The sequence below is a fragment of the Aedes aegypti genome, chromosome 1, assembly GCF_002204515.2.
Source record: "Aedes aegypti strain LVP_AGWG chromosome 1, AaegL5.0 Primary Assembly, whole genome shotgun sequence".
Lineage (NCBI taxonomy): Eukaryota > Metazoa > Arthropoda > Insecta > Diptera > Culicidae > Aedes > Aedes aegypti.
This window is the reverse complement of record NC_035107.1, coordinates 257,107,590-257,532,000: the sequence shown is the minus strand read 5'-3', so window position 1 is coordinate 257,532,000 and position 424,411 is coordinate 257,107,590. Positions and strand designations below refer to the sequence as shown.

General features: G+C 38.3%; 5 protein-coding genes and 1 long non-coding RNA gene across 17 annotated transcripts; 3 read left to right on the top strand and 3 right to left on the bottom strand.

The window, feature by feature from the left end:
* Nucleotides 1-13,343: 13,343 nt before the first annotated feature.
* Nucleotides 13,344-37,783, bottom strand: LOC5567288 (chloride channel protein 2). Its single transcript, XM_021837637.1, has 10 exons — nt 37,456-37,783; nt 31,152-31,447; nt 16,998-17,093; nt 16,755-16,926; nt 16,065-16,692; nt 15,902-16,003; nt 15,603-15,837; nt 14,269-15,540; nt 14,107-14,203; nt 13,344-14,044 (listed from the first exon to the last, which is right to left on the bottom strand). The coding sequence occupies exons 2-9, from the start codon at nt 31,293-31,295 to the stop codon at nt 14,141-14,143; spliced, it is 2,712 nt and encodes a 903-aa protein (XP_021693329.1). The 5' UTR covers nt 31,296-31,447; nt 37,456-37,783; the 3' UTR covers nt 13,344-14,044; nt 14,107-14,140.
* Nucleotides 37,784-61,167: 23,384 nt separating this feature from the next.
* On the bottom strand, nt 61,168-73,671 carry LOC5567290 (heterogeneous nuclear ribonucleoprotein H). 2 transcript variants are annotated; one of them, XM_001651675.2, is made up of 6 exons: nt 73,458-73,671; nt 72,489-72,897; nt 71,775-71,919; nt 70,263-70,438; nt 62,508-62,732; nt 61,168-62,175 (listed from the first exon to the last, which is right to left on the bottom strand). In XM_001651675.2, exons 1-6 carry the CDS (start codon nt 73,458-73,460, stop codon nt 61,658-61,660), a joined length of 1,476 nt encoding a protein of 491 aa, XP_001651725.1. In that variant the 5' UTR covers nt 73,461-73,671; the 3' UTR covers nt 61,168-61,657. The 2 variants fall into 2 exon arrangements, with proteins under 2 accessions (XP_001651725.1, XP_001651726.1); XM_001651676.2 differs by having other exon boundaries at nt 62,568-62,732.
* An 8,102-nt stretch (nt 73,672-81,773) lies between these two features.
* Nucleotides 81,774-82,375, top strand: LOC110674658. The gene is made up of 2 exons (XR_002499073.1): nt 81,774-81,876; nt 81,935-82,375. It is a non-coding gene; the product is annotated as an uncharacterized LOC110674658 (long non-coding RNA).
* Nucleotides 82,376-83,154: 779 nt separating this feature from the next.
* On the top strand, nt 83,155-84,516 carry LOC5567291 (28S ribosomal protein S23, mitochondrial). Its single transcript, XM_001651677.2, has 3 exons — nt 83,155-83,348; nt 83,417-83,578; nt 84,180-84,516. Exons 1-3 carry the CDS (start codon nt 83,305-83,307, stop codon nt 84,478-84,480), a joined length of 507 nt encoding a protein of 168 aa, XP_001651727.2. The 5' UTR covers nt 83,155-83,304; the 3' UTR covers nt 84,481-84,516.
* A 20,873-nt stretch (nt 84,517-105,389) lies between these two features.
* Nucleotides 105,390-424,037, top strand: LOC5567292 (alpha-1,6-mannosyl-glycoprotein 2-beta-N-acetylglucosaminyltransferase). 11 transcript variants are annotated; one of them, XM_021837627.1, is made up of 14 exons: nt 105,390-105,669; nt 125,026-125,527; nt 127,470-127,671; nt 265,691-266,294; nt 290,354-290,482; nt 290,561-290,677; nt 299,148-299,308; nt 374,316-374,468; nt 374,613-374,701; nt 381,394-381,539; nt 381,602-381,762; nt 399,194-399,364; nt 400,647-400,861; nt 423,143-424,037. In XM_021837627.1, the coding sequence occupies exons 4-14, from the start codon at nt 266,288-266,290 to the stop codon at nt 423,363-423,365; spliced, it is 1,572 nt and encodes a 523-aa protein (XP_021693319.1). In that variant the 5' UTR covers nt 105,390-105,669; nt 125,026-125,527; nt 127,470-127,671; nt 265,691-266,287; the 3' UTR covers nt 423,366-424,037. The 11 variants fall into 11 exon arrangements, with proteins under 11 accessions (XP_021693319.1, XP_021693323.1, XP_021693320.1 ...); XM_021837628.1 differs by lacking the exon at nt 105,390-105,669 and adding an exon at nt 105,687-105,831; XM_021837629.1 differs by lacking the exon at nt 105,390-105,669 and adding an exon at nt 124,713-124,877.
* On the bottom strand, nt 299,315-318,668 carry LOC110674090. Its single transcript, XM_021837636.1, has 3 exons — nt 318,160-318,668; nt 301,028-301,142; nt 299,315-300,382 (listed from the first exon to the last, which is right to left on the bottom strand). Exons 1-3 carry the CDS (start codon nt 318,225-318,227, stop codon nt 299,798-299,800), a joined length of 768 nt encoding a protein of 255 aa, XP_021693328.1. The 5' UTR covers nt 318,228-318,668; the 3' UTR covers nt 299,315-299,797.
* Nucleotides 424,038-424,411: the final 374 nt, after the last annotated feature.

Genomic DNA, 424,411 nt, shown 5'->3' with positions numbered 1-424,411 from the left:
GCTTCCCGGGAAAGCTATTATTATTATTATTATCTTTTATTTTAACTTGAATTTTGAAAGAGGGAAAAATCCCTTTGAGTGATTTCATCCAGAAATCTTTCTCAAAAAGGCACAAAACCTCTTTATCTTTTCAAACAACATTACAAAAATAAGTCTTAAATACTAAAGGCTCATCCGGAATTGATCCATATCGGAGCCGTTGGAGTCATCATGAGGGTCCTCGTATATCCAAGTTACTTGAGTTAAAACAACTTAAACTCCGAATGGTACAAAGGATCAGTTATCTGAAAATATACAAAAAAAAACGAACAGTATCAACTATAATAAGAAATTTCATTAAAATACCCATATAAAATTTTTAAAATATTTAAATTTTAAGCGCCAAAATATCTCGAATAGATGAAGGTATATTAAGACCCAATCTTGAAATTTTTTCAAATGTATTTTTTCTTGGCAAATCAAAACGAGTACAATTAGACAATATGATCTATATCTTCATATGATTCACCACATTCACAAAGATTAGTGTCCTTGATATTTATGCGGTATAAATGACTGTTACATATATAGTGATTAGACATAAGTCTGGTATAAAAACAAATAAAATTACGGCTGCCCGATAATTGATGAAACCAAGGGAAATGCTTCACCTTAGGACAAATGGAATAACAATAACGCCCTTTATCACTTGTATTCCAAGTGATTTGCCAATTATTTATAGAATTTTGTTTCAATTTAGTAAAGTATTCTGATGGAAAAATAACCCGATCATAAATTATTCCACGAGAAATACCTAATTTTGCTAAAGAGTCAGCTTGTTCATTACCATAAATATTAGAATGGACAGGAACCCAAACAAATTTAATGACAAATCCTCTAGAAAACAAATCATTCAATATTTCTTTGATAGATAAAATATTTTTACTTGTTTTCAAATTGAAATTAATTGTGTTTAGAGCATGAAGGCTACTAAAACTATCAGAACACACCATACTCCATGATTTTACATAGCTCTTCGCGGTCGATGCTATCATAAAGCCGCTTTGAAATCGATGAACAAGTGATGCGTTGAGACTCGGTACACACGGCATTTCTGGAGGATTTGCCGTACAGTGAAGATTTGGTCCGTTGTCGAGCGGCCGTTGATGAAACCAGCTTGATAACTACCCACAAACTCATTTGTTATTGGTGATAGACGACGGAAGATAATCTGGGATAGCACTTTGTAGGCGGTATTCAGGATAGTGATCGCACGATAGTTTTCACAATCCAGTTTGTAGCCCTTCTTGTAGATGGGGCATATGACCCATTGCTTCCACTCCTCCGGCAGCTGTTCCGTTTCCCAGATTCTGACAATCAGCTGGTGCAGACAGGCTGCCAACCTCTCCGGGCCCATTTTGATGAGTTCAGCTCCAATACCATCCTTACCAGCGGCCTTGTTATTCTTGAGCTGGTTGATGGCATCCTTAACTTCCCTCAATGTGGGGGCAAATTGGTTTCCTTCATCCGCCGTGCTGACGTAGCCACTTCCTCCGCTGTCGTGACCCTCGGCGCCTGTGTTCTTCGTGCCATTCAGGTGTTCATCGTAGTGCTGCTTCCACCTTTCAATCACCTCACGTCTGTCCGTCAAGATGCTTCCGTCCTTAGCCCTACACATTTCGGCTCGCGGCACGAAGCCTTTTCGGGTTGCGTTAAGCTTCTCGTAGAACTTTCGCGTTTCTTGTGAACGATGCAGCTGTTCCATTTCTTCACATTCCGCTTCTTCCAGGCGGCGCTTTTTGTCCCGGAATAGGCGGGTTTGCTGCTTTCGTTTTCTTTTATATCGCTCCACGTTTTGTCGCGTTCCTTGCTGCAGTATTGCAGCCCGCGCTGCATCCTTCTCCTCCAAAACCTGCCTGCATTCTTCGTCGAACCAATCGTTACATGTCCTCCTTTCCACGTACACTGGTCCCACAGTTATGAATCATTTAAGGCTCTGTTTAAATTTGGAAAAATATAGAGAGCAAAATAAACAATATTCTTTGACGAAATCAATGCCGAATGGTAAAGTGAGATATATACCTGCAGTTCATACACAATGTTGTCATTAAAATTGTTGAAAACATTTGAAATTTTCATTTATTTGAACATGGTCTAAAACCACAATTTATGAATCGGCTAAAAAGTTGTCCACAAATATGAATCAATATGAACACGATTTATGAATCAGTTGTTTACTTTCAATAAGTTTGCAATTAAATGCAATATAGTTCATATGTTTATAAGAACACCTACTCAGACAACTCTAATTAGATCCGGGGGTAAACCGGAACCAAATATTTCAAGAATCTGCATGACATTGCTTGACTTTTGATTTTGCTACTGAGCGGGCCTAGTGAACATTGAATTTGTGGATTTATTCTGGAGCATGTTTATTTGGAGAATAATGGCAAGTAGTGTAATTAGTCAGAACTCGTAAATGCTTGACTCTTCGAATGCCTTTACTGAAGATTCCAATATATATTTTTTTTTAAGGCACTCTGTGCTCGTGGCCACTACTGTGCCGGAATCAGTTGATCTGTAGCTTCTTCTTTACCGATACAGATCTATTTTCAACTTATCTATATTTACATCTTACTTTAACTCTCTCCTACTCTTTTACTCTCGCACCGAGCAGATAGGAGAGAGCTCTGCTGTTAGTGAGGCTAGCTGCCTGCGAAAAGGGTCAGTTTGTCTCAGTCACCATCTGATACTGACGAAGGATGGATGTGCTCCCCAAAGCACGGTCCTCCGTGAGGCGTCTTCTGGTGGCTGGACGGTTTTTTTGTGGAGGGGCTGGGAATCGAACCCATGACCTTTCGCTTATGAAGCGGAAGCGTAACCTCAAGGCTACAGACCCCCCCGATGAAGATTCTTTAGCAATATTATCGAAAAGATTCCAATATTATATGGCGATTATATGGTGGCACATAACGCACGTGAAAAAAACGATACTACATGCCCTCTGATTTTTTGATTTTCTAAAAGTGTCATTACTTTTTATTTCTCCATGTGTCTGATAGAAAAGACAACAGTTCAACCTGCGAGTTAATCTAAAGAAACTTACGTGCAACATAAGATATCATAAAAAATAACAAACAATTGATAATGATATCAATCAAGAAGGATGCAAATCAGTTCTTTTGTTTCCCACTCATTGCTTTTTGTCCTTCTACAGAAGCAATACCCCGTTTTATAGCAAAATTAGGAAGAACCTATCAGGTGTAATTATTTGTTCCTCACAAATTTAGGATTTTTTATTTGTCCATAAATTATTGAATATAATAATCTTTGAGGCCTTGCATAAACCACGTCCACAGTTTTTATGTCCAAATAAGACTATTTGGCTATTATACTTTTAAAACAAGTACTGGCACCAATTATTCGTAAAAGTATACTGTATGTTGTTCTTTGAAACATTTAAGCACGTTTAAAAAATGTTTCAGTCAGTTTTTTGATTTTGCTGATATGGGGTAACATTAATCACTCATCTAATTAATGATCGGTAATATTCATAAGGTCGTTACATACTGAAATCATGGCCCCTGAAGCCGAATATGAAGTCCAACCTCTTACAAGTTCTTTACTTCTTTAGTAATTTAAAAGCTCCTTGAACTGTGGAATACGCCTAAAGGTAGGCAATTTCTTAAGGAAATTTATCATTCATTATAGTAATTTATTAATTTAGCTTAATTGAATATACTTATGAGAGTTTTGACTACGGAATCATTTTCGGTGATGCCATTTTTAGTAATAACCGCAATTTCTTTGACCGTGTCGTTTGCAGATCTCAAGTGAGACACGAATCTTCGGTAGTGTAATAGAATTGTTTCGAACAGTTAAAAGTTTTGCGTGTGAATAACCCTTAATTTTCGCAAAAACACGAAGCACCTTTCATGCTTTGAAAATATTACATCAATAAATGTTGAATCGAACCTTTCATGAGAGGAGTCATTCATATCAATTTTACCCCGGATTACAGTATATTCAGATTCCTTTTCTACAAAAAAAATTGCGTAGTTAATGAACGGTCCCAAACCACTTTTGCTCTCCCGTAACAAAACTTTACATTGGGAATTATTTGAAACTAAAAATCATTTTAAAAAATACTGAGTACTAATAGTTTGAACGCTGACTCATAAATTGTGACTAGTGTGTATATTTCCCACAATTTATTGATCAAGTATTTTACTCAAAAATCTTAGCCAAATCCGTGAAATTACGCATTTATCTGTCATAGCTATGTTTACTGAATCTATAAATGTTGTCTAGGGCTCATTCTCTCACAAAAATCTTTGAAACAAACTTACGTCGTTTCTAGCTAAGCGCCAATAGGCACACGGCTTACAAAGTTGGCCAAGAATGCAGCCCAAATAGCCACAAAAAGAATTTATTAATATTGTTGGTTCTTACCGCGATCAAGAGCTGTTTTACTGAGATAAAAAGTCTTGAAATGGCTGAACACTATGTGTTGCTTATCAGTAAAATGGTTCTGTGATGTTTTGTGCTAAATTTGATATTAATTTTGTCTTTTGAAATCAGCTGATTCATAAATTGTGGGTGATTCAACTGCGTGGGGTGACTGTACCCGACAGAGCGTGAAGAACCGCCAAAATTCAAGTAAACGTAATTTATATTTTCGATTATTTTAGATTTTAAATAGTTGAATCGTTGAATACTCAAATATAGTTGTGTGTTGGCAAACTGCTATTGATTTTTGAATATTCATATCCATTTTCATAGTGAACAATAGGAAGTGAGAATGATTTTGATCAAAATAAGTTTGGTATGTGAAAAGATTGCAAATGCGACGGTAATCGACCGGACACTTGACCGCCCAGTGAACACAAACTCGTATATGATAGTGCATAAGAGTACAAAAGTGGAGGCGATATACGTACATGCGCCATAAGGCTGCATGCAAGTTGTTCGTATATCGCCTCCACCTTTGTACTCTTATATAGGTACCATCATATACGATGGTATGTTTACTGGGCGCGAAACACTGGCAAGAACTTGGTTCTCGGACCGTGAACTTCGAGATATTATAGAACGTGCACTTAACTTCACGATAGCTTTTATTCGACTGATCTTAGGTTATAATTTCTGTGGTTTTGCTTTAAGTGTATGTGTTAATTGAACCTTAAGGTTAGTAAATGTAAGGTTTGTATGTTTGTACAATTAGGTGTGTATGTAATTCAAATTTAATAATTAAGTTATGTCTGTAGGTATTTACAGGTCTCAACATATCGGTTTTCAAACTTATGCTGGAGACTTGGCCCCTGACCCCCTTATACATCAATAGATATATGAAATAGATATATTAAAATCAATAATCTATATAAATAAAAAAAAATCAAGGGTTCCGACGTGTTTGTGTGTATAGAAATCTCAAGATATTCACCGGGAAAGTCGAAATAACGAGATTGAACGAATTTTGTATGGGACGATCCACAGCGTTTTTAAACAGCCTACTTGACAAAGACAAGACAAAGTTTGCTGGGACCACTAGTATAAAATAAATTTGAAATCATTAAGAAGGCAGGATACGTCATTGATTTCGGAATTTTCAAAAGCAGTTTTTTCGTTCAAAATCATGCAAATTTTCACGAAAATGTGTTCGCTCTATTCTATTCTCCAACTGAAACACAGTGAACACGTTTTCATCGAATAGTTTTTAGTTTTGAATAGAAAAACTGCTTTTGAAGTTTCGATGATGACGATGATTACGATGACGGAGCGTTGAACGTTAATGTAAAAAAATATTTCATAAGATTCTGTTTCACTTTTTTCACTATTCAGAGAGGGGAGTCCTTGATTGAGGGCCCCGAGATTTTGCCCCCTTGACACGCCCTAAGGGCCTTCTCTTGTCAAAACCGTTAAAAAAAAAGGTTTTCTGGAGAAGTTGTCGTGCAAAATCAATAAAAAAAATCTAAAATTCTCTGCAATTTTGGTTTTAAGCAAATGAAATATAGTTGGCACATTGTATTCAAGAAACAATAAATAATAGCGATTTCAAGCATTTTTTTTAAATGCTATGTTCAGTTGTTTTTGTAGATGCGTCTCATAAACAATAATTTTCTTATGAATTTATTTAAAATAGCTTTTCAACAGTTTCTTCAAAACTGCTCTTCAACTATTTTAAAGCAGAATTATCATTGATATTTAACAAATACTTTAATGTACTCTAGATGAGTGAATAATGTAGCCCTGACATGATAATTTTGAGGAGTTTGATAATAACTTTATACAGTAGACGTCCTAATCAAAGACAAATTAAAGACCTCCATGTCCCTTGCAGTTGCCCAAAATTTTATGGCTCATAAGGTAATCTAGAATGCCGTGAAAAGTGTACTGCGATCTGTCAAACTTGGGTACCTTTTGCACTACCGAGGGACGAAATGCAGTACTAGAAGTGGTACCCAATCTGAGCCCGAGTGCGACGGACCTGTCCTAATGGGTATTCAATAGAAAATGAGAATTTTTCCAGTCATAAAGTAACTTTTTTTCAACGAATTCAGTATTTTTAATTTGAAACTTAAAAAAAACGTCAATAAATATTGAAGGATTGGATCAAAAAGAATCTTTGCAAATGAATTATTTCATATCATTTTTTTTATTTTGAACTTATTATTCTAAAAGTAATTTAAAACTCCATAAGCGTTTCCAAAACTTTAATATGTATTTTAAAGTTTTGGAAACGCTTCTGAGAAACGGAAACGTTTCTGAGAAAAAACTGAACAGAGTTATCTCATTTTTTTATTTAAATCTTCCGTGTCTTAAACCCGTTAGGGCGCGTTACCACTAGAGATCAGGGAAATTTTCAAGTCCCAAAGATTTTTTTTTACTTTTTTTTATAAATCCGTATAACTCGAAAACGGCAAGACCTACAAAAAAGTGTTGTATGGGGGACTGTCGTGAAATTTCCTGACGTTTTAGAAAAAAATATTAAAAAAATAAAATCACATTTTCTACACTGAAAAAAATATATATTCAAAACTTTAAAGTCGATTAAAAAAAACGGCCATTTCAGATTTTGATCATCCTTAGGCAAAAAGTTACGTAATTAAATTTACTAAAAGTCGTCCATACATTGCAAATTGGGCATATTTTAGGGAAAAAAGTTTTTCTAACATCGAATTTTTTAAGTCTCAAAGTTTTTTTTTTTTTACTTTTTTTATAAACCCGTATAACTCGAAAACGGCAAGACCTACAAAAAAAGTGTTGTATGGGGGACTGTCGTAAAATTTCCTGAAGTTTGAGAAAAAAATATTGAAAAAATGAAATCACATTTTCTACTCTGAGAAAAAAAAATATTAAAAAATTTAAATTCGATTTAAAAAAAACGGCCACTTCTGATTGTGATCATCCTTAAGCAAAAAGTTTTGTAATTAAATTTACTAAAAGTCGTCCATACATTGCAAATTGGGCATATTTTAGAGAAAAAAGTCTTTCTAACGTCGAATTTTTTAAGTCCGAAATGAATTTTTTATTTAATTTTCATTTCGCTTTAAATAGTCTAGCCTGATCATATTTTCAAGTGATAAATGAGTTAATCACAAAATAGATTATATTTGTTTTATTGGGAGTAGTTAAAAGAAATAAAACGGAATTATAGTTTTTTTTTTAATTAAATTCAATTGATCTCGCACCATACCGCTTATGAGAAAATCAACTCCTTCTAAAAATCCGATGGGTTTTTTATGGTTGGAAAGATATCACAATAATATTTAATTTCTTATTTGGTCAAATCCAATCTTAACAGGTGTCTGGAAATATTATGTTTATGAAAAAAGTTGTGGTTTGTTTTTATTTTTATTATTGCTATATATCCTAAAACGTAGTATCTGCACATGAATATTTACATTATTTTTGGGCTTCACTGAATAAATTGAATATTTTTGGTTCATCCTCTGAGTTGGTATACCGTTTGGCTGCAATTTGTGTATCACTAGTAGGCATAAAACAATGATATTTTTGGGTACCAGGGACAGCTTTATCCTTATCAAACAATTCCACCAATTCCTCTGACATTTTAACATATTGTTCATTAGATATATAACAGAAATTTAATTTGGTGATACATGTAACAGTTTGTTTCACTGCCCAGTCGAATAGCTCTCGCGGAGTTGCGATTGTGTTTCCATAGTATTTTGCAAGACTTGCTTTTTTTGCCATTCGTTTGAGAGTGCACCAATAGCGTCACAGGGGCCTTTGCCGTGGGATGTGGCAAAAAAGTGCCACTCTGCTTCCAATCCATGTATTTTCTTAAAATTACATAAGCTGGCAATTTTTTTCTATTTTTATAATGAGCTGCAGCTCCATCTGACTTAAAAATAACTTTTGATTTGTTTAACAAAATTTATCAATTTTGAAATAAATAGCTGAACTGCTACTGTGTCATGGGTCTGATATTATAATAAAACTAACATTTTCCAATTTATTATCTTTTTTATGATAAATTTAGAATTGGAAATTATTCCAGTGATATCCTTGAGCAGCGTTATAATTTTCAGAAAAGTCGCTAATTATCAGTATTTAACCTTGTTTTAAGGAGTCTTTTTTGTTTCGTGAAAAAGAAGACTGCAAATAAAATCATGAGTTATGAGCTTATCAACTTTTTTTAGGTAGATAACAATACAAACATATTCATTATTTCTTATTCATCTGGCGTTTAACGCAGGTACGTTTAGTAAGTTATTTTTCACAATACTTTTTCTAGAAGAGAATTTAATGGGATATGGATAAGGTTGTAACTTTTCAATGTTTGTAATACTGTTGTGATACCTTTAGAACCATAAAAATCCGTCGAATTGTTAGACGGAGTTGATTTCCTCATAGGCGAAGTCCATTGATTGCCTTCATTTAAAAAACATAATCACTGTATAATTCCGTTTTTTTAACTATTCTCAATAAAAAATACAATCTATTTTCTGATTCAAACTCATTTATCACTTGAAAACACGATCATATTTGACGGTTTAAAACAAAATCTTTGAAAAAAAAATTTCAGTTTTGGACTTAAAAAATTCGAAGTTAGAAAAACTTTTTTCCCTAAAATTTGCCCAATTGTTGAATTTGTTTAGCTTGTCCGTGTATAATGCAATTATTAGTGTGTTAAAACTACGTTAAATATTCAAATACTTGTTTTTTAAAAGTGATAGCGTTCATTCTTTTAGTTGATCGTGGTATATGGTGGTAAAATATTGGAATAACCCAAGAAACATAAATTTAATTTCTTGCTATTGCATTGGTCTCCAGAAAAGATTCCATTGTGTTGTGCTGAAGCCTGTACGTTGCTTGCTGTTGCTGCTGTTGTTGTGCTGATGGAGTTGTATTAGAGTGAAGGAGCTTGGTTTTGGTGAAAGTATCTTGAATTGAGTAGAAGTGAACTTACCGTTACCGGTCTTACCGTTTTTGAGTTATACGGGTTTATAAAAAAAAAGTAAAAAAAAATTTGACCCTTTCCAAATGTTAGTCTAGATCGATTTTGAAAAAACAAAGTATGCAAAGTATCTTAGTTTCACATACTTTTGACATCCAGAAAGTTTCATTGAATTCTGAAGGGGTGCTGCCAATCGCGTGTCGAGTTGGCGTGAAATCCGTCACTAGTAATTCCGAATCTGAATAACCAATGCATGTTAGCCCTTAATCTCCTAAACAACTTGTTCGAAGATGTTTTTTCTATATTTTATCTAGATCATGAGGTATTACATGTTGAACATAAAAAACCCAACAACGCGCGCTACTCAGGATACAAAAATTCACGCGAAATCCGAAAGGTAGGTAAGTACTATTACACGTACCGACTTTCCAATCTCAAGTAGCTTCGCATTCTTCCGGTACTAATTCACTCATTGACGTTCCTGATGGTCTACACACTCCGTGGATTTCTGGAAGGTTATCCACGGTGTCTCTGGTAGAAAACATTAATATAAAAAAATCAGTATCGCTGAAACACCCACCAAATGAAAGCTTAGGCTTTCCCCTTTCATTTGAGACCGGTTTGGAAATGTTCTATCGGGGGGTCCTGAACATTTTTTTTATTTTAGTAAGAGATACGTACCATAGGTGATCTTCTTCCACCAATAGTATGATACAATGAATCGCTTGTACCATATGATGAAAACTCAATCGAACCGTAGAAGGCCATGACAATTATTTCTAGACAAACATTTGAAAAGGGCTAGAGATCCCTTTTTAGCTCTCCCATACAAACTTACACCACTATCAGAAGGATTAGTGTTAGTTCTTCCTGATACTAGTATTGGTGAACGTGATCGAGTTGAATTGGGCTCAACAGCATCTTACAAAGCCGTTGTTCACCAATGTCGATGTGCCCTTTTTAAATGTTTGTCCAGATTTCCATAAAACAAGCTTGTTTTGGCAGTGTTGCTGTTCAGTTGATTATAAATTCAGTAAATAGTAAAATTCTATATTTTTAATCAAAATTTATTTATTTAAACAAAACTAAAATGGTTGTAAATAGTATTTAAAATTTTAAATAAAAAAAATGTTAAGAGATTTAAAAGATTTTCAATAAATAACCCTTATTTAGATTCAGTTGTATGCTACCGTCTTAAAATTCGAATATATTTTCAAAAGATATTGCTTTTTACGATAAGTAATAAACAATGCGTTTGAGAAAACATTTACTCATGGATCATTACATTACAAATGGTTTCACAGATTGCACAAACTAAATTGGCATCAATAGTAGGGAAATCAGCGCTGCATTGCTTAAGTTGTCGCGTTCTAAGGTGGTATAGTGAAAAATTGGTGATTGTGTCGCGTGATAAGTTTATAAATTCATTGTTTTGGGTCAACATTTTGGTTTGCTGATTAGAGGTATGCCTGTTAATAATTACTATAAATATATCCCAATTTCACACCTATTAATAAATATATATTTACGCTTCACTCTGCCAGGAGACCTGAAACATGAAACCAAAAAGCCACGAATACAATCGTTCGAAGATTTGCGTATTGTGTTTAAAGAATATGTGTCTGCAACCGTTATCAGCAATTATGGTTGATATTATTGAACAGCACATTTTTCACGACATCAGGATTAAAGTCTGCTATTGTCCAACGAAAATATGTCGAGCTTGCACGTTTATTTGTTCAGTAACCAATTTAAACTTTTGAATATAGCACTGTATAAATATAAATACAATTTAAAATCTACCATTCTAAGCATGTAATGATGTGAGAACAACAATCTCACCAAAACTAAAGGCAAAGCGTGGTAGACACAGTAATGCAAAAAGTACGTGCCAATTGAATTGGTTGGTTGTCGAATCTACACGGTTTACCACCCAATGTGCAACATAAAAAAAACCCATTTGTTCGCTGATGACTTGTTTTTGATTTAAAAAAAATGTGATTTGAGCACCAGATGAACGTTGCAGTTGAGCAGCTGTCTAAGGAGTTTGGATATTGCAATCGCCCCAAACATCGCCTTTAAAATCAGCAGACTTAACCAATCAGTTCAGGGGTTTTTAGAGGTATCACATCTGCACTTTGATTTGAACGATAATGCAGAAACTGAATTAAAACCTGTAATATACTGCAATAACGTTCAGGGGTTAGTTGATTATGTGACGTCCAAACAGGAGGGTTGGCCTGGGCAGTTCAATCTGAAAGCGATGGAGAAGGGTCTTTTAAGGTAACTCTCTCGATTATCGAGCATAATTCCGACGTCATCGGGACTCAAGGCCGTTTTAAGGATACTGGCGTAAAAATAATGTTGCTGCTTGCTGTTGCTTCTGGCGTTTCAGATAAATATGGCAATATTGAAAAAATTTGGAAGACACTGTTGCTTTTGAATAATTTTAGGTGCTTCATTGCTGGAGATTTTAAAATCGTCAATCTGTTTTGCGTAATAATGGGAGATAGTTCAACATTTCCTTGCCCATACTGTACCACACAAAAAAATATCTATCCAATGTAGCTGCACATCCACGAATACTTGGTTACATACGCGTCCGCGAAATGGAAAAGTCTCGACTCGGATCATAAACTGGAGGAGCAGTTCTGCAATAGTATTTACTATCCACTGCCCGATAGATCACCCGACGAACAAATTGCCTGCCACCTTCCTTGCATATTTTACTAGGTGTTGTCAATCCAATTGACAAAAAAGTATAATACATTGATCCAAATAATGTCGAGGAATGGGTAAGCATCAGCAGTTTTATTGTTTGATTATTTTATTACAGGTGAGGATCATCAGTTGCCTAAGCCACAGCAAAAGTGGATTCACCAGCTGAAACTGTCAGAAGCTTTTGAAATATCGGCATGTTTTGGAAGTAAAATGGGATCCAAGTTTGCTAGCAATTGGAATTTATCGTACTGTTCTGTAAATTATCAATTTTCAATGAAAAAATGTATTTCAGGCGCTTGATCAATTTGATCAGGTACATAAAATTTTTTTTTCAAAGGAGTCTGGATGATGATTTTGCAGAAAAGGTTGAGAACTTTTCAAAAACGTGGATTGTTCACCCACCCTAGCAACACACATGTTATAATTGTGTATTATCAACTGTTATATGACCAAAACTAGTCATATATAAGTTGATAATACACCATTATAACATATGTGTTACTCGGGCAATAGCTGGAAGTTCCACATTGGCGCTATCATAACCCGGAGTTTTGTAAAAGTAAGTGGTTTGAGGAAATACGGGAAACAAGCCAGTGAAACCGTACATTTCGATCTTCAAGTTGCATGGAATCATGTTAAGGTTCCGGAGAACTCCGAAGCATGTGATCGACAGCATCTTTGAGCTGTAGTAATGTACAATAGTGCGCATTTGTAGGCCGTATTAACCGTATTTACTTTATCGATATGTCGTGTTTGAAATTGGTTTAAATAGAATGGTATAATGGTAAATCCTTTTTATTAATTGGTTAACTATTCGTAATAAATTTTCTCATGGCTACCTAGATAAGCATGAAAAAAATGACTATGTGAACCATAATTTAGAAATCAGTACTGAAAAAAACAGCATTGTACTGTTTTGAAAAAAAAAATGTTCAGGACCCCCCGATAGAACATTTCCAAACAGGTCTCAAATGAAAGGGAAAAGCCTAAGCTTTCATTTGATGGGTGTTTTAGCGATACTGATTTTTTCATATTAATGTTGTTCTACCAGAGACACCGTGTATCGTTTACAATTTCACTAAGATTGATTGCTGATATGTACTTGAACGATGATCAGTAATATCTGAAATGGAGAAGAGACGCTTTGGTTTGCATAAGCGCAACTTTCAATCAAAATTCGTAGTACATAAGGCTTTCATTTTTAATAATAAAGTTTTAATGAGAGTTTATTGCACTTATATTTGTCGACCTTTGGAAATATTAAAACATATTCAAATGACTATTCTAAGTATTTACAATATTCACACACTTTTCTTCTATATTTTTCCTAATGCAACTTGATGCACTAGTTATTAACTCTAGATGTTTTGCAGTTCTTGATCGAATTTAGATCAGTTAAAAGTTATTGTTATTATAAAAATTGTTAGTTTTGTTGTGGCTGTATAAACAATTTTTGGCCATAAACCGGCTTTGAAAGATGAATTGGTCTTATCTTACCCATGGTCTTCTAAGATCTAGTTCAGAAATCATCGGATAAAAGTAACTAACTCTTATTTCATAGCTTCTCATCTAAAACCTACAGTTATACACATATTCTAAATAAAACCATAATATGCTAAATCTACACCAAATTAAATAAACCTTATCATTTAAGATGTTATAACGGTGACTGTAAATTGTTACTGTTATTATTATTATTGCAACAGCTAATGTTGTCAATGCTACGAATTGATATATTACTCGTGGCATCGTTTTCAACCCGGAGATGGTCCAATTGGTCACAATCGGAACAGTTATCAGCGTAGCTTAGCGTAACATCCAAAAAAGGAATAGTATCATTCAGCTTTCTATCACTGCTGACGTTTTGGTCTATCTTCGGTAGTAGAGGTTCCTTTGAAGAGGAATCGTCGAGTTTCACATCTGAAACGGAAGCAATGGATTGATATAGAAAATCGTAAATCTTTTAAACAACCATCACATACCAACATCAAGAATCTTTTTCGCCTCTTCATCCTGTTAATGTTTCACTGATTCGGCTGTAAGTGTGCCATTATTGACGCCTTGGACAGCAAGTCGTAACTGAAAATTAAAATTATAAAATCAGTCGTTACACCTATCCATAAACCCTATAATATAACTTGTACCTCCTTGAGCGCAACTACGCCAACCAGTTTTCCAATGTTTGTGACATATGCGAGATTTATGCTTGCCATCGCGAAAAGTGAGTGTACTTTTAGAATAGTGGTACGTTCCACTAGCTGGAAGGGTGCAGGATCGATGGGTAGATTATCTATATCGATTGATTTAGCCATTTCATTCTGTTCCCAAATTTTCTGCTCTTCGATAGACATATCGATGATACGTGCTTTTGGTAATTGAACTTTCTTAGAAAACCCTAGCGTGCTGTTAGAACCAATTTCTGGGTCTGCATTACCATCCTGTAAAGTACCAGATTTGCGGAAGATGATATCAATCGCAGACCTAATACGATTGGCGGCTCCTCCGGAGATGGTCGCGTATGAACCTTCGACTTGTCTATGAACTTCCTTGCAAGGAAACGAGTTGGTCCTCTTGAGGATTGATTTCTTAGAATGAGGATCAAAGTAAGAGGATTTTTCTTTTTTAGCTTGAGGTGGCAACATCTCATTGTTGGCACGATCATGAAGCTCAAGAATATCTGGTGCCGGACTGACTTCGAATCTCGATGGACGTCGACTTCTCTCTTTTTCCTCTGCTTCACGTTTAAGTTGTTCTTGTTCTGCTCTTTTCCGTTCCTCTTCAATCCACTTAGCAGCCACTTCTAAACGTTTCTTACGACCGATGTGATTATCAAGCATTTGAATCAATTCAAATCTTTGAACACTGCCTAGTAGAATGGGATTTTCAGGACTTTCTACGATAGGTAGACATCTCAATGTTTTATTTTGCTTCAAGACATTTTTAAGTTTCTGATAACTGATCCCTTTCCAAATGTATTTCACATCGCGAACCATGAAATCCTCAACGTAGATTTCATACATACTAGAAGCGCTGGGCTGTAAATCCGGCAGATAGGGTAGCTTCTTGATCTCTATGTAGCTTTCGTACAGAGACGGTTGGAACAGTGCCGCCACCCAATTGGAAATCAACGAGGCAACCATCACTGGAACAAAGTGCGTAATCTGACCAGTGATTTCAAGCACCATTACACCAACTGAAACCGAGTGTGATACGGCTCCGGCAAAAGCCGCTGCTCCCACGACGGCATATCCTCCCGGGATGATGGGCATACGCTGACCAGCATAGGACATACCGAGTGGAAATAATACGGCCATTGCTTCACCAACGAGACGTCCGTAGCCGGAACCAATTTTGAACATCGGAATGAACATTCCGGACGGTACAGGTAACGTTGTGCAAATGATGGAGAAGGAGTACTACAATGGAAATGAATTCTTCATTATGTATCAGTTACTAGAAATATTCAGAAATAACTCACCTGGAACAACAGATAAAGGGCTAGATTTCCTATCACACTAGAGTAAGCCGTGCGCCAGTTGGATACGATTGCTTCCTGTTCAACGGTATGCTCGGCTTGGCTCCAGGTAAAGTTCGAAAAAAGTTGATGAACTTGATGATGAGTGTCTAGCCCACCGGCGATGAACTGTCCAAACCCGTCTGGGAATAGTAGCGAGGCTACTATGAATGACACGATACACGGGTACAAGAAGCGGCTGTAGGTTATAATGGAATCTCATTAATGTCTAAAATCAATTTGAAGAGTATCGAAAAACTCACTTCAGTTGCAAAAACTTGTTCAAACGTTTGTTGTTCCGAACGAATAGTACATATTTCCTGTGTAACCACACAAACATAGCTCCGCCAAGACCAGCAACGACCCTATAGTAGATGAGATCAAAGTTAGAATCTAGGATGGACCTAATTACTATTGGTAGCTTACCCCATCAATGCAAACACGAGCAGCTCTTGTGGTCCGTATGGAAATTCAGGAGCAAAGTATGTTGGAAATAGTGCAGAAACTGTATGTACCTTGTGAAACCATAAAGCCAACAACTGAAACAATGCGGCACCGCAGATGGAACCAAAGAATCCTCTCCAATAATTCCGAACGGCAAAATACGAAGTAGTAACCTCTATACTGTACAGGACTCCGCCAACCGGTGCAGCAAAGCATGCCGCCACGCCAACTCCACAGGCCGCTACTAGCATGTCCGAGTTGTGGGATTCGTTCTCGTAGATTGACTTAAACGATGCAATTTTGCTCAACAATTGCGATACTATACTCGATATATGGACAAAGGGACCTTCCTTGCCAATAGGCATTCCGGAACCCAGGGACGCTACGAGGCCAATCACTTTGGCAACCAGTGTTTTAAAGGTGAGGTAATCTTTCAGGGCAACACCTCGGATGATGGTTTTCATCTCAGGAATGCCAGACCCAATAGCCTGCGGTGAAACCACATGGACGAATCCCGCCGAGAACAGGACCAGACAAACCGAAATGGACACCCACGCAAAGTATTGCATCCACGGTTGACCCTCGAACTCTTGGTATAACCATAATCGAGCTAGAAATTTAAATATTTTCATGAAAAAGAGAATGGAAGACAGTTTGCCGAAGGATACTCACAATTCACGCACGCTGATATTCCTATGTCGAGCACGTGAGACAGTAGCGCCATTATGAAGCCAAGCAAAGCCAGAATCACCCAGTCTTCGCCAAGCCGTGCGAACGTTTTCCGCCAGAGCCATGAGTAGGCTTTAAAAATTCTACCATGCTTTTCTTCTGAGGCGAGCAGCTCCTGGCGATGGAATTGGTTTGAATTTAATGTATCCAGAACATGGTGGACTATGATAGTTATATGACCATTACCTGATATCTTGCTTTGTCGTTTTCTCTTCGTTTTTGCTCAATGACACTCAATCTTCGTGCGTATTGTCCTAAGTCTTTGGTGTAGCGACCATACATCTGCGGATAAAAAGGTATATAGCACAATCATATGAAACCAATTTACTTTAAAACTTTAAAATGTAATGTAATGTATTGAAAGAAAAACAAAATTGAGCAGATATGTTTCAGAACAGATCATTCATAGATTCTATGACACTACCCCGAACGCCATCACCTGTAATGCATAACATTTTTAGATTAATTCTGATTAGAAGGTAGGGAGGATAATTTTACGGTTCCTTATGAGCATTAAACAACTTTAGATTAAACAATATATTTTTGAATATAAGAATATAAAAAAAGAGCTAGGTTTTCAGCAAAAAATCTTATATACTAAGTTTTGTTTGGCTTTGTCATTCAATTTTTGTGAGATTCACACAGATTCAATGTAATGCTCTGAAGAACAGGTTATTTCAAAAAGAAGGGTGAATTTATTATGAAAAGGATAGCTACAATATGCGCAAAGCTACGATGGAGTCTACATTTGGGCCTTGCTACCCAGGATGCTACAGAATCTTCCAAAAGATTTTGTTTTTAAGACGATAGCAATGGATGATCACCCTCTTTTTATCGCTACAAGTGTTGTTCTACGGGACCCGCTTAAAAACCAACCTAATAGAAAATCATTCCGTTGTGGCATAGTTCAAACATGGTGGCCACTGATCGTCGCTACGGTTGAAACATTCGTTGATTTATGGGATGATTCAGCTGAATTTCAAAAATATATCCACAAAAATTAGCTGTGTGTTATTGTGGTAGAGAAGTGGTAAGAAGTTCCATAAGAGATCTGACTGTTTTAAGCAGTTTTATCTCGAACAGACAACATTTCTAGAAAAGTTAAAGCGTTCGTTTATTTATTTTGTCAATAATAATATACGGCTGAAGATCAATCAGAAAAAAAAACTGCTTTTACAGTTTTGACAAATTGTTGATTCTTACTAGTGCCTTAATTTCTAAGAAAGCTGTTAAGATATCTGCTTTCAAAATAATTATCTGTTCCATGTGAAAATATAAGTGACTAGCTTTTCCAATGACAATTTGAAAGAACAGCCTATTCCAGAAAGAAGGGGGCAAATATCTGAGAAAATGCTTGCAGCTGACGAATTCCATGTCAAATTAATCAGTCACAGAACTTGACCATCTTCGATTTGCAGTGAATTTTGCACATGTTTTTGGTGTGATACAATAAGTGTTTTCCTTAGAAAAATCGATAATTTTGACTCGAGAATAACTTTTGAAAATGGCCTATAAATTTTTACATGCAATTTTAGAGAAAAATGTTCTATGAAAAAATTGTGTTGAACCGAAAAACATATTTTTCTTTTCAAGATTCTTTGGCGAAAATTTAAAAATATTGAAAATGGAGTTTTTGTGTAATTTAAAATTTAAGTTTCATTTTTGATTTTTTCATGGAAATAAATAAAATATTTTTTCAGTGCATATTTTTTTCTCATAGTCCAAATGGTTCACTACAAGTTCTTCATAGAACATTTTTATCTAAAATCAACAGTTTCGGAGTTAGAATTTCTCAAAGAAGTTGCATGCAAAAATTTATAGGCCATTTTCAAAAGTTATTCTCGAATCAAAATGATCAATTATTGTATGGAAAACAATTATCCTACCAAACCAAAAACATGCGCAAAATTTAGTCCAAATCGAAGACTATCGAGCACGAAATTTAATATTATCGACTCATTCTGGATGGAACTCGTCCGCTATGACGTGAATAATCACTGGAGGAACGTGATTCTATGGCACAACCTTTGTTCATCAGAAACGAACATAATTGAAATATGGTCACAGCCAAGGCGCCCAAATAGCGGTGCACGCACAGCTGTTCAGCAAGATCATATTGATGGTGATGGGTTGACTTTCCTAGGCTTAGATCACAAACACAAAATTGGTCAATTGACAAGAAAAGCTTTTAGTCAATAACTGTGATAAGTGCTTACTAAGCTGAGAAACAGTGCTTGTCGCAGAAAAAAGAAGAAAATAGTGTAGACTAGCAAAAGGTTCTCTTTATTTAATAAACATTGATTAATTTGCCACTGTGAGTGTCGGCATAAGAGTGTTTTGTGATGGTCCAGCCCAGGGCCGAATTTACAAATGTAGGGGACCGGGGGCCATTGTCTTGTGGGAGCCCTTTTCCCAGAAGAAAATTTTGATACTTTAGAATAGACTAGATGTCATTAATGTTCTTTGTAAGGTTTTCATTATCAGAAGTCAAACTACTATAACGTTCAAAAAATGTTATCCCTTGTGAAAGGTAAACCAATTTGAATTAACTTAAATAATGTTTTCCTTAATATTCTGCAAATCTTTGTAGATTTTATATGTTACATTAAATGTTTTGTGGGCTTCTTCGTCAACAACAAAATTCTATGTTTAAATATTGATGTTGTTGAACAAACAGATTTACCTAACAATTTCGAGTTGAAGAAATTGGTGTAGGGCTGGTGGCAGGTCTTTTTCTAGGCTCTATTTTAATGCAAGTCTCCAAAAAGTCTCTATTTGCAATAGAATGTCTTTAAGGTCTCTATTTTAATCGAAATGGTCTCTAAAGCCTTTTTTCCTTATTGCGATTGTTGCGGATCCTGATGCAAAATACTGCTGGCTCCAGAGAAAAATTCAAATTTATTCAGCAGCGTCATTAAGGATTTTGTCTCACGTGTCTTGATGAAAAACTTCAAGAAATCTTCTAGTGATTTGTCTGGAAATTTCATCTGGAATACTTTCAGGGAGTAAAACAGAGATTGCTCTACAATTTTTTTCCTTTACCTATTCGCTCAGAAATTCTTTCAGCGATTTTTCAGAGGATGCTGTGGTAACTTTGGCCTTCCATTTTGCAGAACCGAAAACTGCGACCAATATGAAGCGCATCGTTAGGGAATATTTCTGGTGGCCGAGAATGTCTTCTGACGTGGAAAATTTCGTTCGAAAATGCGAAACGTGTCTTCGACTTTCCAAGAAGAATCCACCCGTTCCACTGTGTAGCCGAGATTTGCCCAATGGCCCTTGGCAAATATTACAGATAGATTTCCTGAGGATTCGGAAAACTAAGTTTAGAGCGACCGGATGTGTTAAATTCGGTGTCGCAGTTTTCGGTTCTGCAAAATGGAAGGCCAAAGTTACCACAGATGCTTACAGGATTTTCTCCAGAAAATGCTTGAGCACTCTAACGATACCACCTCCAGTAATTTCTTCAGTGATTATCAGTGTTTAAAAGTAAATCTTGGAGGATTTACTAAGAAAATCGAAAGAAAAATCACCGGAAAATCCTGGAGAACTTAGGGCTACCTTGAGAAATTTTCAAAAGAATCTTTGAAGAAATTAGGTTATATCCGTAGTTATCTTTGAAAAAATCCAAATTATATTCTTGAGATATCCGCATCAAAATCTGGGTGGAATTCCGTATCAAAATTCATGGAGGAGCTCCACTGCAAATAATCACTTAATGAACTCATGCAGAAATCTTCGGAATAATCTCTGAATCTTTCGGAAAATACAAAAAAAAAAATAAACACACTAAATTCCTAGAGGAAATCATAAAAAAACTATGAATTTCACGAGGAAATGTCTGGTCTGACTCTATGATGAAGTATCAAATTTTTATCTTCAGAATCCCATTAGTTTACTTTTTTTATGTTTCCTGTTTGATTCATTTTCGGTTTATTCTTGGATTCCGTTTGGTTTGTTTTTTATTCAAGCTAGAAGTCTCAAAAGTTCGAGGCACTCAAACACTACCAGCCCTTCAGTGTGATCAATTGAATTATTTTCTAAATATCTTCTTCTTTCTGGCGTTACGTCCCAACTGGGACAAAGCCTGCTTCTCAGCTTAGTGTTCTTATGAGCACTTCCACAGTTATTAACTGAGAGCTTTCTATGCCAATTGATAGGATATTTGAATAATCCTATCCTTTTACTTAATCTGCAAATATAAGTAAATTGCTTTCGAACCTAGTGTTAAACTTTGTTGAGAAAGCTTTCGTTACAATTAGATAGCCTCGTGAAAAATCGTTAGGAATTTAAGCAAATGTATGGCATTCTTCTTGTTTATCCAAATCGTTGTTGAATCTTCCTTTATCTTCTTGTTTCTCATGAAGTCAACAAAATCCTATTCTGAATGTTCTAATATTTTGTTTTAATTATTATTTAATTATTTTCGCATTCGTATATCGTTTGGCAGTTACGACGATAGAGAGATGCTCAGGGAAGTCAAGCAAATTTCCATTACGGAAAGATCCTGAACCGACTGAGAATCGAACCCAGACACCTTCAACATGACTTTGCTTTCTAGCCGCGGACTCTAACCACTCGGCTAAGGAAGGCCGTCTATTGTTCCATATATATATATATAAACAAAAAATGAATACTTCAAATCATATGACGCAATTTCAAAAAGTATGAAGTAATGTATCGAGCGGCTGAAACAACCGGATGTCGCCAATGCGTACGCGCAGCATCTTGAGGCAGCGTTGCCGGATGAGGGCGAGCTCGATAGGGCCCCTCTTGAGGACTGCTGGAGGACAGTCAAAGCAGCCATTAACGATGCTGCCGAAAGCATTGTCGGATATGTGGAACGGAGCTCAAGAAACGATTGGTTCGACGAGGAGTGCCAGGAGGTTTTAGAGAAGAATGCAGCGCGGGCTGCAATGCTGCAGCATGGTACGCGGCAAAACGTGGAACGATACAGACTGAAGCGGAAACAGCAAACCCGCCTATTCCGGGACAAAAAGCGCCGCCTCGAAGAGGTGGAATGCCAAGAGATGGAGTTGCTGTACCGTTCTCAAGAAACGCGGAAGTTCTATTAGAAGCTCAACACATCCCGCAAAGGCTTCGTGCCGCGAGCTGAGATGTGCCGGGATAAGGATGGGAGCATCTTGACGGACGGACGCGAGGTGATCGAAAGGTGGAAGCAGCACTACGATGAACACCTGAATGGCACAGAGAACACAGGCACAGAAGGTCAGGACAACGAAGGCGATGGTTACGTCAGCACAGCGGACAGCGGAAACCAACCAGCTCCCACGATGGGGGAAGTTAAGGATGCCATTCAACAGCTCAAGAACAACAAGGCCGCTGGCAAGGATGGTATCGGAGCCGAACTCATCAAGATGGGCCCGGACAGGTTGGCCGCTTGTCTGCATCGGCTGATAGTCAGAATCTGGGAAACGGAACAACTACCGGAGGAGTGGAAGCAAGGCGTTATATGCCCTATCTACAAAAAGGGCGACAAACTGGAGTGTGAAAATTATCGTGCAATCACCATCCTAAACGCCGCCTACAAAGTGCTATCCCAGATTATCTTCCGTCGTCTATCACCTATAGAAAAAGAGTTCGTGGGAAGTTATCAAGCAGGTTTCATCGACGGCCGCTCGACAATGGACCAGATCTTTTCCGTGCGGCAAATCCTCCAGTAATGCCGTGAGTACCAGGTCCCTACACACAATTTGTTCATCGATTTCAAGGCGGCATACGATAGTATCGACCGCGTAGAGCTATGGAAAATCATGGACGAGAACAGCTTTCCCGGGAAGCTCACAAGATTGATCAGAGCAACGATGAACGGTGTGCAAAACTGCGTGAAGATCTAGGGCGAACACTCCAGTTCGTTCGAGCCTCGGCGGGGACTACGACAGGGCGATGGACTTTCGTGTCTGCTGTTCAATATTGCGCTTGAAGGTGTTATGCGGAGAGCCGGACTTAACAGTCGAGGCACGATTTTCACGAGATCCGGACAATTTGTTTGCTTCGCGGACGACATGGATATTATTGGGAGAAAATTTGAAACGGTGGCAGATTTGTTCACCCGCTTAAAACGCGAAGCAACAAGAGTCGGGCTAATGGTGAATGCGTCGAAAACAAAGTACATGCTGGTTGGCGGAACTGAGCGCGACAGGACCCGCCTAGGAAGCAGTGTTACGATAGACGGAGATACCTTCGAGGTGGTGGACGAGTTCGTCTACCTCGGATCTTTGTTGACGGCTGACAACAATGTTAGTCGGGAAATACGAAGGAGTATCATAAGCGGAAGTCGTGCCTACTATGGGCTCCAGAAGAAACTGCGGTCAAGAAAGATTCACCCCCGCACCAAATGTACGATGTACAAAACGCTCATAAGACCGGTATAGTCCTCTACGGGCATGAGGCGTGGACTATGCTCGAGGAGGACTTGCAAGCTCTTGGGGTTTTCGAACGCCGAGTGCTAAGGACGATCTTCGGCGGCGTGCAGGAGAACGGCGTGTGGCGGCGAAGGATGAACCACGAGCTCGCTCAACTCTACGGCGTACCCAGTATCGTGAAGGTAGCTAAAGATGGAAGGATACGCTGGGCAGGGCATGTTGCAAGAATGCCGGACAACAACCCTGTAAAGATGGTGTTCGCTACGAATCCGGTCGGAACAAGAAGGCGTGGGGCGCAGCGAGCTAGGTGGATTGACCAGGTGCACCAGGACCTGGAGAACGTGGGTCACAGTCGAAGATGGAGAGAAGCGACCATGAACCGAGTGAATTGGCGAATTATTGTTGGCGAGGCTTTATCAAGATAATTGATGTAAAGCCAAATAAGTAAGTAATTAAGTAAGTAAGAAGTAATGTATTAAGTAATTATTTGTGAAAATTCAACTATAAATATGTTAGTGAAGATTTGTGCGGGTCCGTGAAATGTGGTGGCCCGGGGACTATGGCCCCTCGGCCTTCCCGTAAATGCCAATCGAGTTTTTTTTTTCCTTTTCTTAGGAGTAAAATATGATAACACATGCTTTCGTCCTGACAGCTGTAGGAATGTTGCGTTAAGCTATTTGTTCAGCAAACTGTGAATGGTTCCCCAACCAACAATTTTAGCGCTATACCCAACTAACAATTCAGAGCCACAAACAAGCATGCATGTTTAATTATTGTTCAATAATGGTAATGGCAGCTGAATAAAAAATTTACTCTATAAAGAGCTGAGAAGGTGCTTTTTTAACACAAACTTAGATCAATGTTCAACGTCATGCATTAGAATGAACAAAAGTTGAATCGCCACTTATTAAACGTTTCCAAAGATTCTCATTGGACTAGTCAAGATTGTTCTACAAATGAGCTGAACAAGACATGTTTCCCCCAATTAAAAAGCCAATATTCCACTAAACAAATTTATATTATAAAAGGATATTCAGAAGACGAACTAACGTTTTACTTGCGTCGCACTTCAGCTATTCCCACATGTTTAACATAAGCATGAATAAGAGCTGAAAAAGTATCTTATGAAATCCTAATTCAGCATCAGTATATTATAAGAACAGTTGATCCAATAGAGGCCAAAGTGACGATTAACAAACACATAGTTCAGCAATAAATAAGCCTTGTAAAAGCGATTACACTATAGCTAAATTTCATAAAATGGACAAAATATCCGAAATTCGTGTTGAGTTCCGAATGCATTTCAAAGCTCATAAATTATGCTTTCTTGAAACTTTTAAAATAGCTGTTCAGAAAATAAACATGGTCAGTCTCCAGAAATGCAGAATTATTGTGAAAAACAAAAATAAACATTTAAGCTAAGTATTCCGAGTAGGAGCAAAGTACTGACAAACAAAGCGTGATAATAACTTGATTGACATAAGAGATAAAATATCTGAAGACAATATCAAAATGTTGTTCCTGGAACTTTTAAACCTATGAAAAATTTGATGTACGCAGATCTCATGAATAGCTCGCAGCTATTGGTAAAATCTTGCAGAATCTAAATATGACATGCCAATTTTATTCTAGTAGTTTATTTTAGATATCGTTTCCAGATATTTTGTATCATATATCTATCAAGTTAATATCACTTTTAGCTATCCATATTATATTTTCTATTGCTAAGCTTTTTTCGCCTGCTCGGGATGTTTTTCCGTACTAGAAAAATTGAAATTTCTTTGACAGAATTGATTAAATAAATTTCTATAGTCAGCTACATTTGGAATGACATTTCTTCACAACTGAATAAATACTGCGCTCTAAGAAAAATGATTAACTTTGCCATTTCCGAAAATAAAAATCGCATCAAGATATTCGAATATTTTTCTATTCAGGTGGTTTCTGAGGACTAACCCTTCAAATGATTCGAATATATTCATACAGAGAACTTTTACTTCAATGCATGTGTAATAGGTTTATGAAAAATACAAATAAAAAAATAATCAAACTATAATTTATAAAATTATTTAAGTTAATTAATCAGTTTTGAACAAACTAAAACTTATTATGAAATTAGATTAATCATTTCGGACTGTTTTTACTTTGTGTAAATAAACATTATTTTGACCAACATCGACATAAATTTTCTCACTGTGCGCTAAAAATAGACGACTGAACTCAGCTTGGATCAGCACTAAACAGCAGCTGAATAATATGCTTGTTCAGTTGTAGATTAGCGTACCATGTGTTGATTAGACGTTGTCGAATAGAAGCTCGAACATGGTCAATATTCAACTATGAGAAGTTTATATTTTGCACTGGACGATATAATCATCAATTCTAGGATGGCGCAGATGGCAAGGCATACCGCTGACGAATGGAAGGTCTCGAGTTCGAATCCAGTATACAGGCGATTTTTAAATAAGATTGTTATACTATCATAATAATAGTGCACACTGCATTTATAAAGTGCCTAGAAAAATATTTTTTTGTTTTTATTAGTCTTTAATTATTTTTAGACCAGCCGTATAAAAGCTCAACTTAATGCTTGTAAAACATTTTAAAGCTGAAAAATAAAGTTGGTATCCAACGACATGCTTTAAAGTTTCTCCAAATTTGTGTGCACAATGCTTTAACAAAGGTTGGCCATGGAAATTTTTAAAATGTTACAAAACATGATGCTGGATAAAACTGCCATAATGGTGTTTGTTAAATGAGTGAATGTTAGTTGGATAAGCCAAGACTATTTGCTTTGTGCTGTATAACAGTTGAATTGAAGCAGCGAATGTAGCAAAAAATGAAAGCTGTCAAAAATAGAACGATTAGCGTTAATACAGCTGTAACGCAAACGTTTTGCAGCTACAAATCTTAGCTGAATAAATTTGGTCAGTTATCGCTTTTGCTGCTTTCACTAAGCTGTAACTCAACACCGTAAAAGATAGCAACCTAATGATGTGGAATAAAACTCGCCATCATCAATGCTTCTATACAGTATGATTTGTTATGCTGCTCAATGTATATTTAAGAAGCGCTTTGTCGTTAGTTATACAGCGAGCATACAGCAGTATGCTGTAAAACAACAACTTGTGGCGCATCTACTCAGCTTGTTGGATGTAAACATTGCGTTTGACGTTTCGCACCATTTTACAGCCTGATGAAGTGGTGTAAGCGCGGCTATGGCATCTTTTACGATCATTATAAAATACTGTGTGAACCGTTTTCGATGTAGAACAAAACGGTGTGTTTTCTTTGCCTTTCGATATAGACTGTGGTGGCAACAAGGACAGCGTCGAGACTTGTGGATGCAGAGATCGTGAGTTCGATTCCAAGCGGTGGCAGGTAACGTTGGGAACATTAAATTCAGATACTTATGATATGAATTCCGGAAGCTGTGAAACAGCTTGAAAATAATATGTAATCGATAATACAGCGAAGCTGTATAATAATTATTCAACAGTTGCGAAATGGTTGAGAAAGCGCCTTCCGAAGATGTTACACAGCTACTTGTCGTATAACTGTCGAGATAGAGCAATGATCGGTATGAATAAGAGCTGCCAACACAGCTGTTGGTAAAAGGATCGCATAGAAGCTTTCGTTCGTATGTACAGCGCCTTAACTCAGCATAAGGCCGTATAAAGAGGGTCTATAGAATGTTTACATTGGCACTAAATGTTAGTTGGGTCGTCACTTCAAGTGTCGACAATATTTTCTTCTACTTGGAAATTTTTCATATCAATTGAATTGAATTATTATATTTATAAGTATATTTATATAATATATTTATAAGCATTATCAGAGTCTAATCGCTTATCAAAGTGGATCCTGTGACCCAATAATCCTCCCCATTAACAAACATCCCTTCCAGTATTTTTTTTAGATGCAGAAGTAAACACGGTCTTCAAATAGCAAAGGTAACACACTAACATTCCTTTTACCAATCCCACCTGACTGCAAGGACGTGGCCGGCACCGTTATTGACCCTGTATAAATGAAGGCACTGAATTATGCACACTGAAGAAGATCATGGTCAATCCCAGCCAAACTTCTAGTTGATTCTTTGTGCATCTTCACTGGCTTCGGTCAATCGCGGAATAGCAACCATTGATATGGATTCTACCCCATTACCCCGAATGCCATTTCCCAGAATGCCACCACCCCGAATTCCATTACCCCCAATGTACCATTACCCCGAATTCCATCACCCCGAATGATTTTTCCCCGAATTTACAATTATCTTCACATGATGATATTGATGACATTTCCCCATGATATTGGAATTCGGGGTAATGTCATTCGGGGTGATGGATCATTCGGGGTTTTGGAATTCGGGGTAATGGTGTTCGGGTTAATGGCATTCGGGGTAATGGGGTAGAATCATTGATATGTGTAGTCAGTCTAAGCTAAGCTATGCTAATTTTTATTCTTTGCCATCTGTCAGATTATATTTTGATATTGTTTTGTTGGTAAATCAAAAAACTCAAGCGTCCGGATTAAGAACCATGAAAAGTCCATACATTTCCATTGGAGTTGTTTTAAAGTTTGATATCGCTGAGGAATCACACATAATTATTTAATTTTTGATCCCACCTAGACCTTAATATAAATATTATGTTGGTTTATGATAATGGCCTTCACGTTCTAAATATGAATAATAACAGTACGAATTCGCACAATATCAAGCTCTTGTGGACACACATGAATCAGTGTGTAATTTTATCAATGCTGAATGTTTCGTTGGCATCAGAGAAATTTCAAGTGTTCTAGTTTATAGATGGTCGGTGTTTAGTCTAACCTTATCATGTGCTTTTACATTTTCATAAGGTTAGTTTTGCTCTGTTTTTTTTTGTACTGAGCAATTTAAATAGACATGTTGTCACGATGAGAGGGGTTCTCCCATCGTGACAACATGTCTACTTGAAGGTTTCAAATAAAGAGCTTTTGGTTTATGTTCTTCTTCTTCTTCTTAGTATTACGTCCTCACGAGGACAGAGCCTGCATCTCAGCTCGACATCCAATTGTTTTTTGTAATCTACTACAGATGATACGTAGGTTTCGTCCTTTTGAGCGCAAAGGCCTGTGTCATACACAAACAAAGATTTTTGACATCCCTGGGCCTAATCACATATTTCATAACACAGAAGTGGGTGGGTGGGTGTCTTCAAGATGTTACAGGTAATATAATATATTTTTACAAAATGCGTTATGAGGGGGTGGGTTGGTGTTGAAAATGGCCATTTTTGGCGTTATGAAATTTGTGAATAAACCCCCCTGAGGTAGCTCAGGTAAGTCAGATGTGAAAATATTGTATAATATTGGTCACAAAATGCTGCCTTGAGGAACACCATCTCACACAGAAAGTCTGTCAAACTTGAAGTTCTGTTAATTATCCTGAAGTGTCCAAATGGGCAGATAACTTTGGATTAGACTGGCCCTTAAACAAAAAAGTTGTAAAACTCAACGGGGCACCCCCTAGATATGAGCCTTAAGGTAAGAGAAACGCTCTCTCAAAATTTCAACTCAAATGATTGCTCCACCAGCTGGCGCATTCGATTTGAAGTTTGTATGGGATATTCGTCTCAAATATATTGAAAATTGATCCTATGTCACTGTTTCGTTCCGTATACTAATTGTTCGCGTTCAAATAAGCCCAGAATAACAAATACACTAGTTGATACCCTAATGAACATAGTTGCAGAAGGTTGTATCTGGATTTAATCTCATTTTCATTACTCTTTCAGTTGTTGAAAGTTAGGCTTAGATCAGCACTCCCGTACAGTCACTTATATGCATGCGACATGTGCCTCAGCTCGCCCAGCGTCATAGGTGGCTATGATGCGCTTAGTGGCTACCTCCAAGCTATGTTGAAGAAATACAAGCAGTATTGCATGATATACTTTAGATGGTTAAAACACCAACTTTATTAATTTTGATCATGGTACAATCTTCTACAATATTCTTCGCTATTACATGAAGTAGTGTTTTTGACATTCTGGGTCCAATTGAACGCGATCATCAATTTTCCTGAACCAAACAGTAGATGATGTGCTGTTGCTCATATGTTTGAGCTGAAAATCCCATATTAACTTCAATTCAACTGCGCCAGCTCATGGAACGACCAAATGAGCTGAATTTTTCAGAAAGGCTTCCTCTAACCCCAAGAAATAATCCTGGGGGGTGCCCCGTGGAATCATACAACTTTATTTTTCTCCCATACTGAGCTGGGCCAGTCTACTTTGGATTATTGTTTCAACAATGTATGTTGGAAAATAAAAGTTTTTTTTTTATCTGTATTAACGAGATTTTTAGCCCTGGGCTAGTTCATCTCGGGTCCAATGGCTTTACTTCCCTTCCGAAGGAAGTCGTCACTGAAATTTTTAGTGACTATCTCGGGGATGGGATTCGATCCCAGGTCCACGGTGTGAGAGGCAGTTTTTTACATTCAAGACTTCATGCCTAACATGGTCGAATACTTTTTCTATGTTTAGAAGAGCAAGAATAGCCTTCAGATTTGTTGGAACGAATCAAATTTGTTACACGTAAAAGTTGATGAGTCGTCAAATGTCCATGTGCGGTTGTAAAATTGACACAACTTTGGCATTTTTCCATTTGTCTGGAAAATATTCCAACTCAAAACATTTTTTAAACATATCAACCAAGAATGCTAAACTACTTTCTGCAAGTTTCTTGATGAGTATGTAGAAAATTCCTTCATCGCCATTATAACACTTTAGACGTCACGCTGTTGTATTTTGTACAACACTGGTGAAAAAAACTCGCTTTTAGATCTCAGCAGCAGCGTGGTAGTTCTGACGGTGGTCAACCACGCGACGACTGGAAGGTTAAAATAATAGTTCTCACTTCTTCCAAATCAGTCCCCCAGGAATTTCAAAAAACGTTCTCTTGATTGAGAATGCTTTCGAATTTCTGAGTAACTTGATTTTCAATTGAACTAGTGAGTCCTAAATCAAAATTGTGCGCGCTTTCAAACTGCATAGCAAGTTTTTGAGTTTTTTTTGCAGTTAATTATAATTTGTTTTCCTCTTTCAATGCCGGAATTCGCTTCTGAAGTTTTTTTTTTCATTTTTTGATGATTTCCAAAACGGCTTAGTGGCAGCGTACATTTGAGAAATTTTATTATCAAAATTGTTGTTTCTTGATTGGTAAAAACATGTTATTCCAGCCATATAATTTTCATAGCAACATCGCGAATGCGTTGAAATTGCATGTTGCTTTCATTTATAGAACGGATCAAGAGTTTAAGATAAACGTATATAATCACGGATTCAAATTTCACTTCACATTAGAGTATTGCAATGCCCCTTGCTTCAACAATGGAATTAATTATAGTTTCAAGAGTATTGTCAATATTAAGTTTAGTTTGCAAAAGAAATTTTAACATAAAGATTACCATCGCTGTTTGTTTCATATGTGTTCCATATGTACATACTTTGAAAAACCTACAAAGTCAAAAGTTTTATCAGTGCACTGTAGATAACATGACTGAATATCAATTAGCATTGGTCTGACAAGAGTCATCGAATCAATATAATGTCATATTGCAAATTTCACGAACATGAATTTGCTGTACGGCTAATCAAACCACCCCAAGTGCTCCAGTAACGAAAACATCGTAGGTTTAGTCATCATTAAGATCTTGTGCTAATTACTGCGATCCATTAGCATTGATTAGCGTCGTGAATATCATGTATGACCGCGCATGCATGGCACGAGTATGTGCCGACCTGGAGTCTCACGATTGCAAATATTTATCGGTCACTCGTCACGAGACTGCCGTCGGCTGTCGTCAGCTTATTAGCCAAAAACAGGATTGAGTTGGTTCTTTCTGGGATGAAACGGGTATGCATCTCTCTAAAGAGATGAATTTTTTGGGCAAATATGGACGGTTTCTTACCAGTGTGGGCGTGTAACCCATTCCTTCCTCTATGTCGTCAATATCGGTAGCATCTGAGCTGGGGGGTGTTTGCTTGGTGATAACAATGTTGGGTACAGGAACCGGAAGCAAGTTCTTCTCTTCCGACGATTTTCCTTTCGACATGACTGATTGTTTTGTGAACTTGCTTCACCAAGGTGACAGTGTGGCACTACGGTTTCCCAACCGCGACAATCTTCTCTAATAATGCTCTTTTGCAGAGTTGGCCAGCTGCAGAAATTCAATTTGATATGTATCGGGATTCTTTTGCAATTGTCCTATGGAAAAAAATAAAAAGCGATTTGAGTAATTTGAATTCATACGACTGTATAAAATAGGAAAAGCGATAATACTGGATTGGGGTAGCACTCTCTTAGATACAATTCAATACTCTTGATAATATCTTTCAACTAATTTAAGGCTACAATATTATAAGAATCTACACTTCTACCCCTTATGCACGTATATTAGAAGTTGGGATACTGTTTTTAAAAGTTAATTACTTATGAGCGATTCCGATCGATGAGATCTGTTATAACGCATGTATTGTCATCTAAACATTTTTTAAACATGTACTTTTTGAATGTTCATCGAATGATGTAAACGATTGCTTTACAAAATGTTATACTCATGATAAAAACATTTTTTATGAGGAATAATATGAAGTTTTCCATTTCGGGATAAAGTTGAACAATCACTGTGATATGTTCCAAAAAGTAAAAAGATATGCTACCCACTAAATTTGGGGACACTGAATCTTCTTCAAGGGTCAAAAATCTTACGATTTGCGGAAAAATCGGTAAACTTTAGAATTGATTTTTAGGAATAAATCACATTTAACTCCTGAAGGTAGACAATTTTCCTTAAAATGGCAACCTATTTACAAAAAGAACATTTTTTTCTCCGGAAATGAAGTTCTTTCCTCAATGTCGATTGTTCAGAAAACACAACTGGAATGTGTGGAACAGTTTATTCCAACTGTGTTTTTTATGGTTTTGGCAATAGTTTGGCGAGAAAACCTTCAACGGTTATTTAAACATGAAAATCTATTTTTCCATGGTCTGACTATCTTGAATGTCAAACCAAATTTATGATACCTAATCAATAGTAGATAGGGTCAGTGTATCCACAGCCGCATAGCTAAAATGAAAAAAATATTGCCAGCAGCATTACTTTTACGTCCTCTGAAAACTTATCTTGGTTTTGTATAAAAAAGAATGAAAACTACGGAATCTTATATTTCTGTATTTAATATCGCTTGTGCCACTATAGGAACAATTGTGCCTAGAAGCATTATTTCTAATTTCGGTTGCTCCCCTATGCTTAAACAATGTCAATTATGATGAAAATGATCCTCCCAAAATTTGAAGTGATTCGGAAGAAATTTGGTTGTGCACACGTTATTTGAAGTTTATATGGAAATTACTATGAAAAAGGCAAACCTTTTGTGATCAGTCCTCTAACTGCTCGTCATAATAATCTATGGAAAAGTGAACACCCTAATCTCATGTGAATTCTTCCCAGCTACAACTTTGCCGAAGACCACATTTTGATGGGACGTAAGGATAATTTGTTATTATTGATAACAAAGTCTATATCATGCTGAGATGATCATTCAATTACTTTCAGAGCAACACTGCTTTTTTGCTGTACTCGAGTCTAATACACGTCACTGAAGACGGCCTTACAGTTGAGGTCGAAATACGCGTATCTGTCATAGGATACAAACTCTAGTGGAATTAAATGGTATAGTACTAAATTCAGATTTTTCATCTACTTATAGGTATTCTACTAAACAGCTCGAAGATTTATGATCATGTCCAATTATGTTTAGAGCAAGTTACACTGATACAAATATTAAATTTCTTTTATGTCCGACACCACTTAGAAGGTTCGAGGGTGGGATAAAAATAAATAAATAACAAAAAAATAAAAATGAAAAAAAGTTATTTTTTCGCATTTTTATTTTTAACGATAATTGTTAAACTTTTTCCAAACGTCCTCTGGATCATAATTTTACTTGTGTTTTACATCAAAAATTGAAAAGGGGGGGGGGGGGTGACATAAAAAAATTAATATTTATATCAGCCTTATTTTCAAAAGAGAAAAAAAACTAAAACAGCAAAACACCCCTGGCACAAAGCATTTAACATGATCGGGTATATAAATATGTGCTCTCGAAAATACTTTTTTTCATCATTCTTTTCGTGAGCTTCATTTTATCTTAATCTTAAGGCCGCACGGGACGGCATTATAATCATCTTATCCATTTGAAGTAGCAAATCTCAAGTACTACTCCATATATCGATGCGAAACAATTATCACTATATTCTATATATGTAGTGAACCACCCATTAAATTTTCAGCTTCATCGGTTCACTTTAACTCGAGATTTGCTTCTGCAAAGTTTTGATGATAATTATTAGAGTGAGACAAGAGATAGGGAAAATAACACGGTCTCGTAACGAGGTGCGTTACGGGGTAAGAACTACCATATTGTACTCTTGTTGTAACTGTTCTTGTGAATACTTATAAGTTAGGGTCGGAAGAGTATAAGAGAGTAACAAGGCACTAAGACCCACCTATTTGTCCTAGATAATGAGGAGGTCGAAGTGAAAAAATGGCTCAATCAGCATGAGTTGAAACCAACCTCAAACTTATGAGACAATTTCTTTCCAAGTTCAAGAGTTTATCTTTCGCTATCTAGGAGGGAAACGATTCCGAATCAGTGGAGTAGCAGACCTCTTAACTTCTAAAATAAGCTTTTTGTTTCAAGGAATCTAAATGTTTCATGGGATGAAACCTGTTCACAGTTTCAAAAAACGACTTTGAACTTCATAAGTAGAAGCAATAATTTGATACGCTAGAGTACCGATGCATGGTCAAAATCAGTATCATTCAACCAGCTTAGTGGCTGAACCTGATTAAGGGGCGCGCTTTTGAGAGTTTAATGGTGACAAACTGTTTTCTCCAAAAGGTATAAATAGCGGTATCTTTCTCTAAAGAGGCTCTATGCAAAATGGTAAAGAATGATATTTGTAAAAAAACGACTTCTTCATTTTTTCTCAATATTAATGGAGTAGAACGAAATGCACTAAACAAAGGACACGGGTATACCACAAAAGATCAAAGAAAACTGGTCGCAGTGGTTCATCCCGAACAGAAACAGTAAAAAAACAGTAAAACACGGTCTCCCGTGTCACCTTATCAGGGATTGAATCCTAAGAAAATTGAGAGAATCTCTCACGTATCGCTCATTGTAACTATCATAACATGTAGCACTTTTTGAGAGACTGTTTATCGTATACTGCTACAACTTTGATCAAATCGGGGGGATAGCAGTGCATGATAAAACCCCTCTAAACAAGCTCCAAACCTGAGGGCACTACTGCTATCGGGAGTTTGGGGATTGTTTATCGTGCCAGTACACACTTAGATTAAATTACTGGGGTCGGTAAAATTTTACTGGGTTTTGGAACTACCGAAAAAGTCAGTAAAATGAAAACTATCGCCACGCGTAATTGAAAAGCAAATTTCGCCATGTTTTATTTTTTATCGATATATGATATAAAAAGAAAGCTCACTGCAAAATTTCAGTAAAAAATCTCTGTTTCTCGATTTCTGACATTTTTTTTAGTTAACTGACTTTTTCGGTAGTTCCAAAACCCAGTTATTTCTACCGAACAGATTGAGTGTGTAAAGCAAAACACCTACCCCCAACGGAAAACAAGCGAGAAAAATTGATTTCATCATCGCTCTCTCTTTGGGGCTCTTGTTCATTGCTTCTATTTATCAAACTTGTTACAATTTGCGATACATTGTCGATCATAGACCGCAACAGATGGGATGTTTTTCTTCGCTTGCTTTGATCGTGCTTCAAAATCAAAAGAGAGCGAATTCTGCAATGCCTGCACCTTATCGATCAAGAATCCATCAACGTAATCATCGTCATAGTAGAGACGTCTGCTCCAGTCTCAGTGTCTACTAAAAAATATTTTTTATTCTATGGTGTACAATATTAAGAAGGTGATATATTCCGAAAACTGACAGTTACTTTAGGACGTAGGAATGACCTTGAACAAATTTGTGGAAAAAATGATCTAGTGGTCTAGATTGGATTTGCTACGATAGGAATGACGTCACATATTTACAATCAAATTTCATGTTTACACTAGTAAAGAGCCTGCTTGTTATTTTGTATGCCGTGCTTTTATTCTGTTCAACTAGGTACAATATAAATCAGAAATTGCTCAAATCACTTAAAAAAACCGAATTTAGTACTACTCCATTTAATTCCACTAGAGTTTGTATCCTTTGACAGATACGCGTATTTCGACCTCAACTCGACTCGACTTACTTAAAAAAAGTTTTTTGTTAAAAACAAAACTTTATTCTATGAGAATATGTGAATTATATTAAGGTTGAAGAATACAATACAGTCAACACATTTCCTTTTTAAATTTTGAACGAAACACTGCTAATGAAAATTTTAACAAAAATGGTGGATGCTGCCTACTTAAAGCATCAAAGTTTTCCTGGTGGAATCTCAGTAGAAATTTCTGGAATAATCTCTGAAATAATCCCTATAAACAATTCATGATAAATTTCAGTAAAAGCTGTTGATAAGCTCTGGAGGGATATACTCAGAACCACCTGAAATATCTAACCAGAAGAAAATATCTAGGCGAATGTCTTCAGTAATCCCTGGATAAATCTCTGGCAGAGTATTCCTATGCAAATACAGGAAACCATAAAAATTCTGGTTGAATACCATATAAAACCCTGGAAACCTTTTAATTGATGCCATTGTTAAATACCTAATGGGCCTTCCTAAGCCGAGTGGTTAGAGTCCGCGGCTACAAAACAATGCCATGCTGAAGGTGTCTGGGTTCGATTCCCGGTCGGTCCAGGATCGTACCTGCCACACGATATACGAATGAGAAAATGGAAACTTTGGCAAAGAAAGCTCTCAGGTAATAACTGTGGTAGTGCTCATTGAACACTAAGCTGAGAAGCAAGCTCTGTTCCAGTGAGGACGTAATGCCAAAAAGAAGAAGTTAAATATCTGGGTGAACTGTATTTTCTTGTTTATTTTACATACTTTTACTGGGTTGTCTTAACGCTCTCAACTGAAACAATGAAATTTACTAACAATCAGACGTAGTCAAATATGCAACACACATTTGAATATTGGCTCCACCCCCGAAAATGCTTGTGTAATGGTAGGAAGTTTGTAGGTGTGTCAAGTTACTTTGGCAGCATCCATTTATTATGTAACGCTAAAATTGGAAATTTTTGACCAACTCCCCCCCCCCCCTTCGTAACGCTTTTTGCATGAAAAATTTTAAATTTTTGTATGAGTCGTAACGCTTGAGCCTACTCCCCCCTCCCCCTAGAGCTTTACGTAATTTGTGAATGCCGCCTTTATGAACTGAATTGATGAAACTTGTCGATTTCGGACCAGGGGCGGTTCCTATGCTCGTTGAACAACTTTTGATGGAGTGTAGGTTAAGTGACGAATGATCAAAGAGATCTTATTTAACACCATACATGTACCGAGCACTTACATTCATTGCACTGCAACATTTGAAAAAAAACGACGATTCAAGATGGACATAGAACTTTGCAAATAGTTTGAATTACCTTCTTCTTTTTGGTGTTACATTTCAATTGAAACAGAGCCTGCTTCCTAACTTAATGTTTCAAATGCACCTCCACAGTTATTAACTCAACGTTTCCCTTTATCAATCGACACTTTTCGTATTTGTATATCGTGTGGTAAGCAAGAAGATACTCTATAAACTCTGGAGAATTCAGAAAAGATCTAACCTAAATATACGCTTAATTGGTGAGATTGGAATCAACCATTCTCAGGATGCTGAAACTGAAAAGCTGAGCATTTACCACTACAAGCTATATGTCCTCTTTATTACCTTTTATATCTTCATAGTATCCTTGGTTAGTTTTTTTTAATAGTTACAAGATTTAGACAAATGTCTTGTGAAGTGTCCATTCGTTTTTGAGAAGGACTAGAAGTAAAAATCGCATGCAACAAGCTTCCTTGTTTTCTTTTGGTAATTGAAATTGTGTCAATAGAAAAAAATACGCGTGGAAAACATTTTGAAATGCTCTATTGATAGCTCAGATTGATTTTTCTGACAGTTTTTTTTTCTATCTCTGGGATTATGATATGTTTGTTAAATTGCGTATTACAATCAAAGTTTGCAACGCTATATAATTCTTAAATATGAATTATTTCTATTAACATTGCTTATGTATAACTTACCAATTGTTTAAATTTTTCCGTCACACCGACTTAAACGCACACACGAAGTTGCTTACAAAGTAGTCTATTTTCCAAGGCCGATTTTTCACACAATTATCAGGATCATTTTAAAGTTTAAAAAAAATACTGATTGTTCTAGAACAATTTCACTCCAATTCGACGAGTTATCCTTTGTCTTCTATTGATTCTTCCCACCAAAGGACTCAAATCACTGTGTTTATCACAAATCACCTCTAGATCTTTTTCACCTACCACGCGTTACCGAGTTCCTATCGGGGAACCGATCTGGCTTGATCCACGCGATCCAATGTCCGTAATGTGACTGCTCAAATCCATATTACTGTCTTGGAACAAAAACACCCGAAAATTAGCGGATATTAGCGAGCCCTTATCCCACGATAATACGCTGCGTGATAATTTTCAATCAAGTGTGCCGATACTTTGATATCTTGCACGTCAGGTCGGTATGCAGCTTCAAATGAAATGAACAAAGCTGTATGGTTCCGAAGTGAATATCCTGCCGAGAGAAGAATTGAAAAGATTCATTAGTTTGATTCTCCACACCAAAACAACTTTTCGCGTACATTCAATAATTGGCTAGCTAGTTTGAATTTCCTAGCGATTTCATCTAATTATTCGGTGATATTTTCCGGATTGGAAATCCCAGAGCATTCTCTTTGCATGCCGTCAGAGTGCGTGAACTTGTTTTATAAGTGGTATAAGTAGTCAAGATCTCTACCACTGGTACAAAATCGTCGTAGGTGATTGAATATAACGGATTGTCATTTTGTCATCATTTTTTTTTTTTTTTTTGTGGAATGTTTTTGTAAATTAAGCAATGTTCACGTTGAGAAAACGACGACTTACGTTGATTTAAAAATTAATAGAGAAATGTTCCCTTGGTAATTAGCAATCTCGCTGAAACCAGGCCGCCAATGTCACCCATAATCAGGACTACTCCAGAGCCCCGACTGCTCCTTGGAGATTTCAATGCGCACCATCAAATCTGGGGTGGCGACAGGACAGATCCACGCGGAACAGCAATCCTTGACGCCCTAGAAGATTCGGATATGGTATCCTTAAATGACGGCTCACCCACTTTCTACAACGGCCGTGTCGCTTCGCCCATAGATTTATCTATGGCAAGTCGCTCCATAGCTTACAAGTTCCTATGGCAAGCTTGCGCCGACTTGCATGGTAGCGATCATTATCCGATTCAGATTTCTGCAGCGGTCACGGCCCCGCCAATCACCAGACGCCCCAAGTGGTGTTACGATCGGGCGGACTGGCAAATCTACCAATCAAACATCAATCATCTTCTCGAATTAGAAGATCCTGCTTCTTTAACCAGCTTTTCCAACGTAATTACAAAGGCAGCTGCCTCAGCCATCCCCAAAAGCAGCAGCAGACCAGGAAGGAAAGCTCTTCGCTGGTGGTCGGACGACACCCGCTCCATTGTCAAAGCACGCCGGAAAGCCCTGAGAGCACTTAAAAGGCTTCCCAACGACCATCCGGAGAAAGAAGATAAACTCAGAATTTACCGAGCCGTCAACATAAAATGTCGTTCCACCATAAGGACAGCCAAGCGGTTATCATGGGAAGAATTTCTTGATTCCATGAATCCTTCCCAAACTTCGGCAGATTTATGGGGGAAGATTAACGCCCTATGTGGTAAAAGAAAAATCACGCCGATTTCCTTGGACATTCAAGGGTCAACGATCACCGAGTCTTCTGCGGTTGCCGAAGCCCTGGGAAATTACTTTGGTAGGCTAGTCAGCATCGATGCATACGATCCAGTTTTTCGCCAAAGAATCGCTAACAACCAATCTAGTCTATCTAATTTCGTGATTCCGGAGGACCATGGCACCTCGCAGTTGAATTGCTCCTTCTCCATGCGAGAGCTCAACTTTGCCCTCGGGTCTAGTACTGGTAAATCCGCCGGCCCCGACGGTATTGGCTACCCCCTCATAAAAAACCTCCCTCTCGGAGGTAAAGCGAAACTGTTAGAGCTAATCAATAGTATGTGGCACCAGCGCTCATTCCCGGACGAATGGAGAGAAAGTCTCGTCATCCCTATTCCCAAAATCAACGTGGCCTCTCGGGACACATCTAAATATCGTCCCATATCTCTAACGTGTTGCCTCTCGAAGGTGGTCGAGAGAATGGTTAACCGACGATTAAAAGAGCAGCTCGAAGCGGATGGTCGCCTCGGACATCGACAGCACGCCTTCAGGCCGGGATACGGCACAGACTCTTACTTCGCCTCCCTTGGAGACCTCCTTCATGATGCTCGGACAAAAGGACAGCATGCAGACCTCGTTTCACTGGACATTTCCAAGGCGTTCAATAGAACATGGACGCCTTTGGTACTGAAACAACTGACGGAATGGGGTTTCTCCGGGAACCTGATCGGCTTTCTTAAAAACTTTCTTCTGCATCGTTCTTTTCGGGTTGCAGTAGGGAACCACAGCTCAAGCGCCTTCGCCGAGGAAACTGGGGTCCCACAAGGTTCGGTCATCGCGGTTACGCTTTTCCTGGTAGCGATGAACGGAGTGTTCGAAAACTTGCCGCCAGACATTTACATTTTTGTATATGCTGACGACATCTTGCTGGTAGCCATTGGTCATACTCCTAGGCGCACTAGAGTCAAAGCGCAAGCAGCAGTAACGGCAGTACACAAATGGGCTTCTTCTGTTGGTTTTTCCCTCTCCGCAGCTAAAAGCGTCCGCAGCCACGTTTGTAACTCGCGACACAAACTAGTGAGTCCAGGAATCAAAATTGACGGGCAACCCATTCCAAACAGGAAAACTGTCAGGACTTTGGGAATTTTGATTGACCGTAACCTGCTGTTTAAGGAGCATCTCAATGCTGTCAAAACGAACTGTCGTTCCCGTCTGAACATCATTAAAACGATATCCAAGCCGCATAGGTGCAACAATCGATCCACGCGCTTCAGGGTAGCACAAGCTATCGTAGATAGCAGGCTACTTTACGGTCTCGAGATCACCTGTTTGAGCCAACAAAATCTGCTTGAAATCCTGTCACCGATTTTCAACGGGTACGTCCGCACTATCTCCGGTTTACTTCCATCAACCCCCGCCGACGCAGCCTGTGCAGAAGCTGGTATCCTCCCATTCCGCCATCGAGTGCACGCAGCCATCTGCCGCAAGGCGGCTACTTACGCTTCAAAAACAGCTGGAAACGATAGAGTCGCTCTCTTTGATCAAGCAGATCGTATCCTCCGTGAGATTGCCAACTCCAGTCTTCCCCCTGTGGCTAGAGTACACTGGCATGGAGCGAGCAGTTGGCAGCTTCCCCCTCCAATCGTAGACGAGCAGATAAAAAAGACCTTCCGTAGTGGCGATGACTCTACGGTGCTTAGAGCGTCCGTACTGGAACTTCTGCGCACTAAATACCCGGAACACATACACCGTTACACAGACGGCTCTCTTTCGCAGCGTGGAGTAGGTATCGGCATCTCTGGCGCTGACCTGACACTCTGTCAAAGCCTTCCAACCGAGTGTTCGGTTTTCTCTGCCGAAGCAGCGGCCATCTTTTATGCAGCCATCTCACCAGCGAGTGCTCCAATCCTCATCATCACCGATTCCGCAAGCGTCCTATCAGCCTTGCAGTCAGAACGGCCGTCCCACCCGTGGATACAGGGTATACGAGCCCATACTCCAGAGACAGTCACCTTTACCTGGGTCCCTGGGCATTGCGGTATTCAAGGAAATGTGGCTGCAGACTTGTTAGCTGGTACGGGACACCAAATGTCTCGTTTTACCCTTTCCGTTCCACCCCCAGACGTAAAACGCTGGATCGCTAAATCCATCAGAGACTATTGGGCCCATGAGTGGCACCAAAATACTTCGGCTCAGCTTCGGAAGGTAAAAGGAGATACCTCTAGCTGGGAAGAGCTCTCCTCGCTCCGCGACCAGAAAATAATTTCGCGCCTTAGGACCGGACATACCCGTTTTGCCTATAACTTTGATGGCAGATCCTTCCGTCAAGAGTGTGAACAATGCGGTGTACACAACTCAGCGGAACATGTAATCTGCCACTGCCCTCTCTACGGACACCACAGAAGCACTAATAACATTCCCGGAAGCATCCGCGATGCCCTCGCAAATGACCCCGCATCATTGTCGGCCCTAATTTGCTTCCTTAAGGAAACCAGACTCTACTACCGCACGTGACGACTCTACAACCTGATCTCAACTTAATCCACGTCAGAGAATACGGATTGGACGATCGGTGGGCTCCCTGAAGACCTTTCTTTCGGGGGTAAGTCCCATCCAACCAACGTAACCCCTAACGCAACCGCACCATCATTTCAATGAACCTGCAAGAATCTTCACACCGCCGCGACCGGTGGGCTCCCCGGAAGATTCCGTTTTCGGGGATAAGACCCATCCAACAACAAAGTCATCAATCGCAACCACGCCAACGATCCTTTCTCTTTTTCTCGGCTGCAGAAGACGTCGGCCCAGCAAATGCGCACGTACCCCCTTTTTTAAGTTGTTTTTATCGTCCTACGTGAAAAACGCACAATGGTGAGACCCCATGGTTGGGCTCAAAGGCTGGTCCTTCTGACCATCCTTCCTTACTCATTTTTCGTGGGATGCCCATCTGGCATTTCCAGTCAGGTGAAGAACTAGCCATTCGTCAATGTGCTAAAATTCACCTTAATAAAGAAAAGAAAAAAAAAAAAAAATGGCACCCATCGTTAGAATTCCAATTTTATGTCACTGATCGCTAAAACTAGTGGGTGGTGTTTTTGGTTTTTTTTTTTTCAATGCATTGATGGACTCCTCGTACGCCAGCAAGCCAAACAGTTAGCGTGAAAGCCCATTTTTTTGATAAATCTTAGGTTGTTATATAAAACTAGCAGTAGGCTTGTAAATGTGTTGTCAAAAACTCGCGATAACCCAGCTTAACTTAATTGCTAGTTGCAATGTCTGACGATAGAACTTTAAGGTATTCCTCGACACTGGTAAGCTCTCACACTATTCGATAGGTTACGCAGTCTTCTCTGATTCTCAGTCACAATGATTTCAGCTGTATGGAAAATATACCAGCGATCTTGGTAATTACGCCAGGTCCCTCAAAACCTCAGAACGTGATCAACAAAACGAAAACAACGATCCACTAAATCTACACCAACATAAATGTCCGGGTTTAATGAAATGCTGGTCTCAGATTCAAACACTTTTGGGCGACCAATGGATGCTCATGATAATTCTCGGCTCGTCTATTGCTGTCTTATCGTTTGTAATGGATCATGTGGTCCTATTTCTGCATAACTGTAAAACTATTTTATGCTTGATTCATCCATTGGAACCATTAGTAATGCCATCCATCCCAACAGGTCGAATGAAGCTTTTCAATTCAACACCCAAAGGCCTTTCGTATCTCAGTTGGATATCGCTACCGGTTTTGTTAGTGACATTCGCTTCCGCTGTGGTGCAGCTGATTTCCCCGCATGCCATCGGGTCAGGATTCGCAGAAATTCGCTGTATCCTTCGCGGTACAACCCTTCATGGTTATCTGGATTTCAGAACACTGGCAGCTAAAGTGGCGGGCCTGGTGGCAGTTCTCGGTGCCGGAATGCCTCTGGGAAAGGAAGGCCCTTTTGTGCATATCGCTTGTATCTTATCACAACTTTACACTACAAGTTGCTGTTTGAAAAAGTCCTCGGTAGAGTGCAGAAGTCGTAGCTTGGATCTTTTGGCGGGTGCAGCTGCCGTTGGCGTTGGTGCGTGCTTTGCATCACCCGTTGGAGGAGTATTGCTTAGCATAGAAGCTACGGCTGCGAACTTTGCGATCCGGAATTACTGGCGTGGATTTCTGGGAGCCGCGAGTGGGACGTTACTCTACCAATTGTTGGTTGTTTGGAGTAGCAGTAGGCAATCGATAGAAGCTATTTATGCAACTGAGTTCTCCGATGACGTCCCGTATAGGCCTCTGGAGCTGATTCTGTTTGGATTCATAGGCATGCTTTGTGGTCTACTCGGAGCCTTATTCGTCTACATTTTGAGAGTTTTCATACAGAAGATGAAAACGTGTAGAATGAGGGAGCACCTATTGAGAGCGTAAGATTTCGTCAGATTATTATTAAGGAGCATTTCACGCTGAACCATCGGCACATATCGTGAGTATGTCATATGTCACTGATCGCTAGTACAGTCAGCTCTCCCTTACTCGATATTCTGTATCTCGATACCAATAATGAGTTTTAAAGTTCTAACGGTTTGATTACAGTAAAATTTTTGACGAAAATTGTTTAAACGATTTGTCTAAAAATAGGAAAGCCCTACACAAAAACTGTCTCCAGCAAACTTGTTCATCTTATCTAAAGCTACAACTTTGCTGAAAATAACAAAAAGCTATTAAATTATTAATATTTGTGAAAAAATCACTTACGTCAATAACGGTTTACTTTTTAACTTATGATTGGAAAAATCGTTCAAAAATATATGTTGTAATTCAAGTATGTTTGAAGAACTGTCAACATTTCATTCATATCGGCCTATGAGTAACTTAGATCCAAGCTTCCAAAGTTACACATTTTGCATGGCAATCAAAAAAGTCGATAAAGTATTGTCCAATAGTGTAATTTAAAATTGTTGAACATGATATGAAAAATCATGCATTTCCTAGGGTAAATACCATTGCTCACCTAGTTTTTGTAGCTGCTCTTATTGAGACTTTTGTCAGATTTCTGATGGTGATACCATAATTCAAAATAAGCAGTGCACTGAGGATGCAAAAACGGATTTTCTGACTATTTTCAAAATGGTGGTCAAATTAAAAACGGCCGCCTAAAATGTTTAGCTTCAAATCAAAGCTTCCTCTATATGATATCATTAGGTTTCCTATGTGTCTCATGGAAAATATAAGACATATCACGAGAAAAAATACATAAACTTTATAAAAAAATGGGCTTTTTCGTTAACTGTTTAGCTAGCTGGCGTTTGATAGGTCCACCAATTTAAGTATATCGAAACGACCCTCTTCTAGTTTTAGCATATACTAGCGATCAGTGACATAAAATTGAAATTATAACGATATGTGCTAACGGCGCCCTTGTTTATGCGAAAATTGCTCCAGGCAATTTAAATAAGAAGATGAGAAAAACGAATTTAGTACTTACCATTTAATTCCACTAGAGTTTGTATCTTTTGTCAGATACGCGTATTTCGATATTCGTATAGTACTAATTTCGTTTTTTTTTATCTACTTATAGGTATTTCACTAAACAGCTCGAAGATTTATTACAATCTGAACTGCCCATACTCGCATAACAGTCCCATACTCTATGGGATTCCCTATATAAATGGGACTGTTATGCTAGTATGGGCAGTAAATAAGCATTTTAATCCCTCTAAACTAGACCTCTGCTGTATCCGGTATTTGTATCACTCATAATCACTACGCTGCAGTATCCGGTCTTCATGAGCCGCTTAACTGCCGGTCACCTGGATAACGACGAACACTTTGCTCACCTATTTTCTAATTTTTCGTGGGCGAAGGGTAACTTGACTGCACAAGAAGCCTCGGTAGTTCATCATTGGGAGTCGCCTATCAAAAGCATGACAGTATTCTTCGTATTTCTGGTAAATTACGGATTCTAAAAGACCATTGTTAGTGGTTCCACATTAGTGATGACAGTATATTTCTAGTATTTTGGCGTCCACGCTTCCGGTTCCTTCGGGAATGTTCATTCCCCTGTTCAAGACAGGTGCTGCCTTTGGTCGAATTGCAGGAGAAACATTTAACATGTGGTTCCACCGAAAGTTCAAAATCGCGCCAAATCCTGGTGGTTATGCAGTGGTCGGAGCAGCCGCATTCTCCGGAGCTGTAACGCATACCGTATCGACATGTGTTATCGTCGTGGAGATAACTGGTCAGCTTCGGTATGTGTTGCCGATAATTGTGGCTGCCATGATATCCAACATAGTGGCACGGAGACTACATGCTTCTCTTTATGATATGCTTACTAGCGTTAAAGGTCTAGAGCATCCACCGGATGTAGCTTCTGCTACAGAGATAAACCCAGCAGTTAGAATGACGGTTAAGGATTTCATGGAGAGCCCCACTGAATTCGTTTGGAGAGGAATCGGTTTTCGAGAATTGTCCAATGTCTTGGAATCGAGCCCAAACCGAGAGGTGCTTCCGGTTGTTGATGACCCCGAGAATCGCAGTCTTTTGGGAACCGTTAAACGCATGGAACTTGAAAAGCTAATGGCTAATTGTAGTATGCCAGTAGATGATCAGGCGAACTTTCAATGGTTTCCCATAGAATCGATTCGAATACAGCTTTTAGTAAACGACTCAGCTGCTGCTGTTCATCAATTGTTCCAATTGGCAAAAGTGAACTTTGCTTTCGTGACGAACCAATCACAATTGGTGGGTTTCGTTGGGGAAAATGAGGTACCTACAACTGGTATTGTATTTTGATTATTTAATGAATTTAGGTAATGAAAAACAATCTTTTGCAGCTGGAAAAGATTATCGAAGAGATACAAGAAAATCCTTTTCGGCAAACAGTTTCGGACCATTTCCCAGATAATAAATTTGATGTACAGTTACGCGAACCGAACCAAATACCTAATATTGATTTGGTACAAACGAATGATCAATCGGGTGGAGAGAACTTACATAATTTGTTTGAACATGTGTTAAAAGATCACAAGAATGAATTCGAAGCAGATCACAATTCCAAAGTGTTGTTTGAGGTAATCGATGTATAAGCCGTTAGTTTAGTTGACTCAAATAAATTTGCAATAAAATGACTGAAGGGAACTGAAAAGATTAGTTTCAAATTACGCTATGGGGACTGTTTAGACAGCGATATGTGCCGTGTAAAAGATTTCAGTGAATTCTTCCACTTTCTTCCGGTAGTGTATATGATATATAGTTCCTTGCGAATGATCCTTAGATGTTGCATCCGAAGTAATCATGTTGCTCAAGCTGAAATTTATGCATATAAAGCTAGCACTACTGTATAAGCACAATAAAAGTCGATTTAAAGTGAGCCCCTCTAGGGCCATATTCTGTCGTGAATCGCAAGTCAGTCCCATCTGCATTTTCGTCAAAATTGAGTTGAGTTCAGTTTTCAACACATCTTTTGATGCTCTTTCAGCTGCACTAATGAGATAATATAATTTATTCGGAAAACAGGAAACATCAATATGTGCTTATTCTGCGCGGCGTGTGAGGTGAGACGAGTCGAATGAGGTGACAATTGTCGACTCGCTCCCATTTGATCAACATTAGTCGTCTCACGTCACTCGCGGTAAGAACGACTCGTCTCGAGTCACATGCCGCGCAGAATAAGCACCATTGTCTCATAATGAAAAGTAATCGCATAACACTACAGATTTCTGCACCGTTTAACACAAAAATGAACCGTGTTTTGATCATCTTCATATTTTTTTAGGAAAGATATTTTAGTTAAAAGAAAAAGGGCGAAAGTTTCATTAAGATTTGAACAATTTTCAATCCTCTGGATTTTTTGAATATTCGTATGGAAAACAAGTTTGGAAACTTCACAGTTCATTTTCTCAATGCCCACTTTTTACAGATGGGACTGACTTGCGATTCACGGCACATCAATAATTGAAGTTATACTTTGTAACTATTCAGCCGACATTTGTAGAGCCTATCTCAGAGAGTCAAAACTTTGAAAAAGTTCCATGGTGTACTGCAACAGTCATCTCTCCATAAACCGATATTCTTTTTTTTCGATATCGAGTTACAGAGCTATAGTAAAAGTTGGACTTCATGGCCTGCTCGATGGTGCTGTAAACCGCAGTTGCACTGAACTTGTGTTCCATAACTCGATATCTCCCTAATTCGAACGTTCATTCAATATCGAGTTTTAGAGAATTTATTGTAGCAGGCTGTAGAAGTAGAATAATAATGCATCTAGATAAGCTGGTGTCTTTGTGACGAATGAGCGTGCTATTTTGTTTCCTAGCTTCACACTCGTTCAAGTCTTTCTGCTCTCAATAGCTTGCGCGCTAAGATTTTTTGCATTTTTTGATACAGCAATCCTTCCATGTACGCGCATACCACAAACTAATCGCGTTTTCTCAGTTGTATTGGATACGAATGACTCCAATTTGCTTACTCTTAGGCTATAACAAAACTCCATGCACACTAGATAATATTCTCAATATTAGTATTAACATCATCAATATATTTTAATATTTTTTTACTAGACCAAGTGTCATACCCCATTGTCTAGGGTGACTTCTGTAAGAATTGTCAATCGAATATCTTGAAAGTGACATGATGTAGGGTGTCCCTGAAAGTATGGTCACAACTTTTAAACTAAAAATCATAGTACTTTTTTAACAAACAAATATGTTTGTATTGTTGCACATTAGAAATAACTACACAGTTAAAAATAATGAAGATTACACGTCATGTAAACTTCATTTATGCGATGTAAACATAACGTCATGTAAATTTAAGTCTGGAATCATGTAAAAATGTGTTATATGTCATGTAACCACACAGAATCCTGTTGGATTACATGACATATAATTGAAGTTTACATGACATATCATGTAAATATCCATGATATTCCACGCTCCAATTATGTGCATTATATGTCTCAGAAATTTACACGTTTCGTTCGAACTGTGTAGTCTGGTGTTTGGATTTATCAGCATCTTCGGAAAAACTGCTTCGCTGACTGAAGTTTTCACACTGAAAACATTCTGCAAGCTCAATCAACGTGTTTCACATGTGAATTTTCCCTAATTGTAAGACCAATCAATCGATAGTGTAAAACCAGTCGCAATTAACAATCCAAATTTAAATATGAAACACGTTATTTTACAAATTAACGAAAACTTTGCTGTAGGATTTATTAGCGATTGCATGATTTTCTAATTCCAGATACCCAAAACAGGCGCCTGTCTTTCCCCAAAAATAGCATGTGATGAAACATGTCACGCCACGCGTGATTAGCAAATAGTCCTTGTCATGATAGGCAAACTAGTTCCACTAGTGATGGATATTGCCTGGGAGGGAGGGGAGCCACAGATACTACACATAAAAATTGATACATTTTTTTCAAACTGCAAGATAACTCCAGCTTGCCAACGACAATCAAGGCAGGCTTGGTGAAAATCGCAAGTTTTCCTTTGTTGTGTACCTTCGATCTTTCTGGACAAACATTGGAAAAGGACCACAGTTTTCTAAGCGTTTAATTATCAGTTTTATTGAAATGCAAAAATATGCTTTGGATAATTACGCACTTTATCATGTTTGTCCATTGTTTCAGATCCGGGCTCACAATGACAGTTCGTGACAGCAAAATCTCGTCTCACTGTGACGTAGAGAAATTTTGTATTGGTTTCTCCTTCCCAGGATATTGCCACTAAAAGGGCCCAACAGAAAAGTTAACGACTATCTCGATGCGTGGGAAATTTCTTACAAGACATGTTCTAGAAAAGCATTTGTCTTTGATTGCAGTACACATTTGAAAAGAAATGTCAATTCAAATGGAGCTCACTGTAGAAAATTTCTTCCGCAGAAATTTTCACTTCTCTTGGGCGAAACAGCATACCTATATGACTTGACACAGTGACCCACCGGAATAACCCCGTCCACAGCAATATTCCAGCATTCCTTCCTTTTAGAAACTAGGTATGTGTCCTAGTGTACTGACAGAAAAATTATTTGAATCCGTTAAGAATTCGCTGAGCGGTGAGGGTTTTAGTATTTTCGCTTTCACTAAGGCCTATACGGGTTAATAAGTAGTTGTTTTTTTCACTCATTGATTTTCTTCAAAACCTCGTCAAATATAGAAAATTGAAGGTACAGTCGAATTTCGTTCGTTGCACTATCTTCAAGTGGGCTACGTTTTAATTGGGCTCCCGTTAGTTGGGCTAGGGTAACGGTCGTATTTTGGACCCCCTAAAGAAGTGATTTTAGTTTTTTGTCCCAATTAATTGATTGCACAGCGTAACCAAGTCAAAAAAACATGCCAAAATGTAGAGAAAAACTTTCTCTACAAGTTTAAAATGTCCATACGGTCATGCAGGATCTAAAAAACGTCAAAAATAGTTGAATTGTGAAGCACTGTTTTCCATTATTTTGGACACACCAATACATTTTGGACCCTCAAAGTATATATTTTGGACCCCTGGCATTTTTTATCGTTTGGCAACAAAGTCCCCGACACTGGTTGTATAATATGCTTGCCCATAGTCTAATCAATCAATTGACAATGGAAAACCGAAGAAATTCGAAGCTTTTAGTTCAGAATATTGAAAAAAGTTTTTGTTTACATTTGCAAAATTTCTGACGGCTTCAATTTCTGAGTGTAACGTGTTGTAACGGTTGCATGGATGAACCGATTAAAATAAATTAATTTCAGATAAAATAAACACATTTTCTATGTACAAACGGTTGATGCAAGTGCGGAATAGTCCTATCTTTACAAATGGCATGCGGATTGAGTTGGTTTTTTTATTTGATCTGGGAAATTTGCAGGAAAATGGCCCAGGGGGTCCAAAACATATAGGGGTCCAAAATATATTGGTTACCCTATAGCCCACCTAAAACGAAGGCAAACGTCATTTTCTGACATAAGACACAATAGGGTCCTAAAGCCCTGTCTCAATTTTAGTACCAAACGCTTAAGTTTAGAGCAGAAACACATGTTTACTCAATTTTTAATTGATTTTCATTGGTTTAAGTACAAAAAACATTTTGTTATGATTTTGTCACACCTTTTGGTTTAAACTCAAATGTTGGGTATATTTTGTTTTCCGTGTCCCTTCCGAAATGTCAGATAGGAACAACCCCAGTGTTCAAACTATATGCCCTGTGGCATTTTTGTCGAAAAAGTGAATGTCAAACAAGATCACAAGTGTCAAGGTTCATATTCGAAACCATTTTTAAAATTGAAGTTTAAAAATGTTATAGCCGTTATTTGAGCAGGAAAACTTGCTAAAGTAGTTGCAATAACATGCTCTTTCGTATCTATCTATATAAATAAAAATGGAGTGGTGTTTGTATGTCACGAAATGGCTTCCGAACGGGTCAACCAATTTAAATGATTATTTTTATGTTTTGTTCGTCAAGTGTCCCGACGTGTTTGTGTGAAAAAAAATCACAGGATATTCACCGGGAAAGTCGGAAAAACGAGCGTGAACGGAACTGTCATTTTGTATGGGACGATCCATAGCGTTTTTCAACAGCCTACTTGATGGCAAGACGAAGTTTGCCGGGTCCACTAGTTATTAAATAAAAACAAGAATTCATTAAACATTTTAGGACCCAATTTATCAATGTTGGTAGCTCTGTTTTTCTTTTGTTCTATGTTATTTGACAGCTCGAAACTCAGCCCGATTAGTGAAAGTCTTTCACTAAGTGGGCTACAGGTTTAGTGCAACGAACGAAAGTTGACTGTATCAGATTTATTACTACAGTGAAGGACAGAATTCCCAGATAGTGAAATACTTTATAGTACTACAAAACCATAGGAGGTCACTTAACATCACCTAGTCCAGTGGTTCTCAACCTTTTTGAGATCGCGGACCCCTTGACGTATTTTCAATTGGGTCCTAAAATGTTTAATGAATTCTTGTTTTTATTTAATAATACGAAAGAGCATGTTATTGCAACTACTTAAGCAAGTTTTCCAGCTCAAATAACGGCTATAACATTTTTAAATTTCAATTTTAAAAATGGTTCCATATATGAACCTTGACACTTGTGATCTTGTTTGACATTCACTTTTTCGACAAAAATGCCACAGGGCATATAGTTTTAACACTGGGGTTGTTCCTATCTGACATTTCGGAAGGGACACGGAAAACAAAATATACGCAACATTTGAGTTTAAACCAAAGGATGTGACAAAATCTCAAAAATCATAGAAAAATGTTTTTTGTACTTAAACCAATAAAAATCATTTAAAAATTGAGTAAACATGTGTTTCTGCCCTAAACTGAAGCGTTTGGTACTAAAATTGAGACAGGGCTTTAGGACTCTATTAAGCTGCGGACCCCTAAAATTTTCAGAGACAGAATTCAATAAAAGTACATAGCCCACGTTTCATTTATTGCTCTGTTTTGTTTTTATTAGGCGTATATTTAAACATCAATTCAATTCAAGGAATATTACATTTGAGATCATTGAACCATTTTTAGTGCGATTGTTGAGTTTGCATTTGTGATACTAGTTTGGTGATCCGAGGTTGCGTATCTGACAGCGCCAATCTCATGTCGTCCTCAACATTCAGTCTATTTCTGGCTTTTGTCTTGATTTGGAGTAGGCATGAAAATCCGCTTTCACAGAGGTAGGTTGATGCAAATGGAACGAGAATCTTCAGAGCTTGCAAGGAGACTGCGGGGTACGATCTGTACATAGTACACCAAAACTGATTCAAGTTTTTCTCGTTGTACAAATCACGAACCGAGGAATCATTACGTAGGTCCAAGTATTCATCCTGAATTCTATCAGAAAGGCTTGCCACATCCAATGAAGGAGAAAACGGGTTTCGAACTAAAGCAGCTTCTTCTTGCGTCAATTCAGGGAAATAGAGCTCGAATTGCTCGTCCAGTGAATCCAGATGAGCAATGATTTCTGTTTTGAGTTCCGTTTCTATTTCTTCAGCTTTTTCATCAAGCATACTGCAAAGTCTTTCAAACATGGCGACATTATTAGCCTTTACTTTTCGACGCCAGTTTTTGATTTTTGCCACAAATGCTTGCAGGCTGTCTTGAAAAAGGATAAGATTGGTTTGTTTTCCTTGCAGTTTCAAGTTCAATGAATTGAGTTGATCAAAGATGTCTGAGACGCTTGTTCCATCCGGTTTCGTAGAAGTTACCAAGAAGATCCGTTTTTCCCTGCGTTTCTAGGAATGTCTTGATCTCGTGTTTTAATTCGAAAACACGATTAAGGACATTGCCTTTCGACAACCATCGAACAGCAGTATGGAAAAGAAGAGTTTCGTGATCTGAGTTCATTTCCTTACAGAGTTCTTTGAATAAACGAGTGTTCAATGCTCCAGACTTGATATGGTTTACGATTTTTATTACGGAATCCAGCACTTTTTGCAAATCCTTCGGCAGTGTCTTGCTGGCAAGGGCATATCGGTGAATCATGCAATGAACACCTTTAGCTTGTGGAGCGAGTTCTTTAATTTTTTTCTGGAACCCTGATTTAGATCCAAGCATAGCTGGAGCACCATCAGTACAAACCCCGCAAAGTTTCTCCCACTGCAAACCATTGGAATCGAAAAAGGTTTTTACCTTAGCCATAATGTCATCACTTTTGGTAGTAGTTTCCAAATCACTGCAGAAAAGAAACTCTTCCTTCAAATTATCAAGGTGAACGTATTTAACGAACACCAACAGCTGCGCGCATGAGCTTACATCCGTAGATTTATCCAGTTGGATTGCGAATAAAGGGGACTGCTTGATTTCCTCCAAGATTTGAATTTTAACGTCTTCGGACATATCAGCTATTCGTCTTTGCACAGAACTATTTGACAAAGATACTTGTCGCATTTTGACAGCACTTGCCTCGCCAAGAATCAAACTTACCATTTTCAGCATGCTGGGCTTAATCAGAGTTTCGCCAATTGTGTGTGGCTTTTTGTTTTTTGCAATTTCCAATGCTGCCTCATATGACGCCTGAAGAACAGCGGTATTTTGTTGTTGAATGCTGCCTGTGGCACCGAATCGCGATCGTATAAGGCCGGTTTCATGGCGTTGAAAAAATGCCGTGTCCTTTTGAATGTGCTCGGGATGTTTCGTCTCCAAATGCCGTTTCAGTTTCGATGGTTTCAGTGCTTCAACACTTAACACGATATTACACAGTACACATTGTGGCTTGTCGATTCCATTGATGGTTAGAACCGTGAATCCATATTTGATGTATTCTTCACAGTACTTTCTTTTCTTATCCATTTTTGCGGCGCCTGTAATAAATAACACTTGTAGCTGTTCCAATTCATCAAAAAGTGTTTTACTCACATGAATTTATAAAATTACCGTGGAACTCGAGCTCAAACGTTTAAAATACAACGAAGCAAATTGATTACAAACGTTAATTTCACTACGAATTTTGCAAAGAGCGAAAACGAATAATGCAAAGCTCAACCGGCCAGTTTTGTGAATGACATTTCTTCATTAAGGGGATACGGGACAGCATTTACGACAAAGCCACTGTGCCGGTTCAATTACCAAAATCTCATGAATACCTCAAATGTTATCAATGAAATTTGACACAAAAGTAAGTAAGTTTTTTTTGCAAATTGAAAACTTAATATGTATTGTATTGCAAACAGATATGATTGAAAAGTTAAAAAAAAAACGCTGCGTTGACTGCGTTGACCCCCAGGGGTCCGCGGACCACCGGTTGAGAAACGCTGACCTAGTCATATTTAAGTTGATGCTACTGAATGCAGTTTGCTTCTATCTGCACGCACCCTGTTGGGTCCCGAAAAACCTAGTAGAACCTATTATAAATATTTGGCTATTTGGTTAGGCATAAATTAACAGACAAACGGTTTCAGCTCTGACAATGTGTTTGCAATGTCAAACATTTATTGGGCTCTGTATCAATCAAATACAAATAATTGTAATAGTAGTGTACTGATAGCTTTTAAGTGTTAGTCGACATAATTTTCGGGCTGTTTGGTTTGCTAAGCTATCAGTGCACGCTTATAAGCTTATAAGGTCAGTAAGGTTGAGCGCCAAACTCTTCATACATTCGATTCCTATTCACCAAAACGATGATTTGAACGATTTACAGTCGCCTCTCCACATCTCGATATCGAAGGGACCATCGAGATAGGGAGAGATCGAGACAAAGAACAAATTTTAGATGAATACTAGATTGAAAAACACTTCATTTTGCGCTCCTAATTTGTTTTGAATCCCAAAACTTTGGTCTAGTGACCTTCGATATTGGTCATATCGACATACGGAGAGAAAATTGAGAACGAAAAATTAACAGATACACATCGAGATATGGAGATATCGAGATAAGGAGGATATCGAGATATGGAGAGTGAAAATGTATGCAGACTGAAGGGACTTATGAAATCATCGACATAGGGAGAGATATCGAGATGTGGAGAGTCGACTGTACAAGCATTTTGAGACATTTTCAAAATCGTCGTGCTAAAATTTATCACTCAATTCACTATATGTACATTACATATTATATGCGGTTTGAGCGCTATACCACCTACCAAGGGTCGCTTCGGGCTGTTTGGGCACGTCAGGAGTTAACCATCAATGTTAACTTCCTTTTCCCGAACAGCCTAGATAGCCGTGTAGTGTTGGTAGCGGTTGTTTCAATTGGCTAAGAATTAACACTACGGACTGCCTGTTCCGGTGGTATAAGTCCATCTCACAGGTGACCCCTAATTCATGCCGCTTTAAGCTTACCGTGCCTAAGAATGAATGGTTAGGGGGGTCTAAAAAAAACCTAACCGCAAACGGAGCCTGTGGAGTACCAGGGCGCCCTCTACAGTATTGTGCCCTTCCTGTGCTACCCGGAGCAATGGTGCAGGTGCCTTGTGTTTCTCCGAGACAATCGGCTTCCCTTCTTCAGTCTCAAACCTGAGGCTAAATAAGGGTGGGATTATAAGGATGTTGTAAATTAGTTTAAATTTTTCACCCTTATGGCTTCGCATTATGCGTTTTTTTTTGTTGGGGCAGCAGGGACGACAGTCCAGGGGCTTAACGGACCCCCCCCCCCCCCCCCCAGGACCTCTGCGAGTTGGGGAGTTGCCCAGGATGTGGTGAAGTTCGCAGTGGGCTCTGATGAACCTTAATAAAAACCACAAAAATCCGAATGCAACTCTGTCACAGCGACCGGTGCCGCTTAAAGTACCCTAGCCCAAACTAACAGGAGTGCCAACCGGCACATCAGGATTGATACCAGTGAGATCCTGATTATGGCATACTGGTCGCGATACAAACGGACAAGGCATGGAATTACGAGTAGGAGTGCTTCGAGCACATTGGGACCAACGCCAGTACGGCCCCAATTATGTATACTGGCAGCGCACGACAAAGGACAAGTAACGGTATATGTACTGGATAATATGCTTTGAGGCTGACAGCGGCGACATTCTACTCCCTTAGTAGGGTCGGGTGACACTGGCCCGAAACGGCGAGTGGGTTAATGGCGCAGGCTGCCCCCGTCCCGTAAAACCGTGGCAGGCCTTAGAGTACGTTCCAAATCCGTCGCCTGGTTGTTCCAACTGGGCGGGAGTAGGCTCAGATGCCATTACCTGACCTGCGCCGATCCGGCTCTGAACATAGTACCCCATAAAGGACTATGTCAACCCTAGCATGGCCTCCCTGCTTGCATAGATAACCATGGGATTATAAAGGCGACTATTCCAGCGGAGATGGATAGCGGCTCTTAGGGGGACCCATAAGAGATGATCAACCAAAACAAACAACTAGCGGAATGTGAAGGAGAGGCTTCTGGACCTATCAGTAACCGGCTAAGGTTCCCGCCAAGGAAGGAGGCGACCAACTTTATTGAAAACAGTGTGGGCAAAAGCCTAGATACTGTGACGACGGCAGGCACTGGCCGCTCCAGTGCAACATGTGTGGTGACCGATGGCCCGGGACTAATCGAGGCCATGGATCGCAATAGGGAGTACCTCCCTAAAATGCAGGTAGCTGCTGAACAACTTGATGTCATCATCGAATATGTTAAAAGCAAAACAAATATCAGCAAAGACTTGAAAACAAGTCTACTGAAATTGCGACAATCAGTCCTAGCTGCAAAGCAGGACTACGAGAAAGCCAAGGAACAACTGGGCAAGGTAGAAGGCCAAAAAGACACTAGGTCGTGTCAGACCGAAGTGTTTTCCTTCACAGGCAACGCGAATATATCTGATGATATTATTCGATACGCGATGCGGAAGAGGGAAGCTTCCGGGGATGAATACGTGGCGAAAAGACGTATGGTTGCTAAGGGAAAAGTGACCTACGCGGCCGTCCTCCAAAGCGGAAAAGCTGGCACGAGCCAAGCCCCGCGATCAAGAGGACATGGCAACAAAGGAGAGGCCAACACCAATCCTAAGGCCAAGAAAGCCAAGAAAAAGGAGCCACGGGTTAACCGGAACCAAGCAGTGCATCCACAGGAACCACGGGCGCAAGGCAACAGCAACCCGTGGATACGAGTTGGAAATAAGAAAAAACAGAGGAAACCGAAAACGGAGCCCAAGGGGAGCGCTAAACCGAAAACAGCGAAACGTAGGAATTTAGGCGAAGCCCTCGTTATCAAAACGGAGGAAGCAAAATACGCCGAGGTTCTGAAGGCGATGCGAAGCACAGAGAAGCTATCGCCATTGGGCGCAGACGTGCGAAGCATAAGGCGAACTAGGATTGGTGAAATGATTCTAGTCTTAAAGAAGGACGCCAAGGAAAAGGGTGCAGTCTATAAGCAACTGGCACAAGAAGTACTTGGTGACGAGGTTGATGTAAGATCCCTTACTGCTGAAGCGACTCTCCAGTGTAAAAATCTGGATGAGGTCACCGATGCAGCGGAGGTCTCGGCTGCCCTCAAAGAGCAGTGTGACATCGACGTAGCCAGTAAGGCCATCCACCTTAGAAAGGGCCCGCAGGGCACCCAGGTGGCGGCGATCAGGCTGCCGGTCGCAGAGGCCAACAAAGCGAAGAACTTGGGCATACTCAAGGTAGGCTGGTCGGTTTGCCGGCTGAGCATACAACAGCCTCCTGAAGTTTGCTTCAAGTGTTTCGGGAAGGGCCATAAGTCGTGGAATTGCAATGGTCCCGACAGAAGTAAGATGTGCAGAAAATGCGGCGCTGAAGGCCATAGGGCAAGCGATTGTAAGCAAATCGCTAAGTGCCTAATATGTGTCGACAGAGCCGACAACGGACACTTAACGGGCGGACCCAAATGTCCGGGCACAAGCGGAGTATCAAAGCAGCCAAAACGGAAGTAACAGTTAAATTTAAACCACTGTGATGCAGCCCAGCAGCTGCTTTGGCAGTCAGTCTCGGAAACCAAGACTGACGTGGTGTTATTATCGGACCAATACCGCATACCAGCCAACAACGGGAACTGGGTGGCGGATAGGTCTCAACAGCTAGCAGCTATAGGGACGACAGGACGATACCCAATCCAAGAAGTAGTCTCTAGCTCAAATGACGGTTTTGCGATAGCAAAAATCAACGGCGTGTTCTATTGCAGTTGTTACGCGCCCCCAAGGTGGTCGATTGAGGAATTTTCCCACATGGTTGACAGGATGATGGCCGAACTAGCTAATCGGCAGCCAGTAGCGATAGCTGGCGACTTTAATGCATGGGCAGTGGAGTGGGGTAGCCGCTGCACCAATCAAAGAGGCCAGCTATTGTTGGAATCCCTGGCCGCATTAAATGTAGAGCTGGCAAATGTGGGTACAGTGAGTACCTTCCGCAGAAATGGTGCAGAATCGATCATTGACGTGACGTTTTGTAGTCCTAACCTTTTAGGTACCATGAACTGGCGCGTTGATGACGGTTATACTCATAGCGATCATCAATCGATTCGCTATAGTATAATACCAGGCGGGCAGAAGGCAGCGCGATGTAACTCGACCCAAGCCCGAGGATGGAAAACAGCGCGCTTCGACGGCGAAGTATTCACTGAAGCCCTGAGGCGCGAACGAAACACTCTGGACCTAAACGGTGAAGAGCTAGTTGCTATGATATCACGAGCGTGTGATGCTTCCATGCCGAGAAAAGCCCCTCCTAGAGAGAACAGGCCGCCAGTGTGTTGGTGGTGCGAATCAATTGCAAATCTTCGAGCAATCTGTCTTCGGGCTAGACGAAGAATGCAACGCGCACGCACAGAAGCACAAAGAGAGGAACGCGGTGCAGCATTCAGAGAGGCAAAGTTGGCTCTCAAAAAGGAAATCAAGAGTCCAAAACGGGCATGCTTTGAAAGTCTATGCGAGAGTGCCAATTCTAGTCCATGGGGTGACGCCTACAGAGTGGTAATGGCTAAGACCAAAGGAGCCATAGCGCCCCAAGAGAAATCGCCCGAGTTGCTGCGATCGATAATCGATGTACTCTTCCCGCACCATCCCATAAGCCCATGGTCCCCAGCGCCGTATGCGGCAGATGAAGGAGAAGAAGTGGCGAGAGTGACGAACGAAGAGCTGGCAGAAGTCGTGAAATCATTCGCGTCAAACAAGGCACCGGGACCCGATGGTATCCCGAATGTTGCCTTAAAAGCGGCAGTGACCACGGATCCGGACATGTTCAGAACCACGATGCAACGCTGCATTGATCAAGGAATCTTCCCGTATGTATGGAAGCGACAGAAATTGGTGCTACTACCAAAGGCGGGGAAACCACCAGGTGACCCGTCGGCGTATAGACCTATCTGTCTACTAGATACGACGGGCAAGTTATTGGAGAGGTTGATTCTCAACAGACTAGTACCGTATACGGAGAGTGCGGACGGCCTGTCCAACAACCAGTTTGGATTCAGAAAAGGTAAATCTACTCTGGACGCCATCCAGTCGGTCGTTCAAACAGCTGAGGTGGCAATCGAGCATAAAAGGAGCGGCATCCGTTACTGCGCGGTTGTTACTCTGGATGTGAAGAATGCGTTCAACAGCGCAAGCTGGGAAGCAATAGCACACGCGCTTCACCGCCTCAAGGTACCGGTGCAGTTGTGTAAGCTTCTAGAAAGCTATTTTGATGGTAGGATTCTACTGTATGACACAGAGGAGGGGCAGAAAAGCGTTCGAATTACCGCGGGAGTACCTCAAGGTTCAATCCTGGGCCCGCTGTTATGGAATGCGATGTACGATGACGTACTGAGGCTGCCCCTTCCGACGGGTGTTAAGATTGTTGGCTTCGCCGACGATATCACCCTAGTGGTCTATGGTGAATCGATGGAGGAAGTAGAGTTGACAGCAGCGCACTCTATTTCCCTGGTTGAGGAATGGATGAAGTCTAGGAAACTAGGACTGGCCCGTCACAAGACTGAGGTGGTGGTGGTCATCAACCGCAAGTCCGAGCAACGGGCGCTTATCTCGGTAGGTGATTGCACCATAGAGTCCAAGCGATCCCTTAGGCATCTTGGGGTAATGATCGATGACAAGCTGAGCTTCGCTAGCCACGTTGAATATGCCTGTAAAAGGGCATCTACGGCTATAGCGGCGCTTTCGAGGATGATGTCTAACAGCTCTGCTGTAATTGCCAGCAAACGCAAGCTGCTGGCAAGCGTGGCGCTATCCATACTAAGGTATGGAGGACCAATCTGGTCAAAAGCGCTTAGAACGAACAGAAACCTAAAGAGGTTGGAAAGCACGTACAGGATAATGTGCTTAAGAGTAGCAAGTGCATACCGGACGGTATCTAAAGAGGCCGTGTGCATCATAGCCGGGATGACGCCCATCGGGCTCATCATCAAGGAAGATGTTCAATGCTTCAATCAAAGGGGTACCAGAGGAGTCCGCGACACGTGTAAAGAGGAAACGCTCAGAAGCTGGCAGCAGGAATGGGATAACTCCACTAAGGGTAGATGGACCCATCGACTAATACTAAATGTGTCAGATTGGTATGGTAGAAGTCATGGGGAAGTGAACTTCCACCTGACGCAGTTTCTGTCAGGACATGGTTGCTATAGACAGCACCTGCATAGGTTTCGGGCACTCCGAATCACCTGCGTGCCCCAATTGTGCTGGTGTGGAGGAAACAGCGGAGCATGTCGTGTTCGATTGCCCCCGTTTCATTGTTGTGAGAGGTCGCATGCTCACTACATGCGAAGGGGACACGTCCCCCGACAATATTATAGAGAGAATGTGTGCGGATGCCGAGTGCTGGAATGCAGTAACTACGGCTGTCACTCACATTATGTTAGAATTGCAGCGTCTATGGCGCGCCGACCAAGAGTTGGCTGCAGAGGATTAGCCCTGCCGAGGCTGGTCCCTTGTAACATTGTTTAAGTCGGCTAGGAGAAGCAGTTTGCCTAGGCTACTTCTGCTACACGTGTTGTGCTATATGCACTGGTCCCTTCCCGAAGAAATACCGTAAGGTGGTTCCGGGGAGATGAGGGTCTGAGTCCAAGGGTCATGTCGATGCACTGTTCACCACTTGAGCAATTCTAAATGAATTGCTCATGCACAGTGCATAGGCTGGTTTTAGCGGGTCGTCGTTGGTGCGTCATCCCCGCATTCCCTGAGTTATCTTCTCAGGGGATCTATTTGCAGATTTCCCCCTTGTAAAAAACAAAAAAAGGGTCGCTTCAAGCTGTGTTTTATGTATGGGAACGGGTCATTTGGCATAAAGAGAATTATGTATATCCTTTCAATCAAAATATGCCCGTTCTTGCTGAAACAATGTTAGTGTTCTTTGAATATCGGGAGACCGCTTTGTTTAACCAACGTACACCTTGCAGCAGTGAGGACAACTGACTTTGTAATCGCTAGCCTTGTTCAGTGGGTTAACCGGATCCTTGGCAGAGCCTAACGAAGTCTTAATTTGGTTGTCTTTGCTGAAAAACACCAAATCGATTCCGAAATTCCTTAGCCTTGGACGCAGCTCGAAGATTTATTATCATTCCTCCAAAGCGAAAATGTTGTTATAATAGTGCTACTATGGCTCTTTGTAGTATGTTTTATCACAAGGGATCAGGTGACAACCTAGGATTTGCATTCGGATACGAAATATAAGTGAAAACAACCATCGCTTTGGATCCTGAAGCATAGATACTGATGTATTCAATGTAGGTATATGTTTAGTGATTACAAACTAGTGACCTGGTAAATTGAGTCAATTACGCTTTCCAATAAGTTACCACACTTATGTTTTGTTTGCTTCCAAAAAAAATTGCGTTCTTTCTCCAGACGATAAAAAACTGAAAAATATTTCCTATCTTAAAACCTATGAATAAATGAAGAATGGTTCAGCTTCATTTGAAGTTGTTAAGTGCTGCTGGTTTGGACATGGTGATTGGTTGACTTGAGTTTAGTGGAACCAGCCTGTCGCTTACTGTCTAACTTTTGTTTTCTTCAATGTTTTGTGTGAGCGAATGTGTATCAATGTTGAACTTAATGCTTGTTTTAGTTTCCTTTAGACGTTACATTTTGGAAGCTGAGTTTCTCCACTCTTGTTGCCGTATCGGGCGGGCGATGCTGAATCTCTTTTTGCTACTTCTAGCAATCTTAAGTAAAATGGTTTTAATCCATGAATTTGCTCTGCGGTCTTCGTGAGCCAGCGAAGAGCTCGATATAGCGCGAGCCCATTTTTTCCTTGTGCTTCTTCATGGCCTTCATGGCTTCCTCCATGGTGTCGAAGTAGGCATCACCCTCTCCGGATGGACGACCTCTGGAGTCAAACGAGACGTTACACTTGACTGGTCTCAGTGGCATGAAGAAGTCATAGATATCCTGTTCATCGCAGCTGAATGGCATTCCACGCAGGTGCACGCAGAACAGATCCTGTTCGCCACTGCTGAAGAAGTCATTGCTGGAGAAGTTGCTTCCGCCACCGCCACCACCGGTAGTGCTGCCGAAGCTGCTGTAGTTGCTTCCGCCAAGTTGGCCACCTCCGCTGCTCGAACGGAAGCTGCCATAACCTCCAGAGCCAGTGTTGTCAGAGCTGGTGCTGTAGCTGTTGCCTCCAAAGCCTCCACCACCGCTGCTGTAGCTACCACCGGTGCCTCGAGCAGAGCCGTAATTGGTGCTTCCGCCACGTTCTGAAACGAAAGGATAATCGATAATGAGGTGGACAAATTTGGATAAGGATAACGAATGGCTTTGAGGGCTGTGAGGACCATCTGAGTTGTAATGCTGGCGGCTTGTCAAGATTGAACAATGCTCGTTGAATTTACGAAATGCGCGCACAATGGGTTCAAGTTTATGATTTATTTTTCTGTGTTAAAACAAGCGCAAACACCAGCAACCATAGCAAGTCGTTTTTTTCTGGGAACCCGCCACCAAAAGCGCGTTGGACTCTGCTGGTTGCCTCACCCATTTCCCACGCGATCTCAGTAGTGAGGCATTACACGATGAAGACTCAGCCACTTACTCAACTGATCCTGCAACAAGCTCAAGATGTCAATGTTGCCCGTTTTGTTGGCCAACCCACCGGAGTACATGCTGCCACCGCCGCTGCTCAGGGTTCCACCGGTGCTGTAGCTGTTGCCACCGCCGGTACTATAGCTGTTACCGCCACTGTAGCCATTGCCGTCACGGTTGCCCCCCCAGGAGCTGCCACCGCCGCCACCGCCAGACGGAGCATCATCGTAATCGTCTAGAGAAAGAAATTACTCATTAAATTCAATGTTGTAAGGGGTCGTTTAAAAATGACCTAGCATTTTAGGGGGAAGAGGGGTATCTACGAATGTGAGGATGTGTGACGAGGGGGAGGGAGAGGTCCTTAACTACATTCACTCTATTCGCAGTCTGGCGGATAAGATTATCAGAGTCCATCGGACATGTCAGGTAGAGTGCTTGAATCGGTGTGACCGATAACGGTATTTAAAACAACATAGAAACTCGAGAAAAAATCTTGTTATTTTTCGCTGTTCAAATAAGAAGACCACTTTATGTAGTTGTCAGAGATTCTGATGAGATTATCACGTTATCAGTTCTAGAGTTAATCAATTCATTACGCGTGGTAAATGGATGAAATTATGAAAAAGAAATCCACGTGCTCGGCTGGGATTCGAACCTAGGATTCTAGTATGCTAAACGAGCGCTTTACCAACTAAGCTACCGAGCCACTTGGTGACCCAATAACTTAGATGAAGATGGTTACAAGTTTCGAATTCAAATCTCCACAGATCACGCAGACCTGTAGGTTTCGTCGTACATTACCTCGCAGTAAAACTTTGTCAGCATCGTCATGTACAGCCTCCGAGATCGCGCTTTGGCCAGCGTATTTTGCTTATCATTGCGATTTGGAGTCACTACTTTCTTGTAAGTCGACAGTCTGGCTCGTTTTTAGCTCGATGCTCGGTTTTAGACGACATACCCAGCTCATTTGCGGCATCTCGGAAAGAGAGGTTGAGATTCCGGCTACTCTCTTTGTCGTCGCAGCGGCTTCCAATTTTCGATTTCCCCCCGATCCAGGCTTCCTGGCTGTCGACAAACGTTCCCCAAACACTTTAATTACATTTGTAGCTGTTGATTTGTCAACTTCAGGGTGTCCATTCGAAATCAGTTTTCCAATTCCCGGATTTTTCATGGATGTCCAACAATTAGAAAAAGAAACGATTGATAAAATGACCCTACCACTTGATACTTTTGTTTTTCTTTTCCCATACAATATGGACAAATTTGGAAGACTTGATCTAATTCATGTATTATTGATAAATGAATTTATCAAACACTGTAAGCTCAAAACGGTTTGAAAAACTCTTGCTAACGTTTTGGACAAAAATATATAAACTATTTGTTAAAATATCCAAAAGATCGTTCACCTCGTTCACCAGGCTGTTCAGAGATTTTTTCTGCTCTGTACATCTTACCTTCGGGTCTAATTAGCCATGGCCCATGGCTGGTTCCTGGAGAAATTCTTGATCCGTTGATCCATCCAAGCAAAGATCTATTTAACAGAAACGGTATCTCCAAATACATTTTTTGTTTTCCTTTGAAACTGGCTATTACTTTTGACAATGACATTGACTTTGGTTACATCTTCCAAGCATTCTTTAACCCGTATAGGCCTGAGTGAAAGCAAAAATTCTAAAACCCTCACCGCTCAGCGAATTCTTAACGGATTCAAATGATTTTTTGTCAGTTCACTGGCCCACATATCTAGTTTCTAGAAGTGGCCAGAGGAACCCGGAAATATTCCTGTGGCCGGAGTTATTCCGGTGGGTCACTGGGTCAAGTCGGGTAAAAAAGAGCTATTTTTGGGACATGCCAAGTTACCTTTATTTATTTGCAATGGCAATCATTCTAATTTGCAAAAATCATTGAGATATGATATTCAACATTATAAATGAAGAGTTGTGCACCGTTTAAAATATACCGGATGTGGGCATTCGGACGTAATGCCCGGAAGAACCAGTCATAGATTTGTTGGATACTGAACCGTTTCAATTCTCGAAAAGTAGAAATCAAACATAATTGTGCACTAAAATGCGTTCCCATGAGCTTAGCACAGATGTTCACATGCAAATTGGCCACTTTATCGTAAGCTTGAGGCGTCCCGGGACCCGAAAATGGTCATTTGTAGGATTAATCAAATGCAAAACTCATAGTTATCCAATTCAATCGTTTCTCAAAAGGTTTACACTTATGCAATTTTCTTAAATTTCTGCCATGTAGTGGCCACAATATAATCGATTTCGGAAATTATCTGAGACTTGAAATTTGCCTACCTCCAGGGCCACAAACGCACAGTACCCTTCTCACCCGACCTGACCCAGTGATCCACCGGAATAACTCCGACCACATGAATATATTCGAGTTCCTCTGTCCACTTCTAGAAACTAGATATGTGTGCCAGTATACTGACAAAAAATCATTTGAATCCATTAAGAATTCGCTGAACGGCGAAGGTTTTAGAATTTTTGCTTTCACTCAGGCCTATACGGGTTAAAAGGTTTGGTCAATAATCTCGTGATCCTCTAACAAAAATCCTGCCAAGACTACCTTAAGGATCTCGTTATTTATTATAGATAGGGGGTAATTGACAGAATTCGCTATAAAATGTAAAATCCACACAAAATCAGAACATTGCCATAGATCAAGAACTAGTCAAACAAGTAATTCCGACAAGGCTTCATCAAGGATCAGAATCATCAACATCTCCAGAAATCCGCCGAACGAAACTCTTAATTATTCTGTCCAGGATTTCAGTAGATCTCCCAAGAAATATGCCATTTTTTGGAATAGCTTTCTGCCCATCTCTTCGCATCTACTGAGAATTTCAAGTAATTTGAAAATCCATTAAAAAGCTTTCCCGTTAGGATTCCAGCTAAGATCTCATTAAAGAATTACAGTGAAACCTCCATGAGTCGATGTTCCATGACTCGATATCGACTCATGGAACCATACTAAAAACACAATTTCATGGTTACAATGATGGTCCCCTCAAACAGCTTTCCAAGGGATTTGTTTCCAAGACTCGATATTTCCATGAGTCAATGGTCCCTTCAGATATCGACTTATGGAGGTTTGACTGTACAATGAATTCAAATAGAAATCTAACAACCATCTCGCTAAGAACCTTGCCAGGAATCCCTAAGTACCTTTTTGAAAATATTGTAAAGATCTCAATAAAATAGCTACATACCAACTCACCAAAGATTAGTCATGATGTGAAGCACGATTGACAGGCAGTCGTACACATCCTGAGATTTTGTTTTGCGAAATCTGCTTTGGAATTTAAACAAACTATCGGTTTTTATGTTTGAAATGTTTGGGTGTTCTCCAAATTCTCAGTTATTTCCCGTATTTTTACCGGTCATTTGTAATTCCCGGGTTTTTCCTAATATTTTGGTTGGTTTGAAATAAATCTTTGTTGTTTACTATTTATATTTCTCTATGTAGCCATGTTGACAGGCGCGTGTTACTAAGAATACAAATGTTTTTTGTTGAACTCTGGAATCGCGCCGGTGTTTTTTTTTTATGTGAACTTAATTTTGGTCAGCCATTCAATTGACACCGATTAGTTGCCTGCCTTCTTAGTCAAGCCCAACGTGATCAACGAGAACGCCGTTAAAGAGAAACGGCAAAGATTTTGCGTCACGACTGGGAGCGATAGCTGAGCGTCGTTGGTCGCGGTGAGCTGAGGCAGTAACGTGGAAAAGTGCATCACGAAGCAGCTCGCGAGTGTATACCAACGCATAACAAACATTACAGACTCGCGAACAGGTCGAGTGTGAGTAAGCCCGCACTCGTCTGCTCGGGAGAACATGCCAAAAGAAGTGGCAACAAGCTCGGGAACGTTTACTCGATAGTAACCGAGCAAGGTGTGATATGATTTATTATGGGTTTGACAGACAAATTAATTGTATAACCATCAAGTCTACAGTAAACTACTAATTTGTAGTCAAGAACCCTTGGAAACAATAACTCTCGGAGGAGAAAGAAGCAGTTTTTTCCCAAAAGCACAATTTATTCTGAATAGCTCTGAACACGTTCACAAATCATTTAAGCTTCGGTTACTCGGAAGCAACACAGATGCGAGTAAATCAGCACTCTGACTCTAGGGAGTACCTATATGATTTTGTTGTTGTTCCAGTTCAGCAGAAATGTTCGCCACTTTCCATCACTGGTGGTGATGACTACTGTTTATTGTTCGTCATCGTCACTCATAGTCTGTCAAATCAAGCGACTAATAACAACTCTGAATCACTAACTCGATGGTCCCTTGAACAGGAGTTTTACTGATTTTGAGTTTTGTAACAAGGGCTTTGTGCTTTTATGTGTTTTAGTTTTAGCATTGTTCTTCTTCTTGCATTACGTCTTCACTGGGCGAGCCTGATTCTCAGCTTCATGTTCTTTTGAGCACTTCCATTTAGTCGTTTTTTGAATTTTCGGCTAGTTTGGCCAATGTATACCGCAGGATAGCTTTCGTACGGAATTTGGTAAATCTCCGACAAGTCTTCCTTCGGCACTTTGTTCTTCAAGCAACAAAGACGGTCTCTAAGAGTGTTGGTACTCTTGTACACTGTCTGGAAGCCATGTTGCTTAAGGGTGTTCTTAATCCCATTGGTCACCTTCGGGTAGAAGGGGGAACTAGTCCTTCGGATATCCTCGCTCTCTACTTCAACAGTAGTCGCGGCTCGTCTGTGTTTTTCCTCTCATTCTTGCGTAGAACTTTATTCACAAACTCCTTGCGGTACCATTCAACCCAGCAGATTCATGAATTCTCGCGGAACATTACTAAAGGACCTATCTAACATTGAGAGGCTCTCTTTGTTTACTTTCTCTTTCATTAATAACTGAGTCACATTAACCTCTTCTGTTGCGTTTTTTGTATGAAACGCTAGTCAAGGAAATTGACTTTCGATCTATAGTGAAAAACTTCCCAAAATCTTTAGTATTCAACTGTTATAATGGAAAGAGAACGAGAGAGGAGAGAATCTCTCATTTGTACATAGGTCCTTTAGTAATGTTCCGCGAGAATTCTATTTCTCTCTTCTTCAAACTCTTTTTTGCCATTGGGATATTGTACAGGCGATGTACCATCGAAAGAAACGCCGCTTGTTTTTGGGATCCATGGTGATTGCAATCCGACGTGATGTAGCAATCTGTTGATACCGGTTTGCGATAAATGCCAAACTTCACCATGTCCTCTTTTCTGGATATCGAGAAGTCAAGGAACGGGAGTTTACCATCTACCTCTTTCTAAACAGTGAATTTTATTGAAACTTGACGAGAATTGAATAGATTGAAAGTTTGGGATAAGTAGCGTTCTTTAACTAAAGCAGAAATGTCATCAGCATCGTAATTTGACATATGATCAAGGCCAAATAGGGAAACACTATGGTCATAACTGGTACACTTTCCCTATATCTACCTAACTCGATATTCTCTTCAATATCGTGTAATGTAGAGCTGACTGAAATTGTATTCCGTTATTTATTGCACAAGGATCAATTTCCAAAATTTTCGATTACTTTCTCAAACCTACGTAGGTAACTTTCATACTATTTTGACAAAATTATCAATTATTAGGAATCACAGCCTGTGTTCCAAAACTGTTTTAAAACTTATCCCCTTTTGAACATTTTTCGCCATGTACAACGCATAAGTTGCATGCAATCAGCTCGCTCAATTACTTACGTCGTTTTTGTAGCCGTGTAAAATCGACTCTTGTATTGCGCATTTTTTTCACCATTGGACTATCGCATAAATTTTTACAAGTGCGGAAACGCTAACAAAAGTGCGCAATTGCATCAAATCGGGTAGGTGTCTTCGGGGACTTATTCTTCGTAAATCGAAGAATAAGTGCTCTGAAGACATCAACACGATTCAATGCAATCCCGCACTTTTATTCACACTTTCGCACTTATGAGGCAGCACTTCGTAGTCCAGTAGTGAAAGAAACACACAATATTTTTTTTTATTTGTTCTCTTCATATAACAGAGCGTCGTAAGTAGTGGTTAGATTTCGAAAGATGAAAATCCGACTTGAGACGTTTAGCAAATCCGGAAATTAAACGTTTCAAAATTGAAACCGAATAAGCTCAGAGTAAAATGAGTAAAATTGTCTACGGAATACGGTAAATCGATAATGTACTTCTTCTTCTTGGCATTACGTCTTCACTAGGACAGAGGCCTGCTTCTCAGCTTAGTGTTCAATGCGCACTTCCACAGTTTTTAACTGAGAGCTTTATTTGCCAAAGTTGCCATTTTTGCATTCCTATATCTTGTGGCAGGCACGATGATACTCTATACCCAGGGAAATCTAGGAAATTTCCATTACGAAAAGATCCTGGACCGACCGGGAATCGAACCCAGACACCTTTAGCATGGCTTTGCTTTGTAACCACTCGGCTAATGAATCGATATTTAATGTAAGTTTTACAAATTATCAAACCATTTTTTTGCTCAAAATCATGAAAATGTATCATTGCATTGCATGATAGATTCACGCAGAGAAAACAATTTTAATATCAAATATATTCTGAGTCAGTACAACAATATTTCTGTATTATCTGCCGGCTTATAATTGCTTTTCATTATTTTAATAACTACCATCATTTTGGTTCAACAATTTTTATTTTTGATTTTGACAGCTGGATTCAATACGGTTCAATAAAATTAATTTTTGAGTTAAAAATTTATTTTTTTGAAACAACAATATTCTTGTATTGAAATAAAAATTTTATTTTTTGAAACAAAGTTTGTTCTTTTTTGATTCTGTAATACATTTATTTGAAATAATAAAACCTGTTTATTGATGCCAGCCCCCTTCCCCTACCATCCTACTATTATGCTCTTTTGACATGAAGGCAATCGACTGTGGTGTGGAAAATCAATTAATTTATTTCAATTTTCATCAGTTAAAATTCACAATGATGAACAAATCTAAAAATGGTCATAGGTATGTACCTGCGCCGCTTCCTAGTATCCAATAATTGAATGAAATTGTTCCGCACCGCAAGCGACGAGATGGACTCATCAGCTCAATTTCCTTCGGCTGATATAGTTTCAGTGTTTCATGTAGGAGTTAACTGCAATAATAAAAATGACTAATTTAATTCAACACTATAGAAAATATTAGTCATAACTTACCAAAAAAACACTTCTATCATGAATTCCGATGTTTCTAAACTATTGAATTAGTCGATTTATTACACTACTGCATTGTAATTTCTCCGCGTTGGTCTTTTTCACTTTTACAAAAGATCGTGAAACAAAATGGCAGATCAGATCTTTATTTACCAGTATCAACAATCAAACGCACTGAAACAACAAATCCTCAATTTAAAATGAAGTATTTTTGTCGTTGTTTCAAAAATAAATATGATTTGAAATGCTGTCAGAAAACTCAATAATATTTCTGTTTTGTTTCAATGAAAATCATTGCTGCTTCAACGCAATTCGTTTAGTTGCAACAAATTAAAAGTGTTCATCAAAAATAACAAGAACAATTATTGTTTTAAACAGCTGGTAATTCTCTGCGTGTTTGTATGAGGATTCTTTAAATTAAAATTTGTTTTGTTTTCGATCATTGCTGATGATCGTAATGGCTTCTTAAGACTTATCAGCATTTGAGATCAAATGCTACGAGTGGGAGGGGGATGTTAAAATCAGTGAAAAAATGCTACGTCATCTATGGATGATCCACAAATCAACGAACATCGAAAAAACTTACCACCACCGCCGGATCCGCGTCCGTAGCCTTGTCCCGGTGGGTACCGTGCTCGGCTGTTGTCGTCGTTGCCACGACCGCCAGTGCCACCGCTGACGCCTCCATACGGGTTCATACGACGCAAACGGTTCTCGGCCCACTTCATCTCGCGAGTGCTGCTGCGGAACAGTTCGATATATCTGCAAGGTTCGACAATTCGTCGTGACGGTTCGGATGTCGGATGTGCAAGAATCGGCAATAGATTATGGGGGATTTCAATGGAGGAAAAAGAAAACACAACATTTTGTTAGATTGGTTTGGAAGGGAAACTTTTGTAATTTGTTTGAGTAGATGTTATAGAACTAGAATGCATTTAATTGGATATTTCTTGCGGAGTCCTGGTTGATGCGAATGGAGAAGTCAGCTGAAGTGGATGATTAAATACGTCGTTGTTTAGAAAAGGCTGAAGTGATGATTGAATGGAAAATAAGGAATTTAATCTGTAGACAAACAATAACCGTCACAATTGAGTGCCCACTTAATTGTAATGACGTAAATTGGCGAAGATCATATGGAATAGGAAGTTATCTCGTCAAGCTTATGTACGTCGCAATTGACAATATTCTTCTAAGAGAGTTTTAGAAGTTTAGTTTTAGTGTATTTAATTGCCAAAACCTGTTCAGTACGTTGCGGATTATTTTCCGGAAGTTCTTAAATAACCAAGTTTGTCTAGATTTGTATCTAATATTAGTTAGGAGAAAAAATAAATTAGTTAAAATAAGCTACATTATTTAACCTCTATAAAAATTTTGATTACAAATTAGTTAATTGATTGTTGTTAAGCTAGCATTTGTCGAAAATCAATCACTATTTCTCCAGGATATTTTCGCGATGGTTGCCAATTTCCATTATAACAGTGAAGTGGGCAGTTTTTGGCGGTGCCTGTATGAGGTATTTGATCATCCATAGCTGAATCATTCGCAACGGTTACAAATAACTATAATCTCGATACATTGTCCCAACATTAAATCATTCCAGTGAAAATATAATATATTTATACTTGAAGTGGTCTTGCAAGAGCTGCCCTCAGACAACCAACAGGAAACCAACCCAACCATAATATCAGATCATAATGTACTTTTACTGAGTTAATTAATTCGGTTGGTTAAAGTCGCAATATACATTACTTGCACTGCGTGCAAAAATAAATACCTCAATAATATTTTAAATAAATCGATATTCTAACAAAAGCAAACGCAAAACAAACTACAATCCGAACAACATTTCTACCCTAGTAAGTTAACCAAACGTAAGAAAATCTTTGCGTCGCCGATCATCCGCCTTCTCCATCCGAAAATCCACCTCCTCCAATAACCACATTACTTTCTTTCGCATCCAAATCAAACACAACCATTGCGGAACACTTTGTTCTCTAGTTCTCAAACGTTGTACTTAGCAGTGTTTGAAGTAGGTAATAGACAAAGATATAATAAAATGGTGTTTAAAAAAAAGCTTGCATTTCAAAAAACAACCCACCTGTTCCCAATCTTCTCTTTCTGTTTGCTCATGGCCTGATCGGCTTCGGCATCAGTTGCAAATTCAACAATCGCCTCCCCAGATGCCCGTCCCAGCTGATCCAGTAGCAAAACAATCCCATTATAGCCATTCTTTATCGTCAACCCTGTGTGTGTATGTAACGGTGGTTTTTTGTTGGTTTAATTTGATTTCAGATAAACGGATCGAATTAAAAAGGATGGAGATTTTGGTTTTAGAATAACAGAGGGGAGGCCGTTTCGTTCTTAATCCCGCAATGTCCCACCACAGGAAGAGCCCTGTCCACCATTCGTCAGTTGGAAGGGTCGCCCTTTCTCGCCACCGAGGAAACCCCGAGGCAGAACCAGCTGTGTGCCACTTTGAGCCAAGAACGAAACTGTCTGCTAGCAATAGCCGAGCGCGCGTGATAGTTGATTTCCTAGGAACGATACCCACAGAGAGACAGATGTGAATAGAAGATAGTTTACGTTAATTTAGATTCCCATCAAGGACATGGGCTAGATGGTGTTGAATAGAAGCAGAAATTAGTAGTTGTTGAAAACAAGTAATCGTAATTTGATACCGCCCATCACCGGCTGTTCCCACGCGCCAAGTCTCTTCCGTTTCCCTCTGCTCGTCCCTTGTCACGAATCGATAGCTTTGTACCTCCCAGGAAATCGGCCACAATCGCACCCGCCCTTGTATTCGCACACTTACCGGAAAAGAATCGCTTGACGTCTTCCGTGGTGCAGGACCAAGGCAAACCACGCATCCTCAGAACCGGTCCACCATCTTCAGCGCTCTCCTCTCGATTCACGGCCTTATCGAACTGGTCGTCCGAAGCCGTGAACACTTCGATGTAACGATGGCCAAGAGTAGCTTTGTTCTGATCCAGCGCCTTTATCTGGTCCTCAAGCGTCGGCATACGCAGATAGGCTTCACCCGTCTGACGCTTGGTCATCTGGTTGATGCAAATGTGCACCTGATCGATTTCGACTCCGCTCAAAAAGTCCCGAATGTCACCCTCCGTGATGTTCCACGGAAGCCCGCGCAGGCGGATGAAAAATCCGGAATCACCTCCGCCGTTTCCGTTGCCGTCAGTGTTGTAAGACATGTTGCCCGTTTGCTGCAAAGGAAAGAAGCAATCAGCGCCAATTAGACACAACTAAGGATTGACAATAGCTACTTGGAAATTTTGACAAAGTTACAATCTATCCAATCTATACAATCAAACTGAAATAATCAAGTCATCAATGATTCCTCTATTTTTAAGTTGAACAATCTTCTCTACTGGTGTGTTGGCACAAATGGACCGGACACTATCAACAAGTTGAACAAAAATCCGCGCAGCATCAAAACACCCCCTACTGAACACAACAAAACCGCTGGGGGCAACGAATGACAGTCGGAAACCATCGAAGGAAAGAGAGCCCGATGAATGGCAAGGCAAAAAGGAAGCTGAAAAAACGCCACTCGCATGAGAAGACGCCATCTTGGCAAATGCGGTGCGTCGACTGAAAATGGATCATTTTATTCCGAAAATCTCCGTTATTCAACTATTTTCAAGCAAATTCACATAAATTCAAACAATTTCTTCGAAAGGGCCAGCATTTTACAGACACAAAAGTCAAATAACGGTAAATCGGCACCCCAGCACTTTCACCGACCCACTTGAAGAAAACTTACCATTTTCGCTAGATTAGTTCCGAATATCGAAGAAACTTCACTATACCGTGCTTCACCACACACTAAGCTGCCAGCGGAACAACTTTTTCACGAACTTGCACTGCTTTTACCACAGAAAATGTATTTTCCCAAAACTGCACGACCAAGCCGGTGAAAATTTTTACAAACCAACGCCGGTCACCAACGAACTGGAAATGAATGAATGGAGACGCACGTACGAGCACGATAGAAAAAGAAAAGGAGATGAATGAAAATTCACAGTTGATCTACGAGTACACTGGAAACAAAAATAATCGAAAAGGCCTATTTGTATGATGTAGGACTACGTTTGATAAGGGTTTATTACAAATTTCATAACGACAAAAATGCCCATCTTCGACACCCACCCACCCCCTCATAACGCATTTTGTATGAATACTTTTCAAATTTTGTGTGATCTGTAACATCTAAAGGATACCCACCCACTCCCTTCAGTGTTATGAAATATGTGAATGGGCCCTAAATAGAAATATTTGTAGTAGAACGCTAATGGCGGTGCTCTCACAAAACTGAATTAGTTTATCTTTTCATTGTTTGGGCGATGCCATGTTGTAATGGATGATTTTGAAATTTGTTTGGCACTTTGAGGACCGGTACTCAAGCTGTCAGTGCGTGGGAAACAAGATGTTGGTAACACGAACAGCAGCGACATTAGCATTCTTAGGTTAATGCTTCTACTGTTTGATACCGCCAGGATCCTTCAGTACACTGATAGAATAATAGTACATAGTATGTTCAACTCTACAACCGTTCTTGTTTTTACTATGCAATATGAATTGTTACCAAAACCATAAGGGCCCATTCACAAATTTCATAACGCTGAAGGGGGGTGGGTATCCTTTAGATGTTACAGATTACACAAAATTTGAAAAATATTCATACAAAATGCGTTACGAGGGGGTGGGTGGGTGTCGAAGATGGCCATTTTTGGCGTTATGAAATTTGTGAATAAACCCTAAAAACAGTTACGAGTATCAAAAAATCGTGTCACAATTTTCACATTTAAGCTAAGTATGCTGTTTCGCTCAAGAAAAGTAAAGAAATTCCTTGACTGAAAGGGTCAAGAAATTTCCTACAGAGAGCCCCCTTTGAAGTGACATTTCTTCTCAACTGCGTACTGCGATCAGAAAAAAGTGATGTTCTTGACCATTTCTTGGGAGAAATTTTACACGCATCGAGATAGGCGATTCCTTTTCTTGTCAGTAGCAAACCGGCCTTTAGTAGAAAAAAAAAAATTTTTTTTCGGTGTAAATTATTACGGGAACCGCAGTTTGTTGCTGATTTTATTGTTAAGGGCCTTGCGTGAATAAAACAAGTCGTTTTCATGTATTCATTAGTATTATGTATATTATATGTATAAATATCATGTATATGTATAAATATTATATGTATATGTATATATGTATAAATAAAATGAATTAACAGATTACACGAAAATAATTTTTTTTTTTTACCAGGATATTTTTTTTAGAGTATGATTGATGAGTTTCTAAATGTTATATATAAACTTTAAAAGTTTTGGATTTGGGTATGCGTTATGAGATCATGAAAACATTTTATTAATACTTATTTATTTATTTATTGTTATTCAATTTTTTACAATATCGAACACTTTTGCATCATTATCAGTACAGTTCGAGTATAGTTTTGCTTTAATTTTATTTTCTGACAATGGAATGAAACAGTGAAATTTTTGGGTTCCTTGGATCGTTTTCGCGTTATTATATTGCTCGCTTAGCTCTGATGCCGTTAATTCGTACTCTTCAGTAGTAGTAAAACAAAATGAGAATTTTGTTAAATCTTCTTCTTTTCTGCGATTCGCCCAATCAAATAGTTCTTTTGCAATTTTAATTGGATGCTCACGTTCTTTGGCTAAACTTGCTCTTGTGGCCATGCGCTTTAAGGTTCCTCCAATAGCATCACAAGGACCTTTGCCATGTGACGTAGCAAAGAAATGCCATTCTGCATCAATTCCGTACTTTGATTTAAATTGACATAGGCTCGAAAAATTCTTACGGTTTTTGTACTGCGATGCTGCTCCATCAGACATGAAATATATCTTTCTGATTTCTTTATCCTTATCAACGCGTAAAAAGTTAATCATTTTGGCAATGAACAAATTTACAGATACTGAGTCGTGTCTTAAATCTTCGGAAATTACAATAAAACTAAAATTTTCAATTTGCGTACTTCCATTGAAATAAATAACGAATGGATGAATTGTAGCTTGTTGTACGTTCCAGTGATGGGACTGCACTTCATCTTGCAATACGAAGCTATAGTTTTCAGAAAAATCACAAATGACTAAAAATTCACCATCTTGTAATGTATTTTTCGTATTTTTTAAAAAGCGGAATTGCTCTGTTTTAATGAAGTCGTGAGGAATAAAACATTCTAATTTCAAGCAAAAAAATGACACAAACTCATCTACAGGTTTTACAATAGTTTGTAGGTCACACCTATCCGTGGTCACCCATTGCTCAAATGATAACTGATCAATATAATTTTCTTCAAACTCAGCGAATAAAGTATTTTCCAATGATGAAGAATCTGGACAATCCGAACAAGATCGTAGATAGCAATTTGATGTTGTATTTTCACACAAAAGACTACCAGTTAACATTTTAATATCCTTTGATAAATTGATTCTTTTCAAACTATGTAAGATTAGGTTAATATTTTCGTGTGTTGAGCACACACAAACATTATGTGTTCCTGAATTGGGTTGTTTAGTGATGAAAAATTCGCAGTTTTTTGTAGCTTGATCGAAAGAGCACGGTTTTCCAAGTGTAACACGATTTTATTGCGCTTTAATATCTTAATTTTGATATAGTAAATAATTAAAATAGATTTAATTCCGTCGACTCAATGACATTTCCATTTACATAATGACAGCTCGTGCCAGAGTAAAATTTGCCGAGGGGTGATTCAAACGCGATTTCCATACTAAATTCAAACGTGTTTTAAAAATAGTTCCAGGGCACGGAAAATTATGAAACTTTGGATTCTGACTCAGTTTTTAACGTAGAATCAGAATATGTAAAAAACAGGATACCCCTAAACAAGCCAATTGGATAGAAGCTTGCATTGCCTTGGCCGAAGGCTTGCAAATGAGGAAAAACCTACCTTAATATTTTCGTTAATTTCCTTGAAGCGTGTATACGCTTCTTTCAAAGTAGTCATCATTAATCGTTTTTGGATTGCTTGACGCTTTCCATCTTTTTTTACAGATACATAATCTTTTTGGCCAGGCATAGCTCTACTTACTTCATCGTCTTCAAAATATTGAATTATTTTTTCTTTTGTCTCATCTGTTAATGAAGTACTCGACCTAGCATTTTTGGTTGCAAGACAGTTATTTTTGAATTGTTTTGCCTCTTTTGCTGTATTTCTATTGGTTTTGAACTCATCAAAGGCGTCTTGAATAGACCACGAGCTTGGCAGCATCGACAAAATCAATAATTTTTCTTTCCTTGTCGTGGCTAGATTCGAGAACCTTTCCTTCATATTCATAATTACCTCATCGTAGTCTTTATTTTCCACATCCTCAGGTCCTAATTTGAAGAGGTTTCTTCGTACAGCTTCGTTGATTTCACGGTATTTTTTCTCGGGATAATTGACGTAACCCATCTTCGTCCATTTAATCGGAGTCACTTTTATTCCAGCTATCCCTTCGTTGAAGCGTTCGATGTTGACCTTCTGGATGCACTCATCTTCTGATTGATTTGTTGAAACAGATGTCGCTGATGATACCGTGGCAAGACTATCTGCACTTGGTACTTCTGGTAACTCCTCAGTTGTTGTCGGTGCATCTAGTAATTCCTCAGTTGTTGTTGTTTTCGAACTTCCTGCAACCTGATCCACCGATGATGTACAGATTGCCCGTTTGTCAACGTTTAAACGGCAGGACGTACAAATGCGTAAATTTGTATTCAATGTAGACATTGGAGCATAACCAGCCGCTTTCAGTTTATCTATGGTGCTTTCGGTGAGATTTCGTAGCTCTTTCGAACATTTTTTTTCTGCAAACGGCCTGCAACAGTTGAGAAAGCGACTACTCATGTTGCTCGTTAGATTTTAATAAACAAAATCACTTTTAAGTTTTTACTGACTAGTTTGGTGTCGTTTGCTTGACTGAAGAAAAATTTTACAATTAAATCTTTTATAACCATAGTGGTAGTATATTTTTAGCTTTTTCGTGAGTATCTTCATGGTATGTACCTATCATGTTTTTGATGTTGTTGAAGTTACTCGCTTTCTCCCAAGTATGATTAACAAAGTCTATTCTCTACCAAGGCGGGTCTATACCCAGGTGTAATCAGATTTTAACTTTGTGGAGAAAACCAGCGCCGAGAAAACCGACCTGCTTTACGTATACTAGATCACCTGGGTATAGACCCGCCTTGTTCTCTACGAGGTAAACTTTTTGCAGGTAAACTAGTCGTATACCTGTATAGAAAACTTTTTTTGTAGCTTTTGTCTTCAATATTAGATTTCTTATAGGTTTCTTTTATCAAAAGGTTTCAACACTATTGAGAGAATTTTTCTTCAGTTACGTACAATAAAAAATATGACACTATCAAGACTTTAGATCACAACACTGGATCGCGTCTAACTTTCTAATAGATGCTATAATAGTTATGAATAATTAAATAAAATATCATGAAAACAACTTGTTAACCTCATGTGGTACCCTTAACAAAAAATTCAGCAACAAACTGCGGTCCTTAACAATGAAAAAAAAAAAATTTTCACTGTCAAATTTGTGAAATATTTGAAATGTCATAACTTTTTTGTTTATTGGCTTACCATCACCAAATTTTTATGGTAGATAGCTAATATAATGGACCGTTTTCCCTCAAAAAAATTACGTTGGTATTCCGATAGGGTTTTGAGATATTTGAGTTTTTGTGACAAAAATGATGTTTTTTAATGCAAAAAAAAATTTTTTTTTATTGTGTGTATTTTTTTTTGGAATCTTTATTTAGTTGTCTAACTTTGTTTCTTTAGTTGTCTACCAATCGAACGAACCGTTTTTGCTGTGCAGCTTTTTGAATATTTTTGAACCATTTTCACATACACCCTTTTGAAAAGTTAGTCGTGACTCAACTTGAAGATTTGATATCGGAAAATGACGATTTAGATGGAACTAAAAAACTGTGCAAAGTTTCAGATATTTTTGAAATGGTCGATCAGAATCGACTTGCATGCCTCCGTGGAATCCCTCAACAGTAAAATTCACTGCGTTATAGTTTTTCCAATAATGTTCCATGTTCTGTTGAAACCAAGTTGTAAAATGTTTTTAATTTCACCCTCTATATGGTTGCTGATACTATATTTTTCTTTTCAGTGTAAGGCACGCAAGAAAATATATTATTTTGAATTGGAGTTCCTGGAATTCAAGGGGGAATACGCAACGAGGTTCGCGTTTTCGACCTGTGCTGTTAGAGGCTGCCCGCTTGAGAGATGATGCTGTTTGGGCCGGCCCGCGTGAGAGATGATTGATAGGCGAGCTTTGTTTGTAGTTGACAGCCGTACACTCACCCTGCTGGAATTGGGTCCTAAAAGTTTTTGATAAAATCTAATTTTTTTTTAACAACACGAAAGAGCATGTTACTTCAACTACTTTAGCAATTTTTCCCCCTCAAATAATGGCTACCCAAGAAACAATTTTTGCTTTAAGAAAAGTTTCTCAAAACTGTTATATTAAGCAGTTAGTTGCTAAATGATTGACTTAGTTAACATCAAACTATTATTCAACCCTTATTCGCCCAAAAATGGAGAATCTGTTCAACAACAACCATTTTATTAACGTATTATAGTACATGTTTATTCAATGACCTTACCTCGGCTGTTAAACAGTAGTAACATTATAAGTAGACTTTATAATGTTTATTCAACATTTAATCCTCCAGGTATACGGCGAACATCCAGAGATGATTGAATAATAGTTTTCTTTTTATCAAAACAATTATTAAACAATAAATAAAACAGCTCTCAGAAGCTTTTCTCAAGAGAGTAATTGTTTCTTGGGATGTTGAACAATACTTGTGATTGAGAATTTTAATCTTAGTCGGTAATAATAGTTACTACCAAACTTCTACAAGTTTTGAACAACGATGTACCTACAACTATGTTTAAGAGCTTTTATATTATTGGTGTTTGAAAAGTTGAATTAAAAGCTTTTCAAAGCAAACATATTTTCACTGCCGTCCCATTTAAGTATTGTTGAAAAAGTGACGAAATATTTGTTGCTAAAAATTGTAAAAGCTTGTTATTCAACTGTTTGTCCCATATGGAACAACAGAGTCTGGATCTTGAGAAACAGCACATCTTCAATTATTATAGAGAGGCTGTTAGACAACCATACTAAATTAACAACCAACGTTGCTTCAACTTTGGTTCTACTTGCTATTAAAATGCCATGAAAGTGAGGAACAAAAGTGCTGCTAACAATATATGCAACATTTGATCATCACTTCGTACAACTTAGGTGTCGGCCAGGGTAGACGCGTCACGCGGAGCGACGCGAAAATCCTTTGGAGTTTGACATTTCATTATTAATAATTGTTATTTCTTCCCATGCAATTTTCGCTTCGCTTCGCGTGACGCGTCTACCCTGGCCGACACCTTATACTTTTTTGCAATTTCAAATCGTAATACGCTGGTTTTCATCACGCCAATCTCTCATGAAACGGCCTACTTTCCTGCACTGAAGTATGCAATTCGGGAATAGTCATTACGCAACTGAAACCAGTGCTGTAATGATTCATTACGCAACGCTTTATCATTACTTAACTGTTTTGAGTTGCGTTATGAATCATAACTCAACATTTTTTAGAAATTTTGAAATCATAATTAATGTATTCCGATATAATTTCTGATACCTTCAAGTGGTCTTCTACGAAATTGCAAAAAATGTTGTACTCGTTGCAGAACTCGATTTTTATCGCACTCTTCGTAATTATCCTACTCGACAAGCCTCGTAGGATAAATTTACGACTCGTGCTGTAAAAATCATCATTTTGCAGCTTGTTCCGTAAACTACTATTGTTCAACTACCACGGCTGCTGTAAAGCTTTAGATAAGCAGGCAAGTTTATTAATCGCCTACAATTGTTTCTTGGATATATCATGTTAAAACTTTAATATAAAAATTGGGTCCATAAATGAACCTTGACACTTGTGATCATGTTTGACGTTCGCTTAGTCGACAAAAACACCACAGTGGTTTCAGTTTTGATACTGGGGTTGTTCCTATCTGACATTTCGGAAAGGACACGGAAAACAAAATAACTCGAAATTTGAGTTTAAGCCAAGGGGTGTGACGAAATCTAAAAAATATTTATTGGACTTAAACTAACGGAAAACATTAGAAAATTGAGTAGACATGTCCCGCATAGAAAAATACAATTTGCCACACATTCCCAACAGTAATCTTCATTTATCTGTAACGGTTACTGTATTACAAACTGTCGCTATTGTATTGAACAGTATGAAGCCTGATGCCAAACACCATTAAAAGCTGTTTATGTAATCTACACCAAACAGTAACATAACATCAAAGTGTACAGAAATTGTTGAATTATATGGGAATGACAACTCCTGGGTTATGGTGGAAATATAACACAACTGTACCCAAAATTGTTTTGCGCAACAAAGATACACATGAGCATTTCACTATACATTAATATTTAGGAACAGTTTGATAAACTGTTTTACGTATTTATCTTCATTATGCACGCTTGAAAAATATCAATGACTGGATCTGTGAATTAATGAAACTTTTAGTCAAACATAACAGAATTTTCTTTTTTTAACTAAAAGATGCATGCGCGTGTCTATTTCTACAAAACTTTTGTATCAAAAAAGGAAAAAAAGAACAAAAAATCTTTTTTATTTATTTTTTTAATGAATATGCAGACACTGTATGTATGTTTTTTGAGCGTGCATTTTTCCGCAGCGTTTCCGAAACCATCAAAATAAAAACAAAGTGGATTTTTGTTTCGGCCAGTTTGCTTCGTTTTGTCGTCTTCGTTGTTCCAGAGAAAAAGTGATGAGATTCCATAATGGACCGATGCACGACTTCACGAATTTGACGTTTGAGCGGTGCCGAATTCACTGGTTGCCATGGTCACGTAAATAACACGGCACCGCTCAAACGTCAGATAGTGAACTCGTGCATCGGTCCATTGGCAGAAGATATACTGTAAGTTTTTAAACGTAAGTTAAGTTTAAAACCATATACACATTTTTTCTTTTTCCGTTGCAGCTCTACAACCCCCCCAGCAGTCTGGTGCCGCACGAAAAACAGGCCCCCTGAGCCGCGGCCAAACCACAGTCTACAGCCATGGAACCATCGATAGTTTCTATACTCTAGAGTAAGTTTTGAGAACATTGTCATTTCCAATTGTGAAACCTGATTTTTTTATGTTGCAGTTGCTGTGAAATCGAACCAATGAAACGGATTTTCATCTACGCACAAGGAAAAATCAAGCACCAGCAGAAGGTCATCCAAGCGCAATTTTTTACTAAATCACCGGAGGTGCAAGCGATAGTGCAGAGCTGCACCTGGAAAACTTCGGCAACATATGAAACCTAACCGGAAAGCGATGAGAGATATGATCGTGATGTGGTGTACCACTTCCGGGACAACCCCCTCCCTTCGCTTCGTCACGGCTTTTGTACGAAAATTTTGTATAAGTCATAACGCTCAAGTCTATTTCACCCCCCCCCCCTCGAAAGTTACGCAATATGGGGACGGCACCTAAATAATTCTGAATTCCGACTGAGAATTATTTTTATTATTGAGATTATTTTGAATTTAAAGACTCGTTGCTTAATACGTAAATAATAAAAGCATGAATTGAAAAAAGTTAAGTTATAAATGTTTAATTATTTCAAATCAGAAATAATGGAACAAATAGAACATGTAGCATAAATCTACTTCAAAAGAGAAATAGTTGAAATTGTGATTAAATTGCGTGATTTGTGTACGTTTCAATTGAAGTTGATTTTTCTGCACGTATCTAATTGTTTCATTATTTTGATTCAATCTAAAATGATTTTACCTAGATATAAACATATCAGTACAGTACAGGATACGGTCAAATTACTGTAACAAACCATATATAAATAATTACACATACATTCTCCGTTTTCATTCCAATTGTATAGGTCAACTATTTCATAACTGTTTGCGTTATAGTGAAATGGGTGCAAAAATGAACAACATATCCATCATTTGGGAAACTGTAAACAAAAAAATTTGTTCGAGAAAATCGACGTTTTCAAATGGTTACATAACTTAACCGCCTATTCCCCATATTGTGATTTCCTCGATTACCATTCACCAAACTGTCAAAACGGTTCGGGGTACAGTTGGTTTATTGTTATTTTGGATGTTAAAAGGAATTATTCTGAAATTGTCGTAAATGGTTATGAACAGTTTGTGAAACAGTAGAAATACAGTTCTTGATTATGCGGGGTGTTTTTGGCCTAAACTGGCACTAAAATCGGGACAGGGCTTTAGGACCCTATTGCGATATCGAAAAGGCTTTTTCAGTTAGCGAACGTGTGCTGTCGGTGTTCAGAAGCCCACAGTAGGTTTTGTTATTATTTGGGTTGACGGTTTTTCACGGAAGCGCACGAAAGATCGTAGAAACGTCAAACAAGGAAAAAACAAACTTTCGTAATCGTGTCTGCATGCGGCACGAATTTATACGAATTTTCCAATCAAAGTGAATAAACTATATTTATTATTGTCAGCGGATTTGTGGAACCTCAAGTCTACCTAGATCACACCCGAAATGGCCAGTAGTCGCCTGGAGAAAATCGGTACAATTGTTACCAGGTAAGTAGGCACTTCGGTTCGGTAACACGGGATCCACTTTTCATACGGCTTTCTACTACTCCCATCAGGACCGAAGGATTGTTACGTTCCGGAGCCTTGAAGTGGGATGACCGACCACTGTGGTACGACGTGGTGAAGGCCTTCCCGCCGAAGGAAGAACCCCGATACGATCGTCCCGCTCCAAATGTGTCCGTTCGATCGATTTACTACACCGAAGATCCAGTGAGGGCGTAAGTCAATTTTCTAGATACCGTCAGACGGAGCTGATTTGGACACCCGCGTTTTGGATTAATTTGCATTTATGATTATCACAATACTGGTAGCAGGTCTTTCTATAGAGACTTGTACCCTATTTTCATGTAAAATTTCTAACAAAAATCCTTGAGTTTTCCTAGAATTGTGTAAAACATATTAAATATTAAATTTTGAAGTCTTTCTTGGGAGATTTTTTAAAGGAATCTCTGGAGATATTTCTGAAGATATTCTTAGAGAAATTTGCGATTGGAATTTTGAAGGAATACTGAACGATAATTTTGTAGGAAGTCCCAGGAGAAAATATTGGTTGAACTCTGGAACATGTTCTAAGCAAGAATCTTGAAAGCATGAACGAAGATAGAATCATTAGATAAGCTCCTGAAAGCTGCAATTATTTTATTTCTGGTTTGATTCACCTCATATTTCGCTCATTCATTATGCACAGCGTAGATGTATGTAAGAATTATGGAAATCTATCCATAACTATTAAAGTTACAAATCCACAAAATTGAATCACGTCGAAAAAAGTGTCAAAAGAAGCCTCGTCTGACGGTAGTTTATGATTTTATTCTGCAGGAAATTCCACAAGCTGCAGAACCGATCGCAATACTTGACCAACCTGTCCGATATGCGAAGCAAAACCGCAACGCAGCATTTTATTGAAACTTACCAACAGTTGAAGCAGCAGGGCGCACTGGATGAGGAAAAGGTTTTCGAAACGGCACAAGAAATGCTGGAGGAGAAGCTCGGGCAGTTGAAGCTCGAAAGGATGGCTGTTCCTCCAGTGCAACAGCAGCAGCAGCCTCAAGGTGGTGCTGGACAGCCCGAGGCAAAGCCGGCTAAAACCGTTCATTTGCAAGACATTTTCAAAGAATAAACCGAGATTCGTGGTTAGTTATATGACGATAGTTTAGTTGTGGGGCGTTTTGATTGATCCGAACTTCACTTTATTTAGAGCAGGGCGGCCCGCGACACATTTTCATGCAGGGTTACCATCTATCCTAATTTAACAGGATATGTCTAGACTTTGAATTAGATTTAGAGCCCAGATTGATTTTTAATGTTCGACGAAAACTTTTGATTTTCTTTTAGAAAAATATTTGATAGTTAATTTCAATCAACAACGTTTCATTTTAACTTCTAAAAGTAACAGAAGTTAAGATGGAACGTTGTTGATTGAAAATAAACAATAAAACATTTATATTTTTGTAAAGACTTATTATCAAATATCGAAGAAACAACCAGGGCTTTATATCTTCTTGTCATAATCTAACATGTCTCAATAGAAAGTAAATAATCTGACATGTAATCACGCTTAACCTTCCGTCTGTCGCTCAAAAAAAATTACATAAGCGGTCGCATCGTGTACTGTACCAGGGTTGGGAAAAATCTTGAAATTCACTCTACAGTAGCCAAGCAAAGCCAATCACAGTCGGCGAAGCCACGTGATTTTCGCGAAAATTCAAGCCTACTACTATTACCATTCCCAGCACTGTACTGTACTCAGTACGCAGAGCAATTTTTATTGTAAATCTAAAGCTAGGCAAGCTAGAATATTTATGTCTTCGGCAAATTTCTTCAGTTCAACTGTACCAATAGGTCAGTGGACAAATAAAACTTTGAAAACATCCTCACTTTCCAGTGGCCATCGGATTGTGTCCCAGGGGAACCGATGAAGTGAACATTTCGCAATGCAACATCTCGACGGACACAAATATCTCAGGATTTGGATTTTTTATCAAGATGGTGTCTTCGGCAAAGTTGTTCAGTAGATTAAGGAATAATATGTGATAGGCAGCTTGTTCCGGAATTCTGCCACCAGTTGGCGCTAGTGAGCATGTAATTTTTTAGACACAGAAACCTCAAAATCCTGATTACCTAGAAAGATGGTATCTTCGACAAAGTTTATTTAGTAGGTCAAGGACTAACATATGATAGGCCATCTAATTTGAAATTGTGCCATCAGATGGTATGGCGCTAATGAGCATGCAATATTTTTATCACGAATATCTCAGGATCCCATTTTTTCAGACAGATGATGTTTTCGTTTAAGTTGTTCAGTAATTCAAGAACTAACATGTTAGTCGCAATTTTGAGACCTGTTCAAATAAGGTACCAGACGTTCTTTTAGGAAAACCTCCAAAGATTCTGTGCAACTCTAGAATATTGCTAGCAATCACCCAACATGCAGGGTCTATGGCGAATGGAGTTCCATCGTCGAACACCAACTGCTGACTGACTGGGGCATGTCAGCGTCTTGAGGATATGGTCCGTGTTACTGACTGACACACACCCCACAGATTCCTTCAAAAATTCCTTTCTAAATATCCACAGAGCCTCTTCCAGAGAGTTATTCAGCCATTATTCCGAAGATTCCTTCAGGGACAATCTCTACCGGAATCCTTCCAGCAATTTCTACACTAGGGCTTATGCCAGTGTGTAACCGTTTGATACAAAATTGTTGATTTTTGTTTTTGCTATATATGTTGAAAATCGGACCCTTCACGTTTCTTGTGCAAATACAGCAGAAATACCACAGTAGTGATAGGGTCCTGTACCCCTTGCGCTTAGCAGGAGCTAACTGGGCGTTTGGGAGCATTTAGTCTCCGGACCTCTTGTTCTTGTCTAGTATTTTCATTTCGGACCTTCGGTTCGGCACACCATTCGGTTTCCGGGTCTAGAAGTAAAGGAGCTTGTCCTCCACATAGGACCAAATATCTCAGGCCGTCGCCCCTAATCACCAAAGAGATTCCCCTCTCGGCCGTCCAAGGTGACCATGCCACGGCCGGCCGATTGCGCCTAAGATGGAAGACGCCTGCAACCCCACCGTCCAGTAACGCCCGCTGGCCCGTCAGTTGAGTTGAACGTACATCCGCCCACTTCGCCGCGAGAGTTCCGGCTGCACAGCAGGATTAGTGTCGCTGTGTCGGCCATTCGTCCACCCAACAGCAGAAGGCAGCGGTATGAATTGGTACTTAACAAATTTAAATGTGCTAGAAAAGTGAAAGTCCCCGTGTTAGTTTTTGTATCGCGAAAAACCCTTGATTACTCAGTAGCTAGCAGATCCTGGGATTACCGGAGAGTCTCTTGTGTCCTGAGTTGGCCTGGCACTGTTTGATTTACCGCTTAGTTTCAAGAGATTCCTCTAAAAAGAACTTTTGTTCGTCATGATACATTCTAGACCGGTTCCAATAGGGCTCCAGAAATATCTTAGCAATTATTTCAAAAGATTCTCCAGGGATTCCATAAGAGATTCGTCCAAAGATTCTTGCAAAAACATATTCATAGGGATTCCTTTGGAGTTCGCAAGGAATTCCTGCAGGACACAATTGGTAACCACAAGCATTATAAGAATGCACGCATTTTTCTACATATCAACAATACTGATGCGACATTGCTTTTATTCTACAAATAATAAGAGCTGTCAAATGTATCAATAAACTAATATTACTTTATGAAATGCTTGGTTGCTTTACAAACATTGATGCACTAGTTGGACTGTATACCGGGCCTTTTCCACTTTTCAATTACTTTAATGGTAGGCTTACTGCAGTGCAGCTGTTTTATATAAGCAATGATATAATGCTTCATGGTTAGTTGGGGAATGTATTCAGTGATTCCTTAATAGATTCCACCAGTGAAATTTTTACTGGGATTCTTCCAGGTGTTTCTCCCAGAAATCCGCCAAAATCTGTTTCAGGAATTCTTTCAGGAAAGCTCCGGAATTTCTCCAGAGATTTTTCAAGCGATTTCTTCTAGTATTCCTTCTGAGATTCCTCTAGAAAATCATTCAAGGATTCTTGCAGAAATATCTTCAAGGCTATACTTTTTTTAATTTTATGGATTGATTATTAGAGTATATTAAAATTCAATTAATGGATTTCATTCTTCAAGATTTTCTCCATGAGTTACTCTAGGACAATGTCGTCAAGAATAACTCAAGATATTTCTCTAGTGATTTCTGCAGATTTTTTTTCCGAAGATTCCTCCACATATATACAAAAATATACCCTGGAAGTCCTCTTAAGATTCTTCCAGGAATTATTCCGGAGATTTTTTCCGGGATTCCTACCTGGATCGCACTAGGGATTCTACCAGGGATTTCCGCAAGTGTTCTAAAACTCAGAAATTCATCAAGAAATACTTGCAGGAAGTCTCCATGAAATACCACGAGCAAAATCGCGACCTGAATTATTATAACGTTTTCTCCAGATAATCCTCCAGGGATTCGCCAGTAATTTCTGCAGGGACTCGATCTGGGCCTCCAAAAAATCCCTCCAGAATTTCTCAAAGAGTTCTTCTTGCAATTCCTTCAGAGATTCTCTTACTCAGGAATTTCTTCAGAAATTATTCTAAGAATTACTTTATCTACAAATTCCACTAGCAAAATCGCTACAGTGAGTCTTCGTGGGATACATCCAAGCGTTCTTCAGGAATTCGTCCAGAAATTCTTTCAGAAGCCTTCCAGATATTCCTACATGAGAGACTCATCCAGGGATTTCTCAAGTAAAATCTCTACAGCGGTTCTTACAGAGATTTGTTAAGGAATTTCACAAAGAATGGCTGCCGAAAAATCTGAATTTTGATTTCCTTTAGAAATTGTATATATTCATGAAATATGCCTTTCGTCTACGCAGTCTTTATTATATAAACAGCCGTTGAAAAAAAAGACCGCCTAGCCAAAAAGCATATTGATGTTCCAGGTTTGTTTTCAGGAATTCCTCCAGACATTTCCACAGGAATCCCTCGATAGGCTGATGCAAGAATTTATCCAGGGAGTCTTCCAGGAATTTAACCGTGGATTCCACAATTTTCTAGAGTTACAAAACATCTATCCGCATCAAACAAGGAGTGCGGGTTCGATTCCCGCTTTATTCCGAAAAACTTTTCGTCGAAAAAAGTTTCAAGTGTGAAATTGGGCATTGCGTGCCAGTCCGTTGTCTGGTGTGGTGCTTCCTTCAAAAGACAAATCGTCCACTGGAAGCATTGCTCCAGGAATCCCTCCAGGAACTTATCTAGGGTTTTTCAAAAAACTTCTTTAGGAAAGGACCCAAGAAACATTTGCCTATTTTATAATCATTTATTAAGCAATTTTTCACAACTACATACTGAATAGTTGCTTTATTATATTACTTTGCAGCTGCTACGCACACATTGTTCAAGCAAATCTGGCGAAATTATTAAGCTTCTTATCATTTAGTGACTGTAATCATATATTGTAATGATGTTTATTCAGGTTTCAGTTAGCTTAATAAGGATTGATGATTTAACAACGCTATTTTAACAAACTACATTGTTGCAGTTTAATTCAGCATCATGTTTAACAACATTTTAATTATTTGAAAGTGAAGCCTTTGTTCAGGCGTTGTTCACACAAATTTGGAGAAGTTATAAAGCGTGTCGTTGTATATTGACTTTATTCTACAACTTCAACATCGCTTTAAAAGCATTCATCTCAGCTTTTATTCAACTGCCACAAAATTGATTGAAAACAAATAAATGACTAAAAATAGCTAACACTGTATACATCAAATGCAGTGTATACTTTTCCCATGAATTAATAACCACTTTTAATAATTACCTGGATATTGGATTCAAACTCGAGACCTTCCCATCGTCAGCGGTATACCTTGCCATCTGCGCCATCCTTGAATTCATATATCAGCCTTCCAGTGCCCAATATAAACCTCTTGTAGCTGATTATTGATCATGCTTGAGCTTCTATTCAACAATAACTAATCAACACGTGCTATGCTGATCAACAACTGAATAAGCGCATTACTTTTGCTGCTGTTCAGTACTGATACGAGCTGAACTCAGTCGGCTATTTATAGCGCACAGTGAGAAAATTTATTTCAATGCTGGTCAAAAATAAAGTTATTCATCATTAAAGTTTATTCACAAAGTAAAAACAGTCTGAAATGATTAATCGAATTTCATAATAAGTTTTAACTTGTTAACACTTTAATTGAATTGTTCATTTAACTATACTAAAATTCATTTATTAAATGTATAATATTTCTACTAGGTTAATATTTTAATTATTTGTCGTACTTTTTCCATCTATTAAACATTATACAAATATAAAATATATTTCAATCAATAATCCTATGTCAGAAGACTGATTCAAAATATTTTCTAAACATAATTGAATATTGTATTGAGAAAGCATCAGTTATTATTGTATCCAACATGTTTGTGTATATTAGTAAGTTAGTCACGAATTCGACAAGGGCAAAAAGCCACTCACATAAAAATAAATAATAATAATATTAGTAAGTTGAACATTGCAATACATTAGGAATACAACGCAATATTTAGATATTTTGTCCATTTTTCAAAAATTTGACTATGGTGTGACCTCTTTTGTAAGGCTTCTTTGTTGCTGAACAATGTGTTTAGTAATCGTTATTTTGGACTTCTTTGGATGACCTGTTCGGATGATATAACTATGTTGTATTAGGATTTTATAAAATACCTATTCAGCTTTTAATCATGTTCATGTTAAACATGGGAACAGCTGAAGTGCGAAGCAACCAAATCGTTAGTTCGTCTCCTGTACATCTGTTTACACAATTATATTTGTTTGGTGGAATATAGGCTCTTTAATAGAAGAAAAAATGACTTGTTCAACTCATTAGTAAAACAATCTTGACAAGTCGGCAGAGATTCTTTGGAGAAGTTTAATAAGTGGTGATTCTACTATTATTCATTCCAATGAAAAATGTTGAACATTGACTTAAATTTGGATCTAAATACCATCTTCTCAGCCCTTTGTAGGGAACTTTTTCAGCTGTCACCATTATTCAACAATAATTAACTATGTATAAGTTTATTTGTGACTGTAAGTTGGGTAACCACTTTCATGTAACTATTGTTAAATTATTATTTATACTTCGATTATCATTAAAAATGTTATGATTAGTAACTTTTTCCGATATCAATAACGTCGCAGGTGATGATCACTACATTTGGAAAATTTAAATTTTGATATTTTTAATCCAATGTGATTAGAACTTTACCCTCGTTGATCCATTACGTCGCTATTACGTCCATTACGTTAATCCATCCATCGCATACACGTCTTGGATTTGATTTGAAAAACATTTGAAAATAACATAAAAAGAGATAATATGTTTTACTTGAATAAGAGCATACTCATATACTGTTATTCACATTGTTTATAAGTTTTACTAATCATGCTGGTCAACATTTTAAGTATTAGACACTAAAACATTTGTACGATTTGTTGTTAATCAAATGTTCAATATTCTACTAAAATGATGGCTACAACCTATAGAAGCTTTTAATCAGTTAATTGTTAAACTTCTTATGTGTTGTAGAACAAAAGCTACTATATTTGCATTTTCGGAGGTTTATTCAGCTCTTATTCAAAGCACAAACTGCCAGAGGAATAACAGCTTTTTTATAAGCGGAAAATTATTTTATTCAATTAATGATTCAACTAAAAATTTGTTCAGCAATGGTTGCTGCTATGCAGCTTGTATTAAGCACGTAAGTATCTTAAAAGCTACCAATTGTTCCTTGGGGAGTTCTTAGAAGAATCTCTAAAAAAAATCGAGGATGAAATTCTAGATGAATTCTTATTCATTTTGATGAAAACCTTGGAGGAATTTATGGGCGAATTTTCTGTAGGAATTTCTTGAGGAATTCTTGAAGAATTCCCCGGAGGAGTTTTGAGAGGCCCAGAACGAATCTCTGGAGAAATTTTAAGGGAAATCCCTGGAAGATTACCTGAAAAAATCCTTAGAAAAATTCATGTTGCGTTTTTCTGGATGCATGCCTGACAGAATTCCAAAAGGAATCTCTTGAGGAATCACTATATGAATTTGTGGTAAGATACAGTATTGACTGTTTAACGATAAACTTGCGATGGTCGACGCGCCACCATATCTATCTATCTTCTATATAAATAAAAATGGAATGGTGTTTGTATGTCACGAAATGGCTTACGAACGGGTCAACGGATTTGAATGATTCTTTCTCCGTTTTTTTCGTCAAGGGTTCCGACGTGTTTGTCTGTATCAAAATTCCAGGATATTCACCGGGAAAGTTGGAAAAACGAGCGCAAACGAAACTGTCATTTTGAATGGGACGATCAATAGCGTTTTTCAACAGCCCGCTTGATGGCAAGACGAAGTTTGCCGGGGTCACTAGTTCCATATAACGGAGGGTATTAGAATTAACTTGGAGGTGATGATTTGGAGGTTATTTGGCAATTTGGAGGTTAAAATCCCCTCCAACCACTACAGTGCACCCCCGTTAATTTGAACGGCACCTCATGCAAACCATCGGGGTTCATTTTTAATTTGAACATCTAGTCACCCTAGAACCGTATTTCTGGTTACCTTTTTCGCTGTTTTGTTTTGATTCTGCGCTCCGTTCCACAGCGTTCCATTTCACTTTACTCCGTTCCATGCGCTAGATGACGTTTGAACCATTTTTAATCTGAACGATGTGCAAATTAGCGGGGTACAAATTAAAAAGTGTTCAGATTAAATGTGGTCAAACCAACGGGGGTACCCAGTAGCGATTTTGCGGTGGGATGTTGACGTTTGATGACGTATTGGATAATACATTTGCAACTTTTTCGCATTTCCATTCAAAATTGTTAACTTCTGATGGTTAAATCTTAAGTTATTTATGGATAAATTTGAGTGTAATTTTTACAGTTTGTTATACATAACATTTTTGAACTTCTTTGTCAATTGACATAACTCAAAAAATTAAAGACATAGCTTCATGGTAGTTTTGAACTCATAAATTACTGATATCCAGCCTAAAAAGTTGAAAATTTATAAGGAAAAGCGAAAAAGTTGCAAATGTACTGTCCAATACTCTAGGTGTCTCACATAACTGCATGGACGGAGAACAACATAGCACAGCTGGACGCACAGGATTCTGTGTCTGTCCCAAAGAACTTGTCCGTTCGCGAGCATCGCGGGTAATGAAGACAAATGAACCATAATTGTATATTTTTTCGTCTCTACCATAGAAAGGACTGGTGACTTTTCTACTCAACAGAACTGGTAGATATTCTGTTTTGCACCGTAACATGCACGAGCGCAAAATCTATTTTTCATACCCGCGTGTCGCTTTGATTCTGTTTGACAGGAAGAGCGCAAGGATTATTGCATTTAAATTTGCATAAAAATTACGTTTTTCTCTCAGATGCATATCGGAGTATGGGAGCAATTCTTCATTCTATGTTGCTCGAATGTGCTTTGGATTGTGCTTGGAGCGAAAGAAGCGTTATAAATTATTAATGCGCATTTGCTTAAATTTTGGCCATCGAAAATGCTTTCAAGGTTGCAATCGAACGCCAACACGCTTATTTTTGGTTGATAAAAACTATCAAATTGTATGGTATTGACTGTGTTTAAGGATTCGACTTTGGTTATGCAGCTCGAGGTTATGTTCTTCAGTTTGACATGCTCAAAAACCTAAAAAAATATTTTTTCCAATAAAATCCAATATAATGGCTAAGTTCAATATGGCCGCATAATATAAGTATTTATGCAAATCCAGCCAATATGTTTTCTGTTTCCTAAAACAAGTTGCATGGGGGTCGTAAACTTATGTTTATATATCCTTAGCTAATGGTTTTGGTAGGTTCAGAAATTTTTTTCAGAAAGTTTCTCAAGACAAAATTATTTTATTGTAGATTTTGCTGCAAATTTTCTAAAAGTAGGTATAAGATTTATTGTGGAACAATTTTTTGAATCAACAAAATTGTTAAACTATTTTTCCAAATATATTCTATCTAAAATATAAGCTTTTTCATTAATGATTTCAGTGGATGAAGTTTGAACTCTTCCGCCCTATCAAGATATTGACTCGTTTTCAATAATCTCTCTTTCTAGGTTAACCCCTTTCACTCATTGTTTAGTTTTGTTTTTTTTTGCAACGGCTCCGCAGATGTGATTAATGTTCGCTTGGACAGAGCATCTGACTCTTCTCGAAAACTGGAAGAGAGTTGCGCGTAGGTCAGCTCCGGTCAGTTCTCCCGCTTCTCCGCCATTATCATCATCATCGTCATACACTCTCGTGGAAAGGTTTGGGGGCAACCCCCAGAAAAATATACAAAAGTTTTTTGTTTATATATCTGGGGTTATTAGACTTTTTATTGAAACTCGCTAAGGTTGAATCGTAAAGCAATGAGCTAATCTAGGTTGTATGTGTGTGTTTAACCAAAAACATTTTATACATTATGTTCACTAAACTTTTACTTACAGTTGTGGCATTTTTCTAAAAATAATCTAAAAACTGATGGTTGAGAAAGTTACGTATGTTTTTTTCAGTGTAATTTGCGTAAAAAAAAGCAATTTCAAGTAATAATTAAGTAAAATAAATCAAAACTGTTTGTGTTAAAGTACACACAAAGTAAGATTTACTCATTGCCTTTAGAATGAGGCATATAGAGCATCAATTAGACGTTTAATCCCTGGGACTTTTATTTTTACTTTTGTTTTATGGGATGACCCCAAACTTTTGCACGGGAGTGTACATCTCAGCTGGGAGCAAGGCTGCGCAAATGTGCAAAAAGTGCTTCCTACATAAATCGTTAAGCTGCCCCTTCGCTCCCACTCTGTCCGAAGTAATGGCCGGTACGCTGATCATAAGTACTGTGCAAAAGGATAGGACAAGAAACGATCAAGGAATGATTCCGCTACCGAAATTACTTGAGCTGTACGCAGCTGAGAAGTAGAGCTGATTTCATAACGTCGGTAACGCCTGCCGTACAAATCAAAGGGAGCTGTCACTTTTCCGAACGGAAAAATGTGCCGCTCAATTATTCCGCAAGTAAAAGTGACATTTCGCTCATACTGAATCAGCTGTCAAAATTACTTGGGTAAAAAGGAGAAATTTTACTTGAGTGATTTACGTTTCAGGTCCGTACTTGGCTTAAAGTAAGCATCAAGCAAGATTCCATCAGTTTGTGCAGTCAGAAACGTTACCACCCGTTACACGTTGAGAAGGTGGTGAACCACCCGTCAGTCAGTCGGTCGGTGGGTGGGAAAATCGTTGCCCCAATACGGTTGCAAATTTTCCCGACCACGTGTTCTCTGTGGTAGTGTGCTGTTCTCGGAGGAAAATATCGTGATCAGTGCAAATGTGATGTTAGGTAGTGATGTGACGCTTCGTGAATCACCAACACCAGTGCAGTGGACTGGCGGGCGACGATGACGTCGCTTCGTTTGCTCGTTGGTTCTGTTCGCTCTCTTCACGCGTAGACGATAAATTTCTGCGCATTGCGCGTCGGATATGAATCAGTCGTTCGGAAGATGTGGTTTCGGCAAAAGGATTTTGCGACTGTGAGAAAATAAAGATGGTCTATAGAAAATCAGAAACGGCTCCATTTATGACGTGTTAGCATTTATTTTCAAAGTTTGAAAATTTGCACCAAAGTCTATTAGTCTAAAATAATAAGCACGATGATATCAATAGTTCTACTGTTGAGGCATCATTCCGGTGACCTCTCCTAACGAATATTAAAAACACTAAAAAAAGGAAAAAAAAGCTCTTCTTTTGGTTTGCACTAGTGTTCAATCTTGACAATCATTCCTTGCTTAGCGCTTGTTTGAGTCGGTTGACAGGTTCCCGGTCTCATCGCACGGCACTTTTGCAACGTATTTTTCGGCTTTTTCTCCCACCGCCCGCGTGGGTTTTTGCTCAGTTAGTGCAATTTGAGTGCTTAGGCGATCGCGCTTTGCGAAGGAAGCGAACCAGTTTAACTACAGTCGACTCTCCACATCTCGATGTTCTATATCTCGATATCTCTCCCTATGTCGATGATTGCTTCGGTCCCTTCATTCTGCATACGATTTTTCTCTCCATGTCTCGATATCCTCTATATCTCAATATCTCCATATCTCGATGTGTTCCTAGTTGATTTTCGTTCCCAAGTTTCTCTCCATATGCCGATATGAGCATTATCAAAGGTTACTAGACCAGATTTCAGTAAATCAGAACCTATTGGAACAATTGGGAAACTCGAAATGAAGTTTGTTTGTTTATTATTTTCCTAGTAACGAAGTGATTTTCAATCTAGTGTTCATTAAATTAGTGTTCTTTATCTCGATCTCTCCCTATCTCGATGGTCCCTTCGATATCGAGATGTGGAGAGGCAACTGTAGTATCGTTCCACCGCAAAAAAAGTCATCACCAAAAGCTATAACGGTGATTGATTTTTCCCCCCGCACGGAGAGCAACATCGAAGCAGAACCGCCTTCTGCTACCTACGGTGCGTGGACGCTCTGCTGCTATACAACGAACGGACAAGTATCTCCACATCTATTGAATTGCTTTTGCATCTCCGAACAAACATTGTTGAGTTCAAGGTTGTTTTTCGCTTCGCTTCTGTCTCTCTCCCGGTGTTGTGATTCTTTCGACCAAATAGGGGAGTAGTGTACAAAATAGTCCACTGATCGGTTAAATTTTTTTTTTCGTTTTATTTTTTCTCCATATTTTTTTTCTATTTTTGTTGATTCGGTTGCGGTCGGATTTTTTTCCCGCATGGACGAATCGGATGGAGGCGATACGCCTCCTAAAGATCTCGTTGCTCGAACGCGGTTTTATCAACCGTCTTCGGCTGGGCCTTGGGTTGTCTATTTCCGGCGCAAAAATAAGATTTTGAATGTGCTCTCGATCTCTAGAGAGCTGACGCGTAAATATCCTGGGACCGTTATTCACCAAGTGAAGCAATCCAAGCTGCGTGTAACTGCACCTAGTTACAAAGCAGCGAATGAGATTGCTCAGCATGAGGCTTTTACTGTGGAGTATTTTATCTACATACCTGCCAGAGAGGTCGAGGTGGAAGGGAAAATCATCGACGCGAGTCTGACATGCGAAGACATTAAGACTGGCAAAGGCGTTTTTGAGAACCGGTCCATTCCTGATGTGGCTATACTGGATTGTAAACAATTACAATCAGTTTCCATGGAAGGAAATAAAAAAGTGTTTTCGCCGTCAGCCTCGTTTCGTGTAACTTTTCCTGGTTCCGTTCTCCCGAAATTTGTTTGCATTGATAGTGTTTTTTACCCAGTGCGCCTTTACGTGCCGAAGGTATTCAATTGTACCAACTGCAAACAGCTTGGTCATAGTGCTAGCTTTTGCGACAACAAGCCCCGTTGTGGCAAATGCAACCAAGCTCATTCAGAAGATGCTTGCACAAAGGAAGCTGAAAAATGCTGCTACTGTAGCAAGGATCTGCATGACTTGCAGAAATGCCCGGCATACAAAAGGCGCATTCGAAATGAGAGTCGCTCAATTGTGAAGCGCTCCAAGAAGACGTATGCGGAAATGGTGAAAGCTTTAAATCCGCCTGCAAAAGAGTCTTCATCAGCCATCCCAGTTGGTAACTCTTTTCAAGAGTTGTCTTCCGATGAAGCAAACGACGACGAAACCGATGGGGGAGATTCTTCGGAGGTACACGCACCCGGTAAAAGAAAGTCTCCATCTTCTCCGGGACTGCGCCGTAAGGTATTGAAATCTTCCCTCAGAAGTTTGCCTAATTCCAAAGGAGGTGGGGCAAATTTGAAAATCCCGAAGAAACAGGTCTTTGATGCTTCCGTTCCGTGTTGCAGCAAAGATCTGCCGCCCCCGCCTCCACCGACTAAATACACTTCGAAAAGAAGCTCTAGACAAGAAAGCAAAAGAAATGCTGCTGAAGTTCCTCGCTCTTCCTCGAAAACCCCCAGGGCCAGGCGAGGACTGATAACTTTTACGGCCCTTGTGGATCGCATATGTAATGCTCTCGGAGTTTCAGACTCATTCAGAGGCATTCTCGACCTTTTTCTCCCCGCAATAGAAGAATATCTCAGGGAATTGACTATCTCGTGGCCCCTCCTTGCTTCGATCATATCTTTCGATGGCTAATTCATCAAGTGAGGTACAAGATATGATCACTGTGCTACAGTGGAACTGTCATAGTCTAAAACCTAAATTAGACACATTTAAATTTTTGCTTCACAATTCCGATTGTGATATATTTGCACTTTGTGAAACATGGCTTTCTTCTGAAGATGATCTTAACTTCTACGATTTTAACATTATACGCCAGGATCGAGATGATAATTACGGGGGTGTGCTTTTAGGGATCCAAAAGTGCCATTCATTCTACAGAATCCCCATCCCGACTCATTCAGGCATAGAAATCATTGCTTGCCAAATAAACGTAAAGGGTAAAGACCTTTGCGTAGCTTCTGTTTATATTCCTCCAAGAGTTTCAATAAACCGCCGTCATCTTTGGAATGCAGTCGCCATGCTTTCATCTCCAGTTTTAATACTGGGTGATATGAACTCACATGGTACTGGATGGGGCGAATCTTATGACGATTATAGAGCGGCTATTTTCTATGACTTATGCGACGATTTCAACTTGAACATTTTGAACACAGGTGAAGTGACACGTATTTCATCAGACGGCAAAGAAAGCCGTCTTGACCTGTCTTTGGGATCAAGTTCACTATCATTCGATTGCATGTGGAAGGTGATCGATGACCCCCATGGTAGTGATCACTTGCCCATAATAACTTCTATCAAAAATAATTTTGAAAGGTCAGAACAGTCAATTCAGGTTCCTTTTGACCTCACTAGGAATATCGATTGGCAAAAATTTGCATCAGCGGTAACTTTTGGTATCGAATCATTCAACAGAATTCCTAACAGAATTGATTTATAAAAGTGCATTAGAATCCCAAAAGCAACGAGTTCCAAGTGCATCCTTCAAAAGACGACCAGCCACACCTGGTTGGGATGATGAATGCACTCAGTTGTATCGAGAAAAATCTAATGCCTTTAAAGCTTTTCGTAGATATGGTACCTCAGAACTTTATTTAGAGTACTCGAAGCTCGAAAAAAGACTGAAGAATCTTATTAAAGCGAAGAAGCGTAGCTATTGGCGACGTTTCATCGATGGCCTCTCACGAGAAACTTCAATGACGACGCTTTGGAGAGTGGCTCGCAACATGCGAAACCGCTCATCCTCAAATGAGAGTGACGAATACTCCAATCGTTGGATATTCAACTTCGCAAAAAAGGTCTGTCCAGACTCAGTTCCAGCTCATCCGCCTTTTTGGGAAACTCCAAGAGACGATTCTTTGGACAGACCATTCACTATGCTGGAATTTTCTATGGCTCTTCTTTCATCAAACAACTCCTCTCCGGGACGCGATATGATTAAGTTCAATCTTCTTAAAAATCTCCCCGATATTGCTAAAAGACGGTTGCTTGACCTGTTCAACTCATTCATGGAGCACAACATTGTTCCACCTGAATGGAGACAGGTTAAAGTAATAGCTATTCAAAAGCCTGGGAAACCAGCGTCTGATTAGAGTGTCCATCCCGGGACATCCCGGGACAAAAAATCCCGGGATTTGAAGAAATTCGGGATTTCCCGTTTCCCGGGATATAAATTATACCATCCCGGGAATCCCGGGATTCCCGAGGTGACTGAAAAAATGTATGAAAACCGCTAAATTAACAAGCAAAACAATGACATACTTTCTCAGAACCAAACTTTTTTCGAAAAAAAAACCTGAAATTCGTAATTTTTTAACCTCCGTCGGCTGGTTTAAGCCGCAAAAGACATGACAACCATAGTTGCGGAAACTTTATTCGATAAAGTAGAAAACAAAAAAATTATGAAGGGAAGGGAATAAATGGGTATTTGTTTTCATTAAAAGGCTAGATTACCAAAAAAGTAATAAATGTTATCATTAGTCTACTTATTACGTATCTTTACAACATTGGCCGTTTCCATAACCCTAGACTGATAAAGCTAATCTGAAAGTAATCAAAATTCCTAATTCTTAATAATTAACTATTACTTTGATCCACTACAGTACCTTCAATGGTTTTAAATCTCTCTTTCTCTTAGAAAGTGATGATGATGATGATTTTTCAAATTTTCTGGATAAAATTGTATTAATATTATTATGTTAAATGTTTATCATTCTTTCATTTATAATAGAGAATTTGTAAACTTACCCAACATACCCGTACCTAATTAGTCAAGGTAAGCTTTGATATATATTAAGTAAGCAGAACTTTATAAGAATAAATTCGCTGTAATTAATTTATATATTTTCTCGAAAATCAATCTTTATTTTAAATTAAAATTCCAATTTAATATGTAATACCATTGTAAAATGGAAATTTTACTTTCATTTCAACAAAAATACAAGTTTTAATGAAAATCCTAAGAATCCCGGGATCCCGGGATTTCCCGGGACGAGCATCAAATTTTGTCCCGAATCCCGGGACAAGCAAAATGGTCGGGAAATGGACACTCTACGTCTGATCATAATTCGTACCGCCCGATCGCTATGTTATCATGTTTAAGGAAATTGTTAGAAAAAATGATCCTATCCCGACTCGATCACTGGGTCGAATCAAACAACATGCTTTCCAGTACACAATTTGGCTTTCGCAAGGGCAAAGGGACAAACGATTGTCTAGCGTTGCTTTCATCAGATATTCAACTAGCCTTTGCTGACAAGGAGCAATTGGCTTCGGTTTTCTTGGACATTAAGGGCGCTTTTGATTCAGTTTCCATAGAAATATTGTCAGAAAGCCTGCACAATAGTGGACTACCTGGAATGTTGAATAATTTCTTGTACAATTTGTTGTCAGAAAAACACATGAGCTTCACTCTCGGTCATCTGACAACTTCCAGAATTAGCTATATGGGTCTTCCCCAAGGCTCATGTCTAAGTCCCTTGCTTTATAATTTTTATGTTAAAGATATTGACAACTGTTTGGAAGAACCATGCACGCTTAGACAACTTGCAGATGATGCTGTGCTTTCTATGAAGGGCCCACGAGCAGAAATTCTGCAAAGACCATTGCAAAATTCCCTTGATAATCTATCCACTTGGGCTAGAAACTTAGGGATTGAGTTTGCTCCGCAAAAAACTCAACTAGTTGTATTTTCTAGGAAGCGGTATCCTGCCCAACTAAAGCTTAAGCTGTTGGGAACAGACATCGACCAATCTTTGACTTCAAAATACCTTGGGGTCTGGTTTGATTCAAAATGCACTTGGCGAACTCATATTAGGCATTTAACGGAAAAATGTCAACAAAGGATCAATTTTCTACGAACAATTACCGGAACATGGTGGGGTGCTCACCCGGAAGACCTCATAAAACTCTATAAAACAACTATTTTATCTGTTCTAGAGTATGGCTCTTTCTGTTTTCTCTCAGCAGCAAACTGCCACCTGATTAAATTGGAACGAATTCAATATCGTTGTTTGCGTATCGCCTTAGGGTGTATGCACTCGACACATAATGCGAGCCTAGAGGTTCTGGCAGGGGTTTTACCGCTACAAAACCGATTCTGGGAGCTCTCGCTAAGAATACTTATTAAGTGTGGAGTGAGCAATACACTCGTTATCGAAAATTTCGAAGAATTGCTCAAACTGAATGCTCAGTCAAAATTCATGAGAGTTTATCTCTACTACATGTCATCTGACATTAGCCTTCCATGTTATAACCCCCCACGTGTACGCTTCACCAATGACAGTTCCTCTGTTGAATATGATCTGTCCATGAAACAAGCTATTCATGGAATTCCAGATCAACTTCGATGTATAACTATTCCACGTATTTTCAACGCAAAGTTCCAGAATGTCGATTCCTACAGGAGATATTTCACTGACGGGTCACGTATAAATGGATCCACTGGCTTCGGTGTCTTCAATGAAAACTCTTCCGCCTTCCGAAAACTTCAGGAACCTTGCACGGTTTATGTTGCTGAGCTGGCAGCAATCAACTTCGCTTTGGGGATGATCTCAAACATGCCCGCAGACCACTTCTTCATCTTCTCGGATAGTCTCAGTTCTATTGAGGCACTCCGATCGATGAAACCTGTTAAGCATGCATCTTACTTTCTTACAAAAAAAAGAGAGCAGATGTGTGCACTGGTCGAAAGATCATATAAGATTACCTTTGTATGGGTCCCCTCACATTGCCTAATTTATGGCAATGAGAAGGCGGACTCTCTCGCAAAGGTGGGCGCTGAGGAAGGTGAGATTTATGATAGAAGAATTTCACAAGATGAATTTTTTCATTTAGTACGTCAAAGTTCTCTTCACGGTTGGCAAAGCGATTGGCTAAATGGCCAACTGGGACGGTGGTTACATTCCATAATTCCTAGAGTTTCCTTGCGAGCCTGGTGGAAAGGTTTGGACGTAAGTCGAGATTTCATTCGCGTGATGTCAAGACTTATGTCCAACCATTACTCGCTAGATGCACATCTACACAAGATTAACCTCGCGCTGAGCAATATTTGTAATAGGTGTGGTTCCGGTTATGATGACATCGATCACGTAGTTTGGCAGTGCCCGGATATGGACGCCTCCAGAGCGCAACTTTTGGATACCCTTGCGGCCCGAGGTAGACAACCCTATGTTCCAGTTAGAGATGTGTTGGGCACCCGCGATTTCATTTATATGGTCGCAATTTACGATTTCCTTCGCTTGTCTGGTATAAAAATTTAATTCTTTTGTGTTCTCTTCTCCAGTTTTTTTTTTCTCTGTGTTGTCCCTTTTGTGTTGGATTGAGGATCCTGGCCATCCGGCAGACGAATACCGGCAAGAAATTGGTACCAACACCATGTCACGATAATAGAGCTACCACGCTACCTCCCGGATGAGCTGCAGAGAACCCTAATCCCAATCCTTACCATGTCCTTCCCTTTCAAAATTGTGACCATTAACCTCGAGTTGCCACGAGTACCCTGGCTCCATCCCATACTAACTTTGGTAATGAAAAAGTAAATAAATTGTAAACAGTACAAAAATGAACTTCGGCTCCGTAAAGCGTTACACGCATTTGAGCCCCAAATAAACGAACTAGTTAAAAAAAAAATCTTGACAATATCAACCTTGAACCTTCGGATCTTCGGAATGCAAGTCTTGTATCTTACCTCGACACCAACTTGCATCTGTAAGGAAGAGTTGAATTAATCTCAATGAGTTTCGACAAGGAGCTGTCCAAAATTGACTTCCTACAAGAGATTTCCCCGACAACCAGAATGTACGTATAACGAAATCAGCTTTTGCGTTATGCGATGTTTATGTGCGCAAAGTTTCATGCATAGGATTTTGCGAAAATGCCTTATACGTACATAACTGGAGGCTATATACATGCATATTTTATATGATGAAAGATAACATGCAATGCGAGTGCGTAAGTTTTATTGCGAGCTAGTCTGCACTCTTATGCGACTTAATTTATGATAATAAAGTTGATTTGACAGCACCTACGGATTGGTCCGACTTACCTCGTTTGAGTATACTGGACGAAACGAAATGTACGTATGAACTCATGAAATAGCGCTTTATGCGAGGAAAATCATCGATCAAACGATATCATGTACCATGTAGTGGTGTGATGAAATTTGTGTAAATAAACGACTTTTTTCGTAAACTGTTATGCAACTTCTGGTTGTCTGGGTCATAACCTAAACATTTACAGTTTAATAGTCCTGTAAGCTATGCATAGCAACTTCGTAAACAATCTATGATATATGGATAATTTCAACAAGTTTTTAGTGTTAATAGAGGAAATAGTCAATTTGCCCTGTAAATAAAACACTACACTAAACAAAGTATTTGCATGCAACACCCAGTGGCATGGTCGTAAAAACTACTGAAGAAAAGTATTCCAGTATGGAGCGGGAACCTAACGCTCACTATATAACACAATGCGTTTAGTGCCCGACGAGGCCGCAAATTTTTTTTAAAAAGAGCTCAGAAATGACAAAGTCTATGCACAGAGAGTTACGCGAAGAGGCTTCTTTGAATGATTGTTCTCCTTCGTCTTCAAAAAATGCCCCTATAGGAGGCAATATATTGTTTTGCTGGTCTGCTCGATAGCTGGACGGTTTGACAGTTCGATAGATTTGGTTTCACTCTTCGCGCAACTCTTCATTTATAATCTGACAAAATATTATTATTGTTTACCACTTCATAGGATTACCACTAAAAGATTCAATGGCTTTAAAACCATTTTGCATTTCCAAATAGAAGAATCATTCAAACTTTCCAAATGTTTGTTCGAACAAGTTTGGAAATAATAGCTAGAAAAACCCTATATTTTCTTTAATACGTTGTTCATAAGATTTTCCAACCAATTACAAACAAAATAGGGTCCTTTACTTAAACCCTTAGTTTTACTTCACGGAGCAAGTCAAAAGTACATTGGAATATATTACGGCATCATTCGAATGAGTTTAGTAACTTGGAAAAAGTAGAAAAGATAATCCCTTAACACCCCACGTATTATCAAAAAGAGAATTCTTCCGTAAAAAATATTAAAAGTCGATATCTGGATAAAATTTTCAAAAGTTTTTGTCTGCTTGTTGATCTTAATTAAATATACTCATTTTCTAAGTAACTCCCAACAGTGATGCATTTCAAACTGAACGCGAGCCAAAAGTGAACTGAACGCGTTCCAATTTTGCACGAGAACGCAGCAAACATTAAACTCTCGTGCAAAATTCTGACACTGCTCAATTCAAAATGCACAATGCAGAACTACGTCGATCTGTATTCAATTCACCTCACTCAAAATATATGAAACGTTAAACGTTCCAAAATAACTTTCGTAAATCTTTCGCATTAAAATATGTTGTGCGACTGCCATAATATCAAATATTCATTGCGCGTTCAATTTTAAGCTCCAACGGGTTCAAATTTTTGAACTGATCAATGTTCAAGCCTACTTGATCCCTCGTTCAAAAATTTGAACTGGAATGCAAACTGAATGCGTTCAAATGCAACACTGACTCGCATATTTTTCTTAAATTGTTTCATAATTTGTAGTTAAATGTATTTAGCCTATAAAATTTGAACAAAAAATTTTGAATCGTTTTCAATGTCTAGACGCTACAATACTTTATTTTAATAGACATTCCCTATCACATGATGCAGCTCACAATCCTCCGAACAAATCAAGCATTTCAGATGACTGATCGTTGCCAAATATTTCATAAGTTTATTCAATCAAGCAACATTAACGAACTACTATTAAGAATGCAGAATTTCCTTAGGAAATTGCCTACCTTTAGGCCGCGGTTCAAGGTGTCTTTATTTTTTAAATAATTCCAAAAGTAAATGACTTGTAAGAGTTTGGTATTCATATTTGGGTTCATGATTTGAGTAAGCAACGACATGTTCAATGTTACCGAACGTTGTTTACATGAGTGATCAATGTTACCCCATATCAGCTAAATCAAAAAATCATCCAAAACATTTATTTAAACATACTTCAATTTTTTGAAAACCAAATTACAGTATAGTATAGTCATGAGCGGTGGGTGCCAGTACTTGTTTTGAAAATATAAAACTAGCGACATTTGCATTTTCGAATGAAAAATTTAAGAAATATCCATAAAACTGATCAATGTTATCCCGGATTACGGTACTACATTTATATTTATGGTGTTTGTTAAAATTATTTGCAGGTATAGTATTCCACTTCAAGTAAGAAAATTCGTGTTTTTACTACTGTTCCACAGTTTTTGACTGAGAGCTTTCTATGCCAAACTTTGGCAACAAATTATATATCGTGTGGCAGGTACGATGATACTCACCACTCAGAGAAGTCAAGAAAATTTTCATTACGCAAAAATCGAAATTTTATATGGAGCATTTTCACTTTCCTATTGGCTCTTTAAATTGGCTGCCATGTGGTTTCCCAGTCGTTGTGTATTTCGATGTTGAGTAGCTTCTCTTGCAGTTGCAACGCGTGAAATAGCACGGCTAAACAGCCATTCTGGCTCCCAGAAGTGTTGAATACTAGCATAATATTCTAGTGTGTGCGGTATGAAAACAGAAACACCGCAAAAACCGTGAAAACAAATGAAAAGTCTTCGGCACGAGTCGGGACAGTGAAAAACGAAGAAAATTGAGCTCGTGTTGGGAAATGTCAGTACGGGATTGTCAAAATTTCTCGGAAAACATCTGGACAATTTAGTATTTAGCGGAAGTTTCGAGATTGACCAAAGTTCGTTTCGAGTTGCAGATACGCGCTTCAGGTAGAAGAAATCGAATAAAGTGAAACATAACAGTACAGTGATTTGGGCAGTTCGAATAAGCCCCGAAATGGATTGTTGCGGGCAATGCAATGACCTGCAATGGAAATTGAGTGATAAACAACGGAACTGGCTGAAACGTCGATAATTGATTGAATGGCACAGGTTGTAAAAGTGTGATGTAATCTGCTGAAAGTCGGACCGGTTGTTTGAGTTATGTGTCCCATGCTAGAGATACGACATCCATTTTTCATTGACATCGGCATCGCCATAAGTAACCCATGTGTTCCGTGGTTCACTTTCCTAATCTGTAAAGAAATCCAAAGCTGAATTCTTATCATCCAACTTCCAACACACATTAGGGTATATGTAGAGATAGTGTTGTTCAGTCTGGTATACTGCTGTGATGTTTGGCATCTGGATGAATAAAGTCGAGAGAGGCGCATGCTCGACCTCTGATTCGCTCCCAAACCACCCAAAACTCTCCACCCGATCCCGAGACAGCCGATTTATGAAAATTGCACATCAAAACAAAGCAAATCGTTGTTCGGTGCTTGGTTCCGCGTAGTATCAAGATATGTTGTGTTTGTGTAGCTACAGAAGTGTTTGCCATTGCTGGATAACAACTTGTATTCCTAGCTTTGGAGAAGAATCGCTTTTCCATTCATCAGACGGTCGTTACCTGTGGATGATTTGTTTGGCGTTCACGTGCACTTCGGTACCATTTCGGCGTTTGGTGGTCTGTCATGCACGCATACATCGATCGGAATTGGCCGTTGCACGTGATGCCAGCGATAGCACAGTAATGTTTTTTTCAGCATTGCCAATATGAAAGAATAACAATTGATGTGGTGTTTCAATGGTTTTAATAAGTTCATTAGTGGGAATGTTTTAGAAAAAAGGTTCAAAGCTTCATAGTTGAAATCGTCTTCAAAATTGTTTACTATGTTGAATCAAGTTCGCTGCTAACATAATCTTTGCTTGTCACTCTTTCGGCATTCCTATGACATGACCAGCCTAACGCTGTATATTTGATACAATTTGGGAATCAGGTGAAGCAGGCAAATGATCAGTTGTTTCAAATTTGAAGGATTTAGACAGGAGATATTGAACTCCATTAGGGGAATCAAGGTTTCCTTCAAATTCGCAAAGAAAGGAGACTGTCTCGCGTTCTGCCGGAAATTCTTAAGGAACGCAAACTTCTTCTCAAACATATTGAAGAGAAGAAGCACACATTTTTACTTATGACGACGAAACTGAACGTTTGTTCAAAGTCGTCTTGAAAGGTTTCTCACGTGACTGTAAGTCACCTGAAGTGATCAAAATGGAATAAATGATTTACTTGGATTTTCTCTAGTCCAAGTAATCATTATGAAAAGAGAACCTAATCTGGCATTGTTCCGAAAGGGCTTTCTCAAGAATATTACTTAGTTCACTTTAATAAAAAAAATTTTTAGAAAGAGCTAGACTTATATTCGATGTCCGTGCGACATGGGAACAATTCCAGAAAGCTGGAGGAAATTACCAAAAACCCACTCAATGTCGTTGGTGTCAAAAGTGGGGTCATGCCACAAAACATTGCCGCATGGATACTAAATGCATGGTATGCGGAGGTTCTTCTCACGCTAATAACGTCTGTCCTATGAAGGAAGATACCGAAAAGTTTTGTATGCGAACATTGCGGGGGCAACCAGAAGTCTAACTTTTGGGGTTGCCCTTTCCGCAAACAGGAAGGATCTCAAATAATTCTCATTAGCAACTTAACAACTTTCTCAGGGATACGACTGTGATGATTATGTTGTAGGTTATGGCCTATAATAGACTGAAGGCCATAACCTACAACAACTTAACAACGTTAAGCTTAACAACCATACGCATCAGGTAAATTATATTTTCTTCCGTCGTGTAGCCGTTCAAATCTTTAAATATCGAATGCATTTTCTCTTTTGAAAGTCCTATGTCAATATTGTCGCAGGTAGTTTCAGTTCTTTCCCTTCAAATTGTCTCTCATGTTTGAAAGGTTTTGTCTATTAAAAATCACTCAAGGCTAACTCTTTTTAATATATTCTAATCCTTCGGGCAGAATCTCAGTAGAGAAACAAAAAAGTAGACGAAGTACCTTGTACCTTTTAATTCCGCCCTAATTGCTTATCTTTGACAGATACGCGTATTTTGACAACCACTTGCAGTCTTCTTCAGTGTCAGTTACTTGTATCCACTCAATCCACACGAGTCAAAGATAAGCAATTAGGGCGGAAATAAAAGGTACAAAGTACTCCATCTGCTTTTTTGTTTCTTCACTCAAGGCTAGTTGGAATTTTTGAGATGGAAGAAAATAACTATTTGAACCGTTCATTAATGCACGTTCACTCCAAAAAGCTTTAAGGCGAAGTAGGCCGTCATTGAAATTTGTACGCGTCGTTGATGATTGTTTCTATTTCATCTCACGCTTTCGAATTAAAGAATACCAGTTGGTTTTGCACTGACACAGCTGAAAAAGTATCAGCACATTTTATGTATGTTAGCGCGTACAGTGATACTTTTTCAAGTCAATATAAACTATCAAAACTGAGTTTTATCACTTTGAAATGATGCCAAAACGAATGACGGGCTACTTAGCCTTAAGACGTGAACGTATTTTTATGGATTAATAAAATCATAAAAGCATCCATCCATTCAGTGCTTCGCCTTGCATACATCTTCCTACTAGGACTTGCATGCGTTATCGTTGGAGCCAATTTGTTTACGTGCACGACACGGTCATTTGTGAATCGTCACGTCCAAGTTCAACAGAGACAAGCCAATATGTACGTGACTACAGTTATCGTTCCAATCAGATGGTTCATGTGTTAGACAGTAAGGCTAGCGGAATGGGCTTCTCCGCCGACATGTCATTATATCGTGGTGACGCATGCTGCTTTATGCGGCTTGAAGTCGTTTGCTTCTAAGCCTTATCAGAACGTTGAAACCGCGAAGATAGTCCGTTGGGGGCATTTTGATTCAGAATTTGGTAACCTAAATTCGATATCGATAGGTCAGTTAGTCTACTCGCAAAACAAAGATATAGTAGACCTAAGCGCCGATATATATTTTATTGTCGGTGGCGTCAGGGTATATTTGCGCCAGCTACGTCGCGTCGTCATCGGCTTCACATGGTTGATTTATTTTTTTTTAGCAAGGCTTTATCGCATAGGGGTTATACACCTCTTTTCCTAAAACTACTATTTTAACAAAATATGCCTACTTAAAAGAATGTTGAAAATGAAGATAAAGTCGTATATATGTGTAAAATGAATAATCCCTGAAGGAATCCGTGGAGGATTTGTTATTACAATCAATAAAAACACACTGTCTGGAGTTCCCTGGAAGATTTCTGAAGGAACTTGTGCTACAAGAATTCTTGGAGAAATAGGTGGTGAAGTCCATTAGGACTGTCCATAACTCACGTGCTTATATATGGGGGAATTTTTCCCAAGATTCCTCCAATAGATCTTCTAGGAATTTTTAAACTACTAAAAATTCGACTGTTTCCATTTTTTCCAACAATATTTTGAGGTGATTTTTCTGTCAAACAGAAAAAAAACATAATTCGAAGAAGATTGGCTTGTTTTGTTACTCTCACACAATTTATATGGAATGATAAATTACTGATAAAACTTCGAAGCCGATTTTCATAAAACAAGGAGAATTCCTTCATGGATTACACCAAAGGTTCCTCTTTCAGAAATTTATCCAAGAATACCTTTTATTCTTCTTCTTGACATTACGTCTTTACTAAAACAGAGCCTGCTTACCAGCTTGCTTGTGTGGCAGGCACGATGATACTATATGCCCAGGAAAGTCAAGGAAACTTCCACTACGAAAAGATTCTGAACCGACCGGGTCGGGTATCGAACCTAGATACCTTCGGCATAATTTTGCTACCTTTTCTTTCATTGTTTATTCTGAGTGTTGTTCAGAAATCCTTCTAGTGGGTCTGCAGAGATTTTCAAGAATTTCCATTAGGATTTCTTCAGATATTCTTTAAAAAGCTGCTACGTGGATTTACCCGGATGTTCATGCTAGATTTTAAGAATTCGTCTACGATATTTTTCATACGTTCCATGTTGAAAATAATCCTCCGGTTATACCTCGAAGAATTTTAACAGAAATTTACTATTTCTCGCATTCAGTATCATAAGAGCGTATCGGCCATGTCGATTTATCTTCATCGATTATCTTTTTAGCTAGTTATATGTCCGGGGGACTGTTTTTAACTATACAATGACATAACTATACAATGACATAACTATACAATGACATAACTATACAATGACATTGTCCCTCGCAATACTGCGCCGAAAAAAGTTATCGATTTAATTTCGTGTACCGATCGAAATAGAAAATCGACGAAGAGAAATCGATCATTGTAGATACAAAAACGCTTGATTTATTCTCTCAGGAATTTTTACTGGAATTTTGAACAGTTCTGCAGGGAAGAAAAAAAAATGTTCAATTTTTTCGCCCATGCATTTACTGGAAATTCCGTCATCTATTCGTCCAAAAATATTTCTAGGAAATTTCTTCAGTATTTTTGAATATATTTCTATGCAGGTTCCTTCTTGAATTCCCTGAAAGTTACTAAAACTCTGAGATGTGAATTCTTTCCGAAATTTCCTTGGGAATTCTTTCATAAAATTATAAAAGATGTGAAGGATCAATAACACAGCGTAACAAAAATTACATTTTTGCATGTCTCAAGGATCAAATTATGTGTCTCCTGTAGATTTAAGGTTGCTGTATCTGATGCCGTTCTCAGAAATGTTCCAGCACGTCACAATTTTTAGCTACAGGTCGCCAAAGTTGTACGAAACACAGTTTTTATTGATGTTTACATGAAATTTAAACTATGATTGATCAAACTTTTTTGTGATCTAATCCACCAAGCATGCAGAATTAAACTATAACTTTCATTTGAGATATCATTTGGTTGAAATTTCACGATTAAATTTGATTTAAACCGATTTTTCAAACACGCTTGCAGTCTCCATACAAAATTCTTTTTTTCTCTTATATGGCGAAATACAATACTTTTCTAAACCATCAAAAAATAACTTTTGAGCATTGAAAATATCATGAACTTTGTTGGTAATAATTGTTATAATCATGGAGTTTGAATTCTGTGGCAAATTAGGCGAAAAAATTGCCACACAAGTTGGAAAACTTGCATGTAAGTTGGCTGAAATAGTCAAATTTTGCATTTTCAACCGTCAATATCTCAAAAACTAGACGTGCTATGACATTTTTGAAAACGGCAATGGAATCAACCCTTAATCTAGTAAATAGCGGTATTGCAGTGCTTGAGACAAAAACGTGTTCCGCAGTGTAATTTTGCTATGAATTCTTTTAGTAATCTATCCTAGGGCAACTTTTGAGTTGTTTTCAGAGTTTTTGCCGATTTTTTTTCAGTTAATAACCTCCTGAAATGTAGAAATATCCTTCATTGAGAAACAATAATACTATAACACGAAAATAACAATAAGGCTCTAGAAGGGTTCATCCATTACTCCAAAATAATTCTCTAGGAATTACTCCATGATTTTTTCCAGAGACTGTTATATGCTTTCGTCGAGTAATTCTTTTAAAAATTTATTAAAATAAAAAGCGTTACGCAAAGAATTCCTCTAATGCATGCTCTTAGGATTCGACCCAGGATTTTTTAAATAAAATAATGCTATGAAATATCTTATCCAGGCGTTTGATTTAAGCATTATCCAGGAAAATATTCATAGATTCTTCCTGAGCTTATGGTGAAGATGAATCGAAGCCAAACCTCAAATTTTCAAGAGCACGGATCTGGAGAACCAAACATCCGTTTGAGCTGGAAATTTAATCGATTGGTCACCACCAGCGAGTGACCAATCGATTAAGTTTTCAGCTCAAACGGATGTTTCGTTCTCCAGATCCGTGCTATTGATAATTTGAGGTTTGGCTTCGATTTATCTTCACCTTATATCAGAGAAATTTGAGAGGATATCTCCATATGTATCTGTTATATGTTTTTCAGGGTTTTCTCGACTTTCTTCAGGTATTTTTTAAGGAATTTTCCCGGACTTTCCTGTAGAGATTCTTCTACGTTTTTTTTCATATAGTCCTGCAGAATTTTTTTCAAGAATTCCTTCATCTATTCTTTGAAGAATATCTCTAGGAAATTCCCGAAAGGCTCCTGGGAAAATTCTTACAAATGTTCGAACAAATATTTCTCCATAATTTTGGTTCTTCTATGTTTTGTTCAAAAATCTAACCAGGAATTATTTTTAAGATTTTTCCTGGGATTGTTGATGAAATTCTCTAATAAAAACCCAATTATTTTTTCATGTGTTCCTTCTAGACTAGACTTTTCCTATTATTTTTTTATTTTCTTAATAATATCTCTATAAATTTCCTCCATAAGTATTCCTAAATTCAAAACCGACGAAGTCATTTTTTAATGGATTTTCTGATCCACTCCTCCTGATATTCTGCCTATGGACACACTCCTGCAGAAATTCGGTCCAGGATCTTTTCGTAATGGGAACTTTCTTGACTTCCCTGGGTATAAAGTATCATCGGATCTGCCACACGATATACGAATGCGAAAATGGCAACTTTGGCAAAGAAAGCTCTCAGTTAATAACTGTAGAAGTGCTCATAAGAACACTAAGCTGAGAAGCAGGCTCTGTCCCAGCGAGGACGTTAATGCCAAGAAGATGGAGAAGGAGAAGAAGAAGAAGAAGAAGAAGAAAAATGTTCTTCTACCATAGACAACGTGATATTCTTCAAGTAACAATTTCAATGCTTTCTTATTATAGATGGTATTAATTGAGTTTTATTGGAGATGCATTCAATCGTAAAAGATTTAATAAAGCATTGAAAAGAGCGAAACTGTCATTTCAGCGGAAACCACTTCAATATGCGTTGTAGATATCTGTAAAGTACTGTTATTTCTTCAGAGATTCCTCAAGAGATTCCTTCAAGGATTCATTCAGGAAAATGAGCTATATAGAAATCTTTGCAGTCTTTCTCCAGGGGTTACACTAGAACAATCTCTGCAAAGATTACTCCAGATATTTCATCAGTAATTCCTCCATAGATTCTTCGAAGGAAACATGCATTAATTTCCCCAGGTAGTCCTCTTCATGGATTTCTCCAGGGATTCCATCAAGAAATTCCTGGGATTTTACAAGTATTTACTTCACGAATATTTCAAGAGATTGCTCCTTAAGGAATACCTCCTGGAAAATTGTTACGTAAATGACTCCAAGGAATTTTCCAGGGATTTGCTCAGAAATTTGTTCTGGCCTTCTAAAAATTCCTCCGATAATTTCATCAAGAATTCTTCTAGAAATTCCTACAAAGATTAACTATGGAATCATCCTCCAGGAATGTTATCAGTGAATAATCCAAGATTTTTTCCCAAGGATTGCATTAGGAAAATCTCAGCCTAGATTCCTCTTGGAATATCCCTTCATAGATTCTTCCAGATATTTCTCCAGCTATTTCCTCATAAATTTATTCATAGATTTCTCTAAGGATTGTCCAGAGATTTCTTAGAAAATATATCTACAGGGATTCCTCTCTCATTATCTTCACAGTGATTCTCCCAGCGATTTCTCCAAGTATTGCTCCAGAAATTTCTCCAGGGATTCCTCCTGAGACGCCTCCAGGGATTCCTTCAACAATTTATCCAGGCGATCCTTGAAAGATTCCTCCATCAATTAACCCAGGTAACTTTGAATGGATTCATTCAGCAATTTACCCAGGAAATCCTCCAGAAATTCCTACAGGAATTTCTCCAGAGACTATTCCAGGGATTCTTCCAGGAAAATCTCTACAAGGAGTCCTCTAGAGATTTACTCAGCATTTTTTTTAGGAATTTCTCCAAGACTCCTGAAACTCCAGCATTTTTTCACAAAATTTTCCAAGGAATCTTCTAGGGGTTAGGTTAGCTTGAAGGAATTTGCTGCGGAAATCACTGGAGAAATAACAGGAGTAGTTCTTTGAGATCCCTGGAGAGGCCTTCCTTAGCCGAGTGGTTAGAGTCCGTGGCTACAAAGCAAAGCCATGTTAAGGGTGTCTGGGTTCTATTCCCGATCGGTCCAGGATCTTTTCGTAATGAAAATTTCCTTCATTTCCCTGGGCATAGAGTATCATCGTACCGTTTTGACTCATATTCCGAACACTTACGGCCAACAGTGACTTTAAATGCATCTCATAGGTATAAATTAGATGATATTTGTGAAAATTTTGATTTCTTCGCAAAGTTTGAATGTTAGCTATTGGGTGTGAACAACATTTTGATTCATATGCCGAACACTGTGTTCATTCTGTCTCATACTTCGAACAGCACGAGTAAATCGTATTCGAATGAATAATTTTGCAAATAAATTTATCTGAGCTAGTTTTACGGACCTCAAACTAGTGATGGGAAAATGGCTCATTTTAGTGAACGGATCCGATCCGAATCACTCATTTTAGTGAACCGGATCATTTGAACGGTTCAGTGACTCAGCGGCTCGCAAAGAAAGAGCGAACTGAACCAAGTGAACTGCAAAAAAAGCGGTTCACTTCCTGTTTCGCGTACGCATCGCACCTTTCGTATATTTCGCTCTCTCATTCTTCTCCAGAAACTCCACTTCCCTTACCAGAATTCAAAGGAAGAAGCAAAACTGACCGTGCTTTGCCATTCAAGTGGCATATTCGTCAGTCTAAGCTTTGTGGGCTGCTTAGCCGTGCGGTTTGTGTCACCGAGGCATTTAGCCGCATCGTGCTAAGGAGTGTGGGTTCGATTCCCGCTTCAGGCCGAAAACTTTTCGAGAGGAATGTTTTCCGACTGTGCCACTGGGCGTTGCATGCTAGTCTGTTGTCTAGTGTGGTGCTTCCTTCAAAGGGCAAATAGCCCACTGGAAGCATTAACGTGTAGTGTCTTTTTTTTAAATAAAAAAGGCTGAGAGCGCTGAGAGTACGGAGCAGCATAAAACTGTACTTGCATGTGTTGCTGCGTGGCGCGCAAAGCAAGTCACGTGACAAGCGTTACAATAAAGCCGAGAGACGAACGAAGGAGAATAGAAGAAATTTTTTCAAATCCGTTCTGATCAAACGAACCGACTCTCGCCAAAAAAGAGCCACGGATCACTCGTTTTTTTAACGGTTCCGTTGCCTTTTGCCATCTCTACCTCAAACTAGCAAACCAACGTGGTAAAAATATTGGAATATGTTTAAATTGGATAACAATTGACTGCCATTTCGTGACAATTTGATTACATATTTCAGCGAAATATTTCAACCAAACCGCCAAACTGTACCAAACCAAATCGAGTGTTCGGAATATGAGTCTGTTCGGAATTTGAGACAAATCGGTACCTGCTACACGATCTACGAATGCTAAAAGTTGTTTGGCAAAGAAAGCTTTCAGTTAATAACTGCCGAAATGCTCATTGGACACTAAGCAGAAAAGTAGGCTCTGCCCAAGTAAGGACGTAATGCGAAGAAGAAGAAGAAGAAGATCCCTGGAGAAAATCATAGGTAAAGGCAAGAATTTTTGTTGAAATTTTCCTGGTGGGATCCTTAGAGGAGTCTATGTAAATATTTCTGGAGGAAAGTCTATAAAAAGATCAGAAGAAAACGTTTGTAGAATCCTTGAAGAAATCTCAGATGGAATCCCTGGAGCAGTTCCTGGAATAATTGCTTGAGAAGTTCACTGAGAAATTATTGGAGAAAATCCTTGAGAGATCCCAGTAAGATTATATTGGAGAAACCTATGAAGGAATCACTGGGAAAACTCTTCGCAAAATCTTTAGAACAATCCTTGTAGAGATTTGCTTGCAGAAATCGCTACAATATAATCTTTGGATGAATACCTATGGAAACACTTGACAGAATTGCTGAAGATATTCATCAAGCCCTATCGAAACCGGTCTTAAAAAATAATAACGATCAAAAAATCTCCCTGGAGGAATTCCTTAAGAGAATTCTCGGAGGAACCTCTGGTGAAACCCTTTAGTGGAATTCCCAGAGAAATCGCTATAAGGATTAGAGTAGAGATTATTGAGGAATTGCTGGTCCAATCCCTGAAGGAATCCTCGAAGGAATTCCTGGAGAAATCTCTGGAAGAGAGTTGGAGCAATGGCAGGTGGAAACATTGGAGATATTTTTTTAAAGGAATCTCTGGAGGTTTTCCTGCAAGAATTCCAAGAGCTTTATTTGAACTGGTTACAAAATTGCGTTTGCGGTCAAAAGTTCTTATTCGTCAGCGATAAAATATCATTTTACTTAGAGGTTGAAAACACGAATAAAAATTTGTCGAATGATGCTGATTTGTTATACTATCATTTTTTTTCTAACGAAAACGGTTATGGGTATTCGGATATAAAAATGTTATGTTTGTGAGGCCAAAATAGCCGTAGTGGTAAACATGCAGCTTTTTAGCAAAATCAAGCTGAGGGACATGGATTCAATTCCCATCGGTCGAGGATCTTTTCGGGATGGGAATTTTAGTAAATTTTAGTAAATAAATGTAAAAGTTGCCATGGGACTGAGAAGCAGGCTCTACCGGTTGGGACGTAACGTCAGAAGAAAACAATAAGAAACATTTAATGTTTGATATTTGGAATGGTGTCTATTTAGATTTGGATGAAAAATCATCAATTTTAATCTGTCGCATGATGGGACTATATGATGGTCTGAAAATGTCCACAGTTCCGGCATTTTCCGAGCAAACCCGGCCAAATCTAATTGGGTCCTAAAATGTTTAATGACATCTTGTTTTTATTTAATAACACGAAAGAGCATGTCACTGCCACTACTTTAGCAATTTTTCCCGCTCGAAAAACGGCTATACCATATTTAAACTTTAATTTAAAAATTGGGTCCATAAATGAACCTTGACACTTTTGATCATGTTTGACGTTCACTTAGTCGACAAAAACACCACAGATGTTTTAGTTTTAACACTGGGGTTGTTCCTATCTGACATTTCGGAAGGGACATGGAAAACAAAATACACCCAAAATTTGGGTTTAAGCCAAAGGGGGTGACAAATCAACTCAAATTTGACTTCTTTTGACACAATTCGGCTCTTCTGTGGGAAAACCCAAATTTGGGTTAACCAACATATACCTACCATTAGGTAGTTTTCGTTTGACAACAGCGAAAAAAAAAAATTGGCTTATTTTATTGAACTTTGACGCTGGGTCGGTGTGTCTCTATCTGTTTTTGACAACATTGCTGTTGCGGCAGTGGCAAAACAACCCAACTGTGGGTAAAAACTAAATGCAGTTTACCCAAAATTGAGTTTAAAGAACTTCTTTTTTTGTGTAGTATGATTTCTCCGTGTAAAAAAAACATAAATGAATATTTTTTGGACTTGAACAAACAAAAATATATTAAAAAATTGAGCGACTTGTGTTTCTGGCGAAAGCTAAAGCGTTTGGCACCACAATTGGGACAGGGCTTTAGGACTCTATGCTTTGTACCCTTGGTGCTCTTGTTAACTGGAGTGAAAACCATGAAATTTGATCCGTCGTGCCATACAATATGATATGTACCAGTACCTTCTGAAGCAGGTCCCAGGTGCCCTTGTGTCCAGAATGGTCATACTTACAAAAAATGTCCATGTTCATGTTAATGCATAATGTGTCACTTTTTTGTAGCATCACTCCTAGAGCTCGCTGAAAGCTTCTTTCAACACGAAAATGATGGTTTTCGGAAGCTAGTAAAAGTCAGAAAATTTAAGATTTCTAAATTTTTTTTCTATAAAGTTACAACTCCTTTAAAGTCCCGATTTGTCAAAAATAATCCCAATGTACAAAGAAGGAATTTTCTCAGAACCCTTCTGTAGTGTGGGCCTTTTCGGATTCAAAGGAGATTTTTCAAATTAAGTCTAATAAGTTATAAAAAGAGTTTTGATGATGTGGTGGTAACAAGAGCTTGTAGTAAGTAAAAATACTTAAAATGTTACTTGGGGCGATAGGTCATTCATAGTCATGCGAAGAAGACACCGAAGTTCGGTGACCGAGCTGACCCATTCTTAACCCTAGAAAACGACGGTGAGCTTAGATTTGATGGGGACTTGTTTTTCCTGGTAATAACGGTTTGGAGAGCACCGGGACCCACCAAAAAAAAGCTTGTACGCTCACCTTTCATTTGGTGCTAGCACGGAAATGTTCTATCGGGATCTTTAACAATTCTTATTTTTCCCCGAATTTCTGGAACAAATTTCAAGAAAAATCGGCATATCACTCAAATTTGTTTCATTTTTTATCCAAAATATATAAATATATATGGAAAAATTAACCCAAATAGATAATTTCCGTTTGAAGGATATCTCGGAGTTACTTATTTTGTATAGATAATGTTCTTCTCTCATAGACAGCGTGTTATCGATAGGTCAGTTTGTCTACTCGCAAAACCACACCACTGGGATTTTACAAGTATTTACTTCACGAATTTTTCAAGAGATTGCTCCTTAAGGAATACCTCATGGAAAATTGTTACGTGAATGACTCCAAGGAATTTTCCAGGGATTTGCTCAGAAATTTGTTCTGGCCTTCTAAAAATTCCTCCGATAATTTCATCAAGAATTCTTCTAGAAATTCCTCCAAAGATTAACTATGGAATCATCCTCCAGGAATGTTATCAGTGAATAATCCAAGATTTTTTCCCAAGGATTGCATTAGGAAAATTTCTGCCTAGATTCCTCTTGGAATATCCCTTCATAGATTCTTCCAGATATTTCTCCAGCTATTTCTCCATAAATTTATTCATAGATTTCTCTAAGTATTACTCCAGAAATTTCTCCAGGGATTCCTCCTGAGACGAATCCAGGGATTCCTTCAACAATTTGTCCAGGCAATCCTTGAAAGATTCCTCCATCAATTAACCCAGGTAACCTTGAATGGATTCATTCAGCAATTTACCCAGGAAATCCTCCAGAAAGTCCAACAGGAATTTCTTCAGATATCCAGGGATTCTTCCAGGAAAATCTCTACAAGGAGTCCCCCAGAGATTTACTCAGCATTTTTTTTTAGGAATTTTTCCAAGACTCCTGAAACTCCAGCATTTTTTCACAAAATTTTCCAAGGAATCTTCCAGGGGTTAGGTTAGCTTGGAGAAATTTCTGCGGAAATCACTGGAGAAATAACAGGAGTAGTTCTTTGAGATCCCTGGAGAGGCCTTCCTTAGCCGAGTGGTTAGAGTCCGTGGCTACAAAGCAAAGCCATGCAAAGGGTATCTGGGTTCTACTCCCGATCGGTCCAGGATCTTTTCGTAATAAAAATTTCCTTCATTTCCCTTCGTACCGTTTTGACTCATATTCCGAACTCTTAAGGCCAACAGTGATTTTAAATGCATCTTATAGGTATAAATTAGATGATATTTGTTAAAATTTTAATTTCTTCGCAAAGTTCTAATGTTAGCTATTGGGTGTGAACAACATTTTGATTCATATGCCGAACACTGTGTTCATTCTATCTCATATTTCGAACAGCACGAATAAATCATAAGACAATTTTTGAACGGTTCCGTTGCCTTTTGCCCATCTCTACCTCAAACTAGCAAACCAACGTGGTAAAAAGATTGGAATATGTTTAAATTGGATAACAATTGACTGGAATTGAATGCTAAAAGTTGTTTGGCAAAGAAAGCTCTCAGTTAATAACTTCCGAAATGCTCATTGGACACTAAACAGAAAAGCAGGCTCTGCCCAAGTAAGGACGTAATGCGAAGAAGAAGAAGAAGAAGAAGAAGATCCCTGGAGAAAATCATAGATAAAGGCAAGAATTTTTGTTGAAATTTTCCTGGTGGGATCCTTAGATCCGCTTGTAGAATCCTTGAAGAAATCTCAGATGGAATCCCTGGTGCAGTTCCTGGAATAATTGCTTGAGAAGTTCACTGAGAAATTATTGCAGAAAAACCTTGAGAGATCCCAGTTAGATTATATTGGAGAAATCTATGAAGGAATCACAGACGGGGCCCAGATAGCCGTAGCGGTAAACGCGCAGCTATCAGCATGACCATGCTGAGGGTCGTGGGTTCGAATCCCACCGGTCGAGGAACTTTTCGTAAAGGAAATTTTCTCGATTCCCAGGGCATAAAGTATCTTCGTACCTGCCACACGATATACACATGCAAAAATGGTCAATCGGCAAAGAAAGCTCTCAGTTAATAACTGTGGAAGTGCTCATAAGAACACTAATCTGAGAAGCAGGCTCTGTCCCAGTTGGGACGTAACGCCAGAAAGAAGAAGAGAAGATGAAGGAATCACTGGAAAAACTCTTTGCAAAATCTTTAGAACAATCCTTGTAGAGATTTGCTTTCAGAAATCGCTACAATATAATCTTTGGATGAATACCTATGGAAACACCTGACAGAATTGCTAAAGATATTCATGAAGCCCTATTGAAACCGGTCTGAAAATAATAACGATCAAAAGTTCTCCCTGCAGGAATTCCTTAAAGGAATTCTCGGAGGAATCTCTGGTGAAACCCTTAGTGGAATTCCTGGAGAAATCGCTATAAGGATTACAGTAGAGATTATCTTGGAGGAATTTCTGGTACAATCGAAAGAATTCCTGATGAAATCCCTGGAAGAGAGTTGGACCAATAGCTGGTGGAAGCATTGGAGGTATTTTTTTAATGGAGTCTCTGAAAGTTTTTCTGAAAGAATTTCATGAGCTATATTTGAACTGGTATCAAAATTGCGTTTGCGGTTGTTAAGATTTGATCTCGGACTTCTTTTAAAATTAAAAAGCCAATACGTTCAGCTCTGGTGTTCAATTAATACTAACTTTATTATTAGAAGTATTAAACCTAACCTAGGAATGACCCTAGCTAAGCGATGACAATCCCACGGTGTAACTGCGATTCAGCAGAACATCGGTCCCACGGATCGATGTTGACATTAGCGTCACGTCTCCCGATTCCCAGGAGCTAGGATTTAACTTGGTCAAACATTCTAATTCGTCAGTAAAACTTCATTTTACTTAGAGGTTCAAAACATGAATAATAACTTGTCGAATTATGGTAATTGTTATACTACCATTTTTTTCTAACGGAATTCGGATATAATAATGTTATGTTTGTGAGGCCAAGATAGCCATAGCGGTAAAAATGCAGCTTTTCAGCCAAATAAAGCTGAGGGATATGGGTTCAAATCTTTTCGGGTTGGGAATTTTCTCGACTTCCCAGAGCATTGTACATGGCACACGATATTCACATACAAAAATGTTCAATCGGCAAAAATAGCTATTAATAAGTAAATGTAAAAGTTCTAATGGGAGCATTAAACTGAGAAGCTGCTCTGTCCCGGTTGGGACGTAACGCCAGAAACAAGAAGAAACATTGTATGTTTGCTATTTAGATCTGGATGAAAAATCATCAAGTTTGAGCTGTCGCATGATGGGATTACATATTACAGGTCGGACTCGATTATCCGGAGTATCTTTTTTTTTACTCCGGATAATCGAATCCTCCGAATAATCGAATCTCTAAAAGGAAAATTAAAATCTGCGATAAAAGAACTTAAATATCATCATTTTTCGTTGTTTCATTTATATGATGCGGTAGCGTAACCAGAAATTATTTCTAGATATAATAGGGGTCTTGAGAAGAAAAACATTTTTTTTACCAGCATATTTACACAAAACACACTTTTTCAAACCCCCCTTCTTAAATACGTTCAAAACTGCCAAACCATTCATATTGTATATTGCAATACCAAATTATCTCAAATTTATGCATAAAAACTGAAAAACAAGAATATCAAAAATCAAACTCCGGATAATCGTGTCTAAAATTCCGGATAATCGAATCCCGGATAATCGAGTCACTGGATAATCGAGTCCGACCTGTACACCGCATGATGGGATTACATGAAAATGTCCACATCACAACCTACTGGAACCAGTTCCGGAATTTTCCGACCAAATTCGGCCAAATCTAATTCTTAGTACCCTTGGTGCTCTTGTAAACCGGTGTGAAAAACCATGAAATTTGATCCGTCGTACTATACATTCGTATGAAATTATCAATATGATATGTATCAGTACCTTCCGAAGCAGGTTCCAGGTGCCCTTGTGTCTAGAATGGCCATACTTTCAAAAAAATGTCCAAGGGGTTCATTTTAGGGTTCCATCTTTCATATAAATATAAAAACGAAAATCGGTTCAAAAAAAAAAAAAAATGATTTTTGAGAGCGTTCCAAAGTCATGGGTCATTTTTGATCCTTAATGCAAAATGTGTCACTTTTTGGTAGCGTCACTCCTAGAGGTCGCAGAAAGCTTATTTTAACACGAAAATGTACGTTATTGGAAATTTAAGATTTCTATATATATTTTTTGACGTTAACTACGTCTTACGGCAATATACTGGGTGTCAATTGAAAATCTAATATTTTGCGACCGTCACGAAATTATGAAAGATTTTGAACGCTAATAACTCAGTCATTTATCTATAGATTTTAAAAATTTTCCCACCAATCGGTCGGAAATGTATACAGCAATTTTCTCGAATGGAGAAAACTATTGAATATCGACAATAAACTATTGAAAATTTGGAAAATGTCGACCTCTTTCTTACGCAACCAATCACGTGCAAGCAGTTTTCCACGCTTCTTTTGCGTTCCGCTTCGCACTATAAAACCAGACCGATTCCTGCTTCTTCGCTCATTCTTCTTTTTGCCGTCAAGCTGTGAACATGGTCAGCGAGCAAGTCTCGAGTGCCTTTCGCATTCTCAGCTCAGTTTTCAATGGAACGCGAATGGAACAACAACACGCCGCCACGACTGAAGCCGCTTGTTGAAGCGCACAGCGTCATCGCCACCGCAAAGCTCATCGGGCGAGGAGGATTTGTACCAGTGCGCCGTCAAAATGTGTCCGTGTTACGCAAATTCAACAATTCAATCGGCCCTTTCCAGAGCCAACAAATGTGTTTTAAAGAGTTGATTTGTAATATTCCTTAATTTGTTCGAGATGGCTGTAGAAAATCGACCAAAGCCGCTTGTTGAAGCGCACATCGTCATCAGCACCGAAAATCTCACCGGGCGAGGAGGATTGCTACCAGTGCGCCGTCAAAATGTGTCCGTGTTACGCAAATTCAACAATTCAATCGGCACTTTTCAGAGCCAACAAATGTGTTTTAAAGAGTTGATTGTGTAATATTCTTTAATTTGTTCGAGATGGCTGAAGAAAATCGACCAAAGCCGCCAAAATGTGTCCGTGTTACGCAAATTCAACAATTCAATCGGCCCTTACCAGAGCCAACAAATGTGTTTTAAAGAGTTAATTGTGTAATATTCCCTAATGTGTTTACCACATTCTTGCTATAATTTCTTAATTCATCTCATAGCAGCATACAATAATTGATTTATTACGAATAATTGACAATACGGCAATTTGAGGATGTTTCCGAAGACGCTGCTGCAGTGCCGTCGGGATGCAATAACAGCATAATGCTAATCTTGTAATTCCCTTACCCAGACATCAGTTTCATATAGCCTATTTCCCAGATAAGAAAACGAAGAATTTGAAAGGAGGAGCATCACCTGCTATTCTAAGGGTATAAAGCATCCCTTCTTCGATGAATTCGGTTTCATTCTGTTTTCGCTTTCGAGCTGGTAAGAGCTCCTGCAAACCTGCTCAGCTCCTCGCTACCAGAGGCAAGCTGTTTGTGCGAGATGGCTGAAGAAAATCGACCGAAGCCGCTTGTTGAAGCGCACATCGTCATCCGCTCCGCAAATCTCATCGGGCGAGGAGGATTGCAACCAGTGCGCCGTCAAAGTGTGTCCGTGTTACGCAAATTCAACAACTCAATCAGCCCTTTTCAGAGCCAACAAATGTGTTTTAAAGAGTTGATTGTGTAATATTCCTTAATTTGTTCGAGATGGCTGAAGAAAATCGACCAAAGCCGCCAAAATGTGTCCGTGTTACGCAAATTCAACAATTCAATCGGCCCTTACCAGAGCCAACAAATGTGTTTTAAAGAGTTAATTGTGTAATATTCCCTAATGTGTTTACCACATACTTGCTATAATTTCTTAATTCATCTCATAGCAGCATACAACAATTGATTTATTACGAATAATTGATAATACGGCAATTTGAAAATGTTTCCGAGGACGCTGCTGCTGTGCAGTTGGGATGCAATATATTTTCTATTGTTAAGGAATGATTCAAATATTAACTTACGCAAAATTTTATTTTAAACATATATCTTTTCTAAATTCACAAACCATTACATTCTGGATTATAACTAAAGGAAGGTTGCAATTATGACATTTGACTATAATACAAATGCAGCAAATTAAATGGCGTAGTTAACGTCATGCGGTCGTGTCTTGTACACAACCCCCACTGATTTTTTTATAAAGTTACAGCTCCTTTAGAGTACCGATTTGTCAAAAATGATCCCAATGTACAAAGAAGTAATAGTCTCAAAAATTACCTGTAATATGGGCCTCTTCGGATTTAAAGGAAATTTTTCAAATGTTTATTAAGATTGTTAAGACTAATAAGTTATAAAAAGAGTTTCAAATATGTGGTGGTAACAACTGGAAATACTTAAAATGTTACTTAGGGCGATAGGTCAGTTTATCTACTCACAAAACCACATCCATAGTCATGCGAAAAAGACACCTAGCCGACCCATTCTCAACGATCAGTCTAAACACATGGTGCATCTCGTGGGCTTGATTGAGGCGATGCGCACGTTGTACTCTCGCTCTCGATTCTCATCGCATCTTCGTATCGTTATGTCTCTACAGTCGGTAGCCACTCTCTTCGTTTACAGGCAGTGGTCGTCGTCGTCGTTGCGTCTCCTCTCTATTTGCACTGCTGCCAGCTGCTTATCGACGGCCTCCTCTGCCATATGTCTGCCACTGAGGCGTAAGGCGTTACATTTCATATCCACTTCGCACACTCCATGCTGACGACATTACTGTCCAATACCTACAGTTCGCGCGTGTGGTGGATAGACCGCTCGCTACGCATCGCGCTCTTTCGTAGTGTTTGTCCACGACGACCCCGTGATGACGCGTTTGGGTTTCGGTCGACCGCGCCGCCGATAGATCGACAACACAGGTTGATGAATCTTAGAGCACCGATTCGCTAGTTAGTATGAGTACGACAGTGAACCCACTTGGACGGTCAGTGGAAACGTTCGGACTTAACGCCCCTAACGCCGTGTGGTCCATCGTGAGAAGTGCGAATTCTTAAGCTAGATTGTGTTTTTTTGGTGTGGATTGCATTACGGGAAAAACCTAACTGTGCGGAAAGAAAATCAGCTGCGGAAGAGAGTGACGACCACTACGACTACAGTTTGACGGAACATCTATGTTTTAAATTTGCAGGTGGTCGCTAATGCATGCCCCAGAGCAAAAACTTCTTCGCAAGTGCAAACGAATTGACAGTCACCCCCGGAGTGATTGAATTATATTCCCTCCCCCAGTGTGGAGAACAAGTGCAGAAACGCGTGAAGAGAATTTCTAATGTGACGGAGTTTGTCGTAGGAAGACATCGAGGAGCTCGTGCTAACCCAAGTGAATGAGTGTGCCCATCCAATTGTCGTGTCGTGAATCACGTCGTTTATTGATCTGTTGTGTGGCTAAATTGGCTAGCCGCCTTGTGCGGTTCGCCAAAGTGAGTACGATTTTTGTACAGCTCCTACTAGAGAGCTCGGGCAGTGTGTAAGAAAATTGTCACACAATTGGCACTCGGTGTGTGTCATCCCGTTTCAAAGTCAAAGTGAAGGAAATTTTCTCGAAAGACGACGACGAGTGTGTAAACAGGGCAGAAATTAGCATAAAGTGCATAGTGTTGCCGCAACGAAAAATCACAGCGCCGCAGTGAATTGTACGACACCTACAGTAAAGTACAGAAGTTCAAGACCATCTTACTACAATTTTCTTTATCGCTGTATTGCTATGTTTTGAGCGTATTGCAATTGTAAGTTTACATCTATATTATAATTTGACTAATCAATCTTACGAAAAACGGATTTACAGAACATAATACTTAAAACACACAAGCATATAAACATAAAGTTCTTGAAAAATAAGCTATAAACATAAGACTAGAACTAGATAAATTGTGATATATCAAAATTATATTTAGGTCTTCACTATAATCCTAATTTGATAAAACTAAATAACACTTTTTTTTTTAAATATATTACATTTAATTTGCAGCAGCAGTTCAGAATTTTTACAAGTGTATTGATCTCCTGTGTCATCCGCAAAAAAGATTTTTGACATCCCTGAAATAACTCAGGTAAGTCAGATGTGAACATATTGTATAATATTGTTCCCAAAATGCTACATTGAGGAACACCAGCTCTTACAAGAAGTCTTTCAGACGTGGAGTTCTGATAATCAACCTAAAGTGTACGATTTGACAGATAGCTTTGAATTATTGTAACAATGTATGTTGGAAAATTAAAGTTTTTTAATTTTACAATCAAGCCTTCATGCCAAACATTGATTTTTCTATGTCTAGAAGAGCAAGACCAGTAGAATAGCCTTCAGATTTGTTGGAACGGATCAAATTTGTTACACGTAAGAGTTGATGAGTGGTCGAATGTCCATGGCGGAATCCGAACTGTTCATTGGCAAAAACTGAATTTTAATTGATTTGGACCATTATTCTGTTCAAAGTGACCTTTCCAAAAAGTTTACTGATGGTGGAAAGTATACTGATTGGACAATAGCTAGAAGCTTCTGCAGGATTTTTGACTGATTTTAAAATTGGCACAACCTTGGCATTTTCGCATCTGTCAGGAAAATGTGCCAACGGAAAACATTTGTTAAATATATCATCTAAGAATGATAAGCTACTTTATGGAAGTTTCTTGATGAGGGTGTAGAGAATTCTACATCGCCTGGGGTTCTCTTGACTGAGATTTTTTTGAAGTCCTGAGTAACTTGATTTTCTATTGGACTAGTGAGTCCTAAATTGAAATAGTGCGCGCTTTTAAGCTACATAGCAAGTTTTTGATCTTTTTCGCAATTAGTTAGTAATAATTTGTTATCCTCTTTCAATGTCGGAATTGGCTTCTAAGTTTTTTTTTTTCTCAAAATTTTAGATAATTTCTAAAGGGCTTAGAGCCAGGGTCCAGTGGAGAAATTTTATTGTCAGAATTTTTATTTCTTAATTGTGAACATCGTTTTTAATTTCTTTCTGCAGATCATGCCATATAATTTCCATAGCTAGATCGTGAGTGCGTTGAAATTGCCTTCTCCTCACGTTTTTAAGACTGATCAAGAAATTCATTCAAGAAGATCATTATCTATAATCACGGATACAAATTTTACTTCACATTTTGGCATTGCAATGCCCCTGGCTTCAACCATGGAATTTATTAAAATTTCAAGAGCATTGTCAATATCAGATTTTGTTTGTAGAGAAATGTTAACATCAAGATTACTATCGATATGTGTTTCAAATATATTCCAGTCGGCTCGGAAATAATTGAATGTGGAGCTGATAGGATTGAGTATCGCTTCATGGATTATTTAAAATGTAACAGGGACATGATCAGAATCAAAATCAGCATGAGTAACCAGTTGGCTACAAAGGTGACTAGAGTCGGTTAATACCAAATCAATCGTAGAAGGGTATTGAGTAGCAAATAAAATGATAGGTACAAAATCACAATGGTAATAAAAAATATAGAAATTCAGCGTACATGAATATTTTTAGTAAGATGGTCCTAAACTTTTTTCCGCCACTGTGTACCTTCCGCTCTCCGTTGGACTGTATTGCCACCGTTGTTTATATTTTCAATTCTTTCCAATAGCCGCCTGCCAGAAGCGAGCCGGTAGCTCTCGATGTTATTGTTGAGTTGAGCATTGTGTAAGAAGAGTTTTGTGAACCGTGTGTTAATGATTTTATTGCCGACGACGACGCGTGGGCTAAGAAAGCACTGCGCTGTTTATGGTGGCGGCGGCGATGACTGCAAACGAGGGATCGATATCAATTAGAAGGCTTGCGGAATCAAGGTTAGTGTTAGTATTTAGTTGTTATGTTTTTTTTTTCTGCACATTTAGTTCATGTGTTCCGCCAGACACATTTCACAGCAGCAGCAGAGTGTCGTTTTGTTTATTTTATTTTGAAGCCGGTTTTGCTTGGGGTTTGCGTAGTTGGTTTGTTGAATTTTGTTTCGGTTCATACATTCGGTAAGCAAAGCGCAAACAATGATATCGATTTTAAATTCTCTTTGTGTGCAGAATGATGCTTAGCTCGATTCACATGTGGGTTTGTTTCGGAAGAAGGCTGTTCATAGTGAGAAAAATATTTGAACAAGTTTTGTTCGTGAACACATAGATACACATTGATACTAATCCAAAAGGTTATTCATGAATTATTATTCTTGTTTAATCTAGAACATTGTTTCATAATTTTAACTTCTGATATTTTTTCGGGAAATAAACCGTTAGGATTAATTATCTAGCCGTAAATTTATTCAAGATGTTTTCAGTATTCAAAACCAGAGTATATAATCTAATGATTAACAGTTTAGTTGGAAAAATACGTTGAAAGTCGTGAAGCATGTACAAAATGTAATTTTAGCCAAGCCGTTCCTAACTTTATGAACTACGGGACAAATCTCAGAATTGATATAATGTGCTGATTATAATTTTATTAGTGCACCAAAAATGTTGATGCTTTCGTACATTGGGGAGAAAAAGTCAATGATTTGGAAAACATAAGATTATTACTACATAGCCAGAGTTCTTTGTTAGCTGTGCTAAGAAATTGAGCACGTAAAAATCATGTCCAAGATTTTTTTACAATACCGCTGAATATTTTAATAATAGCCTGTGCGAGAGTCCTGCTTAGTATTCTGCTTAAATCTCTCTCTCCAGATTGTGTTAGACTATAGACCAGGGTTCTGTGGAAATCCAACCTTCAAATTAGTTACATCGAGTATGACCAATTCCATATTCTTGTGACAAACTTTGTTCATGCATGATACATTGTAGCTTTGTCCGTTAAATGGTTATGCATGTCATATTCTATACCTTGATAATTTATTTATCCCATTTATAATCTCAATTCAATTACCTTAGGTCAGATTTCCGTGTAAAGAACTTTAGTGGCGGTTTTTTAATTTCCAAGAACCTTAAACGGGGCAGATATGAGAAAAGTCTTCAAACTTTTTGCAGTCGCACGAAGTTGGGCTGCGGGCCATCACGTCCGAGTTCTCTACAGAATATTATTTATGCTTGTCGTTCTTCCGGCATTCGTACCACGTGACCAGCCCAACCCAGCCTGCCGTGTTTTATGAGCTTGATAATATCCACTTCTTTTTATACTTGGCACAACTCATGATTCATGTGACGCCGCCAGATGCCATTTTCTTGTTTACTGTCGAGTATTGTTCGCAGCACTATACGCTCAAGAGCTCCAAATGCTTGCCGGTCGACCTATTTTAACGTATCGGCGGGTTTATAGGATTCATGCCCGTATAGAGCAACCGGAAAGATTAGTGTCTAATATAGCGCGAATTTTGATTTCGTCTGCAGGCTACAGAACTTTAGCTGGTTATGGAGCCCGATCCATCTAACGTTGCTCGAATCAGCCTAATCTATTTCTTCGGGAAAATGTGTTATATCACTATCTGCCTTAACTCATTGATTTTTACTGAATCATACTCTGTCTTGAAATGAATGGACAGATGGTGAGTCTGCAAGTTGTAATCTCGAAAATTATCAAGGACCTTGCGATAAAGGTAAACATTTGATCCGTCGTTGATCGGCCCTTACGAAAACCAGCTTGGTTCGCCGACGCTGGAGGAATCGTTCTCCAGCAGGCTCAATCTGTTGAACAGAGTATGCGACACTATTTTGAGGAGCGTTATTCCTCGGTAAATTGACGCACTCCAGTCTGTGCCCCTCCTTATACATAGGGTAGATGAGACCCTCCAGCCAGCTAGCAGGCAATTCTTCTTTCTTCCATATCCTCAACACTCTCGTATTCCATACAGCTGCTCACTACCGTGCTTGAAATGTTCGGCCAAGAGCTCGTCTTTTTTAGCACCCTTACTATTCTTCAACTCCTTGATCGTCTGTTCTCATATGCGCCTATGTTCTCTCCTGTCAGCTAGCTTCACGATTATTTCGCATGACGGAAGACGGCGCTGTTTTTCTTCGCACGCCATTTACAGTTTGGTAAAATCTTCGCATATCATTCTGTTCCATGCTGTTTTGCGCCTCAGCAAAGATATCTTCTTCATACTGCTTTTCCTTTCTGCGTTGAATTCTTTCCTCGGCTGCTCTCGCTTCCTATTCCGCTCTCTATTTTGCCGGGTACCAGACACCAACATCCGGCCTCTGGCAATATGCTTCTCACCCGTCACTTTCTGGCACTCCTCATCAAACCAACCGTTTCTGGGTCGTCTCTGAACAGTACCTATCACCTCTCGCGTTACTGTGCTCACCGCACCGTGAAAAGACTCCAACAGATTGTTGAGGATGTAGTTTACATGTTGGTTCCCCATATCCGCTCATCAAGTTTCTGGCGGTGTTCTACTACTACACCTTCTGTAGATAAGCGCTGAATACCGAAACGCAACGGTCGCTGTGCTCTTATGTTGTAAGGGGGATCCTGGAAGCGCCTCTAAGATCTAACTTATGCGCCAGACGACATTAGTCATGTGCTAGAGCTCAAGATCGGGTTTGCCCTACTAGCAAAATTTTCTCCAACGCTGCCTATGAATCCACCTTAATATAATTCCCAAAAACTTTCCAGAAACTCCCTTCCCAAGCTGGTAAAATATCTTCCAAGATTTCGGTCATTCAAATCTACTTATTTTACTGAAGAACTGGTAAAGATCTTGTCCAGACCTTCAGACCTCTGATTTATAGATTTTTGTTTTAAATTCCAGTCTAAACTTTCTTGAAAATATTATTCATATATCCAACTTTCTTGCTTTTTATCACCTGAAAAATTTCGACTTTGAAATATTTGCACGAGACCCTGATTCAAGCACGTACACTTGGTTGCCAACCTAATAGGCGCGAAATTATTTGCAAATTAGGAACATCTATGAAACGACGATAAGACGCCCGTTTCAATGTTCGCCACGGTTGACAACCGTAAGACAACGTAATAGTGGACATCTGAAGGTCCTCATATAGATGATATCCGAGAAATGCTGGCCGTCCACCTAAACGTGGTGTATTTGGTTGTAGAGCTCGTCATTTGGGTGCATCCAGCTTTTGAAAGCTATGTTGAGGACGAAATCCACCGCGATGAATTCACGTTCTCCAGATCTAGGCCATCTTACTTTCTAAATGATTCTACCCCATTACCCCGAATCCCATTACCCCGAATGCCATTAACCCGAACGCCATTACCCCGAATTCCAAAACCCCGAACGACCCATCACCCCGAAAAACATTACCCCGAATTCCAATATAATTGGGAAATGTCATCAATATCATCATGCCAAGATAATTGTAAATTCGGGGAAATAGCATTCGGGGTGATGGAATTCGGGGTTATGGTACATTCGGGGTAATGGAATTCGGGATGATGGCATTCGGGGAAATGGAATTCGGGGTAATGGGGTAGAATCTTCTAAATAGTAGTCGCGCTCACTTCAAACTTTTGCAATTCACGAGCAAAAAGGCTGCCTCGTCCGGGTTCATTTAACGTGCTGACCTTTTACGTAATTAATAGGCGGTCCCTCACACAATCCGCGAATTGTTAGCTCTGTTATAAGCAGGGGACTGACACGACTGTCATCCTGCATACATTTCGGCTCTTCCTCACATCGTTTTGGTACTTCGCGTTTTGGTACCCACTTTCTGGTCGGTTTGCCCTAACCTTGCTCCTGATTTTCGAGTATACGGCTCATACGCTGCTAGTGCTAGATTCTGGCAATTAAACATATCGCATTGAATCGTCGTATTTGATGCGCTTTTCATTTGTTCATCATTTTGTTTAATGTTTTACGCATCAGCGAGATATTATTGATATCTCCTACCCATAAAAACATATGTTTTGTCCCTCTCAAAACAATCAAAACAAGAACACTGGACGCCATGTTGAATTGATGTTGGGTTGGTAAATATTGGATCATGCCACCCCCTTGGTTATAAGTGGAGCGTACCAGTTTGTCAAGTACCATGCGTCTCCTCTGTTTCAACAGTAAACGATGGAGTGCCCATTTTGGACAAATGCTGTAGCTGTTTATTCTTAAAGTATTACTCCTCGTACAAGAAGGTGGAAACATTCATACAAAGAGCAATTCACAATTCGTTTGAAGCTCGCTAGGGACATCGTGATGAACTTTAGTGCCTCTTGAAAAGGATTACGTAGAGAGCTGGTGAACGAATTGCAACAGATCCAGTCAATTTGTTTGCCTCACGCATGATATGGACATTTGAAAAGATGGCAGACCTATAAAAAAGTGTGTGATAACAAAATATGCCCAAAATGGCTTAACTAACCCGAAATAGCCATACTAAGTTTTTCACAAACATCGCATCGCCTCGTGGTATTATGTCTTATGTGGGTATGTTCAACATCCTGGCTAGCTTCGTAGCAAACACATAGATTGCGTTCAGATACCTCAATATGAAAGGTATGTGCATGTAACGAATAAGGTACACTGGGGAAAGTTGAAACAGGTAGGGCATAATAATATGCGATGTCTATAAATGTTGACTAGTTTTTCTTCACTAATAGTTTATCCATTTGATAACATTTTTCAGTAGTTAAACTTTAGCATTCACATATTTTTCACTTCAACTAAGACCGGTCTATTCTATTTTCGACAAATATCGCCAAAAGTCCCGTTTTCTTATTGCCCAAGATGAAACTATCAGAAGAAAAATACTTTTCATCAGAAGACAATAACGAATCCATGTGCATGACTATTATTACCTACACATTACAACGCGGTTAGCATATCTGCTTATGTCGATATAGGATACACTATTCTTGATTATAATTTTTCCGTTTTTTTTTGGGTTTTGGGTCCCGTTTTTGTTTTATCGAAAATTGTAGAAGTTCAAAAAAATGTGTCTATTTACTGTTCAACGTTTGAAATACATTGATCTATGTAATTTACTATTCTTCCAAAAAATCATCATCCATTTAGAATCTCCTGAAAAAGTTCATATTGAAATTGCTGGAGATATTTCGAGGGGACTGTTATTAAGGTTTTTGTACGAATAACTGAACGACTTTTTGGAATAAATCCTACAGCATTCCACAAATAACTGGATTGTTCTTAGAAAATGCGATCACTGAAAGATTCATGAAAAACGGCTGGAATAATTTATGAAGGAATCTCTAAACAAATTTCAGCTGGAACTCCAAAAACAATCTTGAAGAATTCATAGTAGAATTCACGTAATGATCTGATGAGATTCTTAATCAAAGGCACAGTTCATAGAAACTCTCCGAAAAATTCAAAATCGTTGAATCCATAATTCCTCAGAAACATTTCCTACACACATATTCTGGGTGATTTTTTGAATTATCCTTGGTGGAGCTAATGGAAAAATTCCTGAAGGAATGTTTGAACCTTTTCTTGGTGGAGCTCCAGAGTTTTATGATAGAATTGCTAAAGGAATCCTTGATCAAATGTTTATAGGAATTCTTGAAGAAATCTCTGAAATTCTGGAAGAATTTTAAGAATATCTGGTAGAATACTTAAAGATATTCCTGGAGCATTTTCTGGGACTACCTTATGATATTTCAAGAGACTTCATGGATAAATTATTGGATGAATTTCTCATGGCACCCTAGAAAGAATGATTCCAGTTAAAACATCAAATTCTCGTAGAGCTTTTTTGAAGAATAAGTGAGGTATTTCCTAAAACACACACAGGTGTAATCTGAGTTTAATCTAGTTTTTTTTGAATGCGAAGTTTAAATCAATAATTATTAACCCTGACTCGAATTCACAATATAGGTGTATAGGGTCAGAATTAAAACAAACAATCAATTAATCAATAAATAATAAAGTTTTGAAGAGCACAGCAGGCATGGTTACAATGGGAGCGTAAATGCCAAAAGGATAAGGAAGAATGATGTTGTTCATATACATGTGAAGCAGTGGGAAAATATTAAATTTATAATTGAGCGAATAACCATGAAGCTAACTCACTCGATATCGATTTATGACTGTATGCAGTTATAAATGTAGATAGTAGACGACAGTCTACATTGGCTTTAATTGGTGTAAATTTGTTTAAGAATGTTTTTTAGTTTATAAATCATGTTAATATCAAAAACTGCAAAAATAAATGAGACGTTACATCGAGGAATAAGCTAAGTATGCTGTTTCGTTCAAGAAAAGTAAAGAAATTCATTGACTGAATGGGTTAAGAAATTTCCTACAGAGAGCTTAATTTGAAATGACTTTTCTTCTCAGCTGCGTACTGCGATCAAAGAAAAGTGATTTTCTTGATCATTTTTTTGAATAAATTTCCCACGCATCGAAATAGGCGATTACTTTTATTGTCAGCAGCAAATCAGTCTATAATCTGAAAATAAAACTTATTCGACTGAATTTTTGACTAAAAATCCTTTCAACTAAATATCATATATTTCTTAAAGCTATTAAATTCTTCTCCACGAAATGTCCATTCGACTAAATGTACATTCGAATAAATGTACTTTAGACCAAACGTCATTTGACCAAAATGCAAACATGGGAGCAAACTCCGAAAAAATAATGCGATTTTACGTCTTTTAGATGCACATAAAAGAAGCGAGCCAAATGACGTGAATTTGTATCACATTTTAAATACGATGGTGTCTGATTCGGGCAATGTCAATCATAGCGGCATCGTTTTCATGTCCTTTATCATGTAAAATTACATTTTTCTTTCAATACATCTTTCTGTACCCATTTTTACGTCATTTCATCACTTACATCATGTGTCATTCAGTCATATCACATTATTACGTCCATAGTGATTTTCATTATTTTTAAGAGTGAGGGATAATCTCTGAACGTACATTTTACTACATGTACAGATCTAAACTACAGGGTATCAGTCGAAATCTGGAAAGTAGCCGCGATTGACGTTAACGTAAGATGTACTGATCCCCAGCGTCATGTAAGAATAGTATACACTGATAAAACGAGTTTGAAGTTTATCTTCGAGCAATTTTTATTGTTTCTGGTAATCAATAGACTGAGAACCTAATGCAAAATGTGGTACTTGAGGGTAAATTCCGCAATGTGCATTTAAATATGTAGTTATTATAAAAATATGGATCAATCCTTCTATGTGAGGAATGAGTCGAGTTACCTCTAAAGATAACTCATGGATTTTTCTCAAAATCGATTATCTCTGATATTGGCCACACTCTCGTTTTGTTTAACAATCCTTATTTTCCACATGATGTGCCATACTTAAACATAGATCCACCCTTTTTTTTCATTCTAATTAAATTAATTTAAATAAACGACTATGTATCCCAACTAATCAGAATTGTTGGTAACCTTAAATTATTTGAAAAAAAAAAAATATATATATATGATTTAATAAATATGCAAGTCATTTTAGAACAATCCTTCGACCAATTTTACTACCAGTTTTCAACCCAGTACTATTTTTCGACTCATTCATACTATTTTGGCTTACCTAATTCGCAATAAAATCAGAAAATTGGTACCGAATTCTCGTTAATTAGTGTTTTCGCTATATAAATTGAAATATCATTGAGCCTATTGATTAGAACTTTGTTCAAACTGTAAGCTGTATTTTTTCTACCTTCCAGGAATTTTTCAATGTGTTCAAATGTATTGTTCTAAGGAAACCAGGAATTATTCCATCATAAGACGAATTCCATCCAGAATGAGTCGAAAAAATTAAAAATTGTGCTCGGATTGAATTTTGCACATGTTTCTGACATGGTACAATATGTGTTTTCCATAAAATAATCGATGATTTGGACTCAAGAATAACGTTTGAAAATGGCCTATACGATTCTGTATGCAATTGATTTGATAAATCCTAACTCCGAAACAGTTGATTTTAGAGAAAAATGTTCTATGAAAACGTTGTAGTGAACCGTTTGGATTATAAGAAAATAAAATTCACTGTTAAAATATTTCATGTTTTTTCATGAAATATTTAAAAATAAAATGTACTTTTTAAATTACATAATAATCAAATTTTTATTATTTTTAAATTTTTACCATAGTATCTTGATAGTATTTGTATGATAGTAAATTTGCAATAAAAAAGTTTTTCTAAGAACAACTTTTGGTCGATTTTCAAAATTTTGTTTTTTATCAAAATAAATATGTTCTGACGATACAATGAAAATCTTGAAATTATTTTAAATCCTAATGATAATTATGATCACTTCTCTAAGAGTAGGGGAGATCCCCCAGTACCGCTGATTCTGATTTGACATGGAATTCGTCATTACCTTCTAATATCCTAACAGTTTTCTTGAGATATTCCGTCTTGATTTTCAGAATAACAATTGTATTTTTTCACAGATTTCATAACATCTCTTTGTCTGAATAATTCAAATAAATTGCTGTTAGAAGTCAGCATTCAAGTCTTGATAAATTTGATAGAATTGTAATCTTCTTACGGCGCTCTCTGTTCAAACTTTCTGTGATAACTTTCCATCTACTCGAAGTAATTGATTCCGTAGAACTTTAGCACAAACTCAACGGTCTCCGTATTGCACCATTATTGTAAACCGTTGAACTAGAATGAAAGCAAACTTTTCGGTTCGCAATAAGCCCCCACGCAAAACTTCGCAAGACACTCTGTCATCGCATTTCCAGTGACCGCACACCGTTGGTGTTTTCCTCCGCGTCAAGATTGATATGTTTACTTTGGGAAAGTTGCAGCGGCAATTCATCTTGTCCGCTCCGCTTCGACTCGTCGAATGCAGCAGAAAAGAGGCAAGTTTGGTTCAAGCTGTCATTGGACAAGCCTGATGGTTTGAGTATGGGCCTGGTATTCGGGAAATAAATCTTCCACTTTTGTCGATTCCGGTCACTAAGCTTCACAGTTTGTGGCTGTGGGATTTCTCCGATTGCTCGATTGTGATGATGCACTCAGGTGGAACGAAAGTAGAATTGCTACATGATTCGTTTCGATACCTGGTGATTCTTGATTTTGGTTCTGAATTGAGTTGAATTTCACATTTAAAAATGACAATCGGAAAGCTGGGAATGAAATATATCTGAATGGTTATTCTTTTTAGTAACATACCATTTAAATTTAAATGGCTGTATTTCGAGTATATCCTTGCAGAAAATAAATCAAATCAGCAATGGAAATGCTAAATTTACATTCATTCAATCAATTACCATGACCTACTTTCACATTTCACGTTCGAGTCCTTTCCAGTCCAGATGTATCTGCAATAGCTCAAGTATGACTTCTGCATCGAATCCATCTCCTCGTGAAGAGAACGGTGTCCTATTCGCAGATGGACAGAAATAATGAGTGGTTATGGCGAATACACCGCCAGGCTACCGTTTGGGATGACGATGATGATGAAATAAGAGCTTTACCGTCCCATCGCCATTCGCTGTCACGCCGAGCAATAACGGCATGCATGTGGTTCCAGAGATGGATGGGTTGCGGTTAATACATCACTTCCGGTGTGACAACAGCAGGACGATACGAAGGCACATCGTCCTTGTCGTTACGAATATGTATGTTACGGTTGGGGAAATCCGTTCTTGAAGTGCGGAATGGTCTACATCGCACCACATCGAGAGCACCCCGTGGTTTTGGTGGCTATTCATAAATCATGTTGATCGATTTGTGGACAATGCGGACTCAGCATTTATATGAATAGCATATTTCGGCTAGACCTACCAATCATCAAAGAAGTCGTAATTCATGAACAGTCCCTGACCCTTCAGGTCCAGACATGAAAGACGAATCTCTGCTTGATGCAATACGATTGATGGAGCAATCCGTAGTGCTGTAGGCCCTTGCGCCTCTGACTGGCAACTGATAGGATAAAGTTTATTTCCCTCTGGTGCCATTACACCTCGCATGGACATTAATATGATTGAAGAGATACGCAACGTTACATGCACAATCCTCTAGCTGAAGGTGAGAAACATTTGTTACATTGACTGTGGATTCTGCCCTCATAATGGTAGATTGTGCGGTCAAACTGTGTGCTTCGTGGATGATGTGGATATTCGCGTACGCACATTGCAACACCAACATTTCAAAAGAGCGTAACTGATATAGTATACAATACCTTTCGTTGAAATCAAAGAGCGCATTTAACTCCTCTCATGCAAGCCGACGCCCTATATCGGAAAGAAGATGACTTTCTGTACATACAATAGTGCCGCTAGAGAACTTCAGTGGGCTTAAATAGACTGGACAACGACGAAAATTATATGTTGTTTACAAAAGCTGTTACGGCGTTTTGCAATGTATCAAAATGGCGTACTTTCTACGATCGGTTCTTGTTATTCTTGTTTCAGTAGGAAGCTCTCATCGTTCTTTTCTGTACCACCTTGTAAAATGCAACGACAAACGATTGAATTTTTCGTGACAATCGATGAACAGGATTAGTTCATTACAGATACAACGTTATGATACTAAACGTAAGAAATGGACTATCGAAATTGGTCGGACTTTGTTACAAGGAATCGGATTGAATTTTATAATTTTTCCTTGAGAAACTAAAAATTGAAAATAAAATAAGCTTCTGCAGCAATCGGGAATCGAACCAAGAACCTTGATATCGATACAGTGGCAATGACCGCCAGCTAAGGATTGCATATTTAGCTGATAGTGCAGCCTGTTGTCTTTCTGTCATTAGCTAGAGTGAGGAGGTGCGTCTTGAGCGTCTGTACACCAAGTCTGTTCTGGCACCCTGTGGCTGAATACAAAATGGAAGCTATATCTAAGATTGCAGCTCCATCGCTAGGATAGGGAACATAATGCTAACAACTTACTGCTACTGAAACTTTTTGAACCGACAGAGAAGGATTACGAAATGATTTAACGGCAACGACCTTTAGCTGGAAATAACGGACAAAATTTGGAACATAGAATATATTAGCCCTAGCTCAGCAGGGTAAACTGGTACAACTTGCCATTGAGGCATACCGCATGAAGCTTAAGGTCCTGGGATTAGAGATGCCAGGCGTTTTTTAAATGTCTTCTAATTTCCAATATCACGGATATCTAATATCTTCCACAAAATTTACAATTATTGAGACAACTAAACTCAGTCTTCTAAATAGAATCCATTTTTTTACATGCTTGAGACTGCAACAATTTGACATTATTGTTGAGTTGAAAATTAAATCTCAGAAAAAAAAGGCAGGGAAGAAGAATTTCCGCTGAAAACTACAATAAATTCGGGAATGTTTTCGAAAAAAATTAAGATTTTTTGGAAAGAGAAATTTGAGGAAATATGATTCTGCATATGGGCTGCAAAATGGGGAGTCGACAATCAGGAAGGAGCGACCAACACAGCTCTGGTCCTCACAAGTTCCTACCTCGCGCTTCCACGGGTCAAATGATGACAAGTACCGCCAGCTAAGAGTTGTGTACTTAGCTGGTAGTGCAACCTGTCCTTCTGACATCAGCTAGAGTGAGGAGGTACGTTCTGAGCGTCTGTATATCAGGAAGTGCGGCTCAAACAGCGTCTGTTCTAGCATCCAGCGGCTGAGTATGAAATGTTGTATCACGTCAGCTACGAAAAAAGGACTATGATTGGAAACTCGGTACCTGTAATGTCAGGACCATAAATGAAACTGGACGATTGAGCCTTTTGGCTCGTGAATTGCGAAAAGTTGGCGTGTGCATGGCTGCTATTCTGGAAGTGCTTTGGCTAAGATCTGGAGAACGAGAATTCAGGGCGGTAGACCCCGTCGCTAACACCGCATTCAAGTACAACATATACCACAGCGGTGGCGATAAAGCTGAACACGGAGTCGGTTTCATAGTGATCGGGAAGCAGATGAAGCGCGTTATTAGGTGGAAACCGATCAACGAGCGGATCTGCGTATTGAGGATTCGGAGCAAGTTCTTCAACTACAGCTTGATCAACGTCTATGCACCGACTAACGACAAACCCGATGACGTGAAGGACCCGTTTTACGAATGTCTCGATAAGACCTATGGAGAATGCCCAAAACATGACGTGAAAATTGTCATCGGTGATGCTATGGGATCCCTAACGTACAGGTCGGAAGAGAGGACTTCTTCCGCCCTATCATTGGTACAGACAGAGTGGATCTAGAAAAGAGTGGCGTCAATGTCAAAATTGGAACAGCGGCGAACTGTCATTTCGATACAAACCCGCGTTCCAATCGAGCAGGAGACCTGTCAAAATTGGAACATGACGTCACTCTTTTTTACAGGCACTTTAGGTACAGAGAGCCTTCAGTCTGTTACCAACGACAACGGCCTACGTTTAGTGAACTTTGCTGCCACCAGGGGGATGGCCATCAGTAGCACCTACTTTGCACGTAAGGATATCCGAAAGCACACCTGGCAACACCCAAATGGCGAACTTTGCAACCAAGATGACCATGTTCTGGTAGACGGCCAACATTTTTCCGATGTCATCGATGTTAGAACTTTCAGGGGTCTTAATATCGACTCAGAACACTATCTCGTTGTAAGCAAAATCCGAGCACGATTATCAACCGTTTCGAGTTCTAGGAATCGACAATCGTTCCCATCAAAAGCTCGACGAGCGGATTAGCGAAATAAACGAAAGCGTCAACCTTAGCGATCTGTGGGAGTCAGTCCACGGAGCGGTGAGCACAGTAGCGCGAGAAGTGGTAGGTACTGCTCAACGAAGACCAAGGAACGGCTGGTTTGACGAGGAGTGCCAGAGAATGACGAACGAGAAGAACTTGGCTAGAAGCCGGATGCTGGTGTCTGGTACCCGTCAGAGCAGAGAGCGGTACAAGGAAGCAAGGGCAGCCGAAAAACGGATCCATCGCAGAAGAAAAAGGAGCATGAAGAAGCAGTAATTGCTCAGACGCAAGAACCGTGAAGGAAATTAGCTGACGGATAAAGCAATGGTGGCCGCCATGTGGAAAGAGTACTTCGAGTCATTGTTAAACGGAGATTACAAAAGTGGATCTGGTAGCAGAATCCAAATCGATGGCGATGGACAGGCTGTGGAACATCCAACGCTAGATGAGGTAAAGAAAGCTATCAATGTGCTGAATAACAATAAGGCTGCTAGGAAGGACGATCAATGACGGATCAAATGTTTACCCTGCGTCAAATCCTAGATAAACTCCCCCAAGTAGCACACGAAACATCTTCCAAAGAGATGCTTTTCAAAAATGGTTTCAATCGCGTATCAATAAAAGCATCTGTAACTTACATGGTTCTAGTTCGGTTACATATCAATATCAAGGCTCATAAAGTTTCATTTCCGTTCCTATGAACATGCATTTCACTTCTTGTTTGACGTTCAACATTTTTGAAACGACTAGATTTGCTGCAAGTGTCCTTTGCAAATAACAATGAAGTCAAGTTTGTCAAGATGTTTCCAGCAACTTTTCAAACAAACTCTTGAAACTTCTCCCAAAATGCCGGTTTTAATGTTATGTTTCAAATTACTTTCATTTAAAGCATCCGCAACTTGCATTCAATTTTTGTTTCCATACCCACAACTCAAGAAGATTCATCCAAGTTGCGACCAAGTTGCACTAAACTACGTGAATGACAGCTAGAAGTTTGTTTGTTTGAATCGAGTTGCAATATGGCTGAGTTGCACCTTACGTATCATCTAACAACGAAAACATGGTCTAGCAACAGTTTGTTTGTTTGAATGGTGTTTCTCATATGTTGCGCTGAAGTTTTTGCAAAAAGTTTAGATTATTTCAGGCGTGGTCTAATTTCGTCAGTAATGAACTTGTATTCCAAAGGGTGCAGTAAAGTTATAAGCAACAAGCTTTGATTAATGGGCCATGTGGTCGCTTTTATAGTGCATTGGCGAAGCAATTGTTCGAAGAGCTGGTGGAGTAGTGAGTAGAGGAGAAGTTTGGTGATCTTGAGGTCGGAAGTTTGGTTCTCGTTCATATTTTTGTTTTCATTTTTTTTTCTCAAGTATTTCGCCACAAATAAGCAATTTCGATATAACTTAAATATGTTGCAAACAGACTCCACCTCTTGCGCTTTTTGCGTTGCTATTCAGTGCAATTGAAAGTCATATTTTCAACCATTGACAACTTGGATTAGTTTCAAGAGATTATTTTATTCTTGAGTTGAAACAAACTGTGCTGCTTGGGCCGGGGGTACAACTTGCAGACTCATCATCTCTTTGTAGATTTCAAAGCAGGGTACGATTTAGTGAAGAGAAACGAGTTGTGGCAAATTATGTCCGAACATGGCTTTCCGGCGAAGCTGATAAGACTGATTCGTGCAACGCTTGATGGATCGAAATCAAGTGTACGGGTGGTGGACGAGATTTCTTCATCGTTCGTAACCTTAGATGGATTGAAACAGGGTGACGCTCTTTCTAACTTGCTGTTTAACATAGCGCTTGAGGGTGCTATCAGGAGAGCCGGTGTGCAGAGAAACGGTACCATTATCACACGTTCTCATATGTCTCGTAGTCTGCAAACGAAAACAAAACTCGTGTTATACAAGACACTGATCCTTCCGGTTGTCCTTTATGGACATGAATCATGGACATTGAAGAAAGTCGACCGGAGAGCTATCGGGGTGTTTGAACGTGAATTGCTGCGAACAATACTCGGCGGTAAACTAGAAAACGGCATCTGTCGGCGTCGCATGAATCACGAGTTGTACCAAGTGTATAAAGAGGTGGATATTGTCAAGCGCATAAAACACGGCAGGCTGCGTTGGGCTAGTCACGTTGCCCGTATGCCGGAAGAACGTCAAGCAAAGATAATATTCAACAGAGAACCCGGACGAGGCCACCGACTTCGTGGAAGACCGCGCACACGATGGCTTTTTGCAGTTGAGGAGGACTTAAGGGCACTTAACGTTCAGGGCGACTGGAAGCGATTGGCTCAGGATCGAGCCCAGTAAAGAAGGCTCATCAATTCGGCGCAGATTCATCGTAGCGAATCGTAACCCATCATGTATCAAGTAAGTATTGTGGGCTTCGCAGCCGTGTGGTTAGTGTTACCAGGCATTTAGCCACATCATGCTATGGAGTGTGGGTTCGATTCCCGCCCCGGGCGGAAAACTTTTCGTGGAGAATGTTTTCCGACCGAGCCACTGGACGTTGCATGCTAGTCCGTTGTCTAGTGTAGTGCTTCCTTCAAAGGACAATATGCCCACTGGAAGCATTAAGGTGAAACATCTTGGAGTTCAAAGATGGCCGGCACAATGACCGACTTATACCCCTACTCACGTTTTCAAAGGCACAAAACTGGAGAAATAGTAAGTGAATGTTTCTGATCTTCTTATTTTAAGCTTTCTGCTAGTGCACAAAGCCAAAATAAAAAGTGCACTGTTGTTGGACGCTTTCTTCACGAGATTTGTGCCTTTGAAGTTTGAGTGCAATCTTAGAAGATGAGGTAGGTAGGTGGATGTGTTTATGTATATGTGTTAATCCCAAATGAGCAGCGAGTTCTCATTTTCTGCTGTTTTCTTCGAGTTTGGTGAGTATGTACTAGAATTGGGTTTTATGCTGGTTAACGCTGTGTGCGAGGTATTGGAGAAGACTTATCCACTGTGTTCTTCGGTATACACGCTTAGCTTCGGTAGCACATTGGATGTGTAAGTCTCTTACGACTCCTGAGAGTGCCTTTGTCTTTTTACACAGTTTTGCAGCACTTGAATATAATGCGAATCAAACCTGAATCACTTGAATATGGTGCGAATCCGACATGAATCACTTGGATATGAAGCGAATCAAACATAAATCACTGGAAATAAATCCTAAATCTCTTGAATATGAAATCAATCAGACCTGAATCACTTGTACATAAAGTGAATCAAACTTGAAACATTTGAAAATGAAGTGAATCACTTGAAATCATTTGAACATCAATGAATCAAACCTAAATCAGTCGAATATGAGTGAATCAGATAAGAATCACTAGGATATGGAACAAACTGAATCACTTGAAAATGAAATGAATCAATTCTGAATAACTTAATAATAAAGTGAATCTGACGTGAAACACTTGCGGGTATGGAGAGAACTAAACTTGAATCTATTGAATATAAAATGAATCAATCCTGAGTCACTTGAACATGGAGTGAATTTGACGTGATTTTTGTTTACTCCATATTCAAGTCAAACCTGAATTTCTTGAATATACAGTCGATTCTCTACAACTTGATATTCTATAACTCGATATACTCTATAACTCGATCGATTTTTCGGTCCCCTCAAATTCCCATATATCGTGCTCTCCATAAGTCGATATTTCTATTACTCGATAGCTCAATTAGTCGATGTCACGTGAGAGGAAAATTTCCCTCCATAACTCGATATCCATTTTAAAATCCTTCTTATACTGGGAAACTTGGATTTATTCTGGAAGTGAATAAATACTTGCAAGTTGTAATAAATGTTTAAAACATTAAAATAAAAAAAAAATACGTAAGGAAAAACATGGGACATTTGTTTGTAAAATAATATCAACAAAATATTATTGCTTTCTTACAGAAGTATTGGAAATACTGAAATTTGTTTCTTCGATTTTTGGATTTTTTGCGTTGGTATATTCTATAACTCGATAATTCTTTAAGTCGATGGTCCCTTGAATATCGAGTTATGAAGAGTCGACTGTAGAGAGAATCAAACCCAAAAGACATGAATATAAAGAGAATAAGACATCAATCACTTGGATATGAAGTCAATCAAACTTGAACCATGAAGAGATTCTGACTTAAATAATTTGAATGTGATGAATATGAGTCCTGACTGAGTCACTCGCACATGGAGTAAGTCATACCAGAATCACTAGCATATGAATCAGATATGATACACTTGAATATACATTTGATCAGACCTGAATCACTTTAATTTAATATGATTCCATCCCTAATCACTTCAACTTCCAAATGTCAAAGAATATCTGAATAGCATTCTGGAAATTCTATCTTATCAAATTCATAATGTTAAGGTACAGTCATCCCTCCAGAGTAAACTGTTTCCTGGATGCCCTTGACTTTCCAAACAACTTTGCCGAAGATTCAAACTTCCTATCTCATCTGGTTCGAAAAATAGAATTTGTTTCATATATTTAATTAAATATGCGTACTAGTGCAACCTAGTGGCAAAATTAGGAATCAAAAAATTTGATGTTTGGATGTCCTTTACTTTATTTCTATTCTTTACTTACCAAAGACTCGAACTTTCTATCTCTTGTGGATCGCAAGCTAGAACTAGATCAAAATGCTCAGTTTTACATGCTCACTAGCGCCACCTAGTGGCGAAATCTACAACCTAACTGTTTGTCTTCCGGATGTACTTGGCCTTCTTAACAACTTCGCCGAAGTCTCGAACTTTCTATCTCTTATGGACAGTGTTGGCCAGACTCATTTCCCCGAAATTCGAATTGTGAAGCCATGAACTGTTATAACTGTGCGTTGTATTCCTGAGATGGAGGGGGAGGTGGTTGGGCTTGAGTGTTGCACATGGGATCCGACAGTTTCGATCTCGGTGGGCCGCAATTCAAGTTTCGGTGAAATGATTCGCACTCACTCACTCACTCATTTCATTTCACCGAAACTTGAATTGTGGCTCTCTGGGATCAAAATTGATCGATTTTGTGTGCAGTACTCAAGCTTAACCATCTGCTTTTCTATCTTAGGAGGATAGAGCATGGTTGTAGTAGTTCGTGGCTTCGTAGTTCGGAAAATGTTATTTTCGGGGAAATGAGTCTGAACAACACTGCTTATGGATCACAGTCTAGAAATGGTTCAAAATGCTCAATTTTACATGCTCACTAGCGCCACCTAGCGGCAAAATCACAAACTAAACTGTTCCCTTTCCGGATGTCCTTGAACCCCTGAGCAACTTTGCCGAAGACCCGAACATTCTATCTCTTATGGATCACAAGCTAGAACTAGTTTGAAATGCTCAATTTTAAATGCTCACTAGCGCCACCTAGCGACAAAATCGTGAACTAAACTGTTCGCTTTCCGGATGTCCTTGAACCCCTGAGCAACTTTGCCGAAGACCCGAACTTTCTATCTCTTATGGATCACAAGCTAGAACTAGTTTGAAATGCTCAATTTTACATGCTCACCAGCGCCACTTAACGGCAAAATTGCGAACTAAACTGATCGCTTTCCGTATGTCCTTGACTTTCTGAGCAACTTTGCCGAAGACCCGAACTTTCTATCTCTTATGGATCACAAGCTAGAACTAGTTCAAAATGCTCAGTTTTACATGCTCACTAGCGCCACCTAGCGGCAAAATCACGAACCAAACCAAAGTATTTGTATCATAAGTTCGATGTCCCTGAGGACGTTAGAAAGCAGACGATGTTAAAGTTTGCCAAAAACTATATGATTTGGCAAGTAATTTGCTCTTATGGAAAGCGGAGCACCTCATTCAGTAGCGTAGCTAGAGTCTTGGGGACCCGGTGCGAAGGTAGATTTGGGGACCCCTCAAGTAAAGGTTTGCAAAATATGTCTATTATTACTGAACTCACACGTACCTTCAAACATTTTTTGGAAGCGATTAACATTTGGAAGAAAATATCGTGATTTCAAAGTCAAACTATTCTGCCGGTAAAAATGTACCCATACTATGGCGAAGGTAGGATTTTTGCCAGGAAGTAGTTTCTGATGCTATTTATTATGGAATAAAACAATACATATGAAGCAAATGCTTCATAAATTCCAATATGTTTGTTGGGGAAAACTTTCGGGGTTCTTATAAGCCGTAACACCGCGATTTTCGATGCTAATTAAAGGGCTGTAAGCTAAGTATATTCAGTTAGTTTTATAACAAAAAAGAACAATAGTAACAACTTACATCGGTCATCCTAGTTTTACGATGCCCCAACAAAGTAGATTTTTATGTATGGTGTACGGTTTGATACTGTAAATTCATAATTCATTACGAGATCCAATTCAACTAATTTTATCCACTTACAGTTATAACCTCAGCCTAAATCGAGACTTGGACTTCACTCTGTCCATGAACTAATTGGAGTAATATACCAATCGTCTATAAACATAATTACGGATTAGTAATAGAACGCTATGTTTTTACCTAGTTACTCACGGTAATTATCGGTTTAAGGCTAATAAACTTAGGATTTATATGATCAAAACTCAAATCAACTTCTAACAATCTTTTTAACATTGTTCAGTAAGACAATCAATCCCTAATCCTGCATATCATCGTCGAACTTGACGTCTATCAATATACGACTACAAATATACAATAACGCTAGATTCTCTTCACGTCAATTGACATCTGCGAATAAAGGGCCCTCGCTCGTAGACTGCGAAGTGAGAGATTGGCGCACTCCGTAACATTTCCCCGACCCGTAAGGCTGGTCAGGGATCTCCGATCCAGCTTTACCTTGAGCTATATCCAACCGCGCCAACTTTGCGACTGGTCTATGAACCATTCCGTTGACAGTCTGCACTACCGCATCACGTACTCGCCCGTCACGTCCTACGACAACCTTGGCGACGCGTCCCCGTATCCATCCATTCCGTATCTTCTCCTCAATGATGATTACCAAATCTCCAACCTCGATTGGTTTCACCTCCTCGAACCATTTAGTGCGACGGGCAATGGTCGGAAGATACTCTCGTACCCATCGTCGCCAGAACTGGTCCACCATACTTCGACATAGATTCCAGTCACTACGACTAGCTTGATTCGGGTTCTGCAACGTCTTCTGAGTCTGTGTTGTACCGCTAGAGCTAAGGAGAAGGAAATGGTTCGGCGTTAGCGCTTCCTGCTGTGCCGTCTCCAAGGGAATATACGTTAACGGTCTCGAATTCACGACACTCTCAGCTTCCACTAAGACCGTCGCCAGCGTTTCTTCGTTAGGTATACGCGAGGTATGCATCGCCGCAAGTGCCGTTTTCACCGAACGCACAAGGCGTTCCCAGACCCCACCCATATGCGGCGCTCCTGGAGGGTTGAACAACCACTTTGTACTAGCGTTAGTGAACGTTTCAGCTAGCTGACGATCGATGTTATTCATCTCGAGCTTCAAATCCTTGCTTGATCCCACGAAGTTCGTGCCCCTATCACTCCGTATCTCTACAGGCGCTCCCCTGCGTCCGATGAAACGCCTGATCGCCATTTTACAAGATTCAGCAGAGAGTGTGTGTACGATCTCAAGATGTACTGCTCGAGTAGTCATGCACGTAAACAGTGCGACCCAACGTTTGACAGTGCTACGGTGTACTCTCACTGCGATCGGTCCAAAGTAATCTACGCCCACATACGAAAATGGTCGTACGTATGCTTGAAGTCTGGCCGCTGGCAGCGGTGCCATTCGGGGTACAACTGGAACAGGCTTCTTTATCTTGCACATTGTACAATCTTTAGCTACCTTGCGTACAAGCGACCTGAGCTGAGAGATGTGAAAACGTTGTCTTATCTCATTAACTATAGTCTCACCATTTGCGTGAAGATACCTCCTGTGATACCATTCGATGAGCAGCCGCGTCCCTGGATGCTCCTTTGGCAGAATGGTGGGATATTTGGTGTCGTATGCGGCGAATGTTGCTGCAGCGATTCTACTGTCCGAGCGAATGATCCCATATTCGTCCAAGAATGGCGACAACTTACGGATTGTACTGCATTTCTCTAGTCGCAGTTGTTCGCTTAACTGCTTACCCATATTATGCGAGAGAGTCTCCAATTCGTCTGCATAGTTCTCTTTCTGGATCCAACGGTAGATTGTGGCCTCAGCCTTGCTCAGCTCTTCTTGTGAAAGTGGTCCGGTCATACAAGATCGATTGGTCACCTTTCGTTGCAAGTTCAGCGAGTATCGATGAACAAATCCTAATGCTCGCACCAAACGCGTCCAGCTTGAAAAGCGCTCCCATTTCACGAATTGTGGAATTACCGCTTTGTGATGCACCATGCACGTCCGTAGTTCTTCTTCGGTCTTTTCGTGGGACAAGTGGGTGCTTAGTTTCCATTGGTCTTCAGGCAGATACAGATCTTCCTCTCCCCGAAACCACCGGCTTTTCGGAGATAGTCGGGGGCCTTTCCCCCACTTGGTCGCCTCATCCGCCACGTTTTTCTTTGTAGATGTCCAGTGCCACTGTTCAGGTTTCGATCTGGACAAAATCTCACCCACCCTGCAAGCAACGAACTGCTTATAGTTGCGATGGTCTGAGTTGATCCAGGCAAGAACCGTCTTTGAATCGCTCCAGAAAAAAACCTTCTGTATATCCAAAGAATGTCCATTGAGTACGGTCTGAGAGAAGCGGACACCGATAACAGCGGCCATTAGTTCCAGTCGCGGTATAGACTGGGCCTTGAGCGGAGCAACTTTTGATTTTCCTCCCACCAGCGCTACTCGAATTCCGTCAGGAAACACCGCTCGCAGGTATCCAACGCATGCGTATGCTTCTTCACTTGCGTCAACGTAGACATGCAGTTGCAGCGATGAAATGTCGTTAATCGAATGGTAAGGGAAGTAACAGCGCGGAATGCGAACTTGCTCCATGTCGTTAAACAATTCAATCCACCTTAACCATTTTCCACGCAGCTTTTCCGGAATCGGCTGATCCCAGTCCGTCTTGGCTCGCCACAAATCTTGTATTAATATTTTGCCGTGGATGAGAAAAAACGATAATAGTCCTGCGGGATCGAAAGGGCTCATGACTACACGAAGTGCCTGTCGTTTGGTTGGTAGCTCAATATCCATTCCCGATATAGTAGAGAATGTGAAAATATCTTCGTCTGGCTTCCAATACATCCCGAGCACACGTTCAGTAGAACTTGTCTTGTCTAGCTGAAGACACTTTTCAGCTGCTGGGTCATTCTCCCCGACCCGTGTCAGGACTGCCTGGGAGTTTGAAAGCCAATTCCGTAAATGAAATCCACCGAGGGAGTGGACATGCTTAACTTCCTTTGCCAGCTTCACAGCTTCCTCCACGTTATCGGCACTGTCCAAATAATCGTCCACATAATGTTTCCTGATTATGGCGTCAGCTGCGGCAGGAAACTTGGACGAAAGCTCCTCCGCGTTCCTATTCTTAACGAATTGTGCCGAGCAAGGCGAACACGTTGCGCCAAAGGTTGCGACGTCCATCAAATATACTTCAGGTTCCTGAGTTGGATCATCGCGCCAGAGCAGCCGTTGCGCATTGCGGTCTTCCTTTCGAATCTCTATCTGGTGGAACATCTCTTTTAAATCCGCGCACAGAGCAATTCGCTTTTCTCGAAATCCAAAGAGAACGTCCAGCAACGTCCTGAGAAGATCCGGGCCTTTTAACAACATACTGTTGAGAGAGATGCCATCTACCTTCGCCGCTGCATCACAGAAAATGCGAATCTTCGACGGTTTCTTCGGGTTTATGACAACACCTAAAGGCAGATACCACGTACGTCTTGGATCCGAATCGTCGAGCTCCTTCTGCGTCGCTTTGTGGATGTACCCTTTCATCTGATATTCGGACATCTGTCTCTTCACACTCTCTCCAATTACCATGTCATTCTGCATTCGCCTCTCCAGACATTGCAACCGACGAACGGCCATTTGATAGCTGTCCGGAAATTCGAAACAGTCGTACTTCCATAGAAGTCCCGTTTCGAATCGCTGTCCGATGCGCTTGGTGGTTTCCTGTAATATCCGTTTAGATCGTTGGATTTCCGCTGACTCCGGACACGTGACTTCCATTATTCCCAGGCTGTCAACAGTGAAATACTGCTCAACAAGGTCGTGAAGAGTCTGATCGTTGTCCCGGTACTCGCAAATATGAAAACTGTGGACTTTGTCTACAGCCCTCTCTTGATTAGAGCCGTAAATCGTCCAGCCCAATCGTGATTTCGCTGCAATCGGCTCTCCTGGCTGCCCAGGTTTCGGCACCAGAAAAGCAAGGAAAATGCGACAGAATACCACCCGGAAACAACGTCAAGGTGAGCAGAGGCGAAATTCCACTAGAGTTATCGGAACCAAGGCCATGTAGTTCCAAGGCCGCCACGCATCACCATTTTACTGGTAAAACGACGCTATTTAGGATCATTCCTGTGACGTTACACGGAAACAATCGTACTATGTCCGTATATGCTTTTCTGGATGACGGATCGGAGAAGTCATTGATTGACGAGGAGATCGTGAAACAATTGGGCGTACCCGGAGAAAGCCAACCATTGTGTCTCCAGTGGACCTCGAACGTGAAAAGAACAGAAGCTAATTCACAACGAGTCGCTTTGGAGATCTCAGGGCGCATAGATTCAAAACGATATACCCTATCGGACGTGCGTACAGTGAGTAAATTGGATTTGCCGAAGCAATCGATGCGGTATTCTGAATTATCGAGAGCATTCCCGTACTTGAAAGGGCTTCCTGAAACTCCAAGCAATCCTTTACCCGATGTTCCGGGTTCTTGCAGATCAGACATGACGGGTTTGATAAGCGCACGGTTCTCCGTTCCTCTTCTACCACTTTCGCCGCCCGTGGCGACTCTTCTGATGCGTGTGCTCCGCAGAAATTTTTATCTTTTACGATTTTCTCCTTAGGCGACCTCTGCTGTTGCGATTGCTGTTGTCTCGGATCATACTGCAGTGTTACGTCGGTTGCTGCCCGCACCAACGTCTGCATGTATTGGGCAAACGAGCGAATATTTACTTCTTCGCAGCGTTGTTTGTATAAAGCCCAGTCGAGCTTCATATGCGCCGGAAGCTTCTCTACCAACTCGAATAACAGCATCGGGTTGTTGAGATGTGCTTCATGTCTTCCGGCCTCCAAATGATCGCTGAGGTGCTGCACTGCCATACCAAACCCGATGAGTGTATCGAGTCTTTCCTGCTTTGGTGCTGGAACTCCCCTAATCTTCTGCAGTAGTGCATGGATCAGCAGCTCTGGCCTCCCGTACAGTGTTTCCAACGTAGCAAGTACGTGTGGAACACCCGCTGGCAGAAGCAAACGACTCCGAACCGATTCAAGTGCATGCCCTTTGAGGCAACGCTGCAGTCTCGCTAGATTTTCAGCATCCGAAAATCCGCACGCTTGCGTAGAGTTGTGGTACGCACTAATAAACAGCGGCCAATCTTCGGGGTTACCGGAAAAGATTGGTAGCTCTTTAGCCATCACGTGTCTGGCTGCCAATTGTTGCGGTGTTGGTCCACAATACACTGGCTCCTGAAGCGCTGGAACTGGTTCCGTTTGTGGCTGGTATGCTAAATCACGCTGTGGTCCGACTCGACTTCCATTTGGGTTTGTTTGATCACCACGGTGACCCTGTCCAGGTTGAACGGCAATCGGTCTCATGGGAGTCAATCCCCCTCGTAGATCAGTCACAGATAATATTCCACCACTTTGATGAGCACTGTTTCGATTAACTTCACTTATCGCGGACGACTGCGCGGCGTTTCGAGAACTCGGATTTTCGACTTGCGAAGTAATCGAGAGATTGTTCAAGGAAGGCTTATTAGGAGGCAAAGGCATGCCGATATTTGAGACGGGGGGGACATGGAAACTCTGAGAAGGCAATTGATCTAGGAGCGTTCTTTGTGTGCTAAAACTAGTCCCTAACCGAGCCGTGGGAGGCAGGGGAGCGTTCATCGTTTTACCAGCTGTCGATACAATGGTGCTTTCTATTCTACCAATTAGACCTCCTAACGTTGGCTCGTTTCCTGATTGCCCTAACGAAATACCTGTCATTGCGTCTTCCAAAACTCCCTGTTGGCTAGGCGGTCGTTGATTACTACCCTGCCTAGCTGGTGTGGTCCCGGTCGCTGACGTTGCTTCGTTACCATTCGGGTCAATCGGTGGAGCCTGCTCCGCCGAGGCCACCATCGTCGAATTGAATGCTCTCCACTTTCGAACCTTGCTAGTCGCACTTTGCTCGGATGTAACACTCCTCATGTCGTCGTCATCGGCTTCCTCTTGTGCAATTATTTCGCGCAGACGGAACGATTCGTTGATAACTGTTTCCTCCATTTGTAGCTCCAGCTTTTGAAGTTCAGCCTCCTCTTCCGCCTTCTTCTGTTGCATAATCAACTCCGCCTCCTTATGTTTCCGCTCTTGTTCTCGCCGCTTGAGCTCCAAACGTTTCACTGCCAGAGCTTTCTGGGCTTCGAGCTTCTCAAGTTCTAAGCGCGCTTTGGCCGCCCGGCTAGAACAGGATGAGCTCACGCTCTTCACCTTTTTATCAGCTATTCTGACCACCGATGCTTGTGCTGATGGTCGCTGGCATTCTGGGCAAGTAAACATCCGTTCGGGATCGGCGATGCTGTCGTTTACGCCCACGCATTCATAATGCCACCAGGAGCCACAGTGACAGCAGCTAACCATCCGGTCATTGTCCGCCTCTTTGCAGGCCTTGCAGTGATTTTTGGCACTTCGTGTACTTTTTGTACTTCTCGGCATCGCAGATATGGATCCAATGCGATCTGGATACGATCTTACAGATTTGTTGGGGAAAACTTTCGGGGTTCTTATAAGCCGTAACACCGCGATTTTCGATGCTAATTCAAGGGCTGTAAGCTAAGTATATTCAGTTAGTTTTATAACAAAAAAGAACAATAGTAACAACTTACATCGGTCACCCTAGTTTTACGATGCCCCAACAAAGTAGATTTTTATGTATGGTGTACGGTTTGATACTGTAAATTCATAATTCATTACGAGATCCAATTCAACTAATTTTATCCACTTACAGTTATAACCTCAGCCTAAATCGAGACTTGGACTTCACTCTGTCCATGAACTAATTGGAGTAATATACCAATCGTCTATAAACATAATTACGGATTAGTAATAGAACGCTATGTTTTTACCTAGTTACTCACGGTAATTATCGGTTTAAGGCTAATAAACTTAGGATTTATATGATCAAAACTCAAATCAACTTCTAACAATCTTTTTAACATTGTTCAGTAAGACAATCAATCCCTAATCCTGCATATCATCGTCGAACTTGACGTCTATCAATATACGACTACAAATATACAATAACGCTAGATTCTCTTCACGTCAATTGTCATCTGCGAATAAAGGGCCCTCGCTCGTAGACTGCGAAGTGAGAGATTGGCGCACTCCGTAACAATGTTTCTATATTAAAGATCTTAAAAAGGATAACTTTCTGTATGTTGTACTGTATTTAGTAGTAGGCTCACTGATGGTACTGGGCCCAGAGAGCCGTAGCGGTAAACGCGCAGCTATTCAGCAATACCAAGCTGAGGGTCGTGGGTTCGAATCCCACCAGTCGAGGATCTTTACGGGTTGGAAATTTTCTCGACTTCCCAGGGCATAGAGTATCTTTGTACCTGCCACACGATATACGCATGCAAAAATAATCATTGGCATAGTAAGCTCTCAGTGTAAGTTGAGAAGCAGGCTCTGTCCCAGTGGGGACGTAACGCCAGAAAGAAGAAGCTAACTGATATTTTTAGTTGAACTTATTGAAGACACATGAAAAAAAAAATGATAAATTCGTAGGAAACGCTAGACAAATCCTTAAAATTCTAGTACTGCAAATCTCTGACATTTTTTGTGGTTTTTGGTACAGATCTATATGTGTGATAGTGAGAAAATGTATGAGTTAGTGAAAGAAAGAGTGGATGAGTAAGTAAGAGAGTTTATGAGATGTAATTAATTCCTAAATCGACTCTTCCAGCTGCAGGCTTGACAGAAAATCATCTGCGAATTCAAGGTTATTCTTTCGAGTAAATATTTAACTCAAAATTCACGACACAAATCGTCACACGATTTGACATTTTTTTGGACTTTGTTTGCAATACATATCATGATATGTTGGATACTTCGCAAATTAAGTTTTAGAACCACCAACATATTTGCAACTTGCACCGAAGAGCCAACTATGCGGAATAACCCAGTATGTGGCCAGGTCATCCTATTCTTCTTTTGACTTGACTTTGACTTCTTCTTGACTTCATCAAGTTTGATATGTCGCAAGATAGGTCTCAAGACCGCCAATATAATAACTACTTCTTCTGGGGAACAGCGTATCCAAACCAATCTGGCATGTTATCAAGTCATCCAGGAACCTTTGAATTACCCTTCTTTAGCCTTGATTTGTGAATTTATGAAGTTTGATGTTGCCAGCTAGGGTTCAGAACCGACAGTCTAGAGGCCATTTCCCCCAGGAAACCGGGAATTCAGAACAATCCGACATGTGGTTAAGTCATTCAAATACATTCGAACCACCTGTAGACCTAATTTGCAAATTCATGAAAATTGATATGACGCAAGCCAGGTTTCAGATTCGCCAATATAATGGCCACTTCCACCAGTGAACCGGTATTCGGACCAACCCAGCATATGGCCAAGTCTTCCAAAAATGGTCGAACTATTTTTATTTGGACTTGGTTTGCTGAATCATGAAGTTTTTGTGGCAAGCCATGGACTCGAAATTAAAGTGATTACTGGTTCTTCAAGTAGGATTAATTCAGTACTCCTCGTGATGAATCCAAAATGATGGTTAATTTCTAATTGATGACGGCGGTTCAAAAAAATTTAAAATAAATGTGATTGACCCTGAAAATTCAACTGAAATTAATTGAAAAACCGATGGGAAATAATATTTTTAAATTGAAAATGTCAATCAAATTTGACGTTAGACTCGCATGAATGACGAATGCATCCCGATAAACACATAACACGGGTTGTGTTCCACATGGGATGAAAAGCCAACGTAAGTAGATGTTCAAAACAATTTTCACAAACACCAGCTAATTCAAAACTCACAACTGAATATTTTGTTCAAGATTAGCGCAGCGAATTGTATAGTGTGACAGTTATGCGTAGAAATACAGTAGTGGGACAGTTATGCGTGGAAATTCAACAATGGACCGATGCACGAGTTCACTATCTGACGTTTGAGCGGTGCTGTGTTATTTACGTGACCATGGCAACGAGTGAATTCGGCACCGCTCAAACGTCAAATTAGTGAACTCGTGCATAGGTCCATGGGACAAATTGACTTGGCTTGCTTTTCATTGATTTTCCAAACAAAGTTAATTTTTGGTAAGTGTTTTCTAAAACTATGCGTAAAAATAAACTGTTTGATGGCAAAAAGTCAAAATGCACAAAAAGTATCATGGGACAATTATGCGTATAACGGCAGCGGTACGCCAATCCCTTTAGCAGTTTTCAGGAAAAAATGCTCAAAGTTCTGCTCGGAGGAATTATTGGTTGATAGTTTGATAAATTCTGAGAATGGTCCCTGTAGGAATTCTTGAAGAATCCTGGTAGAAATTTTCGATATACATGCGGCATTTTTCTAATCCCTTATTGAATTGATATATAAAAACGCCAGATAGATTATTACTAGCAATATTATAGCGGTTTTACGCCCGAAGCATTTTTTTTTTCAAATTACAAGAACAAATCTAGTTGGTATTGTTTAGAATATTCTGTAGAGTTTCTACATGAAAACACTGAAAAAAGTTCCTCAGAATAGTTGCTTATGCTAATTCTAAAAAAAAAAACATTTGAAATTTCTGCACAACTTCCTTGCCACGCGAGCAAAATTTTGACACGATGCTCATCTTACTTGGACGTCATTTTGAAAACTGGAGAGCAATAGGTGAAAACTCATCATAGCAACCAATGTATATACATTTACAATATAAACACATCAATTTGAAGTTGACCAATTTTTGCGCGTTCCAGTCTTTACAGAGTTGTTGTTGTTGTTTGATAAGGGGGACTTTAACCCGAGGGTCATACGTCCCTAGTGGTCTTTATAGAATCAGCCTGTCCTTCCACCAAAAGATTATTTAGTCCACAATCGTATTTTCGTTTCTCGACACGTACCATCACGCCCACTTGAAGTCTGATAATAAACTTGATCACTATGGTGGCAAATTCTACTGAAGGCCAAAGGTCGAAGAAGCTTTCCCCATCAAGCCGACGGTAGATTTGATTCATGGGAAAAATTAATTACCTAGTAATCGCGTAACCGTCCGTTGCCAATACTTAATTGGTGGTTTGGCTTTGCTAAAAGAAAAATGAGTGTTCCCTAATGTTTTGTTCTGAAATGGGCCTATTACTTAGCAATTGGGAGCGGATTCTAAAACGAACTTACACTCCCGTACAAAAGTTTGGGTTCACCACCTCGAAAACATGCAAAAGTGTTCTTTCCATATCTCTGTGATGACACGTCCAATTGAAACTCTCTAAGCTGCGTTCGAAAAGCATAGAGTTATTCTTACTTCGAATATTTTTTTTTAAAAACATGTTTTGAATTTTGTATACTCAATTTTTACTTAAAGTTGTGACACTTAAAAAAAAATAAATGAAAAAACATAGCTGATTTCCTCAGCATTGGATCGACCAAAATTTTAAAACAAGGCGTCATCAGAATCGTAATCTTATATTCTTTGAACAGCACTAACGAAATTTTTGTGGAAAAATCTGAAAACTATCTAAAATCAATGAAACAGTCATTCAAACCATCGTGTAAAAGTTTGGGTTCACCCCTTAGTATGATGTACACTCCCGTGCAAAAGTTTGGGTTAATTCCCTAAAAAACATACATATCTCTGTGATTACACGTCCAATTAAATATCTCTATAGCGCATTCGAAAGACAATGAATTGTTCTTACTTCATGGCTATTTTTACAAAATCAGTTTTTGAATTTTGTATACTAAATTTTTACTCAAAGTTGAGACATTTTTCAAAAAACAAACTGAAAAAACATCGACTTAAGATTTAAATCAAAGTATCATTAGAATCGTAATCTTATATTCTTTGAACAGCACCAACGAAATTTTGGCGGAAAAATCTTAAAAACTTAACTTAATGTCATTCAAGTCATCGTGCAAAAGTTTGGGTTCACCCCTTGAGTATTATGCAAATCGTGCAAAAGTTTGAGATCACCTGAGCCGCCTGCAAATCATATTTGTCAATATCGCTGCCATATTTTAAACGATTTTTATAACTCATAGCTTTTTCAATCAGAAATAATGGCGCGTACATGATTGGTTTGAGATTTCACAGAATTTTCACGTTTAAAGTAAGTTCAGGGAACTCAAATTTTTGCACGATACACGATACTGAGGGGTGAATTCAAACTTTTGCACAATGACTTAAATGATTGTTTCTTTGATTTTGAATCGTTTTCAGATTTTCCCGCCAAAATTTTGCAAGTGCTCTTCAAAAAATATAAGATTACGCTTCTAATGACACACTGATTTAAATTTTTGTTGATACATTGTTGAGGAAATCAGCCATGTTTTTTCAGTTTGTATTTTGAAAAATGTCTCAACTTTAAGTGAAAAATTTGTACACAAAATTCAAAAAATATTTTTTGAAAAAATACATACGAAGTCAGAATAACTAATTGTCTTTCGAATGCTCCATAGAGATGTTCAATTGGACGTGTAGTCACAGAAATATAGACAGAACACTTTTGTATGTTATGTTGTGGGGTGAACCCAAACTTTTGCACGGGAGTGTACTTTATGTCTTGGAAAATCAAGAAAAATTCCCTCATTAACCGGGCTTTTTCCATGTAAAAAGTTAATTGGTATTGCATAGGGAAAAACCGTTTGAATAACATCGAAAAAAGGCTAGCTCAAAAGAATTTCCTAAAACAAGCCACACCTTCATCTGTATCATGTTTGCGGGGGCTAATCTCGTCATTCAAGCCCACACTAATACAAACTGTGTCAAAGCAATCAACTGACACGTGCCATGATACTGGTACTTTTATGATAACATAATCACCTGTTCGTAAGAAGAGCTCAATTTAGCGCTACCGTTTCTACATAATCAGAATAGAAGAGGATGAGATTGATCCATCCCTTCATATTTGTTTTTGCTTGACTTGCAGCCGTCCATCTGAAGTGGACACAATAGTTTCATACCCCCATTCTAGAGAATTTATGACGGCTCTGTAACTTCTGTCATACTACATCGGAGAGGCTAATCATTTGGGGCTTTGAGCTGCTGGAAATATCATCATTTGATTTGCCTAACTGGGAGGTGAGTGGGGGACACGTGCCATAAACGCCAGGGGCATTATGATGAAACCAAACACCAACGGCAGCCGGTTCCAGTGCAATCGAAGATCGTATGTCTAGGAATTACCCCATTGTTGTCCCCATTCTGCGCCGACCGGGCTGATCCAATTATCTTTGATGGCGGGGGAGTTCAATTGAAATCACTTAGCTAGATTAAGTCATGTGCAACACACCGTAGCTGAAGCGTGTACATTCAATTTCACCTGGAAAATAGAGAGGTCCATCTGATTTTTTTGTGATGAAACACCTGTTCTAATGATTGTCACATGTTCGCTGGTGAGTGAACAACAGTAGCAACCTTGTATTAACATGCAAACAAATTACCCCCTGAATATTGCGGAAGTCGGCACCGGTGATCGCTAACGAGCGTTTTCGTGTTGTAATAAATGGTGTTCTAAATGGTGATAATGCTTTTATCGGACGTCGTTTTTTCAACACATTTGTGACGACCGTCCATCATAAAGATTGATTGTGGCAAAGTCTGTTTTTTTTTTAAAGGCTTATTCCACAGCAATCCACATTCCCATTCGGCTCTTATCGAATCGTTCAGCAGGAAAAGCTCTTATCCGCGTGGATTCCAAATGCGCGATTTTGTAACCACTTAGTCACTGTTTATTTTTACTGCCATCACAATCAATCTCAGCGATGACGACGCCCCATCACTTCCGGCACATTGTAGCGAAAGGGAACATGAGAGAAATTGCTTCATTTGCTAAGGTCGTTTGTGGATCTTTTGCAAATAAGGTCAACTGTATTGACTCAATACGCGTTAAAATAAATTTGTTTATCCTTCTGGTGTAACGTCTTAACTAAGACAGAGCCCGTTTCTTACTGTTTTAAGTATGAGCATTTCCAGCAATAAAATTTATCATGGTTTAGAAGTTCTTTCAGTGTTAGGTATATGTATGACTTCCCGTAACGTCGCGTCTTTGTGAACACGAATGAGTACCATAAACTAACAAATAATTGGTACTGATCACTGTTTATTCTAAAGATCTTCAAGACCCAAATTACAAGAGTGCAGATGTTCTAAAATGTACACAATTCACGGAACTTGCTCCTCCGGTTTGCCACATCCAATTTCATAAAGCATCCGTAGAAACAACGTTGACCTTGTAGATATTGAATCATTGTATTTCTTCGGTATGACCTAGAGCGGCTTAAGAAACCAGATGTCGCCACTGTATATGCGCAGCACCTCGAAAGCAGCCATTACCGTTGCAGCTGAGAGCAACGTCGGGTACATGGGACGGAGTCGAAGGAACGATTGGTTCGACAAGTAATGTAGGCAGATTCTGGAGGAGAAAAATGCGTGAGCGGTCATGCTGCAGCAAAAGACCTAGCTGAACGTGGAACATTACAGACGGATGCGGCAACAGCAGACCTGCCCCTTTCGGGAGAAAAAACGCCGCCTGAAGGAGAAGGAGTGCGAGGAGATGGAACAGCTGTGCGGTCTCAAGAAACACGTAAGTTCTATCAGAAGCACAACGCATCCCGCAACGGCTTCGTGGCACGAGCCGAGATGTGCAGAGATTAGGATAGGAGCTTCTTGACGGACGAGCGTGAGGTGATCGAAAGGTGAAAACAGCACGTCGACCAACACCTGAATGGCGCTAAGAGCACAGGCAATGAAGGTCGAGACAATGGAGGAAACGCCTTCTTCAGTACTGCAGACGATGGAAATCAACCAGCCCCCCAAAAACAATAAAGTTGCTGGTAAGGATGATATTGAATCTGAACTCATAAAGATGGGCCCGGAAAGGCTGACCATTTGGTCAGCTATCGGAGGAGTGGAAGGAAGGGGTGAAATGCCCCATCTATAAGAAGGGCGACAAGTTATATTGTGTGCAGAGTGGATTTAAATAAGAGTGGCGTCAATGTCAAAATTGGAACAGCGGCGAACTGTCAGACGACGCACCTGTAGTTAACACGTTCGTGGGAAGTTATCAAGCCGGCTTTGTTGACGGCCGATTGACAACGGACCAGATCTTTACTGTACGTCAAATCCTCTAAAAAGGTCGTGATTACCAGGTCCCAACGCATCACCTTTTCATCGATTTTAAGGCGGCATACGATAGTATCGATCGCGTAGAGCTATGGAAAACCATGGACGAGAACAGCTTTCTCGGGAAGCTCACAAGACTGAAAAGAGCGACGATGCAAGGTGTGCAAAATTGTGTGAAGGTTTCAGGCGTACACTCCAGGTGGTTTGGATCCCGCCGGGGACTACGACGATGTGATGGACTATCGTGCTTGTTGTTCAATATTGCGCTCGAAGGTGTTATGCGGAGAGCCGGGCTTAACAGCAGGGGTACGATTTTCACGAGATCCAGTCAATTTGTTTGCTTCGCGGATGATATGGACAATGTTGGCCGAACATCTTAAATGGTGGCAGACCTGTACACCCGCCTGAAACGCGAGGCAGCAAAAGTTGGACTGGTGGTGAATGCGACCAAGACAAAGTACATGCTAGCTGGTGGGGCCGAGTGCGACAGGGCTCGCCTAGGTAGCAGTGTTACGGTAGACGGGGATACGACGAGGTGTTTGAAGAGTTCGTGTGCCTTGGATCCTCGTTGACGGCTGACAATGATGTTAGCCATGAAGTACGGAGGCACATCATCTGTGGAAGTCGGGCCTACTATGGTCTCCACAAGAAGCTGCGATCAAAAAAGATTCACACCCGCATCAAATGTACCATGTACAAAACGCTCATAAGGCCGGTAGTCCTCTACGGGCATGAAACGTGGATGATGCTCGAGGAGGACTTGCAAGCACTTGGATTCTTCAAACGTCGGGTGCTTAGGACGATCTTTGGCGGTGTGCAGGAAAACGGTTGTGGCGGAGAAGAATGAACCACGAGCTCGCTCAACTCTACGACGAACCCAGTATCCAGAAGGTGGCCAAAGGTGGAATGATACGATGGGCAGGGCATGTTGCAAGAATGCCGGACAGCAACCCTGCAAAGATGGTGTTCGCTTCGGACCCGGTTGATACAAGAAGGCGTGGAGCGCAGCGAGCTAGGTGAGCGGATCAAGTGCGTATCGATTTGGCGAGCGTGGGGCAGAACCGAGGATAGAGTGATGCGGCCACGATCCGAGTATTGTGGCGTGATGCAGTGTTATCTGTTTTGATTTTAACTAAATAAATTAATGAAAATGAACATTTATTTTTTTATGCATATAAAATAAGTACTAATGGTATTTATAGACTAAATAAACGTTTCTAGAAATATATTCAACAACAGTAAAGTCGGAAGAAGTGGATCAATACAGAAATTCTTCCTCTTTTAATACATATATTTCGTCCAACAAAAATATATTAGTTGCTCAACACGTGCCGTCACGCCCACGCATTAAGCCCGATAACAAAATAGTTAGTTGGGTCGGCTCAGAAAAACTTTTCCGGATCGAATCAGTAACCGGCGGCGGAAAGTTTGATTCCTGGTAAAGCAACAGCCCAACATCCAACGTAACGGCAGCTGACAGTCGCTAATAAACATCATCCAAGCCAGATGATGGAAATGGCCAATTCAATGGAGGGATAAATTGGTACCACGGTATCAATTTTATCAATGGCGAAAGTGATACGGGGCAAGGATTATCTTCCTGTCACAATAACGCCTCTTTCCATTACGCTGGTGAGCCTAGGCTGCCTGCCGGTCAAGTGGATGAAATTAGATATTGGGACACGGACAGTCAACTCGTTATATTGCGTTTCGGAATGGAAGTTGGTATTAAGAGGCTTTTTAGATGGATGGGGAAAACATGTGGAGAGAAATTGATACCAGCAACTACGATAGTGAGGGATAAATTGAAGTTTGTGATAAGGAGAGTTAACTGTAGGGAGGCATGCCTCAGAGCAGCCTCTTCCTATAATGCATGTCGTTTTAGTAGTGTACATACATATATCAGGCAGGGAAGTTTTGGTGGACAAGGATCATGGTTTTCATTTATCATCTTGTCACCTTTGATGAGTGTAATCCAATATAGAATATAAAAAGGTTCACATTACCCCTAATAAGCCTGCATAAAAGAAAAAAAAAACTAAAACTCTCACCGCTGTGGTTAAAGTGGTTAAAGGATCTCTGGAATGTTCCTGTGGCCGGAATTATTGCGGTGGATCACTGGGTCAGGTCGGGTGACAATGGTTCTGTGCTTGTGTGTCCCTGGAGGTAGGCAAATTTCAAGTCACAAATAATTTCTAGAATTGGCTATAATGTGGCCACTACATCGAGGAGTTTTAAGAAAAATGCATCAGCGTAAATATTCTAATAAACTTATTAATTGGATAACCATGTCTCCTGTAAATGATTGATCCTACAAATTACCATTTTCAGGTCCCCGGGACGTCTCAAATTTATGATAAAGTAGACAAGTTGTATCTTAACATCTGTGTCGAGCTTATGGGAACGCATTTTATTGAACTATTATTTTCGATCTCTGCTTTTAGAAAATGGAAACGGTTTAGTATGCAGCACATCTAGAGCCGGTTCTTCTGGGCATTCATTCCGAGTACATCCGGTACACTCTAAACGTTGCAAAACTATTCATTGATAATGTTGAATATAAGATCTTAATAATTTATGCAAAATCAAATGATTGCCATTGGAAATAAATAAAGATAACTTGGCATGTCCTAAAAAATCGCCTTTTTATACCCGACTTGAGCCAGTGACCCACCGCTATAACTCCGGCTACAGGAGTATTCTCGAGTTGCTCTGGCCACTTTTATAAACTAGATATGTAGGCCAGTATACTGACAAAAAATATTTGAATCCGTTAAGTATTCACTGAGATTTTAGTAATTCTGCTTTCACTCAGGCCTATACGGGTTTAACAAACAGTGAGGACTGTGTCAAAGTGTAGAGTGTTTATTGCATTCTGATTTTTTTCAACAATTATGTTCTTAAAGGAATTGATTGATATTATTATTTATTTTGCTAAACGCAAATGATTTACTTCTTCTTAAAAGTATTTTTTTCTATTTATCTCGGCCATTTACAAACGAGCCATGCAATTTGCAACCTGGCGGCACGAGTGACTTGGAAACTTTAGTTTTAGGATGCTGATCGTATAGAAATATAGGGTATTTGGCAAATTTGCTCAGTACCTTAAGGTTTATCATTATTTTGGCCCTGAAGTAAGGAAATGAAGCGCTGTTTCTATTCGGTACAGTAGATTAATTTTTCCTAAAGGTTGCTCACTAGGAGCATGAAATTTGTGTTTTACAATAATAGTCCTTGAGCTACTGAATAACTTTGCCGGATGTGCCATCTTTTCAAGTGATCAGGCTCCTGATATCTGCCAAACAAAAGTTACATGCTCACTAGCGCTGTCTGGTGGAAAATTCACGAACCTTTTTGCTCGAATATTGATAGTCCTTAAGCTAATGATAGACTTTGTTGAAGATGCCGTTTTTGTAAATGGCGAGACTCCTGAAATATCGCCCAAAACAAAAGGTTCAATCATATTTGCAATCTCTTTCTAAGTTGGAAGGAGCCTAAGATAATTGCAAAACAAAAGTTTTATGCTCACTAGGCTAGCTAGGAAAAATATCGAATTTTTTAGATAGATCAATGATAGTCTTTAAGCTACTGAATAACATTGCATACTCAAACTTGGCTCAAGCTTCGACTTAAAAACGTGCAGAAAATTAAATATATCTCATTGATTTTACTTCATGTAGAACTGGATTACAGTTGAAGAGTATTCTTATGTTGCTGAGCATTATTCTATTTCGTTCGAATTTTATGGTTTTGAACTTTTCTTAATTCTTCTTAAACAGTGTTGCCAGCCATATAAACATTTGTGCTTCGAATGACATACAAATTTTTCTTCAACTTTGGTAAACATTCGGGATAGTTATTTCTAAAATTTATTGATATCTGCATATTACACTAGACTGATGCAAATTTTGAAGTTTTTGCTCCCCTATGCTTAAACGGTGTCAATTATGATGAAAATCATTCTCCCAAAATTTGAAGTGATTTGGAAGAAATTTGGAAGTTTATATGGAAATTACTATGCAAAAGCCAAACCTTTTGTGTTCAGTCCTCTATCTGCTCGTCATAATAATATATGAAAAAGTGAACACATTCTTCCCATGAAAATCTTTCCAGCTACAACTTTGCCGAAGACCACATTTTGTTGGAACGTAAGGATAATTTGTTATTCTTGATTTCAAAGTCTAAACCATGCTGAGATGATCATTCAATTACTTTCAGAGCAACACTGCTTTTTTGCTGTAGAACATAGTAGCCTGGATTACTTTGATCTATTCTTCCCGCCAGGAGCACCACTGTGGCCTGCTGAATAGTTGGTGAAGCTTACTGAAGGCAAACCCACTTTATGATGATGAATAACAATTTTTCCTGACGTCCAATCAAAATGTGGTCTTCGGCAAAGTTGTAGCTGGAAAAATTTCACATGAGAAGAGTGTGTTCACTTTTCCATAAAATATTATAACAAAGAGATAGAGGGCTGAACACAAAAGGTTGGCGATTTCCATTGTTATCTCCACATAAACTTCAAATGGCGTGTTCACAGTCAATTTTCTTTCAAATCATTTGAAATTTTGGGTGGATGCTTTTTACCATAATTTAAATCGTTTAAGCATTGGATATAGATAAAAATGCCCATACGATCATGTTAGATAAAAAAAAAACGTCGAAAATAATTGAATTGTGAAGCACTGTTTGTCATTATTTTGGACAAACCAGTATATTTTGGACCCCTGGCATTTTGTATCGTTTGGCGACAAAGTCCACAACACTGGTTGCCCATAGTCTAATCAATCGATTAACAATGGAAAACCAAAGAAATTCTACGCTTTTAGTTTAGAAATTTGAAAAAAAGTTTTTGTTTACATTTGAAAATTTTTTGACGGCATCCATTTCTGTGTGTAACGTGTTGTAACGGTTGCTTGAATGAACCGATTAAATTAATTTGATTTCAGATAAAATAAACACATTTTCTATGTAGAAACGATTGATGCAAGTACGAAATAGTCCTATCTTTCCAAATGGCATGCGAATCGAGTTGGTCTTTCGATTTAAACTGGGTAGTTTGCAGGAAAATAGCCCAGGGGGTGCAACATATACAGGGGTCCGAAATATATTGGTTAGCCTATCTGGCGAACAGGCTGATTGCTGGAAGTGCTGATAAGAACACTAAGCTGAGAAGCTGGCTCTGTTCCGATGAATACGTAATGCCAAGAAGAAGAAGAAGAAGATGATGATGAAGAGTCTGATTGGATATTCATCCGCTAGGTGGCGCTAGTAAAAATCCTCAATCTCTACTACCTTAAAATCTTTATCAGCTCAACCTTCTAGCTGTCTAACCTTCTAGTGTCTTTGACAAAGTTGTTCTGCAGATGAAGGGCTATCTGTTGGCGAACAGTCCAATTGACGCTAAATAAAAAAAATTTCAATCTTCTTTATCTCAAGGTGTGTATTTTTGAGTTTATCAGCAATCGCTCAGCTTATAGGTACTCAAATTTGTTTTGAATTTTTGTTTATAATTTCTAATTTTGAAAGCACTGATATTCTTCATTAACATATTATTAGATAATTGCCTCTTAACTCGATGGAACTTATTATGACTAACAACTTAAATATCTTCTTCTTTACAGGTTAGTGTTCTTCAACTGGATTTACGGGAAAATTTGCTAAGGTAATAATTGCCCCTTCCTTAGCCGAGTGGTTAGAGTACGCTACAAAGCAAAGCCATGCTGAAGGTTTCTGGGTTCGATTCCCGGTCGGTCCAGGATCTTTTCGAAATGGATATTTCCTTGACTTCCCTGGGCATAGAGTATATTCGTACCTGCCACACGATATACGAATGCGAAAATGACAACATAGGCAAAGAAAGTTCTCAGTTAATAACTGTGGAAGTGCTCATTGAGAACACTTCGCTGAGTTGCCGGCTCTGTCCAAGTGGGGACGTTAATGCCAAGAAGAAGAAGAATAATTGCCCAAGGTGTTTGATTAGAGGGACTCAAATTGCCGTAGCGGATCTATTATGTTTTCAGTTAATCGCCTATGTAAGGTTATCCAAGTTGGACTTCAAATCTACACGCATGACTTTTTTGACGTTAATGAATAAGGCTTATATCCAATCAAGTTCAATAAAATATAGCTTGTTATGTTTGTTAATCAACCTTTTTTTGAGGTTATCCAAATTTGTCTTTGAATGAATGATTTCGTTTCTACCGGCGTAACCAGAGATTTTTCGGAAGTTTATGAATACGTTGCACACCCAAGAAGACTAAAACAAGCAAGAACTCCGTTGAGTAAAGAACTTCAGATAAACAAACGTGATCAGTAATCTCTTGAAGATAAATCAACAAGGTTAACACTCATGTGGGCTCAAACATTTATATTGAACCAAGTTTAACGTTTTCAGGTTACCATTGGAATCTTTCGAGTATAGGCTTTTAGATCTAAAAGCGTTACCATCCCAGTTAACATTTTGGTTGGTATAACTTTTGTTATACATCATTCTATATGAATCAATTCGATCGTATATAATGCACGAAAAGGCTGAACCAAAAATTGTTCAATCTTCTTTATCTCAAGGTGTGTATTTTTGAGTTTATCAGCAATCGCTCAGCTTATAGGTACTCAAATTTGTTTTGAATTTTTGTTTATAATTTCTAATTTTGAAAGCACTGATATTCTTCATTAACATATTATTAGATAATTGCCTCTTAACTCGATGGAACTTATTATGACTAACAACTTAAATATCTTCTTCTTTACAGGTTAGTGTTCTTCAACTGGATTTACGGGAAAATTTGCTAAGGTAATAATTGCCCCTTCCTTAGCCGAGTGGTTAGAGTACGCTACAAAGCAAAGCCATGCTGAAGGTTTCTGGGTTCGATTCCCGGTCGGTCCAGGATCTTTTCGAAATGGATATTTCCTTGACTTCCCTGGGCATAGAGTATATTCGTACCTGCCACACGATATACGAATGCGAAAATGACAACATAGGCAAAGAAAGTTCTCAGTTAATAACTGTGGAAGTGCTCATTGAGAACACTTCGCTGAGTTGCCGGCTCTGTCCAAGTGGGGACGTTAATGCCAAGAAGAAGAAGAATAATTGCCCAAGGTGTTTGATTAGAGGGACTCAAATTGCCGTAGCGGATCTATTATGTTTTCAGTTAATCGCCTATGTAAGGTTATCCAAGTTGGACTTCAAATCTACACGCATGACTTTTTTGACGTTAATGAATAAGGCTTATATCCAATCAAGTTCAATAAAATATAGCTTGTTATGTTTGTTAATCAACCTTTTTTTGAGGTTATCCAAATTTGTCTTTGAATGAATGATTTCGTTTCTACCGGCGTAACCAGAGATTTTTCGGAAGTTTATGAATACGTTGCACACCCAAGAAGACTAAAACAAGCAAGAACTCCGTTGAGTAAAGAACTTCAGATAAACAAACGTGATCAGTAATCTCTTGAAGATAAATCAACAAGGTTAACACTCATGTGGGCTCAAACATTTATATTGAACCAAGTTTAACGTTTTCAGGTTACCATTGGAATCTTTCGAGTATAGGCTTTTAGATCTAAAAGCGTTACCATCCCAGTTAACATTTTGGTTGGTATAACTTTTGTTATACATCATTCTATATGAATCAATTCGATCGTATATAATGCACGAAAAGGCTGAACCAAAAATTGTTAGTAGAATCAACCCTGTTCAAGACTGTTTTGAATATTTGTGACTACTTTTCGATACATTCCTTACAAGCGTAACCAATGATCTTTGTGCCGTTGATGAATATATTTAATCTGGTTACATTTGTTGATCCAAAAGCCACAAAGACGTTTTTGTGTGTATAATCTTAAGCGGTCGTTGAACTCAAAACATGACAAAATATATTTTCATGAGCCTATTTGTGTATAAATGTCGTTCATAATCCTTGGAAAGATCAGAAGCTACGTTTGTGGATCTGTAGACCTGTACTAAAAGAGGTTTTTGTACAACCTTCAATAGCCGCTGACTTCAAAACGTGGTAGGATCTAACTATATGAACCTGTGTGGGTGTAAGGTATCTAAAAGGTCATTCGTTACGCTTGCAAATCTGATGACCTATACGCCAAGTAGTGCTTGGATAACCTGAAGCAGTTGAGCTAAAATACAAGAAAACTTTGAAAAAGCCTATGTAGGTATCAAACCTTGTCCATAATCATCCGATAGAGAACTGGTTACGCTGGTAGATCCGAAGGCCTGTTCACGAAGAAGCTCTTGAATAATCTTAATCGGTCGTAAAACTCAAAATTTGGCGGACTGTATTTTCATGCACCTATATGAGTCCAACCCGGGACATCCCGGAACAAAAAAAAAAAAAAAAAAAACGCTGTATTTTGGGAATTTCGGGATTTTTAGTTTCCTGGGATATACATTATGTCGTTCCGGGAATCCCAGGATTCCCGGGATGAATGTAAAATGATGAAAACCAGTAAAGTTGAATGTAAAACAATGAAATTATCACTCAGATACAAAATTCATTCGATGAAATAGAAAATAATCATAAAGGAAGAAGAATAAAACCTATGAAGTTACCTATGAATTTTCATGAAAAGGCTAAATTACCTAATTTGGTATATCTATACTCAAATATATTTTCATAACTCTAGTTGCAAAGGTGTTTTATTGCGTTTTTGGCTACTGATTTCCATAACCCTTGATTGAAAAAGGCAATCTGAAAGTAAAATTAAATTCCTAATTTTCAATAATAAACTTTCAATATGGTTCTCTACATAATCCTCAATGATTGAAAACGTTTCTTATGTTCTTAGAAGTTTTTTTTATGCATTTTTGAATTTTCTGGATTATTTGGTTTTGAGAGACTAGCCTATGTTTTTTAACGGTTTAGGAAAACTTACCCCAACCATTCAAACTATCAAAACAATTGTATTGTTTGGTTATAGTCGATCTATCGATTTATCTGTATTAAAAGTACTTCAGAAAATAAGAATTGATGAAGTCCTTAACATATCTTTAACACGTCAAAAGATCATCTAGTTCGGTCTGTCTGAACATCGCCGAGTTTGTCGTAATATTATGCCTTAATAGTTTACCATGCTATCGTTTATAGCAGAGAATCGTGTAAATTTCTTCAATACACCCGTAATTAGTCAAGGCAAGCATCGATTTTGTTTAATAACTCCATTAGAATAAATTCGTTGTAATTGATTTTTCTTTAAATTCAACTGTTTATATTGAAAAAAGTCTTTCTGTTCAAATTTAATTGTTAAAATATTGTAAAATTGAACTTTACCTTCCATTCCACCGAAAACAGGGAGCCGGAACCTATTTTTTTGCACTTTTGATTTACTTTGACAGTGGGGTTTTTTGAATGCTACATATTTGGTCATAATATGTGTCGTAATGCAGTGCTTCTGATTGCAAAGTTTCAGACAATTTGGCCGAGAAAACCCCCCATGCCAAAGTGAATCATGGAAGTGCCCAAGTAGCTCTGCACCCAACAAGTTGTATAAACAATCTCAGAAATCTCGTAATTTTTCGGGATAAGCATCAATCAAAGTCCAAGCGAAATGATCGGAAAATGAACACTCTAGTCAGCTCAGGTCAGTTGTTACGCTTAAAGATTTAGATGCCATAGTTCATGGCTGACATAGTTTTGTCAAACAAGTAGTCTATTTGATATACATTTACGAAATTTGATTCAATTCGACTAGGTTTGAGTCTATAACACGACACTGAAGAAGACTTTACAGTTGAGGTCAAAATATGCGTATCTGCCAAAAGATACAAACTCTATTGGAATTAAACGGCATAGTATTAAATTTAGTTTTCATTTACTTACGAAAAGATGATTTCAGTGCATGAATTGCAAAAAAATACCGAAGTACCTTCAAGATAAACCCATGTCCAGGTACGTTCGAGGCCGGATGTAATTTACTGGTAAATTCTGGCGCTATCTGCCCGACACGATTATTACGCCGCACTAATTTTCCTGTCACACCACATTTATTTCTGCATCGATGAAATTGCGGCACTCATTTCGGAAATAAGTACCTCGTTTGTACCGATTAATCAGTTCGTTCTCAGATCGCTCCCTTTTATCTGGGCTTTTTTTTTCTCCACCACTCATGGCGCTGAAACCGACAGCCAGTCGTTGATAATAATAAGCGAACGCAATTTATAGTGTGATTTATGGAATGTTTCTGTCAATGATGTTTTTCGCGCGGTTCCATCTCGCTGAGCCTGATGAATGGGGAAAACCCGCGTGCCGATAATCCCAAAGAGGGATTAATCGAGTTGACGGGTTTTGCGATGATCAAAGCACTCCGGAGACATTACTGCGGGTAGATTCAACGACATTGTTGATTGATTTTATTGTTTAAAAGTTTTATTGTCAAGTGGATGTGTGGATTTTGATTTTTTGATTGAAGTTTCGATATTTTTTCTTAATACTTGATACTTCTCCTGATGCTTCCAAAACTCAAGTTATAGTATTCCCACATAAACCAGAAGTTTCAAATAAAGAAACTTTCAAGTAGACATATTGTCACAATGAGAGGGGGTTCCAATAAATTATTCAGATAAAGATAAGTATTCTATATTATATATCTAGGTTAAGTTAGGTTGATTGTAAGCGTTTATTCTTTTACAAGCAGGTGAAATCAACTCACCTGTAAAAATTCAGAACTGCTACGGCAAATGAAATGTAACATGTTGTAAACAAAATGTTAATGAATGTTTACCAGTTTTACCAAATTAGGATGATAGTGTTTCCTAACTCAGAACACCTAGATATAAGAAATTAATGTAATGTTTGCAATGATACTTAGGGTAGATGTACCAATAGTGGAGGTACTAAGCACGATTGAACTTCATTTAATCGCCTAAATTCAAGAAGCGCAATTATTGTACATGTTAATGTTGTAACGGGAAGCAACGACCATTGACTTAATGAGAAAAAATATTTCATCGCAGTAATCCACGGCATGTCAGTGAAAAATAATACCTCCACTATTAGTACACTGTTTCTTTAGTTGCGGTATATTTTTAATTTGTGTTCCTATAGATGCGGTATCCGTTGTTTTCTTATGGGATCCTCCACTATAGGAACACTTTACCGCAACTATTGGTACAAGCAAGAACAGTTTTAGCAAATTTAGTGATATTTCATCAGTTTCAAAGCAATTTGAACGCTCTTTTCAACTATTCCGTGTATCAACATACCAATACGTCGATTGGCAGTGTCGGTTCTGTGACTAAAGCTAAGTATGCTGTTTCGCTCAAGAAAAGTAAAGAAATTCCTTGAATGGGTAAAGAAATTTCCTATAGAGAGCCCCCTTTGAAATGACATTTCATCTCAACTGCGTACTGCGATCAGAAAAATGCGATTTTCTTGACCATTTCTTGGAAGAAATTTTCCACGCATCGAGATAGGCGATTCCTTTTCTTGTCAGTAGCAAACCAGGCTTAATACAATAAAATCAGTGAAAACGGCACTACCGCAACTATAGGAACACTCACAACTAAGGGAACCCTTACCCTATAAACAATTATAAACAAAATAACTGCGGAACTGCTCATTAACACTAAGCGGAGAACTAGGCTCTGTCCCAGTGAAAACGTTATGCCAGAATGAAAAAGAAGATCTATCAATCTTGATGGAAAGAGATAATGCTCACTTCATCCGTCACCCATTTTTTCCTATTGTTGGCAGATCACTCTTCCCCGGAAAAGGAATAGCCCCAGTGAAGCACTATTGTGTCAAGAAATCTGACCGAAAATATTTATCAAACCGATTGACATTGCTCTTAATCGCTGTGTGCACTTGAGCATATCTATACATGGCTACTGACTGATGTCATCTTACTTGTAGAAGTCATGTAGCAAGCTATCTCCTTGCTTGTTTACCGATCTCATTGAACAAATGTGTCGTATCGCCTACATTATCGCGATGTAGTGTGCTAATCAGCTCGTATTGCCTCGCTTTGGTGTGCGGTATACGTATGTAGTAGGTGTAGCATCAGTCGGCGGCTATTGTTATGATTAGTGTTGATTGCTGTTTGGGATGCGGTAAGCGCTAATAGCCAGGTCAGAGAACATCATGTACATTGTGGGTCGCTGATTTGACATTGGCCGACCAGTGTTTTAATAATCCATTGGTTTTGGTTTAAATAATGTGAGTCATCTTCTCTTTCGCTCTGCTTTGGCTTCGCCTGTTCGTTCTGCATTTGGTTTGATAAGCACTAGTCACTTCGTCATAGCTACTCTTGACTTCATTGGGCGTTGACGAAAGAGTCAAACGTGACCCAATGGAAACATTATCTGATGACGATATTTATTGGAGGGAGCAAACAGTCTTCGTGGAAACTGTGCTGAACATTTTGTGATGGAATTGGCGTGCAACTTTATCATAATTATCATTATGAGGCTTTCGACTCTATGTCCCACATACCCAATGGGAAATTCGATTTATGCATTCCTTGGTGAATTCCGTTCCAGATCCAAATCCGCCAGCCACCGTCAGTTACGCATCGTGACACCGCAGCATTGACCACGTTGGCCACTGGGTCGTGCCTGCTGATGCCGCTTGCTATACAACCGAAACTAGAGGTTGAAGGCATTCCGACCTTTGTGCGCTTGGTCTGCTTACCGATGCGAGAAATGGTGCGTCCGTCTGCAGGTCAGCCACTGGTGATGTATGGGTATGCGATATGCATTTTTTATGGCGGTACGAAACGGAACGTCGCCGAACTTCTAGTATATTGGGATTTTTTGTGATCTTCTCGCGAAACCTATTCATTAGGGAAGTTCAAGAATCGTTTTTGCCGTTTATTCGCTTCAAGATCAAATTCAGATTGTCCTTCTAAAATTCGAGCTCATTTGGATGAAAATTGAGACTGCACAAGCTCTTCAAAGTTTGTATGGGAATTTCTATGCGAAGAGTAAGCGATTAAGGCGAAGTAGGCCGTCATTGAAATTTTTACGCGTCGTTAATGATTGTTGCTAATTCATCTCGCGATTTCGAATCAAAGAAAATTAGTTGGTTTTGCACTGACACAGCTGAAAAAGTATCAGCAACTTTATGCATGTTAGCGCGTACAGTGATACTTTTTCAAGTCAATATAAGCTATCAAGACTGAGTTTTATCACTTTGAAATGCAGGCTGAAAAGTCATCATTGTTGCCAAAACGAATGACGGGCTACTTAGCTTCTGGGTCCCAGAAAAACTTTAGAGAGCTTGTGCAGTCTCAGTCCAAATAAGGTAACATTTTGAGAGGACACTCCGAATTTGAGCAAGAATCGAATGAGCGGTGTGATAGTAGTATGGTCCAAAAACGATTTTTGAACCATACTACTATCTTAATACATCTTCAACACTGAAGAGCCCAAATAGCCGTAGCAGTAAACGCTCATCTATTTAGCAAGACCAAACGTGGGATCGAATCCCACCGGTAGAAACATTTTTCGGGCTCGATTGGCAAGCGATTTTCTATTGATAATAAATCTTCGAGCTGTTTAGTGGAATACCTATAAGTAGATAAAAAACCAAATTTAGTACTTTACCATTTAATTCCACTAGAGTTTGTATCCTTTGACAGATACGCGTATTTTGACCTCAACTGTAAGGCCGTCTTCAGTCTCGTGTAATAGACTCGCCTTACAGTTGAGGTCGAAATACGCGTATCTGTCAAAGGATACAAACTATAGTGGAATTAAATGGTAAAGTACTAAGTTTGGTTTTTTATCTACTGATTTTCATATGCCAACTGACCGGCAAAGATAATAAATGGATCATTGAATGTAGTTTTTGCCAGTGCTCACCGCATCAAAACAAAGGCGCCACTGCATATGCACGGAGAAAATGACATACTCAAAATTGGGTTCTTTTGACCCAACTCGGCACGTTAGTGCGTTACCCCAAATTTGAGTAAATAGCCTTGTACTCAAATTTGAGTAATTGTACCAAATCAAATCGGTGGGTGATTTTTACTCAACGTTAACTTGGGAGTAAAAACTCAAAAACAGGTATTTTCATACAAAGCGAAATCCAAAACAAAAAATATCAAAATTGATATAATAAGCATGTGTTTGTGATATATAAAGACCAAAAGATTAACTATAAAAAAACCTTTATTCGTTTGAAGCTTCAACGACGTGGATGCCAGGAGCGACGTTTACGGTGCAAAAACATTTCGTATCGGGTGTGAAAATTTACTGAGATTAGGCGGTGGCGCAGGGTGGTTGGAACGGGAAAACAAAGCTCGGGGCGGGCTGCCATCTGTCGAAATCAGTGCGGTATTTCTTTTAAGATCAGTAACCAGCATCTCGGTTCCAGAAATCGTTCACAACGAGTGGCAGGGACGGCAAACAGTAGTTATAACGGGATGACAGTGGACCCAGAACAACTGAGGATCTGAAAAGAAAAAGACCGTTCGATATTATTTCTTCGGCACACTGATCTCTTCGGAGGAAACTAAGTCAAGGACACTTACCTTTAAAAAATCACTACACTAATCCACCAATGTTGCGACTATTTTTTAGAAACGATCACGATTTACATCCTTCACCGACGATGACTAACTTGGAATGATCTGTGTTGGTATTTTAAAGTGGCTGCTTCATTTTTTCATCCAAAATTGTGTTTAAATTACCCAACGGCTAGAACGCAGCCTAAATGACTGCAATAAATTGAACAAGTTGATTTTTCCTCAAATCTAAGTTTTCGATAGAGAACTCAAATGTTGGGTTAAATGTACGTAATTGACAGAATTTAATTTACCCACTACTTCAGTTCGACTGCTTTACTCAATTTTGAGTATAAAAAAACTTATTTTTGAGTACTTCGTTTTCTCCGTGTGGGATTTAACATTGTGACAGCATTGCTGTTCTGTCAAACACACAAGGCTACGGTGGTGCTATCTATGCTTTCCATAGCGGCCGTTTTGGTTATTTTAATGATCCATTATAATTGCTGCAAAATCATTATATACAATACATTTTTTAATTTCTGATTTTGCAGTCAATGATTGTGAAAGAAAAAAATCGGTGCTTCACGCATAGGGTCAACTGTAGTTAATACCTTCGTAGTCGTGAATTCTGTTTTATTAGACTGGCAGAATCGATGAACTGTGGTAAACAGTGGTCACAGTTCTCATGCCTGCATTGAAACCTACTATTTTGATACGGTATTTGTGAAGTGAATTAATGGTAAATAGGATCAGTTCGTGGAACGGAGGAATGTAGTTCGTACTACAAGGTTTTGTATAACGTATCCAAGGGGTTTATAAATCGAAACAAGGGGTATCTAAGGCGTTTCAAATGAAAGTTTTCCAAAGAGTGTAACAGAGGTTTAATGCTTTTAGAGGATTCGAGTTGTTTTAGAAAATTGAAAACTTTGTTTATAGAGCGCTTCAAAACCTTTACAGAGTTTTCTGAAGATTTTTCAAAGATCTCCTACGGGATATCTGGGAGTTTTTCTTGATATCCAAAGGGCTTCTAACGTATCCCCAGTAGTTTTTGAAGGGAAGGGTTTTCAAGAGGTGTTCAAAAGTGTCTATGAGTTACAAAACTATCCTTAGAAAGCAGTTAACCCTTCAACGCCCAACCCCGCCTTTAGCATCTCTACTACAACATTATTGTTGATACGTCTTTGAATCCATTTTTGAAAAGCATATCATTGAAAGGTGTTCCGGATGCTACTTGGGAGATTAGAAAAATCTAGCACTAATAAGTGCAAGAGTACAGTGGATATAGAAATATTGAATTTCCGGCAGAATTTCAGATGTGTTTGATAGAATAGTTGTTTCAGTACCCTGAAAATTTCCCGTAGCCCGGGTAGATTACTTTTCGGGGTAAGCTCTACCATACTGTAATCTTGTTGTATCTGTTCATGTTAATACTTTTACGGACGGAAGAGTATAAGAGAGTAACAAGCCACTAAGACCTATTTGTACTAGATGATGAGGAAGTCGAAGTGTAAAAATGACTCAATCAGCATTTAAGGCTGGGTTTAATTCATGAGACAAGTTCTTTCTGGGTTCAAGTGCTTATCTTTTGATATCTAGGGCGTGAACGATTTCGAATCAGTGGGGTAGCAGACCTCCTACTATCTTAAATATGCTTATTGTTTCAAGGAATCTAATTGTGTTATAAAGCCAGTTCACAGTTTCAAAAAAAACGTCTTCGAACCTTATAAGTGGAAGCAATAATTTGATACGCTAGAGTACCGATGCATGGTCAAAATCAGTATGATTCAATTAGCTTAGTGGCCGAACCTGAATGAGGGTCGCGCTTTTGAGAGATTAATGGTGAGTCACTAAAGTCATTTTTTTCCATAAAAAAGGTAACTATAGTCTCTATTTTTGAATTATTATCAAGATAACAATAAAGATTAATATAGTGTTTTATAAATCAAAATGTCGGTTTGTCTCAAGTTCGCCAATAATCAATTGTGTTCCCGAGTTTTTGTTATTTGGAATAAAGGATTTAATTTCGCAGCAATTTTACCTCAAATTTAGCCTGATTTTCTATATTTTGCTTGTTTTTGAATTTTCTGCCAGATTTTTTAATGTTCTGAAATTTATTCACGATTTTCGCCACATTATTGTCAACAACCAAAACCTCGTTTTATTCCGCAGATTTGTTAAGAAATGCTTCAAGTAATTCATTTTGTACCTTCGTTTTCAAAATCTTCAATGCATTTTTGCCAGTAAGTTCCTCTTGTACAGGAGTTTCGTTGAAAATTCGATTATGAATTTGTTTTCCGCAGTTAATGTGTTCGATATTAGACTAAATCAGATATATTAAATAGAAACCTATACCAAGCAAATATTTGTCTCGTAAGAAGATGAGAAGTGAAATCTGAAATGCACCATATTTTTAACCACTTATGACAATCAAGTATTATAAATTATATATTTCAAATTACTGCAATTCTCTATGTTATTAATTCACCTTATATGTAGAATGATTAATATGTACATAGAACGTATTTCCTTTTCTCGCCATTTTTATGACTAATAATTGTAATTTGATGTCACTTCTATGTCACTATTTGGTCTCTTTTTATCATTTTGGTAACTAAAGTCACTCTTATTTTCCTGTCTGATCGCTACTAGCCCTGCAAGTATCTTCGTCTTTTGGTCTTTTCCAGGACATAGAGTAATGTAGTTTTGACTACTAACTACAGGTATGTTCCGTTTTTATCAACACGATCGGCAATTTTCAGTTGATAAAAACGGAACCGTGACAAAAACGGAATAATTTTCTTAGACAAAATATTTTACAAATTTGGAAATAAAATTACAGTTTTGTCAAGACAATACATATTTTCATCATATAAATGCACAGTATTAATGTTTAAGACCAATGAGGAGCATTTAGAGTGTTTATTCCTATAGATTCGTAATGAAAGTTGATTGCATACTCCTATCAATCAATATGATTTTGTAACAAATAATTAATAGTTTTGGTTTTCTTAGTTAGCATTTTAATAAATGTAATATAGAATATCAAAACGATAATCACATGAATGTCCTATGTATCATAACGTGCGGCATATTTGTAAAAATAACTACAAACAAGTGGGTCAAACTGATCATGGTTTTGTTTTTTCAAGAAAGATTAAACAAGAAACCACTTCTTTTTCATCCTCATCCTTCTGCTTTTCCTTTTTTTTTTTAAATTATATCCCAAATGAAAAAGAGCCATTTTCTCAGCTTAGTGTTCTTATGAAAACTTCCGCAGTTACCAACTGAGAGCTCTTTTGCCAAGGTACATTTTTTGCATTTTGGGCCACACCTGATTGGCGATTAAATGGGGAGTTATGTTGCGAAAGTTTTGCAAATTGAAATGAATAATTACTGTTCCCTGTGCTTTGAACTGCCAAAATATTATCAGTAAAATGATTGTGGTCATCTTTATTCAAAAGTTGTTACTACCAAGTTCGACGGGGAAGCACTAATCACCAATCTAAAACAGCGCCACCATCGCCTTTTAGCTTTTCGGTAGAATACGAAGAGACTAGCAGTAAACAAACCTAAAGCTCTAGTTTTTTGTTAAGTAAAAATAATATTAAATACCTGGGGGTGCGGATTCGAACTTTTAGGTCTTTCAAATTGAACACGATATGTTCCTCGTGTTTGTCTCGCAGGAAACTGCATTCTAAATACACACTGAAAATGTGTGATAGCTTCTTCGATTCAGTTCGGGCACTACACTTAATGAATGGATTCAATCAGAAAGTTTCTGGCCTTATATTAGTTAGAAACATATTTAAAAAAAAAAGTTGTAATAGACTTATACATAATTTGAACTAAGTACATTATCACAGCTGGTGAACTTTGTGTTAAATAAATTGTACAACATTTTTCAGCATGACGAAATCATGACCGTACATTTCTAGGCATTCTCGGATCATTTTTACGAATATTTTAGCTTGACAGCAGCCTGACCGCTTGATGATTTCCAGTTCGCATCTTTTAGTTAAATACTACTGGTCTCGTCAAACTTCGTTTTGCCATCAAGTGGGCTGCTGAAACATGGCATGCAATCTCCCATACAAAACTTATTCCAGAGAATTTTCCAAATCGTTTCCTGCACTCAAACACGTCCGAACACTTGACCAATGCAACAGTAAAAAAATCATGTAAGTCTATTTGCCCGTTGTTGAGCCATTTTGCGACATACAATAACCAGCAAAAACCATTCCATTTTCAATTTATATGGAAGTTCATCAAAAACACAAAAGTGTATAAACTCTAGACAAGCATCACCAAATTAGAACTTTTTGGTAAGAAACTCTTTTGTAAAATTTATTTAAAATTTGATAAGCGTATGCCTGTTGGTATATGACTCCTAATTAACCTTTTAGTCTCCATAGGAGAAAGGGTTCATGTCTGCTCAAAGATCAAGATCCTAGTAAATTTGGGATGGTAACGTACGTGACGTGGAAACGTCCAGTATCAACAGTTTCTCAAATTGCCAGCCATTTCAGCCCTTTACCCTCTTCCTCGATGCAAACTTATTATATGAAGAATCCAAAATTGTCTATAGATTGCTAAGTTTTTCTGGACCTTTTCCCCGACCCCTTGAACAGAATCTAATGGCTGTTTGCTATAATTTGTACAATGCTATCGAGTTTGAGAGATAGAAGGTAATGTTCAAAATATGACGGGGACGAAAGTCTTTTCAAAAATAAAATAAACTCGATCATGTCTTTTGCCGTTGCCCAAACATTCTTGAGTTCATTCCCAAATGCATCCTTTATGAAAAAATAACTGAAAATATATGGCATCGTCCATTTATCACGTAAAGGGTTATGGGGGGAGAAAGGAGTTTGAGATATCTTACGTTCCATACACATTGTTTTTTTTTTATTTTCATTAAGATTTTCAAACAAAAAATCATAACGTAGGGGGAAGGGGCTCGAAAAACCGCTAAATTTGTTTTACGTAATTGAAAGACAGCCCCTACTATCAAATTCTCATAGAAAATTCTTTGATAACATGGCATCAAAAGAAAATAATAAGAAAAAAGAGAGGTCTCTGCAACTCTCTTAATTACGTATTCAACTAACCACAAATTCCAGTTGTTGCTAGGACGTGGCCAAAGCAACTCTCAATTGTTGAAGGATGGGTTAATCTTGTCCATCATATCATGCTAAGTTTGAAAACTCCAATTGATTAGTGGATAAGAAAATTATTGAATCGTATATGACTTGACACCTACCATGTATCGTAGGTGCTCAACATTAACATAATGTTGAAAATTCAACTCTGAGGCTATTGAAAAGCATTTAAATTGCTTCATAATAAGTATTTAGTTTATATTTTGGACATTTTGAAAATTTAAAATAAATCGATTTTTGTGTGTTGATAAAAACGGAATAATTTGTTGACGAAATCGGAACGTGATAAAATCGGAGCGTGACAAAATCGGAACGTGATAAAAACGGAACATACCTGTATATCATAACATAATTTCATGTCATAATAACTCGGTTAGAAATCGTATCGGGTTTGCATTTCAAATTTTTAATGATTTTAAATGTAAAAACATCATTGAATTGTGCTTAATTTTTTTCCACTTGTCGAGGGCACCCCTTTATCGGGGGGCCAGGGGCATTTGCTCCCTTGGCACCGTCCCAAATCTGGGCCTGGGGAGACTGACGTGTAGAAATGACTTACTTCAATATCTTAGGCTACAGATTTTTTCGCATGTTCGGTTACTTGTTTTTCAAAAAAATACCTTGATGAAAGCCTGTTGTGAAAAAAATAAAAATTAAATACCTTAAAACCTTTAAAAACAACATATTTTGTGTTTTTTTAGATTTTTCGGAGAAAAACAACCGATTTGTATATTTTTTTTAAAAAGCCCCCCATTATCTGGGACTGTAGCTTACAATTTAGGCCCTTTATTTTGATTGAGGCAGTCCCCCAAGCAACATTGGAACATTTTCAAAACCAGATAAACAAAGATCAATATTGACAAAGGTTATGGAAATAGAAAAGTTTTTTGAGAACTTGTGCAAAACTGCTACAAAAGTAAAAAAAGGTTTATATTAATATGAAGTTGACAGTAGAGGGGGGCACAACCTTTGTATTTATTTTTCATAGTTCGACAATCAAAATTTCATCTCTAAATTTTCAAATTTCATTTTTGGCTCATGCGGATTGGTTATGTTTTCAATGTTTTTATTGTTTATTTTTCGGCTTCTTACAATAGCTACACGGAAAATAAAATATGTTTCAAAATAATGTAAATTTACATGTTTTCGAAAAGTTTAAATCACTGGTTTTAATTATGGTCGAAACACTTGAAACCAGAAATAAAGCCTAGCCTAGAAAAATGAGCAACAAAAATTCATAAACTTAAATAAAAATAAATTATTACTAGGTACAATGGAAATTCGTGATTTTTTGGAAGCCGAGAAACCCTCGAAACTAGGCCGATATTTGGCGCGAGAATTGTGAAATCCCGCAAAATTAGCCAAATTTGGAGATTTTATGTGGAAAATGGCAGTAAAATTTAGTTTTTCGCTTATGAAAATGGTCTTTTATCTTGGATTCGGATTTGGTGCCTGTGAAAATTTTGTTTGATTAAATGACTTTTTACATTGACATTTTTGATTTTGGGATATCAATTCTTATCTAGCCAGCACAGATTATACTTTTGTGTTTTGTTGGAATTTAACTAGTAATGAATATTTTTATCAAAATCTTTCAATGTGGTGAGTTCAAGTACATTGTTTCTCAGATGTTCCACATGTTTTTCTCCCCACACCCCACATAAGATAACTTCACGAAATCATAACTTTTCAAATATTTTCAACGTAAATAAAAATAATTCATTTAATATTTACTGATGTCAAATATTTATAATTTTCGATAGGCAATACAAATTTTAAATTTATAGGGGGAGATCCCTCGTACCGGACAGCACCCAACACCTGGCAAAGTCGAAAAATTGAGAAATCGTGATCCAATCCAGAGAGTGTATTAGAAGGAAAGGAAGCTATTATGGAAAGTAATGTTTGCGTAGAATAACACTTCTTTGAAATATGCATGCCTTATTAAAAAGTAGAAATATTTGAGATACTGTTGGGGGCCTTCCTTAGCCGAGTGGTTAGAGTCCACGGCTACAAAGCAAAGCCATATTGAAGGTGTCTGGATGCGATTCCCGGTCGGTTCAGGATCTTTTCGTAATGGAAATTTTCTTGACTTCCCTGGGCATAGAGTATCATCGTACCTGCCACACGATATGCGAATGCGAAAATGGCAACTTTGGCAAAGAAAGTTCTCAGTTAATAACTGTGGAAATGCTCATAAGAACACTACGCTGAGTAGCCGGCTCTGCCCCAGTGGGGACGTCAATACCAAGAAGAAGAAGAAGAAGAAGAAGATATTTGAAAATTGGTGAAAAATTCATGTATCGCCCTAAATTTGAGCCTTATTAGTAATTATTTTGAATAGGGCAAAATTATTTAGTTCACGTAAGCATGATCGAATATAATCATGTTTTGAAAGTATAAATGTATTTTGTACCATATTTAAACTAAATATGGTCAAACTACAATTTTGGTCTAGCACCTCCTGTCCCCCAGTTTCGGACAGCGTGATTTGTTACATAATATCTTTGTAATTTCCTCACTAGTGTCTCAAAATACACTCATTTTTTATGAATTTCATTGTTCATGGTATCGAAAACGGAATAAAAAGAAAGAAGAATGGAAATTCAGAACAACACGTAAATTCATTTATGAAAGAGGTTTATTGATGACCAACCAGATTTAGTAGAACTCAAATTACTCTTGTGAATGTTGCAAATGCATTGAATTTTCAATAAAATACTATGCATGGAGTAAAAGCATTCAATGATGTTCACATTTTCAGAGTTCGAGTCATTTCCAGATCTTGTCCGGTATTGGGAGCAACCTTTTAGGTAGAGGGTCTTGTTTCCCGGACTCACAAAACATTCCGGGATACGGGATTTTATTTTTAAAAATCCCTCGATCCCAGGACAAAAATCAAATGCGTCCAAAACGAATATAAGACGTTCGGAGCGGGTATTGAAGCAATATTTAGTTTTATAGAACAATTTCATAATAACCGAACCTGTTTTTGAAGGTTAAGTTGAATTGTAATAAACAGAAACAATGCTATGTTAGATTTCATTCATCAATATTTCACCTATTTGCAGTTGAAGTCAATGAGCATTTATTAAAGTTAATTTTAGCATAAGATACAGGTATAGGTGATTCCAATTTTACCAAATCTTTTAAAATCTACTCTCATGATCTTATTTACATTCTTGTGTCATATGGAATCTTCATGCTTTTAAATTATTGGCCTGACAGCCACAGGCATGTTGGTCCTGGAAAAACGGTTACGAGATGATAAAATGGCATTGATAAAATTTTAATGTGATGAAAAATTCAACCATCAAAGCATTTGTTGACAAATGGAACAAACCGCAGAGAAACCTGCTATAGTTTATTGAAAATTACGTTACTATAAAACCAGAAAAAGTAAGCTAAATGCAATAACTAAAATACATTCTTGAATCAACAGTGGTCAGAATAACATGCAGCTTGTTTTGTGCCATTCTTAGAAAATAATACAACGGTATTTTCTAGTTCAACATGCGATTTCAGGAAATCCCGGGATTTTTGAAAATATAACGGGATCTGGGATTTTTAAGATCCCGGGATTTTTGTCCCGGGATTCCCGGGACAAGACCCTCTACTTTTAGGTCAATTTGGCCAAAATTCATATTTACATTTTCAATTTTTTTTTTGTACGCTACCAAAATGATAATGTTTGAAAACATAAATTTGTATATTACTACATCTGTTATATTCTAGAGTACTTTTTTAAAATAACTTATTTACCGCTGAGCCAGAAAATACTCCAGAATGATGTTCTTGGTAGAAGAAAACATGATCCAAATGAAAACTGGGTCTATTCACCTTTCGATTTTTGTTAGGAGAAAAATAATAAATCTATGATCATTATTCCACATAAATGTTCGGATAAAATGGTCTTATATTCAAAATACTTGATCAATGTTTAGATAGACAGCAAAAAAATGTCGTGAAAAAAAACGAAATGTGTTTAAATTCATTTTTTATCTGAAATTCAGCTCTATATTTCGTGGAATCCCGTAATACTTCGTTTTGCACCGGATAATATCGACAAAATATTTTCCACATATTTTCCATTATGCCAATTGTAGTTTGTGAAATTCCGCAGAATTTCGCTATTTGATGGAACAATTCGAAATATCGTATACCCTTACGGTCATCGCATGTTTTATTTGACTGACCTCTCTCATGACGGAAGGGACAACAGGTTGAGGGCGGCCGGTGCGGTCAGCCATGTGGCCATGTGTATTGAATGGTTTGGCATGGAACATAAATTGATCGTCGCTCGTTAGTGGGGGATCCCTCTATAAAAAAGACCGCGACCCCGCGCTAGAGCTTGAGTGGTAGAGAGCGAAAACAAATTTCCGCCGGGGCGAAAGTGAAAAATTATAGCCCTGATTCGCTTATTGGCAGTACCTACATAGGTACTTGTGTGTATCAACAAATGTTTTCGATGGTTCTAGGTGAGGTGTGTGATGTAAGGTGTTTTTGGAGGTTGCTTTCTGATGTCATTTTTTTGTTCGAAAGGGAAAAGCGGGAGGAAGGGATGGGCGAAAGTCGTAAAAATAAAACAATTTGGATTGCTGCCATTCCAACATGGCGGAATGATTTAATTCGATGCATTGTACGGATTAAACGGTTTTGAATTATTTATTTGTATTTTTAGTTTATGTACAATATGAAGTGAACATATTTCTTGCGTTAAATTTTATCAAGGATTACATAGTGAGTAGTTATTGTTGAGCTAAATTCAAATGGAAAACCTCAGATAGACATTAATTGGATATAGCATTGTCAAATTATACAAATAAAAACTTTAATTCATGGTTACATGACAGTGAAACTAGAAGAAAAATCTCTGAAATCATTCCTAAATTATCCTTCAAAATTTGCTCCAGTTATTCTCCCAAGGATTTGCCAAGCATCTTAGATATTCTTGAGAGAATTTTTACTGAATATACTCTAAAAATCAACCCAAAGATTCTTCAAGGGATTTATTTTAGAGCAGCTTCAAGTTGCTGTTCCACCGATTGCTCTAGTTGGGGCTTTCCTTAGCCGAGCCGGCTCCAAAGCAATGCTATGCTGAAGGTGTCTGGGTTCGATTCCCGGTCGGTCCAGGATATTTTCGTAATGGCATTTTCCCTGACTTTCCTGGGCATAAAGTATAATCGTACCCTCCACACGATATACGAAAGCAAAACTGGCAAATTTGGCAAAGAAAGCTATCAGTTAATAACTGTGGAAATGCTCATAAGAACACTAAGCTGAGAAACAGGCTCTGTCTCAGTGAGGGCGTAATGCCAAGAAGAAGAAGATTGCTCCAGTTGTTACTACCTAGATCTTCCAAAGAATTTTCATGGATTCTTCTTGAAAAATGTACTAAGGTTATTTCATGATTGTAAACATTTGGTCAAGAATTGCTATTCAGATAGATCCTATATTTTTTTACGTCACGTTTGTAAAACAAACATTATATGTATTGAAACATGTCACATTCCGTATGGATGAAAATTAAAACATCATGATATCCAATGTCATCAAAACTTTATTTATCGATAGTCATTTATTCAGCAGCAGCTGATTTCCATATCCCTGTGTATATAGTGTGTATTTACAGTTTAACAAATTATTTCAACATTACACAATTAACGGCTATCAGGAAATATTATCCTCCCTGCTGATGACGATAGATATTCCTACAGAGCAATCAGGAAAAGTGACAAGGCATAACAAGCTACTATCGAATAATATGATTGGATAGTTGCAATTTTCAAGGGATGTGATGCGTATTATTTGTTCTGACACTAATTATCAACTGATTGAAAGCTTCGACGACACTAGAGTTGCATGCACACATGCATCATAATTATATTACTGATGTTGAAATCCTACGGACTTTTAGTATATGGTCATCATCCAATCCCATCAATCAAAAGCCAATCATCATCATCAGCATGATGGCAATCCTGAAAAGGGGTGTTCCCGTCCATAACGACACTCGCTTGACAGGTTAATTAGATGTTACACAATTCTGCCTTGTAATACGGTAGCTCCGTTTGAGTAATATTTTCATGAGGCTGAACTTTGCAAGAACTTTTACGTACGACACACGTGCACTGCGGTTTCGTATTTAACTTTGGATAATTGCACACGTGACAGATTGGCAAATATCAGTTCGTTATGAGGAATCCAGTGATTGCGAGAGCTAACGAGCAATGGTTGGAGTTCTTCTTCTTATTGACATTACGTCCTCATTGGGACAGAGCCTGCTTCTCAGCTTTGTGTTCTTATGAGCACTTCCACAGTTATTAACTGATAGCTTTCTTTGCCAAAGTTGTCATTTTAGCATTTGTATCTCGTGTGGCAGGTACGTTGATACTCTATGCTCAGAGAAGTCAAGGAAATTTCCATTACGAAAAGATCCAGGACCGACCGGGAATCGAACCCAGACACCTTCAGCATGGCTATACTTTGTAGCCGCGGATTCTAATCATTCGGCTAAGGAAGACCCCTGGTTGGCGTATATTGCCTGGATTAAATCAACCGACGTGATTGGTTGAAGAAAATGTAGTTTACTCTGCTGATGCTTAAGCTATTTTGAAATACGTACACTGAGATTTCATCTCAATCTACTTCGTCTAATGTTTCCAAAGCATGGACAATCGACAAACTTCGAACATAAACGAAGCTGATGCCATCTCCATCCCCTACCGAAAATATTATCAACTTGAAGGCCCTTCAGCAAACACACCCACCTACTGGATCAGTCGAAACAGGCAGTGCGTGTCACATCACCGGATGATTGAGCATTTTGTTTTCGAGCTTCCTGGGATTGACGTTCCATCGAACGGTTCGGATGTAACTACGCTTCCAAAAGTGAGTAACCGAAAGAAGAATCATTTTGAAGATGTGATTTAGGAAAGTGGATAGGGTCGTCGAAAAACGCAGAGGGTACTGAAGCGTGTCTTGTTTGTATACTGGGTAGCCGCTACCCATCTCATCGATTACTGGGAATAGGTCGTGAAAGACTCAAACTATGTATCGAAAAGGAGGCTAACTTTACTGATTCGTTTGATTAAATTACCATTTTGAGTGATGCTCAATATTGCAGAGATTTTTTCGCTGATTGTATTGAGTCTAAATAATGTTAGATTATGTAAAGAATAATATGGCTCAATAAAATATAGCTATGTTTGCTTGCCTCAGCAAATTTTTACTCAAGTTATAGTTTATCAAATTCATCTTTATGTGGAACTAGCGTATTGTGTGACTGAAGTGTCAAATAATTCTTTCTCAGAAAATTTCTTAGCTTCTAGCTTAAATATTTTCATATAGGTATATTATATCAATTTGGAAACGAACCAGCCGACGACTGAAAGTCATCATAATGAAGACTATAATACACTCCAACCTCTTTTTACGACCGTTTTTTTACCGACGGTTCTTTTTCCGACCACTTTTTTACGACCGAAATTCAGATTAACGACCGTTTTTATAAATGATCATTATCTTACAAAGTATTCAAAATAGAGGATCATGATGTTCAGCAAAATTGTTCAGTAGTTCAAGGGCTAACATATGGTGGTCATTGAATTGCGGCATTCTGCCACTAGGCGGCGCTAGTGAGCATGAAACTTTTGTTTTGCGGATATCTCAGGATCCTGGCCACTTAGAAAGATGGCGTCTTCGGCAAAGTTGTTCAGTAGCTCAAGGACTATCATTATAAAAGCTATGAGGTTCAAAATTTTGCCACCTGGCGGCGCTAGTGAGCATGAAACTTTTGTTTTGCGGATATCTCAGGATCTTGGCCACTTAGAAAGATGGCGTCGTCGGCAAAGTTGTTCAGTAGGTCAAGGACTATCATAATTCTAGCCAAGAGATTCGAGATGTTGCCACCAGGCGGCACTAGTGAGCATATAATATTTGTTTTCCGAATAGCTCAGGATCCTGACCACTTAGAGAGATGGCGTCTTCGGCAAAGTTGCTCAGTAGCTCAAGGACTACCATTATAAACGCTATGAGGTTCAAAATTTTGCCACCAGGCGGCGCTAGTGGGCATGATTTTTTTGTTTTGCGGATATCTCAGGATCCTGGCCACTTAGAAAAATGGCGCCTTCGGCAAAGTTGTTCAGTAGCGCAAGGACTATCATTATAAACGCTATGAGGTTCAACATTTTGCCACCAGGCGGCGCTAGTGAGCATGATTTTTTTGTTTTGCGGATATCTCAGGATCCTAGTCATTTAGAAAGATGGCGCCTTCGGCAAAGTTGTTCAGTAGCTCAAGGACTACCATTATAAACGCTATGAGGTTCAAAATTTTGCCACCAGGCGGCACTAGTGAGCATAGAAATTTTTGTTTTGCGAATAGCTCAGGATCCTGACCGCTTAGAGAGATGGCGTCTTCGGCAAAGTTGTTCAGTAGCTCAAGCGCTATCACTATAAAAGCTATGAGATCCAAATTCCGCCACCAGGCGGCGCTAGTGAGCATAGAACTTTTGATTTGTGGATAGTTCAGGATCCTGACCGATTAGAAAGATGGCGTCTTCGGCAAAGTTGTTCAGTGGCTCGAGAACTATCATTATGATCGCTATAAGGTTCAAAATTCCGCCACCAGGCGGCGCTAGTGAGCATAGAACTTTTGTTTTGCGGATATCTCAGGATCCTGACCGCTTAGAGAGATAGCGTCTTCGGCAAAGTTGTTCAGTAGCTCAAGCGCTATCATTATAAAAGTTATGAGATTCAAAAGTTTGCTACCAGGCGGCGCTAGTGAGCATAGAATTTTTGTTTTCCGGATTGCTCTGGAATACGACTATTCAAAAAGGTGGCGTCTTGGGCAAAGTTGTTTATCAGCTCAAGGACTATCATTATAAAAGCTATAAGATTCAAAATTTTGCCACCAGGCGGCGCTTATGAGCATGAAACTTTTGTTTTGCGGATATATTAGGATCCTGACTACATAAACATGGCGTCTTGGGCAAAGTTGAGCTACTCAACAAGTTTACCGAAGACTCCATCTTTCTCAGTAGTCAGGATCCTGAGATATCCGCAAAACGAAAGTTTTATACTCTCTAGCGCCACCTGGTGGCAACATTTTCAATCTCATAGCTTTTACAATGATAGTGCTTGACCTAATGGACAACTTTGCCGAAAACGCCATCTTTCTAAGTGGTCAGAATCCTGAGATATTCGCAAAAAAAATCATGCTCAATAGCGCCGCCTGGTGGCAAAATTTTAAATCTCATATCTTTTATAATGATACACTGAAAACATTCTACAAGCTGAATCAATGTGTTTCACACGTGAATTTACACTAATTGTAAAACTTATCAAGAGATGGTGTAAAACCAGTCGCTAAAAAAGCTCCAAATTCGAATTTAAAACACGTAAATTTACAATTTATCGTTAACTTTGCAGTAGGATTTATTAGCGATCGCTTGATTTTTTTTTATTTTTATAATTTCTTTATTAGTATCATTCCAAACATTACATTCATTTCTTATATCTAGGTGTTCTGTGTTATTAGACAACACTACCATCCTAATTTGGTAAAACCAATTGAAGATTTTATTAACATTTTGTTATAACATATTACATTTCATTTGCCGTAGCAGTTCAGATTTCACCTGCTTATTAGAGAAAAACGCTTTGAATTTACTTAACCTAACTCAACCTAAACATATAACGCATTAATCGTGGCAATAGAAGATTGTAACGATTTTTGCCTGAAATTATTAATTATTTTATTTGACATTTGTTCCAATGTTTCAACATTGGATATTCTATGTAACTCATTGGTACTATACCAGGGATGAAGCTTCAGAATCATTTTCAAAATTTTATTGCTTGGTTTTCTGATTCCAGGCACCCATTACGGGTACCCGATATCTCCAAAAATAACATGTCCTGTCACGCATGAACGGCAAATGTGAGTCCTTGTCATGCTAGGAAAACTAGTTCTACTAGTGATGGATATCGTCATTGTAAAAAACGTTCAAATCATGTGTAAAAGACTTTGCTATCGAACCAAAGCCAATCCTTCACAGAATCACAAGTTTTACACGTCAATTCACCTTGCAATTTGACACGACAGATCCACGTTGAAAATAAATAGGATCAAACGTGTGGATTATGTTCAGTGTAGCGCTTGAGCTACTGAACAACTTTGCCGAAGGCGCCATCTTTTTAAGTGGCCAGGATCCTGAGATATCCACAAAACAAAAGTTTCATGCCCACTAGCGCCGCCTGGTGGCAAAATCTCGAATCTCTTGGCTAGAATTATGATAGTCCTTGAGCTACTGAACAAGTTTGCCAAAAACGCCATCTTTCTAAATGGCCAGGATCCTGAGATATCCGCAAAACAAAAGTTTCATGCTCACTAGCGCCGCCTGGTGGCAAAATTTTGAACCTCATAGCGTTTAAAATGATAGTCCTTGAGCTACTGAACAACTTTTCCGAAGACGCCATCTCTCTAAGTGGTCAGGATCCTGAGCTATCCAGAAAACAAAAATTATGTGCTCACTAGCGCCGCCTGGTGGCAACATCTCGAATCTCTTGGCTAGAATTATGATAGTCCTTGAGCTACTGAACAACTTTGCCGAAGACGCCATCTTTCTAAGTGGTCAGGATCCTGAGATATCCGCAAAACAAAAGTTTCATGCTCACTAGCGCCGCCTGGTGGCAAAATTTTGAACCTCATAGCGTTTAAAATGATAGTCCTTGAGCTACTGAACAACTTTGCCGAAGACGCCATCTTTCTAAGTGCCCAGAATCCTGAGATATTCGCAAAACAAAAGTTTCATGCTCACTAGCGCTGCCTGGTGGCAAAATTTTGAATCTCATAGCTTTTATAATGATAGTCCTTGAGCTACTGAACAACTTTGCCGAAGACACCAACTTTCTAGGTGGTCAGGATCCTGAGATATTCGCAAAACAATAGTTGCATGCACCCTTGTACTGCCTGGTGGCGAAATTTCACTTAAGCAGTGTTGCCAGCTACGAAAAAAAAAATTTGAACCCTTCATGAAAAACTGGATTACAGTTGAAGAGTATTGCTATGTTGCTAAGCATTATATTTTTCTGTTCCGCTCAAGTTTGATGGTTTTGATCTTTACTTTATTCTTCTTAAACAGTGTTGCCAGCCACATGATTATTTGTGATTCGGCCGATTGTATGGCACGCAACACTTCCTTCAACTTTGGTGAACATTCGGTATCGTTATCTTTAAATTTTTTTGGTATTTGCAAATCACACCCCCATAAAATTGGCTCTTTTGATAACAATCGAGCAGTGTTGCCATCTTTTACCAAAATATGAAAACTTGAACGGCCATTTTGGAAAGTTCTCAACCCATGCTTCAACTTTGCCGAAGATCTCGAACCAGTATTTCCGCATCTAGACGTTGCATTTTGCAACAACATAATTATAACCCTGATTTTTTTTACGACCGATTTTTTTTACGACCCCCCGATAACACTGCGGAACACGTTTTTGTCTCCAGCACCAAAATACCGCTATTCACTTAATTAAGGGTTGCTGAATCCATTGCCGTTTTCAGAAATATCATAGCACGTCTAGTTTTTGAGATATTGACTGTTGAAAATGCAAAAAATGACTATTTCAGCCAACTTGCATGCAAGTTTGCCAGCTTGTAAGGTAATATATTGGCTTAATTTGCCACAGAACTCAAACTTTATGTGTATAACAATACTTATCATCAAAGTTTGTAATATTTTCGATGCGGAAAAGTTATTGTTTAATGGTTTAGAGAATTTTTGTATTTTGCCATATAGAAGAAACGAAGAATTTTGTATGGAGACTGCAAGCATGTTGAAAAAATCGGTTTAATCGAAATTTAATCGCGCAATTTCAATCAAATTATGTCTGAAATGAAAGTTCAAGTTCTATTTTGTATGTTTGATGGATTAGATTACAAAATAGTATGATAAATTGTACTTTAAATTTCATGTAAACATGAATAAAACCAGTGTTTTATACAACTTTGGCGACCTGTAGCTAAAAATTGTGACGTGCTGGAACATTTCTGAGAATGGCACCAGATTCAGCAACCCCAAATCTACTAGAGACACATAATTTGATTCTTGAGACACGCAAAAATGTCATTTTTGTTACGCTGTGTAACGGTCGTAAAAAGAGGTTGGGGTGTAAATCAACCACATCATGATGTGCCTTCAAAATAATGTGTTGATTATTTGTTATAATAATTTGGTAAGCAGACCATTTCGGGAGGATCCCCTTGCGATAAAGACCTGAGCTGTATTGTAGATAATGTTTTGAGGCAATACTGAAAAATTACACGGAATAAGAGTAGATGGTCAGTTATTACTCACTACCCAAATATTACACACTTACACCACCCACCATAAGTATATGGAATCGTTGCAATACTGAGTATTGCAGCACTTTTAAGTTTAGCATCACCCAATATCCAGTGATAACAGTGATAAAATAAAAAAATGCAGAGGCTCAAAGACATATTTTTTAAGATGATCTCAAAAATACTTTGATCTAGCACTTCAGCAACACGTGATGATACTCATTTTAGGTGATGCTAAACTTTTCAAGGTGCTGCAATATTCAGTATGAGTGTTTCAATATGCGATTCCATACTTATGGTGGGTAGTGTCTATAACATAGATGGCTCGCTGACAATATTTTTAACCGACCCACCGACCATAGCGGGTCAACCATCTGAGGAATTATAAGGCTGCTGGGAAGGACGAGATCCCGGTCGAGCTTCTCAGGTACGGAAGTGAGCAGCTTCGCATATTGATCCACCAAGTACTTCTGAAGGTATGGAAGGACGAAGAAATGCCTACCGGTTTGTTTGATGGCCTCATACACCCAATAGGGTAGATGTACCAATAGTGGAGGTACTAAGCACGACTGAATCTCATTTAACCGCCTAAATTCAAGAAGCGCAATTATTGTACATGTTGATGTTGTGACGGGAAGTAACGACCATTGGCTTAATGAGAAAAATTATTTCATCGCAGTAATCCACGGCATGTCAGTGAAAAATAATACCTCCACTATTGGTACACTGTTCCTTTAGTTGCGGTATATTTTTAATTTGCGTTCCTATAGTTGCGGTATCCGTTGTTTTCTTATGGGACCCTCCACTATAGGAACACTTTACCGCAACTATTGGTTCAAGTAAGAAACGTTTTAGCAATTTTAGTGATATTTCATCAGTTTTAAAGCAATTTGGACGCTCTTTTCAACTATTCCGTGCATCAGCAAGCCAATACGTCGATTGGCAGTGTCGGTTCTGTGGTTAATGTGATAAAATCAGTGAAAACGGCACTACCGCAACTATAGGAACACCCACAACTAAGGGAACACTTACCCTATACAAGAAAAGGCAGTGTTGTGAAAAACACAATTTCTCATAACTCACGCTTGAGATTTTTCAGTTGTCAACCACACAACTCAGCAATCAAAAAATCATGGATGAGTTGGCTCACCTTTTTGACTCATTGTCTCGTATTTCCACTGTTTACTCACACACGGCAATAATTTATTGTTAGTCTGGTAAAATTATAGTAACCCGACCAAAACATATTTTACGGTTTGAGTTGATTGAGTGATTTTGCGTTAGAATCTCAAGAGTGAGATTTGCGAAGCAGATCTTTAATGAGTTTACTCTCACGAGAGAGCGTATTGATTGAGATTTGAGTGTGAGTCCATCAATAGTGCGCCAATTACATAAGGATTACCCTGCTGAATTCGGCGTACAAAATTCTGGCACGCATCCTGTTTAACAGATTGAGCCCACTCGAAGAGTCCTGGCCGCTCGACAACAACATTCAAATGATCTTAGATAAATTCCGGGAGTATAGCTTGCAGACTCACCATCTGTTTATTGATTTCAAGACAGCGAATGATTTAGTTAAAAAGGAATGAGCTGTAGCAGATAATGCCTGAACATGGTTTCCCAGCGAAACTAATTAGGCTAAAACATGCAGCGCTGGATGGTTCGGAATCAAGTGTTCGAATTGCAGATGAGGTATCAATCTCATTTGGGCTGTTAGACGGATTGAACTAAGGAGCCGCACTTTCGACTTAACTGTTCAACATTGCGCTCGAGGCCGAGGTACTATTAGGCATGCATAGAAACGGCCGCACATGCTACTTGGCTTTGCGAACGATATCAACCTATCGGAATCGATTGCAAGTCAGTGGAGGAGCCCTTCGTACCTCTGAAAAGAGAGACAGCGAGGATAGGACTCACCATTAGCTCTTCCAACACGAAATACATGGTTGCATGTAGAGATAGAAGTGGGATGGGATGGGAATGTGATTGAAGTTGTGGAAGAGTTTGTTGACCTTAAAATATGTGACAATGACATTAATTAATCCAGTGACTCTTAACACAAAACTGACAAAACAAAATGAAATTTCGCACTAGTTCTGGCTTTTTATTTGATAAAATCATTATTTCCACAAATTATCATGCAAATTCGTCACTTCTCGTTTGATTTATTGTTTGGAACGTTATATCACACCCTATTCAATAGCATTAGTAAATCAACAATACGCAAAAAAAATGTGTGCAATAATTGAGCAAAAAGTGTACAATAATAGAATGCCAGTGGTGGAAACAAGCATGGCAAACTCACGAGCAGGCTTTACGTAAGTAAGTTTGCACCCGCCTGCTCGGGAAAACATACGAAAAGAAAAACCAAACGTTCGCGAACAACTACTCGCGAGTAAACGAACAAGGTGTGATTTATTATGGTTTTAACAGACAAATCAATTGTATATCTATCAATTGGACAGTAAACTACCAGTTCGTAGTCTTAAATCGTTTGTCAATCAGAAATATCGGAAGGAAATTGCATTTTTCCCAAAAGTGCGATTGACTCTGAACAACTTCGATTACGTTCACGAATCACATTGGCTTCGTTTACTCACGAGCATGAGAGATGCATGTTAATCAGCACTGTGATGCTCGCGAGCAATTTGTTTTATTTTTGTTCCGGTTCAGTTGACATGCCCGCCACTTTACATCACTGAAGGATGCTCATGTTTTTGTAGATTGTACAGTGGGTTTTGGGAAGAGTTCATAATAGTGAAAAAAAAAAACATTCGGACCAATTTAAGAGCACAAAGCTCGATGGGAAATCTGATTGCCTAATATATGAAGTGGTTTTGAGCGTAATTCATAAATAACAAAACCACATATTATTTGATTTTTACTCTTTTGAGGTTAAAAAAAATAAAGAAGTTTAAAAACACATCAACTTTGTCAGAAACGCAATATTATAATCTGTTAAATTTTATAATAAATTATGTAATATCTTTTAAATTCCGTGATCGAATTGCAAAACAGAGTTCTCAAAATTTTGAAAATTTGGAGTACGTAATTGAAAAAAGCATCTTGAACCAGTCAGCGTCTATATCTTCAAAATAAATGTTGATAGGGTATCTAAAATAAAGGCAAAATTTGTATGCAAAATTTAATCGGCTCTTTGATGCAATTCTTAAAAGTGGATGAGGTGTTTGGCGTATTGATGGCAGGATTTGTATGGAAATTGTGTGAAGAAATATGAATCAATTAAAGCAATACTTAGTAAAAAACAGGGTGTCTACTCTTTTCCAGAAATTCCCTGATATTTCCAGGTCTCACGAAACACTCTAAAATACATGAATAGTTAATGAATACAGATCCTGTTGAGAAACCTTCAAAGGCTTTTACGCGATTATACTCCTGGGATTGTTTGTTTCAGATTCTTCGAGGAGAGGCTTCAGGAACTTTTTTAGTGAATTGCGTTGACTAATTTTTAATCATCGCCGACGTTTCGGACCGGCTATTGGACCATCTTCAGGGCTCGATATATAAATCAACAATTTAAAACTTGTTGATTTATTTATAACTTGTTGATTTATATATCGAGCCCTGAAGATGGTCCAATAGCCGGACCGAAACTTCGGTGATGATTAAAAATTAGTCAGTGCAAATAATTAGAATGAAAGCCAAAACTCCGAAAATATCTACCCCCTATCCAGTCGAAACATACTACTTTTCTAGTGAATTCTCCAGAGATTTATTCTGGAATCCTTTCAAGAAGAGATTTGTTATGAAATCCTTTCAGCCATCCCTCCAGAAACTACGCTAGAGATTTCGCACAGATTCTTCTAGGAATTTGGCCAGGAATATACTCAGAATATTTTTCAGAAAATTAAACTTAACTCCAGTAATTTCCTCAGGAATTGATCTGAAAATTTTCCTAGATTATATTCCAAGATATGCTGCGGAGATTTTTCCACTAAATCCTCCACGTATTTTGTTAGTAGTTACTCTAGCAGAACTTCTGAAGTTTCTACAATTCGTACATGAAAATACTCAAAGGTCCATTCTAGTGCTTTTAAAGAAATTTGCTGAAAGATTTTTACAGGAACCATACAAAAATTTCTCTAAAAGTTCCTACGCTGATTTTGCAGTTTTTCTTCTTTCATTTTCATATGGATTTCTTCACGAATTTATCAACAGTTTATCCCAGGAACAGCTAAAAAATCCTGCCTGATTTATTCCAGGAAATCTATTGAGACCTCTTTCAGGAATCCCTTCAGAATGTTTTCTATGAATTAATATAACTTTTAGTCTACGGATTACTCTTGCAGTTCTTCCAAAAACTTTTCGAACAGATTTTCAAATGAAATCTCTTAGAATTCTTCCAAATTTTATTTAGGGTTTCAGTTTGATTAATACTTCTACATATAATCCGTTCAATCATACAGATAGTTTCTTGTGGGATTGCGTTGGATGTTTCAATGTTGTTACAGAAAATCCTGCAGAACATTATCCAAGGATTTGATTGACAAATATATCAATGAATGTATGAGCAATCTATTTAGAAAACCCACCATGACCTTCTCAGAAATTAGGGAGTTCTCTCATAGATTCTTTCAAGAATTCATCAGGAATTTCTACTGAAGAGATTACTATAGGATATTGTGAAAGAATCATTGGAGGAATACAAGGAAAAGTTATGTTCGGAATCTTTGAGGAAATCTCCGGAGATTAACTTAATAAAGTACCACATTTAATTTTAAAAGGTATCTTAAAAGAAATCCATGCATGATCTACATAAGTGATATCCAGAAGAAATTATCGGAATAATACCTTGAGGAAATTATGGCTCAATTCCTAAATTACTTTTTTGATGAAATTTGTGAAAAAAAATGCATACAGTAAAATTTACCGCAATGTCACGAGTAATAATTGTCGCAATTCCTTAGAGAAATGTATGGTCATATTTTCTGAAAAAAAAAATGAATTTTTTGTATAGTCTCTATTTGGTCCCACTTCGGTCCTATATGGTCTCTATTTCAAGCATGAGGTTTCTACATTCCTACATACTTTTGAGACAGACAGATTTTTGGTATTTCTGTACATCATAGAACTATTTATTTTTTTCAAATTGATGCAAAATACTAAACAAATTTTAAGAGTTCTTAGTAATTTTTCTCAGATATACCTTTTCTTATACATAATTCCTAAAATGGGAACCTTTCCATGAAGGTTTCTCTGGAACGCGTTTAGAATTTCTCACCAAATTATATGTAATGGAATATCTGAATTCTTTTTCGAATCTTTCTAATTTCGCCCTTTACCTACACATTTTATTATTTCAAATTGGCGATAAAAGCATTTTTGTAGATATTTTTGAATATTTATGGTTGAATGTTTCATAAGTTCATTGACGACATTGGAAACTGATTTTATCTTTACCAGCTCGGTAAACTAAAGTCCTGAAACAATAAGGATCCAAAAAAGTCACTAACAATGCAAATACAAAACTGAATAAGCCAAGATTATATGATAATAAGATATGCATATCATATTCTGTTAACACTTCATTATATTTTTGTAATGTGCCTCTAGTCGGGTTACGATTCTGTCCATCTATCAGTTCAGAAATCTGTCAAGAAACTCAATGAGAAATCGTAAAGGTCTCATAAAATTCGCTTTTAGATAGCCAACAATGCATAAAGGATTCCACGAAAACTCTTTGAAAAATATATGGAGAAAAAATGCTCACAAGAATATTGAAAAAATGTCCTACGTACTGGGAAAAAATCGTCTTTGGTGATACCCATGATTGTGGAAGATAATTCTTCTTTAAATAAAGCTCTGCAGGTGTAATAAAGTGTGACCAGGAGTATGGAGACTTCACTAATGTTCCTGTAGGAACCCTTTACAAATTTTGTCTAGAATTCATCCCAACATTTGAAAGCATGTTGGCTCTGGAAAGACATTTAAAAAATCACATAACTTACGGGGATGAACCAGCCTCGGGCTGAATTTCCCCATAATAAATAGTCAATTTAAATTAAAATCGCATACCTAGTCCTACTCATCTTCAATTATTTGGTTTCGGTATAAATTTGAATGTTCAAAAAATAATAACATGTGGTCAATGAGTATGTAAATCAGTCACTAAATCAACCACTTTTACATCATCCGATAAAAAAGAAAACAATTTTCTCGCATAATTGAAACCACACAATAGCAAAAACCTAATCTACTGATTTATGTTAACTGGCACCGTGGCACCAGCCCTGACCAATTAGTGTTAATTGAACGAAAACTAATCAATCAAACGAAAATAAACCACCCGCATGCGACAACAGCAAGCCAGCCCTCCGGTGTCAGCAGAATAAAACCACATCCAAATGGATTAATTTATGCAACGATGATACCACAACAAAAAGCACCTGTTTCCGCAACATGAAATAATTACAACGGGTAGGGTCGGTGCACCAATTTTTAGACGATCAGCTTTCATCATTCGAAATCTTTCTATCCTGATTGTTCATTAGAAATATGAGAGCTAGTGCCACTATAGTTACAATAGCGCTACCAAGAGGCTTAAATTTTAATTGGAATTATTTGCTTAGACCATACTTTGCACAAAATCGAGCTGTCAATCAGTAGTGCTAAGAAAAATAGCTCCTGACCTTCATGACATATAATATTTTGCAACGATTTATAGCAACAACACCATAAAAAGCCTCTAGTGCTACCATAGGGAATCGTCTACTAAAAGCACACCCACCCTAGTAGCAGATAACGAAAAAAAAGAAACCTTGATCGGTACTTCATTACTCTTGCCTGCCCTACCAGCAAGCGTGCATTGTGGTGCATTTTAGCACCGCATAAACAATTTAACAATTGCGCGTCCCACATAACCAAAATGCCACCAACGCCACCTGGGGACGGCATGGTCTCCTATGGTGAATTTTAAATTGTATTTATGGCATTATCAGTGGTGGCTTTGATGGGAAAATCGGGCATTAATTGCAGAAAGTAATCGGTCCTGGCATTTGGAAGCATTCTCTTGTATGAATATTGAGCCTTTCTTGCATGACATTTCGTTTGAGTTTTAATTATGTTCTTAGAAATTGGACTTGTTATATGTTATCAGCCTACCTACGGAAATTTACAGGATCCGGCCATGAAACCTCATGAATCCAATAAGAATCTTCATGTACTCGTAAGGAAACTACAGGAACACGTTGGACTCTAAGCCCTCAATGTCACGAGCCAACATGTTTTGAAATTATCACTTAAGATTTTTAAATTCCGCTGGTGATAATTCTCAAGTCTCCTCTGAAAATTTTCAAAAGTTTATTTTTTCCAAGTTACCACCTGATCAAACAGTGTTTGTATAGGTCCAGTCGGTTGCTGTCGACAATCACTGACTGGTTGACCGGACTCTAGTATCCCCAAAATTCCACTAGAAACCTTTTTGAAACCTCCAAGTTTGCACTAAAATACCACTAAAAATCCTCAGTACCCCGCTAGGAATTCACAGAACGCCCTAGAAATCTCGAGAGTTTATAAGGAATTATAATGTTTCGCTCAACATCTCCAATAACCATTTATATATTCTCAGAATCCCACAAGAAACTCTCAGTGTCCGCAAGGCATCTCCAGAAATCCTCAAGAATTCTTTGACAGTTTTGAGAACTTAAGGATTCTCCAGGGTATGGTTAGGAAACTCATAGACCTAGCTTGTAAGGAACATTTTGATTATTTTATGCGACCCGTACCCTTGATAAAATTTTTTGAATAGAATTTTGGATCTAATTAATTGTAAAATTGAAAAAATAATTATTGAAACACTCTCAATCATATGCATCACACTTTTCAATGATATTATTAAGAACTATTTATTACGTAACGCTAAAATTGGCAATTTTCGAATTTTTGTATGAGTCGTAACGCTTATGCCTACCCCTCCCCCTACAGCGTTACGTAATTTGTGGACGGCGACTAATAACTTAAATTAGTAAAATTGTATTACCAACGCCACCAAGGAATATACTGCTTTCACATTTAGCCTTATATAGAGTGCATTTCTAGCAGTGAATATGTTTTTATGGATCACGATTCTCTTTCAATAGTAACAATTATTTAAATAAGCATCCTAGGTCAACTTTGTGATTAATTTCATTTCATTTATTTAGTTAACATCTAAACAGATAACACTAAATCAACAATTTCACCCCACAATACTCGGTTCGTGGCCGCATCGCTCCATCCTCGGTTCTGCCCCACGCTCGCCAAATCGATACGCACTTGATCCTCCCACCTAGCTGGCTGCGCTCCACGCCTTCTTGTACCGACCGGATCCGAAGTGAACACTATCTCTACAGGGTTGCTGTCCGGCATTTTTGCTACATGCCTTGCCCATCGTATCCTTCCAGCTTTGACCACCTTCTGGATACTGGGTTCGCCGTAGAGTTGGGCGAGCTCGTGGTTCATCATTCGTGCCACACGCCGTTCTCCTGCACACCGCCAAAAATCGTTCAAAGACTCCAAATGCTTGCAAATCCTCCTCGAGCATCGTCCAAGTTTCATGCCCGTAGAGGACGACCGGCTTTATGAGCGTTTTGTACATGGTACATTTGCTGCGGGTGTAAATCTTTATGACCGCAGCTTCTTGTGGAGGCCATAGTAGGCCCGACTTCCACTGATGATGTACCTCCGTATTTCACGGCTAACATTATTGTCAGCCGTCAGCATGGATCCAAGGTAGACGAACTCGTCGACCACCTCGAACGTATCGTCTATCGTAACACTGCTACCTTGGCGAGCCCTGTCGCACTCGGCCTCACCAGCTAGCATGTACTTTGTTTTGGGCGCATTCACCACCAGTCCAACTTTTGTTGCCTCGCGTTTCAGGAGGGTCTACAGGTCTGCAACCTTTTCAAATGTTCGGCGGACAATGTCCATATCATCCGCGAAGCAAACAAATTGACTGGATCTCGCAAAAATTGTACCCGGCTGTTAAGCTCGGCTCTCCGCATAACATCTTCTAGCGCAATATTGAGCACCGGGCACGAGAGTCCATCACTTTGTCGTAGTTCCCGGCGGGATTTTATCAGTTTCGTGAGCTTTCCGGGAAAGCTGTTCTCGTCCATGATTATCCATAGCTCTACGCGGTCGATACTATCGTATGCCGTCTTGAAATCGATGATGCGTTGGGATCTGGTGTTCACGACATTTTTGGAGGATTTGCCGTACAGAAAAGATCTGGTCGATTGTACCCCACTTGGCATAAAGCCGTTTGGCATAAAGTCGTTTGGCATAATGGTCGTTTGGCATAATGGCCGTTTGCCATGATGGTCATTTGGCATAATGGCCGTTTGGCAAGATGATTGACTTAGAATGAATATCGGCATTTTTAATGATAGTGACCACCGAGCCCATAGCAAACATTTTTAGTAGGTTCTCAAGATAGCATTGCTGAATAAAACTCGTGACGGGTCTGGTGGAAGATGTTTTCAGAATAATAATTTTCGCTACATCCCAGAACATAGAGTATCTTTGAGCTTGTTGTGATATACATATTTGAAAATAGTAAATTGGCAAAGAAAGTTTGCAGTTATTAATAAAGGGAACGCTCATAGAAAATATCGCTGCAAACTAAGCTCTGTTTCAGTTTGGACGTAACACTTGATGAAAATTACTTGATAAAAGAATCCAATCCAAAGCACTATTACTATCTGGTCTAAAGTAAATATCATGATAACAGCATGTCTTGCAAGAATTGATAAAAGAGCAAAATATAATAATGATTCACATTTAGCTTTACTAAATAATAAAATTTAAAACGGTATAAATATAAAGAACAGCCTATTTTTAAAAGAAGGCAAAATTTATGATTAAAACATTAGAAGATTGGACGCCAAAAAATTGCGGCGTAATAAAACGAAAAGACATCAACAATTGCGTTTAGAATCATCGAAGTGATTGTGATACTTTTCCCCGAATGTCGTTTCTCCGTATGTTGGTTCCCCGAATGACCGGTTTCCCCGAAAAGTGGTGCAGTTTGAATAGGTGCTATAATAGTCTACAATGACTGGATAGTGGACGAGAAAAAACGATAAGCAATCAAAAGAAGGAGGTATTCTGTAATTCTCGGCTATACACATGTAGGCAAAAATGTTGAGGACGGTAAAACTCGAATGAACCGAATGCCGCCCTTTTGTCAGATGGGAAAAAAAAAATTAATTTAATCTCCAAAGAACAGTCTATGTATAAAAGAAGGTGAAATTTATTTAAATTTCAAATCAACAGTTTTTATATTTATAATTATGGTTACATCATATTTAGAAAAAAAAACATAGAATGTTTGAAAGAAGTGTAAATTTTTGCTAAATATATCAAAATTTTCAATGCAAAAAAATATTCTTATAGCGAAACTCAAATGAAGAATTAATATTTGAAAGAAGAGTAAATTCTGGATAATTAATAAAATACTATTGGCAATAATATCCCTAATATGCTTTAGTTTGTTCAAGAATATATGATTGTTGAATAAAGTGCCATTTTGTGTCAATTGACTCCAAATCAAGCCTGACGTCATCAGAAATGTCGTAAAAACGAATCTTAAGAAGTTCTTGAATTCAGACTCATTACGCCAAACGACTTTATGCCAAATGACCTACCACCATCTGGTCCGTTGTCGATCGGCCGTCAACGAAGCCGGCTTGATAACTCCCCACTACAGCTGACAGACGATGAGAGATGAACTGGGATAATACTTTGCAGGCCGTATTTAGAATGATGAGCGCTCGAAAGTTCTCACAATCTAACTTGTCATTTTTCTTGTATATGGTGCATAATTACCCTTCCTCCCACTTTTTCGATAGATGTTCCGTTTCGCAGATTGTGCCTATCAGCCGGTGCAGACAAATGGACAGCCTTTCCGGGCCCATCTTGAGTTTAGCTCCAATACCATCCTTATCAACAGCTTTATTGTTCTTGAACAGTTGAATGGCATCCTTAACCTCCCTCAAAGTGGAGGCTGGTTGGTTTCCATCGCTCTCAGTACTGACAAAGGCATTTCCTCCATTGTCCCGTCCGTCATTGTCTGTGCTCTCAGCGCCATTCAGGTGCTCGTCAAAGTGCTGCTTCCACCTTTCGATCACCTCACGCTCGTCCATTAAAACGCTCCATCCTTATCCCTGCACATCTCGGCTCGCCTCGCGACGCGAAGCCGTTGCGGGATGAGTTGAGCTTCTGATAGAACTTACGTGTTTCTTGAGACCGGCACAGCTGTTCCATCTCCTCGCACTCCGCCTCCTCCTCTCCCGAAAGAGGCGGGTCTGCTGTTGCCGTTTCTGTCTATAACGTTCCACGTTCTGCCGGTTCCCTTGCTGCAGCATTACCGCCCGCGCTGCACTCTTCTCCTCCAAAATATGTCTACATTCCTCGTCGAACCAATTGTTCCGTCAACTCCGTTCCACGTACCCGACGTTGCTCTCAGCTGCATTGTGATGGCTGCTTTCACTGTTCTCCAGCAGTCCTCAAGAGCGGCTTCATCCAGTTCACCCTCTTCCGGTAATGCAGCCTCGAGGTGCTGCGCGTACGCAGTTGCGACATCCGGTTGCTTAAGTTGCTCTAGGTCACACGGGAGCGGCCGTCGGTATCGTACGTTATTAACGACGGGGAGTTTTGGGCCCAGTTTAACCTGATCAAATGGTGGTCAAATGTTAGCACCACGATAGGTCTTGACGTCAATAATATCAGAGAAGTGCCGTCCATCAATCAGAACGTGGTCGACATGTGATTCTGTCTGCTTTGGTGATCTCCAGGTGTATCGGAATAAAAGGAGGTGCTGGAAGTAGGTGCTACGAATGGTAATATTCTTAGAGGCGGCGAAATCAATAAGTCGTAGGCCGTTTTCGTTCGTCAGCCGGTGGGCGCTGTACTTTCCAATAGTCGCTCTGAATTCCTCCTTCTGGCCAACCTGAGCGTTTAGATTTCCTAAGACGATTTTGACGTCGTGGCTTGGGCAGCTGTCGTACTCGCGTTCAAGCTGCGCGTAAAAAGCGTCTTTATCATCATCAGTTCTTCTGGAGTGAAAGCTGTGCACGATTATTATGCTGAAGTTGAAGAACCGGCCTTTGAGCCTCAACTTGCACATTTTCTCATTGATCGCGCCTCTTCATATCACCAATCACTATAAAAGCTGTTCCCAGCTCGTGTGTGTTGTCGCAGCTCTGATAGATGGTATGGTTACCATCAAAAGTGCCAAGAATAGGATCCGGCTCCCTATTTAACATTTTTTTGTGCCAAAGTAGTAAGCTTTTCCGGTGATTTTATTAATGAATAGACGTTCTCCATGCTACAGAGAAAACTCATTAAGGAGCTAGAATACTGTTCTCTTTGTTCTTTTGAAAGATGTTCTACCCCATTATAGGGCTATTTTGACTAAATGCCATTTGGTCGATGGTCGTTTTACCGAAAATAAAATCAGGAGTGCGTTAATATTATCATGTTACTAATGAGCTCCGAAGCTTAATTTTATGGAAGTAGCCAGTGCTTAAAGAAGAACATCGCAAAATAATTGCCATTGATATTTGCTCTTTGAGGACGGAGACATGCCTGCCGATTAGTTCGATAGCCTCATATGTCCAATCTACAAGAAAATATTTAGACTGGAGTGCGTCAGAGGGATTACCCTGTTCAATTCGGCGTACAACATAATGTAACGCATCCTGTTCAACAGATTTAAACCGCTCTAGGAGTCCTTCATCAGCGAATACCAGGCTGTTTTTTGTGAAGGCGAGTAACTTGTAGACCCTCCATCTGTTTATTGATTTTAAAGCAGCGTACGATTCAGTGAGAAGAAATAAGCTGTGGCACCATTGATCCCTCCCAACACACTTCCTGCAACGCTACGTTGCCGAATCCGCGGTCCTTCAGCACGTCGGCGAGTATGCGTGTGCTCCCGATGAAGTTGAGAGATTTACAGTTCCACGTACCGAGCTTCCAATCGCTAGTCCCTTTACATCGCTGTGGTCTTCGCCGATTGTCCCGGTTCGTATTCTCTCGTTGATTATTCATTGCTTGATTTTTTACGACTGGCTTGCAGGGCCTGACACCAACCCCCTTGATTTCCAGAGGATCATTCCCCCCAAATGTTCGGAAGACCATAGTGCGCAGTTTAGCTTAGAGTTCTTCCCTGGTACTCGGATGATGATCAGCCGCCCCTGACATGGGGAACAGACGCATGAAGTACAGACGCTCCAGGTTTGCAGAAGCAAAAGCAAACCACCCCTTCCCTGTCAGCATACGACCAAAGTTCCCACCGGGGTTAGTTACCCAATCTTCCCCAAGGTTACTTCTTCTTCTTATTTCTGGCGTTACGTCCCCACTGGGACAAAGCCTGCTTCTCAATAAGCACTTCCACAGTTATTAACTGAGAGCTTACTATGCCAATGACCATTTTTGCATGCTTATATCGTGTGGTAGGTACGAAGATACTCTATGCCCTGGGAAGTCGAGAAAATTTCCAACCCGAAAAGATCCTCGACTGGTGGGATTCGAACCCACGACCCTCAGCTTGGTCTTGCTGAATAGCTGCGCGTTTACCGCTACGGCTATCTGGGCCCCATAAAGGTTACTACTTCGGCCAGTACCACGAGGAGGTAGGGATAGGAGTTGGTGGGCAAGAGGCTAAGGACCACATAATGGGGTCTATTGTATTCCTGCAGGTACGCGAGGTACCAATGGTACGCCATGCTCAGCCTTTTACCGTGCCTTGACACCTCATAAATCAGACATTATGATCTGAATATTATTGTAGCAATCGGAAGCAAACATAATACATGCATTTTTCGTTTCGCTATTTTCACGTCAAATTCTTTGTGGGGCGTGCTAAAATCGAAAAACCACTGCATTATCTAAGGAAATAAAAAAACGTGCTAATGGTGGCTTTTTGCACTACTCATGAAAGACAGATTGAGCAGTTACCATACCCTTCAATAAGAAAAGTTAAAACATCGTATACTCTGATCACAACTGCTGGGCGCTCTGAGGGGTCTTTGTTGCACTTGCAGCGCTGCACCCATCAGCATTGCATAAATGATGGCCGCATTTAATGTTGGCAGGCACTGACTGTAATGAAAGTGACACAGGCAGTCCACCGCAACCAGTCAACGGGTGGTACTTAAGCACTGATAAAAATTGAATGAAAAAGTGCATCGTCGCTGGTGCTCTGGTGCTGCGGTAAAACCATTCATCAACCAACAGTGACTGTCTACAAAGGGCGGTCCTTCACGTTGCCGTGCGCTGGCTGTTTTATCGAGATGGAATGCTTCTGTTCCTGGCTGCGGTGGGGGATGAACCTTGATGTGCGCGTCGTATGGTGTTTCCACAGGAATGCGATAATGATAATGATAAAATTATCAGTCTCAGCTGGTTGCAGTTTTCAATTAAATCAATCCGATTATGTTTGATTACAGTCGCGATGCAGATGAACTGCTATTTAAGGATGTAAATATTAGTGATGAGAAGGAAGGTGTATTCGCCATGTACCAGTTATTCACCACCCCAGATTATTTACCGTTTTACGACATATATGGTTGCCAATTGTTTAGTGTTCGTTAAATTGCTTTAAGATGATACGGAAATATTCTTGGAAACCGCAAAATTTTCTCAGAAAACAATAGAAAAAATATTTTCCTTAACATCTTGCTCCTGGTGTTCCTGATTCACCATCCTCCATAAGAAATCAACGTAGGTGGCGATTTCAGGAACCGAAATTAAAATCGTGGCGAACACTGGTGCAAGTGGTCCAATATTCGCCACTCCCATTTTTAATACAGAAACAAAGTTTCTGATTAGTTTTTACATTTTTCCTGCTGAGCATGGATTGAAAGCTGTCGTTTAATGTATTGGCAGAAACCAAAGGTCTTTTGATTTATGTATAAACAATATTTTTTCCTTGGGTGGCCAAAATTGGTACACCTCCCCTATTTCTTACATTTTTCAATACATACCTAATACTTTTGCATTTGTTTTGCTTAACAGCATTTATTTTCTTTCGTTTAGTAAGTTCTCAGTCACGCATTTACCCGCATTATCACAGATTTCCGGGATTCAGCAAGCAGCGAAACCACTTCATCATTCATTGTCATTGATTAACAGTGCAAGTGGTAATCAGTTGCGTCAATTGTGTACCATCATCATAATCTATGGAAGCATTTGATGACACAGTCTCAAATGTCTGAAATGACACGTTTGTGCTAATACTTGTCACTTCATCGCTCTAAATCCACACTGAACGGTGAAAGATTACATCTGTTAACAGTGCACAATGGTCGGAAAAAAAACGAAGTTTGGCCAAAACTAATTTTATCGCCTTAATTGATGAAATATGTAATCTGAAAATGTTATTTGGCGTTTTCATTGTTTCAGAAGGGGTTATTCACATATTACGTAACTTTTTAAAAAAAGTTTTTTTTATTAGAAATGATATGATATCAAATTTGGCTGAAAGCACAAATTTTGTTTGTATTTAAACGAGTTTGATCAAAATATGTATGAAGAGTGGTTAAATATATTTTATATAAACTTTGTATGAAAAATATCGTCAAAATGTATGAAAATATTGAATTATTCAAATAGCTCTAACTTGCAAATCAGCAAATTTCTGCAAAAAATTTAAACGTTTTTTGTAAGATCTAAGGATGTATTGTAAAGTGCAATATTCGAAATCGCGGCAACATGACGCGACAAGAGTTGTTTTTCATGTTCAAAATCATAAAAATTACTAAAGTGTAATATTGAACAGTTTTAAAACTTTAACCAAATATTTTTTTCTATCCTCATGCTTGATAAAAGTGTTGAACCATAAGCTTTCAGATAGTGCGTAACTTTGGGAAAATATTGCATTCCTTAAATATGAATTTTGTACTTTATTTTATTGTTAAATTTTTCATTTTTTTGACTTCAGTCATTTTGACGTTATAAAAGTCAAAGAAATTTAAATTTTAATACAATTTCAATTAAGAATCATAAAAATATAATACATGAGGTATATTTTAAAATGATAAAAACCATAAAAATCTCAAAAAAGTGTTTTGGTAGTTTTGGCCGCTCCTTTATATGGAGCCCGACCATTGTGCAGTGGTCCGTTTGTCGTTGCTATGCATGGTTGGTTCAACTTGCTACCTGGTCCATTGCACTTCAAACCACTTGATGGAGGTGGGATGGGGGGGGGGGGGAGTTGAATTGTGTTTGTCTACTAATTAGTTTCACCGCTAATCGCGACTCACGCTGAACTTTCGCGGAAGCAGTTCCCTCTCCAGATGTGGGTGCCCTCATTTGGAATCTTGTTGCAAATCTGCACTGTGGCTACGACCCAAAGCACAGTGGGTAAAATGCCCAATTTTACCCCATTTCACTAAAAATATATGGAGAAAAAAGAAAATTTTCTACAGTTTCGCATGTAGCCGCCTATATTTACATGTAATTCTGAACTACCATATGAAGTAGCTGTAAAATGCGATTGCACGTTTTTAAAACGAACTATATTTGACGAGAAATGATTTTTTTTTTTCATTTTTATCTCAATTTTAATACAAAAGTTACTTTAACCACGTGATATAAATACGTTTTCTGTCTCATATTTAAAAAGTAGGCGTTTAGCAAAGGTTTGAAATTTGTCTTCTCATGTTTATTGCGGCTTCTCAAACTGGCGATTTTGGATCTATTTTTTTGCCCACTGTGCAACGTGCTAAAGAGCGCACGTCAAGTCGAGTGGCGCACTTGGGGATGGTACGGGACGAACGATGTTGCCACCTGTAAATTGGAACATGTTTCCCATCGTGTCCGTTGTCAAGGGCTTGAGAATTTCCTCCAGTTGCATTTAATTATCGCTTCTTACGGTGAAACCGGCAGCGACACGCACACATACCGGGCCTTAATTAATTAGTATGCACTTGCACTTCGTATCTGAACGTGCCATTTCCGAGAATGTCCAAATTAGGTCATACCTCACCGTATAATGTGCTTGTTGTCTAATGTAATGTTTCTCTTTTGGCTCTAATTTACAGGCAGCCCTGTCATCGTAAAATTTGAGCTTCTTAGTCGTCACTTTTTGAGAGGGGCGTTCTTATAGCTTAGAGGGCGCTTCTACTCCCAGGCGTCAATTATGTCGTCTCAAAACAAATATTACAAATATTTAAATGTAGATTCTCTGAAGTACTCTTCTACTTGTTTCAATTCAATCGAACATGATGAGTACCATTTCAGTTAAAAAATCTCATTCTATTGTATTGAAGTAAGATGGCGTCAAAATCCAACATGGCCACCAGCTTTTTTTCAGTTAAAATGATAATTCAATTTTAAAGTCGGCAGGAAGAATGAACCAGCGATTGTATATTTGTTACTTTATTGTTAAATATGATGTTTGTATAAATTATCCAAAATCGTTCATTCGGTAAATATCATTGCTCAGTTTAGGCAGCTGCTCTTAATCAGTTTTTTTTCAGTTTTCAAAATGGCCGCTAAAATTATTTAAACTGAAGCTACATCTTTCCTCCGCTTTGTTGATCAGGGGATATAGGTACGAAGAGATATTTGAGATACATGAACAAACATATAACATTCATCAAAGAAAAAAAATGCAAAAATGGTGGCAAACTATACGCTATACTACTAGGGAAGAAATATATGATTTTTTTTATAAAAAATGTAATCGAAAATTTTTGTTTACAAAGATTTTTTTCAGTTTCCTAAAAGCAGGACATCTAGAATGTTTGAACTCTTTTTCGGCCTCAAAACAGGTACTCTTTTTAATGTTTCCGAACCCTCTGAGCAAAATCTCAATAATGAATCAAGAATGTAGATCTGAGTAACTTATACCTACTTTGTAGTGGATGCGAGTAACTGACACTGAAGAAGGCTACAAGTAATAGTCAAACAAGCGTATCTGTCAAATACAAGCAATTAGGGCGGAGTTAAAAGTAACAAGGTACTCAACTCTGTATCCTTTATTCTCCCCTTAATAACATATCTGACTTAATTGGAAAAAATTTAAAAAACAATTGCTCTGGATTTCATTCTATTTCGCTATGGTTTTATCTATTGCAGTTTTGCTTAAGGCAGCATCCATAAATTACGTAACGCTCAAGGGGGAGGGGGGGAGTAGGCTCAAGCGTTACGGCTCATACAAAAATTTAAAATTTTTCATACAAAAAGCGTTACGGAGGGGGGGGGAGGTGATCAAAAATTTCCAATTTTAGCGTTACGTAATAAATGGACGCCGCCTAAGATGTATGCGAGTATTGAAATACAGTAATGACCCGATTTTGTCAGCCCCCGATTTTGTTCACCCCCAATTTTATCTACCCCCGATTTTAGCACCATTTTTGACCCGATTTTGTCTACCTCAGATTTCAGCATCCTTTTTTCCTCGATGTTGTCAGTCCTCAATTAATATTTATTTTAATTAGTCTAAACACGTTTATACTGGCAATATAGGGTGCATGAATCCAATTATGACCTTGGCCACGTCTATACAGTCAACTAAAGACCGACATTTTGAAATTTTAAATTCAATGTTACCTTATCCAAGAAATTTGTCAATGTTACCTTGGATTACGGTACACAGAAAATAGAATTTGAAAATCAATGTTTATATTAACAAAATCATAGAAGTAAGTGCTTAATTTAAAATAAAACTTGTAACCAGTCGAATTTTTTTTTTCCAATTTTAGCTCTTTCACAAAGTACAAAGTAAATCGAATCAATCCGTAGCAACTGTCAAATAGACATTTGTTATCATAAGTTAAGTCGCATAAGATCGCAGGTTAGTTCGGTGGAATATTTATACACTCGCTTTACGCCTCCACTTTTGTACGTAGAATGCCTATTCGCGACATCTTATAAGTGAAATGGTGCACATACAAAGCCTCCAGGTGATCTCTTTATACGTACATTTTGGTTGTCTGGGGTATCGTTTCTATGGGAATGTTAGGGATTGTTTACCACAGAAAACACATCCTACTGGTAAGTGAAAATTTCCTTCCGCATTTCTGAGTAACGTTTACCTTCTTCGTGTGTTTTAGAGGATGTAAAATTGCAAGTGTTTTATTGATTAAAGTGAGGAAAAGCTACTAGGATGCTACCTTTCTTCTATGACTAGTGAAATGAAAAGCACTACGTCTTGAGTTAGCACCCTCAAACCAAAACAAACACGCCAGCTGTCACCTGGTATTTCAAAATGGAGAATTCAACATTCTGACACATTGAAGTACCTCCCTTCTAGATACCTTGCGCCAACCGTCGCGAGTTCAGGTTTCGTTCGTACTGTGATACTTAAAGTTTAGAATTTTCGATTAATGTCCTACAGGGCGTTGAGATGTATCTGATCTAAATAGGATAAGATCAATACTCCAGGGCGTTGATATTGCTTAGAATGTGCAATTGATGTCCTACAAGGCGTTAAGATGATCTACATGAGAAGATCAATTAGGGGCCGTCCATAAATGATGTAGCATATTTTCACAGATTTTTTACACCCCCCTCCCCCCTTGTAGCATTTCGTCACAAATGCTGGTACTCCCCCTGGATAATAGGTAGCATATCGAGCACCCCCCGCCTTTATATATTTTTTTGTTTGTTTTCCTTAGTGACTGGGTTGAAACAAAAAATTCGAATTGAGAAGTTCAATACAAAGTTTGATATTGATTACTGACTGAAATGAAGGGATAATCTATTCTAACAGTTTGATATACAGTAGCGCTCAAAAGTGATTTGGAAAAGTTTTAAATAAACATTTTCCTTGGTTTTGGTTTCCAGTTTCTTAAAGACTAAATTATATTACTATTGCTGTTCTTACCATAAAAAACAAGTTTACTATAAAAAATGTGAAAATGGATTGGATTGATGAAGCTCGTTACTGTTTTCTTAGGGTCCATTATAGTTTATGATATATTGAACAAAAATTTCGTTATATTAGAGGATTGTTTTTTTTTTTTAATTATTCGTTGTAAGGAAATAGATTTCAATGAAGATGATCAAGAAAATATATTAATTTGAAATGAATCATCGTTAATATTATCCAATTTCAAATCATTTTAGCAAACAGTGTACATAAAAGATTAAACTTGAAATATTTTGAATGTTTAGAAAATTTTAGCGATTATTATACAAATACAATAATCTCTATTAATATTTCAGTTGATTTTCCTTATCGTTTCCATACTGAATTAATCTTACAAATAACCGTGTTCTTAACAAAATTTAATGATAAGGCAATTTTATTAACACTCGAATCTATTACCCCCATTAATATTCAGGCTATTCCATCAAGAGCATTGATATATCAAAACAAATGATGAGTTGATTGGGTGGAGATCTCCTGCAACATTGAAGGCATAATTCACGGAATAAATATCTTGCTTTGAATGTTATATTTGCCAAGAAGAGCATATATTATATTCTTGAAGAAATAAAGCGCCAACCGAAAATATGGATAAAACTAAAATGGCTAACTTTATGTCATGTTAACAAATGGCAAAAAAAAATGTACTCCAAGTAATTATTTATTTATTTATTTATTTATTTCCGTATAATAATGTAGCGTAAGGAAAATCCTTATAATTAGAGCATTGATTTTTAATCAATAATTGGCATTCTATACATCTATGTAGTGTCTCAGACACGCTTCTACAAATCATTCTACCTTTTAAACTCCATTCCAAAGCTTTCTTCAGGAATGACCAATGTAACATTAGAATCGTGTTTATTCATAAATGTTACATAGGACATGTGGTTGGTTCTCTGATCAAAGGTTCAATGTAACAATTGATTAAAAGCGATGCAGTTTTGAACATTGGTCATTTTGTTGAGCTTTTAATAGATCAATTTGTTGTTACTATATCAGAACGAGTGTTCTAGTGTGCTGCTAAGTGGTGCAACGCAAATGATTTGCATTGATAATCTCGATTTGTTTACATTTGTTACTTAGGACTTTTTGAAAAGTTACGCGAGAATTCATTAAACTTATTTCGTTCATTTATAAATTTATTAATTTGGACACGAATATAATATAATATTCACATAATTATTTAAAGCTTCAAAACATCTGTTTGATTGCATTTATCAAGAAAACCTGAAGTTTCATAGATATTTTTTCAATCTTGTCATATGAATGTTTTGAAGCTTAATCATAATTTTAGAACCCAAGTTTATAAGTAAAAAAAAGAAATGTCATAAAAAATAATTGTATGCAATTTTTCTCAGCGCCTTCCTTTTTACGGACTTGATTGAAAATGCTACGTCCACTAGCTAGGACCCCTCCCTCCCCCACGTCACACTTCGTCACAAATTCGCGAAGACTCCCCTCCCCCTAAAAAGCTACGTCATTTATGGACGACCCCTCACTTCAGGGCGTTGATATATCTTGACAATTTCGATTGGTATCATGCAGGACGTCATGATGCACCTGATCTACATAAAATAAGGTCGAATTACTCCAGGGCGTAGATACAGCTTGGAATATTCCATTGATGTTGAACAGAGCTTCAAGATGCAACTGATCTGCGTTAGACGATGTCAAATTACTCCAGGAAATTGGTACATCTTGAAAATTCTATTGTTGTCATACAGGGCATTAAGACGCAACCTGATCTACATAGGCTAATGTGAAATTACTTCAGGGCGTCGATACAGTTAGAAAACTTCAATAGATTTTCAACAGGGCGTTAATATGCTCCAGATCTCGCAACAATTAACATGGCAAAAGTCAAATTACTCCAGGGCGTTGATAAAGCTTGATGTCACACAAAGCATTGAGATGTAAGGCCAAATTATTCAAGGGCGTTACAGAAGCTTGGAATTTGTAATTGATATCTTACAGGGCTTTGAGAAGTACCTGATCTACATGGAATTAGGTCAAAATACTCCATGGCATAGATATGGATTGAAATTTACAATTGAATATACTAAAGGGCGCTAAGATGCACATGCTCTACGTAAGGTAAGCTCAAATTACTACAGGGTGTTGGTACAACTTGACATATTCAATTGATGTCATACAGAGCGTTAAGATGTACTTAGTCTACATAAGATAAAATCAAATTTCCCCAGGGCATTGATAAAGCTTGGAATTACTATTGAAGTCGTTAGATGTACCTGATTTATATAGGATGAGGTCAAAGAAATTCAGGCTTAAATTAAAAAAAAAATATATGTCCAACCTGACGTAAGATGCAGCTGATATATATATGAGATAAATTCAAATTACTCCAAGGCGTTGAGTTTTCAATCGATACACCACAGGGCGTTGAATTTACATAGCACAAGGTCAAAACACTCCAGGGCGTTGATATAGCTTAAAATTTTCAATTGATGTCCTAAGATAAGGTCAAATTACTCTAGAGCGTTGATAAAGCTTGAATATTTAATTGATGTCCTACAAGGAATTAAGATGCAACGGATCTACATAAGAAAAAACTAAAATTACTCAAGTGCGTAGATACAGCGTTAAGATATATATGATTTACATGTTATGAGATACAGTTGATACAGCTTGAAATTTACCATTGATGTCATTAAGGATGCAACTATGTTGACATTAAGATGCAACTATGTTGATAGGGTTATGTTAAATTACTCTAGGGCGATAATAGATTTTGGAAATTATATTGAGTCACACGGGGCGTTTTATGCACCTGATTTACATAGGATAAGGTTAAATTCATCAAGGGCTTTTATACAGTTTGCATTTTTTACATGATATCGTACAGGGCGTTAAAATGCAGTTGATCTATATGAGACAAGTTTAATTTACTCCAGGGCGTTCACACAGCTTAGAATTTTCAATCGATACAGGTCATTAAGGTGCACCTGATCTACGTAAGACAAGGTCAAATTAGTTTATGGTGTTTATACATCCTGGAAGTTACCCTGTGGGACGGGCGCTGAGATGCAGCTGATTTACACGGGACATTGTCAAATCACTACAGGGCGTTAAGAAGATGCTCCTGATGTACATGAAACAATGTCAAATTAATCCAGGGCGTTAATATAGCTTGACGATTCCGATTGATATCATACATGACGTTGATGTGCACTACGTAGTATAAGTTCAAATTACTCCAGGTCGATGATCAGCCTGAAATTTTCAATGTATGTTCTACAGGGCGTCAAGATACACCTAATCTAAATAAGATAAGATCAAATTACTCCGGGTTGTTGATACGTTAAATTTAATTGTTGTCCTGAAGGGCGGCTCTTGATCTCGCAAAGTTCTATATGAAATTAGGAAAAAATAACTCCAGAGCGTTGGTACAGGTTGGAAATTTCGATTGATGTCTTACGGGGCGTTAGATTGTAATTGATTTCGCAAAGCTCCATCACATTAGCTATATTTTTTATAACTTCGGGTGAAAGTTTCTAAAATAAATCTGAAAAAAAGCTTCTTAGTCGTCGACTAAGCGCGACTAAGCAGGACGACAGGGCTGTTTACAGGTGAGTTGGATAATGGTTCGAGGCAGGGGAGTAAACTTCTAATGTTACACCGAGACGAGTCGCGCAAAGTCCATCCTGTATTAAGGTAGGTTTTAAGCCAAAAAAGTGTGCTGGTGCATAAGATTTTTAATATTCCACTTGAGTGCTACCGGAAACAATCAATCCTGGAATACAAAACACAGTGTAAAAAAATGGTCCCACAACGGCACTCAATTCTTGAGGTTGATTGCGATTCTCGAAAACTTTCATTTTTCAAGTAAACAAATATCGAATGATGATAGTTTCATCCACCGGAATTGTGTTAAAGAGCCCTTTTATGTTACATATTACCTTAAAAAAGCTTTTTATGTGAGTTAAGGAATGGCTCTAACCAAATATGATCTCCAGGTTTACAATTAACTTGGTAAAAAGATAGAGTTTTCTCCATTTAGTTCGAATTACTGAAATACTCATTTGTCCACATTTTTATGAAAAATGGATTTCTAATATGTAAAACATTTACAACTGAATGTGGAAATTCATTTTTTTCTCAGACGATAGATCATCAAGGTTAATAAACTGGAACATGTACCAATTGGTCTCGGTGACATTAAAGAGACCATTCGTCCTAAAAGTTTTTTTTTATGTTTAAGAAAATTTACAATTGATTGTGAGTAACAATAAGGGTAGGGAAATCACCATGAGAATACAATGGAGTGTATTGCATTCATTTTAATGACTTCAGAAAAGCTCATTTTATTCCATTTAGCCAAAAAAGGCTATTTTCCATCATATTTTTTAAAGTTTCATCAGATTTCGGTAATCAAAACAATTTATTTTCGGCATAGATTCAACCGGAATATTGAGCCGAACACGAAACCGATTTAACCCGTATACGCACGGGCTAAATTTTTTTTTCAAATTGTTATTGTGAACGTTCAATTCAAATGATATAGATAAGGATTTCTCCACACGCAATCCAAAGCCTTCTAATTTCATATGCTGGCACAAGTGGACCAATTAGTTCACGTTAGCCACGGTTATTTCGGTATCCTCCTGGATCAGGTCGGGCAAAAACTCGATAAACTTCCTTTTCTAAACAGTAAATGATGTTTGAACACCTCAAATTCAATAGAAAACGGAAATTATGTATACTCGGGTGATATTGTGATATCTATGGGCCAATTTTCAACATATGTCCATTATTACGAATGTTCCGCATTTTCCGGAGAACCAAGAAATGACCATTCGTGATCAAAGCAAAGACAGTATACTAGTTGGCAGCTCATCTCTGAACGTAGTTTGAAAAAAAAAAAAATCGCAGCTCTCTTGGTCAGGGCTGCTCAATGCACGGCCGGCTGGTGACATCCGGCCCGCGGCTTCATTTTGTGTGGCTCGCAAAGAGTCTGAAGACACTTCTCATATCTGGCCCGTTGACTACTTATTTATTGCTAGAACATATCAAGGATCATTATATGAACTTTCGATTGAATTTCAAGCTAATATATCAGTAAGAATTTATGTTTTAATCAGATTTGTTTCAATAATTTTGAATTTTTCTTAATTTAACTTCTTGAATCATTCAAAATGATCCAAACTCAAAATTTGGAACCACTCTTCTTAGAAGTTTGTAAGCGAAAAAATATACTAATTACAAATCTAGCTTGTGGGAATTAATTTGAGGTTTAGAAGAAGGAATTATACTTTCAAGAAATAACAAAACAAATATTTAGTTTACAAGAACACTATGCCATGAGAGCGGTTCCACGCCGTTTCGCAAACCCTATTATTTTTGTATTTTTTTGAATCGCCTGAAAATTTGCATACAGATTCTTTATGACCAAAAATGCCATTATGCACTTTCAGACCGCCATTTTGAACCTCGCCTTATATTTGAGAAGGACGTATCGGAAAATGCATGGCAAATCTTTAAAAAACTAGAACTCGAAAACGGTTTGTCCGATCGATTTGAAATCTTCTACAAAGTTGTAGAAATTGCTAAGGACTATATGGAGAAAAATATGCACGGTAAAAAAACGATTTTCTCCAGAAACGCAGTTCTGATTTTTTTTTTTTTTTTGGATATGTTTTAGGGGACAACTTATGTGATTTATTGCACAATGTTTCAAAATGGAAGAATTATGGACAAAAAAGTTATGATTTTTTTTAAATATTACAGATATTGAAAAAAAAAAATCGAAATAGAGGAAAACAATAATTTTTTTATGTGATTATTTGAAGGTACAGAAAAATTGCAATCGAAAAGTACTTAGGTAAATTTTTTCTAGGTTGCATCAATTTCGAGATATACTCATATTTATATAAAATTTTCAAATAAAAAAAGAACAATAGGCCCTTTTCAAGCATATTTCGTGTTTCTCCATTCCAGAAAAAAAATTATTTTGATTGAGCGAATCGTAACTAAATCGTTTATCGTTTGATCAAAACATTTATGCTTATTGAAAAAAGAGTGCTCGGTAAAAAATCTAAACGATATTTTCAAATGAAAATTTGAAGCTAATAATTCTTAAAAACGGGGGTGACCCATTTCGCATAAAGACGTTTCGCATAAGGACGTTTCGCATACGGACGTTTGGCATAATGGACGTTTCGCATAAAGCAGTTTCATATATGAACAGGTAGAATTTTAAAGAAGGCATATAATTCTCTTTATGCCAAACGTCCATTATGCGAAACGTCCACCCATAAAATTATGCGAAACGTCCTTATACGAAACGTCTTTATGCCTCCCCCCTTAAAAACCGCAACATTGATGTTTTTAATTTTTGGATATATTTTGCGGTTGTTGTAGGTATTGTTTAGGACTATTTGGAAAAAAAATATGCACGGTAAAAAATAATGACAGATTTTTTTAATAAACTAAAGCGGCTGGCAATTCAAAAAAGGTTAATGATGACTACATTAAGAGAGTCGTTTAATCGATTTACTGAATTACATAGTGGTGTTCAAATAGTATTTTCTTCTTTTGCAAAATTGAGACCGAAGAATTGTAAATTGTTAACTAGCTCTGGAACACATAATGTGTGCGTATGTACTATTCACGAAAATGTTAATTTGATAATCCATAGTTTAAAGAAATATAATTTACTGCATGATTTAAATTTTTTTCACTGATAGTTTATTATGTGAAACAAAAACAGTGGATTGCACCTTAAGTTGTTGTGAAAAATGTTCAGATTCTACTACCTTTGAACGAAGCTTGTTATCAGAAATCGAAGAGAATAGCATTGACGAATTACAATTTGAACAGTGGGTCACAACCGACAGGTGTGATATTGAAACTTTTTTAAAGCAGCCTGATGAATTTGTATCATATTTTACTCGTAAATTGGAGAAACTAATACCTCATGATTTCATCAAAAAGAGCAAGCTACATTTTTAAATAACACAAAAAAAAAGAAAAAACAATTTGATAGAAGGTGAATTTGTGGTAATTTGTGATTTTTCGGAAAACTACACATTTATTCTTCAAGATGAAGTTCAAAGCCATCATTGGAATGCTCAGCAAGCTACTTTGCATCCGTTTGTAATATATTATCGTCAAGGTGGCAAAGTCAATCATTTAAGTTTTGTTGTAATTTCAGAAGATTTGCGCCACGATTCTGTATCTGTCAACTTATTCATATCTAAAATGATAGATTTTTTGCGATTGGATCACAAATTAACTTTCAACAAGATATATTTTATGTCTGACGGAGCTGCATCACAGTATAAAAATAGGAAGAACTTTTCAACTCTTTCGCAATTTAAAATCAAATATGATATAGAAGTTGAATTGCATTTTTTTGCAACTTCACATGGAAAAGGGCCATGCGATGCCATAGGAGGGACACTAAAACGTATGGCTACCAGAGCCAGTCTTGCCAAAGAACGTGAACATCCGATAAAAAATGCTAAGGAACTATATGATTGGGCTCAAAATCGGAAAGAAGAGCAGCTTACACAAATCTTCTTTTGTTATTCAACTACTGAGGAATATGATATCATTGCACATGAACTTAACCAACTATTTTCAAGTGCAAAAACAGTTCAAGGCACTCAGAAATATCACTCGTTTATCCCTATCTCTGAAACACAAATTGAAGTTAGACAATTTTCGAGCTGTGACGATAACAAGAAAGTAGTTGATATAATTATATATATATATATGTGAAAAAACAAAAAAAAAACCAAACTCCTTCTCCATGGTTGTACGCAGGGCCGTACATTTTCATTTCATTGAAAGCATTTTCAGTCCCCAACTGACTGACTCAAGCTTGCCTTTCAGTTGAAACTCTACTGTTTCGTTTCAATCCAACGAACCTTTCCTTTCATCGCAGCAAGCGTAGTCTCTCATCTCTTTCGTGCTGCTTGTGCGTCGCGCGTCATAAATCGGAGCCTCATCGCAGCGAGCTGGTCTTTCAATCGGTAGTCCCTAACTATAGGAGCTGTTTAATTCAAATGAACGACGTGGTGGCCCGCTTAGTTTCTCTATCTTAATTAATTACTCAACAAGTTACATAATTACATTGCAAAAAATAGGTAAAATGCAATTTGAAACATTTTGATAAATTTCAACGAAATTAAATGAAACGAAATTCTTACTCTTTCATTTCACCTTTCTTGTTCATTGCTTTCAATTCGGATAACGAAACGAATGAGTGTGGAACGAAGAACGAAGCGATGCAGTTGTTCGTCACCATCGAGACGACACAACCAAGCCTTCGTGTTTCACACAATGCTTTCGAAAATGCACAGCCCTTGTTGTACGATCTTGCCGCGATGAGAGGGCTTCACCCATTAGCCGGGCTTAGCCCTGGAGACCAAAGGTACACCGTTGTGATAGAATCACAATTTTTAATGCCACGTTTAGATTTACCGTGTATATCTCGGAAGTGATGCATCTCAGCTAAATTTTACTTGAGTAGTTTTCGATAGAAATTTTTCATATTTAAAAATATTTTTCTGTACTCAATAAAACGCACCAAAAATATTGTTTTACATAAATTCATTTTATTTATTTTTTTAAATAATTTATTTTTTATCCAAAAATTTTCCGTTTTGAGGCATTGTACCAGAAATTACAAACATTATGCTGCAAAACATATCCAAAAATTAAAAACATCATTTTTGCGGTTTTTAAGAACAATGAACTTCAAATTTTTATTTGAAAATTTCGTTTATATATTTTTTACCGTGCATACTTTTTTAAATACTTTAGTATACAGGTTTTGATCAAACGATAAACAATTCAGCTACGATTCACCCAATCAAAATAAAATATTTCTGGAATGGAGAAACACGAAATATGTTTGAAAAGGGCCTATTTTATTTTTTTTTTATTTGAAAATGTTATATAAATATGAGTATATCTCGAAATTGATGCAACCTAGAAAAAATTTACCCGAGTACTTTAGGATTGCAATTTTTCTGTACTTTCAAATAATCACATAAAAAATTATTGTTTTCCTCTATTTCGATTTTTTTTTTCAATATCTGTAATATTTAAAAAAAATCATAACTTTTTTGTCCATAATTCTTCCATTTTGAAACATTGTGCAATAAATCACATAAGTTGTCCCCTAAAACATATCCAAAAATAAAAAAAATCGAAACTGCGTTTCTGGCAAAATCGATTTTAAAATTTTGTTTTTGAAATAAAAAATATTCTGTAACTTTTTTACCGTGCATATTTTTCTCCATATAGTCCTAAGCAATACCTACAACTTTGTAGAAGATCTCAAATCGATCGGACAAACCGTTTTCGAGTTACAGTTTTTTAAAGATTTGCCATGCATTTTCCGATACGCCCTTCTCAAAAATAAGGCGAGGTTCAAAATGGCGGTCTGATGGTGCAAAATAGCATTTTTGGTCATAAAGAATCTGTATGCAAATTTTCAGGCGATTCAAAAAATACAAAAAAAAAATTAAAAAAAAATCGTCAAGTTCGGTGGAATTGCTCATTACTTTCTTAAATATTTGATTGAAAAAACTGAACACCAATAATGCTTGAAAGATTTTGGGATGGGAAAAGGCTAAATTAGTTGAACAGATTGTCACAGAATACAAAATAAATATCAAAATTACGAAAAAATAGGCAAATTTCTCACACAATCATTAGAATAAACAGAATCAAATTTTCACAAAATTCTGGGTAGATTTTTAACACAACCCTGCGTAGTTATATTACCAAATTCTTAAAAGGATTCATGTCCTTCCATGTCAAATCCTGAACAAATACCTCATAGACTCTAGAACAAAATTTCAGAATGGAGATGCCGACTGTATCCTAGAAACAATTCCTACAGAAACGTGCATTGGATTTTTGCAAAATACTAAGCAAAACTCCCACATGATCCAGAGCAGGTTTTTAAATAATAATGGGTGGGATTGTGGCGCTGAGTCGAATCTTTGACATGTTTCTAATACAAAATTTAGAGCAGGATTTTGAACGATCCCTGAAATTAATTCTGACATAATCTTGAACAGAAGTCCTTCGCAAAAGCTGTATAAATAGCAATAATACTGAATGGGATTCTTACTTAATCCTAAATAGTATGCTCAAAAACAATAAAAGAATGATTTTCTAATTTGTTCTAAAATGTTGCAAATATTTTGGCCCGCCACAAAACCCTAACCTGAGATATGGCCCGCGATTCGAAAAGGTTGGACAGATCTAATCTAGGCCAACTTTCAGTATATGTCCACTAGACTGATGGAAATTTTGAAATTTTTGCTCCCCTATGCTGAAACGGAGTCAATAATGATGTTAATCATTCTCCCAAAATTTGAAATGATTTGGAAGAAATTTGGTCTTCGGCAAAGTTGTAGCCTAAAAGATTTCACATGAGAAGAGTTGGTTTACTTTTCCATAAAACATTATGACGAAGAGGTAGAGGGCTGAACACAGAAGGTTGGCGTTCTCCATAGTAATCTCCATACAAACTTCAAATGGCGTATGTACAGTAAAATTCCTTCTGAATCATTTCAAACTATGGGATGACACTATTTACCATAATATAAGTCGTTTAAGCGTAGGGGAGCAAAAATTTCAAAATTTGCATCACTCTTATGTCCACTTTTACGGATGTTCTGAATCTTCTGGAGGACCAAGTCATGGCTTGTCGAGATTATATCGAGACAACGAAGGAATACTAAATTTGAAGCTCATCTCTGCAAGTCGTTTGAAACTCTCTAGGGCAATTTCCAGTATATATGTTACGGATCTTCCGGAGGATCATAAAGTGACATTGATTGCAGTCGGTTGCCCCACGATATCAGAATATTTCCCAAGAATACATAATTTTCGTTTTATTGTTTTTTTTTTTATGTGTTTAAATACCATTTACTGTGATTAAACTGCTTATAAATTGAAGTTGATCGAATTTTTACCCGATCTGACCCAGGAGGGGATAACACCAGAATAACTCCGGTCATCGAGAATAAATTGGGCTACCGTCGTTGGGGGTGACAATGGGTCAAAAAGGGATGTGTACGAATTATTTATTGAATAACTATCGCAATTTAACTCCAATAAACTTCAAATTTGGTGTGTATGTACTTTGATGGTACATTAACAACTGTTCAAAACATTAAAAAAAAAATATTCACAGCGGCACCACAAGTGAATGAAAAATGACCCAATCTCACCCCATAGAGGGGATGACATTGGGTCACTGTAATTGAAATAACTTGTTTTTGATAATATGGTTGCCAAACCATTCACAGCTGAAGAATATAGATGAAATACGATGCAAACAAGATGAAAAGATATCTAAAATGTTTCACAAGTATGATAAACCCACTTAAAAGAACGATTATACCAAAAAATTGAAGAGCTATGAGAAAAAATATGTAAGCACAACATTCATCGTTAAGTTTACATAAATTTTCTATTTTTTTCCCTCGAATTGTCTTCAAAGTCTCATCCCCATTGCCATGAAGCCTATTCAGTTTCCCCAAAGGTGTACTGAAACAGTGATTATTTTAATTCTTCGCAAATAGTTAAATTTCGGAGCGACATTCCACGATCAATACATTTCAGGCAGATGTTGACGTCATAATCACGATATTTCAGTGTTCCAACTCATTTGTACTTCCAGGAGATGTTTCTATAATATGAAAACACTGATAAATAATTAATTAAAAAAAAAAAAAACAATCCATTTGATAAAATTTTACGATGTTGCTGCGCACGAAACACAGTTGCTGGATTGAGAAGTAGTCAAAATGCGAGCATTGTTATTCAATGTACGGAATCCTCAAGTAGACTAGTTTGATGTTTCAGAGATGCTGTATTTAGAAAGAATAAACACATGCTAATGAAAAAGAGAACTACCGGCACCGTAAAATGTCAAAAAAGTGGACTTGCAATTTCATTTACTGTCGTTCTTGCTTGACCCAATCTCACCCCCATTTTTGATGTTTTAGACACCGTACCGAAAAAAATAAAATTTTTGTTGAAAAATCAAATAGATTCCGGAAAATACGTTGAAGTGTAATGAAAAGACGTTAAACCTTCTACTAATATAACGGTAGAGGTTAAAGTACATGCGTGATAGTTTGCACAGGAGAAATTTAATGTTGTAAATTTTATCTAATTTCAACATACAAGTTTATTGATATAGTTAACAAAAACTACTATTTCTAAAAATGTATATTGTGATGAATTATGTGTAATAATATGTTCCCTAACATATGAATTATTAATTTTAGTAATATCACCGTTATTAGCTGAAATATTTCATAAATCATATTTTTCCGTTTTGACCCAATCTCACCCCCCAGACCCATTGTCACCCCCATCGACGGTACTATGAAACTAGAAGCCTTTGGATTGCATGTAGTGAAAAATGAATTTAAATCAGTTGAATTGAACGTCCACAATATAAAAATGAAAATAGAAGTTTACACAATAAGTTGCAGAATGATGAATTTTACAGCACGAGTCGTACATTTGTCCAACGAGGTTTGCCAAGTTGGAGAATCACGACGAGTTGTAAAAATCGTATTGCGTACAACATTTTTTGCAATTTCGTAGAAGACCACTTGAGGGTATTATTACTCATATGCATTCAGCATTATTTGGAAATTTCAGCAAATTGTTGGGTAATGATTTATCATGCAACTCAAAACAGTTGCGTAATGAAAAAGCGGTGCGTAATACTCATAATGCACCTGATTTCAGTTACGTTATGCAACTCTTTGTAATACTCAATTTTTTCAGCACTCGTCGTTTTTATCCAAGGAATGCGTACAGTTCGTGCTGGAAAAAAATATTTTGGAACTTGTTGCATAATAGTAGTTGGGAACAAGTTGCAGAATGATGATTTCTACTGCACGTGTAGGAAATTTATCCTACGAGGCTTGCCACTTGAGGGTATTATTACTCATATGCATTCAGCATAATTTGGAAATTTCAGCAAATTGTTGGGTAATGATTTATCATGCAACTCAAAACAGTTGCGTAATGAAAAAGCGGTGCGTAATACTCATAATGCACCTGATTTCAGTTACGTTATGCAACTCTTTGTAATACTCAATTTTTTCAGCACTCGTCGTTTTTATCCAAGGAATGCGTACAGTTCGTGCTGGAGAAAAATATTTTGGAACTTGTTGCATAATAGTAATTGGGAACAAGTTGCAGAATGATGATTTCTACTGCACAAGTAATAAATTTATCCTACGAGGCATGTCGAGTTGCGTAATGAATCATTACAACACTGATTTCAGTTGCGTAATGACTATTCTCGCACTGCATACTTCAGTGCAGGAAAGTAGGCCGTTTCATGACAGATTGGCGTGATAAAAAACAGCCTATTACGATGAGAAATTGCAAAATAGTTATTTATGCAACAAGTTGCAAAATGATGATTTTTTCAGCACGAGTTGTACATTTATCCAACGAGGCTCGCCGCTATTCCGAAAGATGCCGTTTCAGCTGGATGAACTCTAAAAGCACAAACAAACATTTCAAGGGCATACAGCCATGCTTGAAACTACACATTTAGTATTTTTCAATCACGTAGGCTGTGATACAGTAGTACCCATGAATGTCACATGTTTCTCGCTCCTATCGGTATCATGCATTTCTATTTTCCCTTTTGGAAGAAAGAACAGGTAAGACAGCACATACAGTAGCTGCCTATAAATGCTGGACGATCCGATCTCACATCAGAATCGCCAACCTGTATCTGAACCAGATAGCACAACGGATATTGTCTCGAGTGAAGTGACTCGCCGTGTACACCAAAGGGAAAGTCACTTCACTCGAGTTGAGAAGACACCTAGCTATACGACACCCATAATTCTCACCTCACGTCAGTCGTAAAATAAACTCAAGAATAAGATGCAATTGTGCTTATTATGTGCGACATATAGAGAAAGGTGGGGCAAAAGTTCGACCTTAGTGGTATAATCAAAGTTTCCAGGAAAACAATAGCAATTTAAACAAAACAAATACCATACAGCGAACCTTCAACATATTGGCTATAATTTTGCTGAACAAACCTGTGTCCAAATATTTACCCATTTTTAGTAATAACAGTTTCAAAATGTATTGTCTTATTCGAACTTTTGCCCCACCGGTGGGGCAAGAGTTCGAATCTAGTGTGGGGCAAAAGTTCGCTGGCTAAAACACAAAATATCGATCCTTTTATGACAGGCATACTTTACACCAGCCGTAAACTTAAGTTTGCCGAAAAATACACACTAAATTTTCATCAAAAAATTGCCCAAAACCGGGTTAATTGTAATGTACTCAAAAATAGCAGTTTTTCGCGAAACTAAGTGGAAATGTAAAATTTTGGTGACAGTTTTCACACGATCAGACAAATTTAACTAAATTTGAAGATAATATGTGGATTTTTGGTAATTTGAAAATTTTTCCTTGATTTTATACATGGGTCGAACTTTTGCCCCGCTGATTCGAACTTTTGCCCCACTATGGGCCAAAAATTGATTCCAAGCATTTATGCAAAATCTAATACACGTCAAAGCATCCTTATGATAGGCCTAGAAATGCCCTTACATAAAATATTGAAAAAGATTTTGTCTTCAATTGGTTCCATGCAACGAAAGTTTGACCAAAAATTACAATATTCACGTCGAAAAACAACAAATAGCCATAACTTTTCCAAATCTCAATCGATTTATTTGATATTTGGAGTAAAAGTCTCTTACTTGAATAGCATTCGAACCACAATGACATTTATAAGATTTGTTTTGAATTGAGCTAGAAATCTTAAAAAGAAACTCTTACCCCACTCGAACTTTTGCCCCACTTTACTCTAAGCAGTGTTGCTCAGACTCATTTCCCCGAAAATAACATTTTCCGAACTACGAAGCCACGAACTACTACAACCATGCTCTATCCTCCTAAGATAGAAAAGCAGATGGTTAAGCTTGAGTACTGCACACAAAATCGATCAATTTTGATCCCAGAGAGCTACAATTCAAGTTTCGGTGAAATGAAATGAGTGAGTGAGTGAGTGCGAATCATTTCACCGAAACTAGAATTGCGGCCCACCGAGATCGAAACTGTCGGATCCCATGTGCACCACTCAAGCCCAACCACCTCCCCCTCCATCTCAGGAATACAACGCACAGTTATAACAGTTCATGGATTCACAATTCGAGTTTCGGGGAAATGAGTCTGGTCAACACTGACTCTAAGGCGAGACGAGTCGGTGAGGTGTCGACTTGCTCACATTAGATTAGTCGCCTCACGTCACCCGAGGTGAGAACGACTAGTCTCGACTCACTCCGCGCAGAGTAAGCACAAATTACATGAAGGGACTGGGTTATTCGCCAACAAAAACAGTACTGAAAAGTGCTACTTTTCAGCACCGAAAAGAGTGCTGAAAAGTAGCACTTTTCAGCACTGTTTGTTTCGGTAGGAAAGGTAGGCCGTTATGCTGATCAACTTCTCAATGAGAAGTTGATTGATTAGCATCGGAATTGCAAAACAACTATTCTGAAACTATCGCCGAGAGCCAACTTGTGCACTGTTATAGTTTTTATTATGTACAATTTGTCATTAAGCAGCTTATCGAAGGACCTAAACTTTAATCAACTCGTGGGGGCCTTACATCCAGTCAGTTTTCATAACACCGAAACAGTCGTTTGAATTCAAACTCTACAAACGTAATTGCAATCTGAAGTTACGCGAAAACTGAGACCTTACAAGCGCGCATTTTTCGCATCACCATGTATACTATTATTGAGTAATAACATCTGAACAAACGCCTGTAAGTATGCATCATATATGCAAGCATGATTGTGTGCGTACACCAGTGTTGACCAGACTCATTTCCCCGAAATTCGAATTGTGTAGCCATGAACTGTTATAACTGTGCGTTGTATTCCTGAGATGGAGGGGGAGGTGGTTGGGCTTGAGTGTTGCACATGGGATCCGACAGTTTCGATCTCGGTAGGCCGCAATTCAAGTTTTGGTGAAATGATTCGCACTCACTCACTCATTTCATTTCACCGAAACTTGAATTGTGGCTCTCTGGGATCAAAATTGATCGATTTTGTGTGCAGTACTCAAGCTTAACCATCTGCTTTTCTATCTTAGGAGGATATAGCATGGTTGTAGTAGTTCGTGGCTTCGTAGTTCGGAAAATGTTATTTGCGGGGAAATGAGTCTGAGCAACACTGGCGTACACTTAGGCAAATGGACTATCGGAATACATAGGAACCACTTATGAAAATTCGCCACAATTAATCGGGTTGAAATTCATACCCTTTGCCTTATGAAACCAAAATTTCAAAACAAAAAAGTTTCCGCGGCAACCTGGAATCGAACCAGGGACCTTGCGATCGATAGGCCCGCGGGTACACCATGCACCTATCGAGTTGATGCTTAAACGATAAAGCGTTCGTTTTGCAATAACCGTTCCACCTTTCGTAAAGCAAAATGTATGCATTTCGATAGTATAGTTCACTGCAGATCAAAGGCTTGGTTTGGAAATGGTTTAATACCGTTGTCGTCTCTTGAACGCTCTCTCGTTACGTACATGCGAGAAAGAAAATATCAACATTAATATATAGCTCTCCGAACGCGATGTGCTACGAACTGATATGATCCATGAACAGTGAATCAATAGTCACCCAACACGCAACAACAAAGACATTGTCACCTCCTATTCTTGTTGCAACAATTTTATTCCGCAACATCAGTTTATCATCACTTGAACGGAATATGACAAAAATCGATCACCACGTGCGCAGCGATTTTCTGGGCTTCGCATTGCAATTTTCAAGAACTTTCGCTGTGGTGCTAAACATTGACACATTATCAAATAGCATCCATAAATCAAATTTGGTTTTGTGTTTAATATAACTGATTAATCGCTAGTTGAAAAGGATGTAACAATATTGCGCTCTGTGATTGTCATGACAGTTTTGATTTTGATTGTGTCCTTATCCGCAACAGTTGCGACAAACGGTTGTGAGCGAGCTTGTTTTGTTGTTTGTTTGTTTTTTGTCTATTTTGATTCACTGTTCTTGAACTGTTGTACTCTCTGAACATGGTTGGATCGGCCTATTTGGATCAAAATCCAAACTCTGTCTAAGTTTGAAATTATATGAAAAGTCCCTTTGTGAAATGGGTCTCCCCCAAAGCCTTGCCAAAGAGTCGTAAATTGAAGAACTGAGTCGTTACATTTCACATGAGACGGTATCAGACGATAACAAAGCTAACCCATTCGGGTGTTTTTTCCAATGATTGTATAGAACAAATTCAAACTTTTTGATATCAAGTCGAACTTTGAAGAAGCTTCCAAAATGGACCAAAATGTATGACAACATTTTTGTAATATATGGTTTACTTATTTTTCTTTGAATTCTTCTTCCCTTTCTTTCCATCCTTATGTTTTAATACCTTACCTTACGTTTTACTACTTTACCTTGTGTTTTACTACCTGCCTTCAATTTGTATTCAAGGTCACCTTGGTCGCAAGAACTACAGATAGAGTGATATCAATCCTGCGATATGCTAAATTTTCAGGCTTTTATACTAGCCTAGGGCTATTTCACTATCTAAGATCATCATGTCCGTTGTTTCTAAATTCATTTCTCTTTCAAAACAAATGCACATTAATTTATACAAAAATATCAGAATAGTTGGTTTCAATTATTCTTCCCTTACATAAAATTGTACGATTGCCAAAATATCAAATAGGATTGTCGTCGAACAGTTAAATATGATGCTTTGAGTCACATCGGGATCATTTAAATAAGGTGTACCAATAACACTGCGGAACACGTTTTTGTCTCCAGCACCAAAATACCGCTATTCACTTAATAAAGGGTTGCTGAATCCATTGCCGTTTTCAGAAATATCATAGCACGTCTAGTTTTTGAGATATTGACTGTTGAAAATGCAAAAAATGACTATTTCAGCCAACTTGCATGCAAGTTTGCCAGCTTGTAAGGTAATATATTGGCTTAATTTGCCACAGAATTCAAACTTTATATGTATAACAATACTTATCATCAAAGTTTGTAATACTTTCGACGCGGAAAAGTTATTTATTGATGGTTTAGAGAATTGTTGTATTTTGCCATATAGAAGAAACGAAGAATTTTGTATGGAGACTGCAAGCATGGTGAAAAAATCGGTTTAATCGGTATAGATTATAAAAAAGTTTGATAAATTGTACTTTAAATTTCATGTAAACATTAATAAAACCAGTGTTTTATACAACTTTGGCGACCTGTAGCTAAAAATTGTGACGTGCTGGAACATTTCTGAGAATGGCACCAGATTAAGCAACCCCAAATCTACTAGAGACACATAATTTGATCCTTGAGACACGCAAAAATGTCATTTTTGTTACGCTGTGTAATCGATTCAGGCCTACGTTGTATGGTTATCCGACAATTGTCACAGAATTCTTTTTGTTGTAAAGAACCATATAAACATAAGCCTTTGGTTGCAAACTAGATGTCCTGCTGCCTCTTATTATCACATTGGTAATTACAGTTCATTCAATCAAATTTGTCCCAATACATGCTGTACTCTTTTTGTTGATTTTCAGTAGGAATTTTGATTTCGATTACTTTAAATAGCCACATGTTAGTTATAAGTTGAGGTCCCTAAATTTGACTCCTGATCGTTTGACTGATCAGATTAGTTCTTATGAGCAACTCCACAGTTGCAGTCCGTAAAAGGTTCTTTTTTTTGCTGAAGTTCGTCTTTTCACTTCGCGGAAAAGATCATTGTCATATGTCACAATTTGTTCTAATGTAAGCAAACTCTTCAACTACTCCAAACACATCCCCATTAAAACACTACATAAGCACCAACACCACTAGGCCTACCCCTAACTCTACCTGCAACCATGTACTTTGTTTTGGCCTATCCTCGCTGTCTTCCTTTTCAGAGGCACAATGGCCTCCTCCACTGAGGTGCGATAAACTTCAATAACGTTGATATCATCCACAAAGCCAAGGAGCATGTGAAGGTATTCTTAACAGCATCCTCGAGTTCAATGTTGAACAGTAAATTCGAAAGTGCGTCTCTCTACTTCAATCAGTCGAACGTCACCAATGAGATTGGTACCTCGTCTGTAATTAGAACAGTTGATTTCGAATCATCCAGTGTAGCACATATCAGCCTAATTAGTTTCGCTGGAAAACCACGTTCAGACATTATCTGCCACAGTTTTGTTTATTTTTACGGAATTGTATGCCGCCTTGTAATCACTGATCAGATGGTGAGTCTGCAAGTTAGACTCCTAAAATTTATCTACCAAAGTAAAGCATTATATTTCGCCCTGCGTGCTAATATAGTGCTATTCTACAGCTGATGTGCCATAAATTATCCATATAAAAGCCTTATAAGTCCAAAAAGGCTAGAGGATCATTCGCAAGGTAAACATCTGGTTCGTTGTCAAGCGGCTTTCACGAAAACCAGCTTGGTATTCGCCAACGAAGGGCTCCTCGAGCGGTCTCAGTCTGTTAATCAGAATGCGCTACAGTATTTTTGTACGCCAAATTCAGCAGGGTTATTCCACCTGGCAGCCATCACCGTTTTATGGGTCTGCAAATTCCCTTCCCCCCGATCAGCAAATTGGCGGACACTCTTACTGTATTATGCCACGCGCCATTGACCGTTGTATAAAATCTCCGCATTTCGTTCCGGTTCATGCAATCTTGAGCTTGAGATACCACACTTTCTCCGGTGGATACACAATCATAAGGCTTCTGGCGACATTCTTCAAGTCTGTCACTCTCTGGCAATGTTCATCGAACCTGGTGTTTTCGTCTTCGTCGTTAACCTGTGTCAATCACTTCCCGCGCCGTTGTTGTCACAGCTTCGTGGATAGGTGGGACCTAGCTGTTAACATCTCCAGACACGTTGACTCTTCCCAACTGCTCGTCTAGCTGCTGGCGGTACTTTGCAGCTACCACATCAGTCGACAAGCATTGGATATTGAAGCACAGCGTTCTGTTAGTTCTGGAACTCATGACGCTGGATAACCGTGCCCAAATTTTTGCAACAACGAAATAATGATCCGAGTCGATATAAGATAAAAGTTCTGGCATCCATTAAATTTGAGAAATGTCACCCATCAACCAGCACGTGGTCTATTTGGGAGCAGGTATTGCCACTCGGGTGTCGCCAGGAGTGCTTCCAGATATTCTTGCGTGCGAGTATCCGCGTGTCATCTCTCTAGCAGTAGAGAACATGCTAATAGCTTATAAGATGAATTTCGATAAGAAAGCCCTCAGTTCATAACTGTGCAAGTGCTCATAGAATATTAGGCAAATAAGCAAACTCTGTCTCAGTGGCAACGTAATGCCAAAAAGAAGAAGAAAAAAAATCACAGCTAAGTAACATATGTTGTAATACAAAGCCATCTAATATGTCATCTTGAATCGAAATTGAATATATTCGGCATCATGGTCAGGCCATAAGTATGTTACTCAATTCAATCACACCTCAAACCACAATGCCGTGCGAAGCTATCCACGACCAGTCTTTCTGAGCGTAGCCAGAACCAACTCTGCCCGAAAAAGATTTCCTCCATAGCTCGCTGAGGTGGTAGGTATGCAAAATTTAATCAAAAAACTCCGCATGCCCATCTGCTTCTAATTGAAATTTATTATTAATGGGTACACATTTTTCAAAGAACAAGGAAACACTCCCGGCTATGTGGGGGAAAAAGTCTCCTACTCTGAGTAATTTCCATACCACCTGTGTACCAGTAGACCACTGCATTCAAGTCTAGAACAGCTACCGATTGCTCCATACCTGCCTAGAATGGACTGGGCATCAACAATGCCAAAATACCGGAACAACTTAATCTCTCGAATGTTGCACCGTATGAGCCTCATCTATGGCGTGGAATGCACATCGAAAAGTAGAGTAAGGTGGGGCAAAAAATAAATAATCAGTATTTTCAGGAATACTACTACAGTTGAAACAAAACATAACAAACTGGCTGCAATTAGCTGTAAAAATTTGTTCTAATCATAACAGCTTTAAAATTCATTGTCTTAGACAAACTTTTGTCTCACGTGGGACAAGAGTTCGAAGCTAGTATGAGAGAAAAGTTCGCTGACTGGAACACAAAATATCTATACTTTTATGACAGGCATACTTCGTTCCATAAACTTATGTTTGCAGAGAAGCTAAAGTTTTACCAGAGATTTGGCATAAACATGGTTAATTATGATGAACTCAATATTTTTATTTTTAGGTAGATCGTGAAAGTTAGGTGACTATTAAAGATTATGTGGCTTGAACTTTTGCCCCGCAGATTCGAACTTTTGTCCTATTATGGGTCAGAAATGGTATTCAAGTATTTGCCTCTTGCATGCAGCTTTTAAAATTAAATTTTTATTTTGCTCCATGTAATGGAAGTTCGATTGAAAATTGCAATCCTCACGTCTAAAAGTATTCAATAATTATAAATTATTCAAATCTCAAAAGATTTTTATAACATTTCGAGTGAAAATATCTAACTTGAAGGATTCGAATCACAATGACATGTATTTTTTTTTTTTTTGGAATTGAACTAGAAATCTTAAGTAGATACTTTTTGCCCACTCGAAATTTGTCCCCAGTTTTCTCTACTCTCTCTGTCTGATGGAACGCTCGATCGCCCTTTTTCCAGTTTGATTGTCGGCAAAGGCTGGCTTGCTTATCTATTATGAATTGACCGGGAAACGTTATATTCATCGTCTATTAGGCTACCGAGCGGTGTCCGAAGATGGCACTTCGCTGTTTCATTGGTCGCATCCATGGAAGCACGTAGCCTCCCTTGCAGTGGAGAATGACATTCACATCATGATTCAGTAGGGACATTTGTGAGCACGTTCCATTTCGGAGACTATGCAAGGCAAAGGGACTTATTGGAGTTTCGTGGAACACTGCAAAATGAGTTTGTGTGATCGTGCATAAGAACTAAATATATTAATTGGACTTGAATTGGATACGATAGAAAACTGTTGCCTAATTTTTGGTTTGACAATTCCAATCCCAATCAAATCCAGCCAAAGCCAAATCTAAATCCCAATTCAATGCCAAATCCTTAGCCAAATCCAAATCCAATCCAAATCCAATCCAAATCCAATCCAAATCCAATCCAAATCCAATCCAAATCCAATCCAAATCCAATCCAAATCCAATCCAAATCCAATCCAAATCCAATCCAAATCCAATCCAAATCCAATCCAAATCCAATCCAAATCCAATCCAAATCCAATCCAAATCCAATCCAAATCCAATCCAAATCCAATCCAAATCCAATCCAAATCCAATCCAAATCCAATCCAAATCCAATCCAAATCCAATCCAAATCCAATCCAAATCCAATCCAAATCCAATCCAAATCCAATCCAAATCCAATCCAAATCCAATCCAAATCCAATCCAAATCCAATCCAAATCCAATCCAAATCCAATCCAAATCCAATCCAAATCCAATCCAAATCCAATCCAAATCCAATCCAAATCCAATCCAAATCCAATCCAAATCCAATCCAAATCCAATCCAAATCCAATCCAAATCCAATCCAAATCCAATCCAAATCCAATCCAAATCCAATCCAAATCCAATCCAAATCCAATCCAAATCCAATCCAAATCCAATCCAAATCCAATCCAAATCCAATCCAAATCCAATCCAAATCCAATCCAAATCCAATCCAAATCCAATCCAAATCCAATCCAAATCCAATCCAAATCCAATCCAAATCCAATCCAATCCAATCCAAATCCAATCCAAATCCAATCCAAATCCAATCCAAATCCAATCCAAATCCAATCCAAATCCAATCCAAATCCAATCCAAATCCAATCCAAATCCAATCCAAATCCAATCCAAATCCAATCCAAATCCAATCCAAATCCAATCCAAATCCAATCCAAATCCAATCCAAATCCAATCCAAATCCAATCCAAATCCAATCCAAATCCAATCCAAATCCAATCCAAATCCAATCCAAATCCAATCCAAATCCAATCCAAATCCAATCCAAATCCAATCCAAATCCAATCCAAATCCAATCCAAATCCAATCCAAATCCAATCCAAATCCAATCCAAATCCAATCCAAATCCAATCCAAATCCAATCCAAATCCAATCCAAATCCAATCCAAATCCAATCCAAATCCAATCCAAATCCAATCCAAATCCAATCCAAATCCAATCCAAATCCAATCCAAATCCAATCCAAATCCAATCCAAATCCAATCCAAATCCAATCCAAATCCAATCCAAATCCAATCCAAATCCAATCCAAATCCAATCCAAATCCAATCCAAATCCAATCCAAATCCAATCCAAATCCAATCCAAATCCAATCCAAATCCAATCCAAATCCAATCCAAATCCAATCCAAATCCAATCCAAATCCAATCCAAATCCAATCCAAATCCAATCCAAATCCAATCCAAATCCAATCCAAATCCAATCCAAATCCAATCCAAATCCAATCCAAATCCAATCCAAATCCAATCCAAATCCAATCCAAATCCAATCCAAATCCAATCCAAATCCAATCCAAATCCAATCCAAATCCAATCCAAATCCAATCCAAATCCAATCCAAATCCAATCCAAATCCAATCCAAATCCAATCCAAATCCAATCCAAATCCAATCCAAATCCAATCCAAATCCAATCCAAATCCAATCCAAATCCAATCCAAATCCAATCCAAATCCAATCCAAATCCAATCCAAATCCAATCCAAATCCAATCCAAATCCAATCCAAATCCAATCCAAATCCAATCCAAATCCAATCCAAATCCAATCCAAATCCAATCCAAATCCAATCCAAATCCAATCCAAATCCAATCCAAATCCAATCCAAATCCAATCCAAATCCAATCCAAATCCAATCCAAATCCAATCCAAATCCAATCCAAATCCAATCCAAATCCAATCCAAATCCAATCCAAATCCAATCCAAATCCAATCCAAATCCAATCCAAATCCAATCCAATCCAATCCAAATCCAATCCAAATCCAATCCAAATCCAATCCAAATCCAATCCAAATCCAATCCAAATCCAATCCAAATCCAATCCAAATCCAATCCAAATCCAATCCAAATCCAATCCAAATCCAATCCAAATCCAATCCAAATCCAATCCAAATCCAATCCAAATCCAATCCAATCCAAATCCAATCCAAATCCAATCCAAATCCAATCCAAATCCAATCCAAATCCAATCCAAATCCAATCCAATCCAAATCCAATCCAAATCCAATCCAAATCCAATCCAAATCCAATCCAAATCCAAATCCAATCCAAATCCAATCCAAATCCAATCCAAATCCAAATCCAATTCAATTCTATTTATCTAGCATGTCTTCTTTAATACCCAGTTTTATGTGCTGGAACTACTAGATCGTCTACCTAATTCCACCAGTTTTACTCCGGAATTTTAGATTAATGTTAATTGTTCCCCCAATATAGAGCATGTAATTTTATGCACATGGCACCGACGTCTAACCGAGGGAACATGGTTTAGTTTTACTGTGTGCGACGTTTCGTTGGAAAAGTAGTCCATTAAATACAATACTCAGCCGACAATAATAATACGGTTTGCTTCGTGCAAACACGTCTGCACAATGAAATCGTAGTATTGCGCCCACGTAAATCCGTACCATGGACGTTTAAACCATTCGTATGTGTATCACAGGAATACTGAAAGGACAGTTTTAGTCCAATCGGTGATAATGCGTGTTTCTGTTCGTTATATTTACTTGAAAATTGTTTCTCACATTCGACGCTTCGTTATAAAATTTGATTTTGAAGCGGTATCATGAAACATTTCCACTGAAAGTGGATTGATCCGAAAGAATACATTGAAATCCGCAACAGAGAATAATTATGTTTGTTTAAAACACAATTTCCAATCAATCGATCGAATTCAGGGTCTCAGATTAAAATCTATCGCAATAGTAACCAACAGTGGCAGAACGTTGTGATGGGGGCCAGTTGGCAATTGAAACGTTCTGCGGTTTGTAACGGGCTTCCAATGTTTCACTGAAATAATCATCAGTCAATCTGCTGCACGCGATTTTTTGTGCGAACGCACACAATTGTCTACGTAGGATTCGTAGCAATCATTATCGACATTGGAACGTGGATGATATGATGCGGCGGTAATTGATTCTCCGGATTGATTACAGAACAGGAAAAGGATTCGCATTGTTGTCATGGCAAACCCAAGTGCACAGGAGCCAACCGTTTCGGTGAAATGTGAATTTTGATTGTCGAGAACAATCAATTAGGGCACGTAACGAGAGTGCCAGTCCACCTTTTAATTTGAAGCGGCATTTACAGCGATTCATTATTAATGAATTTGGTAAAGCAAAAGGAAAACATGAAACAGAATTTCAGAGGGATACTTTTATAGGAAGTGGCGTCAACTTGAAAGGGTTTCATGCAATTCAAGTCATTTGTTTGACGATATTTTTTGAAATGTAGACGTTCAGGAGCAATGTTTCTTGGACATGAATATTAAATAAAAGACAGAACAGACAGAACAGACAGAACAGACAGAACAGACAGAACAGACAGAACAGACAGAACAGACAGAACAGACAGAACAGACAGAACAGACAGAACAGACAGAACAGACAGAACAGACAGAACAGACAGAACAGACAGAACAGACAGAACAGACAGAACAGACAGAACAGACAGAACAGACAGAACAGACAGAACAGACAGAACAGACAGAACAGACAGAACAGACAGAACAGACAGAACAGACAGAACAGACAGAACAGACAGAACAGACAGAACAGACAGAACAGACAGAACAGACAGAACAGACAGAACAGACAGAACAGACAGAACAGACAGAACAGACAGAACAGACAGAACAGACAGAACAGACAGAACAGACAGAACAGACAGAACAGACAGAACAGACAGAACAGACAGAACAGACAGAACAGACAGAACAGACAGAACAGACAGAACAGACAGAACAGACAGAACAGACAGAACAGACAGAACAGACAGAACAGACAGAACAGACAGAACAGACAGAACAGACAGAACAGACAGAACAGACAGAACAGACAGAACAGACAGAACAGACAGAACAGACAGAACAGACAGAACAGACAGAACAGACAGAACAGACAGAACAGACAGAACAGACAGAACAGACAGAACAGACAGAACAGACAGAACAGACAGAACAGACAGAACAGACAGAACAGACAGAACAGACAGAACAGACAGAACAGACAGAACAGACAGAACAGACAGAACAGACAGAACAGACAGAACAGACAGAACAGACAGAACAGACAGAACAGACAGAACAGACAGAACAGACAGAACAGACAGAACAGACAGAACAGACAGAACAGACAGAACAGACAGAACAGACAGAACAGACAGAACAGACAGAACAGACAGAACAGACAGAACAGACAGAACAGACAGAACAGACAGAACAGACAGAACAGACAGAACAGACAGAACAGACAGAACAGACAGAACAGACAGAACAAACAGAACAGACAGAACAGACAGAACAGACAGAACAGACAGAACAGACAGAACAGACAGAACAGACAGAACAGACAGAACAAACAGAACAGACAGAACAGAAAGAACAGAGAGCACATGAAGAAAGTTGGACTTTACACAATTATGTATTGCTAAAGTAAGCAAATTCTTTGACCAATATCGTATGATTTACAATGCGATTTCACCCAGTTTAAGCCTTTCATAAAAATAAATGACATTCCATAAAGTGCACACTCAATGTGTCACTTTGCCAACGGCATGGACTAGTACGTCTTCGAAGTTATTTAGTTCCACCAAACGGCTGAGCGGAAGGAGCGAATAACGACCTTCACAGTGTAGAGAGTAAGGATTATTGCATTCTTAACTGCGGTCGGTTCGTTCAGGGTTCAACCAAGTGCGCCTCCAACTGCAGCTTTTTGCCCGCCTCAAGTGGAAGCGTTGGTTGTTTGGACATCTATATTTGTGTTAATGCGTTTCTGCTGAGTTTTATGGTTATGGATTTACAGTGTGGATCGAAAGGGTGAATCAGCTTATTGTCGGTATTTCTGTGTAATTTTGCATTATTCAAAAGATTTTATGAGATATCTATCTCTGAAATACCTTTTTGTTCGAGATAAATTGTAATTATAACTGATCGTTACATATAAATCTGAGAACCACTGTTCCATAGCGAGCCCCCCGTAGGGCGGACGACACGGTCTTGCCATTAGTTAAGGGATTTTTGCAAATGCGCTGTTCATCCCCCGGTCAGGCCAACAACTAGCAACTGGACGCAGAACAAAGAAATCGACATCTCTCGTTTTGCGCTTCTATTCGAAAGGCTGAAGGAATGGCTGTGCACAAATCCCGGATTTACTCGATAACATTTTATGACCGATGGATGCAATGAATGGTGGATGCAACGGTTGTGACTGTGCATTTTTTCGTCACCATTGCGTTCGAAATATGAATGGGTGAAAGGGGAAATATTGGAGAAGGACAATTTTTGCTATGTTCGTGCAAAATAATCCATGCTGGAAGACATGCTTTGAAAACAAATGATATTTTACACCGAGGTGAAGAGAAGCAGTTTGAATGATTATGGATTGATTGATGAAACGAATTTGGAATCTTACACTCAGATAAATGAACTGTTGATTTGCATAAAACGTTTAAAGAACATTCACCATAAGAAATGAAATAAAATTAAAAAAAAAAAAAAACAGGTATATAATGAAAGTATGAAAATTAATCCTTATTCATTTTTTTGCGCTGTAATCATTAAAAGCATCAGGAATTCTAGTATCGCTAATCATGTTCCAATGTTGTGATAAAAAAACACAATTACACGCTATTAAAAATAAATCGCAATTAGCAGATTTTTCTTAAGCTCAAGTTTTATAGGTCATTACGGAGCCGGTTCCATCATGTAACTAAACTTCATAAATAAACTTCAACATAACTATCGTTTAGCGGTTTCTGTTGGGGACAAAAGTTTATATAGAGACGGTTATGCCTTTATATTTTTAATAAGGCAGTGGACGTCTTAGCTATTCAGGAAAAGTCCATCTCAAACAATAAATAATTTCCGTCAACTGTCTGTCATTGACTACATCTGTCAACCACAGTGGTAATTATAACTTTTAATAACTTCGTAAATCAAATTAATAAGTTTGCTCTTGCTACTTGTAATTGTTCCGGCTACCTGCGCCATTCCATACACCAATTCAACAAACAATAGCATATCACCTGCTGTCGCGCGGCATCCGATGAAGTTAAACTTTTATCACCAAAACCACTCTTTGTGCTTTTGTCCTACCCCATTGATGTAGCGAATCAAGTACACTTCACAGTAGATACATGGTTGTACCGAAGTACAAATTCTCATCCTTTCTTGCTGGCGGCGCAGGAGCGAAATCGACAAAAACTTCGCATGACACGCTGGAACAAGGAGGATGTACACTGAAACCTAAATTTACGTAAATTCCATTGACGGAGGTAATTATGGAATTTTTATTATTTTTAAAATGGACTTCGTTTCTACACGCGTAACCAGAGATCTTTTGGTGGTTTTTGAATAAGGTTCGTACCCTAGACTTCGAGACTAGAAAAAATAGTTTCTATCAAGTTTTGAGTTCAAGGTTTTCTAGAGTTATCCTCTTCTGAGTCTTGATCTTCAGATTAACAAACGTAACCAGAAACTTTTTGAAGATAAACCAACAATGTTACCAGTCATATGGGCTCAAATAGTTATGTTGAACCAAGTTTAACGGTTACCAGGTTACCATTGAAATCGTTCGAGTAAAGGCCTGTAGACCTTTAAGCGTAACCAGTGATTTGAATAAAATTTATTAATGAGGCTTGTTACCGATCAAATAAATCAACAATGGTTTGCCATTATCCAAAAACTACTTTGAGCAAAGGCCTATCCAGGCGTATCCAGCGATCTTTCAGAATAAGGTTCATACTCAGGCAGGCTCATATAAACATAATCTAACAAGTTTGGAGTCCAACGGCTCTCTAGGGTTATTGAAGAACTCCTTTGAGTACAGTACTTCAGATCCACAAACGTGACCAGTAATCTCTTGAAGATGAATCAATAAGGTTTACATCTATGTGGGCTTATAAAATTATGCATTTTATGATAATCATTGAACTTCTAGATCTACCAGCGAAATCAGTGACCTCTCTTGTGTTAATAAATAAAGTTTACATCCAAACAGGCTCAATTAAATATTTTCTATCAAGTTTTGACATCAAAGATTGTTTGCTATCATTCTAAAACTTCCTTGAGTGAAGTCCTTCGTATCTATAGGAGCAACCAGAGATCTCTTAATGGTTCATAAATAAGGTTTATACTCAAGCAGACTCATACAAATATATTCCCTCAAATGTTTGATCCAACAGCTTTCTGGGATTATCGAAAAACTCCGTTGGACACAGGATTTCAGAACAATAACCGTAACCATAGTTATCCAAGAACTCCAATGAATATTTGATTTCGGATCTACAAGCGTAATTAGTAAGTTCTTATAGTTCAACTTAACATCAAGATGAACTTTGAGAAGTTACCAGTTACGTTTTGTAGATCAGAAGTTATGTATCACAGATTTATTAGTCTTCCAGATTGAAAACTTTATTTTTAAATCAAACAGTCCTAAATTGTAAATTTGAAAGACAGCCTGTTTAAAAAAAAAAAAAAAAAAAAAAAAAAAAAAAAAAAAAAAAAAAAAAAAAAAAAAAACCTGGTACTGGTACTGGTTATCTGATATGCACCCTTCTACATTGGCGGTACTTACGGGTTTTGCCGTTATCAGCATTTTTGACAACATGTGTATACTCGAGAATGACCAAATACATCCTTCTTTTGATTGCTTATCGTTCTTTCTAATTCACCATCCTGCCACTGAAAACCTATTAAAGCACCTATTTGAACCGCTCCACTTTTCTGGGAAACGGGTCATCCGAGGAAATGGCGTTCGGGGAACCGCCCATTTCGGAGGCGACGCGTTACGCAGTCAATGCGACGCGTCAAGATAAGTGACAGCTATCAACACACACCGGGTGACCTGTCAGCGAAGCGTTTCCGGCCATCCGTTCATTATCGTCAGACAGTTAACAAGTGGAGAGTGAAAATTTACACACGAGTTCGAAGTCTTAAATAAAATTCCAAAAATTCTTAAACTGCATTTGATTATCCTTGATAGTTCTAACTGGTGCCTAGTTTGTGGCACGGCGCCATTCAGATGTTTGTCGAAGTGCTGCTTCTACCTTTCGATAATCATCTCACGTGGGAGCATCTCGACTCCCATTCTTATCCCTGCACATCTTGGCTCGAAGCAATTGCGGGATGCGTTGAGCTTCTGAAAGAACTACGGCGTTTCTTGAGACCGGCACAGCTGTTCCATCCCCTCACACTCCGTTACCTCCAGGCGGTTTTTTTCCTCTCGAAAGAGGCGGGTCAGCTGTTGCCGTGTCCGTCTATAACATTCCACGTTCTACCAGGTCTCTTACTGCAGAAAAACCGCCCACGCTGCATTCTTTTCATCCAGAGTATGCCTACATTCCTTGTCGAACTAATCGTTCCGTCGACTCTGCCGCATGTACCCTACGTTGTTCTCAGCTGCGTTTACTGCACTCAATAGTACTCAAAAAAGGCTTCATTCAGCTCACTTTCTTCTGACAATGCAATCCCGAGGTGCTGCGCGTATGCAGTTGCGCCATATGGTTGTTTTAGTCACTGTAGGTCATACCGGGGCGGTCGTCAGTACCGTACGTTGTTTACGACAGAGAGAACTTTAAACGGCCGTTGAATTCAAAACATGACAGAATAAATTCTTATGAGCCAATATTGGTAGAAATGTTGTTCATAAACTTTCGAGTAATCAGTAGTTACGCTTATAGTTCTGAAGACCTATATTTAAAGAAGTTTTTGGACGACCTTCAATAGTTATATGTATTCAAAACTGGATAGAATCTAAGTATATGAACCTATGTGGGTCGCTCATTATGATTGAACATCCGATGATCTGTATATCAAGTAGTTCATGGGCAACCTTAAACAGTCTTTGAACACAAATCTTGGTAAAGTATAGCCTGTATAGTTATCCCTCTCGTTAATAATCCTCCCAAAAATCACTGGTTAGGTCTGTAGATCTGAGTGTCTGTACTCAAAGAAGTTCTTGTATAATACCTTAACTTTCGTTGAACTCAAAACTTGATAGAATTTATTTATATGAGCCCAATCACTAGGGACGCTAGTAGATCATGAAGGCCTGGTTCCCACCGACTGGCTGACTTGGAACACTAAGGCAAATTAGCATACAGCTAGTTTTTTCAATATTTATTTACAGAACTGAATTTAGAGGACCAGAATACCATCTATTCAACAAAACATTTTACGTACAGTTCTATTTACGTACTCCAAACCATTATGTAAATAGAGGATTCAATGTATTGCACACAAAACTCACACCCTGTAGGCCACACGTTTCGACTATTCCTTCGACAGGCGTGACTATACATTGCAACCGCGCTGACGACGTGTGCATGGCGGAGTCGTTCGCCAGCGCTGCACAACACGAAATGCACTTAGTGAAAGTTAGTTTTGCTTCCCAGGATTCTTCCGGTACTGGCCCCGGTGTGGCTCCCACCGGCTATACTTCCTAACCGGATGTTTCGAGAGTTCCCGAGCGAGCGAAGCCAGACCCGGCGATGATGGCGATGACGACACCACGTACACAGCAAAAAATAAATTAACATTAATATCTATGTGGATTTCAACTTTTTAACAACAATATTCCGCTCAAAAAAATAAACGTATTAAATCAATGAAAGTGCCAAGAAACCCATTTCGAGTAAAGCCTGTCCACGATAAATTTCGGACACGGATGGCGGGTGTACCACAGAAAGTTCGAGAATTTTACAGAAAGAAGGATTAACATCCTTGTCAACTGTTTATTTTGTAGATATAACTCTTTTATTCTGAAATAAACAATTGTTTTTGTTGAATTATGAGTAACTTTTTTTTGCTGCCATTATTTGGGTGTCCGAAATTTAACGTGGACAGGCTTTAGTAACGCAAAACATTTAGCAAATTGGACCAATTTCTGTCAGAGTGGTGACCGAGATGCATCGGACCGCGACTGTCGCTCGCTAGACCAGAGTTCAAATACCGGTCAAACTTTTACATCTCTTTTGCTAACTTCTCAAACTGGTCATATCGATTGCTAGACCCAGATTTTTAGCAGCCATCGATTGTTTTTTTATGTTTAAAATATGTAATTGAACTACATATTAGCGACGGTACTGATCTCCTTTTTCTTCTTCTTGGCTTTGACGTCCTCACTGGGACAGAGCCTGCTTCTCAGCTTAGTCTACTTTATAAGCACTTCCACAGTTATTAACTGAGAGCTTTCTTCGCCAAAGTTGCCATTTTCGCATTCGTATATCGGTGGCATATACGATGATACTCTATGCCCAGAGAAGTCAATCAAATTTGCATTACGAATTTATTCTGGACCGACCGGGAATCGAACCCAGACACCTTCAGCATGGCTTAAAAAATAAATAAATAAATAAATATTACAATTTATCTTTTTACTGTGCATGCCGGGGACGGGAGCGGAATGCTTTTCATGAATATGTAATAAAAAAGTGACTACGAAATTGTGTAACAAAAACGAATGCCACCACCACCATTTGTTGTCGTTGGTCTTGCATCGCCTAATGGAGCCCGGCCGGGAAGGTTCCCTGAAAGAACTCCGGTTGTTGGTGGAAATTGAAAATGATGAAGGAAGAAAAAGGCGACCGTCATCCCGTGTTTTTTTTTCTCCTCTCGTTTGCATAAATAGTGCACTTTGGGATGTGGAAGGCGCTGAAGAGCGAAAAAAATAATACATTTCTATGATTGCTCCCACCAGCAGCAGGGAAGTGACAGTCGTAAAAATAGTCGCTTTCGCACTAATTCCCTTAATGCACCCCCGGTTTGCTGGTGGTGAAAGCGAAGGAATCTCGGGCAAAAAAAAAGTTAAGTTATTATACTGAACTGTCATTTAATTAATTGACCAAACCGCTTGCTGAAAGAGTTAAGTATGCTTAAAAATGTGAAAGAATCTCTGGTAATACTCTTTCCAAGTGAAAACCGTTTCAAATTCCAAAATGATTTTTTCTATTATTTTCTCAGCAGATTTCAAGGATTCTGAGAATATTTTCACATAATTTTAAAGTGATTTAATGAACACTAAAAGATTTAAATTTGTCGTAAAATATTATGTTATCAGAGCGAATATCGGTGCATCCACCCTATGACTAATATTAAAAAAAGGGGTTTTCACCGTTTTTACTATTGCAATTTTCACCTAACGAACAGTAACTGTACATAACATCTTTCAGTTGAAAATGCAAATGGATACTAGATATGCACCACCAAGGATAAGTGTACGAGCACACGAGCATTCAAGCGAATGGCGTGAACCGAATGTTCCAAATTCCAATCCTCTCTATATCTGGTTTGCTTTCCTTTGGAATTCCAAGCTAGCACAGCCGAAAAAAAAACCGGAAGAGTTATGATTCTTCTCGTCGCTATACCCACCGAATGCTCACATCGGATTGTCTGGCCATTCTTTATGTTGCGGTTACTCTGCAACCGAAGCACTGTTATCGCTTTGGGAGTGTTTTACTAATTCGTTGGGAAAATAATGCACATGTTTCCGGCTACAACCATTTCCTAATGAATTTAATCAACGTACTAATTGAATCCATTTTTCAGCACGTAAGAAAACGTCACGAGGAATCGAACGTGCATTGCTTAGTTTGGAAAGGCAAAACCCCATACCTGATTCAAATCAAACTGAGACGAAGTTAATTTGCTTCCATCTGGGTTGGAATTCACCGCACAGTACTTAACCGTGCGTTGCATTCAATCGACTGGAATAATCCAGAAAATGTTGGTAGTTGGTTGGGAGGATCAAACCATCCGCTGGAGAGCGCCCAAAACGCACCTGACAGCAGTGGCACGGTGTTACCCAGATCGGTATTATCAGGGAAAAAAAATCTCCATCAGAGTTGTGCTCACCAGTAGATTTCTATATCATATATATTCATGTCAACCACTCGCTGGAAGTTTCTTGATGAGGATGTACAAAATTCCACCATCGCGAAGAGCTTTCATGTTTTTCAATTTTTTAATGATAGTTCTCACTTCTTCCAGATCAGTCTTTTTCGAAAACGTTCTCTAGATTGAGAATGCTTTTGAAATCTTGAATCACTTGATTTTCAATTGCACTAGTAAGTCCTAAATTAAAATTATTCGCGCTTTTAAACTGCATAGCTTTTTCGCAATTAGTTTGTAACAGTTTGTTTTCTTTCAATGCTGGAATTGGCTTCTGAGTTTTTTTTTTTTAATTTTAGATGATTTCTTTAAGGGTTCAGAGCCAAGGTCCAATTGAGAAATTTCCTTCTCAGAGTTTTTGTTTCTTAATTGAGTATTTTTTTTTTAATTTCTTTTTGCAGATCCTGCCATATAGTTTTCATAGCAGGATCGTGAGTGCGTTGAAATTGCCTTCTTCTCACGTTTATACGACGGATCAAGAGTTTAAGATCATCGTTTATAATCTATAATTAGTTCAGCATTGTCAAGAGTTGCTGCAGTTACTCTCCAAGAAGACACGACAAGCATTCTGGCGAGATTTTGCTCACAGTTTTGCGCGTGTTTTCGTCGCCGGAGATTTTTTTTTCCTGTTTTGAAGCGTCTTGCTGGGTAGTGCTTCGTGAAGCCCAAGCAGGACAGTTCGGTTTTGCGTCGTCCGATAGATTTTGCTCAAGGTTTCGCGCGTGTTTTCGTCACCGAAGATTTATTTTTGTTTTGGAGCGTCTTGCTGGGTAGGTATTTGGGAAGGCACAAGCAAGATGGTTTGTTTTCGGGACGCCAAGAAGTTTTGCTGTCAGTGTCAGTTTTGTGTTCAGTCGAGGATGGATTACCAACTGGCGAGTTCGTTTCATGCTTGTGATAACACATTTTTTCTTGAAAGCGTAACTTTTAAGTAATATGTAAACAAACTTAGTATGGTTCATCACTATAAGTGTCGGCATTATGTTTTTTTCTTAAACAATTCCAATATACATATATTTTTCTCATTTTGACGTTATTAAAAATTATCTTATGAATTGTTCGACATTGTGAATGTTGACGTATTTTTTAAAACTTCTACCATATCGAGACAAAATGCACAGTAATACTCATATGTAATTTTCAAACAAACTATGTATAGTTCGTCACTACAAGTGTCGGCATTATTTCTGTTTCATATAATTTAAAATATATACATGTAATTTTCAGTTTTCGTCATTAATAAAAACATCTTTTGAATTGTTTGACATTATAGATGTTGACATATTTTTTAAAGCTTCTACCACAAACTTCTCGAGACAAAAATGCAAAACTAACTTTAAATATAAGTCGTATATTTCCCCCTTGTCCATGGATCGCATCATCGATCATCTTTTCCTCCCTCACTAATAAAAATCCTTTCCGTGGTGATTGTGGAGATGCAGAGGTATTCTCGGTAAGGGTATGCGATATGGATTTTTTCCATGCCGATACGAAACGAAACGATACGCGGAATATCTTGCCCTGATGATGACGAAACGAAACGAAATTTAAAAATGTTTCGTGTCACTCGATACGAAATCAAATATCTCACGGAATTTTTCGAAACGAAACGAAATTTTTGAATTTGTTTCGCGGAATACACGTTTAAGTTTTTTTTCTTGTCAAAAGCTGGAAATTTGAAAATAGGCATAAAAACGTATTTTTAAATCCTCTATCTTATGGAAACCTTAGTGTTGCTCAGCGGAATCCTTACATGTTTTGGTAAGACTCTATTCTGTTTGTTTGAAATTTTCTTAATAACTTTATAAGGTTTCATTTCAACATATCTGACATTCACACAAGGCAATGAGTGGGTTTAATTTAAATGTTACAACTAAGAAGTGGGTCGAAAAGCTGTTACACACATTTAAAACAATCTCAAAAATATTGAGAGGAGCCCAAACATATTTTTTAGAAATGCCTTACATTTTTTTTAATCATGTGGATGTGATGTTATGCTAATGTATACCATAAAACATGTAATAATGATATTCATATTTTTTTGATGTACTTCATGCTTTGTGGCTTGAATGAATGAGATTGGGGACACAAGTCGATAAGTGATCATGAAAACACTAAACTGAGAAGCAGACTCTGTCCCAGTTGGAACATAACGCCAAAAAGAAGAAGAGAAATAAGTAGAACAGAGAAATCACTGGAATATTTGCTTTAGTATTTACTGGAGTATTGAAATAAATTAAATTTTAAAGAATCCATCAACACATACCTAAGAAATCAATCATGATAAATTTAAAAGAACCGCAAAAGTAATTAACTTCATGAGCTATTGGGGCAGCAACTTAACCAGGATTGGGGTTAATTTAGGAGTTCCTAATAAATTTTCTGGAAAAGCCTTGCATAAACTGTGAATTAATTCTTGGAGGGATCAAATCTGGACGAAAGCAAACTTTTAGAGTAAACCTTGTAGAAAATACTGAAGGTATTTCTATTATTTTGTAGAGCAAATACTCGAGAAATGATCCTATTTCAAAATCTGTGAAGGAATTTCTGGACGATTTCTGGAAGAATTAAGGATTGTTGATATTATCTCGTTTTGAACCTGGACTACATAGCATAAAGAAACCGCAAATAAGACTGACAAGTTCACCCATGTTCGTTCACACAATCCGTCTTTTTTTTCTCGAGATATAAGTGTGCGAAAATCGAAAAAAAAATGTTGCGCTTTTCCATTGTGAAATATTCTAGGTACGCCACCAAACTTAAATCTATATCCGGAACCAATTTTGATGGTACATGCACTGCATGAATCAAATTTATAACTGATTTGTAATTTTTCCTAAAATAAATCATCAAAATCGATCGAAAGATGGCGAAACAAGAGAATTTTGAAACTTGTTGTCGGTATTGAAAAGGTTAAGACCTTTGCCTTGCGGCATTTGACTTCCAATACTTGTAATGATATACTATCAATATTCGCATTTTTTTTAATTGGGGGTCGTGAAAAAATTATGTCACGTTATAAGATGAGAGAGGAGTTGGTGGTGTGGTACAGCGTGAATAAACCTAGATTCATTTTTCGATACAAAATAATGTAGGTATGCATCTTCCTTGTTTATCCTTGAACCCGACAGCGGTTCGAGCTGAACACTTGATCGATTGGCCATCGAGTAACCAATCGATAGAGTTTTCAGCTTGAATGGACGTCTGTTTTTTTTAGATTTGTGCTCTTGAAAATTTGAGGTGTGGCTTTGGATCACCCAAATCAACGCGATTTTTTACGGCGACAGCGACAAACAATCGCTGCGATTTTGCCGCTACATGTAGAGTTTTATGACACAAAAACGAAATCGCGGCGATTTTTTGTCGCCATCGCGAAAAAAATCGTGTTGATTTGGGAGAGCCTTTACTCATTGATGCGTGCTATAAGTTTTCTCTTCTATTCTCCCGCTGTTTTTATGCAGAGTTAAAAGTGACGTCATAGAGGGAAAGCAAGAGAGAGAGAACTAATGCGCGCATCAATAATCTGCACCACCTGAGCATATCCAGAATATCAGGGACTCACGCTGCGCAGCTTTTTTTGACATTTGTGTACAAACAATGATTGCAGTATATTAACTGATTTGCTCAAAAGGACACGCGATGTTCCCCGGAGGAAACCGTGGTTTTGCTCTCTTCATTCTTATGGAAGATAACATTGCGGTAGTTCATCAAACGCAGTTGTTCCTTTCCCGGGCTAGGTATTCGCCGCGAGGAATTTAGGGCAAATGGGCGTTTTTGGAAACTTTACAACGGCAGTGCAGTTTATCATATCCTGCGGACCAGTCAATACTACAGTCATCCCACAGTTATGGGTAGCACACAGATATGGATCAAAGTTGGATTAGACGGAGAATATCGCATCAAATAGAGTAGCAATTACGCAGAACCCATTTTACCTACGTGAACCATAAATCTATCGCAATCAACAATAACATGCTTAAATACATTTGTTCCATTCGAAGGAAATAAAATGTCATACATATGCCTAGAAGCGTTGATTCATATCTGTGGGGCATTGAAACCCATACCACAGTTATGAATCTAAGATACCTAAGACGATTCCTAAAGAAACGCCAAAACGTATGCTTTCACTAGCACACCATTCGTTTGCCTCGCAGTTGTAGTGTTCTGATCCATGATATGAGTCGATTTGATCCATAATACTGACCCATTTATGACTAGCTAGGAGTAGAAGCTAACGCTTAGCCTTTTTTGTTCGAAATTAAACTCGAATTTCACGAAATTCCGTTTCATTCCGTTTGTTTTCAATTTTCCGTGGAAATATTTAAACAATTTGGCGAAACGAAACGAAATAGCAAAATACAAATTTCGCCTGTGCGAGTTCCGTGGAATTCCGCGGAATTTCGTTTCGAAGCGTATTTGACGGAATCATTCGGTATTTCGCATACCCTTAATTCTCGGTCTCTAGAAGCAACAATTATTACACCCTAACATTCCTTCCCCATCTCAACTGACTGTAAGGACTTGGCCGGCGCCGTTATTGATCAATAATATTAGATCTGCTAAAATTGCACTTCGAGAGTAAGCGGAAGCTCCCATCTCTTATTCATTTGGATCGTAGTGTAATTCTTACCAGTTCCGATCAATCACGTAGTAGCAACCATTGACATGTACAGTCAGTATATGCTATGCTATGCTATAATTAGTGCAGCATTGTCAATATCAAGTTTTGTTTGCAAAGAAATGTTAACTTCAAGATTACTACCAATTTATGTTTCATATGTATTATAGGATAGTAGTGATAATCACTTCATGGGATATTTAAAATGTAACAGGGACATGATCAGAATCAAAACCAGCGTGAGGAACCATTTTGATGCATATGTTACTAAAGTCGGTTGAGACCAAATCAATCGTAGAAGGGAGAATTTGTGCACTTATACCATTAACAGGGAGTATCTTGAAAACAAGCCTTAGGTTTGATTTTTTTTTTAAGTTTGCCCAGACCTGCAGTTTAGCTATAGAAATCGATTGACGAGCACCTTTTTGATGGAGGCTTTTCCGGATAATATCGGTCTGGGAAGCACCGTTGGTGGATTTTTGGCTTGCCCATCTATCGTTCGCTGATAGCAACCAACCAACGAAACGATGCTTCTCAAGCAGGTTTAGCTTCCCCAAAGAGAGTGAGAGAGAGAGGGAGGTCTGTACAAGGCTAGGCACTCGAGCGGAAAAAACAAGCCAGTAATCCTTCCTATATGTTTCGTTTAATTGCTCCACTTACTCACCTGCTTCCACCGGTGGGTGGAGTTGCTTTTTAGTGGGTGGTTATTTCTTAGTTTTTGAGCAGGTGGAGCTTCCTGGGTAGAAAAGCGTTCAATTACAACCAATGTTCAGGATCGGTACATCCATCTATACGTTTTGATTTTCGCACTGTTGTTAGGGGGGAAATTTGAACCGTTTATTGATCGGAGCTCAATAGAGTGGAAAGTAAGGTGCACCGGAAAGTACGGAATAGGTCCGTTGGGTTCGATATCAAAGTTCGTTGGATAAAGGACTAAACTTTACGAGTAAGAGAATGGGACCGGCAGCAGAACAGTCAGAATCGGATGGTAAGTCTGGTATCGGTCAGATTGCTGGAAAAAGTTTTCCAATTTTAGTTTTTGACGTGTGGAGCGGGGTCGGCTGGGCTCAAATTTTGGTCAGTTCAGTTGACTGCGTGAATGAGCGTTAAGATAGACGAGAATAGACATTGTAGAGATATGAAGTGGGAAATGCGAAGACACGAATTGAAATGGGTCGAAAAGTGTATCACAGACATGAATTGATTTACAGAAATTTTCGACAACCCATTAAGAATTGTAGCAAACCGTAAAGAACTGTTAATAATAAACCCTAAATTTTCCAAAAAGTTCTCGGATTTAACATGTATTTGCTTGACTTTCTAAAATAAGGTAATTATCAACATTTCAGCCAACTTAATTCGAGATTTGTGCTCTGGAAAATTTTAGATTTTGCTTCGATTCATCTTCACCTTAATAAAATATAATCTACTATTCAAACTTCGAATAAATAACAGATTCATGTGAAATTACTCCGTAATCTCATCAGAAGAAGTTTTGGTAAACTGTTTTGTGGTTTTGTGTCAGAATTACGGAGCCGAGTAACGATTTTCAACAGATCCAATCAATTTGCTAGCTTAGCGAATGATATTGGCCTGTTCACTAGGGTGCAGCTTATTTTTCAAAAGTTATCAAAACTAAAAACTCGTGTGCCTTTATAAATTCAAATCACAATTCAAGAAAAATCTCAAAGTTTGAGCTAAAAATAGTAAGACTTAAAGGTGGCGCAAGCGTCTTGAACAGTGGCGTGGGATGTGGGTAGGACAGGTAGGACATGTACTACGCACCAAAACACCCGGGTAGGACAGTCAAAGGATTGTCCTACCCACGACTCAACAAAAATAAAATCAAGATCAGCAGAAAGCTTTTCTAGCGATTTCTGAACGAAAATCTATCAAAGCATTGCTGAATTCTCTTGACGATTTTTAAAGCAATTCTTATAGAACTTCCAAAGCACACTCTCTAGAAGTTCTTGGCAGATTCCGTAGACATTTCTGGAAGAACATAGCTCTTAGTAAATTCATGAAAAGTGATTTGATTTAATTTCTACTAATGTGTTGTGGCATTATTCAAAAAAATATGTTGGGCAGATAATTACGTTTTATTAGGAGATTTCTTTTTTGTTTTTGTTAAAGAAATTTCAGCTAAATATTTGTCGGGGTTTTTGCGCGATGAACATATTCAATTTGTTTTGAAAACATTTGCGATTAATCGAGTAATTTCTGTGCGAAGAAAAAAATAACTATAGAAATTTACATAGTATTTGCTGTTTATTCATTTGTTATCTAGAAATAGATGAGAAATTAAGAATAACCTCACTAGTTAAAAAACCGTTTGGTCTATTTTTGTCGAATTTTATTTTAGTTTTATTGATTTGAAGAGGATAGAAATAATTTAATGATAACGAAAGTTGATCCAATGAATGATCCAGACAGGACTGGTTGTAGGTTTCTTTACAGAGACCTTATCTCTATTTTAATGTATTTCTTTATTTTTAATTGAAGGTCTTTAAAATACCAATTTTAGTTAATGGTCTGTACAGTCTCTTATTTGCTTATCCTGCTTGCATTGAATACTAATGCAATGGGTCAATTGCTGAATGTATCTTTTTAAAAGTCCCTAGTTGTAATCTTACATAAATCCTGTAAGACAATTTTAATGAAAATTCGTTGAAATTTCTGGAGAAGTTATTGGTTGAAGCTCAGAAGACATTTTCACTGGGGATCTTGAAGGATGTCCCAGAGAAATCTATGCATGAATCAATGGATAAAATTTTGGAGCAGTTAAGACTTCCTCGGAGAATCATATAGTTTTTGGGAGGCATGATTTATGAAGCATTTATACCACACTCTTGAGATGATTTCCGAAAAAATCTTTGGAAAAACTACATTTCTGTGGTTCTCCTTGGAAATCCAGGTTGAATTCTTGAGATATCATACACAAAATTCTTGGAGAAATTCTTTGGGAAATAATCAATAAATGAACACCTTTAGAAATTTCTGGAGTAATATCAAAACATTTGGGCAAATACCTGAGTAAATTTCCGATGCAATTCCTAGAAAAAATAATAAATAACAGATACAGTAATACTTGCGAGTATATAGATTCTAAATTTATGAAAACTATGCCTCTTTCTAAATCCCAATTTGCTTATCAAAGCGGAAAATCAACGGTCTCAGCACTGCACACGCTAGTGAACAAGATCGAGAAAACCTTTAATGCAAAAGAAATCGCTCTTATAGCATTTCTTGATATTGAGGGCGCGTTCGATAACGCTTCTTATTCGTCTATAGGTTCGGCAATGTTGAGGAGAAACTTCGACCCATGCATTGCAACCTGGGTACATGCTATGCTAGCAAATCGACAGATCTCATCTGAGCTGAGTGATTCGCGCATTACTGTAATGGCTACAAGGGGATGCCCTCAAGGGGGAGTACTATCTCCCTTATTGTGGTCATTAGTGGTGGACGAACTGCTAGATAGCTTAGAAAGAAGGGGTTTTGAAGTTGTTGGATACGCAGATGACGTAGTCATTATTGTACGAGGCAAATTTGACAGCGTTATTTCATCAAGGATGCAAATTGCTCTCAATCACACACTCTCCTGGTGTCAAAAAGAGAAACTAGGAATAAACCCTTCAAAAACAACAATTGTACCGTTCACAAAAAGACGAAAGGTACAACTCCACCCTCTTTTCTTGAACCAAATTCAATTAGTTTACTCAAATGAGGTCAAGTATCTTGGCATCACACTTGACGCAAAACTAAATTGGAACACCCATCTTCAAACAATCATAAATAAAGGTCTCAATTCACTCTGGGTTTGCTCAAAGACCTGTGGTAAAACATGGGGTCTAAAACCCAGTATGATCATGTGGATCTATAAAACAATCGTTCGGCCTAGAATAACCTATGCGTCCCTTGTTTGGTGGCCTAAGACGAAGGAAGCTACGGCTAGAGCTAAGCTGAACAAAATTCAACGTACTGCCTGTATTGCCATAACCGGTGCAGTTCGTAGTACCCCCTCGTTTGCCCTAGATGCTATACTCAATCTGCCCCGGCTGGATCAATTCATAAAGCTGGATGCTGAGAAAAGTGCTCTTCGGCTAAAACGATCAACAGTCCTACTGTCAGGGGACTTAACAGGTCACCTCAGTATATTAAACGAATTTTCGATAAATCCTATTGTTGAAAAATGTAGTGACTGGATGGAAAAAGTGGTAAACTATGACTCGCCATTCACGGTGGTCTTTCCTTCTCGTGAGGAATGGGAAGGAGGTGGACCCACCATTTCACCGGGATCTATTAAATTCTACACAGATGGTTCAAAAATGAATAATTTGACAGGGTCTGGAGTATACGGACCGAAAACCAAAATCTCTGTCTCTCTTGGACAGTGGCCTACAGTATTTCAAGCAGAAGTCTATGCAATCAAGGAATGTGCGCAGCTGTGTCTGAAAAGAAATTACAGACATGCCACCATCTGTATTTTCTCTGATAGTCAAGCAGCGCTTCAATCTTTGAAGGCTTTCACTTGCAACTCAAAACTTGTGTGGGAATGCATTCTTGCACTGAAATCCCTAGCTGAACGCAATCGAGTTAAACTATATTGGATCCCAGGACATACGGGTCTAGAGGGTAACGAAATTGCCGATCAGCTAGCAAGGAATGGATCAACCAATATGTTCATTGGTCCAGAGCCATTCCTTGGCATTTCAAACTCTGCACTAAACACGGAATTGAACAACTGGTTGTTCGGTCAAATTCAATCAAATTGGAATACAGTTTCCAATGCGAATCAGTCCAAAAGGTTCGTAACAATAAACACGACACAAACACAAAAACTTATAGGTCTCAACAAAAGGGATCTCAGAACATACATCGGTCTTTTTTTTTTTTTTTTTTCTTCTAAGCAATGGGGGGATAATCTGCTCAACAGACGCCGTGTGGGGTTAGGGACCATTTACTACATGCAAGCAGTAAACAGGACTACACCCCCGACCCACTAAACCATTTCCATTGCCGCCAAACCCTTCGTCTCTCCGGGACCACCAAGAAGGCATTGCTTCGAAGAGGGGCTATTGCACATCGCATCCTCCAGGTTAGCTGCGTAGCCATGCAGCAACGAACATCGATGACACGCTTAGGGGGGTCCACCAAGGTAGCATGCTGGCGCTTTGCCAGCTTCCCAAGTGGTCCTCATCTCCCGTTGTCCGCTGAAAGCGGGCAGGGTCGACCACTACGCCCGCGCCCAGCTGCACCGCAGGTATCAAGAACTGATACTGCGGGCTTCGCAATTTGACCTACTGAAGGCTCAGGCCCTATCAGCTAGCACCAGCTGGGATTGCTGACGAAGGGGCCTCCACCTGCCCCGAACAACCAGAGGCTCGTATCCACCCAGTAGGCCGGCGCCACGACAGCAGCGCTACCAGGATGTTCTCCCCGCGGCCACTTAATCGCTGTAAGGGTCGATTTCGACCGTAGGGCACCGGTATGACCTACGAGGCCGACTGCGAACCCTTGGACCACCTGTTGTTTAGCGTCTGCACTAGCCACTCCTCGAGTCCACTCGCCACCTCCTTTGCAGTTCCGAGACGATGTGGGTGATAGCCGATGAAACGGCATTCCAGCCAAACTCGTCTTCACACATCCTCTGGACCAAATTGTCCGGAGTCGTGTCCCGACCGCATGTGGCTAACATGCGGTCACGCATTGTGCGGAAACGCGGGCACACGAACAAAACGTGTTCCGCCGTTTCCTCTAAACCTGCACAAACTGGACATTCGGGAGAACCCGCATGACCGAAACGGTGTAGATACTGTCTAAAGCAACCATGGCCCGAAAGGACCTGTGTCAGGTGGAATGTTAGTTCCTCATGGCGCCTATTGACCCAGATATCTAACCTCGGAATCAACCTGTGAGTCCACACTCCCTTGGTGGAACTGTCCCACGCACGCTGCCATTTGACCATGGAGGCCAGTCTGGCAGTCCTGCGTATGCCTCTTGTGCCGCGCATTTCGAAGCACTCTATGTCTTCCATGATAAGGATACCAATAGGCACCATACCGGTGATGACGCAGAGTGCATCGTGTGACACGGTACGGTACGCGCTCGCAACCCTCAGGCACATTAGCCTATAAGTACTCTCTAGCTTGCTACGGTAGCTCTTGGTACTTAAGGCCGTGCCCCAAGCCGGGCCACCATACCTCAGTATGGACGAGGCGACACTGGCCAGAAGCTTTCGCTTGCTGGCGTACACCGCAGAGCTATTGGACATCATCCGGGACAGTGCCACAATAGCTGTGGAGGCTCTCTTGCAGGCATAATCGACGTGGCTACCGAAGGTAAGCTTATCGTCGATCATCACCCCCAAGTGTTTGACGGAGCGCTTCGAAGTGATCGTGCAGTCGCCTACACTGATCACCGCTTGCTGCACCGACATACATCGGTCTAATAACTGGTCACTGCCCAAGCAGATACCACTTATACAAGATCGGTGTCGTCCAAAACACAAATTGCCGTTTCTGTGACGAGACGGACGAAACCTCACAACACCTTCTTTGCTCTTGCAGTGCACACATTCATCGCAGGTTCAAAATATTTGGCAAGCACTACTTACAGCCAGCTGATATTTGGAACGCATCCCCCAGGGAGGTGGTTAGCTTTATTAGGCTGATCACGCCAGATTGGGGGAACTACAACACTGCAACCTAGGACTTCTGCCCATCAATGGCAGATGGTTCAAAGTTCAGTCAAATGCGCAAAGTATTCCGGAGGCACATTTGCTACTGGAAAACATTGTGTACACAGAGTAATAGGGTATATCACAATAGTCCTAAAAAATGGACGCAGTGATCCCACACCCGACAGAAGAAGAAAGAATACTTGTCGTAATGTCATGTTTTTCTATTGAGCGGAAAAATCACCTTGTAAACAGTAGAATTTACTCAACTCAACTCAAAACAAACCAAAATGTCATTTACACACCTTTGCGCTTGAGCTTCTCAAATATGTTTAATAACTTCCAATTTACAGTCCAGAGTTAAAATTTTTCTTAGCTTCATTGTTGCACAAAATATTTACCAAAGTTTGTCCTACCCATGGATTCAAACATGGACGCGCCTCTGGTCTTGAAGGTGAATTTTCAAGTTATGAAAAATGGTTTTCAGTGAAGTCACCATAACTTAGTTATTTTCTAACCAATTTTGAAACTTTTAGCACCATTATCTTCAAAATAAATTTACAAAAACTTTGTAGAACACCAAATTTGTCTCTAATCAAAACTAGTTCTAGTTAAATGTATTTTACTCCAAACTTTTCCTCGTTTCACTTAAAATTTTATCTTTGTTCGGCCATGACTTCATAAATACTCAATCGACTCCAAATCTTTTTGCATGCTTTTGACGCAAATTCAATAATAATTTATCAAACTGTTCATGCAACACATTCTACTAAAAAAATGTTTTTTTTTTTACCAATTTATTCAACCAAAACTACACAAAAACATTTTTAACGAAAAATGCTGTTTTTTTTCGAATTTTTGACAGTTGAACAATATCTCTAAAGCTTAAACTGGGTTTTCTCATTCGTTAAACCTTTAAAAAGGACTTTGCAACAATTTTTTAATAATTTTGAAACAAAAATATGTTTGCACATGTTAAAAAATATATGACTATTCAACTCGTAATTAAAACTTGATGCTTTATAAACTAATGTCTTCAAAAAAAAAAAAAAATGCAATTTTTGGCAAAAAAAGTTAATAATAATAAAAAAAGATTTTTTCATTGAGAAATCGTGTTTCTAGGTAGTTTTTGTTAAATAACTCAATTAAAACCATTTTTTAGAAAATGGTGTTATATGTAAAATTTGAAGACAACTTAATTTGCTTCGAAAACATGCTTAAAGAGTTGAAATCGTTTGACAATTAATGAAGTTATGCTCAAACAAAAATTATCTTTTTAGTAAAATGGGGAAAATTTGGAAAAAACTATTTTTAACTAAGACTAGTTTCGATTTTATACAAATTTGATATTCTACAAAGTTTTTGTAAATTAAATTTTGAAATTATAATAAATTATAAGTCGAGACTTGTACACGGCACTGAAGACGGCCTTACAGTTGAGGTCGAAATACGCGTATCTGTCGAAGGATACAAACTCTAGTGGAATTAAATGGTGTGGTTGTGAATTCGGTTTTTCATCTACTTAATTTTGAAGATAGTAGTACTGAAAGTTTCAAAATTGGTTAAAATATAACGAAGTTATGGTGACTTCATGAAGGCCATTTTTTATAACTTGAAAATTCACCTTCAAGACGCTTGTGCCACCTATAAATCTTAATATTTTTTGCTGTAACTTTGAGGTTTCTTTTTTTAATGTGATTTAAATTCATAAGAACATACGAATTTTTGGTTTTGCGAATATTTGAAAAATAAGCCGCACCCTACTGTACACTCTGAAACGTGAAGCAACAAGAGTTGGGCTGGTGGCGAATGCAACAAATACAAAGTACGTTAAAAGGCGAAACCGAGCGCAACAAGATCCGCCTTGAAAGCAGTGTTGCGATAGGATTCGTTTTTTAACTCTTTATTAGTATCATTCCAAACATTACATTTATTACTTATATCTAGATGTTCTGAGCTACACAACACTATTATCCTAGAATCTATGACATTTGGTCGAAAGACATTTGGTCTAATGACATTTAGTCGAATGACGTTTGGTCGAAAGTACATTTGGTCGAACGGACATTTTGTCGAATGGACATTTGGTCGAAACTTTTTAGTTGCAACAGAAATAAAATTTTATATTTGGAAAGGATAGTGCTCGAGTCTGAATAGTATGAAAGCAAAGTTTTTCGTTTTGTCTGACTATCGTCGATAATAGCATTTTATCGCTAATACAAGATTGATTGAATATTTGAAAAAGTGTCAGCCATTTTATCAACAATCTATATGCGATTAGCAAAATTTTGTTATTCAATTTTATGGACGCTCTTGCAACATATTGATCAACCTCTTACGTTTTCGACGTTTCATGCTGCATGGCATGTTCTGCGATTCGGGATAAGCTGATCTTAAATGGAAACAAGCCAGCTCAGTCAACTCGTCTTCTCTTACCCGATACAAAAAAAATGCACAAATTTCATTTTGAATAATTCAATGCTTCTACTGTAAACTCTGCTATTCACCCGAGGTCATCAACATTGTCAGCAAAACCATATATTTACTTGAGGAATGTTATTAAGCTGGAAGTCACAATAAGCCAATTGGTCATAGGTAGAGTTACCGTCCCCTGCGCCATGAAGTTTTCCTTAAACCATGACTTCGCCATGCAGGTTTTCTTTAAAGCAAATTTTTCCTGCCGTTTCAATTATGATTTCCGCATTCAAAAATCTTACTCACGTCCGTGAGCTGCAAGACCCGGAATTCAAAGAAAGATCCCGTGCACTCTCTCCAAATGCTTCCATCAGATGAGCTGATCTTCATTACGAAGATCGATGATATTTCAAAAGAATAATAAATAAAGAAAACATTATGTTCACATCGTTGAATTATAAAATAACTTGTCGAGCAGTTTTTCAAAGAATGATGAGATTTTAAAAGAATAATAAATTCACCAGAGTTAAGTATTTTAGTCAATGTACAAAACACTACTAAAAAATTCATTTGAACTAACATTGAAATCCCAGATTTTGGCATAACTTTAAATTGGAAATAAAATGTGTATTAAGTTTAAGAATAAGACTGCATAAAATATTCTCTTTTTTTTTCAACAACTTTTGTTGATTCAGATTATTCACAAGAATACGCTATCTTATCAACTTTGCAAAACTTGGAAAACAATAATCAATTTTACCAAATGATCTTTCAATAAACCAATTCAAAATAAGCTTACAACCTAATTTCCGTTTAACTAAACATCATTCGATAAAAATAAATGTTCTAAAGCCATTCGACCAAATGTCCTTTCGACCAAATGTCCTTTGACCAAATGTACTTTCGACCAAATGTCATTCGACCAAACGTCATTCGACCAAATGTCATTCGACGAAATGTCCCAAAGCCTTATCCTAATGTAGTAAAACAAAATTAAGTTTTTATTTAAGTTTGGTTGACAACATTACGTTTCATTTGCCGTAGCAGTTCAGAATTTGTATATATAATTTGATTTTACCACGCTTTAAGTTTACTTGACCTAACTTAACCTTAATATATAATGCATTATTAGTGACGATTTTTGTCTAAAACTATTAATTATTTTATTTGACATTTACTCCAATGTTTCAACATTGGATATTCTATGTCACTCATTAGTTCTATACCAGGGAGGATTTTATTTTGAATCCTCTTCAGAACTTTCTTTCTGGTATTACAACAGCAAGTCCATATTGGTACAGCAGCAGCCCAACATGGCTGGCCTGAAAATTTGTTCGTAAATGAAAAGCTTGTTCTTAAGACAAAGTTTTGATTTTCTATTAATGAGGGGATAAAAACATTTTTTTAATATTTGTTACAATTGACGTAAATGCCTTCAATGTAATTTTTGAAAGCTAGCTCTTAGAGTTTTTGAGCGTTAGGTGCTTCGGATGATCTTAGACAGCGAGCAGGAGAACGATTTGTGGTGACGAAGGATAAAGAAGAATTTCTCCATGAATTATCCTAAGATTTCCTCCATTAAAATTTTCAGTAAATATTTCAGTGGCTGAAGAATTATTTTGCAATGCATAGAGATTTCCCCAGAAATTACTCAGAAAAGTACTCTATGAATTCTTATAATTGTATCATCAGAAGTTTCCATATCAATTTCTTTTGTTCTTCGTTTATGAATTCGTCTAGAAATGCTTCTTGAAGATGAAGATCTTTCAAGAACATTTTTCATATATTTATATACTTTTTCAGGAAATCATTCAGTTGCTGAAGTAGTCTCTTGAAAACATGGAAAAGTTGGTGGCAGCATCTACAGGAGGCATGACTGTACTTAAATAAACATCAGTTTAAGGAGAAGCGTACTGAAATAGATATAGATAATAAGAACCACAAACCTAAAATTGTTAGTTTTCAGGAAATGCACAAGTGGCAGTATTTTGTATAGACAAAAACCTTACCGGAAGGTCAAACTGTGCCCTTTGTTCTCCCTTCCTGGGTTAAACATTTTCGATTAAACTTTTCTCCTTTGTGCTCCTGTGCATCCTTAGGAAAACTCCTAGACAAAGATAAAGGAGGTCCATCTGGTTGATGCAGCACTCGTAGCCTATCCTGTACGAGCTTAATAAGTAGTGAAACACAGATGAAAAAGTTGCAAGCCGGTCGTCTGTGAGCTTCTGTCTTGAGTTTTGCTAGATCCTATCCTTGCCCCGGAACTTTTTCCCACCCATCAGAGAAGCTCATGCAATTCCAAGCAGCACTCTTTTCCGCCGGTTGGCGTAAAATCGACCTCGTCAGCATATGGTGGATTCGTGCCGAAGTGTGCAGATTGAACCAACGGAAATTAAATTGTTTTAAGAACCGGGAGAAAAGTTTCCGCATAGTTTTTGTTCGATTTCGAAAGCGGAAAGTTATGTAATCCGAAACGGGCTGTTTTGCGTGTGGGAAGATCAGAAGTTTTTCGCACCGTTGTTCTTTGCGTTTTGGTGCCCGCTTGCGGCGGAATATGTAAGTGTGGAAAATTTGGTAACGTTTGTGAAATGGAAGCGATGAAAAAGTTTTCCAGTTACAAGCAAAAATGGAAACTAATTTCGATTCGGAGCATGTTAGACATTCCGATTCGCGCTATGTTTCGAATTAATTTTTTTTTTATTCTAATTTCTTCATGTGATGTTCCCTTTGTGAAATGGCGTGCGAACAAAGCATAATTTTGTTGAAGACAATTGAATTTTTTTCCAGGTTACGAGAATTTAATTTATAATAGTATTGCGATTGTTAAAGTGCGCATTACGCTGAAGCTGCTTCAGATGAAACGTAGTCAGAAAAAGGGCGGAGAAGAAGAAATGTGGAACAAGGAATAGGTAATGTATTTATTTTTTTCTTCGATTTATTTAGATTTACAAAAAAACAATTACAGGTATGTTCCGTTTTTATCACGTTCCGATTTTGTCACGCTCCGATTTTGTCACGTTCCGATTTCGTCAACAAATTATTCCGTTTTTATCAACACAAAAAATGTTTTTTTTCTTAATTTTTTAAAATGCTTGGAATATAAACTCAAAACTTATTTGAAGCTATTTAAATGTTTTTCATTAGCCTCAGGGTTGAATTTTCGACATTATGTTGGCGTTGATCACCTATGATACATGGTAGGTGTCAAGTCATATACGTTTCAATAAGGTTTGATTCCTTCCTATCCACCAAATTATTGAAGTTTTCAAATTTAGCATGGGCTGATGGACAAGATTGATTCATCTTTCAACATTCGAGAGTTTCTCTGGCCACGTCCTAGCAACCAGGCTTGATAGAACTCCTCTACGATGCAAAAATGAGGCGTTTTTGATGTTTTATTGAGGATTTAAAATTGCATGTTACTGAACTCTGATGATGTACAGGAGTATAATCAAGCCTACTAGCATCGTCTGGAATTCGTGTTACAGAGACCTCTCCTTATTCTTATATACATGGCATCATATAATTTTCTATGTCATGGCACAATGGATGGTGGCATGGAACATTATCGAGCTCATTTTATTTTTGATAAGACTGTCGATCCCGTCATATGTTTTACATTATCTTCCATCTCTCAAACTCGATAACATTACACAGATTATAGCATTAGCCATTGATTAGGTCCTGTTTCAAGGGTAGGGGAAGAGGTCCAGCAAAACTAAACAATCTATTGAAATATTTGGAATCTTCATACAATAAGTTTGCATCAGGGAAGATAGAAAAGGGCTGATGTCTAACAGTTTAAGAAACTGTTGATACTGAATTGTCTCACGTCACGCACGTTTCCATCTCAAATTTGTTGGAATCTTGATTTTTGGGCGGACACGCACCTCTTCGTGGAGACCAAAAGTTTAATAAAGAGCTTATACCAACTACCTTACGCTTATTCATAAACCTTAGCAAATGAGATTCTAACCAAAAAGTTCTATTTTGGTAATGCTTGTTCTGGAGTTTGTACACTTTGTGTTCTTGATAAACGTATTCAACATCGTTTTACCAAACAATATAGTAGGATTTTTATTTAGGTTAGTGCTAGCCAATTCGTGATTCAACGGCAAACAGTAAAGGTGGCGCTGTTCTAGAATGTCGATTAGTGCATCCCAGTCGAAGTAGTGAAGAAAAATTGCCCAATCATTCTACAGAATAGATTTTGACAATTAAAGTCACAGGACACTGTAAATATTCATTTAAGGTTGCAAAACTATCGCAACATATCCCCACATTTAATCACCAATCGGATGTGTGCAAAATGTACCTTAGCAAAATAAAAAAAAATCTCTCAGTTGATAACTGCGGAAGTGTTTATAAGAACAGTAAGCTCAGAAAATGGCTCTTCCTCAGTTGGGATGTAATGTCTGTATGGCATTACATCTCAACTGAGGAAAGGCTTTTTTTCAGATTACTGTTCTTATAAAAAGCAAAAGGATAAGCATGGATAGAAGAAAAATAAATTAATTCGTGTTAAATCTTTTTTGAAAAAAGACAATTATCAGCTTAACCCACTTCCTTGTAGTTATTTTTACAAATATGACGTATCTCATTATGTAAAGCACATTTATGTTATTATCGGTTTCATATTCCATGTTAAATACAATGAATATCTAACCAACAAAACTTAAACTATTAAAGATCTATCGCATTAAATAATCATATTGATTGATTACAGACCCAATATCGTAAATAATATTATACGAATCAACAATCTTAATACCAACCACAGCTCCAAAACATCAATACTGTGCATTTATATGATGAAATTGTGTATTATCCTGGCAAAACTGCAATTTTGTTTTAAAATTTGTAAAATATTTTGTCTAAGAAAATTATTCCGTTTTTGTCACGGTTCCGTTTTTATCAACTGAAAATTGCCGATCCTGTTGATAAAAACGGAACATACCTGTATCGCATTATTTCACGATGTTCGTAAACTGAATTAAGACAATTCAGTCGAATATAACTTTTTTTTTTGATTTTTCCACCAAATGTTTGCAAGTGCTCTTCAAATAATATAAGATTGCAATTAACATGTACCTACACAAATACCGAACAACTATATTATGCATTCTACAGCAAAAATAACCCGGATGTTTAATCACTTCCCTCTTTTCCTTTCTTCCAACTAGATGCTACTCTCATCTCATAAACGGAACCAACAGCCGTTAACAAGACATTGCAAAAGGCGCCTATCTACATAGAGGCGACAAGGAGGACAACGACAACCACGGCGTCTAACAACGACGACAACGGCGACCGGTGTAACACTAGAGCATCGACTTTTTCCGTCCCGGAAGCGGCGACAAGTAGTCGTGGTCCCAGTTGTGCACCCACGGTTTCCGGATTACATCATGTTCTCGAACGGAGCAGGACGGTGCAGATCGCTTCAGAGGCCTCCCACTACAGTCGGAACGGTGACTGTGCAAATCACGAATTAATCCTCTGCCGGAAATAGTAGGAGTAGTCCATCGCTGTGTGGGTGCATTTGTGTGGGGAAGGGCAGTAATTTTGTGATAGTGATTTTTTTCAACCTCGTCTTCGACTGAATCGGTGGGTGGTGCGTGGTCAGTCAACAACGTGCTATCAAAAACTCAACCTTAGTTAGTTTGACAAAGTTGCTCTCATTTAGCATTAGAACCGTGGGAAGAGAAAAATAAGTGCTTCGTAATACCACGGAAAGCGCAGCTCAAAAGCGAAGCGGTGCAGAATCCGGGACCGGTTATATAATGAGAGGTAAGTGGCTTTTCCGGTACGATGAAAAAAGGTTCAAATATGGCTCACGAGATATTCATGGGTGGTACTTGGAACTAGCTAGAGATATTTTTTTTGTGTTTCAAACGCCGAACAAGTGACGGTCTTAGTGTCTTCCTTAGTCTAGTGGAAACGTCCACGGCTACAAAGCAAAGCAAAGCTGAAGGTGTCTGGGTTCGATCCCAGCAGGTTCTGTTCTAGTGGTGATGTAAAGTCAAGAAAAATAAGAAGCGACGATCCCATTGAGTTGAAACTTTGCTCTGATTAGTAAGAGGCAATACTTAAAAAAAGGTATAAAAAAAAAACATGAACTTCTTGAAGAGTTCCTCAAGAAATTCTTCTAAAAAATTATTAGTGAATTTTGAAGATTGTGACGAACTAACTTGTTAAACTTAAAATTAAAATCCTGTCTATTTTCAAATTGCTTTATTTCTATCATCCAAATGTTACTGTAGTTTGAGAATATGCTTCAGAATTCTTGTGCCATAAGTGACAGTTATTTGCACTTATTATTCCATTTTTGACATATCGTTCGAACTTCTGCCAGTTATTATATTGAGGTTCTCAATATGACTTTCTGTAACCTTTTAAATTGACAAGTGTTTAATCTTTCTTTCTATTGTGAGTTAAGGATTTTTAAATTATCGTTCTTGTAGTTCTGTTTATTTCTTGCAACATATTACAGATATCTCTCCCTTACTCGATATTGAAGGGACCATCGAGTTAGGGAGGTATCGAGTTACAGAACACAAAATCAATGCAACTGCGATTCAAGGGACCATCGAGGTAGCCATGAAAACCAACTTTTACTATGGTTCTCTAACTCGATATCGAGATACAAAACATCGAGTAAGGGAGAGATGACTGTACATAGATAACTCTAAAATTCTAACAATTGCTAGAGTAACCTTTTCATCCGCGCCACCTAGGACTCCAAATATCAATGTATTGAGGTAATAACCTTTCATGTTATTCAAATTCGTTTCAAATTTATGGTATATTTAAAAACTAACAACAGTATTTTACCATTTTTGCTATTTTTCTCTCTAAGACAATGTGTGTGCTTAAGATTTGGTGTCCATTTGATGAGATTTTTTCAACGCCCATTTTGATCTTTTGTACAGATAAACGAAGCTCAAGAGAGCTTTATTTAGATGTTTGTAAAATTTGAGAAAATTGCTTAATAAACATAACAAACATGAAATGTATGGATGAATTGGATTGAGAGTTATCATCATTTGAAATTTTAAAGTATAGTTCTTCACAGTCCTTTACTCGAATGCCAGGAAGATTTTACAAGAAGTATTGCAAGTAATGGTTCATTATTTTAACCCTTCAATAGCCGCGCTATTGTATTTTGTACTATACAGGTTAAAAATCGCTTTCCGTGTACAACACTATTCGCAGTTTCGATATAGACTAGCGGCCAAAAGAATTTCTGTCATATCATGTTAAAAGATATTTAAATAAATTAATAAGAAAACCATGGACAATCGAGTGAAACATCTAGAAGTCTACCCTTAAAAGAATTGAAAAAAAAAGCCAACATAAGAATGAAGGCAAAAAATCCTTTAATTTAAAGATCAAACTCTCAAACTCAAAAGTTCCAAAATCCAAAATCCAAAATCCAAAATCCAAAATCCAAAATCCAAAATCCAAAATCCAAAATCCAAAATCCAAAATCCAAAATCCAAAATCCAAAATCCAAAATCCAAAATCCAAAATCCAAAATCCAAAATCCAAAATCCAAAATCCAAAATCCAAAATTCAAAATCCAAAATCCAAAATCCAAAATCCAAAATCCAAAATCCAAAATCCAAAATCCAAAATCCAAAATCCAAAATCCAAAATCCAAAATCCAAAATCCAAAATCCAAAATCCAAAATCCAAAATCCAAAATCCAAAATCCAAAATCCAAAATCCAAAATCCAAAATCCAAAATCCAAAATCCAAAATCCAAAATCCAAAATCCAAAATCCAAAATCCAATCCAAAATCCAAAATCCAAAATCCAAAATCCAAAATCCAAAATCCAAAATCCAAAAATCCAAAATCCAAAATCCAAAATCCAAAATCCAAAATCCAAAATCCAAAAGCCAAAATCCAAAATCCAAAATCCAAAAAACGGCTTAAAACAGCCTAAATCAGCTTAAAACGGCTTAAAGCGGCTTGAACCGACTTACAATAACTTATATTTGTTTAAGAAAAATTCAATAAAAAAAATTTCAAAAAATTTACGCTAAAATCCGTTTATATTCTTCAAATAGACGCTACATATTATAAAAGGGCATTTTTTACATAAATTCTTTCTTGAATCTCACATTTATTCATAGAAAATTAAAATCCAAAATCCATAAAAAACTTAAAACGGCTTAAAGGTAGCATAAAATGGCTTAAAACGGCTCAAAACGGCTCAAAAAACTTAAACTGCCTAAAACTCTTGGACTTAAAATGGCTTGAACGGCTTCAAAAAAAAAAATGAATAATAATTGGGTAAGTGGCCTAATAGCCAAAAAAAAAGCTAATAGCCAAGGCTTACATAGGCTTAAAATAGCTTAAAATGATTTAAAATGTCCTAAAATGGCTTCAAATTTACTTTTTGAGTTATTTCGAAATTAAAAACATCTTGAACTGCGGAGTACACCTTATTGTAGGCATTTTTAAAAGGAATTTCTTATTTCTATCATGTCGTTAATTTTGTTTAATTGAAAAAAAATATATATAAAAAATTTGGCAGTCTTATCATTTTTGGCGAAACCAGCTGATGCTGGTATCATGCTGATTCGAACTTTCTACGAGAAGGGTTACGTAACATTTTTTGTTAGAGTCACAATCACGGACAAATTTTCTTGACGATCTTGAGTAATAGTGGAAGAGCATCTTGCTTCTGTAACTTGAAACTTGTTTGTGATACAGCTGGAAGATATTTTTCTTAGTTTATAACTATGATGGGATAACTAGAGCAAAACTAATATGACGAACTGGTGACCCCAATGAAATAATTTCTAGCAAAGTTCGTGGAAGAAATCTTGATGCTTTCTACGAAAATTTCACTAACAAAACACCACAAAACAATCGATGAGGAATCTCTGGCACAATTTCCAATAAAATTTCCTATGCCATTCGATTCCTAAATATCTGAATGATCCCAGAATGGAATTCACTAGGATTTCGCTCAGTAAACATATGCTTCTCGCCAAGAATACCTCCATTACTGTCTACTTAATTATGACAGTTATTTGTCTCCGAAGCCCACGGGACAAATTTCCGACAATGGTGTCAGATACATTTCTTCAAATTCAGGTCAAAATTTCATAAGTGGATTTCTTTATTTTGAATTCTTTGTCATACATTGCTTTGAGAATTGTGCCAAGGAATTGTTTTCAAAAATTTAGTTTTTCTATATTTCAATTCTTCTAATGAAGATTAATAAAGAATAACAAACATTTTGTCGGTAAAATAATATAATAAGCATATTTATTGATTTAAAGTAGAAAATTATGTGTTATAGAATATTATTTTTGCGACCAGGTGGGTAAAACAAGTGAATGAAATGGAAAATTACTAAATTAAAATTCAATCCATCTTATACGTATCAAGTACCCTCGGAAATTTCCCAACTCACAACTCTTGGCAGCCAGTCATCGAGTAATGAGAAATCATTCTTCCCCAACCATGGCGCTATGTCGACCTTATTCCAATTAAGTTCATTTGAATCCACAAAGCCATCATTTCACCAGCAAAAGCCTTCCTTCCTACCCCCAACCCGTTTGAAATCCCTTCATCAAATTGTGAAAAGTACAACGAAGAAAAGCCAATTTTCTTGACGTTTATTTGCGCGTTCGCAATGTACGGCAATAGAACATAACAGAGAAAAAAAACGATTTCGGAATCTCGTCTTTCAATTTTTGCGTAATAATTCTGCTGAAGCGTCTCATGTCTTATCGTTCTCTAAACATCGGACAGTGCAAGCAGCCGAAGAGTCTGCTGACGAAGATGCTGCCTGCCTTCCCGAGCAGAATCTGATTTCGAAATTCTATCAATATGATATCAAATTTAGTTTCCATAACATTATATAATAAATAACAGTTTTTGATAAACATTTCCCAGATTTTAATCCAAATCCAAAAATATAAAACTAAAGCTGTTTCCAAAACAATATAGCTTAACTGGTAATCAAGTTTACCCTGAAAGTTAAAGATAAAAATATAGAATCACTAAAAGAGTTTTAGGTTCGATATGGTGCCATCAAAAAGTGTTAGTATTCTGTTTATCATCATAAAAAAATGATCTCATATTCTGATATGATTGTTGTTAACTTGATCGAAATATTTTCTTATTGAGTTGTCACACAACATTAGAACTAATTTTCAATTAGTTTTCATTCTCTGATCGGGTCTTCATCCTGGTGTCCGTTGTTCAGTAGAAGGAAAAAAGCTCTCGCCGCCACTACTGACTGGAAACTGCGAAACAATTTCCTGCGCAATGCTTCGGAATTTTCCCGTCTTTTGTTTCTGCTTCAGAGAGAAATGTAAACCATCCCAGTGATGGCATTTCCGCTTCCCTTGTGCTCCATTTCACCGATGGCGGGGTGAAATATCAAGCTCTATGTATTTCTCTTCGAGTTTAAGTCTTGCTTGTGAAAATTGAAGATGCTGTGATGGGCACGTGTAAACGATATAAAACAAATTGATGGTTTTAAAATAGTTAACCTGGTTTGCAGGGTCTTTTTTTTTGCTTCTGATAATTTATCCATTATTATCAAAAAATTGCGAAGTTTCAAATAAGACTTCTTGTTGTTCTACCTAAGTAACACACATATTAAATAAGGGCATGTCAACTGATGTTATACCAGATCTGATCATATAGTGATTAATCTATCAATATGGTCATATATAATCGATTATTACATGTGTGCTATTTGGAAATCGAAGAAAAGAGTCGTTAGTTCAAATTCCATTAAAGCACGTGCTTCTTTTTTATAATTTGATTATCTTTACCACACGCAACGAGTTGATCAATTAAATAACCATGCGGATCGGTTTACCGAACAACTTTCAATATGTTCATTATTTGGATAAATCCTATCAATGCTTGTGCTATCTGGATCAAAACTAAACTCACCCATCGTGTAAAATTGATTATCATATTTCCAATTATGTATACGACGGATACTACTTTTTCAACTCATTGCATTGATATCAGTGGCACGTGCCATCCCGACTAGAGGCTTGTAACAAAAATATAATAAAATTTAAACAGAATATGATATGCATATCATATTATGATATAATTTTGTTAGGCTCCGTTATCCACAGAACATATTAGAACAAAAATATAACAAAATGTGTTTCATTTCCCTTTGAGATATTTTTTTGTTCATTTTTAATAACTTTATAACAAAATTAAATAGTTATTTAGGCATTTCAATAATATACAATATTATCGTATATCGAAGAGTATTATAATTTTGATACTTCGTATCAAACATTATAACTTGGTTTGATATGTTTTTGATATAATTAAAACACATTTTGTTATGTTTGTGTTACTATTCACACACTTGTTGTTATAATTTTAGTTATTTCAACAACATCCTGCATCAAGTTTATAACAACCTATGCTCGAAAAAAAAAACTTTTAACATAATAACACGTGCTGATATAATTCTGTTATGCATCCTTAGCCGGGATACTACCAACAATTAATTTATGCTGGAATTTCGTTCTAATATAATTGGATCGATTGGTGCTCAAGAATTTATTGATTTAGGTAGGTATTGTCTTCCTGTGTGTCCGTTCCGGAAACGACTCAATACATTTACCATGAGCGATTGTGACGAATGTACTTGAGATGAACTTCATGCACTGAAAAGTAATGTCACAAGAATTTTAGTGTTCTGTAGAAAAATGTCCTATTTCCCGCTGCATTTCCCACATTTAGAGCCTTCAATGACATTAACGATTTAAAAAATTCATGCACCCAACATTGGCTACTCGATGAGATTCACGTTTTTGAACTACTCTACTGGGAAAGTCACGTAATTTTCGCGAAATTCAAGCCTACTACTATTACCATTCCCAGCACTGGTTTCTTTTTTGCTTGGTTTGCTGGAGGTGAAAATCATGTTAAACATTGGATTGCATGAAATTTATGCTGAAAAACGTTCCTCGTACCACACAAACGGTAGAAATATGTCATGCGAGGCATTTGCTGACAGTTACAGTACTTAGTAGTGTACTAAATGACAGTATGAAAGTTTTGATAATTTGATGCTTACACACTATAAAAATTCAAAAACGTTTCAGACTACTCTTGTGGGGTAACTTGCAACAGCTAGTTTGATCTATATTATTTGATATTTCTTGCCGTTTATCATCAAAAACACATGAAAAGGCAAAATTGAACATAAATTTGTTCAGTAACATTAAAATGTTTGTACCGAAATTAAATCAATACACGTTTGGTACTAAATATAATAAATTTTCATGAAGCGCATTTTTATTAGATTTAGTTTTCTTTTATTTATAAAAATAATGAAAAATTTTGAAAATCTGTATTAAAACTAACTTGCAGATCTGTCATTGGGAACTTTCTGCATGAAGTATGATAAAAGTTGTATCAGAACACCAATAGAGACCATTTTAAAACAGGTCTACCACAAAAGGCCGAATCACAAAAGGCCGAATCACATAAGGCCGAATCACAAAAGGCCGAAAACACAAAAGGCCGAAACATACAAAAGGCCGAATCACAGAAGGCCGAATCACAGAAGGCCGAATCACAATAGGGCCGAATCAATTTTAAAACAAATTTTAGTGAAAGCCACAAACATCCAGCACATTTTTCTACAATATTATGAACATTTTCACAGTAGGGTAAGGCGGGACAAGATGCACAAGTAACATTACTAGCTGAATAACATTTTATCCAGCTAAAATATGGTTAGTGTTAGTGTTAGCTTACACACCCAAAAAAATTCTATAATTGGAGCTGTTGTATTTTGTACAACATAAGTGTAGAAACCTCGCCAAAACTGGAAGGTTGTACAGTGCCTGTTCGATTTTGGCAACATGCCAAAAAAAATCATGTTGCCTTAATTGAACCGTTCCAAAATTTGACGGTTGTTTTTATTATATCTTTTATCACCGTAACAATGACCACGAATTAAATTTACCTATTTTGAATATGTTAAGCCTTGAGAAGGCCCACAGAAACCTTGAGATTGACAAGATTTGTGACTGATCATGATTCATTTTTTTGTGTACATGGATTTCCGTGTTGCCAAAGTCAAGCCGAGTCAGAATCGAACGGGCATTGTACGATGAAAAGTATTCTTAGTAAACTTAGTATTCTCATAATCACTCAAACACTTGTTATACCCTATCTCAGCAATCATTCTCCTGCTTGTTTCGTAAAAGACTATGTTGGCATTTTACCGGGCAAACGCTTACTGTCCGAACTCGCTGTCGCAAGTCGGACCTAAAAATGGAATAACATCCTCTGTTTGCATTATACCGGGAAAACGCCTGGATTTGCTGTTTGCATGACACCGAATAGATGCTATTCACACCCTTCGGATATCAGAGACTTCAGCGGCCTTCTGCCGCCTCAGTTCCTTCATCCTCAATGCGGTTTCGCCGCATGTAAATGTTGCACTGTTTACTGACATGACATTTAACGAAGCATGGACTTGTTCTTTTCATATCCAAGTTTTTTTTTAGGTTTGTAACTTTAAGTCGGCCTTCTGTGATTCGGCCATTTGTGATTCGGCCTTTTGTGATTCGGCCTTCTGTGATTCGGCCATTTGTGATTCGGCCTTTTGTGATTCGGCTTTCTGTGATTCGGCCCTCTGTGATTCGGCCTTTAATGATTCGGCCTTTTGTGATTCGGCCTTTTGTGATTCGGCCTTTTGTGATTCGGCCTTCTGTGATTCGCCTTGTGTGATTCTGCCTTTTGTGATTCGGCCTTCTGTACATTCGGCCTTTTGTGGTAGGCTAGAATGTATTCGGTCTTTTGTGATAATCCCTTTATAACATACATATCAATATGTGATACGTCGCTTGGATTTGCATTTGTATAAGTTATGTGAAGCATAACCTAAAGTACAATTGTATTTGTAGAAAAGTTGCATTAAATCGTTTTATTGGCTTTCCAATAACTGTCAAAACTTATGATATGCTAGAATTTCCCCGTGTGAACACCCTTTGTAATACTAATGAAGTTTTCAATCAAATTGGTGTAATACTCATAATTCAATCAATAATAATTAGTTTTCTAAGAGTACAGTAGCTATTTCTGATTATTGTCATACTTTTACTGCAGAAAATTATTAAATGATCATAATAACACGATAAAGGTTAAGTTTTCAAAAGTGTACTTCAGGTAGCACTGTGTGTTGCATGTTACCCCACATCAGGGGTAGCTTTAAAAATGTATATTTTTCGTCTTTCCTGATCCCAGAAAACCAAATACTGATAAAATTAATACCGCTTGGTATTCTTCACCGCGATTAGGGTACTAGATGGTTTTTTTCTCATCTGAATCCTAAAAATTTTCATCCATATAGCTTTGAAGTTGAAAATTTTTGCAAGTTACCTCGTTTGACGGTATTAGTCATATGAAAATTCATAAATCCGTATTGCGATTTCCATTTTTGAAGAAAAACTTCAATAAACAGAGAAAAACTGTGTTGTCAAACATGAATAAGTGCCCATATATTTATAAACAATACTTAAACAATAACTGTAATTCTACAATAACGAAGTACATGGTTGCAGGTAGAGATAGAGGTGGGCCTAGGCCTAGTAGTCATGTGGATTTATTCATGTGTATTTAATGTTGTTGCAGTTTTTTTTATTTTGCAACACTTGTGACATGTGAAAATGACTTTTTCCATAAAAATAAAAGACGTGTTGCGTAGCTTACAAAGAGAAAATTTGCATTTGATCTCCGAACCACTATTGTACCATACAAAAAAGATTTATTGACAGCAACGGCTCCAAATTTATACCCGACATAAATTTATTTCCTTTCGGGAACATCCAACAATAATATTTATTTTATACTTGATGGAAAAGAATACCATCGTTCAGCATTCTGTTTTGCCGTTACCATGTGCAACGCACATGTGCGGATTTCAAAAGAAAGTTAACCCGTTTTCCTCAAATGCAATTTCCGCGAAAATAACTGCCCACGGAGGGGTCGTTCAAAACGTCTTTACGACTTTCAATTAAGTTTACAGTGCGAATAATGCAAACTGGCCTCAATTGCTATGAAACTGCGACCAAAGTCATTTATGGGTTTATCTGCCAGCCGTAGTTGAATATCTTAAATGTTATTCGCGTGGATAAATCAACGGCACGCTAATGGGCATAATTGCAGAACAGAACTTAGGCGTCTGTCTACACGTTTCTGTGGATGAAATGATGGTTGACGACAGAGAAAGGTATTTTATCGGAGATCTAGTAAAATAATGTCCAACTTGATGATGTTTTCATTTGATAATACTGATTTATGTAATTAATTTTGATTGCTGAGAAAAAATGAAATATTTTTGGTTGCCAACTGTTCTTGTTCCTTGTCACAAAAGGTTGTGTGTCCAAAAACTATTGCAACTGTTCAAGATATGCTATTCAACCGCCGGTCCGTTTGATGTGAGGCTATGAAATATATTCATACTAAATAGTTCTGTTCTAGTTTGCTTCCGCAATTTTTACTAATTTACGAATGTATTTTAGTGGACAAAGACCGGACAAATAAAATTGTCATTTTGAAGTAAGAAAAATACTTTCGATAGGTTAGCCAAAGTATGTGAATAAATTGAAATACTTTCGAAAAACGTAATCTTGTATACTTTGCGATAGTGAAGATTGATTGAAGATATTTGGTGACAAAACATACTCGAGCTGCACTGATTGCTATTTGAAGTGTGTATTTGCCACTGCTTTCGAAGTTCTTAAAGTTTCAAGAGCCACTCCCAAGTGATGAAAGCTTGCAATTGAGTCCACTTGAGACTCAAGATGATCATTTGTAGTTTGTGTTACTATTTGCTATAGATAGTAACTAATTATGGGGTCTTCCTTAGCCAAGTGCTTGAAGTCCGCGGCTACAAAGCACAGCCATGCTGAAGGTGTTTGAGTTCGATTCCCGGTCGGTCCAGGATTTTTTCGTAATGGAAATTTTTTTGACTTCCCTGGGCTTAGAGAATCATCGTATCTGCCAAACGATATACGAATGCGAAAATGGCAAGTTTGGCAAAGAAAGCTCGCAGTTAAGAACTGTGGAAGTTTTCATAAGAACAATAAGTTGATTAGCAGACTCTGTCCCCGTGGGGACGTAATGTCAAGAAGAAGAAGTAACCAATTATATCTCTCATAGCAGCTTATCTCTTCTGTCATACATATTGTGTTTTATTTTACCTTTGAAAGTAACAAACATTGCTGAGAAATGCTAGCTAGAAAGTACCTACCGTTTTGATTCATATTACGGACACTTAAGGCTTCAGTGAAGTACAACTAATCACTACACATATAAATTGAATCGTTCTGTTCAAAACTTTAGCGTAATCAGGCCTTGCAAACACTTGATTTTCGAATGGTGGATGAAGATTTGGATTCCACAATTCACTTTAATCAATAAAAATGTTCGGCCTCTTCATGATTTTTATTCCGGACATAACCACACTTTCGCTTCATATTCCGGACACTTTGATTTGAATTCCGGACAGCTTTTGAAATACATAATCAGAATAGTCAAATCATTAATTAACCTTCCAGTCGTCGCGCGGTTCGCCACCTTCAGAACCACCGCGCTGCTGTTGTGAACGATAAGCGAGGTTTTTTCAGCGGTGTTGTACAAAATACAACAGCGCGACGACTGAAGTGTTAAACGCACTAAGCCGTTAGAAAGACGTCAAAACTTGTTGAACATTGTAAATTTTCATGGGTTGCTATGTAAGCTATGTAAAATGTTTATAAAAATCATCTTTAAAATTGAGAACTTTTTGACGGCGCATTTTGAAACATTTCGAGTGAAATCTTTCCCATACAAAGTGGAGTGTCCGGAATTTGAAGCTGTCCGGGATTCGAATCAAAACGGTACATCATATGTTTAAACTTTTTTCATTGTGCACAGTTTCCACTTACAATGGCTTCTGTTTGATTTGCACTGATTATTGATTCTGTATTACAAGGCAACCTGTTCGAAATTCTTATCAAACAAATCTTTGCTGGTGACTTTGGTGGAATACAAGATCGATATCATTCTCAAAGTCAAGTGCATATAAGATTGTGCGATGGTGATGCCTTCGATGAGAATGCCGGATCTCCTCAATTGCAATGTTGAAAATTCTAGCTTGAGGCGCAAGAAAAAATTGCACAAATGTCAGAATTGAAAAAGCAGTTTTCTTCTCTTAAAATAATAAATAGATGAAAATAAAAACACACAGCCTTTTTATTTGGCAAATCAATGAGCTGTGTGTTTTTATTTTCTTCGATTTGTCTATTTGAAAAGAGAAAACTGCTTTTTCAGTTTTGACTTTTGTGCCATTTTTTCTAGCGCCTTAAATCCGTCTAATATCTTAAATGTTTTTTTTGTATCTGAAATCCCAAAACATAAGTTAGAACCATATGCACATATCAGCCTAATTTGTTTCGCCGGAAATCCATATTCGGACGTTATCTGCCAAAATTCATATTACATGATTGACTTGGCTTCAAAATCATTCAAACGCCTCATTCTTCATGTATTGGCATAAAAAGGGTAACTTTAGAAAATAGATATTTAAGTAGAGAGGTCAGTTTTGGAATCAGCGGAATTTTGTTGAAGAGCATGAGCATGAGCATATCCCGACCAACCAGTTTTCCGATTTCTTTATAGATCTTTGTCCAACGATGGCGATCGCCAACAATTCAAAACGAATCGATATCGATCGCTATCACTGACTGGTTGACCGGGATATGACCGTACTTGACCGTGTTTGACTAGAGCAATCGAAGTTGCACAGGGAATTAATGAATGGGGCTTGGGATTAGCTTACCATTCTTCAATGTGCACAAATCACGGGCTCAAATTTTAAAAGTCAATAACGACGCGGCCACGTCCTTACGGTCATCGGGAAAGGGAAGGAATGTTAGCTAGACAACCGTTGTTACTAGAGACCGAAAAATCTTCTGCATCTCCACAGTTGTCATGGAAAGGATATTGGGTTAGTGGGATAAGGTAAAGATCTGGGAGTCACCAGCGATTGGTGATGCGATCCATGATACATTCACGCCTAACAAGTGTTCATCGCTCACTCTCGCAAAAGCAAGCGATATGATCAACAGATCAAACACTACTAACGCGATTCATGCCGCGCGAGCGACGCGCAACACGATTGATCCTGCTTACATTACCCGCCCCCGCAGGAGCAAGCGACGCGAGCAAAAGATCAAACACTACTCTTTATAGGGCAGAATTTGTAGAAAGAAATCAAGAAACGTTTTGCACAATTAAGATGTAGGACCCTATTAAACCAATCGTTATCAACACTATAAACATGTCTTGACTAGTTGGGAAAATGGAGTCAAAAAAAACATCTTGGAATCCAATGATGGCCGTCTCAATGGTCGATTTGTGTCCCTACTCACGATTTCAAAGCCATTAAACTAGTAGGCAAACGTTCCTGATCTTTTAATTTTAAGCTTTTGCTAGTGCACAAAGCCAAAATTAAAAGTGCAGTGTCGTTGGATGTTTCATTCGCGAGATTAGTGCCTTTCAAGTTTTAGTGGAATCTTAATAGTAACTCTTTACGTAGCCAAATAAACAGGGAGACCAAAGCTGTCTTTGCCAAAGTTGCCATTTTCGCATTCATATCTCGTGTGGCAGGTACGATGATACTCTATGCCCAGGAAAGTCAAGGAATTTCCCATTACGAAAAGATCCTGACTGGGAATCGAACCCACACACCTTCAGCATGGCTTTGCTTTGTAGCCGCGGACTCTAACCACTCGGCTAAGGAAGGCCCCATTTTAATCGATATCTTAGCCTCAAAATTCTTATGACTAGACGCCTGAGAAATGTCACCCCTATGCCAGCACTTGAAGAAGGTATCACCACTTGTGTTTGGCCAGGTGTGGTTGCGAAAATATATTCTTACGTGCTCAACACTATTTATATATCTTCTCGGGGTTGTAGTCATTGAAATAATAGGTTCTCTTGTAATTAACGTTAAACTCAAATATAAAAAAGCTGCAGGATTCAATTTCGACGATTTGTTTCCTAAATCGAACGGATAATGTGCATTCAAGTATGTATCCAAAAATCCAAACATTATCCACAGAAGTTGTATGTCTTATGATTTTCTTCTTTCCACTGAAAAGCAAATATGTACTCGCATCATTTGCAAGCGTAAATTCGCGGAAAACTACCAGCGAATATTGAATTTTGACAAACAGTGAAATCATATTTCCAAGCATGTTCTTCTTCATCTTCTTGGCATTACGTCCCCAATGGGACAGAACCTGCTTATCAGCTTAGTGTTTTTATGAGCACTTCCACAGTTATTAACTGAGAGCTTTCTTTGCCAATGCTGCCATTTTCGCATTCGTATATCGTATGGCAGGTACGATGATACTCAACGCCCAAGGAAGACAAAGGAATTTCCATTACGGAAAGATCCTGGACCGACCGGGAATCGAACCCAGACACCTTCGGCGTGGCTTTGCTTTGTAGCCGCGGACTCTAACCTCTCGGCTAAGGAAGGCCCCGAGCATGTACAACATCCGAAATAGGGAAAATTCTTGTTAACCCGACGGCAATGTTACAACCAAATTGAAAATCAAAATCGCTTCCATCCCCAAGCATTTTGCCATTGCTACATTCTATTACCTCGGAAAATGACGCAATTTCATTTCGATGTGATCAAACGGCAGCCGTTCTTGTAGGCATCTACCTTCTTTAATCCTTCGACGTGGCAGCTTGCTACCAACAGAAGTTACACACAGTACCTATATGTCACTCTCGAAAGACTTTCGCTCTCGCGTGAACAAATATATTATCATAAACGTTAACGCTGCTCGCAGCGTGCAAAGTGAAAAGTTTTCACAGCATTGGATTTGAGTTTACGTTTCCCCAACCGCTACCTACCAGCGACCCTACATGGAACGTTTCAGTAATTCATGTGTTGCGGGCACGCCAAGCTTTGACTTTTGAAAATTATTATGATGTCGTCTAAAAGTGTTTTACACCCGCATTCATTACGGTGGTGGAAGAAAATTCAGTGGGAGGGAAGATGGGAAAATTTGCTTCTCGGATAGGATGAGATTCTTTTCTTTGAATTTTATTTAATGAAATATGAAAACTTACCCAAATTTGCTTCGAATGAAGTTTGTCAATCTGGCCCAATAGAAGCAATTTTTTTCTATTCAATAAACCGAGCAATCTCAATCCTTACTACGTTGCTCATGGGGAATGGAACGACCAGTTGCTTGGATATTGTTTCGTTATTGAATCTTGTTCAGAGAAAGCAGCAAGGTAAGATTCTGTGAAAATAAACAACCAAACATCATGGTACAACGTATACGCTCGATACCTCACTCAGATTACATCTTCAGATGTTCATCAATCCTACGTTTTGTCTGTTAGCATTACATAGAGTTGGTACATATGTATCAACATTAGGGTGTTCCATGTAATACACATTTATTAATTTTTTAAAGAACAAATCAACTTTTTTTTAAATCGTTTAGAGGTTTCGCCAGATAAATTTTGAAGATTTATAGAACTCTAAGAAAAGAGCTATAGAAAATTGTGGACGATAACAGCTTTCCCGGGAAGCTCACGAGACCGATGGAAAGTGTGCAAAATTGTGTGAATGTCTCAGTCTAACATTCCAGTTCGTTTTTAATCCCGCCGGGGACTACGACAAAGTTCCGAGCCTGTTGCTCAATATTGCGCTAGAAGGTGTTATGCGCAAGGCTAAGTAGTACGATTTTCACACGATCCAGTCAATTTGTTTGCTTCGCGGATGATATGGATATTGTAGTCCGCCTGAAACGCGAGGCAGCAAAGGTTGGACTGATAGTGAATGCGTCCAAGACAAAGTACAGGTGGAGCCGAACGCGACAGGGCTAGCCTATGTAACAGTGTTACGATAGAGGGGGATACGTTCGAAGTGATCGACGATTTCGTCTACCTTGGATCCTTGCTGACGGCTGATAAAAAAGTTAGTCGTGAAAAAAGGAGGCGCATCATCAGTGTAAGTCGGGCCCACTATGGACTCCACAAGAAGCAGCGGTCAAAAAGATTTACTCCCACACCAAATGTACCATGTGCAAAACGCTCATAAAGCCGGTAGTCCTCTATGGACATGAAACGTGGAAGATGCTCGAGGAGGACTTGTAAGCACTTGGATTCTTCGAACGTCGGGCGCTTAGGACGATCTTTGGCGGTGTGCAGGAAACGGTGTGTGGCGGCGAAGGATGACCCACGAGCTCGCCCAACTCTACGGCAAACCCAGTATCCAGATGATGGCCAAATCTGGAAGGGTACGATGGGCAGGACATGTTGCAACAATGCCGGGCAGCAACCCTGCAAAGATGGTGCTCGCTAATCCAGGGGCAAATTGATAATTGCGGCGAATTTTACCAGTATGGAACCGAAATACAATTACGCTCTAGGATTCTAAAAATGTCATTCACATCACAGATATTGAATGTTTTCTTGTTTTCTGATGTCTAATGATGATAGAAACCTTTTTCGTTTTTCAAAATAGGTAGTTTGCATGACATTATTCGAAGCTTTCGAAGGTGTAAATATTCGTTGACAATATCAGTACTAAACAATACTTTGTTGCAGAGGTTAGATGCAAGTAGTGAGTATTTTAAATGATGTGTTAACTCAAGCCTATGACCTATTTAACTTATTTTTGAAAACACACAGACTTAGAATCTTTGTTTTTTGCTTATTAAACCGTTTAAACCTGATTCTGTTACTTGTTTTAATTATGAATCGTGGTTTACGGCCAACCAGCCGAGTGGAAGTTTAACAACTACCGAAAAGCTAAACATTACATATAATTTGCAATTGGATTAGATGGACAAATTGATGTGAAGATTTGCGAAAAAGTTACACGTCTTCTCAGTGAGAATCGAACTCACGACTCCCCGATCTCTAGTTGGGGCGCGTTAACCACTACGCCATGAGAGGACTCATGAACGCAGAAGTTAACCTGAATTCGATTTCAGCTCAATAATCACGTGGTCCTCTTTCGCAAAGTGCACCTCTTTCGGAAGAATTAGATGCCCATCCAAACACAACGCTTTCTATATATATCCAATGCCTAGCCCGAGAGCGCATTGTTTTTTAGATATACATAGGAATAGCACACTACACTAGCCAGCAACTGCGCTGGCTGAGGTTTCTATTGTGTGGGCTTCCAATGGGTCGCGACGTTCTCAAACGACCGGTTACGGAACATGAGTCCGTTGCTCGATAAATACTTGTTTTAATTATGAATCGTGGTTTACGGCCAACCAGCCGAGTGGAAGTTTAACAACTACCGAAAAGCTTAACATTACATATAATTTGCAATTGGATTAGATGGACAAATTGATGTGAAGATTTGCGAAAAAGTTACACGTCTTCTCAGTGAGAATCGAACTCACGACTCCCCGATCTCTAGTTGGGGCGCGTTAACCACTACGCCATGAGAGGACTCATGAACGCAGAAGTTAACCTGAATTCGATTTCAGCTCAATAATCACGTGGTCCTCTTTCGCAAAGTGCACCTCTTTCGGAAGAATTAGATGCCCATCCAAACACAACGCTTTCTATATATATCCAATGCCTAGCCCGAGAGCGCATTGTTTTTTAGATATAGGAATAGCACACTACACTAGCCAGCAACTGCGCTGGCTGAGGTTTCTATTGTGTGGGCTTCCAATGGGTCGCGACGTTCTCAAACGACCGGTTACGGAACATGAGTCCGTTGCTCGGTAGTTGTTAAACTTCCACTCGGCTGGTTGGCCGTAAACCACGATTCATAATTAAAACAAGTATTTATCGAGCAACGGACTCATGTTCCGTAACCGGTCGTTTGAGAACGTCGCGACCCATTGGAAGCCCACACAATAGAAACCTCAGCCAGCGCAGTTGCTGGCTAGTGTAGTGTGCTATTCCTATATCTAAAAAACAATGCGCTCTCGGGCTAGGCATTGGATATATATAGAAAGCGTTGTGTTTGGATGGGCATCTAATTCTTCCGAAAGAGGTGCACTTTGCGAAAGAGGACCACGTGATTATTGAGCTGAAATCGAATTCAGGTTAACTTCTGCGTTCATGAGTCCTCTCATGGCGTAGTGGTTAACGCGCCCCAACTAGAGATCGGGGAGTCGTGAGTTCGATTCTCACTGAGAAGACGTGTAACTTTTTCGCAAATCTTCACATCAATTTGTCCATCTAATCCAATTGCAAATTATATGTAATGTTTAGCTTTTCGGTAGCTGATTCTGTTTTTGCACGGATTTTTTTTACACGGCCGTGCACAAGGAGTTTTTTTTTGCCAAATTTTATTTTTGCATGAAACGTCGAGAAATAGTGTTACTTATTGTACATTCTTGAACTGAAAACTTTTTTGCACGGTATGCATTCCCCGGGTGTATTCCCGAAAAATGAGCATATGTAAATTGAAATTTCCTACCTCTAGGAGTATTATGCGGATTTTCAAATTGTTGTAGGAATTAAATGGTGGAATTTGATAGTTGTTTATTTTTGACATCTCTTTCAGATTCAAGAAACTCAAATTTAGTGGGTAAGGTAATTTTTGATTCTTATTCATGATGATCAATTTCGCCCCAGAGTGTCATTTTGAATTGTAGATATTTACTTTTACTGATATTTTCGAAATTAGTATGACAATATCTTGATTAGGTCTACTATAACAAAAAGTTCTAAAAAAACTGATCGATTTGAGCCCGGTTTATGGTATCTGGAGGATATATAACCGAAATTTGATGGAAATTCAATATTATTTTTTTTTTTCTAGGAACTCAACATTTGTTTTTAATAATTCAAAGTGCAATTAGGAAATAAGGACCTAAATTTTCGATTAAATCTTGTTTTTATCGAATAACATAATAGAGCGTATTGTTGCAATTACTTTGACAATTTTTTTCCGCTCAATTTTCGGCTATATCATATTAAAACTTCAAACTTGACACTTTTGGTCAGGTTAAACGCCACAGGGGCTTCACTTTTAAAAGTGGGGTTGTTCCTTTCACTGACATTTTGAAAGGTACACGGTAAGCAAAATCCACCCAAAATTTAAGTTAAACTTAATCATGTGGCATACTATTAATAATCGAAAAAAACATTGTTTTTACTTAAACTTAAGTGATTGGAAAAAAATAGGACAGGCTTTATAGACCTCATGTATAAAAAATCCTAAAAAAGTATTTTTTAAAACTAATTTGAAAAAAAAAACAATATTTGTTTCCATTAAGTGGTCCCGGCAAACTTCGTTTTGCCATCAAGTAGGCCGTTGAAAAACGCCATGAAACGTCCCATGCAAAATGGAAGTTCCGTCCACTCCAGATTTTTCAACTTTCCCGTTAAATATTCTTTACTTTTTATATGCACAAATACATCGGAACACCTCAGGAACACAACTATGGAAGAATTTTCAAAATCCGATAGCCCGTTTTCAAGCCATTTCGTGACATACAAACACCATTCCATTTTTATTTATATAGATTTTTATATTTTTTTAATAAAGTCAAATCAATCAATCAATTTTATATTTTTTTAAACTAGTGGTCCCGGCAAACTTCGTCTTGCCATCAAGTAGGCTGTTGTAAAACGTCATGTCCATTCCCCATACAAAATTACAGATTAGTTTTACCCCGTTGTCCCGACTACTCCGAAGACTTTCCTAAGCTTTTCTTTCACACGAACACGTTGGAGCCCTTCAGGAATTCAACTGTGAATGATTCATGAAAATCCATCGGCCCGTTCTTGAGCCATTTCGTGACATACAAACCCCATTCCATTTATATATATATATATATAAATAGATAGATTATTATATACAATAAAATTTAATGCAATTATTTTAGGGAAAGTGTACCAGTTATGGCCATAGTGGTTCCCTATTTGGCTATATGTGAAATTTTGATAACTTTCACATTTTAGATCTTTTTGAATGTTTTAACATCAAGATATATCTTAATTCTCACTTCTATAACACACAGAAATTTTCAAAATTTGCAGACATTAAAGTTATCACTTATGGCGAAATAGGGAACCACTTTGTCCATTACAGATATAGATTTACAGAATTCCTAGAAATTATGGAAAACTGTCTTTAAATTTTTCATCTAAAATACCTACAGGAAATTTGCAAGTAATAACTCCACTTATTTTGCTAAGAACCCTCAACGAATACGTTCCACGAACTTCCGTGATAAGGAGGTTCGGCAAGGAAATTCATCAGATTTCGATCTTCTATTTTGAAATAAATCATAAAAATGATTCAATTGAAACTTAACATTAAATCATAAAATAATTCAAATTATGCCTCCATTTCTGGATTACGTTATCACAATTTTATGCTGAAAAAGTGCAACAAAATTCTTAGATTTATCGAGAAATGCCTTATTGCCTTGTTTTTCATCTTCTTCCACAATTTTCTTCAACGATGTCTTAAAGAGTTGTGTGTTTTAGGAAAAAAAAAAATACTGATTTTAAAGGCACATCTTTAAATTAATCACTGAAGAACTGCTACTGGAACTGAAGAAGACTACAAGTGCTAGTCGAAATAAGCATATCTGGCCAGAGATCAGCAATTAATACGGAATTAAAAGGTACAATACTTGAATGTAGTTTTTTGAACCTTTCAATTGAGATACCGTAAAAAGGGTTCGAATACGTAAAAGAGTCAATCTGTAAATTGTCATTTTGAGATGCCAAACAATTCGTTGTGCTAAAATTAAGTAATTATTTTTTTAACATTTTCTTTTTCATTCGTCAAAAAACAACATTTTTCTAATCCTTAGACATAATTCTATTTAAATTTTATGATAAATTCCAACCATAATTCTATAAAAAATAGGCGAATTTCTTTTAGAAATTTGGAAGAATTAAGACATTTTTTGGATTGAACTCTTTGCATGCAAGAAAACTGCTGTAATCATCCTCGGCAAACTTTTTTCAAAACTAATCGTGGAATCCCTGAACAAATTACTGGAGGCGTGTCTGTCGAAATATGCAGAAAAGTTGTCTGCCGCATAGTATTAACTATTTCTAGCGGGTAAAGCAAGAGACTATTGTCGCCATTCATACATTCATAATAAAAAGTTTGATGGTGTTCTTGATGAAAAGTTGACATGAAACACTTCAATGATTTCGGCTAAAATTCAAACTTTTTGGACTGTTTGTCAAATGGTTACTTGAAAGAGTTTTTTTTATTAAATTATTATCAGGTAGTTATAACGATATCGGTTATAGTTATAAAGTCTAGCGATCCTCAGACGATTTTTTGTTGGAGAAATTTAAGGAAGAAATGGTCATTTCTGTATACCTTGGATTATTTTCTTCCTAAATTCTTAGCAAAATTTTCAAAAGAATTTGAAAAAATTTTGGAAGGATCTTAAAAGATTTTAAACTGTTATAGATTAAAAGGGTAGATGCTATTAGAATGTCTGAAACACATCTTGAATAAAGTATTACACAAAATTAACCTTTACGTCCCCAACCCCCTACAAGGCATTTTCAAACCACCTTGAATTTAGTTTAAAGATGTTAAAGTTAATTACCATAAATGGCCAATGCAGAATTCGGATCCATTACTGGAGTCACGGTGGCGTCAAAATTAAAAAGGGTTTTTTTTTGTATTTATTTCAATTACAACATGTTTTTTTAATATAGCGACGTCTCAATCTTCATGAATTCTAAAGAAAATCAGTATCAACTGATGTGACTACGTCAAAGTACTAAGCTCTGTTTCTACCAGAACCATACATGCCATCCGCTGTCTCAATGTTCATGAATTGTAAAAAAAAGCATATATCGATAAATAAAGAATGAACTTGGTATCAACCGATATGGCAACTTTAAAGCACTTGTTCATTAATTTCATCATGGTCTATATTTTCGTTTTATTACCAATCTATTTTTTGGTGAAGAGAAATCTACCACGGAATTCACCAGAAGTTCAATTAGAATGTCAACAGAAACTCAAAAAGAAACATAAGAAGGATACAAAGAATGTTACAAAGAAACCGTTTTAAGGTGACACGGGAGACCGTGTTATTTTCCCTATCTTTTTCCTCACTCTAACAATTATCATCAGAATTTTGTGGAAGCAAATCTCGAGTTTTGGAAGCAAATCTCCAATTTGTGCGAATTGCTTAATGCTAATGCTAATGCTAATAGAATTGTCTATAAATCAAGTAAAATCCCAAAAGAGCTCCAGATGAAACTGGTATCAGTGTCCGGATTAGTTGATGCAATTTTCATATGCTTCTATTCCTACAAAATCATGCGGAATATGATGTTGCACGGTATACTTTGGCCAAATAATGGAAATATTGTCCAAGAAGTATCGGCAGAATACAGAGTTGAAATGCTAGAAACTAATCGCCAAATTAGTTGATACAAAGCTTTTCACAACCTAGTGGTTCGCGGTTACAAAGCTAATCTATTCTGAAGATGTATGAGTTTGATTCCCGGATAGTTCAGAATCTTTTCCTAATGGAACATTCCTTGACTTCTCTGGGTATAGAGTATCGTCGTACCACGACACACGAATAAGAAAATGGCAATCATCTCTCAGTTAATGACTGTTGAAGTACTCATATAACACAACACTGAGAAACACGCTCTGTCTCAATGAACACACGTCAAAAAAGAAGAATTAGAAGAAGAGGAACAAGAAGAAGTTATGGCAATCTTCATGAATTTGAGAGATCTTGTCAATAAACAAAAACAACACGGTATCAACAAATGTTGTCACATGATATGTATTATATATAAAAAGCAAATGTCCCCCACGTCCCTGACGTAACCGGCACGGTTATGTTCAAAGGATCACAATAAATCATTTTCATTCGTTTTACATTTAAACTACGGTGTTGAATTGAAAAAAAATAATCACATTTCTAAATTTTGGCGCTATTATGACCCAGTACTGTCCGGAGATGATCTTGGCATAATTCCGAATTCCTCATTGGCCATTAATGGCAAATAATTTACTTTATAAAGGTACTAGTTTATAAAGTAAATTGAGGATGGTTTCAAAAAAATGAATAAGAACTTATGAAATGACAACTATTTCAAAATGCCTTGATAAGGTTGGGGACGTAAAGGTTAATCAAAATATCCCTAGTGTGATTCTAAGTGACATTTCTAAAGCAATTAAAGAAATCCTGAACAAATATGTGGTGAAATTTTTAAAGGAATTCTTGTGAAAAAAAAACAAAAAAACGAAATTCTGGACTGAATAAATATTTCGAAAATATTTCTAAATTGATACTGTGATGAGTTCCTGGAAGAATTCCTAATTTACGTAGTACAGATTATAGTTATTTATAAAATTTAACCAAATAATTTAAATTTTGAAAAATTTAAGTACGGTTTTACAGTGAAATATTTATGATAGAGAGTTTTTGCGTTGTAAGGCATTTTTCGGGAACATTTATGTTTTTAAGTGTGTTTGCACTATTATTCCACAAGTACTCAAAATACTCATCTATTTTTGGAATCTGTGTTGATATTGGCTATTGGTCTTTTGGTTTTGAAGTAACATCGCTTGGGGTACCGACACTTTCCGTATGAAATTTCTCCGATCGACATTTTAATTTCAGTTAATTTACAAAAAGAAACAATAAATAAATAAAATGTGGACTATTCAATTTAATCAATATAATCAGGAATGAATAAATCATACAATTCGGCTAAATTGTGACCAAGAAGTTCTTACTCGAAAACGGGTGCACCAATTTGTTTCTTTTCTTCACAATATTCTCTAATCAAAGTATTGCTTCAAAAAGCGAATAACCATACATGATTAAAACGCCTAATATATTTATGTAAGTTATTGTTACGCGTCGGTCCCCCAGGAAATATATTCAGATCCAGATGACCAATAATCAGAATCGACACAAATTCTAAAAGAGGAAGAGCTTCGACAAAAATATTTTTTAAAGATTTCGTAGACAAGAAATGTTTTTTTTTTTTTTTTAATTTAATTTAATCAGCACAAAACATAAATATATGACAATTTAATTGAAAAAGACATTTTTTGATAAACAGAACCCCACAAGTTGATTTGTAAACAGGAAGCACATTTTATATTCTAGAGTTGAAAACAATGACTTGACAAACATTGATTCTTTCTGGGTCACTCTAACCAGTATTTCCATCACAGAAGCCAAGAATTGAGTCCAACAAAACATTTTTTTCGACTCATAATAATCTCGTAAGCAAAATTCGACGCAATTTTGTTAGGATAAAAATTCCATCGTTTTGATCCTTCTCAAAGAGAAACTCTTTGTGCTACTTACAGATATTTCTCCATGAAGACTGCACCTAACTGTCCCCCACCGCGTTTGCTCAGCTGTATTCTAATCAAACGAATCTTTTTTTTTTGTTGCACGACAAGTGCAATTAGACTCTATCAGTGTAAGGGCCTGTTCACAAATTTCATAACGGGAGTGTCCTCAAAGTGTTACAGCTCATACAAAATTTGTAAAACATACAAGTGCGTTACGAGAGGGTGGGTGGGTATCAAAAATGACCATTTTTGGCGTTATGAAATTTGTGAATGAACCCTAAAAAAATCTGATTTTATCACTACTCAGAAAACGCTATGGGAAGCTAGTGGGTGGTATTCGCAAACGCAAAGGGATTGCTGTAGATGAAATTCACTGTGGGGATGAAGCCCTCGTCACTTGCCATATCCGGTCCCATGAAAACCCTTTTCCTACTCTTCCTACTTATCAAGCGTGTATCATAAACCCTTTCTAATTCCATTTTCGAAATTGTTTCCACTCGTTCACGCAGGTCGACGTATTCCGATCGCATTGCCAAACACAGGTGCCCTGTCACGTAGACGCCATACGCTTTACATCCGATCGGCCATCATCGTCTTCATTTTGTTTGCATTTCTGCAGTTCCACGTGATAAACTATGGTAAGTGCAACGACAACGTGCAGCTTCTCACACGAGGAACGGAAAAACTAATAAATTTCTGTCACACTGTTTTCGCAGACTCCAACGAGTCCGGACCGGCGGATACGGCCAACTACTCGACGGCAGCGATCCTGCAGATGGTGCCACCGGTTTTTCATAAATACCTGACATCGAAGACCCGCAACGGAACGCAAGGTACGGTTTGGTGATGGGATGTTTCAGAAATAATTTTTTTGTGAAAAATGTGATCGATTTTCGGAAGCTTTTACTGTTTCTTAGTAGCTTTTTGAGAGAAGCTTTTCCAGCTACTATGAGAAGCCTTTCAAGCATCTGGAGAAGCTATTACAGAAGCTTTTTTAGCTTCTGGGAGCAACTTTTCCAGTTTCAGGGAGAAGCTCTTTCAGCTTCTGGGAGAAGCTTTTCCCGCTTCTGAGAGAAGCTTTTCTAGCTTCTGGGAGAAGTATTTCCAGTGTCTAGGAGAAGCTTATCCAGCTTCTGGGAGAAGCTTCTCCTGCTTCTGGGCGAAGCTTTTTCAGTTTTTGGCAGAAGGTTTTTCAGCTTCTAGGAAAGCTTTTCCTGCTAATCCATCTCATGATTATGTTATTTTTTTAGTAATGTTTGAAAATTTAGCTCAATATTCACTTTGTTAATTAAGTTGGTTTTCACCTTAAGGGAAGTGTAGAGCTCTATTTTATTTTATTTTTTAGTAATCCAAGTCAAAACTGGCCATTTTTATTTTTATTTACTATATCCTTGAATATTGTAAGCTACTCACTCCCTGACGGTCTAGTGAATTTAATTTCACAAAAGTAAAACAGGAACACCTTCACTTTGTTACTACCATCCATCCAAAATCCACTTGTACAGCACAGCTTCTAACCAAACGACCGCACCCTTAAAATGCCACGTCTAAGATCCCGACGGAAAAATTTCACGCAACGTCGATAACCAACTCAGTAGTAAAACACTTCTCAAACTCCATCGACTGACCGCACTCAAAAGTTGTAAAGTTCCATCCCGAGCACTTTTGTTATCCCGACGGTTCTCGAGAAAACGATGCTCCATTCCATGAATTGAATCATTTCACCCATCATCAGCATACATCAGCCGAAGAAAACAACCCCAACGGCTATCTGCGAAGTTCCATCTGTGCATCTTTTATGGGATACATACATAGCTCATACGAAGCAACATAAACTAACAAAAGCCAGAGAACATTACATGGGTAACTCACATATGCCAATGATCTCGTATTATCTTTGCCTCTCTATTATGAATTACATATGAATATCTGTGGCTTTACAAACAGAGATGTCTTGCTTCTATTCAGTAATTTCAAAGCTTCGTTGGAAGAGCTTACAGAACGCGAGTTAAAAATCATCATAAAATTGTCTTTATAAATCTGGTAGATGGCAAGTACAAGTGGTGAGTTACTTTAAAAGATTATGATCTCTTCCGAGAGAACCATAATAAAGAGCGAGTCATAACCGAAAGATGGCATCGTTTTTGAGTCAGCTAGAAGATGTTTCAACGATAAAACTCTATTTTCCCCATGAGTGAGTTTTAATTTTGACATTGAATAAATTAAAAAGTTTTCGCGGAAAATGAAGTTGAATAGACCAACCAACCACCGATCAAAATATGAAAAAACGAACGTTTTGAGTTAAAACTTGAATTTTCTGGATGCAGCTATATCCTTATTCGTGATAGAAATTGAAACCAGACTAACTAGTACAGATGGAAATTAAACTTTTGAAATATGTATCTTAGATATGGATTGGATTTGGATTGGATTTGGATTGGATTGGATTGGATTTGGATTGGATTTGGATTGGATTTGGATTGGATTTGGATTGGATTTGGATTGGATTTGGATTGGATTTGGATTGGATTTGGATTGGATTTGGATTGGATTTGGATTGGATTTGGATTGGATTTGGATTGGATTTGGATTGGATTTGGATTGGATTTGGATTGGATTTGGATTGGATTTGGATTGGATTTGGATTGGATTTGGATTGGATTTGGATTGGATTTGGATTGGATTTGGATTGGATTTGGATTGGATTTGGATTGGATTTGGATTGGATTTGGATTGGATTTGGATTGGATTTGGATTGGATTTGGATTGGATTTGGATTGGATTTGGATTGGATTTGGATTGGATTGGATTTGGATTGGATTTGGATTGGATTTGGATTGGATTTGGATTGGATTTGGATTGGATTTGGATTGGATTTGGATTGGATTTGGATTGGATTTGGATTGGATTTGGATTGGATTTGGATTGGATTTGGATTGGATTTGGATTGGATTTGGATTGGATTTGGATTGGATTTGGATTGGATTTGGATTGGATTTGGATTGGATTTGGATTGGATTTGGATTGGATTTGGATTGGATTTGGATTGGATTTGGATTGGATTTGGATTGGATTTGGATTGGATTTGGATTGGATTTGGATTGGATTTGGATTGGATTTGGATTGGATTTGGATTGGATTTGGATTGGATTTGGATTGGATTTGGATTGGATTTGGATTGGATTTGGATTGGATTTGGATTGGATTTGGATTGGATTTGGATTGGATTTGGATTGGATTTGGATTGGATTTGGATTGGATTTGGATTGGATTTGGATTGGATTTGGATTGGATTTGGATTGGATTTGGATTGGATTTGGATTGGATTTGGATTGGATTTGGATTGGATTGGATTTGGATTGGATTTGGATTGGATTTGGATTGGATTTGGATTGGATTTGGATTGGATTTGGATTGGATTTGGATTGGATTTGGATTGGATTTGGATTGGATTTGGATTGGATTTGGATTGGATTTGGATTGGATTTGGATTGGATTTGGATTGGATTTGGATTGGATTTGGATTGGATTTGGATTGGATTTGGATTGGATTTGGATTGGATTTGGATTGGATTTGGATTGGATTTGGATTGGATTTGGATTGGATTTGGATTGGATTTGGATTGGATTTGGATTGGATTTGGATTGGATTTGGATTGGATTTGGATTGGATTTGGATTGGATTTGGATTGGATTTGGATTGGATTTGGATTGGATTTGGATTGGATTTGGATTGGATTTGGATTGGATTTGGATTGGATTTGGATTGGATTTGGATTGGATTTGGATTGGATTTGGATTGGATTTGGATTGGATTTGGATTGGATTTGGATTGGATTTGGATTGGATTTGGATTGGATTTGGATTGGATTTGGATTGGATTTGGATTGGATTTGGATTGGATTTGGATTGGATTTGGATTGGATTTGGATTGGATTTGGATTGGATTTGGATTGGATTTGGATTGGATTTGGATTGGATTTGGATTGGATTTGGATTGGATTTGGATTGGATTTGGATTGGATTTGGATTGGATTTGGATTGGATTTGGATTGGATTTGGATTGGATTTGGATTGGATTTGGATTGGATTTGGATTGGATTTGGATTGGATTTGGATTGGATTTGGATTGGATTGGATTTGGATTGGATTTGGATTGGATTTGGATTGGATTTGGATTGGATTTGGATTGGATTTGGATTGGATTTGGATTGGATTTGGATTGGATTTGGATTGGATTTGGATTGGATTTGGATTGGATTTGGATTGGATTTGGATTGGATTTGGATTGGATTGGATTGGATTGGATTTGGATTGGATTTGGATTGGATTTGGATTGGATTTGGATTGGATTTGGATTGGATTTGGATTGGATTTGGATTGGATTTGGATTGGATTTGGATTGGATTTGGATTGGATTTGGATTGGATTTGGATTGGATTTGGATTGGATTTGGATTGGATTTGGATTGGATTGGATTGGATTTGGATTGGATTTGGATTGGATTTGGATTGGATTTGGATTGGATTTGGATTGGATTTGGATTGGATTTGGATTGGATTTGGATTGGATTTGGATTGGATTTGGATTGGATTTGGATTGGATTTGGATTGGATTTGGATTGGATTTGGATTGGATTTGGATTGGATTTGGATTGGATTTGGATTGGATTTGGATTGGATTTGGATTGGATTTGGATTGGATTTGGATTGGATTTGGATTGGATTTGGATTGGATTTGGATTGGATTTGGATTGGATTTGGATTGGATTTGGATTGGATTTGGATTGGATTTGGATTGGATTTGGATTGGATTTGGATTGGATTTGGATTGGATTTGGATTGGATTTGGATTGGATTTGGATTGGATTTGGATTGGATTTGGATTGGATTTGGATTGGATTTGGATTGGATTTGGATTGGATTTGGATTGGATTTGGATTTGGATTGGATTTGGATTGGATTTGGATTGGATTTGGATTGGATTTGGATTGGATTTGGATTGGATTTGGATTGGATTTGGATTGGATTTGGATTGGATTTGGATTGGATTTGGATTGGATTTGGATTGGATTTGGATTGGATTTGGATTGGATTTGGATTGGATTGGATTGGATTTGGATTGGATTTGGATTGGATTTGGATTGGATTTGGATTGGATTTGGATTGGATTTGGATTGGATTTGGATTGGATTTGGATTGGATTTGGATTGGATTTGGATTGGATTTGGATTGGATTTGGATTGGATTTGGATTGGATTTGGATTGGATTTGGATTGGATTTGGATTGGATTTGGATTGGATTTGGATTGGATTTGGATTGGATTTGGATTGGATTTGGATTGGATTTGGATTGGATTTGGATTGGATTTGGATTGGATTTGGATTGGATTTGGATTGGATTTGGATTGGATTTGGATTGGATTTGGATTGGATTTGGATTGGATTTGGATTGGATTTGGATTGGATTGGATTTGGATTGGATTTGGATTGGATTTGGATTGGATTTGATTGGATTGGATTGGATTTGGATTGGATTTGGATTGGATTTGGATTGGATTTGGATTGGATTTGGATTGGATTTGGATTGGATTTGGATTGGATTTGGATTTGGATTGATTGGATTGGATTTGGATTGGATTTGGATTGGATTTGGATTGGATTTGGATTGGATTTGGATTGGATTTGGATTGGATTTGGATTGGATTTGGATTGGATTTGGATTGGATTTGGATTGGATTTGGATTTGGATTGGATTTGGATTGGATTTGGATTGGATTTGGATTGGATTTGGATTGGATTTGGATTGGATTTGGATTGGATTGGATTGGATTGATTGGATTTGGATTGGATTTGGATTGGGATTTGGATTGGATTTGGATTGGATTTGGATTGGATTTGGATTGGATTTGGATTGGATTTGGATTGGATTTGGATTGGATTTGGATTGGATTTGGATTGGATTGGATTGGATTTGGATTGGATTTGGATTGGATTTGGATTGGATTTGGATTGGATTTGGATTGGATTTGGATTGGATTTGGATTGGATTTGGATTGGATTTGGATTGGATTTGGATTGGATTTGGATTGGATTTGGATTGGATTTGGATTGGATTTGGATTGGATTTGGATTGGATTTGGATTGGATTTGGATTGGATTGGATTGGATTTGGATTGGATTTGATTGGATTTGGATTGGATTTGGATTGGATTTGGATTGGATTTGGATTGGATTTGGATTGGATTTGGATTGGATTTGGATTGGATTTGGATTGGATTTGGATTGGATTTGGATTGGATTTGGATTGGATTTGGATTGGATTTGGATTGGATTTGGATTGGATTTGGATTGGATTTGGATTGGATTTGGATTGGATTTGGATTGGATTTGGATTGGATTTGGATTGGATTTGGATTGGATTTGGATTGGATTTGGATTGGATTTGGATTGGATTTGGATTGGATTTGGATTGGATTTGGATTGGATTTGGATTGGATTTTGGATTGGATTTGGATTGATTGGATTGGATTTGGATTGGATTTGGATTGGATTTGGATTGGATTTGGATTGGATTTGGATTGGATTTGGATTGGATTTGGATTGGATTTGGATTGGATTTGGATTGGATTTGGATTGGATTTGGATTGGATTTGGATTGGATTTGGATTGGATTTGGATTGGATTTGGATTGGATTTGGATTGGATTTGGATTGGATTTGGGTTGATTTGGATTGGATTTGGATTGGATTTGGATTGGATTTGGATTGGTTTGGATTGGATTTGGATTGGATTGGATTGGATTTGGATTGGATTTGGATGGATTTGGATTGGATTTGGATTTGGATTGGAATTTGGATTGGATTTGGATTGGATTTGGATTGGAATTTGATTGGATTTGGATGATTGGATTGGATTTGGATTGGATTTGGATTGGATTTGGATTGGATTTGGATTGGATTTGGATTGGATTTGGATTGGATTTGGATTGGATTTGGATTGGATTTGGATTGGATTTGGATTGGATTTGGATTGGATTTGGATTGGATTTGGATTGGATTTGGATTGGATTTGGATTGGATTTGGATTGGATTTGGATTGGATTTGGATTGGATTTGGATTGGATTTGGATTGGATTTGGATTGGATTTGGATTGGATTGGATTTGGATTGGATTTGGATTGGATTTGGATTGGATTTGGATTGGATTTGGATTGGATTTGGATTGGATTTGGATTGGATTTGGATTGGATTTGGATTGGATTTGGATTGGATTTGGATTGGATTTGGATTGGATTTGGATTGGATTTGGATTGGATTTGGATTGGATTTGGATTGGATTTGGATTGGATTTGGATTGGATTTGGATTGGATTTGGATTGGATTTGAATTGGATTTGGATTGGATTTGGATTGGATTTGGATTGGATTTGGATTGGATTTGAATTGGATTTGGATCGGCTGTGCCAATCTAGGTTTTCCAATTTTAACCGAGATTCAGCTAACAAATTGTCCAGTTGCTTAGCAACGAAGCACCTTTTACGGATACTCGGCTTTTATTTCCTAGATCCCATGAAATTTATTTGCCGACTATACGGCTGTGTGAATCTCGATTAAAATGAGCCTAGATTCGGCATTCAAAATTAAATGGGTAGGTCTACCATAAAACGAGTTTCCCAAAGTCGGATATTCCAGGGCCCCTGAACCTGCTACGAATGACGAATACGACGGCTGTGCTACTTTTCCCCGAATATTGTTTCCTCGAACGCCACTCGCTCGAATGTCAGTTTCTCGAACACCCCGTTTCAATGAATGGACCATTTCCCCGAAAAGTTTTTGGCAATTATAATTGTTTTGACTTCATATATTTCAGGGAGGTGACAAACCGGCCATCTGATATGCCTTCTTCTTTATTTTATAGTCGATATCTTACTTTTAATTGCTTATAGTTTTTTTACAGTTCATCACCCTGTCAATGAAAACTATTCTTGCACCTTTGAACTGCATCGTTTTTTTTGGAAAACGGGTCATTCGGGGAAATGGATCTTTCGGAGAAAAGGGACATTCGGGGAATTGGCGTTCAGGGGGGAATGACATTCGGGGAAATGTTATTTGGAGATCTTCGCCATCGGTTGTTCTACTTTTGCTCAAATGTCGGTTTTCCAAATATCCCGTTTCTCTGAATATACCATTTCCCCGAAAAGTTTTTGTCAAGCATAATTGTCATAAATTCATACTATTCAAGGTGGGTGAATGAATCAATAATCTGATAAGTACTTATCCCAATTTTCAAGTTTCTCTTTCCTTAGCATTATTGGCAATATGGCCATTTTTTATCTTTATTATAGTGGCTTTTCGCCCTGGGCGAGTTCGCCACTCAATCTCGTTCATATATACGTAACAATGTTTCAAACACCATTTATCAGTATTTTCTTGTGCATCAACATTATCATGTCTATTTAGATTCTCCCTTTCATTCGTTGAGCCAGTTTTCGTGTTCGAAGGAAGATGTTAGTTTTAAATTGCTTCATACATTCCCGCGTCTTTAAGGAACCTTAGGATTGCAGTTTCACTATCACGTTCGTTCTGTAATGCCATTCTAATACATGATATACCATACTGCTGCCTCAGATGTTCCGTTGACGAACAGTTACATATAAAATGTTCCACGGTGTTGTGGACTCTGCATATATCACACTGCTTCCGGATATGACCAATATCTCTTTCTTTTGATTGTTTATAGTTCTTTCTATTTCACCATCCTGCCACTGAAGACCATTCTTCTCCTTATTCAACTGTAACAATTTTCGGGTAAAAGGATCATTCGGGGAAAAGAATCATTTGAGGAATTGGTGTTTGGGATAAAGTAACACAACCACTATCCCCAAATGGTGCATTTGTAACTCAATTCTTGTTTCTTCCATAATCTATCCTCTACATTCAACTCGTGATTCCAAATAAGAATTCTCTTGTGAAAGCTGATCTCTTTCCGACAAGTTCAATGTCACTAACGAAGCGTATCTCTTCATTGTCATCTACAGTGCCCGTCCCAATAAAACACGCAATTCGACCGATATTCAATGATCAAACTGTTTTATTATGCAAAAATAAGTTCGATAATCGTCAACAACAAGTAGCAAACGAAACAAATCCAATTACCAACTTTTCTATTTCCTTGCGACCTCCAATTTGCTAGACAGCAACCTTGCCGTGCTCCTATCCTAGCAAACCATCCATCCCCAAGACCTTTCCGTACAACTTTTCTAAACTTCCTAACAATCCGTCTTGCTTGGTTTCGCCCCACAGTTCAAAATGGCACCCACACCGGACCGGGTGACAGCGCACAGCGGGCGGCCAACATCAGCGAAATCCTTCGCATGATAAATCGCTACAACGAACTGCAGACGATCCTGAACGAGGACATCTTCGGTCCGCTACAAAATGATTCTGTGATAATAGTAGTGCAGGTGAGTACTTCATCCGTCCGTGTAACAACACGTTTACGATTACGAGGCATATCTGTGGCGGGGTTGGCTATATCCCGTTGACTCAGCAGGATCTCTCATTGGCGTAGCCAGAAGGAAGGGGTTAACTACCTCAAAGGCATTATAAAACAATTTTCCACGAAATAATAATTCTAGAAACTCTTCTTGGTAGGTTTTCTAAACTTAAAGTCACAGACAACAGACGTAACACTAAATAAATTTCAATCAACCACTCATTTAACAATCACTTCAAATTCGCTAAGTTTCTTGTAGTGTGGGACTCTTCGTACCTAATGGAGCTTTATTAAAGGTTTAAAAAGGTTGTTAAGACTAATTCTAAACAGAGTTTTAACATTATGGCGGTAACAACAGTTGATAGTAATTGATAAACCCTAAAATGTTACTTCGCTACGCCCATGGTGGCTCTATTCTCGTGGTCAAACCCTGCGTCGGTCGAAGGTCGGTGAAAGATTACATTCTCGCCTGACAGCAGCCGCAGGGATCGGAATCGTTAATTTGTACACGACAACTGCTGCGTATCGTACTCTGTCCCATGACTATCAGCTGCTGGACGGCCTGTTCCTTGCTCAACAGTGCGACACAGCTGGGAGCAAGTGCCACTTTGCAATCGCTACGGTGTCCGCAGTGGCTGCAGCAATTGCACCGGGAGCCCTCCGGATGCAGTTCGACCGTGGACGTTTCCATGTTTGCCGCCACTGAACGTGCCACAAACTGCTCGCTGAGTTCTTCCTCGGCTTGTTCGAAGGGATCCTGCATGGGTGACCCGAACCGTGCCGGTTGCTGGTGCGGCATGCCACCGTCGCTTCCGCTGCTGCTGCAGTAGTCCAAGTCGAGTAGCAGTTGGGTGATTCTATTCCGGACCAGCGAACCGATGCGAATATTCGATGCTGAGGGGTTCCGATGTTGAACGGTGCCCGACAGGAGCGTCCAGTGGTTGGCGTAGTTGACGATGGTGCGCTGATGTCGGTTGAACTCCCACGGACACTGCACCTGATGCCAAACGGTACTGCGAGCGCTTTCACGTGGCAGCAGAGACTGTGAAATGTTAAATGTGTTGGCATGCAGTTCGGGGGAGAGAACAATCGCATATGGCGGACAACATTGTTATTAAATTAAGTGGCTGGAAGTGAGTGATATGGATGTTTGACAACAATGTTTACCCAGCAGGATGTGGCTGAATTTTTGCATGTTCTTAGTTCAAGTTGTCTCCCAGTCGGAACAGACTCAAATTCCGAATTCTCAGATTTATTTTTATGTGATTTATTTGAAACATTTTACCGAGATTTCCTATTTTCACTTTGCTGAGTTTATTCTGTTTGGAATATGAGCCAAACAGTAAAACTTTTGAATTTATATTTTTGATAATTTGTGACATTCTATTTTTTTTATTATTTTTATTTAATGGACTTTACGGGATATAACCTTTAGTCAGACAAACAGGGAGTCGCATATTCAAAATTTTAAGCGTTTTCAGAAATCTCTAGAACAAAAACTACTGAAACCTTGCGCTATGTAAAGATTGAGGTTTATGAATCAAATGAAGGTTGCACAAAATAATATTCTGATTACTATGATTTGCCTTGTATTCTACGGTGAACAAGTAATTCTAAAATGTTGTCAAACATCCCCACCACCATCCTCTCGCCTTGCGCCATAATGAGCAATAATGCACATACTCACAATAACGGTGGCCCAGAACTTCCGCCGCGGAACAACGGACAACAGTAGCTTCCGGAGGGCAACCTCACACAGCGTGAACAGCGTATCCGGCGAGATCCACAAACAGCGGGACATCCTGTGGAAGTAAAAACGACGCTTTGTTAGTAGGTACCCAAATACGTAATGTATGCGATGACTTTCAATTGCTTCAGGTGTCGTAGTTGTTGTTGCCGTTATCTGTGGCGACGAACGAAACTTCGTCCTAACTGTATTTCAATTACCCATGTTTCGCTATCTAAATTAATAAAAATAATGCACTGAAACTACTTTTACGGACGTGAAACTAACCCCCCCCCCATCCCGAAAGCGATTTGCGCATTGGAGAGCAGATTTGAAAGTTGTTTTGAGCGCTTGTTCAATCCGATAATTGAATTGGGTTTTTCGAAACGTGTTAAATTGGTGCAACCATATATACCTACTGGTATGAACAGTAATTATAATTGATGTGGAGAACTTTTCCGAGTTAATATCGTTATCCGTGACGTGTTGGTATCCTCATGGTGTGTACCCGAACTGAACGTGGGAGCAGCACTAGGGTGGCCCATAATGATAAAACTACAAAATCTTAAGAATTATCTCCCATTTTTTTTTTGAACTCTCGAAAACTACTGTTGTAGCTTGATCGGAATCCGTCAAGCCTAAGGGGAAGCTAGGGAAGCTTGAAGTTTGTAGGGAAAACAATTGAGCAAATGCACGTTGAAAAATTGTTCCAACTATTATTTTGGCCATCGAGTGCACTGTAGTTGATAAAATTATTTTGGCGCAGGAAAACTGAAACTCGTTTGTGTGCTCATTCACGAATTTAACTCAAAAACGATCGTTATACACAACCTCTGCACCCTTTTTACATGAAAGCTTGAACTATGAAGGATATCATTCTTCTTTTTTTTCATTAACAATAAGCAGTCTACAACACGTCTTAGCTCAATCTGTTTTCCGAGTAACAGGTGCATTAACAGATTGGAAAATTCTAGGTAGAAAAAAGTACAAAAAATCAATTGGTAGAGATAAGCGTTCGAACAAAATATCGATGTGACTGGACCAATTCAAATTTGATATGCTAAATTGATTCACTAATTCAATTGAATTCTATAGATCGATGTATTTGAGTCAATTAAATTTTCAAGTTTGTTTGAAAATATGAAATCCACCAGTCAAAGTAACACTATATGCTCTTAGATTGAATTGTCTCTAAATACCTAAAACCACCCATTGAACATTTTAAGGATGATTCAAGTTAAAATTTATTGTTCAACAATTTATTAATAATTATAATCATTTTCACCATATTGAATAGAAACAAAAAAAAAACAAAGGAAGAAAATCAACTCACTCGATTTTGAGTACTCTTCTTCTTCTAATTCTTCTTGGTATTACGTACTCACTTGGACAGAGCCTGCTTCTCAGCTTAGTGTGCTTTTGAGCACTTCCACAGTTATTAACTAAGAGCTTTCTTTGCCAAAGTTGCCATTTTCACATTCGTATATCGTGTGGCTTGTTCGATGATGCCCAGGGAAGTCAAGGAAATTTCCATCACGAAAAGATCCTGGACCGACCGGGAATCGAACCAGACACCTTCAGCATGGCTTTGCTTTGTAGTCGCGGGCTCTAACCACTCGGCTAAGGAAGGCCCTTGGAGTACTGCTGACATCGATTCAAAAAGATCGATTGATTCAAACAAAAAAAAAGACATTCGGAACATCATTTCAAAATGATCCACCGCTAGTAGAGTACTCAATGCTCAGCTGTTATAACATGATACGATTTTTTTACTGACACGAGATATAAAAATTTCACCCAGTTCATTCAAGGACTTGCAAGATAGATTTCACCAACATTTCTGCAGATATCTATAAAATACTATTTGAAGTATTTCGCTGAGAAATCTTTCAAAAGTTTCCCCAAAAAATGTTGCTGCTTTCCTCTATGGAATTCTCCAGAATTTGTTTTTAGTTTTTTCCCTCCTGTTATATACTCCATCAAACGTGAAATTGGGAAAAACACAAATGATTAAGTTCATAATTAAAATTTGTTGCAAAGATATAATATGTTTTCCAAGAGTTCTACTAACGAGACGTTTCATTTATCAACAGATTTTTTCAAAAATTCCCTCTTAAATTCTTTACGGAATTGTAGTCTATGGAATCTAGGATGTTGTTTCTGGAATACTGTTTAATTTATCTATGCATTCGGGAATCAATTCAAAGTAGTTTTAAGGGTATCTTCTAAATTTCATCTAGCATTGTTTCTTGGGATATTGACAATGTATTTTTATTCATTGAATTTTAAATATTAATTTCTCTCATTTTTAAATATGCAACGTTCTTTCAGGGAAAATAAACTCTTGCATCATCAAAATTTTTACCGAGGTTCATATAAAAGCATCGTTGCGGATTTCTTCAGGAGCTTCCAACAGTATTTTTTTCAGGAGTTCAGCTGAGTATTCCTAGCAGCACCAGGAATAATTTTTCGATAAACTGCTTGGAAAAAAATCTGACGGAATCCTATAGAAGTACCTGGAGAAGGCTTGCAATGCTGATAGGACTTCTAGAAGGAAGTTTTCAGAATTCTTCATATAATAAGAATCAGTCTAGGAATTTTCCCAGAATATTTAGCATTTCTGGAGGAATTGCTAAGATAATATCTCAAAATGGCTCATTTTTTGGTAATCCCTGCTTAAGACAATGCTTGAAGATTTAATTCCTGGTTTGATGTTAATTCCAAATTGATATCAGAAGAGAAATTGTTTTTTTTTCTATTTCTAAATAGTTCTTAGAGGAGTCCTCAGAGGTTTATCTGAACAAACTTTTAAATTAGTCGTGATTTCCATTTCCAGGGAAGGTTACAATTCTATGTGTGCAAAAAAAAATTGGTTACATTGTGCGTGCCTTGAGGCCCATAGTGACCACAATTCCAAATCGTAATAAATTCACGATTTTTTTATTTTTTTGCTGTTTTGGAAACAAAATTCAATTCAGTTTTACTTAAAAAATATAATGAAATTCAAAAGAGTGTGGTTCATTGCGGGGAGGAAATAGTGTGATAAAAGGCCCAGAAAATGTGGAACTTCGAAACTTAGAACACTTATACCTCAGAAGCAGTTTTACATACGACTATACTTTCTTCGGTAAAGATTTGCAACAGAGGTAGGGCCACTAAGGACTCTTCAATTTACAAAGTGGACACTTTGTTTCTGCTATATATACAGTATTATGGAAATATAAGATCTGAAAAAAAAAATCAGGTTGAAGAGCTCACTAGTTTGTCCAAATACTCCTTAGTAAAACTGTTCTTCAAAGTTAAACATTATTTTTTGCATATCAAAAATTCTCATTTTAGTGAGCAAATTGTATGTTAGTATCCTTGATTGCTCTACTGAAGGTAGAGCCTCACAACCACTTGTAATATTTCACCAATCTCTGACGCAAGTAATAGGTAACACTAGTGAGTTATCAATTTATTGACAAATTTGCTGAAATACCATCCTTTTACTCCCAGCAAAAAAGCTAAATAAAAAGCATGTTCAAAATTGGTTCAAAAGTTTACTAAATAAACTTATTAAAGAGCAAAATTGTTAGTAGTGATTGCATTCTAAAGCAATAATTTTACTCGAAATGCTAGTTTTTTCTAAATTCCATGCTTTTGAAATTGTGAACGCTTTTAAAACAATAAGGTACAGTGGGGGAAGTGTATCAGTGGGGTAAGTGGATCATTTGTCAATATTAAGCATAAATACTTGAATATGTTGAATGTTTCAGGGTGTCTACTCGTTTACAGAAATGAAATTCCCTGATATTTCCAGGTTTTTCCAGGTCTTGAAAAATCCAGTTTTTAAAAAATCCCCCAAATACATAAATGATTGACGAATAGTTTATTTTAGATGACTAAAAAATGTATTTTGAAAGATTTATATCTTTGAAAAAGAAAGAATCTAACGATATTTTGCAAAGTGTTTTTCCCTTGTAAAATTATCTATTTTGTTCTACTGCAAAATAAATATTCAAATCGTTATAACCTTTTTTTTCAATATTTTTGCACCATTTTTTTTACAAGTTCTCAAAACACTCTTCTAATTTTAGAATCTGTGTTTAGAATCGTATTCGGATATTCGCTCTTCGGAACAATACATTAATGAGAGTATGTTGTGGAGAAAATGAAGCAATTTGGAGCAGCCGTCTTTGAATAATGAGCATGTAGGTTTCTAGTACCACGCTGACCAAATAAAGATATTAAAAACTTCATACAACATCATATCGTAATTTTCAGATACCTCCAAGAATTTTAAATTGATTTGTATGATTTTTTCAGAGTAGCTCCTTATTACCTGGCTTTATATAGTCCACATTTTATAGATACATACGCCAAATACATATCATATGGAGAATTTCGTCCCCCAAGGAACATCGGAATATCTTTAAAACCAGATCACCAATGACTAATATCGACACGGATTTGTTGAGTTTTTTGAGAATTTGTGAAAAAATGGTGCAAAAATATTGAAATTCAAAAAAGTTAAAACGATATGAATATTTATTTTGCGGTAAAAAGTAAAGCTGCCGGTAGAAGCCTAACAGGAATCACGACATGGAAGTTAGATTCCTAAGTTGAACAGTCATTTTCATAAAACTATATCTAAAACTCTTTTGGGATTACTCGTGATATTACAAGTATTACTGTTTGATTTACTGTAAATTTTCTTCTCGTATTTTTCCGAAGATCTCTTCAGGAGCCTATTTTAAGATTTTTCACGAACTTTCTAAGTAATTCTTCCAAAAAAATCGTGAAGTTTTTCACAGAAACTACTTCGGAGATTACATGAAGAATTCATACAAAGATCATTTCAGACATTTTTCAATGAAGCATCAAATTATCAAAAAAATATTTCATTAATTTACCTAGGATTTCCTCCAACATCCCCGATTGAAGCACCTTCGAAAATTCAAATTTCCTTCAGAAATTCCTCCTTTTTTCTGGAAATTACTCAAGGAAGTCTTTTAACATTTATACAGGAATGTCTCCCGAGAAATGTCAAGGAAATTTTTCAGATTGTTTTGGAGAAAATTGCTAAAAATGAGAGATTTAGAAAAAAAAACATTCTAAAGAAACCTCTGTTGAAACTTGTGTGAGTTCTAAGCATGCCTTGATGAATTTCTACAAGGATCTCGGAAAGAACTTCTATATTGTAGATAAAATTTTTCTTGGAATTTTCTTGATAAATTGCTAAGATACCTGAAAACAATTTCAATCTCTGAATAATGTCCTACAAGACTTTTTGTAGAAATTCTTCGATGCAATTCAGACTGAATCCCTGAAAAACTATCAATGAATATTTGGAGCAATAACTGTAATAATTGCAATAGTATTATTTATGTAGGATATTGAATAAAGTTTTCAAAAACCCCTGGGAAATTTGGAAATTTTAATTGCATTTTTTTTTCTTTTGAGAAATATTTGAACCGGAGCAGTAATATTTTGATGAAATCCTGGAGAAATGCCGTTAGAAAGTTCTGGAGGAACTTAATGAGGAATCCCAGGTCAAATTTATCGATGAATCCTTGGATAAGTTTATAATACATTCCATCGATTCCAGAGAGTAATCGTTGATGAATTAAAAATCCAAATTAAAATAAAGGGTTTCTTGGAAAAATGTCAAAACGATTTTTTACAAAAACTCTTGAATAAAAAGAGTTATCTCAGTGGATATTACTGCAGTTTTTTTAATGCTGGAATAAACGTTTGTGGAAGCCATGGATGTCTCTAGGATTTTCTGAACCATGTTCTGAAGAAATTCTTTTAACCATCCATTGAAAAATCGCTGGTAGCATTCTTGGAAGTATTCCAGAAGAATTAGGAAGAAAATTTGGAATGTTTACACCTATGTTTCATATGCTCATGAACGACACCCAACTCGAACTTTACTTGCCTATATCAACATGGCAATCATAAGTTCTGATTCCTTGTCTTAACATGTTTTAAGCTGAATAAATGAAAATCGTTAAAAGGATTGAACATGTCAACTAGCGTTTTGATAGCAGCGCAGCTGAAAAATTTTTGATTGAAAAGATTTTGTGCCACAAAAACGACATTTTCTACCATATGCTACCATGTACTACTACTTTAAAATAATTTCCCTGAGTGTTGTCATAATTCCCTGAGAATTCCAGGTTTTTTCCAGGTTGAATAAAATTCCCTGATAATTCCAGGTTTTCCAGGTTTTTCCAGGTAGTAGACACCCTGTTACGCACCATTCCTTCGTTGGCTTTAGGACATTTCGTCGAATGACATTTGGTCGAATGACGTTTGGTCGAATGACATTTGGTCGCAAGTACATTTGGTCGAAAGGACATTTGGTCGAATTGCTTTGGAACATTTATTTTGGTCGAATGACGGTTAGTTGAACGGAAAAATGGTTGAAAGCTTATTTTGAACTGCTTCGTTGGAAGATAATTTGGTAAAATTGATTATTGTTTTCTAAGTTTTACGAAGTTGGCAAGATAACGTGTTCTTTGGAATAATCATTCAGATTTCATTAACTGTTTTCGAATAACATTTCATGTTGTCTTAATTTTAAATTTAATCCATCTTTTGATTTGTTATTTGATGTTATGCCAAAATCTAGGATTTCGATAATTATGCACATGAAGTTTTTAGACGTAGTTTTTTTACATTGACTGAAATATTTAGCTCTAGTGATTTTATTAATCTTTGAAAATATCATCATTCTTCGGCTGCTCATCAAGTTTTTATTTTATTACTCAATGATGTGAACATAATGTTTTCATGATTTATTATTCTTTTGAAATGTCGTGGTTCTTCGAAATTATCTGCTGATCTTCATTTGATGGACGAATTCAGAGAAATGAATTGCAGCTTACGGACGTGGGTAAGATTGTTGAATGCGGCAATCAGAATTAAAACGGCAGGAAAAAATTGCTTTAGAAAATCCTTCAGGACGAAGTGAATGTTAGGTGTCGGTAACTCTACTTATGGTCAATTGGCTTATTATGACTTCCAGCTTAATAACATTCCAAAAACAAACATATGGCTTTGCTGGCAGTGTTTATGACATCGGGTGAAAAACAGAGTTTGTTGTAGAAAATTGAATATTATGCTAATTCTGTGTATCGGGTAAGTAAAGACGAGTTGACTGAGACTTCCATCTATGATAAGCTTATCTCGAATCGCAGAACATATGATCAATATGTTGGGAGAGCGTCCATCAAATTGAATAACAAAATGTTGCTAATCGCATGGAGATTATTGGTAAAATGGATAATGCTTTTTCGATTATTCAACCACTCTTGTATTAACGACAAAATGCTACTCTCGAAATTTGTTATGCTTTCTGTTGCAATTAAACCTTTTCGACCAAATGTCCATTCGACGAAATGTCCGTTCGACCAAATGTACTTTCGACCAAATGCCATTCGACCAAATGTCATTGGACCAAATGTCATTCGACCAAATGTCTTTCGACCAAATGTCATAGATTCTGCTTCGTTTTAGGTTATATTCTTACGTCCACACTGATACTATTGCAAAACTGGTACACGCACACTAACACAAGCAAACTTGTTAGTTGCAAAAATTGATTAATTTCAAAATTGTTTTCCATCAATCAAAAATCCATTGTATCTTTGTCTAAAATCGAATTCTATTAGTTTTTTCGACACATGGTGAGCATTTCAGTTCTATTTGAATGAATCGCAATGAAAAATATGTGATTTTTATAAATAAATACAGATATATTGTAAATGGTACACTTACAATACAATGCCGTACAGATATATTGTAAATGGTACACTACTTTTTAATGGGGTGGGGTAAGTGGATCATGTATTATTATCATTTATTGGCAGACTGCTTACGAGAATTTTAATAAGTTTTAATATTCGCAAATGTTGTTTTCCTTTATTTTTTTCATTCCCAGCTTAAATTTGTGAAATTGACCATAGAGAATTTGTATTAATCCACCTAAAAGTTTTTTTAACCTTTCTGGTATAAAAAAATGAAATAATAATAATTTCAAAACTCACACAAAACTTTTCGTGGTTTATCAAAGCTGAGTTGCAAAAGTGCTAAATATACTAATTCTCCAATTGAAAACATACTGTCGTACCTTATCTGACCATATAAATTATTCTTGACAGATGATACAAACGTATTCATAAATAGAATAAAAAGATTTCAGTTTGTTATTCAAAAATAATTGCAACTAATATTTTCAAACTACGAGTGTTCATCGAAAACATCGTTAGGAATAATCCTACAATGATTCTGTATAACTTATGTGTATAAATGGATGAATTTTCTTCAAATTATTCTAGTTACAATGTTTTTTTGTTGTGCGAATTAGTGTAAATTAATGTATACATATTTTTTAATATATTTTGATCAAATAAAGATACTTTTTAATTTTAAAGTATTGAAATGTATCATTTTCAGCACTAATAATAAGAACGAGAGAAATATCATTCTTACTATACATAATTACATTACATTTGTTTTGAGAACAGATTTTTTTCTTTTGGTGATCCATTTACCCCACCATCGTGGGGCAAGTGGATCATTTTGCGCAAATTTTTAAGTCCCTCATACTCAATACATAACAATCAGAAAAATCTAAATAATCAATGATTTGAAGTATATTAGTCCCTCATTTGTTATCCACAGAAAAAAGTTTGAGTTACATTATTCACGTTAGCTGTACATAACAATGAAGTTGACTATTGATTTTTCTGTATTCACTTACCCCACGGTACCTTATGCCTTTTATTGATTGAGAGATTTCCTTTCTTGCACATGTGCTCACCGATATGAAGACTACATGGTGGTGTTCATATTTCAATTATGTTTTTTAGCAAAGATTTCCCATTCTAATTAATATAGGTTGTGCCATAGTATCACGTTGCTAAAGTGATAACGACAAAGCTGCAAGTATTTTAAGAGAAATTTGCCTTTTTTCTTTAATAGGATGTTCTTTCAAGTTTTGTTTTTTTTTAATATGTTAGGTTTTTTAAAAGCGGGATATCCTTCATGCTTCAAGTTAGTCATGCTATAAATTTAATCAGGAATTTTCCTTTCTTTTATCTTCTTGTATTGAAACAGTCAGTTCCAGGGATGTGAACTGTTAACACTTTCTATTGGATTCTGCCAGTCGACCAGAACGCAAAGCAGTAACAGCACCATTGGTATTAACCCCTCTACCGGCAGCTTCATTTTTTACCGCAAGAAAAAAATTCAAATCGCGATAATTTTTTTGTTTCTCGGTATTTTTGCACCATTTTTTCACAAGTTCTCAAAAAACTCTTCTAGTTTGAGGATCCGTGTCGATATTGATGATTGATGATCTGGTTTTAAAGATATTCCAATGTTCCTTGGGGGACCGACATTTTCCATACAAAATGTCTTAGGCAGCCATTTTGTTTTACGTCAACTTATCGAAAAAGTAAAATGTGGGCTATACAATGCCATGTAATAAGGAGCTACTCTGAAAAAATCATACAAATTGGTTAAGAATTCTCAGAGATATCTGAAAATTACGATATGAGGTTTTTTGAAGTTTTCAAGATCTTTATTTGATCAGCTTGGTACCAACAACATAAATGCTCATTTCTCAAAGACGGCTGCTTCAAATTGCTTCATGTTTTCACAACATACTCTCATTAATGTATTGTTCCAAAGAGTGAATATCTGAATACGTTAAAAAAATCTGTAGCCTAAGATATAAACGTGGGTTATGATTAAGCGTCGGTCCCCCAAGGAATTTCGGAATATTTCTGAATCCAGATGACCAATGATCAATATCGACACGGATCCTCAAACTAGAAGAGTTTTTTGAGAACTTGTGAAAAAATGGTGCAAAAATACCGAGAAACAAAAAAGTTATCGCGATTTGAATTTTTTTCCTGCGGTAAAAAATGAAGCTGCCGGTAGAGGGGTTAATACTCTCAGGCGCTACGCTGACAATGGCTTCCACACTGATTAAATGTTTATCCCTCCTTGTTGATCGTTTTCGGACATCTATCCAGAAGTGCAGACCGTTAGGCCGAATGTCGGTAGGCCGAAAGCCGTTCGGCCGAATGACGTTAGGCCGAAATAACATTTGATAATTTAAGGGAAAAAATACTTACCGCTATTTCAAATGAACACGTTCATCAGTGGTTTTTCCTTCTTTTAAACAAAGGCTGTTCTTTCTAGTTATATATTATAGCGGATATTGTGGACTTCTAGGTAATGCCAAAGTTTGCATGATTAGTTCAATACTCCACCATTAGGAGGTGCTTGTGCACAAAGGAAAGTTCAAAGTTTAATGTTTGCCGATGCAGATCAGATAAAAAGCTGGTGTTTTCGGTAAAATTATTTATTAGATCTTGGGATATATGCTGCATATCTAATATGTTCAACATTATGCCGCTAGGAGGCGCTAGCGAGCACAACATTTCTTGAACTCATACTCTAGGTTCAGAATAGCATGAAATCTAATATTTTCAGCAAAATGAATCTTTTGGTTTTGGAAGCTACGTGTTTATGCTAGTTCATTTTGATATTCTGCCACAAGAAGGCGCAAGTAAGTACATAAACTTTTATATCTGCCGATGCAAATCAGTGAGAAGATTAGTGTTTCGATAGACCAAGGGCATGTCTGATTAGCTCCAAATTCGGCAACTAAGCTAAATAACTATTTCACCGAAAACACCAGCCAGTTTGCTATCTGATCTACATCCTGAGATATATGAGTTTTATATTTTTTTATGCACACTGGTGTCTCCTAGTGGCATAATGTTGAACATATTAGATATGCAGCATATATCCGAAGATCTAATAAATAATTTTACCGAAAACACCAGCTTTTTATCGAACTAATTGATCAATATGCAGTTTTTGAACAAATTAACACATTTGCCGAATAAACTTGCCTTCCTTCCAACATAACTCCAACTTGAGATATATAAGTTTTAATATTCGAAGTAAACTTAATGGTGCTACTTCTTGTAGCAGATTTTTTTAACTGAACAGACATGCAGTGCATAGCCCTTGATTCAATGAGCAACTTTGCTGAAGATATCATCCTTTCTAATCTTCAAAATCTTGATATACCTGTAAGACGATTAATTACTAATTTATTTGCTTCCTAAAGCTTCATTTTATGAGCTAGTGCCATCATGCGGTAAAAATTCCAGCTAATCAATGTGTAGCCATAGTAGCCTTACCTATGCAAATCTTCTCCGAAGAAAGTATTAAAACTGTTTCTGAGTAACATGCATCCAAAGTCTCAAAATTTCATGTTTTTTTGGACCTATTTTTACAATAACTCCTCCCGCGATGAACAACTCACCTTTGGAGTTTGTTGGAATTTATATTAATCGTTAACTTAATTTCTGTTTCAAATCAGTTTAAAACTTGAGAATATGTTCAGATTTCGTAAATTTTTCTAGAATTATTTTCAAAAAAATTATTCTAGAAAAATATTTTTCAAGATATTTGAAAAAAAATCATGTGCGGAACAATGAGTTGTTTGTTTGGAAACACAATAACGTGTGAAAAAAAATTCACAAATCAACCTGCTATCAAAAAGTTACAGCCCCTCAAAGTGCTCTGGAATCATGACCCAAGTAATCCCTAGCCCGCTAATTCGCCTTTCAGGCCTTGAAGGGCTATAATAGGCTAATTAAGGGCATATCAACTGGTTAACAGCACTATATTAGCACAATTTCTTAAAGTTTGATATATCGTATCTGAAAACAAAAAAAAAACTAATTTCTTAAAAACAAAATAAAAAAGTTCTTGGAGTGATTCCTGAAAAATATTAAGGTACTCCGGGGCAAGTGGGACATAAAAAAACGGTTGTTCAAACAGATTGTTCAATGTTATTTAAAAATGTCAATATTTTGCAAATCCAACAACACGGTCATATTTTGGCAACATATTTGCTGGTGTGTGCATGAATTTGATCGAATTATTTCGAAACTGTGAAACCCTTAGAAGAAAGATGGACAATAAGCCATTAGACGCAGTTACCTCGCTAAAAAGGGCAAGTGGGACACATCCAGTTTCATGCGTCAAACCACATCAGTAAGTCAACCGTTGCATTAATAGAATTGATAAATCATAGATTTTCAATTTTGAGAACATATTTGATGTACATAAGGGATCAACCATAAAATACGTAACGTTTTAGGAAGAAGCGTGAAGCGTGAAGAGGTATAAAACATGTTCAAAATATATCATTTATAAGTTATCAATCGAAATGTAGCACGTAAGCTTTCAATAATTGACGAATTTTTAAATACTTTATTATTATTTGTTACTCCTGTTATGCATGGCGGAAAACCACTTAATGGTATGGAAATATTTTCCGCAACTACTGAATTTGATAGAAATATCAAATAAAGTTCAATAAAAATAGTATAGTAATCGTTCTCATAATGTATTTTAAATGTTATCTCTGTCTTCGTTCAATTTTAAATTCATATTTCAAAAATAAAAATAGAAAAAAAAACTTTTTATAAAAATTAGTCATTTTTTCTCCCAATTCAGCTATTATGTAATATAAGATTGATTTTCAGTCGTTTGAATGTTTTAGTGCTACTTGCTAGGAAAAGGTTTGAAACGTGTAGGAAAAGTTTTGATTCTGGTGCTTGTTTCGATAGGTCCCACTTACCCCGGGTATAAAGATATTTTGGGGTAAGTGATACTATAGAAATTGTCATATGAAATGAAAACAAAATATCTGTTTATCGTACGCAGCTTGTAACAAAACTTAAGGTGATTATAGAACGAAGCCACACCTCAAATTTTCAAGAGCACAAGACTTGCTAACCAAACAGCGCTCTGCGTTGAAAATTTATCCCATCGGTCACCACCAGCAAGCAAGAAATTTGATTGATTTTCAACGCGCACTGTTGTCAGATTCTCCTGTCTTGTGCTCTTGAAAATTCGAAATTTGACTTCGATTTATAATCACCTTAAAGTTAGCTTACCGATGGTAATTTTATTTACAGCACACTTATTTTTTGCATGCCAATGCAGAACGAGAAACGTGTCAACATTTATCATGCAAGTTGAAAATTGTGCTAAGTTGACAACTGTTACATGGAGCACAAGGTATTAAAAAAAAACAATATATTTTGTACTAAATACTTTCCTTGTCATTGTATCTTAAACTTTCTAGAAGAATATCCCCTTGAAAAACTTGTCCTAAACGAGCTATGACGGAATGTCCCACTTACCCCGTATTCTCACTTGCCCCGGGGTACCTTATTACTATAACGTTCAATCAAGTTCAAGAGGGAATGTTCGAAGAAATTTTCTAAAATATATGTAGAATAATTCTCGAAGGCTTCTTGGAATGATACTTGAAGAATCCCTTGAAACTTTCCAGTAAATTCTTTGCTGAAATTGCTGAAACAATTCATGATAAAATTGATAGTAAAAAAAAGTTTTGTCGAGATTCCATAGATTAATTATTACTATCTTGAGAAATTGCTGAAGACTCGATGGAGAAATTCACACTACTCGTAGGATCCATTTCTATATTTTATTATTGGAATTGTTATTGAAATAATCCCTCGGAGAATCTGAACTTCAGGTTCTGAAGAATAGCATAAAGTGGAAAAATAAAGGAATCTCAGAAGGAACTCCTGGCAAATTTGTGGACGTATTCATTATCGGATTGCATGACGAATCTTCAAAGTATTGCTGGATGAATTCAATTCAAGATGCCTCGCAAGATCCATTGCGGACTGTTGATAACATTTTCGAATGATTTCTGATAAGATCATCGGCCGAAGTCTAGTTTGTAGTTGGACTCCAAAAATTATTCATCACAGTAGCTCCTGAGAATCCAAATGAACACACTTAAAGGGGTGAGGTTGTAATTAAACATCTTTAAGTTTTTTTGGGCCACCCTAGTGCAGCAGTCTCCGAGGATACGCTGGAAGCACTGCATCCAGCATATCCGCTCGCTCGGTTCACCGGAGTTGAATCTAATTTTCATTAAAAATTAATATCGAAACATAAATCGAAAAACTTTTCTCGCTTGGCTTGGCTCCGGTATCGTTACCTCTCCGGTTTTTCAAGGATGGTGATGCTGACGTGGTGTGTTGGCGTGCACCTGATTCACGTACAATAGTGGCACACAGCAACGCCACATAATTCAACATCGAGCCAGGATGCCTTCGGATTCATGGCCGTGTAGCTATATTAGTGCTAGTGCAACTAGCAGCCTGCATAATGCCGGAAGTGCAAGAGTGCTAGGAAATTAAATTGACTTTTCGAACTATGACCCTTCCGCAACCAACCACCGTCGGGGACTTCCGCTTCAAGGAGGGAGGTGTAAAATGCACAAATTCTCTGAATTGATTCACCAGTCAGCAGTGCTGAGTAGACGTAAGACGTAAACCATCCGAACTTCATTAACATTACTCGAATGTAGATTTTACAGATGCTCGCTGGTGGGCGTGTTTGCGCCAGCGTCTCCTATGCAAGCATCCTCACATGCACTGCGCGAAATGAATATAAGGACACGATTCGAAAGACTAGCATCTCGTTTTTCAAGTTTGTAATCAAAATTTCTACAGCATAGAGCAGATGATTTCGAAATTTTCTAGTTAAATTAGATAAGGCGATAATAATTTCCTTAACAGAGATTGTACATAGACATTCGCTTGATAATTTTGCCAAATTTACTGTTAGAATTGTACTCAAGATTTGGTAAAAAGTAAGCCCGAATTCTTTTGAAAGTTATGCCCTGATTCTATCGAAATCATTTGAAGAATTCTGAATTCAATTTTTAATAGGATTTTGTCAGAATCTTTTCTAATATTTCTTGGATATTCAGCTTAGGGTACTCCTAGATAAAGTTCCCGATTTTGTGAGAATCCTACACAAGATTCCAAGAAAATTGTCCTTAGAATTCTGTCAGAACTTTAATAAGACTCATTCAAAATTCTTGTTCTAGAATATTGTCATGCCAAAATTTTTCCTAGTATAATGCCAAGGATTGGAATGGATGGCTAAGATTTTGTGAAATCCTGCTACGGATTCTGTGACAATCTTGACCAGCATGTGCTCAATATTTGCTAAGATCGACGTTTCGATACTGGAAGATGCAATTCCTGTCTGATATCTTTCAAAAAAAGCCATATTGCATCCAATTGCAGAAAATATTGCCCTACTGTTTTACTCAGAGTTCGTCAAACTGTTGACTGTCCCTATAATTATTTCGCACAGTGTAATCGACAGTAAACATTCTTCTCACGACCTCCCGGAACGGTCTTGCCATCCGAGCCAAAGTGCGCTACTTGTAGCTCCTGCCTGACTACGGATGCTCAGCAGTAAAGTTTCAATTCTCCATATCCTCCCACGCTGGGTTGTTGTGCATAATGATGGTGTTCCTACGTTTATAGTTGGAAATTGAACTCCGACTTCCGTGCAATCGTGTGTGTTGGGAAAATGTGATGAACCATGTTATTTCCAACTTTGAATTGTTGGAATGCAAAAATAGTTCGTGAATTTACATTTCGAACATGGACAGTTAATAAGCTCAGGAATATTTCTACCGTGATTCTAGAGTAATTTTGTGGTTAATTTACCACACGCCCCGACAGATTATTTCAAACGAGCTTTTGTATTTTGCGTATTAAAAAGCAGGGGGAGGGGAGGGACGTATTAAAAAGCAGGGGGAGTGGGTCAAGCTAAGCGTGACAAGCCTTACAAAAATTTCGGAGGACTCATGCAAAAAACGTGACGAAGGGGGGGGGGGTAGATGGTCAAAAAATTTGAAATTTAGCTTGACATAATTTGTGTACCATCTTTTATTGTAGGCAGTCATGCTAATGTTCATTACCCCATTCATTGCCCATTTCGAAAAGCATGAGTCATTATTTGATGAATTGGCATATGCCAGATGAGGAATCCGTAGTTGTTCATCGTTATATCTACTGCCAACCATTGTATTGTAACTAAGCAGACTTTGTGTTTTAAGAACCTCTGATCAACTAGGTAGGTATTTTATACCGATTTAGTTGCGATCAAATTTAATTTATCATTTATTCATATATTCATTATCCATTGACACTCCAAGTATTTTGAATGATGCCGTTAACACTACTCACGATGACCAGACAATTTTGAAAAATGTTATTGAGTTTGTTTTCTGCGATCTATGAAGAATCCATGAAGGATCGCTTGGTTCGATTCTGGAAGGTTAATCAGCTACGTCTTTTAAATTATATTACACTGCACAGAAACTCATTTCGAATGAGGAAGTTTATAATTGTGCGTTGGATTTTGCTTATGACAATCTTTGGGATCTGAAAATCAAATGATTGTTCTTTGAATGGTGAAGAGGACGAGCTGTTTAATTTTCTAACAGCTAATAACATACATACAGCAATTATTACTGAAAATTTTTTGAAACCGAGATTTGAACTCAAAAAAGATCCAAACTTTTTTGTTTATCGTAACTATCGCCTGGATGAAGCATGTGGTGGAGTTTCGTAAAAAACATCCATTTCGTAAAAAACATCCACTCGCAGTTTGAAACAAAAGTTTTTGGAACTTTGGGTGTTTCTGTTGAAACACAGCATGGTAAATATACCTTCATGGCAACCTATTTACCTTTTCAATGCACTGAGTAGCCAATTGATTTGCTTCAAAATGATTTCCGAAAATTGACTCACAATAAGTCAATTTTTTGTCAATGCATAACATCGCTCAGCAACAATTTGCAAAGCAAATCCAACGGTAGAATTTTATTTGATGAGTGCTCTTCAGGGTATTTCTCTTTGTTCACATTCAATCAAATGTTACATAAATTCAATTGCAACTTGAAAAGATCCTTTTCTACTTTTTCTTAGGATCCCAAATATATTAAAAAAGCTCTGTTTTCAGCCACAATTTATCCAACATATTAATGGCTTCATTGCCAAATTTCCATCGACTCCGAGAGCACGCATCGCCAGCCATAATCTTCTTTGGCAGGATAAAAGCTATTAGCGTCCAAAATCACCACCCATTAATTTCACACCAATGACAGCGGTACATGTTCTAACGCATCCTTCAATAGCCGCTCCCCAATTCACACTCACTTCCGTCTCCGGTGCACCTTCGATTTGGGCTGAAACCCATTCGGCAGTTTAAACTGTATCACATCCATCCGGTTCGGTCGTAAATCCTGACACTTTTAATAATTCACTCCGTTAATCACAAAACGTCGGCCGTGTACAAATCGTTGCTCCAAACTGGTGAAAGTGCTGCTGCTGTTTCGCCTGTTCTGTGCCTGGAATTAATCCGCGTGAGCTAACAGCCCGTTGACGAATGGTGAACGATTTTCCGCAACAGTTTTTCCCCCGCAGAATGGAATAGGAACCCACCGGTGCTGCTGTTCTACATTTTTCTGCCCAGTTTTTTTTTCGTAACGGTACAGTGGGAAAAAATGAACCCTAAGCGCCAAAACAATCCAAATGATTTAAATGTTACAGTTGTTTGTAGCTTAATTGAAAGAGCTCATTTTGTAAGTATGATAGGTACAAATTTTATTACGCTTTGGGGCTAAGTAGCCCGTCATTAATGTTAACGGTCATAACGGCAATGCAGCTCGCAATTCCGAAATAATAAAGCTCAGTCCACAAAGTTATTATTGATTCGAAAAATTATCACTGTAACCGCCAACATGCAAAAAGTTTGCTGATACTTTTTCAGCAATGTCAGTGTAAAACCAACTGATTTTCACCAATTTGAAACCATGGTATGAATCTGGGAGGGAGGCACCGATACTACTTACGAAATATAAGACAACGTTATTTTGAACTGCAAGATAACTCCAGCTTGCCAACAACAATCAAGGCAGGTTTCGAGAAAATCGGTAGTTTCGATTTGTTGTGCACCTTCGATCTTTCCTGACAAACATGAAAAAAGGGCCACATTTTCTATGCACTAAATATTAATTTTCATTGGAAAAAGTAGAACGATGCGTTTTTCAATGCTTTATGTTCAATCAGATTAAATGGTGCTCACGTGACATTACTTACATTATGTGCATGAATTGATTTTCATTCGATTTTTATCACTTTTGAAGAAATACGAAAATGTGTTTTAATCAGTTACGCGCTTTTTTCATGTTAGTCCAATGTTTGAGATCTGGGCTCACAGTGACAGTTCGTGACAGCGGAATCTCGGCTCATTATGACGTACAGAAATTTTGTATTGGTTTCTCCCTCCCAGGTATGAATAAGCAACAATCATTAAGGTCCCGTACACATTTCAATGACGGCCTACATTGCCTCAAGGTGAAACATTTTGGAATCAACTTCTAAGATTCTACTAAAACTTCAAAGGCACAAATCTCGCAAAGAAAGCATCCAACAACAGTGCGATTTTTATTTTAGCTTTGTCCACTGGCAGAAAGCTTAAAATAAGAAGATCAGAAACGTTTGCCAACTATTTCTCCAGTTTAGTGCTTTGAAAACGTGAGTAGGGACATAAGTAGGCCATGATGCCGACCATCTTTGGATTCCGAGATTCACCTTAAGGAGGCAGGATATATCATCAATTTCAGAAGACCACTTTTTTCGTTCGAAACAATGAAAGTTGTCGAAAAAAATTAGGTTTTGATCAAGAATTGTTATTGAATTTTTGATGATTACGATGACGGATTCTTGAACGTTAATATTGCTGTTTGCATTTGGGATGCAAATCTTGACTAAACGTCCTCCAAATGCGGTAAAACAAATCAATCGAAGGACTCCTAGCAACGATTATAGAAATCGCCGCCAACCTAGAAAGAAAAATCCATCTATCACACCGCATTACTTGTGAAATATCTTACCGCGTTTTGGTGTTCTCGCATTTGATATTTGCATTTCAAACGCACACAGCAATATCTAAATTTGTATATTTTAAACGATTGAAAAAGGTTTCAATCTATAGGCATAATGACACTGGTAACTTTAATCACGTTTTCAAAACAGTTGCAGGGCACCAACAATTTCAAAAACTTTGATTCTGGTTCTGTTCAGAATGTATACAAAACTTACCAATTTCGGTTCTCAAAAACCTTCATATTTAATGAAACAAAACATGGTGAAATACGGGAGTGAACAGAACTATTATTTTATACGGGACGTTCCATTTCTCCAACAACCAATATGATGGCAAGACAATGTATGCCGGCGGGACCACTAGTTATTAATGATTTTATTACACATTTGTTCCCATGTTTCAATAATGGGTTTTGAAAATGTGCCGTTTTGCTTCATATTACGGACACCTCCTAATTCCGGACACTCTACTTTGTATGGGAAACATTTCACACGAAATTTTTCAATTTTTGTCGTTCAAAAGTTCTCATTTTCGAGGCTCGTTTTAGTAAGTATTATCCATTGATATCTATGAAATTTATAAGATTCATTTGACTTAGACATCTATTTAGTGGTTTGACGATTTCAATTGATCACTTGAATTTTCTATCTATGATTTTCATACCCTGTCCGGAGCTCGAATCAAATTGTCCGGAATATGAGGCAAAAGTGAGCAACCGATCGGAAAGCATATAAATTGAAATCAAAATATCTGATCAGTCGGGTGCCATAAAAAATGTCAAAAAATCAACGCTTATATAGATGATGACACAAGGTCATTACCGGTTATCTTCGGATCGCATTAGAAGATTTGCTCAACGAGAGCAGAAGAAATAATATTTGAGTTAATTTATGATACTATTCAATAAATAGTTATTTACAATGTCTTTTAATTAGCTAATTCTGTACATTTCTTTATTACAACAATACACAACTTTCATAAAGTTGGAGAGGGTGGGCTGACCTTACGGTGAAACATGTCGGATTCCAAGCAACTAATGCACAAAAACAATATAAATTGCATTTTTGTGCCTTCAAAGATTTGATACATGATTGAATTTGGAATCCAAGCTGTTTCATCTTAACATATTACACCTTGTACTGTGAATCGTACGATTATTTATCACAACGAAGATTTTCTTCTTATTATTCTTCTTGGCATTACGTCCTCACTGGGACTGAGCCTGCTTCTCAGCTTAGTGTTCAATGAGCACCTCCATAGTTATTAACTGCGACCTTTCTTTGCCAAAGTTGCCATTTTTGCATTTGATATACTCTTTGCCCAGGGAAGTCAAGTAACTGTGACGATCAACCATTTTTAAGATTGCCTGCGCGAGAATTTGTTTGATACACACCCATCATGCAATTTTTACGCGTATTTTTCAGGAATGATGAAACACGCTATTCACAAACCTACTCCCTCAATTGATCTTTCAAGATAAGTAAGTGTGAAATCGGCTTAGAAGTGTTCCACTTAATAATTCGCACAACCACGTCTCATATACTAGATCAAACTACAAATCTGAACTAGCTCCACATAAGATTCAAATTTATCGTTATTGTTGATTTCTATCAATCATCTACCCATATGTTCCGAAAATTTAATCGAGAGGAATCTCCCAGCACCCTAGATAATATCTCTAATATCAATTGTAATATTATTAATATATATTAATATTTTAATACCAGATCAAGTGTCTTGCCCCATGATTGAAACATAATGCATAATGCACCTCTGCGTTATCAAGCTTCCAAAATACTTAATTTTTGAATGGTGGATGAAGATTCGAATTACACAGCTTAATCAACCTAAAATAAATAGAAATTAGTGATTATTCAATGATTTTTAATCCGGACGCAACCTCACTTTTGTTTCATATTACGGACACTTTGTTTCGAATTTTGGACAGCTCACAAAAAGCAAAACTAAAATGATAAAACTATAAACTATAAATCCATCAGAACACCATCAAAACTGGTTGCGCATTATAAATTTTCATAGATTGCTATGGAAAATTCTTATTAAAACTTGTCTGAAAGTTGGTAACTTTTAAACGGGAAATTTTGAAACATTTCAAGTGAAACCTTTTCCATACAAAATAGAGTATCCGGAATTAGAAGCTGTTCGGAATTTGTATCAGAACGGTATTTCGGGTATCCCCAACAAGGCGAATTTGAATAGAACCTCTAGTGCTTTGGATATGCATACTGAAGGTGGTGATGTCTTGACAAAGTGTTTTGAAATAAGTTGCACTACATTTTAAACGCTTTGGTTTTGATCTGGACACTTTTTATATGATCTAGATCAGTTTTATGTTCAAACATGAACATCTTAGTTACAAACTTCCTTCTGCAATGGTGTCCAATGATACATTTTTGACATTTCTTTTGATATAAATTTGCTTGTATAAATGCAGTGAACATGTTAGAGCAGGAATATACATGTTTGTATTAATTCTAATTTTTTTGTAACTGAAAAAAATATAGAAATACATTTTTCCTCAACTGATGGCCATTAAACCAAAATTTAATGCAATGACGTGTCGTTTTTTTCGAAAACACTTCGATTTCAGCAGTTCAGTGAACATTTTTGAGTAATAATTGAAATTTTAGATCAGACTTAGAATTCATTTTAATTATATAACATACAAAATACTTGTTTTTAACTTTTTTGCATGTATCTTTTTGGCATAACCTAGGTTATACGATTTCAGTCAGCCTATTTAAGCAAAAATATAAATTTTGGATTACACTCATCTACGAGAAACTCTAAATTTTTATGCCGTTTGTCTGTAAAACAATGTTTAACATGTAATTTCTATGCCTTGAATTTTTTAGTAGAAATTAAGTGAATATGATTTGGCAGATATAGTAATTTAACTTATTTTTAGTAGCCAGTGAATTGAGTATCAAAGTGACGACATGTAGTTTTTTGACATGAATTTTATTGAACAAGAACAGTACCTATGATTGAGCAAAAAGTGAAACTCCGGATCATACTGAAAATTTCTTTAGCTTAAAAAAAACTCGAAAATTTCTAATTTTAGAACCTGTTAGCCTGTACATCAGAATTTAAATTTTCGAAGTATAGTTTATCCAGCATAAGGTTCTTGTTGAGATCCGGTGATCATGTTTAACCTTTCTTGAGCATCACTTTCCCTTACTTTTGAAAACAAGCATTTTCGTGCTAATAAAAGCTTTCAGCGACCTCTAGGAGTGACACATTATGCACTAAGGGTCAAAAATGATCCATGACTGTGAAACGCTCTTAAAAATTTACTTTTGAACCAATTTTCGTTCTTTTAGCTTTATATGAAAGATATGCAGCTCCGGAAAATTTTTTGTGAGTATAGCCATTCTGGACACAAGGGCCCAAGGGCAACCAGAACCTGTTTCAGAAGGAACTGGCACATATGGTCGGCGTTAAGTCAGAGTGGACCAAGTGACATTTTTCATATTTTGAGAAAAATGGGTTTAAAGTCTAACGCTCTGTAATTTTTGAACTCGTTTAAATTTTGGTTCAATATTTCTACACATCTTTGTGTTAGTTTCAAACAATATAATGTGAAGTGTTAATCATGAAAAATCATAATCAAAACCTCTGATAGAACTATTTTTTGATGGACTATGTGTACTTGGTCCACTCTGACTGAACTAAAGACCACCGTTCAGTGAGTTGGTTCACTCTGACTGAACAATTTCCTGGAAAATAACAATCATTTAACGCTTGCATAGTCAAACTGGGTGCATATTTCTAAGATAAGCAGATTAACAAGACCCTTCGACACCAGTATCGTAAATTCTCCAATAATCCATATCGTCAATACCGAAATCAGTGGCATTATGATATCTTGAAAATTAAGGTTTTGCAGGGTCAGGGCATTGAAGACCAGAAATATTCAAATATTTGTTCAGTCAGAGTGGACCTAGTGAAAATCTTGAGTACCGACCAAAATATACTGCTCCAATCAGCAGGGTTTAGCACATTCCATACATACACCATAGAACTACCATAAACTTTTAGGGGGACGGACCTGGTGTAGTGGTTAGAACACTCGCCTCTCACGCCGAGGACCTGGGATCGAATCCCATCCCCGACATAGTCACTTATGACGTAAAAAGTTATAGTGACGACTTCCTTCGGAAGGGAAGTAAAGCCGTTGGTCCCGAGATGAACTAGCCCAGGGCTAAAAGTCTCGTTAATAAAGTCAAACCAACCATAAACTTCTATCGGACTCTGAAATTGACTCAAAAAATGCAATAATCAATCAGTTTATTGCTTTTCGACACTTGGTCCGCTCTGTCTGCACAGAAATTGTTGCAATTTCTGACCACCCATCCAAATATGATGAATGATCAAAAATGAAAATCAAATTCATCGAATTAAATATTATTTATAAATTTCGATTGATAAATAAGTAGAAGAATCATTTGATGTTAATAAATCTGACAAATATCTTGAAATGTTTTTTATTTCCTAGCATTCCTTAGCGTGTTGATTTTTTCGCTATTATGGGAATAAGCACTTGGTCCGCTCTGACTGCACACTTTTATCGGTTTTTATTGATCATCCAAAGTAAATTTGTTACGTATCTCTCGCAGTTTACAGCATTTATCAAATCTGGTCAAAGTGAAACGGAAGTAAGGTAATTTCCCATCTAATGAGAGAACAATCCAATTTTCCCAAGTTTTGTACTTGGTCCACTCTGACTTAACACCGACCATATCATACTCAGAAGTTCATACGCATGTATTTTACGACGGTTTCAATTTCATGGGTTTTCAATTCGATTAACAGGTTTCTCAACCTGGATACTAGCATCAAGAAGACCAACAAATAGATTTGTCCGGTTTTGGTCAAAGTACTCCGGATCTGGTTGTGGTAGGGTGTGATGTGGAAATTTTTAGACAATTATATAGTTCCATCATGCGACACCTCAAAAGTCATGATTTTTCATCCAGATCTAAATAGACACCATTTCGAATACCAAACATAAAATTCTTCTTCTTATTTCTAGCGTTACGTCCCAACCGGGATAGAGCATACTTCTCAACTTGGTGTGCACTACTTTTGAAAATGAGAACTTCTACAGTTGTTTATTGAGAGCTACGAATATACTCTCTGCTCTGGTAAGCCGAGAACATTCCCAATCCAAAAAAAAAAAAATCTTGACCGGTAGAATTCGAACCCACGCTTCTTAGCTTGATCTTGCTAAAAAGCTGCGCGATTATCGCTACGGCTATATGGGCCTCCTAAAAATAAAATTATCATACTCGAATATAGTTTCCGTTCTGGCCAAATGAGGAAAAAACAGCAATCGAAATTTTGTGACCAGCTCAAAAGGAATTATTGCAGAAATTACTTCAAGGACTCCATCAGTGTTTCCTCCAAATATTCTTCAAGGGATTTCTCCTACAAAACATCTTCAAGGGATTCTACGAGAAATAACTTCATGAGTTTATGTAGGGATTCCTCAAGAGTTTTCTCCAGGAATTCTGCAACGTGTACCTCTAGGAAAATCGCTACATTAATAACATCGCTACATTACATCCTAAGAGTTTTTCCTAGTAATATTCTAGGGATTCTCTTTGAACTTTCCCTAGAAATTTGTTGTGGGCCTTCAAAAAATTCGATACCTCTAGAAATTCCTACAGAGATTCATCCTTCAGTTCCTTCAGAAATTTCATCAAAAACAATTAATATTCCTCCCGGGTTTCTACGGCGATTTCTTTTATATTCCTGCAGGAACTCCTACCATGGATAAATTTTTTTGTGAATTCGTTGAATAAGTTCCTGGAGGAATTCCTGGAGTAATCCTTAGAGGAACCTCTAGGAAAAAATCTAGAGTAATCCCTAGAGAAATTGCAGATTAAATCCTGGAAGCATCTCTGGAGAAATCGAGAAATACTTGCAGGATCCTATGGAGAGATCCGCGAGGAATTCTGTATGCTTCAAATCAAATGCTGAGTTAAAAATGCTTTTCGGCTACGCAATCTTTATTTTTTCAACTATTTGTTTATAATAAAGAACGCGATCAGCTATAATTTATGCAAATCAAATTAAAAAGATCAAAATATTGTTCATTTTTTTCCAAAATACTTTGTCAAAGATTAAAAACCTAAAGCATGCATATCCAGAGCACTAAAGATTTCGCAATGCGAAATCCGCGATCTTCAAAAATCTGCTTCGTTGGAGATGCTCGAAATATGTTTTTGGTTTACATGCATTATTTTTAAAGGGTTTGAAAAACCTTAAATTAGAACATTTGCGATAGAATTTGCTTTAGGGGAAATTTGAACACCCCTTAGGAATAATTTTATTCTATCGTACTAAACTATGTTATATGGATATGAGATACGAGAAGAATTTTTAAAATTGGTTAAACCGTTTCTGAGATATGGCTAAGGTACAACTGATATTTGATACCGGGCTTCTATAGTGAATACATACATTTTATATACCGTAAAACAGGGTTACTTTGATAGTTTTTTTGGAAGAAAATTTGATTATTCATTGAAACATTAAAACAGAATGCAGGTTTTAAACCTTACTATTTGTTTTTTTTTTTAACAAGTACTGGCTTCTTAGTTATCTATTGAAGATGAAAGATTGTATAGCGATTAGTTTTGCATGCCTAGAACTTTTATATAAATCGAAAGGTGATTTATGGTTTTGGAGTAACTTTGAGTATGGTATTATAAACACATTCACAACCAACCTACTGTTTCACATCATTACAATGGGAACTAGAGTTGTAGAATGTAAATAGAGTATGTGGATTAGTTTATATGCATTAATGTACAGATTTTTTGGAAATATCACCTACAGAAGTTTTTAGTTCACACAAACATGATAAATACCTCTTGAAGAACTTGTATAAAATAATATTTCTAACTACATATTGATTAATTTTCATGTTTTGGCATTGAATTTAACATAAATTAATCGTTTTTGGAATATAAATATGTGTATTTCGAACAAAATCGAATGAATCACGAATCAGCATACAGCGAGTTGCATATCTCTAGGCGATAAGCGTTATATGGAAATGGGAACGGACCTGGTGTAGTGGTTAGAACACACGCCTCTCACGCCGAGGACCTGGGATCGAATCCCATCCCCGAAATAGTCACAAAAAATTTCAGTGATGACTTCCTTCGAAAGGGAAGTAAAGCCGTTGGTCCCGAGATGAACTAGCCCAGGGCTAAAAATCTCGTTAATAAAGATAGAAAAAAAAAATTATATGGAAATATCTAACTTTGATTACAAAAATAGACCCAAATTGTGTAAATGCTTTTCACTATGAGATTTGGGACCGGACTCCAGGTCTAAACTAAATAGGCTTTCAAGAATAAGTGATCAACTCCTCATAACTTCATCGAATATTGATAGTAGAGTAGATTGTTTGAAAACATGAGCATGAGCATGAGCATGATTGACCACCCGCAGTTGCTACTCCGTTATTGCAAGAACAGCTGTACTTACACAGGGAACCAACAGACGCTACTCGGGATCAGTATCATCCTCAATGTGTAAATACTGGTGCTCTTATTATTATAATAAACAATACCGGCGCCGGCTGCGTCCGAATGCAGGTCAATTTGGGAATGGGAGGGAAATGTTGACGTGTTACTAGCTTTACAGAAGCCGAGGAGTCCTCTGCACTTCCACAAGAAAACACTGTTTGGATATGGGAAAGGATTCGTTTTGGTAAACGATAAATATATAATTCGAAATGAATACGTGAGCATATACACGAATGACCGCACTATCCAAACCAGACACGATACTGATTTCGTTGCTCGCTCGACAGGAGCATACGACAGGTTCAACGTATCAAACTCTACTGACGCGTTTTTTTTTGTTTTTCACCGGCGCATTTCGTTTTTTCTTCCGCGCAACGCGAACCGGACACAATGGATCCGGATTCCATCGCTCGTCCACAAGGAGCATGCAACAGATTCAACGGATCCAACACTACTGACGTGTTTGTTTTTTTTTTTTCACCGGCACACTTCGTTTTTTCTTCCGCGCAGCGCAAACTGGACACAATAGATCCGGATTCCGTCGTTCGCCCACAAGGAGCATGCAACAGATTCAACGGATCCAACACTACTGCCACGTTTGTTTTTTTTTTTTTCACCGGCACACTTCGTTTTTTCTTCCGCGCAGCGCAAACTGGACACAATAGATCCGGATTCCGTCGTTCGCCCACAAGGAGCATGCAACAGATTCAACGGATCCAACACTACTGACGTGTTTGTTTGTTTTTCACCGGCACACTTCGTTTTTTCTTCCGCGCAACGCAAACTGGACACAATGGATCCGGATTTCGTCGCTCGCTCACAAGGAGTAGAGTAGATTGTTTGAAAGCGTATCGAAAGTTTCACAATCTAATCAATTTTTATTATTCAAATATAAAGCCTCAAACGCTCTCAATTCCAACGAAAATTGCTCTGGCATGTAGTGTTATATTAATACTAAAAATATTGTATGATATTGGCCCCAAAATGCTGCTTCGAGGAACACCAGCTGTTACAGTAGGTTTTTCACGTAAAAGTAGATGAGTGGCCGAATGTACAAGTCGGAAGTCAAGTTGTTCTTTGGCGAATATTGACTTTTTTTCGATTTGGACCATCATTCTGTTCAAAATTACCTTTTCAAAAGTTTACTAATGAGGGAAAGCAAGCATATTGGGCGATAGCTAGCTGGTTCTCACTTCTGAATCTGTCCCACAGAAATTTTGCAAAAGCGTTCTCTTGTGATTGAGTACGCTTTAGAAATGCTGAGCAACCAAATTTTCAATGGTATTAGTGAGCCCTAAATGCAAATTGTGTGCACTAGCTTGTTTTTTGATCTTTTTTTTGTATTTAGTTAGTAATAATTGACTCCTGAGGTTTTTAGATTTAAGATAATCTCCAATTCAGAAATTTTATTTTCATAATTTATTTTCTTAATTCAGAAAAACTTTTTTTTTTAATTTTTGGAAATCTTGCTAAATAATTTCATAGAAGGATCGTGAGTGCATTGGAGTTGCCTTTTCCTCACGTTATTGAGACGGATCAAGAGTAAAGGATCATCTTCTTTTGCTTCAACAATGGAAATTGTTTAAATTTCGAGAGCATTGTCAATATAAAGTTTTGATAATATCGACGATGATCTCGAAATTTCAACATGTACGCCATATTGTTAATTACATTATTCTACAGCAGGAACACAATATTTAGTTAAACGCAATCTATTGCAACTGTTCTTTATTCCATAAAAATAACCGTTTTAGGGCTAAATGTGACAAAACGTCAACTTCCACATGATTCCGGCAAAATAAATAGTCGCCATTGTATTGTTTGACGTTATTTCTATGGAACAAGACAATATTTTAGAATCACAACCAGTTAAATGAATGAGGTACCGTTTTGGATCTATATTTTCCCACTGTGCCGCTGGGTTGCTCTTTTTTCACGTCGATTTTCGTGGTGGCACCCTGCGTTTATTCGGGTTTTGGCGTGTACTATTTATAATTTGGTTATGTTCGGTCCGTGTTTTCCATCGGGTTTTCCGTCTCCACATCGAAGCATAAAACGAGCCACGTGGAACAGCCCATTAAAGCGAAAACGATTCGATTATTATTTACCGGGGCATTGTCGACCCGACCGTCGATGCTGGCTCTATTCGGCGGGACGCACAAAAAGGACCACGGACTTTGGCAAACATTTTCCGCCATTCAATCTGGTCACATTATAGCCGCGGCGACGAAACTCTTTCGTTTCACCCTGTGTGACATTGGTTCGGGGCTTTTTTGAATTTTGCTCGCTTGGCTTTTTCTATTGTTTCCTTCTTTACGCTTTGTAGCTGCTCAGTCACATAACCCGCAACGTAGTCGACATTTTTGCAAGTTTATGTGCTCTTATTGTTCTTGTGTTCAGCACCCATAACAACGCAAAAGTCACGTTCATCTGAATCACTTTAGAGCGCAGCTAAGGATATGCCAATGCTGATTTGAATGACTGAAGCGACGATGAGAGTGGGTGCATTAGGGTACTCCATGGCTGTACAAAAATGGTAAAGAATTGCGTAATGACTGTTTACGCAACAAGTTGGATAATAACGACGGGTGCTGTAAAAATCGAGGTTTATACGACAGTGCGTGTTACAAATTAGATTCGTTCCAGCCAATCTGAAGGCTATTCTACTGGTAGACATAGAAAAAACATTCCACAGTGTTTGGCATGGAGGTTTCATTGGAGATTGTAAATTTTATTAAAAAACATTAATTTTCTTACATATGTTGTTAGAATAATCCAGAGTGATTCCAAGCAACAGCACCAAAATTTGGTAAATTTTTCAATTCATTTTTTTCTATTGAGCTGAAACTTTGCACAGTTTTCCAGTTCCATCTAAATCGTCATTTTCCGATATCAAAACTTCAAGTTGAGTCACGACTAACTTTTCAAAAGGGTGTATGTGAAAATGGTTCAAAAATATTCAAAAAGCTGCACAGCAAAAACGGTTCGTTCGATTGTTAGACAACTAAAGAAACAAAGTTAGACAACTAAATAAAGATTCCAAAAAAAAAAAAAATACACACAGTAAAAAAAATTTTTTTTTGCTTTAAAAGCATAATTTTTGACACAAAAACTCAAATATCTCAAAACCCTATCGGAATACCAACGTAATTTTTTGAGGGAAAACGGTCTATTATATTAGCTATCTACCATAAAAATTTGGTGATGGTAAACCAATAAACAAAAAAGTTATGACATTTCAAACATGTCACAATTTTCACATTTAGTAGAAAAAAAAATTTTTTTTTCGGTGTAAATTATTACGGGAACCGCAGTTTGTTGCTGATTTTATTGTTAAGGGCCTTGCGTGAATTAAACAAGTCGTTTTCATGTATACGATATTTTTTTTCCAGGATATTTTTTTTTAGAGTATGATCGATGAGTTTCTAAATGTTATATATAAACTTTAAAAGTTTTGGATTTGGGTATGCGTTATGAGATCATGAAAACATTTTATGGGCTTCGTGGCCGTGCGGTTAGTGTCGTCAGGCAATGAGCGTATCGTGTCATGGGGTGTGGGTTCGATTCCCGCTGCAGCCATTGAAACTTTTCGTCGGGAATGTTTCTCGGCTGTACCATTGGAGCATGCTTGTCCGTTGTCTAGTGTTAAGTTACAGTCTGTGCAGCTAAATGGCTGAAGACGGTGTCCGTGTCTTTTAATACTTATTTATTTATTTATTGTTATTCAATTTTTTTACAATATCGAACACTTTTGCATCATTATCAGTACAGTTCGAGTATAGTTTTGCTTTAATTTTATTTTCTGACAATGGAATGAAACAGTGAAATTTTTGGGTTCCTTGGATCGTTTTCGCGTTATTATATTGCTCACTGAGCTCTGATGCCGTTAATTCGTACTCTTCAGTAGTAGTAAAACAAAATGATAATTTTGTTAAATCTTCTTCTTTTCTGCGATTCGCCCAATCAAATAGTTCTTTTGCAGTTTTAATTGGATGCTCACGTTCTTTGGCTAAACTTGCTCTTGTGGCCATGCGCTTTATGGTTCCTCCAATAGCATCACAAGGACCTTTGCCATGTGACGTAGCAAAGAAATGCCATTCTGCATCAATTCCGTACTTTGATTTAAATTGACATAGGCTCGAAAAATTCTTACGGTTTTTGTACTGCGATGCTGCTCCATCAGACATGAAATATATCTTTCTGATTTCTTTATCCTTATCAACGCGTAAAAAGTTAATCATTTTGGCAATGAACAAATTTACAGATACTGAGTCGTGTCTTAAATCTTCGGAAATTACAATAAAACTAAAATGTTCAATTTGCGTACTTCCATTGAAATAAATAACGAATGGATGAATTGTAGCTTGTTGTACGTTCCAGTGATGGGACTGCACTTCATCTTGCAATACAAAGCTATAGTTTTCAGAAAAATCACAAATGACTAAAAATTCACCATCTTGTAATGTATTTTTCGTATTTTTTAAAAAGCGGGATTGCTCTGTTTTAATAAAGTCGTAAGGAATTAAACTTTCTAATTTCAAGCAAAAAAAATGCCACAAACTCATCTACAGGTTTTACAATAGTTTCTAGGTCACACCTATCCGTGGTTACCTATTGCTCAAATGATAACTGATCAATATAATTTTCTTCAAACTCAGCGAATAAAGTATTTTCCAATGATGAAGAATCTGGACAATCCGAACAAGATCGTAGATAGCAATTTGATGTTGTATTTTCACACAAAAGACTACCAGTTAACATTTTAATATCCTTTGATAAATTGATTCTTTTCAAACTATGTAAGATTAGGTTAATATTTTCGTGTGTTGTGCACACACAAACATTATGTGTTCCTGAATTGGATAGAAGCTTGCATTGCCTTGGACGAAGGCTTGCAAATGAGGAAAGACCTACCTTAATATTTTCGTTAATTTCCTTGAAGCGTGTATACGCTTCTTTCAAAGTAGTCATCATTAATCGTTTTTGGATTGCTTGACGCTTTCCATCTTTTTTTACAGATACATAATCTTTTTGGCCAGGCATAGCTCTACTTACTTCATCGTCTTCAAAATATTGAATTATTTTTTTTCTTTTGTCTCATCTGTTAATGAAGTACTCGACCTAGCATTTTTGGTTGCAAGACAGTTATTTTTGAATTGTTTTGCCTCTTTTGCTGTATTTCTTTTGGTTTTGAACTCATCAATGGCGTCTTGAATAGACCACGAGCTTGACAGCATCGACAAAATCAATAATTTTTCTTTCCTTGTCGTGGCTAGATTCGAGAACCTTTCCTTCATATTCATAATTACCTCATCGTAGTCTGTATTTTCCACATCCTCAGGTCCTAATTTGAAGAGGTTTCTTCGTACAGCTTCGTTGATTTCACGGTATTTTTTCTCAGGATAATTGACGTAACCCATCTTCGTCCATTTAATCGGAGTCACTTTTATTCCAGCTATCCCTTCGTTGAAGCGTTCGATGTTGACCTTCTGGATGCACTCATCTTCTGATTGATTTGTTGAAACAGATGTCGCTGATGGTACCGAGGCAAGACTATCTGCACTTGGTACTTCTGGTAACTCCTCAGTTGTTGTCGGTGCATCTAGTAATTCCTCAGTTGTTGTTGTTTTCGAACTTCCTGCAACCTGATCCACCGATGATGTACAGATTGCCCGTTTGTCAACGTTTAAACGGCAGGACGTACAAATGCGTAAATTTGTATTCAATGTAGACATTGGAGCATAACCAGCCGCTTTCAGTTTATCTATGGTGCTTTCGTTGAGATTTCGTAGCTCTTTCGAACACTTTTTTTCTGCAAACGGCCTGCAACAGTTGAGAAAGCGACTACTCATGTTGCTCGTTAGATTTTAATAAACAAAATCACTTTTAAGTTTTTACTGACTAGTTTGGTGTCGTTTGCTTGACTGAAGAAAAATTTTACAATTAAATCTTTTATAACCATAGTGGTAGTATATTTTTAGCTTTTTCGTGAGTATGTTCATGGTATGTACCTATCATGTTTTTGATGTTGTTGAAGTTACTCGCTTTCTCCCAAATATGATTAACAAAGTCTATTCTCTACCAAGGCGGGTCTATACCCAGGTGTAATCAGATTTTAACTTTGTGGAGAAAACCAGCGCCGAGAAAACCGACCTGCTTTACGTATACTAGATCACCTGGGTATAGACCCGCCTTGTTCTCTACGAGGTAAACTTTTTGCAGGTAAACTAGTCGTATACCTGTATAGAAAACTTTTTTTGTAGCTTTTGTCTTCAATATTAGATTTCTTATAGGTTTCTTTTATCAAAAGGTTTCAACACTATTGAGAGAATTTTTCTTCAGTTACGCACAATAAAAAATATGACACTATCAAGACTTTAGATAACAACACTAAAAAAATCAACAATGAAAAAAAAAAAATTCACTAAGTGTCAAATTTGTGAAATATTTGAAATGTCATAACTTTTTTGTTTATTGGCTTACCATCACCAAATTTTTATGGTAGATAGCTAATATAATGGACCGTTTTCCCTCAAAAAATTACGTTGGTATTCCGATATGGTTTTGAGATATTTGAGTTTTTGTGACAAAAATGATGTTTTTTAATGCAAAAAAAAATTTTTTTACTGTGTGTATTTTTTTGGAATCTTTATTTAGTTGTCTAACTTTGTTTCTTTAGTTGTCTAACAATCGAACGAACCGTTTTTGCTGTGCAGCTTTTTGAATGTTTTTGAACCATTTTCACATACACCCTTTTGAAAAGATAGTCGTGACTCAACTTGAAGATTTGATATCGGAAAATGACGATTTAGATGGAACTGAAAAACTGTGCAAAGTTTCAGATATTTTTGAAATGGTCGATCAGAATCGACTTGCATGCCTCCGTGGAATCCCTCTCCAAAGTTATCTGTCAAATCGTACGCTTCTGATCAATTACCGGAAATCCAAGTCTGAAAAACTTCCTGTAGGAGCTGGTGTTCCTTAAGGCAGCATTTTGGGACCAATAAAATACAATATTTTCACATCTGATTTACCAGATGTCAAAAATCTTTGTTCGCGGATGACACAGGCCTCACCGCCAAAGGACGAAGCCTGCGTGTCATCTGAAGTGGATTACGAAAAAAGTTTGGATATTTATTCTTCATACTTGCAAAAATCGATTAGTGATATGTTCCAGCGTCTCCAGAGAAATTTCTTTCTCAGTTAGTCTATATGCGTTAGAAGCTAAAAGTGGTTTGTGACTGCTCAGTCAAGGATAGAAGAACATTTGGTGAGCTCGTTCCATGCTTTTATTTCAAACCTGTTAAATACACATATGATTACACATTTTTATTGTTACACATTAAAGCTAATGGATTATCACTACAAGCTTTGTGATATTGGAGCATGGATAAAGCCCTTGGATAAATTTCATGAAAAAAAAACTTGGTGAATTTCATGACAAAATCCTATAGGAGCTGTCAGTTTTTTAACAGATAAGTATCTTGAAAAATGAATGTTCGAAAGTATCCTAAGACAAAAAAAAAATGATTCTTAGAAGAATCCATATGTATAATGGAATTTCTTGATGAACACGTTATATAAGCTCTTGGTAAATTTATGAAGAAAACATTGGATAATATTCCGCAGATTCCAAGAAATACCGAAACTCTCTATAAATTAACTCTTAATGTTTTCAAGCTATGAAATTAAAGAAATTCTGCAAAGCTCACGGAAAAATAATTTTAAAGATCTGATCCGGTGAATCCTTCGAAGGATGATAAATTAAAGCCTCATTGTTCGTTGACTTCCCATTGATCTTCGATACAAGAGGGACACAAAGAATAATCGTGAATGGAATTGTACATATTAAAGTCGGCAATCATTCATCCCTCACTGAACATTATCATTATTGTCAGGGTGAGTTGACCCATAGAGCGTACTTGCGTCATCAATTATGCAGCACAGTCTGGTTACGTGTTTGTGCAAATGAATTATTTATCAGTTGGATAAAGGAGCTGAATGGACTGGAGTTGCAAAAAGAGCTCAGTTGGATTGCATGCAGGATTGATAGGGAAGACGAAATAGAGGCATTTGTATGACATCTCCAGTTAGATTATCACGGTTAAAGCTACAAAATATTTTCAATGTTCAAGTGCAAAAGCGCTGTATACTGGAAATATCCTCTTTGAAGCTAACAATTAATAACTCTTTTACGCATTCCAACCCAAAAAGCAAAATCTCTGATTATATGTTTATAATCAGTTAGGGAGCAATCCCCTTTGAATATTACATTCGAATTTGCGTAAATTTCACACCGCTAATGGAAAAACTAAATCAACCTGTCGAAATCAATCGAACTTTTCATTAGCCTTCTCTTTACGCTGAAATGTGTATCGCCACCGTACGATTTTATCAAACAATGACAACCTTGATCATCACCGTTTCCGCGCTCAACCTTCGTTCACGTTCAGGCAGGGAATCAGCGAAAAAAGGGGCGGATTCAATTTGCATAATTTTCCTCAGATTCACAAATAGTTTATGATTTCGATTGAAATTCTCCGGCATTAAGGTACGTAAAACGTAAAGGAAGTCACCGGCAACGGAAAACCCAAGCGAAAGCCTTATTCAATTTGCTTCTTGAATTTGGTGTTTAGGAGTATGCTTCATTCTTGTTCGCATCGTGGTTGAAGGTTTGGAACGAGGACATCCCCTTCAGCCTGGAAACCGGCTCCGATTTTCTCTGTATTTGCGCAAACATGGGTAATTGACTAGCTTTAAATTTTGAAACATTTCAAAACGAGTGGCAATTTGTGTCGAATGAAATGGAGTGAACCATTTTCGGCCCAAATCGGGGACGGGAATCACTTCCAAGAACTCGGTCATTGGGAAAATCGGAGCGCTCTGTCTATGAAAGCAAATTTTCTGGTCGATTATTATTTCGGATAGCGGCCAACAGAAAGGTTCGTTTCCGACTACGCTCAATGGGACGGCAACACTCAGGCCTACATTTCCATTATGGAAATGGGTTGTTCTGTCTGATAAATATTCCACCACCTGCAGGATCATGTTTCCCACTGCTGACGACATACCATCCAATAAAATAAAGCGATAATAAATTATGCCGCCGTCACGCTCGGAAAATGATATGCGTTCGGTTGATACTATCAGGTCGATCGATGTTTAGCCTGCGAAATGGGTAATTTGGTTAATTTAATGGCAACCACATGATATGGAAGTGTCATGTTCAGTGCTATCGGGGGCTGTGGTGACCGGGATGATTGCTTGATGAATAATTGTAGCTTTCTGGCCGAAGCTAGATTATTACGAGGCGTTATCGCATTATTTGGTAGGTGCATGCCAGGGACTCATGAGGACATATTTTGCAACAACTGGTTCATCAATTTCAAGGAGAGAACATAACAGACAGAACAGACAGAACAGACAGACCATGCAGAACAGACAGAAGAAACAGAACAGACAGAACAGACAGAACAAACGGAACAAACATAGTACATAAAAACAGACATAACAAATAGAACTGATGGTACAGATAAAAAGAATAAACAAAAAGAACTTTGGTACGGATTTTTTTAAATCTACTCCAAAAACATACAGAAAGAGAATAAATGTTCTATAAGAAATTCCACTTCAACGTGTGAAATTAAGATTTCAATTGCATTGAATTTTGGCATTTGACGACATTTTTTAAAATTATTCCATTAAAAATGCCATGAATTTCTTTGATTTCAGGCTTGACAGAATCTCCTCTGCGATGCAAAGATGAGGTGATTTTGGCGTTTTTCTAAGGAGTAAAAACTGAACTCAAAATATTCAACACAGGTCCTCAAGCGATTCACGTGAGAGTGAAAAAAAATGCGAGGATTTTTTCGGGTACTCTCCCTCTCTTGATGTGATGCTCACCTTTACTCACGCTTCAGAAGACGTTATTTTCGAGCGCGAACTGATGAAAATCGAAACAATTTACGTCTTATCGAAACCAGTTATAATGAGTGTCAAACTGCTGCATTTCGAAGCTACGTCGCTCGTTTGGAGACGACCGCTAAGCACGATCCCACAGCCTTTTGGAATTTTATTCGAAATCGCAAACACTCAACTCGATTTCCTGCTGAAATGACTTACAAAAAAACTATCGCTAGCTGCCCTGAAGATGTTGCTAATATGTTTGCCGCCTGCTTTAAGAACGTGTACAGCTCGAATCCACCAACGTTTTCATCGGACAACCTCAGAAATTGCCCAACTTACGATCTGAATCTCGCGCCTTTTGATATTTCGCGGCAAGATGTATATTCAGCTTTGAAAAATCTGGACGTAACCAAAGGAGCTGGTACTGACAATTTGCCGCCGTTAGTCTTAAAAGAATGTGCAGAATCGTTGCAAATGCCGCTGGAGATTATCTATAATAAGTCGCTTCGTAATAGTACTTTTCCGTCGATATGGAAGAAAGCCTCAATCACTCCTATCTTCAAAGCTGGTTCTTCTCATGCTGTCGAAAACTACCGTGGTGTTTCAATTTTATGCTCCGTAGCTAAAGTTTTTGAAGGTTTAGTACACAATGTTCTCTACGCTGCATCTACCCCAATAATTTCGGAACTCCAGCACGGCTTCGTCAAAAAGCGATCAACGACAACTAACCTTATGATGTTCACTAACTTCCTATCGACAGAAATCGAAAAAAGGAGCCAAGTAGATGCCATATACTTCGATTTCTCCAAAGCGTTCGACAAAGTGCCACACGAACTAGCAATAGCGAAGCTAAGACACTTGGGCTTTCCGGATTGGATAACGGAGTGGTTGCGATCGTATCTGACGCAACGCGTAGCATTCGTCAACATTAATGGCACACACTCTAGCGTTTTCTCTATTGCTTCTGGTGTTCCTCAGGGAAGCGTTCTGGGGCCACTGATTTTCATATTGTTTATAAACGACCTGTGCTTCCGACTGAAATCGGGAAAGCTGTTCTACGCTGACGATTTAAAAATATACAGAACTATAGCATCTCATCTGGATTGCTGTGCGCTACAAGCAGATATAAAGGAACTCGAGCTGTGGTGCATGGAAAACGGCATGGAGTTGAACATCAAAAAGTGTAAGTCCGTTGTATTTTCCCGTCGACAATCGTGCATCAAATTTGGATATTCGATTGGATCAGAACCATTGGAACGCGTGGAGTCAATCCGAGACTTAGGTGTTATTCTGGACAGTAAACTGCGGTTTAATGAACACGTCAATGCTACAACTGCGAAGGCGTTTGCAGCCTTAGGATTTGTTCGACGAAATGCTAGCTGCTTCAAGGACATCTATGCTCTCAAGGCGTTATATTGCTCGCTTGTTCGTAGTATTTTGGAGTATGCTGTATGTGTATGGTCTCCACAACATACTACCCACATTATCCGGATTGAAAAGGTCCTGTGTAGCTTCATCCGCTTCGCCCTTCGGCAGCTGCCATGGTCGGATCCGTTTAACTTGCCTGATTACACGTCACGCTGCAGACTCATTGCTTTACAAACACTTTCTTCGAGAAGCAGTAACCTACAAAGGCTTTTTATGTTTGACTTGATCAGAGGAAATCTTGACTGTCCATCGCTCCTGCAAAATGTTTCGTTCTACGCACCAAACCGACATCTGCGACAACGTGATTTGCTGCTCATCAGACGGCATAGAACTTCCTATGGTTTCAACAATCCGTTATGTGTATGTTCTCGATTATTCAATAGTGTGAGTGACTTGTTTGACTTTAATGTATCCAAATCTGTGTTTAAAAGTAGAATTAGAGTTTTAGAATAAGAGACAGTCTGAGGAATCGTACTAGATTCAAGACAGTGAATAAATAAATAAATAAATAGAACTCTTGAGTGTAACACCCGAACAAGACAGTCCTCGGGGAGTTGTGAGTGCATTAATTTTTGATGGAATTTTACTCTGTTGTGTTTTGTGCTGCATCTTCCTCGCTCATTTATCATTGCCTCTCTGCTTAGTATTTTTTCGTTCTGTCACAAAGAGGCAAAGGCAGCACGCTGCTCTAGAGTATGTCAGCGAACTCTGATGATGTTGAGGAGTACTATCAAGCCTGCTCTGATGACACCATAGGGAAGTCATCTAGGAATTCCTTTCCAAATTCGTTCAAGATTCAAGTTCAAGATGCTCTGAGGATTCCTTAGATATCCACTTCATTAATTCATCCCTTGATGAATCTTGGTGTCAGGACTTCTCCTCTGTCCTCGAGAGATTCTTCAAAAAAAAAAAATAATTCTCAAACAAATTTTCGAGCGGTTTTGCATAATTTTCTTCAGGAAATCTAATGCAATCGCTGGGGGAAATCTTGGAGAAACACCAGAAAAATCCAACAGTAACTCTTGAGAGAACTAGAAAGTTCATAGATCTTAAAGAAAATCTTGGAGAAATCATTCATATAAATATTAAAAATTTCTGCACGACTTCATAACATTCCAAAATAAATACTATGCGTTTTTTTGGAAATTATGAATAAATAGTTGTTTAAATCTCTAAACGACCACCTAAAGATACATATGATGTGATTTATGAAAGCATCAATAATAGAATTCCTGGACGAGCTCTTCCAAAATTGCCCGGAAAAAAAACATGGAGGAACTCTAAAGGAACATCTGCAAAAAAAAAAAACTGGGGGAGCTTCTGCAGAAATCTCATTTGAAGGTTCTGAAAGGATCCCATGATCAACTCATACAACTCCCTGGAATAAGTGCAGGGATCTATTAAACCAACTTTTGAAATAATGTCTGCATGTATCCCTGCAAGACATCATATAGAACGTTCTGATCAAGAACTAGAGAAATAATTTGAGAAATACTTGGGAGGGTTTGCTAAAGGGTTTATTGATGTGAATTTTCAATGAACTCCAGCGAAAAAGTGGTAATTTACTGAATTATTCTAAAATCTCTGGAATGAGTTCCTGGAGTTATCTCTGGATAAAATGCAAGAGGGTTATCTAGTGATAACTTTGAAGGAATGTTAGTATAAACTTCTTTTTAAATCCTTGGAAAAACTTCTTGAATACTTCTTGTTATTGTTGAGAAATCCTTAAAGAAGTACTGTAGAAACTCCAAGAAGGATACCTGGAGTTATTGCTAAGGGAATCGTTGATAGTGTTTTTGAAAGAACTCAGAAGCAACCTCCAGAAAAACACCTGAGTAAACCTCGCAGGTCGCTTTCTAAAAACATTTGCCATGTTCTCTGGAGTTAGATTCTCCAGTTTCCGTGAATTTCTTGGATAACCCGTTGGATGAACTGGAGGAACTGTTGGAAGAATTATTTAAAAACAAATGACTTGATCCCAGGAGGTTGGAGTGTAATAATTTGATTTGAATTAAAGGAAATATCCCTAAACGTCACGTTTTTTAAATGTCTGCTGAATAAATTCTCGGATACCTGCTAGATGTTCTTAGGAATATCTATAGAAAATATTCAAGTTATTGGAAAAAAATGTTGGAGTGATAATTGGATGAACTCATGAAAGGATGCCTGAACGAAACCTGCAAGATATGTTTGAAGAAATGCCTAAAAGAAATGTTTATTGAATTCCTGGAGAATTCTTGTTGAATCTCTGGAGAATTCTTGTGGAAAGGCTTTGTGTGAAAAATCTATTGGGGAAAGCCCTGCAGTATTTTCTGGATAGAATCCTGATTCTGAATAAGAATCCTGAACAAAATAACATTCCGAGAGATCAACCTGGGACTTTCAACAAAATGTTTGAACAATTGCCTTAACCCCTCTACCGTCAGCTTCATTTTTTACCGCAAGAATAAAATTCAAATCGCGATAACTTTTTCGTTTCTCGGTATTTTTGCACCATTTTTTCACAAGTTCTCAAAACACTCTTTTAGTTTGAGAATCCGTTTCGATATTGATGATTGGTGATCTGGTTTAAAAGATATTGCAATGTTCCTTGGGGGACCGACATTTTCCATATAAAATGTCTTAGGCGGCCATTTTGTTTTACGTCAACTTATCGAAAAAAAATGTGAGCTATACAATGCCATGTAATAAGGAGCTACTTTGAAAAAATTATACAAATTGGTTAACAATTCATAGAGATATCTGGAAATTACGATATGAGTTTTTTTGAAATTTTCAAGATCTTTATTTGGTCAGCTTGGTACCAGCAACATAAATGCTCATTACTCAAAGACGGCTGCTCCAAAAGGCTTCATTTTTTCACAACATACTCTCATTAATGTATTGTTCCAAAGAGTGAATATCTGAATACGATAAAAATCTGTAGCCTGAGATATATACGTGGGTCAAGGTTAAGCGTCGGTCCCCCTAGGAATTTTGGAATATCTCTGGATTCAGATGACCAATGATCAATGTTGACACAGATTCTAAAACTAGTGAAAAAATGGTGCAAAAATACCAAAAAACGAAAAAGTTATCGCGATTTGAATTTGCGGTAAAAAATGAAGCTGCCGGTAGAGGGGTTAAAGCGTTTCTTAGTGTTTCACTGGAGAAATCCAAGAGAGAGTTTATTCAGATTATCCTTTGGGCACTTAGAACTATTGATGTACCGTTTTGATTCATATTACGGACACTTAAGGCCTCAGTGATAACCCAGCTTAGACCATACAAAATAAATCATTCTGTATGATTTTTTAGCGTTATCGAGCGTCGGAAGCCCTTAACTTTTGGATGGTGGGTAAAGAATACGCGTCCGCAACTTGAATAATTTTAAATAAATCAAAACGTGTGGCCATTTCATGATTCTTATTCCGGACACTCCCTCACTTTTGCCTCATATTCCGGACGCTTTGATTCGAATTACGGACAGCTCATGATAATCATTAATGGAACAGTCAAATCAACAATTGAAATCGTTCAACCACTTATGAAACGTCTAAGGTAGTTGGGCATTATAAATTTGCAATGATATTTATGGAAAAAACATAATAAAACGAGCCTCGAAAATGAGAACTTTTGGACGGCGAAAATTGAAATGTTTCCCATACAAACGAGAGTGTCCGGAATTTGAAGCTGTCCGTAATATGAATCAAAACGGTAATTATTTCAGTTTTTTTCCGGGAGCTCCTTCCAAGATTCAATTAGTCCGATAGTCTTACAGAGATTTTCATATTCCTGCAGATTCCTCGCAAGAATATCTGAAGAAAACCTGCTTTAGCGTCGTAGTCTTCTTTTCCAAGCCGAAAGTTCGTTTTTTCGTCGCTGTTTTTTTTCTGAGTGCTTCTCGATGGCCCAAGCAATCGAGTTCGGGGTTTCATATCGGCGGAGTGAATAAAATAGATAAATAACAACTACTCAGTCAAGGATGGATGATCAATGTGGTGAGCTCGTTTCATGTTTTTATTTTGAATGAACATTAAATTTTGAGACATATTTTTATCATGACAACGCTAGGAGTTTTATTTATATGAATTGATTTAACATAATATGAACAGTTCGTCGCTATAAGTGTTGGCATAAGCTCGTGCATGAATCACATCACTTATCTGGGTGAATCTTGATCGTGCAGCTATGAGCCTCCTCCACTAACAAAACACCTTCCCATGACAACCATGGAGATGCAGAGGTGATCTCGGTCTCTAGTAACAATGGATGTCACACTAATATTCATTCCCTTCCCCGATGACCGTAAGAACGTGGCCGGCACCATCACATTACTAAGTTTGGAGTTCTCGAAATTGTACATTGAGGATGGTATGATGATTCCCTGTACAATTTTGAGCATTCCGGTCAATCACGGAGTAGCAACTACGAATTGTACGGTCATCAATGCTTATGCTTAATTTCTACAAATCGTCAAATAACAGAACCGCGATTGTCCGACATTTCCCCGAATGATTTCTTCCCGAAAGATTTTCTCTTGAAAACCATTTTCCCGAATGTACCGTTTCCCCGAAAGCTTTTTCCAAAGATATTTTTTATTTGTTTAAAAAAATATCGGTGAAGGTAGCATCCACAAAATACGTGACGCTTAATGTTGTTTGTTTTAACATAATTCATCTTAATGACATCTAGCTGAACGGGCAAAGGCAGAACAATGAAATAAAGTTTGACTGGTTGAAAACAGTTTCAGGATTCAAAGACGTGACCCTAATGAAATCTTCACTGCATAAAAACTTAGAAAGATTGAATGTCGTTTTCGTTTTTAGGAACTGGGTCAGCGATCAACACATAAACAAACCAACGCCAAGCAAATTGTAGCTCGGTCGAACCTGAATCGGGTTGGAGTTGTAACTGTGAGTCAGAGCGTCCAGTACCAAGTTTCGCCAGTTCCAACCTAGGCTCAAAAACGAATTCGACATTTGTTGATTTGGGACGCATTTGACAGTTGAGCACACCGTGTCCAGGCTATCATTTCGACTAGATGACCCATTTCGGAACGATTTGGAAAATTCACGTTCGTGAAAATTGTTTCTATCCAAGAAAAAAAGATGTTTATTTGGAATACTAATAGTGATTGTCAGGGGGAGAAGAAAGACTAGAAGGGAGACTCACGGTTTAATTATGTAGTGCAAGGTATAATAGATTCCAAGGATCAATGGTTTCACTGCAGCTAAGTGTAATGAAATTACGTTTAACCTAGTGGACATATGGCACGAAGACGTTTGGCCAAATAAGGCATCTTTGCGAAATAATGCGAAACAATGTGAAAGAACAGCCAATTATCAAAAGAAGTGAAATTTAAGATCATCAGCTAAGTGTCACTGAATATTGGAACAGTATAAATATAAAGAACAGTCTATTATTCCAAGAAGGCAAAACTAAGCCGAATGTTCATTCGTCCAAATGTCCATTCGTCCAAATGTTCATAAGCCAAATATCTATACTCCAAAGATACTGCTTCAAATGAAACTGCCTATCATGTGCTCGCCTTTTTCATCAGGGTATCACAAAAATTAATCTCAGTTGTTTTGAGCCAAATGCTCGTGGCACATTATTTTGAACATCTGTAACTTTAAACCCATAGATTTTTAAAACAAATTAATCAATTTTCGTCTAATATTAAATCAACCAACACGTTACATACTTTTTGGCAGCAGGAACATGGATAGCTTTCAGTATGTCATTTACATTACGATTTTTCGGGGAAATGGTACATTCGGGAAAATAATTTTCGATGAAATAGTTCAATCGGGAAAGCGTCATTCGAGGAAATTGCATTCGGGGAAATGTTGGACAATCCATCACCGCCATAAGCTGAAATATCGATCTTTCAAATAACCGATTGATATCACTACTACCAATCGAGTTGAGGGACGTTACGCCAAAATGAAGAAAACCAATCTATCCAGCAATTGTTTTCAATCGAACATAAACTAAACAGATAACTTGACCTCTTGAATCAAAAAAGTAAAGTCTTTAAGTCTGCAATTTGCTCGAATACTTTGTTTCCTTCATATAACAGCACAATACAATATAATCCACCCATATGAGGCATCAAGTCAGTGGTAGATTCTTCCAGTCAACGATAATTCTTCACATGTCTACCCTCTGCCCAAGTCATCATTTACCCATCCAACGTCTCTCCATATCGGTTCCCATTTGGAAATCTACCGCTTACCATGCGTCTCCATCATTTTTGACCCAAGAAGAAAAGTTCAAACCCCCATCGGCAAGCTAACTGCGACGACGTGTGCCCTGCCCATTCAGCCGGCAATAGATGAATGGAAGCTTCTTCGTTACTTTGTGTTCACCCACTTGGCCGACCGTCGTCGTCATCAGCTCCGACGAACTGCCACTCGGTTTCTCCCCGTTGAATAATGCATGGCAGCAGTGTAGCCGTATCATTTCTTCGGCTGTCATAATCATAGGTTTGTCACGTCCGTGGCCTTACATGACATTTTTCTGTGGCCTTTCTCCGAAAGAATGGAATCGAGGGGAAACGGAGCTGAACGGTGAGGGAAATCCATAAAAAAGGAAAGTGCTTCTATTTACGAGAAGATCATCATAAATCATTCTTCGGAGTTTGTTTTTCGAGTGGAAAACACACATCGTGGAATGTATGATAACGGGATTTTGGGTTCTGGGGTGCAATTCAAGATAACATATTGATGGTTGGGCCAAATTTATCGAGTTAGAGGTCGAAGAGGTCTCGCTTTGTGTGAACGATCCATAGAAATTTGTCAATTATTTTTGAAAGAAATAAGAAGCTATGGAAAGAAGTCCACATAGGGCTATGAACACCATAAATCTTTCAAACCAGTCCGAAACGTATCCCCCTGGGACAGAGTTCTGGCTTCGACACCCGTCTGAAAATAAATCGTTCTAAAGCTGCTTTCACATGGTAAAACATGTAATTCTATCGTCAGCTTTGAGTGCTCATCGCACCATACAACGCATATCATTATTTCGGCTTATACGTCTTAACTCCTTCTCCGCAAGTGACGACATTCGTTTCGCTAATATGCATCGCTGCTCGCAGATATGCTCGTTCTCACCCTTATTTGAATGAGTCCTGTGCATCAATGTAGAAATTTCCAGGTTTGCTTGGTAGCATGGCAATGCAAATATGTAGTTTTCTTTTTCTTTTTGGCTACGTCCTAACTGGGACAGAGCCTGCTTCTTAGCTTAGTGTTCTTTTGAGCACTTCCACAGTTATTAACCAATTATTGCCAATTTGGTCATTTTCGCATTCGTATATCGTGTAGCAGATACGACGATACTCTATGCCCAGGGAAGTCAAGGAAATTTCCATTACGAAAAGATCCTGGACCGACCGGGAATCGAACCCAGACACCTTCAGCATGGCTTTGCTAAGTAGCCGCGGGTTCTAACCACTCGGCTAAGGAAGGCCTAAACGCAAATATGTAGTTTTCTTTTTCTTTCTGGCGTGTTCACAGCTTAGTGAGCCCTTCCACAGTTGTTCCCTAAGAGCTTTATTTGTAGTTTGAAAAAATTTTGTACATCGTTTGACCTTCGAAAAATCTTTCAATGATTCCTCTAGGCGTTGTTTTCTGCAATTTCTCAAGAATTTTCTACAAGAATTTTAATGTTAATGTCTTTAAAATGTTCGTCTAGCATTACGTGAAAAATTTACCTAGACGTTGCTTCAGGGATAATTGCAATAATTCTTCCAGATTAGGGTATCATCGATGAATGTATCAAAAAATCTTATCAATGACTCGATTCGCAATATCTCCAGGAACTACGCTAGGGATTCCTTCACTTTTTTTTCAGTGATTCCAAGGATGTTTTCAGAGACTTCACAAGGAATTGCTGACAATATTTCAACAGGGATACATCCTGCAAGTTCTCTCACTGATACCGAAATTAATTCCTCTATTAACATTTTTCTAGAATTCCTTCAGTAAGATTTTTTCCCCCATAAATATTTCCTGATAATCCACTAAGAATTCGTCCTCAGAAGAACTCAAGTTTATGAATCTATGACATTTGGTCGAATGATGATTAGTCGAAAGTACGTTTTGTCAAATGAACATTTTGTCGAATGAACATTTGGTCGAAAAGAATTTAATTGTTTAAAGAAGCATATGACACTTGGTAGAAAGGACATTAACTCGGAAATTATTTTCGGATTATCGTACAGAGAGATATTTTGATATTAATATACAGTGATTGGCTCATTAAAAAAGGGGAGTGCATATATGGTATGAGGACCGTGTTTACATAAAATTACATCCGGACCAAAATCGAGTTAAGGAATGTTCACCGGATGAACATTGAGTGGATGAATGCGAGGCGAAAACGTTCATTTTTTGTAAATACGGCCCGCAGTAAAGGTTTTCTTCCCGCTGGAAGTTGCAGAGTGACGTCATCGTAGATTAGTTCATACCAGGCGTTACGCTGCCTACGGTTCACACACTGCTTGAATGTTTTTGTCTCTTCACTATGATCGTTTTCAGGCAGCCATCCCTACACTCAGAAATAAAAATAGTCACAGAATTACTAAAGTTCATGCATTATTGACTATATTCTATTTGCCTCTCTTTCATTCTGCTGTGCATTTTCACACTGACTGTCATTTCGACTGGGTTGAAGCTTAGCGATGCTTCAACCCAGGTGAATTGACAATCAGGAATAAAATTTTCTTGCAGGATGAAAGAGAGGCAGATACAAAATAGTGATAAATTACTAAAGTTTAGTCATTCTGTGACTACCCGTGTTTCTGAGTGTAGGTGAATGATTGAAAAAATGTTAAATAATTCAATCGCTAATATTTCGCTTGTGTCTTCAATTAATTGAAATCTATTAGTACTAAGGGATGGTACACAAATTATGTCACGCTAAATTTCATTTCTTTTAGCGTGAAGCCTTAGTAAGCGGATTCTGTTTTCGCGTCTCCGGAGTGAAATGTTTTCGGAATGGGTTTTTCGCATCGCCGGAGTGAAATTTGTAGTTTTTTTTTCGATTTGACAATTTGTTGGTCAGTGTGCTTCGTGAAGCCGAAGCAAACGAATTCGGTTTTCGTGTCTCCGGAGTGAAATGTTTTCGGATTGATTCCTTGCTTAGCGCTTGAACGAGTCGGTCGACAGGATCCCGGTCTCATCGTACGGCACTTTTTGCAGAGTTCATTTAGGCCTTTTTCCCCACCGCCCGCGTGGGTTTTTGGTTTAATTAGTGAGTTAAACAAGTTTCAGTTTTGTGCAAAGTGAGTGCTTAGACGATTGCGCTTTGCGAAGGAAGCGAACTAGTGAAACTAGTATCGTTCCACCGCAATAAAATCATCGCCCATCATCAATTATCGGTGATTGATTTTTCTCCCGCACCGAGAACAACAACAAGGCAGAAGGCCGACCCGGTCGGTCTACTACCTACGGCGCGTGGACGTTCTCCTGCTGTAGAACGGATAAGTATACATTATCTATTGAATTGCTTTCGCATCTCCGAACAACAGTGTTGAGTTCAAGGTTGTTTTTCGCTTCTCCTCTGTCTCTCTCCCGGTGCTATTTTGCCCGTATAGGGGAGTTGGGTACAAAATAGCCCACTGATTGGTTATTTTTTTTTTTTTCTTTTTTTTTTTTGTGAATTTGATTTACCCATTTAGGGGAGGTGTGTACAAAATAGTCCACTGATTAATAATTTTTTTTACACATATTTTTTTTTTTTTTGTTTTTGTTTTTTTTTTTTATTATTTTTTTTTTCTTCATTTGGTTGCGGTTAAGCTTTTTTCCGCATGGATGAATCGGATGGAGGCGATACGCCTCCTAGAGATCTCGTTGCTCGAACGCGGTTCTATCAACCGTCTTCGGCTGGGCCTTGGGTTGTCTATTTCCGGCGCAAAAAGAAGATTTTGAACGTGCTCTCGATTTCTCGGGAGCTGACGCGTAAATATCCTGGGACCGTTATTCACCAAGTGAAAGAATCCAAGTTGCGTGTAACTGCACCTAGTTACAAAGCAGCGAATGAAATTGCTCAGCATGAGGCTTTTACTGTGGAATATTGCGTCTATGTGCCGGCACGAGAAGTCGAGGTGGAAGGGAAAATTATCGACGCGAGTCTAACATGCGAAGACATTAAGACTGGCAAAGGCGTCTTTGAGAACCGGTCCATTCCTGATGTGGCTATACTGGATTGTAAACAATTACAATCAGTTTCCATGGAAGGAAATAAGAAAGTGTTTTCGCCGTCAGCCTCGTTTCGAGTGACTTTCCCCGGTTCCGTCCTCCCGAAATTTGTTTGTATTGACAGTGCTTTTTACCCAGTGCGTCTTTACGTGCCGAAGGTATTCAATTGTACCAACTGCAAGCAGCTTGGCCACAGTGCTAGCTATTGCGACAACAAGCCCCGTTGTGGCAAATGCAACCAAGCTCACTTGGAAGATGCTTGCACACAGGAAGCCGAAAAATGTAGCTACTGTCGCGAGGAACTTCATGACCTGCAGAAATGCCCGGCTTATAAAAGACGCATTCGAAATGAGAGTCGCTCAATTGTGAAGCGCTCCAAGAAGACATACGCGGAAATGGTAAAATCTTTAAATCCGTCCGCAAAAGAGTCTTCATCAGCCATCCCAGTTGGTAACTCTTTTCAAGAGTTGTCTTCCGATGAAGCGAACGACGACGAAACCGATGGGGGAGATTCTTCGGAGGTACACGCACCCGGTAAACGAAAGTCTCAATCTTCTCCGGGACTGCGCCGAAAGGTAATGAAATCTTCCCTCAAAAGTTTGCCTAATTCAAAAGGAGGTGGGGCAAATTTGAAATTGCCGAAGAAACAGGTCTTTGAAGCTTCCGTTCCGTGTTGCAGCAAAGATCTGCCGCCCCCGCCTCCACCGATTAAATATACTTCAAAAAGAAGCTCTAGACAAGATAGCAAGAAAAAAGCTACTGAAGTCCCTCGCTCTTCCTCGAAAACCCCCGGGGCCAAGCGAGGACTGATAACTTTTACGGCCCTTGTGGATCGCATATGCAATGCCCTCGGAGTTTCAGACTCATTCAGAGGCATACTCGACCTTTTTCTCCCCGCAATAGAAGAGTATCTCAGGGAATTGACTATTTCGTGGCCCCTCCTTGCTTCGATCATATCTTTCGATGGATAATTCATCGAGTGAGGTACAAGATATGATCACTGTGCTACAGTGGAACTGTCATAGTCTAACACCTAAATTAGACACATTTAAGTTTTTGCTTCACAACTCCGATTGTGATATATTTGCACTCTGTGAAACATGGCTTTCTTCTGAAGATGATCTTAACTTCTACGATTTTAACATTATACGCCAGGATCGAGATGATAATTACGGGGGTGTGCTTTTAGGGATCAAAAAGTGCCACTCATTCTACAGAATCCCCATCCCGACTCATCCAGGCATAGAAATCGTTGCTTGCCAAATAAGCGTAAAGGGTAAAGACCTTTGCGTAGCTTCTGTTTATATTCCTCCAAGAGTTTCAATAAACCGCCGTCATCTCTGGAATGCAGTCTCCATGCTCTCATCTCCAGTTTTAATACTGGGTGATATGAACTCACATGGTACTGGATGGGGCGAATCTTATGACGATTATAGAGCGGCTATTTTCTATGACTTATGCGACGATTTCAACTTGAACATTTTGAACACAGGTGAAGTGACACGTATTTCATCCGATGGCAAAGAAAGCCGCCTTGACCTGTCTTTGGGATCAAGTTCACTATCATTCGATTGCATGTGGAAGGTGATCGATGACCCCCATGGTAGTGATCACTTGCCCATAATAACTTCTATCAGAAATAATTTTGAAAGGTCAGAACAGTCAATTCAGGTTCCTTTTGACCTCACTAGGAATATCGATTGGCAAAAATTTGCATCAGCGGTAACCTTTGGTATCGAATCATTCAACACTCTCCCACCGTTGGATGAGTATCGATTCCTAACAGAATTGATTTATAAAAGTGCATTAGAATCCCAAAAGCAACGAGTTCCAAGTGCATCCTTCAAAAGACGACCAGCCACACCTGGTTGGGATGATGAATGCACTCAGTTGTATCGAGAAAAATCCAATGCCTTTAAAGCTTTTCGTAGATATGGTACCTCAGAACTTTATTTAGAGTACTCGAAGCTCGAAAAAAGACTGAAGAATCTTATTAAAGCGAAGAAGCGTAGCTATTGGCGACGTTTCATCGATGGCCTCTCACGAGAAACTTCAATGACGACGCTTTGGAGAGTGGCTCGCAACATGCGAAACCGCTCATCCTCAAATGAGAGTGACGAATACTCCAATCGTTGGATATTCAACTTCGCGAAAAAGGTCTGTCCAGACTCAGTTCCAGCTCAACCGCCATCCTGGGAAACCCAGAGAGACGATGCGTTGGACAGACCATTCACTATGCTGGAATTTTCTATGGCTCTTCTTTCATCAAACAACTCCTCTCCGGGACGCGATATGATTAAGTTCAATCTTCTTAAAAATCTCCCTGATATCGCTAAAAGACGGTTGCTTGACCTGTTCAACTTATTCATGGAGCACAACATTGTTCCACCTGAATGGAGACAGGTCAAAGTAATAGCTATTCAAAAGCCTGGGAAACCAGCGTCTGATCATAATTCGTACCGCCCGATCGCTATGTTATCATGTTTAAGGAAATTGTTAGAAAAAATGATCCTATCCCGACTCGATCACTGGGTCGAATCAAACAACATGCTTTCCAGTACACAATTTGGCTTTCGCAAGGGCAAAGGAACAAACGATTGTCTAGCGTTGCTTTCATCAGATATTCAACTAGCCCTTGCGGACAAGGAGCAATTGGCTTCGGTTTTCTTGGATATTAAGGGCGCTTTTGATTCAGTTTCCATAGAAATATTGTCAGAAAGCCTGCACAATAGTGGATTACCTGGAATATTGAATAATTTCTTGTACAATCTGTTGTCAGAAAAACACATGAGCTTCACTCTCGGTCAACTGACAACTTCCAGAATTAGCTATATGGGCCTTCCCCAAGGCTCATGTCTGAGTCCCTTGCTTTATAATTTTTATGTTAAAGATATTGACAACTGTTTGGAAGAACCATGCACGCTAAGACAACTTGCAGATGATGCTGTGGTTTCTATGAAGGGCCCACGAGCGGAAATCTTGCAAAGACCATTGCAAAATTCCCTTGATAATCTATCCACTTGGGCTAGAAATTTAGGGATCGAGTTTGCTCCGCAAAAAACTCAACTGGTCGTATTTTCAAGGAAGCGGAATCCTGCCCAACTAAAGCTTAAGCTTTTGGGAACAGACATCGACCAGTCTTTGACTTCAAAATACCTTGGGGTCTGGTTTGATTCAAAAGGCACTTGGCGAACTCATATTAGGTATTTAACGGAAAAATGCCAACAAAGGATCAATTTTCTACGAACAATTACCGGAACATGGTGGGGTGCTCACCCGGAAGACCTCATAAAACTCTATAAAACAACCATTCTCTCTGTTCTAGAGTATGGCTCTTTCTGTTTTCTCTCAGCAGCAAACTGCCACTTGATTAAATTGGAACGAATTCAATATCGTTGTTTGCGTATTGCCTTAGGGTGTATGCACTCGACACATAATGCGAGCCTAGAGGTTCTGGCAGGGGTTTTACCGCTACAAAACCGATTCTGGGAGCTCTCGCTAAGAATACTTATTAAGTGTGGAGTGAGCAACGCACTCGTCATCGAAAACTTCGAAGAATTGCTCAAACTGAACACTCAGTCAAAATTCATGAGAGTTTATCTCTACTACATGTCATCTGACATTAGCCTTCCATGTTATAACCCTCCACGTGTACGCTTCACCAATGACAGTTCCTCTGTTGAATATGATCTGTCCATGAAACAAGCTATTCATGGAATTCCAGATCAACTTCGATGTATAACTATTCCACGTATTTTCAACGCAAAGTTCCAGAATGTCGATTCCTACAGGAGATATTTCACTGACGGGTCACGTATAAATGGATCCACTGGCTTCGGTGTCTTCAATGAAAACTCTTCCGCCTTCCGAAAACTTCAGGAACCTTGCACGGTTTATGTTGCTGAGCTGGCAGCAATCAACTTCGCTTTGGGGATGATCTCTAACATGCCCGCAGACCACTTCTTCATCTTCTCGGATAGTCTCAGTTCTATTGAGGCACTCCGATCGATGAAACCTGTAAAGCATGCATCTTACTTTCTTACAAAAATAAGAGAGCAGATGTGTGCACTGGTCGAAAGATCATATAAGATTACCTTTGTATGGGTCCCCTCACATTGCTTAATTTATGGCAATGAGAAGGCGGACTCTCTCGCAAAGGTGGGCGCTGAGGAAGGTGAGATATATGATAGAAGAATTTCACACGATGAATTGTTTCATTTAGTACGTCAAAGTTCTCTTCACGGTTGGCAAAGCGACTGGCTAAATGACCAACTGGGACGGTGGTTACATTCCATAATCCCTAGAGTTTCCTTGCGAGCGTGGTGGAAAGGTTGGGATGTAAGTCGAGATTTCATTCGCGTGATGTCAAGACTTATGTCCAACCATTACTCGCTAGACGCACATTTGCACAGGATCAACCTCGCGCTGAGCAATATATGTAATAGGTGTGGTTCCGGTTATGATGACATCGATCACGTAGTTTGGCAGTGCCCGGATATGGACGCCTCCAGAGCACAACTTATGGATACCCTTGTGGCCCGAGGTAGACAACCCTATGTTTCAGTTAGAGATGTGTTGGGCTCCCGCGATCTCGTCTACATGTTGTCGATTTACGATTATCTTCGCTTGTGTTGTATAAAAGTTTAATTCTCTTGTGTTCTCTTCCCCAGTTTTTTTTTTTCTCTCTGTGTTATGTCCCATTTGTGTTGGATTGATGTTCCTGGCCATCCGGCAATCGAAAACCCACATGAAGTTGGTATACGCCATGATACGACAAACGAGCAACCATGAAATACCACCCGGATGTGCTGCAAAGAACCCTGTAACCCAATCCCAACCTAGCCCTTCCTAAAAATATTTGTGACCACTAACCTCGAGTTGCCACGAGTACCCTGGCTCCAACCCGGACTAAACTTGGTACTTAAGAAGTTAAACAATTGTAAAAAAGTACAAAAATGAATCTCGGCTCCGTAAAGCGTTAAACGCGATAGAGCCTTAAATAAATGAATTGGTAAAAAAAAAAAAAAAAAAAAAATGTTTTCGGATTTGTTTTCTCGTGACGCTGGGGTGAAATGTGTTTTTTACCCGGTTCCACACCTTACTGGGCAGTGGGTAAAGTAAATTCGTTGATGCCGAGAATATGACTTCAGTCAAGGATGCATTAGCAAATGGTGAGCTCGTTCCATACTTGTGCATCACAAGTTGTGATAACACACATTTGTATCGTGGCAATTTTACGTTTATTTAATCGCTAAACAAACTATGGACAGTTCGTCATCAAAAGTGTCGGCATAAGCCCTTATTCTTGATGTATAAATTTTTGAGATTAACGAATATGTATTTTATTTCGCAATTTCCGAAAAATAAGCTTTGAATAGTTCGACATTAAACTTGTCGACGCATTGATAGATAACTTTCAAATAGAGGCTACATGAATCGCATCACTTACCAAGGTGAATCCTGATCATGTAGTTTTTGAACCCTCCCACTAACAAAACTCCTTCCTGTGGAACCATGGAAATGCAGAGGTGATCTCGGTCTCTAGTGGCAATAGACGTCACACTAATATTCCTTCCTTTCCCCGATGACCGTAAGGACGTGGCCGGCACCGATATTGACATTACTAAATTTGGAGTCCTTAAAATTATACATTGTTTAGGGGCCCAGATAGCCGTAGCGGTAAACGTGCAGCTATTCAGCATGACCATGCTGAGGGTCGTGGGTTCGAATCTCGCTGGTCGAGGATCTTTTCGGGTTGAAAGTTTTCTCGACTTCCCAGGGCATAGAGTATCTTCGTACCTGCCACACGATATACACATGCAAAAATGGTCATTCGGCAAAGAAAGCTCTCAGTTAATAACTGTGGAAGTGCTCATAAGAACACTAATCTGAGAAGCAGGCTTTGTCCCAGTTGGGACGTAACGCCAAAAAAAAGAGAAAAAAAAGAAAACAGAAAATTATACAAAGAAGATATGTGTTCAATTTTATGCCGCCTTTACCGAGCAAAAAGTCAAAACCCCGAAAACCGGAAAAATCGTGTTACCGCTGTGCTCGAGTCTTTTCGCATTCGGGGTTGAATTAACGTTGCAAAGAAGAACAGTTACAGTTTTGAAGAGCCGTGACATTTTTTGTTTTGAACGGTCATGGTTTGCTTAGGATTTTATTGGTCGTGTAGAAACATGTGAATGTAGAGGTGGTAAATGTTTGCTACAGTACATTTTTCATCCCTGTGATAGAGTGCAAGAAGCTTATGTGTACTGGTGAAATTTCTTGAACAAACTTAAGGCCTTCAATACGCGACTCCCTCACAAAATCGACTGACCCCTTGCATTGTTAACGTTACTTGATGTCATTTTTCTCATTCAGGCTTATTCTACTAGTCAGATGAATCGCGACATGCTGATAACAAATGGAAACAAGTCAACTTTTGTCACTCTTCTCACGTCACACTATACACAGGATGAATATTCTTCTCTTGTTTGATTAATTATCAACTTATCATCAATCGAAGTTATCTACACCGTCATCAAAGCCAACGATCAATTGTTATCATTTAAACAAAATTTAAATGAGTGGCCGTTCCAGACGACCGAAGCCGGTTCCGCCAGGGCCCCTTTGGGGGCATTTCCGTTTGTTATACAAAACATACCGTGCGATGTCTCAATCTTCATGAATTCGGGGGAACATGTCAGTAAAAGAAGAAAAAACTCGGTACGAACAGATGTGGCCACTCGAGAGCTCCTGGCACGGGTTTCACGAAAGCCTTTTTGAGGACAATTCCGTTTTATGTCCAATCCATACCGTGCAACATCTCAATCTTCGTGAATTCGAAATAACATGCCAAAAAATGAAGAATAAACTAAATATCCATAGATTTGACCACTCTAGGGCACCAAGTTCCACGAGAGCCTCTTTGGGGACATTTCTATTTGTTTCAAAACATACTGTGCGACGTCTCAATCTTTATGAATTCGAGAGAACATGTCAATAAATGAAAAATCAACTTAATATCAACTGATATGGCCACTCCAGATCAGGTTCCGCCAGGGCCTCACTGGCGTTTTATGTCTAAAACAAGCCGCTTTACGTCTCAATCGTCGTGAATTCTACAGAACATGTCCATAAATGAAAATTAGGCACTTTGTAAACAGATATTGCCACTCCTGAACAAATCGCACAGGTACCAGAAGGGCCAATTTTGCGACATTTCCGATTTATGAAGGGTTGGTTGGTTGGTTTGACTTTATTAACGAGATTATTAGCCCTGGGCTAGTTCATCTCGGGACCAACGGCTTTACTTCCCTTCCGAAGGAAGTCGTCACTATAACTTTTTACGTCATAAGTGACTATGTCGGGAATGGGATTCGATCCCAGGTCCTCGGCGTGAGAGGCGAGGGTTATTTATGAAGGGGCCTTCCTTAGCCGAGTGGTTAGAGTCCGCGGCTACAAAGCAAAGCCATGCTGATGGTTGGTCCAGGATCTTTTCGTAATGTAAATTTTCTTGACTTCCCTGGACATAAAGTATGATCGTACTTGCCACACACTAAACACGGTGATCCCCTGGCCGTTATTATCATAAAAAAAATCTCCATTACCAGTAGTTTTCTATAGTTAAAGCAGTATAGCAAAATTAAAAAAAAATCGTATGGTCCGTTTTGAAGTTACACTCTTTTGATTTTATTAGTCCACAAATTCAAAGGAAATCTGAGATATTTTTTATCGGCCGTGATTATCAGAAGTAATTAACCACCAATATTTGATTAAAAATAGGTGTTTTTGGTTGTTTGTAACCTCTGGGTGGAATTTTGAATAAGAAATTTTGAGTTATGCCCTTTATGAAGTGTAACAATTAAAATCATTGATTTTAAATATATTAATTAGACATTCTAATACCGGTAGGCATGTTCAAATGTTTTCAGTGACATATAGCACTTACATGCCGTAAACTTCTACAATTGGCTGATTTTTCATTGACTCAAGCGATATAAGGCATTACGGAGCCAATTTGGTAATGTTTTTATCTGTCATAAAATATTGTTATAACCCAACTAGTTGCCCCTTGGCTGTTCTGGCTAACTTTGTACTGCCCCAGAACACTTGTTGAGTAATGCACTATTGGCCAAACTATGGCACTCTAGACCACTATCAATACTTTTGTGATCATTTATAGCATACATTACAACATTTAGATTTTACACAAATCTATAATTTCACCTGTGGCTTTCCCGGTCTTTACGATCTCATAAACATGTAAGAGTACTGGATAAATACGATAGTGAAATAATTGTATAAATCAATAAACCCACTTTCAATCCAACTCAAGAAGAGTAAGCCTCAATACATGAAAAACGTTTAAGAAAAGTAATAAATATTCGGTATTGTTTGGATTCATTGATTTTAAAATCGTTATACCTGCAGAGCTTGTATGTCTTCCTTAAAAATCAAAACTCACATCAAACCTCTCTTAAAAAGATTCAACCCCATAACCCCGAATTTAATTTCCTCGAATGTCATTAATCCGAAAGTCACCACCCTGAACGCATCATTATGCTGAATGATATTGTCCAGAATTTGTAATTAACTTGAATGACATTGCTCCGTGATAATGGAATTCAAAGTAATGCCATTCTAGGTTCTGGAACTCAAGGTTAGAGTCTTCAGGTTTATGGTTTTCGGGGTAATGGAATTCAGAGGGGTATAATTTAAAAAATACTGAACTTCTAATTTTTGTTAATTGTTCGGTGGCCGTGTTGAACTTGTTAATCTTTGTACAGTAACAGGTTTTTAATCGTACACAAACTGATGATTTATCTGTAAACTTTCATATTTTTTATCGCAAACTGTGCCTATCGAGTAAGGACTAACTCGCTGATATGATCAGTGAAGATAAACGAAAATAATTCATACTTTGCTAAAAAAAAACCGTTTCATAGGTGACAAAGACAAACATTTACATTTAAGCTCTGTAAGTAGTATGATTTAAAATTTCATTGAACAAAATAAAAATGTATGTTCTAAAATTTGGATCGCTGCTTCCTACATCGTTAATTTGATTTTATTCCATTCACTGCAATCCATAACCGAAAACTCTAATCCGAAAGTATTCTTTGACATCAATCAATCGTGAGTTGATTGCCTCCCCCAAACTATTATGTATTATAATGCCTAATTAATATATGAGAAATAAGTGTCTTCAATGGTAAAACCTCCAAACGGGCGTATAGAAAACGACTGGTGAGCACAGATTTGATGGAGATTTTTTTTCTGATAATAACGGTCTGGGGAGCACCTTATGATATACGAATGCAAAAATGGCAACTTTGGCAAAGAAACCACTCATTTAATAACTGTGGAAGGTCTCATAAGAACACTAAACTGAGACGCAGGTGCTGTCCCGGTTAGTACAAAGAACTGTATTGTAAAAGAACACTAAGCTGAGAAGCAGGCTTTGTCCCAGTGGGGATGTAATTCCAAGAAGATGAAATGAGAGGAGCCTTTCGAATGCCGCTAAAAGAAAATTTATATCGAACCAACTCTGTGAGTTACGGGCATCTAAAGATTTCATAATTTTCACCTGAATTAGCTTATAACTTCACAATCAAAAGATCTACAAACTTGTGATGTATAGCAAAAATATGTATCATTACTTTCTCTAAAACTTTTCTGAAGACCACATTTACGTAAAACTGAAAACAAAAAAGTTAGACTTATAAACCGATTTTTTGGGTCTACCCTAAGTGAAAACTTTCAGAATTAATTTACATAACTCAAATGAAGAGTTAGATCAAAAGTGTCTTCAACAAAGTTGTTCAAAATAACTTTTTCTAAAAGTTTGCAGATGAGCAAAGCTACAAATTTCATCAAACAAAGTTTGAGTCAAAATTTATACTTAAATATGGGCTCCTCTATATTTTTTTTTCTTATAAGATACAAAAATCTTTTATGAACAACTTCTCTGAAGACATCGAATGTATAAAATCAACGATAACCGAGAAAACACTTTTTTCCTGCAAATTTTTCGATTCGGACCATTGTGCATTGTTAATGGAAATCATAAGCACCATCGCACCATAAATCATCACTTCCTGTATCCGACCCGACAATTTTCAATTTTTCCATCTGTAATTACACCGCATATTACTTCCCAAGTTAGCAGGCACATCGCCCACTCACCATTCGTAATCGACAAAGACAGCTACCAAATTCACAAGCTTTTCATGTTCATACTAGGTAGGGGAACTGGGTGTAAAATGCGCCGTTGGAGTAAAACGCGCCACCCATGTTTTGAACGAACTACGTGCTTTGGGACGCTGTTTTTCACCCGAGATAATGGAAAATGTATTAAAATGCTTCTCTATATATATTTTAAAGTGTTTTCCTGGTAAAAATCGTAAAAAAAACTCGAAAAAACGTTTTTCGCTGTTTTTGTTTTAATTTTGTGTTTTTTTCTAGGCCATTTTTCAGGCCGATAAACAACAAAATGTTTGAAACTATCACCGAGAATCGACTTGTGCACTCCCATAGTTTGTATATCATGCAAAAAAGTGTTGAATCTATCCTTAAAGAGCGTATTGAAGGACTTAAACTTTAATCAACTCGTGGGGCAAAACGGCCACACCTATTTAATAACACCAAAATAGCCGTTTGATTTCAAATTCCAGCAAACGTAAAGCCAAGCTACGTAGTTACGTGCCAATTTGAACCTTACAAATGTACATTTTTCGAATCAGCATGTATAATCGAACAATAACATCTGATTAAACGCCCTTATGTATGCAACGTATTTGCAATCATGATTGCGCATGCGTGCGCGCGAACGACTAACGCCGAGATCAGGTGGCTCGTTTTACCCCGCAAAAAATAAAAATGCAGATAAGCAAGCATTTTATAAAAATTGATTTATTAACTCCTGAAAAAAGAAAATGGATAGCTGTTTCTACTATTTGATAGAAAACATGTTTGTCTATGAGATAATGAATGAAAAAAAAATTATAATAACGTTCTTCATAGTTAAAAACGCTTCCTTCCTTAGAAGGCGCATTTTACCCCCAGTTACCCTACATTCCGGTTGCCTGTGATGTCTTTTCTTTAGAACGAAAAAAATGCACTACCGAAACACGAAACCATTATTTAACACAGTCAAGCGCTCGCTTTCCCACAGCCACCCACCATGCTAGAAGCAACACGGAACCATTTTTCTTTCCATATCGTTCTGCCATTCTGCTGTCTCTGTCGGAACGGTATCTTTTGTCCATATTTTTTCCTCGTCCTTTTTGCAATCTGAGTTTGCCGGTACCCGGCTATGAAGTGTAAAAGATACTACTCAGGGTGTATCTGAATCGGTTTTTAATCAAAATGAAAATGGTCACAAACAAAAAGGTATGTGAATTGTAACATAAATATAACTAAAGTGTATAAAAAATTCTGAGATTTTATTATGAAATAATAAACAAATAAACAAAAAATATGTTTAAAAGGAATACAACACAGTGCGTTAGATTTGTTTCAATATTTTCTGTGGATAACGGCTTTAAACAGAATCATATCATAATATGATACGCATATCATATTTTGATTAAATTTTATTATTGTTTGTTATGCTCCTAGAGCAGGGATACTATATCTTTTGAACGGCGGGTGTGGACATTTTTTGTGTGATAACGGTTTCAGATACACCGTAACTTGTACGGAACCGTCCCAAAACCATGCATTGAGAACCGACGATGATGACAACCACTGTAACCAGACTGGTGCTCCTCCCATCAAGGGAAAATCCCGCCTCACTGTGATTCAGGTACCTACAAAATGGAAGGAAGCCCACGCCAGGAAATTCAATTTATTGAAAGTTGGACAAGAAGCAGCAACGCTATTTATAGATACTGGGCGCCCGTGAGAGAGGTCATGCGACACCGGGAAGAGACACTACTGGGTTTCCATATTTCCGCCGAACGAGACCTTATCCATGAATGAGTTAGCGGAAAAGTTATTTCAGCGGTGACATGCACCAGAACCCAGTGGAGTGTCAGAGAATAGAGGGTTTTAGTGTCTTTATTACTATAATTTATATCATAGAGATGCTTGACTGTGCACTACAGTCGATGTTTGGGGATCGCGTGACCAAACTGTTTCTATATCTGGAGTAATTTCAGGCAGAGCAAGCAATGAGACAGTTAGCAACTAAACTGGTAGCTGATAGCGAAGTGGACAGATTAGGGACAGCTTTATTTTATATAGGGTAGAAGTACCAATTATGGCTATAGTACCAATTATGGCAATAGTGGGAACAAAAAGAGTTTTTTCTTATTGTTTCACTAGACTATAATGGCTTATATTCACAGGAATGATTAAACTATTTGTTTTTGATGGTAACTAAACCTTGAAAGAACATTCGTGCAATAAGCTTCGAAAAATGAACATTTGAAAATTTTGCCTCACATATAGGTCACCTTCTTAGCAGTTGGCTATGGGACCTCCGTTACAAAATGTATGTTTTCATCCGGATAAACTGTTTCAACCGATGAATGTATGTTACCTAGTGAGAACAAATGAATAAATTTAGCTGGTATGCAATCAATTCTACTGTTTTAAGTTGGAAATCGTGTTATTTCCACTATGTCGATAACTGGTACAAAGAGTGTATGAGAGCCCAATTATGGCAATACTCTGGAGGCGGTTTGTTTACATATTTTGATCAGTAAAATAAAAGAAGTAAAGCTATTTTACGGGCGACTTCCACGACGGGTCGGTTCGGTAAGGCATTATTTTCATGTTTTGTACTCAATTACTAAGATTTTTCAATCACACGTTCGAAAACGTTCGCGAGCGGAAGATGCTAATTTCATGATAGAGAGGGGTTTTCAGCGACACTCGATTTTTGAATTTTTCCTCTTTTTTCGTTAAAAATTGGCACTGGAAAGGTAATGTGAGATCATTAATGCTGTTTTGTATCATAATTTGCATTTACACTACATTTTGACTTCTTTTTCGAAAATTAATTTTCTCTCATGAACCCATTGCAAAAAATTGATTTAACATTCATTTAACCCTAAATTTTTGGAAAATTTTATGAGCGATATCTTCATTACATATTAGCGTTGCATTATCATTCGCTCTTTATGGCGTTTGAGTTCATTTCGTGCAAATATTCGATAGTCCATAATTGGTACACTTTTATGTCGAATGCTAGGAACGCTATTGGCATAATTGGTACAAAGACAACGCTTTTTAAAATCCATTTTTAGAAGTTTAAAGTCAATTTAGTACTAAAACTGTTTAAATCAACAGATTCGCAAGGCTTTAAACTAGTAATTGACACCAACAAGTCATGCTTGCGTTTTAGAAACGCGGTTACAACTTGATTTTTATTTCTACTGTTGACATATTGCATCCATAATTGGTACACCTACCCTAGTATGTGGAGTACAATTAGCGTTTGAAAAGGTTAATATGGTTTGACATATAAAAATAGTACTAACCTTGTATGTACCTTGATGGCTACAGCCAGCGTAGAATCACGCCATTGCTGGGCATATTGTAGAACTCCACCTTCGTCGGTCTTGGGCGATACTTCTCCAGTTGCCCGAACTTTTTGGGTCGCCAGGTTCTCTTCTACTGCGTATAGTCAGCGTATTCGTGGTCTTCCATGAAGTCGCTGGACTCTAGCTGGTCCCCTGCTGAATATTATTTTCCAAATTCTTCCTTCCGTCATTCGCAGTAATAACCAGCCTACTGAAGTATGCCGTATTTACACGCTTAATACTATTTGCATCTTCATACACTGGATATAACTCGTGATTCATGGGTCTGCTAGTATTGTCCGCAGTTTTTCACACTCGAAAACACCGAAGGCTATCCGGTCTGCCTCTTTCAACGTTCGCGCTTCGTGCCCATAGAGAACCACCGGAAGAATCAATGTATTATACAGGACAAATTTGGTTTCGGTTTTTAAGTTACGGGACCTTAGCGGGTACGTAGTCCGTAAAAGGGCCTATTTGCAGCCGCAAAACATCTTTTCACTTCACGGGAAACGTTATTGTTACGTATCACAACTATTCCAACATAACAAACTATTCAAAAACTTCGTACATATCCAAAACACTGCCTCAGCACCAACACCACTAGGCCTACCTTTATCTCTACCTGCAACCATGTACTGGGTTTTGGTAGAATTAATGGTCATGCATATCCGTTGTCTTCCGCTTTAGAGGCACGAAGGCCTCTTCTACTGACCTGCGATCGATTCCAATAAGGTCGATATCGGCTGCAAAGCCAAATAGCATGTTTTACCGTGTGGTGATAGTACTTCAGGCAAAAAAGTAGTTATAGCAAACTTTCTTCTTCAACATATAATATACACTTTGAAGGCTCCCATTCCTTATTCAATTTCAAAGGGCACCGCCTTGGAGATTACTGCATAAAATCTAAAATTAGCGTGCTTGACATTATAGACTTATTTTGTCCAGTGTCAACGTCAGTGGTGAACTGAATGCGAGCCAAAACTGAACGGAGCAAGTTCAAATTTTGCTCGAGAACGCAGTAGACAGTGAACTCCCGAGCCGGAGCCCACTGCTGCTCTCGAACGCCCCGTTCAGATCGCAATGCACTACAATGGTAATGAAAGCATAGATTTAAGGTTTTTACCAGGAAAAGGTTTCCTGAATCAATACTAAAACCAATTTAGTTATAAACAAACATATTATGTCTTGCTTTGAGCATCTTTTAAACAACTTTAGCACTGTAAGATGACATGAATTCTATCAGAACAATCTGCGTTCAATTTTCTGCTCACTAGAGTTTAAATTTTTGAACTGAACAATGAACAAGCCTACTTGATCACTCCGTTCAACAAATTGAACTATGAGATGAACCAGCCCAGGGCTGAAAATCTCAATAATAAAGAAAAAAAAAAAACAAATTGAACTGGAACGTGAACTGAACGCGTTCAAATGCATCACTGATCAACGTAAATGGTTATGAATATGAGAGGAGTCGTACATGATGACCCTCACAAAAACGCGTGACGTTAAATTTAAGAATGAGAAATCATTATAAAAATCCTCCATTGTTTCCACAAAATATGGATTTATCTTATATTAATACGCATCTTTGCCTTGAGCTGTGCGTGTACAAACTGTTACTGGTAATCTTTGTTGGACACCGTCTTGCGGAAAAAAGCTCTTAGAAGTTCCTTCTCTAACCATAGTTTCTATTACGAACAAATAGAAGGGTGAACCTCTGAATTCAATGTTCCTTTTCAAGAAATTAGGTTTTGAAACTATTACTAAATATGTCAGAAATTAAAAGAAGAGCATTTCTTCATAATGCTCACATTTTTTCATAGATGAAATAGATGACTTTGACAACTCCATCGAAGTGATCAAACTATCCAAACAACAAATGCCGAATTTGCTGTTTTTCTGTACGAGATCATGAATTCCATTAGAGGAATCTCAAGCGTCAGAAACCCTTCCCAAGTAGTATCTATCAAAAGGGTCCGTCCATAAACAACGTGGTCATTTTTTCTGACTTTTCAGACCCTCTCTCCCCTTGTGGCTCCGCACGGTTTTGGTCAATACCCCCTCACCTATGAACACGTGGTTTTTTATTAATAAACCATAAATTTGAAAACACAAATCATAAAACAATACGTACTGCTACTTCCAATCAACACTACCACCAGATTGCACTATTCCAATGAATCAGGTCTCGTCTAGCCATTAGATTACTGGATTTTTTTCAGCATAATTAGCAAAGGATTTCTCAAATAATTCTTTTTGAAATTTGACCTGAAATACTTCAAGCAATTCTGCTACAGCGTTTTTTTTTAAATTTATTCAATTTTTACCTAATTGGTTTCAAGCTTGGTTTCTATATAGTTTGGCCTTCCGGAAGGAATATTATGAAACTCTGAGCTACTTTCTGAATTGGTGAATTCTAGCAGAATATTTAGACAAATTGAGACTGCGATAAGGAAAACACTACTTATATTATTTCAGAATTATTGATAGAAGCACAGGACTCAGATTATCAAACAAAATAAGACCGTTGAGGGGCTACCTGGAAATCCTAAAATTGTTTCAGAACTGAGAAATCTATGGATAATTTTTTAACCCCTCTACCAGCAGCATAATTTTTTTACCACTGAAAAATATTCAAATCTAGATAACTTTTTCGTTTCTCGATATTTTTGACCATATTTTCTCAAGTTAAAAAAACTCTTCTTTTATGAGAATCGGCGTCGGTATTGATAATCATGAGATATTCCGGTATCCCTTGGGGAACCGACATACAAAATTTCTTTGGTAGCCATTTTATTTTTAGTCGATTTATCAAAAACCTAAAACAACGTCAGGTTATAAGAAGCTACTCTGAAAAATCATAGAAATTGGTTGAGATGTCTCCAAGAATTCATAAAATAACAAAATGAGTTTTCACTATCCTATTACGACCAGAATGGTGCCACAAAAATAAATGCGCATTTGTTAAAAACGGTTGCACCAAACCGCTTCATTTTTTCACAACAGATTCATGTCAAAGTATTGGTTCGATAAGCGATTAATCAAACATGAGAAAAAAAATCTGTAGCCTGAGATATTTACGTGGGTTATGGCTAAGGGCCCAGATAGTCGTAGCGGTAAACGCGCAGATATTCAGCATGAACATGCTGATGAGGGTCGTGGGTTCGAATCCCGCTGGTCGAGGATCTTTTCGTAATGGGAATTTTCTCGATTCCCAGGGCATAGAGTATCTTCGTACCTGCCACACGATATACACATGCAAAAATGGTCAATCGGTAGAGAAAGCTCTCAGTTAATAACTGTGGAAGTGCGCATAAGAACATTAATCTGAGAAGCAAGCTTAGTGCCAGTTAAGATGTAACGCCAGGAAGAAGGAGATGGCAGAGCGCCAGTCTCCCAATGAATTTCGGAATATCTTCGGATCCAGATGACCAATGATCAAAATTAACGCAGATTTTTAAAGTAGAAGTAGAAGTAAAGTAGAAATAGAAAAATATTGGAAAACAAAAAAGTTATCACGATTTCAATATCTTCTTGTTGTTAACCCGTATAGGCCTGAGCGAAAGCAAAAATACTGAAACTCTCACCGCTCAGCGAATTAATAACGGATTCAAATGATTTTTTGTCAGTTCACTGGGCCACATATCTTGTTTCTAGAAGTGGCCAGAGGAACTCAGAAATATTCCTGTGGCCGGAGTTATTCTGGAGGGTTACTGGGTCAAGTCGGGTAAAAAAGGGCAGATCTTTAAGATCTGATATTCAACATTATAAATGAAGAGTTATGCCCTGTTTAAAATATACCGGATGTGCCCATTCGGTCGTAATGCCCGGAAGAACCGCCTATAGATTTGTTGGATACTAAACCGTTTGAATTCTCGAAAAGTAGAAATCATACATAATTGGGCACTAAAATGCGTTTTCATAAGCTTGGCACAGATATTCAGATACAAATTGGCCACTTTATCGCAAGTTTGAGGCGTCCTGGGACCCGAAAATGGTCATCAGTAGGATTAATCAAATGCAAAACTCATAGTTATCCAATTCAATCGTTTCTCAAGAGGTTAACACTGATGCAATTTTCTTAAAATTCCGTCATGTAGTGGCCACATTATAGCCGATTCCGGAAATTATCTTTGACTTGAAATTTGCCTAGCTTCAGGGGCACAAACGCACAGTACCCTTCTATTTTTTCAGTATTTTTACAGTAAAGAACTTGTGTTCTAAAAGGTGCAATAAAATAATATGCAGCAAGGTTTATTCCTAGGTAATGTGGTCGGTTTTGTAGTGCATTGACGAGAAATTTTATTCGAAGAGCTAGGGGAGTAGTAAGTATAGGAAAATATTATGAACTTGCGATCAGTGTTCGATTCTCGATTATGTTTTTGCTTTCCTTTTTTTCTCTTAGGTATTTTGCAGCAAGTAAGCTATTCTCTTATAACATAAATAAGTTGCAAACAGGCTCTGCCTCTTGCGCTTTTTATGCGTTGCTAAGCAGAACGATTTTTTTGCCTAGTCTGTAGAGCCTTTTAAAGGGGCAGAATCCGTCATTGATTTCGGAATTTTCAAAAGCAGTTTTTTCGTTCAAAACGAAGAAAATTTACAGGAAAATATGTTTACTGTATTCTATTCTCCAACCGAAACACAGTGAACACATTTTCATCGACAATTTTTTTAGTATTGAACAGAAAAACTGCTTTAGAAGTTTCGATGATGACGATGATTACGATGACGAAGCGTTGATCGTTAAACATAATGTACATTTGTTAGGAATACTCGGTGTGGTAGTTAGTCATATGATGAAATTTTTTGTCATTGAAAATTTAAGCGCCAAATATCGTGCATGGTGCATTTTCCTAAGCAATTTCAACGACAAAATTTTATTTGATGAGTGCACTCCAGGGTATTTTTTAAATCAATTGTTTTGTTCTTATTTTTTCTAGTCAGCTTTATCTATAGCTAAAGGCTTCTCAACAGGTGGTCCGCGGACCCCTAAGGGGCCGTGATGAGTTCTCAGGGGGGGCGCGAAGCCATGTTTAATCTTGCAAATATTTTAAACCGTTACCATATTATTTCTTTCTCTTATTTGCATTCGTTCAAATTCTATCCAGTGTGATCTACAAAATAAAAAAAAATGGTTCATTATTTGGTCGGTGTTCAGACAGATTGGACTAGGTGATTTTTCGGGCATGTAGAGAAATTTTAAGGATCCCATTGGTTTCAATTTTGTCGATGCAAAATAAATAATTTGCATTATTACAGTAAATTTTGCAATAATATTTTATCATTTTCAATGTTTTGCGTACGTTTTCCTAAAACCGACAGAAAACACTTAGTCCTGTTTGTCTGAACACCGACCATTTGTAAACCTAATTTTAACAGCATCCTGGCAAGATTCTCTTAGAAACCCATTATCAAACTACTTAAAATACTTAATGCAGAGCCTCCAGACTTCATGTTTTCTGGTTAAATGCTTAGGAGATATATCGATGAAATATTCATCTAATTCCTAGGAATATACTTGACTAAATGGAAAGGGTTTTAAAGCAATTGAGCTCATATTTGGCCAAAATATGCGTTGTTTTGAAGTGCTTCTTGTTGCAAAGCTTCAGACAATTCGGCCAACAGCAATCCATGTTAAAGAGAATCATTGAATTGATAAATTTTCTTTATTATTTTCTTAAACAGTTTTTTTCGGACAAATGTATGATTAAAAAAATGCAATGTAAATGTGAATGATGATAGTGCCCAAGTGGTTTATCGTACTTATTGTTGGATTTTGTCAAGATCGTGCATAGAAGTTCCTTGTCGACCTCTTGCAAAGATTCTACAGTCGACTCTCCACATCTCGATGTTCTACATCTCGATATCTCTCCCTATGTCGATGATTTCATAAGTCCCTTCAGTCTGCATACATTTTCACTCTCCATATCTCGATATTTGTGTGTGTGTGTGTGTGTGTGTGTTTGTGTATTACTTTCCTGGCAACGAAGAGTTTTTCAATCTAGTATTCATCCAAAATTAGTTCTTTGTCTCGATCTCTCCCTATCTCGATGGTCCCTTCGATATCGAGATGTGGAGAGACGACTGTACATTTCTGGATCAATTGTTAGTGGACTCCTTCAAAGGAATATAGCAGAAATACATTGACGAGTTCACCATTAAGATCTATGGTGGATTGCAGAAATTATTTGTAGGAGTGCCTGCCTACTACATCAGTTTCCGATTGTTTAAAAGCTAACTGGAATACCGTAATCCGGGGTAACATTGATCAGTTTTTGGGATGTTTTTTAAACTGTTCATTTGAAAATGCAAATGTGGCATTCGGTAATGTTGAAAATGTCGTTTCTTACTTAAATCATGGCCTTTGAAGCCAAATATGAAGACCAAACTCTCACAAGTCATTTACTTTTTGAGTAATTTCAAAAACAAAAACTCTTTGAACCACGGAATGAGCCTAAAGGTAGGCAATTTTCTAAGAAATTCTTTAGTAGTTCGTTAATGTTGCTTAACTGAATAAACTTATAAGAGATTTGACAACGGAAACGTTTTCGGCGATGTCATTTTAAGTAACAACCGCATTTTCTATGCTCATACCAGTTGCAGAACTCATGTGAGACTAGCGTTGGGCGATTTTGAATCGATGTTCCAAAAATCTATGTTTTCATTCCAATTAATCGATTTTTTGAATCGATGTTTGGGGCATTTGAAATCGGGTGAATCGATTATCTTCATTCGATTTTTTGATTCGATTCATTTTGTTGAATTAGATGCATATTTTATAACAAGCTGATGGAAAAGAAATCAAATTTTGAACTAGTCTTGCTGTAGTAAATCTTTTCAATGGAATTTCAAAACTGATTTAATTTAAGGATGTTAAAAACGAAAGCAAATGCATTTGGTCTCATTTAAAACTCCATAATATTTGGTATGAATTCGATTCGAATCGATTCAAGAACATCGATTCAAAGGATTCGATTATATCGGTGAATCAATTCGGCCATTCAAATGTGAATCGATTCAGTAACATCGATGTCTTAGACAAATTTGCCCAACGCTATGTGAGATATGAATCTTCGGTAGTGTCATCCATAATGATAAAAATGATTTATTCAAAAAGTTGACAAATTTACGCATGAACGAAATGCGATTTTTGCAAAAACCTTAGTTTTTATTACCTTATGAATGTAAGAAGGAGAGGCATGAATGGTGCATGAAAATATTCCATAAAAAAAATGATGAATCGATCTTTTAATGAGAAGGGTCATGCCGATCAATGTTACCCCGCTGATCAATGTTACCCCGGATTACGGTACTTATAAGTAATAACGCATGCATCGATGGTTATCTGGATGTGAACATAATTTTGCAAACGAAATTTTATATCAACAATGCTCTTGAAAGTCAAAAAAAAAATTGAAGTGAGAGGCATTGCAATACCATAATGTGAAGTAAAGTTCGAATGTATTTTTAAAGATGACGGTTTTAAACTTTTGAACCGTCTTAAAACGTAAGAGAAATCGGTTTCGCGACAAGCAGTTTTCTGAGTTGAAAAAAAAAATCAAAATAAAATCTTATCAAGCGTTTCTAGAAAAATCAAAACTTTTAAAGAGCATCAAATGTTAATTCCGGTGATGAAAGAGATTAAAACCGTGAAAAGTTATCAAATGATAAATACTTTCTATCCACTTATTCAAATCTGTGAGATAGTTCTGAAAAAAATCGAAAAAAAAATCCATGTTGTTTTGTCACATTGCTAATTGTAACCGCATAACAGTCACATAGAGATTATACATGAGCATCGTAAAGTAGTAGCAATAAAATTTCTATTAGAATTTTTTTTCTGACTAATCACCCAATACGCAATATTAGCTGTACAAAACTTCAGCCTCAAAGAAGCACTTTTGAGTTCTTGGTAATATTTGGGAATTTTAGTTCCTTTCCATACTGCCATCACATGCACATACCAAGTCCATTTAGTCAATGCCTACTTTTGTCGAATGTTACAAATATGCAGTTATGGGCAAATGTGTTAGGTAGTGCAAAAAACGGTTCAGAGGGGAAGGGGGAAGAAATCCTGAAAAACGATGGGCGTAATACTTGAATCTTCCCTAACTCATCGCGAAAGAGTTCATCTACTTGCTATGCAGTTTGAAAGCGAAAATGACAACTTAGACAAATAGAGAGCTGTGCTCAATAAAGCGACGCAAATTTTGAAATTTTGGCTCCCCTATGTTTAAACTATTTTTATTATGGTTTACATAAGTAAAGAGACTGCCTTGTCTTGTTTTTGCCGTGTTTCACAGCAAAAAAAAAACAGAGATGCTCTGAAAGTAATTGAATGATCATCTCAGCATGATTTATACTTTGTTATACAAATTATTATTACGACCCATCAGAATGTGGTCTTCGGTAAAGTTGTAGCTGGGAAGATTTCACATGAGAAAAGTTTGTTCACTTTACTCTGAATTATTATGGCAACCAGTTAGAGGACTGAACACAAAAGGGTTTGCGTTTTCCATAGTAATTTTCACATAAACATCAACAGGCGTGTGCGCAACCAAACACCAACCAAACACTGTTCAACACAAAGCTGAGAAGCCGGCTTTATTCCAGTCGGAACGTAATATCAGGAAATGGAAGAAGAAAAAGAATTTACTCAAAATCTTTTCAGAATTTGTTAGCACCAGCAAGATTGTTTTTTGTTTGAATCTATCCAAAATTAAGGCATGCTTCCTCCAGTAAACCCATGACAAATCTGTCGAGATTCATAATAAACATATCAACCAGATTTTTTTTCCAGAATTAAAGAACTACAATTAGAGGAATCCGCCATGAATCTCAATGATTTTCTTTTAAGATCTCGTGGGAAATATCAGAAGATCGTTTAAAAAAAACGAAGTTCGCTACGAGAAATCCGAAAAGTTTAAGAGAAATCTGTCAAAGAATAGAATATTTCACCACAAAATTTTCCGTTAGATTCGGTTAGGTATTTTATCAAAATCCGTTGACTATTCCTCCAGACACTCTATAGAGAGTAATTCTTATGGGAAGTACGTTTAGTGAGATAGTTTAGCATCCTATGGTAAAATCGTCTTGTTTTGTTCATGGTCATTATTCTGGAAAACTCTGATAAACTTTACAAACTGAATACCTGTATAAATTGATCACATTTCAAGTATCGATTTTCTGAGCCTCACTCATTATTCTGACAGTTTTCTATACATTTTGCTAGTCTGGACTGACGGAGATCCACACAAAAGCACAATATTCTTTGGACATGAAAAAGAAGGGCCGTCCTTATACCACGTGAACAACTTAGAATGGGTTGGTGGTTAGCGCAGAGCACAGAAAATTTATTTTCAACGTAAACTAATGCCTGGTTTTTCAGATTTGTACACTTGCGATGTTTGGCGAAAATTTGCAAAACGTTTACTCAAAGTTTTTTTTTTTTTTTTTTTTTTTTTTTTTTTTTTTTTTTTTTTTTTTTTTTTTTTTTTTTTTTTTTTTTTTTTTTTTTTAATTTCTTTATTAGTATCATTCCAAATATTACATTCATTTCTTATATCTAGGTGTTCTGTGTTATTTGACAACACTATCATCCTAATTTGGTAAAACAAATTTAAGATTTAATTAACATTTTGTTAACAACATATTACATTTCATTTGCCGTAGCAGTTCAGTTTTTTTACAGGTGAGTTGATTTCACCTGCTTATATGAGAAAAAAAAAAAGTTTTTGATATACTTAACCTAACTTAACCTAAACATATAACGCATTAATCGTGGCAATAGAAGATTGTAACGATTTTTGCCTGAAATTATTAATGATTGTATTTGACATTTGTTCCAATGTTTCAACATTGGATATTCTATGTAACTCATTGGTACTATACCAGGGAGGAAGCCTCAGAATCATTTTCAAAATTTTATTCAAAGTTTTTTTTTTTTTTGCTACAAGTTCGATTTTCTTAAGACTGGAGTGTCTTATTGCATAAATACAATTCTTACAAAGGCGTTTGGCATAACAGATAACACATTTGCATTCAGAAAAGGTTTTATGGCAAACGTACGTTCTTGGAAAAATTCCACCTCAGTTTGAACTTTTGGAAAAACACTTTGTATTCTGGAGCAGAGGTTAGGAATTAATGCGATTTCCACGCTTGTCCACGGTGAAAGGGTCCAAAAACGGGGTTCATATGTCCACGTGGTATATGGGCGGTCCCCAAAGCAGTTTTCAAAATGCAACCACACATGTGCTGTCTGCCGGTAAAAACAACAAACTGTGAATAAAATGGCACAATGCACTTGTCTACTCGTTCACGGTACACTGTACGTACAACACGTCCCTATACCTAACTTGCTGCGGTTGAGCACCGTAACGAAGTGGGTGGCATGGCATGGTACCACACCTTTTGGCTTTGGCACGTGGAACAAGAGCCACTTCACTTGTCAAGCGGATCTACATGCATGTGGAACGACACTCCTTCTTCTTCTATGGTATGCGGCTCTGCAGCTAGAATGGTGATATCTATTTTTGATAAGCTTCTTTTAGTGATGCTGTATGCTCATAGATTTTTCAAGGAAATTGATGTTCAAGAAACATGTTATTGCATCAGGTTAGTTTAATAACAGATGTCAACAAGAAACTTTAGATTCCAAGGGACACTTCTCATGTCAGTACACTAATGCAATATATTTGTTCCAATAAGTTGTTCTCAACTACAGCTCAACAAACAAATTTAATTTCACTTTTTCATCAAACTGCTACAACAAAGACCTACTGCTGCTTAAACAATGTAATGCTAAGCTCATATACATGAGCGACACAATCCAATCTGTATGCTAAGTACCCTTTTACACACTTGGGTGAACTCCTATTGGTTTTTAGCACTGCATCAGCTAAGCAGCAGCTTGCGTTGCAGGATGTAATCTCCTTTAGTCCTTTCCCGACGACTGTGCAGCAGTAACTTGGTAGCCCGTATCGCCCAAGGATGAACACATAAAACTTTTATGAGCTGAGCAACACCCTGCAATAACATCGTTGTAAATGTATTAATTTCTCCAGTGGCCTTCGGTATCACTCATTGGTTGTCCCTTGCATTTTACATTTCTTCTGCCACGGTGCTTTTGAGACCATTTTTATCGGAAAACAAATCTTCATTAAATCTGTGCGCACCAGTCGATCTGTATAGCAAAACTGCATTACTGAGCAAAATTTCATAAAATAAGGTAGGGCCAGTTTCGATGTTACGCTCGAACGATATTAAGGGACTCGAATACTATTTAAATGTGTCCAAAGTTGCTTTTAAACATAGAAATAGTAGGATTCCCTAAGAAATTTAGTCTGTAAAAAAAATGTCCAAGACGTTGGGGAGACCCGTGACAGCGTTTTTGTAGATTGTGATCCAACCGGTACGAACTATCCAACTTTTCCAACTTACACATCGGTATTTTTTCACAGAATCACAGTCAATCTACAGTTCCATCAAAAATCCATTAATTACGTAAGGAACTCCAATAAAAGCTGACTTCGATGACAACACCGTCCCTGCAGGGACGACTTCGCCTACACCTCCATCGCCAACAACTGCTTCCTTCCGGTGCCGGCAATTAAAAGCTTATTAACTCTCGGTTGCCATCCACCTGAACGGAGAGCGACTTCGTAACGTTTAGCATGGCTTTAGCGCAAACCACAAAGTCATTCCGGAAGCAAGAAAAACCTACGCCAAGCCAACCCCCACAACGTCGATACCAAATTTCCGATGTAGGTGTGTACCACTTTTTTTAATCATTTTGTCTCGTCTCTTCCCATCTGCTCCTCCGCAGGTACACAAAAGGATAACCTATTTACGCCATTTAATCGTTAGCCTGGCCCAGGCGAGGGACATCTCCCGGACATTGCTGGTCTTCTCGCACGACCACTTCGACGATGATATCAACGATCTGGTGCAGAGCATAGACTTCTGCAAGGTTATGCAGGTAAGGGGTTTCGATTTGTGTCCTTTGCTATTTGTTTTTTCGTTTCTTTGTGTTTCTCGTGGAGGGTGGTTTTTATTTGTCTCATCCAATCAACAGGTGTAGCCGATGGAGCTAATGGAGCTTTTGTTTTCCTTTTGTTTGTAGATCTTCTACCCCTTCTCGATACAGACTCATCCGAATGAGTTTCCCGGTGCGGATCCCGGAGACTGTCCCAGGGACATCAAGAAGGAACAGTAAGTTCGGTGATGGGGATTTATGGGTGGTAAAATGAACACGTTGAAACAGCTCTCTAGTGAGTTAGCTACAAGCTACCACTATCTGTAATCAAGGTATAGGGGCCGGTGGGGCATAGTGAGCTTATCATTCTTGGTTGATATATTTAACATATGTTGCCAGTTGGCATATTTTCCTGACAAATGGAAAATACCAGCTTTAAAACCGGACAAAAATCCTGCAGAAGCTTCTAGCCAGAGGCGCATTTAAGTTTGCAATCATGGGTAGGACAAATGTTGGCGTATATTTTGTATACATTGAAGTATAAGAAAAAATTAACCCTGGACTGGAAATTTAGTGTTTTGAGGAGTTCAAACGCAAAGGAGTGTAAGTGACAATTTGGTCGGTTTTGAGTTGAGTTGAACTAAGAAAACTCTACTGTTTCCAGGCGATCTAAAGATATTTTAAGGTGATTTTTGCGCTCAACAGCAAAAATAACATAATGCTTGGAAAACTGGCTTGTTTTTTAATGAAAAATTGCTGAAAAAACTTCAAAGTAGATTTTTTCAAAATTTCATTTTCGTCACTTACACCATTTTGCTTCTAACCCCCTTAATTTCATGCCAGTCGTTACCACAAAACTAAGAAAGCTGCTCGTCTTTACAAGGCTGGTAGCGACTGAGTGTCTTAAGAAATTGAAATTGAACACCTCTTGCCAGGAAAAAGAGACCTGAAGGAATAATAAAGGCCGAAAAGCGACCAAACAGGAATCAAGAAAACAAAATGAAACCTAATAGGAGCCAGGAGATAAAAGTCTGATTATTCATAGCATCAGGGAGACATTTCTCTTAGATATAAGATTTTTTAAGGAGAATCCCTCGTGCGGTTACGGCAAGTAATACTTATTGTATGTATTTTTCCATAATTTTCTGTAGGAATTTCATCAGAATGTTTTTCAGGTCAAATATTACTCCTGAAATTTCTCCACGAATTTTCCTAAAGGATTTCTCCTATAGTGTTGTTTAGGATGCCTCATGAACTCAACCTGGATTTTCTTAAGAAGAATAACAGATATGGATTTTATCCAATGATTATTTCACAAATCATCTGAATTCTTTGGAAAAAAACACGTCAAAACGTCTTTTAAAATCCAATACATTATTTTTCCGGAAATTTCTAGGGATTCCCGTTCCCTGCCTTTCAAGATGTATATACGATTTCAACAAATGATAAAAGATGCCTTCTACAATTGCTACAGAGATACCTTTAAAAGTTCTATAAAAGTTCCTTCAGCTTTTTTTTTTTATTTTTTCCAGAAAGTTTTGAAAGTTTTATTCCAGAAATTAATACAGGACAATAAAGGATTTTTTTTCTGATAAATAACTCCGTGGAATATTTTTAAAGAAAATTCTAGAGTAACCTCTGATAAAACTTGGGTTAGTTTTAAAGTCACCCTCAATTTACAAGGATTTCTTAAATAACTCCGGGACTCTTGAGGAAGTTCAAGAAGATTTCCTAAATAATTTGCAAAGATAATCGAAAAAAATCTCGGGATATTTTTCAACAGGATCTTCCAAATAAATTTCTCGAAAAACCTTGGACAGAATCTTCATAAAAATCTGATCGGAGGAATTTTTGGAAAAATTGATGTAGGATAAATTTGTGTTAAATTGTTTAAAAAAATGTTTGGCAATACTGCAAAAGTGACATTTGGATGAAATGCTAGCCAAAAAAAAAAAATGTTTTTTTTTTTCGAAGAACTCTTTAAAGAATTTTGGATTTATGTGAGAAAATGTGGATGAATTCTTGAAGGAACATAAACACGCAGTGAGATTATTGCAGGATGTTTCGAAAATAACCCTTAAGGTATTTTGTTCGAACACTCTGAACAAAACCTTTGTGGATTTCCTCGGAAGAAATTCTGTAGAAATCTTTTGAAAATCTCCGAGAATAACAACTGGAGAATTCGGTTGAAAGATTAGTTTAAAAAAAAACATCTGGAGAAAATTCAAAGACATTCTTGAACAAAACAAAAACAAAGCAATACCTGAGGAAATTACAGGAGTCAGTAGCTTTAGAACTCTCAAGGATTTCTCGTAGCAAATTTTGTAGTAATTCTTCTAAACATCTTTTGAAAAATCGCTCGAATGGTTTCTGGGAGAATTGGTAGATAAATTTCTAGAATATTTTCTGAAAAGATCCCTGTAGAAGACCCTGAAGGTATTATGAACAAAATCACTATCATAATTCCTGATGCTTTTCCTCGGGGAATCTGAGAACAAATTCTTGAAGAGCCTGTTGAGCCCGTTATAGTATCTCAAGGTTTCTTTGGGAGCTATACAATTTTGCACCAGGATTCAATGCAAAAAGAATGAGTAAAAAATATACTTTAAAAAGTAGAGCTTCTATTGAAAACAGAAACTTTTAAGAGATTTGCATTAAAATAGAAACCAAGTCTCTAATGAGAAACCTACTACAAATGCTGTCTTTAAGATTATTCATTGAATCAACTTTTGTTATCGTACATAATAAAAAATATGAATATCCTTTATATTTATATTCTTTTCGAATCAATTTTGTTAAACCAATTCGACAAAAATATACCGTCTAAAGGGGCTTCATTTGACATTATTTCCACATTCTTCAACTTTGAGGATTTGTAGTTTTAAGAATTATGGATAGATTTCGATAATTTTCGCATATATCTAAGTTGTATATGTAATGTGCAAAATATGAAGCAAATCTATCAAGAAATAAATAAATGCTTGAATAGCAAAACATATGTGTCCTTAAAAACAAAAATTAGGCTAGTTTGGACACTTTGAGAAAGCAATACGATTTGATAATAAAAATGATTATAGTGCAATGCATTAGGTATAACAATAATGTTTCACAAGTTCGTAAACAATTCAAATTTTACTTTTGTTAGAAGTATTTTGTATCTCAACAGTTTTGAGATGGCTCAAGGGTAGTTTATTTTTTGCAGATAATGGATGCAATTGCTTTGTTCTAGGAATTCATGTAAAATGTGACCAAGATTTTTTTTTTAAGAATATGCTGTGAATTTAATATTAATATGTATTAAAATATATTTATTTAATGACTGTTAACTTTTCTGAATCCTTGGTTTACTTTTTTGTGTTATAAAATATACAAAACAAATGCCTTGGATCAATTATTTTTGTAAAAAAAAACAATGTTTCATAAAATTATCACAAATTTCTATAAAAACTGATAATTCGATAGTTTTGTGACGGTCTCAACAACTTTCCATGATATGTGAAAAATTCTAACAATGTTTACATGGCAAATGATTTGTGCCTTGTAAATATGTGTTAGGATTTTTTAAATATATTTTCTTGTTTATCCTGTTATTGTTGGCGTTGCTAAAAATAAAATCATGTCTGGTTGTAGAGCATTTATTGGTTAATAAAAGTGCTGAAGACAAAATAGCTCACAAGCTGGTAGTGACCAATTGATCAAGTTTTCATCTTTAACGGCTGTTTAGTAAAACAATTCAAAACTCAAAAATGTTTGAATTACAAATATTTTTAGATCCATTAGAGAAACATAATCCAATAAGAATTGTTATTAGGAAAACTATCATCAACTTCGACTCTTTTAGCCATTGCGTTATTTTTGAACACTGCATAAATCATTTGATTCAATTGTTCAGTAAAAAAATCAAAATCAGAAAACATTTTTCTGGGACATTTCTGCTACTTTCTATACTTGCAATCCTTACTTTGTAAGAATACTGCTGCCATTATAAGCTCAATGTAAAAGTCGATACAGATTCGCTTATGGAAATTTCAACAGTACTGATCATGTCAGGAATTTCAAAAAGTAAGTTCTATCACAACTTTGCCAAAGGCTACGATTAAGATAACGTAAGCCATAACTCCAAGAAAAAGCCCATCAAAATCCATTCTCCAAAACGAACAGATAGCCCCAGGGAACCCATTAGCATTTGTCCATTCCAGTTTCCCCCATAATTGCCTGCCTTTAGAGCGGATTTGCCCTTATAATAGTAACATCAAACAAACTGAAACAAAATAGACCAACGGTCGTAGTCACGCTTTTATAGTGCAGAAAAAGCATTCAATTCCATAATTTTCTTGCCTTTTCTCTGTCTCACTATTTCCCGTCGCCGACCGGGACTTGATAACAGGGTACCGGCAAAAGGAGCAGAACTTTACACCCCATTATCTTCCATGGACAGGAAAAAGTCAGTCCCACTACTACGGCTACGGTTTTCTTCCGGGAGATAAACCTGGGGAAGCCCAGAGCACATTATGATGATCATTATTACCGACGACGGACGGAGAGGACTGTCCACCTTTCCGCTCCGTCTTTAAAACTTTCTGGATTTCTCAGATTGAAGCAGTTCTGTAGATGCGTTTGTAGCAGAAAACATGTTCAATTAACTTTACAGCGACGGACAAAACATTAAGAACACCTCATTCAAGTTTTCAATAAGTGCTAAATTGCTATATTTTTAGCAAATTACCATCGTGGTTTGAGTCTATCAATCAATTTTATTATTCATTTCTAAGAAAGAACATAACAATAGTAGAGATTAAACAGTAAATTAGAGTGTCTTGTAACTTTTAATTCTACCCTAATTGATTACCACTTGTAGCCTTCTTCAGTGTCAGTTACTTGTATCCACTGTGGATACGAGAAACTGATACTGAAGAAGACTACAAGTGGTAGTCGAAATACGCATATCTGTCAAATATGTTACTCGCAGGTCAGAGGGACCCGTTTGTATCTCTGTATGCCGGCAAGCTAGGGCCTGTGTCCTTTCTCTCAGAGTCGGCGTATTTTGGCTATTCAGGAGTTCTTTCCTACGCAATTAATCTGAATGAAGTGGAAATTATCATTCAACCTTTTATTTCTTGACTTACATGTATGTGTGTCTGTATAGTGTGTCGTTGGGCCGGAACAAGAATTCCACAATACGGCTTCATTAGAGGGTACCTGGGCTATTTTAGTTTCTATGTTCATACCTGATTCGCTTGCAGTAGACTCTAAGTCAAAATTACACTATATCACGGCTTTGATTTTATCGTAACGAAATAGATTCCGACTCGCTCAAGAGGTAAAGTAGAAAGAATCTTTGGCTTATCAAGCAATAGCCAGATACCTCTCATTTACCCCAATTCAGCATGTTTGTCTCAATTTCTCTCCTTGGTCCCTTTAATTGTATGTGGCAGCCCGTTTTGCTGTTTAGCAGTGAGTACGAGGGGTATAGTGTTATGTAAGAGTGTTTTAACAAATTTTGTTCCCTAGATTCGTCTTTTTGAACTTTTGAGTGTGCATGATTTTAAGTTATTTATTTATTACAACTTTTCAATGTATTTTAAATTAATTTTAAACATTTATTTTACTATTACTATACTATTAAGTATTAAATTATAAGATAAACACCTATTTACACAGCAAACATGGGATTTAAGGTCTTGACGGTAACAAATATAAACAATTAGGGCTTAATTAAAAGGTACAAGGTAGGTACTCAAATCTCCTTTTTTATTCTCTATTGAGATTGTGCTCAGAGGGTAGTATTGCAAGTTATTCGTAAAATTAAAAGTATTTGTAAGGTTGAATGGTACTATAAACGCAAAATCACAATAGCAGTATGCTAAAAATACAAAAAAAACTCAGTGTAAATACAAATGTTTGGTGGGGTAGTCTTGAAATTTCATCAATCACTGTATACGAGAAGAAAGGAAGATATTTTTAAATTGATTTTCCACCCGTAGCCATTTCGCACAGGCCATTGGATCATATCTGTCCAAAGGGTGGACGGGAAAATGTGAACCCCAAAACAAACAAAACAAAATCAACCGAATACCATCATGCCACTATTAGGTATCGACTCCGATGCGAAATGGGAATGGGAAATGCAGCGGAATTTATTAACCATGACTAAGCGACTGAGGATTCTCATGCAATTTATGCCGGGTTCGCACGTGGTTGGGAGAATGTGGAAATTCAATTGAAATCATGAGTGATGTTTGAAATTGAGTTTTAGTTGGTATTTAATTCTATGTGCGTTTACATCATTTTTCCATCGCATTCTATTAGAGCTAGAGAGATCCTCAACCGAGAGGATTTTGTTGAATTTTATTCGGAGTCATTTATTCAAAAGGATGATAAAAAACGATTTCTAGGAGTCATTCTCATACAACAACGGCATGTATCTAAAAATAATAACCTATAGAAAAATCGTGTCATCAACAAAGCGTTGTCAAATGGCCACTTCTGCAACTTTATCGAAGACATCATATGTCTATCTGAATGTTATGAAAAAATAATGTTTCTATCTCACTGCAAGGTAGATTGATCAAAAACTTGTTGCATCGAAAGGTGCGTTTTTATATACCCAAAAAACTTTTTCGTACAAACTATATCGCTAATATCAACGGTTTGGGCGCTATTCAAAAAGCGCACGAAATTTAAGTAAAACAATGCAGCGTGTTCAACGTGTATGCATAAACTCTACCAAATGCACAATAATTTAGACTTCATTTAATCTATTGATAGCTAATTTGCAATAGACGTCCAAACACTACATTGAATTAGCGACTGTTAAAATCGTTAATTACTTAATTTTGTAACAAGTCATTTTCAACTTTCGAAAGTGCAAATGTTGAATTTTCGTTGTTTCAGTTTTACCAACCGAATAATTGCACTCTCTTTCCAGAGCACTATTACGGAAATGTAACAACGCGTTACATCCCGATCTGTACGGCCACTATCGGGAGGCCAAATTCACTCAAACCAAACACCACTGGTGGTGGAAGGCGAACCGGGTGTTTGATCAGCTAGAAACTACCAAATATCACACGGGTAATAATGTCTCTTCTTCATGTGTACATTGACCAAATATAGATTCTATTACTCCCTGACAGGTCTGGTGGTCTTCCTGGAGGAGGACCACTACGTTGCGGAGGACTTCCTCTACATCTTGGAGCTGATGCAGCTCAAGTCGAACGAGCTGTGTCCCAAATGTAACATCCTGTCGTTGGGGACGTATCTCAAAACGTTCAACTACTATACCTACAACAAAAAGGTAAGTTCCTGCGCCTGTCCCGGTTGTAGAAAGCGTGCACACTGTTTCTCTTCCGAAGGCACCAAATACGATTCAGTACTTTACGATGATAGGTAAAAAAGTGTTTTTTTTTTTTGTTTTCTTCCTCCAACCCCCACATTCCCTGAAATTCGTGAGAGTCACATATCGTTGACATAATCGAAGTTTTTTTTTGGCGGTGAACAATAATAGGACCCATACTTAAAAAATAGAAGCGTGTTTTCCAATCATGTGTGATCCAGAAGGCATCTTAATCTCTTTTACGGGGTGTCCTAAAACCATGTGTTATATGTGTTTTTGGGTTTTCAGCCTATCCCCTCTATCAAAATCCATATGAAAGTTTTAAAATTTGATTGGACCATGGCTAATGACCAGACCCTACCCTCCTCATAGACAACCACGTGGTTTATGGACAGCCCTTAAGGAGTTTAACCCAGAAATGACAAAGTTCATATTAATCATCTTTAGTCTAACTTGCGAAGAACGGGTCTTTTCTGAATGTCTGTTATCATGTGCAATATTTACCTTCAGTGAAAAATAAGCGTATTAAGTTCATTCAAGTATAAGCTAATATTATTTTTTTATATACTTTAAATATCCTTTAGTTCATTTTGTCGCGATACGTGATATTGCTAGGGACGCGACACGTAATTAGGATTTAAAACATAACTTTATTAACGATTCTTCAAAGTGTGATAGCAGCTCAGTATTACGTTAAATCATGATGGTGTCTTTGGTGCACATTTTCTTTTTAGTTCAAGTACACCAAATACGTTGAGATGATCCGATGGAAAAGTACACTTTTATCACGCTTTTTCTGCATCAACTTTTGTGATAGTCCGATTTGAGGCAAAATGCGCAATATTTACAAGTGGCATAACGAATGTGCGCTGCTTTACTGCCGTGAATCGGAAGTCAGTCCCATCTGCATTTTCGTCCAAATTGAGTTAAGTTCAGTTTTCAACATATCTTCCAAAGCTCTTTCAGCTGCACTTAGGAGATATTAGGATTTGTTCGAAAAAAAAAAGGAAAAAAGGGCAAGTCAAATTGTCCCATAATAGAAAGTAACAGTCCCACTACAAATTTACAATTCGCACCGTGTAACACACAAATGAATCGTATTTTGATCATCTTTATATTTTTCACGAAAAGATATCATAATGAAAAGCAAATTGTGAAAGTTTCATCAGTAGTCGAACATATTCCAATCCTTTGGAATTTTTTGAATATTCGTATGGAAAATGAATTTAAAAACTTCATAGCCCTTTTTCTCAATGCCTACTTTTTACAGATGGGACTGACTTGCGATTCACGTCTGTTTAAGATACACAATACATGCAGCAATCATGGTCTGGAGGATAGGCACGGTGGGTCATCGAAAACATCTCATAATTATTTTAGATTCGAAACCCGGCAAAGAAAATAGTCTTAATGGTGTATATATGAATCATATTAAAAAAAACAGATGGCCAAATAAGTTCAAAACCAAGTGTTGACATCCAACGACAAACATACAATGGATCTTAGAAATATAATATTTATTTGTGTTTCTATTTTTTGATCTTAACAAAAAACACATTTTTATGCTTTTTTTTTTTCTATCTTTATTAACGAGATTTTTAGCCCTGGGCTAGTTCATCTCGGGACCAACGGCTTTACTTCCCTTCCGAAGGAAGTCGTCACTGAAATTTTTAATGACTATCTCGGGGATGGGATTCGATCCCTGGTCCTCGGCGTGAGAGGCGTGTGTTCTAACCATTACACCAGGTCCGTCCCCATTTTTATGCTTTATGCATGTACAATATGACATAAATTTAACATTTCAAAATGCAATGAAGCCACAAATAAACATCACCTATGGCAGGCCTGCCCAACCTTTTCGGCCCTTTTTTGACACAAATGGTTGCCGCGTTCGCTATAGTAGTCCGATCTGAGATATTTGTACCTCAAATAAAAGCTTGGTATTATGTCTGATCGAACCATGTATAAAAAATCAAATTTATATTAAACTCTTTGATAGCGATGCAGACAAAAGATAAAATCAATCTGCCCGCGGGCCGCACGAATTTTTTGGCTTAACTGCGTCTGTAACGAAGAGTTTGATATAAAGTTCAATTTGTATGCATGGATTAGTCAGGTGTAATACCAAGCTTTCATTTGAGGTACAAATTTCTCAGATCAGACTACTATTGCGAACGCGACAACCATTTAGCCGAAAAGGTTGGGCAGGCCTGACCTAAAACATGGCCTAGGTACTTCACCTAATGCATACTGAAGGTATATTTACAATGTACCTTCAATCTAATTCACCTAATGCATACTGAAGGTACATTTACAATGAGCACCGTTAATCTAAATATTTGTAAACGAGCGAGAACTTTTTGGAGATTTTGTTGATGTTCTGTTTTGGTGCGTCCTCCGACTAGAACGTCATCTCAATAACCAACAGTGAGCATGAGTCCAGCGAACATTGTATCCATTATTTGTTTGAAGGCGCCCTGGACCGATTTTACACCGGGTGATAGTCTGGTGAACTGATATAGGCCTTTGTGGGTGTTAATGGCTAGAAGCTGCTGACTACCCTCGCCGCGGAAGCCTGAAGAGAAGCATCGTATAAAACAATGTGGCTAAAATACCGACAATTGGCTATCTTCGTAAAAATATCCTTTGTTTTTTTTTGTTTTTTTTACATGGGGGAAATCTGCAAACAGATCCCCTGAGAAAGTAACTCGGGAATGCGGGGATGACGCACCAACGACGACCCGCTAAAACCAGCCTGTGCACTGTACTTGGGTAAATCTAAAAGAATTGCTTAAGTGGTGTATAGTGCATCGACATTACCCTTGGCCTCTGACCCTTATCTCCCCGGAACCACCTTACGGTATTTCTTCGGGAAGAGGCCAGCACAACGGGACGTATCCCCTCCGCATGCGACCTCTCACAACAATGAAACGGAGGCAATCGAACACGACATGCTCCGCTGTGTCCTCCACACCAGCACAATTGGGGCACGCATGAGATTCTGAGTGCCCGAACCTATGCAGGTACTGTCTATAGCAACCATGTCCTGACAGAAACTGTGTCAGGTGGAAGTTCACTTCCCCATGGTTTCTACCATACCAATCTGACACATTTGGTATTAGCCGATGGATCCATCTACCCTTAGTGGAGTTATCCCATTCCTGCTGCCAGCTTCTGAGCGTTTCCTCTTTACACGAGTCGCGGACTCCTCTGGTACCCCTTTGGTTGAAGCATTGAACATCTTCTTTGATGATGAGCCCGATGGGCGTAATTCCGGCTAAGATGCACACGGCTTCTTTAGATACCGTCCGGTATGCACTTGCTACTCTTAAACACATTATCCTGTATGTGCTTTCCAAGCGCTCTAGGTTTCTTCTCGTTCTAAGCGCTTTTGACCAGATTGGTCCTCCATACCTTAGTATGGATAGCGCCACGCTTGCCAGTAGCTTGCGTTTGCTGGCAATTATAGCAGAGCTGTTAGATATCATCCTCGAAAGCGCCGCTATAGCCGTAGATGCCCTTTAAAAGGCATGTTTAACGTGGCATCGCTTGGACTCTATGGTGCAATCACGTACCGAGATAAGCGCCCGTTGCTCGGACTTGTGGTTGTTGACCACCACCACCTCAGTCTTGTGACTTTGTCCATTCCTCAACTATGGAAATAGAGTGAGCTGCGGTCAACTCTACTTCCTCCATCGATTCACCATAGACCACTAGGGTGATATCGTCGGCGAAGCCAACCAACTTAACACCCGGCGGAAGGGTACGTCATCGTACATCGCATTCCATAACAGCGGGCCCAGGATTGAACCTTGAGGTACTCCCGCGGTAATTCGAACGCTTTTCTGCCCCTCCTCTGTGTCATACAGTAGAATCCTACCATCAAAATAGCTTTCTAGAAACTTACACAACTGCACCGGTACCTTGAGGCGGTGAAGCACGTGTGCTATTGCTTCCCAGCTTGAGCTGTTGAACGCATTCTTCACATCCAGAGTGACAACCGCGTAGTAACGGATGCCGCTCCTTTTATGCTTGATTGTCACCTCAGCTGTCTGAACGACCGAATGGATGGCGTTTAGAGTAGATTTGCCTTTTCTGAATCCAAACTGGTTGTTGGACAGGCCGTCCGAACTCTCCGTATACGGTACTAGCCTGTTGAGAATTAACCTCTCCAATAATTTGCCCGTCGTATCTAGTAGACAGATAGGTCTATACGCCGACGGGTCACCTGGTGGTTTCCCCGCCTTTGGTAATACCACCAATTTCTGTCGCTTCCATACATCCGGGAAGATTCCTTGATCAATGCAGCGTTGCGTCGTGGTTCTGAACATGTCCGGATCCGCGTTCACTGCCGCTTTTAAGGCAACATTCGGGATACCATCGGGTCCCGCCCAAGCAACCAATAGTTTGGATTTTACTTAAGTAGTGAACTCAAAAGTTGACTTCTGGTAGATTTTGAGTTCCAACGGAACTATATCGCTGATTAAAAGAACACAACGGACACTAACAGAACTTGATTCTCTCGAAAGTAACTCATACACTTATCAGCAACTAGAAAGTTCAGAACAAGTTCGAATCGAACTTTTTCCGTACTTTATGGTAAACATCATTCTACTTATGCAATTTAAATGAACTTTTTGTGAACTGAAGTTCGGTTAATTACTTAAAAAGGCAGCTGCTTAAGCCAAAACATGCCCTTTTATCGGAACTTTTGGTTGCTTGGGCGGTGCCTTGTTTGAGGTGAATGATTTAACGACTTCTGCCAGCTCTTCGTTCGTCACTCTCGCCACTTCTTCTCCTTCATCTGCCGTATACGGCGCTGGGGGCCATGGGCTTATGGGATGGTGCGGGAAGAGTACATCGATTATCGATCGCAGCAACTCGGGTGACTTCTCTTGGAGCGCTATGGCACCTTTGGCCTCAGCCATTACCACTCTGTAGGCGTCACCCCATGGACTAGAATTGGCACTCTCGAATAGACTATCAAAGCATGCCCGTTTTCGACTCTTGATTTCCTTTTTGAGAGCCAACTTTGCCTCTCTGAATGCTGCACCGCGTTCTTCTCTTTGTTCTTCTGTACGTGCGCGTTGCATTCTTTGTTTAGCCCGAAGGCAGATTGCTCGAAGATTTGCTATTAATTCGTACCACCAGTACACCGGCGGCCTGTTCTCTCTAGGAGAGGCTTTTCTTGGCATGGAAGCATCACACGCTCGTGATATCACAGCAACCAGCTCTTCACCGTTTAGGTCCAGAGTGTTCCGTTCGCGTCTCTCGCTGTTTTCCATCCTCGGGCTTGGGTCGAGTTACATCGCGCTGCCTTCCGAACGCCTGGTATTATACTATAGCGAATCGATTGATGATCGCTATGAGTATGACCGTCATCAACGCGTCAGTTCATGGTACCTAAAAGGTTAGGACTACAAAACGTCACGTCGATAATCGATTCTGCCGAAAAGGCTGGCCCCTCACGGAGTGATGGGAACAGGGGGTTGCGACCTTTGAGAGGTCCTCCATCACCACAGGTCAGGGCGGAGCAGGGGGGACGCCCCCTGGACAACCGTAGTGAGGAAGAAGAAGAAGAAGAAACAGGAGAATCAGGAGCGCAGGGATACCAGACCTAAGAAAGGTAGGAGGGTAGGTGCCAAGCGCGAAAAGGGTGATGCGATCATCATCAAGACGGAAGAGTCCAAGTACTCGGAAGTCCTGAAGGCGATGCGCAGTGACGCGAAGCTTGCGGATCTAGGAGCCGACGTACGCAGTGTCAGACGCACTCGTACAGGTGAAATGATCCTCGAGCTTAAGCGCGACAAGGAGCGCAAGGGCGCCGCCTACAAAAGTTTGGCGGAAGAGGTCCTTGGCGCTGGTGTTGAAGTGAGGGCTCTGACGCAGTCAGTGACTCTGAAGGTGATGAACCTTGACGAGATCACTAACGCAGAAGAGCTCGTCACGGCACTGCGGCAACAGTGCGAAGTGCAGGTGCCCACCACCGCCGTTCAGCTACGGAAAGGTCCGGCAGGTACTCAGGTGGCCTTAGTACACCTACCTGTGGCAGACGCAAATAAGTCCGCTAAGGTAGGTAAGATCAAGGTTGGTTGGTCAGTATGTTCACTGAACATACATGAGCAACCAGTGATCTGCTTTAGGTGCAGGGAACCTGGACACAAGTCCTGGGGCTGTAAAGGCCCTGATAGGACCAAGTTGTGCAGGCGTTGTGGTGAGGAAGGTCATAAGGCACTAGGCTGCAAGAACCCTCCCAAGTGCTTGATTTGTTCCGGCAAGTCCGTGAACAACAATCACCCAACGGGAGGCTCAAGGTGCCCGACCTTCAAACGAGCCATCAACGAAAAGTCACAGTGCAGGTAACGCAGCTGAACCTGAACCACTGTGACGCAGCTCAGCAACTGCTGTACCAGTCAGTTGCTGAGTGGGGGACGGACATCGCCATCATATCGGATCCATACCGAGTACCCGCCGGCAACGGCAACTGGGTCGTGGATGGATCCGGAAAAATGGCGGCGATATGGACAACGGGTAAATACCCTGTCCAGCAGTTGGTGTCTACTACCTACGAGGGCTTCGTGATCGCCAAAGTAAACGGGGTCCTCTTCTGTAGCTGCTATGCGCCTCCGAGTTGGTCGACCGAGCGGTTCACGCAGATGCTGGACTGTATGACGACCGCGCTGACAGGGCGAAGGCCAGTTGTAATAGCAGGTGACTTCAATGCCTGGGCCGTGGAATGGGGAAGCCGTAACACGAACCAGCGAGGTCAAATCCTGCTAGAGGCACTGGCCGTGCTAGATGTCGATCTGGCTAATGTTGGTGCCAAAAGTACCTTCAGCCGTAACGGAGCGGAGTCGATTATCGACGTTACTTTTTGTAGTCCTGGCCTAACGAGTAGTTCGAACTGGAGGGTAGACGATGCCTACACTCACAGCGACCACCTGGCGGTTCGCTACAGTATCGACTACAACAACAGCAGGCAGCGGGTTGAGGAAGCGGCTAGGTCAAGGCCAAGCCCTCGTAGGTGGAAGACATCGTACTTCAATGATGAAGTACTTAGGGAGGCGCTCCGCCGTGAGCGTAACCTACTCGGCCTAAGCGGGGACGAACTGGTAGCGGTGCTTACGCGTGCATGCGATGCGACCATGCCTAGAAAAGTCCACCCTAGGAATGGGAGACCACCGACATACTGGTGGACTCAAGCTATTGCGAACCTGCGCCGTGCCTGCCTACGGGCCAGGAGACGGATGCAGCGAGCACGTACCGAGCAGGAGCGTGAAGAACGACGGGCGGTGTTCACCGCTGCCAAAGTCGCGCTGAAGTCTGAGATAAGGGCAAGCAAAAAGGCCTGCTTCGAGGGACTTTGTCAGAGTGCCAACGCGAACCCGTGGGGTGATGCCTACAGGATCGTAATGGCGAAGACAAGAGGTGCAATTGCTCCTACGGAGCAATCTCCACAGATGCTGGAGGGGATCATCGAGGGGCTCTTCCCGCGCCACAACCCTAGCCCATGGCCTCCTTTTGTAGGACAGCCGGGGATTGGGGCTGGCGATGAGGATAGAGTTACTGATGAGGAACTTGTAGGGATTGCAAAATCCCTAAGCATGGGGAAGGCACCAGGTCCGGACGGAGTTCCAAACCTGGCCCTCAAAGTCGCAATCTTGGAGGCTCCCGGTATGTTCAGATCTGCTATGCAGATATGCCTGGACGAGGGAGTATTTCCAGATGCGTGGAAGAGGCAGAGCCTGGTACTATTGCCAAAGGCGGGGAAACCACCCGGTGACCCGTCGGCGTATAGACCAATATGCTTGATTGACACGGTGGGGAAAGTGCTCGAGAAGATCATCCTCAACAGACTGTCGAGGTACACCGAGGGTGTAAATGGTCTCTCAGGCAACCAGTTCGGCTTCCGGAAAGGGAGGTCCACTGTAGACGCTATTCTGACGGTTAAGAAAACCGCTGAGATAGCACTCCAGCGTAAGAGGAGGGGTATTCGCTACTGCGCAGTAGTGACTCTGGATGTAAGGAATGCATTTAATAGTGCCAGCTGGGCGGCTATTGCTGATGCGCTCCTGCGTCTGGGGATACCCGAGTACCTGTACAAGATTCTCGGAAGTTACTTCCAGAATCGGGTATTAGTCTATGACACGGAGGTGGGTCGGAAGTGCTTTCACATAACCTCAGGAGTCCCGCAAGGTTCCATCCTGGGTCCGGTGTTATGGAATGTCATGTACGACGAGGTGTTGAGATTAAAATTCCCGGCTGGTGTGGTCATCGTTGGCTTTGCCGACGATATTACGCTGGAGGTCTACGGTGAATCGATCGAAGAAGTGGAATTGACTGCAGCCCACTCGATCGCAATTGTGGAGGAGTGGATGAGCTCCAGGAAACTGGAATTGGCTCACCACAAAACTGAGGCTGTTGTTGTCAACAACCGAAAGTCGGTGCAGCAAGCGGTGATCAGTGTAGGCGACTGCACAATCACTTCGAAGCGCTCCGTCAAACACTTGGGGGTGATGATCGACGACAAGCTTACCTTCGGTAGCCATGTCGATTATGCCTGCAAGAGAGCCTCCACAGCTATTGTGACACTGTCCCGGATGATGTCCAATAGCTCTGCGGTGTACGCCAGCAAGCGTAAGCTTCTGGCCAGTGTCGCCTCGTCCATACTGAGGTATGGTGGCCCGGCTTGGGGCACGGCTTTGAGTACCGATAGCTACCGTAGCAAGCTAGAGAGTACTTATAGGCTAATGTGCCTGAGGGTTGCGAGCGCGTACCGTACCGTGTCACACGATGCACTTTGTGTCATCACCGGTATGATGCCTATTGGTATCCTTATCATGGAAGACATAGAGTGCTTCGAAATGCGCGGCACAAGAGGCATACGCAGGACTGCCAGACTGGCCTCCATGGTCAAATGGCAGCGTGCGTGGGACAGTTCCACCAAGGGAGTGTGGACTCACAGGTTGATTCCGAGGTTAGATATCTGGGTCAATAGGCGCCATGGGGAACTAACATTCCACCTAACACAGGTCCTCTCGGGTCATGGATGCTTTAGACAATATCTACACCGTTTCGGTCATGCGGGTTCTCCCGAATGTCCAGTTTGTGCAGGTTTAGAGGAAACGGCGGAACACGTTTTGTTCGTGTGCCCGCGTTTCCGCACAATGCGTGACCGCATGTTTGCCACATGCGGTCGGGACACGACTCCGGACAATTTGGTCCAGAGGATGTGTGCAGACGAGTTTGGCTGGAATGCCGTTTCATCGGCTATCACCCACATCGTCTCGGAACTCCAAAGGAGGTGGCGTGTGGACTCGAGGAGTGACTAGTGCAGACGCTAATCAACAGGTGGTCCAAGGGTTCGCAGTCGGCTACGTAGGTCATACCGGTGCCCTACGGTCGAAATCGACCCTTACAGCGATTAAGTGGCCGCGGGGAGAACATCCTGGTAGCGCTGCTGTCGTGGCGCCGGCCTACTGGGTGGATACGAGCCTCTGGTTGTTCGGGGCAGGTGGAGGCCCCTTCGTCAGCAATCCCAGCTCGTGCTAGCTGATAGGGCCTGAGCCTTCAGTAGGTCAAATTGCGAAGCCCGCAGTATCAGTTCTTGATACCTGCGGTGCAGCTGGGCGCGGGCTTAGTGGTCGACCCTGCCCGCCTTCAGCGGACAACGGGAGGTGAGGACCACCCGGGAAGCTGGCAATGCGCCAGCATGCTACCTTGGTGGACCCCCATAAGCGTGTCATCGATGTTCGTTGCTGCATGGCTACGCAGCTAACCTGGAGGATGCGATGTGCAATAGCCCCTCTCCGAAGCAATGCCTTCTTGGTGGTCCCGGAGAGACGAAGGGTTTGGCGGCAATGGAAATGGTTTAGTGGGTCGGGGGTGTAGTCCTGTTTACTGCTTGTACGTAGTAAATGGTCCCCAACCCCACACTCCCGGACCTCGGTCCGGAGTCTGTTGAGCAGATTATCCCCCCATTGCTTAGAAGGAAAAAAAAAAAAAAATAATCGATTCTGCACCATTTCTGCGGAAGGTACTCACTGTACCCACGTTTGCCAGCTCTACATTTAATGCTGCCAGGGATTCCAACAATAGCTAGCCTCTTTGATTGGTGCAGCGGCTACCCCACTGCAATGTAAGCAAACTTCAGGAGGCTGTTGTGTGCTCAGTCGGCAAACCGACCAGCCTACCTTGAGTATGCCCAAGTTCTTCGCTTTGTTGGCCTCTGCGACCGGCAGCCTGATCACCGCCACCTGGGTGCCCTGCGGGCCCTTTATAAGGTGGATGGCCTTACGGGCTACGTCGATGTCACACTGCTCTTTGAGTGCAGCCGAGACCTCCGCTGCATCGGTGACCTAATCTAGATTTTTACACTGGAGAGTCGCTTCAGCAGTAAGAGATCTTACATCAACCTCGTCGCCAAGTACTTCTTGTGCCAGTTGCTTATAGACTGCACCCTTTTCCTTGGCGTCCTTCTTTAAGACTAGGATCATTTCACCAATCCTAGTTCGCCTTATGCTCCGCACGTCTGCGCCCATTGGTGATAGCTTCTCCGTGCTTCGCATCACCTTCAGAACCTCGTATTTCGCTTCCTCCGTTTTGATAACGAGGGCTTCGCCTAAACTCCTACGTTTCGCTGTTTTCGGTTTAGCGCCCTCCTTGGGCTCCGGTTTCAGTTTCCTCTGTTTTTCCTTCTTTCCAACTCGTATCCACTGGTTGCTGTTGCCTTGCGCCCGTGGTTCCTGGTTCGGGTTGCCTGGTTCGGGTTATCCCGTGTCCAGTTGCAAACGGAGAGGAACACGATTAAACTTGACGTTGATGAACTTCCGCCCCTGGCTGATGTTTCAGACTGTCACTGTTTTCGTCGATTGCTTCCACTGCTTTCTCTAGTTCCTAAATACTTGGCTTTTTCCAAAAAAAGTGCACTGGATAAGGCCAGATAGCCGTAGCGGTAAACGCGCAGCTATTCAGCAAGACCAAGCTGAGGGACGTGGGTTCAAATCCCACCGGTCGAGAATCTTTTCGGGTTGGAAATTTTCTCGACTTCCCAGGGCATAAAGTATCATCGTACCTGCCACACGATATACGCATGCAAAAATGGTCATTGGATTAGTAAGCTCTCAGTTAATAACTGTGGAAGTACTCATGAGAACACTAAGCTGAGAAGCAGGCTCTGTCCCAGTGGGGACGTAACGCCAGAAAGAAGAAGAAGCACTGGATAAGAAACAAGAGCAGTGGCCCTGTTTTCCGCAGTCACGACACTTGTGCTCGCGGAACCGCCAATCCTTACTGAAATGCATTCCGCCACAGAAACAGTAGGGTGTTCTAAGTTGATCTCGAGAAAGGCTGTTACTGTTAAACCGGTATGGCTTTCACTTATTGTGGGCTACAAAATTCACTGTCGACGGATTTTCCACAAGCACGGTGTCCTGTTTGAGGTTTACCAGGCTGTTGCACTGTTCAACAACCTGTTGAAGTGTGAGATCCTTTGCTTCTTCCTTTTGTTGATAAGCTGCATTCGGATCTTTGCATCTTGCTTCGATTTGAGTGCACAAATAAACGCCAAACACTTGAATTGTTTTTCGGCCATCTCCGGCAACTTGAAATCGAAGCATGATTTATTAATCTTGCATGAATAGACGAGATAACCTCCAATGCACTGTCTTCTTTTGTTGTTTGTAAACAGTTGACACCGAAAGATGGAAATGGTTGCACTGTAGAGCGCTTTCAGCGGTGGTAGGTCATTTGACATAAAGTCGTTTGGCATAAGGCCGTTTGGCATAAAGTCGTTTAGCATAATGGTCATTTGGCATAAAGTCGTTTGGCATAATGGTCGTTTGGCATAATAGTCGTTTGGCATAATGATTCTGAAACCAAGAATTCTTTAAGATGAGATTTGGGCTTGTTTTGGAGTGAATAATTGACAATAATTGATACAAAATGTCACTTTATTCTACAAACATATGCTCTTGAATACACTAAAGCATATTAGGAGAGTTATTGTCAATAATCTTTTAAAATTTATGCAGGAATTACCCTTCTTTCAAATATTAATTCTTCTTTTGAGTTCCGCTATTGGAATAATGTTTTGCCCTGAAGATTTTGATATATTTAGCACTAATTTACCCTTCTTTCAAACATTGGATTTTTTTAAATATGATGTAACCAATTATAGGCATAAAAACTGTTCATTTGAAAATGAAACAAATTCCACTTTCTTTCATACATAGGCTGTTCTTTTAAGATTTCTTTTTTTTTTAGATATTTTGTTGTTCCCAAATGACAAAATGGCGGCAATTTATAACATTGCTGCTCAAGTTATCAGCGAAAAGAGAAATCGATTACTGCTGTTACTTTGATGGGTTGTGCTACTTATCCCGTAATGTCGGTTCCCCGAATGTCATAACCCCGAACGCCAGTATTCCGAGTACCAGTTCCCCGAATATCCCGCTTCAACAAAAAGTCCACTTCCCCGAAAAGTTTGTGGCACTCATACTTGTCGTAACTTTAAACATTTCAGGGTGGTGAGCGAACTGACCATCTGATATGCACCCTTCTTTATTTAAATGGCGATTCTTTCGAGTTTTACCGTCCTCAATATTTTTGCCAACATGTGTATAGCCAAGAATGACAGAATACCAGCTTCTTTTGATTGCTTATCGTTCTTGCTCGTTTACCTTCCAGCCACTAAAGACTATTATAGCACCTATTTGAACTGCATCACTTTTTGGGGAAACGAGTCATTCTAGGAACTGGCATTCGGGGAACCGACATTCAGAGAAACGACATTCGGGGAAAAGTAGGACAAGAGCTATGATTCTGAACGCAATTTTTGATGTCTTTTCGTTTTACTATGCAGCAAAAGTTTTTGGCGTCCAATCTTCTATTGATTTAATCATAATTTTTGCCTTCTTCTAAAAATAGGCTGTTCTTTATATTTCTTCTTCTTCTTTCTGGCGTTACGTCCCCACTGGGACAGAGCCTGCTTCTCAGCTCAGTGTTCTTATGAGCACTTAACTGAGAGCTTACTAATCCAATGACCATTTTTGCATGTGTATATCGTCTGGCAGGTACGAAAATACTCTATGCCCTGGGAAGTCGAGAAAATTTCCAACCCGAAAAGATCCTCGACGGGATTCGAACCCACGACCCTCAGCTTGGTCTTGCTGAATAGCTGCGCGTTTACCGCTACGGCTATCTGGGCCCCGTGTTCTTTATATTTATACTGTTTTATAGCCACGAAGAACGAGCGATCATTCGACATGTGGCTAGAGCAGCCGCTGTCGATATACCAGCAGCTCCGATGCCGGACATTCACAACCGTGAAACACAACTGAGAATCACTTTCTGCAACCTGCTTCGCATCGCTTTTCTTCTTCTTTTCCTGCTTGCCACTTTTCAGAACTTCTTCACTTTTCTTTGACTGCTGCTGCTGCAGCAACAACCGGCAATCCTTCCGGAAATGTCCGGGCTTCTGGCAGTGGTAACATAACCTCTTCTTCTGCCCTTTGGATTGCATTTTCATCACTTTTTCACCCATGTCAACACTTCGTTCCGCTCTTCGTTGGTATTCATCCAACAGTCGTTGTTTGACAAACGGCATTGTCAAATCAGCCTCCGGCCGGCTTTCAAGCGCCGTCACTAGGCCGCTATACGAATCCGGGAGGCTTCTGAGCATCATCGCGATTTTTAACGGATCTTCCAAAGCTTGTCCGGCACACGCGAGTCGGTCGAATAACTCCTCCAGCTCAATCAAATGTTTTTCAACATCACCACTTTCGCACAAGTTTAGGCTACATATCTTCTTCAACAACGAGACGCAAGATGTCATTGTAGCCTTTTCATGGTATGTTTTCAACTTATTCCACACGTCTTTCGCCGACTCGGCATCTTTAATCAAACACAACTGACTGTCTTCGAGATAAAGCACAACTGTTGCATGGCAGTTTTGGTCTGACCTTGTCCAAACTGCGGTTACGGGCTCAGGCTTTACGTCAGCCACCACAGACAAGAGGTCTTCCCGTTTTAGAAGCATTTCCATACGCAGCTTCTATGTCTGGTAATTTTGATTACCCAGACGTCCGAACAGAAACTTGTTCTCGGACATTTTCTTCCTATTCACTCGCGCACCGAAAACGAACACGAACCAGTCAGCACAAGCGCCGAAGCGAACACAGCCAAATACAACAGCACTACTGCTCTCAGCACACGCGGCGAATAACGGATCGCACCACCACAAAGGAACGCGTTGATCTGAGCAGCCGAACAGCCAAACAAAATGGACGCCACCAATCCACGCTGGAACGCAATGTCCGGAAGAAAATCACTTCACCACTTTTCGACGGATTCCTGGGCCGATAACCTGTGGGACAGAACCCGGTACGAGCGGACTGGTTCTGCAGGGAATTCCGACGCACTTAACCGATGATAACCGGCGGAAAGAAACTTCGGAATACGCGCACCGATCGAAAAGTAAAACTGATTGTATAACCGCGTCTTTATATCAGTAAGGTTACATGTGGAATGGGAAATGAAAAATTGTTTCTTCTCTTTACTCGCTCTTCTATCTCTGTCACACCGTCGCTGTCACACTTCGCATGGGGGGAAGGAAAGAACGGTCGATGGAGGAAATATCGCCAGGTACATGACACTCAACACTTTTAATATGTTGCAAATAAATTTTTCCTTCTTCTACCAAGTAATTTTCATCAAGTGTTACGTACAAACTGGGGCAAAGCTTGATCTGCAGCAAAATATGTGCGTTCCCTTTATTAATAACTGCGAACTTTCTTTGCCAATTTACTATTTTTAAATATGTATATCGCAACAACTCAACGATACTTTATGTTCTTCTTGCTATGGGATCAGTGGTGCTGATTCATTCTAACTCAATCATTATGCCAAACGACTTTATGCCAAACGGCTTTTTGCCAAACGACCTTTTGCCAAACGACTTTATGCCAAACGGGGTACAATCGCCTTCAGCATTTCAACGGTCTTGGCGAAAGTTAATTTCCGAGTAGTTTTCGGCAAAATTAAACTGTTATAACTCTCGTGACTCGTCCTCCCAACACATTTCAATAACATACATATTTCAGTTATTACTAAAACTTCTTAGAAACCTGAATCCAAGCTAAAAAAAGATCCTAGACTTTGTGTTTATCGTAATGATTGACTGGATGGAGCATATGGTGGCGTTGCTAACATCATACATAGACGTTAAAAACATCGACTTTTTTCGATATTTGGAAATCAATGTTTTTGAAACTGCGTTGAAACACAGCTTGGTAAAACTACCATAGTTGCCTATTTGCCTTTTCAATGCACAGGGCAGCAAGTTTATTTGCTTCAACAAAGGCTTGGTTGTGTCGTCTCGATGGTGACGAAGGACTGCGTCGCGTCTTTCTTCGTTCCACCCTCATTCGTTTCGTTACCCGATTGAAAGCAACGAACAAGAAAGGTGAAATGAAAGAGTAAGAATTTTGTTTCATTTAAATTTATCAAAATGTTTGAAATTGAATTTTACTTATTTTTTGCAACAGTCATGTATTTAACTTGTTACGTAATAAATTAAGATAGAGAAACCATACGGGCCACCCCGTCGTTCATTTGAATCAATCAGCTCCTAAAGCTAGGGGCCTTCCTTAGCCGAGTGGTTAGAGTCCGCGGCTACAAAGCAAAGCCATGCTGAAGGTGTCTGGGTTCGATTCCCAGTCGGTCCAGGATCTTTTCGTAATGGAAATTTTCTTGACTTCCCTGGGCATAGAGTATCATCGTACCTGCAACACGATATACGCATGCGAAAATGGCAAATTTTGCGAAGAAAGCTCTCAGTTAATAACTGTGGAAGTGCTCATTAGAACACTAAGCTGAGAAGCAGGCTTTGTCCCAGTGGGGACGTTACGCCAAGAAGAAGAAGAAGAAGAAGAAGAAGAAGAAGAAGCTCCTAAAGTTAGAGACTACCAATTGAAAGACCAGGTCGCTGCGGCGAGGCTCTGATTTTTGACGCGCGATGCACAAGCAGCACGAAAGAAATGAGAGACTACGTTTGCTGCGATGAAGGAAAACGTTTGTCGGATTGAAACGAAACTGTAGAGTTTCAATTGGAAGAAAAGCTTGAGTCAGTCAGTTGGGGACTGAAAATGCTTTCAATGAAATGAAAATGTACGGCCCTGTATGCGTGTCATCTCTAGTGGTTTGCAAAAAGTTTGGATATTTTTTCTACTTACTTGCTAAAATGAAAGATTTCCAAAACTCAACTTATAATATTCCCAAATGTTCAACCGTGCTTAATTTTAGAAAGGAACGTCAGATTTACATCGGGTCTGTTTCGTATATTTCACTTTTGAAAATTTTAAATTTACCATATATATTTTTGATCAAATAAAAACATTGCAAAATATAACACAAAGTTTGTCAGGTGACATCTATTAGACTAGAACTAATCAAAATTATATGATATGAAAAGTTTGTGGCCTCGATATATTTAGTTTTTTATTGAACACATTTTCAACTGAAGGTAACTATGACACCTGTGAAAGACAACCGTTAATCGGAAGTATATGTAAACAAATATTTGCACTCACTATATGTAAACAAATATTTGCTTCGCACATATTCACCAATTCCCAAACCTTTTCGCACAATCTCATATGATTTGTACAGCCATACCACTACACTATCGCCCCCTCACGGAACCACTCATCACTGCTAAGTGCTTTTTTGCACTAACGTAGTCATAAGGACCAAATGACGCCATGTGTACTTAAACGTCTTTGTCTTTCACCCGTTCCGTCTCGTTTCATCCGACAAACATCATCAAATTAACACTATAACATCATCCATCATTAATCAAACTTATCACTCATCAAACATCCATCGACTCAATCCATGCGTGTGCTGTTTCCCAAAACCGGCCATATGACGTGCCCACGGACTGCATTCCGTCACCAACATCTACCACGGTTACAAACCGTTCGGCTACCTGCAGGCTAATGCTTTGCTCCAACCAGCAGCTGCTTCGTCTCATCTCCATCAGCAATATCACCATCAACGTCAACAGCTGTATCCTTACTTGGATCCCTACAGTTCGATGCTTCTCGGTGGAGCTGGCCGTGACAATGATTTCAGTTCCACCAATTACTACCACAATCGTTACATGCCACGTTCCCAAAACGGGCAGAAGGTTTTCCCCAATTCCCAATCCTCTCAAATGTCCCAATCCTTGTCGAAGCCCTCTGCTAGCATCGGTCAAAACCATATACCACCTTACATTGCTAACGAGCTCCATAATAATCAAAATCGTCTGTTAACCGCTTATTCGAATCCGTATTCGGCGTTACTCCCGGCTGCTGAATTCCCAACGCATCGGCAATATGACCTTCTTCAGCAACAAAAGCAACTACAGCAACAGCAACAACTGCAACAGCAAATTCAGCGCCAACAGCAAGCCAATAATGGCGCCGGGGCTAACGGTGGACAATCCACCACCGAAAAGTACGCATCCCAGTCCCAGTGGGGCTACCAAGTGTTGCCAACGCTGTACTCGATCTACCAGAAGGTATAGTGTGTATTTCCAGTATGCCTTGCAACTTGCTAAATACTGCTACTGCTACTACTTCTTCCCGGGACTAGGTCCATATCGAATCGACGTTGCATGTGTTAACTTTTTTGATGTTTCAAACCTTGAAGAGAAATATTTGCGTTCATTGGTCTTCAGATTTAGTATTTCTGTGTTGACTAACTATTGTCTTCATTTCTTTCAAGAGTTGAATAACCGAAACCGCTAAATTTTATGATTTGATAATAAAATGGTCCACAGTCCCACCTGTATACTTGACTCCTCGATTTAATATGATGAGGTCACCTGATACAGCTTTTTCGATTGATTAACCCGTTACTTGGCTGCCATTAATGCTACCTTACGCTAAAGTTAGCTTGTTCTATAAACCATTGAAATTGCGTAGAATTTGAGCAGCTAATGACGTCACAAATATCAAATATTGACATTTACACAGTGCTGCCAGATTCTATTCAATTTTGATATTCCGCTGAATATGTACCCCAAATTGCAATTAAGGTTCTGGAATGCGTATGTTCTTTGATTGGTAATCGATGTCTATAAATGTAATTTATCCGTGTTTTACTTTGCACAATACTCAGCTTAGTTTGATAGTATTCTTTCATAAAACATTACTGGTTCATTAAATTGCAATTCATTATCAGTTCATTAACGTTTCCATTATTTTCTTTATTGATCGAAATCAACATATGTTTCATCAAAAAGCATCCACGGTTGGGAATAAATCCTATCAGTATTTTAGTTTGTAGCATGAAGATTAGTATCCCATCCCATTTTCTCAAAACTCGAACATCACCGTAGCTTGCGATTCTTTTCCGTTGAAAAATCCCTCGTCCTTCAATCCTCAACGAACCGTTTAGTTTCCATGCATTTGTAAATTGTTCACTGTATATCGAAAACAGGTGTCCCGTAGCAATCCCCATCCTATTAGCTGTGCTTCACATACTGCCCCACTGAATTATTCATGTTTTCCCAAACTCCAGAGTTCCGTACCCTCCGTCTCTGTGTGTGTGAGTGTGTACTGCATCCAATGCCAGCCGTCCCAATTCAACTGTTTTGAACATTGAAGTGAAATTTGATTTTAGTCGTTTCATTTTCGAGTCCGGTAGAATTTGATTATCTAGTGTTGATGAACCTCCCACCCCCAACTCCTATTTCTAACGTAAAAAAAAAAACCTTGCTGTATACAGCAACAACCATCGCAATCAAAATTCGTTCAGAGCTTTCTAACGCGATTTTCTTTCCGGCATCGAAACAACAGGTGGAAGTAACTCCATGGATAAGCAGTAAGCACAACATGGGGATGGCATTCAACCGGTCCACGTGGCACGAGATAACGCGGTGTGCGCGGCATTTCTGCGAGTATGACGACTACAACTGGGACTGGTCGCTGCAGCACGTGTCGCAGCAGTGCCTGAAGCAGAAGCTGCACGTGATGGTCGTCAAGGGCCCACGGGTCTTCCACATCGGTGAATGGTAAGTATGATGTGCAGCTGAAGGGCGTCACAAAATGAGTCTACTTCTTTGAATGAGGTTTGGTTCATTCATTCATTTTTATATCAGGTATCAGCAGGCCGTCTCCAGAGACACGTTCCCCGCTAATTTGGGCGACGTGCCATCGCCATATTTGAGCCTATTTCACCATCTACCCTATGGGAAAAGAAAGGGAAAGAAAAAATAGGAGGAAATAGGGGTGGGGTCCCTTTTTTCCGTTATCAAAGTCGTGCCCATACTTTCTGCGACACCCAATGCGAAAGATTGGAATCTAGAATGACTCCGACATACTTGTGACTGTGACTGATCAGACATTAATCTCAGTGTCAAAAAATCATTAAGGTTCCACCGCGGTTCCATGTTTCCGTAGAAATAACAATAAATGTTCTATTCGGGTTAACCGAAAGGTCATATTGGGGAAATCAAATCTTGACTAACTGAAGAGCACTTTGTAGTAGTAGTCGGCAAAACCAAAAGTTGGAAATGTTGGAAATGAGATATGAAAGGAGCAAAATTTTGGAGTGCCAATTGAATCGATTCTGTAGTTACGATACTGCGAGCCGAAGCCAGAGACTCATAAATACATGGAAAAACATTTGGTTCATCCGTAGAAGCTATGTCTACACATCCGGGGAAGTGTGTCCTCCTTCTACATTGAAATTGAGATGTAAAATTGTGAAAAAAAAATAGATTCGTTCTGGTGGGCTTCGATTCCACGACTCCCAATACGCTAGGCTGGGCGCGTTAACCAACTACGCCACAGAACGGGTAACAATTCTGCAGCGCAATTGGCCAACCTGAAACCAAAGTCCGTCACGACCCCATATTATCCTTCACAACCCTACACCTCCTTCGGCTTTCTGAGATGCTCAATTTGACTCTCCTAAGCGTGCCTACGAACAACAGTGAGAGATTTTATTTTTAGCGTCGCACTGTTGCCTTGTTTGTACCACACTATACGACGTATGCAGCGCTTCTCAAAAGCGCCAGAGAAGACCCGATGTTAAGGCGCAAGTAAAAATGACACAAAAGTCAAAATCGAAAAAGCAGTTAGGGCAAGTGTACCATTAGTGGTGCACCTAAGGGAAAACTGCTAAAACACGGTGTTAAGATCATGAAATATATGATTTTAACGTATCATTCGATAGATCTCAAATCCTTCTATCATTCAAATGTATAAAAATCACGATTCATTTGAAATTTCCCTGCAAAAAGCCTTGCACCAATAATAGGAACACTGTTCCTTTAGTGGAGGTATATTTTAAGGGTGGTTCCTTTAGTGGCGCAAACCATTGATTTCTTATGGGACCCTCCACTATGGGTACTGATGCACCACTATAGGTGCAAAGGAGCAAAAAAAATTAAGCAAAATAATTGTTTTAAATAGTTTTACGGTTAAATTTCATGAATATTATTCGATTACTTGTATCATTTTCGCATCGTACATAATACAAAAATATCACATAATCATTTATTAGCGCAAAACATGCCAAAACACACTACCTCCACTATTGGAGCTACCTCCACTAAGGGAGCGTTTGCCCTATCTCCTTTTAAAACAACAAATCGAAGAAAGTAAAAACACACAGCCTTTTTATTTGGCAAATAAAAGAGCTGTGTGTTTTTATTTTCTTCGATTTGTTTGTTTAAAAAGAGAAAACTGCTTTTCCAGTTTTGACATTTGCACCATTTTTACTTGGGCCTTAAGGGATCTGGGTGAAAACGTGGTCAAAGCCAGAAGTACCCAAAATAGTGAGATGCTTTTTGAGGAAGATGTATGGAGCCACAGCGATAATTCGTTTCGGTAACCGCTGCGAACAAGGTATTGGAGTTAGGCAAACTGTTGATTGGATGGTCGAAATGCCGAAATGCTCCGCGTTCGAACAAACAAGCAGAAGAATGTTTCAAGTGCATAAGCAATGAGCTGGATAGATCCAAAATGTGCTGGATTTGTGGAAAAACGCGTCATCTTGTGAAACACTGCACACAGAGGCCAAAGTACATGCTTTGCACTCCAGAAGTTGGGAACGACCATCAAACGGAGTTGCTTCTGATGCCTTGCCTGCAAGAGGGCGATAATGGAGATAACCCTGATCAATCTGAATCACTATGACACCACACAGCGGCTGTTGTGACAGTCAACTACAGAAAATATATGTGACGTTGTGATTATTGCAGAGCTTATCCTGATAACGGCCACTGGGTGGCGGATAGAACGGGAACGGCTGCGATCAGGGATTGAATCCTGAGAAAATTGAGAGAACCTCTCACGTATCGCTCTCTGTAACTATCATAACATGGAGCACATTTTGAGAGACTGTTTATCGTATACTGTTACCAGAGGCGCGTCCACGTTCGAAACAATGGGTAGGACAAACGCAAGCATTTTTTTGTGGACAGTTAAGCTAAGAAAAATCTTAAACCTGAGATGGAAATTGAAATTTATTATATTTTGGGCAATCAAATGCAAATACAGTTGAGAAAATTCTACTGTTTTCAAGCATTATAACGATATTTTCAGATGACTTTTCCGCTCAACCAAATAAAATAACAAAATTCTAGGAAGACTGGTTTGTTTTTTGGCTCCCATACAATTTCTATAGAATGAAAAATTGCTGAAAAACTTCAAAGTAGGTTATCACAAAACAAGGTTTTTGTCTCTGACACCTCTATACTTCTAACCCGTTATTTTCATGCCAAAAAGAAGAAAGACTAAGAAAGCTTTTCATCGGGCTGGTAGCGACTGAGTGCCTTAAAAAAGGAAATTGAAGACCACTTGCCAAAACGAGACTTGAAAGGGACCAGAAAGAGGCCGAAAAGAGACCAAATAGGAATCAAGAAAACAAATTGAAATCTAATAGGAGCCAGGAGATAATAGTTTAAATATTCATAGCATCAGAGCGGACATTTCTCAAAGATCTAAGACTTTCTTTTAGCGAATAGCTTGTGATATTACGACAAGTATTACTGGATGTGTTTTTTCCATTTTTTTCGAAAGAGGATACTTTAAGGCTTCAACCTGGATTTTGGGACAGAAATAAAATATCTCTAAAAATATTTCAGAAATCATCTGAATTCCTCCAAAAATTCTTGGACAAATTTTACAAGAATGTTATTACTTTATAAGATTTCCCTGTGACATCCTCCAAAATTCCCGGTCAAAACGTCTTCTAAAATTCAATCAATAACTTCTCCAAAAATTTATAGGTATTTCCTTTAAAATTGTCTCTTAGGATCTACGTAAAAAAATGAACTAGAGATTTCTCTTAAGATATTTTAAGCAATTGCTCCAAAGATTCCTTCTAAGATTTCTACAGAAATTCATCCAATAGTTCTTTGATATTTTCTTAAGTAAGACTTGAAAGGTTTTTTTTTCATGAATGTCTCCAGGGAAGTACCAAGGAATTTTTTCTGAAAAATAAATCCGTGAGGTATTTCTAAGGAGTTTTGAAGTCATCCTTAATGATCAAGAACCTCTGAAATAACTCCGGGACTCTTGAAGAAATTTCAGAAGATTTCCTAGCTAATTGGCTAAGACAATCGAAAAAAAATCAATCGAATCTCAAGATAGTTTTCCGCAGGGTTTTATGAAAGAATTTCTGCAACAACATTGGACAGAAACTCTATGGACATTTGTGGAATTATAGGAGGAATTATTGTAGAAGTTGCTGTAGTATAAACTTGTGTGAAAACCTAAATAAACTTTTGAAGATTGCATGCGATTTTTTTGAGAAACATTTAAAGATATATTTGGTATAACTGTAGGAGTAATACTTTGATAAAAAGCTGGAATAAATCCTAGGAGAAAAAAAAACAAAATAAATTTGTTCGAAGAACATTTCAAGTAATTTTGGATTTCAGGGAAGAAACGTGGATGAATTCTTGAAGTAGGTGGAAAAATTCTTGCAGGATTTCTTAAAAAAGGACCCTTAGGCTACACCAGATATTCTGAAATAATCCTTTTTGGATTTCCTCAGAGGAAATTCTGTAGAAATCTTTGGAATATTTCATGGAGTAACAAGTGGAGAATTTGGTAGAAGGATTAGTGACAAAATATCTGGAAGAATTTCTAGGATAGTTTTGAAAAAAAAAAAATCAAAGTTATACCTAAGGAAATTACTGAAGGTACCGGGTAGCTTTGACGTTCTCAAGGATTTCCTGGAGCAAATTTTGGAGGAAATCTTTTAAGCATCTTTTAAAAATCGTTAAAAGAATTTCTAGGAGAAATAGTAGAGAAATATCTAGAAAAAAAGACAATCCTGCGGAAGACGCTGAAGGAATTCTAAATAAAATCACTATGTTAATTCCTGAAGCTTCAATAGCATATTGATTCTTTTGTAGTCTATGAAAGTCTCTGGAACTTATACAATTTTGCATCAGCATTCAATGCAAGCAGAAAAAGAGAGACTTCAGAGACAATTTTGGTTAAAATAAATATTCAAAAGACCTTACATTAAAAGTAGACACTTTTTAGAGACTTGAATAAAAATAGAGATCAATTGTATAAAAACAAATTTAATACCAGTCCTGCCTTTAGGATCATTCAGTAGATCCACTTTTTTATTATTCATATTAAAAAATATAAATATCCTTCCGATTTATATCCCTCTTAAATCAATTTGATTGAACAAATTTGACAAACACAGACCAAGCTGCTTGCCTTTACTACCAGTGAGGTTGTTCTGATTTTCTCATTTAATTCTAGATAACAAATGGATGAACATTCGGTGGATATGTGTATTTTTTTTATTTGCACTGTTGTAGTGGTCAAGCCAATCGTAAAAGTTTTAAGGAGAAACTGAAGATGTTTGAAAATGTTTGGTCACGCAGAAATTTTGCTGCAATTTCTTGAACAATTCTGCTAAAAAAATCATGAGAAAAAATCGTTTTATTCTGCTCTAAATATTTTTATTGATGATGCCACAAAATATCAGTAAGTAAGTAATTTGATCAAATAATGTTTGAAGAATTAACTAAGTGTTACTTCCAGAAATTTCTACGGTAATTCTGATTCAATCAAGAATTTATTTTTCTATTGGTTGAAGAAGTTTCTTGAAGCAATTATTACAGTTAGTTTCACGGGATTTTCATTATATATATTCTCAACCGTTCTTCTCACGAGCCAGAACTTTTGGGATCATGTACAAACATACCATACTTTACTAGGCATGAGAATACAATGAAAACCCTTATCATATTTCCATCCATCATAAGAAGAAGTACGATGTTGATCCAGTTTCTGCTGATCTAGTGTTTTTGTTTTATTGAATCGTGGGTAGGACAATCCTTTGACTGTCCTACCTAGGTGTTTTCGTGCGTAGTACATGTCCTACCTGTCCTACCCACTTCCCGCGCCACTGACTGCTACATTTTTGATCAGATCAAGGGGGATAGCAGGGCATGATGCAAACCTTCTAAACAAGCTCCAAACCTGGGGGACATTATTGCTATCGAAAGTTCGGGAATTGTTTATCGTGCCAGTAAAATAAAACACCTACCCCAAAGGTAAACAAGCGAGAAAAATGGATTTTATCATTACTTTCTCGTTGGGGCTCTCGTTCACTACTCCCATATATCAGACTTGTAACAACATGCGATGCATTGCCGATCATGGATCGCAACAGATGAAATGTTTTTCTTCGCATGCTTTGATTGTGCTTCAGAATCAAATGAGAGCGAATTCTACAATCCCTGGCTGCGAATAACTAGCGAGTGGAAGTGGAAGACGAAAGCCTTTTACCGACTCATATTCCGAACACTCGGTTTTTGTATGACGATTTGGTTGAAATGTTTCGCTGAAATATGTCACCAAATGACGAGGAAATGGCAGTCGAATGCAATTCAATATTAACGTCTCCAATATAATTTATACCGCGGGAGTAGTGATGGTTCTCTAGTTTGAGAGCAGTAGAACAAGCTCAGATAAATTTATTTGCGAAATTATTTATTTGAATACGATTTATTCGTACTGTTCGAAATTTGAATCAAGGTGTTCGGAATATGAGACAGAATTAACACAGTGTTCGGCATTTGAATCAAAATGTTGCTCCATACTTTTACGTAAAAACAATACTAAAACTAATTAAATCAACATTATTATCGGTGCACCCAACAGCTAACAGTTAGGCTTTGTGAAGAAATATAAATTTACACAACTATCAGCTAATTTTTGCCAATCAGATGCATTTGAAGTCACGGTTGGCCTTAAGTGTTCGGAATATGAGTCAAAACGGTACAAGGAATTATTCGTTGAGGCACTTCGTCGAGACGACGATAACGAGGATATCGACGCCACCGAGCTAACACAAAGGATAATAACGGCTTGTGATGCAACTATGCCGCGAAAACAGAAGCCAAAGAACAAACAGCGACCAGCTTACTGATGGAATGACTCGCTCAGCACGCCTCACGCTGCTTGTCTCAGAGTCAGAAAGCAGGGCACAGAGAGCAGGGATGGAAATGGAGAGAAGGGAGCAAAGCCCGGCTTTTCAAGAAGCTATGACTGCACTCAAACGGGAGATCTAGCTTAGTAAATCTAATTGCTACAAGGAGCTGTGCCGAGATGCAGACAACAATCCGTGGGGTAATGCGAATCGAGTGGTTATGGAAAAGATCAAGGCTCTTCGACACCAGCTGAGATGTGCCCAGACAAGCTGAAGTCGATCGTGGACGGACTCTTCCCGAAGCACGATCCAACGAACTGGCCATCAACGCCGGACACAGAAGCAATCGCTGACGAACGGCAAGTGTCTAACGACGAACTTGTAGAATCGGCGAGACGACTAAAATCGAAGGAAGCCTCTGGGAGATCCAGTCTTTTTTAGGCCCATTTACCTGCTGGATACGCTCGGAAAGGAAAACTCCTGGAAAGAATCATCCTCAACATGGTGAGACAGTGTAAAAAAAGTGAGCGTGGGTTGTCGCAGATGTACTTTGGACTCCCTAATGGCTTAACGATGGTAGACGCAATTCGAGCAGTATTCGAGTTTGCTGAAAAGGCATCGAAGTAGAAACGAAAATGAGATCGATACTGCGCCGTGCTCACAAAAGATGTGTAAAACGCATTCTACAGCGCCAGCTGGTAGGCCATCGCCCAGCACTGAACATAATCCAGGTTCCCGAATACCTGTGCAAGATCCTGGAGAGCTACTTCCAGAGCAGAATCTTGGTGTACGAAACTAATGAAGGGCAGAAGTCAGTGCAAGTGACAGCGGGCGTCCCTCTTGGTTCCATTCTCGGTTCAACTCGTTGTAACGGGATGTACGACGGAGTCTTGACACTTCGGCTACCCAGGAAGATTGTTGGTTTTGTGGATTATGTGTCACTAATAGAGTGTTCATCCCGGGACATCCCGAGACAAAAAATCCTGGGATTTGAGGAATTTCGGGATTTCCCGTTTCCCGGGGTAAAAGATCTGACGTCCCGGGAATCCCGGGATTCCCGAAATGATCGTAAATTTTGATTAAAATCACTAACTTCAAATACAAAACAATGAGATTTTTCTTCACACTCAAGCTTTATTCAATAAAATAGAAAAGCACTATAAAGGAGAGTGAATACATTGAATACTAATATCATGGAGAGAGCAAATTAACAAACAAGACAGAAATACTCTTTATTTGTAGATGTATTGGATATTTTCGTTCCTCTTCAACAAAGGTTTTTCGATAATCCTACGTTGGGAAAGCTTATTTCAAAGTACACCTTAACATCTGTCAATACTACTCAGTAATTAACTTTTTTAGCATGATGCATTGATTGTGGGCATTGTACCCCAATGATCTTGAAACTTTTCGCTTGCGTTTCAAATTTTTGATGACTTTTCGGTTGTCTGTAGAAAAAATTGTATTATTATTTTTTCATTACAGTTAATTACAGTTAACTCTCCCTTACTCGATATTGTAGGGATCATAGAATTAGGGAGGTATCGAGTTACAGAACACAAAACCAGTGCAACAGCGATCTAAGGGACCATCGATTTAGCCATGAAAACCAACTTTTACTATGGTTATCTAACTCCATATCGAGATAGGAAACATCGAGTAAGGGATAGTTGACTGCTGGGAGGGAGGCACCGATACTACACACGAAATATAAGATAACGTTATTTTGAACTGCAAGATAACTCCAGCTTGCCAACAACAATCAAGGCAGGCTTCGAGAAAATCGGTAGTTTCCTTTTGTTGTGCACCTTCGATCTTTCCTGACAAACATGAAAAAAGGGGGGGGGAACTTTAAAGTAGATGGAGTACCGTGTACCTTTTAATTCCGCTCCTAAATGCTTATCTTTGACAGATACGCGTATTTCGACTACCACTTGCAGTCTTCTTCAGTGTCAGTTACTCGTATCCACTGAAGAAATCGTCGCATCTCTCTACCTTAAATACTAACACCAGATAAGTACCTACACAATCAAACTACCTAGGAAAAAATTTCGACAGGAGTATACCTGTCATGTCTTGGTCAAAAATTGAAAAGGGGATAATAATAATTATACAAATCCCTAACTATCTACCTATGTATTCAAGTTCGTTTATATTTCTTAGGTACAAACTTAAATAGCCTTGATTGTCCGTTTCCTTGATCCCTATTAAGAAGTAGTGAAGGCTTTTGTTTGTAAATTTCTAAACTTTCAGCGACGTCTAGTTTCCAAGATGAAGATACGCTTCGTACGATGTCTATGTTATCGCTTGTCATTTGATGTCCATCCTGGAAAACATGTTCAGCCACTTTTGATTTAAAATCATACGCTAATCCCTTTTCTAATTCCTTGTCCGCTTTTTTTACCTCAGCAATATGTTCTTTGAATCTTATTTCTAGAGTTCGTTTTGTTTGTCCTATATAGATTTTATTACAATGGGGGCATGAAATTTTATATACTCCTGCTCTATTCAGTTTATTAATTTTATCCTTTGTTGATCCTAATCTAGATTTAAGCTGACTACTCCTACTGCTGAAAACCAAATCTACTCCATATTTTCGAAATTTCTTAGCCAAAGGCTGTGTAATCTTGGTATCAAAATTCACCGCTACTCTTTTTAAATCCTCTTTTTCGGCAGTAAGTGTTGTCATACTTTTCCTATATTTATCCCTTGCCCTCTTATCTACTACTGCTTGTATTGTACTATTCCTATATCCGTTAAGCCTAGCCGTCTCAAAAATATAATCCAGTTCATTTGATTTTCCAGTTTCACTTAAAGGAAGGGTTTGCATTCTATGTATCATATGATGAAAAGCCGCCATTTTATGCTGATAAGTGTGGTTGGAAGTACTCGGAATAACTCGCATAGTATTAGTTGGTTTCCGGTAAATTTCAAATTCAAAGTGAGACGATTCCCTCGTAATTAGCAAATCCAAAAAAGGTAGTTTATTATCCTTTTCCTCTTCATGAGTAAATTTAATATCTTTGTGGATACTGTTAATTGCTTCTAAAATTTTTGGCAAATAATCCTTTTTGATAATGCTAAACACATCATCTACATATCTCCACCACCGCTGTGGTAACAAATCTTTCTTTTTCAAAATGCTTTCAAAATTGGCCATAAACAACTCGCTCAAAATTTCATTATATCAGCAGAAGGGTCTCCTACACACAAACTTGCAAAGTGGCTGGTTAAGGAATTCCAATCCATGCCCAAACCTTTTGAAAGCCGTTCGGTTAACAATACTCAGGAGTTTGCAAGCCAACTTCAGGCTTCTGGGTATATTCAAGACGATGAAATTATGGTTTCTTTTGATGTTAAAGCATTATTTCCTAGTGTGCCAGTTAAAGAAGCCATAAACCTTTTGGAAGAATGGCTACTTAACCAACACAATGAGTCAAATTGGAAAAACAAAGTTCGGTATTACATCAAATTAACCCGACTTTGTATGGAAGAGAACTATTTTAGCTTCCGTGGTAATTTTTATAAACAGACAAAAGGTGCACCTATGGGTAATCCATTGTCTCCGTTTTTGAGCGAGTTGTTTATGGCCAATTTTGAAAGCATTTTGAAAAAGAAAGATTTGTTACCACAGCGGTGGTGGAGATATGTAGATGATGTGTTTAGCATTATCAAAAAGGATTATTTGCCAAAAATTTTAGAAGCAATTAACAGTATCCACAAAGATATTAAATTTACTCATGAAGAGGAAAAGGATAATAAACTACCTTTTTTGGATTTGCTAATTACGAGGGAATCGTCTCACTTTGAATTTGAAATTTACCGGAAACCAACTAATACTATGCGAGTTATTCCGAGTACTTTCAACCACACTTATCAGCATAAAATGGCGGCTTTTCATCATATGATACATAGAATGCAAACCCTTCCTTTAAGTGAAACTGGAAAATCAAATGAACTGGATTATATTTTTGAGACGGCTAGGCTTAACGGATATAGGAATAGTACAATACAAGCAGTAGTAGATAAGAGGGCAAGGGATAAATATAGGAAAAGTATGACAACACTTACTGCCGAAAAAGAGGATTTAAAAAGAGTAGCGGTGAATTTTGATACCAAGATTACACAGCCTTTGGCTAAGAAATTTCGAAAATATGGAGTAGATTTGGTTTTCAGCAGTAGGAGTAGTCAGCTTAAATCTAGATTAGGATCAACAAAGGATAAAATTAATAAACTGAATAGAGCAGGAGTATATAAAATTTCATGCCCCCATTGTAATAAAATCTATATAGGACAAACAAAACGAACTCTAGAAATAAGATTCAAAGAACATATTGCTGAGGTAAAAAAAGCGGACAAGGAATTAGAAAAGGGATTAGCGTATGATTTTAAATCAAAAGTGGCTGAACATGTTTTCCAGGATGGACATCAAATGACAAGCGATAACATAGACATCGTACGAAGCGTATCTTCATCTTGGAAACTAGACGTCGCTGAAAGTTTAGAAATTTACAAACAAAAGCCTTCACTACTTCTTAATAGGGATCAAGGAAACGGACAATCAAGGCTATTTAAGTTTGTACCTAAGAAATATAAACGAACTTGAATACATAGGTAGATAGTTAGGGATTTGTATAATTATTATTATCCCCTTTTCAATTTTTGACCAAGACATGACAGGTATACTCCTGTCGAAAAAAAAAAAAAAAATTCCTAGGTAGTTTGATTGTGTAGGTACTTATCTGGTGTTAGTATTTAAGGTAGAGAGATGCGACGATTTCTTCAGTGGATACGAGTAACTGACACTGAAGAAGACTGCAAGTGGTAGTCGAAATACGCGTATCTGTCAAAAATAAGCATTTAGGAGCGGAATTAAAAGGTACACGGTACTCCATCTACTTTAAAGTTTCTCTATTTGAGATTCTGCTCAGAGGATTCGAACATTCATTAAAGAGATGAAAAAAGGGCCACAGTTTTCTATGCACTAAATATTCATTTTCATTGGAAAAACTAGAACGATGCGTTTTTCAATGCTTTATGTTCAATCAGACTAAATGATACTCACGTGACATTACTTGCGTTATGTGCATGAACTGATTTTCATTCGATTTTTATCACTTTTGAAGAAATACAAAAATGTGTTTTAATCAGTTACGCGCTTTTTTCATGTTAGTCCAATGTTTGAGATCTGGGCTCATCGTGACAATTCGTGACAGCGGAATCTCGGCTCACTATGACGTACAGGAATTTTGTATTGGTTTCTCCCTCCCAGGTTGACTGTATTAGCATTGCTTAGTTGTACAAATTTTATGTTACTTACGTTCGTAAGATTCCTGTAGTTATCTACGGGATTGCGACCCATACTCGCATAACAGTCCCATTTGAATTTTCATCACTTTCGAGTTAACTTCATGAATAGCGTTCATTTTTAGTGTACTTTTCGAAATCGTTAACGAAATTGCACTTTTGTATGAACAAAATGCGAAAAAAATACCAAATCATGTGCGTCTCATATGAAAAGTACCCGCATAAGAGTCCCATCAGGAGATTTTGACTAAATTCGAGCAAATCTACTCCTCTTATGATTTCTGCAATTTTGTGTTGTAGTCTTCATCATATTAGAAAGAGGAATTATACATTTTTTTCTACTTGAGGTGAAGATTATACAAATATTCTTACTTGAGACAAAGATATTTTAGAATGCCTTCTGGTGCGATATGTTGTAGAACCACATATAGAATTGCATTTTAGCGATCCTCTAAATTACCTCTGAAACATTGCTACTATTGCAATTGCATAGTGCTTCAACATTCGCAATCTCCGGTAGACTCATGAAGTGAAGTGTTTTGGACTAGCATATGAATGCGCAAATCTTCACGGGCATCGTCAATAAGGATGGTAAAATTGAGTAACTGCGACGTCTAATGCCGAGAAGAGGGTCCAACCAGCAGGTTTATCCAACAAATTTGCAACAACTTGTCGTCACTAGATTTTGAAATATTGTTCGATTATACACCTTGGCATGCTTGAAATTCAACGTGAAGCATGTTGAATCCGGCCACACGGGTCGAATCAAGACCAGGGCAATCTTTTGCACGTTCACCACCCTATAGGCTAATAATTTCGAGGAACCACTGCAATTAAAAGAAGCGATTACTACAAGAGGAAAAGTGTCTTGAAATCTATTGTAATTTTGAGAAGTGTCAGGGTGACGCGATAACATAGTAAGCGGTCCCAAGTAATGGGACTGGTATTCGGGTATATTTGCGTTTGGCAAAAGAAATACTCGGATAATAAGTCCCATATGGCAGAAGTTTGGCTTTGAGCATAAAAAAACAAGCGCATTGTTTATATTATACCTAGTTGTTGAATATCCTCTTATACTGCAATGATACTGTGTTGAATAATGCCACGCGAATTTTCCACTGTCAGTAACAGTGTAACGAAAACATTTGCATTAATGTTTGAATGCGTTTTTCTCGACATGCTTTCTAGATGAGACTGTAATGCGAGTATGGGCAGTTTGTATCTATTTCAATTTATGTGTTTCCAATTTTAATTCAATGGCTACAGTAAATAGTCGATACACGTGTTGATACACGTATTGGCCGTACATATCTACGATCAAGGCTAACCTAAAATCAGACAATGGTGACTCGTGTTTAAGGTTTATACGAATTGGAATATCTCACCTATCCGTTATTCTAAATTCTACGAACTTAATGAGATTAACTGATAGATGGCGAGTTCAAATTTACTGACATTAACTGATGGATAGCGAGTTCAAATTAACATCTACACCAAAGACAAATTAAAGACCCCCATGTCCCTTGCAGTTGCTCAACATTTTTTGGCTCATAAGGTAATCTAGAATGCCGTTCAAAGTGTACTGCGATCTGTCAAACTTGGGTACCTTTTGCACTACCGAGGGACCAAATGCAGTACTAGAAGTGGTACCCAATCTGAGTCCGAGTGTGACGGACCTGTCTACACTGCACTCCTCTTGTCTCGTATCGATATGACAGGCTCCCACTGAGCTGTCAACGATCGCAGCAACCATTATTCTTCGGGCAAAGTAATCGATTACGGGTCTGCGGTTAACGAGTTGTTGGACTGTGTGAGTTCTCGCGTAGGGTGTACGCAACAGCCGGGAAATGGACACTCTAGTCACTAACGGTGATGAGCAAGACGCTGCAAGAAGTGGAGATGTCCGTGCTGGAAACAATTGCGCAATCGAGCGGAGTCAAACTGCAGATAGCTCATCACAAAACAGATGTACTGCCAGTCAGCAACTGCAAGGCGGCTCAACAGATGGGGGTCAACTCCAGACAACCAGAAGTCGCATGAAAGTCTACATAACAACTCGTTTATTCACACAAATTACGTCACACCCGCAAAACACGGTGGATAAAAGCATCAGATTGATGAGTTTCCTCGCTTAAGGTGAAGATGCATCGAAGCCAAACCTCGAATTTTCAAGAGCACAAATCTAAAGAACCTGGAAACCGTTCGTGCTGAAAATCTAATCGATTGGTCACCACCAGCGAGTGACTAGTGAGTAGCGTTTTCAGCACAAACGGTTGTCTGGTTCTCTAGATTTGTGCTCTTGAAAATTCGTGGTTTGGCTTCGATGCAGCTTCACGTTAACTGATAGATGGCGAGTTCAAATTTACTGAGATTAACTGATGGATAGCGAGTTTAAATTTACATCTACACTGCACTCCTCTTGTCTCGTATCCATATGACAGGCTCCCACTGAGCTGTCAACGATCGCAGGAACCTTTTCTTCTTCGGGCAAAGTAATCGATTACGGGTCTGCGGTTAACGAGTTGTTGGACTGTGTGAGTTCTCGCGTAGGGTGTACGCAACAGCCGGGAAATGGACACTCTAGTCACTAACGGTGATGAGCAAGACGCTGCAAGAAGTGGAGATGTCCGTGCTGGAAACAATTGCGCAATCGAGCGGAGTCAAACTGCAGATAGCTCATCACAAAACAGAGGTACTGCTAGTCAGCAACTGCAAGGCGGCTCAGCAGATGGGGTCAACTCCAGACAACCAGAAGTCGCATGAAAGTTTACATAACAACTCGTTTATTCACACAAATTACAGCACATTCGCAAAACACGGTCGATAAAATCATCAGATTGATGAGTTTCCTCGCTTAAAACGCTTTTTTTTTGTGAGTTCATTTGTACATTTTGTTTCGACCCGTACACTCGTACAAAGTAAGTCGAACCAATCCGTTACAGCTGTCAAATCAACATGTGATATCATGTGTTGAGTCGCATAAGATCACAGATTATCTGTTTCTGTTCGGGATGAACCACTGCGACCAGTTTCCTTTGATCTTTTGTGGTATACCCGTGTCCTTTGTTTAGTGCATGTCGTTCTACTCCATTACTATTGAGAAATAATGAAGTAGTCGTTTTTTATACAAATATCATTCTTTACCATTTTGCATAGAGCCTCTTTAGAAAAAGAAACCGCTATTTATACCTTTTGGAGAAAACAGTTTGTCACCATTAAACTCTCAAAAGCGCGCCCCTTAATCAGGTTCGGCCACTAAGCTGGTTGAATGATACTGATTTTGACCATGTATCGGTACTCTAGCGTATCAAATTTTTGCTTCTACTTATAAGATTGAAAGTCGTTTTTTGAAACTTTGAACAGGTTTCATCGCATGAGACATTTAGATTCCTTCAAACACAAAGCTTATATTAGAATTTAGGGAGTTCTGCTACTCCACCGATTCGGAATCGTTTCCCTCCTATATATCGAATGGTAAACTCTTGAACTCGGAAAGAAAGATCACAGATTAGTTCGGAAGAAAATTTATACACTCGCTTTGTATGCCAGTTTTCATCACATAATATATGCACGTATATTGCCTCCACTTTTGTACGTAGAAGGCCTTTTCGCGACATCTGATAAGTGAAATTTTGCACATGCAAAGCCTCCGGGTGATTTCGTTATACGTACATTTTGGTTGTCTGGGACGTCGGGAGGTATGTGATTTCACCGAAGCGCGTGTTGAAGCACCTGGGAGGAATGATTGGAGTAATCGACGATCGGCTGAATTTGCACAGCCACGTTGATTATGCAGCGAAAAAAAAATAGATCGGTTTCTCATCAAAGACGCCAAAAGCGAAAAAGTACATAATACACTATGTAAAATGCATAACATAATCATATAGGTGATAATTTTTAAATAAATTACAATATAAGTGAGCAAAAGCATAGAAAAACCGCTATTATTGAGTTGGCTCAATAGCGTATCTGCTACGAGAATCCACAAAAGTGGTGACAAGACTCCCCCTTGGGGGCATCCGCAAACACTCAATTTTCGAATCGCTGCTTGACGCAATTTCGAGAAGAGATGTCGGTTTTTGAGCATTTGATGAATCCAATTGGTAATCATTGTAGGTTGCCCATGGTTTCGTGCGGCTTCCAATATGGCATCGATAGGCACGTTATCAAAGGCATCCTCAATATCCAAGAAAACACCCAAGCAGGATTGCTTCTGAGCGCATGCTTTCTCGATATCGTATACAACTTTGTGTAAAAGAGTTACTGTGGACTTTCCAGATTGGTAAGCATGTTGATTCACATGAAGAGGCATGTTTTCCAAATAAACATCACGGATGTGATGATCGATAATGCGTTCCAGATATTTCAGAAGAAAAGAGGTCAGACTGATTGGTCTAAAACTCTTCGCTTCTTTATACGCCGCACGTCCTCCTTTCGGGATAAAGCAGAACAGGATAAATCCCATCCGCTCCTGGAGATTTGAAAGGAACAAAACTATCAAGTGCCCATTGAACCGATTCAGTAATTACGATACTGCGAGCCGAGGCCAGAGACTCGTAACTACATGAAAAGACATTTGGTTCATCCGTAGTTGCTATGTCCACACATCCGGGGAAGTGTGTATTGAATAAACATTCTAAAACTTCTTCATCAGAAGAAGTAAAGTCACTATTAGGTAAGCGAATTTTGTTCACTTGGAAATCCTTAGATTTTGCAAGGATTTCGTTCAGCCGACTGACTTCACTCAAACTGGAAACATTTGTACAAAGGTTTTCCCAGCCGGATCGTTCAGCAGAACGAAGAGCCTTCTTGTAAGCCTTGCGAGCCGACTTGAACGACTCTGATCCAGCTGAACGGCGTCTGTTCCAACTCCTTCTACATTGTTTTCTGAGTCTAGTTAGATCGGAATTCCACCATGGGGTCACTCTTGCAGTCTTTACAGGCCACAGAGGACATGCTTCTTCAAAAGCTTCCATAATGAAGGATGTTGTAGTATCAACGCCATCATCCAAATCACTTGGATTTTCAATGGACGGAGAATATCCATGAAATTTGGTCGCAACCAATTCATCAATATAGAGTTCCCAGTTTGTTTACCGGGGATTCCTAAAACGCAAAGTCTGCGCAGTTACATTTGAATGTTCAAAAAAGATATAGCGATGATCAGATAATGATTCCTCATCTGATACATGCCAATTTGTCAACTCGTGACTGATTCTATTCAAGCAGAGCGTTATGTCTAACACTTCTTCTCTATTAGATACCATGCAGGTTGCTAAGTAATCCAAGATCTGTACTACTTAAGTATTCCATCAGACTGGGGCCTCTCAAATTGATATCTGAGCTAACCCAGATGATGTGATGAGCATTGGCATCACTGCTCACAATCAGCGGAAGGCCTTTTGTTACGCAGTGTACGACAACTCGTTTGAAGTCATCCGTTGGGGATGGTTTATCATGTGGTAAATATACCGAACAATAGACGTATTTCCTGTTGAGTTCACCAACAGAAACATCGATTGTGACAGCACATACATCTCTGGTAGTTAATTCAGAAATGAGTGTAGCAACGATTGCTTTATTTACGAGCACGCATGCGTGGAGCATGGAGCGCGAGTTTGCCATTTCAAGTTTGCTGAAAGTAGCAAACACTGGGTCCACAAGGTTACCTAGATAGAAGTTCCCTCTACGATAGTAGGGTTCTTAACCTAGCGCCATTTGGGCTGTACCATTTTGCATGAGTCTACAAATATTGATCGTTGCTGTTCTTTTATGCTGAAGATTGATCTGAGCTAACCTAACCGTAGCCACTAACCAAACTAGGCAGGATTAAGCTTTTTGCAATCTCAGCACGACGAAGACCAGCAGCGAAAAAACCAGATCGGTATCTATTGAAAGTCGCCAAAGGCGAAAAAGCACAGAATACACTGTGTAAAACGCATAATGCGAAACCATATAGGTGATAATTTAAATTAAATAGCAACATATTCATAATTCCAGCCTTATTTAGTCTCTGGCTAGAGACTGAAGAAGAGCAGTCGATTATCTCGGAGAAACACAAGGTCACCGCACCATTTCTCCGGGTAGCACAGGAAGGGCACAATACTGCAGAGGGCGCCCTGGTACTCCACAGGGTCCGTTAGCGGTTAGGTTTTATTTAGACCCCCATAACCATTCATTCCTAGGCACGGTACGCATTAGACACATTCCAGCGTAACGCGACACCACGAGGAACCGACTTTCATCATCAAATTAGGCATGTTCTCGGAAATATGCCTTGTGACCATGTGTTAAAACAGGTTTTATATCATGCATATTAAATGTACTTGATGTTGTGACATTCATTTTGAAACATAACACTGCATATATGGTAATTAAAAGCAGTTGCATTTCGTAACGCGACACCATCGCTGAAATGCACTTTTTTAAACGTCACTCTATAATCGCCTATATCTGCTCTGCTATAATTTTTACAATCCGGGTTTGTTCTAGGCAATCCTTCTATGTATTGATAAGAATCAGAAGGTGACTTCAAACTGGATGGAAATATTGAATAATTGCAGAAATCATTGAATTCATTTTATGAGCGCCGCGTTACGTTTATCTTCCAACAGGGTTCTGCAAATGGTGTCGCGTTACGTAAAAAGCATTTTTTATTTTTATTGATAAAATCGGTAATGTTGCTTTCGGGTTCCAGAAAAAATGTATATCTAGTATTGTTATTTGTTTAATACATTCGACATTCTGCCTCACAGTGGAATAATTTGATCCGACACTAGTTAAAATTAATTTAATGTTTCTGTGAAACCTTTTGAGAATGTCGTGCTTTGTAAAAGCGTAGATGGCACTTGTGGTCACCATATAAATTTGACTAAATTCTTTGCAATAATGTTAAGATATTTCTGTGATTTTTTAAGAATGTTTCCGGTACAGTGCTTTCGGATGGCGGCGCGAATAATCTTGAGCTTTGATACATGTTAGAATGATTGAATTTGATTGTAAAATAAAATTATATAAACCTTTAAACAATGTACTTTTAAAAGTATGCTTTCGGCAAAGTCGACAAGCAGACATTTATGATTGTCGGAACTATCCGAAATTCAATAACACAGTGGAGTTAATGGATCTGATAAATGGGTAAAATTATTAAAAAGATTCAATCAATTATTTTGAGAATATTGTTTCAGAAATTTGTAGACGACCATAAAAGCTTCCCAATGATGGAACTAAAAATATGTAGAGCTGCTGTACAGTGGGGTAATTGCACTTTTTTTGGGTTAAATTTTTTAACCGTTTCCTTTTAACCGTTTCTCTTTTGAAGATGATGAGAATATCCGATGTACATTCGATTTTTATAATCTGCTGGTTCAGACATACCGTGTGCATGTGTTTATGATTTACTAATGGTGGTCTGAAGGATACAGAATTTTGTGGCACAGGGGTGTAATTGAACCAGATATTGGGCCAATAAAATTTCAACGTAGCCATGTAGTATTTTGAGGATCATGTTTTAGCAAAATTGTTAAGGACGTTTATGGTCTCAAAATAGTGATCTGAATATCATGGAATTCTACCGCACAGAAAAGTTATTAAATCAGATTATTAGGCGAAACTGTGAATACATTTAACTCATAAAATTCAGTTCATCAATTATTCAACCGATTCTTTGAGCTTTCTTCTTCTTTCTGGCGTTACGTCCCCACTGGGACAGAGCCTGCTTCTCAGCTTAGTGTTTTTTATGAGCACTTCCACAGTTATTAACTGAGAGCTTTCTTTGCCAATGACCATTTTTGCATGTGTATATCGTGTGGCAGGTACGAAGATACTCTATGCCCTGGGAAGTGGAGAAAATTTCCAACCCGAAAAGATCCTCGACCAGTGGGATTCAAACCCACGACCCTCAGCTTGGTCTTACTGAATAGCTGCGCGTTTACCGCTACGGCTATCTGGGCCCTCTGTTTGAGCTTTCATTGAAAGGAAATACTTGTACCAGATTTAAGCGTTGGCGCAATTCTTCTGAAACCTTCCACGTTTTAGTGAGAGATAAATAGGGTAGGTGCACCAGTTATGGACATAGTGAGTCCATATTCCGCCATACGTGATTACTTTAATGTCTTCAAATTTTGAAAATGTTTGTGTGTTGTAGTAGTTAGATTTAACATATATCTTGATGTAAAAACATTCAAAAAGATTTAAAATGTGATAGTTATTAAAATTTTACATATGGCCAAATAGGGAACTACTATAGCCATAACTGGTACACTTTCCCTATGTTTCTTTTTTTCTTTTTTGCACAAAGCTCTGGTTTTAGGTCTGGTATTAAGAATGGTTGGTTAATATTCATAAAAATTATCAATTTATAAAATCATCCAATCTGGGCTGCCATGGGCCACTACAACTCCCTTTGTAAATCCACAAAACTGGTCGTAAAAATCATCCTAGACCACTGCGCGTTTTTTTAACACGAAAAAAATCATAAGTATAGAACATATAAAATTTGTAATACACGTATAATTGGGGGCATTTCTTAGCCGAGTGGTTAGAGTCCGCGGCTACAAAGCAAAGTCATGTCTGGGTTCAATTCCCGGACGGTCCAGGATCTTTTCGTAAAGGAAATTTACTTGACTTCCCTGTGCATAGAGTATAATCGTACCTGCCACACGATATACGAATGTGAAAATTACAACTTTGGCAAAGAAAGCTCTCAGTTAACAATTGTGGAAGTATCATAAGACCACTAAACTGAGAAGCAGGCTCTGTCCCAGTGAATACGTAACGCCAGGAAGAAGAAGAAGTATAATTTGTATTGAAATTAAACACCACCTTGATCACCGAAGTTTATTGCAAAATTAATCAAATTAATTATTATACAACGTAAAGGATGAATGTCAACATAGATAAATGTCATGACAAGACATCCAGAAGATTTAAAAAAAAAACTACGTGTCTAAGTTGATTTTTATGAGATGACCATTTTTTACGGTTGCTGCAGATCCTCTCAAGAGCTTTATAATGGCCACCTATATCCAAGAACAATCTCAACATCCGTTATGTTTAGTAATTGATTTCTGATATGTTTTGAAAAAAAGCGCAGTGATCCAGGATGATTTTCACGAAATGACTATGTTTACGGATGTTCCGGATCTTCCGGAGTTCCTTATTGTGACCACCTAGGTCCATGAACAATTCAAATAATCTATTGCGTTTTATAATAAGGAGTTCTGGTGAGTTTGCTAAAAAAAAACTGTCTTGGATTATTTTCATGAATTGACCATTTTTACGGATATTCCGGAATATCCGCTGGAGAACCACGTTGTTTACCATCGAAGCCAAGTATTCCACAACATGTAAGAGACTATTCCTGCACTAAACGACACCTGTCTGATAAGATTTGGGTCACTAGCCATTAAAAACCAGAGCTACTTGATCAGATTTGAGTGAAAAACAAGAGAAAACAGACATACCCACATTTTACAAAAACGGGGAGGGTTTTAGTGGGGTGGCACCAACGCTGAAAGCTAGTATAACTATTTCCATTTACTAAAAATCAAAAATTTCGAAAATCGGTTGTAGCATTGCTGAGAACGAGCATTTTGAAATTTGTAGTTTCATCCTGAAAATTTACGGTGAAAATTAACGTAACGCGACACCAAAACTTTGCACCTAGTGTAACTTTTCGAAGAATGGTCCGATTTTAAATCTTTTTTATGGAAACACGTATCTCGACGAGTAGGAAAAGAATCCAAAATATAAGAGTTTTATAAGAAGTATTAATTTTACAATCTCAAAAATAAGGCTATTTTCGTAACGCGACACCATAATAATGTGACTATTCGAAAAAATACGTTTTCAAAGAACCAATAATTTGTTTGAAAAAAATAAACCCGCACATAACAATGTCATCCAATACCCTTCTAGTTAACGGATAAGACAATCATATTACACTTGATAAACTATGATACAGGGCTATTATGAAAAAGTTGTTTAGTGTCTCAATTTCTCACCAATAAATTATATAAACTTTATATAACTTTTCAGGTATGTTTTTCACTGCATTTTCAATCAAATTTATGTTTTTTATACAATTCAACATATTGTCTTTCATGTTCTGCATAGCTTTGGAAATATTTCAGAGTTTGAATTTTTGATATCCTGGCGTAGATGTGCGTGGAATGTGTCATTACACCATATATTAGGGGTCACCTGTGAGATGGACTTTTACCACCGAAACAGACAGTCCGTAGAGTTAATTCTTAGCCAGTTGAAACAACCGCTACCGACACTACGCGGCTATCTAGGCTGCTCGGGAAAGGGTAGTTTTTAGACTTCAGTTTCCACGGCATAGCTGCGTCATACGTTTTTAGCAGACGCTTCCGTTGACTTGCCTGCATTAATGTTTAGCTTCTCTTTTATGCTGCCATAGAACGTGTTCAGAGAGTTAAACCATTCGTCGTAACAGTGCACGAAGCCCATTATCATAGCCCCCATAGATAATCACCAATCATTAAAAATCAACTGCGTGAATCAGGTTGAAATGTATATCTAACATTTGTGTATTTTTACCCATTTCCAGCGGTGTCCACCACAAGAAGAGCAACTGCGAATCGAATCAGGTGATCTCGAAGGTGCAACAGGTGCTGCGGGTAGCCCGGCGCTCGCGGCAGCTCTATCCAAAGTCCATCTCGCTGACGGTGGCCAGCGTGATCAAGAAGACCAAACTCCGCAAAGGCAATGGCGGCTGGGGCGACCAGCGGGATCACCAGCTGTGCTTCAACATGACCCTGATCGGACGGTAATGCACAGAGCAGCGCCAGGTGCAGGATCACTGAAATCCTATGAGTAGCTAGACTGAGACATGGAAGACTCGCAAAATGATGACACAGACACACAAACAAACACGCAAACAAGCGTCACGTCCTATTTTAGTTTCTAGATTGTGTTAGATGTAAACATGTGACTAGAAAACCAAACAGATGACTTAGCGAGAACCACAAAGAAAACGTGCACGAATGAAATGCAACAGAAAAGTGTAGATAATTGTAGGTAAGGTAAAACGGGAAAATTTGTCATGTTTTAAGTAAAATGTGGATGTAGGCCTATTCACGACGTGTTCCAAGTCAAATCTCAGATAATGTTGGTAGTATGGACCCCGAGACGGAGTTGAAGTGTAACTTGTTGCAGCTGAAAGTGATGACATTTTGTAACGTTAAACCAAGAAGAAAAATGAAATCACAGGGAGCTTTATTGAAACTTATGTGAAAATTCTAACTGGATTACGTGTCCTACACTAACGCGGTCGAACAGCGTTTTTCGTCAGTATTGTTGGATATAACTATCTTCATGCGTTTCATATTCACCACTGAATATTGTGATGGCAGCGATACTATAATCTCCCACTTCTTTAAGTTACAAAGCGGAACAAGGTTTTTTTGCAATCACCTAAATAGCGACACATAATTCGATCCTTTAAACACGCAAAATGTCTGTTTTGTTAAGTTGTTCCGCTTCAATTACTTAAAAAAAAAATCAAAAGATAGCCTGTTTTCAGTAGTGAAATAATGACTTTTAATGTTGCTGTCTATGATAAGTTTGCAGAGCTAATTGACAAACTTTTACTCATTTAGCTGCCGTGTATTATGAATCACACACACCACAGAGTACAGAGATGATATCAGTAGTGAATATGAAACTTGTCTAGTATCAACATTCACCACTGCCTAACGTTAATCAAATGGGAGTGAGTCGACAATTGTCACCTCATTCGACTCGTCTCACCTCACACGCCGCGCAGAATAAGCACAAATGAGCTCATTTTACGGATTCCGGTGAATTATCCAGTAAT

Coding starts and splice junctions, on each gene's coding strand:
- LOC5567288 (XM_021837637.1), bottom strand. CDS start 31,295: ATGTCGAAAGGAAAATCGTCGGAAGAGAAGAACTTGCTTCCGGTTCCT. Junction 16,693..16,754: donor AATATCAGCGTGCGTGAATT/GTGAGTATCCTT, acceptor TTAAATTTCTAG/CTCGATTATGGTTATACCAA. Junction 14,204..14,268: donor GCGTAGTTGCGCTCAAGGAG/GTACAAGTTATA, acceptor TTTAATTTTCAG/TTACGACTTGCTGTCCAAGG.
- LOC5567290 (XM_001651675.2), bottom strand. Junction 71,920..72,488: donor CGTCAAGCGATTCTTTTCCG/GTAAGTGTGCGA, acceptor ATACACACACAG/GGTTGACGATAAAGAATGGC. Junction 70,439..71,774: donor AAAGAGAAGATTGGGAACAG/GTGGGTTGTTTT, acceptor CGAACCTTGCAG/ATATATCGAACTGTTCCGCA.
- LOC5567291 (XM_001651677.2), top strand. CDS start 83,305: ATGGCCAGTAGTCGCCTGGAGAAAATCGGTACAATTGTTACCAG. Junction 83,349..83,416: donor ATCGGTACAATTGTTACCAG/GTAAGTAGGCAC, acceptor TACTCCCATCAG/GACCGAAGGATTGTTACGTT. Junction 83,579..84,179: donor ACCGAAGATCCAGTGAGGGC/GTAAGTCAATTT, acceptor TTTATTCTGCAG/GAAATTCCACAAGCTGCAGA.
- LOC5567292 (XM_021837631.1), top strand. Junction 290,483..290,560: donor GTTCCACGTGATAAACTATG/GTAAGTGCAACG, acceptor CTGTTTTCGCAG/ACTCCAACGAGTCCGGACCG. Junction 381,763..399,193: donor ACTATACCTACAACAAAAAG/GTAAGTTCCTGC, acceptor GACCTTCTTCAG/CAACAAAAGCAACTACAGCA.
- LOC110674090 (XM_021837636.1), bottom strand. CDS start 318,227: ATGGATGTGATACAGTTTAAACTGCCGAATGGGTTTCAGCCCAAATCG. Junction 301,143..318,159: donor AAGGTGCACCGGAGACGGAA/GTGAGTGTGAAT, acceptor TTACTTCCACAG/GATGTCCCGCTGTTTGTGGA. Junction 300,383..301,027: donor AGTTCTGGGCCACCGTTATT/GTGAGTATGTGC, acceptor AACATTTCACAG/TCTCTGCTGCCACGTGAAAG.